This window comes from Sciurus carolinensis, chromosome 1 (assembly GCF_902686445.1).
Source record: "Sciurus carolinensis chromosome 1, mSciCar1.2, whole genome shotgun sequence".
NCBI classification, from domain to species: domain Eukaryota; kingdom Metazoa; phylum Chordata; class Mammalia; order Rodentia; family Sciuridae; genus Sciurus; species Sciurus carolinensis.
In genome coordinates, this window is record NC_062213.1 from 64,583,496 (window position 1) to 65,131,622 (window position 548,127).

At 38.0% G+C, this 548,127-nt stretch overlaps 3 protein-coding genes and 3 pseudogenes across 7 annotated transcripts; 5 read left to right on the top strand and 1 right to left on the bottom strand.

Annotated features, from left to right (window-relative positions):
- The first annotated feature begins 104,664 nt into the window (after positions 1-104,664).
- Positions 104,665-366,578, top strand: Ncoa2 (nuclear receptor coactivator 2). Of its 5 annotated transcripts, none has more exons than XM_047548762.1 (23): positions 104,665-104,785; positions 197,119-197,175; positions 275,912-276,016; positions 278,783-278,955; positions 311,466-311,569; positions 315,519-315,696; positions 318,585-318,773; positions 321,788-321,889; positions 322,815-322,958; positions 326,036-326,183; positions 327,782-329,051; positions 336,430-336,640; positions 338,999-339,205; positions 341,918-342,133; positions 344,453-344,582; positions 349,808-349,973; positions 353,169-353,447; positions 353,618-353,695; positions 355,049-355,283; positions 356,853-357,030; positions 357,568-357,766; positions 360,816-360,905; positions 362,752-366,578. In XM_047548762.1, exons 3-23 carry the CDS (start codon positions 275,931-275,933, stop codon positions 362,761-362,763), a joined length of 4,395 nt encoding a protein of 1,464 aa, XP_047404718.1. In that variant the 5' UTR covers positions 104,665-104,785; positions 197,119-197,175; positions 275,912-275,930; the 3' UTR covers positions 362,764-366,578. The 5 variants fall into 5 exon arrangements, with proteins under 5 accessions (XP_047404718.1, XP_047404744.1, XP_047404752.1 ...); XM_047548772.1 differs by lacking the exon at positions 104,665-104,785 and adding an exon at positions 105,059-105,145; XM_047548781.1 differs by lacking the exon at positions 104,665-104,785 and adding an exon at positions 105,286-105,304.
- A 15,337-nt stretch (positions 366,579-381,915) lies between these two features.
- Positions 381,916-383,430, top strand: LOC124960670 (UDP-glucose 6-dehydrogenase-like). Its single transcript, XM_047519565.1, is given in 1 exon segment — positions 381,916-383,430. A coding segment is annotated over 1 exon segment (1,503 nt). The 5' UTR covers positions 381,916-381,926; the 3' UTR covers position 383,430.
- A 9,537-nt stretch (positions 383,431-392,967) lies between these two features.
- Prdm14 (PR/SET domain 14) lies at positions 392,968-406,508 on the top strand. The gene is made up of 7 exons (XM_047550442.1): positions 392,968-393,670; positions 394,190-394,243; positions 394,334-394,491; positions 396,245-396,512; positions 400,967-401,169; positions 403,503-403,604; positions 406,281-406,508. Exons 1-7 carry the CDS (start codon positions 392,968-392,970, stop codon positions 406,506-406,508), a joined length of 1,716 nt encoding a protein of 571 aa, XP_047406398.1.
- A 12,089-nt stretch (positions 406,509-418,597) lies between these two features.
- On the bottom strand, positions 418,598-420,092 carry LOC124966875 (WD40 repeat-containing protein SMU1-like; annotated as a pseudogene).
- A 15,384-nt stretch (positions 420,093-435,476) lies between these two features.
- LOC124989019 (cytochrome c oxidase subunit 6C-like) lies at positions 435,477-435,704 on the top strand (annotated as a pseudogene).
- Positions 435,705-457,659: 21,955 nt separating this feature from the next.
- Positions 457,660-458,187, top strand: LOC124963337 (40S ribosomal protein S15a-like; annotated as a pseudogene).
- The last annotated feature ends 89,940 nt before the right edge of the window (positions 458,188-548,127 follow it).

Consider the following 548,127-nt stretch of genomic DNA (forward strand, 5'->3'; position numbering starts at 1 on the left):
GCTTTAGCGTATTTATGATTCTGGGTCCTTTAGCCCTTGTTTGTTGTTCACTGAATGACTATTTTGCTTTCGCTCTGAACTCTCTCCACATTCTCTCAATTCCCATTGAACTATGGAGCCTGGAGCAACCCCAGCTCCCTGCTGCAGAGCGCTCTGGTCAGTGCAGAGAGCAATGTAACAATTACCTCATGATACAGACATGCTTTTCATTTGCCACAGTTCTCTGCTTGCATTTTTTTCAATCAACGGAACTGCAGGGTTGTGACAATTCCTCCCGGTCAACTGGCTATCAACTAAAGCTATACTTTCAATTTTCCAGCCAACTGCCTTTGAGTGCTTGGCATCTTGCCTTTGAACATGTTCACTTTTCAACTCCAAGTGCATGAGCATGAATTTTTCTACAAAACTTTCTACTGAACTCTACCCAGTCCACGTCCCCTTCTTCCAGTGGACCAGCATTGTCTTCTATGATTGTATTATTATCTGCTGGCTAGGTTATATTATTATCTGCTGGCTTCCTGTGCATATTTCTGATTTTCAGGGTGTTATTCAGATGAAGCTAAATTATGCTGCAGTAAATAAATCATCCCCAAATCTCAGTGGCTTAAAGCAACAGTTTGGGGGGTCGTAGCTGTGTTGTGTTCACACTATACTTCCTACCTGGTCAGCAGCGGGGCTCTGATGGTCACAGCCGCTCCATGGCGCAGGCTGGTCAAAGTTCTACCATTTAGCATCACCCTCTCAAGGCAGGGCTTCAGGTTTTCTGGGGTAGGTGAAGAAAACATGAACATCAGAGAGGTTTCATGTGTTTGTTCCATCTAGAAGTGACAGTACATTGCTGTGCTAACATTTCATTGGTTAGAGCAAGTCACTAAGGTCATTAAAGTGATCAATTCCAAGGGGTCTGTGTGCTCGAAGGAGAGAGAATCTCGGTATTCACTAGTAGGGTCTCTCACAACCAGTGAGGTTCAAATCTTCCTAAAGGCAATGATCTCATTTTTCATTTTCTGCATCACCCACAAATTCTTGAAAAAGACTTGCAGATGCTCCACCTATTTGTCTCCCACACAGCCTCTCTTTCAAAAATATGGACACTTTTCTATTCCATGGTCCAGATTATATATGAAGACATTAGGCCAAAGACTAGATTCTGCAAAAAACTGCTAGGCAGAAGGATAAAGGCCGAGCCAGTGAAAATATATTTTCACTCTACCGATGAGAATGCTGCAAAAGACAGAACTGTTAGAAAACCAGGGTCATCAACTTGTGAGACACGTCTCTCTCAATCCATCGCATCCATCACTCAGCCAGAATTGTTAGAATAACTGATGGCCTGTTACAAACACAAGGGGGAAGTGCAGACCTTCCTCTGGTGGCTTTAAAATCTAAATTAGGCAAATGGAATTAGGGCAGGAGCTCAGTGGTAGAGCATGTACTTAGCATGTCTGAGGCCCTGGGTTCAACCCCAAACACAAATAAATAAATAAATAAATAAATAGATAGATAGATAGATAGATAAATCTAGCTAAGACAACGTAAGGGCTCCAAAGGAGAAAGAAAGGTCCTGGGAGTCTGAGCCTCCCTCATCTCCTCAGTAACTCTGTGACCTTGGAAAAATTATTCCACCCTGCTGGAACCCAGGTGCCCGCTGTGATGGAACAGTGTGGGACTTGATCTGTGGTTCTCAGTTCTAGTTGCATACTTAGTTATAACCCATAATTTTATTTTAGTTTTTTTTTCTCTATGACATTAGAGAAGGCAATATTTCTTTTTTTCCTCTTTAGTTTTTTAATTTTTATTTTTACAGACTGCATTTTGATTCATTATACACAAATGGGGTACAACTTTTCATTTCTATGGTTGTACACTTTGTAGATTCACACCATTCATGTAATCATACATACACATAGGGTAATACTGCCTTGTCTCATTCTACTGTCTTTCCTTCCCCCACCCTCTCCTGCTCCATTTTTAACCCATAATATTAAATCACCCAGTCATAGCTACCAAGATAACGGCTAATGAAGTCCTGTAGTATGAAGTACCCCACAACTCTGTCCTGGACCTTCTTCTCCTCTCAGGCTTCTCTATCTTGACTGCAAACCTGAGGAGCACCAAAGTCATCATTTCATTCAACTCTGACCAACTCCATTAATAGCCTGATTTCCAATCAAGAAAATCTAAATCAAGGAAGCCAGGGGCTGGGGAGATAGCTCAGTTGGTAGAGTGCTTGCCTTGCAAGCATAAGGTCCTGGGTTCAATCGCCAGCACTCCAAAAAAAAAAAAAAGAAGAAGAAGAAGCCAAAGAAACCTGAACTTGTTTTCAAGCCTCCCCTCTCCCCACCCACTTAGTCTCTGGTCCTGAACATCATTCCTTTATGCCCAGTTGCTCCCCAACATTTGTTGCCTGGACTTGGGTTAGTTTCTCTCTCCCTTTTCCCTGATTTGAATCTCATTGATTACTTTTCCCACCCCATCTATAACCCCTGGAACCAGTGCGCTTTTGCTAACAAAAAAGATCTGCTAAAAAAAAAACCCTCAATGATTTTCCTTTGCCTTTGCCTCCAGTTTAAAATTCAGTTTTCCTTGTGTGTTACTCCAGGTCCTTCGTAATGTTGTCACAGCATTGCAGGCTGTCGGCAGTGGCTTCCCTGCTCACAGTAAACCCTACCGCCATTCTTAGCCACTAGTTGCTTCTCAGTTTCTCCCAATATTTGCATGTGTTGTTCCCCCTCATGGAAACATTGTTCCTAAGCCTGCTTTCTCAGTTTTGAGAAGTCTTCAGCGTCTCCTCCCCGATTGACAAACTACTTCTCCTAGGCTTCACCTGTACTCTGCTCACACTTCCATTGTTGAATTTATTTCACTGGTTATAATTGCTTCTCTGACTATCTATCCCCACAGCTAGAAAGGAAGCTACCTGTGGATCTGGGAGCAACATTTGGCTCAAAACACAAATAGGCGAAGAACACATGAATGAGTGAACAAAGGATGAATGAATGACCCAGTCAGCTTTAAACATCTTCTAAGTCTATGAAAAGAGTATGAAGTATAATATTAAATTCCAAGATTAAATGAATGCCTGGGCCATGATTGGCAGCAAGGTGAGAGTCACAGGGGTCTGAGCGGGAGAAAGAGGGAAAGAGCAGTAGGGATGGGGAAAAGGAGGGCTGACAGAAACCAGGGGATTCAGCCCAGAAAAAAGAATGTCCTGCCCCCACTGTGCAGTACAGTCCTTAGCAACACAGTCATTTCAGAGGACAACACGGGAGTGCAATGGCTAGAAAACAAGAAGCCACTTGATTGAAAGTCACCAAACAACATGATTTTATGGAAGCACCACCTGAGTTCTTTTTAAAAGTATTATTCTTATTAATTAAATTTATTTTAACTAACGCCTGTGTTCTGAAAACAAATTATTTTCACTTCCAGCTGCTTTTCTCTGACCTTCTGCTCAAGTGCCGCCATGCGCAAAGTCTGAAAAAGCTGAAACTATCCTTAAAAAAACTAAAATACGAAGAACTTCCAAAGTGAAGAAAACTTCACGTAGGAGCTTCCCTGGAGGAAAGCTCCATTGACAGGCTCCTTCATGCTCCTGCAACGACCAAGACTCAAATATGTGTCCTCTGTGGCCAAGGCCATGATTGCCATGAAAAACGTCTCTCTTTGACTACATTTCTTATTTAAACAAACCTCACAGAAATGTTTGGTGCCAGATTCTAAGAACAGTTGTACAATGAATTTTTTTTTCTTGAATGTTTATGCTGCCCAGCCCGTGGACTTTAACTTAACAAAGAACATTTAGTGTAAGGTAGCAATGTGCATGAATAGTTTTTTTGTGTGCTTACTAAAAACTGGGAGTCTGAAGGACAAATCAAAAACCCATTAGAAATAATTCTGCTTTCCCCCATGATGGACAGAAATCATTCAGGGAAAAGGGAGGAAGTTATAAAAGACTGCATTCTAAAGGGCCAAAGGAGTCAAATGTCTCAAAGAACTGCTAAATGAAAATTAAACCAGTCAACAGTTCAGCTATAGAAATAAGTCACCACAACCACTCTCTGTGTTTTTCAGTGTCTGTCTGTCTGTCTGTCTGTCTCTCTCTCTCTCATACACACACACACACACACACACACACACACACACACAGTACAAATGGAATTTAATCAATCAGAACTTCATCAAAGCAAAGACTCTCTTCTCTCTTTGGGATTGACACAAACTTTCTAGTAGTTACTGGTATGAAATTTGTAGGTAGTAAGGAGCAAACTATGTTAAGAATATGCTGTGCCATCCAGAGAGAGGAGAGAGAGAGAGAGAGAGAGAGAGAGAGATTCTGTGCTATGTAATGAAAGTAGGCTTCATTTTGAAAGGCAGCAGTAAGATTTAAATGTGTGCATATCATGGTTTTAGGCAAGTCCTCCTTTTGGACACACACACACACAAAAGAAATGAAGGAATTCTTCCCTTTCACCCTGAATTTCCTCTATACCTATCCCAGTGCATATCCTTAGCAATGAAGAAAGAAAACAAAATCCAAATAACGAGATCATGGGAATCCTTTTACAAATCAGCTTTTAACTGGAACTGAGTTGGGTCAGCAGAGGGAACAAAAGCATCCTGAGACCTCAACATTTTTCATTCTTTTTAAAAACTAAACTGGACTTTGGATAAGGGGTGGGGGTCTTGTCCCAGGAATGGCCCTAGCCACAGCTCCATTACATAATTGGGGTAGTGGAGTATGTGGGTTCAGCAGTGGTTGATGTTTGTGCTTTTTCCCCTAACATTATTATAAACTTATATTTTTTTCCAATGTTGTGTATTATGCTAAAATGCAGACCCTTTGGAAAAGGTTGATGATCACTTCGTGAACTTCAACTAGGCCAATGATGGGCAGAATAGCATCTGACTTGTCTGAAGGTGGTCGTTCTAGGAGATGCCCACATGCTACCAACCCGTGGGTTTTCCCCAACAGAGCTGTCCTTTGTCATCCCCTACCAGATGATTTAAACAACAGAAATGTGTTATTTGCAGTTCTGGAGGCTGCAAAGCCCAAGACCAAGGTGAGGTAGATTTCATTTTGAAGCCATTTCTGTTGGCGTGTAGGCAGCCACCTTCACTGTGTGCTCACATGACCTCTCCTTTGTGCACCTTCCACAAGGAGAGAAAGACAGACTCTGTTGTGTTTCTTCCTCCTTTTATTAGGACACTAAGTCCTACTGGATCTGAGTCCCATTCTAAGTCACTTTGGGGGTTGGAACTTCCAATATATGAATTCTGGAGGGACACAATTAAATTCATAGCACCCACCCTGTTCCTTCCTCCTACTTAGCTGACTACTTACCTTTGACTCTAGAGAGTAAGTGGCAGTAATAGGAGTAGATGTGACAGAAAAAGGACTAAAAAAATTAGACCCAGGAAAGAAAGGCATTTAGAGATCAGAAATGGATTAGGTGATGTGAATGGTACCACCATCCATTCAGTTTTGCAGGTCGAAAGCCCAAGAGCAATTGTGTGTGTGTGGTGTCAGGAATGGAACCCAGGGCCTTATACATGCCAGGCAGATACTCTAATCCCCAAGAGTGATTTTTGACTCTTCTGGTATCTATCAGTTATTGCTGAGTAACAAACCACTTCCGATTTCAATATGTAAAACAATATTCATTTTCTTATCACTCATGTATCCAGAAGTTAGTTGAATTTTGGTCAATACAGGTTGGGCTCAGTTCGGTAAATCTGTTTTAGGTTTCAGCAGCCTAGCTGCTCTGCTTCTTGCTGGGGTCTGTGGGACAGCTCCACTCCAATGTCCTTCACCCTTCTCAGACTAGGAGGCCCCTCTGGGTGTGTTCCATTCAGGACGATGACTGAGCCTCGAAAGCACAAGTAGAAACATACGAGGTCTCCTAAATCCTAGATCTGGATGGCATGCTGACATCATTGTGTATGCCACTGGCTGAAGCAGGCCCCATCATCAAGTCCAAAGTCTACCAACAGCGAGACCACAATGGGGTGGCTGCCGGGAGGGTGGGAGGTTAGACATACCACATCTTCTTTACTTCCCAGAGCAACACAGTACATAGGCCTACCGATCTGACCACCAAAATCTTCTGAGTATTTCAGCTGTTTTCCCTTTTCTTCATCACCATCCTCGTTCAAGCTCTCAGAGCTGAAATAGCCTCTTAACTTGCCTTTACTTAGCCCATCTTGGGCCTAACCCCAAAGGAATATTCAAAACTCAAATCTGCTCGTGTCCTTTCCTATGGCTGCTCGTTGTTCTAAGGATAAAAACTCAAGTCTCTCACAAGACCTAGAACCCTGGTGTGACCTAATGGCTTTTAGCCCTTCAGTCTCATCTCACAGTCCACTTCCTCTCACTCTGTGTTCCAGCTCCAGTGACTTTCTTTCGGTCCTTCATAACTGCTGGGCTTCCCACCACTTTGGGACCTTTCAGGTTCTTTGCCTGGAAGCCTCTCCTCTACCCTAATTCTCTCAAGACTCACTTGCTCTGCAGATTTTGACTGGAATAGCTCTTTCGAGAGGACCAATTCTTGGTTTTAGAACGTCTCAGACCACCTTATCCCATGATTTTAGATCACTTTTTACATTTCGTCCTGATGTCTTTATTTGTGTGATTATTTAATCGATGGCTTGGTTCCTCACCCAGAGCAGTAGACTCCTTACGAGGAGGAGCCAGTTCCTGTTTTGTTCATCATTGTGTCTCAGGGCAGGAATTCAGTGCACGTTTTGTTAAGTGAATGAAGGAACAAACTAGTCCAATAATGAAGAATGTGAAACTATATTCTTTTTTCAGTCTCTTTCTCAAGAATCTGAAGACACATGCACACTTTTTATCTAGATTTAACACGGCCAGGTATGGTGGCACATGCCTATAAACCCAGTGGCTCCAGAGGCTGAGGCAGGAGGGTCACAAGTTCAAAGCCAGCCTCAGCAAAAGCAAAGCCCAAAGTAACTCAGTGAGATCCTGTCTCTAAATAAAACACAAAATAGGGCTGGAGATGTGGCTCAGTGGTCAAGTACCTGAGTTCAATTCCATTAGGACCCCCTTCCCCCCAAAAAAAGATTTAACACAGACACATTTTAGAGAAAATGCAACCTAGGATAAGTACAGTTTCAAAGAACAATGAAAAATCTTTAGCCATAGACTCTTTTTATCCCTTCTTAGACTTAATCCAGGTTCTGTCTAGCAGAAGAAAATATTCTAAGACTCAAGGACGCTTTTCTGTAGTTTTCCTTATGGGTGTGTCTATGACTGCTGAATAGAACTATTGTAGAGCACAGGTTCCTCTAAGAAGAACATAACTGCATGCTAAAAAAAGACAGTGTGTACAAGTCTTTTATTGAAGTTCATCTTTACCATTTTCAATTCTAATCACAACTTTTATTAGCAACATGGTAGATTAATGGTATTCATTGCCTCAATCAGTGGCCTCTCTCTACCCATGAATCTTTTGCCAAGTGACTTTGCAGTTCATCAGGAGATGGAGTCTGGCCAGGTGTGGAGATGCATACCTGTAATCCCAGCAACTCAGGAAGCTGAGGCAGGAGGATTGCAAGTTCAAAGCCAGCCTCAGCAACTTAGTGAGACTCTAAGCAATTTAACCAGACTCTGTCTCGAAATAAAAACTAAAAAGGGCTGGAAATGTGACCCAATTCTTAAGTACCCCTGGGTCCGATGCCCAATCTCCAGTACTGAGAGAGGGTGGGGGTGGGGGAAAGACTGTTTTCCCAGCCTGGAATCTAGTTTGGCCTTGTTATTCACTTTGACCAACACAATGCTGTGGAAATGACATTCAGTCAACTACAAAACTATGCCTCAAGAAAACATTTATGCTTTTTTCCTCTTTCTTGGACCTGTGCTATGATACAAGAACACCCCAGGGTAGCCTGATGGAGGATGAGAGGTCATGTGTAGCAATATCAAATTATCCCAGTCAAGGTCATAGGTCAGTCAGCATCTTGTCAATCTCCAGGCAAAGATCAGCCAAGATTGATGAAATTTGCTTGAATGATCTGATGGGCTTCATAAATTATTGTGTAAGTTGGGCATGGTTTGTTACATGGCGATAACTAACTGAGGCAATTTTTAAGGAAATACGCTAGGTTTCTAAAGAAATTGTGATTACACCCACGGCCTTAGCTCCTACCCCAGAACATTGGTATTTCAGAAAGACAGATGTGGTTTTAGATCCTCTGTCATTTATCAACCAGGTGACTTAAGTCAAGAGTTCAAAGTCTCAGGTTTCTTATTTATAAAACAGAGTTGATAATGTTATGATAGAAAGAAATCTAATTATCCCAGTATGTATTATCATCCTTTCTTCATGTTTTAGATCTCCAATTTTTTAGTTGGGTATATGGCCACCCACCTAAATGTGTTTATGTGCCTAAGTTCTTTCCAATGAGGTCTAAGTGAACTACTATACAGTAGAAAACGCCCTAAAAAAATGAATGCATCTCCTTTGCTTTCTTTAAAAAAAAAAAAAAAAATTTATTTAAGAGACAGGCTGACCTTGAGCTCCCTAGGCTTAAGGGATCCTCCTGCCTCAGCCTCTTAAATAGCTAGAACTAGACTCCCTTTATCTTTCTTCTCTTTTGACACCACAGCTGGTGGCCAAATACAAGGGAAAAGGCTTGAGTCCTTAATACTTTGTGGAGCAGAACCACCCTGGGAGGCCTACCTCCAGACTTTTATGTGAGGTAATAAATTTCTCTCTTGTTTAAGATCTTAGATTTTAAGTTTCTGTGGTTCACAATTGAACTTAATTCTAGTGTTGTGGTTTGGATATAAAGCGAGTCCCCAAAGATTCACGCACTGAACACTTGGTCCCCAATGTAGCAATGTTCAGTATTGGGGCTTTTGGGAAGTGACTAGATCAGGAGGGCTCTGCCTCATCAGTAGATTAACCCATTGATGACTGAATGGACTACGGGGAGGTGGTGGGGGAAGGGAGGTGCTGTTGAAGGAGTGGGTCTTTGAGAATACGACCTTGGGAACTCTATCTTGTCTCTGGCCCCTTCCTTCACCCCTCTCTGCTTCCCAGCCGAGTGACTTTCTGCCACACCCTTCCATCATAATCTCCTCACCTCAGGCCCAAAACAATGGAACCAGTCAACCACAAATTAAAACCTCTGAAACCATGAGCCAAAATAAATCTTTCCACCCTTATGTTGTCTATGCCGGGTTTTACTGTCACCGCACAAAAAGCTGACTAATACACCTAACTAATATAAATAGTGTCCTTGCTGGTTTGTTGCAAACTAGTTGATAAGTGCCTGGTATTATGCTAAGTACACAGTGTCAATAAATGGATGTTATTATTTTTTTCTATGGTAGTAATAGTGGAAGCAATACCAACATGGCTAATGTTGAAATAAAGCTGATGATATTGTTGAAGTCAGCTAAAGATATGGCTCTAGTCACAATATTTACATGATAGTATAGATTTGTGACATGTATCTGTTATAATTGTATCTTGGTTTCCTTCTTGATTCATCATTCACTAAAAAAAAGGTTTTGTCTTAATGAAATTTAGGGACGAGATCTGCATGAGCTATATTAGTGTAGTGCGTACTTTGCCGCAAAATTTAACTCACTTATGTCATAAGCCCCTCAAAATATGGCAAAATATAAAAAGGTTTTGAGCATGTTCCATATAATTCTCATTTCCTCATAAACACTTCAAAACTATATTAAGAAAATGTAATCTTCACATACATTTGAAAATCAGTGTTATACATTTAAGATGCTGTTTACTAAGTTTGCTACTAAGTATGGTTTCTTAGAAAATTATACATCATCTTGAAATTAAAAAAACTTTATTTAAATATTAGAAGAAGAAATAAATTTTAGAAAACTATTGCCATTGTAGCCCTGCCATTAGCTCTGTTGGTATTCCCTACTGTGAAGATCATTATTTTGAGACTTGGAAAGTCAGCAAAAAGACATGCAGAACCTCTCCTAGTACTGAATCAATTTTTTAAAGACAAATTTCCCTCAGAAATATGAAGAAACACAGAGAAGTCATTCATAATGAGGTCCTCAAGCAAAATCCTTTTTAATTATTCTGACATTGGAAAAAGTGCTCACAGAGAAATACTGTTCACAGTGGATTCCATATAGCATTTGATACTTATGGGTCATGACTAAAGTAACTAACAGGTTCCAATTTAACTGGAATGTGGCTTTTCCCATCAAGATGCTTTTCAAAATTAGTTAATTACATAAGTCAATTATTTTCAATAAATCTTATGCTATGGATAGCAGTAGAAAGATTTTCAAAGGACTATTAAAGAAAATTGCTAAGAGTATTGTAAGGAAACCTAAACTAATTTAACAGAAGCATCAAGAAAGGGTTTTCAGATATAGGTAGACTTGAGATGTCTTAAGGGAAAGAGAGCTGTCTGATACACAAAGACATGAGAAGCATGTCAAGGAAAAGTATGGGATATACCCTGTGGACAAGTTGCCTATCAGTAGTGGCAGATGGGATAGGAGTTGTAGCTTGAGAATAGTAGGATGTACTACTAGGGATGCACACTATGGGATGTTGTATCTAATTCACCAGGTAATTGGTAAATAATTGTTATGGTTTAGGTCTTTAATGTCCCCTGAAGAGTTCTTGTGTTTGGCAATGCAGTAATGTTCAGAGGTTAAATGATTAGATTTTGAGAGCTGTGATCCCATCATTGGATTGATCCATTTGATGGATTGATAATTTCATTGGACTACTGAGAGGTAACTGTAGGGAAGTAGGGGCATGGCCTGTGCTCCATTTATCTATGGCCTCTTCCTCTCTCTTTCTCTCTCTGATGCCACCTAGCTTTTACAGGCTGAGCATCTTTCCTCTGCCACCCCTTCTGCCATGATGTTCTGCTTCACCTTGGGCCCAGAGCAATGGAGTTGGCCAACCACAGACTGAACTTCAGAAACCATGAGCCCAGAATAAACTTTTCCTCTTAGAAGTTGTTCTTGTTAGGTATTTTGGTCACAGCAATGCAAAACTGACTAACACAGTAACCACTGAAGAATTTTGAACAGGCAGATGAAAAAGTTAGTGCTGGTTTCACTGAGCAAATTCTACCAAACATTTCAGAATTTTTTTTTTTTTTTGCGATACTGGGGATCGAACTCAGGGCCTTGTGCTTGCGAGGCAAGCACTCTACCAGCTAAGCTATCTCCCAAGCCCCCAAATTTTTAATACTAATTTTTCATGAATTCTCCCCAAAATCAGAAGGTAAGGGAGAACTTCAAACATTCCGTGAGGCCAGTATTACCCAGATACCAAAAACCAGACAAAGACATCACAGGAAAAGAACAGTATAGACCAATATCCTTTATCAACCTAGCTACAAAATCTTCGGTTCAATCCCCAGCACCAAAAAAAAAAAAAAAAAAAAAAATCTTCAATAGAGAATTAGCAAACCAAATCCTGCATCATATAAATGAATTAAAGAATTATGCTTCATGCCCAAAGTGGGATTTATTCTAGGAATGCAAGTTTGGCTTAACATTTAAAAATCAATTAATGTCACCCTATCAATGAAAAAAACCATAAACATATAATCATCTCAAAAGATGGAGAAAAATCTTTTGAAATTTAATGATAAAAAATTCACCAAACTAGGAAGAATGGAGAACTTATTGAACATGGTAAAGTCCATATAGAGAAATCCATGGCTAATGTCAGACTTAATAGTAAAAGATTTTCTTCCTAGGATCAAAATAAAGACAAAGAAGTCAGGTTTCACTGATTCTATTCCACTTTATGTGGAGGTTCGAGTCAGGGCAATTAGGTAAGAAAAATAAATAAAAAGTATCCCAATTGTTAGTAAAGAATAAAACTTTCATTATTTGCAGATAACATAATCTTTTAGACTGAAAATTCAAAGGAATACCCCCTACACCACTACAGAACTAATAAATGAGTTTAGCAAGGTTGTAGGATAAAAGATTTATATGCAAAACCAATTGTAGTTCTATACACTTTCAATGAACAATCTAAATATGGCATTAAGTAAGAAATTCCACTTGCAATAGCATTAAAAAGAATTAAATATTTGGGAATAAATTTAACAAGGGAAGTGAAAAACTTTTACTTTGAAAATTACAATTTAAAAAAAAAGTTATAAAAGATCTAAGAAATAGAAAGACATCCCATGTTCACAGATCAAAGACTTAATATTAAAATGACAGTACTCCCCAAAGTAACCAACAGATTCCATTCAATTCCAAACAGGATTTCAACTTAATTCTTTATAGAAATTAAAAACTGATTCTAAAATTCATATGGAAAGTCAAAAGACACAGAATAACCAAACCAATCATGAACAATTTTCCAATTCACATTTTCCAATTTAAAAATGAACTACAAAGCCATACTCAGTCGTGATGGTGTGGTGCTGGCATACAGATCAATAAAATGAAATTAAGAATCTAGAAATAAGCTCTCAAATTTATGGTCAGTTGCTTTTTGATAAGGATGCTGAAACAATTCAATAGAGTAGAGAATAATCTTTTAAACAAATGGTGCTTGGGCAAGTGGATATCTACATGCAAAAGAATGAAGTTGGACCTCTACTTTATACCGTAGGGAAAAAATTAACTTGAAATGAATCAAAGATTTAAATGTAAGAGCTAAAGCTATGATCTCTTGACCAGACTTCCTTAACAAAACTCCCAAAGCACAAGAGATTAAAAAAGAAAAAAAAGAAAAAAAGAATCAATAAAAGGGATGGATTCAAACTAAAATGCTTCTTCTCAGCAAAGGAAACAATCAGTAACGTGAAGAGTCTACAGAATGGGAGAAAATCCACATGCACATCGGATAGAGCTGTAATCTCCAGGATATATAAAGAACTCAAAAACCTTAACAGGGCTGGGGAGATAGCTCAGTTGGTAGAGTGCTCACCTCACAAGCACAAGGCCCTGGGTTCGATCCCCAGCACCGAAAAACCTTAACAAAAACAAAACAAAACAAAAAACACAAAACAACAACAAATAACTCAATCAATAAATGTGCTAAGAAATTGAACAGATACTTCACAGAAGAAGAAATGCAATCAATCAACAAATACATGAAAAATGTTCAACATCTCTAGCAATTAGAGAAATGCAAATCAAAACTACAATGAGATTCCATCTGAATCCAGTCAGCATGGCAATTATCAAGAATACTAACAACAATAAATGTTGGTGAGGATGTGGGGTAAAAGGTACACTCATACACTGCTGGTGGGACTGCAAATGGGTCCAACCACTATGGAAAGCGGTACAGAGGTTCCTTAAAAAACTTGGAATGGAACCACCAATTGACTCAGCTATCCCATTCCTTGGTTTATGCCCAAAGGACTTAAAATCAGCATACTCAGTGACACAGCCACATCAATGTTTATAGATAGCTAAACTATGGAACCAACCTAGATGCCCCTCAGTAGATGAATGGATAAGGAAACTATTTATATATATATATTTATATATATATTTATATTTATGCATGCAATGGAACATTACTCAGCCTTAATGAAGGATAAAATTATTTGCAAGTAAATGGATGGAGTTGGAGAAGGTCATGTTGAGTGAAATAAGTTAATCCCAAAAAATCAAATGTCAGATATTTTCTCTGACATGTGGATACTGATTCATAATGCAGTGGGAGGTAGCAGGCAAGGGAAGAATGGAAGAACTTTAGATTGGGCAGATTGGAGTGAGGAGAGGGGAAGGGGGTATGGGGATGGGAAAAATGGTGGAGTGAGATGGACATTATTACCCTATGTACATGTATGATTGTGCAATGTCATGACTCTGCATCATATATAATCAGAGAAATGAAAAGTTGTGCTCCATTTGTATACAATGAATCAAAATACATTCTGCTGTCATGTATAACTAATTTGGAACAAATTTAAAAAAACATAGGAGGAAATCTTCCTGGTTTTGGATTTGGTAATGGTTTCTTAGACATGATGCTAAAAGCACAAGCAATGAAAGAAAAAAATCATAGATAGACTGAACCTCTTCAGAATTAGAAAATGTTGTGCTTCAAAGGATACCATCGAAACAGTGAAAAGGGGCTGGGGTTGTGGCTCAGTGGTAGAGTGTTTGCCTGGCACATTTGAGGCACCACATAAAAGTAAATAAAGTAAAGGCATTGTGTCCATCTACAAATGAAAAAAAAAAAACAGTGAAAAGAAAACCACAGATGGGAGAACATATCTGCAAATCATATATCTGATAAGGGACTTGCATCAAGAATACGTAATATTCTACATAACTTTCCTATGTTTGTATAAGAAAATACCACCAGTGAAACTCCACATCATGTACAACCACAGGAATGGGATTCTAATTGGAATAAGTTACACTCCATGTACATATAATATGTGAAAATACACTCCACTGTCATGTATATCTAAAAAGAACACTAACAAAAAAAGAATATGGAATATTCTAGTCATTAGCAAAAACAGAAAAAAATTTAAAGTGGGCCAAGGATCTGAACAGGTACATATATGTTTATCTCCAAAGAAGGCATGCATATGGTCAATAAGCACAAGAAAAGATGTTCAACATCATTAGGCATATGGGAAATGCAAACCTGAAGCAAAGGACCACTTTATACCCACTAGTCTGGCTATAATAAAAAAGATAATGGCAAGTGTTGACAAGAATATGTAAAATTAAAACCCTCATACACAGCTGATGGGAAAATGAAGGGATGCCCATTTTGGAAAAGTGTGGTAATTCCTCAAAAGTTTAAATACAGAGTTAATACATGCCCTAGCAATTCCACTTCTTGATATATACCAAAGAGAAATAGAAAAAATGCACCTAAAAACTTGTAAATTAATGGTTATATCAGTGATATTCATAATAGCCAGAAGGTAGAGAAAAAAAACAATGTCCATTGACTGAAGAATGGATAAATGTGGTCTAACTGTATGGTAGAATATGATTCATAAAAATAAATTAATACTGATACATACCACAGCTGGATGACCCCTGAAAACATTACACTAATGTGAAAGAAGCCAGTCACAGAATATCACAGAGTGTATGATTCCCTTTCTATGAAATGTTCAGAATAGAGACAGAAAACATTTAGTAGTTGCTTAGACCTGGGTATAAGGGGATGGGAAGATTGGGAGGTGATAGCTAAAGGGTATGGGTTTCTTTTTGGGATGGGAAAATGTTCTAAAATTGATTAATTGTGGTAATGATTGCATAACTCTAGGAACATAATAAAAACCATTAATTTTTTTAAATCAGTGCTGTTTTAGAAAGACCCCTCTGTCTGGAGTGGAGAGAAACAGAAGGTGCAAGAATCAATTTGGAGGTTATTACTCTTCTACTCTATACTTCTGGAAGATACCTCACTCTAGTTCTTTTCTTCATTCTCCATGTCTATTCCTTTCATATATAAATAATTATACAAATTTAATAATTATGCAGTTATTAAATCTATACTTGATAAATTGATAAATGTGCCATACAGTGAGCCTTGGGAAGGAAGGATTATAAAAGGAAACTCCCAACTCTGTAGTGATCATTTTTATTTTTTAAATAATGATGAGTAAAAGTCCCATTTCTCAACTGTTACTTAGAGATCTCAAATTTAAACTTAGGTTCCGGGCAAGAGATATTATTGTAGAGCCTTAGACTAAACAGTGAATGAGTTCCTGTTTTATGTCTGGCACATAATATGTCCTTGACCATTTTTAAAATTAATTAAACAAATGAATTTTTTGTAGTAAAATAGGTTTTATGATAAGTATTATATAAATAAGAAAGTCACTGAGAGATCAGAAAATAATACAGTCTTTAAAAAAAAACAAGGAAAAGAAAATAATATTTGCCAGGTGTGGTGGCACAGGTCTGTGATTCCAGCAGTTCTGGAGGCTGAGGCAGGAGAATCGCCAAGTTCAAAGCTGGCCTCTCAACTTAGCGAAGCCCTAAGTAACTTAGTAAGATCCTGTTTCAAAATAAAAAATAAAAAGTGCTGGGGATGTGGTTCAGTAGTTGAGTGCACCTGGTTTCAGTCACTGGTGCAAAAAAAAAAAAAAAAAAAATGTAGTATTCTCCATTTAACAAGATAGCAAGCCTCTGAAATGTTCAACGAGTTTCTTCCACACCTTTCTGGGGAGAAAACTTGGAAAAAGCAAAGGTAAATTATAAATGTATGTAAAGGAACAAGAAACTTGTACTAAAAGGACAAAAATCAATTAAAGTAATAAAAGGAAAAATCATGAAATCATATCAGGAGATGCAGAAAAACCATTTGACCAAATCCAACATCCATTTATGAATTCTCAGCAAACTAGGAAGGCAGGAAAACTTCCTCAGTTTGATAAAAAATTAAAAAGGAAAATATATGACTCAGAAGCCATTGCCTTGTAAGGATGCAGAAGGGGAAATAAGCTGCTCCTCAACCAAAAATTTGCTAAATAACAAATGCAACTGGCAGTGGGGTTGGGGGTGGGGATGGTGACAAAGTAAGGAAAAGAATAAAAAAGTAAAATAAGAATAAGGAGCCATCCTCAGTATCCAAAATTGAATGTCATGGTCAGACAGCAGAAACACCACCAGGACTGGCAAGTTCTCCTAGACCCGTTCTCACTAGAGAGATCTGGTTTCTCATCTCTAGGGAGCTCCTGTCTTTGTCCTAGGGAATAATTAGGAAGAAATAAACCCAAGATTTAGGGATTACTAACTGCTGTCTCCCAAGAATGATGATTAAAATATCGTGATTAAGAATCAAGTACCTTTAGCCCCTTTGAGTACTGATTACAAAGTGATTAGTAGGGATTACTGTGAGATTAACGGTCTTTGCAAGGAAGATGATTTGATTCATTCCAGGCGTTAGGGGACAGAGGTGGCAGATGGTTTCGTTATACCAAAAGAAACTGTAAAATGCACAAGGTAAAAGACAGTCAGGTTTCTATTCTATCTCATTTGGAAAACAGGGGGTAGGGGAGTTCTTGATGGGTGGGGACAGGTTTCAAGTTGTCTAGATTTATGTCAGATCTTTTCAATGTGTCAAGAGTGCAAAAATGATGTGATTAACTTCTGTCTGGGATAAATGGAGCGATCTAGACAATGAAAATATTAAGACTAGGGTGCCCATTTTGTCCTTTATGTTTATGAGAATTATGATATACTAACCTGCTTGGTTTATGATTTAGACAGGTATAGAAGGAATAGTTTAAATGTTTAAACTCATATTTGCATAGGCAGATGATATGTTAATGTTGCATCAACTAATGAGGCTGCAAAAACTCTCTCTTGAACATTTGAAGCATATGTTTTAAAGCAGCTGGTTCCAAAGTAAGTTCAAGAGCAGCTATTTGCTTGATAGGACTGACAAATAGAAGCAGGTGATAGTCTTGGCCGAGGTCATTGTTTAAAAAGGAACCAGTTGGGAGTTTAGGAGGGTATTTGGAGAGTCAAAACAATGAAAAATCAAACAGAAAATAGATGTAGCAGATAAGTTAGTGTCTCTCTAGCAGATTTGGAAGTTATTTTATTGTAGTGAATGTGTTGTTAATCAAAAAAGTTTCTCATTGCCTTGAGCCATATGGAAGTGATTTACCATGTTTTTCTTGCTGTCCATTTGCAAAGTTATGTTTGAGGGAGCTGGCAGTGTGCCTTTTAAAAAAACACTATCTTTACAAAGTTACCTTAATGAGCTGATTGAAGACGAGATTCTTTGCATGGCAACCATGAGTGAAATGGTTTTCTTAACTTGTAAGAAGAGTCTATATAAGAAAAAACTTGACCAAAAGAAAAAAAAAATCATTCTCAAATAATTCTGCTCTTCCAAAACCTACTTAGGAAGCATGCACACTAAATACACTGACTACTGAGAATTATCTACAGAAGAAGCTTCCTATTCAGTACAGTTCATAAGCATTATTTTATAATCTTTTGAAAACCTTTATTGTGATGAAGAGACTTAGTGGTATGGAATTATTAAAAGGCTATTGAGCCCTCTCTTGAGGCAAAATGATGTAAGGGAAAGAGCCAGAGAGTGAGTCCAGAAACTGGATTTCCTGGACCACATCCATCACTGGTTGTCACTCATTCTTCCCCTGCCTTGTTTTTTTCACCTGAAAAAAATATTAATAAAAGTCTTTAAAGAGGCTTACCAGCTGTGAGGCACAGTGTAAACACTTTAGACAACTTATTTCAACAAAACTCTGTTGCCCATACTATTTATCATCCCCATTTTATACAGAAGTAAGCAGAATGGGGTTAGTCAAACCTCCCAAACCTCCCGTGACAATGTATTATAAGAATGTAAGGGTTATGTTTGGTTTCATTTTTGGTTTGGTTTTGCTGTTCCTATGTAATCTCAGTTGTGGATTAGCTCAAGTGTAACACAGACTAAGAATGGAGATGGAGTAAAAGTTTTCTTCTATGCCCACTCCATAAAAAGTTTAGCAAAGAAGGATTAGAAGGCTATGTTCTTTTTGTTTGTTTGTTCTAATTAGTTATACACGACAGCACACTGCCCTTTGACACATCATACATAAATGGAGTATAACTTCTCATTCTTCTGGTTGTTCGTGAGGAAGAATCATACCAGTTATGTAGTCATATATATGCACATAGGGTATTCTTAATTTGACAACAAAAAATTTAAAAGTAGCTGCAAGAAATGGCACATTTACTGATGATCTGTGTGTGCACACATGCACATTTGTATACTTGAAATTGAACCCAAGGCCTTATACCTATTAAGCATGTGCTCTTCCACCAACTTCCACATGCTTACTGGTGAAATACTAAAAATGTTCCCCTCTAAGACCAAGAACAAGTCACAGATATTCATGAGGACTGTTTTTATCAAAACTGAATTTCAGGTCCTAGGCAATGCTATAATGTAAGAAAAGGGGAGTGGATTATAAGAATTGTGAAGGAAGAAGGAAAAAAACTGTCATTATTCACTGATGACATGATTGAATTCAGACAACAGTAGTACCAAGGGGGAAAGAATAGCCTTGTTAAATGATGCTGAGTTAATTGATAGTTGCATGAAAAAAAAAGTGAAATTGGCACTTTACCTCTCACCATACACAAAATTAAACAGTTGAATTTTAATTTTAAATATAAAACAACAGTTCTAGGAAGAATGCATATTTTCACGTTTGATGTATATAACAATTTCTTAAATAAGATAGATATAAATAGGGGCTGGAGTTGTGGCTCAAGGGTAGCGCACTTACCTAGCATGTGTGAGGCATTGGGTTCAATTCTTGGCACCACATATAAATAAAGGTTCATCAACAACTAATAAAAACACTTAAAAAAAAAAAGATATAAATAGCGACAACAGGGTTGGGGAGATAGCTCAGCTGGTAGAGTGCTTGCCCCGCAAGCACAAGGCCCTGAGTTCAATCCCCAGTACCGCAAAAAAAAAAAAAAAAAAAAAAAAGCGACAATCAGGGGCTCAGGATGTAGCCCAGCAGTAGAGCATATACTTAGCATGCACAAGGCCCTGAATTCAATCTCCAATACACACACACACACAAAAAGCATTGACAATAAAGGTAAAGATGAATAAGCTGAACTACATAAAAACTTATATCCTTCAAAAGACATTGTAATCATTAAAAGGAAAGAAACCAAGAGGAAAAATATTTGTAATACATATATCCGACAAAGGAATCATACCTGTACTATATGAAGCATTCCTACGAATCAATAGAAAACAGTGAACAACCCAACAGAAAAATGAGCAGACTTAAATAGGCATTGTATGAAAGAGAATACCCAAATAATCAGTAAATATATGACGGGGGCTCACCTTTGCTAATTGCCTTTATGAACTGCATAACCGCCAGAATAGCTTAGGTTAATAAGACCAAAAGCGCCAGATTTTGGCAAGAATGGAAGCAATTTGAACTTTCGTATACTGCTGGAGGAAGTGTAAATTTGTGTAACAATTTGGAGACACTGTTTTGAGAACATCAACTAAAGTTGAACAAACCCAAACCTTCAATTTTTTGATAAATAGTCAAGAGAAACTTACACATATATACACCAAAAGTCATGTAGTAATATTCATAGCAGGACTACTCAGAACAGGTCAAAATTCAAAATAACTCAAATGTCTATCAACATTGATGTATAGACATATTATGAATGATTGAATATACTGATATTCTCATTCAATGGAATATTATGCAGCAATGAGATAGAGGACCTATTGCTACATATGACACTATGATTGTCATAAACCTGAATGTTGAGTGAAAGCCAGATTCAAAAGAATACATGCTCTTGATTCTTTTTTTCCCCTAAAGGGAAAAATCAGAATAATTTCTTTTATAGTGAGTAGTTACCATAAAGAGACACAAGGGGGCTTTCTGTGGTATTAGTAATAAACTATTTCTTGATCTGAGTGGTAGGTAGCTACATGGATGGGTTCACTTTACAAGGATTATTTGAACTGAACAGTTATGATTTGTTTATATTTCTGTATATTTAATATCTTTATAAAACCTTTATTTAAAAAGAAGTTCACTTCTAGCTCCATAGGTCTATGTAAGTTTATAGACAGAAACAAAAGAACATGAATGTAATCACTCATTCTAGCAATTCTTTCAGGTCCCTAAAGCTATGTCTTGGCTCATGATAAGCACTAGAATAGAAAAAAGAAGGATACATCGAGTTTGAATTTTTTTTAATTAACAGCTTAAGAGCAGAGCTTTATTTTACTACGATGATAAAGAATGGTGTTCACTGACATTAATTCCTACTCTGAGGAAGAATGAGTTATTCTGAAGATTACAAGTATCTATCTCTCTAAATTTGTTCCCAAATAGCAGCACCCATCTCCAAATTTCCATCGATCCAAAGTCCCATGTACTCATTGAACATCATATATATAACTTGTGATTTTCTTTCCCTTTAACCAACAATTTTTACTGGTAAGTAGCAAGGTTTATCCTCAACTAGCTAGTGTAAATTCTCAGGATACTGAACTGCTAAAAGGAGTAGAGTTAAGTACTTTACTTTCTTTGTCACTTAAGAAGAAAATGTTGGCCTGGGGCTGTGACTCAGTGGTAGAGTGCTTGCCTCACACGTGTCAGGCACTGGGTTCAATCCTCAGCATCACACAAAAATAAATAATAAAGATATCGTGTCTGTCTACAACTAAAAAATGTTTTAAAAGAAGAAAATATCAGGGTGGCATTCCAAAAACTTGATGATTCAAATAGTGAGAAGGAAAAGTTGATTAATAATCTAATTCAAAAAAATAATAATCTCATTCAGATTCCTCTAGCAGAATTCAAAGCCTTCATCAATCGAAGTAAAGACAGAAGAGCAGTAACACCAGCAGGTTGAGCTGGACCCTTGGTTTTACCTCCTTTCAGTTAAACCTTCCTGAGTCCTTAGAAAGTTAATTTGAGAACAAGTTCATTTCTGTGCTGCAGAGAGCATACATCCAAATAGAATTGGTAAATACATTTCCACTTTAAAAAAAAAAAATTCTATACCCAAGGTTACAGAGAATCATAGGGGCAGACTGCCTTTGCACTACTTCAGATCTGGCAAGTAAACAACCCAGTTCCTTCTTATAAGCACAGATAGCTAGAAGCAAAATTCTTTCAGTCATGGGTTGGAATCTCTCCAGGGAGAAATCAAAGGTTTTTGACTTTCAAAATTTGCCAGTGACCTGAGGCAAAAAGAGTTTAGAGCCTCTTTTCACCCATACCATGTCCTGTAATACAACTATGCCCTTTTCTCCCCTCCCAGGCCTCCTTATCCAGAGGCTCATGTCAATAAGAATGCAAGGTGAAACTCAAATCCTTTGAAGTGGACACTCATCAAGGACTAATCTGGAATGCAGCATCTCTAAGCATAAAAATGAAAACCTCCATATTGGAGGCCACATAGAGCTTAGCCAGGTTTCATGTCCCCTTATGTCATCAGCTGATGGAAAGGTTAGTATTAACCACACAATGTTCATCTGTAATGGCACCAACCAAGAAGGAAGGATACCTGCAGCTGCCCTCCAGCCCAGACTTCGCCCTCCAGCACAGGGTTTTGAAGATCAGAAGGGCAGTGTGAATATGTGCTTTCCAAATTGGATTTCCCAACATCTTAGAATCAGTGTAATGAAGAGTAAGCATTTTGTGGCCCTCTTAGAGATAATATCAGGTGGAAAAAGTTAATGTATTGAAATGTACATGGTGTACAAACATTTTAAGAAATTCAGGTTTCATACCAAACTTGAAGAGAAAAAAGGAGTTCACCATAATAATCACTTCGGCTTGCATCTTCTCGGGGATGGGAGTAATCATTCCTATATAAGGGGCTTTCTGTGTATCCTATGTACCACTCATTTCCCCCCACCCCATACTGAGGATTGAACCCAGGAGCACTCCACCATTGAGCCCTTTTTAATTTTTATTTTGGGACAGGGTCTTGCTAAGTTGCCTAGGCTGGCCTCAAACTTGCGACCCTCTTGCCTCCTGCATCAGCCTCCTGAGTTGCTGGCTTTACAGGCATGCCCTACCATGCCCGGCCCAAGTACCATTCTTATACTCTGTTATGAAACTAAAAACTGACATATGAATACACTGTATTCCCACTATCATATTTCATTGATTTTAAGATGCATGTTTCCCTCCATTTTTAATTATCTCTGAAATTGGAATATATCTTACTATTAGTGCCATCTCACAATTATAATTGTCAGCATTTTTAACAGCGGTACATAAAATAATAATGCATCTTACAATTAATCCTGCCTTAGAGTCAATCAAATATGGGAGATATAAATGAAACTCTTTCGGAGAATGCTAAATAATTCTTCCAGGAGCAGTTACTTAATATTTCTCTTGACATAAATGTTATAGATTAAAAGAGATTTAAAGATAAACCAGCCAAATTCAATGTGGATCTTGTTTGGATCCTGATTTGAACAAACCAACTGCAAAAAGACATTTTGAGGGCAGGCAGAAAAATATGAACACTAACCAGATATTAGATTATAATAAGAAATTATTGTTAAATTTTTAAAATCGTGACAATGGTATGAATTTAGAAGAAATGCTCTTTATCTTTTAAGTATGCATAAGAAGTATTTATTGATGAAACTTTATTATGTCTGGGATTTACTTTAAAATAATCCAAGAAAGGGGTGGGGGGAGTGGGGCATAGAGATAAAAGAAGATTGGCCATATGTCGATAATTATTAAAGTAGTGTGGGGGATTCATGATATTATTTTCTCTGCTTCTGTGTTAAGTTTGAAATTTTCTACAATAAAAAGTGTAAAAAACAACATTGTTGATTCTTGGGTGAATGGTTTGGGTTTTTTTTTGTTTGTTTTTTTTTTCCTTTTCTTGGTGTTGGGGATTGAACCCAGGGCCTTAATGCATGTGAGGCAAGCACTCTGCCAAATAAGCTATATCTCTAGGCCAGGTGAGTGGGTTTTGTTTTAATATATGCACCCTTCCATAAAGATACTCCATACAGCCCAGCAGCAGGTGAAGTCAGGGCACCTGGGGGTTCTAGTTCTAGCTCTGCCACAACAAGCTATTCAACCTGGATCTGATCCATCAAGTCCCCTGAGCTTCAGTTTCACCTTTTATTGAATTATGATAATGTTACCTGCTCTATCTGCTATACTGAGAGTTTAAGAATTCAAATAAATAGTAAATATAAAATAGTTTTTTCATTGTTGTTTTAAGGTACTCTTTGTTGCAAGGCTTCAACAAAATGTACCACAAGATTAGAATCTCAGGCAGTGTCAACATCGCAGTTGGGAGAAAAAAAAAAAAAAAACTGTCATCAGCCGATTATTTTGCTATGTGACACCAAACAACCAGTTCCGCTCAGGTTTTCACTGACTGTCCAAAGGGACAGATGGTTCGGTGCTATTGTTGCAGCCTCGAAGCCCAGCCCTTCACCAGATGTGAAGCCAGAAACAGGCATTGTGTTGTGCTGTTCTGCAAAGCTCCCCTTGACTGCTAAGGAGGCTACAGGAGGGAGCAGTTGGGAAGATGGGTTCAGCCCAAAGAGGGTAGGAGTCTCAGGACTCTGACCGAGACATCCAAAGACAAGCAGCAGGAACCTGCACAAATAGCAGGAGAGAGAAGCCCTGCTCTACCTGGGTCCCATGTATTTGTGGGTGTAGCTACAGAGAATTTTAGAAGTTGGCAGCTTTCTGAAATATATGTCCTCAGAGCCTCTTTTCTTTGTTCTATGATTCTTTCATCCCCATTTGGAACCCATTTAGTCCATTCTTGGCAGAAAAGCCTCCCTATTGTGTCTTGGGGATAAGTATCCAATGAACTGAAACTCTGAAACAGTTTTGGGTTTATACATATAGAGAGAGTAAGGCAGTTAAGTGAAAAATATGGGAAATTGAGTCCAATAAAGTTTTTAATCCCTTGAAGATGACAGTAATGGTTTTTAATTTATTAAAATGCTTCCATCACTTTCTTGTGAAACTTTTGGTTTCAGAATCAAACATAGACATTCGACTCACACTGCTGTAGAACTAAGGTAAATGTTCCATTAAAAACAAGATAGTTGGGCTACAGATATAGCTCAGTTGGTAGACTACTTGCCTTGCAAGCATAAGGCCCTGGGTTCAATCCCCAGCTCTGTGTGTGTGTGTTGAGGGGGAAACAAAGTGAGATAGTTTTCCTTTTTATTTTCTGTTTGAGCCCCAACAACTATCTTGTATTAACAAATGCCCAACACTCTTAATTAGTATGATTCTGAGTATCATCTGAGCAACTGCCTTCCCAATCTAAAAAAGAGTGAATTTGATGAGGGCTCCTATCAATTCTGTGATCTTCTGAAGTTATGACTGTCTGATCCTTAACAGAATGCTTAGAAAAGAAGCATTTTGATGAACAGTATTTTCTTATCACTGAGGTTTAACCAACAAATAATTTTTCTTATTATCCTATTTATTCAAAAATATTTCAAACATGCATTATTTATGATGCAATAAATTCAAATGCCAGATCATAAACATAACACTAGCAAATTATATCTGACAGAATATTCAAGGAATCATATATCAAATCCAAGTAAAATTTATTCTAGGAATGCAAGGATGGTTTGATATTGGTAAATATATGAATAGAATTCAGAATATGTAGGACTAAAGAGAGAAAATTATGATTATCTTGAGAGATTATGAATAGACAATTGTTAAAGTTCACTATTTTTTTTTTATTTCTAAACTAGTATTTTATGGAATCTTCATTAATATGACAAAAATTCATCTTAAGCTAAAAGTAAATCTTATTCCTAATAATGGAATTCACAAAAACCAAAAGCCATCAATGGGGTCCATGGACCTTGGACTGTAGAAAAAATTTTGTGGATATGTGCATTTTCCTAGATTTAGCTTTTATCAAATTCTCAAAAGGATAAATCATATAAAAATATTCTGGAGGTTTTATCAATATCAGGAACAATTTCATCAATATCAGGATGCTTGCTATTACCACTGTTACTTAATAATATTCTAGAGTTTCTAGCTAGTGTCATCCAACAGGAAACAGAACCAAGAGGTGTTTATGAGAAATAAGAAAGATTAAATTATCATTATTTGCAGATAATATGGTGAAAGTAATTTCTTTTGATTGCAAGGCATAGAAACGTGTTCAAGTGATATTAGTTTTTTTCCCCCATTTATTATGAAGATACATAGGAAGTCAAGAGAAGAGGAATCATCCACATTTACCGATGTTCAGGACAAAGGAATAGATCTAAACATCTAATGGCAAGTGTCTCTTTTTCTTTGCTCCTGAGCTCCACTACAAAGGTGATTAATCTATTTCTGCCATAATTAACGAATTGACAGAATCTATATCTCTCTTCTTTGTGAGCAAACTTGCTCTTCCCTGCTCATCTGGAGGGTCTATAAATCCTGATTGTAGGCTAACCTTCCTAAAAGCATGCCCAGAATGTCAAGGAGAAATTCTTAGCCTTGATATTCAGAGATGTACACAATACTGTTTGGGGTCCACAATGATGAAATCAGTTTCTAGAATGTGCTTTAATAGTGAACACAGCCATCTGTAAACTGGTCCAATGTATTCATTCTCTTTAGTACCTCATTGGGAAAAACTAGCCAGTAGCTTTGGTCTAGGGAATGATAGCGGTTCAATTGAATGAAGCTGAACGTGGGAAGTGAGCAGCTTCTCAAGTAACTTATTTGACTTTAAAATATACACAAGCCTGGTCCTATACATAGAAGTAATAATCAATGTAATAATAAGAGAAGCTATTTCTATCCTTGAGAATGGGAAACAACATAGTGGTTAAGAGCATGACCTCTGAGGTCAGATTGAATTTGAATCCCAGCTTCATCACATAATAGCCTTGGTTTCTTACACATAAAATGAGAATGATAGGGTTGTTTTGATGAATAAATGATTTATCACTTATAAAACATTTAGATTACCTAGTTAATGCCATATAAATTATGTTAAATAGGTAATATTTATTGAGCACTTCTTTGTGCCTGACACTAAATCACTAAGTATTTTATATGCATTTTTTTGTTTTCATTTGAACTCAATAACAACTTTATGATGATGACTCAAATAACAGGATGTTTAAAAGGACTCTTTCTGCCTGGGTTTCAAAACATTAGCTAGAATCTCCACATTTCAACATGAGATGCTAAGAGACTTCTGCAGGACTTAGCAAAGGAGGTCATTAGGAACCAGTTTTGACCCTGAAGTTAAAGAGATGGGGACAGTGTTTTTAGAAAAGGGCATAGTAAATGGAAAGTGGAGTGGAGTATTTCTCTGACCCTAGACCTAGTGAGGGGGGAATCAGGGAGATATTTAGAGAGTTTGCCCTGTGTCTCTTAGAGTTTGGGGTCTCAAGGGTCTAGAATCCATCTGATTCTGAAAAATCAGAAGGATTGGGATTTTTGGTGTGTGAGTAGGGCAAAGATAGCTGCCTTCATGAGCATTGGTGGACCCCTGGGTTGGCAGGGCAGAGGTATGTGATTCTACGGACAGGATGGCCACATGGGATGGGGAAGACTAGGAGTCATTTTAAAAGGGACCTGTAGCCAGGGACATGGGACCTTAAGCTGAAACTGGAGTGGAAAGTCACTGGTGACCATCCCCCAGGAGAAAACTGGCCCATGCCCATGTCAGAGTGTTGCTCATACATTCCAAGTGGGGTCATACAATAATCAATGTTGACATCTGTGAGCTCCAGAGGACTCCAGCACCAGTGCCAGTCAAGAAGAATCACAGAGGGATCAGCTGCTCAGGCAGGGTTTGGGTGGGGAAGTGGGAGCATAGGAGTTGACAAGCAATTGTTGTCAAAGAGAGGAAGACAACAGAGACCAAGTTCAAACTTAGAATTTTACACAGATATGGACAATTCAATTACTGAATGTGATTTTTTTACTACATGTCATAGAGAACTTTTTATTACCTAAGAATGACTGGAGAGGTCCTAGGACTACCTTAGGTTTGACTCCTGGGACAGGAAAAATATGACCCTACAGAGCAGAAGAAAGCAAGCACATGAAATCCTACTCTTCAAACAAAATGGCTACAGTAATGATAACAATAACAACCCCTAACATTTAATGAGAACTTACTCTGTGCTAGTACAATTGGACCCTCTCTATCCTTGGGTTCCTCATTTGTGGATTTGTAGGAGAAGCTGGCTCTGTACTGAACAGACTTCTCATTCCCCAAAGAATACAGCACAGCATAGCACTGACATTGTATTAGGTATAAGTGAACTAAATATTAAAGTATATGGGAGCATATGGATAGGTTATGTTATATGCAAATACCATGCCATTTTATATAAGAAACTTGAGTATCCACAGACTTTAGTACTCTCAGGAGATTCTGGAACCAATCCCCTCTTGAGATCAAGGGATCTCATCAAAGGATGATACATCCTTTCTCAAAACAACCCTAGGAGATAAACCTATGGTGTCTCTCTCCTCCTTTCTCTTCTCTGTTTTTTTTTTTCCTTTTCTCCTCCTCCTCCTCCTCCTCCTTCTTCTCCTTCTTTTTCCTCCCCCTGCTTTCTCCCCCTGCCCCATAAGACTGGGTCTCATTATGTCACCCAGATTGGTACTGAATTCATGGACTCAAGAGATTCTCCCGCCTCAGCCTCCCAAGGAGCTGGGATTAAGGAGCTGGGATTACAGACACATGCCACCGCACCCAGCTGGGTTTCTAAAACCCATTTACAAACAAAATGGGGTTTAAAGAAATTGTGTACCTTCCCAAGGCAACAGCATAGTAAGTGGAAAAACTGGAACCTGTTTGACGTGCATACACTTGAATATGACCCCAGGCAGCTCACCTCCTTGCCACTAGGAACTGGTGAGCCCAGTAGCAAGTAAGGAGCCGTTCCAGACAAAGGGGTGGTTGAAGGGGACATGGACTTGATCCAAAACCTCAAGGATTATCCTAATAATCCCTGGATTTCCTATGGGGACTTGGCACAATATCCTGATCTACAAACTCCAAGAATCAGTTGAAAGTGTTACTGAGTAAGTCTTTTTGGCAAAGTCTAGAGGAAGATTCATGGCATATACTTGTGGTTTTGAGTACCCTTCTTTAAAGGTATCTAGCCTTTTCTTTCTTTAAGAGAGTCTTGGGTTTTTAAATTGTCTGGGACTTGCCTGAGGGGCCCGTACTCCTTGCACTGTTGAGTTTGAATTGGGTACAGGATCCTGTTTGTCAGGTCTGAGATTTTTCTTCTGATACAGTCAAACAATCTTTTGTTACCTGATAATTTTGTTTCTGTGGTCCTCATAATTGATAGGCCAGATATTGGGGTATGGAGCCTCCCCCACACCCAAGTGGCTACCAGTGCCCCCAGCTGCAGCTCCTCTACATAGCAATCCCCTCTTGGCTTGGAGCCCATAACAATCACCACCTGGACCCTCCCACTGTCATTCTGGGCAATAAACTGATTTGTGCTTCAAGCTTTTCAGGAACACGAAAGGATGCATGTTAAGATGAAGTTCAGAGTTTGAAAGATAATGGAAACTAGCTGAGCATTCAATGGCTTGATTTTGGGGTTCCCAAAATAGTATAAATACAAATGTAAAAGGGGTTGTACCCAACACATTCAACCTTTACCACTGTACCTGAAGGATCAGGAATAAAATCAAATGTAGTAGGAAAAGATATTGACAAATACATTAAAATCAAATATTAAACAAAAAGCATATCCTAAAACATTATGAAAAGTTTGGTACTGGTGCATGATAAGATAGAGATAAATGAGAAAGAACTGAGACTTGAGCCAGGTGCAGTAGCCTGAGCCTATAATCCCAGTGACTTAGAGGCAGAGGCAGGAGGATGGCAAGTTTAAGACTGGCCTGGGCAACTTAGCAAGACCCTTTTGCAAAATAAATAAGGAAAGGAAGAAAGAAAGAAAGAAAGAGAGAGAGAGAGAGAAAGAAAAAAAGAAAAAGAGAGAAAGAAAGAAAGAAAGAAAGAAAGAAAAGAAAGAAAGAAAGAAAGAAAGAAAGGGCGGGCGGGCTGGGGGGTGTAACGCAGTCTTAGAGCACCCCTGGGCTAAATCCCCAGTACCACAAACAATTTTTTAAAAATTGAGACTTGAGAAATAGTACTAAATATGAATATTTAGTATAAATTAAAGGCAATAGCTGCAATTAAGAAGAGGGAACAAGTGGTGTTGGGACCCTTGGTTAACCATATGGAAAAAAATTAGATTTGAATTTCCACCTCACTATTCAAAAATAAAATCCAGATAGTTCAAAGATTTAAAGATATAAAGTAAAGCCATAAAAGTACTAGATGAAAACATGAAAGAATATTTTCCTTTATAATCTCAAAGTAAGGGAGATGTTGCTAAATGTGGGACAAAAGCCACAAAGAAAAGAAAAAGCACATTAACTACATAAGCTAAGCATTTCTGCATGAAAAATTATTATAAACAAAATCAAAAAGCAAAGACAAACTCAGAAAAAATGTGCTGTAGGTAGAGCAGAAAAAAAGACCAATATCTAAGAGTCCTTAGAAAGGAAGGAGAGACAGAGACATAACCAACAAGGAAAAAAGGAGTGGGAGGCTGAGGGAGGAAGGGAAGAAAGAGGAAGGAAAGAGAAAAAGACTTGGCAAAAAATGAAACAGTTGTTCACAGAGTAAGACATACACACTTTTATAAACATAGGAAAATATATTCTTCATTTGTGATTAAAGAAAAGCAAATTTTAGAACAATGATAAATTTTTGTAACCCATCAGAGTTGTACAATATATGTTAGCAGTGATGTGGGGAAACAATAATTTATATGGTGTGAGAAAATAAATTAGCATGGCCTCTATGGGGAAAAATTTGTTAATGTTAAAAAAAAGTTTAAATGCAAATATCCTTTGACTCAACAGCTCTGTTTCTAGGAATTTATGTTAAGATTCAAAAAGATTGTATGAATATTGATAATCTTTACACTACTTTTACTAACAAAATACTAGAAACATATCTATCAAACAGGAGCGAGTCAAATAAATCATGATGCATTCATGCAACAGATGAAAACAGATCACTACCACAACTATATAAAAGACTGGATTCCACCATTACGGGTGGATATAGAATTGTCTTCATAGCATATTACTAAGTTCAAAAAAAATGCAATCTGTAGAAAAATGTGAACAGCATGCTCTAATTTAGACTTATTTTTTAAAAAAGTTCTTTGCCACATATATATCATTGTATGTACATACAGGACTTTTCAGAAAAATGTTAAATATTCTTGTAAAAGTAGAAATGGTATACAGATCTATCGGGAAAAAACACTTTGGTCCTTTATGTAGTGGCAAGAGCATTACTATGGTTTGGAAATGTCCCCCAAAGACCCATGTGTTGGAAGCTTGGTCCCCAGCCCATGGCAGTATTGGAAGGTGGTGGAACATTTAAGAAGTGGGGTCCAGTGGAAGGAATTTAAACATTGGGGGTATGCTCTCAAAGGGAATTATAGCACCTGGGTCCTTCCTCTTTTTCTCTTTGCTTCCTGGCTGCCACAGGTGAACAGTTTTGCATCACCACACACCACCGCCATGATGTTCTACCTCCCTGCAGGTCCACAAACAACAGTGCCAAGCAAACATGGATGGGAAACTCTGAAACTCCGAGGCAAACAATGGATCTTTCCTGCATATATGTTGATTACCTCAGGTTTGTCCCAGTGACAGATGGCTAATACAAGCATCAACCTGATTATCAACAAATCTTGTTTGTTTCCTTGATTGATTTCCTTACCCAGTTCTTATATTGAAAGTTTCATTTCAAAAAATTTAAAATGTAAACATGCCTCCTCTGATTTCCATTTTTCTTTTAAAAATAAAACGGGGATTTTTTTTTTCATTTTGTTGCATAGTAAGTTTCAGTTAATCATGGTTTACTTCACATATTTGCTTAAGTAGTTTGAAATATCATGAAAGATAAGATGGAATTATCCCAGTAGATAAACAGCGACCTCTGGGCACCTTTGTTTTTTGCAGTTTTCTGGCCTGGGCAGAGAAAGATGATAAAAGGCAGGGGTCAACACTCCAAGACCCCAGGACCTTGTGCCTGACAGACGGGGAGAGGTAGGACAGAACTAGAGAGAGCAACATTGAGTCTGGAAGTCATGGTTGTCTTAATGATCTAAAAAACTCTATTTTTCTACAAAGAAAGATGAACTTTATAAAAAGTATTTAGAAACTAGGATAAGCTCTCACTTCCCTGAGTAAGTGGTGCCCATGTCAGATTTGAGTCATTTTCCTGGACCCTGTTATGACTGGCAAGTAGAAAATGAGAATAAATCAGTCTAAAGACACATTAATTTGGTAGTTTTCATCACAATACATTTAGCAGCAATAGAAATGAGGAAAATATTTAAGTTGCTTTTTTAATCAACCTCTATTTTTTCCATTTGCAGCTTAATAGCTAAGCATAACTAAACATTATAAATAATGAAATGATCTTGGTCTAAGGCAGTGGTTCTCAACAGGGGGTGATTTTGACACTCAGGGGACATTTGGCAACATCTAAGACATTTTTGGCTGCACAACCAAGGGCTGTCTCTGGAACCTAGTGGGTAGGGACCAGGGACGATGCTGAACATTCTACAATTCACAGTGCAGCCCCCCACAAAGAAGAATTATTCCATCCAAAATGTGTATCACTGCCAAGGATGAGACACTGGCCCCTTTTTATTCCTAGTGAGGTATCCTTGATTTAACTCAAGCTCAGGACAAAATCCAGCCTTCCTTTGATTTGAAGTCATCAGTTTATTGTTAATGAACTCAGTGTAGTTCTAAAACTATCAGCTAATTCCCAAAGTTATACATCCATCATCTTAATATTTCTTCCTCCATCCCCCTCTCTCCCACAGGCAGGCTAAGTTACATACTCTTCCAAGATGTTCCCAAAATACTGTAGGCATAATTCAGCTACATGCTTTTCCATAGCTACCTACTAATTCTTTACTACATGTCTGGCATTGTGCTAGGTGCTTTATATGCATCGCGCTTTGAATTTTAAAAATTTTTTGCATTGCTCTTTTTAAGATCCATGGCTGCCCTCCTCGAGAGGTGCTGCTTTCCTCCCTCCCTGACCTTAGGATACACCTGTGCTTCTCAGTGCACAGACTTCATCACACCCCTGTCAATCTCTGATGGTCACTGGCCTCCCCTCCTACCACTGGGTCTGACTCATCCCTGTATCTTCAGAGCATCTCTCACAGAGCCTCACACACAAATGATTGATGAATGAGCAAATGAATAATAATTGGTTGTATAGATACATACTGTCAAATTTGGAATCTTGTCCTATTTGCAATACCCCTAAATAGATTCTCTGCCATATAAAGGAGATAATCTATTTTGGTTTTCCTCTAAGAAATTGAAAAAGATCAAGAAGTATTATAGTATCTGGAGCCATCTATAAAAGTATTGAGCTAAAAATATAAGTCCTCTTCTTGACTGTGTCTCAGTATCTTAATTCAATTCCCTCTGACCTAAGAAAGCTACATTATTCCAGAAGTATTCTATTGGAAATGTTTCCTAGAAACAGTTTATTTGGTTGATCTTTCAAACACTTTGTCACATGTAGTAATATCTGAAGTAAGTGTTAAAATGGTTTTACAGTTTCTGTGTAGGGTGTTCTGTTGACTCCTGTCATCTGTCTACAGCTCTTCATAGTGAATGTGTAACCCTATTATGTCTATACAGAGAAAGCCACATAATCACCACTTGGCTTGGACTTTGGAATGGACTTTGATCTTTCCCTTCATCTCACGACCACAGGGCAGCTCTACGGCATACGGAAAAGATATACAAGTATAAGGAAATAGCATGAGGCTCATCCTTTCTTACTCGGGGAACACTGAACACAGAGGTTTGGGTTTGGATTTTCCCCTCTTGTTTGTTTTTTAAATTATGAATAAACATTCATTTATTCATGCACATTGCAAAAAATGCAAATACATCAGAATGATTCCATATAAAAAAACTTCAGCTCTTCATTCTTCCCTGCCAGTTTCTTTTCCCAGAGGTAAATGCTTTTTTTTGTTTTGTTTTGTTTTGTTTTGTTAGTATTTTAATTTTGAGGGTGGGTAATTCATATGAAGCAAACATAAAAAGCTAGGAAAAAGTAAAATCTCCCTCTCATTTCCCATTACTCCCAAAAAGGTAATCACTGATACTGGTTTTGTTCATTCTTCCAGAGTGAACACAGTATTTTTTTTTAACAATATTTAATCAAAGCACACTTTTCCTCAGAGTCCACATTCTTAGCTAAACTACTGCAACATAAAATTCAGTAGGAAATATATTAACGTTTATTGGCCATTTTCCCACCTCTTAGATGTATTTTTAGAACAAGAGAAAGGAAAGGCACACAAAGGACTAACAATCTCATTAAAAGTCTGAATCTACTTCTTCAGAAGGTAGTTCATTGTTTTGATTTGTTGCCTTGTTAGGAAGGTAGAAAAAGAATGAGAAAAAACTTGGGGAACTTTTCCCTAACATGCAAATAGGAACATATTAACATTTTAGATCTGGTACCTGGTGGTACTGAGCAACACTACCTTGGTTTCAGCTCCTATATTGCTTCTAAAACTGAGCCACAAACATTTCTGTGTTCCACAACTGTTGCAGGCAAAGGCCATTTTCCAGGAAATGTCTCCAGTATTGTAGTGTTCAAGAATGGCATCCTCATCCCTATCACAAGATAGAATCACACTCTTTATCCCTGTGAGAAACACACTTGTCAGTGTGTACAATTTAGTCACCCTATTAAATGAGCTCTTCCAAATCTGTCAGAGAAGGCTTTAAACTTCAGCTTCATTCAGAAAAAGTGTCAGGGGCTAACATGACTGGCAACACTTCTTCTTCCAGGTTTGCAGTTCTGATTATTTGACCTTGTCTCCATTTTTTCCTCTACATTTGTGCAGAAAGGAAAAATAAATTGTCAAATAAATACAGCACTCAAGGAAACAGTATGGACATAATATGACCCGTACAGATTTTTCTCGGTGACAAGGTCTTCTATTTAATCAGGATTTGAAAATCTCAGGACACTTTAAAGACTTCAAAAACATTTTCTTCCTATTTTAAATCTCATTAACTCGCTATTTTATCCTCACAGTGCCCATATAATGTAAGTGGAGAGAACAGGGTATTATTACCTGTCGATGCATGAGAAAGCTGAGGCCACAGAAATAGCCTAAGCGCTCGGGGACATTCAACAAGTCAGTGATAAAATCTAGGAAGGAATTCTGGGCACCCCAGTCCATTTCGGCCCTCTGCATGTGCCATGTCTGTGGCATTCTTTCCTTTGCCTTTAACTAGGCAGCTCCTGTCTACCATACCATGCTGAGTGGAAACCAATATGCAGAAAAGATGTGGGTTTCCCCGGGGTCACACAGGAGCTAACAATAGCACGTGCAATTGCCAGGCCCTGATCCTTTCGCTCAACTTTGGAGTTCTGATGTTAGAAGATGCAGCAAGTCCATGTGTCTCCAGAGCGTTCCCTCATGCAGTGATTGACCTTGAGCCTTTCTCTATCTCTGTCCAAGCAGAGAGGTAGGGCAGGAGGGCGACAGGGGAATTATCAGGATAATTCAGAGCAAGGGAGTGCATGTCTGGAAAATTCACACAGGTCAAGGAAAACAGGGTGGGGCCTTGGAAAATCGTCCCCACTTTGGCATCTTGTGAGCATGCGCAAACAGCCTTTGCGAGGCCTTCCCCACCTGTCACTGCATGTCCAGGTAAAGGGAGCGCGTTGAATTAAATCCCGTGTAAGTCTACCCCTCAGACATTTGGAAGTTAAAAACCATTAAAATCAGATAGATTGAAAGAAAATTCTAGTAGTCTAAGGAATATTTCTGTCAGAGAACAGATCCCTTGAGTAGTGAATTTTTCATTTTATCTGCTTTTTACTTTAAGGCACTTTGGGGCTCCAGAGACTTCGACAAGTTTCTCACCAGGATATCAGAACATCTTTAATTGAGGAGGGACAAAGAGGGAAAAATGTGGGAAAGAGTGAGGGAACAGGGTTATAAAATTAATTAGGAAAATAAATGGATGCCATTTTCTATATAAATTAGTCAACTATCATATAAAATAAGCACCAAATTTTGTTGGTTAAAGTAAGTCATTTTCATTATAGAAGCAACAGTTGTTCTAATTGTAGAAAAATTAGAATTTACCTGTGAATGAAACATGAAAAATCATCCTATCATGTCACCAGAAGTAACCACCATAAAATTTATTGAATTTATATTATATTTTCTCCTACTTTTTTTTCTTTATATATGTAGATACATATATGCTTGTAAAACAGAGATTATGATACACACCAGTGGCAAATTACTTTTATTATTGTACTATATAGCATAACTAGCTTTCATGGGAATAAATACACCATTAAGTTTAGTGGCCACATAACATTTAACTGTATGGATGTACCTACATTTATTTAATCAACATAATTGTGGAATATTTTAGATTGTGTACAAATTTATCAATATAATGAACATGTCTAGAATAAACAGTCTTATACAAATGTCTTTACAGATCAGTTTAATTATTTCCTTAATAAGAATTCCTGGAAGCAAATTTCTGGGTCAAAGACATGCACGTTTTGCAGGCAACTGACTCATTCAATGACTATTTAAAAATAGTAAGCAAGAGAAGTAGATTTTTTTTTTCTCTAAAACCAATCTAGCAGAATATTATGTTAGAGGAATTATTAAAAGTCATATTAGCAAATAAAAAGTGATTTTAAAAAAGAAAATGAGCCAGTAACTTTTTAAACTCTCATTTTAGTTTCAAATCTTGGCAGTTGAAGTGTGGAAAAAGACTGAGGGTGTAGCTCAGTGGTTGAGTGCTCGCCTGGGTTCCATCCCCAGTAACACACACACACACACCCAAGAGTGAAAGAAAGGCAATGTGGAAGAAATCAAGGGATACACAACAAAAATCAATATAAATAAAATGAGAAAAGAGAAGGACACAGAAGGAGAAGTCAGTCCTCACCACCTGCTCCAGTCCTTGACTGCCCCCTCTTCCCTCCCCTTGGCTTTTAGCCAAAAATCTGGGTCCCCTGGCATCTCATAGACTTAACCCTGAATGCTCAGACCCAAAAGGAACAACAGACACAGAAATATCCACTCACCATCTCCAGATATTTCACAATGAAACTCATTAGTTTGGGAACCTTCCTTCTTCTTAGTTTCAAATTTTTAGCACAATTTTATTCCTTGAATTTTCAATTTCACTTTCAAAAAGGTAGGAGAAGGGACAATGAAACACTTCCTGAGTTTCTTAGGGTTATAAAGAGTCAAGTTTCAGAAATGCATGATGAAGAAATATTGATTAGAGTTCTAAGAAATTGGGGTCCACAGAAAAGCCCTGGTAAATAAAACCCAAATGTTCCAGGATAATTGTCACTTTGTATGCCAACCTTTCCTCATTTGTGTTAACTTTAGGTAGCCAGTTGTCTTCTATTTCTATCTTATTTATTTAGTTTGCTTTGAATAGAAAACTTGAATATTGAGTCAAATCAGCTTTGCTCCTTGAACAAATATACATTTAGAAGTTTTTATTTACATTCTTACTATAGGCTATGAAGAAAAAATAAACAGGATCTTGGAAGGGTGATTTTTTTTTTTTTTTCCCAGTCAAATCCAGGCATTCACACATGCCAGGCAAGTGCTCTACCACTTAGCTACACCCCAGCCCATGTTTTGTTTGTTTGTTTTTTGTTTTTTGTTTTTCCTTTTGAGACAGGGTCTCACTAATTGCAGAAGCTGGCCTAAAATCTGCAATCCTCCTCCCTCAGTCTCCCAAGTAGCTGGGATTATAAGCATGTGCCACAATGCCTGGCTGAGTGACTTTTGATGAAGCAGGTAAGGAGCAGCACTGGGCATAGCTGGCAAGAAACCAAGGATTCAGGTTAACAACTCCAGACATCAAATCCAGGCAGGAATGCCTCGTATGTAATATGGGCTCTATCAAAGCAAAAAGAGATGGTCCTTATTCAAAATGAAATCATGTTTAGGGCTTTGTAACTTGAGACAAGCAAGCGTAAACAAACCTCTAACCAAGTAAAAACTAACTGTATTTGTTTCTTTCTGTTTTCTAACATATCAAACTCAAAGTATCAATCAATCCATTAACGAATATTTTGTTCTCATGATGGAGTAAGCAAATAAGAGTCTGTCCTGACCAAACTTAAATCTAGTTGAAAAGAGAAAAGTCTTCCATTTTCTCTTGGAAGAATTTAAATGCGTTGAAATGTTGAACTATGGGCATTAACTGAAAGTCCAGTGGAGTTCATAGAACAATTCAGAGAAGAGTACATGGTCTAAAGTGAAGGTGGGACTTCATCAGTAAATACTTGTTGGACTTCTATCCTTAGGTTGAGTCTTGGGAGTAGATACAGACATAGGCTAACTAAAATATGCCTTTCTTCTTGGAGAGCTTACTGCCCAATTGAGAGAGACTGAAAACTAATCAAATATTTATAATGCAATGTCATGATACTGATATGTACAAGTTACCAAGGGAAAAAAGTTATTTTTTTCTTTCTTAAAATCTGTTCTAATTAGTTGTACATGACAGTGAGTGCATTTTGACACATCATACATAAATGAAATATAACTTCTCATTCTTCTGGTTGTACATGATGTAGAATGACACCGGCTGGGTAATCATATATGCACGTAGGGTAATAATGTCCCATTCATTCTACTATCCTTCCTACCCCCACGCCCCTCCCCTCCCTTCGCTCCCCTCCGTTTAATCCAAAGTACTTCCCTAACCCTGCACCCTTTTTGTGAATTAGCATCTGCATATCAGAGGAAACATTCAGTCTTTGTTTCTTTGGGATTGCCTTATTTCACTTAGCGTGATATTCTCCAACTCCATCCATTTACTGGCAAATGCCATAATTTTATCTTTCATTAAGGCTAAGTAATATTCCATTGTGTATATATACCACATTTTCTTTATCCATTCATCTTTTGAAAGGCACCTAGGTTGATTTCACAATCTAGCTATTGTGAATTGAGCTGCTATAAACATTGATGTGGTTGTGTCTCTGTAGTGTGCTGATTTTAAGTCCTTTGGGTATAGACCAAGGAGTGGGATAACTGGGTCAAATGGTGATTCCAATTCAGGTTTTCTGAGGAATCTCCACACTGCTTTCCATCGTGGTTGTACAAATTTGCAGTCCCACCAGCAATGTAGAAGTGTACCTTTTCCCCTACATCCTCACCAACATTTATTGTTGTTAGTATTCTTGACAACTGCCATTCTGACTGGAGTGAGATGGAATCACATTGTAGATTTGATTCGCATTTCTCTAACCAATAGAGATGTTGAACATTTTTTCATGTATTTGTTGATTGATTGAATTTCTTCTTCTGTGACGTGTTTGTTCAGTTTCTTAGCCCATTTATTGATTGAGTTATTTGTTGTTGTTGTTCAGGTGTTAAGTTTTTTGAGTTCTTTATATATCCCAGAGATTAGTGCTCTATCTGAGATGCATGTAGTAAAGATTTTCTCTCATTCTGTAGGCTCTCTCTTCAAGTTATTGTTTCCTTTGCTGTGAAGAAGTTTTTTGGTTTGATTCCATCCCATTTTATTGATTCTTGATTTTACTTCTTGCATTTTAGTAGTATTGTTAAAGAAGTCAGTTATTAAGCTGATATGGTAGAGGTTTGGGCCCACTTTTTCTTCTCTTAGGTGTAGAGTCTCTGTTCTAGTGTCTAAGTCCTTGATTCAATTTTAGTTGAGTTTTGTGCAGAGTGAGAGATAGGGGTTTAATTTCATTTTGTTACATATGGAATTCCAGTTTTCTCAGCACCACTTGTTGAAGAGGCTACCTTTTCTTCAATATATGTTTTTGGCACCTTTGTCTAGTATGAGATAGCGGTATTTATGTGGGTTCGTCTCTGTGTCTTCTATTCTGTACCATTGGTCTACATGTCTGTTTCAGTGCCAATACCATGCTGTTTTTGTTACTATGGCTCTGTAGTACTGTAGTATAATTTAAGATCTGGTATAGTGATGTCTCCTGTTTCACTTTTTTTGCTAAGGATTGCTTTGGGTATTCTGGGTCTCTTATTTTTCCAAATGAATTTCCTGATTGCATTTTATTTCTATGAAGAGCGCATCATTGGGATTTTAATAGGAATTGTATTAAATCTGGATAATGCTTTTGGTAGTATGGTCATTTTGACAATATTAATTCTGCCTATCCAAGATCATGAGAGATCTTTCCATCTTCTAAGGTCTTTTGAATTTCTGAACAAACGTATTTATGGAAGAACAAAGGAAGAATGACCACACGTAAGAGAAATTAGACGAAATTATATTTGTGTTGAGGCTTAAAAAGTGAGTCAGATATTCTTTAGAACTTAGGTTCTAAATGATGGTGTTTGAAGTGAACTTTTAAATCAACCATAGAGTATCTAGATAGGCATTATCTAGATATCCAGTATCTACTGAGCTCAACACAACCAGGTTTTCTTCCAACTTTGAAACAGATTGTTGCTTCTTCTTGGAGCACCAGATGAAGAAGTTGGCTTGTGTTTATTGGCTCTGCTGTATGAAAAACAGTTATCTTTAAACACTGGGATGACACCCTCTGGGGTGATATCCTCACAGTAACATATGAGAGGCACAGGGGATCTGAGTAGACAGAAGGAACAGTGGAGTCAGGTCTGTCATCTCAGCCTCATTCAAAAACATACACTTTTTGAGTGGAAGAGGCAAACAGCATTGTCCTCTTTCTGTCTCTGTATGAAACACAGAGTGAATAGTTGAATTCTTGAAAATCAAAGATAGTGATATAGTTGCTCATCTAGTTTAAAAAGGAGGGATGGGCTGGGGATGGTGGCGCACACCTGTAATCCCAGTGGCTCAGGAGGTTAAGGCAGGAGAATCACAAGTTCAAAGCCAGCCTCAGCAAAAGCAAGGAACTAGGCAACTCAGTGAGACCCTGTCTCTAAATACAAAATACAACTTGGGATGTGGCTCAGTGGTTGAGTGCCTCTGAGTTCAATCCCTGGTGCCCAGTAATAAAAAGGGGGGGATGAGATATAGTAAATGGAGGGAAAAGATGTTTAAAGACATGGGAATGAGAGAGGATCTTGTCATGTTCAGAAAAAAACTAAGTTCAGCATAGCTAAATTATTGGACAGGATATAAAGAGATTGGGCAACTTGTCACACCATAGAAGACTTTGATTTGACCACATAGGCAACGAAGAAGCAACCAGAATTTTTAAGACAGGGTGACAGGATGGGCATATTTTTGGAAAAATGAATTTTATATCATGGAAAGGGTGAGGTCAGCATACCTTTTATTTTGTAAAGAGCAAGATCCTGAATATTTTAGGCTCCATAGATCCATGTGGTCACTGTCACAACCACTTACATCTACATCAACACAAAAACAGCCACAGACAATGTGCAAACAAATGGGTTTATGTGCCTATAAAACTTTATTTACAAAGATTACCTTTGGACGCATTTGGCCCAAGGGGCCAGAGTTTGCTGATCTCTAGATTAGAAGACAGTGAGGTTAGTGGTAGAGAGAACAATTACTCAGTAAGATAATAGGGAAGGCCAGTGCGTTTCAAAGTGTAGTACCTGGCAGCATTGAGACTACCTAGGAACTCCAGAGATGGACCCTGTGTGCAATGTGAGTCTCAACAAGTCCTCTAGATGATTCTGATGTTTGCTAAATGTTGAGGATCACTGATCTAGGAAAGATGAAAGACAATTCATTTCCATATTTGAGAGGTAGTAGGAAAGGGCAGGATGGAACAGATTTAAGGGGTTCTAGTAACCTGATGTACACTCAATAGGAATTTGATCATTGTTGGGAAGTTGGGGAGATTGAAAGGGCCATTTAAATTACCTTCAAACCTTTCCTTCACTCCTAGACGCCCGTACCTAGAACACCAATAGACATAAAGTACTCAAAATATGTTTTGAATAAATCAATGAATGATTCAAAGTTCTATTTAGGTGACTGAGTGTAGAGGAGAATGGTATTTGCCATACTAGAGGTCATGTTTTCTTGTTTTTAACAATAGTGAGGGAAAGGGGTAAAGGGAAATTTGAGAACCTGCTTCGCCTATTACATGCCAGGCAGTACCTTACACTCGTTATCATATTTGTTTCTCAAGACAACTTTTTAAGTAGCTACTATCATCATTTTTTATTTATTTTGTGCTACTGGGGATCAAACTCAGGGTCTTGCCCATGCCAGGCAAGCTCTCTATCACTGAACCATATCCCCAAATCCCCTTATTATTTGAATTAGGAAAATTTATAGGGGTATGATGTGATAATTCAATATGTGTATATAGTATGTAATGATCAAATCATGGTAGTTAACACTTCTGCCTCCTTAAAAATTTAGAAATCTTTTTTAAAAATTATTGACGTGATCATTGTAATATTCATGGAGTACAGTGTTGAAAGCATTCAAGGCTCTGACAGGAATAAATAACAGTCTGAGTCTAACCCAGACAGTGAATGACAACTAAACCCACTTTGCAGAACAGAGAGGTTTGTTTTGAATTCAGGCCAGACTTTGCAGAACAGGAAAACTCCAGCTCATTATAAAATATATAGAACTGGATTGCTTACAAAATAGTTACATAGCTTATTTCTTTTGAAGGGCAATCACTTGATAGAGTAGAAAAAGCAAAGTTCTAGGTGCAGATCCTGGTTTTGTCACTAATGCGGTGCTGTGAGATACCCCAGGGCTTACCTGTAAAATGGGATAATCATGAATAATTACTAGGACGGCTATGCAACCCAAATGAAATATGTTAGGTACCTGGCCTAAAACAGGAGCTCATTAAATGGTGACTATTACCATTTCACGCCATGATTTTTAATAACTCTTTCTTGTTGTTTGCTTGTTTGATTTAGCAGTGCTGGGGATCAAACCCAGGGCCTCTTGCAAGCTAGGCAAGTACTCTACCACTGAGCCATATCCCAGCTCTGATCATGACATGATTTTTAACACAGCCCATTGTGAAAGCTCCTTGTGTGAGGATGACAGTGGGCCACCCTGACCCCCAAGAAGCCACTTGACAGAAACTCTTCAGTTGAAGTCTTAGAAGCACCTAGGTGAGTTTCTGTTTTGCTTAAAGGACTTATTTTCTTGTTTAAGGTGTGCTGACATTTAAACAGGTTATTGTTTTGCTTTTTGTGGTACTGGGAATTGAACCCAGAGGTTCGCCACCACTGAGCTATATTCCAGTCCTTCTTTATTTTTTATTTTGAGACAGGATCTCTTTAAATTGCTTAGGACCTTGCTAAGTTGTTGAGGTTGGCCTCGAACTTGTGCTTCTCCTGCCTCAGTCTCCCAAGTAGCTGAGATTAGAGACATGTGCCACTGTGTCCAGGGTTAACAGATTTTGAATTTAGGCAAGGCTCATTCCATTCAAAGGCTGGTTTCAGCCCACATTTTGCTCCTAGCCTCATCCATAGTGGCTGTCCACTCCAGGGTAGCATGCTCCATTCATAGAGATTTCCTATCTTTCAACACAACTTTAAAGAAAAATCTGTAGCTTCTACAGATTTCTCCATATTTGTAAAGTTGCATGAGGAAACGAGCTAAGGGAGGTAAAGTTATCCTTGAAAGAAAGGTCTCCTTATTTGGAAGGTCTTCACTCACTGTTCTGAAGGTGAAATAGAAACAGCTTGAAAAAAACTAGATCAGCTAAAGAAGCAAAACTGGCCCTGATCCCCGCCTCACCCCCTCCTTTCCCTACTTAGAAGGGTCTAAGAGGGGTGGTGGCTCTCTTTCAGAATCTGAGCATGTCACTTTTTCTACCTCTTGAAGGACAGTTTCCAACTGATACCAGTGCCTTTATCCCAGAGAGCTTGGCGTGACATTGTGTTCACCAGCGCTTTGACTTCCTGCTTTCAGGTGTGTTTCAAGTGATCAGAGAGCAAGACTGCTGCTTTGCAACATGCTAGGTAAACAGCAGTTTCTATTTCAAGGGAAACTCATACTTAAACCATCTGCCTCCTTGGGTCCACTAGGTTAGAACACAGCAGAGATAAACACAGCTTCGGTGAAGTTGGTTAAGCAGCAAGAAAAGGAATAGAGGGGTCTTTTAAGATAAATGTAACTGACAAAGAGATCTCGTTCTGCAAGACGTAAGCGCAGCCACAGGAGAGTTATTTTGAACACTGATGCAAATAATAGTTGAATAATTTTGACGGAAGGGTATTTCCCCAAGATTTGAAATAAAATCTTCTTCCTTGCTTCCATCGATTAACTAAGCTTTGAGTCCTCTGACAGAACTGATCAGTGACCTTTTCCCAAATCAACTTCAATGTCATATGAGACTGAATGAATGGTTTTCCTTTGGTGGGAAATCCCAACACAAATTACAACAAATTGTGCTCTTGTGTATTCTGCCACACAGACTGGCTTGAGATGACACTTGGGTTTTTTATCACAAGATTTGTAGAATAGTCATTAGAGATCCATTTTCCCTAGACATTGGCTTCTTTTTTTAAAAAAATTTTTTAGTTGTTGATGGACCTTTACCTTATGCATTTATTTATATGTGGTGCTGAGGATTGAACTCAGTGCCTCACACATGCTAGCAAGTGCTCTACTACTGAGCCCCAACCCCAGCCCCAACATGGCTTCTTAATGATTCCTTTTCTTTCTTTTCTTTTCTTTCTTTCTTTATTTGGCACTGGGGAATTAAACCCAGGGGCACTCTATCACTGAGCTACACCCCCAGCCCTTTTTATTTTTTCGTTTTGAGATAGGGTCTCACTAAGTTGCTGAGGCAAGCCTCGAACTTGGGTTCCTTCTGCCTCAACCTCCTGAGTAGCTGGGACTGCAGGTGTGTGCCACTGCACCCAACAGATGATTTCTTACTGCAGAGTACCGTTCTGAAGTGACATGATGTTTGGGATTTTTGTTTAGTTTGAGAGTTGTCACAGGGGGCGGTGATATTGCTGAGGATTGAAACCAGGGCTTCGAAGTCTACTGACGAGCTACATCCCAACCCTGGGGTGGCTTTAAGGTCTAGTCCAGGATTCTCAGGCCTTCTCTGTATCTGCCCTTTTTTTTTTTTTTTCCTTAAATTTATTAACTGAGATTACAAGAGCCAGGGGTTCCCAGTTGATGTTCATCAATCAGTGATGAATTGGAGGAGAAGGGGAAAAAAAAAATGTGCAAGCAGTCCTTCCTATGATTTGTACTCACAACCACTCACACTTACGGCCCTCTGCCAATTACACCCATGTTGGAACTTCTGACACTTGAACAGGCAGTTTCTCACATGAACATATGCTATTCTCCCCTTTGGAGAAAATGAATCCCAACCTCAGCATACTAGCAGGCTGTGATTAGTTCTAATCTCCAGATTTTATGACAGAAGAATTGACTACAAGAAAACCAGGGAACAAGTCATCACTCCCGAAATGTGTTTTTTTCTTTTCCAAAGAAACATCAAATAACTGCCCCAACTTTCCTTCAAAATGCTTGTCAAAATGTCCTCAAGGAAATCATCCCGAGAGCCACAGAGCAAATGAAACTGTTCCTCAAAGTTGTACAACAGTTGGCCAGGAGATGTGGTCAAAGAGACTGCATCATATTAAATGGATTTTATGTTTATTGACTACTTGCAGCATTACTTAATTGATTTATGTGTGCTTTGGAGAGCTTTGCTGCAAAACATAAAATATATCATCTGTAGTTTATTAAGTCCTGCGTTTGGTAAAAGTTGGCATAAGTCCTAGGTCAGGAACTTTACCCTTCTGTAACAGCACTGCCTCTATGAGAAATCAGTAGTGATACACTATATATCTACTCCCAGTAAGCTGCCTAGGAATCCAATCCACATGCAAAGGCCACTTGCATTTTCAAAGTGCTATCATCACTGTGTTTTTGAATGAGCCCTTTTGTGTTCTTTCGTGACTTTGAGTTGAAATAATGCATGAGAGAAAATAATAAAAAATAAAGTATATCTTGGGAGCTGATGTTTTTATTCTACTTGTTTTTCGAACTACCAGGAGAGGCGTAAGACAAGATAGAAAGAATATTACAATAATGCTAAGAATTTAAAAACTATCTCAAGTACAGTCATCCTTTAGCTTCTGCCGGGTTTTATTTCTAGGACACCCCTTGGATACCAAAACCCATGGATGGATGCTCAAGTCCCATATAAAAAATGGTATAGTATTTGAATATAATCTATGTCCTTTAAAGCATATCTAGATTACTTATAATAACTAACAATGTAAATGCTACGTAAATAGTTGTTATGCTGCTTTGTTTAGGAAATAATGCTGATGAAAAAACATATGTATTTTTTCAATACAGGTGCAATTTTTCTGTTATTTCAATTTTTTCGATCCATTGGTCAAATCCACACACAATCTGCAGATATACCCATGTAATATAATATATATGAAAAGTAATAAAAGTAATAGTTTAATACAATCACTAAAACAGCGTGAATAGAACGAATGCATACCAACATTAAGAATCTGAACTTGGTATGAAGTCACCAAAGTGCCAAATAGTTTATAATAAAAATAATTTTTTTTTAAAATGCCAAATAAAAGGGGTCCTATTGGTGCTTTAAATTGCCATACCAAAGGGGTCGTGTTATGGTTTGGATGTGAAGTATCCCCAAAAAAACTCATGTGTGAGACAATGCAAGAAGGTTTAAAGAAGAAATGATTCGGTTATAAGAGTCTTAAACCAATCAGCAAATTAATCACCTGTTGGGATTAATGAGTGGTAACTGAAGGCAGATAGGGCGTGGTTGGAGGAGGTGGGGGGTTGGGAGCATGGCTTTGTATATATTTTGTATCTGGCTAGTGGAGTCTCTCTCTACTTGCTGATCGTCATGTAAGCCGCTTCCCTCTACCACATTCTTCTTCCACAGTGTTCTCCCTCACCTTGAACCCTGAGGAATGGAGCCTGCCGTCCTTGGACTGAAACCTCTGAAACCGTGAGCCCTCAAATAAACCTTTTTTCTTCTACGATTATGCTGGTCGGGTCTTTTAGTCACAATGGCAAGAAAGCTGACTAAAACAGGTCCTATTAGTGTGTCAAGCAAGAAAATTCTAGAGACGGAAAGTAGAACAGTGGTTGCCAGGGGCTGCTGGAGGGGAGAAGAATGGGCAGTTATTGTTTAGTGGGTGTAGGGTTTCCATTTTTTAAGATGAAAATGATTCTGGAAATGGATGGTGGTGATGGTTGCATGACATGATGAATGTATCTAATACTACTGAACTCTACACATGCAATTGGCTAAGATGGTGAATTTTGTGTTATATATATTTTTACCAAAATGAAAATAAAAAAGGGAAGAAAAAGGGAGTACCGTCTTAGTCAGCTTTTTCATTGCTATGACCAAAAGACCTGACAATAACAATTTTAAAGGAGCAAAAGTTTATTTGGATCTCATGGTTTCAGAGGTCTCAGTTCATTGACAGCTGACTCCATTGCTCTGTGCCAAGGTGAGACAGAACATTATGGCGGAAGTGTGTACTGGAGGAAAGCAGCTCAGAACATGGCCACCAAGAAGCAGAGATAAACAAAGCTCCCCTTACCATGGACAAAATAGAAACCCTAAAGACACATCCTCAATGACCCACCTCCTCCAGCTACACCTTACCTGCCCAGTCACCACCCAGTTAATCCCTATCAGAGGATTAATGCACTAAGGATAAAATTCTCATAACCCAATCATTTCTAAACTTTCTTGCATTGTTTCACACATGAACTTTAGGGGGACACCTGATATCAAAACCATAACAAGTACCATTATTTCTGTATCCATCTGCCTCAGCTTATTCATTCCTGGTGCCTTCTTCCATCCTCCTGCCTGCCAACTCTGTCTCCTCAATTTTTCTTCCAGAATAAATTCAGCCATCAAGTCCTATCAGTGCTTCTTCCTGTGGTCAAGATTTTGGACCTCTCTCTAGCTAGTGGCAGGTATAGAATGAGGGCAACCTATGAAACTCATTCCTATCCTCTTAGGAGGACCCAACAGGTAAGTACTATGAGAAATAAAACTCAGCACCTCTATCTGAAGATACAAGAAAAATTGGAGGGGGGGGCAGCGAATGTAGTTTTCTATATCGGAATGTCTTTGAACTGTCATTTCTAATGTCACTTCTCCTTTAAAATACATCAAGTACGATAACCATGAAATGTTATATTTTCAGTTCCATTCTAAGCAATTGACCAACGCTCAGTTAATAGCATTAATGGAAGAGAACATTTCCTGAGTAATGTAAAATACTGGCTGATGTAAACATTACTTATATTTGGCTTTGAAATATGCTTTTTAAAAAAAGACTTGCATTTACATATGGACAGAGTTGATCTCAAAATCCAAATAAAATAAAATGGAGGCATAAATCAAGAGAATTGGGAAGCTGTCTTGCCTCCTAATCCTGACATCGACTCTCCAACCTATCAGTGCTGCCTGGTAAAGACTGCAAATGTGTCTGATGGATGCGACTCACAGCCTAAAATTCTGCTTTACAAATCTTTCCTGACTCAGAGACCTTTGTTTTGTGTGTCGTTTGGGATTGATTCAAAGTGCTTCCTTTGCTAATGTGTAAGTTCCATGGGGTGGAAAAATCACTATAAAAATAGAAAACTGGAAAGTCAGATTAAGTCATTATTAAAAGCAATGTAAATGCTGTTAAAATTAAGAGCAAGTCTGACTGCAGGTGATATGCCCTAGATTGATAGTTGATGGTATTTATTTGTGTATCTAGCAGATTATAATGCATTAGTATGTTGTTCACTTTGTTCGCTATTGAAGACAGGCTTCCTGCTTCTGCTTCTGCCTAGCCTGCATTCTCACTTTTTTTTTTTTTTTTTTTTTTTTTTTTTTTTTTTTTAATGGCAGGTCACAGTAATGGAGCCAGACAGACTAGACTTCAAACCCAGTAATGATGCTGCTTACAAACTGTGGGAGTTTGGGTACTTGTCTTAATGCCAGTTTTGAACTTCAGTTTTGCCATCTCAAAATGGGATTAATCACACCTCCTTGATAAAGCTGTTAGGAGGATTACTGATTCTGTTTGTAAAGGACACATTTTCTGTTTCATTTCCTTTTATCAATTTTGCATTAATTTATAAAGCCACATAAATTGTGTAATTGTTTTCTTTGGCACTAATTTCTGTATTTATAAGATTAAATAGTATTGTTTTATTGGATTTGGGGAGTAGAGAAAAGCTTTTGAACAAAGCACTAGTAGTCATCTAAGTCTTGCATAGTTCTTTCCTCCCGTTTTGAGTGTGATTCATCCTTTCTTAATTGTGTGTGGGTTTGAATCCAATTCTGGAGTAGCTTCTTTATATAGACAACTTTCGTAATACTGCTCTTTGTAACCTGAAAGATGCCTTTACCGCTGAGGCGTTCTTTAGCTTTCAGCTACACATTCAAAATGCTCGGATGATGTTGACTGTATTGATGCTGAGTCATTGCCAGCAATGATGAATTCACTGCGTCTGCACTGTCCTTGAAGACAGGTCAGCTTCTCTACAAAGCATGCCCCAGACCCTTCTCTGAAAGGCTTACTCCAGGCCAAGTCCGCTCAGTCCTCAATCCCCATATTTACTCCAACCAACCAAGTTAGATCTTCACTATACTCTCTCATACTAGTCTCTAATTATTTTATGTGCTTTGTTGTTTTGTTGTTCTGGTTTGGTTTTTCAGTTTTAAATAGATTATAAACTTCTTGAGAGCAGATACTATGAAGGAGATCAACGATACAATGTTCATGGAAACTCTAAAAATAAGTGTGATAGAAATGTAAGGGCTATTGTGTTTTTGCTTTTTCTTGGTGCCTACCACATAATTTGACCCATGGAAAATGTTTAACATGTATCTGTTGCGGGACAATCACAGGTTTTTGCCCAAGTAGGTAGGCCTTTCTGATCAACTTGGTCTATTTTACTTTTCAATAATGTGGGAACAGAATACTCTTAGGATCATAGGAAATTAGCATAATACAGAATATCCAATGATTTGTGAGATGAACTAAGATGAGAAAGAAAACTAACCTAATAACACATAGAGTGGGTTTGTAGGTTGTGTTCCACCAATGATGCACAGGGATGTCACATCTAATGCCAGACATGCCATAAGCCAACAGGACCCACATCTGGGTTGCCAGACAGTAATTATCATCACAAACCAAGTGGGGTGGCACATTCCTATAATCCCAGTGGCTTGGGAGGCTGAGGCAGGGGGATTGTAAATTCAAGACCAGCCTCAGCAACTAAGCAAGACTCCCAAAATAAAAAATAGAAAGGACTGGGGATGTGACTCAGTGGTAAAGTTCCCCTGGGTTCAATCCCCTGTTCAAAAAAAAGAAAGGAAAGAAATTATCATTAAAACTGAAAAAAAAAATAAACCAGATAATTAATTAATCAAGTAGTGATGATCACATTCAACTGTACCCTAATATTATCTAAGTTTCTTTAGCTAAATTATCCTGAAGACATTATTTGCTGATAATTATGCCTCCAAGAAGGCACATATGTTTCTAAGATAACTTTGCAAACCAGAACAGTATTGTGAAATGACACAAATCTAGAGAACTAAAGTCCTTTGTAGTAAACCCTGAGTTATTTTCTTAGTAAAAGATATTTAATGAGCACAAATTATGTTCCCAATCAGTTTGGGTGCTAGGGATATAAGAATGCATGAGACAAGCAGAATTTCTTTTCCCATGAAGATGGTATGCTGGTAGTTGAAGAAATATAAACAGAAATATATGTGATATAAGTTTAGGTAAAGAAGTTGAGTCTAGATTAATTAATTAATTAATTAATTAATTCAGGTAGTGAAAAATTCCATGAAGACAAATTAAGCAGATCAAGGATGTTGAGGATATAAAGGGGTAGGTGACCTAATTAGAAAAAACACAATAAGGGAAAGCCTCTCAGAGAAGATAATGTGAAACAGAGACCTAAGACATACCTGTCTACAAGGTGGAAGGTTCCAGGCAGAGGATGGAGTGGGTACTATAGTCCTGAGTCACAAGCTAGCTTCTTGTCTCTGTGAAACAGTAAGAAGACCAGTGTGGCCAGAGTTGGGTGAGAAATAGGGAGCATGGTAGTCAGGTTCCAGATCACACAGGGTCTTATTGATCAGATTGTAACCGAACATTTTGGAAAGCTTTTGGAGACTTTGGAGCAGACAAGTACCATGATCCAGGCTACATTTTGAAAAGAACATTCTGGCTTCTGTCTAGGGAGAAGATTCTATTAGAGACAAAATTGGAAAAATGGGGACCAGTCAGGAAACTGTTGCTATAGTCCAGGCTAATGATGACAATAGCCTGGCTAATGTGGAAGTCATAGAACCAGTGAAAACAGACTGAATTTAGAATACATTTTGAAAATGATGCTGGCAATTCTTGCTGATAGACTGTATAAGGAAGAAAGAGAAATCTGGTCTTTCTCATCAATGGATATCAGAAAATAGCCACTGAAATTTAACTGCAACCAGGACATCGATGTTAAGGTGAAACTTCAAAGAAATCAATTAGTAACAATTCAATCTGTAGTTGCCAAATACATGTTTGAATTGATTCTATCTTTCAACAATTTTTGCATGTAAGCCTACATGTTTGCATTTCTACCTATGTGTACATACAACTGCTGGGGTTTGAATGACTGTTTTCCTCCAAAATTCATATGTTGGAACTTAAACCCCAAAGTGATGGAATTAAGAGGTGGAGCCATTGGTGGGTGATTAGTCTATGTAGGCTCTGCTTTTCTGGAGGGGATTAATGCCCTTACAGAAGACTTCAGGGAGAGATTCAGTCCACTATTGCCCTTCTGTTCTTCTGCCATGTGAGGACCCAGTGCTCATCCCTTCCAGAGGACACAGCAATAGCCATCACCTTGGGAGCAGAGAGCAAACCTGTTACCAGACATTGAGTCTGCCAACACCTTGACCTTGGACTCCCCAACCTCTGGAATGTGAGAAATAAATTTCTATTCTTTATTAATCATCCAATATAAGGAATTTTTGCTATAGTAGCACAAATGGATTAAGACAACAACCTATGTGATCAAGTAGGAATCTATGTATGATGAATACTAGATCAGAAGTCTAAGAGTACTGGTTTTTAGAGCCCAGCACTACAGACCTTTGGATGAAAATGAAAAGACTGCAACTATCTAGATATTCCAATATATTCAGCTGTAGAGTATTTTTTTTTTTTGCAGTTTTTAGTTTTTACCCAAAAATAAAAAGTCATGAAGTGAAGATAATAACATCCCAGAAGAGCAATGGCATATCCCGTCCGTAATGACTACCTTATATAGACCTGCACAGACCCCAGAAAAGCATCCAAAATATAAAACCTTAAGTAAATTGCAATTGGGCAAGAACACCAAGCATACTGTAACACCCAATAAATCTGAAGAAAGTATTCAAAATAGCAAATAGCACACATAAAACCAGATGCTAAAACTGAAAATGAAGAGATTACAGTGCCTTGCAAGAAGTAATCACTCCCTTGAATGTGCAAGGGGTTATATATATTTCTTAAAAAATCAAAAACACATCCACCTGGTTTTTCAATGCCACTCCTTCATATAAATCAAGTTACTCAACCTCAACAACATGTAATGTTTATGATGTCAAAGAACCTTTACAAATTATTCCACAAAATATAGCAATGTAGGAGTATCTAACTTACTATGAATATGAAAAAGATGAAGACAAAGCCCAAGCTAATGCCCTGCCTCTGGCAACTGAACAAGTTAGGAACAGCCAGGAGGGTATAGAGGTAAGTAGGACAGTTCTGTGTGGGTGAAACAAGATGCAAAATTAGTCTCATGTCACCAATTAACTCGTGCATTTAATCATTCAGCTACATTGTTTCACCTAACATGACTTGGATAAATGTTTGTTCTTTTCCTATTTCAGCAGAAGAATTAGAAATATTTTTATACTAATAGACACATCATACACATAAAGCAACACTTAAGAAAACCAAATAGGATGGAAAATGAAGGATAACTAAATTTTTAGAATATCAGGAAGTAGAAAAATATCTTAAGGATGGTGATTTCAAAGACAATTGTGAATATGTGTTAATGAACATAAATTTTGGTGTGATAAAATGGTGGATAACATTGAACTTCATCGAACTTTCACAAATTATGCCTTCAAGGAATCAAAAACTGTTACTATGCAAAAAAATGTATACACTGACTAATGCAGAGCTAGAAGAAGGATTATAACCCAAAGAACAAGATAATTAGAAAAACATAAAAATATCTTTTTAAAAAAACTTAATATATTTTAGGCAGGACTGTTGTCAGGGATATTGGCACATAGGCATGACTTTTAAATATTCAGAGCAATCTGTTAATAAAATCATCAGCCAAAGAAACTTTCTTAATTATAGCAAAAAGACAAAACAAAATCCACAGTAGAGTACAAATCCTCAAGACCAAGACTTGAATGAAATGACAAGTTATGCTAAGCTTTTGAGGTCAACAAACAGTCCAACAGGCTGAGAAGTGACCAAAAATAGAGAGAGCAGACTTTCATCATAATGGATTAAGGGTTCCTAAAATATATATTTTTTTCTTTGTGCTGCTGATTCATTGTGAAACAATGAAAAGGTTACCCATACACATAAACTAAACTTTTAAAACACTTTTGACCCAAAGCATGTAATAAATGCTCGGTCTCTCTACTGCCAAAATGTCTGTCAGTTCAGAGAGAGTTTGCCTACATAATGCCAGACATCTGTGCAAAAGCTGAAAATTTTGGTCAAGGGTTTTAATGTTTTGTCGACATGGTGCCAAACATCTGGGTACTTGAAAATATCTAGATAATTGACTGATTTTGTACTTTTCATCCAGATGTTTGGCATCAGAATTAAATACCACCTTACTCTTTAAATACATACGTGATGTAAAACTGCTCACAATATACCATAAATATTTAAAAATGGGTTTAAAGCCAAACGTATATATATAATGTGATCCCAGGTTTGAAAACAAAAATTGTATATGTGCCCATAGAAAAGAACCCAGAAGGAAACATACTGAAATGTTTACAGTGATTATTCATTCTCTGATGGAATTATTCTCGCTCTTGAGTTTACTTAGTTTTTTGAACTGTTTCTAATGTTCTTCTGTTAAGCCTGTATTGCTTTTATAATGATAAAAGCATTTTAATTGTGTGATTAGGTAGTGTCAGTTAATTTGGAAACTAAAAGAGTATAATTAACTGCTTGGCATTGTTTACACACAATTGTAGCTATGAACCTACTAGTCAGTTTGGGGTAAATAAGTGGAGAGTAAATCAGCAGAGGACGAAAGCCCTGGAAATCTAATGGCTACAAAGCACATGTGGCTGGAAACCACGGGTCTGACAGGATTTTTCTCACTGCGCCAACTGAAACCTTTTATTGGCACACATTCCCACATAAGCCAGTTGATGGATTCATGCCTCTAAGGGTTGACTTGGAGAATGTCAGTGTCCTTATTATACCTAGTCCACATCCCTCGTTTTATAGGTGCAGAGATTGAGACTCAAGAGGTTAACTGCCAGGCCTAAGATGATACCATCAAGTCTAGAACCAACGGTCTGTCTCTAGCGCAGGGTTTTCTCTTTTTTGTTGTTGTTGTTGTTGTTGTTTGTTTTGGCTATACACTGCTACAATGGTTATTCTAGTCCCCAAATATCTTCATCTGTAAAACCAGAATAAATATTTGCATGCAAAGTGCTTTGGCACTTTTAAGATAGAAAATAAATAAATATAAATATTGAGTATTATTTGGGTAAACTTTATATAAATATATGTATATATATATGATTTTTTGTCATCTCACTTCTTTTTTATTACAGAATAATCATTTTTTAATATTTTGTAAACTCTGCTATTCAGTACTGCTTGGGAAAATTACATATGATCAAGACAACATCTCAAATAGAATCCTAGTAAAAATGTAAGCTCTTCAACCATCAGAACCTTAACTGTTCTGAAGTTTTTTAGGACAGAAGTGTTCTTCAGATGATCTAAACAATCCCAAATTAAATAAGGAACAAATGGTAAAGTTATCTGGAAACTTTTGAAATGGAAAATCTGAGATCCTTTTTAAAAAGTAACAGAGAAGGATGGGTGATTTTTTTTTTCCTTCAGCCTTTGTAGAGAGCAAAGTAACCATAATTGACTGATGAATCCCATATACGCTTCAGTCTTGTTAATCTTAAAAAGCTGTTCAATAAACAACACTTAAAGTAAAAAAGCAAGCGCTGTACTCTTTAGTTTGTTTTAAAGTTCTTCCCATAGTTCAAGAACAAAACAACCAACCTGAAGAAACCACAGACAAACAGATCTGGAAAAACATGACTCCAGTCTCTGAACAGATTTAAAGCTGTAAGAATGTGAGCTGGTAAGGCTTCTATCCCCCCTGTTCCTTTTCCAATAGGTGGAGGGAAAAAAGAACAAAATAAGCATTTCTAGGCAGTGAGCCCTATAGTTACATGCAACCTGCTTAAATCAACTTGTTAGAGCCAGATCCCAGAAACACTTTCACATTATAAAGAATCACAAAACACATGGTTTGCTGGCGCTGGAAACACCCTTAACTCTTAACACTTTCAGGTTTAAAAAAATATTTATTTGCTCAAGTCATATGTGAAAAAAGGGAAGAAATTAATCTACAAATACTCTGTCTCTTCTGTAAGTTTTATATTTTTTAAAAAATATCTTCATGAACCATAGCTTGAGGGCCTAGAGTTACTAGTACGCAGGCTCATAGCTGCTCTTATATGTGTACCTATGTTTTCAAAGCATTTCATCATTAACTTCAAATCTGCGAAGCAGGATATTGGTCTTGATGGGAAAATGATCTAATGCAATACAAAGAAGTTCTACTTCTAAAAACCACACCTGAAACAGGAAACCTTCTCACTTCGTTGGCTGTGGCAGAACATTCAATATAGAGGGTTCACAAAGTGTGTCTGAGCTTCACAGCAGAGTGAGGTCAGCTAGGGAATTTTGTGTCATGGAGTGGCTTTCGTTGTTATTTGTTTGGGGGAATCTGTGTTTGTTTGTTTATTGGCAGTGATGGTAGTATTTTTCGTACATTTGTTTTGTTTGGGATTGACTGAGTTTCTCAGAAAGGAAAAAGCGTGCTTAAATGAAATATTTGTCAAGCTAGGACAACTGGCACCTGCCGACATTCGGAGACCATTTAGCAGATGATCTAATACCGCCTTCGAGATAGAACAGAGGATTTTAGGAGTGAGGATGTGCAGGAGCAGGAACTGTGGGGACACCTTCCACAGAGAAAGATCAGATGGCCAGGCAATCCATCACAAGGAAAGTTTACAGTCAAGTTTGACGAAGGAAGCAGTTCAGTTCTTTGCACAATTGCTACTCTTGCATCCTGTCACTCACTCCCTTCTCAAGAACAGTGCCGAGCTGCTGAGCTGTCATAAGCATGACTTGATTCCTGTGAATTGACTGTGTTCCAAAACCTCATTATTGGAAAACTTTTCCATTTGATGCTAAATATAGGGTATTACATAAACACAATGTATTATAGGTCAAATCCTGTTACCATAAATGCTAAGAGGCTATCCAATCTGGAGTTAGGAGGGGAGATTGTATTAGAATTTTACAGTACAGATCAAACCTGATTACAATTATATAAAGCAAAACTATTTTCAAGTCTAGTCAATGCACAACATATTTCGATTGTCAGTAGAAAATCCTTTAGGGTCCTTCAGAATGAGAATGACTTAAAATGAAACCTTAACTATTCTTTTTCATCTCGTAGGATCTCACTCTCCAGAACTCACAGTCGTCATTCCTGTGTCACTCAGGAGGAACTGAACCATACATTACTTTGTGATGGGCTCAGGCACTGTTTAAAGCATAACATTCTGTAGCGTTTTCTGTGTGTCCCTTTTTGTCTCTTCAATGTGATCGTAAGGTCTCTGAGGGCAAATATCCAGTGCTTTACTTCTCTGTGTGTTTCATATTGCTGAATCTTGAGAAAGTCTTCAATAAAAGAGAGGGGGAAAGGAAAAGGAAGAAGAAAGAAAACAGTGTGACAAATTGAGACAGACTAGGTACCCTTCTGAGGGCCTCATTGAGACTTCAGGGAATTTTATTTTATACAGACTGCCATTTTTACTGGGCATGGTGATGCACACCTGTAATCCCAGGGACTCAGAGGCTGAGGCAGGAGGATCTCAAGTTTGAGGCCAGCCTCAGCAACTTAGTTAGACTCTAAACACCTTAGTGAGGCCCTGTCTCTAAATAAAAATAAACAGGGCTGGGGATGTGGCTCAGTGGTCAAGCACCTTTGGGTTCAATCCCTGGTACAAAAAACAAACAAACAACAATGACAAAAACAGACTGTCAATTTAAAAATTTAGTTATTATTATTGTTATTCTCTGGAGTGCTGGGGATCAAACCCAGGGCCTGTGCACATTAGGCAAGCTCTCTACCGCTGAGCTACATCCCCAAAGTGAATTTTCTGTAGGGAGAAAACCTTTCACTCGACCCCTGATTTTAAATAAATCAGGCTAGGGGTAGAGTTCATCAGTAGATGTTCATCTAGCATGCGTGTAGGCCTAGGTTGAACCCAGTACCTCAAAAGATTTTTTAAAAATTTTTTTAAATAAAGGAAGGGACTAGACTCCTTACAATCTGCTTAAGAACTGTTTTGGCATCTACATTTGTAGTTCCCCAATGCATCTCCCCGAAACAGGAATGTGGGTCCATCTTTTAAACTTTAAGCCCAGGTTAATACACACTGTTTCAGTTACCTGTGTGCAAAACAGATTCGTTTCAGCTCCACTTTACACGTGAGAAAGAGGCAACTCCTGTCTGCCAGGAAGATTTCTGCAAGGGCTCAGGGGAGCCATCAGCCACTATGGGGTTGTCCGTGCTGTGTACCTGCCCCTGACTCTGGCAGTGGGCCCATTTGTATCTGGCTTAACACCTAGGAACCAGGGGATCTTGCCACCAATTTTCAGCAGCAGCACGTGGGCCTTGCTTAGCATTGACGTGCTCAAGCTTCAGGACTTCTCTTGAATTAGTTGGAGGTTAAAGGCTCTCCTGAGTTCTACACTGAAGATTTGTTACATAGGGAGACTTGTATACTGCGCAATAGAAGCCTTTACTCTTCGAGAGAATCTTTGGAATTTCAGTCTGAATAATCAGATTGAAAATGTGAACCCAAACCTTTGCACCTGTAATGCTAATTATCTACCTCTCAGAGAATTGCATGTTGAAAAAAGATCTTTCTCCTACTCTTCAGCACCCAGCTCCATGCAATCTTTGTGATCTTTCCATCCTTGAATTTACCCCTACTAATTCCTATGGACAGAGTGATCTTACAATTAATTGTACAAAGCAGGACACATTGGGGTCTTTTTTTTTTTTTTTTTTTTTTTGGTTTTAGACAGACACAATACTTTTATTTTATTTATTTATTTATTTATTTATTTTTTGTGGTGCTGAGGATTGAGCCCAATGCCTCACATGTGCCAGACAAGCACTCTACCACTTAGTCACAACTGCAGCCACGCTGGGGTCTTTTGTTGTTGCTATTTTACTTTGTTAATAGGTATCTTTGAATTTTTTTTTTACGTAACATAATATGCACATTATAACATGTACAACTCAGTGGTTTTAGTTATATTCAACGTTGAGCAACTATCACTTCTTTCTCGTTCCAAAACATTATCCGTCACTCCTCACCAAAGCCGCACATACACAAAAAGTCACTTTCCACTCCTCTTTTCCCCACTTACCTACTTTTGGTCTTTATGGATTTGACTATAAATGGAACCTCACAACATATTTGTTTCTGGCTTGTTTTACTTAGCATGACATTTTCAAGGTTTATTCATGTTGCAGCATGAATCGGTGCTTTTTCTGTTTCGTGGTTGAATAATATTCCACCCCATAGCTATTCCACCTCTGTTTATCCATTAATCAATAAGTGGACATTTGGGTTGTTTTCACCTTTTGGCTATTCTGAATAATGCAATTATGAGGATTCATGTTGTTGGGTGAGCATATACTTTCATTTCTCTTAAGTGCACACAAACAGAAATACTGGTTCCCAAGGAACTCATGTTTAATTTTCTGAGGAACCACCACACTGTTTTCCACAGCGGCAGCATCATTGAATATTCCTGCCAGTGATATATGAGCACACCAATTTCTCTCCATCCTCCCTAATACTTGTTATTAATTTATTTTATTACAGCTATCCTTGTATGATTTGGTATCTGACTGTAGGTTTGATATATATTTCCCTAGCAATCAGTGGTGTTAAGCAGTCTTTCATGTGCAAATTGGCCCATGGTATATACTCTTTGGAAGACTATTAAAAATCCTTTGCTCCTTTTTAAATTGAACTCTGTCTTTTTATTGTGTAGTTGTAAGTGTTCTTTGTAACTTAATGGACACTAGACTCTTACCTGGTATTTGAATTATAAATATTCAAGATACATTTTTAAGTGAAGGGAGTGAACCATTCATTAATACTTACTCACAGAATACAGACATAAATTTAGACGAATCCAAGCAAAACAGGAGAACATGTAGTTAACCTCACTGTGCAGGATCTTGATCCAGCAAGTTTAAAAAATAAATGTTAATTTTTTTTTGTTTTTTTTTTTAGTACATAGGGGCATTTTACCACTGACTACATCCCTAGTCCTTTTTATTTTTAATTTTTTTAAGAAGGAGTCTCACTAAGTTACTTAGGGACTCTCTAAATTGCTGAAACTGGATTTTAACGTGTGATCTTCCTATCTCAGCTACCCGAGTTGCTGGGATTACAGGTGTGCACCACCATGCTCAGCAATAAATGTTAATTTTAATGGGACAAACAATCTCTCCAAATAATCACATATAGTTAATCCAACAAAGTACCCTCTCTACATTACCTAAATTGCTTAGATGTGGTGGCAAGGAATCTAAAGAATTACAATAAAAGAATTTATGAGCCCTTAAGTAACTCAAAAGTTACTTAGATAAAAAGGACAAAAGAAACACACAAAAATAAGGTAAAGATTTGTGTGCTATGGTGGCTTAAAAGAGATAAGTTTTGGGTACTCAGAGAAGTTTCGTTCTTGAAGGAGATGTAGTCCTGAGATTAATTTTTGCTTCAGAGAAGAAGTGAAGTAGTCTGTTCAGGTTGCTATAACAAAAATACCATAGTCTGGTGGCTTATAAACAAAGAAAATGTATTGCTTACAGTTCTGGAGGCTGGGAAGTCCAAGACCAAGGTGCTGGCAGTTCTGATGAGAACCCACTAACTGATTCAGATGGCACCTTCTTGCTCCATCCTCATATGGAAGAAGGGGCTAGCTAGTTCTCAGGGCTCTCTTTTATAAGGACACTAATCCTGCCATGAGCGTGGAGCCCACATGACCTAATCATATCCCAGTGCCCCACCTTCTAGTATTGTCCCACAGGGGCCTCACAAACATTCAGACGCTAGCGGTTGCCAAGGCTTGTAGCATAAGCATATGCCACGTGCCAGAAAGAAAGGAAAATCAAGCTCCTGTGTTCCTATGGTGAGAGAAAGAACGAAAATATACTCTGTTTCACACTGTGGTTTTCTTCTTCCCTTTCCAACCTCTTATATTATCGCCCCACTCGAACAAAGAGAAAGGTTTCTGAAAATGAGAAAAGTATATATTATTCTACAATCATGTTTTTGAAGAAACAGAGCAATCCTTCTGAACCTATCAATCAATGTCATGGCTGCTTCATTGTTTGTGGTACAGCCCCACCTGGACAGGACCCCTTACGGTTCCAGATGAACATACCGACTTTCTAAAAGTGAACTTTACTAACTAGGTATGGTGAGGACGGGAGCTTTCTTCTTCACTTGTCCCAACCTATGCTAGGGTCTTCCATCCGCACCCCCTGATTTCCTGTCCACTCTCCTCCCCTCTGTTCTTGTCCCCTGGCTGCTGGCCTGGATGGACTCAGGAAATAGACTCCAAGCCCTCCAGATTCTGGCTGAGTTCAGCTGATGGGATCTCTGGGTGCAGACTAGAGGAAGGAAGGAGAGTGAGATCAGAATATTGGCTCCCCTGGCTCCTTTCCTGGGAAGTCCCCCGATTCTGTCAGCTCTATCTCTAGCCAAGTTCCTCTGGCCTCTTCGTTCCTTGTCCCTTCAGAACCTAGAGGTGGAAGCAGTTTTGCTGAACCTAGTAACTTGGGTCCTGCACAATCCTTCCTTCCCCACACCTTTGAAATGATTCCCTTTTGTAAATAAATCCCCCCTGATTTGATGTGCCATCTGTTGACTCTTGGAATGCTAGTTGACAGAAACCCTCAGAGTACCCAAAATTTTAGTAGTTGCTTAACAAATATTTGTCAAATAATTAAGAAGTGAATAACTGAGGAGCAGATGTTTCCATTGCATCTTGTTTTCCCCAACAATTACTTGAACAGAAGTAAAGTTTTTGACAAAGGCCATGCAACTGGTAAAATTTCAGTTTGCACTTAATGTGTAAGTTGAGTTAATTTGGGAAATCTATTTTTAATATAAAATGCTCACTGTATGATAAATCGGCCTTATTGTGTCACCACAGCAATTAAGCACATTGTTTTCTGTGCACCAAAAAAAAAAAAAAAAAAGTATGGAAGAATGGAGGCAAAGGACATATTAATTTTTCCTGAGTTATGCAATGTAAACAGTGGGGTGTGTGTGTGTGTGTGTGTGTGTGTGTGTGTGTATAGAATCAAAGGAAAAAGAGAAAGGGGTAATTTTTCTCTCATTTCAAAAACCTCACACTTTTTCTGCAATTTCTTTCTTACTCATTATTCCAATTTCTATCTTTGCCAATTGTCACACTGAATTCTTCTGATCACAGGGCAGTAGTTCAGAAAAAGCCCTGGGGGGTAGTAAGCTAAATTTTAACTTCAGTCTTACCTCTTCTAGTTTTGCCTTTTTTGCGTTCACTCTGATTTTTTGTTTTGTTTTGATTTGTTTGCAGAGCGTGTACATACTTGTGTGTACATGTGCACGTTATCCAAAAGGAGTTTCTGACATATTTATCCAGAGACATTCATTTCAGACAATCAGCTTTCTCACAGAGCTACCTGTGCTACAAAGAGCCAATAAAACAACTTAAAAAAAAAAAAAAAAAAAACTTTTGTGAATTATTCCCTTAATCCTCTCATTTTCTTGAGGGATGAGAAGAAAGAAAAAGGATTTAGCATTAGCCTTCATTTTTTTTCCTTTGTGCCAGAGTCTCTATAACCATGAATTTAAAAAAATGTCCATTGGAAATAACCAGTATGGGGCTGGGGTTGCGGCTCAGTGGTAGAGCACTTGCCTAGCACATGTGAGGCCCTGGGTTCGATCCTTGGCACCACACAGAAATAAACAGAATAAAGGTATTGTGTCCATCTACAACTAAAAAATACATATTTAAAAAAAAAAAAAAACTAGTATGGCTCTGCAGGTTCTCTTTGCTAAGGTATTTGATTAAAATGAGCATATCAAAGATGATCAAGGATCAGTGGTACTACATTTATAGGCCAAAGAAATGGCAGCCTCTACAGCAGCAGCTGAAAAGAAAAACCAGAGTGGGAACATGGGCTCACTCAAGCAGGGAGGAGAAGGTAAACAAAACAAAACAAAAACCCAAAAACTTCAGTCTCAAAGAAAGAGTTTGCGGAACATCTTTTTGGTGGATTCTGAGTGAGTCACACCATGAATCTCTTGGATGGTTATCTGCCTGGACACAACGGGCGTGGCCGCCGTTATTTGACTGGACATGATCCTTCAGTGCTTTCTAAATTGGAAGCTTAGTACATGATCTTTTGGAAAAGTTTCATTCAAATTATTGCCTGGGCTTGTCATGGCTTGTCCCAAAGCAGTCAAACAACTGTCTCCAATGTGCTCTTTTGCCCCAATCCAGCTGCTCCCTTCTTTGATGAGACTGAGGGCTGTGCTCCCACTCTGGTCTGCATCATGAGAGAAGATGACAGGCAGAGGGTTTGGAATGCTTTCACCAGAACATCCTGCTTCAGTGACAATGTGTTACGTTGTTGTCTTTGAATAAATATGCCATTCTTAATTACATTTTCCTTAAAAACCAATTTTCGATGATTACCAAGTTCAGCCATGATTACCTCTGTATTAAGCTTTCTGTGGATTCTGGAAAGCAGAGGTTGTCATCTCTCCAGTATGTTTGGGTTGCCTATATCGCCCTGATTTGAAGACAATCAAATGGAATCTTGGATTTGGTCAATTCAGGGGGGAAAATTTTTCAGGAAGCCTAGCATTGCTCAGCAGCCTGGGATTTATGTTCTGATGACTGGTCTGTTGTATTTTATGTATATTTTGGGGTAGGCATCAAACCTCGAAAATGACAGGAGGCAAAGGTTGTGTTAAATGGAATATTTTCTTATCCTTAGATTTCTTGTTGCCTCTTCTCATCTAACTTGAGAAAGAATGATTTCTTTCAGAAAAATAAATTTAAATGGACCCTCCCACCAGATGGAAAAGCTAAGTGAAAGAGACAAATAGCTCAGCAAATTAGAACACTTCCTGGGGACTCTCTGAGAAAAAGGTAAGGAGAAAAAAAAAATGGAGATTTGCAATAGATTTGGCAGGGGGCTGGAAATCTCATCTTAAGCCATTAGGTAATGATGATCCAGGAAAGAGAAACAGTGAGAAATACTGTCCAAGCCAGTGCAATGGAGTACACCTGTCATCCCAGCAGCTGAGGCTGAGGCAGGAGGATCACAAGTTCAAAGCCAGCCTCAGCAACTTAGCAAGGCCCTGTCTCTAAATAAAATGTTAAAAAAGGCTCGCAGGCTGGGAATATAGCTCAGTTGAAAAAAAAAAAAAAAAGATCTGGGATCTGGGGTTGTGGCTCAATGGTAGAGCGCTTGCCTAGCATGTGTGAGGCACTGGGTTTGATCCTCAGCACTGCATATAAATAAATGAATGAAACAAAGGTCTATCAACATCTAAAAAATTTGTATTTTTAAAAAAGGGGATATTGCTCCATGGTTAAGCACCCCTGAGTTCAATTCCCAGTATGAAAGAAAGAAGGAAATACTGTTCAAAAGTATACAGTAAGAGCTATAAGGACTAAAAAAGGAACAAGGAAAAATAAAGAAAATGACCACTGGTGGTCATGGGAGATTCCTGGTGTTCTTCCATCCCAAGAGTCTGAGAAGCTTCGTGAATCCCTAGAACCTTAGGACTCAACAGGACTTTGAAGTTATCTGGTGAGCAAATAGAATTTTAGGCGTCCAGCCCCGAAGCTGATAAAAGGGTTGGAGGTGGTTTAACTTTGGTACACAACTGTTTCTCCCAATCCTACCAAGGATACTGTCCTCAAATTGAAGTGCCGCCTTAGGAATGAGGAGCAGAAATAGCAATGCAGAGGGGTGGAGACGGCTTGCTCTGAAGAGCTTTTTGTCTGGTGATTCTGTGACTAAAGATAATATTTGTTTATCTTGTATGTTTAACTTGTGTCTTGTAATCCAGAGAGCTGGAAAAAAAATATGGAATTACAAGTAAGTTAGTGAACAAACCCATAGTATAGGGTATAATTTCTAGGCATGGGAAGGGCAGGAAGAACAAAATCAGCAGTTATGATAGAATGTATTTTTTCTGTGCTCTCTCCAGCCCTTGCAGTGGGATAATTTTACAATTAAAGTGCTGATTAAGCAGCAGCTTTTGAAATAAACTTATGTTGCATTACTCATGGAAGCAACTTTATTTGAAATACTTTCTTACTGAGGACTCTAAATTCTCGCATAGTTAAACGACTTTTAAAAAGCGAAATAAAACAAAAAAGACTTCCAGAGGCATCCAAAGACTGGAAAGCCCAAGGTTGCAGAATACGGAGAAGGATTTAAAACTTGAACACCATCCAATTATGAAAACATGATTTTAAAAAACTCTATGAATATACCAGATATTGTAACAGAGAGTGGAGTCCTGGGGCAACATACTTAGGCTCTGTGAGAATCAAAGATGGCCAGGCAGGTTGGTGTGTGCCTGTAGTCCCAGGTACTCCAGGGGCTTTTTGAGCCCAGGAGTTCAAGGTCAGCCTGGGCAACATAGTGAGACCCTGCCTCCTTAAATAAATAAATAAATAAACAAATAAACAAATGAGACCAATAATAATAAGAAGAAAAGGCCCAGAAAAAATTCTAGGAAGGAGAAACGGTATGTTGTATCACAGCAGTGTATTTCTTCTCTGAGAGACTGGCTCCTCCTCTCTCTCCTGTTACAGGCTCGGCTCAATATTATTGAAGTAAAGCCAACAGCAAGTTAGCAAACCAGCAGGGGAGCAAATTGATTATACAGTTAACTGTGGAAAAACTGAAATTCTTTATTAAGGGAAAATGAAATACAGTTAATTTATGCTTCAACGGAGCCTTTCCCCACGTGGCATTTACCCTACTGGTTCTTTGACTTTGCTGTGAAGCTGTAACTCGGCCAAAAAATGACAGAAGCTTTACTGATTTAAAAATAAGGCAGGTTTTGAGCTTTTTTTTCCCCCTTGCATGATGATTTTTCCAGCTACAATTACTGTAACTCACTCATTATAGAGGATAACATGGCAGGCAAACAGGCAAGAAAAAGAAAGTGTGGTAAAACAGTTGGCAGGATGTAAATTGAAAGTCTTTGCCATCTAATTTTAAACAGTATTTATAGAGAGCACCCATAATACAGCATTCAACGTCTCACACAAAATCTCTTAAGTAGTAGAAACATTTACTGAAGTTGTTAGCACAGCTAGTGGACCCTAATAGTGAAAGAAATGAGTAAAACCCTACACTCCACTTTTAAAAGATAGAATCGAGGTTAGGCACATCAATTTGGTGTGATTTTTGAATTATAAAACCTTATGTTGAGGTCCCCCTTCAGAATTAAAAATAGCAGTAATGATTCACACACATAAGGAAAGCTTGTCAGAGATGTGTTATGTATTTTGTCTTATTAATTCTTAAAACAGTCCTAGGTTCAGAGAAAGTGCCATGTTGTCTTTTATTTTGAGATAATTATAGATGCTCAGATAGTTGTAAGGAGTAACAGCAAGAGCTCTCATGTGCCCTTCTCCCGGTTTCCTTCAAGGGCAACATCTTGCAATATCACAACCAGGAAATTAACAGTGATAAAACCAAGCAAACCTACTTGGTTCTGTATGCATTCATCTGCTGGTGTGTGTGTGTGTACCTGGTATTATGCGATTTTTTAATTGGACACATTGCCTTTATTTATTTTTATGTGCTCTGAGGATCAAACTCAGTGCCTCACACATGCTAGGCAAGTGCTCTACCACTGAGCCACAACCCCAGCCAGATACTTGCAACTTTATCACATGTGTAGGTTCATGTGACCCCCATCAATCAAGATTCATAACACTACTATACCAAAGACTCTTCATGTTACCCATTTATAGCTACAGTCACCTCCCCTCCACCCTACTCCCTGACCCTGGCAACCACTAAGCTACTTTCCAGCTCTGTAATTTTGTCATTTCAAGAATGTTATATAAATGGAACCACACAGTATATAATCTTTTGAGATTGACTCTTTCACTCAGCAACATTTTCTTGACATCTACTCAAGTTATTGTGTGTTTCAATACTTAGTTGCTTTTTATTGCTGAGTAATACTCCATAGCGAGGATATACTACAGTTTGTTTATTCAACCATTCAAGTACATTTGGATTATTCACACTTTGGGGTCATTGCAGATAAAACTTATAAACATTCATATGCAAGTTTGTGTGTGAAAGTAAGTCTTATTTCTCTGAGATGAATGCCTGAGACAATTGCTGTGTGTACGTGTGCATGCATTTGTGCTTACTTAGTTCTATGTAATTTATCACGTGTTAAGATTCATTTGACCACTATCACAGTCAAGGTATATATTATTGATTTAGCAATAAAATTAGAGTGTCATACATCTTGACGGCAACTTGAATGACCATTTGCTAATAATTCAATGTCTGTCCCTTAGTTCAACTATTTTATTAAGCATGCACTACAGTATTGACACTATGCCAAGCACTACACCAGACAGAGTGGAGAAGTGGTACCCCACAATATGGTAAACAGGGGTAATCGCTCAACACCCTGTGGGCTTGAGCAGATCCAGGAAGCAGGAAATACAAAAGGTGCCTACGGATGCTAAAAATGATCCACAGTAAAGGGGACTCAGGGTTGGCAGCCTGACAACACACTCTTTTCCCCAATCTCAGGTTATCGGAAGGATGCACTTTGTAGTAGTTTCTCTGCCTTTCAATTTAAAGATGCATACAGAAATATGTATATATTAAGCCTAGTACCCCCTTAGGGTAGCCCATTCATTGATTCATGCAAAAACATTTATAAGCACCGATTGTGTGCCAGGCATCATATGAGCTTTTAGAAGTTCATAGACAACTAGGACCTTGACCCTGCTCTCAAAGGGGCTCAAAATCTGGTGAAGAGAATAGGATACTAGTTCTGCCTTTATGGGAATTGGCTGTAGTCGCCCACTGAACACATAATGTTGTTATTTCCACCATCCCACAGTGCTGGGGACTCGAACCTGGGCCTCCAGCATGGGACTCAGGCACTCTATGTGATGGGCTATATCGCCAGCACTGAACACATAATGTAGGCAGCCACTGGAGGTCTTGTAAGTGGGGTATACGGCAAAGAGAGCTGGTCTGGAGCTGAATCCGGAGGTGACAAGGATTTGCATCACACAAGGTGAGAGGGGAGGCATCTTTGGCAAAGGGCAAAAGCAAAGTCAGAAAATCCTCACTTTAAATTTAGGAACTGTAAAAAGATTTTATCAACTGGAACAAGAGTTTGCATGGGGAACTTGTAAGTAGTGATACTAGACAGAGGCTTTGATCAGATGCTGTCACCTTCAAGACCAGACCTGCATCTGGCCTTTAGAGTTTGCAGAATAAAGAAGCTAGTGAAGCCTTTTGAATATAAAGCTGATTTGATTAATTTTTGTTTTAGAGTAATTAATCTAACTTTGTGAAGTTTATATTAAAGATACAAGGACAGACTGTAATTCACAAATTTATGTTTTTTGTTTTGGTATTGGGGGTTGAACCTAGGGGCACTTAACCACCGAGTCACATTCCCAGCTTTTTTTATTTTTTATTTTGAGACAGATTCTCACTAAGTTGCTTAGATCCATCCTTGTTAAATTGCTGAGACCAGCCTTGAACTTGTGATCTTCCTGCTTCAACCTCCCGAGTTGCTGGGATTACAGGCTTGTACCACCACTCCTGGTCACAAACTTAAGTTTTAGAAAGAAGATTAATCTTGTCCATGGAAGAAAACTTCTTTGGTGCTTCCAGGACCTTAAAGTGTATATACTTATCACCCATCCCATAACACTGGGGATGCAGTGAGGTAAATGATCTAGTTTATACCCTAAAGAAGTACATCTTGGGCTGGGACTGTAGCTCAGTGGTAGAGCACTTGACTTGCATGTGCGTGCGAAGTTCTGGGTTCAATCCCCAGTACTGGAAAAAAAAAGGGCAAAAAGGTGACAGTCTAACTGTGAGACTAGGCATATACATAAGTAGAAAAGAAATACCATAATTGCATGGGCTGAAGGTCAAATTAATTGAAAGATATGGAAACCAGAAAAAGGATAAATTGCCAAGAGCTCAGCTAATTGAGTAGAGATTTCTTGTAGGTGTTCAGATTTGAATTGAATCTTGAAATAAATGCTCAGTTCCCAAATGGAAGGACAGGGGTGAGGCTCTGCAGGAGGAAGAACCACTGCATAAGCCAAAGGCATAGCTGTGGACATGTGCAGATGAATTCAAGGACCTGAACAGAACAGGTTGCCTAATGCCAAGCATTCATGTTCCTTAAGAAGTAACAGATACATACACAAGTATGCAGAAAATCATCACTGTCTACAGAACAGTGATTCCTCTAAGTTACAGAATAAATATAATAATATTGTGCCTATTATAGTAAAAAAAAAAATTCATCTTTGAAAAAAACCAAGGGCTGGGCATGGTGGTGCATGCCTGTAATCCCAGCTCCTCGGAGATTAAGGCAGGAGGATCAGAGGATTGCAAGTTTGAGGCCAACCTAGACAATTTAACCAGATCCTGTCTCAATATAAAAAATTAAAAGGACTGGGGATGTAGCTCAGTGGTAAATACCCATAGGGTCAAGCCCCAATATTGGCAGGGGGTGATGGGGGTGGCGGGAGGGGCGGGCAGAGAAAAAGAACCTAAGAAGTTTATATTTACTGTATTTTCGTTACTAAAAAGAACTTTATGTGGTTGGAGCATAGCTTAGTGGTAGAATGCTTGCTAGCATACACTAGGCCATGGGATGGATCCCTAGCACTGAAAAAAAATTTTTTTAAATAAAAAATTCATGAGGGATCATATATAGATGCTCACTTTTGAATCGATATCATTGCTTTTATTGGGGGAAGGTCTGTAAGAAAAGGAAATGTGGGACACCGGATTACCTCTGGTCATCCTCCCTTCTTGGGAGCACTGTGCTAGTCTTAGCCATGTCTCTGAAGAACTCTAAGCAGAGTCCTTCCTACGGCAGGACAAGCTGGGAGTCCTCTTCCAGGAAGGTGACTGGACAGAGTGGTTAGTCAAGACTTGAGAGTATGGGAAAAAGACTCAGTGGGTCAGGACTGCAGCATTCTATCTAAAAGTGAGTCCCGTTGCTTAAGCAAACCAGGACTCAGAGCTGTTGGCAAGCATTATCCCAAGAAAACCAAGACTGTCAAGTGGCAAAATTTGACCCTCTATTTCACAATTCGGCTTGTACTATTTAAGTCGGGAAAATTTTCTAACCCAAGAAATTTTTTGTGTGTGTGCAAATGAAGGCTTTTTCAAGTTAATTGTGAACTAAAGAAGCCAAGAACTTCAAAAGTAGCACAAGAAAGGTTAATATGCAAGGAGACTGGGTTTAATATTTTATCTCCACTAAGGTTAGAATGAAGGTAAAAATAAGGTTTCAGGTATGTTGCTTGAGGGATTTGTTGTGCCTATACATACAAGTAAAGACTAAGGTACTGAAGAAAAATGAAAAAAGTTCTCTTCAGACCTAGAAATAAACTCTCATCTTGAGTTAGTGGAACAATACCTGAATGAGTGAGTTAGACCAGTGTGTATCAACTTTAATAGGAATATTAAACACCTGGGATCCTGTTAAAATGCAGATTCTTTTGTGGTGGGTCTGATGAGGGGCTGAGATTTTGCATTTCTAACAAGCTTCCAGGTGGGACAGTGCTGCTGGTTCAAGAAAACAAGGGGCTGTGCCACCAACTGGTCTCCTGGTGGCTCTTCCAGGCCTTTGTGTCTTGGTCAATATTACTGCTGGACACGTCTTCATTTTGAGGTATTGAACACATAGCACGTTGGGACCCCAAGGGAAACCGGATAGATGGAGTTGAACTGGGAAGTAACACAGCAGAAGACAGGCCCTCTAACAGGGTAAGGGGGTCCCTACAACCAAACTACCATGTCAGGATAAAAAGTAGGCTCAGGCGATCCAGGAGGCTCAACCTTGGAGCAGGACAGCAGGAGTCTGCACGTGGCAGATATCTTCTGACAAGCTGGTGAGGCATCCGGATTGGAAGTCCCTCCTCTCAGCTCTGTACCACCCTGTGACTTCCTCCATTACTGTTTTTACATCACTATATTTACATTATCTGCCTATCAGGTCTTCCTTTTGTACTAGACGGAGCACTGCTAATGGCAAATCATACCACAAGGAACTTGCGCTGTCAGTATTTGCTGAAGGGTGAATGTATGAGACATCACATCCCCATTTGTGCTGTTTCCTCTATGGAGATGCCTTCCCCATTTTAGATCGGAATCTCTTATAAGACTCGGCTCCCACAGATTTAAAGTTTTCCCTGTTATTCCCCACCGGCCATGTAGCGCAATCAGTGTCCTTCCTGAATGCCCATGTTGCTGTGACTCCATCACGTATCTGTGAGAACCTTCGGGCCAGGGACTGTGTTTAATTTAGTTATTTCCCCTGCCCCAGTACTAGGGATTGCACCCAGGGGGGCGTGCTACCTTTGAGTTAGGGCATCTACAGCCCTTTTTATTATTTTATTTTGAGACAGGGTGTTGCTAAGTTGCCAGACTGGTCTTGAACTTGCAATCCTCTTGCCACAGCCTCCCAAGTTGCTATTATTGGTGAGCACCACTATGCCTGGCTTAACTTAGTTTTGATTCCTTAGCACTTAGCACAGTGGTTGGCATACCAACTATGCAAAAAGACATATAAAATTAGGAATTCAAGTAAAAGTGAAAAAAAAAAGCAGTATTTTCTACTGAACTAGTCTCTTTCATCAGAGGATACTGAAGGTCCTATATGTAGTAATCCCTGTTAAGTTTTGTTAATGAGGTCACTGTTACTCTATCTACTATATGTAAAGGCAGTCTTAGAAAAAGATCGTAAGCCATTAGAAAAGACTTCCGCAGAAACCCAAATTTCTGAATGGAAAGAGGGCAATATAGAAAATCATTTAAACTTAGGACCTGCATCATGTTCTCTATTTAGATGTTCTGAAACATCTTGGTGACTGAATTTCCAGTCCCTCACCCTGGTGTTTGGTATCACATAGAACTGAGACTTTATTCAAATTCTAATATTGGAAAAAAGAATCTAAAATTGGAAAAGACCCTTTGTCCTAGCTTTTGGAAGCCAGTGTTATTTACTCCTAGAGCAAGGTCCTTATTAAAATGGATCATTTTTAAACAAATATAACTTCAATGGCAACGAGTCCTCAATATAAAACTCCCCAATCAGGCCAAGTCAATCTCTTTAAAATTTTCCCAACAGTCACAATTTATAAAACATGTAAGCCAAACTCAATAAATCAAGTAAATAGCATTGCATAATGGAGGCTTAAATATAGAACAAGACAAGCCAGAAAGGTTCAATTAAGTAAATGCTGTACATATGTCGAGCTTTGGTGAGGTCAGTATAATATATTGGATTATTTTAGTATAAAGCCAAATAAAATAAGACAATTTAATTATTAAATAAAACAGAGGAAGAAAAAAGAATAAAATGAATACTTCAGAAAAATACGATAGGCCCAAAAATCCTAGAACAAATTAGAGTTTTGAATTATAATCTACTTAGTAGAAACCCTAGAATTAGAAAATAGAAAACTATAAAATTCTGATAACAACACAAAAATAGGAGTAAAATTCTCTGAACAATTAGAATATACTCTTATAATTATGATATTTAAGTCTCAACTCATTTTCAATAATTTATATGTGTCAAAAAAGCAAAACATACATATTTAATGTGAAGTTTCCATGGTGATATTAGGCTACTGAAGGAGTAAACAATTCTGAAACAATTGTACAAAAAAAATGAAAAATTCATTTAACCATTCAGTTGCTTTGTCTATACAGTTGCAAAATTATAAAATTTCAGACTATCTGGGTTATTTTCTTTCTATGAACATTTGGTGCCAACCAATCTTTTGTATATCTTTGCAGTAGAAAAGGAATCATATCAAGTACAGACAACTTTAACTCATGAAAGATATTACTACTGTATGTATGCACAATACAGTACCCATGAGTTCTTGTCTACAATGATCATGCTGTCAAATTAATCATGATTAATTTTTTTCTCCTAATATTATTTGTTGCATATTGATTTATTCTGCTGCTAACAAGCAGGGAAAACAACAATCTAACAGTCTTCAAGTATATAAGAAATTATATAGGAGAGAACTCTATTCACTAATATATTGGTTTTCAGGCTTTGAGGAAATAGAGTCATCATTTAATTTTACCAGAAAAATATTTCTAGACAATTTGTTCCTTATCATAGCCTCAGAGCATAAATCTGAGGATTACTTCTTTAGTAAAATCAGATTTGTCACCAATTTCCAAACATGTCTGGTGTTTTTTATTTTAACCTCTCTGTTTTCCTTCACTCATGTTGATTTATTTATTCATTTTATATCTAGTTATTAAACACTCATTAGGTGTTAGTACTAGGTGAAAGTAATACAAAGGTGAACAAATACACACACTGGTGCTCTCACAGAGCTTATGATCCACTAGGCAGACAGACATTGATCAAGTGATCATTCAAACCAGTGCAGGGGAGTCTGTATTAGAGGATTCGATCTCATCAGAGAAGCCAGGGAAGGCTTCTCATGGGAGAAGTGGCACATGTGCTGGGGTCTGAAGGACAGTTGGGAGTTATCTAGGTATAAGTGGTGGAAATGATGGCCCCAGGCCAAGGATCCTGGAGCATACATAAATATGTGGCAGGAGAGAGGGTACCAGGAACTGAGAGTGGCCAGAGTGGCTAAACCAGAGGAAAAAAACCAGAACATGTTCAGGTAAGGAGCCAGTGCATGCCCCTAGGAAGGAGCTTGAACACAAAACAGTTTCATCACATCTTAAGATATTTATCCTCAAAGGCCCTTCAACATTTTACATGGCCTTTCTCAAATGCTACTTCCTCCAAATGCCTTTCCCAATTCCTTCAGCTAAGTGTGTTGTCCTTCCCTATGCTCCAAATAATTCTAACCACATCTGTATTGTCTCCTTATAACTTCATCGTCAATTTTTTTTTTGTGGGGGGGGATATTGGAAATTGAACTCAGGGTGTGTAACCACTGTACCGTATCCAGTCCTTTTTATTTTTTCTTTTGAGACAAGATCTTGCTCAGTTACTTAGAGCCTTGCTAAGCTGCCCACGCTGACCTTGAACTTGTGATCTTCCTGCCTCAGCCTCCCGAGCTGCTGGAATTACAGGTGTGTGCCACCACACCTGGCTATTTCATGTTTATGTGTGCCTTTCCCCCTGCGTGCTGCTTACTGTCAGAGCTGTGAGTTTATCCACCTTTGTCTTCCACACATACATAATAAATGCTCAATAAATGGTTGGAGTAGATTGAATTCAATCAACACTTCTAGTTCAGCAATTTGTGCCACTGCTTCTTCATGATCAAAACTGATCATTGAGCTGGGAGTCTGGCTCATTGGTAGAGCACTTGCCTACTATGTGTGAGACCCAGATTTCATTCCCAGTACCACAAAAAAAAAAAAAAAAAAAATCAAAACCATGATAGTTAAAGTCTTTAGTATGTAGTATTTAGTATGCTGTACCTAAAGGGGTTTGACAATCTAAGATAAACTGTGAAATGTGTGGTGAACTATTGTTACTTGTAAGGCAAACTATCAGAATAAGCCTAGAATTTGAGTACCAACAACACTGCTGCCCAGGGTGTATTCTCAATGGAGGCAAAAATCGGTTTTTAGGGGGCAAAAAAAAAAAAAAAAAAACTTTTAAGACATTACCATTGTCATTACATACCACAATTCATAAACAGATACACATTATATCAATAGTCTTAAATTTCAACGGGGGGTGGTTAGAAAAATATGTCTGAAAATGCTCAGGGTAGGGGGTAATATGAAAAAGAGGTTGAGAAACACAGCTTCCAGGTTTGCACTCTTAACTACTGCTTAATAATGCTTCTCAAGCTTCATGTCATGTTTTTCTTTTCCAGAGAGCAAATTGAAGGGGTAATACATTTCATTAATAACATGGATTCATGAGCTGCATGACAATGTAGATTCAAATCTGCTAAAATGTATCAGTTCTGAAATAGCTGGTTGAGCTATCTGCAAGTAATCGATAATGCACTTATCTAATAAAGCATCTTTTACTGTATACACATTTTATTTTTGTTGATATTCTTCTTTTAGTGCTATAACTGTATGTTCCTGTGACCAAAGGCAATCCTGGGGAAAACCTATGGAATGGGTACTGTTTATCCTGGCACTTCCCCTATTGCCTGAGAATTCTTATTCGACCTCTCCGTTCTCTTTTCATCTGCCCCATTATTCATTTATTCTTTGAACCAATAAACATTTATTGAGTGTGCTGGGCAATATCATCCACTCCCATAATTTTAGTGACAATGTATATGCTAATGAATCTCATTTATTTAATGAATTTGAAATCTTTAATTCTAGCAAAGATTTCATCCCTGAAGTTCCAAAGGACCAGTTCACCTAGTGAACACTGGATCTCAAACTTCCCCAAAACACTGTAAATTCAATATACCCAAAACGGAATGGTCTTCTCTTCTATGAGTGCTTCTCCTCCTGGTTCTTCTCATTAAGAGGTGATACCTTCATCCACCTCCTCACCCACATCAGAAACCTGGAAATTTCTTGTCACCAGTCACACTCGTCTGTGACCATGTCTTGATGGCAGTGCTTCCTCACATTTCTGAGGGCTGTAGTCTACTCTATTCAAATGACTGCTGTGAAATTTAAATTCCTCACTATTAGGTGTAATTATAATGCACCAGTAAAATATATGGGGAGAAAATAATTCAAATATTTATCACCTCTGGCTAGAAAATTGCTCCCTGCTTTGAAACCCTTGAATGTAGACCCTTTATGATCTGACCTGATTGGGTATACCATCCCATCACTGCTCTTACCCTAACCCTTTGAGGCATGAAACTCGGTTTTAATGTTGTTTAAAGATGTCTGAATCAGAGGCCTGGAACTGACATACATGAATTCACTGAAACTGCCTTTGATAAAGAGATCAGAACACAGTTGTTTTGCCTAAATATGGATTTCTACCTAAATGGACTCTTCTCTTTCATTTTTTTTTTAAAGTGTGCTCTTCTTGAAAGCAAGGACGTCAAACAAAATACATTTATATCACCCCTGCAGTGCCCTGTGTGGTAAAGATGCTTAATAAATATATTTTGACAAAATCATTATTGACTATTATTCTACAGACTTGCATGTTCTTTCTCTTGGAAATAGAATTATGTTTTGAGACCACAGTATTTCTTATTCACATAATTTGATGGGAGGAAAGGCAAAATAAACTATAAATTCAATTTACTGACTTACTTATTGAGGAAATTGAGATATTACTAAGTAAAATATAGATATCCAGTCCAGCTTTTTCAAAAGACAGATATGTAAAACTATAGCTATTGCTAAAGTTGGTTTGTGACATGCTTTCTCAGTTTATTTAATGTAATTATAGCTTACAATCAATATATAAACAACAGAATGCCCAAACATCACATATATCTCTGAAATAAATACATGAAAACCAACTGTTTTGGTTAAAAATTGGGGGTTTAAACAAAAATAGGGATTTAAACTTCAGAAGAAAAAAAATATATTGAATCATAGTTGCCCTTAGTGTGAATCATGTTTGCTAAATCTAAACTCATTGCAGAAACAGAGGTGCGGGCCTATAATTCCAGCAACTTGGTATACTGAGGCAGGAGGATGGCAAGTTCAAGGCCAGCCTCAGCAAATTAGTGAGGCCCTAAGCAACTTACTAAGACCCTCTCTCAAAAAAATAGGGATGTAGCTCAGTGGTAAAGCATCCCTGGTTTCAATCCCTAATATCAACAAATAAACAACCTTATTATAGGAGACACAAATACACGTAAAAATTGAAATTATCATTTAAAATACTTAATTCTTTTTTTTAACTGTCCCACATATAAGGGGCAATTTGTATGGTGTTGACTCTTTCTTTTTTAAATACATTTTTTTACAATTATTTTTATGTGGTACTGAGGATCGAACCCAGGGTCTCACATATACTAGGCAAGTGCTCTACCACTGAGCCAGGACTCCAGCCCCTAATTTTAATTCTTGATAGCATTTCTTTTTTGTGTGTGTGAGTGAATCCCAAGATTTTCTAAGTTAGAAAATGCAAAGTTTGCTTGGACTATTGTCAGTCCAATAAAGACGCTATTCTAAACTACTTACTAAACAGACAGATACGTCACAGATCTCTTTCAATTGTAAACCAAAATCACAGTCACAAAAATATTGCATTTGTAAATTAAGACTATTCATTTCATCCTCACCTCTTGGAGGGGATAGTTAACAAATTTGAAACTAGTAATAAAGATGGACTTGCAGTATATTTTCCGCTATCAGTTCTAGCAAGTAGTATATACCTCCAGGTGTAGCTATCTGTGTTAACATTCCATCACTGTAACAAATACCCGAGACAATTGTCTCATAAAGACAAAGGGTTCATTTTGGCTCACAGTTTTGGAGGTTTCAGTCTACAAATGGTGACCCTATTGTTTTGGGACCTGTTGAGAGGCACTACATCATGGCAATAGCATGTAACGAAACTGTTCACTTTTGGCTAGGAGTGTAGCTCAGTGGTAGAGCATGTGTCTAGCATTGAGTTTCATCCCCCAGCATCCAAACAAAGAAATAAATAAGAAATAAAACAAAAAAACCATTCACCTTAAGGTTGTGTCCCACAATCTCCAAAGGTACATCTTCAGTGATCTGAGACCTCCCACTAGGTCCCGCCTCTTAGAGGTTCCACTCCATTCCCACAGTGCCACAAGCTGGGGACCAAGTCTTTAATACATGAATATTTAGGGGACATTCCAGATCCAAACAACAGCACCAACTGTACCCAAATTTACCAAGTCCTGATCTGTGTTTCCCTCCTCACTAGTTTTGTGTGCTCTACTTTAAGGGTATTTTCCTATTTTCCCATTTTTTAAAAAATGTATCTTAATTCCCAATCTGGTGCCATATACAGAGTGCTTGAAATATGTGCTTCCAATGTGTGAATAGATTTGGAAATATTTATCTTTTAAATGAGAACTATATTTAAAAATTATAGTAGATTAGAAAATTGGGAGGCTGGGGAGATAGCTTAGTTGGTAGAGTGCTTGCCTTGTAAGCACAAGGCCCTGGGTTCGATCCCCAGCACCCAAAAAAAAAAAAAGAAAAGAAAAGAAAATTGGGTTGGTCACTGCCACAACTTTCAAGTGATTGGAACTAATAGACCATTTGGAACACATTTTAATTAAAATCCTCATACAAACCCATGTACGAAATACATATTAAACCATGTGTTCTGCATAGATTTATTGGCATTAAAATTATCCAAGTATTTTCAAGCATTTGAAATGCACGTAGCCCAAAGAACTAATACTTCATCATGAGAGACTAATGTGTTTTATGAGAGTGTGGAACAGGCATTCACTACATGAAAACATTTTAGAGTAAACCACCTTTCACAAATACTGTATTTCTGTTTCTTGCTCTATAATGCAAGAGCTTTAAGAAGCAAAATCAAACCCCTTTGTGGTAATCAATAAGTAACATTAGTGCTACAAATATTATAATTCCAACCAAGTCGGGTCTATTTTTGTTTTATGTTCCAACGCACAGCATTTTCCTTTGGTGATGTCAAGAGAATGAAAAATCTACTGTTTATAAAATGAAGTATTGAGTTTATTTTAGATATCACATCTTACAAAAACACTCTAAAAATGCAAAAGCATGCCTTCAAATTCAACAGAATGATGTATATTGGAAAGGGATAGAAATACATTATTTATTATGCATACATTAGAAAACTATTTATTTAATTCAAAACAAAATATATATATATATGTCACAAACCACAAAAAATGACTTGCTATAGTTTTTAGCCATCTCAAACAAATCTTTACTTGTATGAATACATAATTTTTATATATTATAATAATAGGTGAGAGTAAACTTGTATTTTCACAAGATAGAGTTGGGGTAGTATTTTAAAATCATTTTCAACAGTTCACCTTATTTCATTATTGACATAGAACTTCTACCTATAGTTTATCTGAATATTTATCGGTAGAGATCTCAGTTTTTGGCCAGGTTTTGCAAATCCATTTATTAATTAGAAATAAGCTTATAGGTTGGAAAGGAAAAAGAAACATTATTAAAATCAACACATCTCTTCTTTTGCTTCATTTCCTGGATCCTTAAATCTTTAATCCAATTAGTATTAGACTACAGAATATGAAAAAGTCTGCAAAATCATTACTCAATTAAGAGTTCTTTCTAACGAACTGTATATCTGCCTCCTTACTCTAGCACTATTACTTTGCTTCAGTTAAAAAATAAAACAAGTTTTAATTGACTGAAAGGGATCATTTTAGCTTAGTTATAGACTGTTAAAAGTAATGCTGAACTTACCTATTGTGGCAGCCAGCAGGGTAGTGCTGAAGGAAACAGGGGAACCTGAGTCAGGAATTAACAAGGTACAAGGAAACTCAGAGGTGATGGGTATGTTCACTATCTTCCTCCTGGGGATGGGTTCAAGGGTATACATATGAGTCAAAAGTTACCCAAAGCACAAATTAATCACATGCTCTTTATGCCAATTATCTCTTAGAAAACAGTACAAAGAAAAAAAATGTAGAGTTGTTGTGAAAGTAAGAGTTAATTATTAAAGTAAAAGTAATTATCAACTGACAGATTTGATACTATTTTCCTCAAGAAGGCAAGAGATTTTGCCTTTTTACCTTTTTAATCTGTGAGATAAAATTTAAAAGTGGGAAAACCTTACTAAAAGCAAGCATCGTTTTCTGTGTATTGTCTCACTTGCTATTTATTGTAGTTCAAAGCTGCAACTTAGAGTCATTATTAAAAAAAAAAGACAAGCAGGGTTTGGGGTGTAGCTCAGTGATAGAGAGCATGTGCTTAGCATGCTGGGTTTGATCCATGGTACCAAATGAAAAATTTACTGAAATCATGGAATTGTTTTTGAGTATGCAAATTATCTTTACTATCTTCATAATTGTAGCCTTTAATCCTATTGTTCTTCAATTTAATGATTAAAATTTAAAACCTCACATTTATTATTTTTATACTTCCCACTTATTAATTATAGTTATTCTATATTTCCCCTTATGCATCTTTAATAAATATATGCCTTTCCCTGTATGAAAAAAGAATGAGATATCAAATAAGACTCTTAAGGATGACTTTTCAATCATCAGAACTTTGGGAGATATTTCCCCACATGAGTATTTAAGTGACTTTATTCTAGAAAGGAGAGTACGTGTTTTTTTGTTTTGTTTTGTTTTGTTTTTTTTGAGTAATCTTTTTATTTATTTACTTTTTGAGAAAAGCATGACATTTAGTTTAATGAAAAACAACTGCATTTAGATTTCCAAACTTACATTATAATATCCAGTGTAAATGTGAAAAATACCACATTTTTATTTTAACCATGATTATTCAGAGTAATAACCTCTTTTCGGTAAGACTCTCATTTCTTTTTCTTTTTTTTTTTTAAACTAGATTTTTATTCCTTTCATCATTATTCCTTTGGTTAGGTTATTTTTTTAAGGTATGAAGAAATGCATTGTATTTTGAAAGCCCATGAAACCAAGTTATATGATTGAGACCTAGTTCCAGCTCGTCTCACAATTTAACATTTTGACCTTCTTTTTTTTTTTTCCCCTTCCCCCCACTCCTCCCATCCCTCTTTTCCCTCTATACAGTCCTTCCTTCCCCCATTCTTGCCCCCCTCCCTAACCCTCACTCTAACCCTAAAACTAACCCCTCCCACGCCCCATTATGTATCATCATCCACTTATCAGCGAGATCATTCTTCCTTTGGTTTTTTGAGATTGGCTTATCTCACTTAGCATGATATTCTCCAATTTCGTCAATTTGCCTGCAAATGCCATAATTTTATCGTTCTTTATGGCTGAGTAATATTCCATTGTATATATATATATATGCCACAGTTTCTTTATCCATTCATCAACTGAAGGGCATCTAGGTTGGTTCCACAATCTGGCTATGGTGAATTGAGCAGCAATGAACATTGATGCAGCTGTATCTCTGTAGTATGCTGATTGTAAGTCCTTTGGGTATAGGCCAAGGAGTAGGATAGCTGGGTCAAATGGTAGTTCCATTCCAAGTTTTCTAAGGAATCTCCATACTGCCTTCCAGAGTGGCTGCACTAATTTGCAACCCCACCAGCAATGTATGAGTGTTCCTTTTTCCCCACATCCTCGCCAACACCTGTTATTGCTTGTATTCTTGATAATCGCCATTCTGATTGGGGTGAGATGGAATCTTAGGGTGTTTTTGATTTGCATTTCTCTTATTTGTTTTGTTTTTTGATTTTTTTTTTTTTTTCAGTATTGGGGATTGAACCCAGGACCTTAGCGAGGCAAGCACTCTACCAACTGAACTATATCCCCAGCCCAGGAGCATACATTTTAAAATACAAAATCCAGAAAGAGGGTTGGAGATGCTATTCAATGGTAGAGCACGTGTTTAGCAAGCATGAGGCCTTGGGTTCAATTCCCAGCAGAAAGATGCTTGGGGCTGGAGGGTAGCTCAGTGATAGAGTGCTTGCCTGGCTTCTGTGAAGACCAGGGTCAATCCCCACTAGCACTGCAAAAAAAGGCAGAAAGATGCATAAATTAGGTGAAAGTGTTAAACCATTAGGGCATTCGTACCCTCTTCTGGGGACTTAGGCAAGTAGCTCGGCTTAATTGAAAGGTTCATCACCTTCAGGTCCCTTGAGAGGACCAATCTGAGAGTCTGAGAGTCTGAGGCTGGTTGGGGCTCACACTTAATCGGGTACCAAATGAAAGTGGAGTCTGTGTAGCATTGCAACAGAACATCTTTGAACTGTATATTTGTCATACCTTAAGCTAAGATGGTATGCCTTGTACTTGGCCTGATCCTTTAGCATAAGACTGAAAATTACAAACTGAAAATGATAAAGTTGTTAAGGTTTTTCAGTGCAGACTCCACAGTGACTAAATATTGACCTCAACCACAACAAACTTTATTACTGTTTTATACTCATGTCATGCAAAAATACACAGTGGTAGGCTGGTCTTGATCCCCAACACCACAAAATAAAACAATAAAATAGTAAAGTTTTTTTTGGGGGGGTACCAGGTATTGAACTCAGGGTCACTCAGCCACTGAGCCACATCCCCAGTCCTATTTTGTATTTTATTTAGAGACAAGGTCTCACTGAGTTGCTTAGCACCTTGCTTTTGCTGAGACTGGCTTTGAATTCGAGATCCTCCTGCCTCAACCTCCAGAGTTGCTGGGATTACAGGTGTGTGCCACACCATACCCAGCAAAATAGTAAAGATGTTACACATTTTTCTTTCACTGAAAAAAAAAAAAAAAAAAAAAAAAAAAAAAAAAAAAAAAAAAACCTCTGTATGGACAGGTTTGTGTAAATCAATTCTTAATTTGTGAGATTTGTCTGTATCCAAGTACAATGCCCAATTTATCAAGCTGGAAAAGCTAAAACATCCCAGTTATACTGCCTGATTTGACTTCTATAAAGTGAATGTAAATCAGTGGTTTGGCATTCAAGTGGCAAATGGCATGAACTTGGGGACCACAGGGCTATTCTTACAATAGCTCCTTTCTGCAGCAAACACTTGGCATAAATAGTTTATCCAGGGTAGAATACCTGCCTAATATATGTGAGGTCCTGGGTTCAATCCCCAACACCACTAAAAAACTGATGATAATAATAATAATAATAATGATTCTCTAATAATTAGAAATAAAATGGGGAAGATGTCATTTATATAAATTATAAATAAAAGCTATTCAATTTTTTTTTCGGTACCAGGAATTGAACCCAGGGATGCTTAACCACTGAGCCACACTCCCAGCCCTTTTTATTTTTGATTTTGAGACAGGATCTCCCTAAGTTGCTTAGGGCCTCACTAAATTGCTGAGGCTGGCTTTGAATTTGCAATCCTTCTGACTCAGCCTCCAGAGTTGCTGGGATTACAGGCGTGCACCACCACATCTGGCAACTGTTCAATATTTTATAACATTAAGATGGTTTGTAAGGGCTTTTAGAACAGTCAAGCAGCAAGTTATTGAGATACTTGCTTGTGTCTGGGGTATTAAAATGTATAAACAATGACGCTTTCACTGACCAACAGAGCATTCACATAAAAGAAAATTCATCTGAGAAAAATTAACTACTTTTAAACAAGATTAATAAATGAAAAGAAGGCTTTATATTGTATGTACTTGATTTTAGTAAAGTACTCATATGTAGGTATCACTACTTACATTCAGACATAATTCTATAACTGACATCCTAATCTTTTTTTAAAGTAAAAGTTATGGGAGCTGGGGATATAGCTCAGTTGGTAGAGTGCCTTGCAAGCACAAGGCCCTGGGTTCAATCCCCAGTACTACAAAATAAATAAATAAATAAACAAAGTAAAAGTTATATATTTAAAGATTCTTAGGTTTCGGGTTAATTTTCATTTCATTTTCCATTTTACTCTTTTCTCCTTTTTGTTTGTTTCTCTTTTTGTTTTGTTTGCCTATTTGGTTGGTTTTTTGTGATACTGGAGTTTGAACCCATGGGCACTTTACCACTAAGCTACATCCCCAGTCCTTTTTATTTTAAGACAAGGTCTTGCTGAGTTGTGCAGGCTGGCTTTGAATTTTCTGCAGTCCTCCTGTATCAGACTGTCAAGTAGCTGGGATTACAGGCTGTGCCACCCAGCCAGCTTCTCTGTTTTAATAAAACGCTCTTCATTTTTTTTCTGGCAGAAAATTGAAGGAAGTAATAAGTTAGTACTATTACTAACTTTAAGGATACCTTTGAAAACATTAGCCCTGGTTGTACCATCTAATGTCAATAAGCTCTAATTTTTAATAGGCTAAGAAAAGAATATCACATTTAATTGAGAATTACCATTGCAATGTCAAATTAGCAATATTCAAAATAACTATCATATAATACATACTGAATATAATTTAGGCATTTGTCGTACTCAACATTTTCACTGCTGTGACCAAAAGACCTGATATGAACAATTTTAGAGGAGGAAAAATTTATTTGGGAGCTCACGGTTTCAGAAGTCTTGGTCCTAGAACTCTTGGTCCATCAATAGCCAGCTCCAATCCTGAGGGCCCAAGGTGAGGCAGAATATCATGGCAGAAGAGTATGTTGGAGGGAAGCAGCTTGAATGACAATCAGAAATCAGAGAAACTAGGCTCAGTTCACAAAATATATACCCCAAAGACACGCCCTCTATGACCCAACTCCTCTAGCCACACCCCCCAGCCTCCAGTTACCACTGTTAATCCCATCAGGGATTAATTTGCTCAATGGGACAAGACTTTCATAACCCAATCATTTCTCCTCTATATCTTCTTCCATTGTCTCACACATGAACTTTGGGGGACACCACACATCTAAACCATACAGCTTCCATGATTTAAAAGCAAAACCAATTCAGAATTTTGCAGCGTCTCAGCCTCAGCACCAAATTCATTTATTCATTCCAGTACTATTTATTGAGCTTAAGACATGCCAGACACAATATTAAAAACAAGAAATTAAAAGACAAGTAGATGTATAGTCATGGACCCTGGCCTCTAGGAACTTGGATCAAACAATACTGAATAGATAGATGAAAGATCTGCTCACTAAAGCTTTCTAACTGGCAGCATGCCAGGTATCAAAGAGTTCATAGTACATACCTTTCATTTAAAGCATGACCATATCGCCCAGGTGTGGTGGCAGGCACATGGATTTTCAGCTTTCCAGAAGGATGGGGCAGGAGGATCACTGGAGCCAGAAATAGAAGACCAGCCTGGGCAACATAGCAACACCTCTTCAAAAAACAGAAGCATGATCACATTTTATGCTGGTCTGTCAGGTTTAGTATATACACTAGTGCCTGTAACTAAGTCAATTTGAATTGACTTATTCAGTACAATTTTATGTAATTATATAAATACGAAACAGAAATATGCAAAGTGCATTACCTTCTTTTGTCTATTAATCTTGCAGCTCTGTTTAAATGGAGCTAATTTTTTTCTAGTTTTTTTCTTTAGTACAAATGTTTTATTTTTAGTCATCAAAATAATATAATGTTATATATATGTTTTGCTTGCTCTGATACATGTTCAATATTTTTTAAGAACACTTTAGCTCCACTTATCATTCCTGGATGAGAAACACTAGTCTACTTCCCAAACATGTTATTTCCCAGTAGGAAGTACTAGGTCATCTCTTTTCTTGGCCCAGAAGGCACAAATTATCCAACTATGGAGAGAAGAGGTTTTGTTGTGTGTCTAGCATCTGATTTTTATTCTCTGCCTAGATTTATTACATGAAAAATATACTTGAAAAAAACTAAGGGAAATGGAGACAGTGGTCCAGGTGATTTTGAAAAATCCAGCTCCATTCATATTTCTTTCTCTAACTGTGTCGTGGGCCTGATGCTTGAAAGAACAGATGAATCTCATACCCAGACAGACTAGGGAGTTAATAGTTCTAGAGAAATGCTAGTGCACCATAGTGGCACACAAGCCACTATGGTTGACTGAAGGGCACCATCAGGCCAGAAAGACGCTCTTTTTTTTTTTTTTTTTTTTTTCTTTTTGAGGAGAAAAAAAACTCAACTTCATCTACTTCAGGTGTAATAAGCACGGGAGAAACCACAGGAGATAGATTGCCCCTAACTCATCTTCCTTTCACCTCACACATATTCTCCATTGTTTCTTGAGATAAAGACACCATCCAGTTTCTAAAAACCAGACACAGCCACAGCGTGTGTAAGCAAAAAATCAGGATTGATGTTGGAATTTAGGCTGCAAAGTTAGGATTTGGCTTGGATAAAGGAGAGAAAAAAGGTAATGGAAGCAGTTGATTATGGATCTCCATGAAGTAGAGGGATTGTTGGAATTGAGGTAGCAAAAAGAGTGGGGTGAAAGACAATAAGAAGGTGGGGGAATGTGGTGCAGGCGAGGAGCTCAGAGTAGGGAGGGTTTAAGCTTCAGAGTCTGAAGTATGGGACTGGGGTTGTAGTTCAGTGGTAGAAAGCATGCCTAGCATGTCCAAGTCCCTGGGTTCCATCCCCTGCTCCACAAAACCCCCAAAAGCCTGAAGTTATGGCCACCAGAGGGAGTGGCTGGATGGGGTGTCAGGCAGTCCTTGAAGGCGGAGTACTGCAGGGTTCTGAGAAGCCAGGGTGGAAGATTCTTAGAGGTATGTTTAGAGTGCAGAGGAAATAACAAGACATATTACGTTTAGTGCAGAGATACCTGCAGGGAAATGGAAGTTCTAATTCAGGGGGACCCATTATTGCCTGGTCTCTAGGAGGTAGATTTCTTTTTATGTTTTATTTTATGTTTAATTGTCAAATAATCATTGTTAATAACATCATAGAAGTAGAGTAGAATGGAGGCTTCCAGAGACTGGGGCAGGGTGTTGGGAGGGGGCAGGTGCAAAACAGAAACGCAAGACATTGATCAATGGGTGCAGTTTCAGTGAGAGGGAAGAATAAGTTCAGAGGACCTATTGCAAGCACAAAGACTGTAGTTAATATGTAGTTAAAAGAATCTATTCTGCATTTCAAAATAGTTAAAAGAGAGAATTCCTTTCTTTCTTTCATACTGGAGATTGAACCCAGGGGTGCTTAACCACTGAGCCACATCCCAAGCCCTTTTTATTTCGAGACAGAGTCTCCCTACATTGTTTAGGACCTCACTAAATTGCTGGGGCTATCCTCAAACTTGCAATCCTCCTGCCTCAGCTTCCCGAGTTGCTGGGATTATGAGTATGCATCACCATACCTGTCTTTTTTATTTTTTATTTTTATTTTTTGGTTCTAAGATTTGAACTCAGGGGCCCTTTACCACTGAGCTACATTCCTGGTCCTTTATGTTATTTTTTTATTTTTTTATTTTTTTTTTGAGATAAGAGTCTCTCTAAGTTGCCCAAGCTGGCCTCAAACTTGCCATCCTTCTGCCTCAGTCTCCTGAATAGTTGGATTACAGTGTGCACTACTGCACCTGGAAAAAGAGAAGATTTCAAATGTTCTCACTATAAAGAAATGATAAGTATTTTACGTGACAGACATGCTAATCTGCCTGATTTGATCATCCCATAATATATACATGTGGTAGATGCATTGCTAACATTATGTATCACCAGCTTTCAACATAGATTAATGTAAGTTTGGGATTTATTAGCTGAGATCTCTGTTATATATATATATATATGTATATATATATATATATATCCTTTATAATTGTCTTAATGGAGGCAGTGTAGCCTGACTCACATCTCTCCCATTGCTTGCTCACCCCAGCAAACCTTAAACTTGAACACCTACCACCATTATGAGGGGTGGGGAGGTTGACAAACTATGGTTTGTACATTTTCAAATGGATGGAAAAAAAAAAAAACAAAAAGAAGAATACTTTGTAAGTAATAAATACTGCATGAAATTCAAATTTCAGTGTCCCTAAATAAAATTTTATTGGAATATCGCCCACCCATTTGTTTCATATTGTCTGTGGCATATGTAACATATTTGCTCTATATTATACAAGGAAGGAGTTGAATAGTTGGGACAGAGATCACATGTGTCCCAAAGGCTAAAATATTTACTATCTGGCCCCTTACAGAAAAAGTTGGCTGAACCCTGTTCTAAGTATTAAAATAATCCTTTATTGATGTATCCTTTGGAAAACAAAGTATCTGCCGTATGCCTGTGGACCTTCATAAAAAAAATAATTGCAGGAGAGACCATCTTGTGACTAAGAACAGAGATTGGCAAAGGGGATTCAAGTGTAGGAAAGACCTGGGGGCCCCATGCACCAACTGAAAGTTCAGGGACCATGAACTGGGTCTGCTGTGAGACCAGAGTGCTGAGTGGGAAACACCTGAGACAGATCTGTGGGAGATCAGACCTGATTTAAACCCCAGCACCACACATCTTTAGCCAGTTAGCCAGTTAATTGATTCCTCTGAGTCTCCACTTACTATTCCATGAAATGGATAAAATCATACCTCACTATGTGGTACCATGTGTTAACCTTTATGAAAGAACTTGTGTGGACTAGATCTTCAGTAACATGAGTATATTTCCCCTCTCTAGAGAGCTCCAGAAAGAACAAATTACAATTTATATCACTAAGATACCAAGATACCACATAACACATTATAGCAATAAGAGAAAAAAAGATTTTACTTTGCCATGGTTTGTCCACACCAAATGGGATGTTAACATTTCATCTCCAATGTGAGGTATTAAGAGGTGGGACTGAGGGGCTGGGGTTGTGGCTCAGTGGTAGAGTGCTTGCCTACCATGTGTGAGGCACTGGGTTTGATTCTCTGAACTGCATATAAAGAAATAAAATGAAGCTCTGTGAATGACTAAAAAAATGTATATGTTTTTTAAAAGAGATGGGACTGAGTGAGACCTGTAAGAGGTAATTAGGCAAAGCCGCCAAGAATGGATTAATACATTCACAAATTAATGCATTGAAGGATTATGTGGAGAATGGGTCTCCACAGTTTGGCCCTATCTTTTGTCTTGCCACTCTTACCATGGGAAACCCTGTGTCTCTCAGGACCCTGCAGAGAGTCCCTAACAGCAAGAAAACCTTCACCAGGCATGGTCCCTTATCTTTGGACTTCCCAACACCCCATAGTGTAAGTTGAAGTCTTCTCTTCTTTATAAGTTACATAGTTTGTGATATTTAATTGCAGAAATAGAAAAGGGAGTAATACATTCATCTTATTATTAGAGGATTCAATGAGGAGAACACAGAAATCAGCCTTTACCAGGAGCTAAGTGTAAGAAATGAAAGCAGTATGTAGAGAAAACACGTTGAATTGTTCCACAGATATCCCAAGATAGGAAGGAGGATGTTTATTATATTATACCACAGACATATAATTGACTATCATATAGCTATTCAAAGAAAGGGAACAGGATGGGCACAGTGACACACCTGTAATCCCGATGACTCAGGAAGCTGAGATGGGGGAGCCCAAGGTCAAGGTCAGCCTGGGCACCTTAGTGAGACCCTGTCTCAAGCAAACAAACAAGTAACAATAACAACAAAAACCCAGGAGATATAGTTCTATGGTATATTGTCCCTGGGTTCAGTCTCCAACACTGAAAAAAAAAAAAAGAATAAAGTTTATAATGACAGATATAATGTTATATACAATATGAGCTAAGCTGTATTTAAAAGGAAAAACACAATAGTTGGGGGTAGTTGTAGTGCAGTGGTCGAGTGTGTCGAGTGTATGCTTTGCATTCATTAAGCCCTTGAATTTAATACCCAGTACCACCATCACACCCACACACAAAAGTAAAAAAATAAAAAGTAAAAAGTATATAGACCTAAAATAGAAAGAAAAACAGAAAGAATTCGTATACCAGGACATGAACTTCTAAGACAAAGAATGAGACTTCAACAAAATTTGGACCTGCATTGCTTCAGGCTATTGGCACTCTGAGCCTGAAGGTACACATATTTATTCTTGCAAGAAACACTAATTTAGTTCAAACTATCAACTACCTAATTTTACACATAAGGAAGCTGAGTCCCAAGAAGTGAAGAAGCTGGCCTAAAGACCTAGAGCATGTTGGCAGTATAGAAGGAACTAGAACTTCAGATTTAGAACCCAATATACCCAGGCTGGGGATATAGCTCAGTTGGTAGTATGCTTGCTTTGCAAATATCAAGGCCCTGGGTTCAATCCCCTAGCCCTACCAGAAAAAAGAAAAAAAAAAAAAAAAAAAAAAAAAAAACTCAATACACCCTAACCAGGTCAATCAGTTGCCATATTTCTTCTTTTCTGGTCCTCATCCATATTCACAAATAGTTTTATGTTGTAATTGAAGTATAGACACAAATATGGAGAATACAATTTCTTTAAAACATTTCTCCTTTTCTTAAATTCTGTCATGCCAATTCTGGTTCTTCATTATGCTTTTCCCTTAGCATGTTACTCTGTATACCTAATCCATTTGTTGCATTTTCCTGCCTGTGAAATATTTTTGTAAAAAGTCCAAGAAGCTCAAAGGGCCTTTTTACTAGTGCTTGTTGGAATCTCTGACCTCATTTTAAAATTTAAATTTTAAATTCTTTCCTCTTCAAAGTTTGCCTCTTTAGAAAGTGCTTATAATCTCTCCCCTTAATTTTTCAAGACAATAGATACTTTAAAAAATACTTCTCCCTCCAGCCAACTCCAGCCTCCTGAAGAGAGGGTTGTACTCTTCTCAAACTCCCCATCTCTGTCCCCCTAACAAGGAACCTCTCAGCCACAGTCATGTGGGACCTCATTTTTCTTCTTGCTTCTTAAAATGCACCATCAATTCCTTCTATCTTAGCATAGTGTTTCTCAGCCTTGCCTGTACATTAGAATCACCTGGGAGTGGGGTGGAGTGGCTCCTCATTTATTTTGACTGAGATGAAGACAGAATTCTCATCTTCAGCCAAGTCTGAGAACTTCTGCCTCGGATGAATAGGTTAAAATTAATGTGTTTTTCCAAGGGTGTTTTTGTTGTAAAATAAATCCAGTTGAGAAAGTAAAAAAAATTGGCATTTATAAAAGAAATTTCATTTGGTATCATTTGGAGCTGGCAGGAACAGTATTCTTTGGATAAGACCATGGAAATTATACAACTAATTTTGTTCTCATCCATTCGCTTATTCATTTACTATTCATTCATTAATAATCTGCACCGTGCCAGACAGTGGAGACTTAAAAGTGATCCCTGCTTTTAAAGAACTTACAATCTAGTAGCAGGAGAAAAAGTGATCCAAAAATTAGGATGAAGAGTTATATGTGCTTGACAGGGTTTGCACATTCTGTTAAAATCTAACTTCAAGCATATTAATAAAGTGTATTTCTATTGCATCATCTCCAAATTAGGCTTAAGAGTTCTAGTAATTAGAAGACTAGGGGTGTAGTTCAGTGATAGAGCCCTTGCCTAGGTGAGCAGGACCTGGGTTCAACCCTCAGCACCAGAAAAACAAACCAAAATAAAAACCATGATAATTCATGTTTAATCGGATGTCATAGGCAAGTGAGATGTGTGCAAACCCCACAGATGTATCAATAGCAAATGGGAAGTTTTTTGAAATTGAGGTCAAGTTTAAGGGTACCTAGTATTTTATTCATCATTTTTGCTGCTGTGACTAAAAGACCTGGAAAAAACATCCTTAGAGGAGGAAAAGTTTATTTGGAGGCTTATGGTTTCAGAGGTTTCAGTCCATAGACGGCTGGCTCCATTCCTTGGGGTTTGAGGTGAGGCTGAACATCATGGCGGAAGAGTGGAGGGAAACAGCTCACAGGATGATCAGAAGGCAGAGAGAGAGAGACTCTACTTGCCAGATACAAAATATACTCTCCAAAGGCAAGTTCCCAGTAACCCACCTTCTCCAGCCACACCCTGCCCACCTTCAGTTTCCACTCAATTAATCCCATCAAGGCAGTAATCCACTGATTGGGTCAAGGTTCTCATAGTTTGATCATTTCTCCTTTAAACCTTCTTGCATTGTCTCACACATGAGTTTTTGGGGGACCTATCCAAACCAGAAATTATAAATAAAAACTAGTTAACAATTGATATAAGAGGTAATCAAAACTTATTTTGATAGCAGACACAAATCATTCAGAATTGTAGGAAAAGAAAGAATAAATTGAAACTAAGTAAGCAATAAAAACATATAGTGAAGGGATAATTGAACAGACAAACAATGGGATAGAAATAATTTGTGGGGGAGAGAAAAAGAACAAGCAAAGTAAAAAAATGTATCATAAACAAAGGCATAATAACTCCAAAACAGAGTTAAAAATTAGGAATATCACAAGTTAATAACATATTTAAAAGGTGGTAAAATACAAATTTTAAGGAAAACAAATTATGCCTAGTAGCATAGTACTCAAAAACAGATGTGATTGCACAGATCTTTATTGACTATTTAAAATATGTCATACAAAATATATCATTGTGGTTTATTGAAAAAACATAATTTTTGAAATGAGCAGACCAAAAATAAAATCTCCTTAACAAATTGCAAAACATCCATATTTAAAATCTTACATATTAAAAACCTAGTAAAAAGCAAGAAAAAGTCAACAGTGAAATCAAAGCAAATGCAATGGGAGAATTCTCTCAGTAAAAAATATTAGTATCTAATTCTTAATAAAGTCCTACAAAATTCCACTGTACTACTACAGATATACCCCATTGCTCATCATATGTTTATAGCCAATAGTAATTTATGAATGAAACTCTGCATTTTAGAGCAAATTTATTAAAACTAATGTATTGCTAATAGAATACTGGGTTTTTAGTTAAAAAAAGAAGTTCAATTATACTTCTGTATCTACTGTTTCAATACTAAGTATATTCTTTTGCAAAGATGCAGTGTTCCTGAGTAACATAGTCCCAAAGGGTAGTTTTTACAGAAGTATTATGTGCAGGGAAGATACATCCATACCTAGAGTTAAGTGTGTATTCCAGTAAGGACAAAATGCTTCTTCTTTCAGCAGTCCAGTGTAATCAACCTGCCACCAAGTAACTGACTGATCACCTTGAAGAATGGAACCATACTGGGGATTCTTGTTCTCTAATACTAGAAGCTTGGGAATTCAACTGTGTCATCCACTGATTGATGTCCATGTTGCCAGTATGGCCACCTTGGTTATAAGTCCATTGGGTGATGGCAGGAGTTACTAGGGAAATACATTGCTATCCATACAACAGTCATCTTATTTGCCATCATGGTATCCTACACGGCCTTGCTTTTGATCAAGAAACTCACTTCATGGTAAGTAAAGTATAGTGATGAGCCTTTTCATGTGATGCACTGGGTTTACCATATTCTCCACCATCCTGAAGCAGTTGGCTTCATAAAACAGTGGAACCCTCTAAGACTCAGCCATGATTCCAGCTAGGTGTCAATACTTTGCAGGGCTAGGGTAAAATTCTCCAGATGAGTGTACACAGGGTACAGTTTATAGTGTTGTTTCTTCCATTGCCAGGATTCACAAGTTGGGAATCAAGGGATGAAAATAAGAATGGTACCACTCACTTAACTACCCTGAAGATCCACCAACAACATAAGCACTTCCTAATCTTTGGAATTTATGTGCTGATATACTAACTGTCTTATTTCAGAGGGAGGAATGCTTCCACTATGAAACAAAACGATGACTCTATGAACTGGAAGATCAGATTGCCACTTGACTGCTTTGAACTCCTCACACATCTGAATTAATAGGCAATGATGGGAGTTAATATACTATGCCATTTAGGGTGATGGATACTCATTGCCAGAGGGAAAATGGTCTGCAGATACACAACGAAGGTAACAAAGACTGTCTGGAGCACAGGAGGTCCATTAGGGTGTTTCTTTGTACTACCACACCCTGGATTAAAATCAATGTGAAACACTAACAACCTAACTCAGGCACAACTACTCATGGCCTATATTCTTCATGAATGAAGTTTTAAGTCAGCCCACTGGGTAAAAAACTACAACTAGCTGAGTGAGGTACTTGCTGAGAGCAAAGGGAATATGGAATAGATGGTGGAACAAGGTGGTTATAAGTACCATGAACACATGACTAGTGGCAGAAAGGAGAACTGTAGTTGTTATAAGTATTTCTCACTAATTTTGTTATGAATGTATATATGTGTGCAGAGAAAATATCTTTGTTTTATTCCTCCCATATCATCTTACCATACAACAAAGGTGTATTGACTTTATGTTGTAGTACTTAAGAGTTATCAACTTCACATCACAGTATTTAAGTTATAGGATATCAAGGAGAGAGAACATCACCCAAGGACTTGGCATTCTCTTCTAGTGTATTCTAGGTTGTATGTTAGGTAGAATTATGACCTTGCTACTGTCTTTACTTGGAGATTAAGTATGATTTAAGGAGATATGTCTAGATGCCCAGGTTGAGGGCAGGGGCTTTTTTTGGCACACGAGTCAACTTGCCTAGGCCATGTTCCCTAGTTGTTTGATCAAACACCAGCCTAAATGTTGATGTGGAGGTATTTTTTAGATGTAATTAACATTTAATTCAGAAGATTTTGGGTAAAGCAGATTATACTGTTATGGTCTGGATAGGAGGTGTCCCCCAAAAGTTCTTATGTTGATGCAGAAATATTCTGAAGTGATATGACTGGATTATGAGAGCTGTAATCTAATCAGTTCATCCTAGTTTGAATGTACTGGGTGGTAACTGTAGGCCCATGAGACGTGACTGGAGGAGGTAGGTCACTGGGGGTGTACTGTCTAAGGGTTCATCTTCACTGCAGCCCCTTCTGCCTTCCCTTTCTGCTTCCTAGCCACAATGAGCTGGCTCCGTTTGCCACGCTCTTCTACCATGATGTGTTGCCTCACCTTGGGCCCAGAACAATGGACTTGGCCAATCATGGACTAAATCTCTGAAGTCATAAGCCAAAATATACTTTTTCTCTTTTAAGTTGTTCTTATCGGGTATTTTGGTCACAGCCATGCACAGCCAACTAACACACACTTCATAATGTGAGTGGTCCTCATCCAACCAATTAAAGACTCTGAAGACTGATTAAGCTCAAGAAAGAAGTAATTCTGCCTCTAGACTTGCTTTCAACTTGAGACTGCAATGTCAGCTTCGACTGAAATTTTCAGCCCATTGACTTGCCTTGCAAAGTTTGAACCACAATTTCATGAGCTAATTTCTTAAAATGTCTCTCTTTCTCTCTCTCCATATACATATACATACACACATATATATTTAAAATTTAAATATTTATAATACTCTAATGGTTTTCTTAGCCACAATAAATCATTCCGTTAATAAATATTTACTGTGTGCCTAGTATGTGCCATATCCTCTGTACATATCATTAAGAAAGGAGAGTTTTGTCCTTTACTAGATTTCTGGTGTTGAGATTAAAGCCTTGCATAGAGTAGAAACTTAGTATGTTTGCACTGAATTAATAACATAAAGAAGCATATCCTATACCATTTGTCATAGTTTTGTGCATTATCTCCCATTCTTCATGTTCAAAGTCTGTTAATCTATGCTTCTTATTGTAAAAATAACAAATCCTTTAATAACTATTAGCTATGGCAAAAAGACTTTTTTTTTTTTTTTTTAACTGTTTTCAGTTGGACATGGTGGTGCACACCTGTAATCCCAGCAACTTGGGAGGCTGAGGCAGGATGATTGCAATTTTGAGGCCAGCCTCATCAACTTATTGAGGCCCTGTCTCAAAATAAAGAGGACTGGGATGCAGTTTGGTGGTAAACAGTCCCTGGGTTAAATCTCCAGAACCAATAAAATAATAATAAAAATAAATAAATAAAAAGGTCTAGGAATGCATTTTAGTGGTAGGGTGCCTCTGGTTTCAATCCCAAGTAACACACACATATGCACACACACACGGTAAAACACAAAATAAACCTGTTTTCATGAAAGTTTTGAAGCTTTAGAAAAAAAGAAGAAGCAGGGCTGGGGAGATAGCTCAGTTGGTAGAGTGCTTGTGTTGTAAGCACAAGGCCCTGGGTTCGATCCCCAGCACCACAAAAAAAAAAAAAAAAAGAGAAGAAGCAATTTTCATGGACTTATTTCATAGGTTTGCTTTTTCATTGGATTAGTGATGAAGTAAAACATATTCAATGGAAAGAAGGTTTTGAAAGGGGTTTCAATTCTAGAACTGCCCTCCTGTGACATCAAAGATAGTACTAGGGGCCAGTTCAGTAGTAGAGTGCCTGCCTAGCATGAGCAAGGCCCTGGGTTCAATCCCCAACACTGCAAAAAAAATAAAAGTACTGTACTATTGATAGAATGTAACCATCTCGTGTGTATTTCAGTGGAAAGCTAGAAGTTAATCTGCTGTACTTCGGTAGAATTCTGTTAAACATGTAGAGATCAGAATGGTGAGTCTGTAGGCAATGTGGTTGCACTACAGAAGAGAAGTCAAACTCTTCCGGGCTTGGGCAACGCAGATTACACTCCATGATGTAGGTCATCCCAGTTTAAGTAAGGGATAAGGCTCCAGAGTAAGGAAACAATGAGCGCTCGAGAGGGACAGAACTCAGATATGAAGAAATGCTCATACTGTAAATGAAATCCCTTTGAAGAAGGAGTGTGGGTGGCAGAGGGGAGGGGATATCTGCAAGAAAGAAAATGTGTGTAGGAAAACTCCAGGCAGAGACAGAGAGGGTGTTCTAAACCTGTAAGAGTCTTGTCCATCTTAAGGGGTTAGTTGGTCAAGCAGAAATAAGCCATGGGGTATATTAAAAAGTCCCCAGTAGTGGGTGGGAGTGGAGCTTAGTAGTGGAGCTCATGCTAAGCATGCAAGAAGAAAAATGTGCTTGATATTAGCAATTTATTTTAAAACTTAGTCTAGTGTTGAGGATATAGTTCAGTGGCAAAGCACTTGCCTAAAAAAAGTGAAAACAAAAAACTTAGGCTAAAAGGAAAACAGAATCAGGTGGGTGTGGTGGCCCATACCCATAATCCTCCGGAGATTGAGGTAGGAAGAGGGCAAGTTAAAGGCTAGCCTCAGCAGCTTAGCCAGGTCCTAAGCAATTTAGTGACATCCTGTCTTAAAATAAAAAATAAAAAGGACTGGGGATGTAGTTCAGCACTAAAGTGCCTCTGGTTCAATCCTCAGTACCAAAATAAATAACAATAATAATAGAAAAACAGAATCTAAATCTAGTTTTTGTTGCTTGATAACAAAAGAATGTGTATAATTTTAGCATAAAAAGAATTTAATTTTTTTACTAAATTTCATATACACAAACTTTATATGAGTGACAGATATTAAGGAATAGATATTCACATACCTTGGATATTAATAATTTAAAAGGGAATGGTGGTGGGGATGGGGTGGAGCCAGAGAACACCTTTACTCTTTAAGGTAGTTGTGAGTCCAGATCTTAATCTTCTTGGGGAAAAAGCTACAAACAAACAAAACAAACAACCCCAGGGTCTAAGGGTCTAAGCATTTAATTGAGGATGACAAAAATTGATATTCATAAATAATAGACTAATTAAAGAATAACATTGACTCTGCAAATGTTTTGAACAAAAACAGAGTTTTCTATTTAAAGTCCAGGAAATAGGGTTTGAATGAGTGTTCTATGTTGAGATTATTTGTCAACTGCTCCATGTCTATGTAGACTTGTCTTAAAAGAAGTACTACTCTTGTGGAAATGATTTTTCAACTTAGGAAAAAGAGATGTTATTTAGATGCATTCTGTGCCTTGCAGATATTTTTCTATCCTAACTATAAATGAGCATTAACGTCCTCCTCTGAACCTAGGATTATACAAGTCTTTCCTATTTTCCCCCTCTAAGTATGCTTTAGCTGCCTGATAGAGTGTTTCCAAGGTGCAGGGGATCATTAAAATGTAGGACTCCTGTAAACCCATTTCTTAGGATCCTGAGGCAAGAGGATTGCAAGTTCAAGGTCAGCCTCAGCAACGTAGCCAGATCCTGACTCAAAATTGAAAAAAAAAAAAAAAAAAAAGAATTGGGAATGGAGTGCAGTGGTAAAGCACCCCAGTTCTCCCTGCCCCCCAACACACAGTAGGACAGGTGGGAAACTGAATACTTTTAATAATATGTCCTGAACATTTTCATGAAAAAGTTTCAGAGATGGGTAGTGGTGATGGTTGCATAACAATGTGAAAGAAAAGTAATGTTTTATGAAGCTATTATGATTAATTATGTAAGGGATAATAAGAAATCTAAAATATGATCCCTGTCTTCAACGAGCTTCTACTCTAGTCAGAGAGACATCAGTAAATGCATACAACAATAACTTTTTAAAAATCCAAATGTAATATACACAGGTACCCAAATAAAATAACCTGAATGAACTGGACACAAAATGTTTCATAAAATGAATGTGCCCAGGTAAAATCTACTCAGATTAGAAATAGCACCCCCAAATCTCCTTTGTGGCCTTGCTAGGTTCCCCCTGCTCTCCAAAAGGTAACAACAATTGTTCTGGTATCTATCACCATCAATTAGTTTTTGCCTTTTTGAGTTTCATATAAATAGCATTATATGGTAGAATTGTTTGTATTTGACTTCTTTTTCTCAAGATTATTTTTATATGATTCATTTATATCATTAATGTGGAGCTATGGTGCTTCATTTCATAAGAGTATAGCATTCATTCCATTAAGCAAAAATACTTTAACATTTATTATTATTATTATGAAGGATTCTATAGAACATGTACTTAGGACTAGAAGTATTGGGATATAAAGCAGCTTTCAATTCATATTTAAATGTTCACTTTCTAATTGCTTCTAATTATAGAAAAAGAACTGATTATTTTTATTGACCGACATTCCAGAGGTCTTATTAAATTTAATTCAAATAGCTATAGAGTTTCTTTTGGAGTTAAAAAAAATAAACATCGGTACCATCTGCAGATAATGGCAGTTTATTTTTTCATTACCAATTCTCATGCCATTTTTTCTCTCTATTGCATTGGTTAAAGACTTCTGTACAATGTTGCATACAGATGCTAATACTTAGCATACTGTTCCCAGTTGTCTTTCCTAATCTCAAGGGAAGTGGTAAATATTTCACTATTGAGTAGGATGTTTGTTATGGGCTTATTGTACATATGCTTCACCATATTAGGGAACTTCCCTCCTATTCATTTTTGAAAATGCCTATAGTACTTTGTTCAGGTATAATTTGCACTAAGAAAAACACACAAATGCTAAGGATGTAATTCAACAGATTTTGACAAGCCACTGTCAAAATGTAACCAGCCCCCAGATCAATATTCATCATACCAGAATATTTCTTTATCCCAGAAAATTCTTTCCTCATTCCAGTCAGTCTGCATGGCTAACAACTGCATCAACTTTCATCGCTGTATTTTCATTTTGCCTGTTCTTGTTGTATATATAAATAGAATCATATCCATGTTGTTGCATAAAACAGTATTTCATTCCTTTTTATTGTTGAGTACTATTCCATTGAATATACCTCATGAATATACCACACTTTGTTCCTCCACCTCTCCTGATGATGGCATTTAGTTTCTAGGTTTTCACTGTTACAAATAAAACCGTTAACATTCCAGGCAGTCTTTTGGTAGACAGATGATTTCATGTCTCTTAGAAAATACCTAGAAGAATTGTTGGGTGGAATTGTGTGTGCTTAACATTCTGAGGAGGTGCCACACTGTTTCCCAAAGTCGCTGTATAATCCTGCCAGCAGTGAATGAGAGATCCAATTGCTTCAAGTTCTCCATAGCAGTTGTTACTGTCAACCTTTATTATTTTATACATTGTAGCAGGTGTGTAAGTGGTATCTACTGTGTTTTTAATTTGCATTAATTCTCTGATGACTGACTATGAGTGTCTTTTCATATATTTACTAGCCATTCATAGGTTTCTGTAAAGTAACTTTCAAGACTTTTCGTTATTTGACTGTTTGTCTTACTGTCAATTTGGACCTGTTCTTTCTTTATTTTGTATAGTTACTTTGCCTGAAATGTGTATCATGGATATGCTCTTTCAACCCATGGACTGCTTTCTCACTTTAGAAGTGCCATTTTTGGATTAGAAGTTTCTTACTTTTTGATGAGAAATTTAGTGAAGTCCCATATATCATTCTTCCCCTCTTTTCTGTATAGTGTCTTTTGTTAAAAAGAAAAAGGAAAAAAAAAACAAAAACAAAAACAACTTTGCTTATCCCAAAGTTGTAACAGTATTTATTATTCCATTTTTTCCCCCTAGGAGCTTTATAGTTTTGCCTCTGACATTTGAGCTTCTCATCCATCTCTAATTCATTCTTCTATCGGTCTAAGGTGGGAGTCAATATTCATTTTCTCCATACTGGTATCTAGTTGTTTCAGCACTATTATTGACACAACTTTCCTTTATTGAATTTCTATAACAACTTTATACAAAAATCAGTTGATAATGAAATTTGGAGGTCTATATCTTGACTATTCTATTTGACTTATCTATTTGAATCTATAAATTATTCTTACATGAATATCACACTGCCTTAAATTATTGCAGCTTTATAGTTGTATATTAAGATCAGTAATATAAGTCAGCCAACTTGTGCTTCTTCAAGTTTGCCTTGGCTGTTTTCAGTAACATGTATGTAATACATAAGTTTTAGAATTATCTCACTTTTCACTTAAAAAGTCTGCTGGGATTTTGATTAGGGCTGCATTGAATCAAAAGATCAATTTGGGAATACCTCACATCTTGATATTAAGATGATTCATCTTTCCTTTAAACTGAGTCTTGTGAATTTCTATCAGCAATGTTTTTTCCCAATTAAGAGATCATGCACATCTTTTATTAAATTTGTTTAACGACAATATTCAATACTTTTTGTCTGTAAATGATACTTAAAAATTTTCATTTTGTATTTTTTTGCTAATATACAGAAATACAATTGATTTATGCAAATTAACTTTATATCCTATAATCTCATATTCATTTTGGTAGTTTATTCATTCTTTTTTTTTGAATTTTATATGTACACAATCATATCATTAGTTAATAAACATAGATGTATTTTCTTCATTTAAATTTTCTTGCTGTATTGCAGTGGGAAGGATTTCCAGATATGCTAAATAACTTGTCAAAATTTTCAGTTAGTAAAAGCCAAGACTGAAACCCATAGTAATCTGATTGCAGAATATCCTGGAATGAGTGTAGGGGTAGAAAGTATTTGTTGTTGTTTGAGCAGTAAGGGAGATATGGCTAGAAAAAGTAGAGTCATACCAAAGAGGGACTTAATGTAAGGTAAGGAACTTGCATTGTATTTTATAGGTAATGAAGAATCAGTAAGTGAATTCAAGTGGGAAAGTAATAATAAAAATGGGAAGATAAATCTTGTGCAACTGTGCAATCTGGCTTGAAGAGAGCCAGTTCCTTCATTTGGATATTCATTTCACAATCATTTACTGAGCATGTATTATGTTCCAGGAATTGTTATAGTACTAAGGAGATAAAGGTAAAGATAATATATTGCTTGGAGCAATAAAGAAAATTAAGTGATGGAGAACAAAATCTTAGCACAATATGTTCTCCATGCAGTAAAGGCAGTTCTATGATCTTGCATAAATTATTTAATCTCTCTGAACCTCAGTTTTCTCAGTTTTTTATAAAATGGGAATAATAACACATGTAATGCTAACTTTGATTAACAATAAAAATTATGTAGTATGTTTGACCCATATCATACGCGTACTTACGGCAGTGATACTATTTGAAGGAATTTGAAAGGGAGCAAATAATTAGAATGAAGCATTTGGGGACTTGGGATATAGCTCAGAGATAGAGTGTTTGCCTAGCATGTGGGAGGCCCTGGGTTCAATCTCTAATATCACAATTAAAAAAGAAAAGAAGACAGAAAGAAAAAAAAAAAAAACAAAAACAGAAAATCACACAGTTGTTTTGCTCAATGATAAAATTACCAAATGTTTTAACTGATTCCAATGATTAAATTTTTTCATAGGATAAATTATTTTTACAATTTGAGAAAGTACCAAAATGTAAAGATAAATGTGCTACACACAGATTTAGCCAAAATAATCATATTCTTTTACATCTGTATAAAGAACTTGTACATTTATTTATACCTTTTTTTCTGAGTTTTGCAACAATTATACTGATGAGGAAATTGTACTATTGAGTGACTTGTCTAAGGTCACACAGTAAGTAGCAGAGCCCACTTCAAGTCTTGTTTATTTGCTTACCTTGTTTAGCTCTTCTAACCATATTGTCTTATCTCTCATTTGATCGTGATCCATGTTAAAACAAAAATGGTACAGAATCTCTTGTTTTTATGTAACTTATGTATGAAAAAAGTGAGTACCTTGGAAATTAAATGTGGAAGAGTAGGGAGACAAAAATAGAAATGCTTGTCTCATAGCACTCAGACTGCTCTGATTTTCTTAGGTACGTTTTCAAATATATAATATCAATTTTTTTTTTTTTACTTCTTTACTATTTTTTGTTGCATTTATGATTCTGCTTGTATTTCTTTATGGTATACGTCCATGCCTCATCCATCCATGACATATCAAGTTTCTGTTTCTACTAGATTTCAATAATTTCCTTCCCCTTTATGCCTGCACCCACATTTTTACCTTATTGGGTTGTTCTCTCTTAGTAATATATCCAGTTCCTATATCTTTGCTTTCTTTTTTCTTTGCGTCATTAAGACAATGTAGCTACTGCCTTTTCTACTTTTCATTTTACATTATCACAGTGATGATTCACTAATAATTATGGCTAGTATTATATATAGCTTGAGTTCTCACAGAAATCTAAGTTCCTTCAAAATATGGAAAGTCTTTTCATAAAACTGTTTTATGAGCAAGGCATTGTAGGCTGAACTGTGGAAGGGGACATGGGATGGGGATTGGGGCAATACTACAGTATTCTCCCCTTATCTGTGGTTTCACTTTCCATAGTTTCAGTTACCCATGGTTAACCTTGACCTAAAAATATTAAATGGAAAAGTCTAGAAATAAAGCATTCATAAAGTTTAAATTGTTCCTTATTCTGAATAGCATGACATAATCTCACATCGTCCTACTCTGTTCCAACTGGGATATGAAAGATCCCTCTGTCCAGCCTATTCACATTGTATATGTTACCCACCTATCAGCCTCTTGGTTATAGATAAACCATTATGGTATTACAGTGCTTATAGCATTGCAGTGCTAAGTCATGCTTATTTTGCTTAATAATGGCCCCAGAGCACGAAAGTGTAGTGATGTTCACAATTTGGTTATGCCAAAGAGAAACTCTGAAGTGGTTCTTCTAAATGAAAGATATTTTGAGAGAGCATTCACATAACTTTTATTACAATAGTTATAATTGTTCTATATTATTAGTTATTGTTAATTTCTTACTGTATCTAAAGTATAAATTAAACTTTATCATAGGTATTTAGGGAAAGGAAGAAATATTGTATACATACAGAGTTCAGTACTATCTGTGGTTTCAGGCGTCCGCAGGGCATCTTGGAATATCCCTTGCAGATAAGAGGGGGCCTATTGCATTATTTGTGTTTCATAGATTCAATTAAATAAGAAACCTCACACATTTCCTTGTTAGATGATTTTTAAGCCCTGAGGTGCTTACAGTCTAGTGAAACGTCAAAGACCAATATATGAATAAATCCAATATAAGATAAAATTTAGTTCTAACCGTGATGTTCAGAGGGAGTCCAGAGACTATATTAAAGAATAGAAGTTACGTGATTTCTCTAGGTTCGTGGCAACTGAGTAGCTGCTAGATATACCATTTATTACACTATTCTATCAGGGTTATTATTATTATTATTATTTGCAGAAACAGTCATGTATCTTGAGCCTGCAGTAAGAAGTTTTATTGAGTAATATGGCAATACAATGGGGGGTCATTGCTTGTGCAGACATCATGGGTAGTTTTTAATTGAAATCTACTGATGCAGAGGCCTGATGGACTCTGGACTTCTGCCAAAAGAGGGAGGGGCAGAGTAAGGAGAATCTTTTCTTTATCAAAATTCCTGAAAATTCATAGTTGGGAGTGAGGACAGGAAAGAAAATCTGAGTCCAGACCTCAGGTGAGTACTACCTCATCACAGCAACGCTAAACACTAGTAACAGTTGAAGAAGACAGGCCATAAAAATGCACTCCATTTCCTGTTTCCTCTTCCAGTTTTGGGGAATGCTTTGAGTCTATAGGGACCATAATGCTCTATTCCAACTTAAAAAAAAAAATACAACTTTAAACAACTTTAAGGACTGAGGGTGTAGCTCAATGGCAGAGCACTTGCCCATCATGCAAGAGGTCCTGGGTTCCAGTCCCCGCACAAGAGAAAAATCTTTACAAATTTACAATGTTTGATACATGTTCAATGCAAACTTTCAAGCATTAGACACATGTGCAATAAAACTGGAAGTATTTCTTTATACGCCTACTTTCTATTATATTCTCCAGTGTTAACGTTTGTTATAGACTTCCAAATATTATCTACTAACACCAAACAGGCATATGCACTTTTTCTTTTCCTGTCCCCCCCAAATTAGTGATAGTCTTACAAATTGGAAGTTGAAAATTCGATTAAAAGCATGTGCTTTGGGGTTTCCCTAGAACTGGACTCAAATCTTTAACGTTCTGGCTGGGTGACCCTAGAATTTACTTCTTTAAGCTTCATTTTTTAGGGGAAGTATAAAAATAGTATTTCCTTTGTGAAGCTTAATGATTAAAACCTATAGTATATATAAATCACTTAGCACAGTGCCGGACACATAGTGTTTGATAAATACTATTATTGTCTATGACAAGTGACCTTTCTCATCATTTCTTTTATATTTAACTACTCTTAAATAAAGGTTGCTCATTTCTTTCTACTAATTATGTCTAAGTTGGAAAAACTCGTTTTTTTTTTACAAAGTATAAAGTTATTAACTTGTGCGGGGGGAGGTGATTCACTTTTTTGGGGGGTGACAATCTCTTGCGTCTCCCCAATACTTCACTCATGTCCAGAGTGCCTTCTGCAATGAAAAAAACTTTTGTGACTTCAAGGCGCGCTGAGAATGCTCAACCAGGTCAGGTTTTACACAGTGCGCGCAGCATTTGCTTTATCATGCAATTGCTGGGTGTCACCCCTGTAAGCTCACCTCCCACAGTCGCGCCCCTCCATCCCCTCCATCCCCTCTGAGATAAGGACTGCATCAGGGGAAACGAATCTTCGTTGGAACCCAGGGGGACTTGACCGCCGAGGGGCGCCTCCTGGGAGCAGCGGCTAGGGCGGTGCGTGTGAGGTGCGCCCGAGGGGTGCAGGGGGCTGGCAGAAGGGCCCGGACAGAGGGCGGGTTGGAGGTTCCTCTCCAGGTTCTGACACTTGGTTCTCCAGAATTTTCGTCTTGGGGCATCGCCCCCGCCGTCTGCAGCCCCCGGGTCCCACTGCCTCCACTGTGCGGCCCTGCCTGTCCCACTCGCTTTCTTTTTTGGCACTGCCCTTTGCCCTCCCATGGAGTCCTCTGTTTACTCTCCCTTCACTTCCAGTCACCCATAGGTCACCCTCCCTCTACCACAATCACCCTTTTTGTCCCCTCGCTCTTCACCTCTCCCACTCCCAGAGGACTCTGCCGACGGAGATGCTGCGGACCCCACGGCTAGGGTCTGCTCCCGTGAGAACCCTCAGTCCACCTTTGCCCCCTCCTCCGGGACACGGGAGGCAAGTTTCCGCCCCGTCCTTTCCCCAGTGACAGGACTTGGCGGCCGCCACTGCCAGGGAGGCGTAGGGAGGGACGGCCTGGCTCCCGAGCCCCCTCCCCTGCTCGCGAGCTCGCGCGGTCTGTGTCTCTCCGCAAGTGCGGAGACGCGGAGGAGGAGGAGGAGGAGGAGGAGGAGGAGAGGAGGAGGAGGAGGAGGAGGGAGTTGGGGGAGGATCTCCATTGAAATAAACAACCAGGCAGCAGTTATTAACACGGGAACATGGCGGCCGCAGCCTCAGCTACAGCTTCGGCGGCGAAGGTCAGCGCCGACGGCAGCCGGCACCTGACGGCGTGACCGACCGGAGCCGGTAACCGCGCCTTCCCCGGGGGCTGCGAGGGCGGGCGGGAGGCGGGCGGGGGGCGCCGCGTCCCCACCCCCGGCCGCGACTGCCCTTCCTGCGCGGAGCCCGGCGGAGCCGTGCGCCTCCGAGAGGGCTGTTTTTGTGTGCGGGCACTGCTGCCCGAGTGTGCGGAAAACGGGAGTTGCATCCCGGAGGCGCCGCGAAGCTGGGGAGTTGGGGTTTGGGGGGTGGGGAGGGCGGGAAGCGGCGGGGAGACGCGGAGTCCCCGGGAGAGAAAGGAGGCGCTCCAGCGCCTTGCGAGAGCTCGGGAGACGAGTCCCGGAGCGCGAGGCGGGCGGAGGCTGCAGCCCGCGGCGCAGGAGAGAGGTGAGCGCCGAGGCGCGGCGGGGAGGCCGGTGGCGCGGGCGCGGCCCCCGCCGGAGGAGCGAGTGCCTGCCGCCCAGACCGGTGCGGGGTCGGAGAGAGCTGAAGCTCCAGCTCTCCCGGGGGCAGCGCGGCTGAGCCGGGAAGGTGAATCCCGAGAAGGTGCATTCTTTGAGGGAAACGCGGAGCGGCTGCAGCGCAGGGTGGGAGCCGGGCGAGGGGAGGCAGGACTCGGGAAGTGCTGGGGGTGTGTGAAGGTGAAGCGGAGTGTCAAGAGGCGGCCGGCGGGCTGAGCCGCAGGGAGGAGGAGGAGGGGGGAGTCCCGGCCCAGCAGGCGGCCGGGCCCGTGTCAGCGCCGGGGGCGGGGGGCGAGGGGCGCCGCGCACCGCGGGCGGACGGGAAGGAGCTGCAGCGGGCGGGGCGGCGGCGCGCTTGGGCCGAGCAGGCCGGGCCGCGGTGGGGGCGGGGAGCCGGGGGCCGGGCCGCGGCGGCGCCGAGCTGGGCTCGCCCCTGACTTAACTTTCTGGGTGCGGGCATGTGTGCAGGAGGCGCGCAGGGGCCGGGGCCGGGGGCGGGAGGCGGTCCGGGAGGTTCCGGGTTGGCTCGCCAGCGCCCCCTTTTCTCTCCCCCTTTTCCCCGCCCCTGAAGGGACAGGCCCTCAGGGCCCCAGGCGGGAAGCGGGAGGGGCCCTTCGGCCGGCTCGCGACGGTCACGCCCGGGTCCCGGGGACACGCCTCTTTAGGGCCCCAGGGGGCTACTGGGGGAGGGGGCCGGGGTCGTCGCTGCGGGCTGGAGCTCCCCGCCCCCCGCCCCTCCGGGGAGTCCCGGAGGCGCCTCTTCCGAGATCGGGGGTGGGTCGGTCCCTGGTTTGATGGTCCCTCCCTCTTCCCCCTCCCCCTAGTGGTTTCCGGGGCCTGCGGGACCGAGGGGCGGGAATCGGGGACCGGAGCCCCTTCCACCGGCCGGGAGCTGGACCGGGTCTAAAGCCTTCTGGGTCCGTCACTGGTAGGGGAAACTTTCCTAAACCAGAGACGGAGCTGAACACCCTCCTCCGCCACCTCGCCCTCTAATCCCACTCCCACTCCACCACCTCCAACGCCTTCCCCTCCCACCGACCCGAATCTTGCTGCGTCTGACTGATGGGGCAGTGAGCCAATCGAAGGCGGGGAACTGACCTGCCGGGTGTCGGTAAGCCAATCGTGGAGACCAGAGGAAGAAAGGGGGCGGGGTTTCTCCCGGACCAGTTGGAGCAGAGTTGCACGCGGGGCGGGGGAGCCATGGAGACGCCAAGAGCCATCCACTCTAGTCCATCCCTAGTCACCCGTACCTTGATCTGTGGGTAGTGTCACTTACAGGGCTTCTGGTTTGTAAGAGGTGCACGTAGAGATACACGAGATATGTATTTCTCTTGTACCGCGAGAGGCGTTGTCTTAGACACAGCGAAGTCTAAAACCACTTTAGGATGTGGCAGTAACTCCCGTGGCCCGGTTCTAAAATGGCATATGTTGTAGTGATTATGTTCTGGACCTCAGCGCCGGGTTTACCTGCTGAGGATCACAGAAGTTATCTGTTTGCCTCTGTCTCCTTTTAATCAGCCACTCCAGTATGGGGACAATGAAATTTAAAAGGGTACCCTGAGAATGAAGGCATGGGGTAGCCTTACGTCAACTGATTATTGGGAGTGTAAAGCATCATTGTTTGTAATGGCTTCACTGGTTCCCTGTGTAATTAGACCGCCAATTACCAAAGTGCATTTGAAAGTTCGGCGTTTGGGGGACAACATAAAAAAAAGTTGTGGTTTATGGTATGCTCCCCCCGCCCCGCCCCTTTGCTTTTTCTTGGGTAAACAAAATGAAGTTAGAAACCAGAGCATCACTGAAACATTAAGCGTGGGTTTTTAAGGAGCAAAGCTAGTCAAAGAATATTTGTCTACAGAAGAAAAAAAGAAGTCTGAGTAAAATGTAGTTTGCCAGATTACTCCCACACAAAAGATTCTTAAAAATAATTTTAGTTTTCTTCTTAAACACTGCCGAATTGTACAGTGTATGTGTGGTTACTTTTCTGGTTTATACGAGGTTAGGAGACATCTTTGGTTGTTTTAATAGTTGTGTTTAGTCAAGTGACTTTCTCAACTCCTGACTTTCAGGAACAGAGAAGGTTAAGTCAGCATCTCTGTAAGGAGCACAGGTTGCTCTGCAGAAATAGCAGTCTTAAAAAGACAGGAGCTGCTACAATTCTTTTTGTGTGTGTGTGTGTGTGTGTGTGTGTGTGCCCCTGTTCTTTGTTGGTGTGGTTAGTGCACCCTGAGCAGAAATGCTCCTTTTCCCAGCTGGAATTTGTAGACTCTTTGGTAGTTCAAAGAATGAAGAGTGTTAAATGAAGAATGAATCCGTTCACTTTTGGGATAGGTATCCCATGATTTTAATTTTGAGACTTTTAAAAAGATATTTTATGGGCATGATATTTATGTTATCTATCAGGTTCTCAAGTTGTTAATATTGAGTTACTAAGAAATAATTGAGAGTGTAGTTTTAAGGAACAATAGTCTGTTGTAATATACCATTTTAAAGTTAATGTGAATTCACAGTCCAGTATAATTTTGGGTGTTCATATAGACATAAATTAATTGCATTTTGCTGTAGCTCTCGTGGTGTTATTTTAGTGATAAAGGAGTCAAAACTGAGAAGATAAAGCAAATATTTATTTAGATTGACAGAAGTAGGGAGTGTTATAGACATTCAAAATTTGATAACATTCAATCCCCCACCCCCATCATTAGTTACTGTAGTTACTGATGGCCACTCATACACCTCCTCCTCTCTCTTTTGTATGGTTAAGAGCAACACATGATTTGACTCATTCCTTCCATCAAACCTTGAAAATGTTCTCAGATTCTTGGTTGCAGAGACAAGCAAGGCCCCTAATGCCTGGCTAGGGGGAAAAAAAACCTCTCAAGCATATGGAGACATCTAGAAAAAGATGTGCATCGTCAGCTGTGATTCCATTGTGTGCTCTCTCAGACTGGATCTGAGCCTTCTTCCTCCTGGGAATTTCCGTCTTAACGAGAGTTCTTTGACTTTTAGATATCAGTATACTGAAGCAGAGGGTAGAGAAAGCGCTCACCAATTATGAATTTAATTTTTTTGGTAATTAATATTTTTAACTACATTCATTGGTTAAATGTAATTTAGAGTGATTTTACCTCATTGTTATTTTGCATTTTACTGGAAATATAAAATGTAAGGAACGGAAGGGGTCTTGGACTGTGGTATGCAATTGGATAAAGGGATAATGCTCCTTGGCTGCCTTTTTCAATAGTTACATCTTATTAAAGCTTTCCTAGTCTCAGTGGAATCAAGGATCTGTGAGCAGGCTTCCATTACACACCCTATATTTAAGGATTCAGTACCTTAGCTGTTTCAAATCACATCAGGTTGAAATGTGACCCATTAGTTGACAGCTTGGATTTCTCAGAAAAAAATGTTTTTGTTGTGTTGGATTTAAAGCAGTTATTTTAAGCAGTCCTTAAGATGTTGGGTAGGAAAAAAGAAAAAGAATGGTCTCTTTAAACAATTCTAGAAGATTAATTTTCTGAAATACACAAGTGTGCCCTCATTTGATATTTTGACCATTTTGTTGTGATTGTAATTATATTTAAAAGCACAATTGATGTTTAGCTGTTGTTAGGGCAAAACTGCTGTATAAGAAATTATTAGCTTTTTAATATTTTGTGTTTATAGTTTTGTTAGGTACTGTGTTGTTACATGCTTTATTGATTTTAAATGAAAAGACTAGGGGGAGAAAATAAGTCACTGCTTTAAGCTATTGGTCTTTTATTGCAGTAAATAAAAAAATCTGCAGCAAATCAGGAACTTTTACCCTAGTGAAATAATACGGGCAAGCTAGGTAAGGGAAAGCAGAACAAAATCTTTCAGTTTTTTTGTGTCCTTCCTATTTCAAACTAATTTTATCTCTTTGCTTTACTTTTCTAAATAGAAAGATGTTGTTAGTGTTGGTATGTATATTACCTTCTTTGTTTTAAAGCTTTCTGGAGGGGTATAGGAATTGCTTACTGTAGAAAGAATATCATGTCATATTACCCTCTAAAGTCTGTTAAGAAGTAATGTTTGGAAAAGCTATAAAATTCATTTATAGTGTCACCCTCAATTTGGACAAGCAGAGAGAGAACATATACTTTATGAATTCTAGATGGTAATTTCTGGATGGAGTTGAGAATGACTTCTGTGGATGTTTTAGAAGCTCGTGTGGTTTTCCTAGCTGTGTAAAACTGATTGTGAAAAGGAGTGGAAATCTTAAAGGTACACTTCTGCTTTTGAACATCACTGCCTGGAATTAAAAGACTACATGGTCTGCAGGTGGAATATAATACTTTTGACTTTTGGTGCAAAGATTTTATGTGATTACCCATGAAATGTTGATCATCGACCACATTTCTGGCATCAGTGGCTGTAATGACATAATGCATTGTGGAAATGTTGATTCTAGGACAGTGTTCATTTGATTTTTTGGGTGGAAATTTCTAGAGAAGTAAGTGAGCAGGGAACCTGTGGTAGTGTTTTACTTAGCTGCTTTTGAGGTTTTGGGATATTGAAGAGAGGGATGCTGCATGTAAGTAGATGTCATAAACAACTAGTTGAAAGTTCTTAAAAACAACAACAACAACAACAAACTTTGACTAGGCATCAGTTGACAGATACATGGAAAATTGAGGTTGGCCTGTTAATTCTGGTAGAATTAACGCCTAAAGACAGTTCGTTCCAAACTGTTCTCTTTCTTCATGGCCAACTTAAACCTCATTTTGGGCTTTTTATTTTACTTTATTTTTCAGTTCCTGGGATTGAACCAGGGGCACTTAAGCACTGAGTCACATTCCCAGCCCCTTTTATTTATTTTTTTTTTGAGACAGGATCTTACCAAGTTGCTTAGGGCCTTGCTAAGTTGCTAAAGCTGATTTTGAACTTGTGGTCCTCCTGCCTCAGCCTCTCAAGTTCCTGGAATTACAAGAGTGTGCCGCCAGGCCTGGCTTCATTTTGGTCTTTTTAGATCTTTGCATTCTTGCTTTCTTGCTTGTTGCATTCATATGTTCACTTAGTCATTTGATGCTTGAGTGTCCTGGCATTGGCCATATTGGTTGAATAATAAAAACCATGCATTACAAAATCAGTGATTTAAGAGGGAACATAGAATAGGTGATGATTTTTTTTTTTTTTCTTTTTAGTTATCTTTTTTTGGGGGTGGTGGTGAAGATGGAAAGTGAAATGTTTGCCTTACGTTCAGTTTCTTTGGTACTTAAGCTCTATTGTGTATCTGTAATTTTAATTATGTAATAGCAAATTCTGCTTTGATATGTATGTGAGTTCTTTTTCCTGAAACTAGTATTTTTATGTTCATAATTTTTAAAGATTTGTTAAATGTTCCCTTGACTGATTAGTATACTAAGTATATTTCCTTTAATAAAGGTCCAAATATTTGTAATTAGCTTTATTCCTCTGAAATCTGTTGCATTCTCTCTACCCCCAAGTGCTGGGCGATTTGTGGTGGGGATGGCACTCCTCAGTTGGTTGAAGGTGGTAGGGCAGCATGTCAGGGACCTCCCATTTTTGTGAGTTGCCTGTGCACTGTTGCAGCTTTAGGGATACATATTCTGGGCCTTCACACCCTATCTTTTTAAAGAAAGGAAAGCTCATTTGCAGAGCCCTGCATTAGGTGGTCTGCTTTAGTTGTCAATTTTCTAGATGTGGCTTATTTTTGTTCTTAACTAAAATGTCTGCATTAGGAGAGTAACAATGATAAAAGCACAAATGACAGTAGCGACTCAACTATTGAGTGCCAGTAACCTGATAGGGTCTTTTTGACATGTGCTCATTTTTTTCATTCTTGTCATTACCCTGTAAAATAGAAGTCACCCCTTTTTCCAGGAGATTAAGTTTAAAGGGGATTAAGTTATTGTGCCTAAGGACAGAACTTTTAAGGAAAAGTTGACCTTGAGCAGTAAGTGGGGAAACAAGTTATAAACATCACAGCCAATAGTGAGTGAGTCTGAGAATGTCTTCTTATTTGGAATTTGACAAAGCAAATGTTTGTAGGACTTTAAGACTCTCAGTCTAGTTGTGTAGTCCAAAAAAAGATGAATAGATTTGGTTAGTTTCAGTCCTGCAAATTATGTCAGCAAAGATTTTCCAGACTCTTGCTTCAAGGTGGGCCTCTACCTGGACAGAAGTTATTTATTTTAAGAACAAGAAATAGTCTCTAGCTTTTGTTGTCTTCAGCCCATATTTTAACCCTCCTTGAAATTGAGTATTCTTTCTTGTCTTTTACTTTTCAAGAAATAAGAACTACAACCAGGTAAAATAGTTAACATTTACTGAATGCTTAGTGTGAAGTTCAAATGTCTTTTGTTGTATACTCTGGTAGGTTCTCTCCATAGCACTATGAAGTAGTTGTTCTTGTTTTCGCAGGAAATGGAGGCACAGAGCTGTCAAATAACTTGCCAAAGGTCACACAGTCAGACTCCTGAAGAGGAATTTGAACCCACACAGCCTTTGCTTCCTTAGCCCTGCCTCCTTAACTGGAATTCTTGTTAGCTATTAGACTCTTGTCCAGTGCTTTGTTGAGATAACATAGGTCAGTAGTAGTCCCCAGTAGTGAAAGGGAAAGGGGTAGGAATGTATTTTGCAAAATCATATTCTTGCTGCTTATTGTTCTCACTATAGAAAACTTGATTGAGGGGGCATAGGTAGAAACTAGACAGACAGCACTATAGGGGATATAGGTTTAGAATGGAATAAAAAGCTGATAAAGATATTTGATTTCTTATTTCTTTAAAATGTATTTAATTCCGACGTGTGAACTGTTGGGTACAGATTGTGCGATGCTTGTTTTGTGGATGTTTTGCACTCCCGTGTAGCATGGATGACTCCGTATTGAGATATTGTGGTCCCAAAAGAAGCTGATAATGTATTCAGTCATCTGACTTCTGCTCTGCTATTTGTGGAATTCTTCTGTCTGCTCAGTTGTTTGCAGGGAGCGAGGAGAGCTTTCAGAGAACTCTTTCACCTATGCACACGTGAGGCTCTGCCTGCACTGCTTGTAATGTTCCAGCTGCTGGAACTGAAGACCTGTTTTCATAGATCAAAATATAATACATGGTATTTTTTTTTTTGTTATTCAGTTGTGTCCATGTGAAATGTGATCCTAAACTGTCTAAGGCTTAACTTGGAGAATGTGAGTGAGTTCTGGAAGTTCCTGTTGTTGCTAACCGATCTCTCTGCCCATTGAAGTGTACCCATCTAAATGAGGATTTGTCTTTTCTAGCAGATCATTACTGCTTATCAAAGCAGCCCTGGATCCAAATGTGAAACAACTTTCATTGCCTTTGGTGTTACAGTAGCATTTGTAAGGATATTTAATATTAATTTATCTTAAAAATTTCTAATTCTGTTGCTTATATGCTTAAAAATGAAGTTTTCAATTTTTGTCAGAATGCAAATTAAAAAATTGAATTGCATATCTTCAAGGATCCTACCCCTTGAGCCATTTCTAGACCATCTTTAGAGTTAATTAATAACATTTACATAGTTATATGGGTAACCAATTTTAAAAATACATTTTTTGATGTGCTAGAATATGTGTTTGATCATTTATTTATTTTTGTGGTGCCTGAAATCAAACCCGGGGCCTTGTATGTGCTAAGCATATACTCTTCCACTGAGCTATAGTCCCTAGCCTGGAGGATATATATTTTTATAATAGAAATATTCATAAGGGTAATGTTTAATAGGTATTTACCTCTGTGTGGTTATCATTAAAACATAGGAATTCTTTCACATATCTTTTTAGATCCTAAATTAGAAATATAGAAATTCCTTATTAAAATTCTGAACTTCAGTAGTATATAAATTTCTACAAATTTAACATAACATTTCTTGAAATTAAAGATGCTTATTATGGTAGTTAGGGAGACAGGCAGTGGGGTTATGTTGCTTGAGACAGTTCTGCTGTCCTGTACCTGCTGTCTTGAGCCTGCTGAGTGTTACAGGTGTCCTACAGGCTATGCAGCACATTAAGACTAAGCTCCAGCCACTGACCCCAGCTCACTGTTTATGACTTTGAAATGAGGGTGGATTGATAAATAATGGTACAATAATTTCTGACTGCTTCAGCTTGGGTTTCAGTCTTTATAGAAGTTTTCTTTTCTGCTTCCTTTTATCTTTAATTCCCTGACTTTTTTTCCTTCAAAAAGTTGAAGATGGAAGATGGGCGGTAGTGAAAAGAACACAGTTAAGGTTATAGGGGACCTGGGCACGGTAGTGCACACTCTAATACCAGCAACTTGGGAGGCTGAGGCAGGAGGATTGCCAGTTCAAAGCCAGCCGTGGCAACTTAGTGAGGCCCTAAGCAGCTCAGTGAGACCCCGTGTGTAATAAAATACAAAAAAGGGCTGGGGATGTGGCTTATTGGTTAAGTGTCCCTGGGTTCAATCCCCGGTACCAAAAAAGAAAGAAAGAAAGAAAAGTAGGCGAGTCTGCTACTGTCATTAAGGATTTCATGTGTGTGGTCATGATCTGCATTTTTCCCTCTTTATCAAACAGATTTGCCCTGTTAACAGCACTTAGTAAAAAAGCTAGCTTTTAGTTAAGAAAGCTATTAGGTAGTGCTGGGTTAAGATCACTTAACAGTTATTGGCTAATTTGTGGGACGTTAGTTGCTAGACAACATTATGGTCCAGCAGGCTGGGACTGAGCCTCTTTTGTTCAGTAGGATTATTACACTCTCTAGCTTTTAGTATTTTATTTCCCCCTTTTAAGGATATTGTTACAAACTCCTTAATGTTAGATGTCTTGAAAATAGTCATTAGGTCTAAAATGGTCAAAATGGTGCATGTTGAAATCTTGAGATGATTTAAGGTGGTAAAAACTATAAACCAGTTCCTAAAACTTAGAACCCCTGTACCTTTGGAGTTTCTCACAGTGTATTTTTAATTTCTGTAATTCTGTTTTGAGATTTATGTGTGGTGGTCTTATTGCTATCTTAAGTTGTTTTAATATCTTGATTCCATAAGTCTTTTCCATATAAGTATGGAATAAAAATTTTCCTTGAAAATGTTTTTATTGTATTTTTTATCACCAGAGACTTTTCTAAATAAATAATATAAATAATGGAAACTAGCAAACGAAATTGGAGTCACATGAAGATCTTTCCCTTATACCTACTACCTTTTATTTTAGCAAAGGGCATATAGAATTAACTAAGAATCCTAATGGAATGGATGACTCTAAGTTATGAGATAAAATACAAGAAAATAACGATATTTGCTCTGTTATGTATTAACAACGATGCACCCCCCCCCCAAAAAAAAAATGCCTGGACATTGAAGTGTATTGTAAAACAAAAGTGGAGCATTGTCCTTCTCTGGTTAAAGGACATTCACATAGTCAATAGCAGTATTCTTGTAATCATTGATAATCTTATTTATAATATTTTCACTTTAAGGAAACACAATGGGAGAGAAGAGAAATAGGAATAGGAGATAGTGGAGCCCAGATTATGACTTGAGGGAGCAATGGCTTAGGCAAGAATTAACTGGGCCTAGGCATACTTGTCCAGGCCCTGTTTCTCCAGGAATCATGACCATCACTTGGAGAGGTTCTGCCTTTTATTGTGTGTTATATGGGGAGGGATTAGCCATTGGGACCTTTATGTGGGGAGGGAAGGGGAAAGTAAGGGAGAACCTGTGGTAGATGGAAGATGGTGCAAATCCCAGGGGTTGAGGCACCTGTTGCTCATCTGTACAATAGTTGCTCACCTGCTCTGCTGGGAACAGGCCATCTGTCAAGTATAGAGTCTTCTGATCTTTATCCTTACTTTTGGGGAAGGATGTCAATGCTGATGGCCTGCTTCCTTCAAGTACCACTAAACCCCAGAGCCCTCTAACCTCATGCTCTGAATTAGCAGACTGAACATTTGGGGGACTCTTCTCTTGTTTTTAGGGCAAACATGGGACACAGCTCACCCAAGAACAGGTTAAGGTGAGATAAGCCCGGAGGAAGGGAAGGCATTCTGGGGCTTCTGGTTTTGTGAGGTTGAACACCATACTTTTACTGTTTCTCATTGAGCTTCAGTAACTCAGAGAGCTACATAGCAGATTTTGTGTGTCTGCCCCAATTTTCATAGATGTTTACTCTTTTCAATAAAGGGGTTTGGGTTAGGTGTATAGCTCAGTGGTAGAATACTTGCCTAGCTGTGTGAGGTCTTGGGTTCGATCCCCAGCATCACAAAAAAGAAGTATGGGGGTTTTAATTTAGTGTATAATGAAAATAAACAGAAAGAAACTGGAGAAGACCTAAAGAGAAACTGTTCAGTCAGGAGTGTTGAGAGATGCTGTATGAATCTAGGCTAAAAAAGTTAGGACCAGGCAGATGGAAAATACCAACACAAAGAGGAGCTATGACTAAAATCTGTAAGTTAATGAAGGCATATATAGGGTATAAAGCAAAAGTAGTGGGTACCTGACCTTGCAGCTTAAAAGATTTTTAGGGACATGCTAGTAGTTTATTAAGTTATCAAACTGAGTAGGCAGCTCATACTACTTACTATTTAAGTGAATGGACAGTTTATAGTTTATTTTAAGGCTTAGATAAATACATGGATGACTTCATAACATGTTAGTAAAACAGATTAGGACTGTTGGTATACATTCTTTGAAGTTTAATCTCAAGGAGAAAGACTGTGATCTAAAATGCTTTGATTAATCTGGAATTATAGTTTTGTCCATTGTGTCCTGCAAACATATCTAAAATGGCCCATATTGGTTTGTCTGAATGATTTAAGAAATTGTTCTTTCTTGTAGGTTTTCTAAAATTGGGGAGTATACATACATATAACACACACACACACACACACACACACACACACACACAGTCATTCCTCCTCTCCCTGAGATAGTATATAGAACAGGAGAAAGCATAAAGACTTTTTTTGTCTTTTTCTTTTTTGAAGTAGTGATGATTAAACCCAGGGCCTTCCTCATGCTATGCAAGCACTCTTTTGAGCTGTTGCCTAGCTCACCGCTTTCATTTCTAAACTGTCTTTTGGATGGTTACTTAATAAGTCACCTTCTCTGCCTTAGGTCATTAATAGACTGATCTTCCTCATATATTCATTTTGTAATAAAGAAATTTCTCACTCATAATGGAATAATAGCTCCAAATACTCATTGGATGAGTCTATCATGAAACCACTTTTTTCTGTTTCTGCTGTTTACATGAACCTTTGTACCTATTTGTGTGTTCTTCCTGGCCTCCTGTGTACAATGTGTTGATCATACAAATTCCTGCTCCTTGATTTACCTAGAAAAAGATGAATGAGTTATTCTAAAATTTAGGAAATATTCCCTATTTTAGTTTATATTACTGATCTCAGTTAATACTGAATGATCAATCAAAAGAAAAAGAGTGAGAGTCCAATAATATTCAGAGATCATTAGTAAATTGCTTAATATATTAATTATAAATTTTATTAAAAATGTACAGAACAGGAAGGAAATTCCATATCAGAATCTATAAATACTTAAATTTTTGATTTCGTCACTTTGGTAAAATTGAACACTTTTTACACCTGGACTTATTAGATTTTCCCCTGCAGAATATTTTGACACTCTGGTGAGAAGAGGGATTAATAATACCAGTTTATAGTGGAGAGAGGAGAAAAAGGTAAAGAAAACCTTGGGGAAATTCACTAGTTCTGGAAAGGTAATAAAACAAAACCAAACACAAAGAAAGTTTACCAGGGTTAGCACTTAAATATTTCTACTGAGGAAATGATAAAAGAGAGAACGAAATCATCACTTGAAGGGCCATTGTCTCAATAGATCATGAAATTCTACAGTGATCCAAAGAGCAAAAAAGTCCTTGGAGTTTACACATTAATATATGCTTGTGATAACACTTGTAAAAATGTTCTCAATCTCTCCAGATTTCTACTTTTAACACTAATTCCTTACCTGGTGGGATCATTTTATTTGTAGAATAAGGTAGAAGGCTATCTATCTTCCTGTCACCTATTCTCATTCTGTCACCAACCAATAGCAAAAATCACGCACGACTCAGGTGGAAGAGCAGGGTGGCACTTTGTGATGTGCAATGTCATGTGTCTCTTGTTCTTAACTCCTGTGATTCTTTAATAATGTAGTAAAATAAGTGGATAAACAACAAATCTTTCAATGCTTTTATTTCCTGAAATGAAAAGTTACTAGCTAGAAAGTGTTGGGGTTTGAGAGGCCCTGAGGATTTTCTTTTCTTGTCCCAACTTTTTCTTATGAAAAATCATACAGAAGCATGATGAATCCCTGTTTACATTGTGCTGTATGTGTGTGCATTTTCACCCCTTCTCCCTCCCACTTTCTCCAGTATGCCAGGGTGAGTGTGTATTGGATAAACCATTTCAAAACAAGTGCAGATAGGAACCTTTATCCATAAAGAGTGCATTGCCTTAAAATACAGTGTCTGATGTGATCGCAGAATACCATTATTAAACTTAAGAAAACTAATGTCATCCAATATCAAGTCTCTATTTCAGTTTTCCCAGTTGTCTCCAAAATGTCTGTTGACAGCTTTAGTTTTCCAATATAATCTAATCAGTTTTACTCATTGCATTTATTTTCCTATCTTGCAACTCTTAATGTGAACCAAATTCCCCTGGTTTGTTTGCTTTAGACATTTTTAAGAGTCCAAGTCAATTGCCCTGAAAAGGATGCACTTGTTGTATCAGTTTTGGGTCATCTTCTTTTGAATGTTTAGAATTTAGTTTCTCCAGAAGCATTAAGAAATTGTTGGCTGTGTTGGTTAGGTTGACCAGGGCTAAAGAAGCACAACCTTTGAGAGCTTATTGCTTGAGATAGTAGCATCTTGGGACGTTGTCATGACATGCTTCTTCTGTGGCGCCTTTAGATTTTGGCCTAGACAAACTTTCTACTACCAGGTCATAAAGAGATGCAGAAGAAAAGATAATATTAGACTCTGAGAATGTTTATTGTCTACCAACTAGAAGCATTTTTTTTTCCCCTCTTGGAAGTAGTAGATTTTTTGGGGGAGCAGGGTAGCAGGGATTGAACTCAGGGGCACTCGACTGTTGAGCCATATCCCCAGCCCATACAATAAAATTTTGTATTTTATTTAGAGACAGGGTCTCACTGAGTTGCTTAGCACTTTGCCGTTGCTGAGGCTGGCTTTGAATTCATGATCCTCCTGGTTCAGCCTCCTGAGCCACTGGGATTACAAGTGTCTGCCATCGAATCTGGTGGAAGTAGATTTTTGATTTAGGCACAGACCAAGGTGTGGAGGAGTGTTGAGATTGAGATATGAATTTTATAGTTCACTTAGATATAATAGAAATCTTTTATTCAAACACAGAGACAAAAATTTCCAGGAGTGTTTTGAAGCATGGTGCCTTGAGTTTCTTGAATAGTTGACCACTCTAAAGCTTTAAACTTGAACATTTGTTTTTCTTTTTTCTTTGCAGTATCTCCATTTGTTTTCCATGCTAACCTTCCCTACTCCAAAACTGTTTCCAGTTTCTTTAGTTTCTAGTTAACTCTCGTTTTCTCTCTCTTACTTTAGGACCTCATTAAAAGTATGATATAGTCCTCTCTTCTTTCCTGAACCACAGAGGGTATCTAGGCTTCATTGTCATCTTGGGAAATAGACTATAAAGGTGGAAAATTATTCACAGGTGTGCAGTGTACATTAGAGAGAGGTACCTGGTTAGTTCACTCTGTTAATCCAGTGGAGAAGGAGTGATTTTATTTTTAATGTAGATAATAGAAACCTCAGTGTGAGAGTTATGGGTAGGAAAGATACTAGCATCCAAGAAATAACACAGGAATTTGGATAACCCCAGAATAACCCTTTGATTGAAACTTTAAACTTCAGGAAAAAATAAAACAAAATGAAGTTGTCTCCTGTTATTGCAAGTGGTCCTGTGGAGGCAGAACATCGTTAGGCTAATGGCCATGTTCAGGCCCTGCACCTTCCTCAAGGAGCACTCCCTACCTGGACATAAAGTGTTGCTCAATAGCAGAGGGAATGTTACTTTGTTGAGTTCATATTTAAAATGGGAAATCATAAGCTTAGGAGACAGATGAGAGATCAAAGAAAGGAAAGAAAAGTGAGACTGGTGGTAGATCTTTTAATTTGACTAATCTAGCAATATAAAGGTCCTTATGAACTTAAGCGACTAAGATTTTATTTATTTATTTATTTATTTCATAAATCTTCCCAGAAATGTCTTACAGATTTACTGGGTGGTATTCTTATTCTTGTCATTTTGTGTATACTGTGCTACTGTTTAAAAAATGTTGGCATACTGGGAAGGGAGTATATTAATCTTCTGATACTGTAACAAAATATCTGAGGTAATCAATTTATAAAAGGGTAAGGTTTATTTCAATCCATGACCAATTGACTCTATTGCTTTAAGTTTGTGGTAGTACATCATGGTGAGAGGGTGTGGCACAGCAGATCTATTCACTTCATGGTGAGGATGTGGGAAAAAAAGAGGAAGAGGGGCTGGGGAGATAGCTCAGTCGGTAGAGTGCTTGCCTTATAAGCACAAGGCCCTGGGTTCGATCCCCAGCACCCAAAAAAAAAAAAAAAAGAGGAAGAAGCGGGGTTGAGGTCCTGTTGTCTCCTTCGAATGTGTCCCCTTGTACCTCAGTGGCCTAAAGACATCCCCATTAGTTTCTACATCTCCTAATAGCACCAAGATGGGGGAGGGGCAAATAGCAAAACAATATAGAAAAGTGCTGCTATTGTAAAATAATGACTATACAAAACCTCAAGAAAATTAGGTCTCTTCAGTATCTACTTTGTTTGGTTCTGTTTTTATTCCTTTAAGCACCCCAATTTTAAAAGTAGTCATTTAGAAAAAATAAAATGTGTAATATTTCTCTTTTTTCTAAGACAATTTGAAGTGTGCAAAAATTCCACTTAGATCTATGAGATCTTTTACAGTGTTGATCTATATCTTTTTACAAATGTAGACCCACACTAAGGAACTTTAAGTTTTTACTGTCTGCTCACTGAGTGTTACCTCTGTTTGTTTGTACTTTTCTATTTTTAATAATAGTCCCTGTTTTTTAATTTTCTGCATTTTATCTGTTGTGAATTTGGAAATCAGATAACCAGATTTGTTTGCTTTTTTCAGCAAAAATTTAATGAGTACCTTTTATCTGCCAGACACTAATAGTACAGAGATTAAAAAAAGAAATGGCCCTATCCTAAAGTTTTTACAATTTAGGGAAGGAAAGAAACATGTGAACACATAATTACTATACAACATATGCATTAGATTAGAAGATTGTATTAAGAGTAGAGATCTGTACAGATGTATTATGTGAGAAAAGTTTGTTTTGTGAGGTGAAGAAAGGCTTTGGAGCTGCCCTAGTGTTTGATTTGAGCCTCAAAGACCAACTGAGGTGAAATTTTATCATAGAATGTAGAAAAGGCATTCTAGAAAGAGGCATGCACAAAGGATAAAGGTAGAAAATGTATGTTTCTGCTTCCTCTTACATTAGATGCATTTTTAATAAGAGCTGCATGAGAATCTGAGACTTATCAGTAAAGCTGGTGATTGTAGTGCACGGAGTATGGAATGTTTATTTTTTCTCCTTTTCATTTCTTGCTTGTTCTGCTCAGGTATTCTTAATGTTCTCTCCAAACTTGGTGACATTATGTTCACAGATGTGGATCAGAAACATAAAGGCAAGATGGACATGGTTTATGTGCTACATGGATAGCTGGTATCTCTTCCAGGAAGGCTTAGAGCCAGGGCTGGGTTGACAGCAAGGGGATGGAATCAGCTAAACCCTGGCTCACTGACTCCTGTACCTGGTGTTGATGCAGACCACTGGTTGAAATCTAGGCTGGGTTATAGGCTAGAGTACCTACAAATGGCTTCTCCTTGTGCATGCTTGGGATTCCCAAGAGCATGACCACTCAGGTTCAAAGAATCAGTGTCAAGAAAGCAGATTGTAGTTAGATGTTTAGAAAAATTTTCTGAAAAAAGTTTATAGACTTTTGTTTGTTTGTTTGTTTTGTGATACTGGAGACTGAACTCAGGTCTTGTGCATACTAAGCAAGTGCTCTACCATTAAGCTACATCCCCAGTTAGGCCTTTTTCTTTTTAACCACAGGAAATTTGTTTTAAAGGCAAGTTTACTTTTGTTTAAGAATATATTATACTACTAGTCATGTAATAATGATTAAGCATATGTTGCCTCTGGATGGACCTGTTACTTTGGGTAAGTGCTTTAATGTTTCTGAGTCCCTATTTCCTTTCTTGTGATGAGAAACTTGGTGGTGAGGATCAAATGGAAGGTTTTATATTAAGAGGCCAGAATGAATTAGATGATTTAAAAGAAATCTGTTGCTGAATTCTCACTGTATTACCAAGAAGATTGAAAGGCATTAACTCTTTTTAAAATTTTTCTTTAAATTCTGGAATTATCTTTATTTTTTATTTTTTAAAATTTTTTTAGTTCTCAGTGGACTTCTGTTTATTTATATGTGGTGCTGAGAATCAAACCCAATGCCTCACACATGCTAGGCAAGCACTCTACCACTGAGCTACAACCCCAGCCCTAGAATTACCTTTTTTAAAATTGGAGCCAGTATGTCCCCTTTCAATTATTCTTTCCTTCTCAGGTATATATTGTGTACAACTCTTGGTTAAATGAGGATAACATGTATTCAAGATCCGTTTGTTTAACCAGAAACCTTTCTAGAAAGTTAGCCCCGAAAGCCACAGATGGTAGGAGTAATAATTAACAAGCTTCCTCTGAGAGCCCCAGAATGGTGTTGTTTCAGCAGGTGGTTCATTTGATAAATTAAGGCAGTCTTTTACTAAAAAGATTTCTGCTTTTTATATTCTGAGAGCAAGGATGATAAGAGTTTATGTCTCTGGTTCAAGAGTTATGAAATTTTCGAGTGCATGATTACCTACCTTGCTTATCAAATGAAAGTTCCAAGCTCTCATTCATTGATGGTTTAGAAAAGGATGAATGGATGGGTCCAGAAGTTAGCTTTTTAAAGGAGATAGACATAGTGGGGAACAACCTGTGAAGGCCTCCTTGTCTGGCCCTAAGCACAGGGGATATTAGGAATCCCAGTAACCTGAGAGGTAGGTAGTAGGTAGGTACAATCAGTGTAGCGATGATAGGTGAGACAAGGTGGCAGTTGGCATGTTTTTTTTGAACTCACTCATATCTAATAAGAAATTTCTCCATGGCAGACAGGTGAGAAAACCACCTTCTGAAGTGACTTTGAAACATGCATTTTAATTTTAAGGATAAAATGAAGGTAAACTATTTCAAGATCTTGTCATTAGGTTTTCCTTCCTAATCACTCTTAGGGGATAATGTCACTAATGGGGAGAAGGATTGAAAAGTCTTTTTTATAAACTCTAAGAAGAAGACTGTTATGTTGGAAGACGTTAACAACAAGGACCAGAAAAATTTGGAGTTCCTTGAATGCAGTAGTTTGTTTGTTTTTCAGTTCTGCAAAGGCAGTTTGGTATAGCACTGAGTAGACTGCCATCCAGTGCCATTATTTGAACAAGTGTGACCTTGCGCTCCAATTTCCTTAATTGTTTACTATTGATCAGTATTTGACACATAGTTGGTGTTTAGTAAATCTTGGTTACTTATTTGGGATTATAATTCAGTCTAGATTATTTTAAATTTATATTGAAGATGTTCAAATAATCAGTTAGGAATGTAGTCCTGAAGACTTAGAACTACCTACCTGTATATTCAGAATTATTTATGACCAAGCTTTTTTTTTTAAGCCTCTTTCCTGACTCCTCTATCAGTCAGTTCCTGTTTGGGGAATGCAAGAGTCATGTAGTACTCTGTGTTAGAGTCTATAACAATATTTTGTGAACTGTTCTGTAGTTATCAACTAAATGTGCTGTTCTGCTTGATTACGGGATGATTATAATCCCATAGCATTTTAGCACTGAGTAAATAATTCAGTGGTTCTCAACAGGTGAGAATAGAGGAAAAGAACAGATAGTTCGATGTGTCATTTGGTCTATGAAAATTCCTGTCTCTTTACACCATGGTAGTTGTGATTCCATGATAGTTGAAGGTGAAGCTGGTAGTGAGTGCTGTTTTGTGCAGAAGATTGAGAGGAGGGTGATTTAAGTCAAGAGTTAAAATATCTAATGTTTTGGAAAGAAATTGGGAGTTTTAACTATTCAGAGATGGCAAAACATTTCAATATATTGAAAATGTCTGAAAAACAAACTACATGAAATTCACATTTCATTAACTTGGGAGGTTGACCATTTGCTTAACATATCTAGGTGTTAGTCTTAGAAGTAGACAGAGTTATTCTCTACATACAAAGAGATGTACTTAGATTTTTCAGAGAAATATCTAATGGAAACTCGAAGTTAGAATTAGTTGGCTGGTTTGATTATAATTTGAAATAAAACCCCTTTTGGAAAAATTACTGCAGAAGACTTAAATGTTATTGTTGATTAGTTTAACTTGTAGCTTGAAATAAAGTTATTTTTCTAGGAAACAAATGAAGCTCTTGCTAAGAAAGGTTGGACTAATTCACCAAAAATAGGTATCTGTTTTTCTAGGGCTTTGAATATAATCTTGTAAGTAAATGCTTCAAAACTACTTGAATCACCAAGGAAAGCAAGTCTCTTTAGTCACTCTCCATCTAAGTGGTATTCCTTGTACAGTTTAATTAAATTTGATCATCAGTAATCATTCTCTTTTCCATAGGGATAATTTGACTCTCTGAAATTTTCAAGGTCTGTCCTGTTCCAGAGATAAATTCACATTTTATACAGGATGATAGAGGATGCCTGCAGTCAGTTGTGTTTGTCTGTGTTTACAAATATAGTGCACTGATTTACTCAGGCAATGGAAAACTACATAGCTAAATTCTCTGATGGGAAGTTTCCAGATCCACAGGGAAAGATGAAATATTTACTGGAGAATAGTATTTAGAGGCTGTGTTATGAAGTTCAAAGAAACAGATGCCTTCTTTTATTAGTAGAATATGAGCAGAGCATTTGTGAGTAGCAGGAAATTTCTAGGATGATTTTAGTGCACCTCTCATAGATGAACACAGATGAACGGTTACATTTAGAATGTTGGATTTCGTATAGTCCAATTTTTATATAATTAATAAATCTCAGTAGCACTGCTCTATAGTAGACCAATAAGTATTACCTTACTTTTAGTTATACTTGTGACAAAGTATCTACCTTGACTAAGTAATTACAGGTCAAGGGATTAAAATAAAACGAGATGAATCCTCCTTGGGAAGGACTGATGGTTGCACATTCACATGGGGAGGTTCATGACCTCATGCGTTGCCTAACTCTTGCCTTCCTGTCCTAACTTCCTGGTGTCTCACTGGGACTTCTCTGGAAACACAAGCATGTGTGCATTAGTATCTGAAGGAATCATGTTGTGCTCTGTCTTGTGTTTTCCTTTTCAGTTAGAAGCCACTAAATTGGGTATGAAAACTCACTGTCTTTTTACCATTTTCCTTAATTTTTTATATTTGTTTTTAAATCTTGAAATAGGAACATTTATTAGTAAGTCAAATGAGCTATTCCGTCAGAGCTGTGGAAACTGTGGAGTACCATCTGTGTAGTTTGTGATGTGCCATATCAACTCGTATTTGAGCTTTTAGCAGGAAAAGTGAGTAAAGTTACAAAGCATTTTTATTAACATAGCTCATCCTATAGTAAATCAGGGTGAGAAAATGAATTTTTGAGGGACAAACTGCTTTTCCAAATTAGTTGTATTAATCCTTCTAGTGCTTGTGATATCACTAAGTAATTTACCCATTAGTATGCACCAACTTACCATCTTGCTATGTTGTTAAAGAAATACGCTCTGACTTGTATAGATGTGTTTTTACAGATAAACTATAGTTTCCATTCAGAATAGATGTGTGCTGGACTTTTCTCCCTGGTCCATCTTCTGGAAATCCTAAGCAGCAATGCCTAAGAGCTATAGTTAGTATTCTAGATATTGTAGGTAGACTTGGAGCAACAAGTACTCAAGCCTTCCCAGAAAAAAATTTTAGTTTTTCATGACCTCATCAGTTTGGTGCCAAGATGTGTTCCATTTCTTTCTTATGGAAACAAAATTTTAAATGTAAACTGTATAGTATGACCCTTTGCTCTAGCCAATTAATTTATGGTTAAAAACTTGGAAGTTTCATGATAGTGAAAGTACTCCTAAGAGATAGACGGCCATCTTTTCCTTGTGTCATTTGGGCCTCCTGGCTTATGTGACATCAGGAGAACCTTCTAAGCAGCCTTTTCTAATAACCTTGGCCCATTGGTGGTCTTCTCCCTTTCTCATCTTTATTCTGCTTATTTCCCAGATCACACATTTGACTTTTGACTTCATGTTAGCTTATTTTATGTTCTGAAACGTTAGTAGGATCTCATATTAAGAAGGTATGTGGGGCTGAGGATGTAGCTCAGTTGGTAGAGTGCTTGCCTTGCATGCATAAGACCCTGGGTTCAATCCCAGCACCACAAAAAAAAAAAAAAAAAAAAAAAAAGAAAGAAAGAAAAAAGAAGGCATATGAAGTCATATAGCTAAGTAGAAAGTAATTCATTCAACTCTGCTAAATAAAACTTAGAATAACAGATAATTTTAAAACTTTGTACATATAATCAGTTATTCGGTTTTACCACTGTAGCTGACTTACAGCATTACTGATATTTATTTTCTCTCTTTTACAATAAGAACCTTAGAACTAATCCAACTGCCTTTTTTTGTTCTGGTGAGTTATTTATAAACTTCATAATCATTGATATTTCAATACCTTTCAGTGGGAAATTCAGTGTGAGAAACCATTATTTCAGTGTGTAACCAGCAGTTGATCACCTTTGTGTAAGTTTTAGATGATATGCAAGTTAATAATAAAACCATCATACAGAGATAGTTGATAGAAGCAGAAGTTCAGTTACTCATAGTTTTATGTAAAGGATAAAGACAAATGTTGGTAATTTAAATATGTAACATTAAAATTTTGAATGAGCATGAAGATGACTTTTTCTATTGGGATATGCTATGTATAAGCCATTTTTCATAGGTATCATCTCCAGTAAACTAAATGGTGACTGAAACAGATAAAATGTCAGAGATACCATGAACTACTGATATATGGATGGTAGGTAGTCTGATGAGTCTATCAAGCAGTGGTATGTTTGTCTAGACCTATTCTTGGAAAAGGGAGAATCTGCTGGGGAACTGAGAAGGTTGTGTGCAGCCACATGAGATACACACACACACACACACACACACACACACACACACATGCATATACTTCTATGCATAGACATTTAGAGATCTTAAGAGGTTCGATTCTTCCTTCTGTCATGTTCGATATAGGTTTGATTAATATTTTCAAAACACAGTCTCTCCTGTATTTGTCAAAATGTGAGCTGAAGTGGAAGATGATAGGTTTCCTGTACAAAGGGGTGGGTCTGATAATTGAAGCTTACCAAAATCTTTTAGAAACCAGGTAATCGTTGTAACTATTTTTGGTGATTTAGGCTTACATGGTCTTACCTTTCAGCTAAAATAAGGAAGAATTATGCTATTTATTTTCTAAAATGCTGCTTAAAACATCAAAAGATTTATCTTGTAAAAGACTTCTTTCCACATTTTTTACCCTTATCCTTTAACTCTTTGGCCCTAAGAGAAGATGGTAATAAGCATAGTGAGTGAGGACTTGGAATGAGTAGCCAGAACTGCCTGATTTGAAACCCCAACTCTGCCGCTGAGGAGCTCTGGAGATCAGAATGATGGTGTCTGTGATTTACTTCTGTTGTGAGGATAAAATGAGGCACTGACAACAGTGTCTGGTATGTAGTTAGAATGGTGTGAGTGTTCACAGTGATTGCTGTAGTCACTATCATCAAGCTATGGGTTTTTTTTTGTTTTTGTTTTTGTTTTTGTTTTTTTTGGTACTGAGCGTTGAACCAAGGGGCCAGCCCTTTACCTCTGAGCTACACTCTGACCCTTTTTGTTTTTATTTTGGGACAGGGTCTCTCTCACTAAGTTGTCAAGACTGGCCTCAAATTTGTGGTCTTCCCACCTCAGCCTACTGAGTTTCTTGGATGCATGCATGTCTCGCTATGCCTGGCCATCCGGCTGATTTTATCAAAGTTGGTTAAACAACAGTTTCTTTTCTTTTTCCTCCTAGTATAGCGGCTATAAGAGCAGGAACTTTGGAAACAGAATAAGCTGCATTCTCATTTGTTGTTATTTTACTAATTGTTGACATTGGGAAAGTATTTTAAATTCATTGAGCCCTAGTCTCAGTTTGAAAGTAATTCATCATAGGATTATGGTAGGAAATTACTGAAATTATTATTATTATTATTATTATTTACTATATTTTTTAGTTTTTTTTTTAGTTGTAGATGGACACAGTGCCTTATTTATTTATTTTTATGTGATGCTGAGGATTGAACCCAGTGCCCCACATGGGCTAGACCAGTGCTGTACCTCTGTAACCCCAGACCTGAAATTAGTTTTTGAGTTGCCAGGCTCCTTGGAGAATCCATGAAAAGCTATGAACCATCTCCTCTTAAAAAACACTCCCTCAGTTTCCATAGCCATTTTGCATGCTCCTTTGACCATCTGTGTAGAAACATACATGGGTTACCTACATTATAAGGGCTTTGGGTGGGTATTCCAAATACTGATGGCCATCTCATTTCTGCACATTATTCTCAACTTGAGTTGAATCTCTTAGTTTTCTAACATTTAAAAATATTTTATATAATACCTAAAATGTTTAATGTGTTTTGCAGTAAGAACTGTGTTTGAAATTCTTCATAGTTAATTGCTAATAAGTAATTATTTGGATTTCATTTAGATCCATTTGTGGCTGTTTTATTCAAGGCCATTGATGTGAAGTTTAAGCAGTATCTGTTAAGGTCATGTTACTGACCCAAATCTTCCATGAAATAGATAACCAGAGGGAATCAATCCGTTTTACTTGATCTCTTATGGTTCCAACTTAAGGCTAAATTTTCTGCTTCTTACTCAAACTCAAATGATTATTTTGGCACTGATATTTTATAAGGCCAGTATCAGTTTAAGGAAATCAGAGTCAGACTTATCATTGTTATTTTAAAGATCGAAGCACTATCGGACTTGTCATTTCCTTGGGAAATAAAAAGAATTAAAATTCTGTGCTTTTTTTTGCAGATTTAATTTAGATTTATAAGCTCTGGTGGTAGCAGCTGTCTCATTTTTAGATTTTGTGCAAGAACTGTCACGTTTTTGGTGCTCAATTAATATGTTTTTACTTTTTATCTAAATTAATGATTCCGCCCATGAACTAATTTACATGTTTCCATTTGTAATAGTACTATGGAAATGGAAAACATACTTTTCAATTAATGCTTGGAATTCTAGATGAAAAATTCCAGATCATCAGACAGCATCAGGAGAGAGTTTTGTTTGAAAACATGATAAAGGTTCTGTCTGTCTGTCTGTCTGTCTATCTATCTATCTATCTATTTAGTACTTCAACCTGTTTTTTTAGGTGGTTCAAATTAAAGATATGGGAAATGTTAAAAAGATTTGATTCTTTGTAACAGATGCTCTGGGTAATACTGATCAATGTAGAACACTAAATGTTAAAATTTTACTTATATCTTATTAAATTCACTATTGGGCTCTATTCCTTTTAAAGTTTAAATTTCAAGGAAATATAAATGTGTCAATTATAGGAGATTTCTATCGCTTCTCGGCCTTTTGGCTAAGATCAAATGTATAGGAGATTTCTAGGAAGATTTTGTTTATAAAAATGTTTTTTAATTTAAGATTTCCATATAATCAGGATTTTAGGAGGACATAGCCATAACATTTGAATTACTACAGGGTCTTCATTTATTATTTTGTTTTGGGTTTTGACTTATTAAAAGAGCTCTGATTAATAAGACTTAAAAATAAATGCACAAAATGTTTTTTTATTCCTCTGTTGATCATAGTCTTGGTGAATAGAAGAAAACATTGTATAAGCACGTTTGCTGTAGAAAAAAAAAAGCCACCATCATTATCTGTGGAAAATCAATATAGATTTTTCAAAATTTAGATTGATGATTGTGTGCCATCAGTGTTGGCTAAAGCTTGGGGGATGCTCCAGGGGTCAAGAGCAGGCCAGCTGAGCTCTTGCCTTCTCTCGGACTGTGAGAGTGCCTTTCTCAGACAGTTCTTTCCCAATGTAAGCCTGGAATTCCCTGGCTGAAGATGAAAGATACACCTGAATAAGATTCTGACAGGAAATAGCATTATAAAAGTGTTATGTTGATCTGTATCTGTAACATTACTCTACCTTGGGCTGAGGCAAGTAGATTTTGCCTGTGTATGAAAATTGAATTTCATTGGTCTATTTTTTTTATGGATGTTCTGTCCGTCTGCAAGAAGTAAACCACCCAGCCATAGAACTTGAAGATAATGTTGAGTTTGTACTTATTTCATAATCTAGGATAATTCAAAGATGTTAAATCTATTCACTTCTTGTATTTTGCTTCTACAATAAGATTTTTCAAACTGACCCATTAGTCCTGAAACCACTTTAGAGGGCCATAACCAGCTTAAAAACAAAGCAAAAGTAGAGAATATAAGGAACAATTCAGAGGTATCACACCAAGTTTAGGCAAGTACAAAGCAAGGTGTGTACTTTATTTATGTGTGTTTATTGGGCCATTGTGTTAAAAAATATATATTTATATTTACTGTGTGTTCTAAAAAATGTTAGAAAGATGATTGTCAATCACTCTGAAGGAGACCAACTAAATTGCCTGTTGAAATTTGGAGGATACTTATTCCTAAAACAGGAAGTGATGTTCTGTCTTCTAGTGAGTATTTTACAGTTGTCACTGTGTTCTGTATTTGGAAGTACTTATTCTATTCCTGCTGTTTCTATTTTTGTGCCCTTTTCACTATTGGTACGTAAGGAAATAATGACTCTTAGACAGTGAGTGTGCGCATAGAAAGAGGTATTTCATTACTAAAGTTGAATTGGAGTGTATTTTCCAAATCATAGTAAATAAAAAGTTGATGTATACAGTTTTATCAATTTATAAGTTCTTCTATAATATTATGTCTTCAGTGACTCTTGTGTTATATAATAAAATGAAAGTGAAAAGAGCAAATGAATATTAGTAGGAAACTCATGCTTAATAAGTAATGAATTTTTTGGTGACCATACCAAATTTTGTATTTTGTGTGTGTAATATGGTCTTATTTTCTGCTAGGAAAATGTTTCTTGTTCATATGGTGGAATTTTATGTATACGGTTGACCCTTGTTATCTATTCTTGGAAAGTGGTTTCAGGGTACCACCCCACCACCAAAATCTGTATGTGCTTAAGTCCCTTATATAAAATGGCATAGTACATGCATATATGTACATCCTCCTGTAGTCTTTAAACCATCTTTGGATTATTTATAATACCTTATTCAATATAAATTCTAGTTATGTTGTATAGGGAATAATGACAAGAAAAACATTGGGAGATCAGGGGTGTAGCTCAGTGGTAGAGCACTTTTCTTGTGTTTGTGAGGCCCTGGGTTCAGTCCCCTGCACCACATACACACGAAAAGAAGTCTATATAGCAGTTTAATAGACACCTTTTTTTTTTTTTTCTGAATATTTTCTTTCTGTGATTGGTTGAATTCTCCAATGCAGAACCCTCTGTGGAAGGGGCCAACTGTAACCATTTTGTGGTTCTGTAAGGCATAATTCCTAAAAAAAAAAAAGTATTTTGACTTCCAGCTACTCTGACAACTGAGCATGTCTGAGAATGTCCCTGGGTGTGTAACTATCAGGTCAACTTTCATTTTCTAATCAATCACCAAGTCTGAATCAGTAACACAAAGTGTGGGTGAAACACCAATAACACCATGGCAATCACTGAGGATGTTATTTCTGTTTAACAGTAGTATCACAAATATATCAAAATACAGCCCTTTGTCTTCTTCATCTCATTTTGTCTTTCAGTTTTAATTTCTAACTATGTGAGGGGCTAACTAAAATAGTACATTCTGCTTCCATCTGATTCCCAAGGATAATCCTTTTTGGGGTTCTGAAGCAGCTATCTCACTTGATTCCATAAGCAGATTGCTAACCAAGCAAAGGCTTTTAACTCAAAATTCAAATAACAAACAGTTGGAGTTTTTGGCATATGGAATTGGGTAACTGTATTACTCCATTTTTGTTGCTTAACAAAATACCCGAGGCTGGGTACTTTATAAAGAAAAGAGGTTTATTTAGCTCACAGTTTTGGAGACTAAAAGTCCAAGGCTGTTCAACCCCATCTGTTCTGCCTCTGGTGAGGGCCTTGGGGTGAATGATATCACAGTGCTGGAAGTGTGTGCCGAAGGGATCACATGATGAGACAGGAAGCCAGAGAGGGATAATGCCAACTTTGGGATAAGCAAGGATTAACTGTAGAAGAAAAAATTATTAAATTGGGCTTTAAAATTAAAGCTGTCTTCTAAAGAAACTGTTAGTAAAATGAAAAGCTAAACTACAGATTGGGAGAAAATAGTCATAACATTACAGACATATCTAGAATATATAAAAAATTCTTATAACTTACTGAGTAACCCAACTTTTAAAATGTTTAAAAGACTGGACATATATTTGACAAAAAATAAATATGTACATGGCCAATAAGCATAGGAAAAATTGCTCAATATCATAAACCATCTCATTGTGGTTTTAATTTGCATTTACATTAAAACTGCTCTGAGTAGAGTAGCTAAACATTTTTTTTTTTAATGACAGGGCCAAGTACAGGGGAGAATACGAAGTCAAACTAGATCCCATTCCTTGTGGTACAGGTGTCAGATGTACAACCATCTTGGAAAAGTTTGACAGTTTCTTAGGAAGTATCTTGTAAAGTTTAAAAAATGCTTCCCTGGGGATTGAACCCCTGAGTCACATCCCCAACCCTTTTTATTTTTTATTTTGAGGCAGGGTCTCATGAAATTACGTAGGGCTTCGCTAAGTTGTTGAGACTGGCCTTGAATTTGCAATCCTCTTTCCTCAGCCTCCAGAGTCTCTGGGATTACAAGTGTGCACTACCACACCTGACTGTGGCTTTATTCTTGACAACCTCAACCTGGAAAAAGCTGAGATGTTCATATGGAGGGTAAATGGTTGAATAAATTGTATTCCTCACATAATGGAATGCCATTTAGCAATAAATAGAACAGACCAGTGATGAAGGTAACAGTCATATGGGTGGACCTAAAAAATATTTACTGAATAAAAGAAGTCACCTACTCTTTTCTTTTATATGAAGATTTAGAACAAGAAAAACTAAACCCTAGTGTTAGGGCTGAGATTGTGGCTCAGCAGTAGAGCGCTTGCCTAGCACATGCTCTGGGTTTGATCCTCAGCACCACATAAAAATAAATAAAATAAAGGCATTGTGTCCATCTACAACTGAAAAATATTTAAACAAACAAACCTCCCAAAAAACAGTAATAGAAGTCAGACAAGTGGTTGCCTGGGTAGAAGTGGGGAATTGACTGTAAGGGTCACAAGTTGACTTTTTGGAATGGTGGAAATAGTCAAGAAGTTGTGGTAGTGATACCCATTTGTTACACATTTGTTAAAATTGGTAAGTACACACCATGGAGTAATATACACATTTGTGCATGTTACTTTTGTAAATAACAAGCTTCAGTACAGCTATACCTTGGGATGCTTTATATCAATGATGGAAGGGTATGCTTGAGAATAGTGTGAATTCTGCTGTCCTCCCCCTCAGTCACATACACACTTGGCCTCTGCTTAATCATAACATGATTTAAAATTAGCACTTGTGGCCCTTCTTTTTGAAGTGGGGGCAGTTTCTACTTGTGAGGTGTTTCTCTGGAACATGGCAGTGCGTAGCTCAATTCTGCATAACCCCTCACTAATCTTAAGCACTTCTGAACATGTTAAAGTATAAAATTCTAATTTCTACTAATCTTCCTTTTCCCTTTTTTCCAATAAGTAAGGGGACTGAGGCTGACCTTCAAGCTCAAAATTTCAGAGTTTTAATACAGAATCTGGTTTCCAGGAATACTATTTTAAATTCTGATTGGAATTTTTTTCTTTTTTGTCTGTAGGCTTTCATAATTAATGTACCCTTATGTGTGGGTCTTATTTTTTTTTTTTCCTTGCTTTTCTTTTCTGTTAACTCGGTATCTAGTGTACTATTTTTTTCACTTTTCTTTGGCCAAATGGACTTAAAGTCCATATGACTTTTAGCCTACCAAAATTTTTTTTCCTGATACCTTAGAGTTAAAAAAATTATATTGGTTATATAATCTACATTTGTGAAAAAAATATTTATTATTTTTAAACTGATGGGTTTTACTTATTTATTTAACCTTAATGGAGTTCACTCTTATGTTTTCTAAAAATGAACTTTAAAAAGCCTTGGAGTTTTTAGACTTGCTTCCTTAAGAGGTCCCTGTGGTATTAACCAGAAGTGATACAGGGAATTTCCTTATCAGGGTTTTGAGAAAGCTGATACTAAGAGTTTTTTTTTAAAATCTGGAGTAGTCTCTTATGTCCTCTGGGGCCGAATTTCCCCCCAAGTGTTATACATCTGTGTTAGGTCATAAACAAACAAATAAAAAATAACTATAGATTCATATTCACAGGATCAGAGTTTTCATTGATAGTCATATTAGGAATTCATATGTATAATTTTAACACCTTTTTAGTATTTTTAAAAGTGAAATTCCTTGTTCATTTTTTAAATAAAATTAATAAGCTCTTGGTGTTTGTCCAGGGGCACTTAACCACTGAGTGACATCCCTAGCCCTTTTTATTTTTTATTTTGAGACAGGGTCTCTCTAATTGCTGAGACTGGACTTGAACTTGTGATCCTCCTGCCTTACCTTCTCTAGCCACTGGGATTACAGTACCAGGCTATATTTTAAATGTATAGGAAGAATACTAGATTGTTCTACATAATCCTTACCTATATTTTATTATGGAATTTTTTATTGTAAAAAATGCATTTCAGAATTTACTATCTTAATCACTTTAAGTACACAGTTCAGTAGTGTTAAATATATTTATATTGCTGTTTACCTTTATTTGAAAAATTATTTTGTTAATGAATTATAATTATACAATCTACCTTTATTTTTAAAAGTATCTTAATTTAAATATATATGTGTAATTATTACCCAGTCAACAAAGTGTATGTGGCTTTATTTAGATTTTTACTTGATTTTAAATCAGTAGTCCAGAATTTTAATAAGGCGATCACATACTATATGCTTCTGGAAAACTTTCTTGTTGTTTGGCTAACATCCTCATTTTCTTTCTATCATGAACTTCTGATTGTAGCTTCTGTTCCTTTAAGGTATTCCCCCTTCTCATTTTCCCTGTTTTCACTTATTCACAGTAGTTTTCCTTTGAAACAAATAAGCAACTTAAGTGGAGGAACCAGATGTATTCACCTTAAATCCATTATTCAAGTTTATATTCTTTTCCAGAAGAGTTGGTTATTTGGTATATGAAATGTTTTGAATCTGAACCTATCCAGGTGAAGCAGTCAAGACTGAAGAACACATTCATAATTAAATGATGAAAAAACATGAACCAAATGCCAAATGCACTGATTGTCCTACTGCCTTGTCCTGTCTGCTGCTGCACTCCAATTGTGGAAAGGAAGTAAATATGTCAAGGAAAACTAAAGTTCTTTTGAAGTAGGATGTGTACTTACAGAAGTATAAAAGAAGTATTTTTATTTCGTAGTTGTTTTACATATACACACATGTGTGCACGCACATACACATGATTTCTTCACATAGCTATCATGAAAGGAAGCCTGAAAATTTCTAACATAATAGGTCTTCATTAGTCTGTTTTCTTTTCATAGCTCTCACCTTTTCCGGGTTTGTATGTCTTAAAATACTATCTTTATAATCCTGAAAAAAAAAAAAAAAAAGTTGAATGAGGCAGTATTCTGTCTTTATTACCATTTTGTAGCATCTTATTTCAGGCAAGCATAGAAGGCATAGTAGACCAGGGAAAAAAGGATCTACTGTGTGCCCAGAACTTATCAGGTTGTCCGGTTGAGCCTCAGACTATTCCTAGGAGGTGAGTAATAGCAGCCCCTCATCTCCAGTACTGGTATGTTTACCATTTGAAATGGTTGTGATATTTCAGACTAATCATTGGTAGAAGCAGGGTTCAAATAAAAAGATGATTATAAACATGTGTCATGTGCTTTATCTTCAGGGGTGTGAGGCAGTGAAACTCATTGTGGATTAATTGGGTCCATACTTTGCTAATCAGAAAACAGTTCCAGTAGACCACATTTCTCTGATCTAATGTGATGAGAGTAATTTCAGTACCATGTTTATAAGCCAGTTTTTATAGCGCCATCTAAAAAGAGCAAATTTATTAAAATCTAAATTTAGAAAACCAGATTTATCAGGGCTGAATTATTCACTATACATTGTTATATACTCAGTCATACCTTGTTTTATAGAAGAACCAATTATACTACAGTTTCCTTAAATTAATATCTTCTAAACTATGCTTAAACCATTTAAGTTACAAAAATTGAATTTGTGTAGAATTTTTCAAAAGTCAGTGTGCCATTGAATTTCAAATGAAATCTATTTTGATAATGGATAAAAAAATTACAAAGCATTTTAAAATATTGCTTGAGCTTACTTCAGGAATGCTATTAAATATAAATAAATTAGTAGCTGTATAATGAAGAAATAGTTAACGTGTGACAGAAATGGAAAATGTGAAGAAAGTTCATGCTCCTTTTTTTGGGGGGGAGCGAAATTCAAGGTTATTTTTGGAAAACATTTAATGATTCTTTTACTATTTTAATTTAATATTCATTGTATCAGAGATGCTAATTTTTTTCTGTATGAAAGTTTTTATTTATTTATTTATTTATTTATTTATTTATTTATTTTTGGTACCGGGGATTGAACTCAGAGACACTGGACTACTGAGCCACATCCCCAGCCCTATTTGGTATTTATTTAGAGATAGGGTCTCACTGAATTGCTTAGTACCTCACTTTTGCTGAGGCTGGCTTCAAACTCTCTATTCTGCCTCAGCTTCCGGAGCTACTGGGATTATAGGTATGTGCCACCATGCCTGGCTGTATGGAAGATTTATAGGGTACATAAGAAACTAGTCTTTCTCAAAGGAAGTGATAAAGTAAATTGTTCAGTTTTGGGAGGAGTTACCCTGCCCAATAAGTGATTTCTTTTGCTACCAAGTGGCACTCATGTGGCTTAATAGAATCAGTGGAACTACAGCAGCTTTAATTTCTTTGAAAATCTTAGGACCAATAATAACTGTCCTCTAATTTTTCTAAATTAAGGTAGATTTTTACATAAAAGCAGTTTGTTATGTGACACTTTAGAAACACAGTGAAAAGTTTAAAAAAAGTAAACTAAACTATATTTAAACTGTTTTATAAGAAAAATGAAAAGTTGATGAATTTCATCCATATAGATGATAGGTACTTTAGCCTTAGCAGATTTTCTTTGATACAAAACCTAAGTAATGATTAAATTTCTCTACCTTATTTAATTATGAACCATTTTTACTTTTTTGGCCTTTAATCAGTTCCTGATTAAAGTTCGAAAACTCAAACTTAACCTTTACTTAACCTTGACTTACAAGTCCAGCTGTCTTATAAGTTGCCTTTTGGTTGAAGTCCTGATCTGGTTTGTTCTACAGCCTCTTTTCTACCCACTTCCCAAGCAAGTCTTGGATGTAAGCCAAACTTCTCTAGCCAGTAATGACCAGCCCTGGATTATGGCACTATCCAGAAAGACTGCCTGTCCAAATTCTATACTGCTATACATCTTAGAAGAGTCAGCCTGTTTCACTTTCCACAGTAAGCCAAGCTCACTTTTGTCTCACAGTTTGAAATTATTGCTGCTGTTCCCTGTACCTCCCATTTGGTATAGAAGCTGTCTTGATTGGCATTGTCTTAAAACATTATTAAATTTTTGAATTATTTATCTCACTTTCTAGTCTTCATTTGGATACTTAAAACAGAGGCCCATGGTTCTTCTATTTCTGAATCAATATTAAGTTAATTTCTGTGGCATCTACTTCTGTTTTAATGATATTTTATACAAATTGAAATCCTAAAAAAAATCACAATTCACAAAGTCATAGAATTTTAGAGGTAGAGGTATTGGTCAAATGTTATTTACACTTAAGAATACTGAGTCATAGAAGTGTTGATTTTGACCAGTGCTATATTTCTGAAATTATGGTGTGGCCTGGACAGGTCTTATTCCTATCTGTGTCATTTTTATTCAGTAGGGTCTTTGTAATAGTGTTTTTATTTTGGTTCTTAAAAAAAAGCTCTTAAAAAACACTTAGCATTTAGATATGTAATTGTTTTACAGAAAGAATTTTCAAACATTTCAAGTGGTACTACTTAATACATGGAAACCGATGATCAAACATTTAAATTGAAACTGTTTGTACCATGAGCTGGTTTTTACTAAAAGCTGGAGTACTGTGATTATTGGTTCCTCTGTGCAGCGACTCTACAATCTGTGTTATATTCCCAGCAGTCCTATTTATATATGTTATTGGTGTAACTATTACTCTGTTGGTGTCTTTTCACTGTATCTGGAAATGTAGTCCACCTCCTGAGGAAAAAGGGAAAAAAACAGTAGCACTTAATACCATTATTCCCACAGAGCTTCAGAAATTGGCACACAAGTTTTCATGTTAATCTCACAAATGCTGTTATTTTGAATTATTTCATTTCAAAACAGTATTCAGTGTCTTTTAATGAAACAGAAGGTGAAACAAGGTCAGTGTGACAGAAGAGGGAGATGAGAATGGGCTTAGGAGTTTGTATTAAAAGATGTAGCCGGGGTCGAAAGGAAATCTAGGCTACTAGTAACTTGCATGTATTTCTAAGAGAAAAATCTTCCCTCTCCCGAGAGTTGGTAAGGTGTTTTGAAGCTTGTATGTAAAGGCAGATATGATTGGGTGCTACTGTTTTCTTTTAGAAGAACCCATAGAAGACTTCTGTGTTTTATCAAGAACAGGTTGTGTGTAGATTTGGAGTATACCGATGATCACTGTTATTCTGTGTAAGACTTTGTGTTTATAAACCTTTAGCATGTCTGTGAGTAAAAGGGATTTTTAATCTCAGAGCTATAAAGTAAAAGTTGACAAGTAGTTTCTAAAATGCGTGTATTATGGTCGCTAGAGTTCCCCTGGGATCCCCTACTTACCTAATATTTGAATTATAGAAAAGAACAGTAAACATTCAGTAAATACTCCAGGCTTCCAAGTAACCGTCAAAAAAAATTTTTTTCTGCAATCGTGGTTGCTTAATTTTGTAGAATTTTTAAAAAATTATTATTTTGCTTGTTTTCTGAATGTTACTTAAATTTACAAGTGTCACTCATGCAAGCAATGGTAATATAATTCTGAATTGAATGCTTAGGGAAAAAAAATCAACATAATATTTAAAACCTTTTAGATAGAATAAGCCAATTCAAAGGGCTGGGGACTCAGCTCATTGGTAGAGGACTTGCTTAGCATATGCGAGGACCTGGGTTCAATCCCCAGTACTGTAAAAAGAAGGAATGGAAGGGGGCCTGGAGGGAGCCAGTTTGTAACTTTCAGTCTAATAACCATCATTTAAAAAAAAAAAAAAAAAAAAAAAAAAGACATGTATTTGTCTTAGGAAAGAAAAAAAGATGCTTCTGTTCCATCCCCCCAACCCATGGAAACCGATGATCAAACATTTAAATTGAAACTGTTTGTACCATGAGCTGGTTTTTACTAAAAGCTGGAGTACTGTGATTATTGGTTCCTCTGTGCAGCGACTCTACAATCTGTGTTATATTCCTTGAGTACTATACTAAATGTTTGGGTCTTCAGCACTTTCTTACTAAGTTGTGACTAAGGCCATCTAGTAGAGTCTGTTCACATGGAAACATTTTCTTATTGTCATAGATTCATAATTTGTATTAAAACTACATGCAGAGCCTGCTATGGAAGCTGCGTGACGTGTTTCCCCTTTCTTTTAACAATGAGCATATACTTTCACCAACTTGTGTCCTTTACTCAAATCCTTATACTTCACTTTTGGATACCACTTTCCCCCCAGTATGTTGTCACAAAAGCATTGTGGTAGTAGGAGGACTCTTCTGGCATTTTGGAGTCAGCCTGAATTCAGGTTGGAAGCCAGAAACCGGTCTTGTGCCCCTTCCCTATTCATCATTTAAAAGAAAGGTGTTTGTTGGAGTGCTGATTATTAAGGACCTGGCCCTTCCTCTTCATGGTTTTACTGGGTACTTTCCATATCTTTTCCTTATCTCTTCTCTTCATTGGTGTATTTACTCATTTCTTTTTTCTTTACTTTTCTTCCTTTCCATTTTGAAAGGAAATTTAGAGGAATGCTTTCTCTCCTGCTAGTAGCAGTGTTTCTGAAGGCAGAAACATTGGTGTCCCCTATGTGGAACACTGAAAGATGTTTTGAAGATATTTGCCTCTAAGTGGCAGAAAGGCACCAAAGTAGAAATGTGAGCTTTAATGGTTAACATTCTAAATATCCAGAACATGAAGGTAATTTTTTTGTGAAAAAATACATTGCTGTATTTGAAGATAAGACTGAAAAAGGGCAGTACTCTGTTTAATCTGGTTCTGAATTCAGTTGTTCAGAAACTACATAGCTGTTCAGAGAAAAGAAAAAATAATTTGGTTACATGTAGAGATTGCTTGTTTCCAACCAGAACAGGACTTCCTTCTTTGGGCTTATTACTTCCAGTGTTATACCTGTTCTAAGGAATTGGTGCTCTCTAAGAAATGAATATATTTTTTTCCGTTTTTTAGATACCAACTACTATCTGTCCCTGTTAGATAAGTATTTGTCTCAAACGTGATGATATATGTTAAAATGGAAAACAAAAACAAACGAAAGGTTTTGTCCGACTTTTACATTTAGGACTGAGGGAAAAAAATAAATGTTGCTTAAATAACCACATCATTTGGTCATTGTGTTAAAACCCTCTAAGACTTGCAAAAACATTTGTGGGTAATTAGAATACAGAAACAAGTGATAATCCGCACCACAGAATTCCTATGCTGATACGAATTGACTGAAACAAAACACAACAAAACTGTAAACTTTATGGGACCTGTCTGGCATTTACTGAATATTGCTTTGCGCCTTAAGCTCACTGTAAAATTGATTTTGTAGTATTATTGGGAGATAGAATAATATAGTGGTCAAGAGAGACTGTGGTGTCAGATGCATTGGGTTTTGAGTCTTAGCTTTTCTATTTTTGGTCCTGTGACCATAATCGTCTATGGGATTAGCAGACTAGCTTAAAAATTCTCATGTTGATCGTTTGTAGCACAGAGAGGGTATAATAAAATAACAACTATTATTAGCATTTTTACACTTTACCATTTATGGACTTCAGTCCACATCATCTGATTTAGTTCTCTAAGGTCCCTTGACTCTGTTTCTTGATTTTTCCAATTTGCCACATTTTATCTTAAAAAATGAAGTTTTCTTTGAAAAATTGTGTGAATTGGTTGTTAAACATTTTTGTCAAGTGTTTTATGCTTTGTTTATGCTGTGTCTCATTTCCCCCTTTCTGTACCCTTCTCTGCATACTGTATTTGAGGAATGTTTTGTAGGGTTTCTCTCAGATATGACATTTCTTTTTTTCCTCAGTACTAAATGTAAAATTTAAATGTTTTAGGCAACAACTCTTTTTCCTGGTTTTCTTGGATTAACAACTAATATAATTTTCTCTTTATCCATATTTTTCCTGGTCTTAGAGACTTTAGTCATATCCACTTTGAGTACTTTTTAACTAGAGAACATTGTCTGAAATAGCAACGCTCTTTTCCTTCATTTTTGTATTGTCTCTTTCTCTGTAGATATATTTTTGTCATTTTTATAGCTACCAGTTCTGCATATAGTATTCAGGTTGTGGGAAAGCATAGTTATGTAAAATAAAGAAGGTTTTGTTTCCAGTGCACTCTGGATGATGGTCAGTATTTCCTTGGCCTTTTGTTGAGCATTGTTTTAAAGATAATTTACATGTAGTAAGATCCATCTTTCTAAATGCAAAACTGCAAATATTGAAATATGTTTACAATCACATGTATATGGTCAGACGTTTTACTGTGCTTTTTAAAAAATCAACACCAACCATCACCCTCAGAGGCAATCACTGATCTGTTTTCTCTCTATAGTTTTGCCCTTTCTGGAGTGTCATATAAATGGAGTTGTACAACCCTTTGAGTCTGGCTGTTGTGTGGATCCGTATTCATTCATTGCTGATAATAGTCTTTAATATGGTTGTTCCACAACTTGTTTATCTATTTACCAGATAAAGGATGTTTGGGTTGTTTCCATATACTAATAATTACAAATAAATCTTCTATAAACTTTTGCCAACACCTGTGAACATAAGTTTTCATTTCACATAGGTAAATATCTAGGAATAGACTTGCTAGATTGTGTGGTAAGTTTAAACTTGTTTACCGGTAATCTCGTTAAACAAGCTTTTCAGATTGAAACTACCAAATAGTGAACATGCCATTTTGTCTTCCTATCAGCAGCTCATGAGGGTTGCAGTTTTTATCCTCACCAGCACTTTTATTGTCAGTTTTTTTTTCTCTTTTGATTATTATAATAGGTGTGTACTGGTATAACTGTAGTGCGAGTTCATATTTTTTAAAATGATTGACTATGTTGAGCAAGGTTTGTGCGAGTTTATTTGCCATGTGTGTATCTTCTTTGGTAAAGTGTCTGTTTAATTTAAAAATTTTGGTTTGTGGGGCTGGGGTTGTGGTTCAGTGGAAGAGCACTTGCCTAGCATGTGTGAGGCACTGGGTTCAATCCTCAGCATAACACATAAATAAAATAAAGGTCCACTGACAATTTAAAAAAGTTAAAAAATTTTTTTGGTTTGTTTATTATTTTTGCTTGTTTCATTTTGTTTTGGTACTAGGCATTAGACTCAGAGTAGCTGTAACACTGAGCCTGTTCCACAACCCTTTTTGTAATTTATTTTGAGATAGGACATTGCTAAGTTGCTGAGGCTGACCTCAGATTTACAATCCTCCTGCCCCAGCCTCCCAAGTTGCTGAGATTGCAGGTATGCACCACTGTGCTTGTCTCTTATTATTGATTTTTGAGGGTTTTAAAAATGTTTTCCTATCAAAAGACTTTTATCAGATATGTGATTTGGGAATATTTTCTTCCAGATGAAGGTGTGTCTCATCAGTTTTTCTTGGGTGGATTTTTTGAGTGTTGATTTAATACTATATGCCCCCAAAGCTTTTTAAAAAGGCCATCTAAATATGAGGCCTATATGCATTAATGTGAAGTTATGGGCTTGATTATCTTCTTTTTTTATTTTCCCTCTTTCTTTGCCTTTGCCCTTGCCCTTCCTCCCTCCTTGTCACCCATCTACTTACATAAACATACAATTTTCTTATTTATTTTTAAATTAGGTCCTTTAGGGCAATATAGTGAATACCTATGCTTCCAAAAATCAATCCCGTCACACGAGTGTTAACAGACATTGAAACAGTGCAGCTGTAGAGAGAAAATGAATTCTGGTCTGTGTCAAAATTGTGAAGGACTGCTTGTTTTAAGAGCTACTGAAGATGGAAGCATTTATGCCAGAGCTATATAGCTTGTCAAAACGGGATATGTTTCTATGTCTAAAATATTTGGGATTTTCCAAAAGTTACCATTTCCTCTTGATCCTTCTGAAGGAGGGCTTGGTTTCTGATTACAGTTAACCCCTACTTCACTGCAAACTGTCTCTGAATAAACTTAAGATACTTCACTCATTAAGATAGATGATTAGTTTCATAAGTATTGACATTCCATTTGTAAGTGGTGGACATTTAAAATGTGATTATATAGATTTTGGCTTTTTTTTTTTTTTTTTTGGTGGTGCTGGGGATTGAACCAAGGACCTTGTGCACTTGAGGCAGGCACTGTCCCAACTGAGTTATATCCCCAGCCCCAACAGATTTTTAAGAAGAGCTGAAAACATGAGCATGTTCTATTTTGGAATAATGATAGGAGATAGTATTTGTCAAAAGGTCCTCAGTTTATACGTACATCACACATATATACATTTAAAATGAATTAAAATTTTATAACCATGATTTATTTTTATTTGTATAAAGCTAAGATTTTCATTGTAAATCCTTGCTCTGTGGGCATATAATTTTGTTATGAATAAGCTAGTGTTAAAAACTGACTACTTCACAATGCAAAGTTATTAGCAAGGGTAAATTTGGGCATAGAATTTTAATTCTACCTTTAAAATTTTTTTGTTATATTATAAAAAGTTTAGGTTTTGCTATTTAAGTGATGTGTTTGGTCCAAGGCCATGTTGGAATCAGTATTTAACAAGTAATATTTTAAATGGCAGAAATATTTCAATTTTTTGTTCATATGGAAATGAAGTTTTTTAAAAAAATAACCCCCTGGCTTTTATACAGGTAGGTTTGTAGCAAGAAACTCTCTGAAGGAATGAAATAGCCATAAACATGAAATCTTCCTGTGACCTCTTTTAAAAATCTCATGTACTATAATGAGCTATCCTTTAAATATAAGGGTTCTGTTTGTACTGCTAATTAAATTCATAGTCAAGACTTTGTAGGACAGCATTTATGTGTTGATTTGTCTTAGGACTTTATAATAACTTAAAAGGTGAGATGAAGGTATAAATAGTGAGTTTTCAGTTAAATCTACCAAAAAGATGTGTACCAACTTACGGATAATAACTAGATTGTCTAAAAACTAAACATATGGCCCAAAGGAACAAATCAAAGTTCCTTATTTCCCTTTTTCATTTGCTACAGTTTTACTTTAGGCTCAGTAAATTTACCCATTGATACTGATTTGACTTTGGAGACTTTTAAATTTTTCTGAAGGATTACTTGACTATTTTAGGTAGATTAGTTTGTTTAGTGGGGGCTGTTGGTAATTTCAGAGTACAACAACTTTATGGTGACACAACCCATGGTACGTTGAGGATCATCTGAATATGATATGCAGATGTTTTCTCCAATTCTGTAGATTGCCTTGTCATTTTCTTGATAATGTCTTTTAATGAACACTTATAATTTTGATGAAGTCCAGTTTATTTTTTGTTGCTTTTGCTTTTGGTAATAAATCCAGGGCTATAAAAATTTACCAATGTGTTTTCTTTGAGAGTTGGTTTTTTAGTTCTTACATTTATGTAGTTAATTTTTTATATATGGTATGAGAAAGGGGTTTATCTCCATTCTTTGGATATGGATATTCTGGTATGCCAGTACCATTTTTGAATGCACCATTCTTTTCCCACTGAATAAACTTGGCATCCTTGTTGAAAATCAGTTGGCCATAGAGGTCTATTTTTAGACTGTCTATTCTATTCCATTGGTCTCTTGTGTATCCTATGCCAGTACTACTGCTTTGATCACAGTGGCTTTGTGTGGTAGTTTTGAAATTGAGAAGTGTGAGTTCTTCAACTTTGCTCTTTTTCTGTTTTGTTTGGGCTATTTAGGGAACACTTGCATTTTCACATGAATTTGAGGACTGGCTCTCCACTTCCATTCATAAGGCCATTGGAATTTTGATAGGAATTGCATTGAATCTTTAATCACTTGGGATAGTATTATCATTTGAACAATATTAAATCTTCTAAACCATGGACACTAGATGTTTTTCCATTTAATTAATTTTATTTGATTTCCTTTAGCAGTCTTTTATAGTTTTCAGCATATAGCCTTCATCTCTATAGTTAAATATTTCCTGAATATTCTTTGGATTGTTCATTGCTGGTAGGTAGAAACACAACTGGATTTTGTGTGTTGATTTTACACCCTGAGAAAAGGGGACTTTTAAAATAAAAATTGAAGACTAAACTTTGATTGCCAAAATAATGTGGGACAAACATACTTCAAGCAGAAGGAATGCACTGAGTACGAAAAATAATTTCTTAGAATCAAGACAGCAGATTTAAGTTCCTACTCTGTCACGTTCATTACAAACACTGCTAACGAATCACAGCTTTTCTGTTGAACTTTGGACATGACCTGGGAAACCTTTTTAAGCCTAGGGCTTCAGGCAATATTTTGAAGTTAGTACATGACAGGAAACTATTTGCATCTCTTACAGAATATAGGTTTGAAGAGGGTAGTTTTCTCTCCCTGATTTTATTCTTTATTCTGTCCCTGGTATTTAGATTACTGTCTGGCACATAGCGAGGCTTAATATCAAAATTAATGATAAATGATTATCTATCTTAGAAAGTGTGTATGAGAAGACTTGTTCTGTTCCTTTAAGTATCAGAATCAGTTCCCTTTTGGGTGGATGTTTGTGTTTTTATTAGCTTAGGTAGCACAGTCTTTTCTGGTGTTGAATATTCTTGCATGTTCTTCATACTGAGTGTGGCTGATTTGGCCATGTGCCACACATATGGTTGACATAGTAATAGAGATATAAGTACATTTGATAGCTTGATCAGCATTCATTTCCCAATATATAATAGCTTAATTTTGTTGAATTTGCATTTAAAATATTATAGACAGTGTGCTAATTACTGCAGTGTCAATGTAGATTAGACAGCTGACAAAGCAAACATTTGAGGGCCAACATCTGTGCCAAAACACCTTTAATTACAGGAGACTTTGATCGTCTTAATTTGTCCCATAAATAAATTCGTTATATCGGAACTGTTCAAATCTCTGAGAATAAACCATCAGCCTTTTCAGAATCTTACTCTTAAGTAAATGTGTTATTTATTTTTATTGATTTATTGAGTTTTGGTACTAAGGATTGAACCTGGGGGTGTTTTTTTTATCACTGGGCCACATTCTCAGCCTTTTTTTTAATTTTATTTTTTTACTTTGAGCCAGGGTCTCAAAGTCGTTGCTAAGGCTGTTTTTTTTTTTTTTTTTTGGTACTAGGGATTGAACTCAGGGGCGCTTAACCACTGAGCAACCTCCCCAGCCCTTCTTTATATTTTATTTAGAGATGGGGCACACGCCTGTAATCATAGCAGCTCAGGAGGCTGAAGAGGGAGGATTGCAAGTTCAAAGCCAGCCTCTTGAGCTGCTGTGATTACAGGCATGTGCCACTGTGCCTGACGGAAGTTGTTATTTTTTGAAGATTGCCTTTAGGCAAATATTTTTCACAGGATACCTCAGCATTAAATAGGTTAAATTTGTTTTAATTGTCATTATTATTAAACTCTTAATATTAGTTTAAGAGCTACAAATGTTTTCCTGGTAGATACCACGTCAAGAAGTTTTGTACTTGGAGGTTGGAAACTTCGTGTTTCCTTCCTTTTCTGATGGGATTCTTGCTGTGTTAACCAGCAGGCAGGTCTGGAACTCCGGTCTGGAGTGGTTATCCTGCCTCAGCCTCCCCAGTAGATGGGATTATAGGCATACCATGCTTTGAAAGTAGGTTTTTTGGGGAATATGTTTGTTACTGTTAATGCCTTAAAGGAGACCAATACATAGTTCTCCTCTCTGAATTCTCTCATGAGAACTACCTTTGGAAGAATTTGTGTAAGAGGGCATAGGCTTCTAGTTGATTTCTAGTTGAAAATGAATTTTACCTTAACTTAAACTAAAGCCTTATCAATAAAACATACAAAGTTCAGTCAGGTTTGTGATGAGGTATTTTAAAATACCACATGGCTGCATAGGGATGATTTTTAAAAAGAATTTAAATCACTTATGAAAAATATCTAAACAATTTAAGAAAAGATAAAAATGATACATATTTTCATATTATTTGTGATGCCTTATAATGGATTTGAAATTACAGCTGAAACCTTCTTTGTCATAACCTTGGGAAAAGGTAAATTGGTGCAAATAAAAAGAGCAGTTTCATTTTTTTAGATGAGAAATGGTTTTCGTTTGATGGTTACAGCCACTGTGATGGAATCCAGCGCTGAGGTTTTTGGCAGGCATTGTGTGCAGTTAAGGAGATTAAAAACAAAACTAATTTTCAAGTAGTTCTGTGACCAAATTATATTTACCATGTTTAATAGTATAAGGACCAGTGTATTTATAAGACATATCTAAAGGTCTTACTGGGGACTTAAAATCATAGCCAGGAAGCACTTAGAATGCAGTGCACAAGGTCACATAATCAAGTGTTTTTAAATTGTATAGGTCATACTATAATTACCTTAGAATTTTAGATAACAGAGATGTCAGGGGTGGTCCTCGTTGTTGGTATCGATACTTGGAAGATGTGGACAATGTGTAGCATATTAGAAAGAGAACAGACTGACAGGTAAAAATCTAAGTTTCAGTCCCAATTTCTACAATTAGGGATGTGTGTGACTGACCGAATCACTTAACTTTCTAAACCAGTTTTTTTTTTTTTTTTTTTTTAACGAGTATATGTGATCATTTTAATTTCTAAGGCCTATTTCATTTATTCTGCTAAAAAGGATTTACTACTTTATAAATCAACTTTGTCAGAAATTCTTTTTTATCATAATATTTAAGAATGGTTTAGGGCTGGAGATATATAGCTCAGTTGGTAGCGTGCTTGCCTCGTAAGCACAATGCCCTGGGTTCAATCCCCAGTACCAAAAAAGAAAGGTTTAGATTTTTTCAAAAACCCAAGGTGATTGGTTTTCCTAAATGTATTTTCTTTAATGTGGTATGCTTTAAGGTAAGATTACTGTAGTTAACTTTTAAAAATTAAAAAAAATATAGTTTACATTAATAGTTTGAATTCAACAACTTAATATTTTTAAATTAGAAAAATTTGAAGCTTTCAAAAGTAATGCATCATTTAATTCAAGAATTAAATGATTAATTTAAAGTTGAGGGTGGTCTGAATGATCTTTTATATTGCTGTTAATTATAAAAGCAGAATAATCCCTTATGGGTGTTATCTGCTATAAATGTTGAATCTATAAAGGATGACCAGATTGAATTAGAAGCAAAGTCAAGATTTCATCTGGCCAACCTATTTTATCTGGGGCAACATTTTGCAAATTGGGGAGCATGACCTGTAGGTAGATTGTGAAATGATTTAGTGCTCATAATCAGCATTAAGAAAAATGTAATAGAAAAGATGAAAGTATATTTCATGTAGTAACAGTAATTACTTTTTGTGAAACTTTGGTTTCAGTTATTATGTATATTGGTTTGTCATGTAAAATGTATTTCTTAACTGCATCCATCTTTAGTATGAGTACTTAGCATAGTTCATGGTGCATTCAGGATAATAGGGACTGAAATGTTTAATTGCACAACATTTAATTTAGTAAACTGAAGGAAAAAAATGACATAATTAAAAAATTTTTTTTTCTAACACAAAAAAAATTGATAGAACTTACATGTTGTACTGGGATTATTTTATTACACGCCTGTGACCTTCTTGAATGTAAGGACTATGTCTTATTTAGTTTTGTGTTAGTGTGCATGATGGAAGAGCCTGATTTTTAAGGCCAGAAAGACCTGGATTCCAGTTTTGTTTCTTGACCTATAAATATTTTGGGACAGTGCCCCATTTTTTCAGTTTTCTGAGCTCCAGCTTTGTCACAACAAAGGAGAATAATAGTACTTACCTCATGATTAAGAGATATATCACCTACAAACACCTAATATTTCACTTGGAGTATAGTAAAAGCTTAAAAAATATTAAGTCAAGGGCTGAGGGCTGTAGCTCAGTGGTAGAGCACTGCCTCGTGTGTGTGGGGTACTGGGTTCGATCGTGAGCACCATATAAATAAATAAATAAAACATGAAAATTAAGTCAATTAAAAGGGTGTAAAAATATACATGAATACTAGTGATTATTTTAAACACTGTTTTGAGTATCCTGAAAAAAGCATAAAGTATAAGATTAATTGGATCATATGCATGGGTAGAAATTCCTCATGATCTTTTGAAAATTTGGAAGCCATAATTGTAGAAGAAAGCTTTCTTTAACAAAAACACTAAACTTTTTCAATTAAGAAAGTATAATATGTATTATGTAAACTAGAATTTAAGTGGGCCAAAATCAAATCAAAGTTGTTTGTAAAGATTTAGAATGAACTCAGATAAATCCGTTCAAGTAAAAAAACCCAGATTAAGATTCATTAGTAATCCCTGGAATTGGTTGATATTCATGTGTAAATTATATATACTTAGGAATGCAAAAGTGGGAATATGTTTATATGGAATCTATTTCTAAATTTCCTTTTAGAATTAGAGTCAGATAAAATTGTTGAAAGAATAGAATATTGTGGGCTTAACTAGCAAATAAGTACAGGCAGTAATTTGATTAAAATGGTGTTCACTCAACGGTTTTGAGAAAATCTGTAGAATTATAGAGTTGTTTGTTTAGAAGAACAACCTATTATCCTTTATACCTATTATGTTCATAAGAAGATAGGTTGTCAGTTTAGGTCCCATTAGAAGAAATTTTGTAGAGAATCAGTAGAAAATTTTGTGTCAGCTAGTCTTGCTATTTTTTAATATTTAGGAGTTTAGAATAAATTTTTGATTAAATCTGGTTTTATAAAAGTCTCCCTCATTAGTATATTTGAAGTTAGTTTAGGCAATTATACAATATGTTGATGAGGAACCGTGAAAATAATTTGTATAAACTTTATAAAATCTTTCAAGGCTGTAATCCAAAAGGCATAAAAATTATTGTGTGACCTTAGGATAGGGGAGAAATGTTTATTGGTGGAGTCACATTGGCTTAGAAACCAGTGAATAAACATTGTGAATTGTCACATCTTTAGAGGGAAAAGTGTTTTTGTGGGTTCCCAAGTTGGGACTAATCTCATTTTGCATTTTTTTGTTTGTTTTTGGATACTGAGGATTGAAATCAGGGGTATTTGACCACTGAGCTGCATCCCCAGCCCTATTTTGTATTTCATTTAGAGACAGGGTCTCACTGAGTTGCTTAGCACCTTGCTTTTGCTGAGGCCGTCTTTGAACTCCTGCCTCAGCCTTCCTAGCTGCTGGGATTACTGGTGTGCACCACTATGCCTGGCTCATTTTGCATTTTAAAAATGGTATAAAAGAAGATGTATACAGTGAACTCATAGCTTTTTTGGGTAGTGGAATACCCCAGGGAAAAACCTAACTGCAGATAACACATGAGCAAAAACCAGAGTAAACTCATGGGATAGCTTTCAGTGTTATATTTAGAGGAAAATCATATGAATTACGCCTATTGACCCAGAAGTCCTGAATTTAGTTATTATCAAGATAAGAATCTTTAAATTTTTTGTTGTAGATGAGTCTTTACAGATATCATGCAAAGAGCATGAGTATGCTACATATTCTTTTGAAGAGTATGGGAATAATGTTATCTTGCCATTGTTCGAAATTACACTTTATACATAAGACAAATGGTATATGTTGTTATGTTAAATAAAAGTAATGAAGTGTCTGAACATAACAATAGTATACTAGCAAATGCTTGTTCCTTAGGGCTACTAATACTGAGGAAGAGGAGGAGGATGTAATTGAGGTTACTGAACTGTGACCTTGGATAAATTCCTCAAATTCCATCATGCTGGAATTATGAGTGGGGTAAGAGTGCTTCAAATTTAGTTTTAGGAAAAATTTAAAAAGCCGCCCTGTTAGTGACTAAACTTGTGGAAATTAGTACCTACAATGTCATAGACTGAAAACATTTTGATGAAAATTAGTTTTACAAATGCTTAATAGAATAGTAAAGAAATTTTGAGATAGAACCTGGTTTTTTTCATTTTGTAAAATGGCATGAAGAGCTTTCTTAGTGTTGGACACATTTGGTACTTGATGGAATGCTGGCTTGACTGCACATGCAGTCACTTTGAGTTAAAACTTAGAAAGTACAGTTGGTTGTAATTGGATCCACTCAGTATAGTGGGATCATCAATGCATTTTATCAGGTTGACAAAGTCCTCTTCTATAACTAGGTTGTGAATAGGTTTTTTTCCTCCTCTAATTTGTATCTATTGATACATTGTTATATGGTTTTGCTTATTTTATCTATTAGGTGAAATTTGTTTTTGATGGTTACTACAGGTTTCAAATTTATTCTTGAGGCAATTTTGACAATGTATACTTTTAAAAATATTTTCCATAATATATAAATTTTCAAGTATTGGCATTAACTTGTTCATAGTATTCCTTTTTGGTTTTTTTTATCGTGCCCACCGTATCTGTAGCTATAATTATGTACTCCTGAGTTCTTTTTCAGCTATTCTTTTGTTTGATTTTCTTGACATCACATTATCCTTATTTGTGGTGCTGGTGAACTCAGGACTTTGTGCATTCTAGGCAAACATTCTACCACTGAGCTACATCCTCAGCCCCTTTACATCGATTTTTAAAGTAGGACCTATACTGTTTATTATTTTACCTCTGATATAATACTCATATATAATAGACTCCAGTGAACTTTGGTTGAACTGAACCAAGCTTGACTTTAGTTCTACTCAATGCCTCTGGCTAGTTCTCTTTGTCCATTGCTCGCTTTTCTTCCTCCATCCTTTACAGATAATCATTTTCAATTTATTTCCCTCTCTACTATACCAGTATGTACTTTTTATTAGTGATCCTATCCAATCCAAGTATTTGCCATTGCCTTTATTTAGATAGCTTCCAAATTTATAGCCCTAGCCTGACCTTTCTTTTAAGCTCTGCTTGCTTGACATTTCTCCCTGGGTATCTTGCTTACACCTTCAATGCAGTACTACCAAAGTGAAACTCATTGCTTCCTCCACCCAAACCAGTTCTTCCTCCAGTTTCCTGGTTTCTATTAATTGGCGCTGTTGCTCACCCACACTCTAAACTTCAGTCATTTTGATTTTTCTAGTAAGAATCCATCTTCTACATGGGCTTGCCTCCTACTTTCCATGTAGTTGACCTTCACAACCTCTTCTCATGTATGTGACATCCCTTTTCATCCCTTTAGCTGCCACCTGTGTCTAGATTCAGTGTTTTGGATCTGGACTACTATAATAACACCTCCCAAACTTTTTAGCTTTTTCCAGGTCTTCATTAATAATGCCCAGACATACCTATGTTGGTTTCCTTTTCCTTTGCTGCTTAACAAGTACATGTACCCTGTATAAGTATTATCTCTCTTCTGCTTTCTTAAGTTTTTGCTCAGTTGTTCATTCTAGGGAATGCCGTTTCCCTTATCTCAGGCTGTAGAAAGAAAGCTTTTCACAGGAAATCTTGTAAACTCTTTGCTAGAATTTTTCTTTTAGAAAAAAATTTCCTTTTTTTTTTTTTGATTGAACTCAGAGATGCTTAAATACTGAGCTATCTGCCCAACCCTTTTAAAAATATTTGATTTAGAGACAGGGTCTCGCTGAGTTGCTTAAGGCCTTGGTAAATTGCTGTGACTGGCTTTGAGCTCAAGATCCTCCTGCCTCAGCCTCCTGAGTGCTGGTATTACAGGCATGTCACTGTGCCTGGCTGTTTGCTAGATTTTATAACCCGCCCTGTTTTTAAATTCTTTTTAGGGCACTCATTTCACTTTGGATTATAGTTATTCCTGTGCTTGCTTAATGTCTCTTACTAGATTGTAAGCTCCCAGTGGGAAGGAACTATTTCTTCTTCAAATTTTTCTTTGTTATTGCCTCAGCAGTTAGGGCTAACAGGAAATGCTGACTGAAAATTATTAAAATACTTACAGTTGTCTAGTTTCCTTTAGTGAAATGTCTAACATAGTTTTTGCAAGAAATTTAGTGCAAATTAACCATATAAGACAGCAAACTTACCTATTCTGTAGTGGGAACTGCATGTAGACAAGTCATTCCTGGGTGACTAGTTGCTAGCCTTCTATTAGGTGCTATCTTCATGGCATCATAAGACATCTTGAAGTGAGTCCATAGAGGGCACAGCAAAGGCGTTGATTGGTTCTGCTCTAGCAGGGCTTGGTTATATTTTCTCCCCTTCCTTTTTGGTTATTCCTTTAAGGTAAAAAATTTCAACTCATGATATTATCTTAAGTGTTAAGATAAATGCAACGTTGTGTGAATTCAGTATGAATTTATACAGGTAAGAAGTAAATTTCACTATTTTTGTAGAATGAGAATGATTAAAAGAGAAGAGGTTAAATTTTATTCCTATTAAGGAGAGCTATTTCAGACCAATTTAATGTGAATCTGCCAGTACATTTTACATTAATGGTAATGGCAATTATTAAAATGATGCCTTTGTTGTTGAAAAATCATGGTTAGCCTGTCCGTTAGCCTGACAGCTAGCTAAACTTAAGAAATCATTATAAAATATTTGGGAATATGGGGAAAAGATGCATATGGAAATCATATCAAGCAGTAATTTGCTACTGTTTATAAAACTTAAGTTTCTTTTCAACCTAACAGCTAAATACAGAGACTTAGTCTAGTCTTCCTTTTCTAACTCCTGCCCCTCTCTCTCCCTGCTGCCTTCTCAGAGGCCTGCCTTGTTGACCTTCCACTTCAGTAGGCCTTTTGGATCCAGTGGTAAAAATGTTTCTTATTTTATGGAAAAAAAAATTGTTGTGATGGTGTTATCTTTTTAAAGGAAAAAGGCAGATAGCTCAGGTTCAGATTGATTGTCATTTCATTAATAATCAGAAATTTAAATTTTAGCAGATATAAAAACATTGCTCTCAGTGTAGACACAAGATTTAACCAGAGTCTCGTTTTTGCCTGTCTCTGTCCATAGGGATGTTGCAAGAAGTAATTAATGTTTAGCAAGCACTTTGATATTTACACCCAGTGGCTGTAAACAGTTATTAAAAAGCCATTGCACAGGTCAGAATGGCAAGTTCAGTGGCACAGCTAGGGCAAGGGCCAGAAAAGCAGGGTTCTTTGCAGCTTTGAAGGAAATACAGGTGAAAATATTCCACTGTTAATGAAGTATTTTATTATTCAGCACTTTGAATTAGGATTCTGTCTATAGATGTCTGTACATTTCAACACATCACAAGAATCCCATGAAAGTTCTGTTTATGATACTGGTAAGGATTATTTACTAATTACAGTTGTGTGTGTGTGTGATACTGTAGCTTCTGATTCCACATAGTAAAGGTCTGGGAAGGTAGGGTCACTTCATGAGAAAATAGCAAGCACTGAAGTTCTTTGTGTTTGGACCCAGCAGTGGGGATGGGGTGAGGCTCACAGTTTGTTGTGGTAGGAAGGTAGTTGGACATGGAGCCCTGGTTTTAACTGCCATTCAGCCTCAGCGCTGTTTCTGCTAACTAGCTGCCTGAACTTGATGTCACCTTTCCCTCTGTCCTTTGGAATTGTTTGACTTTCTACAAATCACTCTGCATCTTTTCACTTCAAAAACTTAAAAAAATTTGGGGGGTGTTACTAGATACTCTTTTAAGTCATGTCCAGAAAAAACCCGCAAACCTGTTATTTGGAGAGCTGAAAACTGAAGGCACAAGAGGTTGGTGAGAAAGATTCAATGCTTGTGTTGCACTTAGGTTTTATAGCTTTAAAAAATCTAAATTATGAGTGATTCATCATTTTAATAGGATTTTACAAGGTACTTGGTATAGGTCCAAGCATTATATATTTGTATTTCTAGAAGTCAAGGTTTTGTTACTATCTTAACTGCTCTTGTTAGTTGTTTTTGTAGTTTGAATAAACTAAAGTTCGACTAGTGACTTTGTCCCTTGAAAGTTGTTTACTAACCCAAAGAAAGATAGTACACATTGGGTCAGGGGTTGAGTGACTGCTCTTAATCCTCTATACAAAAATCACACTAAGTATATTTCTTTCAAAATGATTTGAAATTTTATGTGACTGAAAAATTACATTTCTGAATTTGAAGACAACTCTGAGCAGAGAAAAACGATAGAAATCATGCATGACACATTTACAAATTCTTTGATAAAACTGTGTAGGTCTTTGGGGCAATTATTTATCCCTGTTTTCCCATATGTCACACATTGCCTTGTTACTCTTGGGGAGTAACTCTTGTGTTATTTGTGATCCTTTGGAGTTGTATGAGATGATAATTTAACGTTTCAGATGTGGTTAATCTTTGGGCCCCGCTTCTAACTATTAACATACATGGCATGACAGACTTAAATGTTTCCAGGTGTGATCAAGGAACTTGGATGTGAAATTACTCTTAGATTATCTGACCACTGTAATTTACTACAAAACTGCAGTTTGGCATCAGTAGTTGAAAAGAGTGTGTTAACATGAACTCCACTTGAGACGTGTTCTACCCGACAAATTATTTTCTTGAGACAATTAAGTATTTTTTTTTTATAATACAATTTAGAAGTATGTTTTATCTTCTCAGTGCTTGAAAGCAGCCTTGATGTATATAATCCTGACTTTCTTGGGGAGGGGGGTAGTTCAGATGACTACTGTAGACATGGGTGTTATTATTTTGTTTTGTCTCTTGCTATTGAAAACTTTCTTCCTCTCAGTCCTGGTTTTCTCCCTGCCCAGATCCAGAGAGAAGCCATCTCTTTCTTCTACTCCACAGCTTGTCCCAGTTCCTGGAAATGGAGTCCTATTTTTCTCCAAAAAAAAAAATTTTGCATTCATCAGTGCATCCAAGAGTCCGTTTATTACTCTTGTTGTTAGCAGTAAACCTTTTCATGATCTAGAGGGCTTGTTGTTAATGGAGACATGAGAAGTTGTGTTCAGTTTTGTATGGGGCAAGAGAAGCACAATTCTGGGCAGAGGGAGCAGGTGAGGTGAGTTGAAAGAGAAGCAGTGGGCTGGCTGATGCTGGGTGGAGTTAGCTCTGGATCTGAGGCCCTGACACTCTCTGTTCCTTCCTAGGACTGTCTTCTCTCAAACTTGGCTCCTGCCTTTAAACTTCTAGCCCCAGTCCTGGTCTTCAAGCCATTCTGACTTTCTTCATCTTTCCCTGTCCTGTGATCTTTCTTATAATATGTCCTACATCTCCAGTGTGCCTCCTGCCTGGCCTCATGGAACCCCAGCCTCATTCAGTGGAAGACACTATCCCGCTGCAGCAAAGTGGAGGATACTTGGATTTCTGACACCTCTAATTGGGAGTCCAGATGTTCTCATTGAATATTTTTACTCATGTCAGTTAACTGTATAGAACTATACATATACTGTAGTGCTATACACACAGAATATGTGCATGAAAAAGGCTTTGTTGCTGATCTGCGGCAATCTCATAATCATTTTAACACTGTCCTGGGTTCCAGTCAGCCAACCTAAAATGGGTTTTTGAAACAACCTTTTCCTGTAGAATTTATATTGAATGTTGCTTTCACTTTATCTTGAATTATAATGAAAGTTTCGAATAAGATTTAGATACTTTAATGAAGGAGAATGTAGGGATCTTTTGCCCTTAGAATTTTAAGTCAGTTACCCATTGTAAAGTGCTATATATCACTACTGATTGAGTTTTTCTGTCACCTTTGAAATGACAATGGTTATAGAAGGATTGATTCATCCATTGTTTTAATAAGTTTTTTTATGACATCATAGGAAGGATGTTATGTATGACCGAATGGAACTTAAGAAAAGACCTAGGTAAAAATTCTACACTCATTTTGTTTATAAAAAATGTTTCTAAGGAATATTTACTTTGGTTCTATTAGTGACTTTATCCCTTAAAAGTTGTTTTCTAATCTATGGAATTATAACTATAGTGCTTGCTTGGTAATGTATTTGCAGTGACTGTTGAAATAATTCAAATTTATTGACTGAGGGAGGACACTAAATACTTATCTTTCTGGCTTAGTGCTTGGAGTGAAAGAGAATATAAGTTAATGGGTAATGACTTAGAGGCTGTTATTTCTGAAATACTGTCTTCATGTAATCTATCCAGTAGTATCATTTACACTTTGTGTTAAACAGGATATTTGGAATCTACTTACATAAATTTTGTTGTTTGGATAAAAATAGTCCAGAAGAGATTTTTCTAAGTATGGAGGGGTATGTGAGTATGTATGTGGAACTACAAAGGGAGAAAGTACATATGTTGTAAGCTGGGGAGAAATCTTTTCTTTTTTTAAAAAGCACCCAAATAGAATAAAATAATAAAGTATTAATATTATAATGTGTGTTCTGGCACACCTGCAGTATCTAGCACATTCTAAAATGTCTGAGGCTGGCAGCAGTTCAGCATATGAGAATCTGTGGCAGGCACGTTAGCTTAGTATTAGGATGGCTGAATGAAAAATGCATTTTTATATGGAGAATTAGAAAAGAAGCTAAATTACTTGGGTTTCCTTCAAAGTAATGATCATGTTTATATTAAAGATGTCTTAATATAAAAGTAATTTTACTTGAATCAGTATAAACATTAGAAAAAAAGCATTACTTTTATGTTTTAAACTTGGAGGAAAATAATTTACTGTATTATTTTAAATTTTCTGAAAACTACAAAATTGGCTTACAAAAGCTAATTATTAAGAGAAACTTTAATTTTCTACAAGTCTTAAAAGACTGCTTTTGGGATTTTGGTTTTGTTTTGCTTCTATTACATTCATTTTCAAGATCCTGAAATTGACTGCATTAGTGTGGTTAAGTTTTAAAAATACAGATATTTAAAATTTTAAAACTACAAAGAACTTAATTTAACATCATTTGCTTGTCAAACACAAATCATTTAGAGATGGTGAATTAAATAACTATGCATTATATGATATTTCATGTCTGTTATTAGGTCCATTATTGAGTTTTGTAGTAAAGAGAACAAACTTTAAAAAATACTTTTAAAAAGTTAATTTTTTAAGAGAAAAGAATTCCAGGATATTTCATCAGTTGTATTAAGAACTTACTGTTGTAGAAAAAAAAATCTGTATTGCGTTAAAAATCTTTGTATGATTGAAATGCAGCATTGAGGAATTCTAGGCACAGTGGTGTTGATTTCTGATACAGGTCTTCCTGGGACTAAAATTAGGAGATTATATAATAAGTACCGAGATAACATTAATAGGAGTTAAAATAATGAAGCATTTGCTCAAAATACATGTTGATGAGACAACATGGTATTGAATTTGTATTATTAAATGGAATACATCTGATTATTGGAAGATTTGACATGAGGTCTTTCTTTTGTCCCTTCTGTATCTGCCAGTATTGTGGAAAATCACAGTGTATTGCTCATACTGTGTTGAACCAGAAGTTTGAATTCACTAATTAAAAGATTACAAACAAGTATGAAGCCAGCAAATAATATTTTAAGTACTAAAAAGAAGGATTTGTGGATAATATCTGTTTTCTTTGTTAAAACAAAATTCATTAGTAATTAACAAAGCAATTAAGGCACTTTTTCTTCCTTGGGCATGCATCATTGAAGACATTTTACTGACTTTATAGTTATGGATAATTAAATTTGTGGTTAAACATGTGTACTGGGGAATGAAATGAACACAGTTAAACACTGTTTGAGGCACCAAGATTCTGTTGCCTGTGCCTTTATAGTGTTGGCCATTTTCATAGAACTTCAAACTACTATTTCTTGAACCAGAACTTGTGCAGTGCTTACCATGAGCCAGGTATTGTTCTCAGTGCTTTCTTAATACTAACTCGTTTACCAAAAACCTGACAGCAGTACTGAAACGTGTGATTCTTTCCCTCACTTTACAGATGTCACTCAGAAAGTAGTCACTTTAACTTGCCTAGACTTCCAGAGTTTGTAGAGCCCCTCTTCAGATCTTGTAGTCCAACTCCAGGGCTATGATCTTAACCACTGTTCTCTGCTGCCTGTCCAGAAAGATCCCTCTGGGAAAGTTGAGTCCAAATTTGTTCCTCTTTCAAATCTTTTATTCCCAAGCTTTCTCTGACCAGACAAGGGCCCCTGGGAGGGACGAGGTGGCAAGAGTGACTTCCTGCAATTGCGCTCTTCCCAGTATTTGGGAGGTAGGCAGTGCGGCACCTCTGACTGTGGATGACCCTGATCTAGCCTCGTGAGAAATAATTCGCAAGTAGAGACTATCTGTATCTGGGACAAATTCTGCTTTCTCTGCCTTCAGATCTGGGAATAAGAATGAGACCTGTATTCTAGTTCATGGGAGAAGGTAGGTATAGGGAATGCTATTGTTTGGATCCAGAGTGTCTCTCAAAGGTGTTAAAGGCTTGGTCCCCAGTGTGCTGCTGGGTGTTGGTAATTGGTGGAAACTTTTTTTTTTTTTTTTTCCAAATTTTGAGACAGGATTTCACTAAGTTGCTTAGGGCCTTGCTAAGTTGCTGAGGCTATCTTTGAACTTGCTCTACTCCTGCCTCAGCATCCCAAGTTGCTGGTATTATGGTTGTGTGTCACTGTGCCCAGCAGGTGGTGGGAACTTTTAAGAACTGGGGTCAAGTGGTAAATTTTCTATTTAGTGTGTGCCCTTGAAGGGGATTGTGGACCTTGGCTCCTTATCCTTCCTCTCTTTTTTGTATTCCAGATATTAGGCAAGCAGTTTTGCTCCCCTACATTCTGCTGCCACCTATGTGCTGCCCCTCCATAGGCACAGATCAATCAACGAGGCCAACGAGTTATGAACTGAAACCTCTATAACTGTGAACCAAAATAAAACTTTCTTCTTTATACGTAGATTATATCAGGTATTTTGTCATAGTAACAGAAAGCTAACTAAGGGAAGAAAGAAGGAAAGAGACAGTGCTATTGGTGGAAAGTATGAGCCCCAAATAGAACATCTAAGTACTGTGCTAAATAAAGGAGCAGCTCTTCTCAAGGACCAGGACAAGCAATAGCAGGGATTTATTTATTTGAGTATGATTATTGATTTTCCTAAGCAATGTAGAGGAGGCCAGTGTGTGTGTGTATATACACATGTAAGTGTGTATAAGGACACAGATATTATTCTTAGTTACCAGTATTCACTTACCAGGTATTAACAGTATGAGATTGTGGTAGCACTAATATATTTTGTGAGCAGCTCCTGGCCCATGGCACTTTTATACATATGAATTTGTCTCCATCAGTATATGTAAAGGGCACTTGTCTCTGATATTCAGCTGCTTTGGAAAATGACCTTGTTTCCTTTGGGGCACCCTTGTCCTCTCTTCTCATTGCATCAGCTCTTCAGAGTGACTTTGAGTTTTATGTGCGTGTTCATAGGGCACCATTAGTTAAAATAGCCCAAAGGTGCAACCTAGATGCCATCAATGGATGAATGGATAAATAGAATGCTTTATATACATCAAATGGAACATTATTCAGCCTTAAAAAGGAAGGAAATTATGACATTTTGTGACATGGATTAACTGGCCAAGTTGGTCACAAAAAGACAAATACTGTATGAATCCACACTTAAGAAGTACCCACTTCAGTTACATCCATAGAGACAGAAAGAATAGTGGTTGCCAGGGGTAGGGAGCAGTGGGTAGGAGGGAATGGGGAGTTATTCAATACAGAGTTTCGGTTTTGCAAGATGAAAACATTTCTGGAGATTGGTTGCACAACTGTGTGAATGTACTTAACAGTGCTGAATTGTATACTTAAAAATGATTGAGATGTTAACTTGTGTGTGTATTTTACCACATTTAAAAATAAAAACCAAACAGCCCAAGCCCTTTAGATTTGATGTAAAATCTGTTTAGCTGTTGTAGTGTACTGCTTTAATTGATAACCAAGCACTTGTTGGTAGCAGCTGGCTCTACCATGGTTGAGCACCGCTGGCTCAGCTTTGCTTTCTAAATAACAGACAATTATGGTTCCTCTGTGACTGTGCCTGTGTCAATTCAGAAAAAAACTCATTGTGGAAGTTAAGGAAAGGAGTAGTTTGATTAGATATAGTGGAGACAGGAATGAGTGGAATGTGTCCAGGCTGACTGATAAAGTGATCATGGTTTATGTAAATGATCTGACCAGATTAAATGAATATTAAATGCTGTTAGCATTCTCTCTCTGGCTTTTTTTTTTTTTTTTCTCCAGTCTCTACTTTTTGGTAATTCATACATTTTAATTCTTAACCATTTATCAGAGTATTTGGTGGCTTCTATGAAGTTTAGGTGCTTTCCATTTATTAATATTTATTATAACTGGCTTTTCAAGGAAGACATTGTGTTATGAGTTGCTCAGATTGATATGAAGATCAAGTCAGAACCCTCTGTCCCTGTAGTCTAAATAGGCAGGATAAGATTCAAGAACCAGTACAACTAAAATACAAGATAGAGGCTGATAACCAGTATAAAGAATATTTTGTGGAAGCATAAAGTAGAGAGATTTAATTCTCAGAATTGAGATCAGGGAAGTTTCCTGAAGAAGTAGGAGTAAAACCTTGAAAGACAGGAAGAAGGTTGACAGAAATAATGGGGATATAGATCTGGGGTGAACATGTGAGGGAAAGTTAGGATGATTTCTGATAGGGAAGATGTAGAGCTTCCTGTCCTCAGAGAATAGGATGCATGTTGTTTTTACAACTAAGTATCCCTTTTCTGAAATGGTTGAGCTAGAAGTGTTTCGAATTTTGGGAGTATTTGTACATGTATAATGAGATATCTTGGAATGGGACCTAAGTCTAAATGTGAAATTCTTTTTTTTTTTAAGTATATTTTTATAAATATAGCCTGAAGATAATTTTATATTATATTTTAAATGATATTTTTCAGCTGGAGTATTAGGTTGGTTCTCAAAAAGTTTGGGATTTTGGAGCACTTTGGATAGTCAGATTAAAATGCTTAAGGTTCATTAAAAATAAAAGCAGAGACTTTGGGGTTGGGCTATGGGAAATTTTGATGGTTGTATTAAAGAGTTTCAACTTGATTGGGCAAGCTGCAGGGAACTGTTGAAAATTTTTAAGTGTGGAAATGATGGTATGTTGATGTCATTAGCAGTTAAACTGACTTGTGGCATTAGGAAGCATAAGGGCTGACTGGGTTGGATTTGTGATCGTGTAATTATGGAGGCTGATTTGGTTCTTTGGTATCCATCTGAAGTGGGAAATTGCCTTACGTGAATGAATATGAAAGCCTAAGTTAGGTCTATGAAATTGAGGTGTTAAAAATTGATTCAGTTGATAACATAGTTTTGAGTAGAGTTTGACGTGATGAAAGTTGTATTACAGATCAGTTGGACAGTAGTGTAGAGTGAATTGTATAGACTAGTTAGCTGAAAGGTTATTTGAGGGTGGACGTGTGAAGACCTGGATGAGGACAGTTAAGAGTTGAGGTCTGAATTGAAGTAGCATAAATGGCAAACAGGGAAAGGAGGAGGGAAATGAGCAATCAATAATCATATTATATGTGCAAAGCATTTATTACATGATAATAAACCTGGCCAGTATTACCTACTCTTAGAAAATATTTATGCTGTTTTGCTCAGTGTAGAAAGACCTGGGTAAAGAATATTGGATAGAGCAAGCTAATGGGGGTCTTAGATGGTGTTAGGGCTGCTGAATTGACAAGTGAGAAATTGTTTACCACCAGTATGTAGTGGATTTGGTGGCTGTGTCCACAGATGTACATGGACATGGGTTTTTAAAAACTTTCATGTCTTGGCACACTGTTAAACTGCAAACCCTGTGAAATGTTTGAAAGTGGTATAAGATTTTTTTTTTTTTGCTGGTGATGGATATTCATGTTGTTCAGCAGTGCCTGAAAGATAATCTAACAGAGCAGGTTATTCACAGTGGTGCTGGAGCAGGGGAATGGTGCTGTTACTGAGCAAGAGGCTTCATCTCTCAAGCCAGTGTTCAGGACTGTCTGACGTTGGCAGAGTCAGGAAGCCTTTCTCCTCCAGTAGGAGTGCAGAGGAGTAGGACTAATGCAAGCCATAGGGCACACTGACAGCACCAGCACCCCGTGATATACATACATATACATGTGATTATTTCTGATTATTCTGGACTTGGTTGGCTTAATTCATTCAAGTCTACCAAAACAAAACAAAACAAAAAAGGTCTGGAAATAGTGGTGTTCATTCAATAATCCAAACATACAACTTTCTGCTTAATGAATGTTTGTGATAATTTCCTATTTTTCCATAAATGTTTCTTTAATACATTAGTATCACTTGTGAATGAAGATGCAAAAGACTTAATAAAATACAGATGCACTTAAGTTTTTAAAAAGTTCTCTTTGTATATGCCCTGTAAGTAGCTGGAAAAAGACTGGTCCAGCCAGTTCATTCATAAATGCTGAACCAAACATCAGGAGGGATGAAGGCAGGGTGAAAAGAGAATGGAGTTTGGAATAAGAAATCTTAACCTGGATTCTTTGCTTTGCCTCTAGCAGGGAGACCTTAGGCAAGTTATTTAAACTCAGTTGTCTCAGTTTCTTTGTAAAATGAAGGTAATATTTACTTCTCAGGCCTGCTCTGATGACATGAGTTAATGATTAAAGTATAGGCACTGTACTTTGTGAATAAAAATAATTTATTCCTCACCTCCACACCGTGAGGATTGCTCTCCCTCTGTATTAAGCAACCCCATCCCAGGTTTGTCAAAGCACGCATTTTTTTTTTTTTTTCTGAACTATGGACTCCTGGAGTTTGATCTTTAAAGATTAAATAGGCTTTGAGTAGTGAGTACATGAAAGCAAGTGTTGATCACTTGTTATTTAAAAGGGGAAAAATTAATTTACTGTAAGCATCAGACTTTTTTATGTCTGTTTAAATTGCAATATATGTTATACACATTTATAAACATTATAAAGGGTCTTTAAAAACAAAGCTCCACCTTTGCCCCCAAAACGACTTCTACAAAATTCATGACTAAAATAGAGGGGATTTTGGCAGAATTTCCTATCAACTTTCACAGAAAAGGACCAATTTTTCTATTTAGCATGAGGAATAAGTTGGGAAAACTTTTTAGTGAGACCAACATTCTTTAGACTCAATAATATGATCATATTGTAATTTTGTGGAATGTATTCAAGTGTAGGTGTTCTTCTTTTAATGATTAAGCATAGTTTTAGACATCCTTACAAATGTAGCCATTTTAATTCACAGTGGGATAAACTTGGCACATTCTCTGTTTAAACACAAATGTAATTGTTTTTAACTGAAAAAGTGAACTCCCCCCTTTTTTTAATTCCTAGATTAAAAAAGTTTAGAATGAGTATTTATTGTTCTGTTTTAGCTAAAAGCGAATGTGTTGGCTTCTTTCCCAACCCCTTTAAATTCCTGTTAGGTTTACTATGTACTTGTGTTTTTAGTAAAATAGTTGATTTACAAATCTTAAAATGGCTTCTGTCATCACATAGTGACTGCTTTCCCTAAGTATTGTTTTTGAAACCTTAATAAAGAAGTCCATGTAACATGAATATAAAAGAAAATCCTGTTGCCCTTAAGGGGACTTTGCATTCTGACATTTTCAGCTTCTTTATTCATGTCATAATGTAAGTCATGGCTTATTGTTTACAACTGTAGCTTGTCTCTGTGTGAAAACTGCATTTAGTCATACTGCCTTTGCTGGGACTACACCATCTTAATGCTTAATGTGACTTTACACTTTTTAAATTAATATATATAGTACAAATATATGATACATATTAATGTTTTATTATTTTTAGATATTTTAGCAGAAGGAAGGAGCATCATCATAGTTATGTTTAACTATGAATTCTTAGTAAATTAAAAAAATTATAAAAAGGAAACTACCTTTGTAGAATTTATGTAATTGTAGTTTTTCAAATTAGTTAACATTTTTGGTAATATTTTATATTCGAGAACCTAGAATTAGAATAAATTCAAAGACCCATAAAAATTGGAGTAAAAAAATCCAAAGATTAAAATGACCTTTTGTGATTATTTATGTGCTCTTGCTCTGCTATATTGTGTTAGGCTGTTTAAAACTTTTTAAGCTAATGTTCTGGCATAAATTATTCAGTTAAATTAGATTTTATTTATTTATTTTGCCTAAAATAAAAATAAATGCTGTTGTTTATGCTGTTGTTTCTATATGAAGAAATGATTAAAGATGATAATGATTTTACTTTTGACCATTAATTATAAAGGAAAATTCAGTAAGTAATATACATAGAGCACATTTACTTAAATTGTAATGTAAGTTTATAGTTGCTTTTTAGTTAAAGCCTTCATGTTAGAACTATTTTCTATGCTGACTATCCTGAAGTAAATGAGGTGTGAGAGACCTTAAAACAATTTAGTTAATTGAAAGTTCTTCTTTAGGAAAAAAATTATTGTATTACTTTTTCATCTACTTACTGTGCATAACTGCCTTTTCCAGATAACTGAAGATAACCAACTCTTGGGTGTTTAGAATTGCTTTTTTTTTAACTTAATTTCACCATTTCAACTGGAAATCTTTTTTAAGTGTATTGTATACATTCATAACTTTTAAGATCACGTCAGTATAATGTTTCATTTTCTTGTGACTTGGTAGTGAAATCGGACGTCTCCGAATTTTAATTTCTTATGTATAATTTTCTTCCATGCCTGTCAGCAGTTGCTTTTTACTGCTAGGGTTCACAAATCTTTGACCACATTCCTTATGTGATGAGAATAAGAAACCAGGAAAAATAATTGGCATTTATTGAGTGTTTCACAGTCTTAATATCAACCCAGTGCCAAAGGCATTATTGCCATTAGTAGCAGAAAAAAGTCAGGTTTATACATTTCTCTGACTAGCTTGCTGAAGATCAGGAAACTAGTATGTATGTGGTTAAGATGGGATATGACTCAGATGAGTTTTTCCTATTTACAAATATATATACATATGTACCTTTTAAAGTACTACTCAAATATATAGGGTATTTCTAGCACCCCAGAAGGCTCCATCTTGTGCCCCTTCCAATTAGTATCTCCCTAAAGGTAACCTCTATTGTGACTTTGATCCCCATAGATAATTTGTCTCCCCAGATTAGTTTTATCTGTTCTTGAACTTCATAAAAATTGAATCATAGAAGATATAATCTCTTTGTGTCAGGATTTTTTTACTGAACATTTTATTTATGAGATTCATTCATGTTGTAGCATACTATAGATCCTTTTTATCGGTGTGTATTCCATTTTATGAATATATTAATATTTATCCTGTTAAACATTTGATTAATATCTGGTATTGGCTCTTGTGAATAAAACTGCTATGAGCATTACTATACATGTTGTTAGTGGGCAGTAACCCTCTAAAACTGTTAGGTTTGGGAAGTAATGTATACCGAGTTGATAGTAAGTGCAGCCAGCCTTCTTATCCATGGATTCCACCAACTGTGGGTCACAAATATTTGAAACAAAAAATTGCGTCTGTCCTGAATGTGTACAAACTTTTTTCTTGTCCTTATTCTGTAAATAATATAGTATAACTATTCATATAGCATTAACATTGTATTAGGTTTTATATATAATCTAGAGGTATTTTAAAACATATAAGAATGTGCATAGATTATATGCAAATGCTACACCATTTTATACAAGGGACCTGAGCATCTGCAGACTTTGGTGTTCACTTGAATCTTGAAATCTTGTCCCTCAGATACTGAGGGACAACTGTATCATTGAACAGCATTCCAGGTGGTTACACCAGTTTACCATTAACAAAGTATTAGTAGAGGCTCTACTTGCTCCACAACCCTATTACTTTGTTGTTATTGCCAGTTCTAGTTTTTTCCCCTCTTTTAAATTTGAATTATTCTGGTGGTAGGGTATCTAGTTTGATGTGAAAGATATTCAAATTAGAAACTACATGTATTTTTTTTGGTACTGATTGAACCCAGGGGTGCTTAACCACTGAGCCACATTCCCAGCTCTTTTTTATATTTTATTTAGAGACAGGGTCTTTTTGAGGTGATAAGTGCCTCGCTGAGTTGCTGAGACTGACTTTGAACATGTAATCCTCCTGCCTCAGCCTCCTGAGACCCTGGAACTACAGGCATGCACTTGGCAACAAGTTATATTTTTGAAATGAAAAAATATTTAATTTGAAGAATATATTCTTATTTATGTATACAGATTAATAGGTGCATTTGTAGTCTTGAACATTGATTTTTTTTTCTTTTTTCATCTATTGCTGTTTTTATAAGCCAATTTGGGATACTTGTTTGATCACTGATATAAGCAAAGTTCTTCCTATAATATCCTAAAGGAATGGAATATATTCCTCTATTCTAGAAACTACTTGTTTAGAATTTTACTTAAGGAAATGAAGATGGTAAAGATCTTTTGTTTTTGTGCTAGGGTTTGAACCTAGCCACTCATTTAGGTTACCTGTACACACTACCACCGAGCTATATTCCTCTGAGATGGCAAGAATCTTTAAGGAATTGAGTTTATCAATGATGCCTACATAGGTGACTCAGAGAACTAGAAAAATGTCACAAACATACAGTATGGGAACATACAAATTGTCAGAAGAATTTAGTAAAGATTTTTATAACTGAAAAATCAAGAGTGAGTTTTTTTCCCCATTGCAATACAGCAGTTACATATAATCAGTGGGGTTTATGTAGAATTTTATTCATCAAATAGTTTATATAACCTCATAATGATTCTGCTAAAAATAGGTTGAACTGATCAGTTCTTGTTTTCCCAAGTTCAGTGCAAGTTACGCGTGTTCGACTTTCCTGTATGTGTTTCAGGTATGCCGATTAGTCAGGCGATCTCATCTGAAACTAATGTATAATAGTGCTAAGTTGTATAACTTGCCATACCAGTTTTACAGTGTTTTTGTTTTGCTCAAAGTAGATGAAAGGTTTATTTAAGTGTGGCCACACTGGTACTGCATTCCTGGAGATCTTGGTAGGTTAATGACAATCTTTGTCATAGAAATCAGGAAATGTGGGTTGAGCCTCTGGGATGCATGAAACTGGTTCATTAAAATGCTGCTTCCCAAGGGACTGGAGATTGTTGGAAGCACTTGGTAGGTAATACAATTTTAAGAACCTATCTGTCTGTCCGTCTGTCCACCCATCCGTCCATCTGTCCATCCATCCTCTCTGTTTAGATCTTCATTCTGTTCTTTAAACTCTATTAATATGTCAGTGTTTAGTTTATTATCCACTATGTGATTGCTTTCTCTAGTAAGACTAAAAACTTTGGAAATCCAGGTAAATTTCTTTACACAGTTGAGCAGGTTTTGTTTTAGTTGGAGTGTTGTATTTAGTCGTGAAGACAGTCATAATGTGATGCTGTACTGCTGCTTTGTTTAACTGGTTGGCTTTTAACTGGATTAACTTTGTCCATCAGTGTAATGATTTGTGCTCCCATTTTTTAATTGTAAAGGATGTGTTGGAGAGTTACCTAAATAACTGTGAAATATAATCAATTAAAGTAGTTTTGGGAATTGCAAGCTTTGGGTATCCTGTGGATAGTGTTTAAATGGATTATAGTATATTATGGATTTTACAAAAATGCCAGGGCTCATAAATGTGTAAATGTTTGTAAGCGTTTATGAGTGGAGACCTACTGTAGTCTTGCTTTCTGTTGAATATTCTGTTACAAGGTGTACTTAATTTATTTCAGTTATATTCCTTAAGTCATACCATCATTTGGTGCAAATGAATATAAGGTAAGATTGTTGCTCATTTAAAGATCGATCATTTGAAGACTGCTCATGTGTACCTGTTTTGTAAGGAAAGAGATGACATAAGCAGATTGTATTCATCTCCTTGAGCATACTTCAAGAATGTATGTAATCTTGCATTAGGAATGGAGAACCTTGAAGTTAGACCAGGAAAGCTTAAGCAAAGGCAACAGGTGGGTTAGTTGCTGGTAAAGGACTATTGGGACAGGAATGAGTGAACTACTGATTGCCCTATTTAAGAGGAATTTCTAGAGAACACCCCCCAACACACCAAACGTTATTTATTAGAACCATAGTAAAGTAGCTGAGATCTTTTCTTTTTTTTTTTTAAAGGTAATTTCTGCTTTTTCTAAGTTAATGTTCAGGGACTGTTGTCAATAAACTTATTCAAAATCTAAAACTAGTGAAAGCTAAATATTCTATTACCTTTCCTATGCCATCTTTTATGTTTCTGGATGATTATGAGAGTTAGAAAAGAGCTTAGAACAGCCAGTGTGTTTAGGAATGAATCTGTACCATGGACAAGTACATTTCACTTTTGTGCTTACAGTCTTTGACATTGAAGGCTGTGATCAACAATCTTCATGATTCTTCATTCATAAGGAATTAAAAACTTGCTATACATAAAGAATTGAAAACATGCTATCAGTTTTCCGCTTGTGAATGTTCCTTTTAACATTTTGTAAAAGACGTGGCCTCCAAATTTTTAAAAAATATTTTTTAGTTGTCAATGGACCTTTATTTTATTTATTTATGTACTTACATGTGGTGCTGAGGATTGAACCCAGGGCCTCACACATGCCAGGCAAGCGCGCTACCATTGAGCCACAATCTCACAACCCCAGCCCTGTGTCCTCCAAATTCAAGTTTGTGTGTGTGTGTGTGTGTGTGTGTGTGTATGCCTATATGCGCGTGTGCACATGCGTGCGTGCACACCTAAGAAAAGCAAACACACAGGCATGGAAGGGTCCTTTTCCATGGCTTTATTTTTATTAATTTTATTGCTGACTATTTTTTGCTAATAGCAGTGAAATGAATGTATTCTTTCACATGCGTGTGAGAGAACTTAAAATAATAAGGGTCAGAGAATGTGTACTTTATATGTGTATGTAAACAGACTCACCATTTGTGATACAAGTACTGGGCTTCTTTGAAAATAGTAGCACGCTGAACTGTACCATAGGTACTAGGAGGAATTGAGAAAAGTATCATTAAGAATGTAGGAGTTTCGGTGGAAGTCTGTTAAACCTTAACCTGGTGTTAGGCTTGTCTTGCCAGTTAAGGGGAGGTGAGGCCTAGTATGGACTGGTTTCCTTGTGGCTCCATTCGGACTGTCTCTGCTGCTGGAATGGTAGGCGTGTCCCGGGGAGAGCAGTAGTTGCTTAGAATGTGGTGGTAATAGCCTCTGTTTATGAGATGATGAGGTAAAGGTGACGAAGCTTTGTCCAGAAAGACCAGAATGCCAAGCCATGTTAATAGGCCACTCATGTCACTCATTCTGGGGAAATGAAGATCCATTTTAGCCTCTATAAAGAATAGTCTTTAATAAAAAGTAGAAATGAAAACTGAAGCTAAATGCCATTTTCTTCTTATCAAATTAATACAGTGTTTGAATGAGAGATTATCCTTTATTAATTGAGTTGTGATTAAAGAGCATTTTCAGAAACCACTTTGGTGTAAATTACTATTATTTTCTGCAAATCTTTTGGCTTTACATATTAGAAAGCTTACAGTTGATTCTATCTTAACCTAGGGAAGCCTGGAGATTAATCATAGATCCATATGAAGATTTATGTGCAAAGATTTCTATAATATGGTTTCTTTAGTGCAACAATGGAAACAGTACTGTGTAACTAAGAAAAAATGGTTAGGTGATGATGCCGTATTCTTACGATAGCAACAACAGTAATGGTAAGGTAAGATGAGTAGGAATTGTTATACTTAGTCATCTTTAAAGATAAGTGGAGAAAAACATGGAAGAAAATAAACAAAAATATAAAATCCTAAATTTCAACTACTTCATGGAGGAAGCACTGTGAACATTTTCCCACCTTTTTTTTTTTAAACTTTATTTTCCAAGTTTTCCACAATGAACATTTAATTATTTTACAATCTTAAAAAGAAAATTTTGAAAACAACAGAGTTAACAGTAACTTCATTAAATGGAGAAAGATGGTACTATTTGAAAGAGCCATTTCAGATATGAGGCCTAGTTTGGAACCAAACAACTTAAAATCTCTGGAGCAAATTCCAGGGACAGCAACATCTACTCAGAGTGAGTAAGAAAGGGTATTAGTTTTCTTTTCACATTTGTTGATCTCCAGGGTACATCCTGTATATGGGTAAGGATAATATTAATATGACTGTTTTATACCTTCTGGCACATGGTACTTGATAAATTCAGGGAGAATGAGTGAATGAATGAACCAAAGTTTACAATAGATTTTGGACAAAATTGACAAACTTTATCATATCCTTTTGGATTTAGATAGCATAAATTGATATAATAGAGAAAATAGATTTTGAGGTAGAATAATCACCAGCTAGCTTACTTGGTATATTTTGTCCTATATTTTGTATATTTATATCTTAGGCATGTGCGTGTCAGTCTTGACAGATAGACTCCTTTTTAACTTAAGACAGATTTGGGGACGGAAAGAAGGGCTAGTAGCAGAGATAGGTAGGGTGGAATGTGGGACCAGTCAAGGTTGTGGAGAGTGGCATGGTGTATGAAGCAGAACCCTAAACTGTTCAGGAAAGTGTATTAATCCTCACTGAGGATCAGGATTACCTTGGAAACCCTGTGTTAATTTATTATATAGTATTGAATAGTTTGTGTGTGTGTGTGTGTGTGTGTGTGTGTGTATAAATTTTGGACGCTTTTGGGGTCCAAATTTTGCTATTTTATTGTTTTCTAGAAAACTCAGAAATTAAGCACATAGGCTCATACCAAGTGACAGAAAGGTTAAAGATAGTTTGATAGACAGTATTTATTGGGTGAGACAGTGTTATAACTATATAATCGCAATATGATTTACCCATTGTTTGTAGAAACAGTGATTCTCCCTGTGAATAATTAGGAAAGAACTTAATATATCAGGTAATTTTTAAAAAATATTTGCTATATTTCCAGATTAGTCTGTTACTCTTAACATCAACAACCTTTTTGAAGTTTGCTAATTTTATTTTTTCTACCCCCAGATAATTTTGCTTTTCACAGTGAAACTGACTTATGTTTCATCCAACATTGACACGCTTTCTCACTGTTGCTACATTCAGTATCCAACTGTGATTTTTATTTATAATTCCTTCTCATCTATTAGTCACCCATTATATTTCTGTTTTAATTTTTTCTTTCCTCAAAAAAATTTTTTCCCCTTCTGAGGATTGAACCCAGGGCTCTGTACATGCTAAACATGCATTCTACCACTGTGACATCCCTGGCCCCACTCTCCGGTTTTTAAAACATAGCAAAACTCAGTGACTCAAAGAAGCTGTACTAATTAACATCGTTTGTTCACAATCACCCTGCATAACCATTTTTAGAAAACCATTATACTAAAATATACTACATTTTTCTTCAATTTCCCTTTTGTTTATTTGTTTCCTTTGCGGAGCAAATGCTTTGAGGTTGAGGATTGTGTTTGATCATTGATGTGTGTGCCAAGTTTCCAGTACACAGCTGGATACTCAGCAGACTCAATAAATACTGACTGACTAGCTGTTGAAAAATTTGATGCAGCCTCCTAGGGTGTTTAGCGTAGCCTGAGTAGTTTATATATTAGTTAAATCTGATTCAGTAATTGACAGTCCTAGTGTTTTAAGTAATGATGGAATACCTGCTTGCCTCTTAAAATGTCAAGTAACTACTTGATAGGATAGAAGAACCTATGACACAGTCTCCCTCATGTATGACAGAAGATGCTATCTGGACTTTTGGATCCTGGAAGTACAAGACTAAAAAAATCTTTATTTTCTTACTTTCTAATTTATTGCTGGGGATTGAACCCAGGGCCTCATGCATGCTAAGCACACACTGTACCACTTAAGTTATGCCCAGCTCCTAAATACATTTTTAAAGCAGATTCTGAAATATTTCTGAAAGTCCTGAGTATTTCACTTTTCTGGCTATCTTAGTAAAAGTTGGTTGATCCTTGCAACTTCCACAATTATGGTAATTACCCTGAGCTACAGTCTTCCATAGGTACTTTATACATTTTCTTATTTAGTCTCTTAAAAACTCAATAAGATATGTGTTGTCCTTACTTTATAAATGAAGCAGGTCAGGGCAAGTTAATTAACTTGCCCAGGATCACAGATGTGGTACATAGCAGAAGTTAATATTTGAGCTGTGGTTTGTTGGGTACCAAAATTTATGGGTCTTAAAACTCCTAATATGTCTCAGGAATGGGTATACTAGAGGAGGGTCTGAACTGAAACCCAAATATTGATACTAGATGGTAACATTTTGAATAATACTGCTATACATTCATATTGCTCTTACAGTATTGCGTATAATCATACAATAATTAGTGTCTTGCTTATGTAGAAATCTAGTTTCCTATACTTGGAATGAATACTGCTTTCTTAGCAAAAAGGAAGTTCATAACATTTATCTATGTCATGTGTGTTACAGTAATCACTGCTATTTATCTTAAACATCAGTAAATCTTTTATAAAAGGAATGAACTCATATTAATAATCTTGACTAATACCTAGAGACAATTGAAGCAGATTTCAGTAAGAACCATGCCAAAAATATGGAGCTATAGATTATCAGTGTACCTGAATTTAATGGCAAACGTGATGATTTTGGTGGTGCTATATTTAGGTGACGTGATGAAATAACTTCCTGGCAGTTTGTAGATAGTTTTATTTAAGAAAAAGAGAGAGAGAGAGAGAGAGAGAGAGAGAGAGAGAGAGAGAGAGAGAATAAGAAGCTATATATTATATAACTTAAGGAAATACTATCTAGGTATCACATTCATAAAATATAGTCTAGCTGAAAAGGAAAGCATTCCTGGTACAAAAATAGAATACTTCAAAGCTCATAGAAAAGAATGTGGTTTTGCTTCCTGTTTGGTGAAGAGTGTCTTAGTAAGGTACTTCCTCTGTAAGGAAGGAAATGGATGTTGCCTCACCCACTCTTCAGGAACCTACTCAGATCTCCTTTGGATAGGTAGTTTCTTTCTTCCTACCTTTTAATTTTATTGTAAATTGACAATTTATAATTTTATATGTTTGGAGGTGACAAAGCATTGTTGTGGCTTATGAATACAGGGTGGAATGATTAAGCTAATCAATATATCCGTCTCCTCAGAAACATCTTTTGTGTGTATGTGTGTGGTGAGAACATTTAAAATTTACTCTCAATAATTTTGAAATGTACAATATAATATTAACTATATTCACCTGTATTCAGCTATAGAGCTCAAAAACAAACTCACAAAACATATTCCTCCTGTTTGAGAATGTACTTTGACCATTATCCCCTACCCCAGCCTCTATCATCATAGGTGTTGGGTTGTTTTAGATTCCATATTTAAGGGAGAACTTGTGATATCTGGATCTTTTTAAAGGCTGAGTAGTATTCCATTGTGTGTATGTGCCACAGTGTCTCAATCCACACATCTGTTGATGGACACTTAAGTAGCCATTTTGAGTAATGCTTCTGTGAATGTGGGAATGCAGAGACATCTTTTTGACAACCTGATTTCAAATCCTTTGGATAAATACCCAGAAGTGGGATTGCTGGGTCTAGACAAGTAATTTTTTAAATCACCTAGAAACAAAACCAGTGTGCTGCATTAGAGAGTTATGTGGGAATTGGGATATAGCGTTTGGGATTTACGTAGGAAGGTATCTGCCTTTCTGGAGTTGGCCCAGGTTGTTTCATAGGGGACACTCCCAGGGCTGTGTAGAAACATGGTGCCTTTGAAACAGCTGTAAAAGCACCTTGAGCCCTGGTTAGCCACATTCGATCTCCAAATCTAATGAGACTTTCTTTTCAACCATATGTTGCTTTGACTTTGAGAGTAAACTAGATTCTTAGGGTTCCCATACAGTCTACCAAGAACTGGCTGTATGCCATTCGTGCCTTCTAGATCATTTGTGAAGGTAAGGTGCTGCTGAGTTCTCCCTATGTCATGTGTCACGTGGATGACTCTCCCTAGCAAGAATGTACATTGTTAACTAGAAAGGCCCACATTCAAAGCAATTCTTTAGGATCTTCCTGTAAAAGTTAAGATTCTCTGTTTAACTTGGTTTCTGATCATCATATCATACCCAGCAGGTCAGTGTTTCATCATAATCAGATTAGGGCTCAAATCAGTCCTGAGCCCATTTCTCTTACTACCCAGGCTTCTGTCTGGAAAGTGTTCAAGGCTGCCAGTGGTGTGGCTTGGTTGAAAGCACTAGACTTTGAATGAGTCTTGTGGCAGGCATGTGGGTTTGACCTACTAGTATTGCAAAATCAATTCTTATGTACAGAACCACACTTTCCTCTTGCCTCCTATAGTCTGGTTTTAGATTATTTTTCTTGTGGTTTTGGTTAGTGAGTGTGTGCTCATGACTTTCTTTTCCTTTATTCCTTTCCCTTTCTTTACACAGGGAGGAAGGGGACAATCACAAGATATTTTTGTACTTATTTACATGATCAAGTTCTGTAGGCAGCATCCCCTTTTATCTTTTAAATATAGAACCGAGATAGTTAAAATATTTGAAATTATTCGCCTTATTTTCCCAACAGTTATTTTATTATTCTGTCATTACATATAGCTACTAATCTTGTTACAGTTCAGAAGATGTGGACATTGAAGAATTTATCCATAAAGGCACCATCCTTATACATCTGCTTTTGGTCTAGTATATTTTCTTTTGTATCTCTAAGAGTTTCTTCTTTTTTTGTTTCTTTTCTGCTTTTACACTAAAGAAACTCAAGGAGTGGAATGTTACATTGTTTTCACAACACTTTCTTTCTTTAGCAGTGTTGAGTGCCCAAGATAGCCCAAAGAAAAAAGAGGGACAAATCAGAGGGAACAATTTTCTACAATTGACAAGCTAAGTCATCAGGTCTGCATAGAGTCAAATATCTCCCAAACCGTAAGAGTCAAGAAGTGATTATTAGACAATGCATTACCCTCCTTAGCATTCCAAAACTTCTTTACATTTCAGTGTTTTATCAAATGCTAAATGGAAGAGCTCAGGTATACAGAAGTGACTGGTGTCAGTCCATGTCAGAGTTTATAGTGTCCTTCTGTTAGTTATGAAAAGTTGAAGGAAATGCCCTCTGGAAAGCATTGCTTACAGATCAGGGCTGCATTTTGTTGTTGGCCTTAAGAGAACATCAACAGGAAGTGATGTAATTCTCAAAGTTTAACACGCATGTCCTTCAGTGTACAACTAAAAAAGACCAGTCTTCTTCACTTGTATAGTAATACAATTTTAATACTATTTACAAAAGAAGCTTAACTGTTGATGAAAAATACTTTGACAATGCTTAAATGTCAGTCTTTTCCATTAGATTTATTTTTTAAATTATATTTTACATTTAAGAAATGAATGATGTTTGTTTCTTTGCTTAAAGAACAATTTCAAGGGCTGGGGAGATAGCTCAGCTTGTAGAGTGCTTGCCTTGCAAGCACAAGGCCCTGAGTTCAATCCCTAGTACCGCAAAAAAAAAAAAAAAAAAAAAAAGAACAATTTCAAAATTCTCAGTTCACCGAGTTTTACTTGAAATGAACTGAAGGTAAATAAATGTTTCAATGTTTTTGTTCCAATTTAGCTATCTGCAAAATATAGATTTCTTCAGTTATCTCTCTCATAGAGGCCTATTATATCATGAAGTTTAGGTGGTTTCATCTTTCCATTGTGACTTCTAGAAAGTGCTGCTTATTACTGTTTTCTTTAGTGGGTTTAGACTTGTATTATTCCTTAATGTAGCACTTAATCTATCCTTCATCTAAATGAGTCTAAACTCATTTGCAGAGGTCACTTTATAATTTTATTCTGTAACGAAATAGAATAACTGTAGGTTGAAGCACACCGAACATTGATATCCTGCCGTGAGTCTTTTTGTAGTCATTCTGTACTTTAAAATATGACTTGTTTACATATTTGTGACCAAGGAAATTGATTTTGAAATTTACTTTTTATCTCAGAACTATGGCCTGAATAACAGAATTACCTTCTAAATTCTAAAATGGATATAATGGGGGGAGGGGGCTGACTTGTGTAAGCATTTGAGGATTAGGAAGGAACTGAAATATCTAAAATCTTTTAGCTAACATTGATTCTATTCTTAAAAACAATTTTATATACCTTTTAAAACTAGTATACAGTGTATTCTGTTGCAGTCCCATCATTTTTGAACAGAAACTTGATTTGTGCATTATATAAGCCTTCAATTTCTCATATGTGAGGGTAAGGGGAAAGTTTGAGACTAGAATTCAGAATCCCTTATTTTCTTAAAATAAAAAGCTTCCAAAGTTACCATTATTACCAGTAACCAGTCATACCTCTTCGCCTGAAGTGGTAAGTTATATACCACTTCTAAAATACCCTTACTAAAAACAGCTCAAGTTTCTAAGCTGCCTTACATTTTCAAAAGCACTTGAAAGTATTTTTGGACTTGCCAAACATTATTAGATGGAGGTAAAAAAGAAAGTATGTTAGGTTAGTTTGTGTTAGGGAGCTCAGGGTTGTCTGGATGAGGGTTAGAAATGTCTAATTCCTTTTGAACTTGAAGAGATTAAGTTAATTTGACTTACCCCATTACCTGCAAACGTTTACTCCCAATTTTAGACACAGATCCCTATAACAGCTCAAGATTGGTTCGAATGTTATTTCTCTGATGAACATGTCCCCCTAATTACCTGTTTTTGCTGATACATGTTCAGAATGTACAATTCATCTGAATTAAGGGCTCTCAGATTCCTCATTGTCAGTTCAGGTGTGTGACTTAGCATGAGTGTTGTAGGAGATCTTTTACTATGCCATCATTTCTGTCACTGAGAATATGCTTTTAAGATTAAGAGAAGGTTTTTACCATTGTGTCTGTATTCCAAGTTGCTCTGGATAGCAAAGTACAACATTAGATTAACAACTTTTCAGGAAAAACAAGAAGCACTGCTGTAGTAAAGTACAGATTATAAGTGTGTCACTTTTACCTAAAATCTAAAAATGTATGTTTAGAAAGTAAGGAAAAACAAATTTTTTTATTTTATAAATGATCACCTTTTAAAAATATAAAGAAGTATTTTTCAAGATGATTTTGCCCTTTGGAATAAAAAGGCTTTAGAATGATAATTAGTATTTTTTTTTAAAGTCTTAAATGTATATTATCAACAAATTTGTAAACTGCTACATTAAACTAAAAAGCGTATGTACTTTGTTTATCTACAAATACTCCTAAACTTTCTGTACCACAGAACCTTTTTCCCCACCAAGGAACAGACATCAATTTAGGAAAACTTGATAGATGATAAAAGTTTTGATAACATATTAAGTCACTGGGATTTTCTTATTTTTAGTACTCATGAAAATAATCTTGAGACATAAAGGCCTAAAATTGTGTTATCTTAGAAAATTTAAGACATGTGGCATTACAGTTTCAAGAAACAATATATCCATTTAGAAATAATACAACCTTTTTTTTCTTTCTTTCTTACTGGTATACAATTCATTTTGTAGCTCTTATAACTTTTTCTGGAAATTTCTTGTGAGCAGTAAGCTGGGAGTCAGAAAATCTGATTTCTAGGGTTTTGTTGGCTGAGGGGCTTTAATCAGATCATGTGTCCTCACTAGCCTTTTGACATTTGCTGAATGCGTGTCATAAAATTACAGGCTCATGCTACCTCACAGAATTGTTATAAGGATAAAATAAAGAGAAAGGTAGTCTATCTGGAGTTTGAAACCCTTAAAGTGTTTAGTATGAGATTAGGGAAATAATTGTACCTGTAATTAAGCAAATGGAGCTGATGCTTTAAATTCCTGTAGCTCTTTGAGAACTGTAGAATTTTTAGACCTAATCAGGAAGCGGGAGATAATTGTGCCACTCTCTGCTTTGGTCACTGAGCATACTGAGGCCTAGAGCTGTTACATATTGACCTTGAATCTCATGGAGATCCAGGGAGATGGTCAGATCTCCTAACTCAGGCACTGAGACTATACTGGCTTCTAGACCAGTGTAGAAGAGAGGAATAATGAGCTGTCTGTTAAGTCAGTTATTCTTGTGTATCTTCTTCCCAGATATTGTTATTTTTTGTAATGGGAGGTTAGTCAGTTTGAGTTACTATGTTCTTGTTTGAAATTCTGACTTTTACAATATATTTTATTTAAAATATTAATAGGTTGGCATTTAGTGATGAAATTTTTTCTTCATTTGTGTCATGTTTTAAAAAGGAAATTGACAAATTACCATATAATGTGCTAAAATTGAAATTGTGAGACAAAAGACAAATGCAAGTTAGTTTATATTTTAGGTTATTGTTTTATTATCATTTACTGTTTTGACATTTACAGCATATAAAATTTAATACATCACCATACCTTTTTTCATCGTTTAAAAAGAAAATGAAAAGGACAGGTTTTTTTTTGTTGTTGTTGTTACTGCTTTTGAAAACACTGTCCTTTTACTGCAATTATACAAAGACAGAAAATAGCCTTGCTTATTTTTATTGGCTATACTTAAAAAATGACCGTGAAATAAGTATGTTATCAATTAACAAAAACATGCTGAGTACCTTGTGTACAGAGGTAGTGTGCTAGATGGAGCCGGGCACAGTGGCATGTTTCTGTGGTCTTAGGTACTCAGGAGACTGAAGCAGGAGAATATATTGGGCCCAGGAATTCAAGGCCAGCCTGGGCAACATAAATAAAGACATACTATGATCTTTTGTCCAAGAGGCCATAAACTTCCCTATATTCTGTTTTGTTCTTTTACAATGTAAAATTAAACATTTCCCTCTATTTAAAAATATCCCATAGAATAATTTTCTCTGTTTGTATTCTTTTTTGGCATCCTAGGAAATTTGAATAGAAAAATGCTGCAAATAGAAAAGTGTGAATAATTTTAGAACCCTGAGAATAATATTATGAAAGGTTAAATTGTCTATGCTTTAATAAAAGAAGCAGTTAAAATTATTTTAGTCACTGGAATAGTGTGTTTGTTTAAACTGTAGCACAACTAGACAGAAATAAATCTTGTTAAAACAACAGCTTATTATTGACCTTACTTGTTTTGCCCATTCTGAGTCCTAGCCAGAATCTTAACTTCAGTGAAGTAGAAAAGGTCTACTAGGCATATTTGTAATGGTATCTTTAAAAGGTTCCTTAACCTGACACTTTATGAAGAAAAAACAAAGAGGATTAGTTACGCATGCCTTGAATTTACAGTCTGAAATGAGAACCCAAACATTTTACTATGTGCTGTAGTTAACTAAAGCATAGTTAACACTACAAACTGCATATGGCCTTTTGTGGGATTTTGATTTGGTCTCTGCTTCCTTTTTATAGAAGAACACAGACCTGGGTCACTGTGAGATGGGTCTTTTTTTTTTTTTTTGTGATCTGAATTGTTGGTTATGTCCATGAAAAATTAGCATTTTGTGGGGAAAATTTTTAAAAGTATATAGGAAGACAATGTGATGCATCTAAACCGCAAGTTCCTTGAAGGCTGGACTTTAAAAGAATTTTAAACCATTGTAGAAGGTCCCTGATTCATGAAGATTGGACTTATTATTTTATGATGGTATGGAAGTGGAACACATTCAGTAGAAACTGTACTTTGAAATTTGACTTTGAGTCTTTTCCTGGGCTGGTAATGTGTGGAATGATCCTTCCTTGTGATGCTGGACAAGGCAGCAAGCCCCAGCTCTCAGGCAGCCGTATGATCACAAGTGGAAACAACTGGTTCTGTGCATGTGCTCAAGATGAGGTTTGGTAGATTAAGTATATTAAATGCATTTTCAACTTAGGATATTTTCAAGTTGGCATTGGGTTTGTTTGGATGTAGCCCCATTGTAAGTTGGGTAGCATCTCTATCTCCAGAGCCTGTATACATCTCTGTTTACAGATCCTGCTGCTATAAATATTTTTTAGCTAAATTGATGAGTTTATATTTATCTTTATGCATCAGAATCCTTTCTTGTGTTGATATCATTCTGGTTTTCAGGTAGTCTGTTTCTCTTTTGCTTTAAAACTCTTATTAGTATATACGAAAAGCTATATGTAAAAAGCTATTAGTTTTTATTCTTGCTATGTATTGCTTAAAACATCAGTTTTGTGGGGGACAGGTACCAGGGATTAAACTCAGGGGCACTCGATCACTGAGCCACATCCCCAACCCTATTTTGTATTTTATTTAGAGGTCTTAGTGAGTTGCTTATTAGTACCTTGCTTTTGCTGAGGTTGACTTTGAACTCGTGATTCTCTTGCCTCAGCCTCCTGAGCCACTGGGATTACAGATGTACGCCACCACGCCCAGCAAAACATCAATTTATTATTAGTATATTTCATGATTCTGTACATCAGGAATTTGGACAGGGCATGGCAAGAGATGGCTTGTCTCTGTCCCATGTCTGGATTTTCAGCTAGAACCAGTAGTATGACCTTAATTTGATTTGTCAGTGAACTTTTTGAAAAACAAAACCTGTACATGAACAATTTTTCTAAGTTCACATTTTATAGCTATATTTATTATGTAAGAAATGGGGAAAAATAACTTGATTAATAATAGCCCCTGTAAAAAAGCAGCCAGTTTAGTATTACTGAATTCCTTTTCAATGCAGAAAGATTTTCGTTTCATTAGGACCTATAAAACAAAAAGATTTATTAACTAAATATAAACAAAACTACCAAATCAATAAGATTTAAATTAACTCCACCATGTGACATTGTTTGGCTGTAAGAAAACTGGCCATCTACAATCTGCCCAGCTCAAGTTGTTCTGAATTCAGCAAGCACTACTTTGAGGTGTACAAAGGCATTTCAAGTATTTTCCTGCATTTTTCTTTACTTAAACTTATAGAAAACCTTGTCCCTGAAGACTGGATACCAGAGAAATTAAAATAAGACTCATCTCCCAAGACAGTGGTAAGAACAAGCGCAAAGCACTAAAATTAAAAGGCAGCTAGTTATCAGCAATATAATGACCATCCATTTGATTTATTGTATCCATGTTAGTAATTTTAGATTTGCCTCAGTACAAAAATATGGAATTGGAAAATTTCACAAGTATTTTATGGACCTTTATGTTCATTTTTGTCCTGTGGACCCTGGTCAGGGTGAAAACTTAGCCACTATAGGTTGTTTGGTAACTATTCCTAACCTTAGGTTTTAGAATTGATTTATTTTCTTTTAAATGCCCTTCCTTTTGTCAGATAAAGTTCTCATTTTGTCACAGCCTTTACATTTTTATCTTCTGGTGGTGTATTTTTCTTCCATTTTCTTTGCTTATGTAGGCATAAGTCTATAAATGAGTAATCTTGTTAGTGAAATATTTTGGGGTAATTGTTAAGTTGATGCTTTTGACTGTGTAAATGCTGGGTGTTAGAAATCATCTTTTTCTGGGGGGAATTGAAGAGATAGGTAGAAAAGTGCCACGAGGCAGAATGACAGTGAAGCAACAAGGGGAAAGAAGAGGTCTTACAGTCAGAGACACGCAGATTCAACTGGTAGTTATTCTTGCTTTAACTTGAGTAAATTACCTAATTTCTCTGTTAGTTTCCTCATCTGCAAAACAGATTTAATAGTTCCTCTGGGAAATACTAAAAATAATGCATGTAAAATACAGAGTATCTATTATCTGTTACTTAACAAGTTTCTTTTGCAGCTAAATAGTATTCCTCTATGTGTATATATGCCACATTTTCTCAATCCATTCATTCGCTGTTGGACACCCCAGCTGATCCCGTGTCCTGGCTGTTGTGAGTAGTGCTGCAGTGAACATGGGAGGGCAGATCTCTCTCTCTGAAACACACTGATTTCTTTTCCTTTGGCTATGTACCCAAGATTTGTGGCAACATGAATGAGCCTGGAGGACATTATGTCATGTAAAATAAGCCAAGCACAGAAAAATAAATGCTGTATGTTCTCACTCACGTGTAGAAATTAAAAACTTGATCTCATGGAAGTAGAGAGTAAGTTAGTGGTTACCAGAAGCTGGGAGGGTAGAAGAGAGAGAGGGGTGGAGACAGGATGACTAGCAGGCACAGGGGTACAGGTGGATAAGAAGAATACATTTGAATGTTCTGTGGCCCAGTTGGGTAACTGTGGTTGACAACAATTAATTGTACATTTCAAAACAGATAAATGTTTGAAGAGGTAGATGTACCATTGCTCTAATCTGATCATTGTACATTGAATACATTTGTCAAAATATCACACCATAAATGTGTAAAAATTACATACTATTATTATACATCAGTTCAAAAATTTAAAACATATATTAAGGAGAAAATAGTTCTTATGACTATGCTTAGGATGGGATGTTGGTATTCATCTCCAGATGTTTCCAGTTTTTGTATTTTATAGTATAGATATTTTATCTATTATTATTAGATTAACAACTTAACAAGCCCTCCTCTCAATATTTTTCTGTGTACATAATACCTTTCCCTAACGGGAAGGTTGGTTAAGATATGATGGTAAGACCAAAGTTTTTAGGATTTATTTGCAATTAATTGTGCTTCTGAAGGATTTTATTAATTTGAAATAAAATAACAAGAAGACTTAAGATTGACTTTTGACTAATTTTAAATACCAACTGTAGTAAAGATTTCTCTAAGGGAATTAAATAACATGTATTAATAGGAAATGGGTGGAAAGGATACTTGGAAATTTAGTTAAAATAAGCCAGGCACAGAAGGACAAGTACCACATGTTTTCACTGAGGTGGAAGCTAAAAACCTTGGTTTCATAGAAGTAGAGGCAATTAGTGATAACTAAAGGTTAGGAAGGATAGGGAGGAGGGGAGATAGATAACCAGTAGCAAAATATAGTTACATAGGAGGAATAAGTTCTAAGGTTCTTTAGCATAGTAGACTGATGATAACTTACAACCACTTATTATACTTTTTATACAGGAAAGGAGTTTGGGGTTTTTAAGAGGTAGAAATGCTAATTACTCTGACTTAATCATCACACATTGTATACATGTGTGGGATTTTCATACTGTATTCCATAAATAGATATAATTATTGTATGTCAACAAGAAAGATTTCTTGACTCCACACCCTTCCCCCCAAAGGAAAGAAAATATAAGGCCCAGAGTCAGGTAGACTCAGGTTCAACATGCAGGTTCATTATAGGTTCTTTGACTTTAGAAAAAAATTTCTCTTCTTAGTTACAAAGTAGATAATGTATAACATTTGCCTTTTAAATATACATAATTTTTCCCTTTTAAAGGATATAACCCCCTCTCCTAACCTTCTTCATACTTTGTGTGTTTTTAAAATGTGTGTTTCCTTAATTATATTGAAATTGTGATTATGTCTTCATGTGGTCATATACCATTAATAGATGTGATCTCCTTGTAAGAGGTAGTATTGGCAGTGACAGGCATTTGGGGCAGGGACCTTTGGTGGACAAAAGTTTGTGCTGGTCCCTCTCAAGTGGGTCTTTGAAGCTGCTTATAGGTGTTGGGGTTAAAGACTGCCCCTGTCCTGTGTAGACAGATGATATAGTTCTCGTGTTACTTTTGGTCCACTGTCTTTTGGTATCCCACAGTTGTAAGACATTGTACATATATTATACATAGTCTTGAAGTATTTACAGGCTTGTCTGCCTTGTGCTTGGGGATATATAAGCAAAGGTTGTAGGCTCATTTGTGTCTTAGTAGTCATTACAACTGTTAGGGAGGAAAATCTAAGGAGAAGGTGAAATTTCTGAAGGGAGTTTATAATTTAAAACTATCCACATTGTTCAGATACAAACAGTAAAAATTCTACTGATGCTGTGTGAGGCTTTTTTATTTGGGAGATGGATTGGGTTGGTTGTCGGGGTGGCTTGCTGCTCCAGTCATGGCGAGGAGTCATCCCTGTAAGCCTTTTACCTCTGTTTCAGTGGGATTTTTACCCAATAGCTTTCACCCCCTTTTGTAATTCTAAGATCCTCAAGTGAATGTTTTGGCTAAGCACCCTAACTAAAGCCCAGGACTTCTGCAGCAGATTGTTAAAACCCTAAGTCCAGCAGCAGGTTTCAAACTTGAAGACAGTTGAAGCCTTATCCCTGCCCTCAAGGAGCTCATAGTCTACAGGGAAAGATAAATTTTAGCATAAGGTTATGATAGCCATCATTTTCACATGCTGTATCTAAACCCTTATTTCCTACTCGTTTGTTGACACTTCAGGCTTCTCCAGCCTAATTTATATCTTTCTCCCTCCAATGAAACTGTTCTAAAGAGACCCATAATTTCTGATTGCTAGATCAAGTAAAAACTTTCATTTTCAGTGGCATTGAATGATGCTGACCATCTCTCCTTCTTGGACTATATCCCCTCTTTAATTCTATAGTGCTGGCCTTTGCTGGTCTTCCACCTTTAAGCTAGTTTTCTTTGCATTCTGTTTGCCATTGTTTTTAGTGTTGGAGTTCCTTCAGAGCTTAGTCCCAGGCTCCCATATCTCCTTTCTTTATATCTTCTAAGAGATCTTGACTTGAAGTGCTATTTTTAGATTATTTACTATTAAAGATATTTTAAAAGTCTTGTACATTCAACTACAGCTGTGAAATTAATTTTTTTCTAGATATGTCTCAGCAAAAATACCAGGTTTTACAGTTTGTTGTATTGGTTCTGACAGGTGAGAGACAAGATTGAAAGGGATGGTTGTAATGAGATCTGTGAATGTAGTGCATATATTTTTCACTATATCATACATAGAAATTGTGGACGTATACTTAAATGTATTTTAAGAAATTTTGAGTTGATGATATGCTCAAGTAATTCCCCATCCATTCACATTTGGGGGGACTCATGCCAGATTATATCAATCCTGGCTATAAGCCTGATATAGCTTTCCTATATATCTATCTATCTTAATTATGGCAAATGAAGTTTTTTACATTTAATCTAGATGAAAAGTCATTAAATTATGAATTTTAATGGCCACTTTAACTTGCAACTAATTGTACTTTCTGAAGCATTTTATTAATTTGAATTAAAATAACAAAAGCACTTAATAACTTAATATTGACTTTCTTTTTTTTATTGTAAACAAATGGAATACATGTTGTTTCTCTATTTGTACATGGAGTCAAGGCATACCATTGTGTAATCATAAATTTACATAAGGTAATGTTGTTTGATTCATTCTGTTATTTTTTTTCCTTCCCCCCCACCCCTCCCACCCCTCTCTTCCCTCTATACAGTCCTTCCTTCCTCCATTCTTGCCACCCTCCTTATCCCTAACCCTAAACCTAACCCTAACGCTAACCTCTCCCACCCCCATTATGTGTCCTCATCCGCTTATCAGTGAGATCATTCGTCCTTTAGTTTTTTGAGATTGGCTTATCTCACTTAGCATGATATTCTCCAATTTCATCCATTTGCCTGCAAATGCCATAATTTTATCATTCTTCATGGCGGAGTGATATTCCATTGTATATATGTGCCACAGTTTCATTATACATTCATCAACAGAAGGGCATCTAGGTTGGTTCCACAATCTGGCTATGGTGAATTGAGCAGCAATGAACATTGATGTGACTGTTTCTCTGTAGTATGCTGATTTTAAGTCCTTTGGGTATAGGCCAAGGAGTGGGATAGCTGGGTCAAATGGTGGTTCCATTCCAAGCTTTCTGAGGAATCTCCATACTGCTTTCCAGAGTGGCTGCACTAATTTGCAACCCCACCAGCAATGTATGAGTGTACCTTTCTCCCCACATCCTCGCCAACACCAATTGTTGCTTGTGTTCTTGATAATCGCCATTCTAATTGGGGTGAGATGGAATCTTAGGGTAGTTTTGATTTGCATTTCTCTTATTACTAGAGAAGTTGAACATTTTTTCATTTATCTGTTGATTGCTTGTACATCTTCTGTGAAGTGTCTGTTCAGTTCCTTAGCCCATTTGTTGATTGGATTATTTGTATTCTTGGTGTAGAGTTTTTTGAGTTCTTTATAGATTCTGGAAATTAGCGCTCTATCTGAAGTATGAGTGGCAAAGATATTCTCCCACTCTGTAGGCTCTCTCTTCACATTGCTGATAGTTTCCTTTGCTGAGAGAAACCTTTTTAGTTTGAATCTATCCCAGTTATTGAGTCTTGCTTTTATTTCTTGTGCTATGGGAGTCCTGTTAAGGAAGTCTGATCCTAAACCAACAAGTTGAAGATTTGGACCTACTTTTTCTATAAGATGCAGGGTCTCTGGTCTGATTTCAAGGTCCTTGATCCATTTTGAGTTGAGTTTTGTGCATGGTGAGAGATAGGGGTTTAATTTCATTCTGTTGCATATGGTTTTCCAGTTTTCCCAGCACCATTTGTTGAAGAGGCTATCTTTTCTCCATTGCATATTTTTGGAACCTTTGTCTAGTACGAGAAAATTGTATTTATTTGGGTTTATGTCCATGTCCTCTATTCTGTACCATTGGCCTACTTGTCTATTTTGCTATAAATACCATGCTGTTTTTGTTACTATTGCTTTGTAATAGAGTTGAAGATCTGGTATTGTGATACCCCCTGCTTCGCTCTTTCTACTGAGGATTGCTTTAGCTATTCTGGGTTTCTTATTCTTCCAGATGAATTTCATAATTGCTTGCTCTATTTCTGTAAGGTACATCATTGGGATTTTAATTGGAATTGCATTGAATCTGTATAGCACTTTTGGTAGTATGGCCATTTTGACAATATTAATTCTGCCTATCCAAGAACATGGGAGATCTTTCCATCTTCTAAGGTTTTCTTTAATTTCTTTCTTTAGTGTTCTGTAGTTCTCATTGTAGAGGTCTTTCACTTTTTGTGAGATTGATTCCCAAGTATTTTATTTTTTTTGAGGCTATTGTGAATGGGGTAGTTTTCCTAATTTCTCTTTCTGAAGATTCATCACTTATGTATAAGAATGCATTGGATTTATGAGCATTGATCTTGTAACCTGCTACTTTACTGAATTCACTTGTGAGTTCTAAAAGTTTTCTGGTGGAATTTCCTGGTTCCTCTAAACATATAATCATGTTATCAGCGAACAGGGATAGTTTGAGTTCTTCTTTTCCAATTCGTATCCCTTTAATTTCTTTGGTTTGTCTAATTGCTCTGGCTAGAGGTTCAAGGACGATGTTGAATAGAAGTGGTGAAAGAGGGCATCCCTGCCTTGTTCCAGTTTTTAGGGGGAATGCTTTCAGTTTTTCACCATTTAGAATGATATTGGCCATGGGCTTAGCGTAGATGGCCTTTATAATGTTAAGGAATGTTCCCACTACCCCAATTTTTTCTAGTGTTTTGAGCATGAATGGATGCTGTATTTTATGGAATGCTTTTTCTGCATCTATCGAAATAATCATGTGATTCTTAACTTTAAGTCTGTTGATATGGTGAATGACATTTATTGATTTCCTGATGTTGAACCAACCTTGCATCCCTGGGATGAAACCCACTTGATCATGGTGCACTATTTTTTTAATATATTTTTGTATGCGATTTGCTAAAATTTTGTTGAGAATTTTTGCGTCGATGTTCATTAAGGATGTTGGTCTGAAATTTTCTTTCCTTGATTTGTCTCTGTCTGGTTTAGGTATCAGGGTGATATTGGCTTCATAGAATGAGTTTGGGAGGGTTCCCTCCTTTTCTGTTTCATGGAATACTTTGAGGAGTATTGGAATGAGCTCTTCTTTAAAGGTTTTGTAGAACTTGGCTGAGAACCCATCTGGTCCCGGAGTTTTCTTTGTTGGTAGTCTTTTGATGACCTCTTCTATTTCTTTGCTTAAAATTGATTTATTTAAATTGTGTATGTCCTCCTCATTCAGTTTAGGTAATTCATATGTCTCTAGAAACTTGTTGATGTCTTCGAGGTTTTCTGTTTTGTTGGAGTATAGATTTTCAAAATAGCTTCTAATTATGTTTTGTATTTCACTCGTGTCTGTTGTGATATTTCCTTGTTCATTCCGAATTTTAGTAATTTGAGTTTTCTCCCTCTTTCTCTTTGTTAGTGTGGCTAAGTGTTTATCAATTTTGTTTATTTTTTCAAAGAACCAACTATTTATTTTGTTAATTTTTCCGATTGTTTCTTTTGTTTCAATTCCGTTGATTTCGGCTCTGATTTTAACTGTTTCCTGTCTTCTACTACTTTTGGTGTTGGTCTGCTCTTCTTTTTCTAGGGCTTTGAGCTTTAGTGTTAAGTCATTTGTTTGTTGATTTCTACTTCTTTTGTTGAATGCGCCCCATGAAATAAATCTTCCTCTAAGTACTGCTTTCATAGTGTCCCAGAGATTTTGATATGATGTGTCTTTGTTCTCGTTTACTTCTAAGAATTTTTTTATTTCCCTCCTGATGTCTTCTGTTATCCATTCATCATATAATAGTGTATTATTTAATCTCCAGGTATTGGAGAAGTTTCTGTTTTTTATTCTGTCATTTATTTCTAATTTCAATCCATTATGATCTGATAGAGTACAAGGTAGTATCTCTATCTTCTTGTATTTGCTAACAGTAGCTTTGTGGCATAAAATATGGTCTATTTTAGAGAAGGATCCATGTGCTGCTGAGAAGAAAGTGTATTCATTCTTTGTTGGATGGTATATTCTACATATGTCTGTTAAGTCTAAATTGTTGATTGTGTTATTGAGATCTGTGGTTTCTTTATTCAATTTTTGTTTGGAAGATCTATCCAGTGGTGAGAGAGGTGTGTTAAAATCGCCTAGTATTATTGTGTTGTGGTCTATTTGATTTCTGAAATTGAGAAGGATTTGTTTGACGTACATGGATGAGCCAATGTTCGGGGCATAGATATTTATGATTGTTATGTCTTGCTGATTTATGCTTCCCTTAAGGAGCATGTAATGTCCTTCTTTATCCCTTCTGACTAGTTTTGGCTTGAAGTCCACATTATCTGAAATGAGGATGGATACTCCAGCTTTTTTGCTGTGTCTGTGTGCATGGTATGTTTTTTCCCATCCTTTCACCTTTAGTCTGTGGGTATCTCTTTCTATGAGATGAGTCTCTTGCAGGCAGCATATTGTTGGATTTTTCTTTTTAATCCAATCTGCCAGTCTATGTCTTTTGATTGATGAGTTCAGGCCCTTAACATTCAGGGTTATTATTATGATATGATTTGTATTCCCAGTTATTTGACTCATTTTTGTTTTTTGACATGATTTGGTTTCTCCTTTATCTGGCTATTCCTTTAGGCTAGTTCCTCCCATTGCTGATTTGCATTGTTGTTGTTTTTCATCTCTTCCTCATGGAATATTCTGCTGAGAATGTTCTGTAATGCCGGCTTTCTTTTTGTAAATTCCTTTAGCTTTTGTTTATCATGGAAGGATCTTATTTCATCATCAGATCTGAAAGTAAGTTTTGCTAGGTATAAGATTCTTGGTTGGCATCCGTTTTCTTTCAGGGCTTGGTATATGTTGTTCCAGGCCCTTCTAGCTTTTAGGGTCTGGATTGAAAAATGCTGATATCCATATTGGTTTCCCCGAATGCAATTTGATTCTTTTCTCTCGCGGCCTTTAAAATTCTGTCTTTATTTTGTATGTTAGGTATTTTCATAATAATGTGCCTTGGTGTGGGTCTGTTGTAATTTTGTATATTTAGAGTCCTATAAGACTCTTGTACTTGGTTTTCCATTTCATTCTTCAGATTTGGGAAATTTTCTGATATTATTTCATTGAATAGATTGTTCATTCCTTTGGTTTGTTTCTCTAAGCCTTTCTCAATCCCAATAATTCTTAAATTTGGCCTTTTCATGATATCCCATAATTCTTGTAGATTCTGTTCATGATTTCTTACCATCTTCTCTGTTTGGTCAACTTTTTTTCAAGATTACATATTTTATCTTCAATGTCTGAGGTTCTGTCTTCCAGGTGTTCTATCCTATTGGTTATGCTTTCTATGGAGTTTTTAACTTGGTTTATTGTTTCCTTCATTTCAAGGATTTCTGTTTGCTTTTTTTTCAGTATCTCTCTTTATTGAAATGATCTCTTGCTTTCTGTATTTGCTCTTTTAACTGTTGATTGGTGCGATCATTTAATGCCTGCATTTGCTCTTTCATCTCCTCCTTCAATGCCTGCATTTGCTCTTTCATCTCCTCGTTTGCTTCCCTGATTGTTTTAATTTTGTACATTCTGAACTCCCTTTCTGACATTTCTTCTGCTGTGTTGATAATGGGTTTTATTGATATAGTATCTAGGTTTGTTTGGGACATTTTCTTCCCTTGTTTTCTCATATTGGTCAGATGTCAGTGGGACTCTGAGATATTGCAGATTTCCTCTATTGACTTATAGTGTCCCTGTAGATTTCCAGTGTATCACCTCCCAGCCTTCAGTAGCCTGAAGTCTTGGAGGAACTTGATAATGCAGTGCTTCCAAAGAAAGCTGCCCCTAGCCCGCTACTGGTTCCAGGGCTTGGAGCTGGCTCTGTGCGGAAAGGCTCTCACTGGGTGGTCTGCTCCGAGAAGCTGGCCGTGAAAGGAGCCTGCCACCCAGGACGAGCTTCACCCGGTGGGGAAGACTCACACTATGGCTCTAATTTAGTCCGAGTCTCTCAATGCCTCCCCTTCTTGAATCCTGGGTTCTGGAGTGACTGGAGATGCAGTCACCCTCTAGTCCGCCATCTTGGATCGCCAATATTGACTTTCAATTAATTTTAATCACTAGTTTTAGTAAAGATTTCTGAGTGAATTAAGTTGTATGTATAAATGGGGAATAGTTGGAAAGGACAGAAGCTGGAAAAGATAATTAAACGGTTAGTTAGTTAATGTTTATCCATAAGTTATAATGCTTAAATGTTATCTTAAAGGGATTTCAGCATGATACTGCTGACCCTCTTACAAAATACTTTAGAAAATGAAGATTACTTGTTAAACATTTTCATTAGTTAAGAGTCATTGCAGTGGAGGTATGAGCCCTTTAACCAAAAAAAAAAAAAAAAAAAAAAAAACCATGAACTTGTCTGTCACATATGGAAGTGAATCAGTTATTTTATAAGTTATTTTTCTGTGGTCTAGATGCTTAATTTTAGCACCATCAGTTGAATAATTGGGGAATAATTTTACTTTGTGTCTTTAGTCCATATTCTTTTTATTAGTTTTAACTTATTTTTTTTAGTTTATTTTGCAGTGCTGGGGATTGAACCCAGGCTTCATGCATACTAGGCAAGTGCTCTACCACTGAGCACTTACTAATAAGCACCAACCTCATTGTCACTATTAAGTCTTTTGCAATGGAACCTTGGATTTTACTATTAATTTACAAAAATTATATGAAAGCCCAATTTTAATATATATTTGCTACATTTAAAATTATGTAATCTATATGTAAATAATATAATGTCCTGTTTAGCAATCTGAAGTAGTTCTCATAGTTAATTCTTGAAAGTATGACTTTCTTGAGGTTATGTGATTCGAAACATGCTGAGTTAAAGGTATTTTTATGTTTGTTTGGGAGTTTTTGTTTTCAAGCAAAAGAAAAGAAATTACTGTGCTAATCATACATTAGGGGTATAGGGTATAGGCTGTGGGTTTATATTTGTACGTGTATGACTGGAGCTGTTGAAATTTTTCAGGTCATTTAGGGAGTACTTCCTTAACTTTTTCTTGCATCCCCCACGTATGTCTTGTGCATTTCTGCTACCCGTCATGTTGGCTTGATGACTGGGGTGATGCTGGCTAAAGAACAAGAGGCCAATCATAGGTCCTGTGATGGAACATGAAGTATAGTAGTTGTGGAGTTCCATTTTGGGTAACCATCTCTTTACAAAAGTATGTGCCATATTTTCAGTTTTCTACCAGAAATCAGGTTGAGTTTTCCAGATTGATAAAACATATTTTCATTCATGTGCCCACTCCTGTGTATTAGGAATGGTTTCCTTTGATTGGTGGCAACTTTGATTCAGAAAATTTGGAGGCTGCAAATCAGTAGGCTCAGGAAAAAAAAAAAAAAATAATGCCAAGATCCAGTAACAGTGTCTTCCAGGGGTGCAGGATGTAGGAAATGTGCTTGCTATTATTTTTGTTAGTACTGTGCCAAAAAGCACAATAATGCAATTTTCAGATCAGCCATATTTCTACCATCTTCTTTTTCCAATTAATTTGGCAAAAATGACAACATTATCAAAGCAGTAACCTTTCATAACTGCTTGGTGGATGAGAGCATGCATGAGTTCAAGAATCAGGCTGTAAGAGTTAGATGAAGTATCCAAGTTCCCCTGTATATGCAATGTGGAAATGCAGCAGCATTGCCTGCCTCATAGGGTTGAGGTGAAGATTGGATTAGGAACACATAGTGAACCCTGGGCCTCATGCAAGTGCTCTATCAGTGAGCGACATCCCCAACCCTTAACCTAGTGTTCTCTTAGAATAAGTACTCAATAAATAATAGCTGTGGATGTTGTGTTGTAAAACCAAAGAGTGAAGTACGGTCTTATTTTTTATTCCAGTAATGATAAATTAAAATGTTCTTTTAGCCAGTATTATAGGTGTCACTTCATTTTCTTTCCTCTTGATGTGTTTGTAACCATCAATTAAAAAAATTAATAAAATAAAATGAGATATTGAGACTCACTCCTCCTAACACTCTTATGTAGCTCTATTATTGACATCAGTCTTTATGTGTAATGAGTTACCAAATATTTTGCTTATTTAAAAGAATTAAGTTGTATTATTATTGAATAAGAGCTCCTAAGATATTCTAGACATCTTGCCTTTATCAGATAATTATTTACTTCTGTATATATTCTGGATATAAGTCCTTTATTAGATGATAATTTTACAGATAATTTTCTTTCAAACCATAGCTGTGTTTTCATTTTTAAAATTATGTGTTTTGAAGAGCAGACACATTAAAAATTTGATGAAGTCCAATTTATCAGTGTTTTTCTTTTGTGGTTTGCTCTGTAGTTGTCATATTTAAAATTGTTTGCTGTGGTACGTAAACACAATGGAATACCACTCAGTCATAAAGAAGAATGAAATTATGGCATTTGTCGGTAAATGGATGGAACCAAAATGGATGGAACCGGAGACTATCTTGTTAAGTGAAATAAACCAATCCCAAAAAACCAAAGGCCGAATGTTCTCTGTGATGTGTGGATGCTAACTCACAATAAGGGAGTGGGGGAATTGAAGTTCCCTGGATTAGACAAAGGGGAATGAAGGGAAAGGAGGCGGGATGGGAGTGGAAAAGGTGGTAGAGGGAATTGGACGTTACTTTCCTGTGTTCTTATGAGTATACAACCAGTGTAACTCTACATTTTGTACGACCACAAAAATGGGAAGTTATACTCCATGTATATATGATATGTCAAAATACATCCTACTGTCATGTATAACTAAAAAGAATAAATAAAATAATGAAAATTTATTTTGGTGAATCTAGGGACATTACTATTTTCTCCAAATGCTTTCTTCAACAAATGGTATAGGCGTTTGTGTTTTGTGGTGCTGGGGATTGAAACTAGGGCCTATATGTGCTGAGCATGTGCTCTACCACTGAACCACACTCCTAGCCCAAGTTTTAGTTCTTACCTTAAATCTATGATCCAGTCATTTTCTAGTTAATCTTTGCACATGGTGCAAGGTGAAAAGTAAAGAGTGTCTTTCCTTCCCTCCGTATGTATAGCCAGTCTTTAGTACCATTTATTGGAAAGACTATCTTTTTCTTATTGAATACCTTGACATCTTTTGTTTAATCTAAACTGATACAGATATGCGTGTTTCTAGTCCCCCACTGCTTTGATTATTATTACTTTATAGTACATTTTGAAACATACCTGAAGTATCCTTTAACTTTAAATGTGGTTTTAATATAGCCCTGGTTCAAAATTTCCTCCCAGCATCTACCTGTGCATCTCTCAGCAAAGTTAAAGGGCAGACAAAACTATGAGGATACTCCAGGGGAAATCAGTTCTACCTTGGGTGGGGTGGGCCTAAAGCCTCTATTTTTCTTCATTTCACTGAGTTACCTCTCATTGCCAGTATGTTTAACAGGATCCTGCTTTTGATCATAATTTTGTTGCTTACTATGTACCAGATGTTTTATATAATTATCTCATTTAATATTTTCAAAATGCCCCAAAAAGGTCATCATTATTCTCATTTCACAGTTGAGTTCACAGTACATAATCCTAAATCACATACCTAACCTGGGGGTAATAATAATAATAGTATAAATAGTGACAGTCTTTTTGTGGTAAAGCCAGAATTTGAAACCTGGTCTACCTGAGGATGCTAACCCCTAGGTTCTTTCAACTGTTTCAGTATGCATTCGGATAGTAACCTGTTGCTTTGTGGAAAGGACTGTATCTTCTTAGCCCTCCAGTGGAAATGGTCATGGTAGTTAAGAGAAAATGTGAATATATCCCTTCTAAGCTGCTTTTAAGGTTCCTGTCTTTCCTTCTGTCCTTCTGCCAAGCCTGGCAGTCTTCTTCCCCACTCTTTTCCTTGAAGGGAGCATCTTGGAGGGGTGATAAGAAAACCAGGACTGATAGAAGAGTAATGGGATTCTTATTTATTTTAGAACTTTATTACCTGTCTTGTTACTTTAAATGATTACTATTTTAAGTAATTTATAAACTTATAAAAGTTTGTAATTCTGTGTTTATTAATTCTTCTTGTTTAAAACATGGTGAAATATAATGTGGATGTTTGCAAATATCTTTGTCTTTAATTTGGGTGCATTAACACTTTTGCCCTGTGTTATGTTAGCATGTTAATAGAGCTTTCTGAGTAGAATAGAGTGAGCAATGGGAGTTTAATATCATTGTTCCTACTAATATCACAAGTTTTAGCTTATAATTGATACATACATGCGTTATGTCCTTGGGCAAATTAGTTATTGGAATGGAATTATAATTGACTTACACAGACCAACATAATGAATATATTTACTCCAGTAGTGCTAGAAAGAATTGATGTCTTCTTTTACAAAACAGGATGTTGTACACTACTTAAGGACTGCCACTTGAACAGAATCTAGTTATTTTACTCCCTGTGGTAACTTCTTGTTTGCACCCAGATTTCCTTTATTTTCTTAATGAATTATCTGATAGCCTAATTGCATTTTATTGAATATGATTTCAAGACTGGTCAGGTCCTAGTAAAAATCAGAATTTATTTTCATTAATTTCTCTTCTCTTTAGATCTCTTAGATAATGAAATCAGAAAAATTTTAATTTGGATATTAAGTGAACTTTTAATGTTAGGTTCTGTGTACTCTTCTGAAGAATAAAGGACTCTTAAAATCATTAACACTGATTTAAGTTAGATAATGAATCCAAAGCATAAATTATTACCCATAAATGTCCTTTAAAGTAAAAGAAACTCTTGTGGTTGGGTTGTAAAGACCTTCCTTGAAGCTAAATCTAGTAGTATTTAATTTTTTTTTTTAAGCCACATTTTCAGTACCACCATTAGGAGCAATCACTCAGGGTTTTATGTGTGTGTGCGTGTGTGCCCATAATATATACAAAAGTAGTACACATTAATATAAATAAAATAATCAGCACATATTTCTTCATATTTTCGCTGTGCATCTTAGAAATTAAATTCTTCGGTGTGGTGGAGGGATTGGAGGAAAAGCTGCAGGCTCACTCACAGGTCAGCTTTTGTTCTCAGATGCAGACCCTGAAGAAATGTGCATTGCCTTTATTACTGAAAATGTTCAGTTCTTTCTTTTCTTGTGTACCTTTTTACTTTTAAATTATTATGTTTGTCATATACAGTCATTTTTATTCCCATAAAGATACTTCTTGAGATATCGAATTATTCCTTTTTGTATTTTCTTTAAACAGTTATCACATAGATTTTTATTTTATTTCAGTAATTCCAGACCTTTCTGTTTCATATAGGTAAACTGTACATCTTGGCAACTTAAGATCATTATGTGAATTTTATTATTTATTCAGTCAACATTTGCTGCATGTTTCCATGTGTTAGGTACTGGCCTGGCCCTAAGCAAGGCAATGTGGAAATGGGTAGCTGAGGCCTCCTCTGCTTTTACTTAGCTATCACTCTGGTGGGGAAGGCTAGTGATTAGACAAGCAGTTTTAATAAAGTATAATGATGGCAACCAAAAATCTGTAGAATCCTCGCAATTCAAAATGAAATGTTACCCTATACTTTTTCTCACTATCTTGTACAAATAGAAGTAATGCACAAGACTGCCTTTTGATTTGCCGTCCAATTTAGTGGCGTACTGTTATTAATGAATATTGCCTGTGTACTGTTGGCAGTTAAGAAGTATTATTTGTGTATTGGTTATAAAATTCACATCTAGTCTAAGGAGTCCAACAGGATCCTGGAGATTTTATTCATGTTTGGTTTCTTGCTTATATTTCAGATTTCTCTTGGATTTGGCTACAAGCTTATAGATCTTCTGCACTGTGTACAGGCACAGGTGAGTTAAAGTTCGAATCCTTTATGTTGGAATATGTTTGTTTCCTAAGTAAAATTAAATGTTTTTAGTTGATTAAAAAATATAAGAAAATAAAAATGAAAACAAAAGCTATATTTTTCTACATTTTTCTTTTATGATGAAAGTTCTTTATGAATATATTGGAAATAATATTTAAAGGTAAACTGACCATATCTGTTTATTAGTGGTTATTATATATTTTTGGGAAGAGTTTATACCTGTTGAAGAGTTGATTATAATTTAAATTTAACTTTCCTATCCTGCCAAAATGTTTATTTTATTTATTTATTTATTTACCAAACTAATATAAATGAATAGAAAAGAAAAGTTACTATAAATTTTGGCTGCAAATCTGACTTACAGGATAGGTATTATAAAAACCAATGAGTCAGCATTTCTTGTACAATCAATCACAAATACCTTCTCAGTCACTCTTTATCATACAATCCAGATTTATTTTTATCATAATATTTATTCATACTTGATACATCATTACTTATTCCTTTACTTATAATTTGCACTCCTAGAATAGAAACATCACCAACATTCATACCATTTTATATTGCTCAAAGCAGCATCCCTAAGTCCTTAGGTCAGTGCCTGATTTATAGTAAAGATTGAATGTCTGTTAAACTAATTATGTGATAATAAATATCAAGAATTTATTTATATTCAGAGTCTTCGAAATCTGCATCTGTAAATACAAATTAGAAATAGTTTCTTATGCTTATTTCTAGTTAGGAAATTAACTCACACAGTGTACTTAAGACTCTGAAATATCATGAAAAATTAGCTGTGTTGAATATTTGTTTATTCAAATATGCTTAATCAGGGAAGAATTATGTTTATTTCATCACTACCATGAGAATATTCTATAGTCAAGGAAAGGAAAAATGTGAAGGTGTGGCAATTTCCCACCCACCTTCTCACTGGAGCATCTTAACTGGTTGGCTATATTTTGTGTATCTGTGTAGAGCAAAGTAGACTTGAAAGATATCTACTTATGCATTCCAAGATATTAGTGGCTGTTACTAGTTTCTTGTCTCTAGTTTTCTGTTTTGTTTTTTGATCTTTCTTGTCTTCTTTAGGCATTTACCTCTCTTTCTACTACTATGATTTTTCATTTATAAAAAGAACTAAGTATGACCTTTAGGGTTTGTTTAAATTTTAAAAATGTATGACCATTTTTTATTCACACCTCTTTTACAAGTACACTTGGTACATATTCTACTAATGATACTAATAACAGCAACTGTTATTTATTGCTCTTTTACTGTGTGCCAGACCTTATGTAAATGCTTTTCAGTTATCTTCAGAATAACAGATAAGGAAATTGAAGCTCTGAGAGGTTAAGTGACTTTTCCAAGGTCATATCAAGTAAGTGGCAGTTTGCCACTCCAAAGACCTTGATCTTAACCACTGAGCTTCATTTCCTACCCAAATATAGCCCTGATTACAAGAGTATTTGTGGCAGTGAGTGTAATATATAAAAATCATATTCGTATTTGAAGACTTTAAAGATAATTTAAAAATCAAACAGTATTTTACTTACACTTCATTAGCAGGTCTTAACTTTTAACCTTTATTTCAAACAGTGAAACGTTAACATTTTTTAAGAAAATTTTTTTAGATATTGATAAACCTTTATTTTATTCATTTATTTATATTCGGTGCTGAGAATCGAACCCACTGCCTCACACATGCTAAGCAAGCACTCTACTACTAAGCCACAACCCTAGCCTGCATTTTTAATGTCTATCACAAAAATATAAAGTTCCACTTGGGAACTTTCATTTCAGACTCACATTTTAGGGTCAGTAGTATGGGTTTGCTTCACTCTTTTTCCATTGTAATCATGCTGTATTTTGAACAAGCATTCTTTCTCTTTTGTAATAGTAGAAGTTTTAGGTTACAGGTGGTATATATGGTTCACTGGGCGAACCTTTACTGCAAAGAACAGATTGTTGGAAAATTGTGACTGTAGAACTTGTGTCTTAAAAATTATGATAATTTGTTTCTCTGGGGAACTATTTTTCAATTATTTAAGAAATTAAATGATATAGTCTTGAGATTAGAGTTGGATCAAATAGAACTTAAGCTTCTCTTATTTAGTTCATTTTCCAGACTGAATAGGGCATATTATATAAAAATATCGTGGATCTTAAATGTATATTTTGGACAAAATGTTCTTGAGGGCATCTTTGTTGAATACACCTTCAGATTTTCATTTGAAACCATGATTAATTATATTTTCGCAGACTTTCCAAAGGGGTTATATCTATGAGCATAAATGCAAATTCCAGAGTTAAATATATGGAAAAGGGAATTCTGTAGTTTGAATTAAAAAAGCAAAATACATTTAACAGACGAAACTATGCTTTTTAATCTATAGCTAGGTCAATATTTCCATTCCAGCCTCACATTTTAAGCATTCTTAAAGTCAGCCAATAAAATTTACTTGGCATTGATAATCAAAACAGGAATAAGAGTTAAATAAATCTGCTTGACAATATAGCCTTGAAATGTAATTTTCCCTTCACTATGGAAAGTTGAGCTCAGTGTGAATTTATATGGACTTTAGATTTATTTATAAATTTATTTTCTTTGTGCTGGAAGATTTGAGGTAGAAGGATAGGGTAAAGGTGGGCAGGTGAATAATTATTCACACATACTTAGATACAGCCCCGTTCTTCAGTCTAACATGGAGAAAAGTTCTCTACAATACAGTAAAGCATAGTGTATTTCATGGAATACTAATGCACTCAATTGTTATGTACTAAATGCTGAGTACTAAAACTTAAATTAAGCATACCAAGGCATAAAAGAAAATTTGTATGTATTGGATATGGCATTGTTGAGAGTACATTTCAAATGAGTATTTGTTGACTTTTGAGTCCTCTCTTCAAAGGTATGAGAAGACTTATGAGACACCTGGTTTTAACTGAGAGACATATATATTCCCATAAAGATGGACAGCTTGATTTGAGCTATAGCTATCAGTCTTTGAACACTATCTACTGAAAATCAATACTAATTTAAACTAAGTTTAGAATATTTAAATACATATATGTATGTGTTTGTTTATACACACACATGTATTTGCTTTAGGTAAAATCTGCCCGTGTTTGTTTTTGTCCCTGCTTTTGAGGTATTTCCTTCAGATGACAACATGTTGGGCACCGTGATCTAGAGAATAGATTTTTTGACAGTTGACAAAAAGCCCCAATCATTTAACTATTTGGAACACAATTACAGTCCATTTAATGTGTAGAATGGATTGCTAAACTCATTGTTAGGTGAAAATTATCTTCTGATGGATGTCATTGACACAAAACTATCAATTGAAACTGTTCGACAGTTCAGTTTTTAAAGCATTTTTGCCATATCTTCTGCTTTGCTTTTTTTTTTTTTTTTTTTTGTCCCCAGTGTCCACAGTAGTATGAACAAACTGGCTTAGTTTCTCCATTAAACTAAGTTCATTCAACACCATAATCCTCCTTTCTGTCTTCTCATTCCTTTTCCCTTAGGCCATTCCTTGATTAGCCATCCCTCTTTCCTTCCAGTCCTCTTTTCAGAGATATCCATTATTTGATTGTTGTAGCCTAAGTGCTGTGGGAACCATAAAGAGGAATTACCAAAAATTCTTAGGAATATCAGTGTAAGTTTGTATGTGTTTCCTTGTTAATGTTTTTATACTAAATTTGGATTTTCTGATTGTGTGTGTGTGTGTGTGTGTGTGTGTGTGTGTGTGTATGAGAGAGAGAGAGAGAGAGAGAGAGAGAGAGAGAGAGAGAGAGAGAGAGAGAGAGAGGGAGAGAGAGATAATGCTGGCGATTTAGTGCTAATAAGCATGTACTCTACCATTCTCCCAGCTCCCCAATTTTTCGTTTGTTTTGTGGTTTCAGAATTATCCATCAAATCCTATTCTTAGTCTTATGCCTGCCATATGAGTAAAGGATAGCAACAACAACAGAATTTGGTCTGTAATAAGTGTGTAAGCAGTGCTTTCAGAATGTACGCCCTTCGGAAGGACTATACTTGTTATGGTAGGTGTATTATGCTTACTGAGCTTGAGCCATCACAGAATCTAGGTGGTCTGCATTTCAAATGACTTTGGTATTTCCATAGGGATAGACTAGCAGAACCGTATTAGTATACATATAGTCCATTGCTGAAAAATATACTAGAACTATGGGAGATCCTGATTTTTCAAGTTAATTTAAATTCTAGAATAATAAATTTTAGAGTTATAGTAACATAAAAACCTATTTTTAAAATAAAATGCATAAGGTCATTTTTGGAGTGTAAGAATTGAGTTTCACTTTAGAAGCTACTTTTAAAAGTGAGAGTAACTTTTTAAAAATCGATAATTTGAAAGTATGACTTGTGTTGGCATGGCTGGTATTCTCTGAAAGTAATTAACAAGGAAAGTATAAACTCTTTACATCTTAAATGGATCTTTTAAGTTAGCACATCTCAAAGGATGCAGTGTTCATGTCCATCTCTTCTGAGTAGTTCAGGGTGGGCCCTGATTCTCAGCTGTGCTTTACGGTACTAGAGAACAAGAGCATTTATACCTGAGAATGGAGGAATGGTTTGTAGATTGTAGATAAAAAGTGTATTCAGACTTGTTTATTCTACTTATCAGGATGGTAGAATGTGTTGGTAGCTAGGAGAAAGTCTGTGATGAGTAGAGTTTCATATAAATGCTACCACAGTAACTTTCAAGACACTTGGTATATTGATTTGGGTCAGTTGGTAGGATTTTTAGCTTTGCTGTTCACTTTCCCTTGGAAGGAAAGTGACAGAAATGTGTTATTTTCTAGGCAGGTGCAGAATTTGAGTCAGCAGACCTTGGTAGAATCCCTGTAAGGATAAAATAGTAAATAAAATCAGGTCGTTTCCATTAATCACCTCCTAGTTTATTTTTGAAGATCAAATCTGAATGTGTTATTCCCAACTGTTTACAAAATCTCTATATAAGAAATAAATTAAGCATTTATTTATAAAATTAAGTAGGCCTTTTGTTTTTGCTGTGTTTCTTTTGGGCATCAGGATATAAATGTTTCCATTGTGACTTCTGTTGCTAGCTTGAGACTTGATATAACTGAAGAAGACCAAAGAAGTTAACAGTAAGTTTTCCAAGTTGTTATTTTAACTTAATTCCGTGCAGCAAGTTGTCTTAATTCCGTGCAGCAAGTTGTCTTAATTCTGTGCAGCAAGTTGTCTAAGCATCATCTGCTATTTTGTAAATGATTCATGGGTGTGTGCAATCAGTGGAAATGGATTTTTTTGGCCATGTCACAGCTACATCTCTGCCTCCCCTACCCCAGAAGGCAAGGGATGAATGAAAGAAGTGCGTGCTGTAACCATGTGGGGAATCAGTCATGTACTATAGGTGTATATAGTACAATTTTGGAGGATTTCTTAACTACCTGTCTCCATGCAAGTTTGCTTTTCTACTTTTTGGAAAAGTAGAAAAGTAGAGTTAATGAATTTGAGGACTTCCTGTTCTTTAAACCAACAGTTTTGACCTTTTTGGTGCCATTTATGTAAATTTTATAAGCGCAAGTTGTACACATAAAGTTTAGTTTTAACCTAAAGGACTGAAGATTTATTGCCTATCAGTATCACACATTCCTCAGGGATGAGGCAAAACATCATGGTGGAAGTGTGTGGTGGTGGAAAGCTGCTGAGAATGTGGCATCAGGAAGCAGAAAGAGAGCTCCACTCAATAAGGACAAAATACATACCCCAAAGGCACATCCCTAGGGATCCACGTCTCCAGTCATGCCCTACCTGCCTGCAGTTACCCCTGAGTTAAGCCCTACCAGGGTGTTAATTCACTGATAGATTAAGGCTCTCATAACCTAATTGTTTATAAGCCTTCCTGCATTGTCTCAAACATGAGCTTTTGGGGGACCTGTCACATCTACACCGTAACAGTGTAAATTGCTAATTCATTTAACATAATCTAAATGCAAAGCATTATTGCTAAACCATAATATGTGTGTGTATATTATGTTGAAGTTTTGCAATTGTCTAATTTTCTTCCTACATTGATTGATTGATTGATGCTGGGAATTGGACCAAGGGATGCTTTACCACTGAGCTACATTCCCAGATCTTCTTTTTATTTTTTATTTTGAGACAGGATCTCACTCAGTTGCTTAGGGCCTTGAAAAGTTTCTGGGGTTGGCCTTGAACATGTGAATTTCCTGCTACCTCCTGAGTCTGTGCCTGGCTTCTTCCTTTTTTTTTTTTTTTAAAGAAAGAACAATAAAACCCTGTCTTCGTCAGCTATTTTGCTGCTGTGGCTAAAAGATCTAACCAGAACAATTATAGAGTAGGAAAAGTGTATTTGAGGGCTCATGGTTTCAGAGGTCTTAGTACATAGAAAGCTGGCTCCATTCCTCAGGGTTTGAGGTGAGGCTGAACATCGTGGTGGAGGGAAGCAGCTCCCATCATGGTGATCAGAAAGCAGAGAGAGAGACACTCCACTCTCCAGATACAAAATCTATACCCCATAGCCATGTCCCAATTCCCACCTCCTCCAGCCACACCCTACCACTTCAATTAATCCCATCTGGGGATTGGTTAAAACTCTTATAACCCAATCATTTCTCCTCTGAACCTTTCTGTATTGTCTCTCTTGTGAGCTTTTGGAGGACACCTCACATCCAAACCATAACAAACTCCTTCCCCTTTTAGGTGACAGTGGCTCATCATCACCCAAGCTGTTTAATTGCAGAGCCAAATGCTGGTTGCAGTGCAGCCCACAGTCCTCATATGTCGGGGTCTTAAGCCCCCTTGCCCTTCTCGACCAGTGACAAGGGATGGGGACACTCCCCAACAAGGTCAGACCGGGGTAGGTAAGGCCGACTGACCGCCCGCTCCCAGCCCTCCGGGTAGAGGACAATCAGAGCGTCAGGGAGACCCGTCACAGCAGGAACTCGTTTATTAAGGAAGTTACATAGCTTTTATGTAGGGTGGGGGCTAGGCAGGAACCAATCAGTTTAAAGGTCAGCAAGGCAGGGGGTTCACGCAGGCGAGAGTCCCATTGGACTGTATGGCAAGCACGAGCTGATCACATCCACGGAACTGTTGTTAACCAATCCCTGATGGTGGTCCGGTTTATCGTCATGAACCTTTGAAACCGCCTTTGAGTCTTGATTTTGCTTACTCGCCAGGAAGTAAGGAGTCAGCCTGAGTTAGTTAAAGTGTCATTAGTCCCAACACTCATAGATGCTCTTCCCAGAGTGGCTGTCCTCAGGACCCTATCCACACCAAGAGCTACCCTTACTTTTTGATCCTTTTGCATTTTAGGGATAGCAAATAAAAGGTATTATTCCAGTAAATCTGGTATCTTTGGCTTATACTTGGACTTCAGGTTCCTTTTAATTAAGTCTTTATTTTGACTAAGTCTTGTTGATTAAGGGTCCTTTTTCCTACTAAAATTCAAGGACTGATTATGAAAATAATATACCAGATCATTAGTTTATACACCACTGTAAGGTTTCATGAGGTAGTTAAAGTGTTCACAAATGTTTTGAAGTAGAGCTAAATATAGGTTAACAAGAAAAGTAGAGAGAGAGAAAAGACAAACATTTACTGTTACTTTTGGCAAGACTCCATACTTTGCCTTTTCATGTGTTATATTGATTTAAACTGTACAAATTCCTAATGTCAGAAAATGAAGTATGTTCAGATTGTGTCTAAATTCCTTTTGAAGTTGATACTGAACTCCTTTTTTTGGAGAATTTTGCCATTTATATACTGGACTGTAGTGAATATGGTATAGTGACATAGAACTTTGTGTCTTACGACTCTTCTGCTTGTAGTTGAATCCTGTAATAATTGCAAATACATTTTGTGCCTTCTACTATATTAGTTAAGTGGGAAAAGGGATTTTTTTCTGAAAAAGGAAAGTTTTGATTGACTGATCCCATCAGATACTACAAAATGAGCTTTAGCGGAAGAACATGCTGCCAAGAAAGAAATCAGGGGTGTGAAGGAAAGCAAGTGGAAGCATTACTACTTCCTTAAAATGATTTTCCATATATAGAGCAACTCATCATTTAATGATTTGTTTTTCATTATTTACAGAACATTGTTATACATTATAGCTATCCATAAATGCACATAAAACTTTAACTTCTCAGTATTCATTAAGCATATAAACTTCTTTAAAATAACATTACTGTGTTACCAAAGATTAATAATCATGATGGAGCCACAAATGGGTGGAAAGTAGGACATGAATACAAATTAACATGCTTAAGTTATCTTATAAAAGGTATAGTGCACTTAAATTTGACTAAATTTGGTAGGCCAATGAACAATGTAGTTTTAAATTGGAAACATGAATAGAAAGCAAGTATTACCAATCCTCTTATTATACTGTTAGTACAACAGTGTTACTGCATTATTTCAGTCCTAGTGCAAATGGAATAGAAAATTCTTGGCATTGAAAGATTTCTTATAGTTGCTAGCGTGCAGTTGTTCTTATCGCCAACCAGGTAGTATTCTCAGACCTTTTTATATTAATTCAAATAATCCCTTAAAGATGCCTACTTTGAAGTTGAGGAAATGAACTGAGAAGTTAAATTACCCATCCAATGATGCACATCTAATTTAATTAGCTAGTTAGAGGAAGAATTGGGATTCAGATGCAGTCCATCATTTGTAGTCTTTGGCTTTTGAAACTGTTCTCCTAAACAAACAACAAAACCCAGACTAACAAAGTCTCCCCCAAAGGGCTAGTTATTTCAAAATAAAGTTTTAAGCTGACTTTCTAAGTGTAAATAAGAATATGATGAAGTTTATTATTGTGTATGCTCTTCCTTCCCCTCTAGTTCACAAACCCATGTCATTGTGGCTGCTAGCAAATAAGAAAGTCTGTGAATCTGATAAATTGCATTTTAGATGAGAAATTATAATCTGCCTTTAATTAATAAAGGGAAATGCAGGTCACAGAAATATTAAGCTATTAAGCTTGACTTTAAATAAGGCCACCTCAAATGATGCATTCCGTGGGATTTGTGCTTAGCTTTTGTATTGACACAGTTATTTTGTTTTGAAAGATGGAAAAGGAAGCTATCCTACCTTCTTTTTCATATTCCTTTCTTTAAAAATAACATTAAGTTTGACTCGATTTAAAAAAATTTAAAAATTAATGTCCTGGATTCCCATAATCAGAAACCTATATATGACCTTTTCACACAATGAGAAGAAAATCAATTCAAGAGCAAATTTTGTTTTTTATTTAGAAAACATTACATTTTAAGAGTGACCAGAGAATCCTTTCAGTTACTTCACTTTACAAAACTTAAATGTATCTTGAACAGTTTCTATTTCATTTTGGTTATATTTCCGATAATCATGTCTTAACAGACACAGTTTGTACATTTTTTTTAACCTTTATTTATTTTTATGTGATGCTGAGGATCGAACCCAGTGCCTCACACATGCTAGGCAAGCGCTCTACCACTGAGCCAGAACCCCAGCCCTACATTTTAAAAAAATGTGAAAAAAATCAGGCCACCCTCCACTGAGCATGGTGACACATGCCTCTAATCCCAGTGATTTAGGAGGCTGAGTCAGGAGGACCTCAGGTTTGAGGCCAGACTCAGCATCTTGATGAGAACCTCAGCACCCTATCAAGGCCTTCTTTCAAAATTATAAAATAAATAAAATAAAAAAGACTAGGGCTATAACTCAGTGGTAAAATACCCTTGGATTCAAATCCCGGTATGTATAAATAAATAAATAAGACCACCTTTCCTCTGAGGTTTTTTCAATTTTTGTTTTTATTTCTTGATATATAGTTGAAATTATTGCTATTCTATGGAATCAGTGCAAACTTGTCTTGGTTGCTTATGACTTTTGTGATGTAATTAACAGTATGTGTCATGAATGCAAAAAGAGGGTTTTTTTAATGTAGGCCCAATACTCCAGCTTGTCAGCATAGGAACCAACTTCTTTAATAAGACTCCTGAAGTGCAAGAAATAAAGTAAAAAAAATCATTAAGTGGGATGGCATCAAATTAAAAAGCTTCTGTACAGCCAATTTAAGAGCATGAATAGAGAGCCTACAGAATGGGAGATCTTTGCCACCTGCTCCTCAGGTAGGGCATATAATATCCAGAATATACAAAGACCTCAAAAAACTTAACACCAAAAAAACAATAACCCAGTCAACAGATGGGCAAAAGAATTAAACAAATACTTCTCAAAAAAAGAAATATAAATGGTCAACAAATACATGAAAAAAATGTTCAACATCTCTAGCAATTAGGGAATGCAAATCAAAAAACTACATTGAGATTTCATCACTCCAGTCAGAATGCAATTATCAGGAATACAAACAATACATGTGGGAATAAAGGTGCACTCATGCATTGTTGGTGGGACTGCAAATTAGTGCAACCACTCTGGAAAGCAATAGGGAGATTGCTCAAAAAACCTGGAATGAGGTCTGGGGATATAGCTCAGTTGGTAGAGTGCTTGCCTCGTAGGCACGAGGCCCTGGGTTCAATCCCCAGCACCACACAAACAAACAAACAAACAAACAAACCTGGGATGGAACCACCATTTGACTCAGTTATTCCACTCCTCAGTATATAACCAAAGGATTTAAAATGAGCCACATCAATGTTCATAGCAGCTCAATTCACAATAGCCAGGCTCTGGAGGCCACCTAGATGCCTTTCAACAGATGAATAAAGAAAAGTTGTATATATACACCATGGAGTATTACTCAGCCATAAATAAAAAATGAAATTATGGCATTCACCAATATATGGATGGAACTGGAGACTGATGATGTTAAGTGAAATAAACCAGTCCCAAAAAGTCAAAGGTGGAATGTTTTCTCTGACATGCAAAAGCTAATCCAAAATAAGGGCAGGGTTTTATCAGTAGAATGCAAAGGGCATTGAAGAAGAGAAAGAAGGGACAGAAAAAAGGAAGTACAGTGGAATGAATCTGACCAATTTTTATGTGTACATACGTGAGTATAGCACAGTGAATTCCTATGTCAGGTATAGCCACAAGATACTAATTTTTTAAAAAAACTATAAAGAAATTGCCAAAAGATCAGTAGGAGTAGGGGGAGGAGAGAAGTGTTGGGAACTGAATTAGAGGATATTATGTTCCATGCTTTTGTGATTATGTCAAAATGTATCCTAGATTCCTCAGAAAACTTGGAATGGAACCACCAGTTTGACCCATTATCTCACTCCTCAGCATATACCCAAAGGACTTAAAATCCACATACTACAGTGATACAGCCCCATCAGTGTTTATAGCAGCTCAATTCACAATAGCTAAGCTATGGAACTAACTTAACTGACCTTCAGTAGATGAATGAATAAAGAAAATGTGGTACATATACACAATGGAATATTACTTAGCCATAAAGAAGAATGAAATTATGACTTTTGCTGGTAAGTGGATGGATCTGGAGATTATCTTGCTAAGTAAAATAAGCCAATCCCATAACACCAAAGGCCAAATGTTCTCTCTGATATGTGGATGCTAATACACAATAAAGGGGAGTGGGAGGGAAGAACAGAAGTTAGAATAGAACAAAGGGGAATAAAGGGAAGGGAGGAGAGATGGGAATAGGAAAGACAATAGAACAAATTGGACATAACTTTCCTATGTTCATATATGAATACATGACCAGTGTAATCCACATTTACAAGCACAAAAATGGGATCCTAAGTAGAATAAGTCATACTCCAGTATGCATAACCTGTCAAAATATACTCTATTGTCCTGTATATCTAAAAAGAACAAATAAAAATGTATCTTAATGTTAACTAAAAAGAATCAATTAAAAGGGGGTTTCTTTCTCTTTTCTTATAAAACAATTTTGAAAGAATTTGTGCAGTAAAATTATAATTTAATATTGTGAAGTATGCTCCCAGTATTTCATTAATTCATGTTATCTCTCAAATCACTGGTTAAATCTATCTTTAAGATTTTGACTTTGAATCTTTATATTGTAAGTCAGGTTTGCTAAATCAGAAGGAATGTTTATTTCATATACATGCTAGTTTTAAAACAAAGTATGAAAAAGTGTTTTATAAGTTAGACTATAGAGCTTCATAAATGTATCTGGTATAGTCTCTCTTTGAACAACACCTTTAGTCAGCTGGTTAGGCGTGTGGCCCTAAAAATCATTACCAGTGCAAGGCTGGCATGAGAGCATGTCCTTTTTGCAAGTAGTCAGGGCGGGTGCATGAGACAAACAGTTGAGAAGGTCCTAGCTTGAGCTTCTGGTTCGATGCCCGTCTGAAGGCCCTCTATTCTTACTACCAACTTCAATCTAGTTGACCCTTTCCATTCAGATTCCACATTCCTACGACAGCTGTTCTTGCTTCTAGTACATGGTTTTATTGTCTTGAAATAATTCACGTAAAGCATTTAGAACAACACACAGAACTGTTTTTTTTAAAAAAATTGGTTTTTATCTTTCTCATTCTCTTTCCTCTTCTCCTTCTGTTTCTCATCTTCAGTTCCTGTTCCTAGTCTAGGTTATGTTATATTTCTGACTTTTTCAGATAACACCTCAGCTGCAGCAGTTCCCAGTTCAGCTCTTCAGCACTTCAAGCACTGCACTCTGCTCTCACCTCCCTGCCTCTTTGATTCTCTTGTCTTTCCTTCTCTCTCTCCTTTCCCTCTTCCTCCCTCTCCTTCCTCCCTCCCTCCTTTTCTTCCTTCTTTCCTTTCTTCCTTCCTTCTTGTATATTGTACCTTAAATGTCTTAACTTGTGCTGCCAGTGGGTTAAGTACCAACTTAATAGTCAGTTGAAACCCTTTGAACAAAACATGCACACCCTCATACACACCTGTAATCACTTAAGAAAGGGTACTCATAAATTAGCCACAAAGTAATCTTTTTTTTTTTTTAAGTTGCCAATGGACCTTTTATTTTATTTATTTATAGGTGGTGCTGAGGATCAAACCTAGTGCCTTACACATGCTAGGCAAGCACTCTACCACTGAGTCGCAGCCCCAGCCCACAAAGTAATCTTAAATGATCTGATTGAGGCAGTTTGGTAGCAAAGGAGATGGGAGATGGTGGCCAAGAGTCTTGCGGTTACCTCTCCCATTATATTCTTTCTTTTCCAGATCTCTAAAACCAAATGAATATCACAAGATCTAAAGACCTTCCAAGAGTGATGCTCTACACCTAAAAAATAAATTTCCTTGATTTCTTTCTTGAAAAATCACTGATTATTTCTACCAAGTTTTCTTTTATTGTGTTTCCTTTTGATTACTTTCTCACCTTTCTGTTTACATCCTGTCAAACTTCTTTTTAGGGGGTACAAGAGGTAAAGAAAAAAATTGCACCTGACTAGGGCTGTGCACAGATCTTTATGTGGGAGCACAGTCCCGAGATTCCGACGGTGAGTGGTTACTACTGTCACGTTATAGACTGCCGCAGACAGCCCCTCATCGACTGTCTAGTTTACCTTGCTGTTGCCCAGAGGTGTCATCATTGTCAGCAGTCAGCAGGTAGAGAGGAGAGGGTGATCTTTTTAAAATGAGGGGATGCCAGTAAAAAAAATACAGAAAAAATAAAATTGAGACTGTCACTCATTTGTTCAATAGGAGTGCTTTTAAATAAAGGGAAAGAAAAAAGAAATTAAGCTAATATTATTTTTTGACATATTATCAATAGATACTATTTGAGCAGTATAGTTTTTTTTTTTTTTTTTTTTTTTGCGATGCTGGGGATTGAACCCAGGGCCTTGTGCTTGCAAGGCAAGCACTCTACTAACTGAGCCATATCCCCAGCCCAGCAGTATAGTCTAGAATATATAATATAATTTAGAATGTTTGCCACGTAGACAACATAAAATGCCAGTTTTACCAGTTGCTATAGTAAGAAAAATTGCTATGGTAAAAAGAATTAAGCCCAGTTCCTCAGATCTTTGTTTTATATTAGAAAACACATGAATCAGATATGTATAAGACTAGTGGAAGTTCATTTATTTGGTCCTAGACCTAGAGCTGTGTGACCTTGTGCAAGTTGTGTTTTCTGCCTGCAGTTGATGTCAAAACTTGAAAGACTGCGTATAGAATAGTCCATTGTGATTCTGCACTTGATCTAAAAACTCATCAGGGGCCATTTTTAATGACTCATTTTGTTAGTACAAATAAATGTGTCTGCTTTGAAAGTTGAGGGAAAAAAGAAAGGTTTAACTGGTATGTCCCTAAAAGCAACTACACTCAGACAGATGTATATGGAAGAGATTGAATTCCCGGCTAGTTTTCTGTTGTTGTTTGCCTAGAATGACTTTGGGAAGACTCTTCTCAGCTTCATGGGTAAACTCTGTAAGAGACCACTGTTGGCACTGAATCATGTTCACTAGAGGAAAAGCTGGCAGATCCCACACTGATCAGCATGAACCAGGGTCCTTCCTTTCCCCAATTTTATTCCCAGTGCCTACCCCTTCTTGTGGAGCTGTCAGTTCTCAAAAGGTTTCAGATTTCAGATTTCAGATTACGGATGCTCAAACCTGTAAAGTCTTAGCGAATATTCCAAAATAAAAAACAAAAAAAACCTCTAAAACACTTCTTGTCTCAACCATTTCACATAAGTGATACTCAACCTGTATTTGATATGTGCACAATAATATATTTTTATAATTATCTATATCCATCTAGTTGGATATAAAGAACTTGGAATAACCATGAACCTTATACTTGGGTACTCAAGTTAAATAATATTTTCCCTTTGCATTGCTCTTCAGTAGAATCTCATGAAAGGAAGTAAGAATACAGTACAGGTGTGTAGTCACTTAATATTATGTTGGGGTTGGTAGACAAGCCGTATTATCTCCCACCCATTTTAGTGTTCATTATTGTACTAGTAACTCATACTTAAAATGATAGTCCTTTTTTTTTTTTTTTTTCTTTTTTAAGTCCTAGGTCTTGAACTCAGAGGAGCTTTACCATCAAGCTACACCCCAAAGCTTTTTATAATTTTATATTTTGAGGCAGGGTCTCACCAAGTTGCTCAGAGCTTCACTAAATTGCTGAGGCTGGCCTCCAACTTGTGATCCTCCTGTTTCACCCTCCTGAGTTGGTGGGATTACAGACATGAGCCACTAGGCCCAGCTGATAGTCCTAAGGATTGTAAGATCTAAGTCACAGAGAAAGATAATATTATCTTTATTATACTGCATGTACTAAAATAGAAGATGATGGCCATGTATATTTAGAAGTGCTTTGAAAATAAAAAATGAGCCAAATTTGGTGCTGATAGGTAACATGTCATTCATGTTACCTATCAGCATGGTAATGTACCTATCATTCATGGGTACATTTTTATTGGAGGCCTCTGGTTCTGTTCAGTGATGTTATTTTGCTGCTACCCTCTGTGAAACTCAATGATGACCAGTTTCCTAGTTTAAAGACTTTTTTTGGGAACACTCCCTAAATACTTGCACTAACCTTACTTTTCCCTAACCTACTAGAGGTCACAGCAAAATCTTTTCTACTTTGCCTGCTGTTTATGCCTCCTGAATGGGAAAGGGATTAACTTACTATGCATACAGAAAAGTCTTTCCTGGGATTTCTAATATATTTTTCCTCAATTTTAAGGACTGGTTTGTGATGCTTAGTGGGTTAGAAACTTCCACATCCAGGATAGCAAATACATATGCCACGTCTACCCACCCTCTTCATCCCCCCCTGCATATATGTGGTGTTGTTTTTCACAGAGCTAGCCTCTAGCAAAACCATTCTTCAGGAAAAAGAGTCTGGTCCATGGGATAGGGTAGATTTTGTGACAAATAACTGGTTCCCTCCACACCAAAGCCCAAGTCTGCATAGTATGGGTGCTGTATTTCTAATCCAGTTTTTTGATTATTTTTCATCATTAATTCCACTATGGTTACCAGTTACTAAGGAAGCAAATGGTGTCTCGATTTTACTTTCTTCTTATTTTAAGAAATGAAATCTAGCTTAGATGAGCACCTAATTTTGTAACATTCATAAACACTTTATTCGGAAAAACTGCTTCTATCCTGTTTTCTTCACCCATGCGAAAGTAGTTGGTATATTGAGTGTGAGATATTCCTGTATCTTGCATGCATTTGGGAAAAATTCTTTACAATGAAACCTGACCTTGAATTTCATCAGATTGTATCACTAGAAAATGAATGAGCTTTATTTACCTGTAGTTGTGTAGGTAAAATAAAGTATCCCAGGGGAAGCAAGTTATAGATTCTCATGAATTCTCATAGAGAATATCAGAGTCGTGTTATATCCTCAGTTGGTCTAATTCTGATGTCAGCTTTTATTGTTTTTCCCCATTATGGGCCAAAAACTTCAGATGTCCCAAATTTCTGGGGGCTTAGGCTTCTATTCTGACTTTGGCACCCTCCTTTCATGGATTTGCTCTCTAAAGAAGATAGGAGTGCAGCTCTAGTATTAGAAGTCATGCCTTCTACTCTATGGTGTCCCTAAGAGTAGGGCATGGTCTTTGTACTTCTTTCTGTAGAAGTGATGATACGAAATGGCAGATGCTTGAAAGATAGGCATAATCCTAATCAAAGGCTAACACAGATGGATAGTTTTTTGTTGTTGTTTTTTTTCTTTAGTGGGGAGGGTATCAGAGATTGAACCCAGGAGTGCTTAACCACTAAGCTACTTTCCCAGCCCTTTTTATTTTTTATTTTGAGACAGGGTCTTGCTTAGTTGCTGAGGCTGGCTTTGAATTTGTGATCTTCCTTCCTAAGTCACCTGAGCTGCTGGGATTACAGGTGTGCACCACCACGCCCAGCAGGTGGATAGATTCTTGATGTGTAATCCTAAACCTTTTTGACTGCAAGTGTTAGAAACCGAACTCGACCAGTATAAGCAAAAGTAGAATTTATTACCTCATGTAAGTGGGAAGGCCACGGCAACAACTAACTCTGGACACATCTGGATGAAAGAAATTAATTGATGTCATCAGTACCTCTCTTTCTTTTGTCTGTACTGCTTTCTGTGCTGACTTATTTTTACTTAATGTGATGGCAGAGTAGGTCATCAGCATCTCTGACTTACATCATTTTTATAGCCAATGATCCCCTTTAAAGGGGAACTTTCCTGATAACTCCAATAGAAATCAGAGAATGATTCTCTCTGGCTCAGGTTGAATACCTACCTATCTTTGAACCAGCCCTGGGAACTAGGAATAAATCAAGCATTTTTGTTAGTCCCTGGTGGATCACACCAGCGACTGTGTGGAAGGGTGAATGTCAGTCCCACTGTGCACTCTATGAGATGACAGTGAAGGGTTGCTCGCCTGTTTGTAGAAGAGTAGCCAAGTTTAAGGTTTGTGTTTTCCTGCTAGTTGTTTTTCTAAGCCCAGAACCTAGAAAAGTCCTACCTACTCACATGAATTATTCAGGTATGCTAACATATAACATTCCCTCATCAAAGCCACAGCACGTGTTGTGAATCCACTCTGTGCCATTTGTTGTACTAGATCCACTAGTGATGAGAAAATAAATTTTGCTCACTTGGAACATTTATTATTGTGGGGATGAAAGCATATTTTTAAAGGTAGGGTACTTACAGTTCTGTGGCAAGGGAAAAGCACCCAAGGAAGGGAGAGAGTTGTAGGCATAGAGGAGGGCAGCATGTACAAAATCCAGTGGTGAGAGAGCAAGGCCTTCTGGAGTAATTAATTAAAGTAGTTCCATAGATATGCAGCACAAGTAGCCAGAGGTCAGGGTTAAGAAGTTAGTGGGGCCAGATCATCCAAGGGCCTTTTTCTTACTAAGTCATTTTACTTTAGTCTTAATGGGTTTCCATTAAAGGACTGATACAGGGAAATGAAATGAGAAACTTGTATTTTAGATAGAACACCCTGCACTGGGGTGAGTCAACCAGAGGAGAGCAAGGCTGGAGGCTGATTCACAGTTAAGCTGTTGAAGTGATCCAGGTGATGATGGGACCTGAGGGCAGAGGTGAGGGAGATATAAGCAATTCAAGTCATATTAAAGCAAGTTGGCAGGAGGTAATGATTACCTGCGCAGCAAGGGGAGAAATTACAGGTTTTACAAAATTCCTGACTTTGTCTCCTTTATATATCCAGTTTCCTATGATCTACCTCATCCCATTCCCCAAAACAAATTGGTAGAATTTCTCTATCAACAAAAATAGGAATATGGGAATGTTCATTGCAGCATTATTTATAGTAGCTCCAAAATGAAGACATTCCTATTGTTTATTAACTGATGAATATAAAAAATAAAATGTGCTATATTATATCGATGGAATATTATTCAGTAGTAAAAAGAAATGAAATACTCATATATGCTACAAGATAGATGAGCCTGAAAAGCATTATATTTGGAAGAAGTTAATCATGAAAGGTCACATACTGTATGATTCCATTTGTATGAAGTGTCCAGAATAGGCAAATCTATAGAGAGAGAAACTAGATTAGTGGTTGCCTAGGGCTGGGAGTGGGAGTAGGGGAAAATGGGAGTGACTGCTAATAGAAATGGGACTTTGTGTTGTAAATGTTGAAAATGTTCTAAAATTAATTGTAGTGTTGCTTACACAGCCGTAAATATACTAAAAACCATTGAATTGTGCATTTTAAAGGAATGTATTGTATGGTATATGAATTATATCTTAAGCTGTTATAAAAATATAAATATGGAACTAAAGTCACTTTAGTTGATCTAGAATACAGAAAACTGGCTGGTTGAGTCAGGTGTAAGGAACATATCAAAATAGTGAGAAAATAGTGAAAAACTGGAAAAAATGCCTCACAACAGGAAAGTGGGTAAATTGTAATATATTCTTAAAAAAAAAATGAGAGCAAGACCTCAGATAGTAAACAAATCCACATTAAAATATTCACGACTTAAAGATGAATGTTAAAAATAGCATTTGTGAGATCATTTAGTATAGAAGTAAAATGTCTTTACTTACCTTACTAGCCCAGTGTGCTACTATTAATTTTAACAGAGAGCACCATTTGAAAAGACAGGAAACAAAGCATTTTAGAAAGATTTTAAATTAAAATATAAGGATTTTTTCTGGTATTAAATAAAGTTCAGGATTAGTTTCCTTTAACTAAAAAATTTAGTGAATTGAACATCTTTAGAGAACAGCCAATAAACAATGTCTCATATGAACTGAGTTTTTTAAGGTTACGGCAAGAAGAAGGAAGAAAAAAGGTTATTACTTTGGAAAAACAGAAAAGGTAAGGGATAATAATAGTGTGCAGCAGGGTTTCATAAGGAAGTTTGGGCAGTTGAGCATCACTCAACTGTTGGGCAACTTCTGTCATTTATACTTATTTCACACATGTTCTACAAACCATTTTTGTCCCTTTTTCTCATTTTGTTTCTATATTGTACTAAACCAGTGCCAGGGGCAGGGACCAGACTGTTGGGGTTTAGATGAGCAGACTGAGGAAATGAGAAGTGAGAGGTTTTGCCCATGGTTGACATTGAGGGGAAAAGGGTAAACAGTAGGTGGAGAAACCCCGTTTAGAGAGAATCTTAGAAATTGTTTTTTAAGAGAAAGTGTTTTGGCTGTAGTTTACTTAAGTAGTGTTATTTGTTATTTTAAAATTATTTTACTTTCAGAATGAGACAGCAGAATGTAAGGTAGTGGCTAATAAAAGAATGAAAAAGTCATCAAAAATTTAAATGTCACATAGTACACGTAGATGATGTTTTTTAAAGGTCTGTATATATTAGAATTTGAGAGAATCCTTTGAAGACTAGTAGGTATACTTTTATTTGAAAATTGGCATTCAAAAATCTTTTCTGTAGCATTTTAAAATTTGCTTCTTAATTCCTTTAATTTGCTTTTCTTTAATGTAAATCTCCCCTCCCCCGCCTGCCCCTGTCTTAGAGGCTGGAGGATATATTTGTCTTTCCTGAGAATTTCCTTTCCTTATCTTTTTAATTGCAGTGCTGTTATGGGTCCTGTCCCAAATTTCTTTAATTTCTTTCTCTTTTAATTTAGGCATATCCACTTAACATTAGCAATCTCCTTTTTATCTTGGTGGAAGAAGCTGGTATTCATGGAGTGCATTGTGAAAATCTCCTGTTAAAAGTTAAAGGCAAATATTGAAATATGCCTAACAGAGAGTTGTTAATAGAGGGACTATTCTAGATCTTGTAAAGATCTCCTCAGTTAGTATTTTACATTAAAGTTAACAAAAAGGTCTTTGCAAAGTTTGGTGTTATTTTGAGCCAAGTGAGTTTATTTTTTGGCCAAAATATTTCTGCTATACCACCAGCTACACAGCCTTTGTAATTTTCAAAAGTGTTGTTTAGTTATAAGAACTGCTGTCAATTATCTATACATAAATAACACAGGATTTTGGTACAGTTTTTTCATTGAAGAAAATATTCTGTTGTTGGCTGCATCTGTCCCATTCTGATTCTCTGGAAGAACTGCCAATTAGAGTCTAGTTCTTTGTGTTGGTGTTCTAATTAATCAGGAAAGGAAAATTTTGCTTCTAAGTCTGTGTGAAAACCCTTGCTAATTAGAAACATTAATTCCAAATTTCTTTCATATTCTCTTCACTGAACTTGTTCTTTTAGCTGGTTTTTGTTTCTTAAATTAGAGTAATACTATGTAGATTTAACCTATTTTAATATATTCATACATAGAAAATAATTTAAGTAGGAAGTGATCATTTGTATTGCTTATTCAATTTATAAAAAGGACTCAGCAGGGTTCTTTTAAATATTACATTTCCCTTTTATAGTGAAAATAAGATTTAAATTTACATGATTTGTATAGTATTTTTAGGAATACAACTTTTTTATAAAGTAAATTGCAAGTATATATTAGTGCTTTTTATTTCATTTTAAGGACTGGAATGAGGATTTTAGATAATGACATTTGTACTCATTTTGAATTTTGGATTAACTGTGGGTTTAAAGTGATTAGAACTACAGGTCAGATACTGACTGGGTGTAAATGTCTTCTTATTAAGACTTATATGAGTTTTTTAATACCCAGAAATTTTAGTGTATTTTATTGTGGTGTAAATATGTTTGGTCTAGCAATAGTGTCGCCAGGTGTGGTCATTCTTTGTCCCAAGTGTGAATTGTGAATGCCGGTGTGGTGTGTCACTGTGGATGCTAGAGGAGGTGGATGGCAAGCATCTTGATTGATAAAACTCACCCAGTAATGATGAGGCTGAGTCCCAAGTGCAGAACTTTTCAGTTCACATTCTACGTGGATTGTTTTGTTGAAAGTCCCCAGTGATTTGTAGAGGAGTCTTGGAATACCTGCTGTATCCTAAAAATAATGTTTGGCGGAGAGTTATTTTAGGGGGAACTCTCAATATTTTGCTTAATATAGAAACAAATATTATTTGCTTTATGATTAAAGGCTGAATCCATGATATGAATGAGAAATGGATTGGGGTACAGTGCTAATTTGAGTAAATTTATAGTTGGATACTACTCCCGTTGTTCAGAGAATTTTTCAAGGATGACATAAAGTAAAAGAATTTTGTGAATGGTAATTAGTTTTTAAAAATACTATAAACTTTTGACCCTACTTAAAACACATACACCCCAAACTTGAAGTTGAGTAAAGCACCTACAGATGGCAAGATTTAGCACAGAGTAGCCTCTCTATCTTCACAGCTATTATGATCAGGTTACTCTCTGTACTTTGGAAACTTGTATTTTGATGGTGTAAAGTTGGACCTGGATTCTTTTTGAGGTGCTTGCATATATTAGAAAACCATCAAATACCTTTATTCAAAATCAGAAAAAAAGAACAGTGTTTTATAAGTTTTTATTGTTACTTTATTTCTCCCTGTCACATCTTTTTTTCCCCATAAAGTTGTAAGTTAAAACCTATTAGACTTAAAGTCTCAGATGTCTGGTGACTTTGTCTAATCATTTAAAAAATTAGAGGTGTGTTTTTTTTCTCCATTGAAATAATGTTTATCAACAGTTATTAAAGTCAGTTCACACATAAGTTTTTAGAATACAAACTATCAAAGATAAAATCTTTTTCTTAACATTTCCAATGACTTTAGAGATGACTTTTAAAAAAAAGCAACTGGGCATTCAAGGGTTATTAGTTTTCTTTATTGCAAATATTAAATTATTACAATTTAATTCTTAGTAAATCTCCATAAATTGAAAATAATAAAATGATTATTTTACAACTCCAAAGATAATTTTTATTTAGAAAATAAGTTCTTTTTTACCTGACATTAACATTCAGTTTCATGTGATTTTAACATGGGGTCTCTTTGTCCAAATTGTATCATAGATTAGAAATTATGATGGTTTCTCCTAATGCCCTCACCACAAGGTTTTCCTTTTCCTTGTGTTCCCTCTTCACATACATGCCCCTTGATCCCCTCATCTGAGTTGGTTTGTAATCTGACTCTTGTGACAGATGTTAGAAGGTGGAGCAAAGGGATTCTCTGCTTTTAGACCCATCACTTAAGAAACTGCTGTGTTAAATTTGTGGTCAGAAAAAATTTGCTTTAGCCTTTTGGAATTACTCTTATCAAAGGAAAAAAATTGGAAGCACATGATAATATAAACAAAAATGACAGAAGAATTAAGGGAAGAGTAGAAATGTAGACATGCAGATCAGACACTGCTGAGGAAACTTTGGAGGAGAGGGTAGGGATTTTCATGTTGGAGCATGTAATTTTCTTTGTCGGAATCTGGCTTAATTTCTGTAAATATCTCTCCTTGTAGGATGAATCAGTGCATTTTAGCCATGTCTGTACCTGTAGCAGAATACTAGCATTGAAAGTTTTCAGACAATTTAAAGACTGGAGAAGAAAAAGTGAGAAAGCTTGATGCTTCAGAGGTATCATAAGACTGCCAAGTTTGAACACATTCAAAATACCAAAAGTGTGTATATTTTTAAAACTTTTTTTTCAAGTGTTTGTTTGTAAATTTTCAGAAGTTGGAGATAAGGTATTTTTTAATATTTGTGTTCCTGGTGATTAGACATGTATGTAGAATCCCTACCATTTTTCAGTCTTCATTTTCATTCTACTAGGAAACATTTTTCCTATAGAAAGTATTTTCAGTGGAGAGGGAAAGGTTTTAGCTAGTAACTTCCACATCAGGCAGTGTGATTCAGGGTTGAGGGAAAAAGGCTAACAAGTTAATGTGTAGACGCTTGCTTTTAGCAAGGATGTGAAGCACCTGGCATCAGAAGCAAATGACCCATCAGGCATTTTGTTTGCCAAGGTGTTTCTGTCCATCTCAACAGTGGCGAAGACCTGGCTGTTCTGTGCTGTGGTTCACTCTTTCCTAAATCTTGGAAGAGCAGAGTGCTAACTTGATCCTTATTTGATTTTTTGATATTGAAAGCACTAGCATGTAATACAACTCTGGAAAGCTTTTAATTATTGTAGTTTCTACAGTCAAGTGTAGTGATTTAGTAATTTTCAACTTAAAAGAATGAGTGTTCTCTAAATCTTACTTTATGAAAGCTTTTGTTTTTTGTTTTGTGGTGCTGGGTATGGAACCCAGGGCCTCACACATGCTAGAAAAGTGCCCTATCACTGAGCTGTTTGTTCCCTGGCCCTTAAAGCATTTCATTTTAAAAGGGGGAAAGGATCTCATTTTTCCCATTCAGAAACACAAAAGTAAAGAGCATAACATAGTCTTCATGTAGGCATAGCATTTAAAATTTTACAACCAGGATACCCACTAGAGGGGCTGGGGAGATAGCTCAGTCGGTAGAGTACTTGCCTTGTAAGCACGAGGCCCTGGGTCGATCCCCAGTACCGCAAAAAAAAAAAACAAAAAACCTTTTTTTAAAAAAAAAAGGATACCCACTAGAGCTACATTTAGTCAGTTGAAACACAAAAAATTAATATTAATAAGCTCAGTGTCCTCTACCATATTCTGGTCCCCATTTCTTTGACTTTATTATTTTGTGTTAATTAAAAGAAAAACATGGCAATTCTGTTACTTCCTATACCATATCTTGGTGATGGCAAGACCTGAAGTGAATGCTTATTTGAAAGATGGCAGAGAGAGAATCCCTCTGTACTTTAAAAAAAAATTGTTTTTTAAAAAGCATCTGCCTATCTTGCTCTTTAAAAGAGCCAAGATACATTTTCAACATACATCTTCCCTTTTACTGTATATTACAAACAAAAAATTAACAAAATTAGCATCCTAAAGTACGTTCATTGAATTTTAGTTGCTAATTTAATGTGCTTTGGAACCTCAAAGCAGTACTTTATTTTAAATAAATATGGGGTAGGTAGTTCAGCATTGTTGTCTTCATCTTTAAACTAATACCTCATAGGTACATCTTCAAAATAAATGAATTCAAGCATAATTTCATATGATGTTATTTTTACTAATCATGCAAGTATACTTATTTGAACAGACAGTATTAATGTCTGTTGATTAGGCAGATTTCAAGATAGATTTCTTTGTACACCAGAAAAATAAATACAAATTTCTTCATAAAAGCAACCTCACATTTCATTTCAGTTTTGTTATTGTCATTAAAAGGAGTCATGGGACCATGGTTGCAGAAAAGACTAAAGCAGGATTTTTCATTTTTGTTTTTTGCTTTTAGAGAAAACAATCCATTTATATAGAAAAGAAGCGCAGACTGGGATGGTACTGAACAGGTGTTAGAATATGATGTGCATCGAAAAAAGCCCTGGTCCTGTGGCAGCAGTGATGTACAGGCCAGTCGACATTGTTATTAACTTTATTTCTTAGTGTCTTTACTTTAGAGCAGGAAGAGGGCCCAGGAATCATATAATTCAAGAGGACTGCACTCTAAAGTTAGGGCCTCGAGTTAGTAAATGATTTTCTGGCTGTTGCATAGTACTAGCTGTGCTGGGACATGAATCCACGTTCTTGCCTTCTCAATTCAGTGACTCCTTTCATCAAACCATGCTGCTTCCCTTATTGTTTTTGCGAATGAAACAATTCCATTTGTAGCTATTTGTCAATCAAGTGATATATGTTAAATCTGGGAAAATTAGTAATTGGATTTCAGTGAAGGTGTGTGTGTGTGTGTGTGTGTGTGTGTGTGTGTGTGTGTGTTTTGTCTTTCTGTTAACCTAAAGCATCCTTAAACTATTAAGTGGAAAATTAAGTTTCAACATAGGCATATTACAGATCATTTTTATTGTGGATGAATTTAGATTAACTTGCCTTAAATTGAAATGTAAATATGTGTGTTTTGTAAATTGATTAAAGTTATTGGTTAATTCATCTTGGTTCTTAGTGAAAAATTAGAAATACTTTCATGAAAATTAACATTTAAGCTGAAGCCATAACTTTATTCAGTATTTGCCTCTCATATTTATTAGCGTGGTGCCCCATTCAGCTTTTGGAATTGCCAAACATTAGAAAGATGCCAGTGTTTGTACTGTAGGAAATAATCTGCACACCCATGTGTGTAGATTCTGACTACCATTCTTTTTAGGAAAAGTGTGCTTATATGTTAAAGTAAAAAATCAGTGGCATAATTGCAGTTGTTAGAAGAAGTTCTTCCTAGGTTTGCTTTAGGTATACAAACTCAACTTGGCATATTAATGGTGTTCATAAAATTATATTGTCAAAGGCCAAAATAACGAGGAATTCTTTCATGATACTGTTAAATGGAAATGGTAGGATTCATTTTTATGCAACTGATTTAAAAATTCTATTTTTGGTCTTAAAATTTGTGAAAGTAAATATATCACTATTAAACGGCATTTTAATATAGTGGACATTTATGTGTTTCCCTCCTTAAATTTTCCATATTTTTTTTCTGGTAAACATTTTCCATATTAAAATAATAAACCTGAATGGGGGGCTCTATAAATACTTATCCTTTCAAGTTAGCTAAGGAGATAACTAATAGTGTGTTTTTACTTTTTTGAGCTTAGAAGAGCCTACTAACCAGAAAGCAACTTGGTCCTCCTAATTGATTAAGTATTGAAACTATACCTACAACTTATTTCTCCAGTAACTAGTATTACTTCCTATTTAAAATACAGAATTTGTATGGATTTCATGTTAGCTGCTATTCTGTTTCACATGTACTATCTCACTCAATATTCAAAATAACCCTGTGAAGTGGTAAAGATTATCATTGCTCTTTCATAGAAGAATCTGACACACAGAAATGTTACTAACTTTCCTAAGATAACACAGTGACTAACCTGTGCATCCAGGATTGGAACTAGTGTGGCACAAGAGCCCACACTGTTAACCGTCTATAGTAGTTACCTAGATCTTGCCTTATATTATAGAAAAAATGACCCAGGAAGAAAGGGCACAGGTTTGGTCAAATGGTGCCTAATGTAAGCTTTCACCAAAAAGTGAATGTTAAACGCATAAATTTGTTTGTTGTCACATCACATCAAAATGACCAGATTCAGAGGATGTATCAGGAGGTCTAAAACATAGGCTAGGTGGTCTACTTGAAATTAGCTTTCTGGGGTAGATCTCAGGGATAGACAGTGGTCTTCCCAAGTGTCTGAAACAGAGGGATGGATAATTGAGAGATCGATGATAAAAATGATTGGGAGAGATGGGCTTTGTATATTAAGATCCTGAGGATAGAGAGCAAATAGTCGTTTAAATTGTGAGCTCCAAAGGATGGTCACAGGGGTAGACTCCAAACTGTAGATTTGCTTTTAAAAAGTAGCTGCTTCTCTGTTATCAAGAATACAAGCAACAATAGGTGTTGATGAGGATGAGGGGGAAAAGGTACACTCATGTTGCCAATGGAGTTGCAAATTGGTGCAGCCACTCTGGAAAGCAGTATGGAGATTTCTTAGAAAACTTGGAATGGAACCACCATTTGACCCAGCTATCCCACTCCTCGGTTTATACCCAAAGGACTTAAAATCAACATACTACAGTGACATAGCCATATCAATGTTTATAGCCTCTTAATTCACAATAGCTAGATTGTGGAACCAACCTAGATGCCCTTCAATAGATGAATGGATAAAGAAACTGTGGTATATATACACAATGGAATATTATTCAACCATAAAGAAGAATAAAATTATGGCATTTGCAGGTAAATGGATGGAGTTGGAGAATATCATACTAAGTGAGATAAGCCAAACTGTAAAAACCAAAGGCTAAATGTTTTCTCTGATAAGTGGATGATGATATATAAAGGGGGGAGAAGGTAAGGGAAAAATGGAAGAAGGATGGATTGTGTAGAGGGAAATGAGGGGTGAGGAGGAGGTGGGAGGAAGGAAAAACAATGGAATGAGACAAACGTCATTACCCTATGTACATGTATGATTACACAAACAGTGTGATTCTACTTTGTGCACAACCAAAGAAATGAAAAGTTGTACCCCATTTGTGTACAGTGAATAATTAAAAAAAAAAAAAAGTAGCTGCTTCTCATTTGGGCAGCTGTGTCTAGTAGAAACAGAGGTTAGTAGTTCTGAAAAGCCAGGTAGGCCGCTAAATCAATCACTAATGAACTCCCCTGTATCGTACTTCAAACAGGAGGTCAAATGATTTTAAGAAAAAGGGAATAAACATTTTATTGATCATATATATTCTAATGTGCAATTTAATTATTTTCTATTCCAGACAACTTTATTTTTTTTAAAGCAGAACTATAAATACCTACTGTTTGTACTTTATATGATAAATTGAATAAGGACATTTTAAAAATAGAAGGATTTTATGACCTTAGATGATTATTTAACATATAATTAAAATATTTTGATTGATTTTTTTAAAGTGAAAATCAGCATTTCTGTCACCTGGCAGAAAGGGAAAACATCTTTATAAGCTCTTCTTTAAGAAAATGAAGATATTGGCACCTCTTGAGAATAGCCTTATAAATATCTATTGAATAAATGAATGAGTGCTAGGTAGGCTTTAGCACAGTGAGTTCTTTTTCTAATTTACTTATTTCTCATAATAATCATCCAAGTCTCAGATAGGTACACATATTCTCATTTTGTTAGTATAGATAGAGTAATATGACCAGAGGTAGTACGTAATAGAACCCAAGCTCTACACAGACCTTCTGACTCCAAGTCCATTGTTCTGTTGCATAGATGTATACATCACAGGAAAATGTTCTAGGTATTAAAAACTGTAAGAATGAGCATTAAATATTTTGGGGTTAAAAAAATTAGACTATACTACCATGACTTAACATTCATTTAACCAGAAAATGTATGCTGAGCCTTGACCACTTATAAATTACTGTTTATAACAAGCTTATATTATATTTGAAGTTGACATATACATTAACAAAAAGATGAAAATTAGTATTTAATTCATGTATAGTATATATAAGCATCCTGTTAATACCCCAGGACTATGTCTCATGCTAGTCACCCAATAAATATTTATTGAGTGAATATGCACGAGTCCAAATAAGGGTGAATTTGGTTAAGGAAGGGTTTTTTGGAGAAGCCAAGACTTGGGGCAAGGCCTTAGATGACAAACTAACGTTTAGAGGATGGTTGTTCTGGAAAGGGCAACCTTCCAGGCAGGGGCACAGCATGAGCAGAGAAGAGGTGGGAATGAGCGAAGCCTGTCACACAGGACTTGGAACAGAGCAGCATAGGCAGAGGGAGCCATTGGCCCCGAGTAGTGGTGTTAGAAATAAGAGTTGAGCCAGGCCTTGAGGCCTTTAAACGCTGGGTTAAGAAGTTTTCATTTTATTCTACAGGCAATGGCTGCCATCAAAGATTTAAATTCCAGGAGCTGACAAGTGGCATTACCCAAGTGATATTTTATGTAGGTTGATTTGCTCTTGGTACACAGAGCAAATTTGGGAAATGGAGAAAAACCAGAGTTGAAGAGAATAAGAGGCAGTGTATTGCTTTAGAATGGTGGGGATGGCTTTCCAAGTGTGCTGAGACTGACCTCAAGAAGAAGTTTGCCAGAAGCTGATTGTTGAATCGGAGAAGAAAACTTTAATAATATATTAAATAGTATATTCATTTAATAATATATTAAATATATTTATAGCATAAATATACAATAAGAATATATTATAAATATATAATCATATAAATTGTGTATGCACATATATATATGAGAAGTACATGTAGGATAATAGTCTTAAAGTTATTATCTGAAGGCCAGCATCTTCTTGGTGTATTCAGATTAAGAACTAAAGTATACCATTCTGTTAATCTGGATTTAATTGTCTGTTACTTTTTAACAATTAAAAAGCATAGCACTTGCTGCTTTAATTGGATTGCTATAACAAAATACCACAGAAGGGGTAGTTCAAACTATAGACATTTATTTCTTACAGATCTGGGGGCTGGCAAGTTTTAAGTTCAGAATACTGACGTGAGTTCTGAGAGGACCCTGTTCTAGCTTGCAGACAGTGATCTTCTTGCCATATTCTTATAAGGCAAGAAAAGAGAAGGGGGTCTCCCTGAACTCTTCTTATAAAAGCACTAACCATCAAGAGGAATCCACTTTCATTCATAACCTTGTCTAAACCTAATTGCCTCCCAAAGGTCTATAGTGAATGAATATTGGAGAGGACACAAACATTCACTCCATACACTTTATTTTTTTACCTCCTTATTATTATTATTTATACCATTCTATTTTTCCTTCTTTTCCTAGAGGTAACTGAAAGACACCTGAATTTGTTCATTTTATACAGACCTTAAAAATTTGTGTATCTAATTGCTTGTAATATTTTTATATAATTTTCTGTTTTAGAGCTTAATTAAATAGTATCATACTCTCTATAATCTTTTGCTACTTGTCCTTTCCCTATAAATTTTTTGAGATAATGACCGTGTAGTTGAGTCAGTCAAATGTTATATAATATCCCATTTTATGAACATATACAGTTTATCTGTTTTCCTCTTGAAAAACATTTAGTTTGTGGGCTTTTTGTTTGTTGGTTTGTTTCGCGATTACATCTATTTCTGATGGTGGACATTTTTGTGGCCTTATCCCTGTGAGAATTTCTCTGGGGGTATTAATACTGTTAGGTTAGGTTGTAGAATATGTGATTTTTTTCTAATAGTTTTAAACAAACATTTTAGAAAGTATTTGGACAAAACAAATGTTTAACGAGTTTTCTCTTTATTTTTAATGGGCCTTTTTAAAATTGGTACATCATAACTATACATAGTAGTGGAATTCATTGTTACATCTTTACACAGTATAACAATATAATTTGGTCAATTTCATTCCCAATATTTTGCCCACTTTTCTAATGGATCATATTGACTTATGGATGTTGATATTGTTCAAATACTTCAGGTTGAAATTTTTAGCCTTTGCTCTAAACTCTGTAACTATTCTTTTGATAATCTGATAAGATTGTATCAATACATTTGTAGGCAAAACATATGTTGTGTGTAGGCAACACTGTACGGTAAAAATGACTCCTGATTATTAAACTGCATCTTGATAGGAGGATAAATAGAATGTAATCCCTGATGGGGGAGCACCAACTTTGGGCTCTACTGACTTGCAGATGAGTACTTCCTCAAGGGAACCTTGAGAGGTTTGCCTATAAACTTGTTAAAAGAGATAGGTTATCATGGAGCAGGAAACTTCGAAGGGGGCACCTACCTCTGGTGAACCTTGGCTCCCTGCACCTGAGCTAAACTGCCACTTTCACAGCCCAGCAGTGCCTGATGGTTCCCTGCTAGCTAGCACTGTTCCTACCCTGTGTCCTTCTCAGGAGACTGCCACATGTTGCCTGTAATAGTGTTGTGGGTGTGAATGTTTAGTTGCACCTAAGAAAATCTCTCACAGCTAGATTATAATGCAAAGAATTAGCTTCTTGATGTATCCCAGTGGAAGAGCACTTGCCTAGCATGCACGGACCCTGAGTAGACATCTACCTGTATCTTTAGTCCTCGGAGGACTCATGTAGTTGACAGCCAAGAATTTGACTCTTGATTTTTAGAGCAAGAGGAAAACTAGAACTAGTAGTACAGATTATAGGCTTACCTTAATTAAATTAGTTCTACAAAATATAACAGGCATTAACAATGGCTCTTTCCTTTTGTGAAAAAGATGCATACCATACACCCGAGAGCAAGTGTTTTGTTTGTGCACTACTTCGTTTCCCTGATGATAAAAGTATTATAGTCTCTGCTGGACACAGCTTGCAGTTGGTTGCAGCAGACTTCTCGGTCCTTTCCCCCTCCTCCCACACTCACCACCATCTGATTTTTAGCTAGATAGCATTTGTATCTACTGGCCCCTTATCCCTGTTCCCTCCCCAGACTTGAATGTGCTTTTAAACCTGTTTAAAAGTTGCATATTTTTATCAAGAGACCTTGGAACATGAACCTGGTGGTATGAGGGCTTGTGCCTTTGTACCCCTCCTGCAGCAGTCCCAGGCATGCCCCAATATGGGCTGTGATTCAAGCAACTGCAATGAGGGTATCCTTGGTTTCTTTTTTCCACATCAGGAATCAATTATCACCATTCTACCTGTTCTCTCTCCTCCATGTGAAAGTACTTTAACATGTGTAGGTTTTAAAAATCCATATGGTTACTCCTGTAGGACCAAGGCATCAGGCATATTAATTATCCTGGGTATGTGTTTGATCATTAAAGGTGCATGAAAGGTAATACAGTACTTATCATAGAGTTTAAAGCACCAAGTCAGCTTCTGGGTTTGAAACTATACTCTGACACACAAAGCAGGGGATAATGTAAATATCTACTTCATAGGGTCGTTATTAGCAAAGTGAGTGTAAAGTGCTTTGTACTAGGCTTGGCACTTACTAAGTATGCAATAAGTATTGACTGTTCTTAAAATTATGTTAATTTTTGGCTTTGATATTTAGAAGGTAGTAAAATGTGAGGTGCTTGCTAATTTCTTTTACTATAAGTATCTTAGGCTATAAAGTTTTAAATTTAACTTGAATTTACACATTTTACTAAATAAAGACTAGGGTTCCTCTTCAGTGTTTGGCCATCACATTCACTCATTGCAACATCCTAACCTTTTCCCTCTCCTATAGATCAGGCACATGCTTTTGTCATTTCTTTTATTTGTGTGTGTGTAAAAACATATCGTCATGTAAACAAGGGATGGGATTTGCTTTGAAGATCCACCTTTTATGTAACATGCTGTTTTATCTTTATCATCACGTATCATAGGAACCCAAATAGTGTGACATTTCCCAGTAAAAGATTTGCTTTGTTCACTCTCCAGTTTGTATTCTAGTAATTACAGTGATTCTTTCCTTTTTTGATAAGCTCTTTGTAAATATTTTTGTTGTTAATCATTTGTAGCTAGAAACTTCATTTAAAGATTTGTTTTTTAAGGGCTACACTTCCTATCAAAGTAAGTGGTATTGGTTATGTTTCAAAGAAAACAAATTGACAGCCTTTAGTATCTTAAAATCAGTGTGTGGCTATAAGAATATTTGACTATTTTTAGTTGTGCTTGTGCTACTTAATGCAAGAAGTTAAACAGTTAAACTACAGTTGAAACATACTATCTATGTTTGGGAATGGTTAAATTCCCAAACATAGATAGGTTTTTCATCCTCATTTAATTCTACCCTGTTAATTCCAAATTGAAACTCATTTGGAAGTACTGGTCCAAGAAATAACTTTGGAGATGGTACAACTTATTTCCACTCTCTGAGCATGTATTCCTGTATTGATAGTATCTAAGCTACTGGGTAATTCATTTTTATTTGATGTTATTTTAGATAACTTTGTTAAGGAGGGTTATGATTTTAACTTTATTTCCTAGTAGAGGTATTGAGTACAGAGAAGTTTCAGTGTTTTCACATTTTACCTTTGACTCATCCCTCTGATTTAACTTTTTTTAAACACCATATCAGGGACCTTATGAATTTGTTCTTTATTCATTTTAATTTGTTTGCATATAGCATAGTGATTTCAAGACCTAAGACCTTTAGAAATGTATAATAAAGGTGAGTAGCATAAGGATTTGAGGATTTCTTTGGGTGATTGTTCTTATTTAGTCATTGTTTTGATGTATTCTTTAGACTCAGGTTTGGGAATCAGTCTCACACTCTAAATTTTATTCCTAGTTTTGTATATTTGAATCATATTAAGGATTTATGTATAAAAGTGTTACATAATTTTTGTCTAAATTTTTACAAATAGTACTCATTTCTCTGACACTTTTTTTAGTAATAGTTAATTTTGCTCTATGAAACCCTTAGATTCTCTGGAATAAAATGTTATTGAAATATACAAAATTATTATGACTACCACCAAATTTAAATTTATTTTATGTACCAAAGTATAATAGTTCCTGTAGTGCTCCTGTAAGGGAGTACAAAGATGAGTAACTTACAGACTGTGACATCAAAGAGTTTACTATCAGTGCTGGTCCACTTTCATGTTTGTAATATACTTAGAATAAAATGAGTGTGTAGATCATAACAGCGATGACATTACAAGAATAGTTTTTCACTTTCTGATACTTTGCCAGACACTCTGTCTTTAGAGCTTAAGGGAAAGATGCTGTCACAGTAGGCTAATGGTTTCTGGGTACTGAAAGAAGGGGAAGATGTCACTTGTGTGAAGGCTTAGGGAAGACTTCCTGTGGACAAGTGGCTAGGGAGATGATAAACCTTTGAGGATCAATAAGATGTAGACAGGCAGAGGATAGAAGGAAGAGGTATCAGAATGGAAGGGATAGAAAGTATGCGAAGAGCCAGGCCATATCAAAGAATGCTGCGTCATCCAGTTTGGCCATACTCAGACTGTACAGCTACAGAAATACCTGATGGGCATAACTGGAAAACTAAGCAGAGTACACAGATTCCTAAATGCCATTTCCCTATTTAATTTCACAGAAAGTAAGAATAAGAGAAAAGGAAGTAGAAATGACATTTATTTAATTCCTCTTATGTGTTAAGAATTATGATTGTTGCTGAACATATCACACTTAATTCTTAAATCAGTATTCTATGGTAATTTCCATCCCCATGGAAAATACCTGGGAATAGTGCATTAATAATTTGCTGATTATAGGTAAGTTAAGTTAATGGAGAGACTTGACATGGGGAAAAGTGATGGGTGAGGCTGCTGAAGAGATAAATCCAGAGAAATTGGAAAGAAGGTGATATGATCAAGAACAATTGCAAAAGTGGGTTCCAAAGATCTCAGAAATTAAAGATTAAGAGAAAAGGAGTTGTCCCCCTCCCAGCCCCAGGCTACTAATAAAATGAGAAGTAGCAGAAACAGAAGGAAGAGGTCCCCCAGGAAGGTGAGGAATTGTATTTTAGACACATCTAGGAAGAAATGTCCAGGAGAAGTTGAAAGTTGGGCAACTGAAGCTCAGGTGATATCTTGAAGCTGAAAGTGTAAATTGGGTCTCATTTACATAGATATGATCATTGGCACTGCATCAGGAGATAAGATTTCAAGGAGTAGCATTATAATGAGAAGAAAAGCAAGGATTCATTTAAGAAATGCGCTGCTGCGGCCCCCCCCTCCTTATTGGTGGCAGGGAGTGGGCCAAAACCAAGATCAGGAGGTAGGAGGGGAGTCAAGATACTGTGCTATCATTGAAGCCAAAGGACAACATTAAAGTGTTTTGATAGAAACCAAATTGTGCACAGCTTGAGAGAATGGTAAGAAATTGTGCTCTCTGGTTCTCAGGGGGTCTGTCACATATTTAGAAAGATAAGGGGGCAGTTTGGGTTGTCAGGTGACTGGAAGCCTGCTGCTTGGTTTATGTTCGGGCAAAGAGCAGGAAATGGCCACAACCTGCCTTCATTTCTCATTCTTCCACATGCTGCTTTTTCTTCTTAATGCTGCTATACGTTTTCTTGTTTATCTTGTATATTATCTTTCTCAAGATTGTTTAGGATGGGAGGGCAGAGTTTTTGTTTGTTTATTTGTTTTTGTTTTTAATAATCTGTCTCATTGGTTCAGTGCAGCATCCTTGCCTAGAATAGTATCCCACACAGAGTAAGAACCTCACAGAATAGTTGATGATTAAATACATGGACATGATAGTGATTCTAATAGCTATTCTCTCTCTCAGTGTAGTATAAACTTATTAAATGGAGACGAATCCTCTTTGCAATCCTAGCAATGCCTTGCCAAATTGTAGCTGAGATGTCAATTTTAGTTACAACAGTATGAGAAGGGGAAATCCAGCGATTTGGGATTCAACTGTTTTGAATTTGAATTTCTGTTCTTACTAATTTGACCCTAATTAAACTACCAAACCTCTCTGTAAGCCTCATTTTACTTAGTTGTAAAATGAAATAAATCAGTACCTGTGTCATGGGACTGTTGAGAGCATTAAAGAGATAATGTGTGTAAGAGTGACTGGCACTGTGTTCACACCCAAGAAATACCTGGTGTTTGCAATCCTGTTGTGTAACCTTGAGTAAGTTACTTAACTTTGCTGAGCCTCATTTTTTTTCATCTCTAAAAGGGGGAGATTAATCTCATTTGGTATTTGGAGGAAACCAGTAAGAAACTACATGCACAGCACTTAGCCGGCGTATCTCCTACACATGAAAATCAGTAAACACTACCACCCTCTGTTTCTCTTTTTTCTTTTTTTAATGGTACTAGGGATTGAACCCAGAGGCACTTAACTACTGAGTCACATCCCCAGTCCTTTTTAATTTTTTGAGACAGGGTCTCACTAAGTTATACCAACTTGCTAAGTTGCTGAAGTCTGGCTTTGAACTTGAGATCCTCCTGCCTCCACTGCCCAGACCACTGGGATTACAGACCTGTGTTGCTATGCTCTGTGTTTTTTGTGTAGTGGCCAAGAACAGAGACTCTGGAACCAGAATACATGAATTCAGATCCTCATGTCTTTATTAGTTTGACATGACCTCTTTGTGCCTCAATTTCCCTATCTGTAAATTGAGAGAAATAATAGTACCAATTTCATACTGTTGTAGTGAGAAAAATCAGTGTATCAGTAAACAGATCATAATATTAAATGTGTGTGATTTAAAAGAATTATAAAATAACATGTCTTTATTTTTTCTCTCTTTAGTCTATTAAATGGTTTTAACTTGATGTAATCTGAGAAGGATAAAATATATAAGAATAGCGCTTCTAATGAAATTGACCATATTTAAGGGTAATAATAAAACAACAAAAAAGTCACAATTTTTTTGTGTTTAACGTGACTAAATAAGGTGGTTGTGGTCTTGAGTTTTCTTTGTATAGCAAATAAAAACTACCCTTCAGCCTCCATTCTCGTCAGTATCCTCTTACTAGCAGTGGCAGACTGGTTTAGATCTTGTGTCTGAAAAAAATCTTTTGTCACTTGCAAGCCTACCCCCATTTCCCTGCCCTGCCCTTCTGCCTGCTAGACTCTAGGAATGGTTGGGAATGTAGTGTGAGTAGAAACCTGGAAGGAAGCAGCCAAATAGGATGGAGGGGTGGTGGGTAGTTAGACAATCTGGAAACCTTCCCCTCTGTCTGGAGAAGTTTTTCTTTACTAGCAAACCATTTTTGTAACAAAACTCTAAGAATATCTCCCTAATTGTGCCCCTCAAATCTTTAGTCCTATCAAGCACAAAAACTCTATGTGTAAAGAACCATGGAGCTGATTACATCACCAAGGGCTTAACTGAATATTCATGTCTGAAATAGGCTTAGAAAAGTAGCTGCTTCACATCAGCAGATTTTGTAACAGTAAATCTGTGTGTGTGTGTGTGTGTGTGTGTGTGTGTGTGTGTGTATGTGTATGTGGTTACATCCTCTTTTCAGTACCAGAGGTTTAAGTGGATATTTTCTGGGTGATTCATGACCACCCCAAATTTCTCTCCCACTCACCCTGTGCTGGCATGGCAAGCAGGCTTGGGCTCTGTGCCAACTCCTATTGCTTATAGTGATTGCCTGGAGTGCTGTGTTGAGGAGAACCGAGAGGCCACATACAGGCTCCAAAGTGATTAATTAGCAAAGTCAGCTGTGCGAGGGGAAAGGCGGTAACTACAGCATATGCGATGTGCATTTGCCCAGCTTGATGGCTTCCACAATGGGGCTCAGCCTTGAGAGACCCGGAGTCTTATTTGTGTCTGCCTACTTTAAGTATATGTGTTACTTTATTCCAAAGTAAAATCTAGATTCAGAATCATGTATTAGCTTGGGTTCTGTAAAAATGACTCATGTTTGCTTTTCAGTGCTTCCTTAAAAAAAAAATCTAAATTATTCTTCTTTCTCTTCTGAAATGAATATATTATTCTCTTACCTTTTTATGGATTTCTCTTGCTTAGTTGATACATGATTCTGATCTTCAGTTTTAAAGTTCAGCAGCAAATACTCCTAATCTCTGGGGTGTTTCCATTTCTTAAGCTGCTGATAAATTAACATGAGCCACTTGAAACTTGGGCACACAGCGGTGACTGTTATGGACTAGGAGGTTATAATCATTGTGGAACGGTCGCATGTATCATCCTTTGGTTTCTCTTCCTACGGTCCACAGGTAAATCCTAAATCTAACTGCTGAAGCTCAGAGATATTTCTTTTACTTTGTTTTGTTTTGTTCTTATGAATCAAAGATTAAGGCTTCCCTATTTGGCAACTAAAAAGGAACACTTTCATTGAGGTAGTAATAAGAATGTTGAAAATGTAAGCCAAGCTTGGAAAAAGAGGATATTTTATACATTTTTTAACTAAGGAATGTATATAATTGAACTTCTTAAAACATGATAAAGTGTATATAACAAAATTTTACCATTTCAGCCATTTAAAAATGTATAGTTCTGTGGAATTAAGTATGTTCACATTTTTGTTCAGCCATACCAACATCCATCTCCAGCACGTTTTCATCTTCCCTGAATGAAACCCTAACTCTCCATTCCACCTTTTCCCAGTGGTAGGCAATCACCATTCTAATTTCTGCCTCTATGAATTTGACTAGATCTAGGTGCCTCAAAAAAGAGGAATCATACAATATTTGTCTTTTCATTACCAGTTTATTACACTTAGCATCATGTCCTAATGGTTCATCCATGTTGTGACATTTGTCAAAATTTCCTTTCTTTTTACAGCTAAATAATATTCCATTGTAGACATGACTTTTAAAATTTTAAATCCACCCATCTGTCAGTAGACATTTGGGTCACTTCTGCCTTTTGGCAATTGTGAATAATGCAGCTGTGAACATACATGTACTTACATTAGTTCATTTTTCTGCTTTGGATTCTTTTGGGGACATACTCAAAAATGGTACCTTAATTTTTGAAAAATTATCATGCCATTTTCGTCAATGGCTTCACCAACCATTTTACATGCCACCAACAATGCACAGGGTTCCAATTTCTCTACATCCTCAACATTACTTGTTATTTTCTAGTCTTTTGATAGGGGTATGAGTTGATACCTTAGTGTGGTTTTGATTTACATTTCCCTCATGATTAGTGATACTAACATTTCTTCTTGGGAAAAATGTTTGTTAAAAATCTCATGCCCATTTTTCTATCAGGTTCTTTGTTTTTATTGTCAAATTGTAGAAGTTCTTTATATATTCTGGATACCAATCGCTTATACAACATAATTTGCAAATATTTTCTCCCATTCTTTGGGTTATCTTTTCACTTTGTTGATAGTATCCTTTGATGCACAGAAATTTTTAATTTTGGTGAAGTCCAACTTTTCCTTTTGTTGCCTGTGCTTTTGGTTATATCCAAGAAGTCGTTTTTAAGTTCAGTATCATGAAGCTTCCTCCCTTTCCTTTTTTGCAGGAGTTTTCAACCAATATCACTTTTTGTCTGTATGAGGATATTGTTTTCACCATTTTTTTTCAAAGGACTGCGCTTTCACCATTGATTGGATATGGCACTTGTCAAAAGTCACTTGGCTATATGTGTGAGGGTTTGTTTCAGGACTGTAATTGGCTTTTTAAGTTTAGATGTATAATCTCATCAGTTCTCATTGTTATTGTTGCTATGGCTTCCTAACTTTTCTCCCTAACTCAAATCATTTTTGATATATCTATTGTGGCATTTCTGATCATATTTTATAAGTTTTGGCTGCTTTTTTGTTTGCCCTCTTTGGTTATAGGTCCCTGGAGAGCAAAGATTTTTGTCTTGAAGACTTAGTGCCTTACACATTATTGGTACTGAATAAGTGTTTGATGAAATTAGTTAACTTAGAGCTAAAAAAATAAAAATAAGGAAAAAGAATCAAAAAACATCAGGTTAGTTATCAAAAATGCTTTTCTATTATTATAAATTATGACTTATGGAACTTTAAAGAAAGATATCTTTTTCCCACTAATGACATTTGCTCTTTTCTCATTCTTGCTGCTATAATTGTAATTATTGCTGCCCTAACAAGGATAAATAATCTTAACTATATTTTTTAGATGAAGAAGAGAATAAGGAGAAAACAAAAGAAGGTGAGGGGAAGGTGAAAGAAATTCAACCTCTTTCAAAAGCATTTAACAAGTGACACTTGAAGTTGAGTCGGAATTGACTGGGGATACTGAGAAGTAGTGATGTGCTGCGGGATACAGTCTTGTAGACAAATGTAAAGCACATGTTCCTTAGCACCTTTTGTCACAAGTGCCTCTCATGCCTGTGGAAATTTAGAATAGATGAATATTTATTTGCCTCTGAATATAGCATGTCTACAAAGAGCTTTTGGCCTAATTTGACAATTCTATTTGTATGACCAAATTTGTGAATAAATGAAAACTTGTAGTCTCATCTTTGTTAAACGGATTAGCAAAAAGAGACCCAGAGCCTTAATACTAACCATGACCTGTGTCATGCTCCTCTGTGATACATAGGAGAGAGTGATCCAGGTTTTTCCTGTGCTTTTCATTGTGTGGCTGTTGCTTACTCTTGACTGTGTTTGGAGAAGTTAATACACAGGGGAAGTGGAGAGCAGCAGAATCAAAAGAGCTAAGCCTGTTAACCACACAAGTTAAGGACAGCCAGGTCACTGAAGCATCAGCAAGACACTCAAAGGATCTGTGGCAGTTCTTCCTTTCTGTCTGTGACACATTGATTCTCGTGGTTCAAAGATGCAGTGTGTTCTATTCTCAGCTTCAGTTACTTTTTGACTTCCTCATGACATTTGGGAGGTCTTCTTCTTAATCAATATGTAAATTATTCTAAGACTAGGCATTTGAAAAGTTTAACTTGGGACCTTGGAGTTACCCTGGTCTGGGCATTTGAAATGGATGACTTTGAGAGTCCCAGGACTAGATGACTCTCATCTTCTTAGCCCCAAGATTTTACAATTCTCTTTGACCACAGAAGCTGACGGAGACTTTGTAGGGAATAATGGCAATCTCAGAGGACTGGATTAACAACAAACCATATTTTTGTGGTATACATTTATCTCTCTGAGTTTTTGGCATTTTCAGAAGTCCAAAGAATACAAGGTTTAAGGCCTATTAGGCCACTAAGATTCTTATTAATCCTGGCTAACTCTTAATTTCAGTTTTTAACCTTGTGGTATTCCAGTGACTTCAAAGACTGAATGTACCTTTTAAAGGTGACTGACTTTAGAGTGTTTGCATATGCACTAGTTGGGAAGAATCTGATGCTATAGTTTGAAGTCTCTGAAGTCCTTGGATGAAGTACAAATGATGAGATGGAATGTAGTATGCTATTTGTGTTTTAGTTCACTTGATGAAGTGGTAACTTGGCAGAGTTGTAGTTAGAAGTGATTGCACTCTGTAGTCCTTCTTCTCAGCCCTCTTTTGTGTGGCTATAATTGACTCCTGTAGTATCATAGACATTTATATGCTGCTGTTTGCATAAGCCTTTTATTAGAAATAACCCAACAAAAAAGCATTCTCTGCTAGCTTAGTCCAGTTGGTCCCTTTACAAGGCTCATTTTCCCACACACTGAAAGCATGAAGTCTCTAGTTAATATTAGTAGGAATGATATCTATAAGCACACTATTCAAAGATAGGCCTTTCCTGGCTTACCTCTTGAGGAAAGAGGTTTAGGTCCCAAGTGCCAATTCTGGGCAGATTTAGCAGCATATTCAAATAGGCATTATTATTTTTTCACCTTGTTATCTTACTTTTTCAAAACTTATTCTTTATTGCATTTGAAAATATATTTAACAAATATATTAATTATTCTATGCCTTTATAATAGATTTTTAAAATCTGATATTGAGCTAAAATATAGAATTTCAGTTCTTAATGGGGCTATAGATTGATATTACAAATGACTTAAAAGTTTATCCACACTGCAACTTATCAAACATGTCAGAATTTTTCTGATTTTTAATCATATGAAAAAATATGTGGTCACAGTGTATAAAGAAATTTTCATAGATTAAAGAGTTCCATATTTTGATATAGTAGACTCAATTTTTTTTGACATTTGTATTATAAAGATTGAGACTTGTACAAACCCCCATATACCTTCCACCTAGCTTAAGAACTTGTTAACATTCTACTATATATTTAAATTATGAAAACAACCTTACTGAAAGTTTAGAAATGCAAATGAAAGTGATCCACAGTCCTAGCCACCTTAACCCAACTGTAATAATTTTATATACTGTCTAGCGTTTCCTCCTTAACCTTTCTGGAGTACAGATATTGTTTCTCATATTTTTGCTGAATGTCACATGAGACTGAGAACCGATAATGACTGTCATCAATTGATGTCTTCTTATGCCATACACTGGGCTAGTTGCTGTATAGATAACTCAGAATCTTCATAATAACAGTGTAGTGTAGGCATCCTCCCCACCCCCTTTTATAGATAAGGAACCCACTCCTTGGAGAGGAGGTTAAGTAACTTAATTAAGCATCATATACCCAGTACATGGATTCAAACTAAAGTCTTAATTCTAAGGCCATGTTCTTTCCTCTCTATAAAGTGGCCTCTTCAAAAGCATTTTTTTTTCATGTTTCTACATAATCACTTGTTTAAAGAAGAGGAAATATTTTGACCACATAATATAAACAGCACTAGGATTGATACTGCTAAGGATGCTGGGAGGCAGGGAGAGAAATGAGGGTTGTGATCCCTGCCCTTAGGTGTTTGTGCTCTGACACTGAGGAACTAACTCCTCTGATACACCATCAAAGGTTATACCCCTATAACCTACTGAACTTAAAGTCAGTTGTGCCATGTAGAATAAACCAATCTTTGAGGTAAAACTGTCATATGTATAGTCTTGGGAATCATGCAGAATATGTATATCAGGGAGTGGAGAATGTTGAAGAACCATTTTAGATTTCTGTTTACCACCAGCTCCCAACTGGAAACAGCTCAGATGTCCATTTAACAGGACAATGGATTTAAAAAAAAAAAAATGCAACATATTGATACAATGGAATACCCTTAGCAATAAAAAGGAACAAATTCACAATATGTGTAATAACATTAATGAGTCTGAGAAACTAAATGCTGAAAGAAGCCAGGACAAAAGAATACTTACCACGTGATTCTGTTTATTTGAAGTTCTAGAAAATGTAAAACTAATCTGTGGTAATAGGAAATCAGAATATAGTGTTTGTTGGTAGGATGAGGAAGTGGAGATTAACCAAGAATGGGCACTGAGAGAACTGTATGCAGTTGTGAGAGTTCTACATCTTAGATAGGAATGTGACTCCATTGGTTTGCCTCAACTATTGAATTTTACTCCTAAGATCTGTGTTTTGCACAATGAATTGTACCTCAGTTTAGAAACTAAAGCATTATTTTATTGAATTCTCATTTTACCTCTCACTAGACATCTGGATTAAGAAATGAACCATGATTTATGTATAATAGCCATCATAAAATGTTAAAGCTAGAAACAACTTTACAAATTATTTTGTCTGATTCCCTCATGAACACTACTGCCTTGGTGAAGAAAAGTTTAAAAATTGCTAATGATAAACTCTGCTGTAGCCACCCTCTGTACTCAGGAGGAACATTAGGTGATTTTACCAATTTGGGCATACCAGCAGAAAACACGACAGAGGGACAGATTTGCTAACAGCAATAAAGCTTGAAGTGCAAGCACAGAATCTGGATCAAGACATTTTCTTAGATGTATTTGGCAGGAGACATTTCCTTACTGCAATTGATCTGATCGGGGAAATTTATAGCATTTTGTTATTGCCCGCAGTCTGGCTAAAAAGTAGTTTGTAAACTCCATTGTGGTCAATAAAGGACATGGGGGTGTTCAAGTGTTTGTGAACTCACCCTCCCTCTATGGAAATAATCTATAAGATCACCAAAGATTTCATGACCTTGTGAACAGAAAAAAGACTCATTTGGATAGATGTCCCTGCACTTTTTATGCCAGTCTTCTAAAAAGTTTTCTCTTACACCTACTGGCCACTGCCTTAATTTTATGATGTCCTAGCTGATCACTGATTTTAGGTTTTAAATGTATAATGAAATATTTAGGTGACTGTTAAAATCATTGTGATATTTAAAGGTTCTTTAATAATTATCTTTTAAAACTCTGAATTTTGCTCTGCCTTTTATTATGAGTTGTTGCCATGGGCTGGTGTTTTACATTTTTAAAAATTTTTAATTTTTTTAAGTCCCTAAGATATTTTATTTCCTAATTCAAATTCTTTGTTTAGGTCTTTCCTTATGAAAAATCTACATTCCCTGATACATGTTGCTAATGATTTCAGGCTCTTAGTTGGTCAGGTAGTCTTCCATAGGAGCCAAAGGTTGCTTTCAGTGACTTAAAGAGAATTAGTAAACACTATTCCATTGGACCTGAGTTATTTATGTGTTGAGTGTTTCATAGAATTAAACTAAGAGTTTCAGAATTAGAATTGTCAAATTCTTTGAGTTCTGAGAAATTTAGATTTCTATAGGTAAGTTTTATGTGATAATGATAATAATCCTTTCTGTTGTTTTATAACAATTCCTGGTTGTGTTGTGTGTGTGTGTGTGTGTGTGTGTTTTGTATTAGAGAATATTGTGTTGGCTCAGTTTACTTATGAATAATGCAATTTATGTAAAATGATTTTGTGGGATGAAAGCTCTCTTTCTTGATCTCCTGGTATTAAAATAATTATTCCTTAAAATATCTACACACAAAAGACAAGTGCTTTATGATTTCACTTGTATGAGGTATCTACATAGTCAAATTCATAGAAACAGAAAGTAGAGTGGTAGTTGCCAGGGGCTGAGGGGAGGGGAAATACGAAGTTAGTTGTTTAAAAGGTAAAGAGTTTCAGTTTTGCAAGATGAAAAAGTTCAGGAGATTGGTTGCACAACAATATGAATACACTTAACATTATTGAACTGGACACATAAAAATGGTTAAGATGGTAAATTTTATGTGTTCTACCATGATTAAAACTAAAAAATGTGTATTAAAAACATGTCTTCCATTTTTCAAGTTAAAAACTAGTTATAATTATGAAATGTAAAATGCAGGTCAATGTATTGACTTCAGATTAAAAGCATATCTTTGAGTCTCACTGTGTACAGCATTCTTCCTGTTGTGTGTGTGTGTCAGTGTGGTTTTCTTTGGGGGCAGTAGCTACTTACCCTGTCATTTTCTCCACCTCCGACAACCTAGCATTCTTATATTTAAACTCTTTCCCAAAATTGCTTGCCTGATGGCATAAAAACAGTTTTTAATATGAAACCAGGATATGCTAATTACTCTAATTTGATTATTACACAATGTATACATGAATCAAAACCTCACATTGTGCCCCCTAAATATATATATTTATGTGTTAATCATGCAAGTAATGAATAAATGAAACAAACTATAACCAAAGGTGGAGTAGACATATAATGTAGTCTGCTGTGGTTTCATTGTCTAGTACATCCACCTGTTACTTAGGGATGTTTAGACAAAATTATGGAGTAACCACTGTGTCAGGTTCTGTGCTAGTGTTTCCAAATATGTTTTGAAAGTTGATTATCAGAAATAGATCAAGTTGACCAGACTCAAAGGACATTTTGAATTTTTTTTAAAGATTGTTTTGGTGGTGGGAGTACTTCTCTTCTTAGAACAATTTATTACTTAAATCAGAATATATTCCTATTAAGAGTACATTTCAGTATTAAAAAGTGTGTTTACGTGTGTGTTGGTGTTAAAAAGCATGTTTTCATGTGTTTTACTAGTGTAGGAAATTAATTTCCAATATGTGAATAGCTATAATGTCTATAAAGTGTTCTTTATGCCAGATTTGTCAGATTTATATCAATCAGAGCAAAGCTCAAAAGAGAACAAGGGAGTACATATTTCCTTCTAGGAAGTGTCCATGGCTAGTGTACTGCATGTAATAAAAGGAAGACTATGTATCAGAATGTTTGTTTTGAGCAGTTATTTTTAGCATCTCTAGAAATTGTATTTTCATTTTAGGCTATCCCTTTTATGTATTATAAGCATGCCACAAAAAGTAAATAATTTTGGACATGTGTATATGATTGCATGTGTATATTGCATGCATGTGTATGTAGGAGTGAGACTGAGACTGTGTGTGTGTATGTGTGTGTGTGTGTGTGTGTGTGTGTGTGTAAGAGAGAGAGAGAGAGAAAGAGAGAGAGAGAGAGAGACATCCCCTTAATAGCAGGAGGGGGTAGAGGCTTACTCAGTCTATTATCATAAAGCTCTGCTAATGTAGCTTCTGAGTCATGTGACTGCAGAAAAGGCTATTATCTCAATGAAAAGGAAACCGGTTTTTAGAGCAAGCAACAGAATAGAAGCAGGAAGAATTTTCGAGTGTTCCACCATGCTGGATTGTCAAAGGGGGATCTGTCTGATCAGCAGCTAAAAAAGGATTTGTGTGGCTAGTTTGTCAGCTATCGTAAAAAACGAACGATAGAGGAGATGAACGGTGGGGTGCTCAGCATGTGCTTAGGTTTACATCAAGACATAATGTGGGTTTGGGTTAATAGAGGAGATTTATCTCTGAGGCAATACATTTATTGCTAATTGTGGGGTTTTTTTGTTTTGTTTTGTTTTGAAGTGTGATGTATGGTATTTGTATTTACATCACTGTTGAAGATAAAGAGACCTGCTGAGCTCTGATTTGAACTGCAGAGGCTGTGGACAATTACAAGGTGTGTTTCAGAAGTGCTCTGACTTAATATTTGGTAATGTTCTTGGAATTCTGTTTGCTTGTGGATTGGATGTGCGTGTAAGGTTGTGGAAGGGAGGACTGAGCATGACAACCAGGCAGTGATAATGTTCTTAGGAACAAATAGATACAATGTAACCCAAATTGATTCTGTAGTCCTTATTTCTTTTGTGTTTGTTTTGTGTTTAAAGATTACTTGCAGTTTCTTTATGTGGCCAAATACAGTTGTTTCATGCTTGTTTTAAAGATATATTTTGACAAGCATTTTCTAAAATTTAGAAGAATCTTAAGTCTTTAAGATGCAAATCTTAATTCTTAAGGGTTAAATATAACAAGTTTGAATTTGTATCTCTGTGTTTATACTTTTCATTATTCTTTTGTATTTCCAAGCTTATAAAAGATCTTTGCAGTGAATTTGAAATATTCAATTTTTGATTAAGTGATAAATAGTTTTTTGGGCTGAGACCTTTATTGGATAATTTTTTTCTTTTTCTTTTCTTTTTTTTTTTTTTTTTTTTGCTGCTGTTAAATATAGGACCTAACTTTCTCTGATTGATCTTTATGCTGCTGTATGCAGGAAAGTAAATAATATTCAGTTAATCTTCAGACTGTACTTGCCCACTTTTGTTCATGCTCATGCTAATGCTATTAATTCTCTTAGTAGTCTGTACCTTTCTCTCAACCTTGGAAGGTGCAGTACTTAAAAATCTGAGATTGGTGAAAGATAATAAGCTTCATCTGAAAAGGCTTATTATGCAATGTTTACCTATGTAATTAATTTACTAATGTTTTTCATTTAACATCTAGAGCAAATATGCTCAACTTGGGAGGAGGGAAGGGTATTGCAAAATCACAAGTGATTTTGAAACTACACTATATGGTATGCGACTCCCTTTTGAAACTGACAGGAGGAGGTAAGAAATCTATCAAGCTATTCGTGCAATGTATAGACAGTTAAACAAAGAATTAATTTTTGCTGTCTTTTCCAACAAAAGATTGTGAGAGCAACTCAAACACAATTTTTAATTATACTAAGTGCAGGAGATTCTCCTTCCTTATAACATCTACAAGCCATATCTTAGTACAGTATAGTTTAATAAATCATTAATTTTATTAAGTGAGATTTTCTTTAAAAAAAAATTAACACTGACATCTTACTCTACCCATGTAAAAAGACAACTTTGTTCAAATAAACAGTTAATTAGTTGTCGTAGTTGTCACTTCAAATTTTTATTTTTATTCTTTAACTATAGCACTCCCTCATATTCTTGAAGTCAGCCAGGATAGGTTTCGGCTCAACATGCACTAGCATGGTATATTGAATAATTTGAGTAGCAGAACTTTCAAAGTCAGATTGTTTGGGCTGTCTTTATTTTCCTTTGTTTTTGCTCTTTTGTTTATTGTGTTATCTAATATAAAATGACCTGTGAATTTTGGTGTTTTATTGAGCATCTATTATTATTACTATAAGACACTATGTAAAACAATAATAGGAAAACACAGGCAAATAAGAGAGTTAATCCAATGAGATAACTTAATACCTGGCATTGGGATCCAGTTTCAAAGGTCATTATCCTGGATCCTGTGTGAATTTCAAGTGGCTGAAGGAATTTTGTGTAAAGTTTTTCTGGCCATTCAGAGTGCCTTCCAGATGACTTTGTACTTGGCTTTTCACTCGAGCAGGTTTAGATGTTAGTTATAACGAGGCTACATCTGTGCCAGTTTGTATTTTCTTTGTATCATAACAAATGTTTATTTACAGTTTCCTAAAACTATAATAGATTTTGTTCTTGGTAGTGTTATTCTTCTAGGACATAAGTATTAGTTCTTATAGTTTTAAAGTACTTTCATAAACAGATTAATGTACTGTGTTATCCAAAAACATCTTTTATTTTCAGAGTTGGGGAGTGAAAAAGACCCAATTGCATTATTAGAGTTAAAAGACACAAGTTTTGACGTCAGAGGAATGTCTAAACAAGCCAGATGACTAGCTTGTAGATCCTGCTACACTTCAGAATTCCAACCACAACACTTAACCACAAATATGATAATCAGGTCTGATCTTGTCAGGCTGAGGGGGTTTGATTTTTTTTGGAGTGATTTTTAATTTGTAGGGAAGATAGAATAAGAAAAGGTGGAATTAGAGGTGATCTTCATATTCAGTGTTGTCAAACTCAGTGAAATATGTTCAGAAGACCTTTTTGTTTTTTGAAAAAGTAAAAGTCTGGGGAAGTTTTAGGCAGGATTAAAGTACTGTATGATATTTTAGACATAGTGTGATTCTCTGGAAGCCAAGGGAATATAAAGTTCATCCAGTGGAAAAGTCTGTGTGTGATGGGCAGCAAAATGGTCCAGGGTGTCACTTACAGGTTTAACTCTAAATTATCATCAGAAATGCTGAGAGAGGTTTGGGATAAGCTGGCCAACCTGTTTCTCTCATAGATACTGTAGTCCTGGACAAGGAGAGGTAGGACTTTGCATGTCTGGTGTGCATTTTAGTTGCAGAAATGACTCTTCACCAAGTTTGTAGTTAACAGGTAGGGTGATAGCTCATAGTGTAATGGTCATTAACATAGCAAAGTCAATTCTTGACTTTGAGTTGTTTCTTCTTAGAACACCAAATGAAGAAAGATGTTGAGATAGAAACTAGATCTTTGGTGTCATCATTTTAGATGTCAACTCAAAGTAAACTAGTAAATTAATTGACTAGAAAGAAAGACCAGAAAAGCATAGGATGAGGCTTATATTTAAATACATTTTATTTTTATAAAATCATTTTTTATATAATCCTTTTTTATTTTTATAAATCCTTTTCAACCAGAATGAATGATAAATCTTAATTTCATCAAATAAGAACCTTTTAAAAATTATTAATTGGACTTTCCAAATTTTACTTTCTTGTTTTAAACAGTAAAAATGTCCATTCTCGTATTCCATTTTTGCATTTGCTTATTAACAATTTTATGAACTTTTCCTTTTCCCCCCCCATCTTTTGTTGAGGAAAGTTACATTAGCAAAACAATGCTATTTTTTTTAACCATAAAGCTAAACTTTGTGTAGGAAAACTTGTGTGCCAAACACTGTTCTGTGGACCTCTAATATATTAATTCACTTAATCCTCACAACAATACTGGTTATATGGGCTGGTGGTTGTGACTCAATGGTAGAGTGCTTGCCTTGCACGTGTGAGGCACTGGGTTTGATCCTCAGCACCACATAAAAAATAAGTAAATAAAAAATAAAGGTATTGTGTCCATCTACAACTGAAAAAATTATTTTAAGGAAAAATAAAAAGTAATACTGGTTGTGCTATCCTATGCCTATTTGACAGTTGATGAAGTGAAGACACAGAGATATAAATTAACTAATTCAAGCTCACACAGCTACCAGGTAAGCATAGCAGAATTCAAACCCAGCATATTTGCCTTCTGAGTCTAGGCTCTAAATTACTATGTATTCTGAATTCAGTTTCAGTTGCTGATTTATTGTAGAATGAAGTCAGAATGAACTTAGGGACAAGAAAAGAATGATGTAAAGTTTGAAGTGATTTTGTTCTTAAATGTTTGTACTTTTAATGAATTTCATTTGTTTCATTTGTTTTATTTCATATATACTAAGAGCAAAGCATTGTTTAAAGGGCATTTGGTCTGCATTAAGAAGAAACATTTGTTTGTGGAAATTAACTCACAGTTAATTTGGAAATCTGCTTCAGAGGAAGGAGATATGAGGGAGAGCCTTAACCTGAGGTAGCAGAGATTATTAGGAGAAAGTGTAGATTTAGCTTTATCACGAGTTGCTATGCGATTAACAGGATGGGGAAAAGCCCCGTCCGTAGTTGTGTGATCTGAAAGATGAATGTTGCATGTTTTCTTACTTAGCTACTTCTCCTTTTTTCTTGGCAGAAGAAGACCTTACTGCTTCCAAGGTCCTTTACTCATTGCATTGCTATGATGGAGCATTCAGGTGTAAAAACCACAGAGAATCCAAATTAAGATCCTTGTTTTCAGACATTGAGAACACCCCTGGAGAGTAAACCACTGACTTAAGCTTTGTTGTAAATCATTTTACATCCATGCAGATTCCCTAGAGATGAGTTCTTGTCTGCATATTCTTTCTTTCAGATGGGGGTTCCTTGTTCTTTGTCAAATTTTAATGATTTACAGTTGTATTAGTCAATTTTTGTTACTGTGACAAAATACCTAAGGCAAGCTAAGAGATTTATTGTAACTTATGGTTAGAAGGTACACAGCCCCAAACTGGGCTACCCTCTTGTTTTGGTCTCTGGTAAAGACTTTCTTGCTGGCAGAGTTCCACGGTGGCACAGAGCATCACATGGCAAGAAACAGAGGGCACATGTTTCTGTGTCTGTGTGTCTGGTCTCTGTCCTTTTTATAAAGTCAGCAGGATTTGATCATCTACCCTGATGACCTTATCTAAACCCAGTCACTTTCCAAAGGACCCACCTCGTTACCATTGTTAGATTAAGTTTCTCCCCTCTTAATCCTATTAATATATGAATGAGTTTGGGGAAATAAGCCATATTCAAACAGTGTACTTACTCCTAAGTGGTATCATTCTTCCAGGAAAACAAGTTTTTATTCTACTAAATTCTTGTTATTGAATCCTTGAGAGTGAGTGGAACAGTGTAGATTTAGCTTTATTACTTGTTAACCTCCTGTGTGTTGACTTATTTCTAAAATATAAAAATAACTAGTTTTGGTTTCATTCTTACACTTAAATCCTCTTGCTCATTTAACAACTCTTCATTGGAAGATTTTGTCAAGTGCTTCACTAGAATAGGAGAATAACTGACTCTCTCTGAGAATGGCTGGAGGATTGACCAGGGAACCCTTAGGAGGGACATGAAGGTGGAACTGATTCTTAGATAGCTAGGTGATAGATAGGTAGCAAGGTGATTCCCCAAGTCCCTCACAAGATATTCTAGGTCTTTATTGCCCAGTTATGGTCGCCACTAGCTACAGGTGTCTTTTGAGTATCTGAAATGAGGCTAGTCTGAATTGAGTGTAAAAGGTACCAGATTTTTAAGAGTACGAAAATAAAAAAGTGAAATATTTCATTGATAATTCTTAAAATATTGATTACATTGAAAGGATAATATTTGGACTTATAATATTGTGTATGGTAATATATACATATATTACTGAATTTAATTAATTTATTTTCTTTTCCTTCCTACTGGGGATTTAAGTCAGGGGCACTCAACCACTGAACCACATTCTCAGCTCCTTTTTTATTTTTTATTTTGAGACAGGGTCTTGCTAAGTTGCTAAGTCTGGCTTATAAATTGAGATCTTCCTGCCTCAGCCTCCCAAGTCACTGGGATTACAAATGTGCACCACCATACCCAGCTAATTTCACCTATTTTTTTTTTGGAGTTTAATGTTACTTAAAATATTTTGTCCTCAGCACTGCTCACAGCAGTAAGGACAGTTTGCATAAATGGAAAAGGCATTGAGTAGTAGTTTCTCTTGTAGTTAATATGCACCAACACCAGTGCTAGAGTAAGGACAAGAAAGTGGAGACCCTTCCTAAGCCCATAGCCTTTGAATCAGTTTCAGATCCAGGGGGATTTGAAGTCCACATTCCTTGGTAGGGCATAAAAGACTCTTTTCATGATTTGGTCCAAACATTGTCCCCTATTCTCATGTTCTACCTATAGTATTCTGCAATCTGTTCTTCGTAGTCTATAGAGTTGTGTTCCACAAAGTCATGGTAAACTCTGAGTTAGCAAACACTGAGCCATTGTAATCAGGCTTGGCTCTTGTGAGCCTCTGGTCACCAGATTTTAGCCAGTCAGTACACAACTTTATTTTATTTGTGTTTCTAGTTGCAGAATTTTATTTAGGTCCATTGTTTTATTAACATTGAACTCATGACCATAAGCATTGTAACTCCTACCTGAACAAAGCTTACCTAACATATTTTCTCTGTAAGGCAGCTTTCTTGCACTTAAGAACACTACACAAGCTTGCACAGAGTGCACACCTATGATCCCAGTGACTCAGGAGGCTGAGGCAGGATGATTGCAAGTTTGAGGCCAGCCTCAGTGACTTGGAGAAACCTTAAGTAACTTAGGCTGGAGACCCTGTCTCAAAATAAAAAAATAAAAAAGGGCTGGGGATATAGCTTAGTGGTTAAGCACCCCTGGGTTAAATCCCCAGAGCTTTCCCATCCCCCCAAAGAACATTACATAGCACTTCAGTGCTACACTTGGGAACCATTTTAAACAACAAAAGCACAAAAATACATAAAACGTGGCCATAGATAGACTACACAAAGGATACTTGTTTTACAGTTCAAGAGCTAGAAGGAGGAGACTGTGTCTTCTTGCTGAATTAGGAAGTGTTACTTATGTAGCACTTCAAATGGGCAAAGTATTTCAGATAATAGTTAACATTAATAAAGGCAGTTGTTTTATGAGGCAGTTTCTATATACCAGGCCATGTACCTTAGCACTTTATCATTTAATTTGCATAAAATGTGAAATAAATATTATATCTGAATATTGCAGACATGGAAATTGAGACTCAGAATGGTTAAGTACCTTTCCCAAGGTTGCACAGGTAGAACATGGTGAAAGCAAGACATGACTTCAAAGCCCATTATTATCTACAGGTTCAGTGACCCTGGGACCAGGTTAGGAGATACATTCAACAAGGGCTGCCATTCTCAGTAGGGCATCTGTCTTTGGCGGAAAAGGTACAGTTATAGGTCTTGGTTACAGGTTTCTCCAGATCAAAAGCCTCCATATCTATATGATAGACTAACTATTAAGATCTGGAAGAACTATGCATGAGAGATGATTTTCTGCTGTGAAGGGTGGAGAACCACTATATATTTGCCCACTGTGGTGGCAAAGGCACTTTCCCTGTCTGCTTTTTTTTTTTTTTTTTTGAGGTGTCCATGAACCTTAATTTTATTTATTTATATGTGGTGCTGAGAATTGAACCCAGTGGTTTGCACAAGCTAGGCAAGTGCTCTACCACTTAGCTACGACTCCAGCCCTCCCTGTCTGCTTTTACTGCTTCTCTTCTGCTATCTAGCCAACTCTTTTCCATGCTGCTGCATCTTTTCTCTGACTGATAACTTGGGCTTACTGGTGATTCCTTGAGCCTTGATTATCTTGTTGTTTCTTCCTATGTACCTGAAAGCTGCTTTCTTTTCTCACTGAACAACTCTCTGTTATATATTTCAAATACTGAAAATGTGTTTGACCCATGCAATCACCATTGCCTTCAGATAGAACTTTGGTAGCAAGTGTTCCCCCAAGGTCCCAGGGCAGGCTGTAGATGACGCCTGACTCTGGCACCAGGAGAACAGTGGCTCATGGTACCATGATGGTATCTCCTGGGTAAGGAAGTGGATAAAGCTGACTTGGTGGAAGAGTGATTCACATGTCCTTAGAAAGGTCTATGGACATGGATTGTTCAGTTCAGAACAGAGCATGCCAGCATCTGACATTGTATAACATTTACCAAGAAGATTCTTCTGAGATTCTGGGTCTTGATTTCTTCACATCTAAAATTAGAAGACCAACCTAATTCCTCTGATTTTTTTTTTTTTTTTTTTTGTGCATGGTTCTTGGTAGAGTTTAATCTTTCATTTAGGTAATAAGTCAGGATATATGTTTATCAGAATCAATCAGTGTTGAATTATGTGCTTTTACCTGCAGAGTTGAAAGAGAATTTCTGTAATCACCCTTTAGAAGTTCCTTTTGACCTCTATGGTTTGATCTCCTATCACCTGCAAATTATTTTAACTGCCCAGGAAACCTCAACACCATGGGTGTTAAATTCTGAAATGTAACCTTCTTATGTACTTGGTTGGAAATATTGTCAAGACACCTAGGATTAGTTAGGGAATGGCAAGATGATGATGTAAGTGCCAAGTTATTTCTTGTAAGGGTTATTATGAGAAGAAGACACCAAAATAAGAGAAATCAACCCAGTTATTGTGAGATATGAAGATCTTGTTTCACTGGACTGAGGGTCTAGACTGCCTCTGAAGAGATAAATTGGAATGCAGTTGAGATCCCAAGACTGTCTGGACCTGTTCAGAATGTTCAAACCACCTAAGTTCAGTATAATTTTGTGGTTCAGTCAAGTACAGCACTATGTATTTATTCACTGTTGGTTACTGTTGATACCTAGAGATACTGAGACAAGTCTCAGGTTTAGAAATGAACAAAAGCTCAAAACTGACTCAAAAAGAAATTCAGAGAAAAATAAAATTCATACTTCCTTGGCGATGCTGAGAAGAAAGAAGAAAAATTCTGATTCCTTCGTTTCATAGCATAGGAGAGTCATCAGCTTTTGGTTCCTCTCATGGAGTTTCAGTTCACATTGGAGGGCCAGAAATTAGCTATGCGTGCTGATGCTGACCTTATATCTGGCAATCGTGGTGTGAGCTATCCATTCTTCCCATGTTGTTACAGTGAGATCTCCAGGCATGGACATTCTACAAACTTGGAGGATGATGACGTACATTTTTCAAATGCTTTGCCTAGGCCATTTCCTTTTTGTGCCATTGTGCTGTTTTGAGATATTTATTTAATGACATGTATTAGGAAGCATAAAGAATTGTGGACAGAGCATGACATTTGCAGTCAGAGTTTAGCTTAAAACTTCATTCTACAGCTTAGGAGCTTGAGACCTTGGACAGGCCAGTAAATGTCTCTGAATCTGTTTTCTCACCTGAAAATGGGGGACAGGTCTGTTTTAGGGGACCCCAGAAATTAAATAAAATAGTACAGTGCCTAGTATAGTAACAATTACTGAACACTTACTATATTACAAGTCGAGCATCTATCTCTAATCTGAAAATCCAAAATACCTCAAGATTTTAGAGCATTTGGGGCTTCTGGATTGGGGATACTCAAGTGGCAAAAAATCTGTGCAGATATTTCAAAACCAAAGAAACTCACAAGCATTTCAGATAAGAGATACTCAACATGTGCTGTTTTCTGTTTGTTTTTCAAAGTGCACATTTTGCCAGTGTGGCATCTCTTCTCTGTGACATGTTCTTTCAGTATAGCTGATATTTTCTGACCTGTTTGTGTTTCCTCTCCCCAGATAGTTAAAAAAAACAAACACATACTTTACTCATTGACTGAACTCCCCCATAAACCTATTGAAATCTTCTGGAGCAACTTGGAATCTGATCATTTCTATCTGAATCATAGTGTTTTAATTTTGCTTTTGTTCTCGCTCTCTATGGATAAATTTATTTTATTTTATTTTTAGCATCAAGTCATTTCATTAAATCATATTAAACTTGCAATGAACTAAAATCCCTTGGATATTTTCAACCAAATGAATGTCATTTTGTTTTTTCTTTATTAGAACTCCATACAGTTAATTTTTTTCCCACTTCATTGCAAGCTTCTGTGTTTGACCTTGTGACACTTACGCTAGCTATGAAAACTGTATAGTAACACACTAATGCTTTCCTAAGTTCTAAAAGATACCAGAGTATAGGTCTATTAGATTATAATTTTTTAAAGTATCATAGGGAAAAATACTGAAAGGAAACATTTACTTAAGGGAATGAGACACATGCCTTAAGAAGACAGTGAGAAGCAGCACGTCAGGGAATAAGGCCGTGTACTGGCAGAGGAGGAGTGTGCACCTCAGGGCAGGTGCAGACAGCATCCAGCTTTCACCACCTCCTGACCATGATCCAGCTTTCACTGCCTCTTGACCAGTTTGACCATAGACATGTTTCTTGGTTTTCTGTTTCAGAGAATGACAGTGATGATTATTTCATAGAGTTAATTCTGAGGGTGATATTTTAAAGTAGCATTGGAAGTGGTCAATGATAAAATCGTTTTTGATCTAAACTCTAGCCATTTAAAAAAGCAATTTATAAATTTATACCATGAACATTAATAGTATGTGTAAGGCATCCTGATAAGGGCCTAGGACATTAAAAAAAAAAAAAAAAGGGGGAGGTGGGTATAGTTTCTTTACTTCAAGGAATTTAAAATTTGATAGGGAAAAAGAAATACAGAAGATAATTATGATAAATGTGGTTAATGATAGACTTATATATAGTCTGTTAGAAGACAGAAGAGAGCAACTTAATCTTGGGGATAGGATCTTCTGATCAAGGTCTTAAAAAATGAGCAAGAGCAGAAAAGGCACTTGGCCCATTCTATACAGGTCAAGCAAAAGAACTGAAGTAAAGAGAGTGTGCAGTAGGGGAAGAACCTCCATGCAGTTTGCAGTCCTGGGGCAAACAAGAAAGGACAGGGGACGAGCCTGGACAAGAAGAAGGACCAAATCGTGATACACTGTATGCGACATTTGAGGAAGCATAGGCTTCCCCTTTGAGGGAATGGAGTCCACTAAGGGATTTCAGCAGGGAGAATGTCTGAATTTAAGGAGACATGTTGGATAATCGAGGTGAGAGGTGATGAAGATCTGAAATAGAAGCAGCAGTGGTTAGGAGGGTCTGGAGAGATGAAACTTGAGAGTATTTGAGAGACAAAGTTACCTTACTGTTGTTTTAATGAGAAGAATGCAGAAGTCTGAGCAGGGTGTTCAGTAGAATGTGTTGCAGGTGGGACCTTATTGGGGTGGGCAAAAGAAATGAATGAGTGCAGTTTGCAATTATAGACAGCTGGCTTTTTAGATGAAAGCCGAGAGAGGTAAGGTTGGAAAGACTTTTTGAGAATGAATGGGATAGATGGTACCACCAAAGAGGCTACAAAGCAGCAGTTCTTGGTCATATTGAACATCAGAATTACCTGGAAAGCTTTTAAGAGAAAATAGTGGTGGTTAGACCACACATCTAAAATCTGTGAATTAATAGATCTAGAGTAGTGTCCTGGTTATGTTTCTTTAATTTTTTTTTTTGTTTTTATTTTCAATTTTTTTATTATGGTAAAATTTAGATATCGTAATTTTACTATTTGAATGCTTTTTAAGTGTGCAATTCAGTAACATTAAATAATTCACTAAATTGTGCAATAGTTGTTGCTCTCCATTTCTACAATTTCATCATCCCAAAAAGAAACTCTATCCATTAAACAATTAGCTCCCCATTCTCCTCCCTCCCAGCCCTGATAAACTCTGTTCTACTTTCTGTCTCTATGAATCTGACTATTCTAAATACCTAATGTAAGTGGAAACATAATAAGTAGCCATTCGTGTCTGGTTTATTTCACTTAGGATTTCACGGTTTTCGTGGTTTGTCCATGTTGTTGCATGTATCAGTGCTTCGTTCCTTTTTAAGGCTGAAGAGCATTCTGTTATGGGTATCTTCACATTCTCTTTATCCGTTCATGTATTGATGGGTATTTGGGTTTTTTCCACCTTTTGGCTATTGTAAATAATTCTGCTTGGGTTATAGATGTACATATTATCTGTTTGAGACCCTGTTTCAGTTCTTTTGGGTGTATACCTAGAAGTGGGATTGCTGGATCATATGGTAGTGTTGTACTTTTTAAAAGCTTCCCAGGTGATTTTTAAATATGCAGACATGATCAAGAAGCTGTGGTGTGAAGCAAGGGTGCTTCATCTTCAGGGTCCATAAATGGTGTTAGTGAGTTAGAAATTTGTTAAGATGTTTATATACCTTATTTTGTATGTGTTTTTTGTTTCCTGACTTTGATCATATTCTCAGAGGGGTTCATAAATCCAAAAACAGTGTGGAGCATCAGTGGAGAACCTCTTTGTAAAATAGGCAAAGGATTTCAGTAGCCACTTATCCATAGAAGATGTGTAAATAGACAAATTAGCCCATGAAAAGTTGTTCATTATCATTAGTTATTAGGGAAATACAAATAAAACCCTTGATAAGATACCACTTCAAGACCACTGGGATGGCTATGATAAGAAAAAGAAATTAATTGGTGTGGGCAAAGATGTGGAGAAATTGAAACGCTTATTCATTGCTGGTAGAAATACAAAATGGTGTAGCTGCTTTGAGAATTAATTTGGTAGATCTTCAAAAAGTTCCATAGAGTTCCAATATGACTTACCAATTCTATTGCTTGGTATGTATCCAGGAGAACTGAAAGCATTTATCTGTGTAAAAACTTCTACACAAACTCATTGTTCTTAATAGTGAAAAAGTGAAAACAACCCAAACGTCTTTTCAGCTGAGTAATGGATAAACAAAATGTGGCATATCTCTACAATGGAGTATTTGACCAGAGAAGGGAAGGAGTACTGACCCATGCTACAGTATTCCTGACTTGGTAAGCTCATGCTAATTAAAACAAGTGAGGTACAAAAGGCCTCATATTATATGATTATACTTACATAAAATGTCCAGATTAGGCAAGTCCATGAAGATGGAAAGTAGATTAGTGGCTCCCAGGGGCTGGAGAGAGGAGGCAGTGGGGAGCGATTGCATAATGAGCATGGGGGTTTCCTTTGGAGATGATGAAAATGTCCGGAATTAGATAGCGAGATGATTACACAACTCTGAGACGAGATTAAGACACTTTTAAAATACATTAAAAGGGTAAATTTTATAGCATTAAATTATACTTCAATTAACTGGTTAAAAATAATTTTTAAAACAAAGCTGACTGACAAGATTATTGGGTCAAGGTGGAAGCCTGGGTTACTACACAGAGGAAGAAGATCCCATAAAAGAGATGGAAGAGAGATTAAATGGTTTAAGAGAAAGACCAGTGGAGTACTGTCATGGAATAGATTCTGGGAGGAATCATGGGGGGCTTTGCCAGGGCGTGATGGTGAGTGTTGCAGCACAGTGGAAGGGTTTGGTATCACATACCATGTGCTTCAATATCTGTAGGCTTTGGCATTAGTGTGTCATGAAGACAAGGGAGGCACATTTAATGGAGAAAGGCAATTGCTTTGGATTGTGGAATAAGGGGAAAGGGATAGCAAGTCTGAACTGTAGTATTGCAGACCTATACTCTGTGGACCGACGTAGAAGTAAAGGTAATGTGAGATCATATGGTAGCTGGAGGATTCAGACTCCAGGGACCTGTGTATATGAGTAGGTGGAAATGGAGAGGAAGAAATTAAAAACATGGGACTTAGACGCCACAACTGTTGCAGTAGGGTCTCAGAGAAGGTGGAGAGGGGAACAGAAATGGCTTGAAGTAGTTAGTGTTTACAAGAAGGGTTACACATCCTTAGTGACCCCAGAGCCATGTTGAAGACCAGCGAATATCTTTTTAAGTAAGAGGAAGGGAAGGGGCTGGGGTTGTGGCTCAGTGGTAGAGCGCCTGCCTTGTTATGTGTGAGGCACCGGGTTTGAGTCTCAGCACCACATATAAATAAATGAATAAAATAAAGATCTATTAACATCTAAAAATATGTTTTTAAAGAGGAAGGGAGGGCTGGGGAGATAGCTCAGTTGGTAGCGTGGTTGTGCTTGCCTGGCCCTGGGTTCAATCCCCAGCACCACAAAAAAAAAAAAAAAAAAAAAAAAAGAGGAAGGGAAGTTGAGGGAAATCAGATTGAACAGTCATTTGCGGAAGTTGTATAAACTGGAAATACTTGTTGAAATATATAGAAGGAGTTGATCTGAGAACAAAGCACAGGGTTTGCCAGCAGGACTATGAATAGCCCAGGCAGTTTCAAGAGTCTTGGAATGTCTGTGGCACTCTTTCCCCTAGAGCTGTGTGATATTCTCCATCAGTGCCCAGCTGCCCACTTTTAGGAGTGGAGAATGCTTAGGATGAGGTTTGGAGAATGTATTCCTTGAGAGGTAGGAAAGGGAGCCAAGAGCGCTGAAGGTGATGAGCTAGGAGTGAAGGAAAGGAGATGTGAAAAGGGCAAGAGCCCAGATTCTTTATGCACTGACGGCCACTTATGTGGAGAAGACAGTAAGAAAGCCACTCTGCTAGGAGGTGGGGGCAAAAGTGGCGTTCAAGTGGGAAAAATCTGGACAATAAGAAGATTCAAGGTGTGATCCTATGCAGCTGTGACTGAAGTGAGGTGGAGGGTGTTAAGGTTTGGGAGTGAGGTGTCCCCCAAAAGCTTATGTGTGAGACAATGCAAGGTTTGTTGGAGAAATGATTGGATTAATACCTTAACCCAATCAGTAGTTTAATCCCCGATAGGGATTAACTGAATGGTAACTGGAGTGGTAAGGTGTGGTTGGAGGAGGTGGGCATTTGGGCATGGCTTTGGGGTATATATTTGTATCTGGTAAGTGGAGACTCTCTCTGCTTCCTGATCAGCATGTAAGCTCTTTCCCTCTGCCACAGTCTTCCTGGGGGATGGAGCTGGCCTTCTATGGACTAAGACCTCTAAAACCGTGAGCCCTCAAATAAACCTTTCCTCCTCTATAGTTGTGCTGGTTAGGTCTTTTAGTCACAGAAGCAAAAAAAGCTGTTTTACAGAGGGGAACCTAATTGGAATAGATAAGGACAGTATTTAGCTCATCCACATGGTCTCTAAAATCACTCAGAATGAAGATCAGATTTCAACTAGAGAGGAAGAACATATCAGATGCTGAAAGCTTTAGTAAATATAGAGGGTAAATGTTGGTAAATTTTAGAGAAAGAAAGGTAGATAGTGTCCTACGGCATGGGTAGAGAAAAAGGTGTTTGCAGAGGAGCAGAGATGTTTATACAGAGGTTCCTATAAATAGAGTGATGCTCTGAGGATTGAGGAGAGTGTGGCCCCCTCTCCTCTCCCTACCGTCTGTGTAGTGAGAGAATTGCAGCTTCTGTGGAACTGGACTGTGGAAGACGTAGTGACCTATCAAGAGAGCCAAAAAAGACAATCTGTTGACACTGAGAATGTCATTCCACTGACCTCGACTCTTTTTTTCCTTTTGCCACATAGCCCTGTAGTTCCAGTGCTGCTCTTACAGTCATTGCTCCACAGGCTTCAGCTGATGCCCTAGGGGTCCTTCCTGAAGGGATTCTGCATTAGTTGATATGGGGTGGAGCCAGGAAATTTATGTGACTCTGTGTGTGTGTGTGTGTGGTGTTTGGTTTTTGGTTTTTGAGATGGAGTCTCAGTATGTTATCCAGGGTATCCTTGAACTCCTAGACTCAAGTCAGCCCTCCAGAGTGCTGGGTCTACAGGCACAAGCCACCAGACCTGACCAGAAATCTGCATTTTTTTTTTTAAAGCTCCTCTCACCAGTGGCCAAATTTGGGAACCACCAGTAGACCCCACATTTTGCTTTTGTGTCCTTAATAGCATTGTATCAAATGCCTAGCTAATTTAACTCTATTTATAGCATACCTGAACTCAACATTCTTTTATCAGAGTAAAAAATGCAGTGCTATAAATATTTCTAAGATGTTCAATTACCAGTGATCAGTTTAAATTTTAAAACAATGTCATGCCATAATCTTCAAATTAGTGAAGCATTTTTATAAAATTGGAGTACCCATTACTATTAATTGTGAGATGGGAACTCCTGCCAAGGGCGTTGTAAATTAATATAGCCTTCTTGGAAAATAATTTGACTGTATATATGGATAGACTTAAATATGGTTAAACCCTTTGATCTGGTAGTTACATTTGTAAGACTAAATAGTTAAATAGTTAGAAATGTGGATCGAATTTTATATAAATAATATTCATCACTATTATTTATAGTAGCAAAAAAGTAGAACAATCTGTTACATATTGAAAATTCTTTATATATATTGTGCTATATTCATATGATGGGATTTTTTTTGAGGTTAGGAAACTTTTATTCTACATTTCTTTTTTTTTTTATTTATTTTTATTGTAAACAAATGGGATACATGTTGATTCTCTGTACATGGCAAAAAGGCATACCATTTGTGTAATCATACATTTACATAGGGTAATGTTGTTTGATTCATTCTGGTTCCCCCCCCACACCCCTCCCACCTCTCTTTTCCCTCTATACAGTCCCTCCTTCCTCCATTCTTGCCCCCTCCCCCCCACTATGTGTCATCATCCGCTTATCAGTGAGATCATTCGTCCTTTGGTTTTTTGAGATTGGCTTATCTCACTTAGCACGATATTCTCCATTTTCATCCATTTGCCTGCAAATGCCATAATTTTATCATTCTTTATGGCTGAGTAATATTCCATTGTACAAATATACCACATTTTCTTTATCCATTCATCAATTGAAGGGCATCTAGGTTGGTTCCACAATCTGGCTATTGTGAATTGAGCAGCTATGAACATTGATGTGGCTGTATCTCTGTAGTATGCTGATTTTAAGTCCTTTGGGTGTAGGCTGAGGAGTAGGATAGCTGGGTCAAATGGTGGTTCCATTCCAAGCTTTCTGAGGAATCTCCATACTGCTTTCCAGAGTGGCTGCACTAATTTGCAACCCCACCAGCAATGTATGAGTATACCTTTTTCCCCACATCCTCTCCAACACCTATTGTTGCTTGTATTCTTGATGATCACCATTCTAATTGGGGTGAGATGGAATCTTAGGGTAGTTTTGATTTGCATTTCTCTTATTACTAGAGAAGTTGAACATTTTTTCATATATCTGTTGATTGCTTGTACATCTTCTTCTGTGAAGTGTCTGTTCATTTCCTTAGCCCATTTGTTGATTGGGTTATTTGTATTCTTCATGTAGAGTTTTTTGAGTTCTTTATAGATTCTGGAAATTAGTGCTCTGTCTGAAGTATGAGTGGCAAAGATCTTCTCCCACTCTGTAGTCTCTCTCTTCACATTGCTGATAGTTTCCTTTGCTGAGAGAAACCTTTTTAGTTTGAATCTATCCCAGTTATTGATTCTTGCTTTTATTTCTTGTGCTATGGGAGTCCTGTTAAGGAAGTCTGATCCTGGGCCGACATGTTGAAGATCTGGACCTACTTTTTCTTCTATAAGATGCAGGGTCTCTGGTCTGATTCCAAGGTCCTTGATCCATTTTGTGTTGATTTTTGTGCAGGGTGAGAGATAGGAGTTTAGTTTCATTCTGTTGCATATGAATTTCCAGTTTTTCCAGCACCATTTGTTGAAGAGGCTATCTTTTCTCCATTGCATATTTTTGGCACCTATGTCTAGTATGAGAAAATTGTATTTATTTGGGTTTGTGTCCATGTCCTCTATTCTGTACCATTGATCTACCTGTCTATTTTGGTACCAAAACCATGCCGTTTTTGTTACTATTGCTTTGTAGTAGAGTTGAAGATCTGGTATTGCGATATATCCTGCTTCACTCTTCCTGCTAAGGATTGCTTTAGCTATTCTGGGTTTTTATTCTTCTAGATGAATTTCATGATTGCTTGTTCTATTTCTGTAAGGTACATTATTGGGATTTTAGTTGGAATTGCACTGAATCTGTATAGCACTTTTGGTAGTATGGCCATTTTGACAATATTAATTCTTCCTATCCAAGAACATGGGAGACCTTTCCATCTTCTAAGGTTTTCTTTAATTTCTTTCTTGAGTGTTCTGTAGTTCTCATTGTAGAGGACTTTCACCTCTTTTGTTAGATTGATTCCCAGGTATTTTATTTTTTTCGAGGCTATTGTGCATATGATGGGATATTATCAAACCATTAAAAATTGTGTTTATAAAGACATATTTAATGCCATGAAAAAATTTTAGTGGCTAACATTTAGAAAACACAAACGAACCAGCTATAAAATATTTATACAATTTGTACTTAAATTTTACATGCACATGGATTTAAAAATATTAAACAGGTAATAGTGATTCTCTGGGTAGTAAGAATATGTGCTATTTTATTCTTAAGTGTTTTGTATTTTCTAAACTGCCTATTGGAGGCATGTGTTACTCTTATTGAGCAAAAACCTCTAAAAAAAAAAAAAAAATTGAATTCTCGGCCAGACCTTGTGGTACATGACTGTAATCCCAGCATCTTGGAGACCAAGGCAGGAGGATGGCAAGTTCAAGACCAGCCTCAGTAACTTCGGGAGACCCTGTCTCAAAAGAAAAGAAGAAAAGAACAGAACAGGACTGGGGATGTACTGGGTTAAATCTCCAGTACCACAGAAAGGAAAGAAAAAAATTAAATTTGTACTTCAATCTCTTTCATAAAAAGAATAAGGAAAATTCATTTGGGTTGAATTTATTAGAAAGGTGCTTCTTGCTTATACTGTATATTCTAGATACTTGTAGACTGTCCATTTCTCTGTTGCATGGCTTTGCCAGGTTATTAGCATCAAGGTTTATAGCTTATGGTTTTTGTTGTTGTTTTCTGGGGGTTTTGGTTTGTTTGTCTTTAATAATAGCTTTTTTGACTTTAAATTCACATAACATAAAATTTAGCCTTAAAAAGTATATTCAGTGGTGACTTAGTTTATTCACATTGTACAGCCATCATCATTATCTAATCTCAGAACATTTTCATCAACCCAAAAAGAAACCCTGTACTCATTAGCAGTCACTCTCTATTTCCCCAACCACTCCTCACCCGGCCCCAGCCCCTGGTAACCACTAATCTACTTTCTGTTTCTATGGATTTGCTTATTCTGGACATTTCACATAAATGCACTCATACCATATGTGGCTTTTTGCAGTGTTCTATCAGCTCTCCTTCAGCCTCTCCTCCCCACACTGCCAGAAATGTCTTTATGCCACTGCCATGCTAGTCTCTCTAGCATAACTGTAATTTTACCATCTGTAGCTCAAAACTTTTCATTGTGCTTACAGCTTATTAAATTAACAGAAACTACTACTACTTTTTCTAGCATTTAAGGTTTTCAAGCTCTGCAAGTAAGTTCTTAACCAAATCCTGGGAACTAAGTAGAATTGAATGAATGAAATGCCTACTGCGTTTTTTTCCCCTTTATTCTCCCTCAGAGAGAAAGATAATTACTACAAGTTAATCTGATGTCTGGTCATTGGGGTGGGATAGGAAAATCACTCTCTGAAGTTTGGGGCAGTTGCTCTTCAGCCTCAGTGGGGTCAGCATTGCAGGGCTAGCGTGACAGGCAGAGGGCCAAGCCCAGCCTAGATCTCTCTCATTCAGGGAGCTGGTCTAGAGCCAGAGGGTATTACTGACAGCCCCTAGGTGACACTTTGAGAAGCACAGTTTTAGGACTGCTCTGGCTTGGGTAGGGTACAGCAGCACCAACCAGGGCCTGGTGGCAATGTGGGCCAGAGAATTCAGACTCTCCCATCTGCAGGTCCCAAGGCCAGGCTAACCACACGCTCATTGAGTCACTTCTAGCCCATCCTTGCTTTTCTCAAATGCCACCCCCTGGGGTCCTGAAAGTATCTTGTACGTGCTCACCACCACCCCACCTTTGGAGAATTCTGTCTATTCTCCAAAACCCAGCCCAGGAATTCATAAAATTTTGCCAAGTCCCCCTGCCATAAGAAGTAATTTCTTCCTCATTAGCACTTTGTACCTGTCATGTATACTGTCTTCCATGTTAGTTAGTTCCCTACTTGTATTCTCTTCCTTATTTTTCATTTCTTGAGATTGAGTTCTGTTTCTTACTCAGTGATTGTATCGCAGTGTCCACAGAGCACAGCAATTTGCCCTTAGCAGCTACTCCGTAATTATCAGGACAGTTGAATTGAACATCAGAAGGAGATAAATGAAAATAGATTTTAAGTTAAAAGCCTGCAATTTAAGTTACATTTTAATACCAAAAGGAAACCTGTATGAATTATAAACTTAACCTTCTCAAACTTAATTATCCAAATATGTCTTTGCCCTAAGTAATAGTTACTGCTCTTGGTTCTGAACTATTAACTTAAAAAGAAAACACTAAACTAAAGAAATCATACGTGTGTGCTTATGAACACAGATAAAATGAGTCATGATGCCTCTGAGACCTGGCTTAATTTTCTCTCCATCATTTTAACCCAACTGAAACCAAGGTTTGAATTGAAGCTTAATGAATTCTGATCCCTTTGATTTTGGTACCAGACAGAAGGAATATAATGCAGTCGGCTATCTCTATGGTGTCAAGCAATTATCTTAATTTATTTGAAATTTCATTGCATGTGTAAAACTTGCTAGATATGGCCAAACAAGATGTAGGCTTTACAAAACAATTGTTCTTTATTCTTTCAGTGCAAAAACATTTTAAGACTGATAAATTTTTTAAAACAAAGGTGGAAAACAACACATAAAATCAGAGAAGTTTGTTTTAATCTTTTTAATGCCTGTTCTAGACTGCTCTTATTTAGTCCATCAATTTATTATTTGTAATGTACTTCAAGCTCATTTGGGTTTAAATTTGTACTAACTACTCAAGAGGTAATTAGAAGCTATTATTTTTGAGTCTGGTCATATTTTCATTCCAAAAAGAGGAAAAAACTCTGCATTTGTATCTTCTCTGGGCTATTCTGTGTATTTCATAAAGTTCCCTGAAACTAGAACGCTCCCTGACCTCTTACCTTGAAGTCAGAGAAAACTGGGCTCTATTGTCAGTCCTAATGATAGCAATATGATTATGCTTCTACAGACAACTGTTTGTGTTCCAAGTTTGAAACTTAAGCTAAAATAGAAACCTCTTGTAAACTTAATGTTATGGTTAGTTTTGATGTTTACCAAAATCTTATATTTGAGAAACAAAAACAAATGTTTATCATTTCAGCTCACATCTTCACATAACAAAGTAATTTAAAATTTCTTTTCAAATAATTCTTATAGAAAACTTTTAAATTCCAGTAATTCTCAGCAAATTATTCTGTAAGGTTTGTATTAGTTACCAAAAAAGTGCTTAGTTGGTTTGGGGTTGGAGGTGAACAGGACTCTTGCTCCAGAACTGCCTTTTAAAAAATCATCATCATCATCATCATCATCATCATCATCATCATCATTAATAGTAGTAGTAGTACTGGAGATTGAACCCAGAGGCACTCCACCACTGAGCTATAGCACAGCCCAACCCTTTTTTAGAAAATTTGAGACAGGGCCTTGCCCAGGTTCCTGAGGCTGGCCCTAAACTTGTGATCCTCCAGCCTCAACCTCCCAAGTCATTGAGATTACAGGTGTGCACCACCGTGCCCAACCCTTTTTCTTTTTAATACCAACCATTGCCTCATAGCAAATACTGTTTAGATTTATTATAATAATTTGACCAAAAGTAAGTGTAAGAATTTGTATGGTGACAAAATGAATCAGAGGTCTTCCCAAACCAGGTTTTCCCTCCATGTTCATTTTCCACTTGTATAGAAGAATGGTAGAAAACAGAGCACATCAAAAGCACATTTCAAAAAAATAATAATAATAATTCTTGCATGGGTTGTACCCTAGTAAGGAAATGTAATTTATACTGCCAAAGGGCTATAACTATATACCTTGTTTTTTTCTCTAACTTCAAGTCCTTAATTTAGATCCTGTACTTTTTCCCTGGAACATGCTTAAAAGTTTTGGCTCTCCTTTCTTCTCCTGTTAATTAGAGATCAAGCACTCTAAAGAAAATTTGAGAGTTGAATGAGTGCAATGGAGTAAAGGGAGGGAGGAATGAGTCCCATCAGTAACTGGAGTGGGAGGCAGCAGTGTGGGCCAGCAACCCCTGGTGCTGAACTGGACCGGCTGAAGAGGAAGATGGGTGCCAGGAGGAGGCACTGGTCCCTGGTGCAGAGGAAGTGTCATTTTTGTTATAATATTCCGTGGCAGACTTGGAACTAGAGATTGGGAACCATCAGTTATTCATGACAATAAAGTATTTCTTAGGAAAAGAGCATTTTTTTGTAACCTTTGCTGGAGAGCTCCTGTTCCAAAAGAGTCACACAGGGGAGAAAACATGAGAAAGTTCATAAAGTTAAGGAGCACAGGATATAGTAAGTCAGTTTCTGACTTTCTGATAAGAAAGAACTTAGGATAAATTTGGAGAAATGTAAATTAAAATATAAGTATACAGTTATGGTGGTTTGGAAATTACTATAGAAATTGATTGACCTTGATTGACCAAAGGAAATAATTTATACTTACAATTTTGTTGGTAAATCTCAGCAGTAAAATAAATCTCATTTCATTTAATTTGGGCAGTCTTAATGCAACTTAGTGTAGCATAGGTTCACCTCATTTTTGCAGGAGTCTTCTAGAAAATCTGCATGAAAGAAATCTGCACACTTATAATTTGCTTCTTAAGGAACTGGTTTTATAAAGGAATCTCTGATTTTCTTAGACTTTGTTTTTACCAGGTTTCTTCCCCCCCCCATCTTTCTTTTTTCCTATTGTACACTCATAAAACTGATGTATTATTGTAAGGAAATTTGGGAAATAATAAAAAAATTACTCCCATAGTCCTTATCAAAATAATTTAACTGCTAATACTTTGGTAACATTTCTTCTAATTTTTTTTGTATAATTTTCCTCTCCAACTGTTTTCACCAACAGCTTAGATTATTTCATAAATATCCACATACTATTAAATTCAAATAATATATTTAATTAGATAAGCCCTTACTATGTGCCAGACTTCTTTATATTTCCTACTCTCAATAAGCATCTATATCTTATTATTGCTCCAGTTTTACAAATGAAGAAACTGAGGTCCAATGAGGTTAATTAAATAACTTCCCCAGGTCACTTTATTAAAAGGTGGTGTTCCAGGGATTCCAAACCAAAATTGACACCAGAAGTTGTACACTTAGCCATGATGTTGTACAACTTTTCATGTTTTACTTTTTTTTCTCATTTTTTATTGGTGCATTATCATTGTACACATTGATGGGACTATTGTTATGCATTCGTACATGCACACAATATAACAAGATAATTTGGCCAATACCACTTCCTGGCATTTTCCCCCTCCTTGGCATTTTCCCCCTCCCTCCCTGACTCCTACCCTTTGTCCCTTTCCTCTACTGATCTCCATTTGATTTTTTGTTTTCCTTTTTCTTCTCTTCTACATGAGAGAAGTCATATATTTTGCTTTAATGGTTGCATAATAAGTTAAATTGTGACTGTTTTGCATTCCCTTAGAACTTGCTCAGTTATTACTGATCAGAGTACTACATGAAAAGTTCCCCTTCACTCCTTCTTTCTTTTTTTTTTCTTTCATACTGGGGATTAAACCCAGGGGCGCTTAACCAGTGAGCCAAACCCCAGCCCTTTTATATTTTTTATTTTGAGACAGTCTTGCTAAGTTACTGAGGCTTGGCTTTGAATTTGAAATCTGTCTCAGCCTTCTGAGTAGCTGGGATTACAGATGTGTGCCACCATGCCCGACCTCACCCCCTTCTATTTTAAACTTGTCCTAATCTACCTTATTTTTCAACAACAAAAAAAGTACATCTATAGCTTTAATCATGATCAGATATGGTAAATATTTTGTTTTATGATCCCTCACCTACCAGCTTTCCTTTTGGAACCTGAGTCATGGACTTGGGTCTGTTTTGTTCATTGCTGTATTCCTTAATACCTAGAATTGTGCTTGGCACATAATAGATTTCAGTAATATTTGTTGAATGGCTGTTGACCTCTGCCCTTAGTTTAGCTTTGTGTGAATTCTGATTTTCTTGATCAATCTCTGTTGGACTCAGCATGGAATATCCTCATGATTCATATTCTCTGTAAATCAAGGCCTGATGCTGCCACCCTCTGACTGCCACAGGCTGATGAGCAACTCCAGTATACCCCACGTTTCTGCAGCCCGGTGTGCCCACCAAGAGCTAGATTCTTGTTTCCAAATCAATTTTTGCCAGTTGTGCTAGTTATTGTAATTGCACAGTTTAATTAAATATTATGTAATCTATTACATGCATTTGAAAATACACATTTGTTTCTATGAAAATTAGGGCTCAAAATCAAATGGACAAAACTTGCTGCTAAATGGGTATATGCAGCACAGTCATAATAGACTAGGAAAAAAATAACAAAAATCTGTACCTTAAAAGAACTTTTAAGAACAATTAAGTGTCTGTAAGTCCTAGGTCTGTTTTAATAAAAATTGGAAATAATAGTATCTTAATTGTGGATTTGATTTATGCAAGATAGATACTGAAACTCCAATGAGGACTAATACCTAAACTTTCATGTGTAGTGTTAAAATGAAATGATTAATTAAAATCGTATGTATCATTTTGCATAATTATTCTTCATAAATAAATTTTTAAATCAACCAATTCCTTTTTCTTATTATGTCAAATAAGGAGGTTTTTCTTAGTGTTTAGGATGAAATTGAGCATTCTTGGTATGCCAGAGAAAATTCATAGCTGGTTTTATTTCATTAACTTCATACTAAATTCAGTAATAACAATAATATTTCCTTTGTCTTCAAAGAATAATTGCTTGTTAATTGAGGTATGGTTTCCTTTCTGCACTGGAATGTGAGCTTTAGGAGGACAGGGACTTTTATATGCTGTGTCATGGCTCTGTCCCCAGTGTCTTCAACAGTACCTGGAGCATTATTATTTATTGGAGGAATGGATGGATGATTCTAAAGTGTGTATATCTTTTATAGAAAGAATTAGTTTGCATTTTACAATGATATTGGCACATTTTTAGCAAAATAAAAAACACAACTTTCATATTATATAGTCACTGTTTACTAAATTAAATTAGAATATACTGATTTCTGAAGCATGAGAAGCACTCAGTGGTAGAGTACTTCCCTAACCTACACAAGGTCCCGGGCTCAATCTCCAGGACCACAGAAAATAAAATAAAATATATTGATTTACGTAATTAAACTCAAGTTTATAAATTTCTCTGTTCAGTGAAAGTATTAAGAGTACTGAATAGGAACCTTTAGTACCCACAATACAGTGGTTAAGAATTGAGGAACTGTTTAGATTTGCTTATAAAAGCAAACTAAAACTTCCATGTGGCCTTGGTCAAATTAAATTATCTCTTCTGTACCTCAATTTCTTCTTTCGTAAAATAGTGCTAATCATATGTTATTATAAATATATCTATGCAAAATATGTGGGATATACCTGCCAACATGCTAAGCACTCAACAAATGATAGTTATTTGAATTAAACCTGAATTTGAATCCTGACCCATTATTTTCTGTGACTGAGGTAAATTACTAGGAAGCAGGTCAGAGAGGTTAAATAATCTGTAAGATAGATAGATGTAGATATATGTCTCTCTCTCTATACACACACACACACACACATCTAAACATATCTTCAAGATGGGGTTTTAAGCAGGGAGATAGGTGCAAAATGCCTAACTCCCAAGTCCTCAATACAAAAGAAGACATAGTGTGAGAGAGTACTCTCATTTATCTGTTTAGGAACTTCTAAAAATTCATATAATATAAAAACTTTTTGTATAAGTACAGGCTATCTTTCCCTTCTCATTTCAGTAAGTTTCTCTCATAAATTAGGAAGTTTTTTTTTTTTTTTATCTCATAAGGAAATTTAAAAGGAGTTTCAAAATAAAGAAAGATAATTGCAGGCTGGGGGGTGTAGCCAGATGCTTGCTCAGCATGGGAAAGGTCCTAGAATTCCAGTACCACAAAAGAAAAAAAAAAAGAAAGGGAAAAAAGACCAGAAAAGATCATTTAATTTTAATCTGGAAATTATGAAACTCAAACACAAGCACTAACATTATAGTCCTTATTTGATGACTGCTTAAGCCTTCAGTGAAAACTAAATAGAATACTAAATAGAGACTATATACCCTGCTTGAAGGGAAGGAAAATGTTGCATTATGTGAGGAATGCAGCTTCTTCCTGTGATGTTTGCTCATCTGAGACCTTATTAAAACCTAATCTCACTATTCCTGGCCATATTAGCACCGGGTGACGTCGTTGGATATATAAGCAGCCCAGTGACTGGCTATGTTAAGGAACTTAGCCTATGAGAATTCCGAAAGTAGAAACCATCTCAGGCCACTGATGTCAGACTAGACATTTTCCCCCTGTTGGTAAAGAGAGTGTAGAACAGCTCTCTGCTACTTACACATTCTGTACTGAATTTTGCCAGCAAGACTTTTAAGAGGTTTCATCCCCCTTCTTTAAGAGATAGGTAGATGATGAAAATGTTACAGAAAAATATTTGTGTCACTAGTGAACATGAATTTAGCCATTTATTTGATTATTGCAGCATGTATTAAAGAGCTGCTGCTGCCCATTTGCAGCCTAATGTGTTTATTACAGTCTTCCCAATGGCATCTTGAAGTGTCTTTCAGCTAAAAAATTCATGAGTATTATTGGCTTTCAGTCAGAAAATGGAATATGTCTTCTAGTTACTGTCTAACATACCACTTTGAGGCCATTATACAAAAGTAAATCTAAGAGCAGAGCATATTGAGAAGGAAGGAATTTTTAGCTTAAACATTTGTTTATACACTGTTATTACTGTTTCATGGACTAAGATACAGCATACGGAAGGTAGGTGCTAAAGCCATTTTACTTGGAGAGTAGTTGTAGTTGTAGGATATGTTGTTTTCTTTAATCCTGTACCCAACTGTAAACTGCTAGTGTTTTACTATTGAAAATCATGTCCTAATGAGAGGAGTTTATGGCTGGCATTTATTTTGCAGTTATTTAAAAAGTCAAATGTACAGTATGTTGCAGTAAACTAGAAAGTTGAACTGAGCATTTGTTTCCAAATAAGATGTCTTTTATTCTGGATTTATTTGCAGTGAGTCTCCCTTAACTTTGCAAGCTGACTGTTGTCACTGAATTAATGTGCAGTTTTTTGAGTGAATCTGTAGGTACAGACTGTAGTGTGTCTATAATGCAGACTGTATAATGTGAGGTAAATTAAAATTCTGTTATGTGAAAAACAAGAAGCACCACAGTGTTATGTAAAGATAAAAGTTAAACGTGTCCTTATGATCTGGTAAAAAGAATAATAATGCTTTGGGGAAAATATTATACCATTTTACCAAGTAAAATATCTTGAAATGTGTAGTGTCCTCTGTCACCGTGTTAAATGCATTACTTGTTTACCAGCAGGAAGAAAAAGTTTGATTTTTTTTCCATGTGCTCTCATTCCTCTATTTAGTAAATCTACATAGATCTACTTCTGTTTTATTTGCACATATGATGCTTCTTTATGTGCCTCAAAAATATATCCTTGCATAGTCTACGTAGAGTATTTATTTAACTGTTGCCAAAAGTTGGGTCTTGCCAAAATAATGTTTGCTTTGGGTAATTTTGACCAATTAACACTATTTGGAAGGAGGTGTTTCCTCTCCTCCATCAATTGGGTGTCTTTATCTGTGTCATCTGACTGGCTCCCAAGGTTTGGCCTACCGTTTTCTACTTCTCTCAGGCATACACAGCTGAAAAGCACATTCTGTTTATGAAGCATTAGATACTATGTTTCCTTCGACTTATCAGAGACTGGCCCCAAAATTTTGTTTTTGTATAATAAAGGGATCCCCCAAGAACACAGTATACTTTGAGGGGAAAAACTGGTGCTTAGAATGAGCAAATGTTTTCATTTTTGATAAATCAGTACAGAATGTACCTTTAGCTTTTAAGATGGGTTTCTGAGCAATTACAGCTCTCTGGAAGATTGTCCTTTCATAGTTTAGTAGAACAGAAATGGAGAAGTATTTAAATGATGATTTATGTATACTTTTCTATTGCTTGAGCATTTCTTGGTCTTAAAAATTTGTGTAGAATCAGTTGACACATTACATGATGGTTTCATATATCTTTTGAAAAGAGAATTCAGAGAGAACCTGGTATAGTTCAGCAGGCGAGCACTTGTCTAGGCTGTGGGAGGCCTTTGGTTCCATTCCCAGCACTGTGTGCTCTTGAGTATATGTACACACACACACGCGTGCACACAGACATGCAACCTGGAAGGCCTTAGAAGCTATAGGGCCTTTCTGCCCTCTTCAAGAGCTAGATGATTTAATAGGCAGGTACTCATGGAGGTGTTGATAAGAAAAGTTGTTTAAGCAACTTTTTGTGTTTCGTTTCTACTTTGAGATATTTCATTGTATATATCATCTCAAAGCAAGGACTTTCTTGGATATTTCTTGGAGCTAGCAACAGATCTGATGTTTGATCACTTTATTATGTGTGGATTTCAGCAACCATATTATCCTTTTACTGAATTTGTGCAGCACATAATAAATCTGACAGTTTTATAGGCGTTGTTTGGAAGATGGCCTGTACTGATAAAAGATAAAATACACATTATCGTTTACACAAATTCTGGATGATAAACTAGCTTTAATGGAATGAAGCTGTTTTGCAAACAATAGCTGTGTTACCTTATAAGTTATATGGAAGAGTTCTGTGAAAGAAGAATGTGCTTTTAAGATTTGACACTTTATTTTGCTTTCTGTCCTTAGCTAAGGATTTGACTGGCATTGTTCACCCCTTCCAGAATATTGTTACTTTTAAAAAATAAAACTTAGTGAATCTTGTGACTGTAGCACTTTCCTCTACTATCTAGTTCCTACATGTTGATATCAAAGGATAAGAGGGAGGATGTACTGTCACAGTGAAGTTTTAGCAGGGATATTGTGTGGTTAGAGATAAGAAGAATGGACAAAGAGAAACTTCTTTTCCAGTCTTGTCCTTCACAACCCCCAACATCTGGTAGAAACTGGTTTGCTCTCAGTGACTATAATTACCATCAGCTCCAGAGTTAACTGGTGTCATTTTCAGTTTTTGTGATTTACATTGAACAGTTTGAGAATTGAGAATGACATGTTCAAGAATTTTAATTTCATGTGTTTGTTGAAAACATGCAGAACTGTTAAGGAACTGTTCATTTAGGGCTGGCTACAAAGTAAAATTTTAGACCTTAAATGCTGTCCTTTAGTATTTTCCATCTTCCACTTTTTCATTGAAAATTAATTTTTAACTTTGATTTACAAAAAATGCATTAATACTCTTCTCTCATTTAGTTTTAGATTACTTTAGATATTTTTCTGTAAGTCTAAAAGAAAATCATTTTTTCTGACCTCTCTACCTATGTTGCTGCTGCCTTGCCCAATATTTTGAGTTGTGGGGTAAAAAATGAACTCACCTGGCCTCATCACATACTACAAGTGAAATGCTGGCACTCTCTGCCAGCCAAGCCTCACACAGGGTGTTAAAAATATCAGACAGTCATCTGAATGAGAGCGCCACACTTCTTCTCCTAGAGCACCTCATTAATGAGGCTCACTGTTATTTATTTGGTTCACTTACTGAAGAGCAAGTCATAAATCTACGTGTCTCCTCCAGGATAGCAGCTACCTCAGGCTGCCCATCACCACTCTCCTCCCTTCCCTGCTCCAGCCTTAAATTCTCTCCCTTCCCACCCGCTTCTCTCTTTCCTTTTCTTTTCTTTCTTTCTTTCTTTTTTTTTTTTTCTTTTTTTTTTTTTTTGTAAACTTCTCTCAGATCTGTCTTCTTTTCTTTTCGTTTTTGTTTTCCCTGAGTGACTGGCAGGGATTCAGATGAGCCACCCCTGTGATGTTGGCAAGTCCCCAACCTGATGGGGCCTGCAGGGGACTCTTCTTTCCTTGACTTGGCCAACTCTTCTGAGCCTTGCCCTCTCCCACCCACCTTTTCTCCCTTTAGTGGTGTGAGGGTTGGTTGGAAATATCTACTGAGGACACAAAACCCAGGAAAACTGTGCAGAAAAGAGGACATATGGGGCAGGCCCAGAAAAATTAAAAAGCCATCATGTTCATAAAGCAGAAACCTTGAAGATTTTGAGGAAAATTTTGTTTAAGGTACCATTACATAATGAAAAGGGAAACTTGGCACAGATGTAGCTTACTTGAAGAGTAAATTAGTGATGTTTTAAAACTACAAAGTGAGTGCTTACAAACTAACCTTGGGGTGGAACAAGCAAAACAGACGGTGTGCTGAAATGGTCTTACTATACTTAGACCTGAAAACACACCTTCCTGCTCCACTCCTCATCTCTAGGCCTTGTGCTACATATCCAGTGCTGTCTCCTCATGCACTGTCACCATAATTAACATATTTTGGGAAATTTTAAAGTAAATGATGCTGATCCTAATGTTCAATCCCCAAACTGAGTACAAATAACTAAGTAAAATAGTCACATTTTAATTGTCCATTGAAAAGCTTTCCAACTTTTCTGGTACTACTCTACTTTTCTAATATACCTGGTGATACTCTGGAAGGAAAAACATTTTCATCACTAAAGTTTATTATCTACACCTACTATATGGGACATTTTGCTAAATATTGAAGATTATATATTTTGGGGGGTGGGTACCAGGGATTGAACTCGGGCACCCTGACCACTGAGCCACATCCCCAACCCTTTTTTGTATTTTATTTAGAGACAGGGTCTTAGTTGCTTAGTGCCTCCCTTTTGCTGAGGCTGACTATGAACTCTCTATCCTCCTGCCTCAGCCTCCCGAGCCGCTGGGATTACAGGCCTGTGCCACCGTGCCCGGGTGAAGATTATATTTTAATGATAAAATTTATTTAAATTTTAATGCCTTATAGAAAGCCGCTTCCAGGGTTATTTGTTGAAAGCTTACTTAGGTTGGGTATGCAGTGTTTTTTCCCACACACTCATGAGTTGAAACCATGGGAATTGTGTTTAAAAAGAAGTACTAAAAAATGAATGTTTGTAGGGTATCGTCTGAGAAGGACTCTGGCATTCAGTCAGGTTTGTTCTTTCCTGATCCTGCAAACCTCCTGCAGTGGCCTGACTCCCACCCGACCCATTTAAAATCTTACGCTGTTCTCAGGCTGGGCTCCATGCTTCCTCCTTTCTAGCCAGCACATTACTCCTTTTGTGGATCTCAAGGTTCAGAGAAGTGCAAGACAAATGTATAATACATATTTGTCCCTATTGGAGTATTTCCTATATATAATCTATCTCCCCTGTCAGTCTGTCTTCTCGAGAGCAACATTACTGTGTATGCTTCTCATGCCACTGAACTTCATTTTCAGTGGCAAGGCAGTCTTTGTTGAATGAATGAATGAATGAATGAATGAATGAATGAATGAAGTCTAGATAACAGGAACAGAATCAAGCACAGAAGCCCATCTAGGCCAATCTTGCCTGCCCTGGCCTGTGCCTCTGTGATAGAGGAAGAACAGCTTATATAATCAGGAGGCTCTCTACTGTAACATTAGTTAAGAGTAGGAGTTCTATAAGCCTGTGTATAACTCCCAGTTCTGCCATTTACTCATCCACCTGGTAGCCTGTGCTGTAGATGCTAATGACTATCTTCATTACAGCATGAAGGATGAAATAACTTGTCAAGGTCACACAGCTGACCAAGTGGTGAAGCTCAAATATGGATACTGGCCCTTGGCTTCTCTGCAATACTGCCTCTCATAATCTGTCTTTAAATCTATAATTTGCTGGGTTACACAGTAAAAACTAAATGAATAGTAACTAAATACAGATTTATATTTATTATCAGGCCAAAACTGTGAGCACAGTACAGGACCTTGGGACTTGGTTACATTGCTCCCTCCAGCAGGAAGCTCAGGCATGAGCTTTCAAATTGTATCCTCCATGTGACCTGAATTGTGTGATTGGCACAACCTTCCTCAGCTGATAGGCTATTTCTTCATTCTACTTACACATGACTCTTTAAAACAATTGACTCTACTGCCCTCTTGGATCAGAACAGTGGCCAGAAGAAACAGTTGTAGTGAGACTGGACATCCCAGACGCCACCGAAGGAAGCAGCTGGGCAGTTTAATTGGTATGTGGTGGTGATTCAATTGATGGGTGTCAGATACTGCTTTCCTTAACCTGCCTGGCTCTTTGTTCTTGTTCTTGATGGACCTATTGCTCTCTGGTGTCTTCTTTAAGTTCTTGGTCTTCCACTGACTTAGCCTTCTCTCTGACTTCTTCTAATCTAGAAAGGAAGAAAAGCCACTACAAAAAAGTAAAGGGCAAAGATGAATTTAGAAGCCTGGGGAACAGAGAAAGGGGAAATAACATAGAATGGGTTCTCTAGGAAAGATTTTTAAGTGATGATTTGTACTTTAGGGCTGCATTTATTTTTTTTTTCCTTTTCTAAACAATTATTAAGCACATTGAGTAGCAATCTTTTCTGCTTTCCTATTACTTTGTTAGTCTCTCTTGCTTTTTTAGAACTTCAGCCTTGTGTCACTCCCTTATTCTTTTGTACTCCCAATAGTATTTTGGTTCTGCTAGCGTTGACCATTGTGAGCACACTTATTCTCTTATTATGAAAAATATTCAGCACAGAGGAGCTGTGGTGGTCATCACCCCTCAGAGGCAGTAGTTCCCCTGATTTTGGAGTGCATCTAAAGACCTGAGCTGATAGCAGCCTGAGCCAACTGAGGGGAGGAAAGTCTGAGGCAGCAGGATGTGAGAGAGGAAGCCACCCAGCAGTGTGCAGGGAGGGAGGCCAGCTGCCCTGGAGAGAGGGCACCAAGGGAGGAGCAATGAGACTGCGGCAGTAGGAGAACCTGCACGTCAGCTTCCTAAGGTAGGCAGGAAGAGCCTCCATTTGAGTGGCAGGAACTCGGGGCCACCACAAGGGTGTCAGATCTGCCGGGTTTAACTTGGAACCCTTCAATCAAGTGTTGTAGCACTGCTTCTTCCTCGGGCTGGCTGTCATGGGTGAGCTATTACATACAGCACAGACTCCACATTGGCCAACCCAAAACAGAGACTGGGAGGAGCCCCTTACTTACAACACCTGTCATTTCCACATGGTGCAAGAAAGCCCCCGAAACTGGAGGCCAACAGCCCAATCCCAGGGCTAGCAGGTTGTAGCTCATGCTGTTGAAATCCAACTCCTGTTTGAAGAGTTTGGACCCAAGGAGGTAGGATGGTTTGTTTCTTATGTGTTTAAATGTTAACCTTTCCATTTGCTTAACCTTTAAGCAAAGTTAAAAAAAACAAACAATCAGGTATTTTATTATAAACATGCACGTCTTAATGTATCAATTACTGTTGTCAAATTTCTGATTGAACTCAGAGTTCTTTAACTGTTGGCAAAATGCTCAGATACTTTTTCATCAACTCTTATCCCTCTTTTTTATTTTAGTTGCTGATATGTGTTCAAGATGAGTGGGATGGGAGAAAATACCTCTGACCCATCCAGGGCAGAGACAAGAAAGCGCAAGGAATGTCCTGACCAGCTTGGACCCAGGTTAGATTCTTACTGGGGGTGAGGTGGGCAGGGAGAATCTGTATTGTCTGTTAAAGCTTTGCATTTTTCTTTGTCATTTTAGCATTGCTTTTTCTCCCGATTCATATACTGTGTTTGATTTTTCTTCCTTAACTGTTAAACTTTTAAATATGTTTTAGCTTATATTTTGAATATGCTAATCAGTTAAAGATTTTATTCTTTATAAGAAGAGGAAAGCATATACTTCTGATGTCCCCTGTGTATTTGACTCTTAACAATCAGTTCATTCTATAACCTTTAGTTTTTCATATTTTCTTTTCTGCTAGATTACAAAATGTTGTAACAAGTAGGTGCTGTAGTAAAAAAAAATCGCTCTTAGTTTTATACTGGGTTATTTGTTTTAATTTTTTTAATGACATGGAATGTTAAGTCCATTTTCTTTTGAGTTAAAGATGGTGACTCTTCAGTGGGGGGGAAAAACAAATTTAAAGCAGGTTTTATTTTACCTATTTTGGTTGGAAATGTGTATTGTTAGAACCTCCATGTAGGGTAATATGACAGTATCAAAATTATAAATGCCATATCCTCTTTGAACTAGCAGTTCCCCTTCTAGGAATAGTTCTAAGATATGCTTTCACATATGCAAGTGCACATTTGCAGTTACTCATTACAACATTGTTTATAATTATAAAAGATTAGGCAAAAACTAAGTGTTTGGAGGGAATTTTAAATAACTGTGGTACATCTGTAACCTGGAACACAACAGAGCAATGATGAAGAATGAGAATATTCTGTGGGTTAATATGAAAACAGTCTCTTAAGAATATTGTGACAATGAGATAACAGGTTTAGAAAGTGTCAATGGAGCATACCACTATTTGTACAGAAAGGGAAGAAAAAAAAGCATCTATATTTATCTTGTAGGATAACTAAGCAACGATGATAGTTGTTACCCATTTTGATGGATGAGAACTTGGCAAAGAGGGAAGAAAGGTAGAAGAGAGACTTTTCAGTCTTTTGGACTTTTCAGTCCAATGAAATATCTTTTTTTTTTTTTTTTTTTTTTTGGGGTGCTGGGGATCGAACCCAGGGCCTTGTGCTTACAAGGCAAGCACTCTACCGACTGAGCTATCTCCCCAGCCCCCCAATGAAATATCTTAAAAGTTAAATGAAAACAGCAACTTCTGTCTTAGAGCCAGTTTAAAAAAAAAAATCAAACAGGGAAACAATAGGGAAGAGGGGATAGGAAAAGTAATCAAGAGGGGAAGAAGAGTAGTGTTTTTTATTCCCTTCTCTCCCAGTCTGGTTGCCAAGCAAAAAACAAACCTATCTCCACATCCCAGCCCAGGCTGCAGCGTGCTTCCTGGTAAACCACAACTTTCTGGCTGTCAGACTGCATTTAATACCCAGGAGTCCTACTTGGGGAGGCAGTTGATAAAATGGAAATTGTTTCTAGGGGCAGGCTATTATCTACCTAATGCTGTGCTGAGCTGGTGCCATGGTTGGGTGTACATGTCTCTGAGCCTTCTGCCTAGTGCTCTCTCAGGGCACTTTGTAACCCAGCTTCCCTTTCTCACCTATTTGTCATCTATTTATTATCCTGTGCAATGTGGGGCAGTAGGGTTGAATTGGAGGGAGTAGCAGAGAAAGGCAGAGGGGACCAGAGTGGGAACTGGGCTCTTCTAAGCCTTCAGCTAGCCGCCTTTTGCTGCACCTCATAAGATGAAAGCTAGGTGTAAAAGTGGGACTTGGGAAAGAAAAAAAATCATTCTTTTCCCTGCTCTTCCAGTAACTTGGTGATCTGGATAAATCACAGAACTACTCCAAAATGAAGTAATTGTGTGATATTTTAGGTGTCTTACTTAATAAAAATAAAACTGATGGAGACAAATACATGAACATAGGTTGCAAATTTCCAAATCTTTAAAGTTAGTGTAATATATAAAAATACAGAAATCTGCTCTATTAAATAACTCACTTTTCTTCCTTACTGTATTGTTTTGAATCATTTAGTGAACCTCCCACTGTACTTGAGAAAATATTTATACATCGTTATCAAAAGAAACATTTCAGTTGGCAGTTTTGTTAGATTCAAATGAGAAGATATTGTCCCCTCCATTAACTTTTTAAAACTTTAGTTGAACTCCGGATGGGTTGTTTATATTTTGCTTGTCATTCAGCTTGGACAGTTAACAAATATCCTAGGTCAGTTTCGCTTTTGTTTCTAGCTATATTGTGACTTTTCAAATTACCTTTAAAGGGCTGCTTGGTTTGATTGCTGTCATCCTAAAGAAGTTTGAAACCATGATTTCTTTTCATTATTTTTTGTTTTACCAACAATCGTTGAAATGTATTTATACTTACAACCATGTTAACTTGCCTTTCTTCTTTTACTGATCTTCATTTCAAATATTTATAAAAGTAACCTCTTTTACATTTTTAAAACATTCCTTTATTTATTTGCCAATAAATTTGAGGCCCAGTGGTATGAAACACAGCACAATAGTAAGCAAAATCATGGAGAATCTTGTCATGTTGAAGCTGATAGTTCAGTGGGAGACATTAAGCACATTGAACAAATAATCACATAAGTAATAAATACATAATTAAAAACTGATGTATGTTTGAATTTTAAAAACATGTAAGACTTTAGGGAAAATTGGTTTTTCCTCCCCTAAAGTGCTTCTGTGTTTGTAAAGGTAACTCAGGTTTGCTATGTTTTATTAAAACTAGCTTAATGTGTTTATCTTTTCATATACTTAACTAAAATGTGTTCCTTCTCTTTAGCCCCAAAAGGAACACTGAGAAACGTAATCGTGAACAGGAAAATAAATACATAGAAGAACTTGCAGAGCTGATTTTTGCAAATTTTAATGATATAGACAACTTTAACTTCAAACCTGACAAATGTGCAATCTTAAAAGAAACTGTGAAGCAAATTCGTCAGATCAAAGAACAAGGTAAGAGGACTGAATTAATATCTTAGTAGAGTTGGTTTCTGTTTTTCTATGTGGGAGAAGTCCATGCAGAGTCTCTTTCATCCATTTCTTATGCTTAAATTATTGATGAGGAAATGATGTCACAGTGTAAGATGAATGCAAGTATCACTTGCAGTGGTTTATAAATAGGCTTTATATAAAATTCAACCATTCCCCAAAGACAGGAGACTGAGGTGAATCAGGGTGATCTAACACTTCATATAGTCAACTCAATTAGGGGCCACGGGTTCTCCTCCCCCACTTGAAGTTTTCATAGCTTGCACAGTAAGTGACTGTCATAATTTGTAAGAAAAGAGCCAGTTTGAGATGGAAACCAGAAGTAAGGAAGTAAGCCACCTCCTGTTTCAGCTAGTCAGCATATTTGATTAAGTCTGAACCTCAACTGGCCATGCCACTGGATTAGAATTTCATATCCTGAATGACAAGAGATTTGAAAAGCTCTAATCTCCAGTAAAAATTCTTTTGTGAAGTTGAAACCCAGAACGTGACAGCTTTCTTCCTGTGGTTTTATTTTTTCTGAGATCATTTTAGGTTTCTCTTCTTTGATATTTTTGCCTACAGAAAAAAAAATTAAGAAAATAATATTTTTGAAAACATTTTTGACTTTGCAGTGCCAAAAATAAATCTCATTTAGGCATGTATGAGCAGTGTCTTGGTGCTCAGAGTTAATATGTGCTCCGAAGTATCCATGTGCTGCTTTCCTTCAGGGCCAGGGAGATTATTATCTCTTGTAATGTTTTTGAATGCATCCTCTTAGAGTTCATATTTTTTTAATCTACTTCTTATATATTTGAAAAGGAAGATTTTAGAAAAACAGTCTTTATAGATATATGAGCTTCAAACTACATTTGCTCCTAATCACTCATAAAATCCTAGCTACCTATTAGTTAATATTATCATCATAGCATTTTTCTTTTCTTTCTTTCTTGCTTATTTTTTTTACAGTGCTGGCTATGAGGTAAGTTTTAAATAAAAATATTTTTACAAATATAGTTCTAAAAATTTTAACATATACATAGAGCATATACAATACGGCTTCTAATACCAGTCCACTCTGAAAATCAGCCATTATTTTTTGGTTCCTCCATCCAAATTATACATCCAAGGGGATTCTCCTCTCAGTGCCCATCTCTTCATCTCCTCTTTCTTTTCCCTTTTGGTTCCTCCATCCAAATTATACATCCAAGGGGATTCTCCTCTCAGTGCCCATCTCTTCATCTCCTCTTTCTTTTCCCTTTAATCTCAGTTTTTTACCATCTTCATTTTTGGTGTCAGCACATGGATAAAGTAACATTCCTAGAACTTCTGGGAGAGATGGTTGGTTGAAGTTTCCTGTTTCTAGTTGCTGATGTCGTTGCCGTAGAGAAATCCTTAATTGCTTGTTTCGGGTTTCTAAGAATTTTAAATGATTCAATTTTGTGAACACTGCGTGTTAGGTAGCACTTTCGTGTTTTAAAACAATCATATTTCTTTTTTAACCACTATAAAAGTCTTATGCAAGTTTTTAAAGTTTTGCAAAACCTTGGTAATTCCCCCTTCAAACCATAGAACACGTTGAGATGTGTCATGCTGGGCCTGTGCCATGCCTTAACTGTAGTGTTAATAATAGGCTGCATGCCATAACCACCCAAGAAGCAGCAATAATAAACACCCTGTCACGGCGTATTCTTCCAATAATGCTTCTGCTAATTTCAAAAGCAGCATGTTTTGAAAAGGGAAGCAAAAAGTTAAATACCTAATGAAAAACACAAATACACTTTTGAGTTCTCAACTAATCCAATAATTTAAGAATATTCCTGGTGTAATAAATTGTTTTTTTTTTTTTAAAGGGCAGAATCACATTAGACAGAAGCTAAATATGGGTTCTGATGCCATTCAAGAGCTTTTTGAACCTGGACAAATTATTTTCTCTCTCTGAAACAGTTCGCTCATAGAGAATTGAGCACACCTAGGTCACATGGCTGCTGAAGAAGTTGAGTTGTATGCCTGTCATAGTAAAGTTCAGTAGATGATAGTTTTCCTTCTTTAATATGGAAAGGAAAACTATACATTTTTTTCTTCACCTGTATTAAAATTAAAATCTTCAGGTAGTAACCCCTACCTTCAGGTCGAGAGCAAAAGGAAAAAGGTTAAAGGGTGGTTATTTAAATCCTTTCTCCAAAGCCTTTTGAAGAAAGTAAAATTTTTCTGGGACCCAAGAACTCTGCACAGCTCTGCACAGCCAAGGTCCAAGAGCAACTGTTGAGTCAGGCCTAAGCCCTTCCTTCTCGCCCTGGGTTTCCCCTGTCCCCACCTACAACTGCTCTCTCTATCAGTTAGCATAAGCAAAATTCAACTATCATTTTTATACCATTTTTCAAATGTAATTGTATTTCAGTTGCACTTGTCAGCCTGAATATTAATCTGGGAGCTCAGGAGAATGTGCTAAGTCTGCGTCCAAAGAAGTTAAGCTGGTGTGCATGAGGTGCCATACTAAAACAAGGAAGGCAGGACTCTCATCCTGGAGCCCCTCTCGTATCAGAAGCTGCACGCATCAACCTACAGTCTTGGGCTCTTTCTGCACTCTGCTCCCTCATCAGCTGCCCCTCAACTGTTTTTATACTTTATGAATAGAGAAGAGAGGAAAAGGGTGTTTTTAGAATGGCCTAAAGGACAGGAGTTTGGAGGTAAAAATGCCAGATTTTTAAATTAATAAGCATAGTAAACATAGTAGATACTAGCCCCCAAGAGCATGCATGTTTCAGTGGACCTTGTGGAAACAAAGCAAGTATACACAAGAGTTTGATGCTACAGTGTGATCACTTAAATACAGAATTCCATTCATGTTGGTGGTTTTCCATTGGCCCACATTCACAGGTCCTTAGTTATTAACTAAGTTAGGAACTTAGTAATTAAGCTAGACCTTCTGTTATGACTAGCTAAAATCTCTTTGGGAATTTTTAATGCCACAGAAGACTTAAATAGTTCTTACTGTGTGCCAGGCACTTTTGAAAGTACTTAGATTAGGTAACCTATTTTTCATTCAAAACATGCCACAGAAGAGGTATGTTGTTTTCCCCTTTTCCAGGTGAGGAACCTGAGACAAGAGTAGTTAACTAGTAGCCTGACAGAGTCACATTCACTAAGAAGGGTACGGATGGAATCCAGGCAGTCTGGCTCCAGAGTCTGCATGTCAGCCATTGTAGCAGCTTCCTCCCCTTCTACCCTGGGACTGGGGATTGAACCCAGAGGCACTTTACCACAATGCTTTTTCATTTTTCATTTTAAGAAAGGGTTTCACTAAGTTCCTGAGTCTGGCCTTGAACTTGCAGTTCTCCTGCCTCATGGGATTACAGTTGTTTGCACCACCACACCCAGCTTCACAGCAGCTTTTTTATGTTGAAGTGTGATGCTTATTTTTATTGCTATGATGATGATAGACATTTAAAACTTCTTCTATAACTTAAAAACAACAGTATTGGACAGCAAATATCCTTTTTCCCTAATTGGAAAGACTAATATTGCTTCCATTCCACAGAATTATAAAAAAATGAAAAATATAAGAGTTTGAATTTTGGATTACTGTGCTCAATTTTATTCTCTCTACTTGAAGACTTTACCATTTGTGTAGAAAACACATGGTGATTCCTATTCTCCTAGAAAAATAAAATTGAAATATAAAGTGACTTAAAAAATTGGGGAGTTTTAAAATTAATACATTTCTACTGTTGTATTTAAATACTGTCATTTTTGAGGGAGGGAATACCTCCTCTGTTAGCCGGAAGTAGCCACACCTCTCTTTTTTTCCTAAAATAATTAAAATGTCAGTTCTTCTCTTGGTGTTAATATTCTTTAAAACTGACACAAAAAGAAAATTTTATTTTCATATTTACTTTGAAAAGTAGATAATTTGTAAGTGAAGTCAGTTTTGTGTTCTTCCACACAGAGCTGAAAAAGGCCCCATGAACTTCGGTGTTTTCCTTTCCACTGAGATCCTGTAGCTAGAAACTGTTAAGCTGTCTGAATCAAGTTTACATCTAGGTCAAAGATGTTGATTTCCTTGGATTCTGAGCTGAACACTTTTCATTTGCGTCTTTCCACCTTTATCTTCTGGTGTTTGGCTTTGGGAGGCTGACTCTAGGAATTATGTCAGTGGATCCTCCCACCTTGTCTCTTGTTAAGTATAGTCAATGGGGGGCTCCAGGAAGAAGAGGTAGAGAGGGAGAAGAAAGTGAGTTTGGAATCTTTAGTCCCTGGGATCCTTCCTGGAAGGGTATCCTCAAGCTGACTGTGATTCTTCCACTGGCCCTCTGTAAGTCACCTTAAAAGATCCACTCACATCTCTCCCCTCACATCCCTGGAGACCTTGGGGGGTGGTAACAGCTCCTAGGCTCTTTTTGGCTCTGGGGTTTCTGCACTCTGGTGTCTCAGTGCTCTGTCTTCTTATGTTTTATTAAACCCACCTTAATCTATTAAGATGGTTTTATTATTTGAAAATCTTTTGCTTCTCCATATAAAACCACTTTTGGTGTAGTGTATTTGAATATGGGATTTATTTATCAGTTAATAAAGAATTAGAGCTGGGCATGGTGGCACATGCCTGTAGTCTCAGCTACTCAGCAGGTGGAGACGAGAGGAACCTAAGTTCAAGGCTAGCCTTGACAACTTAGTGACCAGTCTCAAAAATTTTTGTAAAGGCCCCAGGGATGTAGCTTGGTGGTAAAATGCCTCTGAGTTGAATCTGTCTGAAAAGAGAGAGAGAATTGGTTTCAAACTTTGGTTTTTTTTTTATTATTATTATTAGTGAACAACAGGAATGAAAATGTATTTCAAAAACCTATGTGGTATAAACTAGACTGAGGGGGAAGTTACTATTTGGACCTGGCAACCTACAAGATCATTCAAGTGATATAGTTACGATTATTCAAATGATGTATTTTTGGGTATATATTGCTGATCAGCGAATAGTAGGATTCCATATTGCTTCATGTACACGTGAATTTGCCCTCATTAAGGATCGCATCAAAAAAATAAAGAAGTATTTTAAGGGGGGGAGGAAGGCTATTGACATACTAGAGTCAACTAGAGTCAATGAGAGTAGGTTATTAAATTCTCAATTCTCAAGCCAGTTGTTAAGCATGGCCATTTTTAGTAATGATATGGGCTTATAATTGAATTATATATAAAGCAAAAACTAAGGAAAACTAAAACTCATAATTCCTAATTATTTTACTGCATTTTGCCATTATCTGTGTTCTAGAAACTATTTGTGTCTGGCATTTACATGGTTGAAATACTACATTGTGGTGCCTGTTGGGTGCATCTTCCTAAATCTCAAGTTATGTTACATCAATGGATTGAAATCCACTGTGATGAAAATATTCCCACCATAGGAATTGGTACACACTACAATTCAGGGCTCGATTTATTGTTTTGTTAGCTATCAGTCTAGAATTTAAAAAGTTAAAGAAGAAAATGTTAATAATTAACTTCTAACATTTTAACATTAAATAGCCATCCATGCATGCACACTCACAAAATGTTACTCAGTTCAACAAAGGTGTCACTCATGAATTGACAGTTTGATTAATGTATGCAACATACATCTTCATTATTTTCTTTTTGTCTTATTCATTAACTTACATGGAAATTTCAACAAACATTCATTTGGAACTCTGCTCTTTTGTCAGTTGTAATCAAGGTTAATACGAGTTTGTGGCAAAAACCAACAGAAACATTCTATTCCAGAGTCAATTGAGTATATTGGGTTTATCATAAAGAAAACTGCAAATTTTATTATCATGTATAAATTACTACATATCTTTTATACTAGCAAAATTTATAATAAATTTATTGTGATGTATCACCCCTCCAGAGCCAGTTTTTAAGCATTTGCCAATATACCATTGGATGAGCAGGTTGTATTAGTAAATATAGAAATTCATAAACTAACAGAATTAAAATTCAAGAAACAGTAATAGAAACAACAGCAGCACTTATAAGCAAAGTATAGAACCTATTAAATTTATGCTTTTCTTCCTGTTCTTTCTTCCCCCACGTTAAATTCATGAAATTCTTATGATAGGAATTCAGTTAGTCAGTACTAACGCATAGTCGTGAACTCATAGCTATCACCAGAGTAAGCAAAAGTGCTGTGGTATCAGATCCCTTCCAGCGGTAGGATGTCTGTAAATCAGACTTTTGGGGGTGAGGCTTCCAGTCATCGCTTATGTTCCATGTGATAAAATCTTAAAGTGAAGGACGAGTCATCAGCTAGAAGTTGTAGGTTAGTGAACTTGATGTGTCTTTGGCATGCCCTGGTCGATACTCTCATACTGAAGATAGGCTAACAGTGTTTGGGATTGGCTGTCAAGTCATGTGACAGTACAAAAGATTTCATTATTTTAGGAATGAATGCAAGACTGATGATGACACATATATTCTAAATTTCTTTTTAAACCCGATTCCTTTATATTAGTAAATATAGTTTTAAGTTTCAGTTGGCAGCTTTTCTTATTCTACCTACTCTGAAGGTGTGAAAATAATTAAGCAGCCAAAGTCAGCAGAGTAAACCTAAGCCAACAGAGTAGCCTGTATAATAGAACAGTGCAAGCTCCAAACCCAGTTGGTTGAATAAATATGATGAAACAGATATGATGAAACAATTAAGAGAAAGGACTTCCTTTAAAATCTGATGAACCTAATATCTATCTTCCCCAAACCATGTGTGAATTTTTTAACTTCTCTGAGCCTTTATTTCCAAATCTGTTAAAAGGGTATGCCACTTCATAAAGTTCTCTTTTGAAGATTATGTTTGATAATATTTATAAAGGGCTTTACCTAGTGCTTGGCACGTTAAAAGATTTGATTAATGGTATTTTTATTACCCTTATCATTGTTTGTGATGTCAGCACTTGAAGGTATCATTTAATCTAGATTTTCTTTCTGAGGACTTGATAACAATTTTGGGTTATTTTCTGTTATAATTTTAAGCTTCATATTCTTTTCATTTTAATTCAGAAATAAGTAGAAGCTGTCAAAACCGTTCAGTCAGAAAAATCAGAAGTGTGTTATTTGGTGTAACTACTTCTGAACCTTTCCCACCAAATCTGTTACCACCGGACTCTTGTCTGCTTCCTGCTAGTCCACATTATGTGAAGGACATGAAGGACGTTTACAAGAATTTTACTTTAAGGAGAACTAGAAAGGGCAAGAGTCTTGGCAGTTTTCACTTCATCTTTCAAGCAGGAAAGAATCTGGCCCTAGCTTACCTTTGAAAATCTGAAACTGCTTTATGTTTCATGCATATGGAAAGAAACTAAATTTTATTTCTTTGTTTGATAATAAATTTAGGTTCAACAATCTATCCTTGATGTTTTTCCACTGAGCTGGACTTAATGCAGTTTTATGTGGACTGATGGCTGACATTATTAAAATAATCATTCAAATCAGTGAGCAGGGGTAGAATTCCTATTGTCATGTCCTCCTAGGAGTCCCTTCATTATTTTATTTTATTTTATTGGTTAAGTACATGGAAGGTGTTTTGGGGTTTTTGTTGTTGTTTTTAACAGCTCTCAGGTGAAGAGGACATGAATCATTTAATGTGCCCTAATGCCTTAGGAGTTTAACAGTTTGTGACATGAGCTTCCACTTCAAGACCTCAACTGACTGTCAGTCTAATAGAAAGTAGAAATCCCTTGTTTTCTTGCTCACCTTGGACTGGAATGAAAAGAAATTTATTCTGATCGCCCACTGTATATATTGATTTCTTTCAAGAGCATACATTTATTGGATAAATCTTTTATTGAGCAAATATTATACGTAAGACGATACATTCCTCATTGGAGGGCATCCAGTGATCTGTAAGTACACGTTTCTTTTCCTTGGAGCTTTCACGCATTTGGGAGGAAATTAGCTTGTAAACACCTAGTTATAGGTCTGTTAGGTACAGTGGGTATGAATATGATTAAAGAAACTATTGCACACTCCTGGGTAATTATCCTGAAGAATTAAAGTCATCATACTGTAGTGATACATGCATACCCATGTTTATAGCAGCACAATTCACAATAGCCAAACTATGGAACCAGACTAGGTGTTCATCAGTGGATGAATGGATAAAGAAAATGTGGTGTATATATGGAATTTTATTCAGCCTTAAAGAAAAATGAAATTATGTCATTTGCAAGAAAGTGGATGGAACTTGAGAACATTATGTTAAAAAAAATAAACCAAATTCAGAAGATCAAGGGTCATTTGTTTTCTTTCACTTGTGGAAGCTAGAGAGGATAAAGGGGCGGAGTTGGGGGCAGGGATCTCATGAAAATCAAAGGGAGATCAGTAGAGTAGAGGAAAAGTGACCAGGAGGAGGCAAAGGGGAAATTCTAAGGAATGCTGTTGGCTAAATTATATTGTTATATTGTGTGTATATAGAAATATGTAGCAACAAATCACAGCATTATGTACAACTATAACGTACCAATAAAAATAATGGAGGAAAAAAAGAAAAGAAAATTCAAAGGAATGGATTTATAGAAGTATAGGAATTCTCTGCTGTACTTTAAAGTTGAATGTCAGTGGAATTAAATATGAATTCATAATAAATAATAGTTTTGGGGGGGAGAAACTGGTGTAGACTTCTAAATGACAGTTTGATCTGGGTGTTGCTATAAGATTAAATTTTAACAGATATAAAAGTGGGAGCTGAGGGTAGGGGAAGGCATTCCAGCATGGCGTAGAGAAGCCTGAGAGAGGACAAGAGCACACGATGGCATACGGTGTTTGCTGCATCCACTGGTAAGCTTCAGAGCAAGATGTGTTGAAGCCTTTGGGTGAATTTGAGTCTGAAATGAGCAGGTCAGAACCAAAGAGGAGAGTGTACAGAGGATGGCAAGCAACATCTGAATATGGAGAACAGGAGGCCTCTAACCATCTTAAGCAGAGCTGACTTGTGGTCTCCTGACTCTACCAGAGTCTAGAGACCCTCCACTAGGAAGGGGGGTTCTTTAGGACTTTCTAAATGCTACTTATTTTGCGGGGTAGGAGTATATTATAAAACAACAAGAAAAAGAAATCACATAGTAGAGAACTGCAAGATGTGTAATTGATTGGTAATATAAAATAGCAAATATTGTTTTATATAACCTTTCTTTCATTTTTATAATTGCTTAAGGAGATAAGAAGCCATAGACTGAGCCGCCTCAGGCCAGCCCTTCATCCCAGCTTTAATGAAGAATGCCCATGACCAAGTATTATTTAAAACATTTCACTTTGCCTCCCAAAAGTATATTTAGTGTCGTAAAGAAGTTTTGGATGGTGAACTGTTAACTTTCTTAAACTCTGATTAAGTCTAGCTCTGGAGCCCTCTATATAAGCCTGAGGAATCTACCCAACTTGTCAACTGGAGTACATTTTGAAATCTTAGGAAGATAAAATATTTTTGAACTTTTCATAATCATTTTTGCAACCTTTTAATTAATATGCACTACTTTCCTTAATGGTTTAAATTAGACATTTTGTATTAGACTAGAACATATAACACAGAAAGCACATTCATATTTATATTCGTTCTCTGCAGGTACTAAATAGGTCCATTTTGAAACAACTCATATCCCTAAGATTTTTTCCAAAAGTGTTTAAATTAAAAAAATTTTTTTTTTTTTAGTTGTAGACGGACACAATACATTTATTTATCTATTTATTTATTTTTATGTGGTGCTGGGAATTGAACCCAGTGCCTCACACACATTCTGGGCAAGCGCTCTACCACTGAGCTACACCCCAGCCCCTAAGTTTACATTAGATTTACTCCTTTTAGTTTGAAAAATGGTGATTTTTTTTGAGAAATGATTTAAATATTTGGGATGTGGTAGTGAGAAGAGAGTTTCCAGTTGCATTATAATTTGTTCACTATGTATTTTTTCACTGTTACTATCAGAAATGGCTAAATATGATTAAATTTATGTACAGAAATTTAAATATAGGTACAAATAAAAAATATCAGGGCTCAAATGCCACTATTCTTTTGTTATCACTGGTTGGTTTAGATTTGAAGAAAAATTTTTCATAGGTACTTTGGTTTACGTTTGCTTTTTTAAACAAGTTTCTAACCTGTTGTACTAGTAGAACAAAAAAGAGAGAAATATGACTATTTCTGTGGACCTTAGACTTAAGATAATTTTCCAGCTAAGAAGGCTTTTACATTATTGTATGTGCATTTTAATTGGTCCTCCCAAGAAGACTTTATTTTTCCAGTTGTGATTTGGGTGATGTGTGTATAAAAAAAACACACAACAGAAATTTACTCCCTTTACAGTTTTTAGGTATACCTGACTACTGTTAACTGTGCACATTGTTGTACACAGATCTCGAGAACATTTTCACCTTGCATGACTGAAACTCTAGACCTGTTGAACAGCAAGTCTATTCACCCCTACCACTCTCAGCTCCTGGTAACCATCATTCTACTTGTATGTCCTACTCATAGGAGTCTGACTACTTCAGATATCTTACTTATGTGGAATCACACAGTGTTTATTTTTTAGTGATCAGTATATTTCACTTAGCATAAAGTCCTCACGGTTCATCCATGTTTTTAGCATATGACAGAATGTCCTTCTTTTCTAAGGCTGGATAATATTCTCTTGTAAATATGTAGCACATTTTCTTTATCCATTTATTTTTTAAAAAAATTTTTAGTTGTAGATGGACATAATAGCTTTATTTTATTTATTCATTTTTATGTGGTACTGAGGATTGAACCCAGTGCCTCACACATGTCAGGCAAGCGCTTTACCACTGAGCCACAACCCCAGCCCATATCCAGTTATTTTTTTGATGGATATTTATGTCCCAGCCATTTATCTTGGCTATTGTAATAATGTTTCAATACCCATGGGGGTGCAAAGTATCTTCAAGATTCTGTTTTCAATTATTTTGAATCTAGGTACTAAGAAGTGGCATTATTTGGCCATATGGTAATTCTGTTTTTAATTCTTTAAGGAATGTCCAGTAACTTGCTGTTGTTCATAATGGATGTGTCTGCACAGAGCAGTGTACAAGAATTCCTGCCTTTTCATATTTATATACTTGCCAGCACTTATCATTTTGTTTTTTTTTTTTTTTTTTATGATGGCTGTATTGATAGGTGTGAGGTGATGTCTCATGGTGGTTTGATTTGCATTTTCCTGATGGTTAGTGATGTTGAAATATTTTCCAAGAAGACATTTTGAAAACAGTAGAAATCTGCTACCAGGTTGAAGCACAGTATGCCTTCTAATAGTCAGATATCTTGATAACAGACCTGTATACCATTAAATAGTTTAGGGCACTGAACATGATCATAAACTAGGACTATGGGGAGGAGATTCTGAGATGCGGAAAGGTGGCAAATCTGATGTCAGTAGGAAGATGAGAGAAAACCACAGTGGCTTTGAGGTCTCTCACTTGTAGACATTTTGCTTCATTTCAGCTGTTTCTCACGTTCCCCTAAAGAATATTTCTTTCCCTGAGTGTTTTACATTACACTTCATTATGTAAGTTTCAGGGAAGGGATAAGTGTTACAAATGGCCTTCACATATCATACTGGTTATCTGTTTCTCTCTAATTTTGGGATGGGTGAACTAGAGCTATGTTACTTTACAGTTCTTTCCTCCTCTTATGACTGTTCTTCACTCTAAAATATTTTAGTTCATTTCTGCTTAGAAAATGTTCACTTGTTAATCACTGAGCCATCCTTGGTAATAAATACAGCAGTCCATTTTTTTAATGCTCTCTCCTCCCCAACCCCTGCTGTTCTTAAAGTACTAACTCTAGGAAAACAATGGTAGTGTTCCTCACCTCAGCTTTGTTGGTAGAAAATGGAGACTATTAATGACTTGTGCTTTGTTGTGAGTGCACAGTCCACTAAAAATTGACCTTCTGCAGTTTTAAACTTTGAGATTATAGTTGTTGCTGTAGCTTGTACTTCAGGATTGCTCTTGTCAGCACATCAGAGCTTGAATTGTATTTTGTTATAGGTTTTTTTAAGAATGTTATGGATTTCTAAGGCAGCAGAAGGTAGTTCACTGAATTATAAGAATTGTAGTCTTCCTTATAAAATTTATTGATTAAAGACTCTGGATACCAATTAACTTTAACCTGAGAATTGATTTTAATTTGACCCTTTTTCTTGTGGTAAATGTACATAAATACGGTTTTTAAGTACACAGTTCAGTGGCATTAAGTACATTCACTTTGTGTAGCCATCACCATTATTCATCTTCTATGAAATTACTATTCTAAGTACCTCATAAGTGTAATAATACCTTCTGTACTCAGTCCATCAATTACAAGACTGCAAGACTCCTTTAGGATTGGTGTTATTCCCTGTATTTTGTTGATAAGGAAACTGATCTATAAAAATAATAGTGAGGTTGAGTCCTTCAAACTATTAGGCTGACAAAGTAGAGTTCAAGCTTCAATCAAATGGTGATTTCAAAGCTGTGGTCTTTCTTCTGTGTCCCACCACCTGCTGAGAACGATGATAAAGTCTTTAATTTTGCCTGTGTTTATTATGAGAGTATTATATAGTGTTCTACAGAGAAATTCCAAAAGCATCACACTAAAAACCAAAGTCAAGGTTTATAGTTGTTAATGCTGTCATTTGGGATAGTTTTAACATATATTATTAAGAGAAGAGATTTTGATGGTGATTTTGGGTTACATGTGGTTTTAAAGGCAAAGATTGACTTCCACTGTATAACTGTCTCTCACCCAGGTTCCTGTGCAATCTACATATCTATGCATTTCTAACCAGGCACCTGTGATTTCTGATGAGTAACCATCAAAGGGAAGAGTTAAAAGGAAAGGTTATCCTTTCTCCTCTAGATGCTATGGTGTTTGCTGATCAGTGAGAAGAGTTTCTCACTTCTTCAAAATACTGTTTCTCTGTATTCAGGGTATTCATATTTTTCTGTGCTCTTAAAGGGAGCAAAAAATCAGAAGTACAGTGGTGTCCTCTATAATGCTGGTCTTACTTGGAAACTCATTTCATAGGTGACTGTAGTGTGATGTGTGAAGCACAGCAAGACATGACTACAGCGGGTTCGCAAATGTGGTGAGACAGCTCTTAGAGAGTTATATGCCAGCAGGATGAGATGGAAGGGGGCTATCTAAAGCCACCAGGGTTCTTCAGATAAACACTGATTTTATATGACCATTTATAGTTGAAGCACATGGAAATCTTAGCACCTTTGATCTAACAATATGGTAGCAAAGATAACATGTAGAACATGTAAATTAGCTTACAAGCAAAGAACCCAATAAATGACATTTTATAAAAAAGGAAATAAAGTGTAGAATTTACATTGTACACTTTCAGAGGCAGAATCATCTGCCTCAGCTAACAAAGAAGCTTAAACTACTGCTTACTTTAGTGGGCCTCTAGCGTTGGAGGTTATAGAGCATTTTAGATAAGGAAGCCACACTTCAGTCAGGAAGCACTTCTTCATAAGCATTTCAGATAACTATCTAAGGAAATCTCAGAAGAAATCTTAATCTTCCTTAATACTCTAGTGTTTCACTGTCGTTTCTCATTCTATATAAATGTTCACTTTTATACTTAATTTTGCTTTACTAAAGAGAGCCTCCTCCCTCTAATTGTATAAACTCTGGACCCTACAAAATATGTAGATCCTTGTTGATGCTGTATCAAAAATTTTGCATACTACCAGAGTCTGTAACCCACACTCCATTAAGAGCCATGGGGTCAGCTATGACAGTGATGAGAAAAGCCAGGCAGAGGGTGCTTGTTTTGTACCAGGCAGTGCTATGTGTATGCATTGTCTTGTTTCACCTGGAGAGTAAGTGGAGTTACCTCCATTTTATAGGTGAGGGACCCAGAGTTTAGGTCTAGGCTCTAAACTTACCTAGACCACCGAGGGAGAGGACTAGCATTCAGGTCCAGATCTCTGCCTAACTTCACTGCCTCCCAGTGAAGAGGAAGGATAAAATAAATCTACCACCCAGCTGTTTACCCATGGTTTCATTGACCATTCGAGAGAAGATGTTGTGGTGAGGAAATTGTGTAAGTATGGTATCAGCTATTTGAAATATATCAAGATACCATGCTTTAGTTACTGGGAAGAATATTTCTTGCAGACCCCAATTTTAAAAGATGATATACACTTTCAAGGCAGATCAGCTTTTCCTGTCAGTTAAAAAACAACAACAACAACAAAAATAAATAAATAAATAAATAAAGATCCCAATAAAATAGAAAGTTGCTGTTGAGGCCAAAAGAGGCTTCTTGATATTTAGCCAGAAAATTGGATACCAACCTTGTTTTAGAACATTCATTTTGTACCCTGTAATGTACAGATGAAGAATTTTTCTGTCAGAGTGAATGTTCTGTTGTCTCATCATTTTATCTCTGTCCATCTTATTTGTGCAGTGTAACCTCTATATATACAACAGCTCTGTCCTTGACAAGAAGGTATGCTCTCCCATTTCAGACAGAATAGACTTTGCTGACTATCACTGTGACCACCGCAGTATTCACTGCACTTTGACCAAAAGTAGAGGAATGGATCTGAGAGTCAAGAGTACCTAGCTGTATACAAGATCATACAGAGTCTGTTACAGATTTTTTTCTGAAAGGAAGTAAAATGTAAAATTCTACCTAGAAAATGAATGTATGAGATTTCCAGTATTTAAGTTTAAATTTATGGATATCCATGCCTATTTGAAAGGTACTTTTGCCTATGTTTCTCCTTTTTGTTATTTTGTACAAAAGAAAACCCAAATTTCCCATGCTCACACAGAAAAAATACTGTTTGCCCAGGAAAGAGAAGTTGTTCAGTTCAAGTGGACTTGGATTCTGTTCTTCCAATATTAGAACTTTGATCATCTGTACTACAGGTAGAGTACTGCTGGACCTGTCCATTTTGGAAATAAGATATTTCATCTTCTGGAAGAAAAATGAAATAAATAATGCCGGTACTGGTGTGTTGCCCCTTTATGTGCATTCATCACCATGATGGCTTTTCATTTCCAGTAAATGCCCGGTAGACATTACAGAATTCCTGGGTAATTTAGGTGAATCTGTTTCCTCTCCTTCCTTAGACCTGGAATGCTGCTTGGTAAAGTGATGATTCCTTTAGTCTTTTTCCATTAGAAGTCATGTACATACCACCATCTTATAAGATTCCAAGTGTTATGTTTGTTTTATTGTATCTGATGGAATTGGAAAAGAAAAGGGGGGAAAAAGCAAATCTTTCATAATTGACATGATTATTCTTCTGTCCCTAAATTAAGCTCACCTTCTGAAAATGCCTTTTCTTTTAATAAGCCATTTTCAGTTGTAGATCCTTTGTGTCAGATTTGGAGGGAAAAAGTACATTTTATTTGTGATATTGTTTAAGTGCTAAAATTGTCAACAGTCAAAAAAATTAGTACATTTGTACCACTCTAGTATGATTGAATTTGTGAGTCTGTTCCTCTCCCTCCCACATTTTCATTCTTTCTTAAGAAACAGAGTCTTCAACCTTAAAACCATTATTTTATAGGACTTACTTCTAACTTAATTGTTCAGAACAGAGGGTATTATTATTGCTAATAATAGTAAAGCAAAATATAACAAGTACAATAATAAAGGAAAAATCATAAACTTTCAGGAAATCTTAAAAATTCAATAAATTGTTTTTTGAAATGTATGTGAAACTTCATTTCAGTCTGTCTACTCCCCATGTCATCTTTGGTCTTTAGAAACCCGTCAGTTTATCTCATTTAATCTCACAGAAAATGTTTATGGGTTTCTTTCACTTCTGTAAAGATTGATCCCACTTTAGTCTGTCCCTCTTTCCCCCTCTGCCTCTCTACTTCTCTCTTTCCTTAGGTTCTGTTGAAAGATAGGAAGAACACCCAGTACATCCTCGGTCTTAGATTGCTTGAAGAATTAAAGTACGGCTTATGTCTTTTTAGAGGAAACCTTGGGCTGATCTCTGAGGAGCTCCTTTGCCACAGGATGTCCTAAATTGAGTGCTAGGAAATGCGGATGAGGCATCTGTACAGTTTGAGGAGTGGGCAGGATCCTGCTGTCTCTTGAAGTGGCATGTGTTATCTCAAAGTGAATATGTATTACCTGACTGACCACATGGACCATTGAGTTTCAAATCCCTACTAGTGGTTTCAAAGTCAGAGCAGTTTTATCTCTGATGATCTGTCTACTCAGTGTAGTAGTTACTCAGAATTACAAGAATATACTCTCTGCTCATTCACTCTTTGCCTATGGGACACAAATTATTTCCATTAAGGTGGGCTTGTAGGAGTTTGTTCATCATGAACTTGAAAGTGAAATGAGTTCAATGTCAGGGTAGCTTACCTCTTTTAGCTCTCATATCAAAGTATCTTTCCCAAAATAATCCTAATGTTTAGGTTTCCTAACCCATTTTTGTCTTTCATAGTATTTTCACTTGGAATGTTTATCTTCTCCCAACTATCTTTTGACTTTCCTTCTTATAAGGAGGTGGCAATTTCCCTATGGTGCTTCTCTTCCATATTCCTCCAAAGAACTGCTTAGGCATTTCCACGAATCCTATAAAATCTTATTTTGTAGGGGATCAAGATTTCAAATTGACTCCCAATTTCCATATTAGTATAAATGAGAGAAAAGACCTGGCATCAGTGGGTTTTAAAATGTTACATTCCTGAGTTAGCAATTCATGCTTTTCTTAGAAAGGATGGCTTCTGTAACTAATCTAGTGTAGACACCTTTATAGTTAAATGATGGCATGTTTTTCTCTTTTAAGTCCACCACTTAACTGATTTTAACTTTGAAAAATTAGCAAGTTATTTTTATTCCTGTAGAGTTTGTTCTTAACCTGAGTTTTTGAGACTTATAAGTCTAATTTTCTTGGCAACTGGGTTTATCCTGAGAGGGCAATATAAAAGATCATTAGTTTTCACATTTTTTTTTTTATTGTATACAAATGGGATACATGTTGTTTCTCTATTTGTACATGGAGTCAAGGCATACCATTTGTGTAATCATACGTTTACATAGGGCTATGATGTTGATTCACTATTTTTTTCCCTTCCCCCCCACCCTTCCCACCCCTCTTTTCCTTCTATACAGTCCTCCTTTCCTTCATTCTTACCACACTCCTTATCCCTAACCCTAAACCTAACCCTAAACCTAATGCTAACCCCTCCCACCCCCCAATATATGTCATCATCCACTTATCAGCGAGATCATTCGTCCTTTAGTTTTTTGAAATTGGCTTATCTCACTTAGCATGATATTCTCCAATTTCATCCATTTGCCTGCAAATGCCATAATTTTATTCTTCATTGTGGAGTAATATTCCATTGTATATATATGCCACAGTTTCTTTATCCATTCATCAACTGAAGGGCATCTAGGTTGGTTCCACAATCTGGCTATGGTGAATTGAGCAGCAATGAACATTGATGTGGCTGTATCTCTGTAATATGCTGATTTTAAGTCCTTTGGGTATAGGCCAAGGAGTGGGATAGCTGGGTAGTTTTCACATTTTTATTTTCCAAAATTCTTTTGAGCTGCTACACTTCAGAGAACTAATTAGGCCCCGTTAGCATCCTGAGGTGTATGCATTGTTCCTGGTGTGTTGATGAAAGTTTATTTTGAGTTAAGTAATCAGCCCTTGCCATGTTCATTCTCTGATGAAAGCATTCTTAGTGAAAATCTTAGATAATTAGAGTCTATTCATCCAGCATCCAGATCAATGCTGTTTCCTAAACTTAACTCTCTAAACAAGTTGAGTGTCCCAGCTCAATAAATAAAATACTTAAAATTCATGGTAAAAATAATGCTGATAAATTTCAAATTTTCAATTCTTAAGTCCCTAACACTTCAAAGAGATGTTCCACTAACCCCATCTTAGCCATTCATTGGCTTGACCTTAATCGGTGTGCCTTAAATTCCACAGAGGGCAAAGCTTGTCTTTTTGTCTTTGTGTCCAACTACTCAATATCATGATTTCTTTTAAAAACATACTACTTTTTTTGAAAAGAAAATTCTAAATGCAAATTAGAAAGTAAAATTCCTTTGTCCCATCTGTGTGCTTGGAGTTGATCTGGTGAGCCACTTGAGAGAGTCTTAGTTGTTTTCTCCACTGTCCCAGCCCACAAAAAGATCCAGTTCAAGTCATGATTTTCATATAATGTAGTTGATGATATTATGGACATTTTAGGGATATTTGCATGGTAAAGGGCTTGGATGGATCCTCTGGAATTTTGAGATTCTCCAGCAGAAATGACATCTGCGGAACCAAGAAGGCACAAGTCACCATCCAGTAAAGATAGTGGCACCTGAGAAATCAGTGTTGCTACCTCAGCCTGGTCTTCTCTGTTCGGACACACCCCAGTTAAAGTGGACTTTAATGCATCATGTTCCCCTGGCTGTGCTTGTCTGGAGGGAGAAGGGCCAGGCATTTCAATCTATAAGACAAATGCTGTTGACCAAAAGGCAGCATTATAAAGTTTTTAAAAATTTTTATTTGATAAAATATTCATGTTTTATCTCAGGATTAGTTTAAATTTATGGTTTCAGTGTTATTAGAAACTAAAGAAAAGAAATCTATTATTTGACTTTGGCTTAAATTTTAAATTTATTGGTAGGAAAACCGTAGAAATATTACTAAATTCAATTCATTAATAGCAATGTCTCAAAATAATTGTAATGAAATGTATTTTCTTACAAGTTTCTGATTTAATTTGTTTTATCACAAAGGTATGCAATGTTCTTTCCTATTGTGGAAACTTGTCTATTTCTTTTCATTTTGATTTAACCTTATGAAGTCTGTCCTTTCCATTCTTGAACCTGAAGAATTCCAGATTTTTCTCTGTCATACAGTTATTTGTATTATCTGAAGTATTTTATTTGTAATTTTTGAGCAGATCACTTAGATTCTTTTCTTTGTAAGACTGCTTGTAATTATGAATGCAGAACAGTGATATTACTCAGCACCTGTCTTGCTAAAAGTGTTCCACATGCATTATTTTATTAAGCCTCATAACATCCCTGTGAGGCAGGGGCATTTTGCAAGTGATTATGGATTGCTTTGCTGAATCAGCACAGCCTTACGGCATTATGATAAGCTTGGGAAAGATTGAGGTCATGTACTAACTTGCTCTCAGGAAACCCTATATGCAGCCAAATATTTTCCTTGGCAGCTGCCACCATTCTAGTCTCTAGGAAGCCCACTGTCCACTGATGCAATAAACCACAACAAACAGTGTATTTTGAAAGAGCAAACCTAAGACAGCATTTGGCCCCTTTGAGAGGCAGGTGAATTACAAGAGATACCAGTACAGCATCCCCCTGTAGTCTACAGAGAAAGACTGCCTTCTGCTCAGAGAAAACTGGGCTTGCCCAACTGTCCTATCAGTCATCTCTAGCCACTTTACCTGTCTTACCTGTAAGCCATCATCTGGCAGGCAGGATTTCCAAAAACAGGTTTCTTGGATTCTGACTGTCCATCTGCATTGAAGCTAATCTTGTTTCAAAATGCCATTAGATAGAACTTTTCTGAAGTCTTGATGATAGTATAATAGTAAATTATCTAGCATTTGGAAGCTTAAGTAGATTGAAAGTTGAGATTGAAAGTGAGAAAAGCACATTTTGTGAAGATTTTATTTCAGTATTTGAATGCTTATACAGTGTTGGAAACATCTCCTATGGCTAGTATATGTAAAAACAATACTAATTTTAAGCTTATGTAAACCAGTTAATTTGATAGAGGATAACTTAATTACTATATGGGGGGGGTATACATATTATTAGCTACTGAATTGTGGTATGTTACATGATCTATATGGATGGTCATTCTTAGAGTTTTTGTTTTTGTCTTATCCATTGGATAGCCAGTGTTCACTATTTGTATGTCTATCTCTCATGAGTAAAACTTTTCTATAAACATTATTGTAGAACAAATTGTCAGACTTTAAAGTAGATTGTTCTGATTTCTTGCAAATGTATTTGACGGCTTGTACGGTCCTTGTATTTGAGAACATGTAACCAATATAAAATTCCAGGGAATTACTAAGTACTGAGGGTATCACAATTTTTTTCCCCTAAATTTGCAAAACTTGCTGGAGAACTAGATGCATAAGGAAAGAAGAGGATATGGTCACAGAAAAGATAGTCACGTTGCCATATTCAGGAAACTTGGTAAATGTTGGCCTTCGTTAATTTCACTTTGACCTCTGTGTGCAAATTGTGGCCATCTGTCCTTTACACTTTTGCTGGGCTTTGAAACATGCAGGTGCCAGCAGTTTCCACTGTCTTACTACCTCTCCTACTGCCTGGTCAAGGCATGTCAGTTCTGAGTAAAGCTGATCCTTGCTTTCTTTTCAATTGCCTACTGCTTTGAATAGTTGTGGAAGTTTAGATGATTCATAGCCATTACAACTTACACTGGAGAAAGTTCATACCATAAGGAATTTAAAGGGTCAACTTTAAAGATTTATTTAAATTTATTCCTATTGTCATTATGAAATGCATTAACTATTGAATGGGGATTTGACAGAAACTCTTTTTTCTAGAAGGTCCAGTTGCATATTTAGGGGATACTGGGACCATAAAGAAAATCATATTTTAGCAAATTAGGAATATCTGTTTGGGGATTATTTTTCTAATACTTTCCAGTCTTTCTTTTCTTCTCACATTTGACCTAATCTCTTACTCTAAATTCAGCGATCCTTTTCTACAATTAGACAAAGTTTGGGAATGTTTATTGAAAATCTACAAATACAAATCAGGTTTCTCTTTGTTGTATAAGAAATTTTGTTTTTAAAAGCTTAAAAGCTCTTTCATGGCATTTGACCTTAAGAACAAAGCAAATCCTTTATTTCACCAGGTTTACTCAGATTTGGCATAGGTACTCTAAGATGCCACCTGAAGGTGTCAGCTCTTTTCTGAAAAAGGATCTCTGTGATGATCTTAGTACAGAATGTGAATAACTACTAACTGCCTCATTCCTTGCAGCACCTGGCCTATGTTAGTTAGCCCTGGTGGCTAAACAACTTTGCTACATGAGTTCGTAAAGACTGGAACCATTTTGAGATGGGGGGGGGCACATATTTCAAAATTAAAGCTATTTCAAATAACTTTAATTAAACATATTAAATTTTAGTGTCTTTACATTATAAAGATGATAACTTTGTTTAGTTTTTCCCACAAAAGTTCTGTTTTGGAGAAACAAAACTGTTAAATTCCCAGGTTTATATGCTTTTCACCCCTTCACTTGTTTCTAAAGTCCCGGCAAGTAAGTTTGGTTCCTTTCTCCAAGTTTATCCCTGGAAGAAGCATGTACATTTTTTAGGTGTATTATTTGAGTAGGGGGTGTGCATGAACATGTGTGTCTTTGTGTTAACTGTTAGGCATCCTCTTTCCCATTGATGGTCCCTAACAGGTTAAAAAACAAAAATAATTCTTTTATGAACCAGACAGAACATAAACACACAGAGAAGGACTAATGAAATAACAGATAATGTCAGTTGCATAGTCACAAAAAATTAGTAAATGCTACCTACAGTAAGTGTTTAAAGTGCCTCAGATATTTGAGACAAGACCTAATCTTGTGTAACCAGTTCTTTGCCCTAAGTGTTTGCCTAGGAATTATCCAGTTTTGTCTTAGTTATAAACTTGCAGAGTTGATCTAGAGTGAACCAAATTCTTAGGTACTAGAAATGTTTGACTATAAGAGACTTGGGTGGTGTGAGGTTGTAAGATTTTTCAGGAAATGGGCCCCCTACCCCACCCACTGTGCACCTCATCACTCAGGTAGTAGATAGCCCGGACACTGGTCTTCTCATGTCCTATCAACAGAGAGCTCTTGCCTTGGCCACAGACACTCTTCACTCATAGTCACTGTCTTTGTTCAGGTGAATTCTGGTTGCTTGGTCCCTAAAGAGCCTGCCCACCCCTCAGCCCCAGCATCCCCACATCTTCCTTGGCTGGCCAGAGCCACTGTACTACACTACTACTTCTCTGTAAAGTTCTCTCATTGTATCAGTTCTTGGCTTTCTCTACTCAGATATGATTTAGCATAATTTGTTTTAGGTCTCTAAATTGGATGTTTCTGTGTTCTATTATCAGCTTTTTGCATTAGGTACTTTAAATTGGGAACACCTGCTTTTTAAAAAGATCCTCCCATGATTGCTCAAGCAGAGGCTCGAATGAGAGAACTGGGAATAGACGGTAGTACGCAAAATGAAGCTGAGAGTTTTAACCTCCCTGTGGTATTGTTAGAATCACAGTGGGGGGAAGGAGAAGAGAGGATACACAACTTGTACCGATCTCCATAGAATGGCATTGGGCTCCGTGTCTACACAGAAACTGAAAGAAAGAGATAACCCAGATGGGAGAAAAACATGCATGGAGAATAAGCAGACCTGAGAAGTGGAACATAAAAATGGAACAGAGAGCAAGGTGCACGTCAGTGAAAAGGAGTGGGGAGCACAGAGATTCCTGGGCATGGAAGGATGACCCCAGGGGACACATGAAGGTCAGGTACTTAGATGGTTTTGAGGCCCAGGATCCCTTCTCTCCACAGCCACATTAACCATGAACAGTGAAGCTGAGGCCTGAGAGTGAAGCCTTGCGAGCTTGGTGGAAGTGAAGGCTGGTGGCACGGCTGGAGAGAGAAAAGATCACACAAGAACAGTCACCAGCCTTTCTCCTTCCTTTCTCCCTCCCTCTGCCCTTGTTCCCTGCACTGTTATTCAATATCTTTATGGCATTCAGCTTTATTTCCATAATTGGGTATCCAGAGTTGAATTTGCCAGCATCTCCAAGGGATTTCAGCCCTCCCCCTTGCTAATCACACTTTCTAGATGGCTCTCCTGGCTCAGGCGTAACCTTATCCTTAGAGGCCAAGGCTTCTCCCAGCACACTGTGTGGGAGGGACAAGAAACCTGATGAAGCTTGCCTTTGTACTAGATCCCCAGGCAAATGTGACAATTTATAGAACTCCCCCCAGTAGGTTTATTTTCTAAAGAGCTGTGAGTAGCTGGGAAAAATCCCAGGGTCTGATAAAAACTCCCATGATGCCCAAACTACTTTTTTGTATGAAGCAGGTTGTAACTTCCTAGATAAGAATCTGGATTAATAAATTAGTTTGTTTTGAAGTGTGGGTTTTTTCCCCCTTCATCTGTCAGGTGTAGAAAGAATGTTAGTGACTTTCTTTTCTGTTGAAGGCTCCTCCCAGGGGCCTGACCACCACGGAAATGATCCTGATGTCCTTCTCACCTATATTTTGACCTTTTTCCTCATCCCATCTTTTTCTAATATTTGATTCCAAAAAGCAGAGTCTTAAAGTCTCCGTTCTACTTTGTTACCTGTATAGCAAAGCTCTTCAAAACAGATACTTCTATAAAGAAATTCGTGATCTTTGGATCCTGGCTAAGCTGAATTTATTTCAATTACAACTGTGAAACAGTTCACTATGGAGTACCCACTATGTGCCAGACAGTGAATAAAAAGACATAGCCTAGGAGCCAACAATCCAGTGGAAGAGAACCATGGATAAGTAGTGTTAGAGTGGGGTAGGTAGAGGGTATCAGGAAAACACAGAGTAAGGGGCCTTCCTTAGTTGAAATGAACCTTCTGGAGCAGAACCAGTCTTCAAAGAGAGGGACAGAAGGGCAGCCAGGCATTAATACTGCCAGGTATACCAGTGGGAATATTGGGACTTGAGACTGGTTATGCCAATAAACAGGATTAGGGAGATAAAATATTTATACTACTCAGACCAAAGTTTTTGAGGATTTTAAAAATCCACATATTTAACCTGTTTATCAGAAACTTTCTTTAGTGCTCCTACAGTGTAATTTGGTTGACCTTGCTTTTGATTTAACATACATATTTGAAAGAAATGAAACATTTATGTAATTTGGTCTTTTGAGAGGCTGCCCTGAATGTTCAGAATTAGCACCAAGTTGTAACTTTATCTCACTCTATTTCTTTCACATCCCATTGGTTTTTTGGTTTGTTTTTTTTTTTTCTTCTATCTAGTTTTATTCTCATTGTTCAGTCTTCTAAAAAAATTATGATTCCTTCATTTCCTAATCCTTACTAGGTTTTAGTAAGCCAAGGAGTTAGAATTTATGCTAAATAAGTAATTCTCGTTGTATTTGGCCTTCACAGAAATGCACCGTGGTCACGCCGAATGAGTGAGTGCAGCCAGAAGAAACTTAAAGATACGCACTTGTTCTTTCAGTTCATTAACTTGTAGAACTTCGTTTTTGTTTTTGGGTGGTTGGATTTTTTTGTTTGTTTTTGGTGCCAGGGATTGAAACCAGGAGTACTTAACCACTGAGATTCCCAGCCCTTTTTAAATATTTTTTTTTAGAGTCAGGGTCTTGCTGAGTTGCGGTGAACTTCCTAAGTTGCTGAGGCTGGCTTTCAACTCACCAGCCTCCTGCCTCAGCCTCTTGAACCACTGGGATTACATGCATGCATACCCTGCTAACTTGTACTTCTGAAGCAGTGTTTTCAAGGGTTCTTTTCCTGTCTGTGTGGTTTACTATGTGCCTGCTGGTCTTTCCCTCCCTTTCTTTCTTCCTTTTTTCCTTCTTCCCTTCTTTCCCCCCCCCCCCTTCTTTTTTTCCTGTGATCTGTCTTTGAGCCTCTGCAGGACTTGAACTGTGAAGTATAAAAACTTAGCTTATCTAAGAGAGACTTTAAAGAGAGACTTTAGACAAATTGTTACACACTCACATGACTTACAATGAAAGATTATCCACAGTCCATTTTTCCTATCACTAAATTCAATACTGATAGGTAAAATGTGGAGTGTTAAACAAAAATATATATGGGTGACAGCGAATGAATGAGAGTTACTGTGAACAAAGACATTTTCCAGCCATGTACACCCGGACTCTTTTCTAGTGGCCATCCTTTCTTGATAAGGGTAGTACATTAATTTTAAACATAGGCCTGTATATTTCAAACTTGTGACGTGAGTGTTGCTTCTCTTTAAGTAGTCATGTCTTGCCATTGGTGAAAACGAAACCAGATCTCTTGCTTTCTCTGAAGCAGAGCTTGAGAGAGTTCTGCTGGGTGGAGATGGCCTTGAGATTGGTTAATTTTGCTGTTTCTTGTGCTGCAGGGAAATCATGGTAGTTAACAAGAAGCTCAATGTCAGAAAGAGAGGGAGGCAACTTGGGGCTTAGGTACCTCCCACTACTAAAGAAAGTGCAGCTGCGCGTTTTTAATATGCACGGCAGGAGATTTCAGCAGCTCGATGATATATAGTGCATTAATGTTGAAAAGATAAACACATTTGGAGAGCACAGGAAGGGCCTTGTGTTTTTATGTTAGCAGAATGCTTCCTAATGAATAAGAATGTGCTGCTGGCTTCACAGAGCCATATGGCAGCTTTTCTAATTTTAGTTGGGTACAGATGCATAATTCTCTCGTTTTACCTTCTAGAACCTTTGAGATGCTACATAACTTTTCCTGTAATATTTAATCTATAGTGCTTGGCCAGAAACTGCCTGTCATTGTTTCAGTGACTTCTTTGCTCTGCATGGGTCTCACTGCTGCTGGTTTGAGTCACTTCACCTGAAGCTATCCAGTTTCTGAATGCAAGAAAAGATGGAAATTGCGGATGTATTCACATTAGAGTCTTAAAATTTGTTGTGGAGGTGATTAGACTGTGTTTGACATCAGTCCACTGAGAAATTGATAGATTTCTCGGTTAGTGATTTTACTCAATTTTGAAGCAGTGGAATTAATTATAAAACCTCCACAAAGTATCAGGTTCATTTTAGTCAAAGATTCTAATACAACCTCAGCCAAAGCAACTATCTTTGTGTTTGACCAAACATAAAAATAACTTAAACTTTTAATTGGCCTTCATGTCAGGGATATCTAAACTTGGGCAGTGCAAAGACGTTTTTGTGTACGTGTAAATCCCTTGTGGATTATCTCTCAGTTGATGTATTTTTACAGAGTGGGTGCTATTTGTTTGAATTCTGACTTTTTAAACACAACTTTTCTACAGCGTCTTCAGAAGAATATTAGCTTCTGCCATAATGGCAGTATCACTCTTTCCCTATAATGCGCAGACATGAAACCGCGTGTCGGTTTCTGAGTAGTCAGTGGTGGTTGGCACTACTCTGCTGGAGTTAGAACAATCACATGGCTGTCGCTGGAGCCATGGCTGCCATACCTGTGACGGAATGGGTCTCTTTTCCTAGTGTTTTGAGTTTATGTTCTCAGTGCAGTTGCCTATAAACAAATAGGTAGGACTCCATAATAAATGAAAATTGGTGTTAGAAGAATGTGAAAGATCTTTAAAAAAAAAAAGAAAGCACCACTTTATGATTTACAAAGATCTAATATACTTTTTTATAGTTAAATTAATTTTTCATTAGGATCAATTTCTGATTTATTGCTGTTCTACTCAGAAAACTGGAATTTTACTTTGAAATTTATACTGCACATGCCAGTGATAAAAAGCATTTTAGTCAGATTGCTTCAAAAGAATATTTTGCCTTGTATTTTAAAATAAGTTACATTTATAGAGATCAAATGCTTCCCTATTTACCTTTCTTTTGTTCTGAGAGAAAACACAAATAATAATTACTTATAAAAAATATGGAATATAATTTTAATGATTCCCCCCCACCCAATTTGTGATACAGTTCGTCTTAACACAGTCCCTGAAGAGATGGGCTTTTGTTCTTTGCTTTAAAACTGGAAATTTAATTAATTGGTATTGGATTTCTGGAGTGCAGGCAAATGGAGAAGGGGACCAGGAGGGATTGCTCTCAAAGCAGCCACCCAAGAGGGAAAGGATGGTCAGAGAAAGATTAGAGAGGCATCGTGGATAGTCTCTCCATTCAGAGTGTTGCAGTTGTAGAGCTGTACTTTCAAACAAACAAACAAAAAAATCATAGGTATTTTCTGATTTTTAAAAATCAGTAGGGATGAAGAAAAGGATAGAATTATTATTTTCATAGGTCGTATTCTTCACCTAAAAAGAATAACTTTAATGGGAGACATGATGAAGTCAAAGCATAGAGGAAAAATCTTTTCTTAGGCTCTGAAAATTAAATTTTAGCATCTCTTTCTCCAATTTAAGAGTTCCATCTGTAATAATGAGAATTTCATAAGGTTGTGATCATATGAAACTCTGGGACTAACTTTCTACTGTTGAGTTTACTGGAGGATATTTTTGTAACAGAATATATTTTTATGGGTTAATGGATGCAAAATATAGAAAACTAAATATAGTTTGTGACCGCTGAGAAAACTGCCTAATTTTAAAATATTAAATAGTGTGTTTTAGTATAGTAATGCTGTACTTACAGAAGTACAAATATATCTAAGGATTTAAGCATATTTTTATCTGGGATATAAAAATAGCATACTCGTTACTGAAATAAATGTTCTGTCAAGATACCAGTATATGTCAGGTTAACATAATAGTGTATTCTTAAAGGAGTCCTTCTCTTCTTCCTCCTTCTTCCCTTCCTCCTCCTCCTATTTAATTTCAGGGCTTAACTGAACATTAAACAGAAGTGGCAATTACTTCATGAGAAGTACTCAAATAGCATAAATTCAATGCCAGTTTAATTTAGATTCCAGTTACATTGGTAAAGCCATATTTCTGGGTGTTTTCTATCTCTTCATACTATTGATTTATGTTTAATATTGAGAAATGATCAAAGCACAAATTCAGTACAGAATAGGACAGTAGATAACAAATTGGTTAGAAAGTACACATATTCTTAACATTTTTCTGAGAACAGGAGTGAAAAGCCCCAAGTTCATTCTTACCCCTTGACTCTTATTTATTTTGTTCACATAGTAATGAAAATTCCTCATTCTTTTCATTGTACATAAATTGCATAGGTGTAAACTTTGCAATATTTTTTTAAGAATCCTCTTGGAATTAACTTACAGACTCAGTTGGAGTTTTCTCTCAAGTCACATGTTTCACTAATATAATTTCAAATTGATCTTGTGAAAATGTTTGTTGTTTCACTTTAAGTCAGGTTACTAAAGCTCCGGATTAGATGAAATTTTTGTTGGTATTCCTAAATATTGATTTCCAAGGCCAGGCTGAGATTTCCTAGTGACCCAGTGGCACACATCCATTGCCACCCATCTCCTTGCTGCCATCTACTTGCATATCCCACGGAATCCAACTCAGTTTTAATGCACGTGAAATAAATATTTTCAACTATGTCCAGCCATTTTTCTCTTCCTTGTGAAATTAAAATAGTTGCAGCTTAACCCTTTGCTGTTGTCATCTGGTTTGATTATAGTTGTTTTGCCTTCCTGGCTGAAGTGTGTGAGCTCTCAGCCAGCCAGGGTGGTACAGTTCACTTCTAGAGACTGGATACTCACAGGCAGAGCTCAGCATCCACCCAAAGCACTCTCACACCTCCTCATGTGCTCAGATAGGTTGCTCATTCTGTTATGTGTTTTACGTAGTTGTTGTTCTTGTTTGTTGTTGTTGTTCTTTTAAAGATTTAAATCTGTTTAATGAAAAATAGAAAAAGCATATTTTGTAATTTATTTGTAAACAATTTTCAAGGATAGTATTATTTTTATCCAAATTTTCCAGTAGTGCCCCTAAACACATTTAAAAGTCTGAAATTCTTTGCCTGAGCATATTGCTAGAATATTTAGAATGCTCAGACATAAGAACTTGTTATTGTTTGGGAACCTATCTGATGGAGTTATCTTACTGTTAAGTTTTACAGATTCCACAGAAAACATTAATAGATGAGTTTAGGTTCTCAGATAATCAGATCCTTAAAAACATCTCACCAAGTCTAGTGATTGTCTTTTAAAGACTCAATAGTGGATTGTTATCGCAAACATTATTTTACCCTAAAATGTAGCATTAGTATAGACACCATAGAAAGCAATAATTCACAACTCTTATGATATCAGAATATCACAGGACAACAGCCTGAAGTTTTCTAGGGACCAACAATAGTAGTGTTGCCTCTTTTTTTTTTTTTTTTTTTTTGTACCAGGACTTGAACTCAGGGGCACTCAACCACTAAGCCACATCCCCAGCCCTATTTTTTATTTTATTTAGAGACGGGGGTCTCACTCAGTTGCTTAGCACCTTGCCGTTGCTGAGGCTGGCTTTGAACTCTCCATCCTCCTGCCTCCACCTCCCGAGCTGCTGGGATTACAGCAGGTGTTGTATCACCACACCCACACCCAGCCGTAGTGTTGCCTTTTGATGAACAACTGATGTTTCATCTCTCACTCTCCGCCAGCAATAACCTAAATGAAAGCCATTCTTTAGTCTTCTTTTCTTCCCTTTTTTTTTAATTTGATAGTAACATTTATTTTTTTAATTAATTTTTTTATTTGTTCTAACTTGTATATGACAGTAGAATGCATTTATACATTTTGATAGATCATGGAAAATGGAGTGTAGTCTATCATTTTTCTGATTATACTTATTGTAGGATCACATCGGTCATATAGTCTGGGGATTGAACCTAGCTAGTGCCTTGCATTCTACCCCTGAACCTAGCTAGTGCCTTGCATTCTACCCCTGTACTCCTAGTCCAGATTCATTTTTTGAAAGGAATGAAATGACAGGTTGTAATAGTGGAAGAATGGAACTTGGGGTCCTGAGAGATGAGATACCTTGAAACTTAAAATGGCAAGACAAAATGATCTGTTATTTAAGACCACTCTCCCCGAGGTATCCTCATTAGCCCCTATTCTTTGGCTCTGCTCACCTCTGTTCCAGTCTTTTCCCTGTACTCTGAAGGGCCAGCAAAGCAAATGGGAAAAAATTGGTTCCTCTTTCCGTCCATCTTCAACTTCACTTTTTCCTGGGACAAGTGACGGTGGAGAGTCTGTCAGTCACATGCCAAATATTTAGTTAAAATCTACTTCAAAATAGGGCCAATACTGGCTGTTGAGAGGATTCAGATGGTCCCCCCACTTAATGAAACTTGCCTTCTAGTGGGACAGTGTGTTATTTTATGGACTTCGGTAGGAGAATGGGGATACCCCTTAGGAATGTATCAGATTCTCATGCAAGGAAAGCCTTCTGATCTGTGTGCATGCTCCCACAGCAAATTCTGGCAGTTACCCTCAGGGGAGGGGTCTTCTCATGTGCAGCATTCCAATTTAAGAATCACTGCTGCTGCTGAAGAATGTTTCAGGCAGGAGAATGGTACATCTGTAGATAGAATGCAGAGCAAAGGCTACAGACTTGCTCTTCCACACTGACTGCCACCATCGTAAGACATCAAATAAGTGAGAATGTGCAGAACTACATATATCCATAATATCAGTACGTGGATTTTGAGATTTGGTACTAATGAAGTTCATGCAGCCTTCAGTCTGAAGCATGCAAGGACCTCTGTAATGCAGGCCATTTGAGAGGTACAAGCCCTGTCCACATCCAGGGGAACTCCATGGAGAGCAGTGTGGTACATATGGAAAGTCCAGGCCAGCTTGCCAACAAAATATCCACCAAAATTAGATGAAGGAGGTGATGACTTAAGTCCTGACCCTGTACTGGTAGATGTGGAAATGAGAGGACCCTGAGGAGAAATCTGTAACTCACAAGTGAACTGCCCAAAAGACAGAAGCCATGTCCCAGTGTACATTTATTATTCTGGATCTATGGGCAATGAAAAAGATTCTGAGAAAAATGAAAGGAAGAGGAGACATGCCGTAATCAGCTGAGCCAGTCCTGTGTCCTCTTGCTGGAGAAACTTGATATCTCCTGCTCTGTAAGGACTGGCAGGAACTGGGGTGAGACCATGCCTACAGGGAGCCAGCATTAAGAGATCTAGTGGTAAAGGACCAGGGAAGGTGGTAAAAAAACGATAAGGACTGACACATCTGCCAGTGTTGAGCTATGAAGGCTACTGGACAAGTCATATCTATTTATAGACAGTCACAGTTTTTTAGCTCTAAAGAGGTAAATATGGAAAGTAGCAGAGTAGTTGAAAAACTAGCTACAGTCTGCTTATAAGTTCTACAAAGAATTTACTACATGTGGAGCTCAGTAAAGAAATAATAAATATAAATACTGTGACAATAGATTTGTAAACAACTTTGTAGTTTTTTTGTTTTTGTTTTTAATTTTCTTGGTTTTTCTGGAACGACAATTCTGAGGATATACAGAGGCAAACACCTCACTTTCTCCTGCTAAGCTCTCACAATACAGAACACTTCTGTGACCAAATGTATGAGGTTTTTGTAGTTTTTAAAGTATATTTTATATACCATTCCATTTATTCTTGATCCAGTTTGATATCCATGAGGAGGCAAGGAAACCAGGGCCTCATCAAGTGTTGTGCTGTGAGTTGTACTTCTACCAAGTGGTTGAGTTTGAACTTGAATCACACAGGTCATCTTCACTTTTCACTAATGAATATACACTGTGTAAACTTGAGAGTGGCAAGATTTGGAGGATCTGAATAATTTCTAATTATTTTCTAGGTTCCACAAATTAGACTTTACAGATTTAAAAAACAAAATCTATTTTTGCCCCCCACCCCATTGCCAATTTCAGGAAAGCAGATTGATTTTGAGTGCTAAATTGAGTTACAAGTTTTTTGTGGGTTTTTTTTTTTTTTTTTTTTTTTTGCATTTTAATTACAATGATGATATGCAGTGTAAACAGGGATGTGATTTACAAATAATTGGCACATTGTTTTTCTGTTGTTTTGTAGCAGGTTGTCAATATGTATCTATTATGCTTTAAACTTTTTTGATGCTCTTGAAATAACTAGTTTACACATATCTTGATAAATATTCATTTCTCTCCTATGAGATTGTTCATAAAATAGTGTTATCCATAGTAGCATGGCTCCTGGCCTTGTGGGTCTGAGTGCTTCCTTAGAGTTTCAGTCCAGGAGCATGGGCCGGCCACCACTATTAGATCAAAGGACAGCTGTTGACATTCTCTGGGAGCCAGATGGGGTTCCTCTTCCCTCTCCTCTAAATCATGAAGTCCTATGGACAAGTTAGGGACCAAATCTTCCCAGTCACATTAAAGGTGAACGTGAGCAGATGTAGAACAGTGAGAGTCAGGTGGGGCAGCCATAGCAGGTCAGAACTCTGTTATTTCTTCTTCAAGTGTGTGCAAGTATACCACTGAATTTTGAATAACAGATCTTCTTTTATCCTAGTTTGGGGAATCTCTTGAGTAGAAACTAATTGTGCCATAGTATATAGCAGTTTCATAATCTAGAAAAGGTGCCTGTCAGGGACTGGCACAAAACCTCTAAACTCATTTTCTTAGCAGCCTCAAAGAGCCACAGGTTCTGGAGGTGAAAAGTTAATGTCTGGTTTCCGCTTCAAGCCATTTCTCCTGTCCAGGGGCAGTGGGGATGTGTTCTCTTTTATAGGCACATCTGATCCCACTAGAGATTTTTAAAAATCATTATAATAAAAATACTTCTGAATCACTCTGCCCTTGAAATAGCACCACCATTTAATTCACACTTATGTTTGTTGCAGAGAAAGCAGCAGCTGCCAACATAGACGAAGTGCAGAAGTCAGATGTGTCATCTACAGGGCAAGGCGTCATCGACAAGGATGCACTGGGGCCTATGATGCTGGAGGTAGCTCACCCTCATTTGGTTCTGTATTTTAAAATGTTGATCTTCATGTGGTTTTATTTGATTACAGGTAAATCTCACTTAAGAAAAATCTGCACTAATACTACAACCTCATGTCCTTAATAGTTTATATGTATCCACCTGTGTTCTGGCTCTTGCTGTCAGCATATATATTTTTGAAATAAACAATATAGAATTAAATTAACTAGAATAGAATATAAATTGACAGGTTTTAATTGCCAGTTGAGCACTGATGTTAAAAAAAAAAAAAACATATTCATGAACTGGAGTTGTGGCTCAGGGATAGAATGCTTGCCTAGCTTATGTGAGGCACTGGGTTCAATTCTCATTTTAAATAAATGAATAAAATAAAGGTCTGTCATCTAAAACATTTTTAAAAAATATTCACAGGTATATTTTTATGTGAAATGCTCCCCAAACTCTTACATTTAATTATGTGCCATGTTCCTGTGTCTGTATGTACAAGTGAAAATTTTAAAACCAATAGGTGTAGTACACTTGAAGTACTTAGCATGGAATTACATGTTAAATGATATCTATTATAATTCTCATTTTTTAAAAATTGAGAACCAAAGAGTTCTATGTTTTTATGTATGCTACTTCAAACTAGCTAGTTTATCTCATAAACATGAAAATTGAAATAGCAAGCCAAAGAAACTTCTAGGATAATCAAAGGTGTAAACCTCTTCTTTGGAAAGCTTTATAACCAGATGCTGTTCAGAATTTGTAGCATCCAGTTTTCCTATTTTATTAACTACTACTAAACATCAAGTGTTTTGCTCTACCTGTTCCAAAATTAAAATTCAATATGTAGGCTATGGTAAGATGAGAGGAAAAAATGTCAGTGAATATATAACAAGAAACAGGAACCTGGAAACAAATTATGTCGGTTCTCAGGATAATTTGCTCAGCTGATAATATGGCGAGGCTGAAAAGCACTGCCAGACCAGAGGCTTTGCAGCATCGTCACTACAGATCTGCTGACTGCAGCAGCCTCCAATATATGAGAAATTAGTGTTTTTAAGACAAAGATAACTAATGGTCTCTCAACCTTATCAGCCCCCCCCCTTTTTTTTAGTTGGCGCATAAGATGATTTTTATTTTTAGAAAATCTAATTCTGTGAAAATCTACCATATAATTGGGGGGGGAGGTAGGGGAGAGACAGAAAAGATTAAAGATCTGTCCAGGTCTTTGTATTTAGAAATGACAAAATTCATCCCCTGGGGCTGGACCTGCTGACCAAAAGGCTTTAAATGACCCAGTGTTGGCTCTTGTTTATCTTCTCTTGAATCACTAGCTTGAAAACATTCAACCACAATTTCCAAGGAAAAGACAAAAACACACTTAACCTGATTTTCCATACTCATGGAGGCAGTAGAGGGGCCCAGAGTGCTGCTTCCCACTCAGATCTTAACAGCAGATAATAAAAACTAAGTGGACTGTTTAGAATTACATAAAAGCAAGTAGATAATTTCCATTGGAAAAACTTTTGAATTACAAACAAAATTGATTTGAAAATTATGGTAATCTAAATTGTTACAATTGGGAAATTTCCATGTACCTGTGTAGTTATTATGTCTGGAGGCAAAAATTTTAAGTTGAAACTCCTGTGAGGACTTTTGAGGCTTCTAAAAAGAAATGCTTGGAGAACCTACTAGACTGTGTGACTTAACCTTTTTGAGAGTGAGTTCATTAATTGAAGAAATCAGATTGCTAGGTATCAGTGAACCTGATCTCATAAAATCAAACCAACATTTTTTTGTTGTTGTTTCAAAATAAACTGAGAATATGGTATATTAAGCAAGTACCTATGTAGCAGGACTTGAGTGCTGAGTATATTAGGCAGATAGTGCTTGAATCTAGTGACTTATAGTTTAAATTTAAATCTTTATCCCTGTTGACGGGTAATCATTTAAACAGAGAAAACATGTTCTCATGGAGCTGTTCCTAGGCATAGATGCACACTCATGCTTGCATCATAGCATAGTGGTTGCTAGGCAACAAAACCAAATGTCAGCTTTTTTCATCAGAGCATATCATGGTGAGCTTTATAAAACACAAACAGTTTTATGAGATGAAACAATTTTATCTTTCAGTTTTATTAGGTCACAGATCAGTTTTTTCACCATAGTGGAAAGCAGTAGAAAGAACATACACTTTCAGAAGTAAACTATAGGTCATGTAATTATGAAAACCCCTATTGAATGTGTATCTAAAACAGTGAGTTTAAAGGCCACTTGGTACATAGCTAATCATCTGGCTGCTTTCCTGTTCCCCCTGCTGGTGTGCATACTTGGCACACAGTTCTCATGTGCTAGTGCTAGCCTACAGGGAGAAAACCTGACAGAATATTTAAGAAAAACCTAAAACCAAGTAGTGTTACATCTTTCTTAAATGAGAACTTCTCACTGGTACCTGCAGTCAGTTCTAGTTTGAGAAAGTACTTAGTTTGTGTTGAGAACAGAATTAAAGATGGCATGTAAAGACATATTCTACCACCATGTATAACTAAAAGGAACAAATTTTTAAAAAAGATAGTATGTATTGAAAGCTCACAAAGCTAAATAATAATAAGTTAAATAATAACTTAAGGAAAAAACAAACTAGGGAGAAAGTAAACATTTCAGGCCCCATCCTACATGTACATATCCAGGAAGCATTCATGTTAGAAACAGTAACAAACTTGTATCCCCAGGAAACTTAAGTGGTATACGCTGACTAGTGGCCCTGAGGAACGCCAAGCTTTTTCTTGTCCTGATCGTTCATCTGATTAAAACAAACAGAGCTCTGATCAACAAGAATCCAAAAGGGAAAAGAGGAATAACATAACAAGGCAAAACTCCCTGAACCCCCAGCCTTTTTTGCTGCCAGTGCAGACATTATGGGAAAATAGCAGAGAATAGTGGAGGAGAGCACCCTGCTGCCTAGTGATCGAGTGATGAGCTTTCAAATCAGGTCTGCCTGGGTTCAGATTCCAGCTCTGCCACTAAGTTGGCCATTCACTTAACCTCTTCTGGCCCCAATTTTCTCTACTGTAAATTGGTGAAGATAAACATTCCTCCCAGAGTTGAAAATATTAATAAGGCACAATGTGTATAAGGCACAGTAAATGTTCACAATAGCTATAAATATTATCTTAATTTCCTGAAATGATGTTAGATTCCTCATCCCTTTCCCTAATCTAAATTGAGATGACACAAAGAGTGAGACTATGAACCATTGTGGGAAGCATGCTACTGCTCTGTAGGTAATTTAAGAATCCAGCTGATAATCTGGTGAAACAAGCACAGACTGTGCCAAAAGTCCCAGGGAGACTAGTTTGCCAAATCAGGGACCCTATCAGACCTTTCCCCCCCCACACACCAAACAACAGAGGACTAATATATTTGTGAAGCCCCAAGTTTATCTGCAATTCTTTTTGCTTAAATTCTAGTGGCTTTAAAAGTAATAAAATTTGGGTATTTTTTTCCCCTTATTATTTATTTTTAAAATGAGAAAAAAATTATCACTGACCACTTCCTCCTATTATAACATGAAAAACTATAGAGCAAAATGACTGTGTATTGGGTGGTAACATAAAAGTTGTTCTTGGCCCTATGTACATTAATCTCATTTTGAAAATGTAGGTAAACGCCTGTACACTTATTTGGCAATAATTATCTCCTGATAAATTAACAGAATTAGTGTTAGTTTGTGACAAGAAACCCTGATGTAGTGGGCTGTCTCCCACTGACTAAGACGGAATAATTTCTGTTTCACAAGAGAAAATGTGTTAATTGTTTCTGAAAACTAGGAGAGGGGCGGGGGAGATCTCTTTTCTGTCCACTTGTGAATTAAGCATTTCCCTTAAAGGGATCACTCCCTTCTTAGCATTTGCAAATAATTTTATGCTGCATCCTAACATAATTCATGTCAAAAATTTTCCCTTAGGCCCTGGATGGGTTCTTCTTTGTAGTGAACCTGGAAGGCAACGTGGTGTTTGTTTCAGAGAATGTGACACAGTATCTAAGGTATAACCAAGAAGAGCTGATGAACAAAAGTGTATATAGCATCCTGCATGTTGGGGACCACACTGAATTTGTCAAAAACCTGCTGCCAAAGTCTATAGGTAAATGATTGTCTGCTGGGCCTCCCTCCCCCTCCTCCCACACCCCCCTTACTCACATTGTCTTGATTGGAGGGGGTAAAATAGAACTGCAGTCATCAGTTGGGATAAGAGTGACTGGGTAGGGCTTTTTCTTGTTGTTGTTATTTGTTTGTTTAAGAGGCACTTGTGTTAAATATATAAGCTTAGAAGTCTTGGAAAGAAGCACATCTGCAGATACTGATTTTGAATGAATGATCATTTTGACCCTATATTTAAGTTCATGAAAATGTTTCAGGTGGAAAGTGTTCATGGCAACTATTTTCATGGAGTTTGTTCTTATTCTTTTTTAAGAAGGTGACAAATTGCCTTATCCTGCCTGGTGCCAGCCCGCTCAGATTTGACCACTTTCTTCATGACTGAGAAGTAGAGTCATGAGAAGTTTTTGAAATTTAGCTCGTTTTGAGTCCTATATGTGAAAGGTTATGATGTGTGTATGTAAGATGTTCTAAAAATTACACACTAAAGAACAAGTGGCGTAGATTTCCTGGGGTATCAGCCCCATAGCCCCAGATGGGCTCTTTGAGACTCACTAGTGGCTCTGTAGGTGTCACTGCCAGACTCTGCCTCCTTAACCCATTCACTCTGTCTCAAATTTCCTAACTTCTTTTTTCAAATTTCCTAACTTTTTCATCTTAATTTAGAGCTGCTACCCAAAAGTGTGTGTGATGATTAAGGGCCGCATTCTAAAGTGGGTGATTCACAGCATGGACCCACCTTATTTGCTGCCTTAAGAGTATTGCTGTTCCCACTTACTCAGTGGTTCTTTTTTTATATTCTCACTTAAACTGATGCTGCTAAGAACATTCACGGATAAAAAGATGTGCATATTTTAATACAGAATAAGGTCAGGTCCTGAGTTGGCAAGTATTTCTGTTCTTTTTCTTAAACTATTTGTATTAGCTGGCCTTATGGCCAAATTCCACTCTGGCTAACTTTTGCCTGATAGGATAACCTTTTGTTCCAAGCGACTGCAACAGTAATACAAAGGGTGTGAATACTTGTAGGATTCCTTTATAACATTCACTAGTAAATGAACAAGAAATGGATTTGTTAATTTCAAGTCACTAATATTTTTAGATCTCTTCAGTAATTTCATGACTTCCTCAGAGGACCTGTACTTATTAATTCACTTGTCTAAAAAGCTCTTTGCCTTACTTTATATTGTACCTTTTTAAAATTTCAACTTACTTATTAACCTGAATTAATAAGAACTCTCTTTTCCCTACCATTTTGTTTTATTTATTTTGTTTTATTTTCTTTTTATCTCACAATCCTCCTGCCTCAGCCTCCCAAGTCACTGGGACTATAGGCATGCACTACCACACCCAGCTGTCCCTGTCATTTTAGACTGCTCTGTGTTCTCTCCATTATATAAATAAAGCTTTTACAAATGCTAATTATGAAATAAACTTAACAGATATCTGCAGAAACACATAAAGCTAGGTGTGGTTCCCTCTATAAGTTTAAAATAAATTCTTATGATTAACTTGATTTTTTAAAAAAACTTTTCTTTCTAGAGTTTCTTTCCCTTTGATTCCTCTAGAGCTAGTGTCCATGGGTTTAGCACTGGGTTGACTGTAACACCTACAGTCCTAGGTGTTCTCTCACTAGTGACTTTGGAGGGCATATTTGCTTTTCATATGGCTTGTCCTGTTTTTGGTCTTGTTCCATTGTCCTGCTAGTCCCAATGGTTTTAGATAAAATATGGGAAATGGTAAAGAAAAGAGCACTAAAATGAGAGTATTAATTCCGATTTTGGCGATTTTGGCTTTTCTAATAGATAAACACTTGTTCAGGAATCAGTTTTTTCAGCTCGTTCATAAACACCCTTTTAATACCCTAAATCAGTCATTCTTTTTTATCTTTCATTGTTTTCTCAAATGTATTTTGAAAAATGATGTCTTCCTTTAGTTTAATATCTATGTCTTGAATTAATATATACTTTTTTAGTTTTGATATTAAAATAGAAGATTGTGAAGTAGTTTTTTACTTGAAAAGAAAGAAATACATTGTGTCTTCAAGAATTTTTCAGTCTTCTTGAAGAAATTTAGAGGAAAGAAGAAAGACTACAAGAGTAATTCAGAAACATCCAAGTTACAAAGTATACACTAAAATTCTGTAAAATGTTAGCAAAGAAATATCTGTAAGAGGAAGCATTGTGGGGCGTCTGTGTAATTGGTGAAGTGTTTATTACAGAAGATCCCAGCCATAGAGCCCGAGTACCTTTGGAGGGACAGATGGAGGCAGCCTCAGATTTTAGGTAGGGTAGCAGCAGGAGCATGTATCCACATGGGACTGAGTGGTGGGATATGGGGAGGAGCTGGGGAATGTGCAAGATCTGCTTAGTTAGATGGGATGGGGCTAGTCGGTGAGGTTTTGACTTTTGTGAAATGAACTTCATACTCCTGACAGCAAGTCCAAATCCTTTGAAAAAATTTGATGCATGCAACAGTTGGTGCCATTTATAGAGTTTTGAGTGGGGGTAATACTTCTAAAACTGGAATGCAAGTAGTCTAAACTGAATTTCCAAGAAATCAAAGATGAGAAACCCCAAAAATAAAAACCATGGTATTCTAGTAGTAAATAATCAAGGCATGAACTTGAAAGAAAGTCAGGGTGAAGAGCAAGGACTATAATAGAAGACAATTTGGAAATTTCCAAATGTTCCCTAATTATTAAATTAACTCAAGAATTTTTCCCCCTCTAGGTTACGAAAGTACTTAGAAAAGCATAAAGCACTATATAAAAGTAAAATAACTGTATTTTTTTCCTACACCATTTTGATAATTCAGCAGTAGTGAATCAGATGTTCGTTTCTTTATAATATTGAATTGCTTTTGCCTTGTCAGTGAATGGGGGATCTTGGTCTGGCGAACCTCCTAGGCGGAACAGCCATACCTTCAACTGCCGGATGCTGGTAAAACCTTTACCTGATTCAGAAGAGGAAGGTCATGATAACCAGGAAGCACATCAGAAGTATGAAACTATGCAGTGCTTTGCTGTCTCTCAACCAAAGTCCATCAAAGAAGAAGGAGAAGGTCAGACAAAACATTCAGGATATATTATGTGTTTATGTATTTACTCCCATGCTTCTTCTTTCACATTTAATAATCTAAAACTAGTAGTCACACAAAGAAAAATTTAGAAGCAAGTTCTTTTTTTTTTTTCAATTTTATTATTTTTGTAATAAATAACAATTTTTAAGTCTCTCAAAAGTGCTATCCAGTAGAATTTTCTGCAATGATGAGGTGATGTATCTTCAGTGTCCAGCATGGCAACCACTATCCACAAGTAGCTATTGAGCATTCGAAGTATCAGTAGAAAAGTAGGGAGTCTAATTTTTTCTATTAAATTTAAATAGCCACATGTGACTAGTGACTACTATATTAGTGCAGCTCTGATAGTGGTTAAACATTTTGGGGAACCATAGTTTCTTTGACATCTAATGTAAACTGGATACCCTTGCCCTAGAAAGATGCACACAAGTACACAAAAACATTTTTTCATATACTTTAAAGGGCGTATAAGAATCCGTGGACACCAGGTTCACAATAGGCAGTAATGGAACGGTGCTTAAGAAAGGATAAGAGACAGGATAGGGAAGGGAGAGGTTTCAGTTCACTAGGCTGTTCCCCACAAAGAAATGCTGATGTAGTATCCTCTCCAACCTCACCTTCCAAGCAAGCCATTTCATATAGTAAAATGGCACTCTCTGTAGTACAAGACAGTGTTAAAGAATGCATTCTGTATGTGTAGCAGAAGGGGAAAAGCTGCTGACCACTAGTGGAGGGAAACATCCTGGTCTGTATAATCATACAGACCAACTCTCAGGTCAGTCACTTACCAACTCTGTGACTGTGACATCTGGATCTGGACCTCTCTAACCTCAGTTCATTATCAAGTGAAGTCACCAGTATTAGCATTATAATATAATAAGGTTCAAGTGAATATGCCCAAACCAAAATTGCCATTGAATTGTATTTAATACTTCTTACTTAAAGTCTGTAAATATTTCTAAATTTAATTTTTGTTTTATTTTTATTGGAAAGGAATAATTAGAGCCATCATAAATGATACATAGTATTTCAAAATTAAGCTTTGGCTTAGGTATGGAACATCAAACTATTTTATTCTATTTTATACAACAAGACCAAGTGCTGCTCATTTCTTCATAACAATATTCTGAAGCTCCATTATAAAGTTACAGCTGCCGGGCATGGTGACACACACTTGTCATCCCAGCAACTTGGGAGGCTAAAGTAGAAAGGTGGCAAGTTTGTCACCAGCCTAAGCAACTTAGCAAGACCCTGTTTCAAAATTAAAAATATATTAAAAAAAGGGGGGCTGGGGGTATGGTTCAGTGGTTAAACACCCCTGGTTTCAATCCCCTGTGCAAAAAAAGGTGTAGCTGGGCATGTGGCACACGCCTGCAATCCCAGCTACTTGGGAGGCTAAGGCAGGAGGTTCACAAGTTTGAAGCCAACCTAAGCAACTTAGTAAGACTCTGTCTCAAAATAAAATTTAAACAAAGGACTGGGATGTAGTGTAGAAGCAGAATATTCCTGGGTTCAATACCCAGTACCAAAAAAGATATAAATTAACTCAGTTTTATATTTAAACATTTTTTGTATGTCTAAAATCATATTCTCTATGTTTCTGAGCCATGGTATTCTTAGGTCTGAATCCTGACTTTTCTAAAGTTTTGTGTGACGTTCTTAAACTTAGCTCTTTGGCTTTCTCTGTTAAATGGAAACTTTGCAACTACCTGCCTCCAAGTTATTAAGAGGATTAAATGAGTTGATAACCTGTAAAGTGGTTAGAAAGATGTTTATCTCATATTAAGTGCCCAGAACTTTAGCTTTTATTTTGGTAAAGGTGATGGATTTTTAATTTTTATTTAAAAAAATTTTTTTTGGTATTGGGAATCTAACCACACCACCAGCCCAGGTGATAATATTTTGAGATACCAGCTGTTTCTAAATATATTTAAAGAAACTCTTTCCCAACAATCATAAAGGTGATCAGAAGACATTAGGCATAGTGACAGATACCTGTATCTCAGCTACCTCCTCTCAGGAGACTGAGGCAGGAGAATTTCAAGTTCCAGACCTGCTTGGGCAACAGCGTGAGGCATAGTGAGACCCACTTGGGTCGTATCTCAGTGGTAAAGTACCCTGGGATCAATCCCTAGTACCATTAAAAAAAAAGGAAAAGAAAAGAAAAAGAGAGAAAGGTATGAAAAAGACTACCGTGTTCTTTTTAACAGCCTTTCATCCCACCCTTTTTAAATTGAAAGGGCTATGCAATGTGTCATGTGTGCTACAAAAATAAATAAAACATTTCTCCATTCTTGAGTACAGAAACCTGATGCATGAAACAATCAAAGTGGGGTGAAGAATAAATGCTTAGCTCTGGTGGTATGAGAAACTAGCCAAGGCCAAAAATCTGAACTATAATGCAGTTATTCTGGTGCACACTGAATTTTCTAGGTACACTGAGATTTGTTCTCTGAATCTGCATCCTAACTCAATTTATATTCTTAGTTTTAAATTTTGCATTGCCATTGTAGGGTCACCTACATAGTTTGATAGAAAGTATGTCTAGTTTTCTCATATGGTGAACCTAAAACTGGAGAATCAAACCCATGACAAAGCAGAGTATCAGATTTTAGTTTTCATCATTTTATATTTTACTATAAATTGAACAGGTTGTTACTTTCAGCCATTTAATAAGAAAGGATTCTATTCTTTTCCTCACTGTGGAGTTGGTTTCTGATTGTTAACTCTTTATAGTGGATGTACTTCTGTAAAACGTATTGCATGGCCTCAGTAGTTCATCCTCTGCTCCTACCTCATCCTACATAGCATACCCTCCCTCTCCTCCAGTCACCTCCCACTGTAGTTGAAGAGAGAATAAAGACAGTGAGAATCTGAGGTACATAGTGTTTTCTCATTCTTGCTGTTACTGATTTACAAGGTTTGCATTGTCAAAAATATTCGTTTGAATCACTAAAATAGCCTAATATGATAAACATGAATATGTATAATTTAAGATTTGCAGTCCTGCTTGATTTGTGTGGCAAGAAGAGTCCCCATGAAGGAACGACCTGTTCTTCCCTCATCAGAAAGTTTTACCACTCGTCAGGATCTTCAAGGTAAACTTTCTTGCCAAAGAAGACTAAAGAAATCATTTCAGAATATTTAGATATTTGTAAATGCAGCAAATATACTTAAAAGACTATCAGGGCTGGGGTTGTGGCTCAGTGGTAGAGCACTCACCTAGCATGCATGAGGCCCTGGGTTTGATCCTCAGCACCGCATAAATATAAAATAAAGGTATTGTGGCCACCTCCAACCAAAAAATAAAAAAGACTATCAGGAAGCTGATAATGGTGATTTCTTGCTAGGGTAGAAGTGTAGAGAAGCTGGAAGACAAGGGAGGGGAGAAGAAAGCCTCACTGTACACCCTTTTGGTCCATTAACTTGAACTATCTAATTCCCAATACAGTCAGCACCCTAGCCATGGGTTCTGCATCTGGATTCAACCAATCATGAATCAAAAATATTCAGGAAAAAAAGATCATGTCTAAACTGAACATGTACAAACTTTTTTCTTGTTATTATTCTTTAAACAATATAATATAACAGGTATTTACATTGAGTTAAGAAATAATCTAGAAACTGGGTGCAATGGCACTCACCTGTAATCTCAGCCACTAGGGAGATTGAGTCAGAGGAGCACAAGTTCGAGTCCAGCCTGGGCAGCTTAGTGAGACCCTATCTCAAAATAAAAAGGAAGTAGCTCAGTGGTAAAGCCCTGGGTTTAATTCCTAGTACTAGAAAGAAAGGGGAAAAAGTATAGGGAGGATGTGTATAGGTTGTATGCACACACTTGGTGGCCACTTCATATTTGGGACTTGAGCAGCATTCGTGGATTTCGCTATGTATAGCTAGGTCCCAGAACCAGCCCCCAACAGATGCTGAGAGATAACTATAAAAGAATTAGGTGTTCTTAAGATTTAATTATTTCCATAAAAAATAGATGAGAATGTAATTATAATGCCTAGTGTTAACTCACAGGCAAGATCACTTCTCTGGACACTAGCACCATGAGAGCAGCCATGAAACCAGGCTGGGAGGATCTGGTGAGGAGGTGCATTCAGAAGTTCCACGCACAGCACGAAGGGGAATCTGTGTCCTATGCTAAGAGGCATCATCATGAAGGTAATCATCTGAGTGATATTTCTGTTGAGGGTTAAACTACTCATGCAGTTGCTTGCTATGGGAGCCTTGTCAAACACTGGTCCCTGAAGCTTACCTGAGGGACAGTTCTGGTGGCTCTTTACCTGTCTGTGCTTATGTCCTCTGGCCCAAATGCTACTATCTGAAGGAAAGTTACAAGAGACCTGTGGGACAGAAGAGATTAATTAAGGAGATAGAGCAGGAGATGATAATGTCACAAAGATGGGCAAAAGGAGAGGGAAAGAGATCATTTTCTTTGCTCCTAAGGCTTCTAGATGATTGGCAAGATAACAAGGTACCTTTTAATCTAAAGAAATAATACCTGATTCATAAGAGAAATCTGGAAATAGAAATAAATGAAGTTTTCAAGAGTGAGTGAATTCCTAGTAGAGAGAAAAGTGGGATCCCAAGCCCTCCTTCAAGGTGATGACCAACAAAAGGACACCAGATAGTTCCAGAAGGCCCAACGAAGTGAAGTGATTTCTTAGGTTATAGACTTTTCTCTTTTTTCTTTTTTAATTTATTTATTTTGATTCATTGTACACAAATGAGGTACAACTGTTGTTTTTCTGGTTGTACACAAAGTAGAGTCACACCATTTGTGTAATCATACATGTACATAGGGTGATGATGTCTGGCTCATTCTGTTATTTTTCCTTCCCCCCACCCCCTCCCCACTAGACTTTTCTTAAAAGGACAGCCATAGCTAACCCAGACTTCAAAGTAATCTTTCAGTAATAATACAGCCCTGATTGAGCACCTGGTCTTTGTATGTCCTTGTCCCTTCTTTGTCATCTCATTACCCTCGCAGCAAGCTTGTGCAGTAGGTATCTCAACACTCACTCACTGGATATGGAGACCAAGGCAGGTAACATGAGCAGTCCAGTTAAGCCCATCCCTGTGGTCACTCTGCAGTATTGTTCCCAGAGGTCTTACTACAGAATCATTTTTTCACAAGTGCATTTTGGTTTCTTTTAAAGAGGTGAGAACATAGAAAATGTTTTTGCTGTAATAAGTGCTAGGGAGGGAGCTACTGTCCTTATGTATAGTGGGTTTGGTCAACACATGAAGGACTTTCAGAAGAGCAGTGCACCTAGTAACTCAGCATGGACAATAGTGGTTTGCCATCCATTTAACAAGCAGTTGTGACCTTGGCATTTTACTGGTAGGGTTTGTATGTTTAAACTTTTTATGCTTTTTAGATCACATATGAAAAAACACAAATTATAGTAAATAAGCTCTCCCATTCCCTATTTTTTTCTAATTTTATCCATCTTTTTTATCCTATTCATCTTTATTTTTTAGAATTAAATATATAATCCAATTATTTACACCTTCTAACATATTTATTGGAAAGAGTAAGAGGAAATACAGATGTTGTGTTCGACAGAAATCAGTATTTTACTTACCATTTCACTATATCTGCCTCAAAATAAAGAATCACAACAGAAACTAAGAAACTACCATGAGCAAACATGTTCCGTGTCCCTGGGTCCTGAACAGCCCTACATTTAATTTTTTAGCTTTCCAATTCCTTACAAGAGTACTTACACAGATGTAGTAGGCCTTCTGCTTGGCTAAGTAAATGGAGACACACTAAAAGGAAACCCCAATACAGACATTCATAGTTGTGAAATAGGTGATACTGGGGATGACTCTGCATTGGATAGAAATCTACTGGACAGCTTTGTTTAAATGGGGTAGCTTCCTAAATGACTCAAGTGCATGCTTATATATACCTACTTAGTAGAAATGTTGAATGTAGACCAAATAGAAATGGAAAATCTTGAGGGATCACAGTTAAGGTCAGAAAATTCTGAAATTGTAAGCCACTGGGAACATGAGCCTGTTATAAAAATTGTATTTATTTTAACTCTTAGGCACATACTTATTGTGCAAAACAAGATGTACAAATGTACAGTAACTCATTTCTAATCCTGCCACTTCACAATAACTTCATAACAATTGATGGCAGAAAGCAATACCTAAATGCTATAACCAATTGAAACTGTGGAGGGGAATCATTTAACAGATTGCTGAAAGTGAAATTTTACCAAGAAATCAGAATTTACATTGTATGTCAGCCTCTCTCTTTTTCTCTCTCTCTTGTGGCAATTTTGTGGCATGGTGAGTGTACTTGGTTGTTTTGGGGCTTGCTATTCAACCCACAAAATTTGTACTGAGGATTATGTGGTAGAAACATGGTTGTCATCTTAAAATGGTCTAAGAAGCAACCAAATTATATGGCTTTTTTTTTTCTGAATTGAAATATTCTTTTCAGTGTTAGATAGTTATAAAATACAGTTGATTGAACAGATGAATATCAGGATTATTGTAAAACAGATTCCATTAACTGCATTGATTTTTGTTAAATTTTTTCATTGTCTGAAAATGGAACCATATGACCTTTATCTAAAATAAAGCTAAACCAATTACCCGTCACTAAGATTTGCACTTTTATTGTTTCAGTTTTGTTTAGCCTTTTTTTTTCCTCTGAAAAGATTCTTCTGATTGTCTTTTACTTCCTGTTATCCTAAATACTGAAGTAATACTTCTTACACAGTAAGAAATAAAACCGAGGGAAAACAGCATGACGGATTGAACAGCGCATCACTTCTAGATGAATATTCAGAGAACACATTTAATATCTTAAATTTCACTTTAATATTTCTATTATAAAAATCAAAGACAAACTGCTGTTTAGAAATACCATATTTGCATTGTATTGTTTTCTAACATTTTAAAACAAATCATTGAAAAACTTTTGACCTGATAGACCATTTGCCCTCATGCTAAAGATTTAGAAAGAATACAGTTTCAGGATCCAAGCTGTTACTCTTTTTCATAAGAAGAACAGTCTATTAAGTTTATTGGTATTTTGAGTGAAAAGTAAATTTTTTAAAAAAACATGTTGTATTATTGTCAAATATAACTTTTTTAACATGCTGGTAGGAAAATACCATGAAACTTAATGAAGTTTATTACCCTTATTATTTCTTGTTCACCCCACCGATTTTCCTTTTCCTAAACATGCATTCTGTTTCCCTGTTTGCCTGCAGTACTGAGACAAGGATTGGCCTTCAGTCAAATCTATCGTTTTTCCTTGTCTGATGGCACTCTTGTTGCTGCACAAACGAAGAGCAAACTCATCCGTTCTCAGACTACTAATGAGCCTCAGCTTGTAATATCTTTACATATGCTTCACAGGTAATCCTAGTTCTAAGAACTCATTTTCTCTTCCCAGGTTGAGAGGAAATGTTACAAAAGCAACAAATCATCCTAGAGTTCTTCGGGTTAGATGTTTCTGTTCATCCATCCCAGTAACATAAAGTATAAAATTGTTATTAACTGTTGCCTAAAAACCAGCATAGAAGTACTATCCTTTGAATTTTAGCTTTAACACTAGAGAATTTCAAAACCCAGCTTGAAGAATGTGCAAAGCTAGCACTAGGTTTGCTGTCACACAACCAGCCTTGACACTGGAGAAGGAAAATTTGTCCACTCCCAGTGGTTGATGCAGGCAAGGCAGGGACATGGGAGCCAGTGGGATGACTTCTGACGTTGTGTGTTCTAAGTCTAAAACTGCAAATGTATATACTTGGATTTGTTCTCACATTTAATTTAACTTCTTAACATTAGATTTTCAATGGAAGAGTGACAAATCTTTTTATAATAAAGAAAATTAAATGTTGATTTTAAAATAACTGTCATAAACCATACTGTTAAAGAGCACACATTTAGGAAAATGATTAAGTTTCAAGTTATATAAATATTTGTGTGTTATATGAAACTTTATGAGGTATTATCAGAAGATATATAAAGTTGCTTGGGTTAAAGAGTCCCGTTTTATTACATTTCTCAATTATTTGCTTTCTTATGTGGGATTGGAAAAAATCAGGCAGCCCTATTTGCCAACTGTTAATAAATCTGACCTCAAACTGAAACTATTTGAAAGTGATTACAGATGTGGCAAATTTCACCCACCTAACTGAAGGCTGATGTTTGACAGTTTGTGAGAGCTATTTTGTTTGGGTTTGTGAACAAGTTTGGTAACTCATAAGTGACTGCCAGGGCTGAAAACGAAAGTTCGTGGTACTGGGAAATCATTATGCTCAGAAAACCTGCTTTTGGTCATTAGTTAAGGGAATGACTTGGGGTTGTCCAGGAGTGGGGAATAAAGTCACAAACTATGGTCACTTCAGAGTTCCCTCCCATGTCTTCTGAGACACTTGCTCTGATTTGCAGAGAGATTGGGGAGTGAGTAGAAATCTGTTAGGCAAGGTGATTTAATTCGAAACAGTTTTAGTAACTCTATTGGCTCTATAACTGGCAGTTTCTCTAACAGTCAGGGGCAGGTTTTACCCCTCTAAGTTTGATAACCATTTTGAGCCAAGTAATATATATCAGATCTCTCCAGGCTATGGATGTATCTGTTGTTAGGAGTTGTAATTTCTGGCAAAGAATTAAAGCCAGCTATACTTGAGTCATTTCTTTAAGACCGTATGAGCTCTCAGTTACATGAGCAAGATGTATTGTGTAATTGGAACTCCTCTAATGTCCTGTCTAGTAATATGGTAGTAGTCAAATTTAAACACACTCCCTCCATAAATCCACAGACATCTTAATGAGTTGCCTGAAAAATACCCCCTCTTGATCCAAAACTGTACATGTTCAGTCTTGTCCGTAATTGCACATGGTTTCATCCAAGTATTGTCTACTCAAAGAGGCCATCTCATTTTTCAGAATTAATAACAACTTGCTAAGTATTTTTACTTTTATCTTACTTTTCTTTCTTCATTCTACAGAGAACAGAATGTATGTGTAATGAATCCGGATCTGACTGGACAAGCGATGGGGAAGCCATTGAATCCAATTAGCTCTAGCAGCCCTGCCCATCAGGCCATGTGCAGTGGGAACCCAGGTCAGGACATGACCCTCAGTAGCAATATAAATTTTCCCATGAATGGCCCAAAGGAACAAATGGGCATACCCATGGGCAGGTTTGGTGGTTCTGGGGGAATGAACCATGTGTCAGGAATGCAAGCAACCACTCCTCAGGGTAGTAACTATGCACTCAAAATGAACAGTCCCTCACAAAGCAGCCCTGGCATGAATCCAGGACAGCCCAACTCCATGCTCTCACCAAGGCATCGTATGAGTCCTGGAGTGGCTGGCAGTCCTCGCATCCCACCCAGTCAGTTTTCCCCTGCAGGAAGCTTGCATTCCCCCGTGGGAGTTTGCAGCAGCACAGGAAATAGCCATAGTTATACCAACAGTTCCCTCAATGCACTTCAGGCCCTCAGTGAGGGGCATGGGGTCTCATTAGGGTCATCGTTGGCTTCACCGGACCTAAAAATGGGCAATTTGCAAAACTCCCCAGTTAATATGAATCCTCCCCCACTCAGCAAGATGGGAAGCTTGGACTCCAAAGACTGTTTTGGACTTTATGGGGAGCCATCGGAAGGTACAACTGGACAAGCGGAGAGCAGTTGCCATCCTGGAGAGCAAAAGGAGACAAATGATTCCAGCATGCCCCCGACCACAAGTGGGGAGAGAGCTGAGGGACAGAACAGGCTGCATGACAGCAAAGGGCAGACCAAACTCCTGCAGCTGCTGACCACCAAGTCTGACCAGATGGAGCCTTCACCCTTACCCAGTTCATTGTCGGACACAAACAAGGACTCCACAGGGAGCTTGCCTGGATCTGGGTCTACACATGGGACCTCACTCAAGGAAAAGCATAAAATTTTGCACAGACTCTTGCAGGACAGCAGTTCCCCTGTGGACTTGGCCAAGTTAACAGCAGAAGCCACAGGCAAAGAGCTGAGCCAGGAGTCCAACAGCACAGCTCCTGGGTCAGAAGTGACTGTTAAACAAGAGCCAGTGAGCCCCAAGAAGAAAGAGAATGCACTACTTCGCTATTTGCTAGATAAAGATGATACTAAAGATATTGGTTTACCAGAAATAACCCCCAAACTTGAGCGACTGGACAGTAAGACAGACCCTGCCAGTAACACAAAACTAATAGCTATGAAAACTGAGAAGGAGGAGATGAGCTTTGAGCCCAGTGACCAGGTGAGTTTTGTAATGTCTTCTCCCAGGTATGCTAATCTGGATCCATTGAGGATTTTTCTCCACAGGGGCATTTGGAGGCCTCAGGTGATTCAGTAAAAATAAGCCTTCTCCTTTATGCTTTTTACCTTGAAACAGACTTAATTTCCACTGAAGCTGCATATTTCAAACACTCCCCTAGCAAGGAGTGACCCTGTTATAGGTCCTAAGTTGGCAGGCTCTCCAACTGTCCCAGCCATTCAACTCTGCCATGATAGTGCAAAGCAGCTGAAGACACTGTGTGGACCAACAGTGCTGCTGTGCTCCAGAAAATTTTATTTATAAGGTACACAGTTTTCACAGGAAATAAAATATTTTGTGTGCATGCCCACTTAAAAAAGTGGGCCCTAAAAGAAAGTAGGGGTGAGCAGGATTGAGCCCACAGGTGGGCGGGTTGTAGTTTACTGAAACCAAAATTGGGAGATAATTGCCTCCTAAAACTGGGCCTTGTCAGAACAGACTAATTGCATTGTCTCTTAGTTACCTTTGTCTCTTTAAGGTCAGAGTTTAACTGGTTTTCAAACCCATATAAAGATGATTCTGCCTCTCTTTCTCAACCAACAACTTGTGATTAATACAGAATTTCTGCGAAAATGAGTAGTAGGGAAGGAGAAAGGTTCACTTAGTGTTGCCATCCCTGAGCCATCATATATCAATTCAAAACTAAAATAATAGGTTACATTACCTGTTGTGCTGAAAAATTAGTGCCCTGAAAAAATCCAGGACACCCAAGGTGATGTTCAAAATCATTCTTTTTTTTTTAATTGACAAGGATCAACTATATTTATGGTATATATCATATAATGTTTTAAAATATGTGTACATTGTGGAATGGCTAGATCAAGCTAATTAACATGACGTTTTTATATTGCAAATGCTTAAAATTTACTTTCAACAGTTTTCACCATGCATTTGTTATTAACGATAGCCAACATGTTGTACGATAGACTTGAGAAATTCATTCCTCCTAATTGAAATTTTGTATCCTTTCCAACATATAACTCCACTCCCCTCAAAATCATTCTTAATAGTACTCTAAGGTGATACTGGCATCACGGCAAAAAAGTAAGCCATTTATATTTTTTTAAAGAAAAAAATATGGATTATGAGCAGCCATAATGGCTGCATCAGGCATTCCTGGAGTATCACTAACTGACTGAGGGTTAAATAATTCAAGACCTCACCCTGGACATGCCCTGTCATTGCATCTTTTTTTTTTTTTTTTTTTTTTTTAGTTCTAGACAGACACAATCCTTTATTCATTTTATGTGGTGCTGAGGATCGAACCCAGTGGCTGACACATATGAGGCAAGCGCTCTACCACTGAGCCACAGTCCCAGGCCCTGCATCTTTTTTCTTAAGTCATGTTTGGTTAAGAGTAAAGCTGCAGGAGTCTCCCCACTTTAAACAGCTCACACGTTTGTCCTTGAAATTAGTTTTGCAAGTGGATAATTTGTGTGTACCCATCTTTGGGGACTAAGAATGAATGGGACAAGAAGAGCTGTACTCCCTTGCTGTGACCTGAACTCTGCTAAGTCAGCAGAAGCTGTCCACAACAGGGCTGGAATCGAGAGCTGCCATCAGGAGCACTAAAGCCACACGCCCTTATAGCCAGGCCAGCCAGTTGTAAGCACTGAGCTTTCTTTAGTTTTTATTCACTTTGATGTCAATAGCTGGTACAGTTCCTGAGGACAGACAGAATTGTTCAAGTCTTTGTGCAGTTCACAAGGCAAACAGCAAAATTATGTAATCATTAGGGAATTAATCCTTAAACTCAGATGTAATGCAGAGTTCTACATCATCTGTAATGCTGTAATGCTATAATGCTGTAAAATCATGGGTTTGGGGGAACCAGCATCTCAGCAATAGCAATGTCTACATAAAGTAAGGTGCAAAACCATATTGACAACTGTAATGTTTCAATCTTTTGAGGTTTACTACACAGAGGTACTGGCAGTTCAGAGTGGCATGCCCAAATAGTGTCATTCAGATGTCTTAACACATGATAGAGGGTAAGATGTCGACTCCTGAGGTTCTCCTTAGTTTAGGGTCTAATGTGGCCGCCAGCCATTAACAGAATTAACAGAATTTGTTTCTGTTTCAGGCCTAAGACCCAGATATATGGAGAGTCAGGGAAAGGAGCCACTATTTGGCCTTTCTTTATTTGCACATATGATTCCCCTAACTTAAGACAAGGAAAGCAAAGTTTAAGAAAAGTTCTTTAGTTACTTGCACTTTCTAATTATTATTTAGGAGAAACACTTTTCTAATCAGAACTGTCTCACCTAGGATACATAAAGCCCAGAGTATAATCACAGATCTGTTATTTTGGGTGGAGCAAAAAGCAGAGTACTCAGATACACACACACATGCACACATATATAGAGTGAGAGAGAGAGAGATAAAGTATATTTTTCTTAATGAAAACCAGTCCCTGGTCTTACCCTCCTTCTCCTCACTCTTAAAACTCCACCAAAAATACTGCTTTGCAGAGCAATTTTAACATCAAAAACATTGCAACTTGAAAAGTTACCACAGGAAGTATGCATTACCTAAATTTAGATCAAAGTTAGAATGAGAAAAAAAACAATGATTCTTTCACCTCTGGCTCCCCTTCACCATTCCCAGATAACTCATGAATTATATCTCCTATCACCTTTCTTTCAAGAGAATACAATGAGTTATTTATTAAGATAAAACAGTAAGCCTGAATTGCAATTAACTGTCTTCTTATTTTGACTCAGAAAAAAGCCTTACTGAGTGTGTGTTTAACCTATTACTAACTTATTAAGGACAGGAAGTACTTCGATGGTGCTATTATACCTAAAATAGCATTTTTTATTGGGTAGAGTATTTAAACAAGATATGTTTCTATGGCATTTCCTAACCAACAGGAAATAGAAACAGTGACAGAAAATTTTCCAGTATGTTTACTGACTTAAGTCATATGTTATTTACACAATGGAGCACCTAACCAAATGTGTCCTTTCTAATGCTACTGAGACTCTTATGATCAGGATTTGGAAATAGTCTAAAAAGAACTCCTTCTGTTTGACTCCTTTAGAAAGGCAAACCATATTTTAAGCTGGTAGTCCCCTGGAAATTTCCCTCCAAATATGGTAGGATTGTATTATTATTTCTTAACAATTTTGTGTTAGACAAATGTGAAATTATACTTTTTATTTAAAATATTTTGCAAAGCTACTTTGTAATTAATTAGAATACTCATGCTACTAAAATGCATGTGCTCTTTATATTGCCTTCAGAGAATAAGTTGATTTGATATACAAAAAATCGTAAAACCCGAAAAATGAAAAATTAAAGAAATCAAGGCTATTTTTCATTTTGTAGAACTTTTATAAAAATCTTTCTGACTCATTTTCTGCCTGAAATAGTTTAAACTACTCAAATTGATGTGGCTAATTTGAGCATTCAAATAGATGCCTAAGCAAAACTTTGAAGTATCTTGGCAAAGCAGTTTAAAGGAAGGCATTAATCTTTTTGTCTTGCAAAGAAATTGTGCCTAACAAAGTAGATAGTGACAAGAACTTTTGATGAGAATTAAACTTAGAAAAATGTAGAAGAAATTCTTTATCAGAAAGTTCATATAATCAAATTCATCACTTTCAGAAATTATATGAACACAGAAGAAAATGCTATGGTAATTGAATTATTGTTAACCAGCCTAAAGGGTACAGATATTCTGAGCTTTATCTCCTTGAAGAATTTTTAAAGTAATCTTATAACAAATTAATATTAAAAGTACACTGCCAAAATTGATAAAAGAATAAACATAGGCAAAGCAATATAACCTCTCGTGGGGAAAACTTCACAATGCATTTTCAGATGGCAAGCTGAATGAATTCAAATAGTATCCAGTTATGAGTCTCCATAGAATCAATTCTTTTGATATATAACCCTAAGAAAATCCTGCATACTTTTATTGATACATTATAACTATACATAATAGTGGAATTTCTTATGCAATATCATGCACATAATTTGACCAATCTCATTCTCCAGTACCTTTCTTTTCCCTTCCACTCTACATAAGGTTTATGTTTGTTTTTGGTGGTGACAGGATTAAACCCAGGGCCTCAAGCATGCCAGGCAAGAATCCTACCAGTAAGCTAGATCCCTAACCCTTTGCATAGCTTTTTAAAGACAAATGTGTTTAGTTGTTAAGAGTTAGACTGATCCACAATTGAATTGTTAACTCTTGCCGAGGACTGAACCCAGGACCTTGTGCACAAGCGATCTACCACTAAGCTACACCCCCAGCCCTAAGTTAACTTTTGAAATGACAGAGATCAAAATCTGAAATTTTATTTTTAAAATACATATTTTTAAAAAACATAAAAATTTTTTAAAATCAGGGTTGGGGGATGTCAGTCATTTGTGACTGCTTGCTTTAACATGTACAATCCCGAGGTTTCAGCACCACAAAAATATCTGGATGAGTGGCACGTGCCTGTAATCCTAGTGGCTTGGGAGTCTGAAGTAGGAGAATCACAAGTTCAAGACTAGCTTCAGCAACTTAGTGGGGCCCTAAGCAACTTATCGAGAACCTTTCTCAAAATAAAAAATAAAAAGGGATGGGGATGTAGCTCAGTGGGTAAGTACCCCTGGGTTCAATCTCTGGTATCAAAAATAAATAAATAAATAAATTTTTTATTGTTTAGAAATTCATTGAAATAAGTTGATTTCAGTCACAAAATATATTTTAGTGTACATTTGTATATGGCATTATGCTTATATTAAACTCATTGTTTTAAACACAGAAGTATATTACAAAAGAAGACCCATAAATCCTATCACCATAACTCCTTGAAACTGTGATTCTGTTATTCTGTTTGAGGTGGTTTATAATTTTTCTTTGTAGGAAAGAAAAGGTGGTAGAAAGGAAAAGTGGAAGTGTAGGCCCAGACTGTTGTTAATGTATATTGCATAAACTTTCTTTTACAAATCTGGGACTTGAGGCCAATATTGGTGCATCCACTGGGAAAAATAATAGACTTTATTTTTATTATTATTTACATAAGCCTATTTATTTAGGATACTTCTCATTAAAGGCAACCTACAAAGCTTTCTCAAGAGGTAGTTTATCACTTAGGACAACCCACCTCCCTCACTGCTACAAATTGTGCTTCAAGAGCTACTTTTTAAAAATGTTTTTAACAAGACAGGATTGTAGGCAAACTTGGCTTTACAGAACCAGAGGTACATGTCACAGGTTATTAAAGCCTCTTTCTGATCTCACTATTTTTATGACAAACTAGTGAATGTTTATAGAATTTTTTTTTTTTTGAGAAAACAGTGAAATTGTAGGATTTTCCTTGAGAAAATTTAGTTGATCCTAGGAAGGTTATTTTTTAATTATGTGTTGTACTACAACTACTTTGCAGACACTGTCCTTGGAGGGCAATAAATGTACCGAAAGTATTAATTCATTCATACCTATGTATAAAGATAGATTTACAGTGGAATCACTTTACATACGTGTTTAAAGTACTCAGAATTGATTTTATGCATAAAGAAAAGTGGTTGTTACATGGTTATTTAAGTAGTGACTTTGCCCACCATTCAGCTGAATGAGTGATCACCAGGTGGGTGACTTGAGTTTGTAGAGATTTGGTTCCCTTGTGGCTTTAACAGCATGAACATGTTAACTACAGACTTTTTAAATGCAGCATTGCCCCTACCTGAACTATTTCATTCCGGTCTTGGTCAAAGAAACAATGATGTCTTGCCACTCTGAAGGAAAAGCTCTATTGCCACTGGAGGGATATGTAATACAGTACCTCCCTGAGGAGGCTTTAAGAATCGTTTTGTCTGTGTATACCTCAGGATGCTAACTTTGGATCTGACCCTTACCCAAGACATAACTCTTTCATAGAAAGACATGTCACATTCTTTTGTTAGAAATGGGTGGCAAGAAATTGGTCTTATAATTGCTTTAATGGTATATTAGGAATTCCCTGGAAAATGGATCTCTAAGTTTATTGCTAAGCTAGTTGTCTCTAGATGAATCAAATAAAATGTGACTTCAGTTTGTCCTTCATAACTTAAGAAATATATCCAGTCAAAAGACATCCTATATAGATGTAACATTTGCCATACGTTGCAAAAATCTTAGCAAATCCCATGTCCACATGGAAGATAGAAATTGTGTGTAGGATAAAGATGTAAACCTTTCTGCTTTTAAGTGCAAGTCGTTATCACATATATGACATGTATTTCATTTGATTTGTCAGTGTAGAGGAAAGGGCTAGTCATGGTCAAGGATTCAAAGTTCATATGGTGACTTTGATGAAGCTGCCTGACTTGCGTTTTCCTCTGCATATCAAGAAGACCATTCTTAACCACTTTTGTCAACAGAAGGTAATCATAGTGTTAACTCGGCTGATTTGTATGTAATTGCAATATCTGGTATTAAATACTAGTATATAGATAGGTTCAGTGAAAAGAATTATCTATGAAATCAGTTTAATTTCCTTGAAGAAGAAAATTACTAGTTATAAAACAGTGGTGATACTTGCCTTATTACTTTAATGTTTGTAATTAAAAGGAGGGAGCCCTAAGAAACATGTCCGTGGATTCTATAAAATCTAAAAGTTAGTAAATGCTATGTTTGGGAGTCACCAATTTTTATCCTGCTTCCCTACATTTGGTCACCTAAACTGGTGAATGACAGAGAAAGCCACTGTCATTCAAAACTGAAAGTGCAAGCAGGAAAAAAGTATCACTCAAATTGAAAGAGCAGTGCTTAGCTAGTTCATAGTTACTTCAAGTTTCTTTTGCATCTGCTTCCCACCTGCTCTGCCCCTACTTGGGGGAAAAAAGTTCTAAATAGAAATGATCATATTTTAAATACTAATTTAGTATAAATTTGGAGATTTTACACTAGTTTTGTTATTGTTGTTGTTGTTGTTGTTATTTCTTAGGGAGACTTAACCACAAACCTTGGCCTGAACTGTAAGTTTTTAGTCCACTCATAATTAATTGGAAATATACATTCTTATAAATAATTAAATGATTCGCATTGAAAAGGGGGAATTTATAAATTGCCAGTGAATCACAATGTGGGAACAGATCTTTCTAAGTCAGTCATCTTTTTCTAAATGAGGGAATTCAGGATTGAGAGATTAAATTACTTGTCCTTTATTAACTTATTTTTTTAAAAAGACAGTCACCTACTTATTACACCTGATATTCACATACACCCGTATCTTCTCTTTGTCTGTGGGGCCTGGTGCTACTTTCGTCTGTGATTGCAAATGGCCTGGGTGTCCACTCTTGGAGTTAGCCTGGGTGAACTCAGAATTCTGTTTGTTAACTACAGCCTGGCAGTGAGCTGGACAACTTGGAGGAGATTTTGGATGATTTGCAGAATAGTCAATTACCACAGCTTTTCCCAGACACGAGGCCAGGCGCCCCTGCTGGATCAGTTGACAAGCAAGCCATCATCAATGACCTCATGCAACTCACAGCTGAAAACAGCCCTGTTACACCTGTTGGAGCCCAGAAAACAGCATTGCGAATTTCACAGAGCAGTAAGTATGAGATATTGCTGGTTTTGCCAAGAAATTCCCACATATAATCACTATCAGAAACAGAGATTATTGAAGTCTGATACAAACAGCTTAGTCACTTCAAGGTTTTGTGATCAAATAGCACCATCTACTGTCCCAGTCTTTCAGAAACAATAGTCAAAGTGGATTCCGGTGAACGTGGCACTCTGACATTCTCTCATGGGAAATAAATCAACATGGTATATGTAGCAAGACTGACCAATGTTAATCCATTTCCTCAACTGATTGTTGTATTTCCTTCATTTCAGTAACTGCCGATCAGATATGGATTTTAAAATAGATTTTAAGTGTTTTATTAATATACAACTAAATACTTAAAATATAGAAAATTAGGAAGCTATACTGATATTTTAGGAATAATATATTTTAAGGAAAATTCTCTAAATATGTGAGTTAGCTGGGGTTGTGGCTCAGTGGTAGAGTGTTCACCCAGCACATGTGAGGCACTGGGTTCAATTCTCAGCACCACATAAAAATGAATAAATAAAATAAAGGTATTGTGTCAATCTACAACTAAATAAATAAATAAACATGTGAGTTATATATGAAAAGACTGCTCACATTAAAGATATCTTACCCTATTTTTTAGGAATCCTCATAAAAATACTTTTGACATGGAACTGTATTATATGTTTCCTAAGCATATTTGAAATTTGATTCATTGTGTTATTTATAAAATACATTTTTTAATTTTATAAGTTGAGGATAAACTATTTACTATGAACACTTGGATTACCAATCTGTTAGTATCTGAAGTTATCTGATAGTTCTGAATAGAAGAGAATCTTTTTTCTGCTGAACTGTAATTTACAAAAAGATAATCTCTTTAATGACTTTTTTCTTCTTCAAATAGTTTGACCCAATGCCTAAATTTTGTTGTCAAGTCAGAAATGACACCTCTAGCCAAATCACAGAATATCTTGAATTATTAAATCTTTTCTCAAGTGATTCCTGACATTGGTAAAACAAAGGAAAGATGAGTTTTTGTGTGTTATTTCTCAAATGTGCCTACTTTTGAGGGAATGGAGGATTAAGTACAGATAGGAGATCCCAGAGAGTCAAAGAATTGAGAAGTAGGTAAGAAACATACTGGATAGTTTCTGTTCATTAGCCAGGGGAAATAATGAAGGGCCATATGGGCATTCATGGCTTTGCCTTTTTGTTACTCCTAATGGTATTCAGATTATTGAATGGAAACCAGATAACTAACCCTGAAGAAACTATGATTAACCATGTGCATAATTTCCATTTCCAGCATTAATTTTTCTAAATATTTCTACTATGGATTGTTGAGCTCTTACTCTTTATCTGTGCAATCTTAGACTATGTTTATATAATTTAAAGAAAATAAAATATATTATCTAATAAATCAGCTCCATAAATTGTAGTTTGTAATATCTTAGTATTTTTAAAACTTAACACTTTTATCAAATTATGGGTTGTCTGTGTGATACTAGTATAGTGCTTAGTGTATAATAAATCCTTGTGAACTAGCCACACATGGTGGTGTATCCCTGTAATCCCAGCAATTCAGAAGGCTGAAGCAGAAGGATTGCAAAGTTTGAGTCCAACCTCAGGAACTTAACAAAACCTTGTCTCAAAAAAAAAAAAAAAAAAAAAATTAAAAGTACTGGTGATGTATTTCAGTGGTCAAGTGCCCCTGGGTTCAATCCCCAGTACCAAGGAGGGAGATGAATCTTTTGAACTAACATAAAAATCATTTCAAATCTAAATAGGTCTCTAAAGAAGCTATACTTAAAAGAATAAGTTTTAATTTAATGCTGTTTCAGGTAACACAGTTTATACTTAAAGATTTTAACTTCCAATAAGAGTATCCATTTTTAATTTAATTCTATTCCTAGGAAAGTTTAGTTAAGAAATGATATTGTAACTTCCAGTTCACATGGGTTTGCTGCTTTTTGCAAGAGATGTTTTATAACTTCTTTGCTGTGAAAAAGTAATACTCCTATGTTTGAATGACATACATGAAAAGAAAACCACATTAATGGTTTACTTAGAAAGCACAGTTGAATATTAAAAGATCACTATTGGGAAAAAATATATGATAAATGTGTTTTTTTTCCCTTTTTTGCAAGTTCATCAAGAATTAAATTAGAGGTTCGTTAATACTAGATCACATGTCTATATTTTGATGCTGCATATGTTTTGTCTGTTATTTGCCTTTTATGTAGGTCATTGGTCCCTGGCATGCATATCGTTGTTATTTTACAGACAGCGTTTTCCCTAAACACTACTACTGTTAATATTCTTTTCCATTATCCTATATTAACCTTCAATTTTCATTTGTTTTCTCCTTAGCTTTTAATAACCCACGACCAGGGCAACTGGGCAGGTTATTGCCAAACCAGAATTTACCACTTGACATCACATTGCAGAGCCCAACTGGTGCTGGACCTTTCCCACCAATCAGAAACAATAGTCCCTACTCAGTGATACCTCAGCCAGGAATGATGGGTAACCAAGGGATGATAGGAAACCAAGGAAACTTAGGGAACAGTAGCACAGGTAAGGGCTCAAATGCACTGTTACTTTATTGGTGTGTTATTTAACTTAATGATGTATTCATCCACATCAAACTAGTAGAATTTTTCCAGTGAAATTGTTAGAAACCAACATGGGAAATTAAGGAAATTCTATGACATTTCAGTGGCTTATTGGAAATCATTCCAGTGAACTACCATTTTTTTCCTATGACTGTTACTTTGATGAGGTTTCCGATCACTAATTTAGCCTAAGCTTATTTCACTTCTATCTCAGTTAACTAGTCTAGACATTGTAGAGTAGGTGTAAAGTAAATTGTGATTGCTAGCTTCCAGTGATAATCTGCTGATAGCCCCAAAACCTCTTACTAATTGGTGATTTGTGTCTGGAAAATTTCCAAGTGCAAGCTTAAAATTCAACCAGCATTTCATACTTTCAGGTGATCCATTTCTTACTCAGAAAAACATTAATTAAAAGTCACAAAATTTAGCCAGACTTGGTGGCATGTGCCTATCGTCCCAGTCTCTCAAGAGGCTGAGCAGGAAGATCAGTTGAGCCCACAAGTTTGAGACCAGCCTGGGCGACACAACCAGACTCTGTCTCAAAATACACACACACGCAAACTTTTAATTAGTAGTATAGTAGTGTGCCTGGCCTAATAATAACTCTCAGATCTGGGGTCCATTTCTGAAGATAGAAGAAGTTGCCTGTGATTTGATTTGGACCTCCACCTGCTATAATTTCAGGTATCTGCCAAATTGCTCAGGCACATTTCCTAAGTAAAAATCACCATCACAGGTACAGCTGTTACAGCAGCCATATTCCCAAACTGCCACCAATTCAGACCTAAAATTATTGCAGTAGCACTGATGGCTGTTGCCACCACATCCTGAACCTTATGACATGTATTCATTACAGCTATTGGAGAATGCTGACTTTCCTAATGAAAACCTCTCCATATGTAGCTTTTTGTCTCAACAAGGTATAGATACAAAGACATAGATATTTTAAAAAGAATGTGGAGTTGTGGGTGTTTTAATTCTTGGTATCTTTAGCCTAGTCTGCAATCATCTACATATTGTAATTAACTCAATATAAGCGTTCTACCTAAGGGGAAAAGGTAGGTTTTTTTTACTTATTGTTGCTAAGGAATTTGTGGGAACCATGAACAAGTACTATATTAAAGTAGTTTATTCATTCAACAAATATTTGTTGCCTACTATCTGCACCTGACACTGACTACTTCATTCATGGGAATATGCTTAGAAACAGTGTCATACTCATTTTGTTATTTTTAAGATGAATAAAATATTGATTTATACAAATAAAATGTTAACTTACATAAAATTATGTAGGAGAAAAGGAGCCCATGATTTTTTAAGGGCGAAGTTCTAAGTCATTGGAGGGTTCTTACATACAAACACCAAGCTATTCCTATATTAAAATCTGGGCATCCTGGAAATTGCAGTTATCCAAGCTGTAAGAATCGTATGATGTCCTCACTCTGCTTCCAAAAACAAGCCAACCAACAAATGAAATTGCATTGATATTACTGAATTGTGGATGATTTTCCCTTCTGCTTTCTAGTCTTTCTATAACCTTGTTATATTGTTTAGATAGTAGATATTTAGAAAAGCAAAATTCCTTTTCTCCTATAATATCTTTGTATAGTTCAAATGTAACTTAAAATGTTTTTAAAATATGTATTAATGTTGAAATCCTGCTTATTACCCTTCACCCATGATCATCCTCAGAACATCTCTCATTTTACAAATGAAGATACATTCAGGATACATGTTCTTTCCACTTGTTAAATACACCCAATTGTCAGTTGTTTAATCACAAAGTAAATGAAAGTAAGCCATGTATTTGAAAGTAAACCTTTATATATGCATCATTAAATGTTTCAAAATAAAGAGACATCATTCGAGGTTTTGCCAGTGTTTGGTCATTGCCAGCATCCCAGGGGCCAGACCAGGGTAGAACAGACACCAGATCCTGCTTGGCTGTGCTGTGTTCCTGTTGTTATGCATGCTTAAATTAACTGTTGAAATCTCAGGTGTAAAAAGATTTTTACAAATCTGTCCTATCCCATTCTAGATCTTTATCATAAGGAATATAATGGTCCAGGTACATGGAATAAATCGGAGTTCCCTTATCTTGTCTATGAAGAACTAGAGTAAATATCAGAAAGATTCTTTAATTCCCCATTACTTAGAGACTGCCCTGGATAAATTTTGAAGTTTACCAAATTCTAATACTCTGAAACGATTCAAGAATTCATAAGTCTTGAGTAAGAATTAGGGGTGTTCTCTGTGATTCTGGTTTCTAATCAGGGTATCAATTATCAAATTTTACCTTGTTTCTCTTAGCCTCACCTCCCTTTTGGAAAGTAAAGCATTGACGTGTGTATCAGCTAATGTGATTCACTTCCTGAGGAAGGAAGTTGGGGTTATCCACTTGCCACAGCACCTGTTTCTAAGTATATATGGGAACAATTTTAACAGCTTTTTCAAACTATAACAAATGGCAAGTTAATGTTTTGAAAACTTTGTAGTAATTGCTCATTCTTATTAGTCAAGAGGCCCATGTCTACACCAGTGAGGGTATTAGCTCTCAGGTTAACTGTGGATTACAGAATGACTGTCTTGTAAAGAGTAAGATCATCTGGTATTTACACATGCTAAACATGTTTTCAGTTACTGCATCTCTCAGCTTTCTTTGGCTTGCATGCAGGAATGATTGGTAGTAATACTTCCCGGCCCACCATGCCATCTGGGGAATGGGCACCGCAGAGTGCTGCAGTAAGAGTCACCTGTGCTGCTACCACCAGTGCCATGAACCGGCCAGTCCAAGGAGGTATGATTCGGAACCCAACGACCAGCATCCCCATGAGACCCAGCAGCCAGCCTGGCCAAAGACAGATGCTTCAGTCTCAGGTCATGAATATAGGTAAGGTAGTTCATTGATTTTTGCTTTTAGTTTGCATCCTTTGTTAGAAGGGAATATCAGCTCTATAAGTCTTTTAAGACTTGGTCTTGGATTGCAGTTTGGGTGATCTGCTGTGTAAAGCAGTCATAAGTGGAATTTTGCTGGAACTCTGTGTACACTCATATACTCATGTACTCTCAAATATTTTTCAGTAATATAAGAGAACCAGCTACCTTTGTGATCTTTTATTTTCATTAGATTACCTAACTTCAGGGAGAAACGAATTAGAAAATCATTATAAATTTCTCTCTCTCTCTCTCTCTCTCTCTCTCTCTCTCTCTCCACACACACATACACACACACATATATATGTATGTATATGTATGTATTTTAAAAATAAAGAAATAGTTCAGTGGTACAGCTATAGTTTCTAACTGACTTCACGATCATCAGAATCTTCTCGGGAACTTAAATGAGGATCCTGAGCCATTCATTACCTTAGGCTATTCAATCATTTACCAGGTCCTCACTAAAGGCACTGGATCTCAGAACATAGCCCAGAATGTGAGGATCACCCACATTCTATTTGTAGACAGTTCATATGTTGTTAAAATTAATGGTGTGATACATTTTATCAACCAATTTTTGTGACATGTCCAGCATAGATAAGTCTATAGATTCAGAAAGTAGAGTGTGCTTAGGCTAGTGTCCAGTACGCTGCCTAGGACTTGGGATAAGGCGAAGAGGGGAGGGATTCCTAATGCAGGGGGCGTTCTTTTAAGAGGAATGAAAATGTTCCAAATTGATAGTGATGATGTTTGTACAGTTCTAAGTATACTGAAACCCACTGAATTGTATACTTTAAATGTGTGGAATTTTGTGGTATGTGAATTATGTCAATAGTTATTATTAAAAAATTAGTGGTCTGTGCAACCACTACTTGAAATTATTTTTGTAATCATTGAATTATTAATCTTCCTCTTGTATATTAGTATAATTCACATAAGCCAATGTTTATGTGCTTTTTTTTTTCATATACTTAGATGTTGCATGATGAGTAAAAAGCAAAAACATTCTCAGAAACATGCCAGGATCATTTTGACAAATGAACACAGAATTTTCATTCTAACTCTGGCATTAGTTTTCTTAGGTAGTGATTTAATTGCTCAGCACATTTTTGCTTGTTTTTGCATTTATATTATCTTTCTACATTGGACGTATTCAAAGTAATGAGTGATTCTCAAACTTAAGTTCTTATCATTTGATGATTGCATTAAAAAGTGCTAAGACACCCAGATTTCTATACAAAATTAAAATGAGAAATTTAAGAGATTTATTAATTCATTTAAAAATCATAATAATAAATTACTTATATCCAGGAATTTAACTTATGCTCAGTCTTCACTGAAGGACATCTTGCTGCAGAACTTGAGGTAGAGCTTTGTAAACATTTTGTAACTGAATTTCTCTGACTTTTAATAAACTCAAACCATGAACTCATCAGAAAATTGTCTGCTGTAATGGATATTAGGTCTACAGATAATGACAATTTTGTAACAAAAAGTTCATAACATCCATTAGGTGGAAAGCACCTAAAGGAAATTCTGAGAGGGGGCAGGTTGAGCTGTCTGGCCTCCCTTCTGCTCTGCCCTTGTTCTGGTGAAAGGGCTAACCCAAGTACAGTTAGCAAAAATTTAGGTACAAGTGGTCTAGACTAGCACACTTCTTAAGTAGTGTGGTCCAACACCCCCAGTGCCTTTTAGAGTATCAGCAAAACCAAAACTGTCTTCATTGTAATGCACAGTCACTGTTTGTCTTCTTTACTATCATCTTTTCATAAGTGTCCAGTAGAGTTTTTCAGAAATTCCATGCCATATGACATGGCAGGTGGTAGAGTATGAAAGTAGATGGGAGGTTTAACATCTCTAGATGTTTTTTTAACATTTTTCATTTAAAAATCTTGATTATAGTAATATATAATTGATTTATCTTTATGATTTTTAGAGGAATTAATAGTTTTCTGTTTCCCAGTTTCTAGTTTTCAATTCAGTAAATGTCAAAAAAACAAACATGAACCAAAGCTTTTTTAAGAGTATTAAGGGTCCTGTTAAAACTGCTGTTCTAGACATTCCCTAAAGCAGGTAATTAACTTACTATTTATTTCCTTTGTGTTTCTGTTTCAAAACAGTACTTTATCTTATTTTTACCTAAATAATTATTATTGCTTCTGTCTTTTCCATATTTCATAAACCAGATATTTTACTATGTATCATATAGCAAAAATAGATCCTTAATTGCAAGATGTAAAGTTTCTGGGGTTTTTTGTCCTTCCCTTTTTAGGGCCATCTGAACTAGAAATGAACATGGGAGGACCTCAGTACAGCCAACAACAGGCTCCTCCAAATCAGACTGCCCCATGGCCTGAAAGCATCTTGCCTATAGACCAGGCATCTTTTGCCAGCCAAAACAGGTAAGTCCTAAGCTCCACAAGAGCCATGAGAGCAGTGGCTATGGGTTCTGTAAGTTATTGTGGACCTGTGCCTAAAGTAAATTCCTTCTGAAGAGTGATGCCTAACCAGTTTTTGTTTATTTGTACCATATACTCTACTGGGTAGGAAGTAAAAGGGAGAAGAAAGTGAAAAACTGCACATCCTAGAATGTGCCATTAAACAAGTTATGATTTAGTTGGAAAATAAATATATATGCCAATACAGTAATAGGAGGTAGTGTGCAACATAAATGCTATAAGAGAAATCAACCATATTTCAAGAGCTCATCCAGCTGGTGTGTTTGGAAGAGGTTTCAGAGTCTTAAAGAAAGAGAAGGATTTGAGGAGGCAGAGGTGACAGGCCAGTGGAGCTGGTAGAAGTAGCATCTTGGAGGTCCAGAGGTTATAGAAGCAACAAAAAAAAGTTTAGAATAACAGGAAATCATCTCATTTTATGTTATGTGTATTTTACCACAGTAAAAAATGCTCACTCTCTGTAGCCACATCAATGTTTATAGCAGCTCAGTTCATGATAGCAAAGCTATGGAACCGATCTAGGTGCCCTTCAACAGATGAATGGATAAAGTAAATGTGGTACATATACACAATGGAATACTACTCAGCCATCTAAAGAAGAATGGAATTATGGCATTTTCTAGTAAATGGATGGAACTGGAGAATATCATGCTAAGTGAAATAAGCCAGTCCCAAAAAACCAAAGGTCACATGTTCTCTCTGATATGTGGATGCTAACACATAATAAGGCATAGGGAATAGAAATTCATTGAATTAGACAAAGGGGAAGGGAGGGGCAGATAAGAATAGAAAAGACAGTTGAATAAATGGGACATAACTTTCCTGTTCATGTATGAAACATGACCCGTGAAACTCCACATCATGTACAACCACAAAAATGGGATCCTAATTAGAATAAGATATATTCCATGTATGCATAATATGTCAGATACACTCAACTGTCATCTATATCTAAAAAGAACAAATTTTAAAAATTTTATAAAAAGTCAGTATCAAGGGCTGGGGATATAGCTCAGTTGGTAGAGTGCTTGCCTTGCAAGCACAAGGCCCTGGGTTCAATCCCCAGCACTGCAAAAAAAAAAAAAAGTCGGTATCAAAAGGTTTGCTTAGAAGAATAGATTAGTAATAGAATAGATTGATAGAAGTTCTTAACTGCCAAACTCCAAAGAATTTAAATTTTTTTCATTAAGCTATCAAAAAAGATTTGAAAAAGAAAAATGACATATGATCAAATTTGATGGAATTTTTGTTCTGGTGTTGCTTCTTGGTACCTGAGCTTTTCTAAATGTTCTTTGAATTGTTCTTCATCTTTGCTGCATTGTAGTTTCACTACTTTGATTAAGGCCTGGCTTTATTTATTTATCCTGCTTTGTGTTTGGTTTGTGTTGTGTTTTACTTATCTGTAGATTCACATTTTTCATCAGTTGTAGAAAGTTTTTATCCATTTTCTTTTTATATACTGCCCTTTCTCCTTTTTCTGTATTCTTTGTTTCTAATTCTGATAAAACATGTTACACTTTCTCTTTCTGCATTATATATGTTTTAATTCTATCCTCCTCATCATTCTCTACTGCATTCAGGATAGTATATTCATGATTATATGCTTGTTCACTAATTATCTTTTTAGCTGTATTTAATCCAATTGTATCTTTCATTTTTTTAAAAGTTCTATTTGGTCATTTTTCACATTCTCTAATTGCTTATTTTTCGATGCCATCTTTAATACCTTTAGACTTATATTCATGGCTACTTTCTAAATTTCTCGACCCATTAATTTCAACATCCAGATTTCTTGGGGTTCTAAAATGACTTGGTGCCTGTTTCCCTGAGTATTTTGGTACTCTTTCACTGGGTATTCACAATTAATCTTGGTCAGTATAATGCCCAGAGTCTGAATTAGGGATGCTCTTCATGAGAGAGGTTTTGTATTGGGCTCTGCTAGTGGGAGGAGTCAGTCACTACTTCCTTGGGTCTCTTTCAGATTCCCTCAGCTCAATCCAGCCGTCTCAGGTTAGCTCTTGTAACTGAGACATCTTTGCAGTAGCCCAATTCCCCAGCTTTCTGCTGCTTTATGGATAAAACAGCACCTGTCACCAGTGGCTCAGGAGATGCTCAAGTTTCAGCATGTAGGTAGTGTGCTTGGTTTTGTATTTGCCTCTTTGAGAATGACCTGCAAAGCTAGCATCATACTTGTGTTGTATGCATGACCTCATTGTTTTGTAGCAGTGCTCTCAAAGCAGATGTTCCACAGATGACCTTGAGGCCTAAGTGATGTTGTTCCTCATACAGAGATGGGAGAGCAGAGATAGACCTGAGGTAGAGGGATCAGTTGTTTGGAGCCTAAGCAGGAGGCAGTATGGGAACGTAAAGAAAGTAGGCAATCTCACCAACTAGGGTAGCTGAGGCAGAAGGATCACCAGTACAAGGCCAGCCTGAACAACGTGGTAAGACACTGTCTCAAAATAAAAATTATAAAGGACTGGGGATATAGCTCAGTGGTAGAGTGCCCCTGAGTTCAATTCAAATCAGTCAAAAAAAAAAAAGAAATAGATTATTACTAGAAAGGGTTGACCTGGAAGCTCTTATGTTACGAGTTGGGATCAGACTTGTGAGAGGACCTTACTAGCATATTTTGTCCTTTGGGGGGTATTTGAAATCTGAAATCATGTAATATTGTTACCAGATCCACAAAAGATAAGAGTCAGCAAGGTTCCTGAAATTAAGGACAGAATGTATTTCCAGTGCTGCTTGTTTTTTTGTTTTTCTAAATGCAGGTTTTGAACTGTGTCCTGCTTGAGGATGTAATGCTTTCGTCCTGATTGACATTGCGTAGCCTCAGAATTCCTATGTTGGGCTCTTTACTTTCTGTATTTTAAAAACTTTCAATGAAGTTTCAAAAAGGGGGAAAAAACGTGTGTGTGTGTGTGTACGTGCGAGAGAGAACGCGCCCATGTATGTGTATAGCAAAAGTGAATATGGGCCCAGCAGTAGAATAGGGGACAAAAAATTGAGAACTTCAAATTAACTTCACTCAAAAATAGATTAGGAAGGGACTGCGAATGTAGCTCAGTAGTAGAGCCCTTGCCTGGCATGGGAGGGGCCCTGGGTTCAATCCCCAATGTCCAACACCAAGGAAAAAAACAAACCAAAAATAGATTAGAACAACAGATAACTATCACCAGGAGAGAAAGAAGGAAAAGTGCTTCCTGGCTGCATTCCATCCATGTAGGGGGAGAAGCCGAAGTCTAGTCTCTCAAACTTTACTGTACCTAGGAACCACCTCTGAGGGTCATTGAAATGCAGGTTTTGAATCACCAGGACTGAATGGGGTCCAGGATTCTGCATTTCTGACAAGACCCCAGGTGATAATCACTCCACTGGTAACTCCCACTGCACTTTAAGTAGAATCCAAGCCACAGAGGGAGAACCACACTCAGCTGGGGAGCTGGGTGGCTTGACTTGTAGCTGGTGGCTTAGAGCAGCAGGCAGAGAGCTTCAGGGAGACAGCCAAAGTTGTTGCACTTGGAGCCTGTGCTTTCAAATATTTGATTCTCATTTCACTCAGGCAGATCTGTGAATCAGCTTCTTCTAGATGTGCTTATTGGATAGAAACCCATTTCTATGGAAACTTGTACAAAATAAATGTTGGTGGAGAGTTGTTTCAATGCAACTTCTGAAGAAACAGAAGTAAAAAATTATAAAATACATCTGGAAGAAAAAGATACTTTTAGGCTTCACTTACCTAGCTTCTCAGGCTTAAAAATTTGATGAAAAGCTGACATCCATTTTTGACTGACTGGAACTTTTTCACGAGACTCATCACTTCCAGCTGTTGGGCAGTTGCACTGGGGGAGACCCCTTGCTTTACCGTCAGGACACAGTTGGATGCTTTCTCCCTCACTGTCACTTCTCCATGTTTTCTCCTTCCTCTTGCTCCCAAAGTGAGGCGAGAGAGCAGTAATCTAATATGATCATGGATGAGTTTAAAACTTAAGAAGAATATGAACTATGAATGAAAAATAATAGGGACTGTCAGAAACTTCTAATGCAAGCCAAGCTGTCTTACCAGGAGCCATGTGGTGATGAGAAGAGGGCAGGGGCACGAGCCTTCACGGCACTCTTGAATACACTGGCCACGTAACCAGTTGTGATGCCTTGGAGGAGCCTGGGGCTGGGGATAGCACGTAGGTGTGACATCGAGGGGACACTCAACTAAGCAACTTTCTTCTAAAATTACTTATAGCTAGATGGAGGACACAGATTATATGCTGACACACTCGCTGTCACTGTTTGAAATTAATTCTTGGTTTCATTGGTTGGCACTTCAATATTTCAGGTTGATAAATGTATTCTCACTTGTTTGAGAATGAGTTTGCTTATATATAAAGTTTTATTTTCTCCAGAACATCTTATAGTAACTCTAAGAGCACAAAGTCTAAGAGACTTTTGGTAAAACACAGATATCATGTCCCCCTTCAGTATTAAAGTAACTCAGAGGCTGTTTTATAAAATTCCCTGTAGCCAAGTGCAGTGGAACACACCTGTAATCTCAATGACTCCAAGAGAATAAGACAGGAGGATCAGCAACTTCCCAAGACTATCTCAAAAAGTTAAAAGGGCTGGGGGTGTAGTTTGTTGGTAGAGTGCCCCTGAGTTTAATCCCTGTACCAAAAGATAGCAAGAGAATATTAGCAGACTCCAGTCTCTCTCACAGGGGTCATCATAGTTTCCTGTAGAAAAAGATTGTGAAATCAATTAGTGCTTCTTCCTAAAGTTCTGGAAGGTCTTTCATTCCTCAGTGCAAAGTATAAAGAACATGCTAGAGGAGTCAGTGTGTATTTGTGGAAGTGGGTGAGCAGGACCCAGGCAGATCAGATCAGCTTGTCACTGCCACCTTTGTGGTCTCCAGCAGACGCTTTTATCAGACTGACTAAGCCTGCGCTTTGCCAGCTATAAAGTTGGGGCAGTAGAAACAAAAGGTAAACCTCAGATGCCAAGACTTGTGTCTGATCTGTAATCAGTGCTGAATAAAGTGTACCTTTCTTTTAAGCATACCTTTATTTTAGATTGTCATGTCATCATATGTTGGGCTGGCACTGGAGTTTATTGCAGAGACCCTGAGAGTCAACCAGCTTTTCCATCAGCCCGAGGTGAAGTTTGTCTCTTTGCAGGCAGCCATTTGGCAGCTCTCCCGATGACTTGCTGTGTCCACATCCTGCAGCTGAGTCTCCAAGTGATGAAGGAGCTCTCCTGGACCAGCTTTATCTGGCCTTGCGGAACTTTGATGGCCTCGAGGAGATCGATAGAGCTTTGGGAATACCTGAACTGGTCAGCCAGGTAGGCATGGGAGCTGGGGATGGGGACATGCTTGTGGGCACAGAGGTGGCCATTTCCTTTGTTTCCAGGTAGTCTGCCATCTGCTTTGTAGAATATTTTTTACATCTTTTGTTTGTTTGTTTGTTTGTTTCATTTTTGTTGTTGTTGTTGTTTGTGGTGCTGAGGATTGAACCCAGGGCCTTGTATACGTGAGGCAAGCACTTTACCAACTGAGCTATATCCCCAGCCCTATTTTTTACATCTTAATAGTCTGGTCCTGCTTTCTTTCTCCTTCTCTCCCACTGCTCTCAACTAAATTTTTGCCCAAGAAGAAGAAAAGTTAGTATGAACTTTACCTGTTATGATTTGGGTTATTGAGCAGCAGGGCAAAAACTCAAGCCCGGCTTCCCTGGTGTCCACCCTTGCTACCAGGGAAGGACACACAGGAGTAGAGAACAGAGAAACCATGAGGGACATGCTGCCTAGTGACCTAGACCCTTTAGTGCCAGTGTGAGCACTGGAATAGTTATTACTCCCATACCTGTGGGCAGGGGTGGACAGTATGCTAAATGAATGCTTTGCACATAGGCTAGCAGAAGTGCTTTTCAGGGTGGCTTTGGCTCATAAATCATTTTGACCTGTATGTGAATATGGCCTATAAAAATTTGGGGGATATTTAAACATTAATGGGAATGTAAAAAAGTTAACCAATCTTAGCTTCTTTAGCTCTCCTCCTTCTGGTTCTTAGTTACTTTAAAACATAATTCTCTGCTGTACCTTATAGCAGTGATACAGTAACCAGCCTAACAGTCTCAAAATACTCCCTGCTGTCTGACTCTGGTGCCAGCTGAGCGTGTATGAAGCAGCACTTCCTGGTGTGCTGTGGGAACAGTGACCCAGAAAGCCATCACACTCTTGTCACTCTCGTCCTCTTCATTCAGCATTTATTTCTTATTGCCAGAAGTGCCTTCCAGGGTCCAGTCTACTACTTGGACCTCTGGCATGTCACCAAATCTGTGAGAAAGGTGATGCAGAGTCACTGGAGACTTCTCTGCAGCATTAAAAATAGTCTTGTCATAATTCCGACAGTTTAGCAGACATAGGTGGGAGTTCAGACTTGTCGATTCATAATGAAAACAGAATGGGAAGAAATGACGTGAGGTGTTATATGTGATATAACCTGAAGTAAATCAAGAAAGGAAAATGAAGGTTAAGTATTTCCTGTGTGACTGCTTGCCTTTGCCTTTAGTATCAACTGGAATGCACTTTCCATATGGTTATCCTTGAGTGTCTAAGTGACATTTAAAAATGTGATTGTTAGGACTAGGAATGTAGCTGAACAGTAGAGTGCTTGTCTCACATGTGTGAGGCCTTCAATTCAGTCCCAAGCACTATGAAAAATAAAGGTGATCCTTGGCATTGCTGAGTGAGTTGTAACATTGTTTTTGTCAGAACTAGGGTTGTATGGTTGTGAAATATTTTTATGCTCCTTTTTTTTATTTATTTATATTATTTCTACTTTGTCTCATCAGATTCATCCTCATTATAATATTGTCATATTAAAGTGAATCATAGATATATGTCTGTTAGGTAGTTGGAAAATGTAGACTACAAATGGACTTTATTCTCAGGAGAGTTGTGTATTAGCTTTAAAAATGGAATTACTGCTGGGCGTGATGCCACATGCTTGTAATCCCAGTGACTCAGAAAGCTGAGGCAGGAGGATTGCCAAGTTCAGGGCCAACCTCAGCTACTTATTGAGGCCCTAAGCAGTTTAGTGAGACCCTGTCTCAAAATAAAAAAGAAGAACTGAGAATGTGACTCGGTGGTTAAGTACCTCTGAGTTCAATCCCTAGTACCAAAAAAGAAGTAAAAATGGAAATTACTTAGCATGCATGTAGCCTTGGGTTCAATCCCCAGTACTGCAAAAAAAAAAAAAAAAAAAAATTACTTAGATAATTTTCCAGCTGTTAAAAATGGGCAAATAGTTAAAGTTCTGAGGTGGTTCAACAGTGAATGGCCCCCCACTGAGGCTCCAGCTACATGTTCTAAATTTTCTTGGGGAAGACAGGGTCCACAGCTCTCACAGGCTGACCACAGGGCAGTGCTGACCTGACCTAGGTTTCAGAGAGCACCAGGACTACATTAATGGGCTTTTTGAGGAGGAAGAACTAGGACGATTCTAGGCTAAAGAAGTTTGAGAGCCTTTTTGCTTCCAGGGTCTTTGCTGCCTATGTGCCATCTCCTAGAAGTAGGGAAGGAAAAGGAGAATTTGCAAGTACAGTTCTCCTCTCTACATATAGATATTTAGGGGCGCCTGGGTGAGGCATTCACCCTGGAGAAATTCTGGATTTATTTCTATACTTGCCATACAGATAAAAGTCAAGAAGTAACAAACACATTAAACATGTCTCATGGTTAATAAGTGGATGGTGGCAGAATCTGGAGTGTGCAGGAAATTCTAGCAGACACAGAGAAGAGTTAAATAAGTAAAATGCACTGTGTCATACTGGTGAGGCGCTCACACCCCAAGTCACAAACAGGAGGGACTTCCTGCAGCTAGCTCCACACTTCCCAGTCTTTTTGTTATTTGTAAGAATGGGATCATAGTGGTTGATACCCCAACATTGTTGATCCCAGCTAGATACCAAGATCCTTATCTAATTAAAATGATTTATACAGATATGAATGATCGAGTAAAAAAGACTTAATACTTTGCCAGGCACAGTGGCACATTCCTGTAATCCCAGCAGCTTGGGAGGCTGAGGTAGGAGGATTGTAAGTTCAAAGCCAGCCTCAACAAGAATTTGGCACTAAGCAACTCAGTGAGACCCCGTCTCTAAATAAAATACAAAATAGGGCTGGAGGTATGACTCAGTGATCAAGTGCCCCTGAGTTCAATCCCTAGTACCAAAAAAAAAAAAAAAAAAAAAAAAAAAAAAAAAAAAAAAGACTTAATACTTCTACAGGATATTTGCATTCTAAAGTCCAGACTCTGATTGGTGGAGTAAGCAGGAAGCATGCTATAGTCACACCCATTTCTTCCCTCCTGTCACTGGATCTGTTGAACCAAGAAGCCTTTCCTAGGAGGAAGAGTAGAGTCAAACTAAAGGTACCTTTGTATAGTTAAGTGCAGTATACGAATGAGAGAAAACAGCCTTTTATCCTTTCTGCTATTTTAGTGGCTTAATCTGTTATTTGGGGCTTTCTCTTCAGAGCCAAGCAGTAGATCCAGAGCAGTTCTCCAGTCAGGATTCCAACATCATGCTGGAACAGAAGGCCCCTGTTTTCCCACAGCAGTATGCGTCTCAGGCACAAATGGCCCAGGGTAGCTATACTCCCATGCAAGATCCAAACTTTCACACCATGGGACAGCGGCCTAGTTACGCCACACTCCGTATGCAGCCCAGACCCGGCCTCAGGCCCACGGGCCTAGTGCAGAACCAGCCAAATCAACTGAGACTTCAACTTCAGCACCGCCTCCAAGCTCAGCAGGTGAGTTCTTCAGTGAAGCCATACAGTTTGAGGGGAACGAAGAGGGCTAATATGGCCCATCAAAGCATGCAGATAGTGGGTTAGGGAGGTCTACTCCTTGGGAAAGGTGATTTGAAGTAAGGTATATTTTCTTTTTAAATGCATTGATTCCTATTTGTGTGTGCATTTAGAATCGCCAGCCTCTTATGAATCAAATCAGCAATGTTTCAAATGTGAACTTGACTCTGAGGCCTGGAGTACCAACACAGGTAAGGGGGCAAACAAGCCCACAACTTTCGTTATATCCTTTTAACTTCTCAGCTTTTCTTCCTGCCTGACAACCTGAGTGAAGTCACGTGTGGGCCATGAGATCTAGACCAACACACTGGTTCTGCACTGGCCCAGCTGTCTATTTAGTCTGTCGCTATTTTAGTTCCCTCCTAAACACTGCCATCTTTACTGCCAGGTGCCATTGATTCTTGTTATTCATAAGAGTTATGTTACATGAAGTCACTAAATTAGAATACTGAACTTGCTCCTCAGAGAAACACAAAGTTAGGTGCCTACAAACTCTGGTCACATTTTCATCAACCAGACAGTACCTAACCTTATGTTAAGTATGTTTCTGTTTAAAGACTTAATATACACATACATGTCGTCGACTCATTAACTGAACTCACATCCAGTTACAACTCAGGCTTGAAGAGAGCTCATCTAACACCTAGGCTTTCTCCATGAGCACATCACAGCCTCTCACACTTAGGAACACTAGACAGCACTTCAACACTGCACTTGGGGGCTATTTTAACCAGTAAAATCACCAACGAAAAGCATGACAGGGTGAGAAGCATGGAACCGGTTAGGCCACAAAAGGCCCCTTGTTTACAGTATGAGAGCTGAAAGAAAGCGGCAGAGAGGCCTTGTTCAGCCTCAGCTGGAGACATGCAGGATGGGCATCTGGAACTTTTGCCCCATGCTCTTGTTCTTGAATGGCCACCACAGTGCTGTGAGTATTAATTTATGAGTAGGCGAGCTCATGTACGTGGAAGTCACAAATAACAAGGACTGCCCATGTCTTCTTAGGACCCATAAATAGCCTCATGCGGTAACAAGCACCAGCATCCTTCCCTTATCCCGCTCTCCATTCCTCCTCTGTCCTGGTCTCTCTGTGTGTCCCTCTCAACCTGTCTTCCTCCACCACACCCCTTCCATCCTGTTTTTAGCCTTTTCTGAAGTGCTCCACGTCCCTTTTTGGCACAGTGATTTGGTTTGTTTGGGGTTTTTTTTAGATTTGAATGTCCCTTGAAAGACACACAGAACTGCCATCCTCAGGGCTTATATCACAGTCTTCTTATAGAAAGGACTGTGTTCTTTTGAGTCCTTGATTTAATGGGTTAATTGATAATATTCAATTTAACCCTGCTAAGTCCTAATAAGGTTTCAGAATCATTTTTATAAAAGTTAGAAGCCATGCTCAGCCTCCAGTTGTTCAACTTTTAATATTTCCTTCCATATAAATTTCATTTTCCAAATAATTTTACGCAAGCTAATGCTATCTTCATTGTCCTATCTAATCTGCGATTACCCCCAATGTTTTCCTCCATCTTTGCCCTTGATTTCAGGCACCTATTAATGCACAGATGCTGGCCCAGAGACAGAGGGAGATCCTGAACCAGCATCTTCGACAGAGACAAATGCATCAGCAACAGCAAGTTCAGCAACGAACTTTGATGATGAGAGGACAAGGGTTGAATATGACACCAAGCATGGTGGCTCCTAGTGGTATGCCAGCAACCATGAGCAATCCCCGGATTCCCCAGGCAAACGCACAGCAGTTTCCATTTCCTCCAAACTACGGTACTGGACTTACATCCCCACCACCTTTCACCAGTCCTTTCTCCCTGGTGTCCCCCAGTCCTGGGTCACAGCTCCTCTCTCACAGCTCTTTGCATGGCTCCCAGATGAATCTGACTAACCAGGGAATGATAGGAAACCTGGGAGGACAGTTGGGGCCTGTCAGGAGTCCCCAAGTCCAGCACAGTACCTTCCAGGCTCTCAGCTCAGGTACCACTTTTCTCTGAGTGCAGGTTTTACTTAAGAATGACAGAAGTAAGTGTGTGTGTGTAGAGCGTGTCTATCTCATCAATAGACTGAGTGAGTGTGTATGAATATATTTGTTGTTGTCAGTGTCTGTGAACAAAGGTGTATATGTATAAATCAGTATTTATATTTGAATTCCTCTGACTCAAGACAAATCAATAGGTATAAAATATTGAGGCATAAATTTATATATTATAGATATTCTATAACTTTTGAAAAATAAAGACTTTAATGATTACACCAGATCTTTAATGAATAGATAATTCTTGGAAGGTGCTGTATAGAAACCACAATGGGAAACCTCTTAGTTTTTTTCCTATTGATTTGTTATTTCATGTCAGTCTTAAGAGATGAAATACCAAGAGTATCATGTCATAAACATTAATATTTGTGTGCATGTCATATACAATTAATAGTTGAATTATTAATAAACCTAAAGTGCTTACATTAATATTCAAAATGATTTTCCTTACCCTTGCCTGAGTTATTTATAAACAACTATGTTGACTAAATTCAAGTCTTTTTTTTTTTTTTTTTTTTTTTTTGGTACTGGGATTGAACTTGGGGGCACTCAACCACTGAGCAACATCCCCAGCCCTATTTTGTATTTTATTTAGAGACAGAGTCTCACTGAGTTGCTTAGTGTCTCGCTTTTGCTGAGGTTGGCTTTGAACTCTCCATCTTCCTGTATCAGTCTCCTGAGCTGCTGGGATTACAGGCGTGCACCACCGTGCCCAGCTCTCCTGTTATTTTAAAGAAACAAACATAATGTGCATCTTTTTTCTGGCAAAAGATTACTTTCCTTTTGTAGCTTATTTAAATATTAAACATGTACATTTCACATCCTTGTCATCATGGAATGACTTGCTAATGAAAAATCATTCATGTGTTTTGTTATATAGCGGAACTTTAATCCAATATAAACCTAAACAATCCTGTTGGAATGGATTAAACTATAGTCCACTACAGTTTTTTAAGAATTTAAAGACTTTGACATTTCAGGTCAAAGACAAATATATATAATTAACCCATTCATGATTTGGAGAGGGATTTGAGGCAAGAGTAGTAGTTTATCTCCTCCAGCCTTTCTTGTTAGTATGGTTTCTAGGCCCCCCTCTACCTACTGTAAAGAATCAAAGTATGAAGTTTTTTTTCTTCCTGCATTTTATCTCAGCTCAAAATCTTTTTCAAATGTAAGTAGTTAACCTGCACATGCTCATATATTTGAAGGTAATTTTGATGTGTATTTAATTTGGAAAGTTCTTTTTTCCCCATCTTTACCATAAAACTAATGGTAGTTTTTGAATTTCTGTTTTGTTTTTTAAGGAATAAGTCAGCAACCTGATCCAGGCTTTACTGGGGCTACGACCCCCCAGAGTCCTCTAATGTCCCCCCGAATGGCACATACCCAAAGCCCCATGATGCAGCAGTCTCAGGCCAACCCAGCCTATCAAGCCCCAGCAGACATGAACGGATGGGCTCAGGGGAACATGGGCGGAAACAGGTAACACCAAGTTTCTGTGTCTTTTTGATAACAATGGTCACTAAGGAAACTTTTTATAAACTACCTTTCTTATTTCAGTATTTCTTTACTGATTTGCTCGAGTAAATTGCTAAGTAAGCCAGTTAATTCATCCCAGGGCAAAAGTCACCCAAAATTTGCAAAAGTATAACAAAATACCTATTCTTTTGGAGTAAAAGCAACACCTCTAAGCAGGTACCACCCCCACCAATTTGTCATAGAAACTGCTGTGGAAGGCAGTGACATAAAGCCACCCTTTTTCAGTTCATGTTATAAAAACAAAATGGAAAGCTCCTTGGATGCAGCTGGGAAGCGGGGAACACAAGCTGGGTGGTTCCTACAGCACTTCCCCTACTGATTAGGCCTCAGCGACCCCCTCACCTGCTGTCTATCCTCCCTGGTCTCACGCGGTTTCCTTATTCACTCTAAAGTAAATGCCCTAAGAACAAGTTCTCAACACTGCCTGCCTGTCTGCCACGGGGCTCTAACATTTTATTTTCTATTTCCACTCTGTCCTAGCATGTTTTCACAACAGTCCCCACCACACTTTGGGCAGCAAGCAAACACCAGCATGTACAATAACAATATGAACATCAATGTGTCCATGGCAACCAACTCGGGTGGCATGAGCAACATGAACCAGATGACAGGACAGATCAGCATGACCTCAGTGACCTCCGTGCCTACGTCGGGGCTGTCCTCCATGGGTCCTGAGCAGGTAAGCATGAAGTAGCAAGCCGCCTGGTGTCCTCTGATGGTGGCTTTTGTCTATTTTTGCATTAAATGTATCTTTCCATGTACCTAACATCTTCCTTCAATTCCCACATTTATTTTGAAGATTGTTTTTTCACCTTATTTTCACCTATGTTAGTGAGATTAGCAAAAATATTTGGTAAGGACAAAATAAACTTGAAAGGATTCCTGACGGCTGAAGGATTTTTTTTTTTTAAATATTTGTTAACCTTCACATCATTTACATTTTTTTTTTCAATTTGAGGAATTTAGCAGTTTCTAAAATGAATCTCTAAAAATGGAGTGTTGAGTGTGCATTTTATATCACTTTATTTTGGGGTGGTACTTTAAGAACTTACTTTTTTCTTAATGTAAAACCAGATGAAAAGCAAGGACCAAACTCCTGCCACCCAGTTAGCTTAAAATAATACTTCGTTTATGCAGGGAGACTAACACAGATAATTCAAGAACTGTTTGTTTTCGTTGTTGGAATGTGGGTGCCATGATTTTTGGAAGAGGAATGATTTTTTTTTTTAATAATTTCATCTGGTATTAAATAATTCTGTCCCTGAGTACACACCAGGTGGTGAAGAAACTCAAAGCATTTGAGATAATAAACTGCCAGCCCAGAACTCAAGAATAATAATTTTATCATGGTATTTACAGAATATATTGGGATTTTTTTATTAAAATCTTTTTTATTTTTACAGACACATTTTGATTCGTTGTACACAAATGGGGTACAACTTTTCATTTCTGTGGTTGTACACAATGTAGACTCACACCACTAAGTGAAATAGGCCAAGCCCAAAAAACCAAAGGCCGAATGTTTTCTCTGATAAGTGCATGACAATATATAATGGGGGCGGGGTGGGGGGGCAGTGATAGGGGGAAGATAAGAATGAACATATTGTTTTTAAAGGGCCCTAACTGTTGGCATTCTGCTACTAATCCTCAGTAGTTCATTCAAAGTAAAATTGTGGTAAGGACCCTGAATTTTGTTTCATATATGGAGAAACTGAGGCATGGGGAGTTTAAAGAACATAAGCAATGAGTCATGTTAGCCCCATGAATTTCAATCTTGTTTTTTATTGTTGTTTTTTCTTAATGTGATACTGGGGATTGAAGCCAAGGCCTTCCACAAAGAACTCCATCCCCAGCCCTATTTACTTTTTATCCTGAGATAGGGTCTCACTAAGTTGCCCAGACTAGCACCAAACTTGTAGTCCTCCTGCCTCAGCCTCCAAGTAACTGGGATTAGATGTGTACTGCTACACCAGGCTGATTAGGTCTATTGAATTCTGATATTAGTAAATCACAGTTTTGTGAAATTTTACTAAAATATTACAATGCCTCAAGTGTTTTAGTCTATAAAATGATGATTAATATGTAAGGTGGTACATATGGAAATTTAAAGCCCTTTGCAATTTAAGAAGGCTGTATACTTATTTATAACTTGTACATATGTTGTTGAGTTGATGGTGGTTGAACACTTCTTGAGGTAAATCAAACAGATATAAATTAAAGAAATATAGAATTAGTGGTTTGCTTTCTCAGGAATGTGGACAGAGTGAGATCCACTGGAATAATCCACTATAGCATAGCACTAGTTTAACCTACTCAGAAGTAAACTGGTGCATTTTTAGTAATCTAAATTGTTGAAAACTTTTGCATGGATTTAAAACCTTTTGGGATAAAATGGGATGGGATATTATAAAGATATAGGGAAGTTTAGTGGAGCAGAAGGGGATTAAGAGAGAGGAGGGACAGGAAAGGAGAATTGTGGAATGAAGGCAACAAAATTTTTTGTGTTATGAGCATATATAAATATAACACTGTGAATTCCATCTTTATATGTAGGGGCATCAATCAAAAATAAATAGGTCTGTGGTTGTGGCTCAGTGGTAGAGCGTTTGCCTAGCATGCATGGGGTGCTGGGCTCTATCCTCAGCACCACATAAAAAATAAATAAACAAAAGTATTGTGTCCAATTAAAAAATCTTTTTTAATTTAAAAAATTTAAAATTTTTTTTAGAAATTAAAAACAAATAAATAATGAGGAAAGGAAGATCAGTAGAGTAGAGAAAGGAGAATATTGGGAGGGAGGATGGAAGGGAAAAGAAGGTAATGAGGATTGAAAAGGGAGTAAATCAAATTCAACCATGTATGATTCTGTCAAAACCAACTGCTATGTATAACTATAATGTTCTAATAAAAAAAAAAACTCTTGAATATCAGAGTTAATTTTCAAGCCAAGAAACATAATTGTAGTGTCTTCTGACAAAATTATTATTCTTATTTTTTGTAAATATACGAATGCTGCCAGGCATGATGATGCACTCCTCTAATCCCAATGGCTTGGGAGGCTGAGGCAGGAGGATCGCAATTCAAGGCCAGCCTGAGCAACTTGGCAAGGCCCTGAGTAACTTAGTAAGACCTTGTCTTAAAATTTAAAAAGAGAGAGAGAGAGAGAGAGAGAAAGAAAGGACTGGAGATGTGGTAGAGTGCCCCTGGGTTCAATTCCGGTGGCACCCCCTTCCCACCAAAAAAAAAAAAAAAAAAAAAAAAAAAAACCACAACTGTTAACAAATTATTAGCCGAAGTGACAAAGATGTCAAGAGCATCTCAGATGACTTTCACAGTTTCAAATATGTCATTGGTCTAATTTGAACCAGTTAAAAAGTGAATGGCATGAACATGCCTCTTGTATTATCTCTGATTTCTATTCAGAATGCAGATCAAATTTAATTTGAAAGCAGCTACTGTATTGCAAGAGTTTGTTTTTATGTTCCTCTGTACTCTTCTCAAAATATATACACATGGGAGAATAGGCACAGGGATGAAGCTCCTTTTTTTCCCCCAGTAGCAATATGCATTGGTAGGCAAGTGCTCTACCACTAAGCTAAATTCCCAGCCCTGCAACCATTTTTAGTCTTTTTCTATATACTCTTAAAAAAAGATTAGAAAGCATAAGGTGATGGTTGTTCTCCAGTGCTCTTTTGGATGTCCCACCTGTCGTATCTTATTGCCCTCAGGTTAATGATCCTGCTCTAAGGGGAGGCAACCTTTTCCAAAACCAGCTGCCCGGAATGGATATGATTAAGCAGGAGGGAGATGCATCACGGGTAAGAAACAGCAAAAGACTATGGTAGTGAAGTGACATGAATATTTTATAGACCAAACAAAATGAGCATAGATTTATTATCAACCAGTACATTAAAGGTGGTTATAAATTCTCATTTCATTTAGCATACAGTGCATATGGTGCTTTTTTGCAAATTTCTTTAAGCTCATTATAAATGAGTTAAATCGATGAATCAGGAACCCAAATTTTGCAGGATATGGTGGCTTGCACCTGTAATCCCGGTGACATGGGAGGCTTAAGGCAGGAGGATTATAAGTTCAAGGCCAGCCTCAGCAACTTAGTGAGACCCTGTCTCAGAATAAAATTTAAAAAGGGCTGAGGATGGAGCTCAGTGGCCAAGCACTTGCCTAGTGTGCATGAAGTAAGCTCTGAAGAGAACCATGTACCTGGTCAGGGACTAATGTGATTATACCTTTGACCTCTAGAATTTATGATCTGGCAACTGGTTATATATAATAATATATATCTATCTATCTTATCTCTCTCTCTCTCTCTCTTTTCCCCATGTGCATATGTGTTACTGAGAATTGAATTAATCCAGGGTCACTTAACCACTGAGTTAACATCTCCAGCCCTTTTTATTTTGAGACAGGGTCTCACTAAATTACCCCAACTGGACTTGAATTTGTGATCCCCCTGCCTTGCCCTACTGAGTTGCTGGGTTTACACGCGTGCACCATCATGCCTGGCTCAACCTAGATAACCTCCTGTGGCTTTTCTGTGCTAAAATTCTGTGTCTAAATATCTAAATCCCAGAAGCAGTAGCTACATGTTCCTATAGCACCCACTGTTTCCCCTCACAGAATTCAATCACATTTGTATTGGATGGTTTGTCATGCCTATTCAGTGATTTTTGTGTTTGTAGTGACTAGGACTGTCTTGTGTCATCATCTGGCACACAGTAGCAGATCCTCAGTATTTGCCAAATAGATGAAAACTTCTGGGAGGAAGATGGGTAATAGCCAAAGAAAATCACTGACAGATAAAATCATAGCAACCAAGGAATTACCTCCAGCTAACTCCTGCTTACTCCAAACTTGATAGCCTGTCATCTAAATCGTCAATGTATAGCAGCCAAACTAACAGGAATAACCCTAAGGCCAAAACCCAGGTATACTTGCTTACTAAAGCCAGGGAAAGCACACCCATAGTACCTTGGAAGTATCTTGTAAGGGAGAATCAAGAGAGACAGCTTATAGGAAGTGGGTTTATACTGGAGGAATGAGAAGGATTAGGAAGTAGCAGCCCCTTCTGGGTTGAACCCTACCCAAAAGCAAGATTCAGCAACTGGGTTGTATCAGTCATGTCTGTTGAGAAAGTAAGAGAAATAAAATTGGACTAAGACACCATTAGTAGTCAAGCAGAGGTGATTCAGGAGAGACTAACCGATAATCCATTTGCCAGCCATGTCCTACATGAAACCACACAGAATCTGTTGGGCTCAGCCTCATTCCTCAGCAAACACTGTATTCAGTGCAGGGCACAGGCCAATAATCCCAGCAACTCAAGAAACTGAGGCAGGAGAATCTCAAGTTGAAAGTCAGCCATAGCAATGTAGTAAGGCTCTAAGCAACTCAGTGAGACCCTGTCTCAAAATTAAAAAGGGCTAGGGATTTGGCTCACTGGTTGAACTCCCCTGCGTTCAATCCCTGTTCCCCCACCCCAAAAAAGGGTCATGTTCAGCACCACCCACTTATCAGTATCTGAAACCCTGTAGTTCCCCAGATGTGGCCTTGTGATTTGCATCATTTAAAACAGTCAAGTATTTTGATGTTTTTGTAGTGTTTCATCAAAAACTCATGTTTCATGATTTTGTTTTCCTGCAGAAATACTGCTGACCCTGAAGGTAGCTGGTTGCTTCTTTCTTCAGCTGACCGGGCTCACTTGCTCAAAACACTTATCAGTCTGGAGAGCTTCGTCTCTTTGTTTTGACCCAACTGACCTGCCCGCCAGTTCTCCCAGAGCACGATGAGCAGACAGGCCTGGGCCCCTGGCTCCCAGCGAGGAATTGTGGAGTGCGCTCGGCTGCTGCAGGAGGAGCTGCCTCCTCTCGTCTCAGTCCGAAGCTCACATCCAGACAGTCGCTCAGTCTGTTCACTGCATTCACCTTAGTGCAACTTAGATCTCTCCTGCAAAGTAAATGTTGACAGGCAAATTTCATACCATGTCAGATGAATGTATTTAAATGTATGTATTTAAGGAGAACCATGCTCTTGTTCTGTTCCTGTTCAGTTCCAGACACTGGTTTCTTGCTTGTTTTCCTTGGCTAATCAGTCTAGTGCAAAAAAAATAAGATTTCATCTGGGGGAAAGAAAAGAATTTTAAAAACAAATCAAACTTTTTTTAAATTAAAGCCTGCATTTGGGATGGAAGCAGACACTGTGGACAGTGCTATATGTACAGACATACCCAATAAGTGAAGACCTATAAAGTCATAGCTGTTATGTCTTTGCAGAAAGCTCTAAAGACCATATTGGAAAGGGATTCCCATTAGTGAACAGATGAAAAGAAGCCTGTGAGAGGGCTGTTAATATTTTAACAATTATCTGTTCCATTTTTTTCTCTCGAGAAGAAATTTTTTCATTTCTAAATTAAGTTCCCTTTAGATTAATCATCTTGAATTAGTATCTCCCCTTCCCCTTCTGGTTTTGACTCTTGCCTCCCCCGGTTCCCCCTACTTTTATTAATTTTTAAAAAAGATAACAAACTACAGAAACCAGGTAAGCCCTTTATTTCCTAAAATTTTTGCCAGCCACTTAGCAATTACTAACTATTGAATTTCAGAAAGATGCATTTACTGGCAAGGAGAGGAGCAAAGGTAAGACTCGATACCAGTCAAGCTAAGGACACCTGCTTTGGAAGCATGTGTATTCTGTTCCCCAGCAACTCTGGCCTCCAGAACAGGAGAAGACACTATAACTAGTGTATTGAAATTGACAGCAGATATCACGACAGATTTAACCTCTGCCATGTGTTTTTTATTTTGTTTTTTAGCAGTGCTGACTAAGCCGAAGTTTTGTAAGGTACATAAAATCCAGTTTATATGTAAACAAGCAATAATTTAAGTTGAAAACTTAAGTGTTTTAATTGTATAATTTTTGTGAGGTATACATATTGTGGAATTGACTCAAAAAATGAGGTACTTCAGTATTAAATTAGATATCTTCATAGCAATGTCTCCTAAAGGTGTTTTGTAAAGGATATCAATGCCTTGATTAGACCTAATTTGTAGACTTCAGACTTTTTATTTTCTAAACCTTGTGATTCTGCTCATAAATCATTTATCTAATCTATATGATATGCAGCCGCTGTAGGAACCAATTCTTGATTTTTATATGTTTATATTCTTTCTTAATGAACCTTAGAAAGACTACATGTTACTAAGCAGGCCACTTTTATGGTTGTTTTTCTGCCCACTCTGGTAGGGGAATATTTTATTAATTGGTGTCAGTTTCAGACAACTGCAATACCAAGAAACTGATGACCTTTTTTGAGCTATTTCTCCCCGACCCCTAATACACATACTTTCTTACCTAAATTTCAGAATGATATCTTTTTGATGTCTAAAAAGCAAAGCATTTTATAATATCTCATTAGCCAGGCTTTTTAGGAACAGAGAAGTTTTTCCTTGAAATTTGATTGATTGTTTATTTGTGGCAGGGTGAAAAATGTACAAACTACCCCTATTTATATTTATATCTCTCCCTATATGCATGGATTACGGAAATATAGGAAGAGATATAACCCAAAGATAAATGGTAAGTAGACAGTCTAAAAGTGTTGCTCCATACTAAAGAAACTTCTGGAAATTTGCATTTCGATATCTTTTTCCTTTTTGAGAGGGATCTGAATACAGGGAGGTGGCCAAGGAACAGCACTTCTCGGCGGCCACCAGTTCACATGTCCCCTCAAAAGGCTCTACTTTTCTCCACCAAACCATTGGGTTGCCCAGCTATGATGGTAAATCAAGCAGACGTGGGCCCAGAACTCCAGGACCTCATCCACACGATGAGGTTCACGTGGCGCACAGTTTCGTGTGACCAGTTTTGAGTTAATTTTTGGAACTATGTGAGTTAGAATGACTTTAACTTCACACAGCACAAAAGAGAAAATGGAGTTTAAACCGGATTTATTTTAAGTCCCTTTTCACTACACCATCCAAAAATAACTACGTATCTTTCATTTTTTATCCATCTGCCCACTGTGTTTTAACATCAATCCGAGTTGGACAAATCTGCAGATCTGTGATACTGGCAGTTCAGAATAACTCGTGATCATTACTGTCTTGAAGGAAAAGAGATAATAAATGCTCTTAGGGTTCAGATCAGGTAATGGATTTTGTTTTACATCTAATTAGGAGAAGAAAATAAGTAAAGGAATTCTCTGATCATATTGATCACTATAGAAGCAAAAGCCAAATCAATTCCCTTCATTATCAGTATTTCTCATGCTGTACACAATAAATTTGTTAGACTGAGTACTTGGTTTTTGTTTAAGAGAACAAATAATCAGTGTTTTACTTATATTACTAAATGTGAAAAACATAATGTGAAAAGTATACATACCTTAACTTGGTTATAAAACCCATTTAAGTGTTCATGTAATGTGGTAAGTTTAAAAAGTGAAGTGAGTTGTTTTACTACAATGAATTCATTTGACTCAAAGATTAAAATGCCCCTCTCCCCACGTGTATCTCTTATGGCCTGTAATAATTGAAAGCAATGTTTTTGCAGTTTATATAATGCAATTTTTAATCTGTGTTTAAAAATGGAGTTCATATGGGCTTAACACATGAATTGGGTGGCACAGATCCACTTGCAGAACCCAAAGATACACAATCAATTTTGAAATGCAACTTAAGCCATTAATTGTTGGTGTGAATTTAAAATTTTCTAGTGTTTGTATGGTAGTATGCTGCCTAAGAGCAAAGCATTCTCTGCACAAAAGAAAATTACTGTAGTGGCTTCGATTTTAATTAGAATTTTCTCCCTGGTGTTTCTTTATAGACTAAAACAAAATCTTTTAAGTTTCTTACTACAGGTAAAAGCTATGTGCAAGAACCTCAAAATGCTAAAATCTAGCATAATGCCTTAGATCTGTTTTTAAGTCTTGTATATTCCTACATAGCTGTCCAATGTATTATATTTGTATAGTGAATTGTGTACAATTTTTGAATAAGTGCATCATCACTTAATCTTTATGTTATTGAATAGTGATGATGATACATTTCTTCAAACATTTAACTGTCATTTTTTTTCCTTTGTCATTTGTGGGTTTTATTTGTACAGTTCCTCATAAAGTTGCATCTGAGATGTGTGTATATGAAAAGATTATACAAGGGTAAAATTAAGCAATATATTAACTATGGTTCTTCAGGAGAAAGCTTACAGTGTTTCAGGTTGTGATTTATTTTCAGAACGGAGTTGACTCTGAACATCACTTTGTTCACCTGCATTGATGTTTGTATTTCTAGTGTGAGCAGTTTATGCAAAGGTAGATATATTCAGAGAAATTTTAAATACATTTATGCAAGTTAATATTGCTTTGCTGATGCTATTTGCTTATTTGATGTTAAATAATGCTATTGTAAATAAAGAATTCTGTTGTTATTGCATCATTTAATAAATTTTAATGCCTTCGGGTTTTACATGGCTTTAGAGATTTTAATGTGTTTGTATTGTATCTTCTTTCATAACTGCATTTAAATTAAAAATACATTAACTGTCAGTTATTTCTCATATTGATACATGGCAGTTGACACCTTCACATCAAAATAACATTTCATTCTGCAACTAGCCCTTTTCTTTCTTTCTTTTCTTTCCTTTTTTTTTTTTTTTAAAGTGATGCTGGAAATTAAACCCAGGGTTTTACACATGCTGGGCAAACACTCTACCACTGAGCTATTCCCAGCTCCCCAATAACCCATTCTTTTTTTTTTTTAGTACTGGAGATTGAACCCAGGGGCACTAATCACTTAGCCACATCCCCAGCCCTTTTTATTTTTTATTTTGAGATATGGTCTCACTGAGTTGCTTAGAACCTCACTATATTGTTGAGATTGACTGAGTCTCTGGGATTATCAGCATGCATCACCATGTCTGGCTAGATTTTCAGACTGAAGATAAGGATTGTGTCCTGTTTAAGATTAGGTAGGGCTGGGGGTATAGCTCAGTTGGTAGAGTGCTTGCCTCGTAAGCACAAGGCCCTAGGTTCAATCCCCAGCACCTCAAAAAAAAAAAAAAAAAAAAAAAAAAAAAAGATTAGTTTACATAGGACAAATCTATTCCACTGAGTCCTAGATGATGTTACTGCTCCTTCCTTTCACCATGCTGTTCCACCTCCCATTCCCAGATTTCCAAAAAGGTTCATGAGAATGCTGTGGACTTTGGACTAGCTTATTAAGATTATAGATCACATGTGAGAATATTCATAATGGTTTAGTGGGTTGGTTTGGTCATAATTGGGAACAATGCAAATAGAATATTTAAAACTTAAGTCAAACTATCTGAAATATTAGTAAATACATCTGTTCTCTCCCTCTCCCCCTCTCCCCCTCTCCCCTCTCTCCCCTCCCTCTTCTCTCCTTTCTCCCTCTCTCTGAAATACAGCTTTGTTGAGCCCATTACAGGTGCTAGCTTGAAAAGGACAAGGTCCTGGGAAAAATTCCACAACTACAAGGAGCAAAGCTAGATTGCAGTTGGGAGTATCCTAGAGCTTTTTGTTTTAATTTTGTGGTGCTGGGGATCAAACCAAGGGCCTTGCACATATTAAGCAAGTACTCTTATCAGTGAACTACACCCCCAGGCCCTTATCTTGTACCAAAAAAAAAAAAAAAAAAAAGATTAAAGATGAGAAAACTATGCTATTAGCAGCCTTAGCCTATTAAAAGAAGAAAAAACTCACATAACTAACTTAATAGATGCAGTTTGATAAAACTTCATAGGAAGATTTCTAGAAAATATAAAACCTCTAGGAAGATGAATATCCTAATCCTACTTAAGGTTATTTATCATCTGATGCAATCCAAATCATTAAAAGTAGTAAAGGCCCACAGCCAATGCTAAAAAATGAAGTATTAGAGCTAGGAATTGAAGAGAGAAAACACTAACCCAATTTGACCAACTATAGGGAAAACTTAAATGAATCAATTGACTAGCTCTTGGAATAAATAGGAAAGCTCTGTAAGATGGCTATGATATACAAAATCAATACTGTATCCACACTAACAACCAGTTTTTTAAACTCATTTTTTAACCAGTACATAAAAACATTAAACATTTATGGGATGCTGTGTGATGCTTTGATAATACATGTACATGTATAATGTTTGATCAGGGTAGACGTATCTATCTGCTCATTTAACATTTCTTCACGGTGAAAACATTCAAAATATTTCTTCCAGCCTTCTGAAATACACAGTCCATTACTGCTAATTGTGTTGTGCAACAGCACACCAGGACTTCCTCCTGTCACAGTACCCATTGATCAACCTCTTCCCAATCCTCCACCCATAACCAGTCCGTAAATGTCTCTTTAGGTAGCTCCATTCACAATAACAAAAATACATGCTTATCAAGTAGAATTACATCCAACATGTGTGAAAGACCTTTATATAGACAACTGAAATTTTGCTTAAAGACCTGAAAAAATACATGCCAGGAACCCAGAAAGACTCAGTATTATAAAACTCCTTCAGATTCATTCCAATTTCAACCAATAGCCAAAAAATAAAATGCACTTGGAAAATAAATGTGCAATAGATGAGAAAGTTTAAAGAAGAAAAAATGTGAAACTTCTAACAAAACATTTTTTGTAGTGTAATCTACTTACACAGAAATAAATGTACATATGAGAACAGAATAGAGCCCAGAGATGGATTGCTACGTAAACGTGAACTTAATGTATAACAGAGTCCATTTCTAATCCATAGGAATCGCTGTTCTTAAAAAATGTTAACTTCTATCATGTATAACTAAAAAGAACCGAAAAAAAAAAAAAAAAAAAGATTTAAGACAGTTGCTCACATTTGGAGGGAAAATACCAATTTATCTCCCTACAGTTTTAACAAATATGAATGAATCAGAGAGCTAAAGATATTGCAATGTAAAATTATTAGAATATATTTACTTTGTTGATAAAAAGTATTCTTTGAGAAAAAATTAAGAATAAAATAAATACAAATTTAATAATTCTATTTTTTAAAAAAATGAAAGCTGGAAAAGTTGGCACACATCTGTAATCCCAACAACTCAGGAGGCTGAGGCAGAAAGATCACAAGTTCAAAGCCAGCCTCAGCAACTTGACAGGCCCTAAGCAATTTATTGAGACCCTGTCTCAAAAAAAAAAGGGGGGGGGGGCTGGGGGTGTGGCTCAGTGGCTCACAATCCTCAGTCAATCCCCAGTACCGAAAAAATGAAGACTGCATAATGTGTTAACAAAATAAGAACATAAAAAGTTTATGAGCAAAATAAATATGGATGGATAAATTGAAAATGGCTAACGAGCATCAAAAGATGTTTGGCATCATCTTCATCAAGAGGCAAACAAAAACAAGGCTATGCCATTTTTCATTCATGTATTTGGCAAAATGTAGAGTTGAGTAGGCATGAACACCTCCATGGTCAGATGAGAATACAAATTCTTTGGCATCCAGGGCAAATGTGTAAATTGAAAAGATTCATGTTACTTTTTTGAACTTTGGGCAGAACTCATCATGAGGCCAAATGTATCAAGTTATTTGGCTTGTAATTTAATTGTTTCAGATATCTTCTCTTTTCAAATCTGCCCTGTGAACTACCCCACATCCTGCATCTTGGAACCTTCTTTCCACCCCACTTTCTGAGCTTGTACTTACTCCGGGCATAGTCTGGTAGACTTGTGGGAGGAGGGGGGTTTGTTCTTTCTAACATCTTGAAAATGTATAAATATTTCATCAATTTTTAACCTTCATTCTTTTTAACGCATGGATTTCAAGGCAATAAATTTTCCTGTTTACCACTTTTAGGAGCATCTGCTTATCCTATGAATTTAAATCTCCAGTTATTTAAGGGCTGCTGATGTAGTTCAGTGGTACAGCGCTTGCCTAGCATGTACAGGGCCCTGGGTTTGATGCTCAAAACTGTCCAGATAATTTTTTTTAAATCCCCAATTGTAGTTCACGGTTTTTCCTTGTCAGTTTTGCTTCTTGTATCCATCAGAAGCTGTGTTATCAAGAATTTTTCCTGTATTATTTCAAACTCTATATTGTTTGCTGATGTTTAAGAACATAACATTAATTTGTCCTAACAAGCATTTCTAAACTGCATGCTTATCTAAAGGGTTAGAAACCAAGAGAAATCGAAATCAGTCTTTGTTGATGGCTTTTGGTATACTTTTCCCATTTAGATATTTTAAAAATAACTGAGTAAAAGTTTGTTTTGTAGCACAGAGATAAGACTTGGGACTTTCAAAGGAAAATTTAAATACTTTTTTTGTGCTCTGCATCTTATATTGGTGAGTCATAATCTTGAGACATTAGTAATATTGTGCTTTATTTTATAAAAATACTTATACATTAATTGCAATTCTTTGCTAGCTTTGAAATTAGGATTATCAGTGCATTATTTTTAATATTAAAATGTTAAATGTTAAGTTTTATGTTACTGAGATGGAAATCACAAATCTTATTAATAAACACATTTTAAGGATTAAAAAGAAAGAAACTGTTATGAGAAACATACGCATCTCTCAAGTTGAACTGACCTTTTTATTAACATGCCCACTTTGCCCTCTGGTAATCCTCTTGTAAATTACATTGTTTTCTTTGACCTACACATGGGCTCATTGAGGCTGGATTAGTTTTGCATACTATATCTTCATTTATTGCGTACTAATTTTTATCTGGTTTTCTATCCATTGCTGAGAGATATTAAGGCCTCTTTCTCCTTTTAATTATATTATCTTTGCTTTTGTGTTTTAAAACACTGTTATCAGGCACTGGACATATGTGACTATTATGTCTTCTCATAAAATAACCCTTTAATCATTTGGTGAGGGATCAGGAACAGGGGAAGAAATGTTCCAGGTGGAATAAAGAGAAATGCAGAGTGTGAGGCAGCAACCAGCTGCCGCGTCTGGAGCTCAGTGTGGCCAGTGTGTACTAGAGAAGATGCCTGAGGAAGCAGCAGCAGGAAGCGAGGACCCAGCAGGAGCCAGGGACAGATCACATCAGGTCTTCAAGACAAGGCAAGGAGCAGGTGCTATGGTGCATTCCTTTAACTCCAGTGACTTGGGAGTCTCAGGTAGGAGGATCACAAGTTAGAGACCAAGGAACTTGGCCAAACCCACAGAAACTTAATGAGAACTCTGTCTCAAAATAAAAAGTGAAAAGGACTTGGTCTGTATTTCAGTAGTAGAGCACCCCTGGGTTCAATCCCTAGTCCCAAATAAATAAATATAACCTAGCTTTAATTTTTAAAAAAGATAAGAAAAAGCACTACATCTGAATCTCCTACTACAAACAAGAAAGCAGACAGCACCTGGTAAGGCTGCATAAGTTTTGGAAGCAACACTCTCCACTCAGAGGTCTAAGGAGAACTATTTGAGCCCCTCTGCCAGGTGACACAGAAGACATCCAGCTCCGTGGGGAGCTTGGAGCAGGAAAGTTTTCTGCAACAGGTCCAGGTCACAGGGCAAACAGCCCTGCTGCTAGGATCATTGGATTTTCAGACCCTACGGTGCTGAAAGGGCTGGCGATTAGGAAAGATGCATCATGGAGTGAGTTCTGCTGGGATTCTGGAACGAAACTAGGACATCCACAGTGGAGAAGTATACGTGCCTCAGTATCTGTGGGGGGCTGGTTCCAGCATGCCCTGTGCTTACCAAAATATATGCATGCTCAAGTCTCTTATATAAAATGGCATAGTATTTGCATGTAATCTATGCACATATTCCCAACTTAGTTTTACTAGGAATTGAGCCCACTTGCAGCTTTACCTCTGAGCTACATCCCCAGTTCTTTATTATTTATTTTGAGACAGGATCTTGCTAATTGCCTAGGCTGGCCTCAAACTTGAAATCCTCCTGCCTCAGCCTGAGTCATTGGGATTAAAGGCATGTGCCACCAAACCTGACTCCATATGCTGTAAATCATCTCTACATTACTTAAAAAATCAAATATGATATAAATACTATATAAACAGTTCTTATACTGTATTGCATAGGGAATAATAAGGAAAATTCTACACACGTTCAGTACTAGCGACTCTTTCTAAATGTTTTCAATCCATGATTGATTGAATCTGTGAATACAGACTGTATATTATGCTCTTTGAGAAACAAGTCCTAGCAAGTGACTGGGCCCTGGTAGAGATAGCACTGTTGACCAGTAAACACCAGTTTACCATGTGTCCATAACTGACTGCTTATAAACTGGGTTCTTTTGGACCCAACAGGTCATAGAGTCACACATGCCCAGTAGCAATTGTAAATGGTACATCAGGATTGAGTTCTCGTAGGGCTGAAGGAGCAGGTAGCCAGGTGACCCTGTCACCTGCCACAGATGCATCCATGCTCCTCCCCTGGTTACATGTGTGGCCTTAAAGAAGGGGTCCCGTATGACTGGCTAAAAGAAGAAAAAGCTCAAGCCTGGCTGGCAGAAGGATCTGCTCAGTCAATGGCCAACAGTCTGACCATCTGGTCAGAGACTTGGAGGAGATTGGAAGATTGAGAAAGACACATGGATGTGCATATGGAGAACAAGTACATGATTTGAGAACTTTGGAATAAAGTGTTAGTTCCTGCCAGCAAACATCCAACATGGGAAAGGCACCCACAACCAAGTAGACAAAATGACTCAGTCAGTTGACAGGAACCAGGCTTCAGCAGCAGACTCTCCAGAACTGGCTTGGGGTCACGAATGGAATGGCAGAGAGAGAGGCCGTGCCTGGGCCCAAGAGCCTGAGGGTTCACTTATCAAGGCAGATCTAGCTGCTGCTTGCTGCTCTGCATGTTCCACTTCCTAGGCTTTGTGACTATGCTCCAATGAAGGTAAACCTTGAGCAGACAGCAGAATGCTTTCCCCGCTGGGGGGCCCCAGACACTAAGCTAACTGAGCGAGTCTGCCAGAAGAGGGAGACAGGACAGCGATATCTGCCTCTGCCCAAGAGCACGCAGGGAGGCCTCATGGAGAAAGTTCACTTTTCAATATCTGATCTCTTACTTTTGTTCCAAAAGCTGGTTATCTTTTCCTTCCTGTTCTGAACCACCTTTTTCAAAGAGACACCCTGCACCCTCAGGTTAACACCCTCTTCCCCGTGGCCCACCCCCCCACACCTCCTCAGGTGGTTTTGTAGCAGCGTGGCTCCAGGGAGCCATCGCCCCGAGATCAGCCTTCCCTAGTATTCTAGAGTGCAGACTTCCAGCAAGCACCACGCCATGTGTTTGGTACTCAGTCGCCACAGCTGAGCCTTCTCCAGCAAGGCCTGGCTCTCAGCCCGTGGGGTGTGGAGTGGCTCACAGAAGCAGTATTCTATGACATATATCAGCAATTATATATTATATCTACTACTCCCAAGTCCTTTAGAGTTCTCTTTACTCCTTAGGACTTCATCCCTGGTCACCAATGCCCTTGAACAGATAATTTTTGTGTGTCTGTGTGTGTGATACTGGAATTGAATCCAGGGGTGCTCCACCACTGAGCTACATTCCCAGCCTTTTTTTTTTTTTTTTTTTTTTTTGAGACAGAGTCTCACTCACTTGACAAAACTGGCCTCAAACCTGAAATCTCTGACTTCAGCCTCCCAAGTAGCTGGCATCACAAGTGTGAACCACTGCACCCAGCAATACTGATTCTTTGTGTTATGTTTTCCCTGTTCAAACAACTGGACCATTTCTCGTCTGACTAGTAACAGACCAATATGGACTTTTAAACAAAGCCGACTCTTGTAGCTGTACAGGATGGCAGGGACAGGTCTCTTTGAAGATAAAACTATGACACATAGGAATAATTTATTGTATTTGTTACAAATTATTGAAATTCTATTCCGTGTGTGTGTGTGTGTGTGTGTGTGTGTGTTCTGGGGATTGAACCCAGGGGCACTTTACCATTGAACTACATTTCCAGTCCTTTTCAAAAATTTTGAGACAGGGCCTCACTAAGTTGTTGAGGCTGACCTTGTTGAATTTGCAATCCTCCTGCCTCAACCACCCCAGTCACTGGGATTACAGGCATGTGCCACCTTCTCGAGTTTAGACATCTAGTTCTTAAACATATTCTTGTTATAATCCAAATGCTTATGCATACTTTACAAAATAACACTTTATCGTATGAAGTGACCACTTTGAGAAATTTTCAATGTGACCAAAATTATCCATGTGAGAGCAGTTAAAAACAAAAGAGCATAAAAGGGGGGAACAGTAAGATTTTAATATTCAAAGGTCAACATTTTAAAAATGTTACAAGGAACCTTAGATTCTGTGGGTAAAGCACTTGCCTAACATGTGAGGCCTTGGTTTCAATCCCCAGCACCAAATAAATAAATAAAAATAAAGAACAAACTTTAAATTTAAGGATAGAGTAGAGGCCCCAGCCTCCCTGATCTTCATCAACTAGTACATAGGTTACTAGGCCTCTCAGTAGCTAACCCTACTTGAAAGAGCACACTGGAAGGAACTGGAAAGGAATCTATATTCCAGAAGTCCATCAAACAGAACTTTAAAAAGCAAAAAACCTGAGCCTAGTGGTATAGCTTAGTGACCAAAGCCCAGTGTTTAATCCCCAGCACAGGAAGCAAATCTAAAAACATAACATGTGGTATAATTCTGCTAAAAACTTTCTCTGTCTCTCACACATATTCACTACAGATTTTAGAAATCATGGAGGCTGAGGCAGAAGGATCACAAATTCTAATCTAGCCAGGGCAATTTAAAGAGGCCCTGTCTCAAAGTAAAGAGGGGTAGGGATGTAGCTCAGTGGTAGAGTACTTGCCTATCACACAGGAGATGCTAGGTTCAATTCCCAACACTACAAAAAATAAAAATAAAAAAGATTTTAGAAATCACCTGTAGATAATCATCTGGGATAGATCAGTAGGCAGATACTTTTTCCACCTTATCTTCATTTTTTATAAAAACCTTAAGAAATCAGGAATGTGGTACTTCAAGTCTAGAATAGGAAACAGTTCTGCTAACAAAGCTATAGCATTTGTCCAGAATTTCTGTGAAAGTCTTAGAACAAAAACAGAATAAGAGCCAGGTGTGGTAGTGCACACCTATAATCCCAGGGTCTTGGGAGGCTAAGGCAGCAGTAAGTTTGAGTCCAGCCTCAGTAATTTAGCAAGAGCATCTCAAAAAATAAACTTGGAGTGGTAGCGCACACCTGTAATCCCAGAGACTCAGAAAGTTGAGATAGGAAGATAGCAAGTTCAAGGCCAGCCTCAACAATTTAGCAAGGCCCTCAGCTACTTGGTGAGAGCCCGGTCTCAAAATAAAAATAACAAAGGGCTGGGGATGTAGCTCTGTGGTAGAGCAAGGAGGATTAAATTTCCAGTACAAAAACTAAATAAATAAATATAAAAAACACTGGGGATGTGACTCAGTGGTAAAGCACCCCTGGCTCAATCCTTAGTACCAAAACCTAAACAAAACAAAACCAGAGCAACACCCTAAACAAGCTAATGCTGTAACAAATGGATACCCTGACCTCCCAAAAAAATGCCCATTGATTAGGACTCTTGTCGCTACTATTGACAAAAAGGACAGTGTAAAACCAGTAGTCTTGTGTTGGCAAAACCAGACCTGATTTTTAAAAAATGAAATTATAAGAACGTTATGATGAGAAGCCTTTGCCTGGGGAAAGCTGACGCTAACCCCCCTCCCCTTCTATCAGCCTTTCTTCAGGAAGTCTAAAAACCAGGGGTCCCTACCTTTCAGATTGTAAATGACTGTCCTAGGAGTCTGACTGCTCCCTCCCAAAATGTGCACGCTCCCGTGCCAGGCTGTTGCTAGAGATGGAACACATGCCCGTGAAAAGAGCCATTTCTTCTTATCTGTTTCTGTAAGCGTGCTTTATGTTAGAGGCTCCACACAAGGCCTTCGGTCACGTAGATTTTTTAAAGAGAATAAAATCCCCCAAGATAGGATGGGTCCGATTTTTTTTTTTTTTTTTTTTTTTTTTTTGGTGCTGGGGATTGAACCCAGGGCCTTGTGCATGCTAGGCAAGCACTTTACCAACTGAACTATATCCCCAGCCCTAGGATGGACCTGAGATGACACCCAATAACCTATAAAAGTTGTGAGAAACGGTGGATCAGGGCTCAGAATTTGGAGTTTGCTCTCTGGGTGCGCTGGTGTAAAGTTTGGAGTTCTCCTCTCCGAGTGCTGCTTGCTCCTTCTCCACCCGTCTGTTTCCTGCAATATTTTGGTTCTGATTGGGAAACGACTACCATGCTAGCCCTTTGAGCCACCAGTGTGGCGGGCCACTTGCCTGGGAGTGCATGGTGCCCCTCAAATCAAATGAAACGATGCCACCTGAGTTTCAGGATCTCCTTTGCCTGGGGGACCTGCGCTTCCACAGCAGTGACGCCCTGGAGAGTTGGACCAACACTTGCACAATCATCAGGATACATGTAAACTCCCAGGACCCAAGGCCTCAGTCAGGCTTGTCTGTAGGACAGAGCGGAGCTTGATCACCTCCCATAGCCACCTACAAGGGTCCATCAATAACAGGTACTTCCACAAAGGGTTCATCAGTGTGGGGGACTGAAGGCTGGGAGACAATGATTTTAGTTCTTGAGAGCATGTGTTAGTGACTGTGAGACTACCTGTGGCTCCACAGCTTTGTGCCATGGGGTCCAAGTGAGTCCTAAACTGCGGTTCCGTGGTGACTTCGTACAGCACAATGGCGATTCACGTCCTGTAATAGGACCTCTGACCAGGCCCAGAGTTTATATGTGTACACCTTCAACCAAGAAGCACCAAGCTCCCTTTGGGGATGTGGCCAGAGGGCACCTTGGGTGACACCCCTCTTCTGTCTTGTGACACTGGCATTGGGTGGAACGTGGTGGGGGGAAATGTGTCACTTTTAAATCTAAGCTGCTATGGACATAAATGGTTATTTTATCTGTTCTTGGGCTCTGGGATACTGCCAAGTTCCTCCCTAATGCTAGAAAGCAGGAGGAACGAAAGGAGGTGATCTACAAGACCAACTAGACCAGGTCCTAGACCTTTCGAGGATGCTTGGAGGTCTGCATTCTGCCTCGGGGTAATATAGGCATTGCTCCAAATAGCAGGGCTTAACTCCCTAATCTTCTGCAAATGCCCGATTAGAAAGCCTGACAGACCCAGGCTATCAGGGGACACCCTACTTTCTGCAGTTTTTCCTCTTTGCTCCAGTTGGGAATAGGGGGGGGAATTAAGCCTTTACTCAGAAACACCAGCCCACACTCAGGAGAGCAGGATGGGGAAGAAAACAAGAAACCACCTGTTGGGGTTGAGCCTCTAAATTAAAAAAAGAACCTCAAGAGATGATAAAATGCGATTGTTTTATTTGGACTCAGGACACTTTCAGTTTTCTGACTCAAACTTTAGGCCTCCTAAAGGCCCACACGACCTGACTTCTGCCTCCAGGAATAATGCCCACAATGCGGGGAGGGATCTGAGCCAGCTGGAGTGGCTCCCACGGCTCCCTGCTTCCCACCTGCCCTGTAGCCTTCACTGCCCAAGCTAAGGAAGAAATCCACATGTGCAAGTTTGTCTGTTTTAAAGGTTTCTGTCTGGGGCTGGGGAAATAGCTCAGTTGGTAGAGTGCTTGCCTTGTAAGCACAAGGCCCTGGGTTTGATCCCCAGCACCCCCCCCCAAAAAAAAGAGAAAAAAAAGGTTTCCATCTGTCGGCCCTATCTTGTCCATTTGGTTTTGTGTGTGTGTGTCTGTCACTGGCCCTTTGAGCCGTCTCTTGGAAAGAAAGATCTTAGCTGCATGGGCTACCTATAGGTATAAGCCTGTCTAAGAGAAAGATGTTTTACTCTAACACAATCTGGCCTTCGAATGGTTTTCTGGATGATTATTATACAATCTTGCAGTTGGAGTTGGTCCGTCAGGGGTAAAGTATACAGAAGATTCTGTAAGTACAGGCATTTATGCAGTGGCATGATCAGGAGTCTGGACAGTCAGAAGGGGCCCAAAGGCACTGCCTGTGGTGTGCAAGGATAGCCCGGCACCAGAAGGAAGGGTTCTAGAGCTAAAGCCTTTCCGCCCAGTGCTGGCAGTCCCACTGCTCTTTCTCAGGCTGGGCCCAGGGCATCTCGCTGGGCCTCCTCCACTGAGTATCAATGTGCTTAGATAAGAAAAGTGACCCAAAGGAGCATCTGGGTACAGTGGGCAGGGTGGAACTCACTTAAAACTGACGACATTATGATAATAATAAGGGAGACAAGTCAGGCTCAAAAATATCATGTGCTCCAAAACCTTAAGGGCAATGTGGGAGGGAAAAAAAAAAAGTTTTTATATATGCTACATTGTCTGATCTCTCTCCTGGGATGAGATTTATTATATAAGTTAAATGCATAGATAATATTCATAAGGATTGTATCAGAATATAAATTTAAGAAAGGGTCCAAAACTAGAAAAGATAACGGAAAGTTATAGGTATGGAAATATATTTTTGGTATGAAAAAATTAGAAAGTAAATGAAATGTTTCTTGAAAAGAGGGTGCTTTATCTGGTAAAGTAATATTCTTGTGCTAACGTCCAAGATGAAAGAGAGGAGAAAACTAAGAATGTAAAGAAGTTGTAGAACATCTAAGTAAGTTACACAAGGTTTGTGGAGGGTAAATCTCAAAAAGTTTGTGTGTGATTAAGTTGGTTATCATCAGCACAATCAGTTGAAGGTCAAATATTAATGTATTGCTATAAACCAGAATTTAATTCTCTATGTGTTGAAGTAACAAGGGTTTCTTAAAACATTGGGTCTGCTCATAACTATCAAGATAAGTTCTTGTATCTGTTGAGTTGTTGAGTTTTATTATTTGGGGGAACTAATCTTTTTTTTTTTTTTTTTTTTTTGTGGTGCTGGGGATCAAACCCAGGGCCTTGTGCTTGCAAGGCAAGCACTCTACCAACCGAGCTATATCCCCAGCCCCCTAGGGGAACTAATCTTAAAGGGATTAACATTTGTACAACTTTGGTTAAACAAACAACTGTCATTTTAGATTATTACACTACACTACAGATTCTAAATTTTTCTTAAAAGTTAAACTTGGATAACATAAGGACATCAGTGTAATCATGATGCTGTTACTGACTTTTTAAGACTTTTCTTTGTTCTTTTTAGTAATACAAGACAGTAGAGTGCATTTTTGACATATTATACATATATGGAGTATAACTTTTTCTAATTGGGATCCCATTCTTGTGGTTGTACATGATGTGAAGTTTCATTGGTTGTGTATGCATATATGAACATAGCAAAGTTATGTCCAATTCATTCCACTATCTTTCTTATTCCCATCACCCCTCCATTCCCTGACTTCTTTGTATATTAAATGTTTATGTCCTCCATGAATACAAGTCTTTAAAACAAGGTTTAGAAGAGCACTGTATCAAGCTAGTGTTCTCCAAACTAAAGTTTTCTGTTACAGTAATTTCTTGCTGACTTATATAACAATAGTAAATTTAGTTGGAACTTTATTTATCCTATTTAACATTTCATAATTAGACTAAAATAACCTGTCATAAGTTACAAAATTTTGTGTTACTCTTTACACTGGGTTGGGAACTTGAATGCATTTTGAAAGGTAATAAGGAGAGCCTAGTCTATTTAAATGTTGACAATATGGGATATGAAGACATTTTTCTACTTTCCCTCAAAAAGAATTAAAAGCTTCTCTTAGCTTGTTTGATCCATGTTTCAGATGTAATGTTGAATTATGTTAACTGATATTCATGCAGACTCAGGAAACTACATATAAAAACTTAATTTTATTATTAAAAATGTATTATTTGGGCTGGGGATATAGCTCAGTTGGTAGAGTGCTTGCCTCGTAAGCACAAGGCCCTGGATTCAATCCCTGGTACCACAAAAAAAAAAAAAAAAAAAAAAAAGTATATATTTTTTTTTTATAAAAATATGTGAGAAAGAGACAGAGATCAGTTTCAAAAACAAAACACCTTACCTAAGATTTGTCAAGAGGCCACCTCACCTGAGTTAAGATGCTGCCTCTCACTGTATTCCATGTTAGGATAACCACTCAAGTTCATTTGAAGATAAGTTCAAAAGATAGATTTTCTAGTAATTAGAGAAATACAAACCAAAAATATCCTAAGATTCCATCTCTCCCCAATTAGAATGGCGATTATCAAGAATACAGGCAATAATAGGTGTTGGTGAGGATGTGGGGAAAAAGGTACACTCATACATTGCTGGTGGGGCTGCAAATTAGTGCATCCACTCTGGAAAGCAGTGTCGAATGGAACCACCATTTGACCCAGCTATCCCACTCCTTGGCCTATACCCAAAGGACTTAAAATCAGCATACTACAGTGATGCAACCACATCAATGTTTGTAGCTGCTCAATTCACAATAGCCAGATTGTGGTGGAACCAACCTAGATGCCCTTCAATAGATGAATAGATAAAGAAACTGTGGTATATATACACAATGGAATATTACTCAACCATACAGAATAAAATTATGGCGATTGCAGGCAAACTGATGAATTTGGAGAATATCATGCTAAGTGAGATAAACCAGTCCCAAAAAACCAAAGGATGAATGATCTCTCTGATAAGTGGATGATGTTACATAATGGGGGGGGGCAAGAATGGAGGAAGGATGGGTTGAATAGAGGAAAAAGAGAGATGGGAGGGATGGGGGGAAGGAAAAATAACAGAATGAGACAAACATCATTACCCTATGTACATGTTGATTACACAAATGTATACTCTACTTCATGTGCAACCAGAGAAACAAGTTGTACCCCATTTGTTTACAATGAATCAAAATAAATTATTAAAAAAAGAAGAGGGACTGGAGAGATAGCTCAGTCGGTAGAGTGCTTGCCTTATAAGCACAAGACCCTGGGTTCCATCCCCAGCACCCCCACCCCCCAAAAAAAGAAGAAATATGTCAGGGGCGGGCTCTGAGGGCCCCAGAGCCACCGTGGCCTGATCTCTAAGATGGCACCTGGCAGCTTGCCAGACTTAGCTGCACTCATAAACAAGTTTTAGGAAGTAACTCTGGTTGGCTGTTGTACATGAGGCGATCCTGGTATCTGCCTGGAGACTGTTCCTTGATAGGCTGACTTTCCTGATAGTCTACTCTCTGATAGGCTGATGTTCTCAATATAAGTCTGAGACTTGCACAATACACTCTTTTTGGTTCCTCTGATCAAGAAGAGCTTATGCGTTGTGATTGTCCCCGAGGGCGGTGGGCGATCATAGAAATACAAATAGTCAATACAAAAAAGATAGATTTTTTTGTTTTAAGGATTACTGTGATCTTAAAATAAAAAGGAAATATAATATATAGCTAAGTAAAGGTTTGAGATTATAAAAGCTTTCTTGTTACATAGCTACTATACAAACTATGTTTTTACTCTTGTTAATATCATCTTGTATTTTCCTTATAAACTTTATAACTGTTGTCTGTCAGTGCTTTACAGAAGTACAACTTTTAATACAATAACCTGTGTTAATTTGAGATAATGAGCCATTACCTATAGGCTACACAAAATATAAGGCTGGGCGACAGGAGGTGGAGCAGGCGAGCGGCTGAGGGTAGAGTCCAGGAGGGCCTGGCTCCGGGGAATGAAGCCTCCGCCTTCTCTGGCAGAAGACTTTAAATGCGGGCCCTGGCCCGGGACTTGGGGTGCAGCGGCTGGCAGCCTGAGGGAGGGGCGTGCGGTGGAGGGAGATCAGGCGGAGTAGGGCAGGGGTGCAGAAGCTGCTGCAGCTGGGTCGGGAGGAAGGTGCTGTCCGAGCGTTCAGAATACAAGCGGCTGCGGGGGCCTTGGAAGCGTACAGTCATGTTTGACATTAAGAAAATCTGCTGCATCGGTGCTGGCTATGTTGGAGGACCCCCATGTAGTGTCATTGCTCACATGTGCCCCGAAATCAGGGTAACAGTTGTTGATGTCAATGAATCAAGAATCAACGCATGGAATTCTCCTACTCTTCCTATTTATGAGCCAGGACTAAAAGAAGTGGTAGAATCCTGTCGAGGAAAAAATCTGTTTTTTTCCACAAACATCGATGATGCCATCAAGGAAGCTGATCTGGTATTCATATCTGTGAACACTCCAACAAAAACCTATGGAATGGGGAAAGGCCGGGCAGCAGATCTGAAGTATATTGAAGCTTGTGCTAGACGCATTGTGCAAAACTCAAATGGGTACAAAATTGTGACTGAGAAAAGTACAGTCCCAGTGCGAGCAGGAGAAAGTATTCGTCGCATCTTTGATGCGAACACAAAACCCAACCTGCATTTACAGGTACTGTCCAACCCTGAGTTCTTGGCAGAAGGAACCGCAATCAACGACCTAAAGAACCCAGATAGAGTACTGATCGGAGGGGATGAGACCACAGAGGGCCAGAGAGCTGTGCAGGTGCTGTGTGCTGTGTATGAGCACTGGGTTCCCAGAGAAAAGATTCTCACCACCAATACTTGGTCTTCAGAGCTTTCTAAGCTGGCCGCAAATGCTTTTCTTGCTCAGAGAATCAGCAGCATTAACTCCATAAGTGCTCTGTGTGAAGCAACAGGAGCTGATGTGGAAGAGGTAGCAACAGTCATTGGAATGGACCAGCGAATTGGAAATAAGTTTCTAAAAGCCAGCTTTGGTTTTGGTGGGAGCTGCTTCCAAAAGGATGTTCTAAATTTGGTTTATCTCTGTGAGGCTCTGAATTTGCCAGAAGTAGCTCGTTATTGGCAGCATGTCATAGACATGAATGACTACCAGAGGAGGTTTGCTTCTCGAATCATAGATAATCTGTTTAATACAGTGACTGATAAGAAGATAGCAATTTTTGGGTTTGCATTCAAAAAGGACACTGGTGATACAAGGGAATCCTCCAGTATATATATTAGTAAATATCTGATGGATGAAGGTGCACACCTCCATATATAGGATCCAAAAGTACCCAGGGAACAAATAGTTGTGGATCTTTCTCATCCAGGTGTTTCAGAGGATGACCAAGTGTCCTGACTTGTGACCATTTCCAAGGATCCATATGAAGCGTGTGATGGTGCCCATGCTGTTGTTATTTGCACTGAGTGGAAAATGTTTAAGGAATTGGATTATGAACACATTCATAAAAAAATGCTGAAGCCTGCCTTTATCTTTGATGGACAACATGTCCTGGATGGGCTGCACAATGAACTACAAACCATTGGCTTCCAGATCGAAACAATTGGCAAGAAGGTATCTTCAAAGAGAATTCCATATGCTCCTTCTGGTGAAATTCCAAAGTTTAGTCTTCAGGATCCACCTAACAAGAAACCTAAAGTAGAGACATTGCCATTTTTATTGTGATTATTTTGGTACTTCAGGATAGCAAATATCTGATATTAAATGGTAAATGAATCAAGTGTTTTTAAGGAAACAAACTTATCGTTTTAATCATCAAATTTATACTAGCAATGAGTATTAGCATATCTGGTAATTATGAATCTATAATATTTTTTACATATTTTTATATTGTCAGCTCAGTTATTGGATGGAGAATAATCATGTTGGTTTTAACGGTGTCAATTTTTATAAAATAAAAATTAAACTTCAAACACCTTTTATTTTACAGATTGTCCACAGGCAGCACTTTAATATCACATTGTAAAGGGAAAGTCACCCTAGTTTTCCTGGGCATTGGTTTATATGCTTATCATTGTGTATTTTGAAGCCATGAAATTACTGTGCTAAGCAGCCTTGATAATTATGGTCTGTTTTAAAGTTCTTTGTTCCTTTTGTTTTAATGAGATATGTCATTTTTTTTTCACCCAATGGTATTCATTTCCATACACTCTTTAACTTGAGGAGTTCTTCTCTCTCGTTTAAATTTAACATGATGAGAAAATCAGTAGTATGGTCTATTCCTATTTGTCAGATTGCCTCATTGATATTACTTTGGTAGTCTAAAAGTCAAAAATGTTTGTTACCTTTATTTTGCATTTTTCTATTCTTAATTCTAATTTCCCTTTTTTCTTTTAAGAAAACCAGTATAATCTCTTATATAAATGAAAAGATTTTACAAATTACAAATAGTATCATTCAAAAACAAGAATTTTTGTATGAAAAAAAAATACATAAGGCTGACTTCCAGTATAATATTGACCCCAAATAAATGAAAGGGGTAAATAAATGTAAAATTATAGACACTAAAGTTAAAATCCTCTAAGACTCCTATTTTAAAACCCAAACTTAGAGACTAATGATAAAAAGCGCCATGGAAAATAGCCAATATTTGGCTCTTGTCCTCGGAAGTCAACTCAAACCCAGGGAATAACAGAGTTTCACAACTCTCGGCACATGACCTCCCAACGAGGGGGATCAATGAGACCCTAGAGAATAGGAAGCCAAACAGTGCACATTCCTCAAAAAGAAGGGTTATTGGAAAGGGAAATGTCCCAATGTTTCCAAGGGAAGCCTAACGTGGTCAGCAAGACCTTGACTTATCCTAGGAGATGGCACTAGAGAAGCTAGGAGGCTTCTCACAAATTCCCAAGAATGACTCTCTGAGGAATCTCAACTGATTCTTAATGGTAGATAAAGACAAGGTCAGTTTTGACCAAGGTGGTCTTAAACACCTGGCAAGGGCTGGGGATATAGCTCAGCTGGTAGAGTGCTTGCCTTGCAAGCACAAGGCCCTGAGTTCGATCCCCAGTACCGCAAAAAAAAAAAAAAAAAAAAACAAACATCTGGCAAGAGAGTTAGAAACAAAGCACAGCCATGGGCTGGCATTCATGGCTAAGGTGGCACAATTGGTGGCAAAGGGGTGAAAGATCACCTGGAAGTTACAACTAAACAAACCGTATCAGGAAACCCACCTACACTGGATCAAATGTTGACAACTGCTTTGTCAATAATTAGGTCTAACCCTATTAGATGGATTCTTCTCTTATAAGGGTCTCTATAGGAACCCTCTCCTCGTTATAAAAGGTATATGAAAAGATCTAAAAAAAAAAAAAAAAAATGAACAGAATTATGCCCATCCCTTTAAACCAGGAGATGCTATTTGATTAAAAACCAAAACAAAGTGGAATGTCCAATCCCAGAGCTTCTTGGAAGGGTCTGTTCACTGTCATTCTATTCACCCCTACTGCAGTAAAGATGCCCAAGGTGGTCTCTTGGATTCATCACAGCAGGGTAAAACCATCCTATTGTGGTTGGGAATACATTCCTGATCCAACTGCACCAGGCAAGTTGACCATCCAAAATAAACAAGCTGCACCCGAAGAGGCCACCAGAAAAACAACCCTGTTTTAGTCACTCTGGAAGCTGACCAATCTATGCTTAGCAGAATCTTGAGGAACTCACTGCTAACTGGCATAAATGGATTACTCTTATTTTCCATACAGGTCTATTTACCGTCAAGTTCCTCCTGGCACTCCTGTTTGGCCCCTGCTTCCTTAACATGCTGACCTGATTTGTCTCCCATTTAGAAGTCATGAAATTCCAAATGGCCCTCCAGAGTTATCAGTGGCTTAACTTGGAGAACATGGACACAGGCAATGCCCTTAAAAAGGTCTAAAAGCATATCAAACACTTCTCAGCAGCATAGAGTTCTCTCTAATATAGACCATGTATGTAAGCTATCACATATGTTGGCATACAATTGTAATATTGCCTTAATACATTTTTAGCATCTGTAGGGTATTTTGAAAGTTCTCTTTCACTGATATTAATTTTTGTTTTTGCTTTTTTTCTTTATTAGACTTGTTTGATTTTTATCAAATTTTAACTGTATTATTTCTTCTCTATTTCATAAATAATCTGTTATTCTAGCTTCTGATACAAGTACTTTAAGTTATAATTGTTCATCTGAGTACTGTTTCATCCCAGAGATCCTGATATTTTAAGTTTTTATTATCACTTAGTTCAAAGCACTTTTTATTTATTTTTCTTGTGCTTTCTTCCTTGACCTCTAAGGTATTTATAAGTTTGCCATTTAATTTTGAAAGAGTTGACATGTGGGGGTGGGGTTCTGTATATCTTAAGGTGATTGATTTCTAATGTAATAGACCAGGCAAGAAACACACTCTGTATGATTTCCAATTTAAAAAAAAGTAATGGAAAGGCTTTTTATGTTGATTGTATTGGTTATATACATGTCAAAACTGATCAAATTGCATACTTCAAATATGTTCATTTTATTGTCCTTCAATTTTACTTCAATAAAGCTAAGGAAAAATAAAAGGGGCATCAAAAGGGGGGAACGTGATGGCAAAACCAGACATAAAAAAAAAAAAAAAAAAAACAGACCTGATTTTTAAAAAATGTTGTGATGAGAAGCCTTTGCCTGGGGAAAGCTGACGCTAACCCCTCCCCTTCTATCAGCCTTTCTTCAGGAAGTCTAATTAACCATGGGTCCCTATCTTTCAGATTGTAAATGACTGTCTCTAGGAGTCTGACTGCTCCCTCCCAAAATGTGCACACCCCCGTGCCAGGCTGTTGCTAGAGATGGAACACATGCCCGTGAAAAGAGCCACTTCTTCTTATCTGTTTCTGTAAGTGTGCTTTTTGTCAGAGGCTCCACACAAGGCCTTCGGTCACGTAGATTAGGGATTTTTTTTAAAGAGAAAAAAAATCTCCCAAGATAGGATGGGTCTGAGATGACACCCAATAACCTATAAATGTTGTGAGAAACGGTGTATCAGGGCTCAGAATTTGGAGTTTGTTCTCTGGGTGCGCTGGTGTAGAATAAAGTTTGGAGTTTTCCTCCTCTCCGAGTGCTGCTTGCTGCTTCTCCACCATCTGTTTCCAACGATAGTCGCACTTTTGCTAGAAAATATTTGGCAGATAATGAGAGGGTTCCAAGATAGAAGGTAACACCCAACTTCTCATTGTTCCCTTAAAACCTGAAAGAAGGCTGTGGGTATAGCTCAGTGGTAGAGCACATGCTTAGGCCCTAGGTTCAATTCCCTATGCCCAAACCAGTAAAACTCACGAGAAGATGAAGAGGGATTGGTTAGTGGGTACAAAGTTGTAGCCCGAATGGAGGAATAAGGCAGGGTGTACTATTACAACAAAGGCCAATTACAGTTAGCAATATTATATTGTACGCAATGGAAATAACTAGAAGAGAGGATTTGCAGAGTTCTTATCATAGGGAAATGGTAAATGTTTGAGATGATAAATGATAAATGTTAAGCAACTTAGTAAGACCCTGTCTCAAAATAAAACATAAAAATGATATGTGGCTCAGTGGTTAAGAACCCTTGGGTTCAATCCTTGGTACCAAAATATAAAAAAAAAATTTTTTTAAACATTTTAAAAAACATAAAAAGGGCTGGGAATGTAGCTCAGCATAAGGTACTCCAGTGTTTAATATCCAGTACCTAAATAAATAAATAAGGAAAAATTTACCTGTGATAGAATGCACAAACCTTGACTGAACCATGATTTTGTTTTTGTTTTTGTTTTAGTACCAGGCATTGAACCCAGGGGCACTTAGGTCCTTGCTAAATTGCTGAGGCTGGCTTTGAACTTATGATCCTACAGTCTCAGCCTCCCAAGTCGCTGGCACTATAGGCATGGGCCACCATGCCCAGCAGGTAAATATTACCTTTAAAAAAAAAAAAAAGAAAAACCTGCTGGGTGGGCATGGTGGTTCATGCCTTTAATTCTAGCAACTCAGGAGGTTGAGGCAGGAGGATTTCAAATTGGAGGCCGACCTCAGCAACTTTGCGAGGCCCTAAGCAATTAAGTAAGACCACGTCTCAAAATTTAAAAAGGAAAACAACAAAAAATGGGGGCTGAGGATATAGCTCAGTGGTTAAGTGCCCCTGGGTTCAAAACCCCAATACAAAAAAAAAAAAAAAAAAAAAAAAAAAAAGAAAGAAAGAAAAACTATAAACAGCAGGCCCTACTCATGCCTGTAATCAAGCACTCAGGAGGTTAAGGCAGGAGGATCGCAAGTTCAAGACCAGGCAGGACAACTTAGCTGAGAGACCCGGTTCAAAACAAAAAATATAAAGGGCTGAAATGTAGCTCAGTGGTAGAGCACACCTGGATTCAATCCCAGGTACCCCCACTCAAAAGCAAAACAACAACAAAAAAATCCATAAACAAATGCTGAACTTTAAAACTATGCATATTGAAGCCCTTTCAGGTATGAAGTATCCTGATGGCTACAGTGATTTCTCAGAATCTGTAGGGGATTGCTTTCACTGCTGCCCATATCCAAATTCCAAGGATACATAAATCCTATGTATATATATTATATATATATATATAATATATATAAAATAGATAAAAAATATATTTTTCTATAGAATATAATATATATATATTTACATGTAATAAATACAATATCTTTATATATAACATTATATTATATAGTATATGTAAATAAAATATGTATATATTTATCTTTTGATACTGGGAATTGAACCCAGGGGTGCTTTACCACTAAGCTATACCCCCAGTCCTTTTTAATTTTTGAGATAGGCTATCACTAAGTTGCTTAGATCCTAGCTAAATTGCTGAGGCTAGCCTCACACTTTTGATCCTCCTGCCTTAGCCTCCTGAGTCCTGGGAACTAACTGCCACTGTGACTGACTTCTTGTATACTTTAAATCATCTCTAGGTTACTTATAATACCTAATAAATATTATGTAAATAATTAAAATTATATAAATAATTATAAAATTGAATCATTTAGGTAAAAATGACCCAAAAAAAGTTTGTACATATTCAGTACAAATGGAATTTTTGTTCAAATATTTTTGATCTACAGTTGGTTGGATTCAAGGATGCAGAACCCACAGACCTGGAGGACCAACTCCTTCAGTGGAGACGTGCAGGTAAGGATGGAAAGACACATCTGAACAAGCATCTGCTGTGGGACCTGGCCTCGGTGAACCCTCTGTTCCTCCCAAGCCATGCCCCTCACCTTCAGTTCAGGGGTTAGCCTGGATACCGTTGGACCTCAGGGCATGGCGCCAAGGGTAAGGGGGCCTGGAATACTGGCTGCTCCCAACTTCAGTGAGTTAATGTCTACAGATCTTCCTGATTTGATTTCATAGGTCAAGAAAACCCTCTGGCTTCTCAGCCCTAGAACAGAACATTCTCCTCTTCTTTCATTACTGCTTTTTTTTTTTTTTTTTGTGACCTTCATCATAACACACTGGTCAAGTATTCACCCATACACATCTTCCTCTTAGATTGTTATGGAGGCTGAGGCTTCTTTGGTCATCATTATTCCCTGTACCTGACTTGTACCTGGTCCATCAATAGTTAGAAACCGAAAAAATGAAATCTGTACTGTGCAACCATTATAAGGACTACTTCTCGTAGTACACTTAAAGGAAATGATGACTAGTAGATATTAGGTAGAAAAAGTTGTAGAAAAGTGTAAAATATAATTCCATTTTTTAAAAATTCTACATATATGTAAACACAAACAAAACTATAGTATTTTTAAAAGTGAGAGTAGGAAGTAAATAAACCAAACAGTTAATTAGGATTACTTCCGAAAGGGGGATGGGCGTGGGAGTGGAATGAGGGAAAGAGGCATTTCCACTTTTATTCATTTCTTTAAATTATTGAAACAATCAAGTCTTACAGTTTTAAAAAATACTTAAAATATACCAAACTCTTGATTCTTTGCAGAAAAAAACTCTAAGGTAAGGTATATGTTGCTTGTACTAAAATAAAGCAACAATTCTTAGCTAAACACAATGGTGAACAATTTGTAATCCCACTCTGTTGGCTGAGGCAGGAGAGTAATTCAAGGCCAGCCTCAGCAATTCAGTGAGAGCACGTCTCAAAATAAAAAGGGCTAGGGTTGTAGCACAGTGGTAGAGTGCCCCTGGACTGGGTTCAATCCCCAGTCAAAACACACACACACTTTCTTTTTTCTTTTTAAAGCTAAAACTCTTGAATGCACTTAAAAGAAAGAAAGGCTGGCTTTATGAAGAGCTAACACCCAAGCACCACCTGTATGTCTCCATCGCAGTCTTTGAAGTCTACTCGAGCTCTGAGGGAAGAAGCTACAGTTAATGAAAGCGGGTCAGAAGTGCAGGGGTGGGCACGCTCCCCGAAAGGAAGGGACTAAGCATTTATTCTGCTTTTCCCACTAAACGATCCTTCCTCAGAGGTGCTTGGAGCTCTGAACAAGTTTGGATCGGTACTCCTCACTTCTTCAATATTAGCCAAGACCTTAATCTCAAAACAAGGAGACCAGGAAGCCCTGGGTTCCTTTTTATTCCCATCTCGCCCAGGAAAATAACGCGCCACCTCCCATTTGGGATCTTCCTGGCGACTAGGAAAGGGTTGTGCCTCCGCATCTGGAGCGCGCGGGTGAGGGGACCCGCCTTGGCCCGCGGCGGGCGGCCTGGCGCTCGGGAAGACGTCGCGGTCCTCATCCTCTGGACCTCAGGATCCCAAGCCTTCTCCTTCCCCGCCGCCGCGCCAAGCGGGAGGCTGCAGGGTCATGTTCCCCGGACCTAAGGAGCCTCCGCCAGCCAGTCGCGGAGGGTCAGGGCGAGGGCTCAGGGCCACGTTCGACCTTCAGCCTCCCCCACCAGCTTCGGGAACTTTCTGGCATTGCTTAGCCAACTGGATGCTCTGTCCTTTGCCTTCCTCCACGTTTAGTAACCAAAGCACAACCCGGCCCCGCGTGAGGTCTGCCCGCCCCGAGGCAAGTCGCTTGATCCATTTAGCAAAGAGGAAGCGGCGGTCGCCCGGGGTGGCAAGGAACCTGGCCAAGGTCACCCACCTTTACAACGGTTTTCCCCACCCTAGATGTTTCCATCTGTGAATGTGAATGGAATTAAGCTCTCCTTTCTCTTTTTCAATGACCGGCATGGGGAATAAAAATGTGGTCCTTGAGCACCGGGTATGGGTCTGGACCTTGGTTTTCAGAGCCCGGTGCGTCCAAGGTCGCAAATCTTCCTCAGAAGGGTTAGTGGAGACCATACGGGGTAGGGGTGGAGTGGCCCTCGATGACTGAAAGTCACTTAAGGAGAAAAAGCCCTCGAGAGACCAAAACCGACCATCCTAAACCTCGGAAGTGTCGGAGGCTCGGAGTCCCGAGTTCGGGGATCCCTACTGGGACCAGCGAGGCGTCGCTTACCAGTCCTGAGGACGGCGGCAACTCTTTACTAGGTGTCGGGGACAAATGTCCACCTAGTCACCTCCTGGCAGGTTTGACGCCGCCTTGGATCAGGTTCATCTCTTAGGCACTCGAAACGGAGAGACAAGAGCGCAAACCCGGGATGCGGGTCCCGGCTATGGGGACGCCTGTTCGGGGTGGGTGTGAGCGCAGAGGGGATTATTAGCGACCCTTGCCCAGCTTTTGGCTCACCGAAGCCGCAAGCCTGGAGCGGCTATAGTGCCTGCTTTGGAAAGCGGGTAGAAGCGCTCTCCACTAGATTCCGGCGAGGGTTTGAGGACTGATGAGTTAAGTGGACGACCTCGGGGACCCTGGGGCGAGTCGAGTTCCGGCCAATGACTGCGGTGGGCGGGGAGAAGGTGGACCTGGGGACCTGCGTGGGCCAGATTCTTTCCCTTGCCCTCAAGGAGCCGGCGGCCCCGCCCGCCCACTCTCCGTCTTAAAACCCGCTCGGCCCTGAAGGCTTGCCGGAAGCCTATCCTTCCGGAGCCCGCTCCACCCTAAGGGGTCCTGAACAGTGGGATTCCCTGAGGTAGGTGCCCCGGTGTTCCAGGGCTGGAGGAAGCGCAGTCAACACTCGCTAGCGCAGTTGGTTTGGATGGTCTTTTGCTCTGGCGGAGGCTTTTCTCCTACACTGGCTTTCAACCCCTAAGTTCCAGATCCTTGGGGTCGCAGGTGGCAGGGACCAAGACGCCTTCCAGAGGCTGGGGAGGAGACCGGGAGATACGTGTGTCGGCTGACCTCTTCTTCTGACCCGGTGTTCTTTAATTTCTGAGTCACGACCCTGGTTGATTTCCTTATTGGGCTCATTGATCTTGCCCTGAAGACCCTCCAGCCCCGAAAGGGCTTCAGATTCCTGAGCCTTGCAGCGCGTCCATTAAAACACATCCTTTCCTGGAGGGGACCCAGGCGGCAGCGCGGGGGCGGGCGGTCCCTGAGGCTTTTTTGCCACCTGGTCTGGGCCTGGACCTCGCTGGCTCCCAAGAGGAGACCTGATCCCCCTAAATCCTAGGTTGGGATGACTGGAGTTTCCGAGGGACCTGGGAGATGTAGCGGTATTCTTCCCGCTTGAAAAACGAGAGGCCTGGCTGCGAACTCCCGGGAAACTGAGGGTGGTGCGCAGCGGGGACATCAGGACTTCAGGGGTTATACCGCTGTTCTTGCAGCCCGGCACGCATTCCCCGGACTTTCTAGAATCTCCATCTACGCGGTTCGACCCTAGGCCCTTGGTTCATCCCTCCCTGCTAGGGACCCAGGAGTGCCTGGAGTGACCGCCTGCCCTGAAGCCCTAGCACGGTTTTGTGCTTGACCAGCTCCGTGGGTGGAAAGGCCCGGTGGCTCAGACTGGTCGATCCTCTAAGAGAGTTTTGTGGAACAGGGAAGAAGGAGGGAACAGAAATTTAAACAAGTTTTGCCGGAAACGGGTTGGGGGGGGGCGCGTCGAATGTAGAGAACAGGTGTTGAAAATCAACAGTGTTTGGGCAAGATGTGTTTGGAGAGGAAAGTCGGAGGCGATACTAACCAGAAACTTGGAGTCGGGCGGGATCCCGGCGGGTTTTCGTTTGGGGATTTTGTGTTTGTTTTTGATAGTTCTGGCGGGATCGAATTTGGAAGTGCATCCAGTTAATTTCGATCTGGGGTGGACTTGGGTGGAAGAAGCCAGGCGGGCAGGAACACCTAGCGGGACAGTGCTTTTCAGCCGCGTTCGCTTTTCTGCAGACTCGCACAGCTTAGCTCGCGATGGTTCTATGGCCGCCAGGTGAAGCCGAGCTCCAGGACAAGGTGTGCTACCCTCCAGAGAGGTTCCAGAGTAGCCCCCAACACCTCGCTGCCTACTACACGCCTTTCTCGGCCTATGGGCACTACAGGAGTGCCTTGACCAGCCCAGAGGAGGATTTCCAGTCTTTCCGGCATCTGGAGGCGGCGGTGTCTGCGTCCCAGGGGGTGACCCCTCTCCCCTTCCCGATGGCGCCTCCCTTGCTGAGCCCGGATCTGGCTCTACAGAGGGAGCCACTCTATGATCTGACCTGGTACAGCAAGATGTCACTGTGGTACCCAATTCCCCACCTCCCCAGGGAGGTGCCACACTTTCTGAGTAGCCATGAATATAACGGCGCAAGCGGTGAAGATTTGGTCCCCATTGGTGGCCGCAGCGACAGTGGCCAGTGTTGTGGACCTGATACTTTAATTCCGCCGCTCCCTACGGATTCCTCCCTGTTACCGGAGGGGCTGAAGACCTCCCAGTTAGTATCTCCGTCCCCCAGCAAGAGATCTGAGGATGGTCACAAACACCTGGACCAAGAGGGAAAATCGCCTCTTCCTAGTTTCAACTTCACGGAAGAGGACCTGCACTTCGTTCTGTATGGGGTTACTCCCAGCCCGGATCACCCGGCCAGCCTCCACTATGCGATTTCCGGCTTCCTAGGTCCCGCAGAAGGTTTTGGTAAAGGGAGTTCACACCATCAAGAGTTGGACTGGATGGGAAGAGGGTGGGAGCCTATCAGTCGGGAGTAAGCGGAGTGGGGGTATTAGGCTCACTTCCGAGGCCCCACTTCCTTAACTGCATGATTTCTAAGGTTGGTTGTAGTAAAAGCTGAGGTCTAGGAAAGAAATGGTTCATGCAGTGCAGTGGTGACAGGGGTGTGCAGGGTTTCTCTACTGCAGCCTCATGCACTTCATAAATTAGTCCCAGTTTAGCAATCTACACTGACCTTAATTAAAAATTATCTCTGATTCTGAAGTTTGCAAAATAGAATTAATTACTTACATTAAGGATTGCTTTGAGTCTCAGATGAGCTATTATGAATGAAAAACTCATGTTAAAGGAGCAGGAAAAATAATAAAGGATAGATAAACATCAAACTTAGTGATGATTACTTCTAAGGAGTAAGGAGGGAAATTATAAAAGCAGTTCATAATACATTTTTAATAGAAAAAACATTTTTTTTTCCTTTTTTTCTAGGGTCTGATCATATTCCTCAAAATCTGGATAAAGATGCCCTTCAACTTCCAGAAGGTGGGCAGCAGTCCTTGCTTGGATGTCTTTCTTGGAACTAATATGGATCACTTTCCTTATTCATTTTTTCCTATCTTGGGTTTCTCCTAGGTCTCTGCCTCATGCGGATGATGTTTGGTGAAATTCCACATTTTGGTGTGTTCTGCAGTAGCTTTGTTGCCAAAGGAATCAGGTTTGGACCCTTTGAAGGTAAAGTGGTCAACACCAGTGAACTCAAGACCCACAGAGACAATTCTCTGATGTGGGAGGTAAATATCTTCTGGTGTGCCCATTTAAAATGGGGAGAAAGACTGGAAGGAAAAATCTTGTCCTTTGCCTCTGCAAGAGTTCTGGGGAAGGACATCAGCTGTTCACTTCATCAATAGCACATCTGCATGAATTGTTTTGTGGTGCCCCAGATCATTTTAATCTGTGAAGATTAGCCATTGAATATACATTTAAGCATATATTTAAATAATTAATATGCCTTATTTATAAGCAAAACTAAATGCTTTAAATATTATAAGGTGCTTAAAGTATGCTAAAGGGAATAAAATAGATTTTACCTATAAAATTAGCAGAGGGTTTATGAATTAATGCTCTTCAAGCTAGTGACAGTGTATGGGGCATGCTGGGGAGACTCCACTTTGTTCAAATGCAGGAGAAAACCATTTATCAGAATTACCAAATACCTTAAAATGTTCAAAACATCTTCACCCTGAATTTCTTCTTCTAGAAATACAGTTTAGAAAAATAATTCGAAATTCAGACTATGTGAAAGGTGTTAATCACAAAGTTGCTTATAATAAAACATTAGAGAGCTGGATGCGGTGGCATGCACCTGTAATCCCAACTCCTTGGGAGGCTAAGCAGGAGGATCACTAGTTTGAGGACAGCTAGATTCTGTCTTAAACAAAAAAAAAGAGACAGTGAAATTGCTGTGCCAGCAGTGGAGAAAGAATTCAGTTACGACTCTGTCCATATTGTTGAAAATTAGATAGAAATTAATTAGTCTGTTGTTTTGAAGTGGTGTGGATAAATGCTTTTCTTCCCTCTTTATGAAATTAATATATGCTTACAAAATTTGGGAATCAAAAAAGTGATAGGCCTGGGTGTGGCGGCACATGCATGTGATCCCAGTGACTCTGGGAGGCTGGGGCAGGACCATCAAAAGTTTGAGGTCATTCTTGACAACTTACTGAGACTGTATCTCAAAATATAAAAAGGTCTGGGGATGTAGCTCGGTGGTAAAGTGCCCTGGGTTCAATCCTCAGTACCTCTCCCCCACCCCTGCCAAAAAAAAAAAAAAAAGATTGGATAGGATTAGGAGGTAGATCAGTCAGTGGTAGAGCACTTGCCAGGACAGACAAGAGGACCTGAGTTGAATCACCGATACAGAGAAAGAGAGAAAGAAAGAAGAAGGAAGAATGAAAGGATGAATCTTTTAAAAGGATGCCCCCTATGGAGATGTCCTTAAGATAATAAATTTAGTTAGGCTTACACAGATTTATATATTACTTGTAATGAGATAGAAATCTGAAGTAGCCAGGCATGGCGGTTCACACCTGTAGTCCCAGTTAATTGGAAGGCCAAAGCAGGAGAATCACAGGCTTGAGGCCAATCTGGGCACCTATGTGAGACTCTGTCTCAAAATAAAAAAGGGTGAGAATGTAGCTCAGTATTAGAGTGCTTGCCTTGCATGCATAAGGTCCTGAATGTTGTCTCTAGTACCACAAAAACAAAACAAACCCTGATTTACAGAAATATATTTGGTAGATTCAAGTGTAAGATTTGGGTTATTGTTATTACTATTCAGATAGGGTCTTGCTGTGTTACCCAGGCTAGACTTGAACTCCTGGTCTCGAGTGATCCTTCTTCTGCCTTAGCCTCCCTGGTAATTGGGACTATAGGCACATATTGCCATGCCCAGCCTATTTTTTTTTTTTTTTAATTTGTTTGCCTATAAAGTTACATATGAATACCAAAAAAGAAGTACAAATCCAAACTTATTCTTTCTTTTAGATCTTTGAAGGTGGTAATTTGAGCCACTTTATAGATGGAAAAGGTACAGGGAATTGGATGACCTATGTCAACTGCGCCCGCTTCCCAAAGGAGCAGAACCTAGTTGCCATACAGTGTCAAGGGCAGATATTTTATGAGAGCTGCAAGGAGATCTACCAGAACCAAGAGCTCCTTGTGTGGTATGGAGACTGCTATGAGAAATTTCTGGATATTCCTGTGAGCCTTCAGGTCACCGAGCAGGGCAAACAGCGATCTGATCCCTCTGAAGGTGAGTGCATGTCTCCAGCAGGACCTCCTGGTGCAAGAACTAGGCTTTTAAACCCTCCTGGCAGAGCTCCCCCACCCCCTACCGGTTGCTTCTGCCTCTCAGTTGCTTCTCCTTCCCAGGTGTGAGGCATGAGACTAAATTACAGGTGTCTCTAACCAGGGGTTCATTACCCTGCTGAAAGAAATGGCTGCCTCTTTCCCAAACTGTTGCAGCTACTAATATTCATAAGGACATCTTTTTTTCTCCACCCCTCTCCCCTTCTCGAGAATAAAAAAGAAAAAAGTGAAGTAAATGGATGCCACTTCTGCCTTGGGTGAGTTGGGTTTATCTCTACTGAGATAACAGTGCTGATAAAGAAAAAGTGCTTAGAGCAGTGTATTTTTAAGTGGTGGGTTGCAGTATCTTAGTGGGGTGGGAAATCAATTTAGTGATCAAGACCACCATTACAGAGAAAAAAGAATAAGAGAAAATATTGATGGAAATCACTTAAGAAATAAGCATTGTTTTGTGAAGTTTTTGTTTCAAATGGACACGTTATGTATCTGTGGACATCCATACTGGATGTCAAGTATAGAATGTATTTACTGCTGGTCCCAGGCAAGTTTGAGAAACATTGAGCTAGGCTCTAGTTCTCAAACTATAACCACCTGGGGATCTTGTAAAGGTGCCATTCAGGGTTGGAACCCATTGCGTGTGTGTGTGTGTGTGTGTGTGTCTGTGTATGTGTGTGTGTTCTGCAGTGCTGGGGATCGTGAACCTAGGTCCTGGCACACATGGCTGGCAAGCCCTCTACCACTGAACTATATCCCCAGCCCAAGACTCTGTATTTCCGTGAGCTTCCAGGGACTGCTGCTGCTGGTCCCCGAATAACATTGGAGTAACAAGGAGCTAGGAACACCAACCCACTCTGGGAGTGAACCTCTGAAATTTGTTTCCAATCCCTACCCCAGGCTGGGGATAGAACCCAGAGTCTCTCTCATGTGAAGCAAGTACTCTACTATTGGGCTATATCCTAAGCATGGAATTTGTATTTTCAACTGATTTTGTATTTTTCTTTGTACATACACATGTTTGGGAACTACTGATCTATGTGGCACAAGACAAATTTGATTAATATGTATAATAATATAGAAGACAGCATCATTATGGGATAATAAATGTACCAAGTAACAAACTGAAGAACATGTGACTTACTGGATGCCTTGGCACTGGTTTGTAACCCCAGATACTCAGAAGACTGAGGCAGGAGGATTGAGTTAGCAAGACCGTGTGTCAAAATAAAAATTAATAAATTTTTGGAAAGAGTTGGGAATGTAGCTCAGTGGTTGAGTGCTTGCCTAACATGTGTGAGGCCCTGGGTTCAATCCCCAGTACCATGGGAGGAAAAAGAGAGAAATGCTTAGTAACTTATAAAATGTAATCATCATCCTTTTGAGAAAATATTTTTAAAAACTGAACTGTTAGCTAGGTGTGGTGACACACACCTGTAATCCCAGCAGCCAGGGAGCCTAAGGCAGGAGGCTTGCAAGTTCAAAGCCAGTCTCAGCAACTTAGTGAGACTGTAAGCAACTTTAGCAAGATCCTGTCTCAAAATAAAAAGGTCTGGGGATGTAGCTCAGTGATATTGTGTCCCTGGGTTCAATCCCTGGTACCAAACAACAACAACAAAAGTGAACTACTAAAGTGTCCATACTTTAGTTGTACTCTTTGATGTCTTAATTATACTCTTCTGGAAATTTGTTGACAATAAATAGGCGAAAAGGAAAAGGCTTTGTCCTCCAGGACTTTTACTATATAGCACCATCCATATTAATGAGAAATGCAAACCACCTATGCTGAATAGTAAAATTGTTTTTAAGTAAGTAAAATAGTAAAATTGTTTTTAAGTAAGTCATGATACATTGTTAGCAGAGAATTGTGCAGTTTTCTGAGGTCACAATTATAAGAAGCAACACAGTAAAGACTTATGATGGAAGAAAAAAATAACATACAGTAGGTGACCTTTGTTTCAGTTCTGAACCAAAGTAGATGATCTATAATGCAAAAACTGTGGAAGGCAACTTATAAACAACTTAATTTGATGGGAAGACTTATAGACGAATTCATTTGTTTTCCATTAATATGATTTTGAACCCAAGTCTTTGCCCAGGCCAGGCAAGTGCTTTACCTGCAAGCCACCACCCCAGACCAATATGATTTTTTTTTTAATATAATAAAGAAAGGAAAAGACCAAGCGCAGTGGTGCACACCTGTAATCCCAGTGGCTCAACTGGGGAGACTGAGGCAGGAGGATCCCAAGTTTGAGGCCAGCCTGGTCAATGTAGTGGGTGGGACCCTGTCTGAGAATAAAATAAAGTGGGCTAGGGATGTAGCTGAGTGGTAAAGTGCCCCAGAGTTCAATCCCCACACAAAAAACCCCTAAGATTCCTCTGTGGTGCTCTCGAAAGAAGTATGTGTGTCTGTCTATCTGTCTCAGGTTTTTTGGTGAGAACTGGTCTTGAGTGAGAATAAGATCTTGGGTGGGGAGGGAAGGGTCAGGACTCTATGTGAATAAATTATTTGAATATGCAAGTGTGTGTGTGTGTGTGTGTGTGTGTGTCTGTATCTGTGTCGGCGGGGTGGGGGGACGGGCGGTGGAGGTGTAGGATATGAAAACAACTCTTTATTATGACGGTAAGGACACTTAACATGAAATCCACCATCATGAAGACAAATTCTTAATTATTACCAAACAACATAAACTATTTGGGCAGAAAGTATCATTATCAGTGTTGGGAAACCCCTTGGCTTAGAAAGAATGGTTGATTGCATTAGAAGGAAGAAAAAGGAAAGAAACAGAATAAAATCGGGTTAAGTACAGTTCCAAGGAACTGATCAGGAAATGTAGTTAACCGAAGCTCAGTTGGTAAGGATCGCTGTTTTATTTCTCCTTAATTAGTTATTCTTAGCAAACTTAGTATTGGACCATTATTTTGAATCTTGGTGTGCTTTATAAAGTGTTTTGATTTGTAGACTCACTGACCCACCCTGTTTTGGAGACCCTCTCTTTTATTCCAGGAAGACCAGGTATTTCTGAGCAATGAAAATTCTAGCCCTGAGCTTAGATTCCCCCTCAGCAGGGAGATTCTGAGAGCATTAAGCACCTCCATGAAAGCCAGAGACAAAGCAAGTAGGATGGTGGTTCTTCACAGGTTGGCTGTTGCTTTCCTGGTTATTTACTTAATGAATGGTTTATTTCCTTAGCCACCTGTTAACCATGCCTGGGATGTAGCTGTCAACTAACAAAGCCCCTGATGGACAGTTCCCTGCTGTCCTGATGCAGAAAAAGATTTCTATCTACAGATTCTTGCATTGACTCACTGTAGGCTCTTCTCCCTCCCTGGAGGCAGACAATGAGGTCTCCATGGTGTATTTCATAGTCAAAGCCACTTAATCCTCTGGATTCCAGAGTGTCCTCAGCAGGGGTACTTTTGTAGGTGGCCCCTGTTCTGTCCCCTGCCCCCAACACATAGACACCTCTGGACCTCAGACCTCCTTTGCTCTAACTTTTCTCTTCCCCACCCCCTCTCTCCTCCACTAACAAAAACAGATTTACCTTTCTCAGGCTTGCCTGCCACGTGGTGACTTGGTATCACTTGGTTAGAATTAAATTTAAATTGCTGGGGATATAGCTCAGTTCATATCAAGCACAAGGCCCTGGGTTTAATCCCCAGCACCACAAAAAAAAAAAAAAAAAAAAAAAAAAAAAGGAGCTGTTCAGAGTAGCTTAGGCACTATGTATGTCATCATATATTACATTGTGACAAGGCCTGGCAAGAATGAGTACAAGAACCAAACCACTGAACCACTCTTCTGTTAAGGCTGGCAGGAGGATTTCCTCAAATCAAATGTTTCAGGGAAGCAAAGGGAAGGAGAACCTGCAGATGCAGACATTTAAGAGACAGGCAACCATGCTGTTGTAAATAACATGTAGACTCTAAATTCTAATTTAGACAAACTGTAAAGTAACAAATAGTATATATGTATATGTATATTTCTAGTAAGGAATAAGTTGATTTTGTAGGTATGAATTTTTTTGGTACTGGGGATTGAGTCCAGGGACACATAACCACTGAGCCACATCCTCAGCTCTTTTATTTTTTATTTAGAGATAGGGTCTCTTTAAGTTACTGAGGCTGGCTTTGAACTCTCAATCCTCCTGCCTCAGCCTCCTGAGCCACTGATTATAGGCATGTACCACTACACCTGGAAAGATAGTTTATTACACTATCATTTTGACATTCTTTAAACTTTGCAGGGAGACTTCAGATCTAGAGTATTCATACATAGAGTAACGGTGAAAACATCTATGCGTTTACAGTTTTCTGATAAAAGATTTTTAAGATCTTCTTGGAGGAAGTAAGGACAGCAAGGTAGTTGACAAACCCACTGGCACTTATCCCTGTGTTTGACAGAATCTGCAGATGGTTACAGATGTGAAAGGTGTGGAAAAGTGTTTACCTACAAATACTACAGAGATAAACACCTCAAGTACACCCCCTGTGTGGACAGGGGTGATAGGAAATATCCCTGTTCCCTCTGCAAGCGATCTTTTGAAAAGCGGGACCGGCTCCGAATCCACATCCTTCATGTTCATGAGAAGCACCGGCCTCACAAGGTGAGTGACTTGAGGGTGTGGTGGCGAATGACCTGCCAGCCCTGTCGCTGCACTCTGCTTTCACATTCCCTCCCCATACTCCTGGGCACCGGTGGAGGGCTACCTCAGGGCCAGTTGGAAGGACATTGCTTGGCAGGATAGCTCTCTTGAAAGAGGTAGATGTGAATAGATAACACGGTTGGGTGCCAAATTGCTTCCCAGAGAAGGTGTCGATTTATGGTCCAGTCACCTGGGCTTATAATGCGGTAAACAGCAACAGCTCTCCTACCAATAAAACTATTCTTTTTTGATAGATGGAAAAGGGCTTTAGTTTGTATCTTCATTATTTAATAAAGTTTAAATCTTAAAAATATATTGTTTCTATTTGCCTGTGATTTGTCAGTATTTGGGGTGGGGGAGTGGGTAATCGGGGATTGGACCCAGGTGTGTTTTACCACTGAGCTAAAGAGTATTCACAGATCACTAAGTTGACCAGTCTAGCCTTGAACTTGTGATCCTCCTGCTATAGCCTACTGAGTAACTGGGATTTCAGGCTGTACCACAGGCCCCACCAAATTTTGCTTATAAGAATACACGGTCAAATTAGCCAAGCTGGGTGCTGAGGATGTAGCTCAGTGGTTAAGCATCCCTGGGTTCAATCCCCAGTATCCAAAAAAAAGAAGAAAAAGAATATATGGTGAAATTTTTTTTTCTTTTTCTTTTTCTTTTTTTTTTTTTTTGTGCCAGGGATTGAACCCAGGGGCACGCTTAACTACTGAGCTACATCACCAACTGTTATATATATATTTTTTTTGAAGCAGGGTCTCATTGGGTTGCTTAGGGTCTCAGTAAGTTTCTGAGGCTGACTTTGAACTCAAAATCCTCCTGAGCAGCTAGAATTACAGGTGTGCACCAGAATGCCCAGTTTACATGTTGATTTTTTCTGTCTAAGGATATTTTATTTTCATACTAAATTAAAATTTTGGCGAGATACAGGATTTTTTTAATTCATCAATCTGTTAAACAATACATAAAAATTATACATTTGTATGGGAAATTATGTGATTTTTTTTGTGTGTGTGTGTTTACATTGTGTAATGTTCAAATCAGTAAGCATATCTACTCAAACATTTGTTGTATTTGTCTTGTTTTTCATGTTTCTTTTGGTGCTTGGGGATGGAACCCAGGACCTTGTGTGGTACACCCCCTGGCAACCTTTTGGTAGCTGCGCTTCTAGTAATTTCTTTCACGGTGTGTAACTCAAGCACATGCACCCTTTGGATCCCCAAACTAGCCCTTTTTGTAGGTATTACATGCCTTAGATCACCTGCCACTGTGCATCGCTATTGTGGTTTATGTAGTTCACCAACACCCCTACCAGATTTTTAGCCTGTTATTTCTAGCAGAGTGTTAGGCACGTAATAGGTATTGTATAAATATCTAAATTAATTACACAGTGTTTGTAGTTCATTCATGACGGTGTGAGGAAGGCAGAGCAAATATTTTGCCCATGAGGAAAAGCAGGAAACAAAGATTCAAATTTAATGCACTTGACCACACAGCTACTACTTTTTTTGGGGGGGGGAGGGTTTACTGGGGATTTAATCACAGAGTTACACCCCCAGCCCTTTTTCTTTTCTTTTTTTTTATTTTTTTATTTTTTAATTTTTTTTTTATTTTGAGACAGTCTCACTAAGTTGCTAGGGTCTCCCTAAATTGCTGAGGTTGGCCTCCTGTCTCAGCCTCCTGAATCACTGGGATTACAGGCATGCATCATCATACCTGACTCAACTGAAGCTTCTGACACCCAAAGGTGCTTGATGAAATACCTAAAGTCATAGCATTAGTGTTAACAGTACTGGGTAGAATCTAGAGCAAAGCCCACACTGCCCGATTCTTAAAACTTGCCCCTCTCTTTCTTTCTTTCTTTCTTTCTTTTTTGACCACTTTTTTGTTTTATTGCGCCGTGACGCTCAGCTTTGACCCCCGCACTTACGCAGAGGGAACAGCCGCTCTTTCCGCTGCTGCTTCTTGGTCTTTCGGTTCTCCTGGTGCATGTTGAACCTGCGGCATATACCTCAGTGGGCCGTAGTTCCAGGGGCTTGTGCTTCTTGCCCTTGTAGAATTTCCTGGGATTTTCTTTCTGAGCCTAGGATGTCTTTCTGCTGTCTGAAGTGGATCGATCCACTGTTTATAGACACATACACACACACACACACACACACACACACACACACACACACACACACACAATAAATACGTAAGAGTTCTTTCAACCCCAGGTGGACATAATGTTAAAATAGACTTGTTAGGGGAAGACGGGGCTTCAACTCTATTTTTCTTTTTCACCGTAGTGTTCTACATGTGGGAAATGTTTCTCTCAGTCTTCCAGCTTGAACAAGCACATGCGAGTACACTCTGGAGACAGACCGTACCAGTGTGTGTATTGTACAAAGGTAAGCAGAACCTCCTTCGGAGGGGTCTACCTGGCACCCTGCAGGGCTGTCCCTGGGTAAGAACTGGGAGTGTAAAGCCTAGCTTATAATGCGGTTTTTGGTAAATATTAGTCCAATTACCATCCCAATTTGCATCTCATAAATATGCTCCAATTTGCTAAAGATGGTCAGCCATGACCTATTGCCAAGCTAGCATTTGGAGCATTTGTGATAAGATACTCCCCAAATTTACAGAGATCTGATGATCACAGATACCTAGAATTTAAAAGCACAAACTTGGCCAAGATTTAAGCCTTGCTTTTATTACCTAAACGTGTAACCTTGAGAAAGTCCATTAACTTCTCTGTTGTTTAATTTCCTCATTGGTAAAATGGGGGGAAATAGTCTTCACAGAGTCTTTAGGTTTAATATATAAAACTCACCTAACAGTGCTTGACGTATGGTAACCACTACTGAAATGTGGCTACTATTATTACTACTTAAATGTATGAAGACTTAAATTGGGGGAATGCTACCGATGTAGCTTTCTAGAGGTACATGGTGGATGGCATCTAATCTATATTACACAGAATACAAAGTTATAAAAATGCGGAGGCGGAGAAAAGGAAGAAAAAAATGGAGAGGGATTAGAGGTTAGGGATTGCTGGAATAGAGATAATTTGTTCATGCTTTAGAAATCATGTACCAAAATAACCTCCTTCTGTTTTGATAAGAAGCATCTATACTGTCCAATGTGTAACCATCACCATACTTGGCTGTTTGAATTCATAAAAGTGAAATAAATTAAAAATTCTGTTCTTAGGTTGTACTGGCCTTATTTATTTATTTAGTGATGCTGGGGATTGAACCCAGGGTCTTGTGCATGTAAGGCAAGCACTCTACCAACTGAGCTATATTCCCAACCCAGCTGGCCACATTTTAAGCTTAGTGGCCACACATGGCTAGCAACAACCACATTGGACAGCACTGGTACAGAGAGAGCATGCCTGTCATTGCAAAGTCCTGTTGGGAGAGCACTGGTATAGACTATGCTTCTATCAGTGTGTGTGAGTGATGAAACAGGGTGCATCACGCTGGTGCTGAATACTGCTGGGCTATAAAAGAGGAATGAACTGTTGATAAACACGGCAACCTCAGTGAATTTCCAGAGAATTAGGATGAGTGGAAAAAGCAAATCCTAGAAGGTTACCGATATGATTCCATTGATAGAACATTCTTGAAATGACGAAGTTACAGAAATAGAGAATAGATTAGTGGCTGTCATGGTTTAAAAAGAAAGTGGAAAGAAAGGGAACTTGGTGTGGTTACCAAAGAACACCATGGGGGATCCTGAGGGAGAAAAAGTCTTGACTCTGTCAATGTCAACATCCTGATTGTGATTTTACAGTATAGTCTTTAGTGTAAGACATAACCATTGAGGGAAACTGGGTGAAGGGTATATGGAATCTCTACATTTTTTATTTACAATTGACTGTAAATAATTATCTCAAAGTTTAAAGGTTCTGACTTATGCAAAGACATTAACCAGTATTAGTCTGTCCTTTGATAATGCAGTTTGTCTTGAAGAATGTCTTATTTAAACGCTGGCTCCTGGGTCTTATGTCATGTTTGGATCATGCTTTCTCAGGGTGGTAGGATTGACAATCTCTTTGGGTTTTTTGTAGTTTTGTTTTTGGGGTTTTTGGAGGGGGTGGTTTTTATCTTTTTGTGGTGCTAGGGATTGAGCCCTAGTGATTGTTTCTAGACATTCACTCTACCACTGACTCACACCCGCAGCCTGCAATCTGCATTTTTAACTGGAGTTCCCAGCGATCTGATCATAATCACTGCATTGTTCTAATATGCAGGGCTACTCAAAACTAGCCAGAATGACAAAGCAGTCTAGTCCTTTTTGATAAGGCTGCTAGTGTTGACCACACATGCTCTATAACCTTGAATCCAAGATTTGTCAATTGGAGAGGTAAGGGAATGACATCAGTATCAGCAACAAGGAGCTGGGCACTGTAGTGCACACCTGTCATCCCAGCTTCTTGGGAGACCGAGGCATGAGGATCCCAAGTTTGGGTCTAATGGATATGGAGAATAAGAAATTCCCGAAATAATGAGACCTGAGAAAAAGAAGTGAAAATGAAGGCCATGCACTGGCAGCCTTCATCTCCCAGGATAAATGTTTTCTAGGTGCCGGCCAGCTGCAGACAGAGAGGAAGTGTTTTATCACCCTTAAAGGAAACAGTCGCTGGGAGGTGTTCATCTCTCCTCCAAAGTAAATCTTCAGGCACTGTCTGCAGACCTTGACCCAAAAGGCTCACATTCCTGACTATCCAAGCAAACTGATATATGTTCACTAGACAACTCCTCAAAATAATCTATTTTTGTTCAGTGGCTCATTTTCCACAGGAGAGTGGGTCCATGAGCACCATTTCATCCCCCTGAATAAAGAGCTGAGATGATGCATGAGGTTTGTGTCCTACCCGGGCTTTCTGTGCTAACACAGTCAGTCTGGACAATTTTGCAAGATCCTATCTCAAAATAAAATTTAAGAAGGGCTGGGGATGTAGCTCGGTGGTGGAACACTTGCTCAGCACGGGGAGACCTTGGGTTCACTAATGCCTTTTTTAATGGGTTGTCCAGCCCACAGAAGTTAGCTTTTTTCCTTCTGCTTTCTGTTCTCTGCAGAAGTTCACTGCCTCCAGCATACTCCGCACACACATTAGGCAGCACTCTGGGGAGAAGCCCTTCAAGTGCAAGTACTGTGGGAAATCTTTTGCATCCCACGCTGCCCATGACAGCCATGTCCGGCGCTCACACAAGGAAGACGAGGGTGGCTCCTGCGGCATTTGTGGAAAAACCTTCCCCAATTCAGAGGCTTTCTGTTCCCACATGAAGTTTCATGGAGACTACTAGCCATCCATGTGGAGCAGTGTGAGAACAGAGGATTCGGATGCCCTCCTTCTGGTTCTTGTTTTGAATGTATCATAGCAACAACTGATCATCACATTGAATGAGAAACAGAAAAATGGAACTGGCCAATCTGCTGAACTTACCAGAATTTATTGACTGTGGCTTTGCAGATAGGCCTTTGCAATTGTTCATGAGAGTACTAATTGGCTTACCCAGAAATGGTGAAAGCTGAAGGGTGAAGGCCTGAAGATCCAGCAGAAGCCCCCAAGTGTCTATGGAAGTCTCCACAGCTCAGGGACTAGGGACCGAGTCCTAGGTTTCTTGATGAAAGAAAAGGAGATCTTTTCTCTACTACTTGCTGTGGGTCTCTGATTGTACTATGTCTGTGGCTGTTGACTGTTCAATTTCTTCAAAGAAAAATCTTCCAAATATTCATCCAAGTCAGAGTTTTACTGAGTCTTCAGATGTGAATTAGTCTTCGATATTTATTTGAATTCATTTAAAACCCTTTGTTCCTGCCCCTCTCCCACCACATCATAAATGTATGTTTAGTACCAAACAGAATTAGAGGGCACAACCATTAACCAGTCGGGGAAGAACATTATAACCAAATGAAGAAAGGCTAAAAAATAAACATATTTATATCGCTCTGACTTTAATTTTGATTTCATTTCTGATGAAGGAAGTGAACTGTTTTTTTCCAAGTCTTTCTGTCTTTTCAGGCTCATGGTAACAGAGAGTGCAAAAATAAATAAGTAGAATAAGAGGCCTGCTAAAAGAAAGAAAAAGGTACTGTACAGGGTATCCCAAGGCTGATGGTGGGGGTGGGAATCAGCTTTTCTGACGTGCAGAGACAGTCTCGAGTGGGTAGTAATAGACTTGTTTATTGAGCACCATCCCTACATGATGTACCACTGAGTGTGCCACTGTACAGGTGAGACCATTGAAGCTGAGAGATAAAGGAAGTAGTGGGAGGTCACGTCCACTTTGGAGTCAGCTTGATGCTAAAGGCCAACCTCAGTAAACACCATGTTCAGTTTATGAATCCTGCCAAGGAAATAGCATTTCCTATTATCACATTCTTATGTACACTGAGGCAAGCAACAAAAACTTTTAAATATTCGTGCAAGGTGAAGGGCTCAGGAAGCAATCTGAGCCACTAAGAATGTGTCCCAGCACTGGCCAGTGGTTCTGTTGACCACCTAGGGGTTTGCTTCTCCCTGTCTGCGTAGGCCACTGTCTCTGAGTGGTGTAAATTCAATATTGAACAGATGTGCCTTCCAGAGGGAGGCTCCCAGTGGTAGCAGGGTCCTTTGAGCCATAGATAGAGTGCAGGTGGAAAAGCAGTGACAGATTTTCCTCCAGGGAATTCTTTGCTGCCTTGACTAGGTCTGAGTAATTTATTCTAATGGGACTGTGCCCTGTTGTTTTAGGACTGTTTTAGTTCATGTTAATTAAGTCAGAACAATGGTCTTTTGAAAAGATGGAGGAGGGGCTCATTATGTAATTAGGAGCCTTTCTTTGACTGCTAGTTCAAAATATATTACTTGAAACATTTTTTTACTGTTTATGGGTTTGAATATTGTCCTTTTTTAAAAATATTTTTAGTTGTAGATAGACACAGTACCTTTATTTTGTTTTTTTATGTAGTGTTGAGGATCAAATGCATTGCCTCACATGTGCCAGGCAAGCGCTCTACCACTGAGCCACAACCTCAGGCCTTGAATATTGTTTTTAAGTCAAATAGTAAAATAAGTCCCCCATTGTTTCACTCTTTGAAAAAAAATAATCAAGCTATTTTCTTTTTTTGAAATTGAATAACAGCAAATGCAGGTGAGGTTTTTTGGTTTCATCTGGCTATCCAATAGTCACTCAAAGTTCATGCCAAATAATACGTGCATTCCACATCGGAAAATTTTGAGAATCATCCAATTTGATCTGTTTGAAAAGTTTTGGTCATATTTCTCTGTTTACATATCTCAGTTTTTGGTTTGGAAAATAAAGTCAGTCATAATATTTTTCTTCATTAATTAACCTGAAGCTTTCTTATGTTCATTTCTGTGTATTTCACCTCTCTAAAGATGATTTGAACCAGCTCGTAACAATAATAAAAAGTAGAAGATCAACTATCTCATAAAAAGTAAAATGAGATTAAAACTCTGAACTAATATAATTGCAATGGCTGAAAATTGTTAGAAGCACCAAACTATATAACAATATAGAATTTGGAGTCGAATGACCTTGTATTTGCCCACCATTTCCTCATTGTATAAAGCTGATCAAGTCATTTAATTTCTAAGGTTTAACTTTCTTACCATAAAATAATGCAATAATTATTTTGTAGGGTGTTATGAGAATTAAATGAGACGGTGTATACGGGGTGATGCTTGATAAATATTTCCTTCCTTTAAGCTGTTACCACAAAAGGGAGCCGAGTATATTGGTGCACACCTGTAAATCCCAGCACTCGGGAGGCTGAGGCAGGAGGATTGAAAGTTCAAAGCCTGTCTGGGCATTTAGTGAGACCCACTTTCAAAATTAAAAATAAGGGCCAAGTGCACACCTGTAATCCCAGCTGCTCAGGAGGCTGAGGCAGGAGGATCTTGTTCAAAGACAGCCTCAACAACTGCAAGGGGCTAAGCAACTCTGTGAGACCCTGTCTCTAAATAAAATACAAAATAAGGCTGGGGATGTGGCTCAGTAGTCGAGTGCCCCTGAGTTCAATCCCTAGTACCTGCGAAAAAAACCTAAAAATAAGGGCTGAGAATGTAGCTCAATGGTAGAGAGCTCCTGGGTTCAATCCCCAGTACACCATCCCCCAAAAAGAAAATTCTCTTGATTATCCATTTCCTACAGAATCCAAAATATTCTAGGCGTGGAGCTCAGCAGTCTAGAATGAGTTCAGGAACCATTGCTTTATTTGATTTCACCCAGTTCCTGCAACAGCAGTGGATGAAAGTTGGTAGCTTGGTAACCTGGCAAAATCACAGAGCCGTATATTAGAAGAAAGCATTAGCATGTAGATTGCAGGCGCAGCAATTTACGGGGGACTGTGGATGGATATTAGAGCACATTTGGTCATTTTACTGTTGGAAAACTGGAACTCTGCAGCTCTGAAGCATTATTATGGAAACTACTGGTAGTTTCTCTGTTCATACTTCTTTGCCCCACCTGAGTCTATCTGATGATAAATATCTGTTCACTCCTTAAACAAAAAAATGTATGAAAAGGGACATTTGAAACCCTGGAAAAATGAGGCTCAAAGTATAGTGGCATCAATGATATTGATGGAGCTCTTAATGGGCCCTCAGGGTGTCCTAGGACCTTGGGAAGTTGGCAGTTGCAGCAAACAAAACTGTCAAAGTAGACAGATGCTTGGGACCCCAGTGGGCCTGCTCAGTGTTGTGGCCATAAAGTGGGCTTAGTTTTACGCAGGCAAAGTACAGGAAGGGTTGGAGAAGCTGCCATTCACAGTATAATAGAGGTGACGTCACTAATACCATCCCAGACCACCTATTATTGGTAGGTCCAATGTTAATACAGTAGGTTGTAAGTGCTTTTGGAATTTCTTGACTTGTAATGGAGCAGTAATTGCATAACTTTGTTACGAACAAATTTGTGCATTCAATTCTCTCAATAGATCCTAGGTACCATGATTCCACAATATCTTCTTATAGAACTCCCCCTCCCCTGCTACCCACACACACCTGAGAGTCAAACCTGGGCCCTGTGTGTGCTAGACAAATGCTCTACCATTGAGCTACTGTCCCAGTCCTTTCAGAACTTTTTCACTGACAAATTTTTTTTTTTTTTTTTTTTTTTTTGCGGTGCTGGGGATCGAACCCAGGACCTTGTGCTTGCAAGGCAAGCACTCCACCGACTGAGCTATCTCCCCAGCCCCACTGACAAATATTAAGATAAAATAACTAAAATTATTTTGAAAGAAAAAGAATATAGAAACAAATGCCTCCCCTATTGATAATTTCTCCATAAACTATAGGAATCCCGTAAGGAACAAGTTTTCTACATGATTTAAAGAGATTACTTATTCAGGAAATTGCTTCCATTTGTTGATGTAAATAATTTTCACCTTATTGTTTTGTTGACTTCAGTAATTAAAATCATAGCATTTTGAAATGAGATACTTAACCCTAATTACTAAGATAACAGGGAGAAGATTGTTCTATTTTTGCATGTGATATGATCTCAGGATAAAATATACTTTTCACTTTCATTCTTTTTTTATCCAGATTATCAGAATTTAATCTGGAGGTTGGGGATGTAGCTCAGTGGTAGAATTCTTGCCTAGCATGCCCAAGGCCCTGAGCTCAGTCCCTAGTAATACAAATACACACACATACACACACACACACACAAAAAAAAAAAAAAAAAAAAGCTAAAAGGATTTTTATCTGGGCACAGATATAATCCTAGCCACTCAGGAGGGTAAGGCAGGAGAATCTCTAGTTCAAAACCTGTCTGGGCAACAGAGAGACTGGGACCCAATCTCAAAAAAATAAACAAACAAATAAATAGGAATTCTTAAGATACATTGCTTATATATTAAAAAGCAGGGCAAATTGTGTGTGCTCTAACGTTATTTAAATTCTTTATAGAGTTATAAAATTTATTTTGGATTTATTTCTAGCATAGTACTTTGTCACGACAAAGCAGTTTTCTATTAAGAAAATACAACATCAGAAAAGTTTTTTAAATTAATTAACTTAAATTTAAAAAATACAGTATCAGGCTGGATGTGGTGGTTCAAACCTATAATCCCAGCAACCCAGGAGGCTGAGGCAGGAGGATTACAAATTGGATGGCAGCCTTGGCAATTTAGTGAGATCCTCAGCAATTTAGCAAGACCCTATATATATATGCTACATCCCGTATATGTGTGTGTGTACACTGAGGCACACACATTTTGATTTTTATAAATTGTTTGTAAGTGCTAAGTGTTCCTCTTGCTTTCATATGTGTTCATATATCTATGTGAATTTTATTTTTTAAGTGCTAATAAGAAGAGTAGGCAAGATTTAGGACCAAATTCGTGATTTTTCTCAGTATTAACCAATTCATCTATTGGCATGCAGTAAGAGAACTGGAAGGGAAAACATAATAAAGTCATTCATTCTCCTTGATCTTGTTTTCAAGGACAGCTGGAAAATCTCATCCGATTGCTATAAGTCTGCCTGGACTGAACCAGGGAAGGCCATTCAAAATCCTCTTGGTGAATTCTACCCTGAGTTATCTGATTTAAAGGTGCCAAAGCCAAAATCTCTTTAATTTGATTTAAAAACTATTTTCCAACTAGGACCTGGTGGAGGTTTTCCCAAGGTTGTAATTCCCTTGGAGAGAGCCTGCTATCTCTATCTCCTAGTTCTTAAATCACAAATCCACCCCACCCACTGGGCTTGCCCCAGGCAGGTGGGTCCCCTGATGGTAACAGCAGGATCTGACATCTTACCTGCTGACTAGGAGCCTAGGTTATAGCGGGGCAGTTAAGACCCATGAGCATAGCCAGAAACTTTTTGGCAGTTGTCACTTGTCAATCATAAGGGCCTCTCCTGGATCACCAGTGACCTGGGCACTTACATGTGATTGTTATAAGATGTGACAAATTTTGAGAGGGAGAGGAAATAAAAATGCAAAAATGGGTATTTTTAATCTCTATTACTTTAATAACATAAAAAATGTCAAGAGACTAAAAAATAGGGATCTGGGTGTGAATTTAATTAGTTACAAAAATGTTAAAGGCAAAATAGAAGTCCTCTCTGAGAATCCTGATCCTACAACCCAAATGTCAGTCATCAATGGGTCTATCAGTCCAGGATTTAAACACTGACTTCAGTTGTAAAATCAGAAAAGTAAGTTTGCGATTGTGGCTATTTACTTACTCAGCATCTAAGATAATGCCTAACCACTAACTTTCTGATAATAGGTAGCAGGCTGCCAGATAGAGAATTCATATTCAAAAAGAAATAAAACCAGTCATTCCTTCATTAAGAAGTAATGTTTTGCTGGGCAGAGTGGCATACGCCTGGAATCCCAGAAACTTGGGAGCCCGAGACAGGAGGATCGAAAGTTCCAGGCCAGCCTCAGCAATTCAGTGAGACCCTGTCTCAAAATACAAAATACAAAAGGGCTGGAAATGTAGCCCAGTGGTAAAAGGCCCTGGGTTAGATCTCCATTACCAAAAAAAGGATGTAATGTTTTAACTCCAGATAGAAAGAGTAGTGATAAGGAGCCCCTATGAAATCAAAGTCTTTCTCAAACTTCCCTGATGCTAAAAATAAGCTGCAGGGCCTAGTAAAGCCCAACCCAGGCCCCTAGGATGTTCTTTGCAACCACTGATTCCCAGTCATGGAGGAGGTGAGGATCTAAGAATCTGAAATTGTAGGTAGTGACCAGAAAATTCTTATGGTCAGAAGTTTGGGAAACATTCATTTTTATTTCTGTTTTTTTGTTTTGGTATTAGGAATTAAATCCAGGTGTGCTTTCCCGCTGAGCTACATCCCAAATCCTTTTTATTTTTTTAAATTTTGAGACAGGTTCTCGGTAAGCTACTGAGAGTCTCCCTAAATTGCAAAGGCTGGCCTCCAATTTGCATGCTGCTGCCTCAGCCTCCTAAGCTGCTGGGATTGTGTGCTTCACCATGCCTGACTACTGATTAAAGTAGTATTTTGTACTGTGATAACATATACTGAAGGACAAAGGTGAGGACAGCAAAAAGATTTGGGGTGATCCAAGCCTAAGTATTGCTTTTTTAAGTTTCTTAGGAAGGGTTTTTACATCTTTGTAGTTCATAAAACTGCTATACAAGAAAGAAGATGAGTTAGTGAATTTGGGATCCAATATGAGATGACGCAAGAGCTGAAAGATGGTAGCAACCCAAGTGTCCATCAATGGATGAGTGAATAAACAAAATGTATATACATACAATGAGATACCGTTCAACCTTAAAAAGGAAGGAAATTTTATATTATTCTCAGTCTCCTAAGAGATTGGACTACACCGTGTCCAATCAATATGTACAGTTACTAGGTGTCAATTTTAAAATATCTATTCTTAGTCCTAGCTACTCAGAAGGCTAAAGCAAGAGAATCACATAAGACCAGGAGTTCGAGGCCAGCCTTAGCAACTTAGCCAAACCCATCTCAAAAATAAATACCAAAGTAAAAAATTAAAAATATGTATTCATTACAAAAATTTTAAAGGAAAGAAATTTGATACTTGATACATGGATGAACCTTGAGGACATTATGCCAAGTGAAATAAGCCAGTCACAAAAGGACACATACTGTGTTGGTCCACTAACACGAGGTACTAAGAGTAGTCAAATACATAGAGTGTAGGATGGTGTTTGCAGAGATTGTGGTGAGTTGTTCAATGGGACAGGAGTTTAAGTCTTGCTAGGTGCATGCATGTAATTACAGAGACCTGGGAGGCTTGGGCAGGAGGATTGCAAATTTGAGACCTGCCTCAGCAATTTAGTGAGGCCCTAAGCAACTTAGTGAGACCCTGTTTCAAAATAAAAAAGTCTGGGCATGTGCTCAGTGGTTAAGGACCTCTGGATTAAATTTCCAGTACCAAAACACAAAAGTTAGGTTTTCCAAGATGAAAAGAGTTTTGGTAATGGATGGTAGGGATGACTACAAAACAATGTGAATGTACTTAATGTCACCAAACAGTTTGAAAAGTTCAGATGGTAAATTTTTGTTTTGTGTTTTTTACTGCAGTTTTTTAAAAAAAATTTTTTTAGAACCAGGCGCTGTGACATATGCCTGTAATCCCAGCTACTCAGGAGGCTGAGGCAGGAGTTTAGGAAGTTTGAGCCTTGGCATCTTAGTGAGACCCTGTCTCAAAATAAAAAATGAAAAGGACGGACTGAGAATGTAGGACAGTGATAGAACAACCCCGAGTTCAATCCCCAGTACTGCAAGAAAAATATTTTTTAAAATAATTTTTTAAAAGTGAGACTGACAGATGCTACAAGCAGCAAACCGGATGATTGGTGGGCTCCAAAGGCCCCTCCCCCTGTGAAGTGTTTCCTAAGCTCTGCATGGTGCTGCTGCTGCCTAGTCTTTGTTCCTGATCTCTTCCTGTCTGCTCCCAGCACTAACTGCAGTCTGAGGGTGGGACACTCCCTCACTCCGAGAGAAGCCTCACTTTTCAAAGTGTTTACCCCAGACCCTCTCTCTAAGTGGCTACCTGTCAGTTTCCATTTCAGTCCTACCTCTCTACTTACAGGACTGCTGACCACCAACTGACATATTACCTGTATTGATTCTCTAAGAGCTGTCAAGGTGGAGGGAAAGACTATTCTAAGGCAGCCGTGAGCTCTTAGCTGAGTGGAATCATAAACGCCCCCATTAAAGGTTTCATTCAATAACAACAATCTTTGCTAAAGTAAATGGACATCAGTCTCCCACCCCCACCACGAATACAGAGCCCATTATCAATGAGCAGAGAGCACTGAGCTGGGGCAGTATCAGTTTCCACATTTTCAAATGATTCCTTTAATGAAAAGCTGCATTCTTTTCAGGCCATAAAACACCAAGGAAAAGTCTATTCATTTAGCTATTGTACATATTAGCTTATTTATTTATGGCTAATGCTGCCATCAGCATTCCCTGGGTGTAGAGTTAACTCACTTAATGATTGGTTGATAAATTGCTAAAAAGCAGATAGACTGAAATCGGCTCTCATGCTTCCATGCACGGCAAGTTAAGTTTCTCATTCCAAACACAAATTCACTATCTTCATACTCTATTTCAAGTAATCTGTCTCACATAAAACATTTTATTTGACCCATAATGCGCAAAGATTGATTTTTCAAGCACATTCTTCCCTAAGAATGATAATATAAACATATTATCATTTTATCAAAAGAGAGATAACATCTGTTAGTCTCTTTAAGTAGGTCTTCACCAAATTGCAGATTCTTTGACAAGAATCATCTAGTTCTCCAAAAGAATCATCTTCTGGTCCTTTCCTTTTCCTCTTCCCTTCTTCCCTTCTCTACCACTAAGCTACATTCCCAACCTTTTTTATTTTTTGTTTTGGAGACAGTGTCTCATTAAGTTACTGAGGCTGACTTTAAACTTGGATCCTCCTGCCTCAGCCTCCCAGTTTACTGTGACCACTGCCTGCCACCTTCCTGTTCTCTCTTTGAAAAATCACTGAGTTCCTAATCTGGATCATCTCAATGGTTGCATGTCTTGCACAGCAGGAACTCAATGAATGTTGGCAGAATAAGTTTTGTTGGGGAAAATATATTGCCTGAAAGACTAGTCATTCATGAATCTGGGGAAAGAACTAAAACTCTCCACTGTGGTAGTTTCTGAAGATTAGGGTTCAAAACTTGATTCACTATTTCTACATGTGAAATTCTAAGGAGATTTTTTAAATTTAAACTGACTTTTTTTTTTTTTTTTTTTTTTTTTTTGTACTGGGTATTGAATCAAGGGCCCTTAACCACTAGCCATATCTCTAACCCTTTTTATTTTTTATTTTGAGACAGGATCTTGTTGTTTAGGACCTTACTAAGTTGCTGAGGCTGACTTTGAACTTGCCATCCTCTTGCCTCAGCCTCCCAAATTGCTGGAATTACAGGCATACACCACCATGCCTGGCTAAGGAGATTTGTAAATGTTCAGTTATGTTAGGCACAGTAGTGCACACCTGTAATCCCAACTATGGAGCTGAGGCAAGAGGATGGCAAGTTCAAGCTCAGCCTTGGCAACTTATTGTAGACCCTGTCTCAAAATGAAATTAAAAGGGCTGGTTGTAGCTTAGTACTACATGCTCAAGGGCCTGGGCTTCATCCCTGGTCACACATACACACACACACACACACACAAATTAAGTAAAATGTTCAATTGTGGGTATGGCAGCGCAGGCCTGTAGTTCCAGCAACTCAGGGGGCTGAGGCAGGTCGATCGCTCAAGCCCATGAGTTTGATACCAGGCTACACAACATATTAGTACCCCCTTTGTGACAAATAATAGTAATAATGATAATAAAAACTAAAATTATCAATGCAGAAATGGTAGGAAACAAGAGTAAATAAAACATAGTGAAATATAAATATTCTCTCTTGAAATGATCCCTTTTTTGTCAGTTGAGAAAATCTGAAAACAAAAACAAAACTATAGGGTTGTGGCTGTAACTCAGTGGTAGAGCGCTTGCCCCTTACATGTGAGGCACTGGATTCGAACCTCAGCACCACATAAAAATAAACAAAGATATTAAAAAAAAAAAAAAAAAAAAAAAAAAAAAAAAAAAAAAACTACAGAGAGACTCTTAAAATCACTTGCTTGGATTTTCAAAATTATGTTCTGGGGTTTGATCTCCAGCACCACCAAAAAAAAGTTTTCCAAATTATGTTCTGAGTTGCTAAGTTGCTGAATCTGGCCTGGAACTTGTGACCTTTCTGCCTCAACTTCCCCAGTCACTGGGATTATAGGCGTGCACCACCAAGCCAGGCTAATTCCTACATGTTGATTTGAGCTTCTACTTAGAATCCCTACTTATGTCTAAGAGGCAACTGATTTTGACACATGTAAAAGTAAACTCAAGATCTTTCCAACAAGCCTAATTGTCCCCCAATTCTCTCTCCTGCTCCCATTTGAGGAATGGTACCTCCATTTCCTACCCTAGGAACCTGGTGGCCATCCTTCACATCCTGTTCATACATTTCCTCTCCAAGGCTAAGAACCCATCTCATCTACCTGAACTGATACAACGGCTATTGCACAGATTCCTGCCCCTCTCCTGCCCCTTGGTTCTCTTCCAAACAGATGCATCTTTTCTTTTTTTTCTTTTTTTTTTTTTTTTTTTTGGGTGCTGGGGATGGAACCCAGGGCCTTATGCTTACAAGGCAAGCACTCTACTGACTGAGCTATCTCCCCAGCCCCCCAGATGCATCTTTTCTAAGCTCAAATCAGTTATGAATAACTCTCCTCCAATTTTATCCTGAGAGATGCTCCCCTTGGAACTCTGTGCTATGGTCACATAAGCTTTCTTACAGTTTCCTTAACAAGCCAATCTGCTTTCTGCTTAAGGGATTTACTTATCATGCCTCTTCCGCTTAGAATACCAACTGATCCCTTCTGGAATCTAGCTTTGAGGGCTGACTGCTTGTAATGGGATCTAGGCTCCACCATTTAACAAGCTGTGTGACCTTTACCTTCTTTGGGTGTCGGTTCCCTTATATGTAAAAATGGGAAGTAATGGTACTTATCTGATTGAACTATGACAGGATGAAGTAAGATCACATATAGTAATTTTAGTCCTTAAGGCAGAGCCTGTTATTTAGCACATGTTCAATAAATGTTCATATCAATGTTATTTTATTTTTTGTCTTTTTGCAGTGCTGGGGATTGAACCCAGGGCCTTGTGAACACTAGTAATATCAATATCTTTTTCTTCTGTTCCTCCAGCAAACATAGTGGCTCGTATATAATAGATGACTTAATAAACATTTGTTAAGTGAATAAATGAATGAATGAGTGTGGAAAAGGTGAGATTTGTCTTTTTATTGTCATAGTACTTATGACTTAATGTTTATCAAGTCACCTGTTATATATGAGCCAGTAAGTGACAGCCGGAAGAGGGGGAAAATAAACACATGAAGACAGCATGTGCGAAGACAAGGATGAGAAAGACACTGTGATGATGACCTTCTGCCCTGTGCTAGCAGCCTGGGTGTCTATTTTTTTTTTTTTTTTTCCCCTAACAAGGTCTCCAGAAAGTTTATTAACGTCTTTAAAAAAATACAGCTATTAAATATGGGGCTACTTACTTTCAAGTTTTATGATGGCAGGCACATTTTAATCAGCATTTCAAATAATCAAAGTAGTACATTTTTTTTCCCCAGAAATATCATCATTTCACTCTCCAGGAAGAAGATACATGAAAACATTAAGTGACTGCCCAGTTAGAAGCAGATAAACTAATACCTTAAAAACATTTTTTAGAAAGGGTAATTGCTACTTGAGCAAGAATTTTCACAAAATTATTCCTGTGGCTAACTCAATCTCTTTGCTTAGAAAAGCTGACCTAAAGAAGCTAGTTTTTGAAAAGTTGAATTAGGGTTTCCAGAGCTTTAGGAGTCCATTTTCACTATAGGTAGCGAACAGGTTCTGATGAGGGTGATGTGCAATACCAATCACATCCTTCCCGTGAACTGTCAACGTTTTCTCCAGTTGGCCAGTGACTGCGCTGACACAGTAGAGAACAAAGTCCTTCCCCACCCAGTAGATCCATTCACCAACTGGAGAGAGGCAGCAAACAAAGTCACTACCTTCTCTTACCAGAGCTGAAGCTTCTGACAGTCTGCCCTTGCATGTTCGTGATGACCACTGTGTTTTGATTTGTTGCACACCATAAAATGCTCTGGATTTTTAGGAAGTAGGATCACACTGTTGACAGGAATATCTGTCCCTGCAGTTCTTTGAACATTCTGCAGTCTTCATATTCCAGATCTTTACAGTGCCATCAGAAGATGCACTAATAATATCATGTCCATCTTGTGTAAATGTTGCTTCATTAACAATGGAGAATGGCCACGAAATTCCTTCAGCTTTACCCAGAATCTAAACCATGAATTCGAATTATCTGGTCAAAAGAGGCACTAAGGATCTGACTGCCGTCCTTAGAAAAACTCAGACAGGTAACACCTTTACTGTGTGCCCTTTCAAATCTCCTTCAACTTTGTCCAGACCTTGGTTTTTCCATCTTGGGCTCCAGTTGCTAACATTTCTGTATCTCTACTGAAACACATGCAGCGAACAGCATCATCCATCATCATGAAGTTATCCTGGGCCTGGTACTTAAGATCCTTCCTGATTTTTCCAGCAGTAAAGTTCCATACTTTAATGAATCCATCAATAGGCCCAGTGACCAGATACTGACCATCTGGAGAAAATAGAGCACACTCCACATGTGATTTCTGACCAAACTTAATATGCCTGCTCAGCTGTGTAGGAAACTTTTCCTCTTCTACATCCTTGACAGTTACTTTACCACAAAACAAATCTACAGTCCTACCAGGAGGCAGTAACCCCGGTGCTGCCACTTTAGTGCCTGTCCTAGCAATGCCCTGAGATGAGATGGGGGCAGCACTCGGACTTCCCCGGCTGAGGCCTGGACAATTGCTGCTCTTCTCTTTTCTACTTCCATCTGGATATGCCTCCCGAGGATCAAAATAAGACCTTACCAAGAGGTTCTCCAGATGAATATACTGTTCTAGCCGTATCTGTTTTAACATGATCATGGGGTCAGTCTGTCTGAGAATTGACCTGGCGGTACCCAATTCTCAGAGCTCTATCAATTCCAGAACACCCTGTTCATAGAGGTCAATAAGGGTTTTGTCTGGCAACTTCAAGGACTGTATAGCCTGTAGAACAGTATCCCAATGACCACTATGAATGTCAGCACCAAAACTCAATGCTATCCACAGTATTCAGAGACTGATACATTCAGTAGTCTCCTCCTGTAAAGTGGCTGATACCGGATGCAAACTGTCCTCCTTCAGGGACTGCGTGATCAGATCACTTCTGAAGACTTGATTTCGATTGACATAGTGGTAAATTCCTGGCAGAGACCCCATTCCACTCTCAGGCCCAGATGTGCAACACACCGACACCTCTGGTGGTCACCTTACATTCCGAGTGTCTATTTTTTACTGAAATGGCACACAAGATGATGGCCCCAGAGATTTACCAGGGTGTGAGTATAGGAGTGGGGGTGGGGGATGGGAAGCAAGAGGCTAACACATCCATCCAGTCAACAACATACATGGTGCTGGGTATGCTAGAGATGCCACGCACAGTGGGTTTATAGAAGTTAAACTGAGGGGTGGGATAACTGGGTCAAAAGGTGGGTCCATTCCAAGTTTTCTGAGGATTCTCCACACTGCTTTCCAGACTATTCACAGTGGTTAGATTGTGGAACCAACCTAGATGCCCTTCAACAAATGAATGGATAAAGAAACTGTGGTATATAAACACAATGGAATATTATTCAGCCATAAAGAAGAAGAATATTATGGTATTTGCAAATAAATGGATGGATTGGAGATGCTAAGTGAAATAAGCCAATCCCAAAAAACCAAAGGCTGAATGTTTTCCCTGATAAGTGGATGATGATATATAATGGGGGTGGGTGGGTGGGAAGTGAGAGAAGAATGGAGGAACTTTAGATTATGTAGAAGGAAATGAAAGGGAGGGGGGTATGAAAAATGGTGAAATGAGACATATCATTCCCTATGTACATGTATGATTACACAAATGGTGCGAATCTACATCGTGTACAACCATAGAAACGAAATGATGTGCTCCATTTGTGTACAATGAATCAAAATACAGTCTGTAAAAAATAAATTAATTAATAAATAATTAAAAAAAAAAGAAGTTAAAGAAGGTGATGAGCTGGAGTGTGACTCAGTGGTAGAATGCACACTGAAGTTCAATCCCCACCACCCCACCACCCAAAAAATACCCCATCTGGGTGGGTGTGGTGATGCATGTCTATAATCCCAGCAGCTCTAGAGGCTGAGGCAGGAGGATTGCAAGTTCAAGGCCAGCCTCAGCAATTTAGTGAGGCCCTAAGCAATTCCATGAGACCCTGTCTCAAAATGAAAAAAGAAAAAGGCACAACCATTTTAGTAAGCACTGCCTATCAAAAGATCTATAACCTTTATTGTTATTACAGTTCTAGGAATCATCTCATTTATTTATTTATTTATTATTATTATTATTATTTTTTGCAGTGCTGGGGATTGAACCCAGGGCCTTGTGCTTGCAAGGTAAGCACTCTACCAACTGAGCCATATCCCCAGCCCTCATTTATTTATTTATTTACATAGAGGTGTTCTATCCCTGAGCTACATTCCCAGTCCTTTTTATTTTTATTAGTTTAAATTTTGAGACAGCGTCTCAAATTGCTGAGCTTGGCCTTGAATTTACAGTCCTCCTGCCTCATCCTCCCAAGCCATTAGAGATTACAGGTGTGTGCCACCCTGCCCGCCTCTAGGAATCACTCTGAAGGAGAGTCAAAAATGCAAAGATTTATGAATATAAGAATAAATGTGGTCTGCCTCCTGTGCGCTCTCGGTCAGCCGCCGTTCCTCCTGCTGCACCAGCGCCATGCTCCGCAAGGTCCTGATCCTCCCGGTCCTGTGCGCCCTGGCTGTGGCGTTCCCCTTGCTGCCCCCAGAATCAACCACTGACCTGCTAGAATGGATCCATGATCTAGAGTTAACCACTGATGGAGCGGTAACCAGGGACCAAGATTCAATCACTGATCTAGACCAGACCACAGACCTCGAGTCAACCACAGATCTGGAGTCAACCACAGTCGTGTACCTGGATGTCACACAGACTTCTGAATTCTATGTTGACCTTGAAACAGTCACTGCCAGCTCTGTGGAAGAAGCCAGTGAGGCCCCAGATGATTACAGTACATTTCAGACAGAAAGCTTTGTGAGTAAAGATTTTGACCAGAGCAGCACTTCTGCGGGAAGCAATGAGTCTACCTTGGTGCAACTTTAAAATGAAGCAAAGTCTTCAATAGCTGTGATGGTAACTCTGCTGTTCACCACTCTCTGAGAAGACTTGAACTTTTGAAACAGCTGACTACTTTACTTATTGGATATTGTTTGATTGCAGAAAGCTAGTAAAACATGGCACATGCTCAGCTGAGGAGAAATGGCAAGGCACTGGTCCCAGAGGGGTGTTGTGAATTCTACAAACTGGTGAGGGTCATTTCTTAGCTCTGTCCTGTTTAATGCAGGTTTAATGAATTTTCATTAGAAAAAAAAAGAAGAATAAATGTTCTTAGCAGCACTCTTTTTGACAACAAAAGCTGATAACTTATATGTTCAGCAGTAAGACTTGTACACTTACACAATTGATACAACTGAGTATGGGTGGCTATTGAAATTGAGGTTTTTCTAAGTGCATCTGACATTCTTTCTACAAACATTTTTGAGAACTTTCTGCATGAATAATTGGAAAAAAATCTCAGAATGTAATGCAAAGTCAAAAAAGAACCCAGCTGGACATGGTGGCAGACACCTGTAATTCCAGCAACTTGGTGGGCGGATGCAGGAGGATAGAAAGTTCGAGACCAACCTCAGCGATTTAGCCAGGCCCTAAGGACTTAGGAAGACCATTTCAAAAATAAAACATAAAAAAAACCTAAAAAATAAAAACAAAACAAAAACGGGCTGGGGATGTGGCTCAGTTGTTAAGTGACCCTGGGTTCAATCCCTGGTACCAAAAGCAACAACAACACAACCTGCACCCCCAAATCTCTGTACAATAGGTGTGTAGATGTGTATTTATAGCTCCTTCCTTCCTTCCCTCTTTCCTTTCTTCTTCCCTCCTTCCATTGTTGTTTGCTTAGCAGAAACACATTTATAGGGAACTTACATATAGTTCTTCACTCAAGACAGATAGTAAAAACTACAATTTTCTAGGCATTAGTACCTAGGCAGAAGGAATTTAGATAGGAAACCTTCCTAAGAAGCATCTCCAGGCCATATTTTAATTCTTTCAGGGCTGTCTTTACCTACTGAAGCCATATGTCAGCCAAGCTTGGCCTGTCACCCCAATCGGCCTCAGTTTCCTTATGAATCAAATTAAGAGGACCGGGTTCGGTGGCACACTCCTGTAATCCCAGCTGCTCCGGAAGCTGAACCAGCCTCAGCAAAAGCGAGACACTAAGCAACTCAGTGAGACCCTGTCTTTAAATAAAATACAAAATAGGGCCGGGATGTGGTTCAGTGGTCAAGTGACCCTGAGTTCAACCCGGGTACAATAAAATAAAAGAAAAGAAAAGAAAGAAAGAAAAGACGAGAGAGAAAGAAGAAAAAAGAAAGAAAAAGAAAGACTAAAAGGGCAAATTTTGTTATCATTTCCAGGGATTTTATGCACAAAATATGCTGGATAGGTACCACCTAGAGTTGATGTTTGCCATTCTCAGACATTCCTTTTGGCCCCTTTTATCAGCATGTGAATTAGAAAACTTAAGAAAGGCAGGTGTTTTGGATTTTTGTTTCTTTCCTGTTTATCTTTAACCTCCAACAGAGCAATCCAGAACAGGGTGTCCTGCTTGGAGTGCGGTGAGGGGAAGATGGCAGATTCTGAAGAAAATTATTACAGCTCCCAGGGACCTAAGAGCAGATGTCCCCGAAGCAGGGCCAGCAGATGGCCAGCACAGCCTCTTCCGTCTATGTCCCCAGGGAGTCAGCGACCACCTCGGGTTCATTTCACCCCAATTCGCAGGTTTCGCGTGGGAGTCGATCCAGTCTCTGCTCAAAGAACGTCCCTCCCACCAGCACTGCACCGCGAGCGGATGTCGGGCGCAGCCCTCTCCCACGCGCAATCGTAGCCTCAGAAAGATTTCTGGGGCAGGGACGAAAAAGGTCATCGTGGCTGAGGCCCCCTGGGGACTTAAGAGACCATTTGAAGCCTTTCAGGCCTAAAGAACTCTAAGTCATTTGAAGACATTTGATTGGCCTTGTAGTTTCGGATCGATCCCCGAATCCAACGCACTTTCGAATACGCACCGCCTGCAGGGTTCGCAGGCCGCTTTGAGAGGCACCAGAGGGTCGGGGGAAGAGAAGGGTTGCAGATGTCTAGGTCCTGGCCTACCACGCCAACCCTCCTCGTCTCCAGCTGTTCCCAGAAAACGGCACGGGTCTCGCCAACCCCGGCCTGGCCCCTGCGGGACCAGCCCCGCCAGTCGCAGTGCTTGGGCACTCGGCTGCTCGGCTTGTGCGGAACTTGACAGAGGCTGGTGCTCTTCCTGCAATCCCGGGACCACCCGTCTAACCTGACCAACTCTAAGGAGGCCAGAGAGATTCTGGATATTTCAAATAACATTTTGCGTCTTATCCTCATAAAAATAACATTGCGCAAAATGTATGCTCAGCATTCAGCCGCCCGGGTATAACCCCTTTCCACTCTCTCTCCATCTAATTTAGGACTACTTTTGTTGTTGTTGTTTTGTTTTGTTAAACCAGAAACTGAATGTATCGTGAGCATGTTCTGTAGATCTTAAATCTGTAGATCTTAAATCTTCTCCAGTAAAGTGACTGGAGACGTGCGCGTTTTCACTTGCGGGATTACCGCGATTTACGAGCAATCGCCTGGTCTTTTTGGTAACTGCCGATTTCTCAGTCTTAAGAATGGCGATGCAAAACATCCGAGTGTTTCTCATTCGAATAAATTCCTAGACGCAAACTGATGGGACGAACAGGTGAGGAATAGAAAGGTGTGGGTCCAGGTGTGCCCACAGTAGCCTAGCGACAGCGCAATGGCGGAGACACCCACAGAGGCTATTGTTATTCCTTTTTTGATGGATTCTGTTGCATTTCTCACCCCACCGCAACCCGAATGATTATTCAGAGCTTCCCTGGGTACAGCAGGGTTCCGATTTCTGCCACGTCAGAAGTTCCCTGTTAGTAAAGACTGAAGCGGCCGAGAGACTCGGCGTCGGGGGTGGGAGTTCGGGAGAGAAAAAGGTACAGGCGGGTCTCAGATCCAGTTTGTGAGTAGTGGTCTCTCCAGGTGGCACCCAGAACTGGGGCCCGTCCAGTCCCAGACGTACGTGGGCGTGGCAGAGGGTTGTGACCATGGCCGGGTGGACTGGGGCCCCCTCCAGTCGCTAACCACGGGGTGCCACAGTCCCCCGCTACTTTCTCTATGCTTACTCTACAGCTGCGGACCTCTGGTTAGAGAGCGGCGGGGGGCAGCAGGCCTGAGAACAGAACACGAATTTCCTTCCTTCGTCCCCTCTCCGCTCAGGGCTTGCTAGAGCCAGGGACGGGCTGGTTCCCCAACTAACTTTTGGGATCTTCCGGGCGGCAGTTAGAGACCAGTCCTTTGAGGAGTGTCTAACCTGGGGCTGTCTACCTGCACACTGAACTGGAGCCACTGATAGATATTGCTGTTTTTTTTTTGTTTTTTGTTTTTTGTTTTTTTTTTTTTTTTGCAGAAAATAGATCCTGACATCAGAGAGAAATTCTTTATTCCCTTCCTTCCTTCTTTCCTTTTTCCTTGCCCTTTCCTTTCCTTCCCTTTTCTTGCCTCCTTTCCTTGAATCCAGGGCCTCCTACATGCTACCCAAGCACTCTACCACTGAGCTACTCCTCAGCCTGGAAATTAAAGTTTCAAACTAGGAGAGCTCATATCCAATTACCAGGAATTTTGCCCCACCCCCAACTACATGTCCCCTTTCCTCCTGGGCCCTTTCTTAGATAGCTTCTGGAAGATGTTTCACTAAAAGAAAGTCTAAAAATACACACACACACACCAAGAAAAGGAAGCCATGGGTCCAGGAGACAGAGAGCATGACACGTGTAATAGAAAACTGGCAGGAAAAGTCAGAGTGATGGCTACACCATAAGACTAGAGAGCTGCAAGTTCAAACCTGCGCAGAGTGGGGAGGGGAGTGAGGAAGAAACCCACAGAAAACCAAGCAAACATGAAACCAACCAGAAAGGTACACTGTGGCTAGTGCAATAGTTGCTCCTTATCCATGAGTTCATATTCTGAGGTTTCCATCACCCACAGTCAACTGATGCCTGAAAATATGAAATGGGAAATTCCAAAAAAATAGGTAATGCATGTTTTAAGTTGTACAGTATTTTAAGTAGCATAATAAAATCTGGCAGCATCCGGCTCCATCATGCCTGGGATGTGACTCATACCTTTGTGCAGCATATACACACTGCATACATTACCCGCTCATTAGTCACTTAGTAGCTATGTTGGTTATCAGATTGACATCACAATAGCACAGTGCTTGTGTTTAGATAACTCTTGTTTTGCTTAATGATGGCTCCAAAGTGCAAGAGTAGTAATGCAAAGGAAGCACCAGGGTATTAAAAATGGAAGGACAGAATTAATGCCTCTGGTATTATGTAGCAACACCCTAATGCACATAGGAAAAACCGTAGTGTGTACATATAGTTTGATACTATCTTTGCCTGGAATGCATCATGCACAGATAAGGGGTAGCTACTGTATGCTATTTGGCTCAACTGGGAATAATATTACTTCCAAAATAACAAATAATTAGTAGTACTGATTAAACTGGACTCCATACTTGTAGGACCTGGATGGTAGAAGTGCCTCATTTTCCTCAAAAAGAATACAATAGTTAGCTCTGGGGAAAAAATGACAGTATATGCTTTTTTTTTTTTTTTTTTTTTTTTGATACTGGGAGTTGAACCTAGGAACGCTTAACCACTGAGCCCCATCTCTAGTCCTTTTATACATATATGTATTTTAGAAACAGGGTTTCTCTAAATTGCTGAGGCTGGCTTTGAACTTGCAATCCTTCTGCCTCAGCTTCCCAATTGCTGGGATTACAGGTGTAAGCCACTGCACCTGGAGGCAGTATATGCATTTTATTTAGAAATTTTGGGGTAGCTACTGTTGACAGTTTCCTTAAGTAGAATATGCATCCACAATGGGCAAGGCTAGGAAAGGGATCTGTCATTTTTGTTAGAAACTTTTAAAAATTGTATGAGTTTTAAGATAATAGTTTTTATTTTTGAAATATTTTAAGCCTATCAAGAAATTTCAAAAATATTAGAGTTTTCAAGTATGGTTCACCTCATTTCCCAAAATTATAATATCTTACACAAAGATAGAACATTATCAAAACTAGGCTCAGTGGTAAAGCACTTGCCTGATTAAACAGGACTCCATCCATACTTTGTGAGACCCTGGATTCAATATCCCAGCACTGCAAAAGACAAAGTTGTGATCTATAGACTGAAGTAGTTTGGCAAAGATGTGTTTTTTGTTTGTTTGTTTGTTTTTTACTTGGCGTTCAATTTTGAGAGAATATGCAATCTTGACCGTTTTTTCCATACAAAATTCATTTCAAGCTTCATTTTCCCTGCAGTGTTCTGAGCAAGCACTGGGTACTGATTGAACACTTGCCCTAACTCATGCAAAAGGCTTCTTACTAGAAATTGATTTGTTGATCTTTAAAATGCCTCTTAGAATAAGCATACCCATTACATTTCATGTTGGGAAAAGAAGCCACGCGAACGATGCACATCACCAGGAACGTCTGTGTGGTGCATATGTACAATTTTTTTTGCAGCCATTATATTGAACATGTCTTATTTTAAGAGTATGACCTTGAGGTGTCATTGCTTTAGAAAACGTGAACTGGTTAGGACATCCATTAATGTCCTAGAACAAATGCTATAGCAGAATCCTCAAGGGAGACAGGGATTTTACTGGTCTCTGGACACAGGAATCCATTTGTCGGAGCATATGCTGAGTGTGATGAGCTGTAAAATGAAGTTAATTTCTGTACCAGACCAAACTAGGTGAAAGACCGAGCAACTGGATAAGATGAGGGCTGCATACACTTTTGAAGGAAAAATAACTGTGTTTGTTCAGATACCGTCACCTGCATCCTTTGGTTTATTTGACAAGGCCACCTAGAACAGTGAAGAGGAATAAATTCCAAGTAAGAGCTCCAAATCGGGTCTAGGAAGCTCTTGTTGTGCAGTCTTTAATTTCAGGATGTATTTCATGCAGTCATCAAGGAGAACAATATCTTACTGTTAAAAGCATCCTCAGTGAAAAAGCAGCCAACACCATTCTTGTGAGTCCTTGTAGCTGAAAAATTTAAAACTATAATTGGAATGTTCTATCTTTATATATCTTTACTTACTAAGAGTGAATTTTGCTGAAATTTTTCCTGGTTGAGATTCTCTTTAAGCTAATTATGGTTTTTCTGTCCTTTTTCGATTAAGATTGTTTTTCTGCTATTTTTTTGTTGTTTTGTTGTGTGTGGAATTAAACCTGGGGCCTTATGCATGCTAAACAGGAGTTCTCCCACTGAGCTGCACCCTGCTGTTTTTAAACACAATGCACTGTATTAAAGGCAAAGCCCAAATTTCATTCTACTTTCCATCCCCTTCCACACCACTCAGACCTATGAGTTTTGTAAGCAGAGTGTTAACCTTATAGTACTGCCTAATATGATAATTTGGCTTGCAGCTCTTAAAACTATTGTATTTCAAAATTCTGTGGGGCCCAAGGATGCAGCTCAATGGTAGAACACTTACTTGCCTAGCAGGGCTGGAGACACCATGTTCAATCCCCAGTACTGTAAAAAGCAAACAAAAACAACAATAAAAGCCAGGCCTTTCGGCACACGCCTGTAATCCCAGCCACTAGGCTACTGAGGCAGGAGGATCAAGGAGTTCAAGACCAGCCATGGGAGTTTAGTGAGATCCTATCTCAAAATAAGTGGTAAGATCTGGGGATATGGCTAAGTGGTAAAGAGCCTCCGGGTTCAATCACCAGCACCAAAACAGAAACAATGAAAACTGTGAATGCCTTTACATGTTGAGGAATCTAATGCCTATCTTTTTTTTTTTTTTTTTTTTTTTTTTTGGTATCAGGGATTGAACCCAAGGGTGCTTAACCACTAAGTCACATCCCCAGTCCTTGTCATTTTTAAATTTTGAGACAGGGTCTCCCTAAGTTGCATAGGGCCTTGCTAAATTGCTGAGGCTGGCCTGGAACTTGGAACATTCTTGCCTAAAGCTCCCAAAGACGTTAGGATTACAGGTGTTTGCCACCACGCCCAACTAAATATAGCTCACGACAAGTACTTAGAACAGTATCTGGTACAAATATAGTAGCAACCTTTTCATTAATTCTATGATTGATATTACTGAGGTACTTTCTGAAAATTGGGTAATATTTATTTTTGATTTTCTGCAGTGCTGGAGATCAAACCCAGGGCCTCGCAAATGCTAGACAAGTGCTGTACCTTTGAGTCATACACCCCAGCCCTTAAGGTTTATTTTTAAAAATTTATTTATTTTATTATTTACTTATTTTGGGCAATGGGTAATTGAACCCAGGGGAGCTTTGCCACTGAGCCACTTCCCCAACTCTTTTTTTTTTTCTTCATGTTTTTATTTCCAGTTAGGGTCTTGCAAAATTGCTTAGGATCTTGCTAAATTGCAGAGGCTGGACTCAAATTTGAGATCCTCTTGCCTCAGCCTTTTGAGTCTGTGAGATTAAGGTCATGTGTCACAGCATTAGGCCTATAGTTTATTTTTAAAGCTTAAGCATTCTAAGATATTACCACTGAAAAATAATATTTATGTGTCAGGCCTTGTTGTAAATACTTTATGGTAGAGTTTATTATCATCTTTGTTGTACATGAAGAAACGGAAGCACAGAGAGAAAGAGTAATTTGCCCAAGTGTGGGACAGAACTATAGAACTACAACTCTTGTGCAAATAGACCATCACACACACAGGCCTTTTCATTTGTTTTTATTTTTTATTTTGAAACACAGTCTCACTAAATTGCTGAGGGTTTTGCTGAAGCTGGCCTTGAACTCCATTCATTGGGATTACAGGTATAGGTCACTGCACCAGGCTTCTTATTTAAAAAAAATTTTTTTGTGGTACTGGGGATTGACCCCAGGGTCTTGTGTATTCAAGGCAAGAACTCTATCAACTGAGCTATATCCCCAGACCCGAACTTCTTAATTTAAATAAAAAAATTAACTTAAAAAATTTTTTTGTAAATAGGTAAGACATTCACATGGTTTAAAAATCAAAAATTTTATTTTGAATAAAATTAAATAAATATTTAATTTACATTGGTCAAAGTACACAAAAATTTTTTTTTTTTTTTTTTTTTTTTTTGTGGTACTGGGGATCGAACTCAGGGCCTTGTGATTGCATGGCAAGCACTCTACCAGCTGAGCTATCTCCCCAGCCCTAAAAGTTTTTAAAAAACATTATAAAAAATATCCAATGTCGGGGCTGGGGCTGTGGCTCACTGGTAGAGCGCTTGCCTAGCATGTGTGAGGTACTGGGTTTGACCCTCAGCACCACATAAAAATAAAGAAAGAAAAGATCATCTACAACTAAAAAATATTAAAAAAAAAAAAAATATATATATATATATCCAATGTCTCTTCACTTCCATGAATCTCCCATTCTCATAAGCAGCCACAGTTATTGGTTTCTTAAATGTCTTTCTAGAGTTTCCTTATCCTTACAAAGCAAATACAGATGTGTCTTATTTCCTTCCTATACTTTTCTATATTAATTGCTTTCAAACTATCAAAACATCTTCAAAATCTTTTCAGACCAGAGTTGGGTACAGTGGTAATCCCAGTATCTTGGGAGGATGAGGCAGGAGGATCACGGGTTTGAAGCCAGTCTCAGTAATTTAGGTTATAAACAACCTAGGGAGACCCCAACTCAAAAAAAAAAAAAAAAAAAAAAAAAAAATCTTGTGACGTGGTGCAGTGGTTAGGCACCCTTGGGTTCAATCTCTGGGGGGAAAAAAAGTGGGTCTATTGCATCCGATTTTGTAAAAGCTGTGTGCTGTGTTTTTTGGTTCTGAATTTGTTGTAATGCTGTATGACTCATTTCTGATTGTCTTACATCTTAGAGATGGGGTGCAGCCAAAATTGCAAATCAGGTGCCTATTTTTGTTTTTCAGTTTAAAAATGGACACACATGTGCGCGTGTGTGTATATGTGTGTAAGAGCATATATTCAAATTTATAGGTAGACTATCTCTGAGAAAACTCACCAAATACTGAGAGTGTGTGTTGAGTCCCTGAGAGAATACCTGGTTGGAGAAAACTAGGGGACAGGGGTATCAGGGAGGCATTACTTTGTCTTTGTCCACCGTTTTTTCTGAATTTTGTGTCTGTATTAACCACTGACTTAGTTTAATAAGGAAGAGAATGAGATAAAAATAAAAGGTTCTATTCTGGTGCCTTGTTGCATGCCTAAAATTCCAGCAACTTGGGATTTCACTGGGCAAATTAATTAGAGGGTTTAAGGTAGAAAGTGATGGAGGGACAGAATCGAGAGCAACTCGCTGAGGCAGTAGTGCCACAAGTTCAAGGCCCACCTCAGCAATTTATCAAGGCCCTAAGCAACTTAGTGAGACTATGTCTTAAAATAAAAAATAAAAAGGGCTGGGGATGTGGTTCAGTGGTTAGGCACCCCTGGGTTCAATCTCTAGTACCCTAAATAGGTAAATAAATAAGCAAATAAATAAAAGGTTCCTAAGGAGACAATGAGTATGTAGAGTAAGGCCAGAGGCTCTAGGGACTGGCACTGTCTCCAGCCCAGACCCTCAGACTTTGGTAAGGGAAACCTTTCTCAGAGATTCCTGGAAGGTACACTTCCTGCTCTTGGCAATGTAAGCAGTCCCTGGAGAGACAGATCAGGAACACATATAATTCAATTTATCAGCATTCACTAAGTGCCAAGATGATTAAAAGATCAAAGTACTATTTGGCCTATTCCTTAACTTTTAGAATTTCATGGGAGATGCTGGCAACGGAAGCCCATACCTGTAGTTCTGGTGATGCACACCTATAGTCCCAGTGACTTGGGTGAGTGAGGGAGGTGGCGGAGGCCAGACTCAACAATTAAATGAGGCCCTAAGCAATTTAGCAAAACCCTCTCTCAAAAAAAAAAAAAAAAAAAAAAAAAAAGGACTGTGGATGTGGCTCAGTGGTAAAGTACCCCTGGGTTCAATCCCCAGCACTAAAGAAAAAAAATTCACTGGAAAAATTAGAGTGTTCAAGTAGAAAGTGACGAAGGGAAACAGAATTGAGAGCAACTTGCGAACCTATCTTCATGGAAGGGATTTTGCTTTTGCACAGATCTGTGGAAGTTGGAGAAGATGAGGTTGGAAGCAGTTCTATGTCTAGAGTTGTGGTTCTCAAAGTGGGGTCCCCAAGGAGCAGCATCAACATCACCTGGGAACTTATTAGAACTGCAAATTCCTTAGCCCAACCCCAGACGACTCAATCAGAGACCCTGAGGGTGGGGCCAACAGTAAACGTTTTAATCATCCCTCTAGGCATTTCTGATTGTATGGTCAAATTAGTGAATGCCTGGTCTAGCCTCATTCTTTTTTTTTTTTTTTTTTTGCAGTACTGGGGATGAACTCAGGGCCTTGTGCTTGCAAGGCAAGCACTCTACCAGCTGAGCTATCTCCCCAGCCCTGAATGCCTGGTCTAGATCTCCAGTGTGGTAGGCACTGGTTAAATGCATTTATTGAGCTCTTAAAATTTGATAGAACTTAGATGTGCTGAAAGTAAAGACTATACACCCGATTTTAAAGGTTTATTGTGGAAAAAGAAAGCACACTAGATCATTAATAATTTTATCTATATATATAATATGTATATAATTTTTATATATAAATATATTTTAAAATTATTTATTTTTTATTGTAAATAAATGGGGTACAACTTTTTAATAACAATATTTTTGAAACATGAATTATATAACATGTACTATTAAGAGTAATTTCACTTGTTAATCCCCCCCCACCCTTCTGGTACTGAAGATTGAACCCAGGGGTGCTTTACCACTGAGCTATATCTCAAGTCCTTTTTATTTTTTCTTTTGAGACATAGTCTCACTAAGTTGCTGAGGCTGTCCTCAAACTGGTGATCCTCTTGCCTCAGCCTCCCAGGTCACTGAGATTTGGGATTACAGGTGTGAACCACTGCCCCTAGCTCACTCGTTAATTTTTAAAAATGTCACTATTAAAAATTGTAGTTTTATTGGACAGTGTTGGTTGTGAATATTGAAATATGCTCTCAGTATTGGAGGGAGAGCCACACACTACTTTTGGGTTGGGGGAAGAAGGGTGTCTTGTTACATGTTGTGTCTATTTCTCGCAGAGAAAGGATCAGCATCATCGTTGTCGTCATCATCATCTTATTCTTTCTCCAAGAGCAAACTTTCTCCAAATAGTATCATCAAATAGTACTGTTGCAGTAAGTAAGTGGTTATCAGTGAAGAGATGCATCATCTTCCTAGGACTATTCCTGATAAAGAAAGATGATTAAAAAAAAAAATATATATATATATATATATAGTAAGGATTCCGTCTTCAAATAAAATTGCCTCCTTAGTTTGCCCTTGCACAGTTTAGCATCAGTGCCTTATTGATCGGAATTAGGAAGTTAATAAGGTTTGGGCTAATTAATCAGCTGGGTAGGGATTGGAACTGCTCTGCAAGGCTTAATCAAGTCATCAAAGCTCTCAAGCCATGAAGAAGGTAATTAAAGGAAAAGGCTGCCTGTTATATAGTAACAGGAGACCAGGAGAGGAGCAAGATAGAGAACCTCCATTTTCTTTTGTACACTTTTCTGATATAAATCAGACCCAATGACCACAGCACATTGCTCAGTTTCCTATCAGAGAATTAAGTTGGAGGAATTTATAAATCACTGCATTGGGTAATTTACTTGCCCTAGACTAAATGTCAATGAAACTGTACTTATGTATAACAAATTGAGTCTTTGCCAGGTTCTTCAGAAATGAGTTCTTTAGGATAACCTGCAGTTGTCATTAATGTTTGCAGTAATTTTGACATAAGCAACAAATAATTTAGTAGTTGATCATTCAGCAGCTAGCAAGGGATCCTGCTTCCAAACACTGTACTAGACACTGTACCATGGACCTTATAAACTATGGAGTTATTTTTCAGGTAGATATGTGTTAAGGTGAATGTTGGAGATCCTTGGGGAGTGCCTCCTCCTTTCCCCTCCCCTCCCCTCCCCTCCTCCCCTCTCCTCCCTTCCCTCCCCTCCCTTCCCTTCTCTTTTTCTTTGCTGGAGAGCAAACCCAGGGCCTCAGGCATGCTAGGCAAGAGCTCTACCATGCTCTAATCCCCAGCCTCATCTGGGGCTGTTTTCTAACCCATGGGACTCCATCATCTGTCCCCACACCACCTCAACTCAAAATGCTTCATCACGCCATTCTGAAACTCCATTGGGAAGTGAATAAGGATGTGATAGAGAGGAGGAATATGAAGGGAAGAAGGGTGCATGAAAACAAAGGCAGAGATGACCGTGAGTGACCTAGACGTCACCTTCTGTGGATTAGATTCTCTTTGACAGGGAACATGTACTGAATTCAAAGGAAGAGGAGTTGTACAGCCATTCAAGCTGGATCTGATTATTTGATTGTTTGTTTGTTTTGGTACCAGGGATTGAACCCAGGGGCTCTTAACCACTGAGTTACATCCACAGCCCTTTTTATAATTTATTTAGAGACCGAGTCTTCTGAGTTTCTTAGAGCCTCACTAAGTTGCTGAGGCTGACTTTGAACTTGCAATCCTCCTGCCTCAGCCTCCTGAGCTGCTGGGATTACAGGTGCCTGGCATGGGTCTGATCTTTTGAGGGCACCAGCGTAGGGCTGCTATATTGTGGGGGTCTATCCAGAGGATGTGAGAAAGAGTCTTTTGGTTTTAGCAACTAGTAAAGCCTAGCATCCTTTTCAGGAACATTTCAGTGGAGTGGAAGAGGCAGAAGCCAGGTTGCTGTGGGAGGGAGTTCAGCCTCATCTTTCTCAGTTCCTCCTTTCTCTCTTTAAACTCTCCTTTTCTTTCTCCTTCAGTCTCTCTCAGTATACTCCCTGTACAAACATGTTAGAACTAATTAAATCAGAATATTGTCCCCTTTTGCCCTGTCCTGATCAAATCTCTGATTCCTTGAGTTCCTCTAGTATTTACCAAATCTTACTAAAATGTCAATGGGAAGTATTTCTAAATTAAGTTACCCATTTAACATTTTGTATTTTTCCTAGATTATCTGGAAAAAGTCTGAAAATAGATAAAAGGAGTAAAAGGGGATCCTAGCCTTACTAAACATTAAAATGCTTTGCAAAATTGTAGTAAATTAAAGTTTGATACTGATGCATGAATAAATAGATCAAGAATATATATATATTGGGCTGGGGATATAGCTCAGTTGGTAGAGTCCTTGCCTTGCAAGCATAAGGCCCTGGGTTCGATTCCCAGCATCGCAAAAAAAAAAAAAAAAAAAAAAAAAAAAAAAGAATATATAGGTTGACTGTCCATTTCTCCATCTACCAGGAAGGACACTGGTGTGGAGGACAGTCACTGCCATGGCTTCCGGCCCTTTGATGAAACCTCAGCTGTAGGGTCTTCTGGCCAAGTGTCTGTGGTTTCATATTGTTGGAGCATTCACAGTTGCCCTGGGGGTTGCTGTTCTCTAAAAGTTTTGTGTGACTGAACCAAGAAAGAAGGTATATGGCAATTTCTACAGAAATTATGATTCCATGAAAGATTTTGAGGAGATGAAGAGGGCTGGTATCTTTCAGAGTGCCAAGTGATTTTGGAATATAAAGAATGTATTTGGATTGAGATCCTTAAAAGTTTGTTACTGACTTGTGTTCCTGAACTATAAAATATGAATATCTGGGGAAAGGAATAGTATTTCTTTGTAAATAATTAACAAATACTGAAGAAAAAAAAAAGAATATATAGGTTAGGGGCTGGGGATATAGCTCAGTTGGTAGAATGTGTGCCTAGCATGCACGAAATTGTATGCATATCAATAGAACAAAACAGGGAGTACAGAAATAGAGCAAAATTCCTTTGAGAATTTAGTGTAGTGAAGGTGACATTTCAAATCACTGAGGTTAATTAAAATAATGTTAGGCTAACTCTCTAGCATTTTCATTCCCAAATTAAATTTCAGTTACTGACAAGCTTATTTCCAAGGGTAATCATTGCTACTTTGTAGTATTAAAAGGTAGGAATCTATAGGGTTAAATAATTTATGGTGCTCATAAGAATACTAGGCTGTCTGCCAGGTGAGGTGGCCCACGCCCATAATCCCAGCCCCTCAGGAGCCCAGGCAGGATGATAGGCAGTTGAAGGCCAGGCTTGGCAATTTAGCAAGACCCTGTCTCAAAATAAAAAATAAAAAGGGAATGGGATGTAGCTCAGTGGTACAGTGCCTCTAGGTTCAATCTCTAATACAAAAAAAAAAAAAGAAGAAGAAAAAGAAAACAAAGGAAAGAAAAAGAAAGAAAGAGAAAGAAAGAAAAGAAGAAAGAAAAAAGGGATGGTGCAGAACTGCATGGCTAGGAACCTGGGCTCTAACTACAATTGCTTGGATTTGAATCTTTGGGTTTGTTGCCTCCTGTGTGTCTTTTATCAAGTTATTCAATCACTTTGACATTAGAACCTATTTTTTGTGGGGGGAGGGGCGGGTGGCTGTGTATAGCACTTTACCACTGAGTTACATCCCCAGTCCCTTTTATTCTTTACTTTGAGACAGAGTCTCACTGAGTTGCTTAGGGCCTCACTAAGTTGCTGAGGCTGGCTTTGAGCTTGAGATCCTCCTGCCTCAGCCTCCCAAGTTGCTGGGATTACATGAGCATGCTCCTCTACCTGACTTGACTTCATATCTTCTTGGGCAAAATGGGTCTAATAACAATACCTTCCTCATAGGGTTATTATGATGATTGAGTGAGTTAATAACCTGTAAATCACTTTTAAAGGTACCCACTCCAGAGTAAATGCTGTGTAATCATTAGCTATTATTTTTCTATATGACCCAATTCCACAATTAAAATGTGTTGTAATTGATGCTTGGTGAGTTTGAATTCCATGCTACAAGGATAAAGTCATCTCCAGGCTGCCATGTCCATCTGTTTATTAATGTATTTGCAGCACAGTGCATATCTACATTCATTAATAGGGTTCTAAGTGTAAGGGAATTTCCATGGAACCACGTCAGACATGGGAAATCATATAAGGGAATTTATTAAGCAAACAATGTCTCCCTGCAGGGTAAGAGAGAAAATGAGAGGAAAAGAACCGGTGCACGCTAGAGAGAGTGCAAAGCCAGGAGGATAGAGAAAAGTGTGTAGGACAGACAAAAGAAGAATGGAAAAAGATGGCGGGGAAGCTACAGTAAAACAGTTGAATTCCACCGGGCTAACAGGGGACCAAAATCGGAGGATACTTGCAAACTGACTGATGAACCAATAGCTAGCCAGGATGTTCACAGATTGACAAGTGGTTGGGAGGCCAGGAAAATGACTGCACCTGATGGACGGGGGAGCAGCTTTATACATTACACTAAGCACCGAACACAAATTAATGCATAGAATACATAAATCATCACAGAGTGGCTACTATTGTCATCCCATTTGACAAGTGAGGAAACTGACACAGAAAGTGAAGTCTTTTGCTCTTGATGACCACATGGTTGATAAGGCAGAGCTAGGATTTTACCCTGTCCTGCCTCACTCCCAAGCGCATGTCCTAACCACTATACTCTACTTATGTAGAGGTGCCACAAATCAATATTTATTGACTAAATGACTGGCTGAATACCTGTGGGATTTTATTTAGCAAGCTTCTCATATCTCAGTGGTCCCAAACTTGAGCTAATCTTCCAGAATAAGAATAAAAAATAATCAGCATTTGTAGCATTCACTTCATGACTCCCTTTTCTTCTCAAAGGAAGGCATTCATAATTTTGTAGTCTTAGTGGTAAAGTTGTCTTTTTAATTCAATTTTGGTGGAGCTGGAGATGCAACCCAGGGCCTCATGCATGCTAGGCAAATTTTCAACTACTGAGCTTTATCTCTAGTTCCAAATTTGTTATTTAAATTCAACTAAATTTGTTTGTTTTGAAATAATAATCAAAACATGATAAACTTATATGGTTATCATGAAATGTGAAAGAACCAAAGTAATGCCATTTTGTTCTGACCTGACTCCCTTGTATGCTTGCTTATAATGTCTTCTTTTCAGCCTCCTGACAGCTGTATCTATGTTGACAGTACAGTAGGACCTTCCCTTGTCCCTGACTGTGGCCCTGATATATAACAAAAATGATTCTGAAATATTTAATCAAAACAATTCTCTCAAGTAGTCAAAATACCTATTAGAACAAGGTCTTTTCTGACCTACATCTGACTAAATTGTCCTTGTGGGTTTTTTGGTTTTTATCTTTATACACTCTGTGTCTCCAAAATATAGGTGCTGGAAGTTTTTGAGGCACTAGCCAGCTTCCAGTCACTAGCCTGACTTGCCCATTAAAGGACCCTTTTTCCTCCCTTTAAATTTGACCCAACAAGCATTGTGGCTTGTAATTCTTGTGCACACTATAACAATTTTTCTCAGCATTCTTTGCAATAATTTCAAACTTAGAGAAAAATTTCAAGAAAAGTACAACAGCTAGGCATGGCAGTATACTCCTGTAATCCCAGCAACTCAGGAGGCTGAAGCAAGAAGATTGAAAATTTGAAACCAGCTTGGGCAAGATGGGCGAGACTCTCAGCAATATGGCCAGACGCTGTCTCAAAATTAAAAAAAAAATAAAAGGACTGGGGATATAGTTCAGTGGTAAAGCACCTGTAAGCTTAATCCCTGTTGGGACTAATGACACGTTAACTAACTCAGGCTGACTCCTTACTCCCTGGCGAGTGAGCAAGATCAAGGCCTCAAAGGCGGTTTCAAGGGTTGGTGATGATGAATCGGACCACCGTCAGGGATTGGTTAACAACAGTTCCGCAAACGTGATCAGCTCGTGCTTGCCATATAGTCCAATGGGACTCTCGCCTGCGTGAACCCCCCCCCTGCCTTGCTGACCTTTAAGCTGATTGGTTCCCGCCTAGCCCCCCACCCTACATAAAAGCTGTGTGACTTCCTCAATAAACGAGTTCCTGCTGTGACGGGTCTCCCTGACGCGTCTGATTGTCCTCTGCCTGGAGGGCTGGGAGCGGGCTGTCAGTCGGCCCTACCTATCCTGATCTGACCTTGTTGGGCAGTGTCCCCTTCCCTTGCCGCTGGTCGAGAAGAGCAAGGGGGTTTAAGACCCGGACAAATCCCTAGTACCAAAAGAAGAAAAAAAGAAAAAAGAAATGTTCAACAAACTCCCATATACCCTTGGCCAATAAGATTCGCCATGCCAGGTGCAGTGAGTGGTGCATGTTTATAATCCCAGTGACTCAAAACACTGACCGAGGCAGGAGGATCACACCATGGAGACCTGCCTGGGCAATTTAACCAGACCTTATCTCAAAATAAAAAACAAAAAGGACTTGGAGGGGACCGTTTCTGCCATGCTACTTGACAAGTTCCCAGCATGGGAAGGGCTTGGCAAGGCCACCTTCCAGGAAACTACCGCCGTCATCTCTCCTAGGAACTGGGTGTTTTCTTATAATCATCATACTTATAACTATGCAACTGTAGATCATAGTCCCTGATTGTTGTGATAAGAATTTAACCTCAATGAGTCTGTGGAGCTTGGGGGAAGATGAGGAATGCTTTAAAAAATGTACTAATATCACACATAGTAAGTCTAAAAGTACAGAGTTTGAGGAGTTCTTCAGAAAACCACAGTTACAGGAATTGCTTACCCCTATGCTGACCACACCAGCCCCAGTTAATGCTTTACCAGTAAAACAGCCCGACAGACAGAACAGGAGACTTGTTGTCCCCATAGTGCAAGGACCGCCCTACTTAGCTTACAGGATTGGGAGATGTTTATGGTATCTGCCTAAAGGGAAACAAGTGAGTAAGTATAAGGACCCACCTCCCACAGATCCACCTCTTCCTGATACAGGAGTGTACAATGAAAATGTTGAACAGAGAGTTAATAGTAATAGTGTATGGACAAATGTCTAATATCTGTCCTTCCTTCAAAGGCTTGGATGTCAAGGGCCACCCTGGAAATGTCGGACTGAAGAACAAAGAAACAATATACGCAAACAACTAGAAAAATATTATCTTAAGACCAAATGCCCTCATTGCATGTTAACTGGTTATGAGTAGTTTATGCTGGCTTAGGTCTCACACGCATATTATAATAGGTAGAGGACAAATCAATAATTTAAAGAATATTAGGATAAAAATTAAGCACTCACACTGATTGTTTGGCAGTAAATAACCTAACCTAGTTTAAACTAAGCTTGTTTAGGTAATAGAGTAGACCTTTAGGGTTAAATCAAAAGCATAATAATATGAGCTAAAGATTAAGTGCATGTTTTGCTTAGCAGTTCAGTAAAATTAACTTAAAACAAAATAGTCATTATGCTGACAACAGGTTTGACACCAAAGGTAAACAAAGGCCAGTCAACTGAAAAGAGGAAAATATCTTTCACTGTGATATGCTTATGTGAGTAATTTTAAGTAAATATAAAAAGTTGACCTTAATGTACTTGTTATGTGTCAGACACCTGCTGGAAAGTGTGGTTAATGATAAATCTTGTGGAAATAATAATTTCTCTGTAACTTGTATCTTGTTTACTCTTACTTTATTTAATACTGTAAAAGAAGAGCTAAAATAAATCTGAGCAGCACTTGCTTCAAGTTACTCCAAGGGTTCATGTCGTTGCTCTGTGCCGACTCCACCCATTCTTTGGGACCCTGTGAGTTGCTGGGGCTGGCTCCCAGCAAGGGCTGGGGATGTAGCTCAGCAGTATAGTGACCCAGGGTTCCATCATCAGTACCACATTCTTGCCACAGCCCCCACAAAGATTTACCAACTGTAAAACAAGAAAAATAAAATTTTTTCTTTCACACATTTTTCTTTGAAATGCCTGCAGCTAATGTATGATATACAATGAGATCTAATTTAGCAGTTTTTACCCCCTCCATTGGTAATAGAGCATATTTTATTTTTTCCAATTCAAGGTATATATTGTCAGACTGCATTTTAAAAATGACAGTTTTTTTGCGATACTATAAGAATGTAATAAACTTGAAAATCAAAGAATGGCAGAGGATCATGCAAATATCACCCCAAAGAAAGGAGATATTAATATCGAAGTAAATTTTAAGGAAAAGAACATTGCTAGAAAGAAGGAAGTACGCACTATAAAAATTAAATGTTTGATTTACCAGGAAGATGAAAAAGTCCTAAATTTTGATACTTTAAAATAGCTTCAATCCTCCATGCAAAAATCTTCACAGAAATAAAATAATGAGGGGCCGGGGATATAGTTCAGTTGGTAGAGTGCTTGCTTTGGATGCACAAGGTCCTGGGTTCGGTTCCAGACACCACAAAAAACAAAACAAAACAAAACAAAAAAAATTCCATAATTCCAAAAGTATATTGTAAGAATTCTAGTACATTTCTCTTGGCAATTGATTTTTTTCCACATTTTTTTAATTGGTGCATTAGAGTTGTACATAAGGATGGGATTTGTTGTTACATATTCCAACATGTATACAATAAAATTTGGCCAGTATCATTCCACAGTACTCACCCCCTCCCTCCTCACCTCCTAGCCCTTTGTCCCTTTCTCTATGGATCTCCTTTTAATTTTCATGAGATTCTCCCACCTTTCTTTCCTTTTTCATCTCTAGCTTATGCATATGAGAGAAAACATGGTACTCTTGATCTTCTGAGTTTGACTTATTTGGCCTAACATCTTGGGCTCTAGTTGTATCTATTTTCCTGCAAATGACAATTTCATTTTTCTTTATGGCTGAGTAAAACTTCATTATATATACATACCACATTTTCTATATCTGTTCATCCATTGATGGACACCTAGGCTGGTTCCATAGTGAATTATAGCACAGTTTTCTTAAAAAAAAAAAAAAACCAAAACATTATCTCCGACTGGGGATGTAACTCAGGGGTAGAGTGCTTGCCTCGCATGCCACACGCTCTTAGGTTCAATCTTAGGACAATCACCACGACAACTAAAAGATACTACCCTAATTCTTTTATGTGAGTTTTTTATGGCTATCCTAATGGGAACTTCTATTTCCAGGTGTTCCATTACACAAAAAAGTTAGTTATTGCCCCAACTGTGCACCTGTTGGAAATTTCATACATTAAAATAAGCAACCTCTTTTTCTGCACCTTTATTTTATTTGCTTATTTATTTATTTTTTGGTACTGGGGATTTAACCCAGGGGCGTTTTACCACTGAGCTATATCCCCAGCCCTTTTTATTTTTTATTTTATTTTTTTTTACACAGAATCTCACTAAATGGCTGAGGGCCTCACTAAATTGCTGAAGCTTGGCTTGAACTTGGTTGGAATGATCCTGTCTGGACACTTGCGCTAACGGAATTTTCTCTAAAACAGTACCTTGTTCTAGCGTTGGCTTTTCTATTAAAATTAAAATATGGGGGCCAGGAATATGACTCAGTGGTAGAGTGCTTCCCTGCACAAGGCCTGGGTTCAATCCCTACCACTGCAAAAAAAAAAAAAAAAAAAAAGAAAAAGAAAAAATTTAACAGACCGTATTGAATTGAAGAAGTCCTCCTTGCAGTAGCTAAGTAGGTGCTCTCACTATTCTTTCTTTGGTTTGGTTTGGTGCTGGGAACTTGTGTATAGTAAACAGGCTCTATCACTGAGCTACGCCCCACCCCCTCCCTCACTATTCTAACTCTGTTGGTAGAAGGGGAAGCAGATGATTTGTGGCTATGTGCACATGTGTGCCTAGGAATTAAACCCAGAGCATGAGCTCTACTACTGAGCTACAACCCAAGGCTCTGCATGATTTAGACAATAAACCTGGATTTGAATTAAGACTGCTACATACTAGATGTAGGATGAGTTCTCAATATTCAAATTAAAAAACAACTGAGTGGTAGCTCAATGGTAGAGCATTCCCAGGTTTGCTCTGCAGTACTGAGAAAAATAACAGAAAAATTAAACATCCTATCAGCTACTGCTAGTGAGTTTCTATTGTCTCTGTTCTAAGTGTTTTTTCTTCTCCTGACAACCTGTAATGGATACTTTTATTATTCTCTTTTTACAGATGAGGAAGCTGAGGTTTCGGAGATTTTGTCACTTGTTGGGGAACCACACAGCTTACTATCTAATCACTCACTACATTGATAACATATTTATACTGATGATCCTAAGAAAAAATGTTCTGTTTAATACATTCTCTTAAAAGACAAAGAAGAGGGTAGTATATTTTAAAAATCAGCTCACTGAGGTTGTACCTACTATGAAATTTATTGTATTGTTTACCTACTGTAAGTGCAGTTAAATGATTTCCAGTCAATCTATAGTAGTGCAGCTACTCCTATGATTCAGCTTTAGAACATTTTCATTACCCCCAAAAGTTCCTGCATACTTCTTTGCATTCAGTCCTGGCTCTCACTCTCAAGTGATCATTGGTCTACTTTATAGATTTTCCTTCTCTAGAAATTTCATAGAAATATGCAGATGTGTACACCATACAATATACAAAGGCTTCTCTTCTGCAGCATGTTTTTGAGGTTTATCCCTATTGTTGCAGTATCAGTAGATTGTCCTCTTTATGCTGAAGAATAGTGCATTGTAGAGTACACCACCAGATAAGTTTTTAGTTATTTATGAAGAACACGGCCAGCCATGTCCATGTACAAGTCTTTGTGTGGACAAAGCACTTTTGCAACTCAGAAATTTCAGGGAACCTTATGTTTGGATCAAATTTAATGAGGTTTAGGCTGACTGTTCTGGGAGGTGAGGGAGCTGGGTGGAAAGTGTATAAGGGAACCAGGGGTGGCAAGGAAGAGAGAGCTGGGAGGACCGAGGCCAGGACTAATCCTCAAAACCTTCCCGCTGACCTCAGTAATCCTCCCATGTTTCTTTAGCCTGCTTGGCTTCACTCCTTATAAAAAGAAAAAAAAAGAAAAATCTGGTTTACATCCCTTGTCTTGCCAGAACTGTCAACTTTCTGTGTCTTCCCATGACACCAGGGTGTAAGTCATCCCTCCAGACCCACACGCTGGCTGCAGAGATCTGCTGCAGAGCGGACTGGGACAGCCCTCCCTATCCCTCTGTCAGAGTGTTCTAATTCATCCAGGTCCAGCTTCCCTGGTCACTGTTCTCTCCTCCGAAGAGTTAGAGACCCTTGTGTTCTCTTATATCTCTACAGATATAACCAGCCTTCTGCTGGTTATCTCTCCCTCTACCGGAGGGAGCATTTATATCCATCATTATATTTACATCTCAATTTTTTTGTTGTGGTTGTGGTTGTTGATATATCCAATTTCCTTTGGTAGGCACTAGCTTGTTGGCAGCTGACAATTTTTGGTCTTGGTTATTTGCGTATCCATAGCATGTAGCCCAGTAAATTCTCATTAAACATATGTGGAATAAATAAAAGAACAACAAATAAATGAATGAATGAATCATAAATGAATGTCCTAGAAAGAAAAAGATGGTCTTTCTGCAGATTCATCAAGAAAAAATTTTTGGGTTTCTTTTTTTCCCCCAAGAATGTACCCAGGTTGAATTATTTTTTAAAAAAATCAGAGAGATGAAGCAAGAAGGCACACACCTGTAATCCCAGCTACTTAAAGGGCTGAGGTAGAAGGATTGCAAGTTTGAATCCAGCCTGGGCAATTTAGTAAGACCCTGTCTTAAAATAAAAAATAAAAAGGGATGGAGAGATAGCTCAGTGGTAGAGCACCCCTGGGTTCAATTCCCGGTGGTGTAAAAACAAAACAAAACCAAAAAACAGATCAATTTTAAAATCATCATATAATAATATCACTTTTACTTGCTTCTCTACTTTCTTGAGTGGGAAGAAAAGAGTAAAGTTATAGGCGTTCAACCAAAAGCTGGGGATATACACCAGTGGCTCAGGAGACTGAGGCAGGAGGATTGAAAGTTTGAGGCCAGGGGCTGGGGATATAGCTCAGTTGGTAGAGTGCTTGCCTAGCATGTACAAGGCCCTGGGTTCAATCCCTAGCACCACAAAAAAAGTTTGAGGCCAGTCCTAACAACTTAATAAGACCCTTAGCAACTTAGCAAGATCCTGTCTCAAAAATAAATAAATAAATAAATAAATAAATAAATAAATAAATAAATAAATAAAACTGGGCTGTAACTCAGTGGCAAAGTGCCCCTGGGTTCAATCCCCAGTACCACTACCACCACCACTACTACTAAATTGGCCATTTGTTTGTATTACCATTTAAATTGTGCAATTTAAATACATAGAGTGCCTGCTTTCAGCCTTGAAAGTGTCCTGGTTATAATCACCCTACTTAACAAAGTATTTCCTTTGTGCTATGTGCAGGTGCTTTATAGGGACTCTCTATACAGTCCAAGTCCCATATATAAGACCATGCCTTCCAATTCTGAAGACAATTAGCCATTCAGTGTTAGCTGGGACAATATCATGCATGCTGTTAATAGACTCTTCTTAGCATTTTCATTAGTCAGGAGTGTAATGGTGCTGGGGAAACCTAATAATAAAGGTAAGCAATGGTAATTGGTTGTTATGGATTAATCAAAGAGTATATAAAGCAGAGCATATAAATTTTGGATCTAATCATCACTGTTCAGAAGTGGTCTGTGTCCTTTCAGAGAAGATGAATGAGCATTGGAAGAAAACTGACATTTTCTTTTCTCATTAATGACACTTCTTTTCATTAAAGTTAAGTTTATCACTGGTAATTACCTTCTTTCTTTAAGCAGGCTTGTATGGAATAACAGAACTAGAGAAAATATTAAAAATTAACCATAATTATATAGAAATTATCAATTGTTTGACATTTTGTTCACTTGTATAACAAAAATTAAAATTTTAGGTTCCCGACAACTCTGAACAAACTGAAAACCACTGAATTGTGCACTTGAAATGGGTGAGTGATATGATAGGTGAACAAACTATATGATTAAAAACTGCTATTAAAGGATGTGGGCATAACTCAGTGGTAAAGCAAGTACTTAAGATTCAAGAGGCCTTGGGTTCAATTCCCAAACCCAAACCCAAACAAAACAACAAAAAAGTTATTTAAAAAATTAGGAGCTGCCAGGTATGGTGGTGCACACCCAGAACCCTAGTGGCTCAGGAAGATGAGGCAGGAGGATCACAAGTCAAAAGACAACCGCAGCAACTTAACGAAGCTCTAATCAATTTAGTAAGACGCACTCCCAAAATAAAAAATAAAAAGAGCTGGGGATGTGGCTCAGTGATTGAGTGTCCCTGGGTTCAGTCCCTAGTAGAAAAAAAAAAAAACAAAGAATAAAATTTTTTATTACAAACAACCCAATCCAAAACAAACAACCCCCCCCCAAAAGATCTAAACTATTTTTATATATAAATAAAAGTATATAGAACTATATTAGTTTCCATTGGGGCAATTTACACATTACTGAATATTTCTGTATCCATGATTTTATTTGAGTGGAGATAATGCAGTATGGAGACTGTATACTTTGTAAAAGACTGCATTATGCTTCAATACTATCAATTATAATGTCAGTTAAGCAATGACTTATTTGATGAATACTACAAATGCACTAAACATAAAAAGTGATAGTATAGCCATTATGGAAAATAGTGTTAAAATATTTCTCAAAAAATTCATAAGAATTATCTTATTTTCCAGTAATCCCCCCATTGGGTATATATATTCAAAGGAAATGAAATCTGTATGTTTCATTACACTGCCATGTCAATTGGGGGCAGTAGTCATAATAGCAAAGATAGGAAATTAACCTATTTGTCCATTAATGGATGAATGCATAATGTGGTATATTTGCACAATGGAATACTATTCAGTCTTTAAAAAGAAGGAAAGTTCATCATTTGCAACAGCATGGATGAACTGGAGGGCATTATGTTAATTGCAATGAGTCAGGTACAGAAAGACAGATATCATGTACTCTAACTAAAAGTCAAACTCAAAGGAGGAAAGTAGAATGGAGATTATCCTGGGAGAAGGGTTTGAATTTGGGAGATATTGGTCAAAGGACACAAAGTTTCATTTAAATAGGAGGATTAAATTCTATTTCATAAATAAATAATTAAAAAAAGAATGGAAGGACTGATAACAACAAGAGGAAGGTAAAATCAAATGAAAAATGGCAAACATTTCTTATTCCATGCTATGGTAAAGATCTCTTCACAAGGAAAAAAAAAAAAGATCCATTTCAATAGTGACTATAGTTAATGTATTATGTGCTTGAAAATCGCTAAAAAAGCAGATTTTAAGTGTTCTTAACACAATGGTATAAGGTAAAGCAAGTTAATTGGCTTGATTAGTCATTCCACAATATGTACATACATCAAAATATGTTATACATCATAAAGGTATACAAACTTTATATGTTGAATAAATATATAAATTTTTTTTTAAAGGTGGGATCTGGTCTTCTCATAGCTAGAGCTATCAAATCAGAATTTCTTTCTTTTTTTAAATAAGAATTTCTGGGAATTGGCCTATTAGTTTTAAAACACACCTAGATGATTTCAATGTGCAACCAAGGTGGAGATACCAGCTTAGCTTAAGACCACAAGTGACAAGAATCTTCTCCCAGTTGGTGGCTAGAAATGGGATTTTTCCTAAGGTAAGAACTGCCTTACCAGGCATGGTAATGTATACCTGTAATTCCATCAGTTTGGGAGACTCAGGCAGGAGAACTGCAAATTTGAGGTCAGCCTCAGCAGTTTAGCAAATACTGTCTCAAAAAATAGAGCTGGGGGTGTAGGTTTCTGGAATAGTGCAGGGGTTGGGAGCGGTGTTCAATCCCCAGTTCTCGACCCCCAAATTGCTAAGGAGAACTGAGAGCCCTTTTAACTGTCTTAAATTTTAACACTAGAAAGGATAGTAAGACTCTGATTCAATATCCTAATTTTTTCCAGGAAGGTAAGGGATTAGAAATCAAGCAATGCAGCCAGGCGCTGTGGCGGAAGCTCGAGAAGGTAGGCAGGAGGATCGCACATTCTAGGCCAGCCTTAGCAATTCGGTGAGGCCCTAAGCAATTGAACCATTCCTTATCTCAATAAATAAATTAAAATAAAATAAAAAAAAATAAAAAAGGTTGCAGCTCAGTAAAGCGCCCTTGGATTACATTCCCTGTATAAACCAACAACTAAATAAATAAAGCACTGTGTCCAAGCATACATAATTTACCAGAAAATCCTAAGTAGAAGCCAGTGTCAGTGCCCGTACATCCTAATCCTAACGGAAACCGGGAGCGGGTGGGAACCTGCCTTTCCTTCCAAATCATCTGCTGCTGAAACAATTTTATACTTCCAGAAAAGCATCAGCCCGTTACCGGTCTTTCCCTAACGGTACCGTCTTGTGTAGCCAAAGTACAATGATGAAACCCAGGATATTAACATTGACACAATGCTATATTCTTTTACAAATGAGGAAACCTAGAGCTGGAGAGGTTAAGCGACTTGCTCAAGGGCACTCAGCCAATGCATAGGAAAAGACCCCAAACCTTTAAGGGCACCAGGACCTCATTCCCTTTGTTTCACTTAAAATCCGCTTTAAATGTGTTTCTGGGATGCAGGCTAGGTAAGTGTTGTATTGTCCCGCTGACAACACGGATGCAAAACACGAGATGGGGCGCTAGAACCACCTGGCCTGCTACTTCTGGAAACAGGAAGTATCCGAGGCCCCCCCAACACTTTAATGCTCAGGTGAGGACCCTCCTTTCCGAAAGGCCCTCGCGCTTGGTTTAATGCCCAGCTGCTGTGGCGGTCTTAAAATTCTTAAGAATTGTATCTTTAAAACTTGTGTTTTGTAGGTAAAGTGCGTTCGTGTAACAGGGAGGAAGAAAGAACCCAGCAACCGGGTGGGGTCTCTCGCCTGCTGGCACCAATCTGGGAGCGCTTTCTACAGCAATGACCTGGCTCCCAGTGCGCACGCGCAGGCAACGGGACTCTTCTGTGAGTACAAATTACGAGCGCAAGCAGCGGCAGCAGCGGTGCAAGCAGCTTAAGTGGCGGCGGCTTTGGCCTCGGGACTGAGGAGGAGTGCACGTCTGTTCCTGAAGCTGGTACCTGCAGCTCCTCTCATGCCTGCCAGTTCTCACCCAGCAAACTCTGTCAGTAAATTACTACAAAATAAAAGCACTGCCAACAAGCATTTCAGGGGGTACTAGAACCCTTCAATGAGTTTAGTTAGACTCTCTGGTTTCGAAAACAGCTGTAACATTGCAAAGCGAATATCCATAGGCTTATAAATAAAAATTAAAGTGTCACGCTCAATGGAAAACATCCCTTGTCATTTGATGCCTTGGACATACCAATTGTTAACAAGGAAGACAATTTTAAAATGAATTTCCTCCTTATAGCTGAAAATACTGCCATAGAATGCATAAACAGGTCTTTTGAATTATGTACAAATCATGAACTCATTTTCAGTTTCCTGTACAGTCTACACAAGGTACAGGAAACATCAGAGGAAGTATTAACACGCCATTGTATACATTTGCATTTAAAATGAAGTTTAAACCAGGCACGGTGGCACAGACCTGTAATCCCAGCTGCTTGGGAGGCTAAGGCAAAAGAATCACAAGTTCGAGGTCACCCTGGATAATTTAGCAAGATCTTGTCTTAAAATAAAAAATAAAAAGTGCTGAGGATGTAGCTCAGGGGTAGAGCAGCCCTACGTTAAATCCCCAGTGACAAATATTTTTTAACTTGTACAAAATCGGTTAGAAGAGTTAAGTCTTTTCAGAAAACTTATTTGGTTAAAAAAAGAGAAAAATTATTTGATGAACTTCAATCAGCTATACATATACTAAAATGTGTTTTGAAATAGTTGACCACAAATTTAATCAGATGTTGCCTCAGCCTATAAAATACTCTTTTAAAGATCTCCAGTAAGAGTCTTTAGTAGGGGGGTGCCTCTGTTTCATAAAGTGGGAGATTACTTAAACATAGGGAAGGGTTCAGATATTGGTCAGCCGAATTAGTAATGACTATCCACTACAAGGGGTATCTAAAACTGAAGCAGGAATAACTCCTACATAGGACCCTGTGTAGCATTCTAAGTTAATAACACATGCATTTAGTAATGATGTTATTCAGATGTGATTTCAGAATACTTTTTTTTTTTTTTTTTTTTTTTGTGGTGCTGGGGATTCGAACCCAGGGTCTTGTGCTTTCGAGGCAAGCACTCTACCAACTGAGCTATATCCCCAGCCCATGATTTCAGAATACAGATGTCAATGTTCTAAGCAGCTTTGTGATTTTGGTGATCACGTGAACACTGGATAGAAATGAATGAAAGCATTGAATAGAGACCCAAACACCCAGAGGGCCTAAAGTCTGGAAAGTAGCATATGCAGCACCTGAGTGACAGTCAAGGGATCAGCTATAGGGAGGGCAACTGGCCACCTGGTATGTTGAGCATGAGGAACCTGATTATCAGTGAAAATGTGATTCATTGCCCAGGGTGTGGTAGACATTTAGGTATATCATACAGATAACCACGAAGGGACAGGAGCCTAAAAAGATGCTACAGGGGCTAAGGTGTAGCTCAGTGATGGAGTGTTTAGCTAGCATGTGCCAGCGCCATAAATAAATAAATACTAGCACCATAAATAAGCTATAAAAGATGAATCAGTAAAAGAGACTTTACCAAAAATTTCTCATTCAAATTAGTTTGTGGGGGGCAGCTGGAGTTGTGGCTCAGTGGTAGAGCGCTTGCCTGGCATGTGTGAGGCCCTGGGTTTGCTCCGCAGCACCACATAAAAATAAATTAATTAAATAAAGGTCCATTGGCAACTAAAAAAAAAAAAAAAATTTAAGAAAAATGAATTTTTGATTATCATGACTTATTCCAATTTTAGTTACTACATGATTTGACCTTCTTTAGTCTAAAAAACTCACAAAGAATTAAACAGAAGATCCAACTAAATGGGTAAGTGAAGCATTTACCGTAGTTTTTTCTTGATAAAACTCAGTAATAAAGCTAGCCTTTTGCTATGATTTGTTGTGACTCTTTCGAGAGAATAAGATATTTAGCAACAATTATAAGGAGTCAGCAATTAGAATCAATAGTTCAAGTAGGTTGAATGTGGCCCTCCAATAGTTATGTCATATCCTAGCCCCCATCCCCCTAGAATGTTATTTCATTTGAAAATAGTATTTTTGCAGATGTAATGAAGGGAAGGATCCCCAGATGAGGTCATCCTGGGTTAACTAGGTGACCCTAAATCTAGGGACAAGTGTTTATAAAGGATGGAAGAGGAGAAGACATAGAGGAGAGAAAGTCATGTGAAGAAAGAGACAGAGATTTGAATTTTTTGTTTGTTTGTTTTTGCAGTACTGGGGACTGAACCCATGATCTTGAACATGCTAGGGAAGTGCTCTACCACTGAGCTGTAGCCCCAGTCCTAGACAGTAGAATTTTGCAGCCACAAACCAAGGAACACCCAGAGCCACCAGAGGCTGGAAAAGGTAAGCAAGAATCTCCTCAAGAGACTTTAGAAGGAGCACAACCCCTCTCACATCCTGATTTCAGACTTCTGACTTCCAGAAGTACAAAAGGATACATTTCTATTATTTGAAACCATTCAGTTTGTGGACTTGGTTTTACCAACCCCAGGAAGCTAACTAGTAAGTAGCATAGTTTCACAAAGCACAGTGCAATTGAACCTCAATGTTTGTGAATTCTTGTTAAGATGATTTATTAACCTTGTTACTCATGAAAATGACATTTCAGGGCAGCATTCAGGACCATCCTGTGGCTACTCAATCTTGCCAGCAGCATCATCTAACATTCATACACTTCCTTCCCCACTTGCCTTTTATTCCTGAACCACTGATCTCAATTGGGCATGCACAGTTAATACCCAAGGTGACTTATTAGTAAGACAACTCCTCAATTTAGTGTTCCAACATCACAAAGCATAAATCTAATGAAGGGTAATTTTTACCCAAATGAACCTCAGGAAGGTAATTACCACTGTGATTTTTGGATGAAGGACCACACACCGTTTCCTCAAGGTGTTATTTCACTGTATTAACAGAGTGATATCCAGGTCTTGAACACCTTGTTAAGACAGGAAAATACTTTTTTCTCCTAAAGCTGCCAGCCACACATTTCTTTGTATTCTCTTTTTGACCTTAAAATTTTTGTAATTAATTATTTTTTTAACCTTATCTTCTTTATTGTGGTGCTAAGGATTGAACCCAGTGCCTTGCATGTGCTAGGCAAGCACTCTACCACTGAGTTACAACCCCCGCTGCTAATTAACTTATTTTTGGTACTAGGGATTGAATCCAGGGGCACTTAACCACTGAGCCATATCCCCAGCCCTTTTTATTTATTTATTTATTTTTATTTTGAGACAGGATCTCCCTGAGATACTTAGAACTTCACTAAATTGCTGAGGCTGGCCTTGCTTGAACTTGTGATCCTCCTGCCTCAGCCCCTCAAGCCTCTGGGATTACACACATGCGCCACCACACCCAGCCCATTGCCTACTTTTAGAAGACCGCCTCCAGAAAATCAGTTTCCTTTGTTGGGCGGTGGGGAGGGGATGGTACCAGGGATTGAACTCAGGGACACTCAACCCCTGAGTCACATCCCCAGCCCTATTTTTATATATATTTTTTAGAGACAGAGTCTCACTGAGTTGCTTAGTCCCTTGCCATTGCTAGGCTGGCTTTGAACTCGCAATTCTCCTGCCTCATCCTCCCAAGTTGCTGGGATTATAGGTGTGCACCACCACGCTCAGCTGAAAATCAGTTTCTTACTTTTTGTTTTGTTTGTTTCTTTGGGGCAGGATCTTGCTATGTTACCCAGGCTGGTCTTGAATTCCTGGTCTCAAGTGATCTTCCTGACTCAGCCTCTTGCATAGCTGGAACTCAAGGTGCACACCACCACACCTGGCAGTTTCTTAATTTTTGATGAGGAACATGTTTTTTAAAAAGCAATAGGTGTCATAGGATATTTACAGCACATTCTATAGATAAATGTGTGTGGGAAACCAAATTAAATTCAGAATGTTGTTTGGACACGGTGGCGAATGCCTGTGATATCGGTGATTTGGGAGGCCGAGGCAGGAGGACGGCAAATCGGAAGCCACTCTGTTCTCAAACCAAAACAGGTTGTTTGGTGAGCATCTGCTCCAAAGAGGGGTGTCAGGAGGATGATCCTGCACGTATCTCCAAAGAGCATCCGTCCTATGGGACTCTTTCTTTTCCCCAACCTGACACCCCTGTCTGTGGGTCACCGTACTCCCTCCCTCATTAGATTTAATTTCAGCTTGAAGTTAGGAGACTTTCTACTATAATTTTTCAGTTGCATATTGCAATTTCAAACTGTGTTTCAGGTGTTATTGGAAAAGATGCCATTTTGACTCTAATGTTTTCTAATATTAAAGTTTTCAGTGTCTAATAAATAGAGGGAGATGGTAAAAGGCAGTGTGGTCAACTAGCTCAACTTGTGAAGTCAGTTAGCCTGGACTTGAAACCTGTTCTTTAGGGTTTTTGTTTTGTTTTGTTTTGTTTTGGAGGGGAGAAGTACTGGGTATTGAATATTGAGATTTAGCTCTGAGCTATATTTTAGCCCTTTTTAATTTTTTATTTTGAGACAGGCTCTGGCTAAGTTGCTTAGATCCTTGCTAAGTTGCTGAAGCTGACCTGGAACTTGCCACCTTTCTGCCTCAGTCTCCTGAATCTCTGGAATTACAGGCATGTGCCTGGTGAAATTTGTTCTTTAGCATATGAGAGGCCTGGGTTTCAATCTCCAGCACCAAAACTTAAAAAAGAAAGGAAGGAAGGGAAAAAGATGCTATTCTACCAGCCCTGTGACCCTGAGCAAGGCATTTCACCTCTCTATGCCTCACTGTCCCCCTAAATTGGGAAAGGCAATGTTAGTCCTTATGTAACTGGATTGTAGTGAGAATTAAATGAGTTAATGTATGTAAAGTTCTTAAAACACACAGGGAGCCATATATTAAAGTTAACCACTATTATTTCCCCAAGATCAAGAATTCATTGCCCTGCAATAATACACGATCGTGGAAAAAAAATGGCAACAAATTTATAAAAATGGGTTTAAGTGATGGTGTGTGTGTGCCTTTTTTTCCTACAGTTGCCTTTAGCCCACAAGCTGGGTGGTTTAAAAGAAAGACAAACATTTTTGGGTTGGGGATATAGCTCGGTTGGTAGAGTGCTTGCCTCACAAGTACAAGGCCCTGGGTTCAATTCCCAGCACCACACAAAAAAAAAAAAAAAAAAAGACAAGCATTTCTATAATCCCAGCGATTTGAGAGGCTGGGGCAGGAGGATCACAAGCTCAAGGCCAGTCTTAGCAACACAGGTTAACCCTCAGCGATTTGGGGAGACTGTCTCAAAATGAAAAGTAAAAAGGACTGGAGATGTAGCTCAGTGGTAGAGCATCCTTAGGTTCAATTTCTGAGAGGGAAAAAAAAAAAAAAGGAAGTTGCAAATCAAGGCTCATCAGAACCATGGTCTCTCCAAGATTCTAAGGAAAAATCTGTGCCATGCCTTTCTCTTAGCTTCTGCTTTTGCTGGCAATTCTGGGTACTCCTTGGTTTGTAGCTGTATAATTCCAATCTCAGCCTCAGCTATCAAATGCTGTCCTCCCTCTGTACCTCCTCTAACAAATTACCAGTCATTTTGGACCAAAGGATCTACCCTACCCGATATGACTTCATCTTAATCTACTCCATCTGCAACAGTCCTATTTCCAAATAAGTTCACAGTCCAGTGTACTGAGGTTAGGACTTGAATAAATCATTTGGAGGACCCAATTCAACCCACAATAGTCTGCATATTACAAAGTCATTTAAAATCATACTTTCCAAGAACATTAAATTCTCCTTCTTGATATTATTACCCTTAGATAAATACTCATACATGTGCACAAAAATAATTTACTTTGGTAATCTGTATAATAGTGAAAAATTGGAAAATTCTGCATATTCAATGGACAGAATAAACAAACTGGTATTTTCATGCTAAATGAAAAATGTAACCATCAAAAAGAATGAAATAGATCTATGTTTATTGATTAGAGAAACAGAAAATGCATATGTTGGGACAGTGGGTATTTACTCCTTGAATTTATTCTCTTCCAGTCTCATAACTTTATGTGGATAAATCTTATCTTCATCTTGGACCTCTTCCCTGATCCCAGATCCTGCCCAACGCCTTCCCGGGGAGGTCAAACAGACATATCAAACTTAACTTGTACAAGAACAATTCATGGATTGATGATGTGGCTCAGTGGTAGAACACTTGCCTTGCATGTGTGAGACCCTGGATTTGATCCTCAGGGGTTGTGAAAATCAAATTTATCCTTAACCTTTTTCACCTGATGATTTTCTTGTTTCAGTTAATGCCATTCTAATAATCAATTCATCATACAAAAAGAAACAAAAAGCCTTGGAGTCCTCCTTCACCTTGTCTCTCCACATTGAACCTGACCAGTGCCTCACCACCATCAGGCTCTACAGGGCTCTCTTTCCTGGATGGTGCAGTAACTTTTTTTTTTTTTTTTTTTTTTTTTAAAGGTACCAGGGATTAAACCCAGGGGCACTTAACACTGAACCTTATTCCCAGTTCTTTTTTTTTTTTTTTTTTTTTTTGATATAGGGTCTTGCTAAATTGCTTAGGGCCTCAATAAATTGCTGAGACTGGCTTTGAATTTGCAATCCTCCTGCTTCAGCCTCCCAAATTGCTGGGATTACAGATGTGGCCCACTAAGACCTGCTGCAGCAATAGCCTCTTAACTGGGCTCTTTTTTCTTTTTCTTTCTTTCTTTCCTTCCTTCCTTCCTTCCTTCCTTCCTTTCTTTCTTTCTTCCCCCCTTTTTTTTTCCCCTTGGCCTTTGCTACTGCCCCTCATACTGTCTGTTCTCAATAGAACAGTGTCTCTAAGATTTTAAAACCTAAGGCATATCCTATCAATCTTTTATGCAAAACCTACAGAAATTATCAAAGACCAACCAAATGAGAAGCGCAAAGGCTATTTATTGGAAGCTTGCTGTAGCCAGGGAGTCAGCCCTCATCCCTTGTATTTGACAGCGCCTCAAAAGCAGGCTCTGTGTTAAGCATCCCTGATCTTGGGGCCGGGTTTGTAGTGCAGTGGTGGAGAGCATGTGAGGCACTGTGTTCAATTCTTAGCACCACACAAAATAAATAAATAAAGGTATTGGGTCCATCTACAACTAAACAAACAAATAAAAAGTCATATCTTAAAAAAAAAATCCCTGATCTGAAAATCCAGAGTCCAAAATATTCCAAAGTTTAAAACTTCTCAAACACTCACATGATGCCATAAATGGAAAATGTCACACCTAACTTCTACAGTCAAAAGACAGGGTATGCTAAAAATATTGCATACAATTACCTTTTGTCTATGTGTATAAGGTGGATACAAAACAAAAATGAATGAATTTCATGTTTAGACTTGATTTCTATCCCCAAGATTTCTAACTGTATATATACAAATGTTCTAAAAGCTGAATTACTTCTCTTTTTTTTTTTGGGGGGGGGGGTCTACTATGTATCAAACCAAGGGCCTTGCATGTAGGCAAGCTACCAGTGAACCACATCTTCAGCTCTTTTTAATTTTTAATTTTTTTGGCGGGGAGGATACTGGAGATTGAACTCAGGGGCACTTAATCACTGAGACACATTCACAGTCTTTTTTATTTTTTATTTTGAGACAGTGTCTCACAAAGTTACTGAGGCTAGCCTCGAACTTGCAATTCTCCTGCCTCAGCCTACCAAATTTTCGGGATTACAGGCATGCACCACTGAGCCTGACAAGTCTCCTGGCCTTGATGATCATTATCATCTATTTTATTGTCAATTTAAAAAACACAATTGATGAGTTTTATTGCACAAAAACTAAAGACAACTATCACTGGTCTTCATTTCCCACTCTAAAAATCACGTATCTTAACTTAGCCAAATGACCAGATGGGAAATGATTGTGTTTTTGACTAAGAAATGACTGTACTGGAATCTTTTGTTTTAACTAAATCTTTAAAAATTAAGTAAAGAACAGTATTGGAAGAAAGCCAGATGGTGCTTTTAGATTTGTCCACCTACCATGATGCAGTTTAGGCCCCAAGGGTGCATTTCAAAAAAATCCTTGTCTTTGTTATTCTGAAAAATCTTTGTGGTTTTTCTGGAATGTTTGAGATATACAATGAGAGAATTATTTATGTTGTAGTTTTTGACTCCCAAAAGTTGATTGAATCTCTACAAATAAATAGTATAGAATGAGAATGGCATTTGCTGATTAAGAAAACTTACATTCTGTGTTCTACTTTTCAGAAGAGAATAGTAAATGGTTATTTCTTATTGACATCGATATTTTCTCCTGTGATCACAGAGAGACAAAGAGAAGGAGCAGTAAATTGTTCTGTAGCCAGTCTGGTGAAGAGTAGCTGATTTTACATACACACACACACACACACACACACACAGGACTTCTTTATGTATAAAAATTATTATGCATGCACGAATATGTAAAGTCAAAGAATCTGCTTTTATTTATTTGGGGTGGGGACACTGGGAAGAATCTACTTTTAAATGTTCTTTCTCACTCTTTCCCTGCCACCATAATGGTATGAAGGAATGTCTTGGCTAATGTTCCCAAGACCATAAACAAAAGTTAGGTGCTGGCACATGCTTTGTAATCCCAACCACTCAGGAGGCTGAGGCAGGAGTATCACAAGTTCCAGGCCAGCCTCAGCAATTTAGCGAGACCCTGTCTCAAAATAACAAAAGAAGAAATTTTTTAAAAAGAGAGAAAAAGAAAAAGACACTTGAAAGAAAGGCAAATGCCAGGTTCTCATTAGGCCATGCCCAAAGTTGTCCATTTTTGTGTGATGAAGCATAGTTACCTGGATGAGTTTGAAATCACTGATGATCACAGAGCTGGGAAAAGTATTATGAACTTCACAGGCAGGTGGAACAAGTATGAGGTGATCAGTCCCAGACTTGATATGCAACTCAAAGTTCTAGGAAGATGGCAGAATAATCTGCTTCCATCCTGTCAGTCTGGTTTCATCGTATGGATGACCTCAGCTGGCATCATGTGGCATGAGGAAGCAAAATAAAAACACACAGGAGGGAAAATCCTGGGATAAAATACCTCAATGGAAAAGTAGATAAATACACATTCTTCCTCTCTGCATTTCAGTTTTGGCATTTTATGGATAAGGATAGATGAGGGATGCTTACTGTGTGTTTCATAAAGATAGTTCTCTTTTGTGATAGAGTTGGGTCAAAAAATTCACACACACTGACATATTAACTTATATCACACAGGCTATATATGGAATATAAATTAACACAAGTTTAACTGTTAAAGCAACTGCCAATCCAGTACTGATAAACTATAGTAGAAGGGCCCAAAAGTCTACCTCCCTTTCCCAAATGAATCAATTAACACTGAGCCAACAGGCTCTTGAATTTTGTTGGGATTATGCTCCTTTGATGACATTTTAATTTAGCTTTTTTTCTTCTTGAATGATAGATGTACCAACAGGTACATCAGTAAGATGCAATTATGCAGTGTCTCCTTCCAAAGAGGGAAGCTTTACCCACTGGGATTGAGGCTTATTAACCTTGGCCTAATTGTGGTCTTGAGCTGTCACTCATTTATTATTTATCTTTATACCCTCTAACCTGGTTCTCTATCCATTTTAAACAAACGAGACAGCCCTTAGGGCTTTCTTAAACCACCTAAAATACGCACATTCTTCCACTTAGCTACAATCTGTAGCCTTGCTGCTTACATAAAGTAGCTTGAGGGTGCTGGAAGTGCAGTTCAGCGGTAGAGAGTTTACCTACCATGTCTGAGGTCTTGGGTTCAATCCCCAGCACTGAAACAAACTAACAACAACAAAAATGAACAAAAAAGGAGCTATAACTCGTAGTTCCAGGCCAGCCTCAGCAATTTAGCGAGACCCTGTCTCAAAAATAACAAAAGAAGAAATTTTTAAAAAAGAGAGAAAAAGAAAAAGACACTGTTGAAAAGAAAGGCAAATGCCAGGTTCTCATTAGGCCATGTCCAAAGTTGTCCATTTTTGTGTGATGAAGCATAGTTACCTGGATGAGTTTGAAATCACTGATGATCACAGAGCTGGGAAAAGTATTATGAACTTCAGAGGCAGAATTCTTGAAATAAATTACTTAACTTTTGCATTCTTTAAGGAATTCAAGACTAAAAAATGACGGGAAGGACATTTTTAGGGTTGCAATTTCAGGCATTCGTCAGTAGAGGCTGGGGGTATTCAGCATATACCCCTCTGCCTGTGCTTCAGAGTGAGAGGCCCTAGTCATCGGCATTTTCCAGCAGCAACACAGAAAGCCATCTAATGTCAATAGAGTGCTAGAGTTGAATGAAGGACTGACTTTACAGTCATCTATTCCTATCTGAGGGATTAGTTCTAGGATCCCCTTGGGTACCAAACTTCATGGATGCTTAAATCCCTTATAGAAAATGTCCTAGTGTTTGCATATACTCTGCCACATGCACATCCTCCTGTATACTTTAAATCATCTCTAGATAACTTTATAATAGCTAATACAATGTAGATACTATATATATAGTTGTTATATATAGTTGTTAGATTGTTGTTTAGGTATAATAACAAGAAAAAAAGTCTGTGTATATTTAGTAGGGATGTAATTTTTTTTTTTTTTTGTACTGGGGGTTGAACCCACGGGTGCTCTACCACTGAGTTGGAGGTGCTCTACCTCCAACCCTTTTCATGTTTCATTTTGAGACAGGATCTTCCTAAACTGCCAAGACTGACCTTGAACCTGTGATCCTCCTGCCTCCACCTCCCATATTGCTGGAATTATAGGTGTGTGCCATCACACCTGATTTAGGGATGCAATTTAAAAAAATATATTTTCCATCTGAGGTTGGTTGAATTCTTGGATGTGGAACCCACACATACCAAGGGCCCATTATACAAAGCTGCAAGAACCCGGTCTCCTAAATGATAGACACCTGATTTAAGAACACTCTGCCAGGTAAGTTGTCAATTACACACTACTTTCTATATCTCATGCCTGTTGACCATATCAGTTAACAACCAAAATTAGTGTTTCGTTTTTCTTTTCTGCACACAGGGATCCTGCTCTTCCTTTGGCTCATCTTTACTGGCAATGTCCTGACCTGCCTCAAGCTCTCTCTGTCCTCCAATTCATACTGGGAAGGAGGGACCTCACCCATCCTCACCCTCACTTTTGTTCTTTCCCTATTTCAAAACAATGTTCTACTCAAGCAACAGAGGAGAGTCTGCCTTGCGAAGAAGGCTTGGAGATAACTGAGGCAGGACCTCCTAAATTCGCCCAGGGGAAAATGCACCCAGGTTACTACTGGTTAAAACACAGACTCTCAGAGGAGCTCCCTTGAATGCATCTCCAGAGAACAGTTCTGCGAAGGTTTAGTTTTTATCAGGGCCCCAGGTGATTTTCCATCAGCAGGATAGTTTTGGTAACAGACATCTAATCCAGTATATCTCAAATTTTAGCATGCCTCAGAATCCCTTGGAAGGCCAGATTGTTGGGTCTCTCTCCTAGAATACCAGCTTCATAGAGTCTAGGGTAGGGTCCAAGAATTAGCATTCCTAACCAGATCCCAGGGGATGCTAATGCTGCTGGCCTGGGAACCCCACCCTGACAGGGTTGAGTCTAGCTCAGTGGTGGTGTTTCTTTTGGTACTGGGCGCTGGGATTATAGGCGTGTGTTACCAAACCCGGTTCAGTGGCTGAAAGTGAGTTATCTACCAGTGAAGGACTCATTCATTGTGACAGATAAGAATAGTCCTAAATCTTTCAAGGATAGAATGAGCTATACTTCTGTACTTCTCAGTTAAATAGAGACTAGAGGCTGGGTGGGGGAGGGGGCGGTGGCACACACTTGTAACTCAGCAGCTTAGGAAACTGAGGCAGGAGGATTGTGAGTTGAAAGTGAGTTGAAACTCAGCCTCAGCAACTTACCTAGGTCCTATGGAACTTATCTCTAAAGACCCTATCTCTAAATAAAATATTAAAAAAAGGGTAGGGGGTGTGGTTCAGAGGTTAAGTGCCCCTGGGTTTAACCCCTGTACCTCCCTCTCTATATATACATGAGTGAGGGAAACCAGAGAATGCTTATTAGAAAACAAATGATGCCCACTCTCTAACCTCCTGAACAAGCCCATGAAAGTCTGTAATTGAAAGTCTGTTTTTCTCAAGCATTGGAATTAACAATAAATAAAACTTTCCCTTTTTAAAAATTGTGCTACAGATGGAACCCAGGACCTCAGGCATGCGCTCTGCCTCTGAGCTATATCCCATCCCTAAGAAAGCAATTTCTTCATCATCACTCTTTAAAGTTCCATTTAATTTCATTTTGCTTTCTATTCTTTTCTTAGTGGAAATTAGCAGAATGACTTCAGAAATTTTCAGATCCAAGTCACAACTATTGTAACATAGTTTCTGTAAGAAAAAAGTATTCCAGTCGCAAACGAATGAGCTTTGAACAAACTTTGGGACGAGATCTCGCTGATTCCAGCCCAGCGCAATGTGCACTTTGGTAGGTTCATCACAGACCACGGAAATGGTGCGAGAACCCAGCTAGTGCCTGGAAGCGGAACGCATCAGCCGGCATTTGGCTGATCAATTAGGCATCGATGCGCTTGCTCCTGTAAGTAGGTCTTTGGGGAGTGACTAAAAAGGGATCCAATACTTTGATGCTGTGCTACTTTGCAGACATTATGAGTTAATAAAACTCATTACCTTTTAGCTTCCTAGCTTCCTTCTGGCCAGGGACGAAACACTAATTTACTCTGACATGATCCTTTGTGTCTGTAGGCGCGGGCACACACAGGCACAATTAAAAATAATTTTCTTGAAAAACAATACGGAGTGAAAACTGGTTAGCAACATTTATCAGCAGCTTATTTGTGGAACCCTATCGTTTCAGTTCTTTCTTATCATGATGATTCTATTTTCTAGTACCTCTGGCCTCTTGGAATATAAACATCATCAGGGGAACTTGTAACCTCCTGTGGATTTATAGATAAACATTTTCTTTCCTTGCTGCAGACCTGTGAGCAACAGAATTCATGGCTCTGACTGGTGTGTAAAAGAAGAAGAGAAAGAAGCATTTATGAAATTGTTAATTATTTCATGGGATGAAGGATGCAAACTTTACAGAAAGAAAATAATTTAGCAAAAGAGAAAGGCCAAATGTTCTTTTCATATTATCTTTTGTTGTAAAAGTTCAAATCATGACAGAGAAAAATAAATACTGGGAGATTACAACTATTGAAGATTGATGGCACAAATTGAGCTCCATTTTTAGTACTTTCTAAAGAATTCTTGTGTAAATATATGGAATAATCAAACAGGAACTTTATATGTAAATGGAACTTGCAAGAACCAAGCAAAGGCAATCAGAGTTAAAAAAAAAAAAGTAATGTAGTAAAATTTCTGGCTGAGGGTGTAGCTCAGTGGTAGAGTGTGCACTTAGGACGTGAGAGGCTCTGGGTTCAATCCACAGCACCAAAAATAAATAAATCAGAAAAAGCAAAGTTCCAAAGTTCCATTTTCAAAGGTGTTTCCCCAGCCCCAGCCCCGCCCCAGCCCCAGCCCCGCCCCAGCCCCGCCCCATCGCCCGGTACTGGGGTTTGAACCCAGGGCTGGCTTAACACTGAGCTACATCCCCAGTCCTTTTTTATTTTTTATTTCAAGACAGGGCCTCATTATTTCCCCCCTTGGCGCTGGGGATTGAACCCAGCGTGTTGTGCTTGCAAGGCAAGCACTCTACCGACTGAGCTATCTCCCCAGCACGCTGAGGCTGTTCTTGAACTCAGCTTCCAGACAGTCTCTGGGATTGCAGGTGTGTGCCACTGCTCAAAGCTGCTTCTCTTTGTAACTTCTTTCCAAAAAGTTATAGGTTTTGTTTTTAATCCATTGAGACCAGAGTTGAGATTCTAAGATTCAACTCTACACATAGTGCAGGAAAAGAATTCAAAGAACTTTCTGTCTAGTACAACATTTTGGATGGCAGGACATGAGATGTTGAGGAAGGAAAGGAAAAATCAAGTTCTTGGGAAGATGTGCCTGGGAAATTTTGCAAGGGGCAAATAGTAACTGGAAGTCTAAATGGATACATTGGAAGTCAGCCTGGCCTGGGCTGTGGCTCAGGGGTAGAGACCCTGGGTTCAATCACCAGCACTGCAGGGGGTGGGGAGGGATGGAAGGAGAAAAAACTGTGGTAGAGTATGAATGAATGAATGAGTTTCCTGGACAATAAATTGAGAATCATAACCACCGAATCTTGAGTTTGTGCCAGCCTTTCTCTTTGTGGACTTATAAAAATGTTTAAATTTCTAAGTGGCATGGTTTAAGAATAAAATTTGATGTTAGATTTTGGCATTCAATAGAATCTGTCAGTTAATCATTCTTTTAAAGAATAAATTATTGCACACAAAAACCTCACTTTTCCTTTGTGGTCCTATTAATCCATTCATTGATGACTGTCTCATGAAAAAGTAAAAAGGTCAGAATGGGCTTTCTGGCATATAGACCCACTTAGTTAATAATCTACAGATTGGGCTTCTCGTCTGCTCCTTTAGGAAAGACCCTACCTACACACCAACACCAAGGACCAACAAACCTAATTAGTATGTGTTAAAATAATTGCAATTGCTGCAATGCAGTTAGCAGTGAGTGACATTGATGATTTGGGGGCAGGGAATGTTGGGAGGAGCAAGTTTTTAAAATCTCTAGGGGTTTTCAGAGTTTTATGCTTCATTGTAATTGTGCAAAGCTGTTGCAGGGACCCGTGACTGACTTTGGTTCTTTGTTTTGTAGGGTCTCTATTTAGGTTAAAATGAAGCACTTAGCCCATCTTTTAAACAATGAAAGGTAGTCCCGTTCTAATACCTTAACCCCACAGAGCTATTGTCTGTTCGTAAGTATATTCCTTAGGCTTTGCACTCAAGATTGATCTATGTAAATAAGAAAATCTTTTGTTAACTAAATTTAGGAATGCAAATAAATATGCAAGAAAAAGAAGCCATTAAAAAAATCTTTAACTTCCATTCCTAGTCATTCAAGTAACAGAAATCAAGGAAATAAAATAGAAGCCTATGTGGGATTGTGAATTCTCATTTATTAAGAGCTGCAATATATTCTTCAGTTAAAACAACACTGTACGACGGAGTACTTGCTTAGCATAGGCTAGACTCCGAATTCTTCCCCAGCAACACACACACACACAGATTTGATTGGGAATGGATAAACTGAGCTAAATGAAACATTTTAGATAATTTATTCCTTTTTATATATCCATACACACCATTTAAAAAATTTCCTAACTACATCCAGTCTAGTCACTTGCTCTATCCTTTTGTTACTTTATATTAAGAGGAAAGATGAATATCAAATAATGTCTTAAATTTACGAGGGAAAATTTTGAGAAGTCTGGTTTTTACTTTACTCACCTTGGGCAATCATTTGTCCTCATTGTTAGGACTGGGGGCAGTAAATTTATCTGTTTTCTCTAGATAGGGCAAATCTCAATGATGTTGGGCATTTACAACATCATTCCTGCTGGATTGTGTGTCTGGGAGGCAGAAGTGGAAAACAGGCATTGTTATTCTGGTCTTAGCTTTGTGCTGAGCCAAGGTCAGAAGGCCCTGCCCGCCTTCATGCTTACAATGGATGTGCGACCTTGGACAAGTCAATTAGCCTCTCTATGCTTTAGTTTCTTCCTCTGTAAAGTGGGAATGATAAATATAATACTGAATCAGAAATGTTACCTGGATTAAAGAGACTAACACAAAATCCCTAGCATGTGCTTAGTGTCTAGCAAGTGTTCAAGAATTAAGTTGTTTGATTATTGTTTAGTATACATATTATTAGATATGAAAGTTAAACTTTCATGAACTTATGAAGCCTTTGAAGTATTTTTCCAGTGAGGATAATAACAGCCAAAATGTACTGAGTATTTGCTTGGGACAGTCATGTTTCAAGTTCTTTGCATGCTTCTCTCATTTGATATTCACCCTAATAGGCAGGAATTACTACTGTCCAAAGTCACATGTGGCAGGACTGGGCTGGGGTGCCCACTCTGTCTGGCTCCATTGTGGAGCACACGCTCACTGGGATGTCACTACTGGCCTGCCCTTTTCTCTTCCTGTATGCCATGCCTGAGTGAATCCACCCATTTCTGTGCCTTTCACTACTACTGACCATTCTATATTTAACTACTAGATCTTTCTCCTAAGTGCTGACCTATTATTTCCAAATGTAGCCTCTTTTCATCTCAAATTGAATTCCTCTCCCAGTGAACTGTCCCACTGAATTCCCTATTATCACTTACAGGCATCACCAGAAATGGAAGATTACCCAGAACCCTGGACCCTGGCTGCCTCTTCCCTTTGTCCCTCACATTCAATTGGTCATCAAGTCCAGCTCCATTCTAACTGCAAATCATCTCCCAAACATCTCCTCTTATGTCTAATAGTCATTCTCAGAATTCAGAACCTCATGGACATTTTTACCCCCAAAACACACCTTGACTGAGTTTCTCCTGCTTCTTTTGTTGAGATTGGGGGAATTGAACCCAGGACCTACAGCATTCTAGATAAGGGCTTTACTATGCAGCTAAGGGCTTAAGTAAAGGGTTTTACTTCTGGCCCCTCTTCTCTTTGAAGTTATCCTACTGGGACCCCCTCCCCAGCCACTGCTACCCCTGCATTCAGAATGCATTTTAAACTCCTTAAAGGGGTTCTATGACACTTTATTATCTGACCCCTGTTCAGATAGAACAGGATTTGTCATTCCATTGGGCCCTACTGACTTGAGGTTTCCTGAAGGAGCTGGTCTGCTGAAACCTCTGCGTATATGTGTGGGTCATTTGCACACATTTCCACAGGTTGAAACACGTTGAAGACCTCTTGACCTCCCTGGGCCCATTGACCTGTAAGTCCTTCTCCCTGAAAGCTGAATGCAAATATCCTGCTTAGCTTCTTTCCTCCAGTGTATCTATTGGAGCCTTCTATGGAATACCCCAAACACTCTGCAATTCCCTTGCCATATAGTTAAACATGGTATTATATTTTACCGCTATTTTCCATTCATTTGTATTTTTTTCTTTTCTTTCTTTTTGGTTCTGGGTATAGAAACCAGGGGCACTTTGCCACTGAGCTACATCCCCAGCTCTTTGTATTTTTTATTTTGAGACAGGGTCTCACTAAATTGCCCAGGCTGACCTTAAACTTGCCATCCTCCTGTCTCAGCCTCCTAAGTCATTGGATGACAGGCTTGCACCACCGCACCTGGCTATTAATATTAATAATGAGCCAATATGGTAGTACATAGAATGTTCTCAATAAATTTTACAAAGATTAAAATACCTGTAAGAAATCCCACGAAAACCACTAGGGACACGGGAAATCACATAAGGGAGTTTATTAAGCAAACAGTGTCTCCCTGTAGAGTAAGAGAGAAAATGAGAGGTAAAAGAGAGGAAAAGAGAAAGGGCACGCCCAAGAAAGAGTGTGAAAAGTGAGGAGGAGAAAAAAAGTGAGTAGGAGAGAGAAAGCATGAGAAAAAGATGGCGGATAGCTACCGTGAAGCAGTTGAATTCCACCGGGCTAACAGGGGACCAATAACGGAGAAGGATACTTGCAAGCTGACTGATGAACCAATAGCTAGCTAGGATGTTCACAGATTGACAAGTGGTTGGGAGGTGGGGAAAATGGCTGCAGTGGAAAGGGCGGGGAGAGCAGCTTTGTACATTATAATACCTATTAATACATAAATTCTGCCTTTTCCCCTGGTGGCTAGTAAGATTCAATTAGACTAAATAAGATTTCAACCATGGTCATAGACATTCTTATAACTTGATGATTCTAGAACAAACTGGACTTTATTTTAAAAGAATGTACATTTGATGGGCCAGGCATAGTAGCACATGCCTGTAATCTCAGCAACTTGGGAGATTGAGGCAGAAGGATGGCAAGTTCAAGACCAACCTTAGCAATTTAGTAAGCCCCTGTCTGAAAAATAAAAAAGGACTGAGGATGTAGCTCAGCGGTAAAGTACTCAATCCTCAGTACCTCAAAAAATAAAAACAAATACAAAACCAAAAACCTCATACAGCTGAGGGTGGGGGGTGGAGCTCAGTGATAAAGCACTTGCCTAGGACGAGTGAGGTCCTGGGTTAGATTCCCAGTTCCACAAAAAACAAGCAAACAAAAAACCTTCAAAAAAAGGTGCATTTGAATTTACATTGATGTTATTTAATAGACTATACAGGAAATAATTCTAAATTGTGTTTTCATACTATTTTAAAACTTGGAGACTATAACTTGGTAAACACCAAATGGAAGTGCTCATGTCAGGAGGAAATCTGGTGTATGTTAATGATATTGATTAGGTTCCTTCTACCATGACACTATTGCCAAAAACAACCCCAGACTGGAACATTGGGTTTTTCTTACTTATACGTTGTTTTTAAAAAAGGTGTTTGAAAATTTTATACACACACACACACACACACACACACACGGAGCATATAGCATTTATAGTAGTAAATAATATTAGTATTTACTAATATTATTATTGTATATTAGTATTTACTAATATTATTATTATTATTATTGTGATTTTATGAATATGTCAACTATTTTTCTTTCAAATGTGTTAGAATATTTTGTTAAAATTCTCACATTTTATTGTAAACATCAAAGATAAGTTATCTTTATTTGGAGGTGCTGGGATTGAACACAGTGTCCTCTATCACTGAGCTACATTCCCTGTCCTTTTTATTTTTTATTTTGAGATAGGATCTTGTTATGTTGCCCAGGCTGGCTTTGAACTTTTGAAACTCCTTCCCCATTCTCCTGAGTATTTAGGATTATAGACAAGTGCCACCATTCCCAGCTTTTATATATATTTTTTTATTTTATTTTTTTGCGGTACTGGGGATCGAACTCAGGGCCTTGTGCTTGCGAGGCAAGCACTCTACCAGCTGAGCTATCTCCCCAGCCCTATATATTTTTATATCTTTAACTTTTTTTTTTTTTTTTTTTTTTTTTTTTTTTTGGTACTAGGATTGAACCCAGGTGTGCTTTATTTTAAAATAGGCTCTTCCTAAATTGCTTAGGGTTTTGCTAAATTGCTGAAGCTGGCCTTAAACTTGTGATCCTCCTGTCTTGGCCTCCTGAGTCACTGGGATTACAGTTGTGCTCCACTGTGCTTGGCTTCAAATAAAGTTCTGGAATTAATAGGTGTAAGTAATAGGAAGGTAACAAGTAAAACAACACTTCAGAGGCTTTTGTCTCTATATTTCTTCATAATAATTTGCATGGTATTGGTTAAGATTCTTTTGATTTTAAGAACTGAAACTGGTTCTGGGTAGAATTTCTTGTAAGGACATAGGTAAGCTTATTGGCATCTGAGGGTCTCACGCTAGAGTCAGGGACCTGAATACCATCAGCTTCTGGTATTGATAAGTTCCACAAAATTCACCTAACCACATATGGAAAATATTTGAGGAAAAATTGCATCTGTTCTGAACATGCGCAGACTTTCTTTCCTGCATTGTACCTAAACAGTATAGTACAACTATTTACATAGCATCTACACTGTTAGGCAATAGAAGCAATCTAGAGATGATGTAAATATGCAGGAGGATTGTATAGGTTTTACGCAAATATCATACCATTTTATACAAGGGACTTGAGTGTCCACAGATTTTGACATCTGGGGCGCTGGAGCGCGTCCTACCACGATTCCTCCACAGGTTATCTTAACCATAGGTGACTATTTTCAAACTTTCTTTCCTGTCCGTGTTCTTCTTGGGTTTCCGATTTATTTTCCTCTCTCTGCAACTCTTTTCTTGACCCGTCTCTCCATATGATGGGATACCAAACACGCCCTTCAGCTTCTGACTTCAGATGCGGCAGGTCCAGCCACCTGGAGAGACTGGACCTCCCTCTGGGTCCCCAGCAAATAGAAAGCAGGAAAGGATTCGTATTGCAGCTCCAGCCAGCCACGGACTCAGCAGCCACGGCCAGGCTGGGCTTAGGTTGGAGATGTTCCTATAACTAAAAGTGTGGAGAGAGGGCGTTCGCCCCTGCCCCGGTGGAAAAGTGGGTCACTTGGCAAACAATTTGATAGGAGTTCACAGCATATGAGAGTTCCCTCCCCACCTTTCCCCCACCAAGGCTTCTAAAATGTTAATGGACAAGATCTAAAATGTCTTTTTTGTAAATTTATGATTACACAAATGGTATGCCTTTACGCCATGTACAAACAGAGAAACAACATGTATCCCATTTGTTTACAATAAAAAAAAAGAGAAAAAAAAAGTCTTTTTTTTTTTTTTTAATTTTTTTTATTTTGATGGTGGTGGTGTGGAGTAAATTCAGGCTCTCACACATTCTAGGCAAATGCTCTACCACTGAGCTGTGCCCCAGACCTAAAATGTCTGTCTTGTCTCACTTACATTTTTTCTCAGTATTCATAAATATATACAAATATATTTATATACACATATATACACACACATGGTATACACACACACACACACACACACATACACATATGTATATAAAACAACACTTAAAGTTCTTGTCATGTTATGCCATGTATTCTTCCTTTCATGAAACCTTAATTATTTTCTGGGACTATTACTTAAGACCCTCTTCTTATACTCCCAATTTTTTTTTTTTTTTTTTTTTTTTTTTGGTACCAGGGATTGAACCCAAAGTGCTTAATCACTGAGTTACATCCCTAGCATGATTTAAAAATTTTTTTTCATTTTAAGACAGGGTCTCGAGAAGTTGCTTTTGGGCCTTGCTAAGTTGCTGAGGCTGGCTTTGAACTTTCGATTCTCCTTCCTCAGCCTCCAGAACTGTGGGGTTAAAGGCATGCAGGCACCACTGGGCCCAGCTGTAAATGTTCTTAATGCCACTGAACTACTTGCTTAAAAGTGTTTAAACTGGCCAGGTGCACACACCTATAATCTCAGCGACTTGGGAGGCTGAGATAGGAGGAGCCTGAGTTCAAAGCCAGCCTCAGCTACTTAGTGAGGCCCTGTCTTAAAATAAAATAATGATTAAAAACAGGGCTGGGGATGTGGCTCAATGATTGAATACCCCTGGGTTCAATCTCTGGTATCCAAAAACCAAACAAAGACAACATCTAAACTGTTATGTTTTATGTTCTGCATATTTTCTCACACACAACAAAAAGTGGTAAAATGGTAAATATTATGTTATATAATTTACCACAATAATAGTTTTTAAAGGGATATTCTAGTTCCCCTGTGATGGAAGTAACTGACTGAGCTGGTGGTGGAAGACCTGTCTGCAGTGACTGCTTTCAACCTGGTCTTTTCTGACAATCAAAGGTTAGTGGGGGTGGGTGACAGAGGATTTGATAAAGAGCCTTATTTTGTTGCTTATTCCAAATGCTCCGAATTCCGACAGCATCTCCTTATTTCGTTTGCTTGTTTGTTTGGCTTCAAGGGAGAATCACATTCCTCCTCTGATCTAGCGGCTTGCAGAGTTGACTTCAGAGAGACTCACAGCTCCTCTGACCCAGGCTGGGAAAGCAGTTGTAGCCTCTGGTGTCTTTACTATGGAGAAACATTGACACTTCTGGACAAAAGGGTGGGTATTCGAGATGTGAGATCTTTGGATTTTCACCTATTTCTAGAATTTTAAAGAGCAAAAATATCTATTGGTTCTCTAACCCAAACTAATCGTAACAGGAGAATTTTTGATATTGAGAATTTCCAATTAAAACAAAGATTCATCATGGTGAAAACGTGGGTGCCGTCTTTCTCAAGTGTGACTGAAAAATTAGAGGCTCCACTGTGGTGCTTTCTAATTCTAGCCAGGTCTGTGCTCTTTGCAAAAGCTCTGTCTCCCCGCTAGTATTGTTCTCTTGTGATCACTCGGAGTTGTCAAGTTGAAAATGGCAAATGACCCTTCAGCCTTTGCTGAGAAACATTATCTACTCAATTAATGGCCCATAAAATGATTTAAGTAAAAGACATGACTGCAATGTCTTCTTCCAAAGAGAAAGATGATACTGTCTAATTTACCAAACTTCAAGCTTTTAAAAGGTTTTAGGAAATGTAAAATATCACTTGCATAGGATTAGAGAAGCCACAAGAGGAAACCAGAAGCTTAAAAGGCGAAAGAGAAACTATAGGTACATTTCCAAGAGAAAAAACCCAGCCAGTTCCTTTCTATGGATATGAATGCACTGCCTTGGTGCCTTTCTGCAGACAAGATTGCTCCTTTAATTTATTCTGCCCCCACCACCGCCAGTACTGGGGATTGTATCCAGGGACTCACACACGCTAGACCAGCGCTCCACCACCAAACTACAACCCCGGCCCTTAGATTGCTCATTTAATCAGAACAAAACTGATATGGAATGAGGGAAACTCTTGTTCTTTGTAAGGTAGAAAAAGAATAACTGTGGCCTCATATGGAATATATGCAGATTTGTATTCTCACGCATCCTACCAGTGAGTCCAGTGGTCTAATCAAAGTACCTGGCACAGTGGGCACCCCCAAATGGTAGTGAGGTGCCCTTCTGGAGGGACACTATTGTTATTCTGGGCTATTATTTCTACCTTGGCAGAAATTTTCAATAGTCTCCACCCCTTTGGATTTTTTTTTTTTTGTACCAGGGATTGAACCCAGGGGTGCTTTGCCCTTGAGCACATCCCCAATTCTTTTTATTTTATTTATTTTAATTTTGAGACAGGGTCTCACTAAGTTGCTTGGGGCCTCACTAATTTGCTGAGGCTGGCTTTGAACTCTCCATCCTCCTGCCTCAGCCTCCGAGCTGCTAGGATTACAGGCATGTGCCATTGCTCTCCTATGGGATTTTTAACTTTATCAACACCTGAAGACATTCCAGACTTTATAGTGACATCAAAAAGGTTAATTGAGAATAGCCGATCTACACAATGGAGCAAGACCTCTGTTTCCTGAAGCATGAGCACATGGATCATGAATTTCCTATAGTGTGGCTTTGGCATTAAGCTCTAGTTCCTCACAAGGTGACATGTGGCACAGCTGGGTATGTCACATGGACATGTCCATGCCCAGAATCCTGTGGCTACTCTGGTTGTTTTCTGGCTTGTTCTCAGCAACTCCCTGATGATCTGCGCCAGGCATAAACCACAGAAAACACTCGACTTCTCACGGCGGGTGAGTCTGGAAGAGTTGAGGTTTGTTGGTGTTGGGAAGGTGCCTGCCTCTTCCTGGGAGGGCTGTCTCCTCACAGGGCTGCCTGCTGCTCCAACCTGTGCTCACCCAGGGTCCCCAGGAGCCGTGGGGTAGGGATGAAACGCAGTGTGTGCACTGCTCAATTTTCTAATACTAGCAGAGCAGCTTCCAGTTTGAATTGCACGTGAAAAATCCTCTTCCCCAAAGAAGGAGCTGTGAACTATGGGATCTATTGAATCTTCCATCTGTCTGTCCATCCATCCATTAATTCAGTTTTAGTCTTGTTTTCTCCTAGTAGCTAAAGCCAACAAAAACATAAATTTGATCATGGCATTTCCTGCTCAAAATTCTCCCCAAGGGGCTGGGGAGATAGCTCGGTTGGTAGAGTGCTTGCTTTGCAAGCACAAGTCCCTGGGTTCAATCCAGCACTGCAAAAAAAAAGAAAGAAAGAAAGAAAGAAAAAATCTCCCTAATATCCCATTTCCCTTAGGACAAACCCCAAGTCTTTATCTTGGCCTGTATGTCATTCCATGGACATTTATTGCCTGCTCTGTGCCGTGTGCAGGGCAAGTGTTAGTGGTTTCGGATGAATCAGTGAGAGAAACGTGGGAGACCCCAGAACATTCTAGCAAAGTGTGATAGTAAAAGTAAATATGACACATAAGTAAATTATAGTTTGTTAGAAGGTGATGAGCACTATGAAAAGAAAAAGTAGCACACACTGTTGGTGTAGGTAGCAAGTTGTCTTTTTAATCAAGTCCTTGCTTATCTCCAGACCAATGGGTCTCTGTACGCTGACTACCAACTGCTCTGCCTCAGGGCCTTTGCACTTCTCGCTCCTGTGCATGGAGCAAGCTCCTGTCATATATATCCAGTTTTCTTATCATAGTTCTCTGCTCAAATGTTATCTTCTCTGAGATTTTCTTGCTCACTCAATTTAAAATCCTATTCCTGGCACCCTCAATTCCCTTATCTCACTGTTTTTCTTCTTAATATGTTCACCATTGTATGGTGTTTGTTTCGGCTTACTTATTGTCTCTCTCTGCACTAGAACATAAACGACAAGGGGGTAGGGATTTTATGAAATTTTTATGTTGCTATTACCAACACCTAGTAGTTATTCCATCCCAGGTCCTGAGCTGCTGTAAGCGAGAGTGGATCTGGAAATTGATGTGACTAACATTAGTCTCTTATCCAGAGCTCTCTTTTTTTTCTTTCTTTCTGTCTGTCTGTCTCTCTTTCCCTTTTTGATGGTATTGGGGATTGAACCCAGGGCCTTGCGCATGCTAGGGAAGTGCTCTACCACTGAGTTACGTCCCCAGACCCTTTCTATTTTATTTTGAAATACTCTCACTAAGTTGCTGAAGCTGGCCTTGAATTTGAGATCCTCTTGCCTCAGCCTCCCAGGTTGCTGGGATTACAGGCGTGCATCACTGTTCCTTGTACTTAATTAACTATTCTGTCTGGGGACTGCCTCAGGGTGTTCTTTGTCTGAGGTTTCTTGTCACCCTTCTGAGGCTCCATGTGGGTATTTATAATGTGAATCAAGGGCCCTGATTATGTTGACACCAACTTGGCCTATTTAAAAAAGCTTCTTCATGCTCAAGTGGCCAAAATACGGGGAACACTTGCTCTGCTCTGACTTCTATTTATGTGTCTCAAATCTTTTCTTTCTCCCTCCTCTGTTATCATCCACATTTCTAGATGAGGGAGCTGAGGCTCAAGGTTACATGTCAAGGCTGCGCCAAGATGGAGATACAACCCACCTAACCGGGACTCACCATGTTGTGGCACTGGCTGATTCCAGAGCGGCAGCCATTTTGGAAGATGGGCTTCCATATGCCCAAAGCCCAAGTCCCTTTCCTGCCTCTACTGAGTTATTTGGTTTCCAGGTTAAAGAACCATGAAGGCAAATGTTCTTTTTCTATTTTCCACAAAAAAGTTGTCCCAAATCTTTGTCAGGTCTCTTCTGCTCATAAGTTGAGGAGAACAGTATGGAAACCTCAGTTTCTTTTTTCCTCCAATTTTAAGACCCAAAGAAGAGCCACCTGGAATTCACTTGCTCCAGCCTTGTTTCCTCTAACCTGGGCCCTACAAGGATCCTACTGGCTAGTTAATGTGAGAGTACCCCACAAACTAGAGCCTCCTTCTCAACAATTGCTATGTTGGATGGCAGAACCTTTGAGCTCCTTTTTTTTGGACCGGGGATTGAACCTAGGGTACTTTACCACTGAGTTACATTCCCAATCCTCTATTATTATTATTATTATTATTATTATTATTAATTATTATTATTATTTGAGACAGGGTCTCTTGAAGTTGCTGAGGCTGACCTCAAACTTGAAATCCTCCTAACTCAGCCTCTCATGTGCCACTGGGCCACCGATTTGAGCTCCTTTTTTGATCCCACAGAAAGTTCTACCCTCTAGTAATGTCACACAATTATGTATGGAGTAGACAGGATTTTTTCCTTTATCAGAGTTCCTTTATAAGGGAGCGAGGAGGAAAGGAGGCCTTGACTTCTCCTGGAGAATTTGACCCAACATTAAGCAACATGCATTTGGACTTAGTTTTCATTTCAACAAAGGGGTGATGATTTTCCAAAGTGACATATAATCATTAACCTCCTAGTTGGATTGGAAAATGGATCTCTTTGAAGCTTCTTTGCTCAAACCACTTCATCACACTGTTGTCTTTGGGTAATTTCAATTAGAGTATAGACTAACGGAGTATCACATCCCCAATAATACGGTGACTGGAGGAAGGACGGGGAGAGGTGAAGGAACCATGCGAGTCACATTCTTTTTCCTGGGTTTGTATCTGTGAAAGTTGGGCTGGCCAGAACCTCATTTCCTACGTAGGTATTCTGTTCTTTTGTGATAGAGTCTTGCACAACGGGTTCAGCGAGGTAGGTGAAGATCCATCTTCTTAGCGACTAGGATGACATTGGACTGAAGTGCTGCTTCAGGACCAAGGACATTTCCCTTGCTAGTGAGCTAGAACAGTTGCCCCAAAGGTCTAGATGGCTCCTGAGAAGAACCTCACCACACGGAAAACTGAGCTCAATTGTTAATTCTGTGGGACCCAGAAAACAAGAGATTGGGATTCTTTGTGTGGGTTGCATGTCATGCAAAAATTCAAAAACAAAACGTTCCATTTCTGTCCTCTCACCTGCACAGCCCTGGGAAGCCTGCAGGGGAAAAGTAAAGCTTATACTAATTTATGTGGCATAATTAGGATTCAGGTCTTTTGTGCTGGCCATAATAGAGGCTCCCCTCTTTTCCTCCTCTTCCTTCTGTTTTTTCTCTTCCAGATTTATTTAGGTATACACACAGGGTGTATAACTTGATGTTTTCTTATCTTTTTGGTGCTGGGGATCCCACCCAGGGCCTTACACACACTTTGCACATGATTCTACCCCTGAGTTACACTCTAGCCCAGCTTGATATTTTGATATATATGTACACTGGGGAATAATCACCACAGCCAAGTGAATTAACACATTCATCACATAGTTACCATTTTCTTTTTCTTTTTTCATGGTAAGGACATGGAAGGTCTACCTTCTTGGTTTTTAATCCCCCCCGTTCCCCAGTACTGGGAATTAAACCCAGGAATGCTCTACTTCTGAATCACGTCCCTTTTTAATTTTTATTTATTATATACTGGGATCAAATCTAGGGGCATTTTATCACTAAGATACACCCGCAGTGCCCCCCCGCTTTTGGTACTACTGAGCCACATTGCCAGACCTTCTTATGTTTTATTTAGAGAAAGAGTCTTGCTAAGTTGCTTAGGGACTTGCTCAGTTACTGAGGCTGGTTTTTTTTGAACTCGTGATCCTCCTGTGTCAGCCTCCCGAGCTGCTGGGATTACAGGTATGCACTACCACACCAGGCCTCTTTATTTTTGAGATAGAGTCTTGCTAAGTTGCTGGGGCTGGCCTTAAACTTGGGACGCTCCTGTATTGTTTGTTTTTTTGCGGTAGTGGGGATCGAACTCAGGGCCTTGTGCTTGTGAGGTAATGCAAGCTATCTCCCCAGCCCTTGGGACACTCCTGTATAAGCCTCCCACACCTGGCAAGATCTACCTTTAAAAAAATTTTTAAGTATTACTCAGCCATAAAGAAGAATAAAATTATGGCATTTGCAGGTAAATGGATGCAGGTGGAGAATATCATGCTAACTGAGATAAGCCAATCCAAAAAACCAAAGGCTCAATGATCTCTCTGATAAGCAGATGATGACACATAATGGGGGGTGGGAGGGAGGCAAGAATGGAGGAAGGATTGATTGGATAGAGGAAAAAGAGGGGTGGGAGGGGTGGGGGGAAGGAAAAATAACAGAAGGAGACAAACATCATTACCCTATGTACATGTATGATTACACAAATGGTGCGACTGTACTTCATGTACAACCAGAGAAACAACAGTTGTACCCCATTTACGTACAATGAATCAAAGTAAGTAAATAAAAAAATTAAGTGTACAATTCAGTGTTGCTTAATGGCTTTTACAACAATGAAAATGAAACAGGAAAACGGTAGTCATAGTCGATGGTCATGGAGTCTGAGGCTGAACTGAGGGTCAGGCTAGTTCAGGAGAAGGCAAAGATTCCATCCTGCTGAAGTTAGCAGAGGCTTTGGAAGTACTGAAAGTTTTCTGCATCATATTGATGGCTACTGCTTTGTAGCTCATAGATTCTCAATAAAAGTTTATAATTGAAATGGACATAAAGCTGTTCCCTGTAAAAGAAAAACAGTCAATTTAAAATGAAATGAAAATAATTTTAAAGAGAAAACATAAAATGCCATTCAAAATAGTAAATAAGAAAATAGATAAAATAGAATCATTGGGGAGCAAAAATAAAGTAAGAGCTAGGTACATTGTCACATGCTTTTTTTTTTTTTCCCTTTTCCTTCTTGCAATGCTGGGGATTGAACCCAGGGCCTTATGCTCGTAAGACAAGTACAAGGCAAGTACGCTACCAACTAAGCCACGTCCCCACCCTTGTCATGTGCTTTTAATCCCAGCTACTCAAGAGGCTCAAGTAGGAGGATCGCAGGTTCAACGCCAGTCTGGGAACTTAGTGAGACCCTCTCTCAGAATAAAATAAAGAAGGATTGGGCATGTAACTCAGTGGTAGAGCACTTGTATAGTATGTGTGAAGCCGTGGGTCCAATGGTAGTGCTTCCAAAAAAGATCAGATAAAAAAAAAGAAAGAAAGAAAGAAAAGAAAGTAAGATGAGGCCCTTCAATGGATGAATGGATAAAGAAACTGTGGTATATATTCACAATGGAATATTACTCAGCTATAAAGAAGAATAAAATTATGGCATTTGCTGGTAAATGGATGAAGTTGGAAAATATCATGTTAAGTGAAATAGGCCAAGCCCAAAAAATCAAAGACTGAATGTTTTCTCTGATAAGTGGATGATGTTATATAAAGGGGGAGTGAGGTAGGGGGGGAAGAGAAGAATGAAGGAACTTTGAATGGTGTAGAGGAAAATGGGGTGGGAGGGGATGGGAGATGGAAAGATAGTAGAATGAAACATCATTACCCTATGTACATGTATGATTACTTGAATGGTATGAATCTATCATGCACAACCATAGAAAAGAAAAGTTGTACCCCATTTGTGCACAATGAATCAAAATGCAGTCTATAAAAATAAAAAAAAAATTAAAAAAAGTAAGATGAGGAGGAAAAAATTGGATGCATCATAGATACTCTGATAAGCACTATGTTATGCAGTTGATGAAACTGGGATTGGGCTAAACTTAACATCAGTAAACTCAGTAAAGGATAAATGTAAAGATCCTTGATTTGTCAGATAAAAATCAGCTCAGAAGTATCAAGCAGGGGAGGTTGAACTTGGCAGATAAGGTTCAAATAGGTTTCATCTGGGTCAACTGTCAGTAACTGAAGACTGTGTCAAGAAGGACTCTGAGGATACCTCTGAATCTCTGGATTCCAGGGAACAATATACCACATTGGTTAACATTCCTGGAGTAGAAGGATGGTAATACCGTATAATAAAAGGCATTTCATAAAAGGGACGATGCATTTTAATAGACTGATGCCCTGAACGTGTCAACAGAATAACATGGCCTCAAATCAAGGGACAATGTTGGAGGAGCTGCAGTGAGTGTTCGAAAGAAGGGGGACCACACATGAGAACTGGTTCCCTACTGGGTAGTGCATTTTATGGAAGGACATTGCAGGTTCCCTGGAGTGTGTTGGAAAAGGGTGCCAGGGATGGTGAAGAGATGAAATATCATGTTAAATAAAGAAAGAAGCCTGGCATGGTGGCACACATGGGAAATCCCAGCAACTTGGGAGGCTGAGATAGGAGGATTGTTGGTTAGAGGCTAGCTAAAGCACCCCAGGGGTAGTTCTGCAGTAGGGGAAAAAAAAAAAAAAATGTCCAGCAGTCCAGTATTCCCTCTTTATTCACAATTTTCATTCCCAACATTTCAACCACCTGTGGTCAATCACCATCTGAAAATAGTAAGTGGAAAATTCCAGAAATAAACAGTTCACAAGTTTTAAATAACTTTTATTACAGTATATTGTCCTAATTGTTCTGTTTTATTATTGCTGTTATTCTCTTGCCTTTTATGAATTTAAACTCTATCATAGGTACGTATGTATAGGAAGAAGCAGAATATATAGTGTTCAGTACCATCTGCAGTTTTGACCATCCGCTGGGGGTCTTGGAACACATCCCCCAGGGGACAACCATTATCAGGGACATTCTGGAAGGAATGCAATTCACAGAGCACTTGCTGCCTTGAAATAAACTGTAACGATCATGTTGAAAAAAAAATTAGGTTCACTTAGAGTGAGTTGAAGTTGTCAGAAAGTAAATTTCACTTTATGCAATGAAGGGCTCCTTGAATATCTGATTATTTTGAAAATGGAACATATTCCCATGAAATAGGAGCCCCCTGCTGGTGGAAGTGTTTTAATGGAGACCAGATGGCTAGAATTGGCAATTTTATAGGGATAATGTGGAACAGGCTAGAATCTGGGATGAAGGGATGCCTAAGAGTCCTTTAAGGTAAGGTTCTCTGACACTTTTAAGACAAGGGAAATGACAGCCATTGGGCGTAAAAGGGAAGGGCTGACTCGATCGAACTTCCATCCAGGATGTCTGTCTCTCACCTGGCAGGTTTACCACAGGTCTCAGTTCTTACCAGTCAGGTCCCAGTGGCCCTGCACTTCTGACTCTGTTATCTGAAGATCTCGCAGGCACAGTGTGCGTCCACGAGCTACAGTCCTGAGGCTTGCTTTTCCCAGTTTCGGCCCAGCTTTAGTCTCCTTGGGTGCCTCGTCCCCAGTGCCAAGGCCGCCCTGCCCTCACTCTGTCCATAAACTTCCCTGATTGCTCTGAGCCTGCTGCCCATCATCTCTTTAGTAGGAGATCAGCAGATGGAGGAAATACAGAAGATGGAAAAATAAGAACTGCATTCTATTGTAATTAGGTAAATTACTATTTGGCTGCAACAGAGCACATCCAAGGTAAAGTTTAATGAGTCTTTTTTTTTTTTTTTTTGTACCAGGGGTTGAACCCAGGGGCACTTACTGAGCCACATCCCAGCCCTTTTTTTAATGTTTTATTTAGAGACAGTTTCTCTCTAAGTTACTGAGGCTCTTGCTATGTTACTGAGGCTGCTTTTGAACTCATGATCATCCTGCCTCAACTTCTGGAGCCTCTGGGATTACAGGCATGCACCACCATAACCTTGCTTAATGAATCATTTTTGACATGAAAAATGATTACCAATGTCTTCAGTCTTGACTTTGTCAGACTTTTAATCAAAGACCTGGATAAGTGTAAATGAAGTTTACTAAATTTGTGAATAACATATAGTTAGGAGGAGGTTACAAATACATGGCATTAAAATCCCTCAAATCATTGCCTGGCTAGAATGATAAATCAGATCCAAGAGAGAAATGTAAAGGGGATTAATATAAATTTATTCAATGAAATCTGAATATTCAGTTGAACAAATTTGCATGGGAAAGACTCGCAGATTGCAGCTACTTTAAATAATTTGGAGCAGCATGGTCTGATAGAAATAGGATAATATGCCAGATGTGGTGGTGCACACCTGTAATCCCAGTGACTCTGGAGGCTGAGGCAGGAGGATCACAAGTTCATAAGCCAGCCTTAGCCAACTTAGCAAGGCCCCTAAGCAACTTAGTGAGGCCCTGTCTCTAAATAAAATTAAAATATAAAAATGACTGGCGATGTGGCTCAGGGAGTCCCTGGGTTCATCTCTATTACCAAAAAAAAAAAAAAAAAAAAAAAAAAAAAAAGAATTATATGAGCTACATGCATAATTTTATATTTTATAGTAGGTCATTATAAAAGGTAAACATGAGAGTAATTATAATATTAAAATTTTATTGAACTCAATATATCCAAAATACTATCATTTCAACATGTAATGAACATAAAAATGGTGATATTTACATTTTTTTTTTACATGAAGTCTTTGGAATTCAATGTATAGTTTACTTACAGCACATCTCAATTCAGAAGCTAAATTTTCATTGGAAATACTTCATCTGTATTTAAAGTTCAGAAAATTTACAGTTGAAAAAGTAGATTCACATATTCAAGTTGTTTCAAACCAACTTAAAAGGATTTCCCATAACTTTTGAATGAGCGTTTGTTTTTACATTTAAATTAATTTAAATTATATACAAGTAAAATTTCAGTTCCTAAGTTGCATGGGCCACACAGAAAGTGCCCCATAGTCACATGAGGGCATTTGAAGGGCATTTTTGAACCCTGTAGTCTAAGTGGCTGGAGTTGCCTGAAGCTGTTTAGGATTCTACAGTGTATTGTGGCTATGAATGATTTGATATAATAAAATTGCAGCATTTCCTCCAGGTATGGTTGTGTAGGCCTATAATCCCAGCAATTTAGGAGGCTGAGGCAGGAGGATCACAAGTTCAAAACCAGCTTCAGCAATTTAACAAAGCCCTAAGTAACTTAGCCAGAACTTGTCTCAAAACAAAATACAAAACTGGCTGGGGTTGTGGCTCAGTGGTTAGGTGCCTCTGTGTTCAACTCTCCCCTCTCCCCTGCAATCAAAAAAAGGGTGGGAGATGTTGCTCAGTGGTAGAGCACCCCAGGGTTCAATCCCCAGTACTGGGGGAATAAAAAACTGCAGTATTTGGAACAAGGAAGTTGACAGTTTTATTCTACACCACTTTAATTAGGCTTTACCTGGAACATTTATTGACTTGTAGGTGGAAGTATAAAGATATGAAGGGGAAGCTGATCATTGTTGCTGGAGAGCTGGCCTGTGGTAGAGGAGGGAGGCCTACCCTGAAGTGTAGGATTAGATGAGCTTGTGGAAACTTAGGGTAAGGAACTTCCTAGAGGTCATATGGGCTGTCACGAGAATTACTGAACTCTTGATTCCTGGAGGACAAGAACTCTGGGAGAGAAGCATTCGATTTCCAAGAACAGAATGGCCCTCCCTCCCTTCCTTCATCCCTCCTTCATCCCTTCTCTTTCCTTCCATTCCCTTTTTTTCCTATCCTTTCCTTTTCTTTTTCTGTGGTCCTGGGAATTGAGCCCAGGGGTGCTCTACTCCTGAACTACATCCCCAGGCTTTTTATTTTTTTTATTTTAGACAGGGTCTCACTAAATTGCCTGGGTTGGCCTTGAACTTGTGATCCTCCTGCCTCAGCCTCCTGAGTCACTAGAATCACAGATGTGTTCCCCCACGCCTGGTTAGAATGGCTTTTTTTTTTTTTTTTTTTTTTTTTGGTGCTGGGGATCGAACCCAGGGCCTTGTACTTGCAAGGCAAGCACTCTACCGACTGAGCTATCTCCCCAGCCCCTAGAATGGCTTTCTGAGCTAGATTGCTTAGTCCATTTCAACTCTCATTTTATAGATTTCTTTTTCTTAGGGACTATTCAGTTTTTGGGGAGGAGGAAAAATAAAATTTATGAGTTAGAAGGGCCTCTAGAGATCATCTAGACCACCCTGGTCATTTTCTAGGTGAGAAAGTAGGGACCCTCAGATGTTAGGGACTGCTCAAGGTCATACTGCTTAGCCTGAGAAAGGTGTCTGGAGCTGGCACTTTTTCTTCCGTGGTAAGGGCTGTGTCCTTTCGAGGTGAACATAAGCTGTGCTCAAAGGGAGAGGTTTCAGGTGAGCATGCCGGGAGCAAGCTATGCTTCTTTCTGTCTCACTTAGAATCATGCGTTAGCATAGTTTGTTAAACACGCCTGTTGCTTGCCTCAGAGGTCCAAGCCGGTCCTTTAGTCGGAGCCAGTGCGTGACTGCCACCTACAGGCTTCGAGGAAAACAGGCGCGGCATTTCCTATTGCAACTGATTTTCAGCGCCCAACGTGTTCAATACTCACGTAAGGCCATCTGAAACTTACTACTATTAATATCCCAAAGGGGATGATACCTCGTGGTTGCCCTAAGGGAAAACATGTGACCTGGAGACCTTGGAGTGACCGAAGACGGCCTTGTGTCTCTGGGAAGGGATGCCAAGAGCTGCTTAACAAAAATCCCTCCCTTCTGGGGTTGGGGTTGTGGCTCAGGGGTAGAGCACTTGCTTAGCATGTGTGAGGCACTGGGTTCCATTCTCAGCACCACATGAAAATAAATAAAATAAAGTTCCATCAACAACTTAAAAAAAAAAAAAATCCCCACCTTCTTTTCCAAAGACTCATCCTTGAACAAGCCTTAATTCCTTTGGCTCTTAAATAATTTTCCCTTTAAAACCTTGTCTTTGAGCAAAATATAATTCTGGAAGTGTTACACCTGAGAGAGACAGGATGGCGTGGTGAGAAAGAAGGAGCCACCTTAAGGTTTGAGTCATGACAGATGACATTTCCGGCATGACCCCTGCCCTGAGAGACAATAATGTTTACCTTGTAGCGGGGGCATGAGGATTAAAGATACATGAGGTCCCAGCACCTGGTAATGTAATGATTTTTTGTCAGTTCTCACTGCAGAGGGCATTTGGTGTCTAGGACAGTGGGACATCTGGAGACGCCCCTGAAGGGCTGGCTGGGTTTGGCAGCGGCTTGCCAGGCCCTAACCACACATGCTGCCTCACCGCTCAACTCCAGGTGGACTTTCCTTTTCTGCTGCAACCTATTTGTGCCTTTCTCATGGGGCTGCTTCTGACTCACAGGGACTGGATTTAAATATGTTTCATGTCTCTCCAGCATCTGGCATCTTGCTTGCCCATAAAAGACACAAAATGGACTTAGTCAAAGTACAGAAAGATGCTATTGATGGATGTGTTGGAGGAAATTCTTAATAAAATAGTTTTTCCCCCCTCCTTTTTAGTACTGCGGATTAAACCCAGGGGTGCCTTACCACGGGAACTATCTTCGGCCCTTTTAAAAATTTTTGGAATTTTAAATTTTGAGAGGTGTGACAAGGTCTCTCTAAGTTGCCAAGGCTGGCTTCGAACTTGAGATCTCCCTGCCTCGGTCTCCCAAGTCGCTGGACGCTTGACTATAAAATGGGTCTTAATTGGTGTTAACATTTTGCCTATTTTGGGTGATCATTCGAATGGGTGGCTTGTTGGGAGGGGCTGCTAAATTTCCAGAGATTTCTATGGGAAATCCTACTCCATCTTTCTCACTCATATAAACACAGCTTTGATCCTCTCCGGGCTGCAACCCAGAATGTAACCCCTCGTCCTTTTATACAAATTCTGGAATTCAGTTGGCAATCATAATAAATGGTCTATTTTTCCTTAGGAAGTGGATGGCTTTCTATTCTTTCGCCCAATACCAGAGCACCCTCTGCTGGAAATAGCTAGAAATAATGATCAAAATTTGACCTGGCGTCTTCCTCATTTGGTGGAAAAGAGGACCTATAATTCTCAGTGTGGGGGAAGATGAGTATTTCTACTTCCTCTTTCTTCTCTCTCCTTCCTCCTTTCCACTGCATGAGTAGCTGTTCCTGTGAAGCTGGCATTTCTGGTTGTGGGAGGCTCTGAGCCAGGGAGATGCTGTCTGGTTGCTGAATGTCCAGGGGTTCCCACAGGTGGAGCTGTGTGACCTTGTTTACTGCCAAGTGACAGCGTGCAGGTCTCAGGGCCCTGGGGAAAGGCACATGGAGACTCTACACTTATTGGCATTACCATGGAATCATTAAGAATGGAGTTAGAGCTCAGAATCGTTAAAGTCCAACTCGATTTAGAAAGGGCATAACATTCCTTCCAACTTTTCTAGAGGCCAGCGTGAGGAGGAAGGCATGATCACACAGGACAGTGTGGGGAAGAGAAATGAAGGTCACTCAGGGTTTGCCAACCAACATCAAAGCTGTAGTAAGGAGCACCGGGCGTCAGACTCATTAGCAAGGGCTTGGTACCACACCCCAGCTGGCTGTGGGTTAAACTGGAGGCACCACATACCTTCTAAACTGTTGAAAAGGCAAAGATCAAATTGCCAAATGACAAGAGTCTACTGTCCATGGTTTGTGTCTAAAAATAAACTGGCTGCTTAGGAGAAGGACAGATATTCCTGGGACTGAAACCACAGATACATTGCTGCTGTCTGGTATTATGGCATCACATTGTGCAGCGACCAGGATTCTCCACAGCATTCTTGTCATAGATATGAATGTCTGACGGTTATTTCCTTTAATATTGCCTCATTCTGGGCTGAAGTCATGCTACCAAAGCATAATTCACTAGAAATAATTTGAGGGCGGGTCTGTTCGGAATATAAAAAGAATGTGGTCCAAAACACATGCCAGGAGGAGGGATACTCTGGCAAAGTGGCAAGTCACTGGGCATTTGACTGAGTACATTTTCTTCCATGGTAAACTTTCCAAGTGGCTGTGGATACTATTTTCAGCAGCAGATTATCCTCTGTCCTAGTTGTTAAATGATAATTTTATTTTTTAAATATTCAGCAAAGACCCACCTCACTTCAATGAATGAATGTAGAGTCTTCCTTCCTCCCTCCCTCCCTCCCATCCTTTCTTCCTTCCTTCCTCCCTTCCTCCCTTCCTCCCTTCCCTCCTTCTCCCTTCCCTCTTTCTTTTTGAACCCAGGGATGCTTTACTATTGAACTGCATCTCCAGCCCTTTTGAGTTTTTATTTTGAGAAAGGGTCTGGCTAAGTTGCTGAGGCTGGTCTTGAACTTGCAATCCTCCTGCCTCAGGTATCATGTGGCTGGAATTATTAGGCAAGCATCACCAGTTCTGGCTGAATGTAGATTCTTTCTGATCTTGAGCAGAAAAGTAGATTATTTAAACAAAAATGTAGAAGGTTGAAAAAATTCATGATCTTAGCGCCATACCCAGTGATTCGTAGCTCCCAGGTACTGTGTAGCTTCACTTCTTTCCCAGTTTTCACGAGATCAGTGATGGCTCATACGATGGTGGGTTAGACACATGGAAGATCATACTGACTTAACTCGGACAAGATCGTATGTCCAGGCTCATCTGTACAAAAATAACCAGTGATAATTCTTCCCTTCTCAAAAGTAGAAGAGAAGAAGGGGATGGGAGTGTAGCTCAGTGGTAGAACATTTGCATACTCCTTGGTTTCAATTCCCAGCACCACAAAGAGAGAGAGAGAGAGAGAGAGAGAGAGAGAGAGAGAGAGAGAGAGAATGAGAGAGAAAGAAAGAAAAATAGGTGATCAATATCTTTAACATCTCTGCCTTATTTTGTATATTGGCACCGGGGATTGAATTGGGGTGCGCTTTACCACTGGGTTACATCCCTGCCCCTCCCGCTTCTTTAAAATTTTGAGACAACTTCTAAGTTGTTAAGGTTGGCTTTGAACTTGGGATCCTCCTGCCTCAGTCTCCTGAGTTGCTGTTTATTTGCTTTAATAAAGCTTTTTGTTGTTCTTTCTGAGACTGGGTCTTAAACTATGTTGTCCGGACTGGACTCGGATTTCTGTGCTCAAGAGATCCTCCTGCCTCAGCCTCTCAAGTAGCTGGGACTACAGCTCTGGGCTATCAAGTCTGACTTTCTGAAACTTTTAAATGTCAGGACTGGGGTTAGATTTTAGATGCATCTGGTTGTGAGGTGCATAGACAGCATTGTGCAGAGGTGTGGAAGGCATACCTGTCAGAGGCTTCTTCCTGGTTATTACAGACAAAGTGTTCTCAGGAGGCTTGAGTGGGTGGGGGGCAGTATCACCCCCAAGTGGAAGGAGGGAAAGGGGACAAAAATTTTAGATATGTCAATAGAAACAACAATGATTTGTGGTCCTTTAATACATAGTGTATTAGCCGCGTTATAGTTTCCTGACAATCAGGACTAGCATCTCTGAGTGCAGGAAGGAGTGTAGTGTGCGGGTGCAGCTCCGGTGATGAAGAGGATCGGCGGCAGGACACACCTTCTGTTGAGGACGTGCCGCATGCTGGGCACTGTGCTCGGGCTCATCCAGACATCATGTCATTTAGTGTTCAAAAGACCAAGTCTCAAGTCTGAGGTTTGCAGAGTGGGGCAGGGGAGGGGCAAGGTTTGATGTTTGCCAATGCAGGCCAAGGCCTGAGACCCAACCTCGAATTAGAGCATTTTCTAGTCCTTGACCCCTGTTAAGGCCTCATTTGCTTAATGGTAAATGGGAAGTATAAATAGTAGCTCTCTAAAGCGTTATTGTAAGAATTTTATGAGAAAACACATTTAAAGTGCATAGTAAAGTGTCTGAATGAGTGTGAGCTACTGTCATAATAAGAATTATATTATTAAATATGACAATGATTAAAACATCATAAATATGCTATACTTACTATATAAACATAAACATAAAAACAGATATTGTATTTACAATATAAATATATATTTGAAATATAAATATAGCAAATAATTATAATGTAATTCAATAATAATTATTATCATCAAGTTCTATGCTCCTAATCATTTCCTTTTTTTTTTTTTTTTGGTGCTGGGGATTAAACCTAGGGGCACTGAACCACTGATCCACATCCCCTGCCCCTTTTTATTTTTTATTTTGAGATGCGTTCTCGCTAAGTTGCCCAGACTGACCTTGAACTTGCCATCCTCTTCCCTCAGCCTCCTGAGTTGCTGAGAGGACAGGCATGTGCCACCTAGGACCCACCTACACTGGGTTTTAATACGTGCGTTCTTTGCTTGCCACCCCCCTCTTGTGGCGCTGGGAGGAGCCCATCACCTCACACATGCTGGGCAAGCGCTCTGCACAGAGCTGATTCCCCACCCTGCTCTCTCTCCTCTCACATTTGGTTTCTTTCACTATGCTTGATAAACATCAATAAATATGTCTTTAGGGACACATTTCATAGTACAGCTGAGCATACAATGGTGTTCAATTTCATAGATGTTATTTTATTTTTCAAATCTATATCAGATTTGAAATACATATTCAATAAAAGACAAATGACCAACTCAAAAATTCTTTTCTACATACATGACAGAGGATTGATAGAGCCAATATTCTAAAAGCTTTTATAAATCACAAAGAGATGACAATTATTCCAATAGAAAAGCAGGCAAAAAACATGATGAGAAGCCAAATGCATGGTGCATACTTGTAATCCCAGTGATTCAGGAGGCTGAGGAAGGAGGATTTCAAATTGGAGGCCAGCCTCAGCAACTTAGTGAGATGTTGTCTCAAACAAACAAAAAAAAAAAAACACAAAAGAAAAGAAAAGGGCTGGGGATATAGCTCAGCGGATAAGCACCCCTGAATTCAAACCCCAATACCAAAAAAAAAAAAAAAAAAAAAAAAAACCAAAAACCAAAACAAAACAAAACGAAAAAACATCAAAAACCAAAACGAACAAACTAAAAAACCTCATGATGAGGCAGTTCACAACAAAACCCCCTCAAAACCAAAACCCAAATAGGGCTCAAAATGTATCGAGAACATGCCTGGTGTGCATTGGCCTAGGTTTGATCCTCAGCCTCACAAACAAAAAAACCCCCGATGGCTCATGAACGTGTAAGCAGTGTCTACCCTGTAGTATTTTAACAATGAATTATCTTATTTGTTCATAAAATTGACAGTGTTTTAAATAGTCTGAATGTCTGTTGCTGGTGAGACTGTGAAAACGTTAGCAATCATACATTGTTGTTGGTAGCATAAAATGATTTAGCCCATTAATGAAAAGAATTCCTGTTTCTGGGGGAAAGTTTATATGTATCAAGAACTTTAAAGAAATATGCACGCCAGGACCGGGCATGTAGCTCAATGGTAGAGAATAGCCTAGCATCCACGAGGCCTTGAGTTTGGTTCCTAGCATGGAGAGAAGAAAATAAAATTCCACTTTAAGGAATTTATCTTCAGGAGAAAAAAAAAATCAGATCTACAGAAATTTGTACACAAGGATGTTCACTGCAGCTGTATTTACAATACAAAAAATTAGAAACAACTTAGATGTTCATTGATAAGCTACCATATGGGCTGGGGTTGTGGCTCAGTAGTGGAGCACTCACCTAGCATGTGTTGCTCCTCAACACCACATAAAAATATAAAATAAAATAAAGGTATTGTGTCCATCCATGACTTAAAAAAAAATAAAGAAAGATAGTAACTACAGTTGTCATTTTCAGACAATATTGTCCAATGAAATGGAAGATTTTTCTAATATTATACTTGAAGCCAAAAATAAGAAAATAATATCATTTTTGTGCTATGAGGCCATATTTAAGTAGAGAAAAGAGTGCATGTAGCCACAGAAAAATAGCACAAACACATATCTTAAAAATTTAAAAGCAATTTTCTTTTTTTTTAAATTTATTTTTATTGTAAACAAAGGGGATACATGTTGTTTCTCTGTTTGTACATGGAGTAGAGGCATACCATTTGTGTAATCATACATTTACCTAGGGTAATAGTATTTGATTCATTCTGTTATTTTTTCCTTCCCCCCAAAAGCAATTTTCTTTACACATGAAATTACAGAGGACCATTTTCTTTGTGATTTTTCTGCAATGAGCAGATCCTATGTTCTAGTTATTGTTGCTGCATAATAAACCGTTGCAAACACGGGGACGCAAAATAACAAGCATTTTACTATGTTGACAGGTTCAAGAATTTGTAAGGTCAGAGCAGACACAGCTTATCTCTGCTTCATCCTGTCTCAGACTTAATCGGGGAAGTGATGCTGGAGTCATCAGGGGCCTGCTGCTCACACGTCTGACACCTGGGATAGGAGGAGATGAGGACAGCATCTGCCTGCTGGGATGCCTGGGTGTGGCCCTTCCCTGTGGCTTGGCTTCTTACCAGCACGGCAGCCTCAGTCTTGTCTCACGGCAGCTCAGGGCTGCATCTTTGAGTATTCCAGGAAGCAAGGCCAACGCTGCGCTATTTTCTCTAACATAGCCTTGTGAGTTTCAAGGGCATCATTTTTTTTTTTTTTTTGGCACCAGGGATTGAACCCAGGGGTGCTTTACCACCGAGCCACACCCCAGCCCTTTTATTATTTATTTATTTATTTATTTTTCATTTTTATTTTTTATTTTGAGACAGACTCTTGCTAAATTGCTTAAGGCCTTGCTAAGTTGTTGAGTCTGGCTTTGAATTTGGGATCCTCCTGCCTCAGCCTCCCAAGCTGCTGGGATTATAGGTGTGGGTCACCACACCTGGCCCCATGGCATTATTTTTGATGCTTCTATTGGGAACAAGTCACAAATCCAATTATATTCCAGGGCAAAGGGACCCAGAAACCACCTTTTGGTCACATTGTGGAAAAGTGGAATGGGAGATATTGCTGCAACTATCTTTGGAAGATACATACATATTACTTTTGTAATTGGGAAAAAAAAACATAGATATCATTGCATTTCTAAATTTATTTTATTTCATGTTTTTAAGAGACTAGGTCTTGCTATGTTGCCCATGCTAGCCCTAAACTCTTGGACTCAAGTGATCCTCCTGCCTCAGCCTCCTGAGTAACTGGCAGTATAGGGACATCCCACTGTGCCCAGCTTTGTGTGTGTGTGTGTGTGTGTGTGTGTGTGTGTGTGTATTTAAACAGCTCATAAAATACAAAAGAACCTACTTCCCTGAGGAAAGGATTGGACCATTTTGACTTGAGACTTGAGAGCAACCTTCCCAGGTTTTGGAAGAAAAAGCATCTGCGTGTTGTTCTGTTTGAACGGGGTGAGTTTTCTGCCCTTGCTGTACTCCTGTGTAGTGGGCGCCAGAGCAGAAGTGGGCATGGATGGAGAGTAGGGTTGCCAGATACAACACAGGGTACTCTGTTACAACATTGAAACTCAGTTAAAGTGAATTTCAGATAAATAATAAATAAATGTTCAGTTTAAATATGAACCAAATATTGTGTGGACCACACTTACTCTGATTTTTCTTTGCCTGAAATTCAAATTTGGATTTTTTTGGTGGAGGGTACCAGGAATTGAACTCAGGGCATGCAACCACTGAACCACATCACCAGTCCTATTTTGTGTTTTATTTAGAGACAGAGTCTTCTTGCTGAGTTGCTTAGCACCTCGCTTTTGCTGAGGCTGGCTTTGAACTCGAGATCCTCCTGCCTCAGCCTTCCAAGCTGCTGGGTTTACAGGTGTGCACCACCATGCCCCGCTTTGACTAGATGTCTTCTATAAGCATTTTTGCTGATTCTGACAGCTATGACTGGGGGTACTTCCGGACAAAGGGCTGATCACTAATGCCACCTTCCTGTAACCTGCCCTCTGCCGGGTAAGGAAGGGCAGGGCTTCTGGCTGGAGTAGGGAGATTCTATTTCCAGCTGGGCATCAACACAGTCTGAGAATAGAACAGAGCAAGAGCTGGGTGAGGGACGTTCCAACTTGTGAAGGCAAACCAGCCAGTAAGGGCAGGAAACTTGGAGTTGATTCCCGGTCTTGTTGAAAACTCACTTTGACCTTGGACAGTGACTAAATCCCTGTGTCCAAGTTTCTTGTGTGAATCCTGGTACTCCAACATAGGGTTGTTGGGGGATTATCATGACATGGGTAAAACTGTTGAAAACCTTACAAAGGAGCCCTAGTAAAGAATCTTTTAATATTGATGCTGTTTCTTTCTCATCCTGAGGCTGGTCAACTCAGGACACTTGGAGTCCTGTCTACAAGCTTTTCAGCCATGAGCTCACATTGTTTTAAAGAGAATATGAAGCCAAAGTGTTGCTTTTTAAATTTTTTTTATTATTATTTTGGTGATTGAACCCAGGGTCTCACACATGCTAAGCGAGCATACTACCACTGCACTATAACCCCAGCCCCACTTTTTAAGGTCTTATTTTGAGCAACAGGAGTAGGACTATTGCAGATGTCTCTGTGAGTTCGAGTTAAAAGTGACATTAAATTAAGTCCTGCTTTTTTTTTTTTTTTTTTCTTCTTCTTCATTTACCTTCTGTGACCCTTTGGTGGAGTTCACAATAGCTGGATGAATAATGTGTTCTGAAAATTATGTTCTTTTCCTTCTCTCTAAATGTAATTCCAGTGGCTAAAGTTAAGGCGAGTGACTTTCTGCCTGTTGCCAACTAGAGATCTGGCCAATGACAATGGCTTTTCCCCTTTGTTTATCAGTTGCTGGGTAGAAAAGAATCCTGCATAGCTGCAATCTGACACCCTCGCACAGAGAGAGGAGGGCAGGCAGCCTGTTCTATAATAAGAGGAAGCCGGTTTTTACCTCATTCTCATAAATGGAGGTGAAACACTCCATTTTTCATTTTTGTATTGTTTATGATTTAACTCGAGCAAAACTTCTAAGAACAACTTATCTGGAATCTTCAAATTTGCCCCACTTCCAATTTTACTTTTTAGAACTTAGCACATTAGTGCATTGTCAAATACTTATATATTTTCTGAGAATTGATTTAGTAAATTAAGTCACTCTTAAAAAATTCACAAGTTTTTGCTTGTTTGTTTGTTTTTTTGTATTTTCATTCCGGTGATCAAACTTAGGGCCTTGCATTTGCTAGGCCAAGTGCTCTCTCATTGAGCTGTACTCCTATTGCTATTTAAACTATTTTTTTGAGACAGTCTCACTAGTTGCCCAGGCTGACCTCAAAGTTGAGATCCTCTTCACTCAGTCACCTGGGATTTCAGGCATATACCATTGCACCCTTTTGAATAGTATTTCCTTTTTTTTTTTTTGATACTGGGAATTGAACACAGAGGTGATGCTTTACCAGAGTCACATCCCCAATCCATTTTATTTTTTATTTTGAGACAGGGTCTTGCTAAGTTGTGTAGGACCTTGAACTTGTAATCCTCTTGCCTTAGCCTCCCAAGTCCCTGGGAGTGTCACCATGCCTGGCTAAGAGTAGTGTTCCTTAAATTTGGGTCTTCTGAGGCAGGCTTAGAGAAGTTAAGTAAATTTCTCAAGGTCACACAGTAAGCAATAGAGCAGGGATTCCAAATCTGGGACCTCTGAGCCTGTAATTTTAACTGTTTAGTGTTCAATGAACAGTAACCTTGTTCAGTATTCAAAAGAAACATTTTCTTCAATGTTTATTGATGTTTATTTCTTCAAACATTTTTGTCAGTGTTCATTGTTCAAAAGAAACAAAAAATGTTCAGTGTTCAAAGAAACTGTTCACTGGCCTGTAAACCTTGTGATTTTTAATTGTGTACTTAAATTATATATGAATGGGCTGGGGAGATAGCTCAGTTGGTAGAGTCTTGCCTTGCAAGCACAAGGCCCTGGGTTCGATCCCCAGTACCACACACACACAAAAATTATATATGAACATACATATGTTTATGTGTGTGTATGTGTGTGTAGCTTAATGTCTTAGAATTCAGAGCTGTCTCAAGACTTGGATGCTCAGAGGAGACTTGGGGAAGGATCTGGGATTCAAAAGGGGCCTTGAAAGATGGGAAAGGTTTCAACAGGGAGACTGGAAATGGAATATCTTATGGGTTGGAAATGGGACAGGATAAGAAAGGGTGAGATGGGCAGGTGGGAACCCGCAGCATTTCAGGGAGGAGTAAGAGATGGGCTGGAGCAGCAGATTGGGGAAAGACCTTCTAACCAGTTGGTTATCTTATTTCCATTGTGTTTAACAGCATTTCATATTTGCCAAAAAAAGTAACATATACAGAAGTAACGGTAATGTCTGATCAATACTTAAAGTGTTCTGGAGAATCACAATTCTTTTCTCAGATAGTTTTTCTCTTTGGGTCCAAACTGTTGTCAGATGTTCTCTGTTGCTCTCTCAAGGACAAAATCCCTTCCCATCTGTTTTATGCCTGTGATGCTGTTCTCATGCAGACAGAGAGATGGAGGGACACAAGAGTCTGCCCTGGTGGTCTTTACTTTGTGCAGTAGCCTCTCTCTGTGGATCTGCCTGACTCTCCCTTGATTTTCTTAGGAGCAACACAGGTCTGAGCTCTGGTTTTATATTACTTTGGTTATAGATGTCAGACTGGCCTTAGCAGTAACATTTCCTGTAAACAATAAAGCAAAACTAATATCCTTAATGGCCAACTTGGAAAGGTTGTTAGCTAGGGTCACACTGCCTATCTTTCAAGATAACAAGTTCTGACTTTTGCTAACTGTGCATTCCTGGGATTAGAACGCAATCTCTGTGTCTTTATATGGGGGAGGTGGCTCAGAGGTTGGCAGGGAGGGGAACCTGAGAGCTGTGTTTTAAATCTACATAAAACCCTTCTCTGAGTATACTTTAAAATATTTTCATTTCCAAAACAAGGATTATTATATTTGGTGCCTCCAAATATGAATTTGCAAATTTATATTTCTGACAACAATGGATGAAAATGTGTTTCCCCATTTTCTCACCAACATAGTATGTCATAAAATTTTTGACATTTGCTAATATGGTAAATGATAATGCTATCTCATAGTTTTAATTATCATTTTTCTCATCATAAGTAGAGTTGAGCAGGGTTCTACATGTTCAAAAGAATTTTATGTAAACACTTGTACCTATTTTTGGTGATGTGTGTGTGCGTGTTTGGAATGCTGCGGATTGAACCCAGAGCCTTGTACATGATAGGCAAGCACTTTACCAACTGAGCTGTGTTCCTAGCCCTTTTTTTATTTTTTATTTTGAACAACTTATCTTGCTAAGTTGAAGAAACTGGCCTTGAACTTGCCATCCTCCTTCCTCAGCCTCCTGAGTGGCTGGGATTACAGGCACACACCACTGTGTGCCCAGCTGACTGGTCTTTTTCTTATTGATTTCAGGCACTCTTTATATATTAACCAATGACTAGTTCATTGCCTGTGTTTGCTGCAGATATTATTCTCATATTTTAACATTTCTTTTTATTTCATTAATATATTATTTTGTATCTTTCAGACATTCTAGCTTACTAAGTCTTTTCTGACTGAGAAGTTTTTGTGGTCTCATCTTCTTTGTACATTTTGGTGCTGGGAATTGAACCCAGGGCCTTACACAGGCTAAGCACTTGTTCCAACCCTGTGCTAAGTCCCCAGTCCTTTTTTGTTTTTATATTGAATCTTTGATTCACTTAGACTTTTTTTTTTTTTTTTTTGGTTTTGATTTATAGAATAAGGTAGGGATCCCCTATCTTTATTTATTTTTTTTTTCAGATGGGTACTCAATTATCAGAATATTATTTATTGTTTAATCTATCTTTTCCTTGTATATTTGAAAGTTTATCTCTACCATATACCAAACTCCTGTATGCATTTGGACTAAATTCCTGCGTGAATTTATTTCTAAACTATGCACTATTTCCTTGAGGATGCCTAACAAATCTGACAACTTTCCTGGAGCTTTTGCAAAATGACTGAAAATTTAATTGAGATGGTATTTCCTGTCATTTTAGACAGTTCATTAAAAAATTAAGAAATGTGATAATCTACAAAGATCTGTGGATATAGTAAACATTTTGAACCTGAGTTCAGTAAAAAATGCCTCTAGAACCTGGCGCAGTGGTAGTCCCAGCTATTCAGGAGGCCCAGGCAGGTTTGCTTGAGCCCAGGAGTTCAGGGCTGTTGGGAGCTGTGCAGCTCAGGAGCCCATACTAGGTATCAGACTGTGGTTGCACCTGTGAGTAGTTACTGTACTCCAACCTGGACCACACAGGGAGACCCTGTCTCCATTTCGACTGTGTTACTGAAAATTGTTCTCATGGGAACTTTATGCCTTTATGTTCGGTGGGAACTCTATTTCAAATTTTTTTTTTTTTTTTAGTAACTCTCTTCCTTGTTTGTTGTTTGTAACTTAATGATTAAATATATTTAGGCAAAATTATTGTTATTGGCATTAAGTCTCTGCATTTTATTATTAAAGATGAAACTTACCAACATGGCTTGACTACTTTTTTTTCCAAGTTAAGGATTTTAAAATTGTGTTAAAATGCATATAATACAAAACTCACCCCTTTATCCACATTTCAGCTTATTTCAGTGACACTATGCACATCCACACTGTTGTGCCACCATCATTGCTGGCCATTTACTTTTTAAGATAAATTTATAGCTTGTCTTTTAAAGGACAGAGGTAAGCTTAAAAATGGTCTGTCAAATCCTTGAGAAGCACAAGCCAGTCAGTAATTTGAAGCCAACAGGCAGTGTCTCTCTGGAACACAAATGCATTCTATAAAAGGAATTTGTTTCTTGGCTCTAAATGCCAATACATTAAATCTGGCCATTTAGAAATCGATCTAAAAACTGGTTCTTAAATGCTCAGATTCAGGATGAGCTCAGAGATGGAGCCACAGCCTTTGCTCTCCTTATTCTTAGGACAACAGGACACACAGCACCCCCTGCTCAGTGGCTATGACTTTTGTGGACAAGTCCAAGGCCCAGAACTTTTTATTTTGTGGATGAGCTCTCCCTGATGTTATCTGGATCAGTGGAGAAATGTCTCTTTCACACCTCCTAAAAATTTGTCCCCAACCCCAGTTACCTTGCTGCAGGTGTCACCCCCAGGCTGTGAGCTGATTCATCTGGGGATACCTTTCTTTTTCTTTTCTTTGGCACATAGACACATGTCAGTAGGGCTCTGGATGAAGAGGTGCTAGCATGACAATTTCCCGGGCACTGCCACATAATTATCATGCAGGCCAGACTCCAAGGGCCATCCTTCTGAGTGGAGAGGCACATTTCAAACAGAGTGATTCCTTCTGCCTTGTGGAGGGACATATGTTAATGAATGGAGCCAGGAGAGAGTCAATTAAAGGCAGCTCTTGGCCTGGCTCAAGCAGTCCACTCTCAGGTGGAGCTTGGAGCAGGATCAGATTGGGAGCAGCTGTGTAGTTCTTGCCCAAACACTGATCCTCTGCACATCGATGAGGCTGCTGCTCAGTAGATTGCTGCAATAAGAGAAAATGCTTGGGGCATTATTGTTCTGTTTTCCTGTAGTCATTGCATTCTATTTTGTATGTTCTTTTAGCTATGCTTATTTGCATAACTTGTCTCACAAAAGTTAAAAATTGACATCCCATTATGGAAAATTATAGGACATGACAGATGATCTGCGTTACTGGAATTAATCATCACATCAGAAAGGACTGATTTCCCCATTCTCTGCTGTCTCCATCATGTTGAGAGAAGCTAGACAGAGAAAAAATTCCAGAGTGCTGGTCCAACCAATGAAAGTCATTAAGGGTGAGAAACAACGTCAGAGCCTTGGCTGTTCTTTTCTGAGGATGACGTGAAGGAAAATTGTTCCATTTTTCTCCTCTGTAAATTGAGAATAATAATAGTATTTTTCTTGAAGGGTTGAAGTGAGAATTAAACAAGTTAACAGCCAGTACTCAGAAGACTTTCTCATACAGAATAATCTAAGTGCTGGCTATTGCCATAGTATTATAATTATTACTATCATTTTCTCAGTTCATCTCTGAGTATATTGGGAGACGTTGGCATTTCTGAGAAAATCTCTTATGTTTTTCTTTTGTTTGAGCATTGCTTGCACTTGTTCTTAAGGGGCAAAACGTACCATAATCCCTATCTCACTACAACACCAAACAGCAGCTATATTATGACAAATCATATTTTGATTTGGATCTGAGTTGGGGGTGTATTGTATTTCCCCCTCTTTAATAAAGAATGCTTTTGTAAGTACATGTGTTCACAGAAGGATATTTTTGGAAGAGAGAGTGTGTCCTGGGGTCTTAAGTTGGAATGTACATTTTTTTTTTTTTTTTTTAATGGTGCTGGGGATCTAATCCAGGCCTTTGTGCATGCTAGGCAAGCACTGAGTCACACCTCAGTGCAAAAGGTACCTTTAAATGCAGTGGTTCATTCAACTTCTGTGTGACTTCCCTTTGCTGTGAATGTAGAAGTGAACAAGGAGAAGAAAGTCAAGAAACGTAGAAACAAGTGGAAAAGACAATCTTAACTGTAAAAGTGTCATAAGAAAACAAAACAGTCTTACTGATAAAGAGGGACTGGGATAGGGGACGGGGCTGCCTTAGGTTGTGTAGTCTTGGAAGACTTCTCTAAGGAGGAGAGGAAATCAAACCTGGGGAGATCTGGGGAAAGGAACAAATTCCAAGTCCTAAAGCAGAAATCAGGTTGGTGCTTTTGAAGAACTGAAAGGTCATATGAACAAAAGAATAAACTGAGGCCAGAGAGGAAGACAAGGGCAAAGTCCTATCCAGCCTTCTGTCATGGTAAGAAACTTGAATTCTATTCTAAGTGGGATGTGAAGCATTCGAAGGTGTTAAGGGGGAGCACATGACCCAATTTTTGTTTTTATTGCCTTATTTGCTGATTGGAGAATGAATTGATGTGAGGGGGTGAAGAATGGAATCAGGGAGATGGATTAGGAACCCCTTGCCGAGGTACTGGTAGGAGAGATAATGGGGTCTTGGGCTAGAGACATCACACAGAAGAGAAGGGTCATCTTGTGCACGGTGTGGACACAGTCAACACGACATGCTGATGGCTGGATGTGGGGGTTGAGAAAGAGAAGACTTAAGGAGGATGCCCATATGTTTGGCTTCAACAACTAACAACTAGATGAACATGCAGTTCATCTAATCTAGTAGTTTCTTGATTTCAATCTTATGAGTCATTAAAATACAGGAAAAGTTGGGATAGTGAGCATAATGATGCTATTTTTTCTTTTGTCCAATAAGTTTACTTCAAAAGAAACAAACTATCATCAACTATCATCATCTCCTGTCATTTTTTTTTTTTTTTTTTTTGGGGTACTGGAGATTGAAATCAGGTGCACTTTACCACTGATCTACATCCACGGTCCTTTTAAAATTTTTTCTTTTAATCTAAAAATTGGAGACAAGTTCTTACTAAATTCCCAAGGCTGGTCTTGAACTTGTGGTTCACCTCCCTTGGTCTCCTGAGTGGCTGGGATTACAGGCATGTGTCACTGTATCTGGAAGCACAGTTACTTCACAGAAGAGAGGAGACTGTAACAGTGGAAAATAAGAATAGGAGTAATTTTGAGTAATCTTAGAATTAAGAACAATCCTTTAAATTCAGTAAAGTGAGCTCTAGGGAAAAAATCCTAACTTTATTATTATTTTCTTAGTGCTTTATTATAAGTCAGTAGAAACTATATCATACCTGGACAGGTATTTGGGAACTATTGGTTTATTTCATTTCTAAAATTTAGGCAGAAATCCAAGGTGCCGCCTCCCTGACAGATGATCTTCCAGTGTCTACATTAATACTCCATGGAGGGTCATGTATCATCTCACTAGGGAGCCCATCCCACTCTGGAAGAATTCTAATTGATAGATGAGCTCTGTGTTTGTCAGCTTTTCATTACTGTAACGAAATACCTGAGATACCTTAAAAAGAAAAAAAAAGTTTGTTTCAGCTCACAGTTTTGAGGTTTCAGTCCATTGTTGGTTGGTCTCATTGCTTTTGGGCCTGTAGCAAGGCAGCACATCATGTTGGGGGCACAGGGTGGAAACACATGGTGGAGGAAATTGTTAATCACATGACTGATGCAAAAAAATAAAAGGTAGAGGAAGAGGTGGGGGTCCCCAAATCCTCTTTGAGAGCAACAACTCTTTTTCCAGTGCCCTAACGTGCTACCACTAGGCCCCACCTCTCAAGGTTTTGGCAAGTTCCAATAGCAACACAAGCTGTGGAGCAAACCTTTAGCTCCTGGGCCTTTGGGGGATGTTCTACATCCAAACTGTAGCAATCTCCCTGACCTTTCTAAGTCCTAGCCCTGAGCTCTGGGTGTACACAGCATAACGCTGATCTCTCTTCAACATCATGGTCTTTCAAACATCTGAAAATATCAGTCATGTCTGCCTTTTTCAAAGAACACATTTCTATTTCCTTTAACTAAGGCTCACTTGACAAAGGTCCAAAGCGTATAACCCAATAGCATGCTCCATAAAGGTTCTAAGTGATTGCTGCTCCTGAGGTCACATGATAGTTGTTTGATGGGTGTTTGGTGTCTGTTGTTCTGTCTAATCTTATACACAGGAAAGAGGAAGTTGAAAAAAGTATCCATAAGCAGATTTAAAGGCTAGATACCTGGACATCTATTTTGGAACTGAGGCAGGATGAGGAATTTAAATACACACACAGATCTGGATCTCATAACCCTCTCGAGCATTAACATGATTTGTTCAAGAGAGACCTGGATTTAGAGGACAAATTAATTCATGTTCAAAGCTTTAGGGCTTTACAAAAAAAAATCTGGCCCTGCTCATCATGATTAATGTCGGAGAGACTATTTCTTACTTAACAGTCACGTAATTTAGAAATAATACATGTGAAAGCACCTAGCACAGTATCTAGCTATTTGTAAAAGTTTATTTCTTCTATTTCCTTTCTCCCTTTCTGGCTTCTTTCTCCTTCTGATCTGAATCTTTAATAGAGGATTGCTAGGGTTTATTGTATATCTCCATTATGTCCAAGTTGAAGTGGTAAATGTCCGGTTCCAATTTGATAGCTCTTTGACCCTTACATACTTAATGATAAAAATATGCCTCACTAAAACAGTCTTCTAAGAATGCCAAGTTTTACACATATTGGACATTAATAATCCTAAATATAAAACCAGGTGTGGTGGTGCATGCTTGTAACCCCAGCTCTTCAGGAGACTGAGGCAGGAGGACTGTGAATTTGAGGTCAGTCTGGGCAACATAAGGACACCCTGTCTCTAAGGAAAAAAGTCCTAAATGTAATAGGCAGGCTTTTCTTTTCTTTTCCTTTCTTTTCTCTTCCCTTCCTCCTCCTCTTTGTTTTTCTTTCTCTCTCTCTCTCCTTCCTTCCTTCCTTCCTTCCTTCTTTCTTTCTTTCTTTCTTTCTTTCTTTCTTTCTTTCTTTCTTTCTTTCTTTCTTTCTTTCTTTCTTTCTTTCTTTTCTTTCTTTCTTTCTTCTTTCCTCCTTCCTTTTCTCCTTCCTTCCCTCCCTCCATTCTTCCCTTCCTTCCTTTCTTTCTCTCAGAGATGGGGACTGAACACAGGGCCTCATGACGCTATATCACCAACCCAGGTGAACTTTTTATAGTTTGGTTATTTGTACTTAACAATTAACAAAATCTCAAGTACAGGATAAAAGAAAATTTCCGTGCAAGAGGCACAGATAGCTACCATAAGGTAGAGGTGGGTCTTATTCTTTTAATTTGTTGTCTTTTTTGTTTTTGCAGTGCTCGGATGGAACCCAGGGCCTTGGGCATGCCAAGCACTCTACCCCTGAGCTACACTGCCAGCCCTTCTGTTGTGTTGTTTTTAATCTTTATATATGATATAGTTGAGTGTTTCAAGGTGAGGATGATTATATCTTCTATGTGATGACGTATTTGTCAATTTAAAGTATGTCTTAAACCTTTTGACTTGAATTCCACTCTTCCTACAATTAAACTTGAATTCTCTCCCCCCTTGTTTACAGTAACCTGGCATGTCTACCTCCAGTGTTAATGTTAATGTTGGTGGGGGCTTGTGTGGACAATGGAGGGGGAAGGTCTTGTGGGGGGCACAGTGGCCAGCCCCAAATGGACCTCTTCTGGGAAAGATTTCCTGACCCCAGGCCTCAATTCACTCTGTAGGTCCTGAACCACCTCATGCTGCTTGCACGGGAAGGAGACTGTGATCCAAACACTGGATCCACACACTGATTTACTTTCATGTGTGGAGATCATTTTCTCAGAAGAATGTTTCAAAGGCCCCCCCTCTAACCACCCCTTTCCCTGAGGACTGCTATTACAGGTATCTCTTGGTATCTGAGGGGGACTGGATTCAGGACCCATCATAGATTCGAAAATCCCAGGATGGATGCTCAAGTCTCATGTATTATTTGCATATCATCTATGTACATTTTACCTTACACTTTAAAAAAATCATCTCTGGATTACTTATAACACCTAATATAAGTTGTACATATTACTTCATTTTAATGGATTCACTCCTGGAATTGAACCCGGAAGTGTTCTACTGCTGAGTTACATCCTAGCCCTTTTAATTTTGAGATAGCATCTTGCTAAATTGTCCAGACTGGTCTTGAATTTGTGATCCTTCTGCTTCAACCTCCCACCTCAGCCTCCCGAGTAGCTGGGATCACAGGTGTGTGCCACCACGCCCAGTGGCTGTTTCGTTCTGAAGTGACCAGAATTACTGCTAAGATGTGTGTGCCTTTCGGGCCCTGTGCAACTTCTCAAACTTTAGAATCAGTTTGGTCCTGTCGCCTTTGCTTCCTGTTCCATACTCATTTTTATGTGGTTGCTTTTTATCACAGCAACTGCCAAAATCTAGCTTTGCAAAGACATGACACCATTACAAGGAACATTGCTATCTAATGTTGAAACTGTGAACTACCTCAAGTTAGCAGTTTGTCTGGTGTCTGACAGATATCAAATGTCTCTTGAAAATTTAAAATATCCTGTGAGTTCACTGTGGTGCCTCAGGGTGCCTTGGAGCCCAGTTGGAGAACATTATTAATTCTTTAGGGATTCTAGTTCATGTAGGGTTACTAATTCCACAAATAAGCACAATTTAGTATTATCCTTAGACTTGGTTACTTAGGATTCTTAAAAGACAGATCCCTGAACTGTTCTTTTAAAAATGCTGAATAATTTCTTTTTTTTTTTTTTTTTCAGTGTTGGGGATTGAACCCAGAGCCTTGTGCTTGCAAGGCAAGCACTCTACCAACTGAGCTATATCCCCAGCCCCAAAAGTGCTGAATAATTTCTAAACTATACAATGTACCATGGAAATTTTTTTCTCCAAGCTCTTAATATATTTAGAGAAATAAAACCTAGAATATAGAAGAGACTATTTATTTATTTATTGGTATCAGGGATTGAACCCAGGGGTGCTCAACCACAGAGCCACATCCCCGGCCTTTTTAATATTTTATTTAGAGACAGGTCTTGCTAAGTTGCTTAGGGCCTTGCTAAATTGCTGAGGCTGGCTTTGAACTCCCAGTCCTCCTACCTCAGCCTGTTGGGCATTACAGGCATGTGCCACTGTGCCCAGCTGAGACTGTTTTATTTATTGATTTTGGTACTGGGAATGGGACTCAGGATCTTGTTCATGGTGGACAAGAGCTCTGCACTGTGCAGCTTCCCCAGTCCTCCTTAGGTTTATATTTTAGATGAGTAAGCTGCCCAGCTGCCTTAGTTTGTAAATCCTTATTTGAGATCACCTCTTTCTTAATCTCTTTGTGCCCAATGGTGTGCATGTGTGTGTGTGTGTGTGTGTGTGTGTGTGTGTGTGTGTGTGTCTGGCATCCAGTTTCATTATGATCTTTGTAATGAAGATAGAAAGGAGGAGAGAAAGGCTTAGGAGTGGGAAATTAATCATAAGAAAACCTCCCAGGGATTGCCACCAAAGAAATGTGGAAACCTGAGGTGGTCGGTATGCCAGACCAAAGTGTGGGAATTGTGAATGGAGGGGCAGAGATCTGTAATGGTTCCGGTTTGTGCTGTAGGAATGACAACTGTATCCCTCTAGTCGTACTCCTTGGTAGCCATAAAAAAAAAAAAAAAAACTATGTAAGAAAAATATATTAAAAGCCAGGTGTGTCTGTAATCCCAGAACCTTGGGAGGCTGACACAGGAGGATTGCCAAGTTTGAGGACAGCCTCAGAAACTTAAGTGAGGACATAAGCAACTTAGGGAGACCCTGTCTCAAAATAAGAAATAAAAAGGGCTGGTGATGTGGTTCAGTGGTTAAGTGACCCTGTGAGGAAAAATATATTAGGAAAGGAAGAGGAGGAAAAATAAAATAGGGAGAGGTAAGAGCTAAAGAATATAACTCAGGGCTAAAAGTTTAAGATGACTAAAAGAAAGTAAGATGTTTGAAAATGAGAGGTGACATAAAAGATTTAAAATAAGAGACATGAAAATCTGGAACTACTGAAATAAAAAGGTAAGTTTGGAAGTGAGAAGGATATAAGATAGGTTAAAAATAAAGCTAGGGAGTTAACAATGAAAATAGTTTTTTTTAAAGTGTCAAAGAAGAAACTTTAAAAAGTTCTCAAAAGAGAAAAAGTAAGAATTCAAAGCAAAAGAAAAAAGATAAGGTAAGAGCTAGTCTAAAAGGTGAAAAAACTTAAGAGGGAAAGAGATCATTAAGAGCAGCTTAAATATTGTGTGGGAAACTGAGCTTCTACTTCCAGGGCAAAGGGTACACGATTTCAGAACCAGCCTCCACGGTGGTGGCCAGCTCCTCAGGCCATCCCAGCAGTGGCATTAGATGGTATGTGACCTGTGTGGTCCTGTAGGTGTGATTCTGCCCTAGATGAAGGTTGGGCTGCTTAACTATCTGTTTTAAAATCTAGTGGTGAGCTTTGAAAACTAGATGAATGTCTTAGTCAGCTCTGCATCATTGTGACCAAAAGACCTGACAAGAACAACTTAGAGGAGGAAGTTTATTTTGGCTAAAGGTTTCACAGGTTCAGTTCATCGCTCTGGGCCCCCGGTGAAGCAAAACATTATGTTGGAAGGATGTGGCAGAGGGGGTGCAATTCAGGTCACCATAAGGAGGAAGGAGAGAGAGAGAGTGAGAGTGAGAGTGAGCAAGAGCATTCCATTCACCAGGGACAAAATATAAACCCAAAGTCACACCCACAGTGACCTACTTCCTCCAGTCACATCCTACCTGCCTACAGTTATCACCCAGTTAATCCAAATGATTTAGTCAGTTTTTTTTGCCGCTGTGACTGAAAGACCCAACTGTAGAGGAGGAAAATGTTTATTTGAAGGTTCACAGTTTTAGAGGTCTTAGTCCATAGGAGGCCGGTTTCATTCCTCTGGGCTTGAGGTGAGGCTGAACATCATGGCGGGAGAGTGTAGCAGAGAAAAGCAGCTCACACAATGATCAGGAAGCAGAGAGCAAAGATCTCCACTTGCCAGATACAAATACATACCCTAAAGCCACACCCCCAATGTCCCACCTGTTCCTGTCAAACCCTACCACGTCAGTTACCACTCAGTTAATCCCTACCAGGGGATTAATTTACTGATTGGGTTACAACCCAATCATTTCTTCTCTGACCTTTCTTGCATTGTCTCACATGTGAGCTTTTGGAGGCAACTCACATCCAAACCATAACATCACATCAGTGGATTAATCTACTAAATTGTTATAGTCAAGAATTCAGCCAACATGCAAACTATGACATATTGAGCCATGTGCAAAATTGGGAGTCTTCAAATGTTTTCCACAGGAAGTCATTGTGTTTGAAAAATATTAAATCAATGAGATTGGAGGCTGGAGATGAGCTAAGAAGTCACAGCAATGAGTAACTCAGAAGTGAAGTGTTGGGCTGGGGAGATAGCTTAGTTGGTAGAGTGCTTGCCTTGCAATCACAAGGCCCTGGGTTCAATCCCCAGCACTGACAAAAAAAAAAAAAAAAAAAAAAAAAGGGTGAAGTGTTATATAGCAGTGTGGATCGGCAGCGGGAAGACTAAGGGAAGGGATAGCTGGGAGAAAATTTAAAAGGAAGAACTGAAGCTGGGTTTGGTGGCCCATGCCTGTGATTCCAGTTACTTGAGAGGCTGAGGCAGGAATCTTACAAGTATGAGGTCAGCCTGAGAAATTTAGTCTGGTTCTAGAAATTTTGCCCAAAGGCTCAGTCCTACCAGTGCAACTATTTTGAGAGTTTGGCATTGGAAGCCCCAAGAAAAGATCATGTTATATGTCACATGATTAAAGATGGTTTTAATTATTTCTACTTCAGTCTGAATAATCTTAGTCTTTTTTTTTTGGTACCAGGGATTGAACACTGGGCCACTTTACCACTGCTTCACGTCCCCAGTCCTTATTAGTTTTGTTTTGAGAGGGTCTCACTAAGTTGCTGAGAGTTTGCTACATTGCCCAGGCTGTCCTTAAATTTGTGATCCTCCTGTCTCAGCCTCCCTAGTTGCTGGAATTACAGGGGTACACCACAGTTCCCGATTTTTTTGTTTTTTGTTTTTGGTACTGAGAGTTAAAACCAGGAGTGCTTAACCTGAACACATCCCCAGCCCTTTTAATTTGTGATTTTGAGACAGGGTCTTGCTCAGTTGCCGAGGTTGGCCTTGAACTTGTGATCCTCTGCCTCAGCCTCCTGAATTGCTGGGATTACAGGCAAGCAACACCATACACTGGCCTGCTTAGTCTTCTTTAATGGACCTCCAAATATATATATTTTTTCCTTTCAAACTTTTAATTGTGACTATGGCTAAGCTCAGAGTTTTTCTATTTCAATAGGCAGGTAAAAATTTATTAAGTATTGTGCCAGTTCTTACTAGGGATGTAACTCCCTCATCTGCTTAGTATGTTTGAGGCTCTGGGTTTAATTTCCAGCATTAAAAATAAATAAATAAATAAATAAATAAGTAAAATTATTTTACAATGATTTGAAAATGTGTTTCAGTGTAATACATAGAAATTATGATTTAATTTTTGTGAAAATAGATTAAATAGTAATAGTTTATGTAATTCAAATAGTGTATGTGACTTAAGTGGTATTACTCGGGTGACTTCAAGTTCTGTAGGGCTCTGGAGTCATCCTCCCCCTTAACATTGAAGAAGTGACTATGTTCTCCTAGCATTCCCCAAAATATTTTTAAGTAATCGTAGAGGTCTCAACCTCCAATTTCATGCTCTCATTAAATGCTTGTTCTCTGCTTTCCAGAGTTTGGCTATTGTGAATTGTGCTGCTATATATGCACATGATTAAAGTATGATGATTTTAATTCTTTAGAATAAATACCAAGCAGCAGTATAGCTGAGTTATATGGTGGGTCCATGCCTAGTCTTTTGAGGACTGATTTCCATAGTGTTTGGTCTAATTTACTATCCCACCAACAGTGTAAAAGTTTTCATTTTTCTCCACATTCTCTATGACATTTGTTGTTGTTATTATTGTCATCATTATTATTTAATACCAGGGATTGAATCCAGGGGTGCTTAACCACTGAGTCACATCCCTAACCCCTTTTATATTTTATTTAGAGACAGGGTCTCCCTAAGTTGCTGAGGCTGGCTTTGAACTCACGATCCTCCTGCCTCAGCCTCCTGAGTGGCTGGGATTACAGGTGTGCATCGCCGTGTCCAACAATTATTTGTATTCTTGATGACTGCCATTCTAACTGGTGTGAGATGAATTCAAATCAGTGTAGCTCTGATTTGCATTTCCCTCATTGCTAATGATGTGGAACATTTTTTCATGTTTGTTGACCATTTGTATTTCTTATTTTGAGAAGTGTTTTTAATTTGTTTGCCCATTTATTAATTGGGTTATTTGATTTTTTGGTGTAAAGTTTTTTTGAGTTCTAGATATTAATCCTCTGTCAGAAGAATAGGTAGCAAAGATTTTCACCCTTTCTATAGGTTCTCTTTTTACATTCCTAATAGTTTGCTGTGCAGCAGTTTTTAATTTGATGTCATCCCATTTATTAACTCTTGGCATTATTTCCTAAACTTTAGAGGTCCTATTGAGAAATTCCTTGTTGGTACCTGTATGCTGAAGTGTTGATCCTATGTTTACTTCTAGGAGTTGCATAGTTTCTGGTCTGATTCTTAGATGTGTGATCCATTTTGAGTTGATTTTTGTGCAAGGGGAGAGATAAGGGTCTAGTTTTATGCTTCTTCATAGGGATAACCAGTTTTCCTAGCATTATTTGTTAAAATGGCTGTCTTTTCTCCAATATATGTTTTTGTTACCTTTGTTAAGGATCAGATGACTGTAGATATGTGGGTTTGTCTCTGTGTCTTCTGTTCTGTACCATTAGTCTGTGTGTCTGTTTTTATGCCAGTACCATGCAGATTTTGTTGCTATAGCTCTGTAGTGTAATTTGAAGTCAGGTATTGTGATGCCTCCAGCATTCCTTTTTTTGGCTTAGAGTGACTTTGGCTATTCTGGGTTGTTTATTCTTTTTTATTTTTTTTAATTAAAATCTTTTTTATTTTTGATTCATTGTACACAAATGGGGTACAACCTTTCATTTCTATGGTTGTACACGATGTAGATTCACACCATTCATGTAATCATACATATACATAGGGTAATACTGTCTGCTTCATTCTACTATCTTTCTGTCCTCCACCCCCTCCCACCCCATTTTCCTCTACACCATCCAAAGTTCCTTTATTCTTCTCTTACCCCCGCCACCCCCCTCATTATATATTGTCATGCACTTATCAGAGAAAGTATTCAACCTTTGGTTTTTTGGGCTTGGCCTATTTCACTTAGCATGATATTTTCCAACTTCATCCATTTACCAGCAAATGCCATAATTTTATTCTTCTTTATGGCTGAGTAATATTCCAGAGTGTGTGTTGATTTTATATCCTGCTATTTTGCTGAATTCATTTATGAGGTCTATAAGTTTTCTGGAGGAGTTTTTTGGATCCTCTAAATAGAGAATCATGTCATCAGCAAATAGTGACAGTTCGAGTTCCTCTTTTCCTATTTGTATCCCTTTAATTTCTTTAGTCTGTCTAATTGCTCTGGCCAGTATTTCCAGGATGATGTTGAATAGAAATGGTGAAAGAGGGCATCCCTGTCTTGTTCCAGATTTTAAAGGGAATGCTATCAGTTTTTCTCCATTAAGAATGATGTTGACCATGGGCTTAGCATGAGTAGCCTTTACAATGTTGAGGTATTTTCCTACTATCCCTATTTTTTCTAGTGTTTTGAGCATGAAGGGATGTTGTATTTTGTTGAATGCTTTTTCTGTGTCAATTGAAATAACCATATGATTCTTATCCTTAAGTCTATTGACATGATGGATTACACTTATTGATTTACAGATATTGAACCAATCTTGCACTCCCAGGATGAACCCCACTTGATTGTGGTGCACTATCTTCTTAATATGTTTTTGGATATGGTTTGCCAGGATTTTGTTAAGGATTTTTGCGTCTATATTCATCAAGGATATTGGTCAAAAATTTTCTTTCCTTGTTGTGTCTTTGTCTGGTTTGGGTATGAGGGTGATATTAGCTTCATAGAATGAGTTTAGTAGGGTTCCCTCCTTTTCTATTTCCTGGAATACTTTGAGAAGTATTGGAATGAGTTCTTCTTTGAAGGTCTTATAGAACTCGACTGAGAATCCATCTGGTCCTGGGCTTCTCTTGGTTGGTAGGCTTTTGATGGCTTCTTCTATTTCATTGCTTGATACTGATCAGTTTAAATTGTGTATGTCTTCCTGGTTCAGTTTGGGAGGATCATATGTCTCTAGAAATTTGTCGATGTCTTTGGTATTTTCTATTTTGTTGGAATATAGATTTTCAAAGTAACTTCTCATTATGTTATGTATTTCAGTGGTATCTGTCATGATATTTCCTTTTTCATCATGAATTTTAGTAATTTGAGTTTTCTCTCCTTCTCTTTGTTCGTGTGGCTAGGGGTTTGTCTATTTTGTTCACTTTTTCAAAGAACCAGCTTTTTTTTTTTTTTGTCAATTTTTGGATTTGTTTCTTTTGTTTCAATTTCATTGATTTCAGCTCTGATTTTAATTATTTCCTATCTTCTACTACTTTTGGTATTGTTCTGTTCTTCTTTTTGTAGGACTTTGAGCTGCAATGTTAGGTCATTTAGTTGTTGACTTTTTATTCTTTTCTTGAATGTGCTCCATGCAATGAATTTTCCTCTTAGTACTGTTTGCATAGCGTCCCAGAGATTTTGATATGTTGTATCGACATTCTCATTTACTTCTAAGAATTTTTTTTATCTCCTCCCTGATGTTTTCTGTTATCCATGCTTCATTCAATAACACATTATTTAGTTTCCAGGTGTTGGAGTAATTTCTGTTTTCTATTTTGTCATTGATTTCTAATTTCATTCCATTATGATCTGATAGAACATAAGGCAGTATCTCTACTTTTTTGCATTTACTAAGGGCTGCTTTGTGGCATAACATACGGTCTATTTTCGAGAAGGTTCCGTGTGATGCTGAGAAGAAAGTGAATTCTCTTGTTGATGGATGCAATATTCTATATATGTCTGTTAAGTCTAGGTTATTGATTGTGTTATTGAGTCCTATGGTTTCTTTGTTTGGTTTTTGTGTGGAAGATCTATCCAGTGGTGACAGTGGTGTGTTAAAGTCACCCAGAATTATTGTGTTGTGGTCTATTTGATTCTTGGCATTGAGAAGGATTTGTTTGATGTACATGGATCCAGTGTTGTTTGGGGCATAAATATTTATGATTGTTATGTCTTCCTGATTTATGATTCCCTTAAGTAGTATGAAATGTCCTTCTTTATCCCTTCTGACTAACTTTGGCTTGAAGTCCACTTTATCTGAAATAAGGTTGGAAACCCCTGGTTTTTTACTGGGTCCATGTGCTTGATATGTTTTTCCCCATCCTTTCACCTTTAGTCTGTGGATGTCTTTTTCTATGAGACGAGTCTCTTGAAGGCAGCATATTTTTAGGTCTTTCTTTTTAATCCATTCTGCCAGTCTATGTCTTTTGATTGATGAGTTTAGGCCATTAACATTCAGAGTTATTATGGAGATATGATTTGTATTCCCAGTCATTTGGGTTTATTTTTGGTTTTTAACTTGACTTGGTTTCTCCTTTGAATGGTTTTTCCTTTAAGGTATTTCCTCCCTTTACTGACCAACATTGTTGCTTTTCATTTCCTCCTCATGGAATATTTTGTTGAGAATATTCTGTAGCGCAGGCTTTCTATTTGTAAATTCTTTAAACTTTTGTTTATCATGAAAGGATTTTATTTCGTCTTCAAATCTGAAGGTTAGTTTTGCTGGGTATCGGATTCTTGGTTGGCAACCATGTTCTTTCAGAGTTTGAAATATGTTGTTCCAGGCCCTTCTAGCTTTTAGAGTCTGGGCTGAGAAATCTGCTGATATCTGTATTGTTTTCCCCCTATATGTAATCTGATGCTTTTCTCTTGCAGACTTCAAAATCCTATCTTCATTTTGTATGTTAGGCATTTTCATTATAATGTGTCTTGGTGTGGACCTGTTGTTATTTTGTGCATTTGGTGTTCTGTAAGCCTCTTGTATTTGATTTTCCATTTCATTCTTCAGGCTTGGGAAATTTTCTGATATTATTTCATTGAATAGGTTGTTCATTCCTTTGGTTTGTATCTCTGTGCCTTCCTCAATCCCAATAATTCTTAAATTTGGTCTTTTCATGATGTCCCATAGTTCTTGGAGATTCTGTTCATGATTTCTTACCATCTTCTCTGTTTGGCCAACTTTGTTTTCAAGATTAAATATTTTGTCTTCATTGTCTGAGGTTCTGTCTTCCAAGTGATCTAGTCTGTTGGTGATGCTTTCCATTGAGTTTTTTATTTGGTTTATTGTTTCCTTCAGTTCAAGGATTTCTGTTTGGTTTTTTTTTGAGAATCTCTATCTCTTTGTTGAAATGATCATTTGCTTCCTGCAGTTGCTCTTTCAACTACTTATTGGAGTGATCATTCATTGCCTGCATTTGCTTTCTTGTCTCATTCTTTGCTTCATGAATCATTTTAATTATGTATAATCTGAACTCCTTTTCTGACATTTCTTCTAACATACTGTCATTGGATTCTATTAATATGGAATCTAGGTTTGTTTGGATCATTTTCTTCCCTTGTTTTTTCATGTTTTTCATGTATCTTCCCCTCTAGCAGTGCAGATCTTGGGTGTTGCAGTTTCCCCCCATAGGCTCATAGTGACTCTATAGGTTTCCAATAACTTTTCTTTAAGGGGGAGATATTAGCAGTGCCCAGTTCAGACAATATGCAACCCTAAACCAAATAGCCCCTATGAGGATGTTAACAATATTGTCATAATAAACAGAGAGTATGAGTTCAATTATTATCTATAGTATAACAAATAGATTTGCAATAAGGTCTGCAGTTTCTAATGGAGGACAAAGAGGATGGGAAGGGGTGTAGGATGTAACTGTTAATGGGATAAGAAAAGAATATAGAAATTCTAGATCATAGAAAGAGTGAGAGTGTAATCAAAAGAAGTTGGTTATTAGCATGCAAAAATGTAGAAAGAGACTCTGAGGGAACAGGTAAACAAAAGGAAAAGAGCGAGAAAAATAAAGAAACAAAAGCTTAAAAATTTTCAATAAGGAGGAAAAAAAATGTACATTCTAACAGTCATATAGTATTTAAACCTCCCAGTCTTCAGTAGCCTGATGTATGAGAGGTACCTGATAATGAGCTTCCAGTCTCCAGCAGGCATCTCAGGATGAGATTTGCCCCATCTAAAGATGGGAGATAAGGCTTCTTGGATTATCCAAGATGGCCACTCTGGCTTCCAAATTGGTTGGTAAATGGGGAGCTGCAGCACAGGGTGTGGGTGTGGTCGGGTGTGGTCCTGGAAGTGGTGTGTGGTTGGTCTGGTTATGGGATCCTGGAGGTGGGTGCAGTTGGCTGAGTGCCCCAGATCAGGGAGTGGTAGGTTGGGCTGAGGGATCCTGGAGACAGGGCTCAGTCAGTCCAGGCAAGGGCCCTACTGGTCCTGGCTCTTGTCTCAAAATGGCGGTAGCCATGTGTAACCAAACCTGCAGGTACTGTGACAGTGGACTTCCAGGCAACAGCAGGCAGCTGGTGCTCCACTGGTGGTCTGTGGTCAGCCTTCTGGTTGCTATTGGACTATCGGCAGGTGAACCTTGGGCTGTGGGTGATGGATAGGTGTAAGGCAGGCGATGGACAGGCAAAAGGAGGCAAATGGCGGATGGTAGGCACCAGACAGTGAGCAACCTGCACTCAAAAAGTAGTCAATATGCTGGCAGACTGCAGGTTATTGCAGTAGACAAATGGGGTAAACAGAGGGTCGATTAGCAGCAAAACTGCCTCACCAAGAAACAGATAACCTCTGCTCGAAACCCGAGTTACAGAGTGACAAGGAATGCAGACTCTCTCTAGTCTGCCATCTTGGATTTCTCCTATATACTTTTTTATATGTACATTTTTGCAAAGCTGCTAATGACTTTTTCAGCTTCTCTGTGGTCTTTGATTCATTGCAACTTAATGTTAGATTTTTTCTTTAATTGAATTGCTCAGAACTGTATTTTTTTTTTTTTTTTTTTTTTTTTTTTTTTTTTTTTTTTGGTTCTGGGGATTGAAGCCAGGGCCTTGTGCTTAGGAGGCAAGCACTCTACCACCTGAGCTATATCCCCAGCCCCTTGTATACTTTTTTTGAACTGTATGTTTTTGACCATTGGCAATTGTGCATGCAGACTGCATCCTTCATTTCTTCCTTCTTTAAACCTTAAGTGTTCTAGTGAACAAGGTCTGAGCAAGGCACATGGGGTTATTTGTGCTTCTGCTACCATCATTAGGATATTGAGTATTCTGTAGGCATCTATCATTCTGGAAGTAACAGTGATATATCTCCAGAAGTCCTGTACTGTGAAACAAAACAAAGTTGTGAGTATGACTAAATGGGGCTCTTCATTTTTTAATGATAATAGATGTTCATTAGACCAGTATTCATTAAATGAATAAAAAATTGGCATAATCAGTGAGTAACAGATGCATTTACAGTTGTGTTAATTTCTGGATCAGGTGAAGAATTTTCTGAGAATCATTTGCTAAAAGCCCTCAGACTCAAATGCATGGTGAGTGAGTTGAGATGTTCTATGCTTTTCTAGGTTGACTTATGTAATTTTGAACCATTATAATAATTAAGGAATAGTCAAGGGGGTTATTTAAAGTGAAAAAGACTCTTTATCTAATATATAACTTAATCTTAGGTTTATGGAGGGCAAGAGAGAGTAATAGAAAAGATGGATATGACCAAAGCCCTATATATGCATATGTAGAAATGTCACAGTAAAATCCATTAATCTGTACAGTTGAATAATAAAAAATAAAGTTGATTGAATACAGTTGATTGAATAATAAAAATAAATAAAAATAAAGTGGGAGGAATCACTCAAAGACTCATAAGTTTAATCAAACTAGGATGTTTTCTCTTATAAAAATACCTTAAGTCAGTGAAATATTTTGGTTTTCTTTTCTTTTTTGGAGTGTGAGTGTGTTAGGGATCAAATTGAGAGCCTCATGCTTGCTAAGTTAAGTGGTTTGTCACTGAGCTTATCCTCAGGCCCAGTGAAATGTTTTGGAATATCTGTAATGTTTTTGAGGTCCACCTATACTGGTACATTAGGGTACTTTATATCCCTTAATCACATTATGGCTGCTGCTCTTTTTATCAGTAGCGCAGGTTGTTAGTGACTTTCCCATTCCCCTTTCCTCCTTGCTTTTGTTTTACCTTGCCTGCTGCAGAAATGTTCCTGCCAAAAGTCGTGTCTGCTTCCAGATAGAGGTGTGAGAACTGGGAAGAGAAAAATGTATTCGACTCCTATAAATCTAGGTTGAGACAGTGTTGCTTTAACAACTGATAAAGTTAATGTCAGGCAAGTCATGTTTTCTTCAAAATGTTGGAAGTCAAGCATATCAGGACATTTTAAAAAACATCAACTAATTTAAAACATGCTTATTCTGCACCTATATTTCTCAATATTAGCGATGACATGAAAAAATCAATTATTTATTAAATACATTTCTTTTCTTTCTTTTCTTTTTTTGGTACCAGAGGATTGAACCCAGAGGTGCTTAATCACTGAGCCATATCTCCAGGTCTTGCTAAGTTGCTTAGGGCCTTACTAAGTTGCTGAGGCTGGCTTTAAACTCGAGGCCTTCCTACTCTAGCCTCTTAGGTTACTGGGATTTCAAGTGTGTGCCACCCATGCCCAGCTTAAATACATTTCTTTAGAAATGCATCCCTTACTTCTAGCAACCATTAATCTGTTCATTTTTCACAATTTTATCATTTTTCAAATGTTATACTAAAACAATCATATAGTATGTGACATTTGGAATTGGATTTTCTTCAATAAGCATAATTTCCTACATTGATCCAAGTTATTACAATTATCTATAATTTTTAAAAATTGAGTAGAATTCCATGGTTTGAATGAATATACCACAGTTTGTTCAGTCATTAACCTGTTGAAAGACATCTGAATTGCTTCTAGTTTTTGACTTTACAATATCATGAATATTTGAGTACAGATATTTTGTAAATAAAGTTTTTCATCTTTCTGTTATTAATATCCAAAAGTTCAATAACTAGATTATATGGTAGTTGCATGTTTAGCCTTATTAGAAAGAAATTGCACTGGGGCTGGGGTTGTGGCTCAATGGTAGAGTGCTTGTCTTGCACATGGGTTCAATCCTCAGCACGACATAAAATAAATAAATTAAAGGTATGGTGTCCATTTACAACTTAAAGAAAAAAAAAAGAAATTGCAGTGCTAAGAGAATGTTTTAGACATTCTAATAGATGTGTAATGATATCTTTTTGTGGTCTTAATTGACATCTAATGATGAGTGAAATTGAGCATCTTTATGTGCATTTTTACTATCCTCACTTTTTTTGATAAAGTGTAAGCCTTTTGCAAATTTTGTTAATGGGTTGTTTTTCATGATTGAGTTTTAATAGTTCATTATATATTCTTGAAATGGGTTCTTTATCAAACATATGCTTTGAAAATATTTTTTCTGTCTCTGTTGTGTCCTTTTTTTTAAACAGTGTCTTTTGAAGAACATATTTCTAACTTTGAAGACTAATTTAACAATCTTTTTTTTTTGTTTGTTTGTGTTTTTGCAGTGTCAGGATCAAATTCAGGGTCATGCTAGTACATGCTACCACTGAGCTACATCCCAAGTGCCTAATAATTTATTCTTTTATAAATTGCGATGTTGGTGTTTTATATCTAAGATATGTTTACTAGCTCAATGACATAAAGGTTTTCTCCTAAATGTTTTGTAGATTTAGATGATATGTTTAGGTCTATGATTCACTTTACATTAATTTTTGCATATGGTACAGGTATAGATTAAGTTTTTTGTGTTGTCATATAGATATTCAATCATTCAATCTTCATTTGTTGAAATTATTATCCTCTTTTCACTAAAGTACTTTTGTATCTTTGTTGAATATTAAAATTTTAGGTAAGTATGGTTCTATTTCTGGACCCTTTTTTCTGTTCCATTGATCTATTTGTCCTTTTTGCCAATACTACATTGTTCTGGTTAGTCTTGAAATCAGATGGTATGCTGTAGCATATTGTATATGTTCTGTTTTTTCAAAGTTGTTTTGGTTAAATCAGGTCTTTTGTATTTCTAGATGAATATTAGAGTCTGTTTGCCAATTTTTACACAAAAGTCTGATAAGATCTTCATTGGGATTACATTGACTCTAAAGATCAATTTGGGGAGAATTGACATCTTAACAATATTGAGCCTTTGGAATCACTAACAATGTACATACACCCTTTTGTTTAGGTCTTCTTCAATTTTTTTTTTTCAGTGTTCGGGATTGAACCTAGGGCGTAGGCAAGCACTCTACCACTGAGCTACACCCCCAACTCTTTTTCAATTTTTCCCTGCAATATTTTATAATTTTCAGCATATAGATAAATCCTTTTATCAGATTTATCTCCAACATTTAATTTTCCTATGCTATTATAATGGTATTATTTTTAAATTTCAATTTTGAATTATTTATTGTTAGCTATAGATGACTTTTGTAAATTTTATCTTGCATTCTGCAAACTTGCTAAACTCATTTATTAGTTCTAGTAGCTTCTCTGTAGAAGTCATCAGGTTTTCTACACTGGGTGATCAATTTCCTAAAAATAAGACCATTATCCTTTTTCCTTCTTTCTTTCCAACCTGAAAAATTTAAAATTTCTTTTTGTTTTGCTTTTTTTTTTCTATTGGTACTGGGGATTGAACCTAGGGGAGCTTAACCACTGAGTCACATCCCCAGCCCCTGCCCCCTCTTTTTTCTTTTGAGATAGGGTCTCACTAATTTGCTTAGGGCCTTGCTAATTTGCTGTGGTTGATCTCAAACTTGGGATTCTCCTGCCTCAGATTCCTGAGTCACTGGGATTACAGATGTGCACCAGCATGCCTGGCTTAAAATTTGTTTTTCTTGATCTATTTTGCAGGCTACAATTTCCAGGACAATGTTCAATAGAAATAATGAGAGCAGACATCTTTACTTTGCTCCTGACTTTAGGGGAAAAGCATTCAGTCCTCTACTATTGAGTGTTAATTGTAGTATATTTTGCATATATACTTATTTTTGCTTTTGGAGCCTGGTATTGGGGAAGCCAACTACATCCTAGGGGTCTGCTTAGCAAGTATCCTGGACCCAAGAAGCAAAACTCCTTCCTGCTGTGTATCTCCTATTTCCTCCTCTGACAGAACTTAATACTATTTCAGCTAACAATGGACAAGTATCTAAAGGACCTACCTCCATTTTTGGATTATGCAATGAGAATGAATTTGGAACCAAGAAGCAATAATTCATAATCAGCATATTGTCTTTCAGAGATTATAACCTGATGTCCAGTATCTTGCAAACTGTTGTTTTATGTCTTTTGTCCAATGTTTGGCTGTTTCAGGCAGGAGAGTAAATATAGTCCTTGCTGTCCCATCTTGTCCAGAAGCAGATGTACTCCCTTTCCTACATTTTTGAGTAGTAATTTGAGCATGCCATCTGTTTCCTTCTAGAATCCTGCCAGGGCACTTGTGTTTCCTATAAACTGGTAGTTATGTTGAATGGTTTCTTTAGATTCAGGTTAAACATTTTTGGCAAGAATCCTTCATAGATCATGCCGGGTATCTCATATTGCATCACACTGGATTTTTTACTTCTGGTCATGCTGACTTTGATTGCTCAGTAAAGGTGATGATCACCAGATCTTAACATTGCAAAGGGACTTCCCCTCTACAGTTATTAAAGAATAGCTGGGGTGACACTTTCACACCTTGTGACTATCCTTTAGCACAAACATCTTCACCTGATACTTGTCTGAATCAGTGTTTTTATTAGATTTCAAAAAATAGTGAATTTTCAGTTTTATCACAACAGCTATGTTTATTATTCTGTAGAAGAAAGCTTTCCATTATCAAATAGAGATGAAATGTTTTTTAAAAAGGTAGGGTAAGTACCTATTTTTCACTTTTAATTACTAATTTTTAGAAATAGAAATCAGTCACCTCCAATGGCAGTGAATGAATTTTCTTTTTCTTGCTTTCAATACTACGGTTATAGCTTGAATATCGAAAAATCCCCCAAAGACTCATGTGTTAAAGTCTTAGTCCACAGGCTGGTGCTATTGGAAAGTAGTAGAACCTTTAGGAGGAGAGGCCTAAAGGGAGGTCTTTAGATCTTTGGGGGTATGCTCTCAAAGGGGATTTTGAGACTCTGGCCCTTCCTTCCTCTTTATGAGGTTAGCATTCTGTTCCATCATGCACTCCCTGCCTTTGCCAACTGGCACCCGTGTCAAAGGCCCAAAGCAGTTGGTCTCCCCAGTGTTGGACTGGAATCTCCACAACTTGAACCAAAATAATCTTTTTGTAAGTTAATTGTCTCAGGTATTTTCATATAGTAACAGGAAAGTGACTAACGCAATTATTAAGGGTTCATGAATCCTATTTATCCTACATTAGTAGTAAGCTATAGTTAATCATTTTAAAAATGCTTTGATTGTTGTCCCAAATTTGGTCATGGAAATGCCTCCAGTTTAGCTTCTGATGCTCTGAACTTATCCCTCATTACCACATCACTAATCTTTAATGGCTTCTTTATTCTATGGAATTATATACTCATCTTATTCATTCCTTGACCTATACCTGAGGTCATATATATATGACCCTAGTCATATATATATATATATATATATATATATATATATATATATATATTATATTTTTTTTTTTGGTACTGGGAATTGGATCTAGGAGGACTTTAACCACTGAGCTACATCCCCAGCCCTTTTTATGTTTTATTTTGAGATAGAGTCTTGCTAAATGGGTCAGGTTGGCTTCAAATTTGTGATTCTCCTGCCTCAGCCTCTGGAGTCCCTGGGATTACAGGTGTGTACCATCACTCCTGGTTAGAGTCACTATTTTTCAAGGAGTATTGAGGGAGGTTTTTTTTTTTTTGAAAGAACAAACAAAATATGTTATTGCATACAGTGGAATATTATTCACCCATAAAATGAAATAAATATTGGTACATGTTACATCAGTGAAAAACCTTGCAAATCATATATTAAGTAAAAGAAGTCAGTCAGAAAACACTAAGCTGTATGCTATGATTCCATTCATGTGAATTGTCTAGGAAAGGCAAACTCATAAAAACAAAGTAGATTAGTGGCTGTCAAAAGGATATGGAGAGATAAAGAGAGGTTGCTACTTAGCACAGGGTATTTTGAGTGGGTGCTGAAGATGTTCTGGAATTCGATAGTAGTGATGGTTGCCTGAACTTGTAAATATATTAAAAACCAATTAATTTGCCAAACACAGCGGCACATGCCTGTAATCTCAGCTAAACAGGGGATGGCAGGAGGATCAGAAGTTTGAGGCCAGCCTGGGCAACTTAGCAAGACCCTGTCTCCAAATAAAACAATAAAACAATAAATAAATAAATAAAAAGAACTGGGGATATACCTCCATGGTAGAGCACCCTGTGTTCTATCACCAGTACTGACAAAAAATTTTAATTATATACTTTAAAATGGTGAATTTTAAGTTATGTGTTTTATCTCCAAATTGGTTCCTTGATGTGGGATGTATTTTTTAATTGAATTTTTTATTCTTAAATTTGTTCCTATTACTTTATACATGACAGTGGAATGCATTCAGATACATTGTACACAAATGGAGCACAACTTCTCTTTCCTCTGGCTGAATATGTTGCAGAGTCACACCAGTAGTGTAATCATACATGTATATAGGGTAATAATTCCCATCTCATTCCACCATCCTTCCCTTGTTTTTTCATGTTGCTTACGTATCTTCCTCTCTAGTAGTGCAGATCTGGGGTATTGCAGTTTCCCCCCTGTAGGTTTATAGTGATCCTATAGGTTTCTAAAATCTTTTCATTAAGGGGGAGATCAATATTAGCAGTCCCAGATATAGACAATATGCAGCCCTAAACCAAATAACCCCTATGAAGATGTTAACAATATTGTCATAATAAACAGAGAGTATGAGTTCAATTATTATCTACAGTATAACAAATAGATTTGCAATAAGGTCTGCAGTTTCTAATGGAAGACAAAGAGGATGGGAAGGAGTGTAGGATGTAGCTGTTAATGGGATAAGAAAAGAGTATATAGAAGATCTAGATGGTAGAAAGAGTGAAAGTGTAACCAAAAGAAATTGGTTGTTAGCATGAGAAGAGGGAGAAAGAGACTCTGAGGAAACAGGTAAACAAAAGGAAAATAGAGCAAGAAAAGTAAAGAGATAAAAACTTAAAATTTTTCAAAAAGGTAAAATAAAATCTACACTGTAACAGTCATATAGTATTCAAACCTCCCAGTCTTCAGTAGCCTGATGTATGAGAGGTAGCTGACAATGAGCTTCCAGTCTCCAGCAGGCGTCTCAGGATGAGATTTGCCCCACCTAAAGATGGGAGCCATCACTCCAAGGATAATCCAAGATGGCCACTCTGGCTCCCACATGTGTTGGCAAATGGGGAGTTGCAACTCGGTGGTCTGGGTGTGGTTGGCTGGCAGTCTTGGAGGCAGGGTGTGGTCAGTCTGGTTGAGGGATCCTACAGGTCCTGGCTGTTGTCTCAAGATGGTGGCAGCCATGTATAACCAAACCTGCATGCACTGTGACAGTGGACTTCCAGGCAACAGCAGGCAGCTGGTGATCCATTGATTCTGTGGTCGGTGTGCTGGTTACTGGCGTACGATTGGCAGGTGGACCTCGGGTGTCCACTATCCTTCCCATTCCCACACCCCCTCTCCTGTCCCTCATTCCCCTCTGTACCATCCAAAGCCCCTCCCCATTATGGATCAGCATCCATTATCAGAGAAAACATTTGGCCTTTGGTTTTTTGGGTTTGGCTTATTTCACTTAGCATGATATTTTACAATTCTATTCATTTACCTGTAAATGTCATAATTTCATTCTTATTTAAGACTGAGTAATATTCCATTGTGTATATGTACTGCATTTTCTTTATCTATTCATCTATTGAAGGGCGTCTAGGTTGGTTTGAGGGAAGATTTTTGAAAACTAGAATCTAGGTGCTTAGATAGGTATATTAGGGTTCTTCAGAGAAAATTAATGATACCTGTGTGTGTGTGTGTGTATGTGTGTGTATGCAGTCATCCCTCTGTATCCAAGGGGATTGGTTTTCAGGACCCCCTGTATATAATGCAAATGCTCAGTTCCCTTATATACAGTGGTATAGTATTACCTATAACCTATCCACATCCTCTTGTATATTTTATTTCTTTCTTGTTTTTTTGTTTCAGTACTGGGGATTGAACTGACGGGTGCCCCCAAAGCCATCATTTTTAGTTATTTTTTAAAAAAATTTGAGACAGGGTCTTGCTAAGTTGCTGGGGTAGGCCTCAAACTTGCCTCCTCCTGCCTCAGTTCCCGAGTTACTGTGATTAGAGGCTTGTGCCACTGTGTTCTGCCCTTCATATACTTTAAATCATCTCTAACTTAATTATAATTCCCCAAACAATGTAAATGTTATGCAAATATTTGTATATGCACTATCTAGGGAATAATGAGAAGAAAAAAAATTGTACATGTTTAGTATAGACAGAGTTTAAAAACAATTTTTTTTTTCTATACTGGGGATTGAACCTAAGGGCAGCATATCATTAAGCTACATCCCCAGCCCTTTTAATTTTATTTAAAAATATTTTACATTTAAAAGTTTTATTTTTATTTTTTTTCATACTGGGAATTGAACCTGGGTAGCTTTACCACTGAGCTACATCTCCAGCCCTTGATATTTTTTGTTTTGAGATAGATTCCTGCTAAGTTGCCCAGGCTGGCATTGAACTTGTGTTCCTACTTCCTGGGTCTCCTGACCACTGGGATTACAGGCATGAGCCTGCTTTCTAATATTTTTGATCAGTAATTGGTTGAATCCATGAACATAGAATCCACAGATATAATCCACAGTGTGTGTGTGTGTGTGTGTGTGTGTGTTTGTGTGTGTAAGAGGGGATTTGTCATAGAAATTGGCTCACATATCATGGAGGCTGAGGAGTCCCATAATATGTCCATCTGTAAGCTACAGAACCAGGAGAGCTGGTGCTATAATTCAATCTATATCAAAAGGTATGAGAAACAGGATAGCCAATGGTTAAGACTTAGTCTGAAGCCAAAGGCCTGAAAATTGGGAGAGAGCACTGTGTCATAAGAACCAGGAGCTCCGAAGTTCAAGGGAAGGAGAGAGGATAGATATCCCAGTTCAGGAGACAGAAAAGAAAAGAAAAGAAAAGAAATGAAAAGAAAGAGACAGAAAAGTTGCCCTTTCTCACCTCTTGGTTTTCTTCAGGCCCTCAATTGTTTGGATGATGTTGGCCTACATTGTTGAGGACAGATTCCTGTTACTCAGTCTACTGATTCAAATGCTATTATGTTCTGGACACACCTCACAGACATGTCCAGAAACAATGTTTTCCAGGTATCTGAGTGTTTTAATGAACTTTTTTGGCTCTGTGACCAAAAGACCTGATAAGAACTATTAGAGGAGGAAAAGTTTATTTTGGGTGCTCACGGTTTCAGAGATCTCAGTCCATAGATGGCCAACTCCATTCCTCAGGGCCTGAGATGAGGCAGAACATCATGGTGGAAGAGTGTGGTGGAGGAAAGTGACTCAGGACATTACAAGAGGAAGGAGAGAGAGAGAGAGAGAGAGAGAGAGAGAGAGAGAGAGCGTGATCCTTACTAGGACAAAGACACACCCCCAGGGACTCACCTCCTCCAGCCACACCCTACCTGCTTATAGTTACCACTAAATTAATTCCTACCAGGAAACGAATGCACTGATTAGGTTGAACCTTTTATAACGCAATCATTTCACCTCTAAACTTTCTTGCATTGTCTCATGCATGAACTTTTGGTGGTAACCTCACATCCCAACCATAACACTGGGTATCCTTCAACTCAGTCAAGGTGACACATAAAATTAACCATACGGCAGGTGCATTTTTCTTGAGTATCACTAATTTTATGAACAAGGCTAGGAAATTTGTTAAGGAAAAGAAGTAATGACTTTATATTAAATTTCAATTTCTATCGTACTCTGAGACAATATTTGCAAGTTGTATATCTGATAAGGGATTTATACGTAGGGTACATAAAAAATTCTTACAGTTCAGTAATAAAAAGGAGCCATGTGTGCAGAGGTCTGTGGAGCCTTGAACTGCAATTACTCTTAGATTTTGAAACCTAATGAAATTTTCCCTGCTGTATTTTAAAGTTGTTTTGGACAAATGATTCCTTAATTCCTTCAGTTTTCTCCTTTCTAAATTGGGAATGTCCATAAAAGTTATGCTATGCCTTTCCTGCCATTGGAAGGAAGGAGATAACTTGTTTTCTCATTTCACGGGATCCCAGATGGAGAATTTCACCCCAGGATGGTTCCAATTCAAAGTTTTGCCCATACCTGATGTAGATGATAGGATCTGGAGTTTTTGATCTGATGTTTAAATGAGATATTGACATAGGGTTGAGGCTGCAATGGATTGAGACTTTTGAGGATGCTGAGATGGGGGTGTATGTATTTTGCCTATTAAATGGGTGTGAATGTGGGGGCTCTCAGTAGCCTATAGTGTGTTGAATAAACCTTTCCAAAGATATGTTTACATCTGTAGTGCAACTGCTCTATCCCAGGCAGGCTGACTCAAGATTCCAGCAACCTGAAGAAAATATGAGTGGTGATAGGGAGATCTCACATACCTTTATTTAATGGGTGGGCAGTCCTCACAGCAGAAAGTCTGGGTCAGTTTATACATGCAATTGCACCAAACCTGGCAGCATGAGAAGTATGAGATCACAGCTTTTATGACTACACATGTGCTGTTAAAAAATCCTAATCCCTGGAACCTGTGAATGTTGTCTTTTTTCTTTTTTCCGGTATGGGGGAGCCTAGGGGCACTTAACAACTGAGCCATATTCCCAGCCCTTTTATGTATTTTATTTAGAGGCAGGGTCTTGCTAAATTCTTAGGGCCTTGCTAAATCGCTGAGGCTGGCTTTGAACTTGTGATCCTCCTGCCTCAGCCTCCTGGGCTGCTAGGATTACAGGTGTGTGCCACTGCATCTGGCAATTTAATGTATTTCTTGAATATGAATAACATTTATATGGGTAGAAAATCAAAACTATATAAAGAGGTGAATTCAGGAGTATTTTCCTTCCTTCTCCCTTGTCTTCTCCACTCTCTACCTCCCTGTAGTTAACTCTGTTTGTATTCATTCCTGATTTTTACTCTCTAGAGTTTCTTGAAAAAATCTTATATATATTTTATTTTACCTCTTTTATTATGTTGTATTTTACATATACTATTGTGCATTTTTGTACATACTACAAACAACCCATTATCATTACATAGAAATCTTATTGGTTTTCATTACTGTATATTCTTCACTTCAGGGTTAGTTCCTGCAGTCAGTTTCTTATTGGTAAATATTTGGGTTGTTTCCCATCTTTTGCCATCTCAAACAATTGTGCAATGACTAACCCTGAGAATATGTTGTTTGGTATTTATCTAGCTTCAGGGTAGATTCTTAGAAACAAGGTTGCTGGGGCTAATGGCAAATGCATCTGTAATTTACTCCTGTCAGCAGTGGATGAGAGAGCTAGTTTGTCCCCCCAGCTTTAGTAGCTGAACCAATTTTCATACTTTAGGATTTTTGCCAATCCTGGTATGTTAAAAATTAGATCTCAATGCATTTAAATTTTTTTTTTTTTTTAGCTGTAGATGGCGATTAACATTTATTTAATTTTTTCATTTTTATGTGGAGCTGAGGATCAAACCCAGTGCCTTGAACGGGCTAGGCAAGTGCTCTACCACTGAGCTACAAACCCAGCCCCTCAATGTATTTTTAAATTTGCATTTCTCTGATTACGCCTTGAGATGAAGCATCTTTTTCACATGTTAACAAGCAAATCACCTTTCTCTGAGAACTGTTTTTTTTTGCAGAGCTGAGGAGGATTGCCTTGTGTATACTAGGCAAGTGCTCTACCACTGGACTACATCCCTGGTTTTTTTTTTTTTTTTTTTGGTATTGGGGATTTAACCTGGGGCACTTTACCACTGAGCTACATCCCTAGTTCTTTTTTATTTTTTATTTTGAGGCAGGGCTTTATTTTGTTTAGGGCTTTGCTAAATTACTGAAATTGACCTTGAATTTGTAATCCTCCTGCCTCAGTCTCCTCAGTCACTGGGATGGTAGGCATGTTTTATCTGTCCCTTTTTAAAAGGCTAATTCTCATTATGTTGCTCTGACTGGCTTTGAACTTGTGATTCTCCTGCCTCTGTTTCCTGAGCAGTTGGGATTGCGGGCCTGTGCCTTTCCATCAGGCCTGCCTTTGTTTTAAAAATCCTTTTCTATAGAGATCTTTGTCTTTTTTTCTCAATTTTTATTTTTAAAGACAGGGTCTAGATATGTTGCCCAGGCTGACTTTGAACTTATGGGCTCAAAGGATTCTCTTGCCTCAGCCTCCTGAGTAGCTGGGACAACAGGCATGTGTCACTGTGCCTGGCTTTTTTAAAAAATTCTTTTCCCTCAAAATTTAAGAAATTTTGATGTGTTAGTTCTTTGTGATGTAAATTGTAAACATTTTCTCAGAAATTATAATTTTTCTCAACTTTTCCTTGTTGCCTTTGAAACTGCAAAAATAATAGCAACATAAAAGAAAAGTCTTCCTATTTTACAACCTAATTGCATCTTTTTATTTTGCAAATTCCCTCCTAGATAGGGCCAAATTCATGTTCAGGTTTATTACTGTTTGCGTTTTTCGAATTCTGCTTTTCTCTTTTCAGATTAGGGAATAATCTGCTTGGATGGGTCACATTCTAATTAATTTGTTGCCACTTGGCAACTACTTAAAATCAGTGCGCTCAGGTGTCTGGAGTCCTGATTCATTTCCACACTTCCCAAGATCACTGGAAATTATTTGCAGGTGGGAATCAAAGCCTCCCCAGCACTTGGAAGCCTGAAGTTGTTTTTTAGCCAACAACCGAATACCAGATTTCCATTTGGAGTTTTGAGATTCGTTAATTCTATGGCTTTTATGCCTGTCCTCAGTTACCACCAGTGGTGAGAAGACTTTGTCCTCTCTCCTCGTCTCATTCCTTTCTTTTTTAGGTACTGGGAATTGAACCCAGGGGTGCTGTACAACTGAGCTACATCTCCAGCCCTTTTTATTTTTTTCTTCTAAAACAGGGTCTCACTTAGTTGCTGAGGCTTGTAATCCTCCTGCTGTGGTCTCTCAAGGGGCTGGGATTACGGCATGCACCACCATGCTCAACTTGTTGTCTCATTTTAGTGTGACTGGCCCTTCAGAGGTGCGCACAGTGATTTGTCTCTGTTCCTCCACTCCTCTCTGAGTCACAGCCTTTTATAATGAGTATCACACTGGCCACTGTTCACAGTGTGGAGGTGATTTTTTAATTTTTTATTTTTTGCACTGCTGGGGATTGAACCCAGGGCCTATGCTTGCAAGGCAAGTACTCTACCAACTGAGCTATCTCCCCAGCCCTGGAGGTGATTGATTAAATGTCTAACTTTATCTAATTTTTCCACTGGTGGTAGGGGTTAGTCTTCCACTGCAGTCCCTGCCCCTGCTTTTTTTAGGTACTGGGAATTGAACCTAGGGCCTCGTGCATGCTTGGTAAGCACTCTACCATTGAGTTACACCACCAGCCCTTTTTATTTAATTTTGAGGCAGGATCTCACTAAGTTGTTGAGGGTCTGGCTAAGTTGTCTAGGCTGGTCTCATCCTTGCCATTCTCCTGCCCCAGACTTCTGATTTCCAGGGATCACAGACATGCACCAATCTGCCCAGCTAGTTTTGTAACTTCTATTGTTTATTCACAATTCTACATGTCCAGGAACGGTTTTACACATGCACCTAAGAATGTGCAAAATCTTTTCACAATTTTGTTTTACACTGTGCATGTAAGGTGTTCACTGGGAGATTACTACAGCAATTCAGGAACCATAATCGTTATCCTGAAAAATAGTAGACTTTTAACCTCCTTAAGTAAAATGAAGAACAAATGATGTGGAATATTTCTCTCTTAATGAAGGTGCACTCATTAGTACCATTAAACAGTTTTTTAAAAAATTTTTTAATTGCCAATGGATCTTTTATTTTATTTATTTATATGTGGTGCCAAGTATTGAACCCAGGGCCTCACACATGCCAAGCATGTGCTCTACCACTGAACCACAGCTCCAGCCCCATTAAACAGCTTTGTTTAAAAAATGGTTGAGTTCTCGCCAGGTGTGGTGACATATGTCTGTAATCCCAGTGACTCGAAGACTGAGGCAGGAGGATTGCCAATTCAAGGCCAGTTTAGCAATTTAGCAAGGCCCTAAGTGACTTAGTGAGACACTGTATTAAAATAAAAAATAAAGAGGGTTGGAAAGTGGCTCAGTGGTTAAGCACCCCTGGGTTCAATCTCTGGTACCAAAAAAAAAAAAAAAAAAAAAAAAAATTGGGCTCACTTGCCAGTTTCTTAAATTATCCAGTTTGTTACATTATCATTTTATTTTTGTCTATGCTGTGTAAATTACAAACTGTGATTTATGTAATCTAAACATAATGTATTTTTCCATTGATGTTCCTGCCTGAGGCCTTCTCTTCCCTGTTATCACCAGTATCATAACAGCATCCTATTTTTGCCTTGGCAGATTGAAGTAAGAGTAGATGAAGAATGGAAAATAGGCCTCCTTTGTTTGGGGCTGCCTAGCAGTTATCTGAGTGTATAATTTCTGCAGCTAGACAGAGCCAAAGGGCACCCTTAGCCCTTTAAAAATAGCCTGGAGAGATCATCTTTCTTTGTTGCTCTATCATTACTGTGGGGTCTTGACATTTTCTCCTCGTGCAATTAAAAACAGATCTTCACAGCTGCTGGGACAGTCCACCTGCGGCAGAAAAATGGTTTTGAGGCTGGACATGCCTTCCCTGTGAACCGTGCAGCCTCACTGGCGCTCATGTCTCCATGCTAATGAATGTTAACTGATAACCCCCTGGGGTCCATTTTAGCAAGAGTTTCAGCCTTTTCCTCCTCAGATCTCTTCTGAGCACGGTTCACAAGAATGGTGTGTGATGAATGAAGTGGAGGTTCCTCTCTTTCATTCCCCCCACCCTCATCCTGCCAAATTCAAAGGATATTTTTCCCATGTTTTCATTGATCCCTTGGCCCATTTAAAAATATGATGAGAGTTTCTTTCAAAAGTTTCTTCCTCTCTACTGTAGTGCTTTAGGACTGGTTAGTAAACTCATTTCCATTTTGTCCTTCTGGCAGTTACAACATCTATTTTATCAAAGTCTCCTTGATCAACGCATTCTAATAGTTGAAAATCCCATGGGCTCCTTAATCTCCTTGCTATTCTGCAGGAGTTTGAATAATAGGACCGGTTGCCATAGATTTGAGAACTATCTATGACAATCAAATTGGCTGGCCTGCATTTGTCTCCGACTTTGTATACCTCCCTGGTTTAGGCAGAGCTCACCTTGTCTCACCCCAGACCTCCAAGCTATTCTCTGGCTGTCCAGGTGATAGGCCATGGAATCTCCTTTAGACCTTTTCTGGCTTTGTTTGGGGCCCAAATCTTCTTTTCTCAAATTAAAGTCATTCAATCTAATTTCCTTGGGTCTTGCCTTTTTTTCTTTCTTTCTTTTTCTTTTTTTTTTTCTTTTGGTATTTGGGATTGAACCCAGGGGCACTCCTCCAATGAGCTATATCCCAGGTCCTTTATATGTATATATATATATATATTTTTTTTTTTAATTTATTTTGAAATAGGGTCTCACTAAGTTCCCCAGGTGGTCCTTGAACTTGCCATCCTCCAGCCCTAGCCTCACTATTGGTGTGCGCCACTGCACCTGGCTAGGATCTTGCCTTTGACCAAGGCCATTTCTCATACTGCTATGCTGCCAAGCCCGGAGTTAAGCACTGCAGATACAAAGATAAAGCAGATGCAGTGTGTCATCTTCATCCTTCAGGACTTTCCCTCCAGAAAGAGGAAAGGGACCACAACCTCATGAGAAAATGGTGTTTTGCTGAGTACGTATAGTGTGATTTGAGGGAATAAGGCTCTCTTGGTAGTCTCAGGAGGGTTGTGTTAGGAAAGGCTTCAGGAAGGAGGTATCTAGCAGCATAAAGTGAGGTTGAACCAGAGTCCAAGGAGAAGGGAGGTTTTAGGAAGTTATTGTAATGGTCTAGGAGAGAGATTATGAGAGCCCAGAGAAGGCATGGGTAATAGGAAAGGAAAATGAGCAGTAAATAAAAGAAATCGAGGATTTAGAATGGTGTGCAAGTAAGGACGGAGTGGGGAGGTGGGGGTGGGAGGGGGGTTAGGGAAGAGTAAAAATTGACCATAACTCCCAGGTGACCAGTTTGGTGGTGTGATTTCCATTTACGTATGTGACTCCTCATGTATATAAACAAATGTTTTAAAAGTTAAAAAGTTAAAATGATTTTTTTTTTAAATAGATGTTTTTAAAAGTTGCTTGCAGAGATAATTTTACAAATAGATTGTCTTTTGGTAAAAAAAAAATATGACTTTTTTATTCAATACGGCAAATATTTACAGAAATGTATTAGGTACTTAAAGTAGAAGATTTATGATTTCATTATGGAAATAATGCATACATACATAAGATTCTAAGATTGTGAAGTGAGACAGCACAGGGTTAATTATCAAAATGCCAGCCCAGGGTTAATTATCAAAATGCCACATACAACTGAGCATGGTGGTGGACGCCTGTAATCCCAGCAGCTTGGGAGGCTGAGGCAGGAGGATTGGGAGGTCAAAACCAGCCTCAGCAACTTAGCAAGGACCTGAGCAACTCAGTGAGACTTTCTGAATAAAATATAAAAAAGGGCTGGGGATGTGGCTTAGTGGTTGAGGGTCCCTGGTTTCAGTCCCTTGTACAAAAATTAAAAAATGCAATTTACAGTGGTCCTTTGTATCTATAGGTTCTATATCCTGGGATTCAACCAACTGCAGCTTAAAAATATTTTACAAAATTGTGAAAAAATTATATATGTCTAAATGCATACAGACTTTAATCTTGTTATTACTCCCAAAACAATACACTATAACAACTATTTACATAGTATTGACATTGCTTTAGGTTCTATAAGTAACCTAGAGAAGGTTGGAAGTATATAGGAAGATATGTATAAGTTGTATGCAAATACATCATTTTATATAAGAAACTTGAGCATCTACAGATTTCGTTATACTCAATGGGTACTGGAGCCCATCTCTCTGGATACTGAAGGACACATTTTCAAAAAGGGCTGGAGGTGCATCTCAGGAGTAGAGTCCTTTCTTAGCTTGCAAAAGACCCTGGATACTCCATCACTGAAAGGAAAAAAGAAAAAAAAAAAAAAAGCTATGTACGATAAAGAAATCATTTAAAACCATTTAAACAATACTAACACTTAAACAAAACAAAACAAAAATCTAGGTGGGTGTGGTGGTGCATTCCTATAATCCCAGCTACTCAGGAGGCTGAGGCAGGATTGCAAATTCAAGGTTGGTCTGGGCCATGTAGCAAGACCCTCTCTCAAAATAAAATAAAAAGGGCTAGGGATAGTAGCTTAGTGGTAGAGCACTTGCCTAGCATGTGTGAGACCCTGGGTTCAATCCCCAATGCAGAAAAAAAAAATCAAAATCTAAAACTTAACTCTGCCCCACTCATTATAGACTCCAAATAAGTAATAACACTTAGAAAATGACAAGTGAACACTGTTTTATAGAATAAAAAATTTTTTTTATGCCAAAAGGGATATTTAAGATGACTGGAGTATAGTGATTCCCAACCATGGAAATTCAGGGAAGGACAGGTAATGTTTTAATTTCTCATTTGAACAGTTAGAGGGAAATTAAAGTCCTAAACGTACTACTGACTTTCATTCATCTGAATAATAGGGCCTACACAAGGTCTTAAAAAAATAAAAATGTAGGGCATACTTTACACGAAGCTATGGAAACAGAAAGAACTATTTTGCTTAAAATAGAACACCTATATTTAGGAGCTTTTAGTCCAGCATGACCTTGACATTTGCATCAACACTGTACTTTTAGGTCTGATTACAACCCCCTGAGTTCTACCTTTTGTCTTTAAACCATTCCATGGGCTTAATAGCTCTGTCACAGCAGAATGAAAATCTAATGAACACAGTATATTTTCTAACTCAGGATTTAAAAAAATTCATCTCTTGATGTCCCTGACAAACCACACTTTGTGAGTGTACACTACTAGTAATGGCTATAAAATTATTTGTGATCATTCCTAATATTCAACAAGCCATGTATCATTGTTGATTAGAAAAATCATATTTGCGAATGGCTCCCAAATCATTTAAAGTTGTGTGATTTAAATAAGTAATCCATATTCCTCCTAATTTCCCCTCAAATGTAAATCTTTTTTTTTTTTTCTGTACTGGGGGTTAAACTCAGGGCCTGGCATATGCTATGTAAGTGCTGTACCTCTGAGCTACATACCGATGACTCCAGCCCTTTGTGATATAAATCTGATGGATCCCTGCAAGAACGAATGTGTGCTAAGGGTAAAAATTAAAATGACTGATATCTGCATTTGTGTAGAGAGTTTCACTTTCTGAAAAGAGAACTACATCTCATCTCCAAGTATGGTTTTGGATCTTGTGCACAATTTCATATTGGCAGAACAAATCTGCACAAGTTCTACATACTAAGAAACTATGAAATGTATAAATTAAAACTTGATTTTAGGTCATTAGACTCTTTTTTAAATTTTTATTTTTACAGACTGCATTTTGACTCATTGTATACAAATGGGATACAACTTTTCATTTCTATGGTTGTGCATGATGTAGATTCACACCATTCGGGTAATCATACATGTACATAGGGTAAGAATGTCTGTCTCAGTCCACTATCTTTCCTTTCTCCTCCCTCCCCATTTCACTCTACACAATCCAAAGTTCCTCCATTCTTCTCTTGCTCCCCCTCCTCACTACCCCACCTTGTTATGTACCATCATCCACTTATCAGAGAAAACATTCAGTCTTTGATTTTTTGGGTTTGGCTTATTTCACTTAGCATGATATTCTCCAACTCTATCCATTTACCAGCAAATGCCATCATTTTCTTCTTCTTTATGGCTGAGTAATATTCCACAGTTTCTTTATCCATTCATCAATTGAAGGGCATCTAGGTTGGTTCCACAATCTAGCTATTGTGAATTGAGCAGCTATGAACTTTGATGTGGTTGCTTTACTGTAGTATGCTGATTTTAAGTTCTTTGGGTATAAACTGAGGAGTGGGATAGCTGGGTCAAATGGTGAGTCCATTTCGTTTTCTGAGAAATCATTACTCTTAAAAAGAGCTTAGTTAGACCAATGTGGAAAATGGTAACTGTTACGGCAATGTTTTTTTTCTTTTTTTGATACTGATGATTGAACCCAGGGATGCTCTACCACTGAACCACATCTCCAGCCATTTTAATTTTTTTTATTTTGAGACAGGGCCTTGCTAAGTTGCTGAGGGCCTCACTAAGTTGCTGAGGCTGACTTTAAACTTGAGATCCTCCTGCCTCGGCCTCCTGAGTTGCCCTAAGTTGTATTCCCCAGCATCACAAAACAACAACAAAAACACCAATAGCAAATTTTTTAAATGACCATTTTATTTTCAAGTTGGTGATTTGGGAGGGTCCATACTTTATGTTAACAATGCTTCCATTGCTCATATGGAATTTGTAATGTCATGTGTCACTGCACACAGAAGACAATATGCAGCATGCTTAACTCACAGGAGACCTTCTACCCAAATATTGATTCATTGCAGGGCTGTTGCTTGCAAGACCCATTAGCCAGAGGCCTCTTTCACAAGGCAGATGGTCTTAAGAATTCTGGCAGGAAGCCAAAATGGTGATGAATGTCGGTTTCCTTGGAGAAAGTGGGAGGGTCACTCTAATGCGCATGTCTATCACTAATAGGATTGAGTAAAATGTGAACTTAAAACGTCTGTATCCTGATGCATTCTGTCCCTTTCAAAGTAGGCCCTTGGGGATGTCACTTCCAACATTGCCCAATTTTTTTTGTGAGTCTTAGGGAAAAGGTTCAGGTCTCATGGTATAATCTTTTGAGTACCATTAATGACTGAAACTATATGATTTTGCGGTTGGATTATATTGAGGTCTTAAAAATGATGTGTGGGCTCAAATCTATTTACAGTGCTTTTTTGGTAAAGGAAAGTGTGACTATAAAATACTGAAAGAGTGCGGCTGGGAGTGCAGCTTGGTGGCAGAGTGCATGCCCAGTGTGTGTGAGGCCCTGGGTACGATTTCCAGCACAGCAAAACAACAACAAAACCGAAACGTATTTTTTTATCCTATATTGAAATCTAGATCTGAGGCAATTTTGCACCAAATATTGTGAATTGGTCCACTCTTCTCACATGCTTTCCTATATCTAAGGTGCTGAGAAGTTACGATCTACATTTTTGGTTCCCTTTGCCACTTGAGGCCCAGATGTAGCTGTTTTTGACAAATAGGACATCCGGTAAGGGAAGCAGGATGTGGAAGGAGGAGTGAGCCCTGGGAGACAGTGGTTGGGCAGTGAGTGAGTTCTCCCAACAGGGCATAGGGGTGGAGGGTGGAGGTGTTTGCTTTTTTCTGAGAAAGTTCTGGCCAAGGTTGAAGGTTCTAATCTTTCACATTAGAGATGCCAAGTAGATTAAGGTGGCAGCACTTGGACTCTGGCTAGGACAGTCCCATAGGCCTGCTTCCAAACATTTTTTCTGACTGTATTATACTCACATCTGCTCTCTTTATCCTCCTGAAGATTCTTAAAGGCCACTAGCACTTTCTAATAAATTTCTTACAACTTAGACTACAGTAGATTTGTATCTGACTAATACAAATTCCATATGAGCAACGGAAGACTGTTAGAATAAATATGGAGCCTCTCAGGTCAATGACTAGGAAATAAAATGACCATTTAAAAAACTTGCTATTGATTTTTTGGTGGGTGATTGTGATGCTGGCGAATCCAACCCAAGGCTTTGTACATGGTAGGCGAGCACTCTACCATTGAGTTATAATACTTGTCCTAGCTCATTATTATTTTTTTTAATAATACATATCATATTTAGGGAATTATGTAGGTCTCAGGAACATTTTAAACAAAGACTTTGCCCAACTTTAGAAAAATTCATTTTTATTCTACATAAATTATTTGTAAACAGTCTCCTACAGACTGTCCTAGAGTGGACTAGAGTACAGGAAGTCTCCAGTGTTGTTCCATTGGAGGCAAAGAATTATCATTATCAGTTTGATCTTTTTGAGAAGTTGATTTTTGTAAGTTGCTTTATGCTTAATTGTTATATTTTCCCTCCATGTTGTGCAAGGACCCCAAAAACCATTTCTTTTATTTTGATTTTCTTATTTTTTTTTATTTTTTAAATTTTGGTTTGTCTTAATGGATATGAACAGTAAGTCCATAAATGCTGTCTGACTGACTGGGAGGGTTGGGTATGGATCCTTTGGAGCATTATAAGGGCAGTCTCTGACTTAGCATCTACACACATGCCATTCCCCCAAAAAGAGACTCTTTGGGTTCTTGTGGGCTAATGATCCATCTCGGACAGGATGACAGCTCTGAGCTGGAAGATGTTGCAGGTATCCTAACTCTTCATAAGAACCCTCTCCATCACACCTACTTCTGGGTTGTGTGTTAGTGAGCTGAGGTTGCTATAACAAATTGCCACAAACGGAGTGGCATAAGCCACAGCAATTTATTGGTTCATAGTTCTGAAGGCTAGAAGCCTGAAACAGGGTGTTGGCAGCACTGGTTTCTTCTCGGAGCTGTGAGGAAAGAATCTGTCATAGACCTTTCCTCCTTGCTTCTGGTGATGCCTTGGCTTATGGTAGCAGCTTCCTTCTTAACATGGCTTCCCTTGTGTTTGTGTCTGCTTTAAATTTTACTTTTTTGCAAGGACACCAATCATATTGCATTAGGACTTATTCTAATGACTTCATTTTAATTTGATTGCTTCTGTAAAGACTTTCTGTCCAAATAAGGTCACATTCTGAGGTACTGGGTATTAGGAATTCAGTATATATATATATATATTTTTTTTTTTTTTTTTTTTTTTTTTTTTTTTTTTTTGCGGGGACACAATTCAACCCACAGCACGGGGATTATGTTAGTCAGGATTCTTTTGGTTGTAGATGACAGAAACTAAACTTAAGTCAGTCTATTAAAGGGAGAATTTATTGACTCACATAAAAGGAAAGAACAGGGCTGAGATGTAGTTCAGTGGTTGAGTGCTTGTCTAACAAATATGAGGCCCTGGGTTTGATCCCCAGCATGGAAAACAACAAAAGCAAACAAAGAAACAGAAAACCAGAAAAGAACAGGATAGCATATGCTGAACTCCAGAACGACTCAGAAGAAGGACTCGGTTAGCACTGTCAGGACTATATTTCTCTCTCTATCACTCTTTACCATGCATGGCTTCATTCCCTACCACTGCAGGTTGGAATTTTCCATGTAACATGGAGAGCTTCAGGCACTGCCATTCAGTATTCCAGCTTAGTGATGCAAAAGAAAAGATGGTTTTCTTGCTCAGCTTGAACATTCACAAACCCAGGAGGGATTCTGGTCGACCTACTGTTTCCATGCCTATTCATGGAGTAGCTAGCTGCTGTGTTCAGGAGGATGTGAACATTCTTCACATGTGACTGCTTCTTTGGCCACTGGGCCAGTCTGTTCCTGAAGTGGACATAGAAGTGGGTTGGGAAGGAACCATGGGTACATGCCACCATCTGCCACACAAGGAGCTAACTCTTCTGCTTCATAAAGCAGCACCCTACCATTTCATCCACTACTAATATGTACACTATAAGGCCCTTCAGTACTTTAAACAGGAACCCTCAGCCATATTTTCTAAATCCTTTTTCATTTTAAGTTTATAAGTTTTTGAAAATAGAACTAAGGGGGCGGGTACTGTGGAGCATGCCTGTAAACCCAGAGATTTGGGAGGCCGAGGCAGGAGAATCCCAAGTTCAAGGTCAGCCTCTGCCACTTAGTGAGATACTTGTAGAAAAATGAAAAGGTCTGGGTTGGTAGCTCAGTGTTAGAGCACTCTTGGGTTCAATCCCCGCTGGGGGTGTGGGGAGAACCGAGGATTTCTATTGTTTAAACATTTTCGATTCTTTCAACCATCTTCAACACTTCTGTTACCCTGCTGGCTCCTCCCTCTCCATTCAATTCTTGGTGCTGGCAATCTTCTCTTCTCCCATGTCAACTCTCTACTTTTTTGTCTGTCCTGTGCCCTGGAGGTTGACTTGCTTGGGCTGCCTCAGCGGGCTCCCTCCTTTCTGATAAGGTCCAATAGAGTTCAATGGGTTCAGCCAGCAAGGGATCAGAGGCAGGGGAATCAAGTTCTAAGACTGTGTTAATTCTCTCAGATTCCCCCCTGCAGTCATCACAGGCTGACCTTGTCCCTCTGCTGACATATACACCTCCCATCTCTTGGCTTTTTCCATGCGGTTCTTTCTATATGATGATGATATTTATTTATTTGATACTGGGATTGAACCCAGTGCATTACCACTGAGTCACATCCTTAGCCCTCTTTATTTTATTTTATTATTTTATTTTAAGACAGGGTGTCTCTAAGTTTTTCAGGGCCTTGCTAAATTGCTGAGACTGACCTTAAAATTGTGATCCTCCTGTCTCAGTCTCCCAAGTCACTGGGATTACAGCTGGGCACCACAGCACTGGGCTTGGTGGCAGTTTTATAACTTTACTAGTCATTGCTTACTTCTCATTCAGGTTGAAGGTAGATTTTTAGAAACAGTGATGATAGGTACATAGGTCGCCAACATATGGAGCCTGTTTGGCAAATCTTCATCCTCTTTTGGTTTTCTGGGCTACGGCACACGTGTATACCTAGGGCATTCCTTATTCGTTTGACCTGAACAATTCCCCTGGGCCTGGCATCCATGCACACATCTGGAATCCCCATCTCTTTTGCAGATTTCTGGATGTCTGTGAATTTTGAAGGAGCGTACTTCTTGAAGGCCACTCCGTGGGTGCGTTTGTGAGTGCTGTGGTGTAGTCGCGGGCTCCCCCCTTGTTGAAGGTAAGATGGTCCTTCTTCTTTTCAGCTTTGCCAGGAGCTGTTCTGCTGGTCTGAGTTGGATAAAGAGAAAGTTTTGAAAACTGCTCCCTCCTTCTTCCTCAGGCCTAGAGTGGGAGTGGTGTAGCATCCCACAGTTACTGTCTCTAGGGTACAGCGGGTCCCTCAGCATGGGCTCCACAGCTTGCCACATTTGGGGGAAGAGTCTTCTCAAATGACCCAACAGAGCTGCCCACAGGAAACTTGACCAAAATATGTCTCCCTACTACCTTTGATATCTTTTCTTTTTAAAAAATTAACTAATTAGTTGTTCCCCCCTCCTCCCTCTAGTGCTAGGGATAGAACCCAGGGCCTTGCACAAGTTAGGCCAGTACTGTATCACTGAGCCACATCCCCAACCTGTTAATCACCGTGTTTGGTTAGTTTCAGGTATTGAGGAAAAAAAATGAGAATGATGTAATCATTACTAAATTCTGAATAACTGATAGTATAATCCCTCTTTCTTTTTTTTTTTTTGGGTGCTGGGGATCGAACCCAGGGCCTTGTGCTTACAAGGCAAGCACTCTACCGACTGAGCTATCTCCCCAGCCCCATCCCTCTTTCTAAAAAAGAATTGCGTGTCTAGGTATGGTGGCACATACCTGTAATCTCAGCCATCTGGGACACTGGGGCAGGAGGATCTCAAGGTCCAGGCCAGGCTTGGAAATTAGTGAGACCCTGTTTTAAAATAAATAAATAAATAAATAAAATAAAGCAAATAAAATAGAAGGGTTGGGAGGTGTAGTTCAGTGGCCGAGCACTCTGGGTTCAGTCCCCAGTATCACCATAAAAAATATGTGGATAACATTAAGAGAATTTCAAACGGTGTGACTAAGATATATTTTCCCTCCCTGGGATCTGCTAAATTAAACTCCCCACTCCCCACCCTCAGGATAAAACTGGCATCAGATAAAGGCACTTCTAAACCTTTCAACCAAAGTGGCTGACTGGAAGGAATGTTCACATGCCTTAGGGATACTAGGATACCAGTAGCCCTAAGTGACCTTGAGCAAACAGAACATTTCTTAAAAGGGTCCTGTTTTATTTAAAAAATATTTGGCTTTTACTTTAAACCCCTAATATATCTCTGTCATATTACACCCAAAATTTAATAGAGAATTTTCTAGAAAGATGCCCCATGCTTACTGTATGTGACTTTACTCCTAGCAGAGAGTCCTGTGCTCCTGGGGGGACACTGATGCTCAGTTTAAGAAGCCTGATGTAAGAACCAGAACACATCAGTAACGTCATCACTTGTTTGTTAGGGGTTTTCTCATTTTTTCCTAGATCTATGTTTTTCTTATATACTTAATGATCTTAGGGAAGTTCAGTGATTAGCATTTCTACTTTATATACAAATATATTTAATTCTTAAAAATTCAACATATCCATTTAACTTTTTTCTTTTAACTTGTTCATGAACTAAATTATGGTCATGTGCTGCTTTATAATGTTTCAGTCAACAATGGAGCAGACCACACAAACTACAATCATCCCATAAGATTATAATGGAGTTGAAAAATTCCTATTACCTGGTGACATGGTAGCTGTAGTAAAGTCATAGCATGAAGCTTTGCTCACATGTTTGTGGTATTGCTGGTGTAACAACCCACAAACCTATTCAGATATGTTTAAGCACACAAATGCATCGTGTTATGATTAACTGCAGTATTCAAAATGGTAATGTGCCCTACAGTTTGTAATCTAGGAGCAGGAATCTGTACCATACAGCCTACGTGTCTAGGAGGCTACACCACCCAGGCCTGTGTAATGTTTGCACAGTGACAGTCACCTGATGACGCATTTCTTAGGATGTGTCCCTGTCATTAAGTGACACATGACTGTATTTAATGAAAATGGCTCTTATTTTTAAATATGTTCTAACAATAGTATCTTTTTTCCTACCCAACATTGTAAGATTTCTCATGCATTAAAATGCATTCTGCATGAGTGTATTTTCTAACTAACCTAGAACAGGCACTGTAAGATTTTTTTCCCTTAGGTCACCTCCTTCTAATTTATTTTGAGAAATGAATTGTAAAAGTTTCTATTATTCCTTATTGTCAGAAATGTCTAAAATTCTGAAGATCCTTCAAGGATTAAAACTTAAAAAAAAAAAAATACTGGGAATTGAACCCAGGGGCACTTTACCACAGAGCTACACCCCTAGCCCTTATTTTTGTTCATTTTGTGACATGGTCTCACTAAGTTGTCCAGACTAGCCTTCACCTTGGTGATCCCTCTGTCTCAGCCTCCTAAGTGGCTAGGATTGCAGGTGTGTGTCCCTATGCCCAACAAGAATAAACTTTAAAATACATCATTAAATTATTTAAAAAATATCTGACTTAAAAAAAAAAATCAGAATTTGTATTAGTTTCCTAGGGCTGCCAAAACAAAATACCACAAACTGGGTGGCTTAATTTGTTCTTTGAAGAATAAATTTCTGAAATTAAGCTGTTGACAGAGTTGTTTTTTTCTGAGACTTGTCAATCTAAGATAATAGTAGTAGTAGTAGTAATGATAACAACAACAACAACAACAACAACAACAGCAGCAGCAGCAATAATAAAAACCAGAGAGATATTCTTCAGAGAATAATGTTATTTATTTGGGATTAATGGTGCTAAGTGATGAGCATGTTGTTGAGGCAAGGGGAAAATTTTTCTATTTGTTCTTTTTAGATATACAAGACAGTAGGGTGCATTTTGACATATTATACATACATGGAATATAACTTATTCTAATTAGGATCCCATTCTTGCGGTTGTACATACGTGGAGTTTCACTGGTGGTGTATTCACATATGAATGCAGGAAAGTTGTGTATGGCTTATTCTATTGTCTTTCCTATTCCCATCTCCTTCCTTCCCTTCATTCCCACAAGTGGAAATTCATAAAGGCAAAAATGAGGAAGATTACATATCTTGAAACAATAATCTCTGGCCATCATGATCTATAATAAGAGTGACAGATGATAGTCTGAAGTTGAAGGAAAAGTTGCTGGTTGAACGAACTTGTGAAAGTCCTTTTAAAATTTTTAATTTGAATTTAATTTTTTTTTTTGATAGTACTGGGGATGGAATCCACCGAGCTCTTCCCCTGAGCTACATCTCCAGACCTTTTTGTTTAATTTTGAGCTACAGTCTCACTAAATGGCTGAGGGCGGCTTGGAACTCACAATTCTTCCTGTTTCAGTTTCCTGAGTTGCTGGGATTACAGGCGTGTGCCACCACACCTGGCTAGAAGTGCTTTTTGTATAAGGTGGGGGTGGCCCGGGCACAAGCTTTGGCTCTAGCACTCCCTTGTGATAGGTTATCAGGCAATCACGTGTAAGAACCCTTCCTTCATGTTTTGTTTATTTTTTGTTAGTGTTGACACTAGTGACTCCATTTGATTCTGACAACTTTCACCTGCCTCTCTTTGTCTCCTAAGGGCTGTCATCCCCTGTATCTTTGCATTCGCTGTCTTTTCGCAGTACCTATCTGTGTCTGAATTTACTCTTCTTGTGACAACAGTCTTATTGGATTAGTGCCCAACCCAATGACCTCATTCCAACTTCATCATTTCTTTAAAGACCTTATCTTCAAACATAGCTCTAAGGTTTTGGGGTTAAGATTTTAGTACATGATTTTTTTTTGCAGGGGGGCAGTGGGGGGAAACACAATTCAGCTGATAATGGTATTTGAAGTTGAAGAACCATTGTGTGTTTTGTTGACTTCTGTGAGTTTGAGTCTAAAAATGTATCTAAATTACTGAGAGTGGAGGAGAAACAATCTATTTCCCTTGAAAAACTGGAATGGAGGAAGTATTACAGGGCAGACACACCAGTGGCCTGTTGTGAGGATTTCTATATGGGCATTACTGGTAGTCTTATTTTGCCACAGGTTTATAAAGGTTTGCCTTAGTAATTGCTAAATTATTTCTAATGGAAAGTCATTTAATTCCATAACAGAACACAACTGTGGTCCAATACTTAGTCTGTTCTCACTTATCTCCCAGGGTTCTGTCTTTAGCCTGTGCTATATAACTGCTTTGGGATGGATCTTCCTATCTACAGTCTTTCTTCTCTAGTCCCTCCCAGAAGCCTAAAAAAAATTAATCTGCATAAACTTCTGCTTAATCCTGTCCTTGCTTTTCTTAGAAAGCGTTGATGGGTTTCCACTGGCTGCAGACCAGAGCCCAAACATTTTAGACACAGGTGACCAGCTTTCCTATCCTGCTTCCTGGGTTTCCCGTTCACAGACCCCTGTTGGGAGTGGTGACTGAATTATGGTCTGTGAGCTGTCCAGTGACAGAAGCGATGCCACTTCTGGGAACACTTGTGCGAAGGTGCTGATGGAGACTGTCCAGTTATGGTGATGCCCTGTTCAAAAGGAGATTCTATGCCAGCCATGGAATTATCAGTTCTTGACCTGAAGTTCAGATGCCAGCTTCCCAGGGGGAGAATTATGGGTGCAAGCTGATAATTATAATTGGGCCACTAGTCTCTGACCTTGGTTGAATTTGCTTTGAAGAAACTTTCTCATAATAAATCCTTTTGATGTTAAAACCTATATAATAAACATCCTGTGCTGGTTCTGGGTCACTATCTCCCTACCAGGGTTTAGTGATCCACCGAGCCCCAGCTTTTTCTATTTGTGTGTCTGTTTGTCTTTTCTTCATCCCCTCATTACCCATTGTGAGGTTTCCTGAATTAAGGGCTGATCAGGTCTCCACACACCCAAACTTTCCTAATAATTCAACTGTCCCCAAGACATTCTTCCCCAGGGTATTTGTTTCTGCTTCAGTCTCCTTATCAGGTTGTTCTGTCTCAGGGGCTGTGTTAGCTTTCCATTACTGCAACAAAATACTTGAGATAAACAACTTATAAGGAGGAAAAGGTTTATTTTGATTGATGGTTTCAGAGGCTCTGTCCATGGTCTTTTGGTTCCATTGGTTTTGGCCTGCAGGGAGGCAGCACACCAAGGTCGGTGCAATGGTAGAGGAAACCACTCACCTCACAGTATCTGGGAGGGAGAGAGAAAGGAAGGGGCAGAGTCCCAACATTCTCTTCAAAGAACACCCCAATGACCTAACTTCCTTTCACTAGTCCCACCTTCTGAAGCTCCCACCAACTCCCAGTTGTGCCACAGGGACCAACACTTCACCACGTGGGCTCTTTTTTTTTTTTTTTTTTTTTTTGTGGTGCTGGAGATCGAACCCAGGGCCTTGTGCTTACAAAGCAAGCACTCTACCGACTGAGCTATCTCCCCAGCCCCCATGTGGGCTCTTAAGGGACATTCCAGATCCAACCTATAACAGAGGCCATGCATCCTACCCACGCATGTGATGATTCTATGTATTCTTGGTCCAACTCAAATCCTTCTTCATTTACAAAGTATTTCCCTCCACCATCTTTGCACCTCGCAGAAGCCAGGATCTCGATTGTTAAATTGCAGGAGGCTGATAACATTCTATCTTGGAGGCATATGATGGAGCTAATTTTAGAAGTTTTTTTTAGTAGCTTGGGTTACTTTGCTTGTTCTCAGTTTTGCCTTTTTATTGAGTATGTGAAAGATATTAATTAAAGGACATTTTCTAAGACTAGTGAAAATAGTTCACAAGTCCCTTCTTTCCAGGACTATTTTTTTTTTTTCCCTCCAAGAAGAGTGAAGAAGGATGCAGGAAGCACAGGAGTAAAGTGCACCTGCTAATATATTTCTTATGTCCCCTTGGAGTACACTTCAGTTCCTCCCCTAGAGTTTAAAGTTCAACCCGGGTCCAATATGAGCTTAACTTTCACAATAGTTCTTTTTGGTTTGAAAATTCACATTTTTCTTTCAGAGTGAAATTTCACAGATAATGCCAAGTAAAGAAAGGAAACAAGATCTTGATATCTAAGCACTGTATTCCGCTGTATACATGCCCATTTGTATGTGTGTCTGGTTATTCCTCAGTTCAGACAAGCTCAATTTAGATTCTTGCAACTTTAATTTTCACAAAGGAAATTACTAGAGACAATTCACTTATCATTTAAGTCTCATTATTTGATGACAGCCTTTCTAGCCCCCAAATGGAACACTAAATCTTCAAAATCATTTCCCTGATATTCCAAGTGGTGCTTTCTACTTGCATGGGGTTATTTTGTATTCATTGCTTGCAATGAAAGAACTAGAACAATTGTGGGTATATCACTGACACCCAAAGGGAATGAGTGTATAAATTGGGGCAAAAAAACAGGGGTCTTTGAGTGCACAGGAGAACACAACAGCTAACAGTAGTAACAGGTAAAATCATACAGAACTTTATTCTGGCTTTTTGAAGTTTTTCCACAGTCAGGTAATTATCAAAAAATGTCACTGGCAACAAAAGAGGACAGAGAGGAGAACAGGAGATTTGAATGAATTGCAGAAAGCTCTAGGTGTCAATATTAAGGAAAGGGTGTTTGAAAAGGTGGAAGGCTCTGAGTTCCTGATTATTGGGCACTGTTCCCCACATTTTCATGCTTTTAATTAAAATGATCCTATTTTTTTTGGTGTTCATGATCCAGGATCTCAGGAAGCCAGGCTAGATGTTGTCTGTCTTTTGCAAGACAGGCTTTTAGGGAATGAGATCACGTTTCCCTCTTATCTTGACTGACTAGTAATTTCACCGTCTTGATGTAGAATGCTGAGGAGGAGGTGAGTATAATGTTCTGTAGGGGTGAGGCATCATGGGAAACTTGTCTGGAAGGTTCTAGCTCCCTAGTAATGAAGGCATGCAGGGGAGGCTTTGGAGGATTCATGGATTGGGAATGGAACACAAGTAGTGACTGGAAAGTTAGGACTTCAGGACACTCTGCAGTGACTGGATCCAGTGATCAAAAGGTGGTCAATGCTGCAATTATCTCTGAACACCCTGAAGTTTGAGTTTGGACAACAGAATAATGCATCAGAAAAGTACCACGTCTCTATGACCTGCCTACTGGCACAAGACAGCTAAAAAGATGTGGCTTGAGCCACGTTCCACCTTCTGAAATGCACTGTAGTACATCATTTATTATCCAGAACCCTATCTGCATGCGAGTCTGGGAAATGGTGTTTTGTTTGTTTGTTTTTGTTTTCTCCCTTAGCTTTTCAGATTCTGCTATTCAAGAAAGAACATGAAAAGTAGGGAATGCAGGCCGAGTGTCAATTCATCATATCTAACACATTTAAATTTGTGCTATCCCATGCTTTTGTTTTTGTTTATTAGCCTCTAGGCTCTAGGAAAGGCTGTTTTAAAGTTCGAGCCTTGGGCCAGCTGCACTGCAGAATATGAAGGAATTTAGTATCTGAATGGGAGTGTTCAGTTGGACAATGCCTGCCCAGAACTGTGTAGGGTCTAGGATCTGAACCTACTTCCAAGTGACGAGTTAGCCTGCTACTATTTCATGGCCAGGGGAAGAGACCTCAGCATCAGAACCTCTGCACTCTAAGTCCCACCGGGTGATGCAAAGGGCCCATTATGGATTTCTGTGCACAGAGCGGGTTACATCGAAGAAGGCAAACACTGCCTTTTAGGAAGCAGAAGCTGCTCTTTGTTTAGGGGAAAATGTTACCTCATCCCTCAAGGTCATTGCTTGCAAACATAACCCTGGGAAATGACCCAGGTCAGGGGCCTGCGTTCTTGACACACTCATAAAGAACATACGGAGATGCTTAGGGCCCGTGGGGAATAACCTCTCTTAACCTCCTTTGGTCCCCCTCCCATCCCACCTTCTTTTTTTCTAGGTCCAAGTGTCAGTGGTGATAATTATGGAACACATTCCAAAGGAACATGAATCTTTTGGGACAAATGCCTCCTCTTCACAGGGAATTTTCTCCTCATGACTAGTAGCCTTGGAGTATCTGGCTTAATTTTCTTAAGGCAAGTGGCAGTTTCTTTTAGGTCTTGACAGATGAAGTCTTCTCCTCCATGAGGTGCTATCCGACTGCCCGCCTCCTTTCTACAGTGACCAGCCACCCAAGTGTTCACACACTCCTGGTTTCTGGGGGTGTGGACTTGCAGTGCTAATGTGAACAGGATTGGTCAGCCACGTGCAGAACTCTCTGCCCAGGGCTGCACTCACTGTATCCCAGCACTAGATCTAGTTTGAAATTCACTTCCAAGGGCGGGTACGAATGCCAAGTTCTGTTAAAGCGATGTCTTAAAAGGAACAAGTTTTCCTCTCTTAAACAATCAACACCAAGTTCATTTATATAACTGGTGACTATGTATTATATTTTAAACCTGCAAAATATTGTAGACCAAAACTCTCTGGAGCCCTCTGCAAGAAGAAAAGGGAGGGGAGAAAAGTCGCCCTCTTGCTTCCCCCCATGGGTGCTCAGAGCAGTCAGATTTTAAGTCTGGATATTGCCCTTGGTTACTCCAGAGGCTACTCTCTTGTCATATGAATTTCACAAAAGAAACCACACAGGTATAGTTAAAATGACTTAGCAGAAGCATTAAAAAACCCTGAAAATCTGTGGAGGGTTTATTGTTATGTGCATCATCTCCCAGACAAGGCAGGTGTCCCAGTCTAGACCACCGGATACATGGAACAAAATAAGCCAGGGGGTAGCAGAATCCTATGATGTGACTCCATTTCTTTCTGTCAATCTAAAGATGAGACATAACCGGCGGGTAGAGGGGCAAGAGAAAAATGGAGGCACTTTGGATGGTGTAGAGGGAAATGGGGCCAGAGGGGGTAGGGGAAGGAAAGATAGTGGACTGAGACAGATATCATTACTCTAAGTACATGTATGATTACACGAATGGTGTGAATCTACATCGTGTACAGTCATAGAAATGAGACGTTGTACCCCATTTGTGTACAATGAATCAAATGCAGTCTATAAAAATAAAAAAAATAAAAACATAAAAAAATCTAAAGATGAGGGCTGATGGAGGCATACCTGACCTTTTCCAAAGTCATTGAACTAGGAGAGGGAAAGCGAAGGAAATATTTGTTGCTGAATGTTTTCTTCTTGTTTCTTATATGGGAAGCTAATGGTTTTATATTTGTCTATAAATCTTGACCTCTTAGTGGCAATGAAAATATCCTTAGATTCTTAAGAGTTGTTTCTAGTTTAACAATGTAACTGACCACAAATAAACATAACCTGTTCCTGGGACTTGACTGATTTTCTGTAGGGAAGCCCTCTGCTGGCACCTGATGCAACAGATTGAATTTGCTATAGACCAGCTGATGTCTGGAGATGAGGCTGAAATGCCAGAATGGGGCAAAGTACTTAGAAGGAGTTGACAGGAAGGAGATTGATTCTCTTTGGTTCCAGAATAAGCTCAGAAGAATGAGCTGAGTACAGGAAGTAACACATACTTTTTGCCTACCTTATCAGCAGTAGGGGACTAAAATCTGAGCAGGGGTGGCAGCTGGAATCAGACTGCCTGTTTTTAGAAAAATGACCACAAGGTTGATGGAGATCTCAAGAAGAGAGGGTAGTGGCGGGAAGGAGGAAATGCATGTCTTTGCCCCATTTGATTATTCATTCTGGAAGCTGCCAGAAGATTAGCACTGACAGCATGGACTTCAAGCACATTTGATCTGTTCTTTGATTCTTATTGTCTGAGGATCAACTGTAGATATGAAGGTCGATGAACTAAAGTGAGTTAATAAGAGATACCAGGCACACTGACAAGTCATGATGCTAACCAGTGAGAGGGAGAGTGGTAATTTGGATTTAGAGCATAGACTTTCAGAGCACATGGATTCATATCACCTACAGAGTAGATGTGTGCCTTTATGAAGTTAATCTCTCTATACTTGTCATACCTATGAAATAGAGATAATGCACTCATCAGGTAAGGCCAGGGGCCAGAAGAGTGTCTTTGGCATGGAAGCAATGGCCGGCATAGTATGGGTATTGTGAACAACCCCTTTTCCTCCATTAGGGTCTGTTGATTTCAATTATCATCCTATTTGACTTCTGCCTGTTGTGCATCTGACTCTTCCTTTCTTAAAGCTGTCTGCGCCTTTGACTTCAGAGATACCCACTCTAGTCTAATTGCTCCTTTTCTGACCTTACTTCCAGTCTCCTCCTTCCTTAGCTTTTCCTCTCTCTCAGCTCTTGGTGTTCCCAGAGTCCCATCTTTCCCCTATATCTCTTCTCAATTTGGATGATCTCTATTCTCTCATCTTTCTCATCTATTCTCTCATCACCTTCTAGCTGATGGTTTCTAACTATATCCTTAGACCAAACCTCCTATGCATCCTGTTCAATGGCTTGTGGAACACATCCTATGTTTGAAGGCTTATGGAACACATCCTATGTCTGAGGGCTTATGGAGCACATCCTATGTCTGAAGGCTTATGGAGTACATCCTATGTCTGATGGCTTATGGAACACATCCTATGTCTGATGGCTTATGGAGCACATCCTATGTCTGAGGGCTTATGGAACACATCCTATGTCTGATGGCTTATGGAACACATCCTATGTCTGAGGGCTTATGGAACACATCCTATGTCTGATGGCTTATGGAACACATCCTATGTCTGATGGCTTATGGAACACATCCTATGTCTGATGGCTTATGGAGCACATCCTATGTCTGATGGCTTATGGAGCACATCCTATGTCTGAGGGCTTATGGAACACATCCTATGTATGAGGGCTTATGGAACACATCTTATGTCTGAAGGCTTATGGCACATTTGGATGTCCCAAACACAATCCATATAAACGGAACCATCTCTCCCCCTACAGCATGTTTCTCCTGTGTTTTCCCTGGACATCATCCACTCGTTGCTCAAGGGTGAAGCTTGGGAGCCGTACTGCCTATATTCCCAAGTTCTAGAACGCATCAGTTGTGGAGTATTGCCAGACCCACCTTCTCAATATGTTTTCAACCAGTTCCTCCTTGCCACTCACTGCCTCTTCACATTTTTCTTTGAGACTGCCTCCCAACTTGTCTGTGAGCTGACAGCAAGGTCTGTCTTCAATCCATCCATCATGACAACCTTTCTGGTGGGGAGGTCAGAAGTCATGACTTTCAGTGATGACAATTCGTAAGTTATGAAGCCCTTAGAGTCCTTTTCTCTCTCTCTTTTTCCCCCTCCTCCCACCCTTTCTTTTTTTCCTTTTGTTTTTCTTCTTTCTTTCTTTTTCTTTGTACTGGGAATTGAAACCGGGGTGTTCTACCACTAAGCTACATCCCCAGTTCCTTTTCTTTTCTTTTCTTTTTTTTTTCCGAATTGAGGGTCTCCCTAAAATACCAAAGCTGTCCTGAAACTTGTGATCCTCTTGCCTCAGCCTCTTGAGTCACTGTTTTTGGCGAGTGCCACTATGCTGGGCTC

Bases quoted from the DNA above. Each gene is read 5' to 3' on its own strand.
- Prdm14 (XM_047550442.1), top strand. From the start codon at position 392,968: ATGGTTCTATGGCCGCCAGGTGAAGCCGAGCTCCAGGACAAGGTGTGC. The intron at 394,492-396,244 runs GTAAATATCTTC...TCTTTCTTTTAG, and splicing joins ACAATTCTCTGATGTGGGAG to ATCTTTGAAGGTGGTAATTT. The intron at 403,605-406,280 runs GTAAGCAGAACC...TGTTCTCTGCAG, and splicing joins AGTGTGTGTATTGTACAAAG to AAGTTCACTGCCTCCAGCAT.
- Ncoa2 (XM_047548762.1), top strand. From the start codon at position 275,931: ATGAGTGGGATGGGAGAAAATACCTCTGACCCATCCAGGGCAGAGACA. The intron at 339,206-341,917 runs GTAAGGGCTCAA...GCTTGCATGCAG, and splicing joins CTTAGGGAACAGTAGCACAG to GAATGATTGGTAGTAATACT. The intron at 355,284-356,852 runs GTACTGGACTTA...TTGTTTTTTAAG, and splicing joins TCCATTTCCTCCAAACTACG to GAATAAGTCAGCAACCTGAT.